The following is a 519,977-nucleotide window of genomic DNA, read 5'->3' as shown; positions in this document are numbered from 1 at the left end:
TATCCTTCATTTAGGTCAGGGGCCATCTGATCTATATGGAAAACACATGCAACACCGGCTAACAGCCATTCATTCCATATTCACCGCTGGCAGATGAAGCTATGTAGATGCCATGAGAGTTAGGTAGATGGCACCAAAGGAAACTGGGCCCCTGTATGAGTAATGTTTGACCATGGCTGAGGTAGGAGGACTTAACATGTATTACCTATTGCCAGACCCCAACTCTTGCACTGGGCTTGTCATAAGAGTTTGTGACTCGCCAGTGAACTTGTGGCTGTTCTTGAGACCGAACCTACCACCTGGCCATTTCTTTACAGCCTTCTAGCTTTTTCAGGTTCTTCATGGCTGTCACCTTGGACCCCCTTACTCCTTAGCTGTTGATAAATCTCCGATGTATACTTTTCAAGAAAGCAGTTTCTTTTTCGGCCTTGAATATAGACCATGTGAAAAACAATCCCACCTGCCTCGTGAGAAATATTTATATCCAATTCAAAAGTAATTGTGTAAACTTTTGATAATTGTGAGCCAATCTTACAAAAATCGTACGTACTCCCTGGGGTATTACCCAGTTGGTAATTGGAAGTTTGTGCTGTCATTAAAAATGACAGCTTCCTCAGTTAACATTCTTGGTGCTTGTAAAATGCAGATAACTCAGCCTATATTTAACTTGTGTGGTGCAGCTTCCTTTCCATGGTTAGGTAACCAGGAGCTGGTGCCCGGGAAAGCAGGGGAGCTCGCTGCAGGGAACGGCAGCTTTGTGCCCATGAATGCCCTACCCCGAAACGGAGTCAGAACAACCAGGACCTTTTAAAAATAAGCTCCGATTGGACTCTCATCTCTCCTCTCACGGTGGACACTGCTGTTCATGTTGAAGTTTATTTATATCTTCAGTCAGCCATGGTACAGAGGTCATTTCTATTGGCCTAAAATTTTAGAGGCTTATGTTTGCTTCGGAAAGCTGATCTCCCCAGCACATAGGCTTGGAATGCAAAGCTGGTCTTTGTAGAAGCTCTTCTGCCTCCACAGCAAACCACCCCCTACCACTACCACCACCACCAATTTCTTTCTCCACCATTTATTTAAAATTTGAACAGTTTTCGAAGGTGCATCCCTGTAGACGAGCTCTCCTCCTCTAATGGGCTCTCTCCAGGCAGCAAACCTTCCATGAAGGAGCCACTAATTAAACAGAAAATGGTTTGTCTTGCTTAGCCATGTTCCATGAATCTAGCAGTCAATTTAGAAGATGGGAACATCCTTCTTTATGGCTATGATTTTAATAATATTCCTTTTTTATAGATTTTATTTATTTATCTATCTATTTATGTTTTGGCTATGTTGGGTCTAAGTTGCTGTGCGCTGGCTTTCTCTAGTTGTGGTGGGCAGGGGCTTCTCTTTGCTGTGTTGCGCAGACTTCTCTCATTGCAATGGCTTCTCTTGTTGTGGAGCACGAGCTCTAGGTGCGCAGGCTCAGTAGTTGTGGCGCACGGGCTTAGTTGCTCCGCGGCATGTGGGATCCTCCCAGACCAGGGCTTGAACCCGTGTCCCCTGCATTGGCAGGCGGATTCTTAACCACTGCGCCACCAGGGAAGCCCCTAATAATATTCTTTTGTCTTCCTGCCAGCGGTTAGGGTGTTTGTGTGTGCGTGTGCGCGCGCATGTGTGCGCGCGCACGCGCGCGCGCGTGTGTCCTGTTTCTGTCTTCCTCTCCATCTTGAAGAGGGAGATTCGTTGCCATGGACTTTTTATGAATATCCTTATTAAAGTTACTCTTGAAGGATCAAACCCACGCCGAGCCTTCCTGGTTGGAGAGCGGGGCTGTGGGAAAAAGTTTCCATTTGCAGTGGAGGCACGCACAGGGCTTTCGGGGAAGATGCCTGTCAGTCAAAGGGCTCTCGTGTTGTGAGAGGCCCACACGGCTCTCTGGCCTTCTCCCTCCGAGGGAGAATTGGAGGTGTTAGCAGGCTTCCCCGGGCAGCATCACTCCCGCCCGGGTGGATGTGCACACCCCAGCCAAGCTGCACATGACTCCTAATAGAACCTTTAGCTCCTGGAGCCGAGTCTCATTTCGTGTGTGTTACTCAAGTGCGGGAGGCTAGAAAAGCAGAGCCCTCTTAATTAGCGACATTCCTGCATCGTAGTGGTGTTCCGTTCGTGACATAATTGTCACAGCAAATTACCAGTTAGGTTAAATATTGAGCTGGTAGTTCTCGGAGCTTCAATTATTTGCTCCACCCCGCCCTCCCCACCCGCCCCTACCCTTGCCATCACCTGCTATCCTGCACTTCTAACTTGATCTTCTGCCAAGTGGTAGCTTTTAAGTGAGGCTTAGAGAAGATACACTTTACAGCGGGAGCAATAAATCCAGCTTTGGGCAAGTTATAGGATGCCAGGAACATCTGAATGAGGGGTACAATTTTTGCTCGGCGTGGGAGGGGGCGTAAGCTGGATCATCTTTTGCGACTTCTAACTCCAGCTATAAAACTGCTGGGTCAGTCGGTATATCTAGCGAGGCTGTTTCCTGATGTGAAAACCCCATTTGAGATGCCACAAGAAATGCAAAGGAAATAAATATGACTCGGTCCCTTGTCTCCAAATTTAATCCCTCTGGGGGAAGACCCACAACATGGAAGAACACTTCTTATAAACAAGCAAAGAAATAGCAGATTGAGTGTGTGGTGTGGGAAAGGAGCGGGTGGAGAGGAGAGAAAAGACTCTGGTGGAGGCAGTCCCAACACGTGTGAGTTGTCCTCGTAAGGGCGAGAAAATGGATTGGCAGGGAGAAAAGAGAGGTCCATTTCCAGCTGAAGGAACGGCACACGCGTAGGCTCGGGAGCAGGACAAAGAAAAGCGGGTGTGGGTGATACCAAGTAAATCAGCGTGCTTCAAGTGATGGATCTTTGTAGAGAAATAGTAAGCCAGATTGCTGAACATCAGGAGAGTGGCCTAGACCTTGATTTTCTCGGAGCTTAATACTTAAGCCCTTTGGAATGCAGGTCCCAGCGAGCGTCCTTTGTCTTTAATTGACCAATTGTCGGCTGCTCCTAGAGCTGGTGTTCTGGCCAGCCAGGTACCCGGGAGGATTGCTCCAGTGCAGCCTCTCTGCTTAGCCAACTAAACAGCCGAGGAAATCCTGCAGGGGATGTTATTGGAGTGTTGTACACTCCATTCCTCACAAGCTTCATGCTGGGCAGCTCATTTTCTTTGGACAAAGATAGACTGGCTCCCTCTCTTGTTGATGGAATGAAAATTCTCTCTTGCATTATGGCTCATGTGATAGCTTTGGAAGCAGTGCTGTGGGGATAATGAAGAGTCTCTTAATGGCTCTAGTTAAACCCAGTAATATCACTCGATCAACCTTCAGCCGGCTGTGGGATTCTAACCCAGTTTTGTATTCCTCAACGTCTAATACCCACCACTGGCATCTTCAAAGCGCTAAGACGGCACTGGCCATCACTCCCCTGTTTCCTGGAGCATATTTACAAACCGGCGCTCATTCCTTGACTCTAGGGCTGTGCCTCCTCCCACTCCAGCTCCTCGGCCGAGGTCAGTCTCCTTGAAAAAAACTGGGGAAGTCCAAGTTATTTCGGCCACAGCATCACCCTTCTCAGTCTCTTAGCTACTGGCCTGCTGGTTTAGTGCCCCCAAAGGAAGAGAACTCATCTTATTCCGGAAAATGGGGAACTGAATTTGCTTCAGGACCTGCCTAGGTCTAATTAGTCCAGTCTGTAAGCAGGGTTTGCCCCGCGTGTGAGGTGCGTGTGCGCGCATGTGGCACGTGCACGCGTGTGCCCTCGGCTACAGTAACCCGTGCTCAGCAACGGCTGCTCCTCCCTCAGGTGGGCCCACCTCAGTCCTGTTCTCAAGACAGCTCTGGTGCATGAGGCCGCCTTACAACCCCTTGGCCTTCCAGAATTTCCCATATTCACCCCCAAATGGAAAAGTAGCCAAGTGGATATGAACGGTCAAGGCAACTTTCAGATGCGCTTGAGTGAACTAGGATATACGCCCCTCCCCCGCCCCCTGGGGCAGAGGAGGGGGATGGCGAGGGAGCAGGAGAAAAGGTATAGGTGAGGACAGAGGTCATTTTAACCTAAATTAAATAATGGAAATGACAATTATGAACAGCACTGAGAGCAAGGCAGCCAGAGCTCCCTGACCATGACAAATGGCTCTCCTGGGGAACGGCGCGCAGCCTCCTCTCCTGGACGTGGGGGGAAGGGGTCCCTCCACCAACCAGGGCTGAGGCAGGGCCTTCGCTGCCTGATTTAGCCTGGAAGTTAAAATCGCTGGAGCAGTTTACAGAAACACCAGCGTGAGCTGTGGCCCACAATCAGTAGGCAGGATCCAGAGATGATGGCGTAAACGTTTCAAATGTGCTCAGGGTAATTAGTTTTGAATTACCATGTGCATATTTTAAACATTTAAATGATCATCCCAGGTTTTCGAAAACAATTCACACGGCTTCGTGTCGCTCACCCTCCCGGCGCAGCCTCCCCGCGGGAAAGCAGCCGGCGCTGGGCTCGGGATGGAGCCAGGTGGATGGAGCAGAGCGGTTCTGCGGCTTCCGCGGAGAGAGAGGAGAGCTGGAGCCACGCTAAGCCCTCGGATCAAGCGGGATTAAGCCTCAGCCCCGGTCCTGGCGCAGCCTGCTCACCCAGGACTTTCCTTCCTCCAATCCAGTGTCGTCTATGCCAGTTTTTCAAAACGATTTGTTCAGCTTTTACGTTTTCCATTGTGCATGAAAATGCAATTCCCTTTGGGTAGCTTTTTTTTTTTTTTTTCCATTTTATTTTATGAAGACCTTGGACAGCTGGGAAAGTTGAAAGATGATTAGCCAGGTAGGAATGACATGTGGGGTTTTACACCGGCGACCATGTCCAGCAGTCAAGTTCCAGCAACTTCAGTCCCTCCATGTTTAGGCCAGAATGCAAATAGACGTTTCTAAAATCCCTAACTCAGTAAACAGCAGAAAGGGCAAGGGCTTTCATGCCACAACCCTGCGGCCTCTCTCCTCTTACAGGAATTACTAAAGGAGATGCACGCTGGTATCTTACAGAGGACCTTTCTAGGTCCTTCCTGTTTGGGGGGGGGGTGTTTATAAAGTCAGGTCTCTAACTTAATAAAGGACCTGAATTTAGAGCAGAGGCTTAGAGAGCCGCCCGGTATCCTTTTCTCCTGTTAAATGATGTTCCTCCAGCAGGGGGAGCTGGGAGAATAAAAACTATGAGCCCTTGTCTAGGACCTTTTGAGTGGGAGCTATCTATGCTGAGATCCTGATTGAATGAAAATTGTTCATTATGCAAACTGTGTGGCTCGATACACAGAGGCAGCCCCCAGGCACAAACCCCAAGTAGTTGCTTTTTCTCTCTGCAGATTAAAACATATGAATTGCTTTGATGTAATCTTAGAACAAATCCTAATAGAAATTTTATTTCTTCTGAAGTTGCGTGTCATTTCTTATTGCCCCCCTTCTTCTGTCCTATTAATACCCTTACAGTCAGGGATATATGCAGCAGAGTTTAGACTGTATTTGAGGATGGGAACAGTGTGCTTTCCTTGGCAATGGCCCGGGTGATTTAAATACACGTACACTGCTTGCAATATGTTTAATCTCTTGGTTCCCACCGCCCCCCCCCCCGCTATTTATCATCTTAATGGAATGCTACAGAATATCACATTATGCAATGTGTTTAAATTGATAAATTATATTAGAAAAATATTGGATCGGATTTTTTTAATGGTAAGTGGGTTTTGTTGAAATATTTTCTCATTAGTAGATCAGTGGCTTTCAGGGTAGGCGTTGTAAGGATTTGGGAATAAGCTATATTTATGACCTATTTGGCTAATTAAAATTAAAGCATAATTTTAGCATGAAGTTCCTGCAAGACTTTGCAGAGAGGGTGGAGGAAGCAACTTGCCCAAATCCGGTTACTTTTAAAGTCAGTTGCCATAACAACTTCACATGAGCCATATTTTTACTTGAAAATTCCTTTTAGGATTCGGTTGCTATAATAATATGCCTCAGCTCTTTTTAGGAGGCATATTTTCCTATTGTGATCATTTCAAGGCTTTCAATACTGTAACAAAAATGACCGTGTAAATAGCTCAACTCTTCCTTCTTCCACAGAAGCAGAGTAGCCCCCCAGAATGGAAGTGTGGGCTACAGGGAATTCTTCTGCAGGGAGGGTTCTCCCAGACCACGGGGGAAGAGGGCCACGTTCTAGGGGTCCATTGCTGCAGGAGCCAGTGTCCTTGTGGGTGGGAATCATTAAGCCAACAGAATTTTCTGAAGTGTAACTGTTCAGCTTTTCTGTGTCCTGGGGGTTTTGCATAAGGCAAAGGCCAGTCTGTATTCTGGAGGCCGATCGGCTGCCGTCAACTTGTCGTTAAGAGGACCTACTGGCATTTGATTACCAAGTGAGGCAATTCCCAAAGTATTTACTTAGAAGCAGAGTCGTAGCAGAGTAAAGTTCAGTGCCCTTTCTTGCACTGTTTAGCTGTTAACCTTCATTCATTAGACGATATGACCTCAGAGAAGCACTTGCATCCAAGATCTTCCAGCCACAGGTACACCAGAGGGGACTAGTTGCCCACAGCCTTCCAGCTCTCTCTGGGGCTGACACTGTCATTGCTAAGGGCAAGCTCGGGGTCCCAAGGAAAAGGTTTTGCAAGTGGGAAGAATATGGAATTTCAAAAGATTTATGGTCCCATCTCCTTGAAGGAACTCCGCTGTTCCTGCTCACTTCCTGTGTCCCTTCCCGGGCGGAAGCTGCAATCAAGTCTCTGAATTGACCCCACTGTGGCTTTAGTGACCACAGCTCCTCTTCCTGGGTCTTTCCGTGGTCCTTCCTCCCCCTCACCCATCTTTCCTCCTCCCACCCCAGCTCTTTGGTGGGATCTCGAATTGTCACATCTTTCCTGGGACTCTGAGGCTTGCAAAGGAGGATAGTAAAGAAAAGAGGGGACCTGATGTCTCTCCTTCCTTCCCTCGGGGGTCTCTGTAGTGGGCAGCCCACTTCGCCTCCTGATGTCCTTACCTGTGCAGTGAGGGTAGCGCTTTCCTCCACCCCTGCTTCAGAGGGCGGAAGTGAGGATCAACTGCAATGATTTGTGACAAAGAGAAAGCATAAACCCCTCTATAAATGTGCCAGGGATAATAAGTGTTATATTTTCTCCTCTGGGTGAAGCAGGCTTTGGAAGTATGGAGCTTATACTCTAGAAAAATCAGCTGGGCTGGATACAGGAGCTGCTCTTTCCAGAGCTCGGCAGTGTGTCTCTGAAGGAGACTTTGGTGAAGGTTTGTGTCTGTTTGGGAATGCTCAACCTTTTGACTGTTCGGTACACGTCCGCTGAAATGTAATACCTGACATTTCTCAACCACCGGTTGTGCTTTGTTTTGTTTTCCGCATACCGAATGCAACTGAACTATATGTTCAGGGAAATGGAAATAAAACATGATTGCTTGGTTTCGATATGAAGCTGGAGTTTCTGCTTCATCCTCATCCTCGTTTGAGGACTTTCATCCTTTCCCCACATTCTGGGCCCCCGGCAGTGGAAGCAGACTGTTCCTTCACACAGGAGGGAGGCAGCACGGGGTGGGGATGGGGGCACAATATGAGGGCTCTGCAGTCAGACAGATCTGGGTTCAAATCCCATATCCTCCACTTACCTGACCTCAGAATTCATTCCCTCATGTAAAAAGCACGGATGATAACAACCCATGCCTTTCAGGCTGTTGTGATGATTAGAAATAATACTTGTAAAGCATCTAGCATATAATGGGCTAAATTCAAAAACTGCAGTGATGATTGCTGTCCATGCTCATGGAAGGGCTGAAATTCCTTTGGTCAGTCTGGCCCCACCGCCAGTGCCCTGTGACCTCGGGGAGGGGCGATATTTTCATTCCCTCAACTGATTAGAATGAGACAGCTTCTGAGCCCGGGGGTGACCTTCATTTCCAGAGTTCCTGAAGGCAAATCTGGGACAGTGTGTGGACAGCATTCCAGGTAAGCGGTTTTGACTCAGCTGAAGAAAGTGTTTTACAATGATCAGAACCGACCAATGACATGAGGTCACTTTAGAATATAATGAGCTTCCATACGTTTTCCATTAAGAAAAGGCTGGTGGGACTTCCCTGGTGGTGCAGTGGTTAAGAATCCGCCTGCCAGTGCAGGGGACACGGGTTCGAGCCCTGGTCCGGGAAGATCCCACATGCCGCGGAGCAACTAAGCCCGTGCGCCACAACTACTGAGCCTGCACTCTAGAGCCCGTCAGCCACAACTACTGAGCCCGGTGCCACAACTACTGAAGCCCGCGCGCCTAGAGTCTGTGCTCTGCAACAAGAGAAGCCACCCAATGAGAAGCCCGCGCACCGCAGCAAAGAGTAGCCCCTGCTCGCCGCAACTAGAGAAAGCCCGTGTGCAACAACGAAGACCCAACGCAGCCAAAAATAAATAAATTAATTAATTAATTTTAAAAAAAAGAAAAAGCTGGTATAACACAACATTGTAAAGCAACCATACTCCAATAAAATTTAATAATAAAGAAAGAAAGAAAGAAAAGGCTGGTAAACATTTGCAAAGCCCCTGTAGGAGAAGAGCCCTGTGCTTGGTCCTTGAAGCTCAGAGGACAGACCGTGAGGAGGAACATCCTGGCTTCAGGGCTTGGCTTAACACCTCCCTCTGATTCCCTTCCTCCCCGGGGATTCCTGCGGGGAGATGCTCTGTCGTGGCCTGCCATCTTAGAAACCGCCTCCAAGGTTTCTAAGGTTCTCAGGGCTGAGTGACACTCTGAGACGGGAACATGGCTTTGAAAAGTGTTGCCTGGCTTTGAGGAAAGGCTCGGTGTCCCTGCGGCTTTGTCACAGAGCCAAAGTTACAGACAGGTGCCTCAAGGGCAGGCAGAGGGTCCATTGGGTGGTGGTCTAGAATGAAGGCTTTGCCTGGGAGCAGTTCCCCAGATGGCTTTGGCTGTCACTGTGGGTTGAATGGTGTTTCCCCAAAAGATATGTCTAAGGGAACCCGTGAGTGTGACCTTATTTGGAAAGAAGGTCTTTGCAGATGTAATTATGTTAAGGATCTCGAGATGAGATCATCCTAAATTAGGGCGGACCCTAAATCCAATGACTAATGTCCTTAGAAGAAAAGGATTGAGGACACACAGAGGAGGTGATGTGAAGACAGAAGAAGAGATTGGAGTAATGCTTCTTCAAGCCGAGGACATCAAGGATTGCTGGCAGCTACCAGAAACTAAGAGAGAGACGTGGAGCAGCTTGTCCCTCAGAGCCATCAGGAGGAAACAACCCTATCGACCCCTTGATTTCAGACATCTGGCCTCCAGAACTGGAGAGAAGAAATGTCTGTGGTTTTGAGCCATCCAACTTGTGGTCCTTTGTTTTGGCAGCCCTAGGAAACTATATAGCTGTTGTTCTGCCGTCTTGAATTCTCTCATGCTCTTCACGCTGGGGCAGTGAGGGAAGCCATGGGCTAACTCAAGTGGCCATCATATTCCATGAACAACTGGCTCCCTTGATGCTGGGGCTGTTCTGTGAGGCTCCTCAGCTCAGGACTCTCCCTTCTCTATCCCCAAATGCTCCCTGGTATCTGCTTCCTTCTGCACCAGGTACAATGGTGTTGTAGTCTTAGTGGCTGGGGTTTTATTGCTTAATGATGTCTGAGCCACAGCATGAAGGAACACGGGGCCATCAGCACAAGGCCCATGCCCCGTGCGAAAAAAAAAGGCACATCACCAACAGGAATAACATTTTTGAAAATCATCTTAAAAAAAAAAAAAAGATAGCACCAAGCATGCAATAAACAGCGTTCAACAACAGTCTGCCAGCCATAAATTTAATCTGTTTTGACCTGGCCACAGCTGTTTTCCTCTCATTTCTTCAGCATCTTATGCTGAACTGGCAGTGGCCAAGTGCCCATTGTCACTGGCAGTGAGTTTTCATGTTGAAAGACACTTTAATGAGAGAGTTGCACCACATTCTCCACCTCGGTGGGTATTGTCCCCTCAGCAAAGTTTGTAGTTAACGAGTTTGGGGTTTTGATCTCGAAAGCACTAGGGAGATAAGCTAGGAGGCCTGGCAGTGACATTCCTTTGGAGACAGGCATGAGCCAGCGTTCTTTTCCAGGAGCTGCAGATCAGCCTGTAAGGAGTCTGGAGGCGGACCACACAGGAGGGTTGGGGATACTGGGTTATTTCATCCCGCTCACCGGCATGCCCACCCGAGCCCCCTGCTTTCTCCTGGGAGAACACCAGAGCCCCTGGGTACACTTCCTTGAGCTATGGTGGCCTGTCCTGCTTTTCAGAAAGATACGTTTCTTCCCAGTGCAGCCCAGCATTAGCATGGAAATAGAGACATCATTCTTGAGGGGACCTCTGTTGACATCTTCCTCAGACATCAGAGCTGGGGAATCAGTCCCTGGGCTGTGCTCTGAGCAGAGAGGATACATTTATCCTGTCTCCCAGCAGGTGGTTCCCAAGAAGCCCTTGCATTGGACCCTGTGGCCACAGAATGTCAAACATCCTGCCGTCTTGAATTCTCCTGGCCTGGCTTGGATGTCTCGGGAGCAAGCGGACTTTTTCATTCCTGGGATTAATAAGAACCTTTCAAACTGTTTTTTTCTCTTTCTTTCTTCTTCCTTTTTTTTTCCCGTTTAATATTCTTTTCTGTCTATGTGAAAGCAGCAAGTGCTGAGTGCTGCTGAGAATGACAGGAGTTGTCAAAAGGGAAAGAGGAAAGGATTGCTGGCAGCTACCAGCAACAGCCACAGCTGAAGGTGCATGATGACTGCCTCCCACGGCGGGCCCATGACAGCCAGATTGCCACCCGTCTGCAGCCCTGGGTGGTAACGAGGAACTCAAGCACCAGGGTACGCTTGAAATGACGGAACGTTTAAACCACGCCCGTCTACTGTCCACGCACCTCTGCTTGGCTTCTTAATTATCGGCAGCACCTGACTTCCGAGGAATCCTCTTGTGCCCATGGAATCCATTTCCTCATCCTCGTGCGGACACGCGGTGGCCTCACGTGTACAGCGGGGTGATGTGTTTTGTGGCCACGGATTGCGATTTAGGGGAGAAGGTTGTGATCCGTGAGGCCAGAGAGAGAGGCAGGGAGAGAGGAGATGTCTTCGGCAGAAAGGCAGCTTGTCTTTAATGGAGGCCTTAGCGGGAGCAGAGGGAGGGGCGCTGGAGGGAGACGCAGGAAGCTGCAGCGCGAAGTGTAAATATGATGATTGTTGTCTCTTTCGCGGGAAGTAAATAAATCAGCTTGGTGTAGATTCGAGAGGTAGCTGGTGATGCTGTGTACTTACACAGCGTCCCGAACCTGGCCTCTTCAGAGCCATCCTGATGTTGATTCATTACGCCTTCACCAGCCCACCAAGGGCGGGAGGTGGAGAGAATTATTATCCCTCCACTAAACCAAGAGACTGAGAGAGGTTAAGAGGCAGTAAGTTGGGAGTCAAAGGCGGCCGTCCCAGCAGCCCATCCAGCGCTTCCTCCACTAGATCATGCCCCACTTAGAAGCAAGTAATTGTCAGGTAACCTATTTTTCGGGGGCTAATTTCAGCATATGAGGGCTTTGTTTCCTCTGTATATTTCTTTACCTGGAAAATGTATGAGCTTATGGAGCAGGAAAGAAGGATTTTAATCATGTGCCCAAGCTCATCTGGGGGCCAAAGGTCCAAGCGAGAGAGAGCAGAGGATGGGGGACCCTCGCCCCAGCCCCCGGCCCCACCTGCATGGAGTCCCTTTAGCGCACAGATGAAACGTGGAAGGGAAAATGCGTATATAGGTGGAATCACGAGGCTTGTGGCCTTGGGTTTCCTGAAAATATGGATCTGAAATGGCTTTCTCATTAAGAATCTGCTGACCAAGTGCCGTGAGGGAGGGCTCAGCCTGGGAGAGGTAGTCAGATGCTCAGCAGTGGTGCTGAGGCCGTGGGGCAGCAGCTGGGGTTTGCAGCTGGGTGGATAGTGCACAAGCCTTTGTCATCCCGGCCTGGAGTTCAACCCTGGCTGTAGGACGGCAAAGCCAGGCAGTGAGGAAGGGATGAGATTCAGATGCCGGAGGGGGGAGTTCGTTGGAATAATTCTCCCGCAGTTCTGCCGCCACACACTGGACCATCCGGAGCTCTCCTCACCCCAAACCCTGCAGCTCTCCTGGGCTTCCTGAGAATGGGAGGGAGAGGAGGCGAGCTGCCGGTGGAGCTCTGCCGTGTGTGTTACCAAGGAGCAGGTCCCCAAAGGCCAGTGTGCAGAGCCTCCACCGAGTCCCACATGGCAGGGTGGGCGTCTCACCGATGACTCAGCAGATGGATGCAAACCCAGGCACCTGGGGAGAGCATGTGGCTCCTTCTCCGAGGGAAGGCACATCTGGGCATGCCTGCCCAGGCATCTCCTCCGCCCCTTGCATGTCCACAGTGGGGAGAGGAAGCAGTAGGAATCCTAGGCCCTGTTCACTTATCCTGAAACTGCAGGGCCCAGACTGATCCCAGCTATATTGGGCAGGCCCTGCGGGGACGTAATAATACGTGTTTAGCACTGTTGCAGGGACCTGCCACCATTATAGCCGTCTGACGCAGTCTCGCTCCCCCCTTCTCTTTCATCCCTCCCCTTCATTCTCTCCCTTCTTCTCCTCCCCACCCCCCTTCTCTGTCTCTTTTTTTCTCACTCAGCCTCTGCTGAATTCTGCATTGACATCAGCACTTCCAAAAACAACAACAAAGGAAAGTAGGTCACTGGCAGTTCCAGGTCGGAGCTGGGCCCTGGTGCCCGCTGAGTCAGGGCGTGCGGCCCCTCTCACGGAGAGCAGAGGGACGCCCCAAACTCTGCGCCCACTGCCTTGTAAGTGGAGCTTGGTTCCCACCCCCGCCCCATATTCTTAGGGGGAAGAGTAGGTACAGGCACGTACACCGTGTTTGCACGCTGGCTTTGGACAAGGCAAAGGTGGGGTTCCTGCACCGAGAGCAACGCTCCATACACTCGCTCCGGTCCTGTTACAGTGCTGGGGTTCAGGGACCCGGGGTGCACACACCCGGTCCTGTGAGTGGGAAGGCAGCCTGCGAATACACATGTTTATTCACACACGTGCGTACACAGGCCTACCTCCTCTGCCCTGTTCCTCAGGGGCTTCATATGTAATATTTCCTCTGCTCTCTGTGGTCACGGAACTCCCAGTTCTACTTGAAAGATTACCCAACACGCTAATTGGGACTCCTGCTATGATTAAAAAGAAATTTCAGATTAGAGCCACCATGCCATAGAGCTCGGGAAGAAAACAGCTTTTTATAAATGCAGCTGGAGCAGACTTAGGGGTTTTTTTCTTTTCCTCTAACTTTGAAAACAATTGCATCTTGCTGGTGTTTTGCCCACGATGAGTCAAGTACAAAAAGCCACCCGGTAGGGCTCAAATCATAAAGAGAGGGTCACTTACAAGGAGATAAAGTTTCAGCTTCCCCCCAACCCCGTCCCCCTTTTAATACAATAGCCGTAATGGAGTTCTCTCTGTGAGCCCAGATCCTTCCTCCGCCGGCACCTCGGGCGTCCTGACTTGGGAGATGCCCGCATCCATTCTGGGTCAGCCTTTGCCCAGGATAAAGCTTTTATGAGCAGCCCAGGGTGAGGAGCACATTTCAATCAAGCTCCCTGAAGCGATTAGCTCTGGAGGTCCCCAGGGGTGGCCGGGGGGAGATTTAAGCTGCGGTCAGTCACCGGCAGGCACAGCAATGAGGGCAGTGCTCCTGAATGATTTTACTTGCAGGGCTGAGCTCATCACACTGATACTTTTAGATCTCATTAGCTTGGGGAGAGCAGCAGCACACTGTACCGGGTCCCCTGGGCTCCTTACCTTTTCAAGCAGCTCTTCTAGTTTCAAGAGAAAAAGTCCTTCCCACTCCTTTCTACCCCACCGTCAGCCCCAAGTCCCCAGCCCCCAGTTACAATTTTTAAATTTTAATGTTGAACCCAAACCCTCCTCAAAGGGAACCATTTGACTCTATGTAAATAAAGTGTCTCCTTAATATCAGCTTCATTAAAAGACCCAAGAAAAGAACATCAATGTTTGCCGATGGAAGAGTATAACTGTCTTTAAGGGTAATTGACTAATTATTGCAGATAATTGTCTGCAAATAACGGAGAGGCAGGTAGTAAAGAGGAAGAAGTCTGCATGGAGGGGCTGGTGCAGGTTAGCAGGTAAGCAGACCTCTTGGCGTGAATGGGATGGGGTTGAGGCCAGGAGAGTGGAAGGCCAGGACTTCACTGTCTGACCCCTTCACAACTGCCATTCCCAGAGTCTTGCCATTCCCCAGAGCAGGAAAATTCCAGAAGGAATTTGGAGGGCCTCCCTGGGGTAGCCAACTAGAGACACTGAGAAACAATAGCTACCATGCACTAATACCATCAGTTCATAAAAGGAGGGTCTTCTTAGGACACCCCTTGCCATCTCTCAACCAAAACCAGGGACTCGATTTCAGAAGAAAGGATTATCTTTAGACTGAATAAATTTGGCTTAATGAAAAGCTCGCTACATTAATGTTTCATCGCAAATCAGTAAAATCACAATCACAGGCTGCCTTTGTCTTCAGCCCGCTCTTTCCGGGGAGCAGTTGCCGCAGCTTTTGGAACGAAGAAGAAGCAGAGAACCTGGGTTTGAAAGGCTGTTGTCGTCTTCTTCCGGTAGTCTCTCAATCCTCCCCCACCCCACCCCATTTCCCTTGTGTGAAGTAGACGATTTAGTTAAAGCCAATTTGGTCAAAATGACTATTTCCACCACCGCGTTGGCCGCATCTCCTGACCCTGCTGCCCTTGACAGCCGGGATGGTCATCTCGAAGGCAGAGCGCCACCTGTGGGCCAGGGTGGGGAGTGCAGCAAGGATCACCTGAAGTTTAATTAGCCAGAGTCTAGACCCGCAGTTCTAAACATTTTTGAGGATCTAATGAAAACCTCTCTGTGGAAACCTGCACATTCCCAGAAGGCCTTGCATAGAATTCTGCACAGTTTATGGACACACTCCCTCATCCCCCAACCCTGCTTCAGAACCCTGAATCTTGACAAACGTTTCTCATCTTTCTCAGTTCAATGATAAATTTATACTTAAAATCCTAATGTTTCATTCAGAAACATCCAAGCAAAAGCATGACCATTTATATCATTGTCCCTGTTGGAAACTTTATATTTTCCTTATCAAAGTTGTTTAAATATAAGAAAACTCTACCTAAATAGGTAAAGTAAGTAGCATGAACTGAAAATAAATTTAGAATTGAAAAGGCAAAATAACCTGAAGTTATGCAAGATGTTACCGCTGGGGAAAACTGAATGAAGTCCATATGGGACCTCCCTGTACCCTTTTTTGGAGGGGTGGGGAGTAGGAAACTTCCTGTGAATCTATATTATTTCCAAATAAAAAGTTTTCTAAAAATGGAAAAATTTTTCACTAAGATAAAAAGTTATAATATCACCTAGGATAAATTATTACATGAGCTAGTGATTGCCTGTTCACTTTTTAGCCAATTTGCTATTAGGCCATTTAAAATTGGAACCAAAATTTTAAAATTCATGAAAATATTCCAAACAAGCAAAGCAGGCATATTTGATTGAAAATTATGATGATGATTTTAAGTTAATTTCCCAAAAGAACAAAAACAATGAAAAGAAAATACAAATTTCCAGAACAGTCCCAAAGTCCACGAAAAGCTCTGAGGTGAGACCAAAAATCAATTATCAAAAATGTTGAGGGACTTCCCTGGTGGTCCAGTGGGTAAGAATCCGAGCTCCCAAAAGCAGGGGGCCCGGATTCAATCCCTGGTTAGGGAACTAGATCCTGCATGCCGCAACTAAGAGTCTACCTGCTGCAACTAAAAGATCCCTCATGCCGAAACGAAGATCTTGTGTACCACAACTAAGACCTGGCGCAGCCAAGATAAATAAATAAATATTTTTTTAAACTGCTGAAAGCTCAAAACGTTATAAAAAATGCAGCCACTTAAGGGGGGCAGCTAGGAAGGTACCTGTTTTATGTTTGTACATAGGGACCTCCACGTGGTTCTTGCAGGTCTGATTGTCAACTTTGAGTGGCCCTTTCCCACGGTCTTCCTGTCACAAGATGAGAGGTGCCCTGCAGGGGAAAGGACCATGGGGCTGGGTCTTCTTTCTCTGCCCTTACTACTGGGGTCTACTGCACTATGTGGGGTCCCTGTAGAAACGGGGACCCAGCTACAGCTGTCAAGAAACTGGAGAAACTCCCCTGCCAGCATGGGCGTTCTCTGTTACTGCACCCCTGTACTTGGGAGGGGTCTGCCGGCTCCTTCAGTCACTGGCCATCCCAGTGACCCAGTTTGGGAAAGTTCAAGGGGTCAGGAATGCAGAGAGAACCTCTAGGAAAAGTTTCTGCCTTTTGATTGATTCTACAAATCAATTCTTCTGAGCATGAAATTCCTGGGGGTGGGAGGGAAGAGTTGAGTCCCCCAGGGTGGTTCCACTCTTAGCCTTGGGTCATGTGGGATGGGGGTCAGGGCTGTGTTGGGGAAGAGCCCCAGTCTTGGGCTCAAAAGCATGGGTTTGAATTACCAGGAGGCCCATTTTTTTTTCATCTGTAAAATGGGGATTTTGATCAAATCTTGTAGGGAACACTTCCCAGTTAACTATGAGGTCGTGTCCATGAGGGGGCTTAAAAAACCTCATGCCACCCAGTTCTAAGTTGCTTTTTTAAAAAAATTTATTTAAAAAAATTTTTGGCCACGCGGCATGTGGGATCTTAGTTCTCCAACCAGGGATTGAACCCACGTCCCCTGTATTGGAAATGCAGAGTCTTAACTGGACCACCAGGGAAGTTCTTAAGTTGCTTTTTCATTTTCATTCATCCCTGGTCTTAGGAGAGAAAATGGATGAGGAGGAAAGATTCTCAAGAAGACAGGGCCATGGCCTTGCTGGAGCGGGTCTCAGGGGCTGCAGTGGATCAGTGGCTCTGAGAGATGAAGCTGTCCCTGAGCGAGAAGGCCGAGGGGGCGTGGGCCAGAGGAGGCCACTTCTGACGGTGGCCAGGGGCCGCTGGGGAGGCTGAGGCCAGCTCTGGGCCCAGTGTGTGTTCACGGCGGGAGGAGAGAGGAGCTAGTAAGGCAGCACGAGTGATCGCAGGGAGAACTTCCCCGGCGTGCATCACCTGCGAGGCCGGGAGGGACGTTTGTCTGGTCTGCGGAACGGTGGAGGGGGGGTGGGAAAGAGCCGCTGCAGGCCAGGTCCAGCTGCTTAGGGGACAGCTTGGAGGTGTGGAGTTCACCGCAGCTGCTCCTACAGCAACGTCTACCCAGAATACCCGGTCTCCGCCTTGCCTGCCTCTGTGGGCACAGAGCTGAGAGCACAGTGGGGCCCCCCAGGGTGGTGTGAGCCTCCTTCCTGATGACCACGTGTCACAGCCGGCAGAGACACAGGCGAGGAGGTGAGCCTGGGGTAGCGTCTGGAAAGGAGGCTGGCGTGGAAATTCAGAAGAGCCTGTACCTTAGACTTGCAAAGTGCCAGACACTCAGTGGCACTTTAAATGCCACAGATAAAACAGTGAGAGACTTTCCAGGCGGCAGGTGAGACGAGGGGTCAGGGACCTCGGGGCCTCTGAGGCTTAGACGCCGGGATAAAGAATAAAAACACCTTGGAGACCTCTGTGACCCCGAGCGTGTGGGGAGAATGCCAATGCGGAGAGGAACCTGCCACATGCCCAAGGGCACAGAGTCCAGGGGTTTAAGGGCTTGGGGCCCCTGGAGCCTCCACAGCGCTGGCAGGCAGACAAAGCCCTTCTGGGTCAAGGCTCAGTGGGAAACACTGCTGCCCAGGGCTCAGACCAGATTCTGCCCCTCATCACAGGCCTGCTGGTCCCTGAAGGGTGGTCGCCAGCGTGCGGGGAGCGGGGGACTCACCCCACCCTCTATTCTCCCTGGCGGTGCGGGGGGGGGGCGTTTGCGTGACAGACCCCTCCACCCAGCTCTTGACCACCCCCCTTGTAATGAAATAAAGGGGGCTGCTCTTGGCCAGAAGGTAAGTTCCTCGTCGATGGGCTGTCACCTGTCCAGGGCCATGCACGTGGTGGGTGTCAAATCTGGGGACAGCGTGAATGTCCCACGCTCGGTTGCATGAGGGACAGAGACAGGACATGGTGCCTGAGTGATGTGTGAGTGCAAAATGGTTTTTTCCTTATCGCACCCTCCCGTCTGTCTGTCTGTCTGAATCTTTCCCTGTCTCTTGACTCTTTGGCTACGTGACTGCCCCGTAGGGCTGTGCTTTCTCTCTGCAAGTGACACTGCCTGTGTGCGCCCTTTGGGGTCTTGCTCAGACTACACCAGCCCACGCCTGACCCCGTCCCCCACCATGGTTCCCTCTGTGGGTTTGTCCTGCTGGCCCTCGTCCCTGAAAATGTCTTATATGGTGGTGGTCCCTTGCATCTCTCTCTGGCTGGAGCAGTGCGTGGCCACCTGGATGCTGCCACATCTCAATCTCCGGTCAGCAGCTGCCACTCGGAGGGCATCATTATCTTGCCCGTGACCGTCCCTGAAGCTGGGGGGTTGGGTGATATGGAGCCGGTTGCCTCGGAGGCCTCCCACCTGTTTAGGTCCTGAGCACTTGCGTTCCCTTCTTCCTTAGAGTCTGTCTCCTGGGAAATGGTACTTACAGAGATTGAAGACTTTAATACATCTCTCGCTTCCTCTCTTTTCTGAGAGAAAGCATCAGAAGCTGTGGTTGGCACGGGCTCCCAGAGATGCCTGGGTGAAGGGGGTGGAGGTGGCGTGGAGCCTCAGCCAGTTTGGAAAGCACTGTGACCCAAGCCTGTTCTGCAGCAGCAGTGTCAAATTCTGCCATTCAGACATGCCGTTAGTGTGCACGCTGCCACATAGGAATCGGTGACACAAAAGGCACAGCCTTCCCTACCCTCCTGGTGCTTAGAAACGAAGAACTCTAATGAGCAATAAGCTGAAAGCAGAGAGCTGGAGGGCAGGCCACCTCCGTGCAGGCTGGTGGCATACCTTGGAGGAGGCTGACCCACTTCTTCTGGAGGGAAGGGGCCTTGTGGGCCAGCTCACTGAAATACCACTGAAATTAGCCACTGCTGCCCGCGCGTGTCCCCTTTGTCCTCACCCCTCCCGCACTGCTCTTGGAGCAGCACGGCCTGTCAACACAGCCTCATGGCTACTCTCTGCTTCTCTTTCTCCCTCGGGGCATCCTCAGTTCCTTCACCCAGCGGACTTTTTAGGACCATAATCCACTCTGATTCCAGCAGTCCTCTTAAAAGAGACAGGCAAGGACAGCCTGAGCGCGAGCACAGGTGGGCATGTCTCACTCTGAGCCTCCCTTTCTTCCTGGCTTTTTGGTTGTGCTGTGAGTTATTTCGCCAACAATAGATGTTTACGTATATTTTTTTTAGAGCTTGTATTTATTAACAGCCTGCAAAGGGGGAGAGTGGGAGATTTATACTGAAAGCACAGTGAGTTAAAAGGGACAATTAGAGGAGCAGAAAGAGATATCAAGTGGAGAGCTGTAAAGGATATTTTAACGCGCAAAGGTTCTTGAGAAATTTTCCAGGTAGACAGAAGGTAAAAGAAAATTGGCCCATTACAAGCTGATAGTGGGGAATTGGTGACATGGGATGGAATAATAGCTGATGGGCTAAACTCTTACTGAGGCCAGAGAGCCAGGCTGGGAGGAGCCAGAATGCAACCACAGTTGGGTCAAGAGGCTGAACGGTAGATGTTGGCCAGGACCCCATCAAAAGGTACACTCACCCCTGATCCATATAAGAAGGTACACAAAGAAAGGCTGGCATCCTCCAGGTCAGTGTTGAGTAGGGCCCTGAGGGGCTGGGTCCCAGAGGTGGGGTCCAGCCAGGGGCTGGTGGGGACAGTCTGGGTGGTGAAAATACAAGGGAGGATTTGCTGGGAGCTGCGGAGACCCTGAGGCTCCCACCTGGCTCCAGGGAGCCCTCCCAGCAAATCTGTTCTCTCTGACCCCCTGCCCTGCAGCTTGTCCTCCAGGAGGACTTCCTGGCTCCCCCAGCCCCCACAAACTTGCCAACAGGCCTTCTGGAGCCCCCATTTGCCATGGTGGCAGAGTGCTGAGTGATTAGTTAAGTGACAAGTAAACATTCGCTAAATGGGATTCTTGGTTCCCTGGTAATGAACAGCCCCAGCAGGAGAGAAAAAAGGGAGGTGCAGTCTGGGGGAGTTCTGATGGTCTACCAGGGTGGGCACATGTGGAGATGCCCAAGGGGGTGTCTGGGCAGCCCCTTGGAAGCAAGGAGAAGGGCTGCGGGTTGAGCCCTTCGTGGATGGGAAAGGAGGGAGTGTAGGAGACAAAACGGCTGTGGGATACTGTCTGTGCTTGGAAGCAGCAGGTGTCTGGGAATGGGACTCTGACCCAGGCAGATTTCCAGGGAGTGCTCCAGCTTGCTGGCATGAGGGAAGGATCTGGCTGAGCAGAAGAGGCAAGTTTCGATGACGAAATCCACTGTTGGGGGACATTGGCAAGCATGCCACGGGTGGGGGCCACGTGCTTGGAGAGGGACTGGGGGTTCGGAGTAGGGAAGAGGACCCCAAGGTGGGGGGCTCACACCTCCACTTTCGGAGTAGGATCCAAGTCCCCAAGCAGGATTTCTGGGCCTTCCGCTTGCCAGGCTCACCTCCCACACATCCCCAAACAGCATTCCCAGTCCTCAGCTCACAGTTGTTTGCAGATACCCCAAACGTGGTGCCATTGCAGGCCTCCAGCCCTCTGACTGTAATACTCCCCACACTCTTCTCTGGCTGCCTCCTCATCCTCTGAGACCCTTCAGCGTGTCACCTCCTCCTGGAAGCCCTCCCTGACTGCCCCCACCCTGGCCAAATTTCTCATGGTAGTGGGGGGTGCGCTAACAGAGACACCAATCCCACCCTGATTTCACCAATCCCATACTTGCTTCCACATCTAGGCTCTGAGCTCCTTTCAGGAGAGCCACGTCTTCTCATTTTTAGGTCCCCAGAGCCTGGGCCAATGGCTGGCACATGTAGACCCTTGTTCAACGCTTGTTGAATGAAGGGTAGGGAGCCAGCCAAGCTCTGGGGCCTGGGGAGGAACTTGTGGAGAGAAACGCTGAGACCACTGGTGGTCACCCAGCCCCTCCTGAAGGCCACACCCCCAGAGAGGAGGGCTGTGTGGCTGGAGGTGAGAGAGGAAGATGAGGAGACGGCTGCCTCTCGGGGCCTAGGGAAAGTGTTGAGCAAAGATGGCAAAGGGGCCGGCCCCACCACAAACAAAGGGGTGGGGGATGGCCTCAGCCTCGGGGAGGAGGATAGGGCTCCCGAGGCAGGAACCCACACCTCCCTGCCCTGAACCACCTAGGAGGGATGCTGGGTCTGGTGAGTTGAAAGGCCTTAGCTTAACTCCCGACTTGTGAACTTGCTCTGATGTTTCAGACAATGCTGTCATTGTGCCTGTGTAGCATATGAGCTGCTGAGTGACAAGTGATGTCATCCACAATAGAGCTGCTTTTATTCCCTCTACCTCTTAGAGGAGCAAGCTGCTAAAATACACCTGGCGTCTGGGCCCTTCTGCCTTGCCTCTAATAACAGTCGGCAACCAGAGACTGTGCTGCGCTTGACAGAAGCGGATCATTTATCAAACATTAGCGTTTCTCGTACTGACATTTCACTTCCATATTACAGGACTTTCTAAGTCTTTTTTTTTTTAATTTAATAAAGTGCTTGGACTCTTGATTTTCCTGCTGAGGGCTGTGCTGTCTAAAGTTGGAAATGAAATCAACAACATAACAACATCCTCCGGCTCTAAAGGGACAGCTAGGCCCTGGCACCGGCCTGGGTAAGAACAGGCAGACCACTGGGAGCAAATGCAGGCCAAAGACAATTTGTTCCACCGTCACGGGACTCCCTTTAGTGTACATTTCCAGCCTTGTACTGAGGAGGCTTTGTCCAGGCCTGGAAACACAGCCTCTTTCCTCTACCTGGGGAACTCTCTCCTGTCTCCAAAGCCAGAGAGGCGGGTGCAGCCTCCAGACCCCATCCACGTCCACTGCTACATGGGTCGGGCCCCAGCTTCCTGGAATCCCCTCTGGGCCCTAGGAACCGGCAGGTCCCTTCCGGCCGCCCCCGAGCCCCCTTAAGAATCAATAGCTCAGCTGCTGCTGTGAAGCTCTTGGGAACAGGCCGGGAATGATCCAGGGCCAGACTGCTCCGGAGACAGCCACAGAGATGGTGCCGACCCAGCGCAGCCAGAGCGTGGGATGAGTCATGTCCTGTGCCGGTGAGGGAAGAACCATGGAACCGAGAATGTGTGTGTGTGTGTGCGCGCGCGCACACACGTGTCCCAGTGAGTCAGTGTGCCCCTGCTCCAAACAGCTCCTCCCACCAACAAACACGCTTGCGTCCTCAGAGCTGCACCCAGCCAGGCTCGCCCACCCCATAAACGCCCAGGATCTGCCACGCCTTCAGGAATTCAGGGTTGGGAAATGAGAAACAGGGTTCTTGTCCAAGAGAATTTTTTTTTATTATTATTTTTCTCTCTTAATTGGATTCAATGTTTCTTGCTCCTGACACACATCCTCTCTGGTGGGGAATTTGGGTTTGTGCAAAGCCAAAAAAGATTGTGACCGCTCGGACACCAGCCAGCAGCATGGCTGACCTTGACTTGAGCTCCTCTCCCCTGTCTGAGCTTGCGTGCTCCATTCCCTGCACGTCCCCACTCCTGGCCCCTGAGTCTGGCCACCCCCTGACCTCTGCCCGTCCCCGGGGCAACTTCAGAGGGTCCAGGAGGGACGGGGCCTCCGTAATGCAGAAGTGCCTGAGATGGTTCTTGAAATGCCCTCTTTGTTCCCCTTCTGCTAAGGCCACCTGATGCTTTCCCTCCTGCCACCCTACACAGGACCCTTGCTGGGATGCCCGTCAAAGAGCCTCAAGGAAAAATTAAGCAGCTGAGCCGCGCTGGAGGCCTGGGCTCATGCCCAGAGCATCCCTGGCCCGTCCAGACTGTCGCTGGCAGAACACTAGGCTGACAACACTGCCCAGCCTGTTGGACTAACACTGTGGATACTGCCTTGCCCGCCGGCCTAAGAAACCCAAAGCCCCTTCCTTCCCATTCTCCTTCCAGCCCGTCCCCAGGGCCTAGCCCCCTGATGTCCAACAAGCTGCTTCTGGCTTCTCACCCTGATGCCAACAGCTGTTATGTTGGGAGTGATTGGGTGCTCCGGGGTGGCAGACAGGCTTGTGCTGCATATAAAAACATGGTGATGCTCCAAGTATCTAAGAATATTGGTCCCCTGAAGTGATTCTTGCTGCCTCCCCTTCTCCCTGACCACCACCCCCCACCCACTGCCCCTTTGCCCCAGGCCCTGGCAAGCCCAGGTTACATGGGGACTACTGTTGCCAGGTTGGGATTCTAGACAAAAATCCTAGAACTCCTTTCTTGCTAGAAATCACCAATACAATCCTTAGTTCAGCAGATATAGTTTTCCGTATAGTTTATAAACATGATAAGACGTACAGTTTGGTAAGGGAGTAGGGCGAGGACCTGTGCATTTGTGTGTATATATATATACGTAGAAGGGGTGTGTGTGTGTATGTGTGTGTGTGTATATATATATATATATATATATATATATATATATATATATATATATAAGTGGACATAGTTATAAAACTGCACCTCCTGTGAGAACCTCATTGCACACGATGAAGTTCTAAATTTCAGCCTCTGATGATCTTTCCTTTGGTAATTGGTTCTTGGAGACAGCAGTTGGGCCTTGGTCTGCCAGGGTTGCCTGAGACATCAGGAATGAGAGGCGTTACCCCCGAGGGAGGGACTGAAGGTGGCACATGGTTGGATTCAGGGCAGGGTGACTAAGTGGCCTCAGGCAAGAGCCAAAATGCCACCTGCTCATGTGCTCCCAAATAGCTGGTGGACCCAGCTTCTTTGGTGACCCTTGTCTGTTCTCTGAGTCCTGCTTCCTCCAGAAGCGGCGGGGGCCCTTCAGACCTCTCCAAATGACCAGATTCCACAGAGCCCAGCTCCCGTGGGGCACTGTCCCATCGTTGCTAATGAAGGATTCACTCTGCGGCTTTAACTGCCTTGCTGGGTGGATGCTGTCCATAGGTGCTCGGCCGGGGGCTGGCTGGGACAGCTGGGTGGGATGAACTAATCCCCTCCCGCTTGGGGCTGTACACTTTGGGTTTATCATCCACCGGGCAGGGCCCAGACAGCAGCTGAAGCCTTTACCAGCCTTTGCCTGAAACCCAGCAGATCCTCCACTTGTAAAAAAAGAAAAGAAATCCTGTTCCTTGGTGGACACGTGGCAGTGCTGGGTGCTGGTGCCCTGCGTCCTCAGCGAAGAGTGACCACCAGCCCCAGTATCCAGGCCAGGAGCGAGGCCCTCAGGGAACTGCCCAAGGAGGCCTGCTGCACCCCGCTGGGGGCACGGATGGGGGTCCTGCGGGCACACTTGCCCTTCCTCTTGGGCCGTGCCGTGGGCATGATGTCAAAGCTGAACTTGTGCTGGTAGTCAGGGGCATAGTCCTGCAGCTCGTGGGCCTGCTTCCCGGTGCCCGCCTTCGAGACCTGGTTGCGATTCCTGTGGCTGGTGCAGTTCTTGCCCGGCTTCTTGGAGCCCGACCGAGAGCCGGGCAGATGGCCGTGCGGGTGGCCCTTGTCCCTGGCGGGGCCACGGGGTGGGTGGTGTTCCTTGCGGGCGGCCCTGTCGATGGTGGTGAGCGTGTGCGACTTGATCTGGTGCGGGGACGCCGGCCCCGTGCAGTTCCGGAAGTCCTCGGCCCTCAGCAGCTTCAGGTCCTGGCCATGCAGAGGCTCGGGGGACACGCAAGGGACAGCGGAGCTGGAGCCACGGAACCTTTGCAGCCATTCCCACAGGGAGCGCGCCCGGCAGCCACAGTCCCAGGCGTTCCCGTTGAGGCGGAGGAACTCCAGGGCTCCCAGGGGTGCCAGGCAGTCGCCCGGCAACTCAGAGAGACTGTTGTTGAAGAGGAAGAGGGTGGTCAGCCTGCGGAGGTCGTGGAAAGCCTTGTGATGGACCCACTGCAGCTGGTTCTCGTGCAGCAGCAGCCGGTCCAGGTTCACCAGGCCCCGGAAGGTGTCCTGGCCTAGGCTCCACAGCTTGTTGCCGTGGAGAAACAGGTGGCTGAGGTTGACCAGGTCCACAAAGATGTCGTCCTGGAGGTACTCGATGTGGTTGTCCTGCAGGTAGAGGTACTGCAGGCTGTGCAGGCCGCCAAAGATGCCGGCCGGCAGGGCACTGAGCCCACACTTATAGAGGTAGAGGGCATGGAGCTTCACCAGGCCCTGGAAGGTCTCGGGCGCCAGCGTCCGCAGCTGCCGGTTGTCGCCGAGGTCCAGCTCCTCCAGGTGCACGAAGCCCTGGAAGGTGTTGGGGTCGATGAAGGTGATGTTGTTGGAGTAGATCCACAGGGTGACCATGGAGGGGCTGAAGTGGCCCTGCTGGAGGAGGGTGATGCGGTTGTTCTGCAGGAAGATGCGCTCGCTGTCCTCCGGGATGCCCTCGGGGATGGCGGCGAAGTTGTGCGCCTGGCAGCTGACCGTCATGGGTGCGGGGTAACACACGCAGTCCCCCGGGCAGCCGCCGCCCAGGGGCAGCTCCCCGGCCAGCAGCAGCAGCAGCAGTTCCACACAGCACCCTGGGGGGGAGAGAGAGCACAGCCAGGTCAGGGGCTGCCCGGGAGGTGGGAGACACACTGGGTGCCGGGCTCGATGGGCACGTGACCCTCCTTGGCCGCTGGGGCTCTGTCCTCGTCTTTGCTGCACTCAGCAGTCTGGGGTCATAGCCCCCCGAGGTCCTGGCTCTTGATGGCTCCCCACGCCCTGGTGCCCCACCTCTATTGGGGGTTCTATCCCAGCCTGGGCTATGAGATGGGTTGGGGTAGAGGCTCTGATCCCCCGGCACCCCCGGCATACTTCCTTAGCCCCACCCAGCAAACCCCTAGCCCCGCCCATAGCTTCTGAGCCCCGCCCCCTTAGGCTCTGTCAGCCCTGGTAGGATTGGGGTCACAACCCATGGACACAGCAGCTAGCTTCGGGTTCCTGTCCCAGCTCTGCCACTTATTTGCTTTGATCTGCCTGAACAGATAGTGGTGCAAAGTCCTGTTCTAACAAAGTAAATATTCATATGGACTCCTGAAGAGTCTTTTTATTTAAATTATTCCCAATAACAAAGCATGCGTGCATGACACCAAAGTTTATCTTGAAAGATTTCTCATTTACAGTGCCTTCCATGTCCTCATGTATGCACCACCCCCTGTGCCTCAGTTTCTTCATTTCTAAATAGTAATAGTTGTCCCTCACAAAGGACATGTGTGTGTGTGTGTGTGTGTGTGTGTGTGTGTGTGATGGACTGGGGGAGGCACCAGGGCTGATGGTTCTGGGGTCCAAGGAGCAGCCAGAATGAGGCTGCCCCCCACTGGGGTCTGCCTTCTGGCCCCTCCCCTCTCCCTGCCTCGCTGGAGATTCCAGGCTGTGGCTGCAAATCAGGCCCTGCCTAGCTATTGTCCCGAGCATTTCCTCTGTAGCTTCCCTCTAATTGGGCATTAATTAGGCATTTGTTAATGGATCCTTAAAATAATTTATTTTCGATGTGTCCAGTCTGTGGTCGGATAATAGCCCCGTGCTCATTATCAGAGCAGCCTCATTATGGATGATCCTCATTACCTGCCTTTTTCCAGGGTCGCAGCTGCCCCAGGCAGCCTGGCAGGTATGCCAGTGTTGGGGGGACGGGCTCCAGGCCTGTAGACCCCCACCCTGCAGGGCCGGGCAGCCATCTCGTCTCTGCCCGGGTTGGCCTCCCGATCCTTCCCTTCTAGCTTGGCCAGCCAGGCCTCTGGGAGAGCCGAGGGCCTGAGGCAGTTCGGCTGATTCTTCCTGCTGCCAGCTGTGCCCAGAGCATGTTGAATGAGAGAACCAGCCCTCCCGGCCACTCTCGGGCCAGCCCCGCTCCCAGCCTCAGGCCGGCCGCCACCCCAGCCGTCTGCCTGGGCTCAGGTGGACCTCACCACGACTGCCACTCCCTCTTTCCTCACAGAAACGGTGTCATAAAAAAGTGACAGCTCCCAGCTGTTGGGAGTTATGGGCTCCGAGAGAGTAGCAGCTGCTTCCCGTCCCCCTGTAATCACCTGGCTTTGACAGAACCTTTCCAACACATAAAAATCATCGCACATGATTCGGTTTTTGTATAACTGTGTTTGGTTGCAATTTCAGAGCAGTTATGACCTGGGCGGTGGTGGCGGTGACAGAGCAGCTGTGAGGTCCCTTTCTGGGCTGGGCCACGCTCTGTGTGGCCCCTGCCCTGCTTCAGTCACTGAAGCCATCGGACAGTCTGCAGGCCAGGTCCCGGGCGGGGGGCCTCCTCAGCCTCAGTTTCCCCCTGTAACAAGAGTAGGAGAAGATCCCTATGCCAGCGCTCCCCGCGTGGAGTCTGACCTCCAGTCCGCCACTGCTCTCCTAGGTCTGGCCAGGGGGCCCCGGCCCCGCAGGAGGAGACAGGACGGTGAGCAGCCTCTAGGAGCCTGGGCCCCAAACCCCAGCTGACTCTCGGGGAGCCTGCCCACTGCCTTGAGCCTCCAGCACCCAGGCTGGGAGGAGGGCCCAGCCCACAGCGCCTGCCCGTTCAGAGCCTGCCCCTCCCTCTCTGCTCGCTCAGCCCTGCCCAGGCTGCCCCCAGGGAGATGCCCCCACCCTGCCACTCTGAGGGAGCCCAGGGTGCCCCTCCTAGCTCAAGGGTGTTCAGGGGGCTCACTGTGCTGAAGGGGACAGGGTTGGGGCCATTCGTGGGAACCACAGGGCCACAGCAGACCCCACCCCCTGGGGTCCTGCAAAGACAAGGCATTTCCTTCCCTTAAGTCAGGCAGGGAGAGCGGCTCACGGTGGGAGCAGCACGAGCCTGGCAGGCTCAGCGCTAATACCGCCGACACGTGTGCGGCTTATAGCGTTTACAGAGTGCTTCTGCGCACACTCCCGTGATCCTCAGAACTACGCTGCCTGGTGGGGGCTGGGGGAGTGTTCCTGCCGCCTGACCTGGGGTGGGGCAGACAGCCCATCTGCCTGCTGCTGTGGCTCGTCTCTGCAAGGCCCCGGGAGAGGAGTCTCTGAAGTGGTCCCCAGAGAGGCGGGGAGGGGTGGGGGGTGGAGCTCCACAAAGAGCCACACCCCGCCCTCAGGCAGTTGCCCCCAGGGGTGCTGGGGCACAGGGGAAAACAGGCGAAGACCATGGTTTGGGTAAAAGAGCCAACTGTACAAAAATCTAGGCGTGGGCTTAGCAGCTGGCGTATGAACACACTTTGGCAGGTGGGAGGGGTCAGATATCGGGGGCGGGGGCGGGTGGTGTAAAGGTGGCACCCAGGGCAGGAGCCACTGTGCTGTTGTTCCTCTGAGAGGGGCCCAGGAGAAGGCAGGGACCCCAGCCGATGCTTAGAGCTGCTCTCCATCCTCCAGGACCGTCCAGATGCCAGGGGACCTGGGCCAGGGAAACCGCCCTTGCAGGTACCCCTGCCCCCTCCCACTGGGCACTGGGGTGGGTCTCACCTGAGTCTGCTTCTCCACCCTGGAAGCTGGTCCCATCTTCAAGGCCGGCCCTGGACCAGCTCTCCCAGCCAATCCCACCTGCCTCTGGCACCCCTGCCTGAGCCAGCGGGTGCCCTGGCCATGGATTATCACCCTGCCCCTTTCTTCCCAGGCAGGCTCTGCACTGCATCGCCACGGCTCCTCCTCTGCCCCCTGTGCCCCCTCTGTGTTGCCCATGGGAGCCCCGACCCGCTGATTGCTGATTAATGTACTAACAATGACATCGGTGCCTTTGCTGTGCATTTTAAGATTGCAAGTTAGCAGGAATCAAAGTCTCCATGGAGGAGCCTTGCACTTCCTCTCATCAGCCTCCTTGCCCCCTCCTGGGGGGGGCAAGGGGGTTGCTCTGCCTGATGGGGCTGAAGAAAGCAAGGCGGGGACTCAAACTCCGGACTTCCTCAGGTTCTCCTCCGCCGCCCCCTCCTCCCCGTGCTCCCCCCAACTCCTCCAGGGGCATCCACCTGACTGCTCAGCTGCTCCCAGACCTCCTGGCCTCCCACACATGAGCTCTCACACATCTCTGCAGCCTCATTCATTCCCTCCTCCATTCAACACTTGCTGCCAGAGTCCTGGAGTATCCTGAGTGCCGGGGTGGGGAGGGGCCTGGGATGAACTTGGTAGGTCCTCGTGGACTAACAGATGGGGGTCTCAATACCAGGCAGTCCAGCAGGTGCCAGGCCCAGAGCAGGCATATAGGTGTGTGCATGGGGGAGGCACCTGCTGCCTTGTGCCACCTCCTCCACAAAGTCCTCTTGCTCCCCTGCCAGCACAAAGGATGTGCAGGAAAAGAGAGCCGGTACTGTTTTCATGTCCTCCTTCCTACAAACCCCCAAACCCCTCATCTGCTGAGCAGGGACCTGTGGGGCCCGGGGTGAGTAGCCTGTGCATGGGCGGGCCCCTCACCCAGTCCACTCAGCAGCCCATTCATAAGATGTGCTTATGAAAGGTCCCATAGGGGCTGGACCTGGTGGGATGGGTGGAAAGGGCATTCCAGGCAGAGGGCACAGCATGTGCAAAGGTACTGAGGTGGGGAAGCAGGTGGCAGGCCCTCTCTCAGCCTCTAAGTAACCAGAGCTCCCTAAGATGCTGTAACTACAGCTTGGCTGGGTGAGGGGCACCCAGGGCTGGGGAGGCCAGACAGCTCCCTACTGGGACCAGCACTGACAGGGCCCCTGCTCCTGTCCCAGGCCAGATGGCCAGCGTGGCAGGGGTCCTGTAGCTTCCCCGCCCCCGGAAGCAGGAAGGGAGCTAACCAAACAGGACCCAGCCCTGAGTACCAGGTTCTTTACATGGGCTCCTCATGACACCCCACGGGTGCCGCACCATTTCACAGAGGAGGAAATGAGTCACAGAGGGGAGTGGCCAACCAAGGCCACACAGCTGGTGAGCAGGGCAGGTGGGGCAGCCTCGTCTGAGGGCTGGTCAGTCCTCCCCGGCCCCAAGGTCTTGGGCCTCACCCTGACCTGAGTCTGGTGCCTGCCCCTCCCTACGCCTGTGCAGGGACAGCCTGATGGGTTGGCCTCCCCAGGAGCCCCCGGGCAGCTCCGTGGGGCTCTCTGAGGCTTGGAGACTGGTCAGCCATGTGGTCAATCCTTCTGCCTCTGCAGCCTGCCCTGCCCCTGCCCTGGGCTCGGCTCCCGGCCCACCTGCTGCGCCAGCCTTGCCAGATGCTCCTCTCTAAGCTAACGGGATGACTCTGCTGGCTGGATAACAGCCTCAGGCCAGGCCAGCTGTGCTCACAGAGCGACTGGCGCCTCAGGCCACTCAGCACGGTCCCTTCGTGCCACACCCAAGCACAGGCCACTTCCCGGAGACAAGGACGCCAGCCAGGGCAGAGCTGGGCTTTCCTCCTCCGCTGGTGCTCTCAGTGCTGGGCGTGTCCTGCTCCAGCGTATGTGTGTGCTGTCCCCTCTTGCCAGGAGCACTTCCCAGGATACCTGCAGGGCACCTCACCATTCAGGTCCCTCCTCATGTCACCTTCTCAGCGAGGCCTTCCCCAGCAGCCTATTTTATTTTATTTTTATTATTATTTTGGCCATGCTGCTCGGCTTGTGGGATCTTAGTTCCCTGATCAGGGATTGAACCCGAGTCCTCAGCAGTGGAAGCGCGGAGTCCTAACCACTGGACTGCTAGGGAATTCTCCCCAGCAGCCTATTTTAAATGGCTCCTTCTTTGTTTTACTTTTCCCCATAACATTCATTCTCTCCTAATAAATTCACCTCATTTATTTATTTATCTTGTTTATTTTCTGTCTCCCCTCACTGAGTGGGCAGCTCCATGAGGACAATGATTTTGTCTGGTGTGTTCCCTGCTGTACCCCCAGGGCCTAGAACAGTGCCTGGCATACAGTAGGTGCTCAAGAAGAAAACCCTAGGCCCAGAGCCTGGCTCATAGTAGTTGCTCAGTAAACATAATGGTTCTTATTAGTACAGAGGCCTCCAGGGTGACAGTAGAGACTCAGCCTTGGCTCTCTCCCAAGGGACCCTTGGCCAGCAGAGAGGTGACAGGTGGTGAGGGCTCTGGGAGGGAAGATACACACCAGGCCTGCCTGAGGCCTGGGGCAGGTGACCAGAGCAGGTTTGCCTGAGACTCGGGGGGTTCCCAGGACACAGGATTTTCAGTGCTAATATCTGAAAGTCCCAAACAAATGTTTGTCATCCTACCTGGGGACCAGGACTGTGCCCTAGCCCCCCAAAAACCTCTGGCCACAGGATGGGGAGGGAATAAACAGGCAGGCATGAAGCGTGAGTATTCTCCAGACACCCACAGCTCAGGCCCTGTGCCTGCAGCCCGGGCCCTAGACAGAGCCTGTGTGTGTGTATGTGGATCTGTGCACATCTACGTGTGTGTTTATCTATGTGTGTGTACATGGCCATGTGCACATATCTGAATACATGCATGTGCATATGTCAGCACACACTTGTGTCTGGAGACCATCAAGGGGGCTGGCCGCCCAATGCTTTCATCCTGAGCATCCCGAACTCCACCCTGGAGAGGGGTCAGGGCCCTCTTCCGAGGAGAGGCACACCCGTCCTTGACATCCCCGTCTTATCTCAGCGCCCACTCTGGCTTTGCCTATAGCTCCCGCTCTCCTCCTGACACGCTGAATTATGTACCCACTCCAAGCCCCTCCAGCACACCAGGATCAGTCTCAGCTGGGAAGTGGGCGGCCCCTTGTTGGAATAACCTTTCAGCTTTCATCTGCTGCGGCTAGTCCCCCGAGCAGGCCTGGCCGGGAACGCCGTGCTAATTGGGCTGCCGAGCTCTCAGGGGGCCTTGTTGGAGCAAACTTGGGCTCCCCTATCCTTTGCCTACCCGTGTCTACCACCTTCTCGCTTCGGGGGTCCCTGCATGGGCAAGGGAGGTGGGGGGACACCAGAGGCCGAACTGCCTGGGCCTGGGACCAGCCTCAGCGGGAGCATGTATCAGCTGGACAAGCTCAGGCAGGCCACTAAATCTCCACAGCCTCAGTTTCTTAGTCCGGGAACTGGGAGTCAGAACATCTGCCTTCTTGGGTGTCGGCAGCACTCAGTTAGGCTGTGCCTTGAACCGGTACCAGGTTCAGCTGCAGGGGAGGTGCTTCCAAGGCTGATGATTGCTTTACAGCTACTGCATCAAAAGGAGCCGCTGCACTCCCTCCCCCGTGGACCCTGGCTTTCGCCCCACCCACCCTGGTGCTCCCAGACCCCAGAGGCTTGGCAGAGGGACCTGATAGATCAGATACCGAGTCAGAGCTCAAGCTCAAGTTCAAGTTCCCTGCCAGGACTTGGCTGCCCCAGGGCTTAGCAGGTGGGGATGGGGTCTTGACCCCTGTACTTGGCCCTCTCTCCCAGTCCATCCCCCCACACCTGGAGCTGCCATCTCTCTGCACAAAGCCCAGGGCATGTGAGCTCTACCTTCACCTCGGGAAGCTCCCCTGGGGCTCATAATATGTGTCCACTGTTACTCAAATTTGCTTTTCAGTTTGGGGGCCCCAGAACCTGGACTGTGGCAGCCCAGACTCCAAGGCTGAGGGCGAGGGCCTCTGAGAGCCAGACCTTCCCGGAGCTTTTGAGAAGGTTCTGGGCTCTTCCTCCTCCCTGGGGAACCAACTGTCCCTCCCCTCAAACCCCAGAAACCTGTGGGCCCACCTGCAACCAGACAGGCCCACTGACACCCAAGTGGTATCTACGGTGTAATCAGTGGGGCTGGGAACCTCTGTGGGGGTGGGGCAGTCCTCAGGGGCAAGAGTCTATTGAGATGCCTGCTTAGGGAGTCCCTAAGGGGGGTGTGAGGGAGAGGGAGTGGTGGGCAGTGCTCTACCAATCCCTGAAGGCCCTGGCATCGGGTGACACAAAACAGAAGGCGGGACCCAGCCTTTGAGAAGCAGGTGAGGCACTCTCCACGAGGAGCCCTTGTTCTGAGTCCCCGGAACAGCTGCCCCTTCCATGCTGTCCGTGAAAGGCCTTCAGAGCTCACATCCGGGGTATTGATCATCCCCGTTCTGAATCTGTCCCCCAGTTCTTTCATTCATGTGAGAAACAGCTCTGTGCTTGGTGCTACAACAGTAAGGGACATGGCTCCTTCCCTCATGGAGCCTACATTCTAGGGGGAGACGATTTAAACAACCACACAAGCCCAAACTGACACAGGGTGGTGGGCACTGGGGACACAGGAGGGGGTTAAGAGTGAGATGAATGGAAGGCCTCTCTGAGCAGTGACACTTGAGTTGAAACCTAAAGATTAAGAAGGAGCTGAGGAACAGCTTTCCAGGCAGTGGGAACAGAAGGTGCAAAGGCCCTGGGGCAGGACTGACTGGGTGCGGATGAGGGAGAGGGGCATGAGATGTGGTCAGAAAGGCAGGAGGCAGGCCTTGCAGGGCTTTAAAAGCCTCAATCAAGAGGCTGGATCTGGGAATTCCCTGGCGGTCCAGTGGTTAGGGCTCTGCACTTCCACTGCAGGCGTGGGTTCGATCCCTGGTTGGGGAACTAAGATCCCGCACGCCATGTGGCACGGCCAAACAAACAAAAAAAAGAGTTTGGATCTGATTCTGTGTCTGGCAGGAAGCCAATGAAGAGCCTGAAGTAGGAGCAACTTGATCGGATTTGGGGGCACTGCTTTTGGAGCATGGATTTGTGGGAGCAAGAAGGGAGGCAGGGAGGCCTATGGCTGTCATCCATGAGAGATGTGGGTGGTCCAGAAGGGGTAGGGGCCATGGAGACAGAGAGCAGTGGACAGATTGAGAAACATCTGGGATGTAGAATTGACAGGACATACAGATGGACCAGTGTGAGGGAGACGGGGTGGGTACAGAGGGTAAGGGTACAGTAAGATGGGAGGAGCCTAGGGAAACAGGTATAGGGGCCAACAAGAGCTCCGCTTAGGATGTACAAAGTCCTAAGCCTTATAGAGATGATTATTTGGAAGCTGGATGTACAAAACTGGAGCCCCGAGGTGAGAAGAACACTTGGGAGGCATTGGCATAGGGATGGTACTTAAATCTGTGGGAATGGATGAGGTCACCTCTGAGAGTCAAGAAAGAAGATAGAGGCGGGACTTCCCTGGGGGTCCAGTGGTTAAGACTCCATGCTTCCGATGCAGGGGGCCCAGGTTCAACCCCTGGTACAGGAAGTTCTGTGTGACACGCGGCGCGGCCAAAAAAAAAAAAAAAAAAAAGAGAAAGAGAGAAGATAGAGGATTGAGGCCTCTGGCAACACAGTGATTCTGAAGGCACGTAAAGGAGAAGGAACGGGCGACGAGGTCAGAGGAAAGCCGGGAAGCGTGGCGTGACCGACGCCAAGAGCGTTTCCAGAAGGAAGGAGGAATCAGCTGTGATGAGAGTGGCTGAGAGTTTACGCGAGGATTGAGGAGTGTCCAGTTGATGTGGCAACATGGAGGTAATCGGTGATGCTGGAAAGTTCATTTCTGGTAGAAAGGTGGGGGCAGAAGGCTTGCTGGAGTGGGATGAAGAGTCAATGGGGGTTGAGGTGGGGAGATAGCACTGTATCAGTCAGCACAGGCTAGGGCACGCTGATGGGACAAGGGACCCAGAGTCTCCACGGCTCACAACAACGAAGACTGGGTTCTCGCTAAGGCGGGGCAGCTGAAGCTCTGCTCAGGGACCAGGTGGAGAGCTCATCCTCCACCCAGAACACTTTCGGTCTCGTGGCAGAGGGGACAGAGGACGTGGCCAGTGACTGGCTCTCGAGGCTTTCGTTTCCAGTGATGCACCTCACTTCGGCTCATGCTTCACTGGTCAAAGTCACTCACAGGGCCCAGCCTGTCATCAGTGGGATAGGAAACAATACTCCCAGGGGACTCAGGGAACAACATCTGTGAGCACCCAGAGGCCCCTCATTGGGGGAAGCTTGGCTGTGAAGGGAGCAGAGAGACTGGGCAGGACCTGGAGGGGCGTGGGGTCCAGGGAGGTTGTTTGTTTTTTAAGATGGAAGAAACTAGAATCTGTTTGCATGTTCCCGGGGATGATCCAGGAGGAAAAAGAGAGAAAAACTGATGCATTAGGAGTGAGAGGGCCAAAGAGACAAAGATCCAGAGCTCCAAGGGAACACCTCCTGCGCTGTAACAGGAGGGAATACGATATATGCAGAGGAGACGATGAGTTAGCCTCCGAGGGCATTTTCTCCAGGAGGTAAGTGTGGGTCATCAGCTGAGAGCGAAGGTAGGGAAGAGGGTGGGAGTTTGAGGAGGAAGAAGACAGAATGAAACAGGCTCTCTGTGTGGTAGGAAATCAAGCCACCCCGGTCACAGGAGAGGTCTGTGGAGACAATGAAACAGAAAGTGTTTGCACATCCACTGCCCCAGCCCCCGCCCAAGTTCTCCTTGCCTCTAGCTGGACAGTTGGGGCTGTCTGGCCCCTCCAGTGAAGCTTGTTCACGTCACTGCCCTGCTGACAGTACATTAGCTCAGTAAATATTTACTCCACCCCTTTTCCTCTGGCCAGGCACCATGTCAGGAGGGCTCTGGGGACAAAAGACCCAGTTCCTGGCCTCCATGAGCTGACAGTCTCCCCAGATGCCTTCAGGATAGTATGCTGTGGACATCTGTCACTCCTTCCGGTCACCCAGCCGCTAAACCCCCTTCCTGTACTTGGGAGATCTCCCAGTTTAGATAAATAAGCCCTTCCCTCCTTGTGGAAGCTGAAAAGGTCCATCCCTCACTTTCCCAGCCTCCCTTGCAGCTCCAGCAGGGCCCAGGGCCTGGGCTCTGCCCCTCGACACAGCTACCCTAGACTTCTGAGCTAGGAGTTAGTGAGGCAGATAAGCAGGGGCCCGAGCAGGATCCATGCTTGCCAGGATGGCAGCAGTGGCAGAGCCAACGGGGGCAGGGACTGTGGCGGGAACATTGGAGGTGCCCGCTGCAGGTGTCTTTGCTTCATTTGGGGCGTTGTTCCTGCCTGTGGAGTCCCCAACCCTCTGGGAGATTCTGTGAATGACCCAGTATCTTTTAAATAAATTTGCCTTTTATTTAAATTAGTCAAGGCAGGTGTCTGTTGCTTGCAAATAAGAATCCTCACAAATGTGAGGTCCCTCCAGCTGAGCATGTCTCCCAAGCCCATCCATGGTCTGGCCCTGCTCCCCTGATTCCCACTCTCCCTGACTCACTCCCCTCTCCCTGCCTTCTTGTGGCAGCAGCACCCTAAGTTCCCTGGGGGTGGGGTGGGGGCACCACCCCTCCCTCATTGCAGGTGATTTAGGAGGCAGGGCAATCAACCCTGGCTCAGCCAATTAGACTCTCCCTCAGGAATTTGAACCTGAACATGAAGCAGAGTGATTCGGCTGTTTCACCCTGGTGGGGCTGTCCTGAGGACACTGCCCCAGGAGTTCTTTCCATTAAGACCCCCAGGGCCACCTTGGTCCCTGCCCTCCCCAGAGCTGGGCTGTTCAGCTTCTCCTTTGGGTGCCATTTTCTTTCTGCAGAGGTCCATCCAACACCCTTCTTCTTGGCTATCAGGATCCAAATTTTCTTCAGCTCTCAGGCAGCCACATGCTCTAGAGGAGCCAGGCTCCTCCCCAGCCCAGGAAGTGGGACTTTATTCCTCTACTCCACTGTCAGTGATTGGTTTAAACAGGAGCATGTGACTCCATTCTGACCAATAAGACACAAAGAGAATCTGCTGAGAGACTTCTGGGAAAATTTGTCCTCCTATTCAAAAGAAACACAAGGAAGGTGCGTTCTCTTTTCCTGCCTCTGAGTGTGGTTGGGTGAGGATGAAATTCACGGTGCTAAGGCACCACCTTTCAACCTTAAGGGGACCAGCCTAAAGATCAAAGCCAGCTCGGCAAAGACTACGGAGCACCAAGATGGAGAGAACCTGGATCCATCATGACCTTGTGGAACCAATGAGTCCACCAATCCTGGGATCTGCAAACTTCTTGGTGTATGACATAATAAATCCTCTTCTTGTTGGGCTTTCAATTACTTACAGCCAAAGTGTCCTAACTAACATACCTTCCAATGAGTTCCTCTTCTGCTTTAGTCAGCCAGACTAGATTTCTCCAGCTTGCAACCAAACAAGTGTACCTTATGTACCTGGTAACCGCATGACTCGGTGGCTCACACGGGACCTGCTCCAGGAAGCCTCCACAGACCCTACCTTCTGTGTTTTTGTGGGTTTTTTTCAACTTTATTGAGACATAACTGGCCAATAAAATTGTAATATATTTGAAGCATACATCATGATAATTATGTGTGTGTTTATATATGTATTATATATAAACATAAATTATATATAAAACATATGTATATAATTTCATGAGAACATTTAAGTTTACTCTCTTAAAAATTTTAATTACACAACATAGCATGTCAACTCTATTAGTCAAGTTACATTTTAGATCCTCAGACTTTATTCATCTTATAGCTGAAAGTTTGTACTTTCAGACCAACTTCTATTTTTCCCACCCCCAGGGAGTAGAAATACATTGGTCAGACCCTACCTTCTGGGTTAGACCGTCCACCCTCCTCAGTGCTTTCCCTCTCACTACACTCACCACTCAAAGTCACCTGCCTTCACCACCAGAGGTGTGGAACTACTGGGGTGTCCAATTGGTGCCTCGTACATGGAGCTCATCTGTGCATAACTGGTGAGTGAATGAATGAATGAATGAGTTAGCTGATGTAATTCTAGCCAAAAGCAATGAAACCAGGTGCTTTAGTTAGCTGAGATGGCTTATAGTGGGTAAACATATACAATATATAATATACAGTAAATTTTAGCAGCTGGAGGACCCCAGGGTAGGGACCTCATGCCGAAGAGGATAACTGAGTTTACCAGGCATTTCAGGTCTCACCTCACAAACCTTGCGCTCTTGACCCTTTTGCAGAATCTGTCTTGACTGGCTACTTAAGACACTCAGCAGGGGATGCTTCAGATGGATCTGTGGTGTTCTGTGTGTTAAACTGAGCAGCAGGCTCAGAGATGTTAACTTGCATATTCGCTATACCTTATATATGCTTGCATTTACTATTTACTTGCATATTCGCTATACCTTATGTATGCTTGCATTTACTATTTACTTGCATATTCGCTATACCTTATGTATGCTTGCATTTACTATTTACTTGCATATTCGCTATACCTTATGTATGCTTGCATTTACCATTTACTTGCATATTCGCTATACCTTATGTATGCTTGCATTTACCATTTACTTGCATATTCGCTATACCTTATGTATGCTTGCATTTACCATTTACTTGCATATTCGCTATACCTTATGTATGCTTGCATTTACTATTTACTTGCATATTCGCTATACCTTATGTATGCTTGCATTTACTATTTACTTGCATATTCGCTATACCTTATGTATGCTTGCATTTACTATTTAATAAAAAGAATCAATCAAACAAACAAAAAAAATACCCTGCCAAGTTTAGCTGAGAATCTCAGGTCCCAGGCCTTGAACTGCTTCCTCCTCTCTGTTGGTAGGGCCCCGTACTTTCTTCAGGGGCCCTAGTCTGGCCAGCCACCAGCACATGCCAGCCTCTGACCCTCATCCAGAGAGCTTTAGCCCAGGTAGCACAGGCTTCCCGGTGTCCCCAAACCCTATTTTCCACCGCAAGGTTTTTCTTTAAAGTCACTCTTGATCATTTGTTTTAATTTTAAAGTAGTACTTGCTAATTGTGGAAAATGTGAAAAGCATAGAACTAAAAAGGAAAAATCACCACAATCCCATTACCCTTGACAACCATCCACAGTGCCTTGCTGTACCTTCTTATGAGACTTCCTTCATTTACGTAGGGATATATAAAATTTAAATAAAAATTTTATTTAAAGCAATGAAATTGGGATCATGCTATATAAGCAGCTCTGTATCCTGCCTTTTACGCTTAACTTATTCATTCATTCAGCAGATCTCCAGGTGCTTCCATCTGTGAGGCTCTGCTCTAAGGCAGCCACAGGGAGCCCAGCAGACAGACTGACCCCATCCGACAGGAGAATACGGTCTGATGGGGAAACAGACACTCATCAGACGGCCACATCCGTATATAAGCACAGCCTGTAAGGAGGAGTACAGGGAGAGAGATCCAGGTAGCCGGGAGAACTGTGGAGGGTCCCCTAGTTGGTGGGGGTGAGAGGGCTGGGAGTTTGAAGATTGAGAAGGACTCCAATGGGATGGCTGGGGATTCCAGACAGAGGGAACAGCATGTGCTGAGGGCCTGGGGCCAGAGGCAACACACAGTTAAGTGACAAAAGAATGGTGTGGTAACAGGTACGGTTTTTAGAGACTGCAGAGTATCCTAGTGTATGGAGAGAAGATAATTTATTTATCTGTGAAACATTTAGATTGTTTTTCATTTTTCACTGTTATAAATTATCATGGCAAAACGGATAATATCAGTTGCCTCCTGGGAGGTTCTCCCGGAAGCTTAGGGACTAGGGTGAGGGGAACTTCACCTGTATACCTGTCAGGAACTTTCGATTTATTACCGTGTGAAGGTACCTATAGATTCTTTTAAGAAGCAGTTAAATTAAAACTAAATAATGTTGGAATAAACATCTTTATGCATAAAGCTTTATCCAAATTTTTCACTCTTTCCCTTAATCAGAGATTCATTGTCCAAGTCCTCTTGACACACGACGATAAGTCACCTTCCAGAAAGGTTAACCCATAGAGCCTTAAGTTCTGCACCCAGAAAGTCACCACCCATGGGGGCTTTCAGAGACTTGACACTTTTCTTTGTTTGTCTTCCCAACTAGGCTGTGAGCTACTCAAGAGACAAAAGCTGTGTGTTTCATACGAAGAGGAGACCTCTGGGGAGGGGAAGCAAAGGAGATTAACGTGTGTTGAATCCCTCCTGTGTGCCAGACGTACCGTCCTGGGGGCATCCACATGCACTCATCGGATGTTCTCCCCAAATTATTATGAAGGTGTTCATATCCCTATTTTACAGTTGAGAAAAACAAGGCTCAACAAAGTGTAGTGATTCACCCGAGATGGTGGAGCCAGGATCCAGACCAAGATGGATCTGGAATCCAGTGATGGGGGCAGAGCTCTCTCTCTCCTTTGAGGCCACTGCCCCCTCAGGGACCCTCCCCCACCGCAAAAGGCAGATACCCCACCTCCCACAAACTGTGTCCTTGCTCCCTGAACAATAACTTCATCCCTGCCCCCGTCTTCATTATTTATTTCCTCTCCTTGAGCTTCAGACTCATGAGGCTGGGGAAATGGACAAGGCAGATGGGGAAGGAAGGGGAAATTCTGTGTAATACCATCGTCTGTATCACATAACTTGTCTTAAGTGCCAGCCCCGGGGATTTGCTGGAGCTGGTGCAACAGAGGTGGGGCTGAAGGTCAGATTAAATTGGACTAGTAACCCCAGGGGGATGCTTGAAAGGGGTAGCTAAAGAAAGCATTTCCGGAACGCCAGGCGGCTGAGGCAGGCAGTAGGCAGCACGCTGGCCGGCCGGCCAGGTCAAACCTACGTAGTGGGGCTTAGTGGTGACGGGCCTGGGTTCACGCATCCTCCCCCGGAAACCTGAAATCTTGCCTTTTTCCCCCAATAATGAGTTGGTATAAAAATGGATCCTGAATAAAATTGTCTGCAGTTTTCAAATTTCAAACTGCATTAGTCAAAATATATCAAATTTCCGTGTACTGACTTACCACCTGCTCAAAATCTGATCCTTTTTCAGCTGGAATATATTGAAATATGAATCACCTCCTGAGAGGAAAAGGGGAGAAGAAGTGGAAGGAAGGCCTTCTCAAAATGTGCCAGTGGGCGAACCGGAATCCTGTGCTCCTTGGGCTCCCTGGCCTCCCCCAGCCTCCCTGCGACAATGGCTCCCTGGTGGCCCATGCCCCTCAGCCACTTCCCCTTGATAAATACCTGGCTTCTAGCTCGAACCCCTATGCTCTGGGCAATCTATGCCTCATAGTGCAGAACATGCTCATTTCAAGTCCTCCAGCCTTTAAATAAGCACCTAACATGTGCTGGGCGCTCAGACTCACAGGGAGGCCGACCTCTAATCACACCGCTAAATCCTAAGATAACTCCTTTGTCCTCATCTATTCATCCTCTTAGCAGCACTGGACAGTGTTGGCCCTCCCTCCTGGAAACACTTCCTTCACTTTAGAGATAGGGACCAGCTGTTTTTTTCTCCTGCCTTACTGGCTGCTTTTCTTGGTCTGCTGTGCTGGGGGCTCTTCCTCGGCTTGATCTCTACATAGCCTGAGTCCCCAGGCACAGCCCTGGGATCTTCTCTCTTCCATGCCCATACCAATCCCGGGGGCGGGGTCACCCAGGGCCAGGTTTTAAATACCGTCTCCACGGGGGTGAAGATCAGACGGTTGTCTCAGTCCTGAACTCCAGACCAGCCCACCCAACGGCCCACCTGACATTGCCTCGTGAGTATCTAATAAGCTGCTGAAACTCTGTGTACCCTAAAGGTGTTCCCCACACAGGCTTCCTCGTCTCAGTAAAACGCCAACTCCATCCTTTTAGTTGCTCAAGTTGAAAATGTAAATGGCATTCTCCATTCTTCCCTTTCCCTCATTCTCTTTCCCTTTAATCCATCAAGTCCCGTTGGTTCTACCTTCAAAATAAATCCTAAATCTGTTCTCATCACTCCATCCCCATGGCCCACACCCTGTCCCAGGCCACCATCATCTCTCCTCTGGACCACAGCAGTGGCTTCCCCATCTGATCTCCCTGCTTTTATTTCGGTCCCATCACCACCCACGGCCCACACAGCCACAGGATCTTTAAAAATGGTAAGTGCTGTCTTGTTCCTTTCCTGCTTGAAAACTTCCAGTGGCTCCCCCATTGCACTAGAATAAAATGCAAACTTCTTACCAACCCATAACATCCTCGTGACCGGCCCCCATCACCTCCCCCATCCTCTACCATTTTCCCCACACTGGCCTTTCTGTTCCTAGACCACAGCAAGCTCCTTCTTGCCTTTGCTGTTTTGTTTGGTTTTATGGGAAAATACACAGAACATAAAATGTACCATTTGAGCCATTTTATTTTTGTTGTTGTTGGTGGTGGTGTTTTGTTTTTTGTTTTTTTTGGGCCGCACCGCGTGGCATGTGGGATCTTAGTTCCAGGGATCGAACCCATGCCCCCTACAGTGGAAGCATGGAGTCCTAACCACCAGGACCACCAGGGAATTCCCAATTGAGCCATTTTAACGTGTACAATTCAGTGGCATTTAGTACCTTCACAGTGTTGTGCAACCATCACTACTGTCTAGTTCTAGAACATTTTCATCATCTCAAAGGGAAACCCCATACCCATTAGCAGTCACACCCATCTGCCTCCCCCCCATCCAGCCCCTGGCAATCAGTAATCTGCTTTCCATCTCTGTGGATTCACCTATCCCGGATGTTTCATACAAATGTAATGATACAATATGCTTGCCTTGGAGTTTTAGCGCTGACTCTTCCTGCATGAACCGCTCTGCCCCAGGCCCTTGCAGGACCACCTCCCTCTTAGCATTCAGGCCACAGCTCCAGCATCACCTCCTTGTCTAAAGCAGATGCCGCTGCCCACCCCAATCACTCTTGATTGCAGAAGTGCGCTACTCTATTTCCCTCTTAGCACTCAACACTCTTGTTTATTTTTCGTTTACATGTTCATTGTCTTTCCCCTTGTTTGCTTGTTCCCTGTGGTGTCCCAACCCCCAGGACAGTGCCAGGCACCTGGGAGGCTGTCAACGATTACTTGCATATTGAGTTAACAAGTGCACCATCAGCACCGTGATGGAGCCTTGAAGATGCTTATAGAGACATGGACGAGGGTGGGAACCAGCAGTGCTGCCAGGTAGTGGAGGGGTCACAGTGGGAAGGTGGCCTCCAAGGGGGAGTAGAATCTTCCCTGGCCTTCAAGGGGGAAGAGGGAGGGCATTCAGGTGGAAGGAACGGCATGGTCAAAGGCCTGGAGCCATGAGACAGCATGTCCCATTTGGAGTCCTATGATGTCTCCTCTGGTTTGCAATTTGCCCCCTAACTGTTTTTTGTTTGTTTGTTTGGTTGGTTGGTTGGTTGGTTGCACTGGGGCTTAGTTGCGGCACGTGGGCTCCTTAGTTGTGGCATGCAGACTCTTAGCTGCATCATGCATGTGGGATCTAGTTCCCTGACCAGGGATCGAACCCGGGCCCCCTGCATTGGGAGCACAGAGTCTTAACCATTGCACCACCAGGGAAGTCCCTGTCCCCTAACTGTTTCACTAGCCTCCCACAGAGAGGAGACACAATATATGTCTGGGAGTTGGGTTTGATACAAGATGCAAAGTACTGAGAGTAAAGAAAGAATGGAGTCTTTTTCATTTGTTTCTTCTCCCCCCACCTAGCATGTGCTGGACACCCACGCAGATGCAGAGGAAAACAGACTGGTTCCAAGTTTTCTGATTGTGAGTCATCCTCAGCTACCTTTCAGAGACATGGGAAGGTGGGAGGAGATGGTGATGTATATTACAGACACTTGTCAACTGTGTTTCAAGGATGGGGGGCTCCCAGGATGGAGGCAGAGCTAGGATGGACCTGGGCCCCCCACACGGGCCCTCCCCGGCCCTATCTTTCTGGGCTGAGCCAGTGGCCGCTCTGGGCACTGGGCTGTCTGTGGGCCCCATGTCCTTCATTTCTCCTGATCGAATCAGGCCCAGCTGACCCAGGCCCTGTGGCTCTGGCAGTCCAGCTGAGCTCCCAGGAGAAGAGGCCCTTCCCCAAAGCCAGGAGGCTCAGGAGGGCAAATTCAATTGTTTGCAAGGCGGGAGCCATTAACCTGTCTGTGGACTGCGGTGCTCCCACCCTCTCTCCCCTCTGCCAGATGGGCCTGTCCAGGGTGCCTCTGCCAGATCCCAACCTCCCACCACCCCGAAGGCCCCCCTGCTGCCCCTGGGCTGTGCCCAACCTTTTCTGTCCCTTGGTGCCCCATAGCTCCCATTACCCCTGCCTCTAGGATCAGGTTTTGAGCTAAGAAGAAAAACCAATCCATGTGGAACTCACCCCCTCCTCGGAGGCAAGCCCATATCCTGGCCCTTCCTGCTCCGCAAGCTTCTAGGTGGAATCTGCCCTTAGAAGTCTTAATGGGGAAGAGGCCCTGGAAGTAGGCTGGGGCCATTTGGGCAGAGGATTCTGAGATCTCAAATACCTAGACTGTGGTCTAGAGCTGTGTTGTTCAGTACAGTAGCCACTACCCACGTGTGGCTACCGAACCCTTGAAAAGTGCCTATTTCAAAGACTTAGTATGAAAAAGAATGCTTGCTAAACTGATTACATGTTGAAATGGTAATATTTTTAATATATTGCGTTTAATAAAAACATTTAAAAATGAATTTCACCTGTTGCTTTTTACTTTTTTAATGTGGCTGCAAGAAAATTTAAATTACACGTGGCCCACGTTTCTACTGGACAGAACCAGTCTTGAGTGATGGGCACAGGCTCCGTGTGGGCACATCTCCTGGATCCCATGGACTCGTGCCTTTTGGGGAGGGGAGCAACAGGAAGAGGGCCAGAGCAGGGCCCTCCAGAAGGTGTTGCTTCTTGAAGGAAACTAGTCCCGACACCCACTCAAAGGGCTCCCCTAAATTAGCAGCTGGAAGCCCAGTGACTCCCCCACAGAAGGATGCGCCCTGGAGACAGCTCCCCAGGAAGGGCCGTGGCCTAGAGCAGAAAGCAGGGGAAGGGTTTGCTGTCATCCACTCCTTTTTCCAGCACAGGTTGGGCATCTGTCCAGTACCACGTGGACACAGCTGCAGGCAGGACAGACCCAGTGGCTGCGTTAGGGTAGCCCACGCTCTCATGGGGCAGCGGGCTCACCATAGCCCCGGGGTTGGGTAGGGGCATGGCAAGGGTGTGCCCAGGAATCTGAGAGCCCCAGGAGACAGCTGAGCAAAGAGAACTCCCTGGAAAGATGGCGTAGCAGATCCCAACCTGCAATACTGTGGACCTGAGAAGGTGAAGAGGAGATGGGGAAAGAGAGAGAAGAAAGAGAAATAAAGGAAGATGGAAGAAAGGAGTAAGGAGAGAGAGCAAAGAAAGCAAGGTGCCCATGGAGGGCATGGGCTCTGGTGCCAAAAACCGATGAGGTTCCACCAGAAGAAGGGTCTGGGCAGTGGGTGAAAGAAGGCCTGGAGTGGGGCCGAAGAAGCCCATTGGAGGTTCCCGCCTGGGAATGGGGAGGGGATGGGGTGGTAAGAGGAGGCCGAGGGTAAGGTAATGGGGAGCCATGGGTGGCGCCACGTGGGGACAAGCTGGAGCCTGATGGAGAAGGGGGCGCCTTAGTGGGACTGCTGGGCAGGAGGGGCTGGGGCCCCCACAGTCTCACTGTTGTCTCTTTGCCGATGCCCCTCAGGAGCCCTCAACAGGGATACCCAGCGCGTTTACGTGGAGGAGGAGGGGGGGCTGGGAGCACCCGGAGTGGGTCTGCCTGCCCCTCAACGGTGCAGAGGAGTTAGCTCAGGGCAGGGTTGGCCTGCGCCTCTCTCAGTTGGCTCTCCTGGTGAAGACCCCGGGCCCCTCTCCGCCAAACCCCGGGCCCCGGTGGGCCTTCCTGCCCTCAGCTCCGCCAGCCACTCACGCAGCCCACTCTCCAGAAAGTCTGGCTCCTTTGCCCCAGGATTTTCCGCCTTCACCTGGACTCAGTTTATCAAATGGCCACATGTCACCGTGGAGGGCTGTGGCTTCCGTCTTCCCCCAACCCCAGAGAGGGAAGACTTGCTCGCTTTCCTGCTTCAAAGCTCAGAGCGGCCTTTCAGGCTCTCCATGAAAGCTCCGGCTTCCTGCTCAGGATCGGGCCGGCTCGTTTATGCAGCCGGGATGAGGAACAAATCAGGAGCACCTCCAGAGCTAATGAATGATCCGAGCCTTTGGCTCAGGTCAGCAGGCCCCCGCCAGCCTCCTCAGTCCTCTGTGATGGCTCATTATTCCAGTATTCCCAGGAGAGAGACGGAATTTTCCCCAACATTGCCTAATTACATTCCGGCTCTATGTGATACAGTGACATGTGTGCAAACGCACACCATTCCCAATAAGACGAAGATGAGAACATTCCCGCAGAGGGCGCGGACGGGATGTTTTAATCTTGAGGTGCGCGCTGAGAGCCGTTACCTGGGGAGGCTCCGGGATGAGACACCCCTCTCCTGTTGAGAGCAAGCCCCACCCTTGGTGACAGAGAACCAGCCACAGAGGTGCGGACAGAAGAGACTTCAAAGGGAGGACAGCTGTGGGGAGGGGAAATGTGTTTCCTGAAGGCTTGCTGCAGAGGATGGGAGATGGTTCTGACCCAGAGTCTCGGGAGCATTCCAACTTCTCAACGCAGGGCTCTCCTGGACTTGTGTCCCTCCTGTGCCACGTGGGGCTTCCCAGCGTGCTCCCAGCCTGCGAGAATCCCTGGGACAGAGGAGGGCAGGCTGTCTTCTGGGGCTCTGTCTGTGTGGCCCCGAGTCTTGGGGATGACCCAGACCCACTAACAGAGCCAAAGGACACTGAGATGGGTGTGGAGGCTCCTGGAGGACAGAGCAGCCTCCTTCGTGCCCTCCCCTCCCTCCAGCACCTATTCCATCACCCAGGGATGTAAGTTGGACCCTCGGGTCCCTGGCTCACAATCTTAGCTGATCCCAGAACTGCAGCTGCGCCAGCATCATCCCATGCGGCCTTCACAGTTTCCTCTCTCATTCTCCTCAGTGGCCATTCCAAACCATCTGCTGTCTCCCCAAATTGCTACCCTTGGCCTCTGAGCCTGACCCCTCACCTTCTCAGCATCCTCCCACATCAGGCCTCCTGCCTTCTCGCCTCTCCTCACCCCAAGGTTTCAATTCAAATGCCTACACGGGCGGCCAAACATGAAACACAAAAGGGTGAGATGAACAGGTGGCCACCTGGAAGCCAGGCCCATCTGGAGAGGCCCAGGCTCTAGCCACTGCTGCCCTGCGGGAAGGGGGGGCCTTTGGGTTATCAGGTCATTCAATTTTTCCAGAGACTGGGAATCAGGATTTTCACATGCAGTTGTTTGGCAGCAAATTCAACCAAAAACAAAACACCGTGTGGGCCGGTGCAACCCCACCTGCAGCCTGATTCTGCCCGAGGCCGTGGTTTCTGACAGCTGCCTCCCTGCCTGGGGTGCCCCCTCGCCCCGCATCTCCACTTCCCCACCCCCACGCCCCCAATATCGACTGCTCCCTCTCCGCCTGTAGACTCGCTCAAGTCTCTCCCATTGAACAACAAAACCTGCCAAACCCAAATCACCCTGCTGCGACCGCCTCTCTTCTCCCGTCAGAGGCAAGTCAGCGGCAAACCGCTTGAAAACTCTCTCTCCGAGCAGTCGGCCCACTTCCTCTCCCTTCCAGCCCCTGCACCTGGGATTCCACCCGCTTCTCATGCACAAACTCCCTGCTTTGGCCCAAACCCAACCATTTCCAGTCTCTCTCTTCACTCAGTTGCCCCTGGGGGCAAAGCTCCCCTTGAAATCTCCTCCCTACCGCCCCGCAATTTCCTTGACACAGCTCTCTCCGGGGTCTACTGCAACTCAGGTCTACTCTGGACATTCCTTCTCAGCCCCTGTCACGGGCACCTCTTCCTCTTCCCATACTACCCACAGTCCTTGGGGGGCCACCATGACCCATGCAAATTCATCCCCCTCTTAGCTCGCTCCTAGCTCCAAAACCGAATCACCAAGAGCTCCATGCATGTGCCCTGGGGTCGCCCAGACTCTTCCAAATCGTCAGCATTCCCCAAACAAACATCGCCCCCTCCAAACCTCCTCCCCTCTCCCTGGGTCACCTTCTCAGTGACCCCCGACTCCTCCGTCTGCAAAAAACCCGGACTCTGCCTTTTCCTCTTCCCTTGAGTCCCGTTCACCAAGTCCCGCAGCTTCCACCTTCGAAACTCCCTCCCGAGGGTGCAGCTGCCCGTCGCTAATCTCCTGCCTTCATCCTTTCTCCCCTCTAGCTTCTCCATCTGACTCTATCACTCCAAATGGCTGTGGCCCTTCTCTGTCCAGTGCCCTGGGTCCTAAGCCGACATTCACTTCCTGTCACCAGCCCAACCTTGTGCGTCTGCCGCAGTCTCTCCCATTTCCAGGCCTTGGGTCACGCTGTCCCCTCCACCTGGAATGCCCCTCCTTCCCTCGTCTGCCTGCCAATTCTTACCTGTTCTTCAGACTCGGCACAAGCTAAGTGGGATTCTCCCTGCTTTGGGCTCACCTAGAATGCTCTGTTCATTCTGCACGGCTTCACCACCGTCAGTTTGCATGTAGGAATCTGTTGTCATATGAGAGACTGAAGATACAGATAGGCAGTGCCAAACCACAGAGAAAAATAGAACTCTGACCCTCGATCTGCCGTAACCACCCCAGGAAACAATCCCATTACCTACAGTAACCAGCCCAAGAAGCCAGCCTGCTAGCGACAAGTCAGACTTGTAGGAAATCAGACCGCATCTCTAGCGAATGGTCCAGGAAGCCAAACAGTAACCCCTGTGACGATCAGTCACAAATGGCCAGAACTTGATTAGCTTCCCCGGTTCTTGTCCCCACTTACAACTTAGGGCCAAGCAGAGAAAACCAAATATGCTCCCTAACCAATCACAGAGGATGCCCTACTTCTAATTAGCCTGCCCCCGGCTTCCCCATGCCAATCAGGGCACAGCTGAAGCCTTCCCTGTTTCCACTCTAAAACTTTCCCACTCCTCGGCCTGCCTTTGACTCTCTGCCAAAATGTAAGTGATGGAGGAGCAACCTCCGAATAAGCCGCCTTTACATGTCCTCATTCAGTTGGTCCATTTATTTCCACGTGTGTAATAAACTATTTCAGACGTGAGCACTGAAAACAAAACGATCTCTTTCATGACCTCGTGGCTCTGTGGGCTGAATGGGCTCTGTGGGACGGTTCTTCTGTTGTTCTCACTCAGGGTTTCTCATGTGCTTGCAGACAGATGGTAGAGGGGCACTGGGTCATCTGGGCCCAGAACTGAGATTCTGGGACACCTGAGCCCCTCTCTTCCTCTCCATATGGTCTTGGGGCTTCTCCTCTCAATGTGGTCACTGCCTGTGATGTCTCTAGCAGGGGATCCAGACTTCTTACACTGTGGCTCAGATCTCCCAAATCTCCCAAAACCTTCCTCAGGCTTGGGAAAGTGAGGATGACGGCCTTCTTCAAGAGCTTGGGACGGGGACTGGCACACTTCCACTGCATCTGACTGGTTAAATCAAGCTGCCCACCAGCCTGATTCCATGTGGGAAGGGACACTCCCAGGCCATGAGAGCAACAGGCATGGGTGCCATCTTAGGAGACTGGCTTCCACACATCTTCCTTCTCACTGACATTGTTCTTGGTCTCTGGGCCTCGGCATCTAGCAGGAGCTTGACTGAGTCAGGGCTCAGCAAGTCTTGATGATCAGGTATGAACGGATGGAGGGATGGTGCCCAACAGATGAACAGAAAGCCTCCACACCGGCAGCCCTGCGCCCAGGCCCACACTGCCATGTGTCATTCACATAAACACTGCTCTCTGCTGCTTGACATGCTGCTATTTTTAAACCTCTCAAGCAGTGAGTGGTGCTTAACATTTTTTGGATCAGGGTCCCCTTAGGGAATCTCATGAAAGCTGTAGGAGACCCTCTCCCTAGAGAAGTGCGCCTCTGTAAGATCACTCACAATTCTGCAGCATATTAATGACAGCTACCCTTTACTGAGATCTTTACCGAGTGCTGGTGACTGTGTGCAGTGCAATGTGTCCATTATCTGGATTTATTACCCCAAACATACTGCAAGCTAAATACTACCATTTAACTCCATTTTATAGATGAGAAAGCCAAGGCTCAAAAAGGTTAAGGAGGAACTAGAAAGTGGCACTGGGACTCAGTGCAGGAAGGTCTGAAGACAAAGCCCAGACCCTCCCAACCACTGCACCATACAGTTTCAGGAGGTTCTGGGATGCTCTGAAGTCTTTCTGTGAATCCCGGGTTAAGAATTCCTTCTCCAAGGGCTCCCAAAGTCCTACTTCCTGATCTCAGTACCCTACTTGGCTTTGAAGACTCTGAATAAGCCAGACCCACCCTATGCTCCCTGCCCTACCCCCCTCCACTCCCGGATTTCTGGCTAATCCCAGGCCAGCTGCCTCAGCCTGGCTACCCTGACTCTGACCTGGCCTCCCCTGAAAGGCCCTCTCCGTGCTCTGTTCTTACCCAAAGGTCAAGGCTCCTTCTCCCCAGAGCTTTCCCTGACAGTCTGCCTTGGACTAGTGTCTGCTTATCCCTCTCCCACTTGGGGCTCTCATCACTTCCTGAGTAAGTGCTAGTTTCCCAACTTAGCTGTGATCCCCTTGAGAGCAGAGACCCATCCTCTGTGTCTTTCTCACCTTCCTAGACAGACACTCGAATAAACACTAACGGTTCACAGATTCCTCCCCAGGCCCATTTCTTCTGCTATGCTTTTGGGTCCTGGATCCTCAAACCCAAAGACTGAACCAGACTCCAGAGTGGCCCAGGTCAGAGAGGGGCTGCCTAGACCTGACGTGCTTCCTTTACGCAGAGAAGCAGCTGCTGAAATACAGTTTTAGAACCCAGTCCAGGGTCCCACCCCCACCTGGCATCTCCAGCAGGAATATCTGGTATCATCTGTTTCTTTCTTTTGCATTCTCAGGGGACACCATGTTGCATGAAATCTGTGGCTGCTTTGTTTCCCGATAACAATAAATAAAGACTACAAAGAATGTGCATGTATTGGTCGGATGGACAGCTTCTATGGGAGCAAACAGGACAAAAGAAATATCAGTTTCTTGAGTTCCATGAGATTCTGCTCTCCTAGTGCCCTCCACGCAAACCAGGCCACAGGTCAGCAGGCCCCGGCTTATGGATGGAAAGCTGAGAGCAGGGTGTAAGACTGCCATAGGCCCAAGGACAGAGATGACTGACCAGTCCCCCCCAGCACCATTTCTGTCCCTGAGGGCTAAGGTTACTGTCTTCCAGGCCCTGGGTCAAGCACTTTGCACTCACTACAACCACACAAGCAAACTGTTGAATAATAAAATTCATTTTACAGGTGAGGGAACCAAAGCTCTAAGAGGTAAATGACTTGTCCAGGACCACTGTGTCCATCAGGTGTCATTAGGTTATTTTGAGGACAGTTAATAAAGGGACAATTGACAAAGGTGTGGACAGGGCCTAGGGAATCCTCAGGGATGGCAAATAACAGGCAAGGAGCCACCAGTGTCACCACCCTTCGGCCTGAAGAGGGGAGGGAGGGGACTGGAAATCAGAACCTAGAACACAGAAGCTGTATGAAGAGGGCCCCTTGACAAGAGCTGAGACATTCGGTCAGGGATGGAGCCCGCTTGTAGGGAGGGGGGGTAAATACCCAGCAAGCACTCTCCTCCCTGCCTCTGATCGCCTGCCAGTGCCTCCTGTCAGCTGGGCAGGAGGCCACAGTTGTCGACAAATAGTCGGACTCCAGGCATGGGGGTGGGGTGGGGGGAGGGCTAGCAGCTTCACTGGCTGGAAAGCAGCAGAGCCCTCACTCAAACCCAGGCTCGCCTGCCTCCAGAGGCCAAGCATTTAGCCCTTCACCTACCACATTTCCATGGGATGTAGGCCAAAGAGGCCTGGAGGGGTTTGTGCACAAGTCTGGAGTCCCCCACTGCCCTGGGTGTTGGCACTCCTGTCAGCTCCAAGCATTGTGGTCTAACCCTTAATTTGCTCCCCACATGGTTCTGAGCCCAAAATGAACCTTCTAGTTCCTTGAGAAAATACGGTGCGGGAGGTTTGAGGAGTCCCCAGCAGAGGGGAGCTGTGGTTCTACAATTAACCTAAAAGCCTCTTATTAGCATCCTGGCCTAAAAGTCTCCAAACACCCACACAGAAACGGGTCTTCCCCCACATCACCTTTCAGCCTGGGGTAGAGAAAGGGTTTCAGCAAAGATGTGGGCTGCAGCTCTGCAGTCTAGAGAGTCAGCAGACAGCGCAGCCCCTTTGGGGGGTGGGACTAGGCTGCACCCCTGTGACAGGAGGCTCAGGGCGAGCTAACACCACATCATCTCACCGAACCCTGCTTCATTTGCAGATTTATTAAATCGAGAGCCAATTCTGACACAGTTTCTTTCAAGCCGTTCTACCTTGCAGGTGTGCAAAATTTATTTGAGATAAAGAAAACCATTACAGAGAGAGCGCAATCTTCAAAGCCCACCTCTGAGACCAGAAAGAAATAAAAAACAGTAGCCCATACAAATGTGCAATTACGTTTCCAAATACTTGGGAGCCATGAGAAACACCATCCCCATGGAGAGCAGGTCTTCAAGGCAATTTTCTTGAACTCTATTCAGCACTCAGAATACTTTTTAAAAATAACATATGATTTTCTTCTCTCTCCAAAGGCTCCCTTGTTCTTTCTCTTCCAGGTAAGAATGAGCCAGCTCTGAAGTGAGAAAAGCAGTCACTCATTTCGATAGAGGATGATGTACTATGTTTCAAGGGACGCAGATAAGAAAGCCAAACAAGCATCCCTGCCCATGGAGCAGGAGTCTTGCTGAGGTGTGGGGTGGCCCAAAGCCTAGGGGCTGGCCCTGGGGGGTCTTCACCCATCAATAGAAGGCCACGGTTCCAGAGATCAGACTCAGCTCAGAGGAGGTGTCTATCCACAGCCTAGGCTGGGCTCAACAAATGCCGACTTTCCCCAGGTGGGGATTTGATTCCCCGTGAGAGGGAGAAGGCTCAGTTCTGCTGTAGGGTTTGCTAAGAATTAGATTCCTTTTTCTACAAGAAGTTGAGTGAGCTGCAAATAGGTGCAAAATAGAGTCAGTGCTGCACAGGGAGACAGGACCCACATCCCGGCCCTGCCACTCAGCAACAGTGTGACTCTGGGCAGGTGGCCTGGCCTCCCAAGCTTTAGTTCCCTGAGCTATCAAATGAGATACTTCATAGGGCTGTTGGGTGAATGTGTGGTTTAACCATAAGAGCACCTAGCAAGTTATATTTCCTGGGGCCAGGCAAAAACATACTGCAGCTGGGGCTCAAAGCATTGCCTCAGTCCTGGAAAGGGTCACCACCCAGTTACCAGGGCAGGGAACCAGAGATGTCACCATGCAGAGACAGCACAGGCTATGGTTGAAAGCCCAGATTTTGGATGGGTCTCAGCTTTGGATCTTAGTTCATAATTTGGTGTCTATGTGTCCCTTGGCCAAAGCCCTTAGCTTCTCTGAACCTCAGTTTCCCCATCTGTGAAATGGGGACATTAATAATACCTGATCAAAAGAGCTAATCCATGTAAAGTTCTTAGCTACTGCCTGGCACAGAGTAAGTACTTAATAAGCAGTTGTTTTGTTATCATTATGGCCTTCCCAGATCAGACTCTATGTGCTAAAATTTAATAAGTTTGTTTGTGTTTATTTCTGCAGTTACTTTCTATTTATGGCAAGTGATACTGTCTCCATTTACAGGGGTGTTATCAAGTTTCCTTTTTAAATACATTTATTTAAGCTGAAGTGGGTTAATATACAGAAGAAAAAGGAAATGAAAAAGTGCAGGTGCCTCACAGATGGATGAGACGCTGGGAAGGTGTCAGGCAGAAACTGAAGTTTGGGAAATACCCAGATAATAACCTGTGTGTAAAGCCAGAAGCAGACCCAAGCCGTGCCCCACACCCACCCCAAGGCCATCCCAAGGTTGTTCAGAAGCCAGCGACCTTGGAGCCTGCTCTTCCCCACCTTCGGGGTCCTCCCTGGATCCGCCATCTTGTCTCAGGCGGAAGTCCCCAGCTGTCCTGAGGACGACTTTCCCAAAATGAGGGCGCTGTGAAGGGCTCCCGAGGCCCCTTGCCTGCCTGCCTCCCTGCAGGGCCTGGGCCCCAGGAGTCAACCACGGCGCCGGAATCTTGGGGCCAGTCTGGCGGAAGACCGCCGGGCTGGGAGCTGAGGGCTGGGAACTGGGAGGGTGGTGGGTGTGGTCCCTTTGAGAAGGTGAACCGAATGCCATCTTTCTACAACTTCTAAGGAGAGACTTGGAGCAGCCAGGAAAATAAAAACACCATCCTGGCTCTCGCCGCCGAGGTGTTACAACTCAGTCCCAGTTGCCTGGCAACCGTGCAGGTGTGTGATTGGGCGAGTGGCGCTCCCAGGGAGCCAACCAGCGCCCGCCGGGACGGCCCAGGTGGGAGCCGGTGGCGGAGAGGGCCAGCAGCCGCGTCCGCATCCCGCACACCGCATCGCGCATCCGCTCGCGCCTGCCGCCCCACTCCTGCCCCCTCCGAGAGAGAAGAATCGCTCTGGCCTCTAGGGGTCGCGGTTTGGGCGGCTGCCAGATCCTGGCACCCGTGCTCCGGCCTCCACTGCTGTCTCTAGCCCAGGTTGGGTCACTGGCTCCGGAATCAGTAGCCAAGGGCCCTGACCCCCTGCAAGCCGGCCTCGCACCCCACTCCTGCCCACACCCGGCATTTCAGAGAAACCTGAGAATGAGAATGGGTGGGACCTCCCTCTCTGGGATCTAGGCTCTCCTTTGGCACATAAATACACTTTCTTCTGTGCCCAGAGAAGGAGCTAAGGGCGCAGAATCCTTCAGAGGAGGGATTTTGTGGACTCCTGCAACAGCTATCTAGGTGGGTTCTGCAGCCGACCTCCCAACACCAATGGCCAGCAGGAATAGTGGCAACAGGGCTGGCTGAAAGCAGGCCTGCATTTGAACTCCAGCCAGTGACTGACTGGCTGTGTAGGCCTGAGCAAGTCATGTAACCTCTCAATTTGCTGATCTGTAAAATGGGGAAAAAACAGGACCCACTTTATAGGGCTGCTGTGAAGATTAAGTAGTACACATAGAACATTTAGCATGGTGCTTGACAAATTCTTCCCTCAATCTCAGAAAAATAAATAGTTCCATTAGGGCCTGGAAGCTGTTGCCACCAGGCATAAGTCACAGTTGCTGGGGAGCCTCCCACTCAGAGCACATGGCATTCCAATCCCCCCCGCCCCCCGCTTCAGTAACCTGTGCAGGTGGCCTCTAAGAGGTGGGTCCCCATGATGGCCGGTGGGCTACCTTGCACCCCATGTGGTGGCCTCTCCCAGCCAGCAACCCTGCACTTGCTGCCTCCTGGCACCATTTACAACTGCCCTAAAGAAGTGCTGAGTCATGGGATGCTCAATGCTTCCCTGGTGGCGCAGTGGTTAAGAATCCGCCTGCCAATGCAGGGGACACGGGTTCGAGCCCTGGTCCGGGAAGAGCCCACATGCCGCGGAGCAACTAAGCCCGTGCACCACAACTACTGAGCCTGCAATCTAGAGCCTGTGAGCCACAACTACTGAGCCTGCGCTCTAGAGCGCGCGAGCCACAACTACTGAAGCCCGCATGCTCTAGGGCCCATGCTCTGCAGCAAGAGAAGCCACTAGCAATGAGAAGCCCACGCACCGCAACGAAGAGTAGCCCCCGCTCGCCACAACCAGAGAAAGCCTGCGCACAGCAACAAAGACCCAACACAGCAAATAAATAAATAAATAACATCATTCACTTTAAAAAAAATAATTTAAAAAAAAGAAAGAAAGGAATGCTGAGTCAGGAGGCAGGTGGTGGGAGCAATCAGGATTTCTGCCTGCCGCACTCCACCCCATCCTGGCTCTGCCTTTTCACCCTCCCTCTAAGGTAGCATTCTCCATGGGGTCCTCCGCAGCCTGCACTAAGGACTCACCTTCCCAAGGCAGGTGTTGCTCACTTGCAATTCAGCAGGGCTGGGCACTCCCCACCCCCACCAGGAAAGAAAAGGAGGAAGCAGGCCAGCCAGACTCCAGCCTTTTGCAGGGTGGGGTAGCCCTTCTCTTTGGAGAGCGCCTTCCCTCCCCCTTCCCCCGGGCCCCTTTCTTCCATCCTCTACCCTCTACTGCCTTCCACACACCGCAGGCGGCAGGTGGGCAGGCTGAGCGTGAAAGTGCTCCTGCTGGGGAAGAATATGAAGAAGGAAATCTCTGTGACTGAGGCAAACCCCAACCAGCCTTCTGGGAGGCTCCCGGGAAGCCTCGCTGAACCCCAGGGGCTGAAGACCCAGACTTTGTCCACACTCCCCAGCGTGGAGGGTGCCTCCAAATCCCTGCACTCCAAATGCACTTGGCTCAGATGTGTTTTCTTAAAAAGATTAATTCCATGCAATCCCAGGCAGACTTTGACACTGATGTTTACATGGGGTTTTTAAAAGCTTCTGCTTTTCAGCCAACATATTAACATGTTAACAGTTGTGCTTGACTCTGCTTTGGCGTCTGGGCTTTTTCTCCTGCTTCTTTAGAGTTTTCTATACTTTTCAAAATTTCCACAGATGGCATGTATTACTTTCATAGCAAAACAATAAAAATAAACAAAAACAAAAGATTAATTAGTGGGCCTGCTCAGCAACCTGTTTAAATCCTTATCAGAAGGGTAGCAGAGTGCCCCAGAGGGCCAGAACTGGCCCCTGTCCCTTATCTATGCTGCTTCCTGGAGCCACATTGGGCAGGAAGGGCAGGGAGGCACTGGTGGCACAAAGTGCTCCAAATGATCCTCTTGTGACCCCTCTAGGGAATGGCTGTGGTCATAGCGGGCAGCAAGTGGCCAGCAGCTTCCTGGGAGTCACCTGCCCAAGGTACCAGCCAGAAACTGCCCTCTTAGGAGACCTACAAATGAAAATCCTGGTTTCCCCTTTGCTCAGCTCTGCCTTTCCAGAGACATTAGGAAAATGGGCTGGAGGGGTAAGGTAGGGAGAAGGGTTGTTCCTCCCTCATCCCTGCAGCTGCCTCTTCTGCCCATCCTGACCTAGCCCCACATGAGTCACTGCCCACTTCCAGCTTGGCCTGCTCCAGTTTGATGCAACCAACGCTGCCCAAGGCACTGCCCTGGGAGATCCGTCCATGCCTCGGCCTTGACCAGTCTTCTTCCAGGAAGCTCTAGGACCCAGCAGAAAAGGAGACTTGCCAGGATGCTAGAAAGAAAAGGGTGTAAACTCCAAGGGGCAGGGATGGCTCTCCCAAAACAATAAGAGTAAGTGAGAAGTTAGAGCCACTGACCTCAGGGTCAGCACTGTGCTTGGCCCTACATGTATGATATCCCTAACCTTCTCAACACTCCAGCAAGGCAGGTGTTATTATCCATCTTCTAGATGACAAACTGGAAGCTCAAAGAGGTTCAGAGACTTCCACAACACCCACCCACAAGTACAAAGTGGCAAAGCAAGAGCCAAATCCAGTTCCTCTGTGGTCAGCCTCTTGCTCCTGACGGCATCTTTCTCACCACGACATTCTCCGTGCAGTGCAAATACTAGGAGAATGAATAAGGCAAGGATGGAGGTAGCTTCTGTGCCCGCAACCCTCCATCTTCCGATGGACCTGCCCCAAACCTGGGCCTGGACAAAGCATCATACCCTGCTTGTCTCGACAGAAACTATGGGAAGAAGCAGTGCGACAAACACCGGGACCCCTCCATGGATTCCCTACCAGCAGTCCTCTCCTCTTCCTGCACAGAAGTAGATGGCCAGGACCCCTTATATATCCAGCCTGCTGGGTAACCCTGAAAGTGGAGTGAGGGAGGCCCCACAACTTGCTGAGCTGGGGCAGTGAGGAAGGTGGTTGCTCAGTAGGCAGCAAAGTGAAAGCAGGGGAGCAGCCATGGCAGATGGGTCATTATTTACCAGTACACTGGGTCTCCTTTTTCTGGGAGCTCCTTGAGGGCAGGCTGGTCTTTTCACAGATCCATATCAAGCACCCAGTGGAGCAGCATCCAGAAAACTGGGCAAGTGCCCCTGGGATGCAGTGGCCCTGGGAGGCTTTTCGGTGGTTGAGCTATGCTGAGACCCCACATTCTCCTGAGGACCCTTGTCCGGTAACAACACCAGCAGAGGCCAATTTACAGCAATACTAACAAAGCATCCACAGCAGTCCCAAGGTCCTGCACCTCATTCTGTATTCATGACTTGTTATATTTTTTCAAAAAAGGGGCACCCCAAATTGTGTAAACGCCACAAAATCTGGAACAAGCCCAGAATATCAAAACCTGCAAACTCCCTCCACCCACACCCTGCTCCCGGCTGGCACGTGTAAGCTGGCTTTCTGGGGAAAGAACAGCAAGAACCAGGGTAGAATGAAAAGGGCAGGCAGGGCTCTGAGGCCAAGGAAGCCCCCAGATCACAGTCAGATTTTGATCATGATCGAGGCTGTGTATACATCAAGTGCAAGTGGGAGGGCTGGGCAATACCCCTCCTTCACCCCCAAATAGTCACAATATCACAGAGTCCAACAAAGTCCTCAATCTTTTTGAATGCGGGAACATTTTGAGAATCTGATGGAAGCTCCCAAGGAACTAAAATGCACCCCACACAGAATAGTGCATATCCTTGTAGGGGGTTATGGCCCCTAAGACCCATTGGTTGGCCCTGTAGGAGTCGGGGAGGACCAGGTTGAGGCCCCTGCAATGGAGGCAGCATGATGTAACGATGTACAATTGTGACCGTCGGGAAACTGGGTTCTATCCCAGCTTCTAAGTCTCTTCACTTCCCCAAACTTCTACTGAATTTTGTATTAGGTGTTCTCTAAATTCCTTCCAACTCCTTCCAGAATTCTGATTATTTCTGTGACTTTCATCTTCTGCAGGCCTGAGCACTGCCCCAAGGCCTTCGGGGGAAAAAAACAACAACACACCCGTTCCATGAAACAAGCATTTTTCATACGTTGCTTGTTTAATTCTCTCAGTTACCCTATGGAGCAAATATTCTTTTTTTTAAAAAATTCTATGTATTTATTTATTTATTTTTGGCTGCGTTGGGTCTTCGTTGTTGCGCGTGGGCTTTCTCTAGTTGTGGTGAGCGGGGGCTACTCTTCATCGCGGTGCGTGGGCTTCTCATTGCGGTGGCTTCTCTTGTTGCGAGCACGGGTTCTTGGCTCACGGGCTTCAGTAGTTGTGGCTTGCGGGCTCTAGAGTGCAGGCTCGGTAGTTGTGGCGCACAGGCTTAGTTGCTCCGCGGCCTGTGGGATCTTCCCCGACCAGGGCTTGAACCTGTGTCCCCTGCATTGGCAGGCGGATTCTTAACCACTGCGCCACCAGGGAAGCCCTGGAGCAAATATTCTTTACTCCACTTTACAGATTAAGAAACCCCTCTGTCGGGATGAGGGGTAAAAGAACTACCCAAAGGTGATGGTAAGTGTTGAGGCTCAGATTTGAACCTGGATCTGTTGGTCCACATAAGCCTGTGCCTTTGCCATGGCCGCAATGATGCCCTTAGTCCCCTCCTTCTTCTCACACCCACTGTCAACTCGGCCTTGAAACACGGGTCTTTCCCTCCATCTCTTGCCCCTCTTGGCCTCAAGCAACCTGCTTCCCACTCTCTGTCCGTGGGGTCTGCTTGTCATCCAGCAGTTGGAGAATGAGGACCCCATTCCCATCCAGCTAGATCAAATCCTATTGAGCCTGATTCCTCCTGGGACAGGGTTGGGGGGCAATTAATGGCCATGGTTGATTACTGGACACTTATGCACAGAACAGCATCATGCAGGTTTGCCTTTCCAGCTTAAAAGCCCAGATTAATTGCCCCGGGCTGGTTCTGTCACACACAGGGATATATTTTCCTCTTGGAATTTACAAGTCATTCCATTTGAGAAATAAACAACCAGAGATAAAAATTACATTGTCACAGTGCAGGTGTGATAGATGTAGGAAGCAAGCCATCGTCGTGGTCGCCATGGAGGTGCTCTGCCGACAGAATCCACCAAATGAGACCTGGAGGAGCCCCAGGGAAGGGGGGTGAGATGCTGATGGGATCTCAGCCAAATGGGAAGCATGCAATCTCTGCAATTTACATTCCATCACTCTAAATCATAGGGTTACATGTCAGCCTCCTGGAGCCAGGGTGAGAGTTTGACAGGAGACCTCCTCGGGCCACCCCACCTCTCAGCTGCAGGCCTCAGGAAGGGGACACCTGGACAATAGAACAGGCCCCAGCTGAGGGGCCAGCAGGGGGACACTTGGCTTAAACTTGGCCACAGTGTCTCCACCAAGACACCAACTACTTGACTTGTCTCTACTGCTGCTAGCGGAGGGGAGCCAAGCCTACTTGTGAAGAAAGCCACTTCAGAGAAGGCCACAAGAAGACCAGGCTGGACCTGGGGTCAGAATAATAATAACTAACATTTACTGAGCACTACATGCTCGGTCCTCTGTGAAGGACCCAACAAGGATTATCTCATATTAATCCTCAAGACAACCCTATGAAGTGATACTATTATCCCCACTTTACAGATGACAAATTGAGGTTCAAAGAGGTTAAGTGACATGCCCAAGGTCCCTGGCATGGATTAAATGAATGGCCCCCAAAATATATGTCTACATCCAAATCCCTGGAACTTGTAAATGTGACTTTACTTGGAAAAAGAGTCTTTGCAGATGTAATTAAGGATCCTGAGATGAGATCATGCTGGATTACCCAGATGGGGCCTAAATTTAACGACGAATGTTGTAAGAGACAGAAGAGAAGACAGAGAAGAGAGAAGCCTCGAGAAGACAGAGGCAGAGATTGGAGTAGCCCCGAGGCATACCAACCACCACTGGAAGCTGGCAAGGAAACCATTGTCCCCCAGAGCCTTTGGAGGGAGCACGGTCCTGCCAACACCTTAATTTCAGATTTCTGACCTCCAGAACCATGAGAATAAATTTCTGCTGTCTTAGGCCACTCAATTTTTTTTTTTTTTTTGGCCGTACCACACAGCTTTCGGGATCTTAGTTCCCTGACCAGGGATTGAACCCAGGGCCCCGGTAGTGAAAGCGCCAAGTCCTAACCACTGGACCACCAGGGAATTCCCCAGCCACTCAATTTGTAGCAATTTGTTACGACAGCCCTTGTAAAACAATACAGGGCCATAGCTAACAAATGGCAGAACCAGGATTCAAATCTTGCAGGCTGACCCCAGACTCAGGGTCTGCCCAGCAGGTGATCCCCGGATGCCAATCCTGCCTCCATTGCAATTGAGCTGTGTGACCTTGAGAAAGTCGCTAAGCCTCAGCCTACTCACCTGCAAAATGAGGAGGCTGAACAAGACAACTAGGGTGCCTCAGGGGCTGTCATGGAGACAAGAAGGACCAATGGGGTTCTGAGTACACAGTCAGGTGTAGAAAAAGAAAAAAGCCTTAGCAAACCACCTGTAGACTGCAACTTGTGTGGGTTTTCGGCCACCCACGACATGCTCCCCTCCTTCTGGACACAGTACCCAGTCAGCACACATTCCCAGGCCTCAGTGACTGGTTCAGGACCAAACCGAGGTTGATGACATCAGGCCCAGAAAGATAAACTTTCTGTTTCTGGGGGGAGGGGGCATGAACTTGGAGCTGCTGGGCCTTTCGAGCATGATGCCGATGCAAGAGAAGCCATGCCAAGAAGCTGAGAAGAAGAAACCAAGTCCTGGTGATCACTGTGTGATCAAGACACACCTGAAGATGAATCTTTCAGTTTTATGAGCCTGTGAGATTCCTTTTTTGTTCCAACAGTTTGCGTCTCCGGCATTTCTAACCAGAGTGTCCCAACCTTCAATTCACCAGGCACTACCATTACTACAGGTCTTTCTAGCTCTGAAGCAGTGTAATTCCAGGGCTAGACAAGCCACAGTGTGTGCATTTGCCTGCAGTGTGTGTGTGTGTGTGCACATTCTTGTTCACAGACATGCCTGCACATGTGTACTTTCCAGGCAGGATGGCCCTAGCATCTCTGACAGGAGACCATTATGCCTCCACTGCTTGACGCCTTCCTCAGGAGGCCGCTGGTCCACTGGTCCAGGCCAAGCCTCACCAAACTCCACCTGGATTCTTCCTGGAAGCCTCTAACTCCTTGATGCATCAGAAGACAGTTCCCCCTAATCTCCTCTTCATGGTTCCTTAAGGAATTCCTAATATGACCCAGTTTTTCAGCATCTTCACTACTTCATAGTCCACAACCATTCAGCAGGTATTTGCTGAGCACATAATATGTGCCAGGTGCAGATGAGAGCTGGGGATACAAAATCAATAAGCAGACATCCTGCCTGTTAATTAATTGACACAGCCATTCAACTTCCAGACACCACCCTAGTCCAAGTGGCCACTCTTCTCTGGGGCCCCGCAATCTCTCCTAACCTTTCTGTCCTCTTCCACTCTTCTCCCCCAAGTCTCTTCCCCACATGGCAGTCAGGGTGATCTCCCCAAAATATGAATCCTCTTAAAATGTAAACCAGTCCCCTCTATGGCTCTTCATCACACTGAGGATAAAATTCAGTGATCTCCCTGTGGCCCACAAGGTCCTGCGTGATCTGACCACACTGCCCCCTCCTTTCCCCCAGTCCCCGTGCCCCAGCCCACTGGGGCCGCCTTACTGTTCCTGGAGTATCCCAGGCACACTCCTTCTCATGGACTCTGTGTTGGTTTTTCCCTCAGCCCAGCCCCTCTCTTGCCCCAGCATCCACGTACTCCCTCCGTCATCCACCGGGGTCTGATCAATGTCACTTCCTCCCGAGGCTTCCCTGAGTGCCTTATCCCAAACTGCCACCCCCGACCTTCTGTGCCTTCACCTCCACAGTCCTCATCAGCCCTGGCATTGTTTTCTCATCCCTGACGCCACCACCCCCACCCCCACCCCGGGTGTGAGCTCCATGACAGCAGGGCTGTGCCTGACTCACTCACCACTGTGTCCTCAGCACCAAGGTGCCTGGCACCTGGCTGATGTCATTACGTTTGTTCAGTGAATGAATGAATGAGTGCTGGATGCTGTAGGCGCCGATAACTGGGGGACCTGCTGTAGTCTGGGGGGCTCAGGACCACTTCTTGAGGAAGTGTCATCTGAGCTGAGCTCTAAAGGAAGAGAAGGAATTATCCAGGTGAGGGGTGTGGGGTGGAGGCCACATCAGATAGGCAGCATAATCTGCTTGTGGGAGGACCCTGACCAGGAGGGAGACTGGCATGTGTGAGGAATAGAAAATCAGTCAGTAAGGGAGGCAAGTAGTGTGAGGTGAGGTTGGAGGCATAGGCGGGGGGCCAGCTTACACCAGGCCCCAAGAGCCCCGTTAAAAACTGAGGCCTCCCTGGCGGTCCAATGGTTAAGACTCTGCGCTTCCACTGCAGGGGGTGCGGGTTGGATCCCTGATCAAGGAACTAATATCCCGCATGTCACGCAGCGCAGCTGAAAAACAAAACAAAACAAAAAAACAAAAACAAAGAAAACCTGAGGCCTCTATTTTCAGAGCTGTGGGAAGCCACTGAAGGATTGTAAACAATCAAAGTGATATGATCAGATCATTTTCCCCAACATCACCTGTCTGCAGTGTGGAGCTGGAGACAAGAGAAGAAGCTAGAACACCAATCAGGGGACTACTGCAATGGTCCAAGCAAGAGATTCAGGACCCTGATTTAAAATGGTAGAAGCAGGGGAAATGGAGAGAAGGGGATACGTTTAAGCAATGTGCAGGGGATGGGCTGGATTGGTAGACGATGACGAGGGAGCGGGTGACTCAGGTGGTGTTCAGCAGACAGCATAGCAGGTCCCTCAGCGTCCTAGATTTGGACACTTCTATTAATGTGGCCAAAGATTATAGATGCTTGTTTTTTTTGGAAGGCACATCAAACTTTCTGACTCACTGTGCTACAGGCAAACACTTCCTCATCAGAATAACCCTTATGGGGACAAAAAATCTCTACTGTGAAGGAGGTGGAGCTCGCGGCAAGCTGCTGGATCACGGCCTTGAGAGAGGTGCCAGGGCACCACACACTGGCCAAGTCCAGAGAACCGCTGGGGGCGGATTTCATTTCAAGAATGAGATAGTGGTCATGGGCAAGGGATATATACTCTCTCCTTCCTCTAGGCTAGTAAATTTTTGAGACAGGAAAAAAAAAGAAATAGTAGGAGAAATGTCACCAAGCTATAGTACCTATATCTCTGTTTCTAGAGACTTCCACGACAACCCCCCACCCCCACCCCGTGTTCTACTGGACTGCCAATGCCTGTGGATGATTTCAGAGACCAGAGAACGAATCCACCTTGACGGCGCTTCCAGAAGCTGGTATCTGGAAGACTGCCGCAGAACACAGACCAAGTCTGAGCAAGGATGCGCTCCTTAAGCAGAAAGCAAGTGGCCATGAAGAAGTGTTTCTCGGGCTTTCTCTACTTTTTAACAACCGTGCCCCATTAAAAATGGTCATTATGGGTTGCAAACCAATGTGAAGGTACTTAATGTTACAAAATGGCACCCTTGAAAAATGCTTAAAATGATACATTTTATGTTATGTATAACATAAACAATAAAAAGAAACCTTGTAGTCCACTGAAACAACCAACTACTGAAGCTTTAATTTCTCCTACAAACGCCTGCTACATGGTTGTCTTCCAACCTCAGGCTGAACGTATACAACAACAGGAGAGTTACTGCCATGGTCACAGAGGACTCCATTTTTTCTGTCTCTGTTAAAAACTTCTTGGGGGACTTCCCTGGTGGTCCAGTGGGTAAGACTCCACACTCCCAATGCAGGGGGCCCAGGTTTGATTCCTGGTCAGGGAACTAGATCCTGCATGCATGCCACAACTAAGGAGTCTGCATGCCCCAACGAAGATCCCGCGTGCCGCAACTAAGACCCAGCACAGCCAAAATAAACAAACAAACAGTTCTTGGAATAAAATCAAATGGCTAATACTTAAAAAAAAAAAGTCACCATGGAGCTTTTGGGGCCCACTACAGATGCTCTTCTGACTCAGAATCTTTCTAGAGCTGGACCTTCCCATGGATCACACCATTGTTCTGTCCTGTTTCCTCAAGTCACTCTTTGTTGTGTCTCCAGAAGAGATGGTATACACGTAAAGCCCTCACTGGGTCACATCGGAGCAAGGGTTTGGAATGAATGCAGGGAAAGAGTCCCTCTCTGGATTCAGAGAGCTGACCTATGTGGGACTTAGATGTCTGACCTTAGCCAATTAGTACCTTGCTGGGTGTAACCAACGGAGTCACAGATTCAATTCAGCAAACATTTATGGAGCAACTCAGAGCCAGCTGAATTCTGTCTGTTCTCTAATTGCAATGAAGCTCAACCTTCTCTCTAGATTAGAGGTATTTGTATTTCAAGGCAAAAAGATAGGTTTTAAGTACCTGTGAGAGGTGGTAATGGACGCCTTGGGGAGGGGTGGGCATGGAGCTGAGAAACGGCCTGTGAGTCAAGACGGCAGGACCTGGCTGCAGGCAGGGAAGAAAAAGTAGTCTGAGAAGCCAGATAAAGCCTGGGGATTCGTTTGTTTTTAAACCCCCCCACACTTTCTTTTTAATCGAAAAGATACTGCATGCACATAGTAAAAAAAAATTTTTTTTTCAAAGAACACAAAAGGGAATACAATGAAAAATAAATCTCCTTTCCTCTCCCAGACCTCCAGTCCCTAGTATCTTTCTTCAGAGGCATCCCACTGTTAACAGTTCCTTTTGTGTCTTTCCAGAAAATTTCTATCACATACAAGCATATCTTTCTTTTTAAAATCCAAATGGTAGTGCAGTATATTACCACAGCTTTTTCACTTAGCAATGCATCTTGGCATCTAGCCCATATCAGTGCTACAGAGTCACCCATTCCTTGCAGCACAGAGTCCCACCGTATGAGGCTGTTGTAATCTACCTAGTCTATCCCCTACTGATGGACATTTAGGTTGTTTCCCGTTTCTGCTATTACAAGCAGTGATAACATGCACACTCCTGTATGTGCATTTCTGCCCACAGGTGCAAGGGGATGCGTAATAAATTCCTGGAAATGGAATTGCTATATTTAGATAGATGTGACTGACTGTGTCTGAGAAGTCCAGTTGGAGCTGTGTTTCCAGGAGAGGAGATGGCGTGTCCCGGGCCTCAACCTGCCCTCCTTCCTTGCACACACAAGCTCCCAGTTCCCTGACTGACGTGTGGCCATGTCAGAGGAAAGGTTTGGACTGCGTGTAGGGAAAGAGTTCTTCCCTGGATTCAGAGGAGCCAGCTTTCGTGGCTGAGGACCCAATTCGGAGCTAAGAGTATGTAGACCCCCACCAGTTGGAGGGTAAGAATGTGCAGAGAGGGAATTCCCAGGTGGTCCAGTAGTTAGGACTGTGCGCTTTCACCGCTGTGGGCATGGGTTGGATCCCTGGTGGGGGAACTAAGATCCCACAAGCCGCGTGGCGTGGCCAAAAAAAAAAGGAATATGCAGAAAGATCAAAGTTTAATGGTAAGGCTTAGCACAATGCCTGGCACACAAGGAGTGCTCCATCAGCATGAGCTATCACTGGTATAGTGATAAGAAGAAGAGGAAGAAGAAGGGGAGGAAGAAGGCAAGACAGAGGGAGCCTGTCTTGCCAGTGGTCAGGAAAGCTCCCAGGGTCAGTCTGTTCAAGGGTCCAGTTGACTCAAAGGCACCGACCTGGGAGCCTGCTCAGCGTTTGGAGCTGAGACAGGCAGTCTCCACTTATCACCGCTTGGCATCTGGAACTCCCAAGCCTTTGCCAGTACCTAATAAACACCATACTTCATGCCTTGCCATTGTCACCCACGCGTCCCCTGACGCCCGCTGATGACGTCTGCCACCGCACAGAGTCAGCATTTCGGCCTAGCACATGACTCCTTTATGACCTGCTTTCTTTTTTAAGTGGTGAATGTAGCCCAAATGACGTCACCTTGACATAATGAAACTAAATGTGTGTTATTGTGGGGAGGAGGAGTGCGGTGGGTACACCAGAACTTACACATCCAGAAAAGAATTAGGGGTCAGTCAGACCCGGGTTTGAATCCTGACCCTGACACTTACAAACTCTGTGGCCTTGGGAAGTCATTTAACTTCCTTGAGCCTTAGTTTCCTCACCTGTGAAATGGGCTAAGAACTTGCTCTAATAGGATTACTGTGAGGAGTAAGCAAGATAATGGATTATTGATGAATTTTTTTTATAGACTGGCCTTATTCCAAAAATGATTTCAGGCAGTTGAGATAATGTATATAAAGTGTCTGCACATGTAGCGGCTCCACAAAGCATCAATTCCCTTCCTCTGCCCTTCTGCCAAAGTAGTCAGCCTTGGACCCCAGCCCCCGCCCCCAACACCCCTGTTTCAAGGTACTGCCATCACTCAAAGCACTTCTGGAACTTTCTTGTATGAAAAGTGGCTCAATTCTTGAGTCCCATCTTGTTTTCAACCTAAAAAAAAAAAAATTCCAACAACGAAACAAATCACATTCTGCAAATTTCTCATTCATTTATTCATAATACACAGCTTCAAATTACTCTTGGCCTTTTTGAAAAAAGTCACTCCCACCCTCACTGGCCAAGGATTCACCATCACCGAAGCTATCAAGAGGAAAACGCTGTGAGGTGAGGCAATTTCCCATGAACTGTTGTGAGCTAGCAGAACTGGAATAATGGCAAAGGCTGCCCAGCTCCCACCCCCAACCCCCATGACTCCTTTGACTCGGCCCATTCTTGGGGACACAGAATCAAAAACTCTTTGCAGAAAAGTCTACCTTACTTCTCCCTCATCCCACTCGTGGATCACATTTCCCAATCTTTGGGGTAAAAGCAGATTGCACTGCCTCTGAGAAGTGCATGCTTGGATGGAATTCACGGACACTGAGTGCTAGGATAAGGTATTGAGGGGAAAGTGGTGGGTGAGAGTTTGAGAGGATGGAGTGGCCTTCCTTCCATCTTTTATGAGGATACTTAGAAAGGATCCCAGGGATTCTGGGTTGGAGATGGGATGACTCAGGAGGCAGAGAGCAGGGTCCCCCCCGTGCCCACGCCTACTTTGTTACAATGGACCCACCAACTCTCCCAACGGGAGACCCACTTGACCCCTCCTAGGACAAAAGCAGGGCAAACACTTCCCACAGTCTGAATTTCCCCAGATGTTCTCAGGCCAGAAAATGCCAAAGGGCCCACTCCATCCTCTCCTGCCAGCTGGTGAGCTTGTTCCTCCTATACCCACAATTCCGAAGAAACCCCTGCTCCTACCTAACCTATGAGAAGGCTGCAGGCAGTGCAGTCAAGTGGAAAGGCCCTAGCTTCCAGAGGCAGCCAGGCCTGGGTTCAAATCACTTGGGCAGCACAAGAAGAACAGCTGCTTCTCACCTCCAAGCCTCAGTATCCTTGTCTAGGAAAGGGGATAATACCTATTTGGGTTGGGGAGAGGGGGCTTATAAAGATGAGATGATGTAGCCCCTCCGAAGATGGCAGCTAATATTCCTAAGGCCCTGGGTGCAGGTCCTGTATCTGGAGTGTGTGGGTTCCCTGCTCACAGGAAGCCTGTGATGATGCCCTGATCCCACAGGGATGGAACTCAGCCCACTGAGCTTTCACTGTGTGTCTGTGAAAGGACGGTGGGAGAGGGGAGCCTCCACAAGCAGGAGGGCCTAGAATCAGCTCTGGGAGGACAAGACCTTGGCCTTCCCTCGCTCTCCTCCTTGCAGGCTCACCCCAGAGACAAGGGGGCTGACTCTTGCCATCGATGGAAGCACCATGTGCCAGAAGGCAGGAGAGCACATTGGTTCTGCCTGGCACTCTGTATCTGTAGCAGCCCTCTTAGATGGCTTGCTGCAAGCTCTACAGTCAGTTCAAGATACACAAGTCCTTATCCTCTTGCTAATTGGTTCAAATCGATTGACCTTCAAGTGGGTCTCATGTACAACTGGTAAGAGATGGCCTGTATGGCCAAGCAACCCATGCACTTAACTAGCTGTTGCTCAAGCAACTGAACAAGGCACATTGACCCAAATTTGTCAGAACACCTTCTCCTCCTAGGCTGCAGGGTCAGCATTTCCCCCATCGGGCTGAAACATCTGCTGGGTCAACAGGCGGACCCTATTAGGCAGGTGGTGATAACACTAACGTAGAATCCTTGGGGAGGCAGAGGGAGCACTGAGCCTGTGATGAGAGTCCCTGGGCCCTGCCCCGTCCTGGCTCAGACCTCCTGGCAGGAGAAGGGGCTGCGTCCCAAGTGTACTGGCAGAGGAGGGGGAGGAAGGTGATTTTCCTGGCACTTTCGTGAGCTGGCTCCCGTTTGCCTTTTGATCTGTTTCCTCGCTCGGGCTTTTCCCAGGAAAGCTTGGGTCTGTCTCACTGAACCCATCTCCAAGGTTAGGTCACCGCTGCTTTCCAAGTGGGAGCCGATGTTTAGTCTTTTATTGTTGCCAGAGTCTGAAATGATCTGGAAACCGGTAAAGACACCAGACACCAGGAGATGGCCTAGAAATCTTGGCCAGGCTGGGGGTGGACAGCAGTTCTCCCCACCTCCCCTTACCCTCTCTGTGCCCCCCTGCGGAGAGCTAGCTGCTGGCTGGGAGTGTCTCGCAGCCTGCCAGAGTGGAGGCCAGCCACCCCTAACTTTCCTCAGCTCTATTTATAAACCTCTGCTCTGCTCCTTCTGAGCCCCCTCCTCAGGGTTTGAGCCTCGCTGCTTTGCCTTATCAGCCTTGCTTTTCACAGGCACTTAAATTCATGAGGAAAGGGAAAAAGTGAAATCAGATAGAAATGCAGGTCTGTTTGCTGTTTTCTCCAATGCAATGGTTGTGGGTAAACAGCAGACACCTTTGATGAAATCCCAGCAGGCTTAAACAATAAAGCTGGTTACAAACTCAATCTGGCAGAGATATCAGATCTGAAATTGTTTCAAAAAACATGTCAACATTTTCTAATGCTCCTTAAAAAAACTTCCTGCGCAGCCCTCTGTGGCGTCTGGGTCGGAGAGACAGGGTGGGGACAACCCGGGGCCTCGGCCAGCCAAGAGCCCAGGAACAGGCCGTTCCAGCTGCTGGGGGGCCCTGCCAGCTGTGCAAGCCTTAATGGCCACTTCACAGTCATCATCCAAACCAGGCAGAACACCAGCCTCCCTCCTGTACGCCCCTGCACACCCCCCACCCCAACCCCGCCCCGAGTCTGGCCTCTCAGCCTCCACCCTTAACTCCCTACCTTCTATTCTCCATACTGCAGCTTGAGGAAGCTTTTAAAAATGTAAATCAGATCATGCCGTTCCTTTGCTTAATACCTCTAATGCCTTCGCGCTGCACTTAGAATAAAATCCAAACTCCTCCTATGGCCTACAAAAACTCCTACGGGATCTGCCACTGCCTGCTTCTCCCCCACTCACTACAGTCCAGCCTCCCCGGCCTTCTTTCCAGTCCTAGAACACCAATCTCTGCCTCTGGGCCTTTGCGCTTGCTGTAAACTGCCTGAGATGCTTTTGCCCCAACCCTTGGTCATTAGCTCCCTCTCCACCCCGGCTAAAGTTGGTCCTCTCCCAGCCAAGCACAATATCACATTACAGTTTATTCTCCACACTAAACTCAACGGCTATCTGAAGTCACCTTATGCGTTTACTCATTAACTGTTTCCTCCGTTGGAACATAATCTCTCTGCAGGCTCCCAACCTGGGTGTCCCCTTACTGGTAGCCTATGACTAGCATACAGTAGGTGCTCAATGATGAACTGCTGCATGAATGAATGAGCAGCAAGGATGTCATCACTCCTCTAGGTATCCTCCCAGGCAATGCCCAGGAGTACAGCACCATAGAAATATCTCACCAGCCTCTCCTAACTGGCCACCCTGGCTATCCCTGCCCCGCCCAGGCCTCACCCAAGGTCCCTGCAGGCTTCGGGCCACCGGGCCTTGGTGGAACCTGGGGGCAGGAGCTCAGGCACCCGCAGGGATTGGACTGTCTCCGCACTCTCACCGCCCCCTTCCCCCGGGCTGTTTCCTTCCTCTCCGAACTCCCTCCTCCCCCCGGACCCAAGCTCACACAGGCTTGAGATGGGGGCTGGGCAAGGGCGCGACGGCACCCTCCTCGCTGGCCTTCTTGGACGAGCTCAGGCGCCCGGTCGGCTCGGGCCTCCCGGGTCTGGGACCGCGGAGGGGGTTGCGGGGCGAACAGCGATGCCACCCGAGCGCTCAGGCCCCCAGCCACACCCCGCCCGGACTGCGATCGATCCCTGCTGCTCCTGCCTCATTACCGAGGAGAACGGCCGGGGCTGGAAGAGGAGCCAGACGGCTGCGGAGGGGGCGGGGAGGCCTCTCGGCTCCCTGGCCCGGATTAAATATTTACTATGTTTTGTTTGGCCTTTGGGGGAGGGGCAGGAGGGCTGTCGCATCCGTCCGGAGCCGCCGGCGAGGAGGGGCCCAGAGGTTGGGGCTGGGTTCGGGCCCCGCGGCCCCCACCGAGACTCCCGGGCTGGCCGGGACCCGAGTACCCCCGGCCCGACCCCTCCCGGGGCGGGGATTCTGCTACGGATCCGCTGGGCCGCGCTGACAGATCTGGGTTACCGCGCTGCTGCGGCGCGGGAGCTGTGGGCCGCCCGGGAAACGCTTCCCACCCCGCGGGCGCCTAGGCCAGAGGGCCGGGAGGGGCCCCGCGCTCGGAAACCCGCTCCCTCGCCCGCGTGCGTCCTGCCAGCAGACCCCCGAGCCCGAGCCCGATCGGCCGCTGCCGGAGCGCCTGGGCTGTGCTAAACCGCATCTCCTCTAGGCCTCCCGCCTCTGATCCCAGCAGCAGCCCTCAGCCGGCTCCACTCTCCCATTGCACAGATGTGAAATCGGAGGCAGAGAAGGAGACGCAGGGGCCAGACTGGACACCCAGGAGCGCCCCCAGAGCCCGGGCGTTTCCTCACCAGGCTCGCCCAGCATCTGGTCGCACGTTTCTACTTTTCTACCTAAGGTGGTGCCGCGCCAACGCCCTGGCGCGCTCTGCCCACCGGCCTGACGGGCTTCGGAGAAGGGGAGAGAACCGCGAGTAGTCTGGGCACCGAGGGGGACTCCGGGAGTGCTCTCAAATGCCTGCCGGATGGGCGGGTTTGCCACGCTCCTCTGCAGCCAGCTAAGACCCTGGAGTCCCTTTACACGGGCACACACACAACCCCTAGTCATCCATTTACTGTTCCCTGCTCGGAAGAGGTGTGCTGGGGACACAGAGTGCTGGGTAGACAGGGTCCCTGCCCTCATGGAGTGCATAGTCGGCTGTGCACACAGTAAGAGCTGCCATCCCTTTCCACCCCTCTACTCGAATGTACACTATGACACACACACACACAACACACACACAGGGTGACTACTCTCCAACAATCCTGCTGCATGGACATAGACCCACCTAAAAGGCTGCTCACATCACATTCTACACGGGCAGGTACACACACACGTGCCCAGCCCACTCCGACCCCGTCTTTACATATATATGTGTACACATGCCCACATACATGCACACAGCAACTAAGGAGTGGCTGCCCCACCCCTTATATTAGTGGGTCATGTGTGTGCCCACTAATATAAACACACACACACACACACACAAGAGCTGCCCCATCCTTACACATGCATGTGTATATGCGAGTACACACATAGTCACTCACAAAGAACACCCATCTCCACCTCCATACATGTTGGTGTACATACCCACAGAGCTGACTATCCCCTCATCCCATCCCTGCACACACTTGCACTGAAGTGTCCACCGCCACCCCATCCCTATACATGTGTGTCCCCCCTACACACACACACAGGCACACAGGCACACACGCATGCGCACTGACTACAGGCGGCTGGGGAAGAGCTGCAGCCTCCAGCCCTGCTCCTATTTCAAGAGGAGCATTGCTGGAAAAGGAACAAAAGCAAAGCTGGCTATAAATAGCCACCTCCCTCCCTGCTTTTCCTGCCCTCCGGCCTCAAGGCCTTGCATCTCCTCTCCTGCCTCGGGCCCAGAGCAGCCAGGGCAGGGGTGCCCCCAGGGATGGGCAGGGGGGCCCTAGAGGCCCTGTGGCCAAGCACTGAGCACTGGGGCCGGCCAGGGGCTCTGGGCCTGGGTAGGTGCAAGGGCCCCCAGCCTGCCACCTGCAGCCAGCCCTGTGTGCATGTGCCCAGCTTGGAGGGAGGGAGGCCCACTTGGACCAGGCATGGTTGCTGCCTCAGCAGAACTGCAAAGGCTGGCAGCTGCAGGGGGAGGAAGGCGGGTCTGCTAAGCAGCGGCCACAGCTGCCCCTGCCTGGGCCCTCCCTTCCCGGCCGGGTTAGACCTTCCCTGTGTTGATTCCTGGTTTGGTTCCTGCGCCCAGAGTTGGGGATATTGGGTGCCCTGTCAGGAAGCCGCATGGGGTGGAGGAAAGGGTGGCAAGATCAGAAGTGGGGGAGAGGATGCAAGTCCTACTTTGAGTTCCAGTTCTATCACCTACTGATCCACCAGCCTTAGGACAGGCTCCTGACCACACCACCCAGCCTCGGTTTCAACCCCCTCTTCATGGGGTGTTGGGAATGATGCATGAAAAACTGGCGTGCCTGGCAGGCCCTTGAGAACTGTGGAAGGCCATGGGATGGGGGAGATTACAGACTGCTCTCTGTGTCTGAGAAGAATTGGATTAAAATAATACCTTCATTTTGTATTTACCATGTGCTAGGCACTGGGCTATCTTTAGTTTATTTCATCCTCTGTGAGGTAGGTACTATTTATATTCCCATTTTACAGATGGAGAAACTGAGGTTCAGGGGCTCGCTCTAAGTTCACACAGGTCCCTAAAGCACAAAGCCAGGTTGCAAAGCCAAGCTGGAACTGAAACCAAAGCCTTCTTTCTTACGTCTTATACTGTGGGGGACTGGGGCACCCTGGTTCTCAGGTTAGCCCCTCCTCAGGGACCAGTGGAGGGCTGGGCTGGGCTGGCTGGGCTGGTTGGGCTGCCTGGGACTGGAACTCAATGTGCTGCAGGGAGTGAGCCAGTGTGGTCCTCTGCTCCTGAGGCCCCCACCAGGGACTTGTGGGATCAGCCCACCTCCCACCCACCCCTCCTGTCCCTAGCTCCCTTGAGGGGCCTTTCTCTACCAACCCTGGGGGAGGGGGAGGGAGGGGGATAGGGGAGAGCTCAGGCAGACCTACTTTCAAGGCTTTAATCCTTTTCGCTTAAAGGATTTTTTTTTTTTTTTTTTTTTTGCTTGGGGAAGACTTGGTCTGATCAGAGGAGAGACGCAGCTGACAAGCTGCAGAGGATGGGGGGTGGTGAGGAGAAAGAAATACATATTTATTACCCTCAATTATTAAAAAATAGATAGTACCAGATCTTAGGTCCTGGCAGACACTGCAGCGGCATTTGTGCAAGGACTGTTTTCTTTCCCTTTTCTCTCTCTGTCTCCCTTTTTTTCTTTTTGTTAATTCTGTTGAGATTGTGATGTTTGTAGTGTGGCTAGCTTGTTAGTAAAAAATGCCCTGGCCAGTTCCCAGCGGGCTGGACAGCCGAGAGGCGAACAGAGCCTGCGACCAGGGAACCTCTGTACCCCAGGTACAGGGAGGAGCCGGACCCCTTCTCAGTGGAGGAGAGGGTGTGGGAGGGAAGGATCTGTGTCCCCATCTGGGGCTGCTCGGGCTGGGCCCCGGCAGGCATGTAGCCCCAGCTGTTTCTCCCCCGCTCCCTGCTCTCTCAGGGCAAACCCACCAATAACCAATAATGTACCTGCCCCCCGCCCCTTCCCATGTTGCTGCTCTTTTCAAGGGAGTGGAGAGAGAGAGAAATCGATTCCAGCTTCTTCTGTGAGGGAGGTGACAGCTCTTGCCCCAGGCTTCTGAGGGCTTTGCCCAGGGGCACTGCCAGCTCCCCAGACACACCCTTCTCTCCCCAGGACTGTATCAGCCTGTTGAAAAGTGGGCAGATCACCAGCTTGGTGCAAAGATGCCAAGGCATCCTGCAGGGTCCCAAGGCCCATTGAGGCCTGAATCCCCAGCAGGCAGGTATACACCCCCAGCCTCTTTTCTTGTGGATCCTACAACAGGGCAAGGTGGGGCCCTAAACAAAAACAAAGAGAGGGATCTCCAATGAGGAAAAAGACCAAGAGGCAAAGCCACTGAGAAGCAGACTATGGCACTCATTTTGGTACTTGAAGACCTCACAGAGCCTGGCACACAGTAGGCCTCGGTACAGGGCTGTTGGATAACAGATCAGGATGATGAAGACAGAACAGCAGCAGCATTTCACTGAGGCCTTGCTACCTGCCAGGAAGGTGCTTTACACCCACCTTGTCATGAATTCCCAGAACCCCAAGAGGCAGATGGCATTAGCCCCACTTTTCAGATGAAGAATCTGAGGCCCAAAGAATTAAAAGCATCTGCCCAAGGTCAGGCAGCTGGTAAGTGGCAGAGCAGGGCCCTGATTCCCGCCCATCTGGCTCCACAGCCTTTGCTCTCAGCTACTCATCTCTATATACAGAACCAGGCAAGAAGCAGTGTCCGTTTCACAGCCCAAGAGACAGAGTTACTGGGCTGGGGCCAGGTTTTCCTTTCTGATCAGGGAGACCCTGTTTTGGAGGGAAGGAAGAGGCAGCTGAGGAGAAGACAGGGCTGTGGGCCGGTGGTGGGTGGATGATGTCCCAGTTTTCTGGGGAGGCTTTCAACCTCTTCTTACTTTCCTGAACCAGTGAAAACCATTTGGGAATGCTTTCCAACTCCCCCACCCCCCAGCCCCGCACTGCCTTACAGAACTTCTCCTTGACTGTAGGCAGAGGGGGCAGGGAGTTCAGGACAGAGCCAGTCCTCCCCAAAAAAGGTGACCCATCCCTGTTGGTCCCGAGACTCCTCCCCCTGGCCAGGGCTGGCCTATGTCATTTTGTCCACTCACACAGACTCAGTCCTGGACACAGAGAGGCAAAGCTTCAAAGGGTAGTCAGGTCTGGCCCACAGGAAGGACAGCACAGGAAGTGACCACTCATGCTACTAATACTGAGGCCGCATTGGTTGAACTCCTATTCTGGGTCACAGTAAAGTGCCAATAACTTCATCAGCAACATCTCATTTAAGCTTCACAACCCTACAAGACAGGTACTCTTAGTAGCCCCATTTTACAGATGGAGTAAGTCAAGTTCAGAGAAATAAGGTCATTCCCAGGACTTGGATCTGCGTCTGGCCAGATCCCCACTTGGAGGTGAAGGGCTCGGCCACTGACCCCTGGAATGAGCTCTCCCTACCAGACCCTCTCCTCTTGTGGGAGAAAGCCTCCACTGAGCAAGGACAGCCACTAGCACAGCCGCAGAGGCCACCGATGAGGGCTCCACCAGAGTAGAGGTACAGGGAGAGGCTGGCGATGGGGGTCCTGGACAGATAAGGGGCATGTTACCAATCTTATCAGCCAGTATGCTTTGGACATTGTATGGAACACACCAACCCAATGCTGTATGATGTTGGGCAACCTACCACGGCTCTCTGGGCATTGGTTTTCTCAGCTGAGTTATAAGGTCTCTTCTAGCACCAAAGAGCCTGCAAATCTGTCAAATTCACACAAATCCCCTGGTCCAGATCAGAAGCCAGGGACATGGTCTTCCTCATGCTCCATCCTCAGGAGTTTTTGGTGCCACAAGCCACTCCGATTCCAAGGAAAGCTAATGCCTCTGTACATCTTCCCCCTCTGGTGTGCTCACAGGCCCCTTCACTGGAGACCTAGACCATGTCTCTGCCCCCCCCCCCCCGCCACACACACCCTCTTCCTCCTCAAATAACCAGAAGGCTTTGCATCTGGCTGTCTGCTGCTTGGGGTAGTGTCAAGCCCACCTACCTAAGGGGCATCACTGACCTCCCACACTGGCTTCCTTATGAAGGCCTTGACCTTTCACCCTTCTCTCCTTCCCCTGCCCAGAAGCCCACACAGCACATGGGCCGAGGCATGTGCACAGGTGTGGGCTGTGGCATAAAAAAGAGGGAAACAGTCTCCACGCACAACCCAGAGGATGGGCAGTCAGACGAGGGACATTCTGTGGTCATTAAAACAGGTTTCGAATGACCACCCTAGAAAGGCATTTGAGATCTACTGTTAATTCAACAAGGGCACATTTGCATGAATGTAGGAAAGAAGGTTGGAAGGATGCACCATATGCCCTGGGAGGGATGAGGGTTCCCACTCTTTGAGTTGTGGGATTATAGTGATTTTCTTCTTTTTGCCAACCTGTGGTTTTCCAATGTTTTCTGCCATGTGTATGCATTATTTGCGAAGTTCAAAAATGTTACTCTAGGGAGAGAAGGCTGCTGTATAAATGAGGCAGCAGGTGAAAAAAAGCAAGACCTTACACAAAACTAAGTTCTATGTTTTGTGCTTAGGAGTCAAAGGCAAGGGCTTATGGAACTGATCTCTGATCTTGTACTAGGGCTGCAGCCTGGACCACATTAAGAGCCAAGGAGGAGAGGTGTCTGACCTCATTGGGAAGGGGGATCCCAAGACCCACCACTCCTCTTCCCCAACCACCATAGCTGTTTCTTTGGTCTGTGTTTTGGCCCCTCCCCCTTGGCCAAGTGGCTGATGGACTTGGGGCTGACCCTCAAGCTCTGGTCCTCTCCAAAGGAACTTGAAACTATTCCATGGGCTCTACCTCAGAATGTGTGCCCTGCCCACAGCTCCAGCCCGCAAGGCAGCCAGGTATTGTATCAAGCACACTCCTGCCTCAGGGCCTTTGCATTTGCTGTTTCCCCCATCTGGACAACTCTTCCTAAGCAGAAGCAGCTTTGGTAGCTGCAGAGAGCCCTCCCTCACTTCCCTTAGGCCTCTGTTCAAGTGTCACCTTATCAGAAAGACTTCCCAGCCACTCTCTCTAAAATAACAGCTCTCTGTTCCTTAATGAACACTCTGTTAATTTTCTTCTAAGCACCTACCCCCACTTGACAGAATACATCCATAGTTGGTCGTTTATTGTCTATTCTCCCCACTTAGAATATAAGCTCTATGAGAACAGAGGACTTGGATTTTGTTCATTGCTTCATCCTCAGTGCCAAGCCAGCAGAAGGCAGGCACTCAATGGTTGTTCAATGTTTGTCAAATGGAGAGAGCCCTCCCATACCTCTCTTAGCTGAGAGGATAAAAGGCGGCCATCGCATCCATGGATAGATAATCCATAGATGACCATGATCTATAATATGGTCTGGCATGGAAAAACATGGCTGGCTCAGTTGGAGTCTTCCTTCTGGGAAATAAAGCTGAGAATACCAGTGGGACTTCCCTGGCAGTCCAGTGGTTAGGACTTTGTGCTTCCACTGCAGGGGCACAGGCTCGATCCCTGTTTGGGGAACTAAGATCCCGGAAAGCCCCTGCCTAAATAAATAAAGCCGAGAATACCAAGAATGTGGGGCAATTAAGTGGTGTGAGGATGGGGTGAAAGGCCGTCTTGAAGAGTAAGCAGCCCTGGGTGGCCATATTGGCCCTTGTGTGAGGTGAAAAGTCATGGGTGCAGACAGTGGGGCAGGGGCAGGAGTAGCTGTCTTAGGTGGAAGGAGAGGCCATGAGAGAGACCACAGAGAGATTGCTACTTTCTAGAGCTAGCCCCTTTCCTGGAGGCTTCTGGAGTCCAGGTCATGCATCTCTTTGCAATAATCCCCCATTTCTAATGAGCTACCTTGAATCCCTGCCATCACATTTGTTCACTGAAGGCAGAAATACCAGCCCACCAGGGGCAGTGGGCCAATCACAGGAAGATGATAACCACTGCTGCCTTGAGGCAGCCTCAGGGCCAATTGCCACCCCATGATTTGATGGTAAATTTCCCCCTTTGGTTGGTGCGTTCTCCTGAGCGTGGCCCTGTGAACTGTCCCGGCCTCTCTCCCCTGCTCAGAGATGCTGTATCAACCGCAGGCTTGGGCAACATCCTCCTTGCAAGGAGAGGAAGTAGTTCAAAGTAAAAGTCATTTCCACAGATGGGAGAGAAGGCAAAAGAGGCAGAGTTTTCTCACCCTAGGCACCACCTGAGCTCAGCTTTGCCTGGCAATTTTATCTCCTCATGTTCCGTCCAGCCTCATTTAAACATTTCAGATCTCTGAAGCCCAGAATGTCCACGAGAGGTTTTCATTTGCCACGGAATCAATAGTGCAAATTTTGTTCCATAAAAATCTGCCAAGTACAGCCCTAAACTTTTCTGAGCGAGAGTGCTGTTTCTTTCCCCAACATAGCTCCTGCCCTGCTGGACGTCCTCTGTGGCCCAGTTGCCCAGTCTTTCTATGCCTGTTAGCTTTCTCTGCCTACAGAGGAATGGAACAGGGCTGGGGTGAGGCAGCAACAGCCCTGGGCCCTAGATGAGCTCTGTAGCCCCTCTGCGCCTTAGTGTTCTCATCTGTAACTTGGGGCTAATACAACCTGCCTTTTCTGCTCTTAATGAGGCATTGTACAGGGAAAACCATGAGACACCTTTCTCCATACTCCTCACTTAAAAAAAAAAATCTGTTTCCTCCTGGTTCCTGATACGAAGTTTCTTTTTTTCTTTTCTTTTTTTTTAAAGCCCTAGGTTATCGTGATTTAATTTTTCTTACAGTTGCAGAGCAATTTAAAAGTTAGGTTTTGGTACCAGGTTCCTTGTGTTCCAACTAACATGTAATCAACATTCAATCAACATTGCCAGTCAGCTCATAAAGACACGACATTAGTTATTGATTCAGTACTCTTTACCCAATGCCACACTTGTGCTACATTTTATTTTGTGCAGGATGCTGTATTAGTCGGGTCCTGGTAAGAAAAACAGAGCGCTGTCAGATTGAGTAATTTGATGAGTACATAATAAAGATGAGAAGAGTGGGTAAGGAAACCCTAAGAGATAATGTCTTTTACGGCCCCCTCCCCCTAGAGCTGAGTGAGGAGAGGGAGCTCTTACTGAGCCTGGAGAAAGAGCTGCTGTGAGGGCTTTGACACTTTCAGCATATACCAGACTGACTTCCAACTGTCAGAATCCGCATTCCTTTGCCTGAGGGCCTCCTCTAGCAGGGAAGCTGTCTTTGCTTTCTCCAGGGGAACAGCACTTAGCCAGTGAGGGATGGGGGTTGTGTATAAATACCCCAGCTCCCTCCCCTTGGAGTGAGAGAACTTTGAGGTGCATGTTCTAGACTGTATCTGAAGTTCCGCAGTGGGATTAAGTTCTGGTTGCCCATGACAACACACCTGTTATTGGCTTCTTCCCTTCTCTGTCTCACTTCCCCACTCGTCTCCTAGTGTTTCCTAGGATCCCTCCCAAATAAAGACTTGCATTTGAATCCTTGTCTCAGGCTATACTTCTGGGAGAACCTTTGGGTGACCTATGGTGGAGGGACACAGAGAGCCCATGGCGACCCACCATTGGTTGAACCCAGCTGGAAGCAAGAGGGCATGGGAGCTCATTGCTGAAGTTCAACAGACCAAGCTCCCAGGACAGAGAGCAGGTTGGAGAAGGGTGGAGAGCAGATCTGAAGGGGCGGCGGGGTAAAGAGTAAGCTGTCTCCTCAAGGAACTTGCCATCCAGTGGGGAAGGCAGATAACATAAAGGTAATTGCAATAAAATAGACTGAGTGGGACCTCCCTGGTGGCACAGTGGTTAAGAATCTGCCTGCCAGTGCAGGGGACACAGGTTTGAGCCCTGGTCCGGGAAGATCCCACATGCCGCAGAGCAACTAAGTCCGTGTGCCACAACTACTGAGCCTGCACTCTAGAGCCCACGAGCCACAACTACTGAGCCTGCGTACCACAACTACTGAAGCCCGCACACCCTAGAGCCCGTGCTCCGCAACGAGAAGCCACCGCAATGAGAAGCCCCTGCACCGCAATGAAGAGTAGCCCCCGCTCGCTGCAACTAGAGAAAGCCCACGTGCAGCAATGAAGACCCAATGCAGCCAAAAATTAAAAAAAAAAAAAAAATAGAGTACTGTGACCGGAAGTACAGGATATGGTGGGACATCGAGGACTGCTCCCCAATCCAGGGGGTGCAGGAAGGTTTCCCAGAGAAGTGATGCGTAAGCTGAGTCCTGAAAGATGAGCGTGAAAGGGAAGAGGGCAGTGAAGAGTGTTCAAACAGCGGGAGCTGCTTGTTGCAAATCCTTAGAGACAGAGAGAGAGCACAATTCAGTCGAGGGATTGAAAGAAGCTCATTAGACCTGGACCTCAGAGTTCAAAGTGGGGAGTAGGGAGAGGAGAGGGTGGGGCTGCAGGTGGGGCAAGAGAGGAGGACCTGACAGCCAGGCTGGGAAGTCTGGACTATCCCCAGAAGGAAAAGGAATCACTGAAGTCTTTTAAACAAGGAGGGACAAGATCCCATGGCATTGTAGAATCTGGCCACCATGTAAAGGCTGGATTGGGTGAAGGCAAGAGTAGAGGCAGGGAGGCTGCTGGTGTGATTGGGGAGAGGATGGTGGCCGAGCCTAGGGTGGAGGTAGGGAGAAGAGGTGCGCAAAGGATGCTGAGGGAGAACAGGCAGCATTTCTCAGACTAATGGGGAGGGGTGGGGTGAGGGGGGACATTCATGGGTCCAATTCTCAGGCTGACGGTACCTGCAGGGATCGTAGTGCCAAATGCTGAAATGGGAGAAATGGGGAAGGAGCGAGTTTGCTCAGAGCTCAGAGTAGAAGGAAGAGCACGGTTTCACACACACTGGGTTTGAGGGGCCTGTGTGGCTGCCAGTGGAGACATCTGAGGGAGGGGTCAGCTGGCTGGATGGCTCTGGACGTCAGAAGCAACATCTCATCCGGAGGTGGGATGTTGGGGGGGGGGTCAGTAAATGGGCGCTACAGCCGTGGATGAGCTGACAGCCCCAGAGCTGAGCTGACACCCCCAGAGCAAGAGCAGGCCCAGGGCAATGCCTGGGAGGCACCACACTGAAGGATGGCAGGAGGTAGTGAAGCTGGCAATGAAGGCTGAGAAGGAGCAGCCACAGAAGTAGGAGAAAGACCAGGGGAGCTGCCATCGGGGAAGCCAAGGGAAACTATGGCCGATGGAGTCAAAGGCCACCAGGTCAGGTGAGACAAGGAAAATGTCTGGTAGGGTCAGCGTCAAGCCAGAGAGGTGACAGTGGAGTGATGGCTGATGTGTCCTCCTTCAGGGGTGAGAGGGAGGTGAGGGCAAGCAGACTCCAAGTGTGGACAGCTTCTCCCAGCTAAGTGGTCACCAGGGGTCCAAGCCCCGCTGCATGAGAGAGAGCTCAAACCGAGGCCTGTGGGCAGTGCAGTGTCCTCTTCGTCAGCACGCGACACAGCCAGTGGCCTTCCTGCCAGCACTGCTTGCTGGCGGCGGACCACAGGGGACTCCCCAGCCCCCAAACTAGAGGAGCTGCTAGGGTAGCAGTCAGGCCAGAGGAGGAGGTCCCTCGAGCCAGCTCTGACCAGGGCCACCTGCGCTATCTGCTCTGTATTCTGGGCTCTAACACTGGACATGATTTGAAGAGACTCTTCTACTGCCGAAAAACCTTTGTCAAACCGTCAATCCAGTCATATTACAGATGGGGAAACTGAGGCCCAGTGTCCAGGGTCCTAGTGAGTCAGCCACAGAGATGGAACCAAACCCAGCCCTGGGACTCCAATTTTGGGGTCCTTTCCAGAGCCCCAGGGTCCCCAGGAAGAAAAGGCCTTAGCCAGGCCAAAGCCAGGGTCGCGCAGAGCTGCCGCTACAGGCAGAGCCGGGCGGCCGGTGAAGACAGAGACAGACAGGAGGGTAAACACCGTGAGGCGTGCTGCCTGCAGCACAGGCTGAGGAGGTGGCCGGCGTGCTGGCCGGCAGGCTGCCGGCACAGCCCTCGCCCCATGCCCAGCCTGCCCAGGCTGCCCCACGCTGGCCACTGAGTGACCTACCCGGGCCCGCCTCCCCCGAAGCCCACCGCACTGCCTGCTCCTTCCTCCTCCCAGCCTGCTCAGACAAGCCCATGAATAGAACATTAAAGGTAAAACCTTCTAAAAGAAAAAGCAGCTCCCTGGTAGGAGTCGCCCCGTGAAATGTCAAATGCAGAGCAAGGCTTCCTGCCTTGTGTGCTTCTCACTAATGGAGGCACCTTAGCCTCCATTCCCCATCATCCAATCGCCCTATAAATAAATCATTGTAAGAAGAATGCCAATTTTCCCCCTAGGGTCTCATGAATCCCTCTATAAAAGCCCCCTTCACGACGTGTTGGCTCAGGTGCCCAGAGAGGGACATGGCGAACTCTGCTAGGACAATTTTAGAGGCAGAAGCAACTCTCACGCCACCTCTGTGGGCTGAGAGCTGGTAACTCAGCTCTTCTCCTGACTTGGGGAAGAATTTTTTGCTCCATTTCCTGCAGATCCACCCCGACCACAGTGCCACTGTCCTCTGGAATCAGCCCAGGACGCTACCAAGAGGCCTCGGCTCCGAGGGCTGCGGTGGTTTGTCCCCTGGCAGACATGTGATGAGTCGTGCCCACCCACCCCTGCATGGGCGGGTGAGCCATAGACCCGCTCGAGCTTTGTTCCCGACACGTGGCATGCAGAGTGCTGGCCTGCCCACTCCCGGGGCCCCCACTGAGTGGCTCACCAGCCACCCGTGGTGCCAACGTCACGCTACTGGCCGCAGGGTGGGAGTGCCGACCTAAGCGCCAGAGCCCACAGCTGAGCATTCGGGATGCTCAGCTTTGCCACTGTGGACCTCTGGCGTGCACTCCCGGAGCCTGCTGCATGCTCACCAGGTGTGTTTCTGCACACACACATAGAGTATTGTGCCAACCCTCTTGCTATGCCGGCACGGAGGCCTCCACAGCACCTCTTGTGAATCACATAGCAGGGGCTGTTTGCAGTTTCGGGTCCCAAGTTCACTGACTGATTAGACAGTAATCACAGGTTCGGAAGCACCCCGCTGAATCCGTTAGATCTGACACCCCGCGCCACCCACACCGAGGAGGAGAGGCGCTCCTCGCTCCGAGGGGGGGATCTGCTCTTCTACACCGCGAGATCGGCTGCACTCTGCCTTTTTTTTCTTTTCCAAACTGCAGGAAGAATGGGCCTCTCAGGTACGCAACCGCGGCCGGAAGGGGGCAGGAGAAATCCCTTGTGGAGGACAGCTCTGAGTTCTGCAATTACCACCCAGCTGACCGGCTAGGGCTGGGCCATGGGAGCGCCCCCAGGAGTGAAGGAACATTCCAGAGGAGGAGGGGCAGGTGCAGGTGGAGGGACCTCCCTCATCCAGCCTGCTAACTGCCACCACCAGGGGCTGTTGCTCCCTAGTCACCGACCAGTTTGGGGTGTGGCTCTGTTAGCCAGTCCACCAGGATAGTCTGGAAGGGGAGCCACGGAGAGCAACCTATGGAGAGATCCCAGCCCCCAAATAAACCATGGCTCCACCTTTCTTATGGGCATGAAAGCAGGCAGGTTGGTGCTGCCCCACTGTCTCATCCCTGTCTGCAATGAAGAATCCAGAGCAGGAGACAGTAGGGGAGGGGTGTGTCTCCCCAGACAGAAAGTGTGTGTGTGGAGGTGGACAGGGTAGAAGAGGACACATGAGAGAGGGGTTCAGGGTATCAGGAGCCCCAAGTCCCAGCCAGAGATGTTCCTGGAGGAACACCAGAAGGGGAGTGTATGGGAACTACCAGGGAACTCTGTAACGAGGCACAAGTGATTCAGCAGTGCCCGGCACCTCGCAAAACAAATGTCATATAAATCAAGGCAGATGGGCATGTGAGGCAGTGGAGCTTAAAGGTTAAGAGAGCAAGAGAAAGAGCGTGGTGGCAGACAAACCTGGGATTGCATCCTGACTCAGTGCGCCAGCTGGGTGACCCAGGGCAAGGGAGTTCATTTGTCTGTGCCTCGGTTTCCTTATCTCAATAGCAGGGACAAGCACAGACTGATCTTGATGGGTGGTTGTGGAGATTGCATGAGGTAAGGCATGGAGTCCACTCAGCTTGGCCCATCACTAGTTATAAGCAGCTATTGTTGGCATGTGGACAGGGACACATTCCCTGATGCCCACTTCCAGCTCGCATCCATCCCTCCTCCCAGCAGGCTTGGCCAAGTATGCTCTGAGACCCGCATGGCCTCCCCTTGCTCTAGTGATGGACACCAAGTCAGCCGTGCCTCTTCTCCCCAGTTCAACGACATCCAAAGGTCCCTGCTCCTGGGCCCCCTTGCCTTGGAGTTGATGTCTCCCTAGGTCTTCTCCCAAGCCTTGAGGAAGCCCTCGCCCTGGGGTGCCTGCCTCACTCGTCTCTCGGACTCACTTCTACCCAGGGTGGCCTGGTCAGCGCACCCTGAGGAAAAGGCTGCTTCCAGCACTCTGCACGGAGGTCCTGCCTTCTGCTGTCCCTGGAGGCTCTGTTCCCGTTTTGCCAGTTATTTTGCTTCCTCGGCCATCTGTTCCCTCCCTGTCATCTCCTCTCTGCTTTAACCTTAACCACCACTTCACTGCAGATGGTACCAAACAGATCCGTTCTTGACATCCTTCATGATGCCTGCCCCCTCCTTCTCATCTCCAGAGAGTGAACTTCTGCTCTGTCCTTTCTCAGGCCCTGACTCCAAAGCTTGGAGTTGGATTCACCCCCCACAAGGCCCCATTCACCTCCTCGGTCCCATCTGCTGTCAACTCTGTCACAGGTCAGGGGGCAAACACCTGCCCTTTTCCCCTGTCTTTTCCTTTTCCTAATGAGACTTCCTCTTTTCAAACTTGGCCGAGAACCTCTCCTGGCGTCAAGTCCACTGTTTGCTCTGGTTATCCACCTGGTCTCCTAAAACAGAGCTGTTTAACCCTCCAGGGGGGTCGGGGTTGGTAGCCTGAATCTGAGACCAGAAACTCAGGTTCACTCTTGCAGTAAAGGAGCCAGTATGTCCACGCTGGGACTTTGGGTCCTGAACTGTTCCTCTGTAGAAAATGGACCTGGAAATTGCAGTGAGGACTTGGCTCTGTGTTGGCATGACAGAGACCGAACCAAAACACATTTCCCACATTGTGTGAGCTCACAAAAGGGGAGCATTGCACTGCTTTCCTTGCTTTTATTCTGGATCCTGGTGAGAAAATGCATGCATGGACTTTATTTAGCAACTCACCCTGCCTCTCCTCTCTATTGAGGTGACCTGGTGCTCCCCTAAAATTCTTCCTCTTGGCTTCTCTTTGCTGGCATAAGGACCAGGAGCTTTGAGGAAAGAAGTCCGGAAGCTCCTAATTAAGGAAACTGTCTTGGTGTCATTGGTTTCACTAGGCTGCATTACTTGAACGGGACAGAATTGGGCTGGGAAGACTGAAATCCCACTTCTGTACCTGGATTTGGGCTAAAAAGCCTCATATCTCAACCCTCTAGCCAGGGCTCTTGTATTTCCCCTCTACACTTTCTCTAGCAGAAAGCAGAGTGTCTTGGCTGTCCATGGAACACTCCCCACTTCCCTTCTCCATTGGGGCTAAGGAGGCCATGTCACTAATAGCTCCAAGAGGAGCCTCCTTACACCTGGCCACATGGAGACTCTCTGATTCCCTAGGGAACCTCTGGATTCAAATCAACCAAGCATCTGACAACCCCATGGTCCCTCTACCTTCCCTTCTTCCCACAAAGGAGACCCAATCTAGCCACTAGGCCAGCCCATCAGGCTATGGAAACCAAAAGAACAAAATACATCTTACTGGGTTGCAGGCCTTAATCTAGCTCTTGCTGAATTATTCAGGGATGGCATTAACTTATAAATGAGTGTGTTTGACTGATTTTGTGGTTGATGTACAGATAAATTCTAATGAAAGACAGCTACAAGATTTTAAATTATTAATTAGACTGCCACTTAACAAAGCCTATTTGGCACTCTATTTCCTTGCTTAACAAGACAAAAACTTTAAGGTTCTGTATGTGCCCAGAGGCTGTTGATTTGCATTCTGTTTTTATAGCTCTAAAAATGAAAACCATAGATCCTGACCTTAAGCAGGCCGCTTCTTGCAAAGCAAAACCCCCAGCAGGCTGCCCTTCCTTCCTGGATGGTGCTGGGTGGCTCGGGGCCTCGCTTGCCCTGACCGCCTCTCATCTCTGACCAGAGATTTGCTTTTTATATCCCTGGTTCTTCTGGGGTAGGCCAGGAGATGGAAAAGCCAGGAGGGCAGCTGCTGAAGCCTAAAGCTACCAGCGCTGTCAGCAGCAAGATCCACTGAGGAAGCAGGGCTATTCTGGTTCACAGAGGTAGGGCTGTGGCCAGTAGAGTCTGTTCATTAAGAGATGCAAGGCAGCACCCCCAGTTCCTAAAATGTCCTCCCTGGGGACAGCACCATGTTAACTGCAATAGGACAACCAACAATCAGAAGGACGACCCTTGTGGTCCAATCCCTACTCTCACCTTCTTTCTCCTCTGGGGTTTCTTTGCAGGATGGGTAGGGCTCGTGGTCCCCTCTTCTCCCAGGATCTAGGGAGGGCTACTCTTTCTTCATCTTTCAAACCCTTTTCCAAATCATAATTAAACTATGAAACTCCCTCAGAGCCAGGATCCCACACAGCGTTCTGAATCCATGCTATGACATTTTTGCCGGGAGCCTTTGGGAACAATTTGAGAAGCAGAAACTTCAAGGGCCACCTCTCTTGGCACTAGCCCCAGTCATATCTTTGTCTCTGGGCACACACCTAGAATCCACACAGAGAATTTGAGTGGCCTGTGTGCGTGTGTGTGTGTGTGTGCCTGTACGCGCAAAAGAGACCAGTCCTGGGGACCAGGATCAGGGGCCAAGGGAGAACATTGCCCAGGAAAGGACCCAAATAAAAGTCCTTTGCCCACACTATGTCCCACCAGCAGGCTCCAGGCCACTGGAGCCCAGCCCAGCCCAGCCCAGCAAAGGACTTCTCTGCTCTGCTTCCCTCAGGCCAATCCAGGTGGAAGCCTCTTTGGTTGGTAAAACCTCTCCTGCCAATGAAGCTGTGCAGGAAGGGAAAAATAGCCCAAGTGGCAAACACACGTGACTGCCAAGCCTCCAGTGGCCACCTCTTGGGCAAGGTAAAGAGCCTCCCCCTGGGGAGCCGCCCCCAGAATGCACTGGACTCATCCCAAGCTGGGCCTCTGGCTAGCAAGGATGGGAGAAAAAGGCTCCTGGAGGCTGCTCAAGCCTCCCTGGGCACTTAAACCATATAAATAAAGTGCGTGGGCTGCTTCATGGCTCGTTTTTAACTGTAAACTGCCAAAAGACAAAAGACCAAAAGGGAGATGAGATGTCAGTTCCTCTCTGTTATCTCCATCACAGACCTGCAGCCCAGACATGGCGGCCTTTAAAACTGCCTGGGAAGCCTTCCCCACTGGGGCAAGTTTGCAGGCGCCTGGCCCAGGCTGCCCAGACCTGGGCCTGCGCTCAGCTGTGTAAAAAAGCATCCTCTCTGTGCAGACACACTCTGGCCAGCACCGCCCGTTGCTGAAAAGGCTTTTAGTCCCTTTCTGCTGGGAAAAGGAACTGGGGTGTATCCGTGAAGTGGTTTCTCCAACCAGCCGCAGAGACTTTTCCCACCCACAGTGAAAGGCAGTCAGCGTTTCCCCCCTGCACTGCACCGACCCACGTGGAGGGCACAAGTCACACACAAGTTTGTGGATATTGACACGGTGGGGCAACCGAGGCTCCTGGGTCGGCCTGAGACAGCCGAGACACCGGCTTTACTGCTTCCAGCGCAGGCGTGGTTTCTTCACCTACCTGTCCGACCTGCTTATGGGGTCTCTTCCATGACCCCCACATCTGCTCCTCCCCGCCCATCTCCGGGCTTTGGTTCCCCCTCCTCCGCTACCTCCCCCTGCCCATTTTCTCCTTCCCGATCCTACTGTGAGGTCAGAATCCTGTGCTTACGACACCTCGGTCTGTTGCCATGGAAACAGGGGCGGATTAAGGCTGGAGCGCGGAGCGCAGGGATCAGGCCCTCCGCTACCTGAGCTCCCGCCTCATCAGGCTCCGCAGGGCCCGGGCAGCCAGCCGCAGGCGCCCGCGTCTCGTCAGCCGCTCGACCCGGGCCAGGGACGAGGGGGTCCCGACGGGGCTCCGCAGCCCACCCGGACCTGGGAAGGGAGAGAGGTAGACGCAGAGGCCCGGGCAGCGGTTGGCGGAGCCCGTGGGCTCACGGCGTGGTCACCTGCCCTCCCTGGGCCCTGGGGACAGCTCCCGGCGCGGCAGCCACGTGGGGGCGCGGCGGGACTTCCCCAGCGCCCGCGCCAACTTTGCAGCGCTCAGCTATGAGCCCGACAGCCCGAGGGTCGTCGTGAGGTGGTCGTGGGGCCAGCTCTTAAGTTGAGCCTGGCTCCGGCCGCGCACGCTCCCGGCACGGCCTCCGCCTTCGCATCCCTCCGCTCCCGGCAGAAGGAAAGTTTGAGGAACCGATCAGCAGGGGCTAGCCACCAACCCTCGGCCGCTGGGTGTCCAGAGCCCGCCGCTGAGGACCACCAAAACGGGGCTGCAGCGAAGGTGCCCGGGTCCGGGCCCCACCTGGGAACCAGGACGCGCAGTGAGTGAGCGCCCGGGCCGCGCGGTGACTGACCGCCAGCTGCACCGGAGCGCAGGTTGGACCCGGCCCCGCCAAAGCGGCAGAAGCTTGGCGGCGTGTGCCCGCGCAGGGGATGGAGCCTGCAAGTCAAAACTTTATACTGGCAAAGCTAAGGTCCCAGGAGGCCGGCTCCCCTTCCATCAGGGGCAGCTCACTGTGGTCTCGAAATGACCTCGCCGAGCCAGATCCCTAGGCCTGGCCGCTTGATCCAGGGAGCAAATCCCGTGTCTCGCTACTGGCCCCAGTCGGGGGCTGAGCTCCTCCAGCAGCACTTCCTCGGCGGGTGCGTCCCCGCAAAGCCCGCCAGACTGCCCAGAGCTGCTTCCCGGGCTCGGAGCCCCGGCGCCTGGCAGCTCTCGGGCGGCTCCCAGGCTCGCGGCTCTGCCCCGTGCGTATCCAACTCCAACTTGCCCCTGCGGCTCCAACTCACCTTTGCGAAGCATGTTGGCCGCGGGGCCGCCACTCAGAGGTCGGCCTAGGCGCGCTCCCTCCCAGGGTCCGGATTCAAATCCTTGGGCGCTGGCTGCAGCTAATCCGAGCGCGTCGAGGCGGGGGCAAGCCGGGAATCCGCTTGTGCCCGGCGGCCCGGCCCCGCAGGGGCATGGTGAGCCCGAGCCCCGCGCCGAGGGCACCGGCGCCCACCAGCAACCGCGGCGCTGCCCGGCAACCCCGGGGCGAGCTGCTTGCTCCGCGGAGCTGGCGGCCTGCTTCTGCAGCCCCGAGCACTTTGCAGGCGGTTTTGAGGGGGGACGCCGCCCCCCGGCCGCCCGGCCGCGGCCCCCTCTTTTCCGCCCCCTCGGGCCGCAGCCGCCGCCGCGGTTGCTGCAAAAGGGCGCTCGCACGCACCGCCAAGCTCCGGGGAAAGCGCCCGGCGCGCGTTTGCAGGACTGTGCGATCGGCGGAGCGGGGCGCCTCCCTTCCTCCCCCCGGCTTCCCCCACCTCTCCTCCCTCCTTCCCTCCCCTGCTCGCTAGCTCCCTCCCTCTCTCTCTCCGCTCCCCGCCCCCGCTCACGGAGCGCCTCCCATACAAAATTTATGAAAGTGCTCTCAGCTCGCGGTGCTGAGCGCCGTCCTATTCCCAGGGCAGCGGCGCTCAGCCGTGCGGCGCCGCCTCCCAAGGTGTTTTCGCTGCGTCCGACCCCGGGGACGATCCTCGGCCCGCGGCCGTCCAAGTACCTGCCCCAGTCCCCGGGCCAGTCGTCGGGCCACTCGAGAGCCCCTCCCGGGCCCCGTGGGCTTCCCGGGGCTCGCACCCGCCGCCCCACCCCCCGCTCGCCCTTCGCGGATGGAGGTCACCGAGACAGGCAGCTGGAAGCGTGCGCTCTGCCCGCCGGCTGGTATGCGAGGACCGCCGCCCAGAGTCCCCGATTACAAGTCCGCACCCCTGCCCATCTACTCCCTGGCCGGGTCCTCTTCCTCCTCGGGAGGCTCGACGGCTCCTCCTTGCCCAGGATAGCTCCGGCAGACCCAGTCGCATCGCATCCCGAGACCCAGGACACTATCCTTTTTGAGGGGTGGTGTGGTGTGCCCCCTGGCTGGTCTACACATCTCAGCAAGAATTGGGGAGGCCCAGTTGCATATTCTAGAGAGGGAAAGACTGATGTGGGGCTCAGGCAAGCTATCTCCGCCTGGGAGGGTGGGGGGCTCTGTTCTCCCTCAGTCTACACAGATCCCGCCTGGGGCTTCGTGGAAAATGGAGGAGGCACTGCCTAAAAAGCAGGTCCTACAGGGGACCAGTTGGGCTGAGCTTAGAGAAGGTTCAGGCCAGATGAGTCCTGGGTGGAGGCCGGCACCCCCTACTGGCCTGGGATAAGAGGGGTCCTGGAGGGGGAAAAGAGTGGGCTAAGTCACCCTGTAAAGGCACATTTATTGAGGGTCTATCATTGTAGAGTACTACTATTCCCCGGGGATTCAGCCAATGAAAAAGGCAAGGTCCCTGCCCTTGTGGAGTTTACAGTTAATAGGGACCAATTGAGGAAAGTCCAGATGAGATGGCGCTTGGAAGAAGAAAAAGCCAGGTGTTGTTCTGGAGCTGATACAGGCAGATCAGGGAAAGCCATTCCGAGCAGGTGACATCTAAGCAGAGATCTAATTGAAGTGAGAGCGTGAGTAGTGTGATTCCTTGGAGAAAAACTTGTCATGATCGGAAGGTCAAAAAGAAGGCCATTATCATTCATTCACCCATACATGCATTCAACCACACTGAGGCTCTGGGTGTGTGCTAACTACCTAGGCTTGGACTTCCAGAAGTTTATGGCACAGTTGGGGAAGACCCACAAGCTATCTTAGAATGTGACACGAAGAGATACAGAGTGTGGGAGGGGGCTCTGCTAGCTCTGTAGGGGGGTGGGGGGGAAGACCATCCAGAAAGACTTCACAGAAGAGATACCATTGGTCTTGAGGGCTGAATTCATCAGGCTGAGAAGGGGAAAGGCCATTCCAGGCAGGAAAGAATGTGCAAATGCTTGGAGGTGAGGGAGTAACCTTGTTCTGAAGATTAAGAAGATTGGTCGGGAACTACCATGGCAGTCCAGTGGTTAAGAAAGAGCTCGCCTTCCAATGCAGGGGGTGCGGGCTCGATCCCTGGTCGGGGAGCTGGGATCCCACATGCCTCTTGGCCAGGAAGCCAAAATGTGGAACAGAGGCAATATTGTAACAAATTCAATAAAGACTTTAAAAATGGTCCACATCAGGGCTTCCCTGGTGGCGCAGTGGTTAAGAATCCTCCTGCCAATGCAGGGGACATGGGTTTGAGCCCTGGTCCAGGAAGATCCCACATGCCGCGGAGCAACTAAGCCTGTACGCCACAATTACTAAGCCTGCACCCTAGAGCCCCCGAGCCACAACTACTGAAGCCCGCGCGCCTAGAGCCCATGCTCTGCACCGCGATAAGAAGCCTGCGCACCACGAGTGCAGCAACGAAGACCCAATGCAGCCATAAATAAATAAATGAATAAAATCTATATAAAAAAATGGTCCACATCAAAAAAAAAATCTTAAAAAAAAAATTGGTCCATCTTGTTGTGGGAAAAGAAGGTGAGGTATTCTCTTAGCCTCCACCAGCTGCAGAGCTGGACTGAGCCACCCATCTGAGCCCTGCCAGGCAGACACTAGCTGAACTCGATGATGCTGAGAGCTGCAGAGGCCCTCCACCAGTAAACCAATGTCAGGGAGGTTGAACAGCTTGACCAGCATCTCACAGCAGATCAGTGCCAAAGTATGGGCCTGAATCAGGGTGTGCTGATCCTCCTTCCACCTCGTCAAGCCGCCTCCCCATGACCCCCTGCCCCACAATCTCCAGTATCTTAGGCAAAGTTGACTGGGGCTGGGCGTGAGTGTGAGAAGCAGAGTTATTTCAGTCCTCTGGCTGGGTGCTGTTTTGGAGTCCAGCCAGGGAGTGGGGGCGACCGTGGGTGGGTGTTTTAGTTTAATGTGGGGGTAGCACTGTGCCCGCCTTCTTGTCAGGCAGTAATTACTCAGACTGCTGAGTAACTCTGGCAGGGAGACCCCCATGGACAGATGGAGGTGTTCTCTGCCTAAGTTGAATGACAGCCCCCAATGTCCTGCACTGCAGGGTCTTGGGGCACATGCTCATTTCCTAATGGGTGCCAGGGCAACTCATTTAGGACAGGGGGTGTGGGGCAATGTTATAAAAGGATGGGGGACTTCTATCACCAGTGGGCCCACCTCTGCCTAGGGAAAGGCCCTAAGGGATACAGGGCCTGCTAGGGAGAAGCCATTACTCTGCTGGAGCCAGTTTTTCCCCCTTGGAACTCACAGCTGCAGCCAGAGCTAAAGCTGCCCACAGGCTGGGCCTTAGTGTCCTGAATGGGGAGGGGCCGGACTCACGGGGTCCCTGGAATTGAGATCCTACACCCTGGGGGTCCAGAGAACCTGAGGGAATGGGAAAGTGCAGGCTGGACTCTTATCAAGCTGATGGGGTGTTCCTTGGACCCATGTTGGCCACATTCCTGTCCAAAGCTGTGATTGTCCTAAGAGCATCAGTTGGTGGTCTGAGGGGCAGAGCACTGACCCCTTCTGGTCCTCCCCTTGGCTGCTCATTCCCAGCCTTCCCAGCCACCTCTCCTCTCTGGGCAGTCTCCCAGGCAAGGCCTGTCCCTGGCTGCTTGTTTTTCACTTCTCCATGCACCTTAATTAGGAGTTTCCAAGCAGGGAGGGCCTCCAGGGGAGCCCGAGGCCACAGAGCGCATTAAAGGGCCAGCTGTGCTCACATAGAGAGCAGAGAGGAAGACGGTGCCAGAGGGCTGCATGGGCAAACGGCCCTGGGGGACGATTGCTCTATGGGGCAGACCTTGCTGAAAGCCAGTCCTGCAGGTACTCTGCTCTTCCAAATGTCAAGGCTGTCTCACTGGCTACCCTGCCTTCTCTTTGGGATTCCAGGAGCTTATGCCACTGATCAGGAGAAAGGCTTCCTAGGCCTGAGGGGCAGCCTAGGCAGGGCAAACGTTGGCCAGAATCCCGAAGGTTTAGGCAGTCGAGTCCTTAGACTTCCCCACTCTCCCAGGAAAGCACCTTCAGGCTGGGGGCCTTCCCCTGGTAGCAGTTTATCACAGGTGAACCTTCCACACTGTCGGTTCTAAAGGTGTAAGGGCAACCCAGCGCTCCGGAAACCGGCACCAAGACTCAACTTGGAACTGGCTCGGTGGGTGCTGAGTTCTGTCCTGTCCGAGCAATGGGGTCCTCTGAGGCAGGGAATGCGGCCCCACCCATAGGCATCCAGCGCTTATCAAGAGGGGGGAGAGATTGAGGGGAGCTGAAGGAGGACCCTGTGGTGTCCCCATTTACAAGACTCCACCCGCAGAACTGGGGTAGGGAGTCGGCAAATAGGAGGGCACTTGTCCGGGAGAACCATGTTCAAGCTGCCCGGAAGGGGAGGAGGGGACAGGGTCGCCGGGAGAACGCAACTGCTGTGGCCGGAGACCACTAGGGGCTCCCGAGAGTCTCGACCTTCCCGGCTGACCTGGGGGTCCACTGTAGCCCCACCCCTATCTTTCTCCTTCACGGTCCCCGCCCCGCAAATCCCCGCCCCTCGCTGGCCGATCGGCGATCGATCGCACTGTCTGCGCTCTCCTCGTTCTTCTAGCGCTGTCTTTTTGGTACCAACGTGGGCAAGCTGGTAATGGCGGCGCTGGTTGCGGCCGAGGCCACAGAGTCCGGCAGCCGAAACGGCCCGGGCAGAGGTGGGTGCTAAAACGCTGCGGCCTCCGGACCTCGCATCTCGGGGTAGGGCCCCCAAGTCAGGGACAGGACCCTTTAATGGCGGCGGCGCGTTTCTCCTCCAGACCCGGAAGGCCTTGCCGTCGCTCGCTCTGGGCGGCTGTCGCTGGAGTCCAGGACGACAGGTCTTTCTTTTGCAGCCTTAGGGCACGATCGGGAGCAGCCCCTCCTAGGAGCTTGTAGTCCTCAAGCCGGAAACGCTACCCCCCCTGCCTTGGCGGGCAGACAGACGCCTGAAGACTCACGGATAAGACGTACCCGACGGGGAGGGAAGGAGCCAGGCGCGTTGCCCTGGGCATTACACAAGTGTGCCTTCGGGGAATGCTTCAGGAAAGATGCACAAGGTTTCATTCACCTGGCACTTATTGAGCGCCCGCTGAATGCCAGGCCTGTGCTAGGTGCAGGGACTAGACTGCAGCCCTGCCCTCAGGGATCTCACAGTCTACCGAGGAATGCTGACGTAAACAGAAGGTTACAGCCAAATGATAAAGAAGGAAGCGCCTACTGGCCCTTGGGACAAATCGAGCTGCTACGACTAGCAGCTCCCACACCCCAACAACCACAGGGGACTTGGGCCTCTGCCACAGGAGCTTCTGAGAGGGGCGGGCCCAGAGACGCAGGCTTGTGTTTCATGGCCTTTGAAACATCTGAACAAGTACCATAGCAGTGGTAACATTCAAATCTGGACTTAGGGTCCCAAGCCTGCCATTCTAGTTCTCCACTGCACCATCACCACCACCACCACCACCCATGCATCAGCCCTCCGCCACCCCCCTCTCCCGCCAACACACACACAGAGGCTGAAGTGTCAGGTCTGGCAGGATCCCTGGCAGAAGTTCTGGCAAATAGTACAGGCTCAATAAATACTCGCTGAATAAATTCATTTCTCTCCTTGTCACATTCCCAAACTGTCTGGTGCCTAAAGGGATACCAGGGTTGGGCTAAACTGAATTATGGGGAGTAGGATGCAGATAAAGGGCTGCAGCCTTCCTAAAGGGCTACAATGTTTCTTCTTCTTTAATCAGGGGTTTGTAATTATTTCTGTACCTGCATTTGCCGCCACTAGACTACTAGGCCCTAAAGGGCAAGGTCACTTTTCTGTCCTTACCTGTTTGCCCACAGTCCTGACTAGAGTGTATTCTTTCCATCCTTCCTGGGGTGGGAAGTGGGGTAGAATGATGGAACTGGGGAACTTGTTAAGTCAGTTAAATGTATGGTGTTTATTTCCCTTTTGAATGAGGAGAGGGAAGAGTGCAGGAATTAACCAGTGTAGACATAGTCAGTGGGACTCAAGTAAGGAAGGCAGTCTTTTAAATTAGTACTTACAACAGTTTGCTTATAGATCTCATATCTAGGATCTCAGAACTTCAAGGTGTTCTCAGGGGCTGGGAGGAGAGGGACATTTTCCCAGACTGGTTGGGCTGGCTGGGCTCTTGGGGTTTCCTCAGGATTGTTCTCTATCAAGGAGCAGTTGTGTGGACTTTTTTTTCATTTGCCTCTCAGTTGAGTCCCCTGGTGTCAACTTACTCTCCTGAGGTAAGAGCTGAGCCACACGCTCAAGTCCTTGATTCCCAATAATCTCATAACATGGAAATTAATTATACAGATTTCCTCTTAGCTTAATAGGTTGTCTTTCTAGCTTCAGGATGAACTCAGTGGGGAAGAAGGCTGGGCCAATCCCCTTGGCATCTAGGATCTGGGCCTTAAACTTGGGTGGTGGTAACAGCTCACTCAGGTCTGGCTGTGGTTTAGGCCAGGCACCAACCAACTCAGGCCTTGCACTCATCCTAGGTCGAGCCCCTTGGGGCCGCTTGGCCAATCAGATACCCCCTGAGATCCTGAACAATCCCCAGCTGCAGGCAGCCATTCAAGTCCTGCCTTCCAACTATAACTTTGAGATTCCCAAGACCATCTGGAGGATCCAACAGGCCCAGGCCAAGAAGGGTGAGCCCATAAGCTTTGAGCGGGGGTGGGGGAGGAGAGGTTGCCTGGCCGAGCCAGGGGCAGCGTCCCATCCCAGTCTCTTCCCAGCCCTCTGCTCATGTCTCTGCTCTGTCTTGCAGTGGCCTTACAAATGCCTGAAGGCCTCCTCCTCTTCGCCTGTACCATTGTGGATATCTTGGAAAGGTGAGCCTTGGGCCACTGACGAAGCTGAACCAAGACCTTCCCCATGTCCATTACAGCTCTGCCTGTTGGCATCATTTTTTCCTTCTGGACCTCTGCCTTACCGTGTTCCTTCCCACAGCCATACACACACCAAGGGAAAAACCCCAAACTAAACTCCTAGCCTGCTGCAATCCCTGCTTGTCTCTATAAATCTCCCCTTCCCTAAAAGAAATTGGGAGGGAGAAATGAGTCAATTCCAGTATCTTCAAAGGTGGGCCCACAGCAGGTGGTGGAGCCTGAGGAAGAAGCTAAGAGTCCTCAGAGTTGACCCTGCAGTGGGCTGGGTGGTCAGCGTGGGGTCTGGCTTGGGGGAAACTTTTTCTCTGGCACATTTGGAGGAGTGAGGCAAGAGGGGCTTGGCAGAGGGAGAAGCGCATAGGAGATGGTATTCAGTTCCTCTACCTCCCTCATCTAAGTTTCTTCAATACAATGAGCCATCCTTGGGAGGGGGGTGAGTGCTCAGCCATCTGGAACCAGCACAGGAACAGGGAGGGTGAAAGAAGAAAGGGGAGGTCACCTCGTGATGGGAACCTCCCACTTCCCTGCTGCTGCCCTACCCCCACCCTGCTCCTCATCCCCGCCGCCACAGACTCACTTCCCTGCTCCCACCCTCTTGCCCCTTGGGGATGCTCTCTCGGGCTCGGGCCAATTTGCATACATTTTAATCTATAAAAAATTAAGTGCTCTGGCTGACTCAGATGCCTGGGCTGCATTCTAAGGAGCTGAATTATCTGCTTCTGTGCACAGCCTGATTTGGGGAGGGGGGGGGAGCTGCCTGGCAGCAGCTCAGCTTTCCGCACCACACCCCCAGGAGAGGAATGGGGAGACCCCCTGACACTGAGCCAGACTCCACGCCCCAGGGGTGGGTCTCAGGGAAGAGCTAGTCCTCTGGCCCCATTCCTGTGGTGAGTTCAGGGAGAGTGGGGTCTTCCCCAGCCACCCCATCCCCCAGTGATTCAGGCCTGGCAGCAGATCCCATGGCAATGTGCTGGCCAGAGCCCACTCTTCCTGACGCATGAGGGGTGTGGGTGGCGCCATGTGCTGCGGAGGAGCTGTCCATGGGTCCCCCCATCCCGGGCACAGAGGGCCCTGACTAAGGGTGGGGAGGTAGCAGGGGGTCTGGGCGACGGGCAGGCTATGTGTATCCACACACGCCTGCCCACACACGTCATGGTGCCAGGGTGTGGGAGTGGGTGTCTTTGCCCCTGTGTGCATGCTCATTGCTCTGGGTGGGAGGAGTTGGGGCGGCGGAGGTCTGTGTTTGACCCCCTGTATGCCAGGCTGAGGGTTGGGGGTCCCTCTTGCAGTCTGAGCCTGGGCAGAGGAATAAGGATGCTACAGAGTCCGTCCTCATACAGCTACGGTTCCAGGAGCTGCTGCCAGGCCTGGGGGAGGTAGCAGCTGGGCCCCTCCTACTCTGTTGGCAGAAGTGGCAGCTGCCAACCCAAGGGATTGGGAGAGGTAGGGAGAGTGGAGCGGGGCCCTGAGATACCTTCACAGTTAGGTTCTCTGCTACCTCCTTGTGTCACTGTCCCATTGTTCCCCACCCCAACAGGTTCACGGAGGCCGAAGTGATGGTTATGGGTGATGTGACCTACGGGGCTTGCTGTGTGGATGACTTTACTGCAAGGGCCCTGGGAGCTGATTTCCTGGTGCACTATGGCCACAGCTGCCTCGGTACGGCAGACCAGGACACCCAGACCCTGGCAGGGAGGTGGGACTGCACGCTCATCTCCATCACAGTGCCTTGTCCTGCTTGTATGCACAAGGTCCCTCCCGGTTTCTGGGATGGCCTTGGCCTTCCTGCACTGCAGGTGGATCTTTCCTTTGGATTTGGTTGCCTTGGAAACCATGCTGCTGTCCCAGATGCGGGTGTTTGAAAGGCTGTTGGTGGTAGAGCAGTCTGGGCCCCCAGCCGAGTGACAGAGATGGAGCTTCTAAAAGACCTGTGACAACACCCTCCCCACCTCCCCCAACCCCTCCCTCTAACCCTCAGGCTAAAGCCACTGGTCCTGGCTACTCAGAAACCTTGGCCCGGGCCAGGCCCTCTGCCCCTCCTGCCTTCCAAAACAGTCTCCTGAACTCTTCCCTCCTCCCAGTTCCCATGGACACCTCGGCCCAAGACTTCCGGGTGCTGTATGTCTTTGTGGACATCCGGATAGACACTGCCCACCTACTGGACTCTATCCGCCTCACCTTTCCCCCAGCCAGTGCCCTTGCGCTGGTCAGCACCATTCAGTTTGTGTCAACTTTGCAGGTAAGTGGGCAGACAGTGGCCAGTCTCCAGGCTCTTCCTGGATCCCCATGGCAGGTGCTCCAGGCTGGTCCTATGGCCCTGCCTCTCCTTCCCCATCCACTTGCTTCCCTTCCCTCATTATCCCTACAGGCAGCTGCCCAAGAGCTGAAAGCTGAGTATCGTGTGAGTGTCCCACAGTGCAAGCCCCTGTCCCCTGGGGAGATCCTGGGCTGCACGTCCCCCCGTCTACCCAAGGAGGTGGAGGCTGTTGTGTAAGTGAAAAATGGGGTGCCGGTCATAGAGACGTAAGAAATGTACCCTAGGAGGGAGCTGAGGTTCATCATCCAGGGAAGGAAACTGAGTCTAAAGCTCCTTAGCCATTCGATCAAGGTCACCTTGCAAGATGGGGACCAAATAGGGTTTCAGGTTTCCTGTCTCCCTCTCCAGTGCTCTGTCCAACATCCAGAAGGCTACGCCCAGGGTGGAGCAGGAATCAGGGCCTGATGGGGGGATGAGGGTGGGCTAGAAATGGTGGGAATATAATTGGAGAAGATGGATGGGCACGCCCAGGCTGCAGCCCCATTAATTTAGCATCCGGACAGCTAACAAGCAGGAGCAGCATGTCTCCTGCTGCCTAATTATTTGAGGTAATGGAAATGCTTAATGTTGTGTGAACGCAGCCAGCCCCAGAGCCGACAGCTCCCCCGGCTAAGACTGGGGAGGGGAGCCCCATTGCCAGCTAATGGCAGGGAAGGAGGGAGGGGCACTCCCCGGACTCAGCCCCACCTCTGGGGCTGCTGCTGCTCCCACAAGCCTTGCTGCACCCACACAGGACATCCCTGCCCCTAGCAGGCCCACCTCAGGGCCTTCCCCAGCCCAGACCTGGGAGCCCTGCTCCCTGAGGGGCATTCCCCCTGTGCCTGTGCCTACATAACTCTGAGCTCATAGATGCCTACTCCTGGGGGCGTCATGGTGTGTGTTGGAAGGAGAGACACCCTGAGTGTTGGCCAGTCATCAAAATTTGGTGTGATCTCCAAGACAGAAGGAGCTGCCATGCAGATTGTCTTCCATGCTCTGGCCTCTCCATGGTCTGGGAAGGTACTGTTAGGGACAGCATCTCCTAGGCATGCTTGGTACAGCCTGATGGGTAAGCCTAGAATCAAGTCCCAGATATACTGCTTAATAGCTGTGTGACTTTGGGCAAGTTTCTTAACATCCCTGAACCTCACTTGTATCTTTTGTGAAATGGGGATACTATAGGTAGCAGCTTGGAGGATTACCTGATAGGACTGAGTGAAGTCATACATGTCAGGTGTTTAGCCCAGGCCTGGTACACGGAAGGCACAAGCCCAGTAAACAGTGGCTGTTACTACAACTCAATAACTGGACCCAAGAGCTAGTTTGGGCAGAGAGTAGCCAGTATATACCCTGAAAGCTCACTTGTGGCATAGATGACACCCTGAACACTACTTCCCACATCTGTATTGAGCTAGGTGAGGGAGAATCTGTCACTCCACCTCCAAGTTAGGATCTAGATCTAGAGCCTTACCATGGCCTTGGCTGTCCCTTTACTCTTCCCCCCAGAAGGTCGGGGTGGGGAGAGGTGCAGTTCTTAGATTCTGCATTACATAGCTAGAGGGGCCTTAATGGTCATCCAATTCAAACTTATTTTACATGTGAAAAAACCAGGATGGGGGTCTTCCCTGGTGGCGCAGTGGTTAAGAATCCACCTGCCAACGCAGGGGACACGGGTTCCATCCCTGGTCCAGGAAGATCCCACATGGGGAGGAGCAACTAAGCCCATGCGCCACAACTACTGAAGCCCGCGTGCCTAGAACCCATGCTCCACAACAAGAGAAGCCATCTCAGTAAGAAGCCCGTGCACCACAACGAAGAGTAGACCCCACTCGCCGCAACTAGAGAAAGCCGGCGCACAGCAACAAAGACCCAACGCAGCCAAAAAAACCCAAAAACAAAACAGGGCGGGTGGGGTGGGGTGAGGGGGGCGGTGTGTGTGAAATGATGCTTTGTCCCAGTTCACATACACAGTCAGCAGCATAGCCAGGAACTCAGTCCTCTGGACCTCCGAGCCAGTGCCTGCTTCTTCTGGTGCCCCACCCCACACTTACTGTCCCCTTTCTCCCCCCTGCAGATATCTTGGAGATGGCCGCTTCCATCTGGAGTCTGTCATGATTGCCAACCCCAGTGTCCCCGCTTATCGGTATGGACTGAGCTGGGCTGACCAGCTGGGAAGGGGGTGGGGTTCCCTGCCACTGAAACCCTCAATCAGCCCAAACTTCCTCATCCCTTGGCCACTTAACAGCCCCCGGCCCTAAGGATCTGAGGCACTTGGGTTCTGAATCTGGGTATCAGGAGAAGGGTTGCTGCTGCGCAGCACCTACCCATCCCCTGGAATCACACCTGGATCCTAGACCCCTCTCCCACTCTTGCCTGCTCGAGTTGTGGAACTGATCTTCCCAAAGACAATCTCTGCTCTTGCCTCTGTTCTTTTTTTTTTTTTTTAATTTTAAAAATTATTTATTTATTTATTTATTTATGGCTGTGTTGGGTCTTCGTTTCTGTGCAAGGGTTTTCTCTAGTTGTGGCAAGTGGGGGCCACTCTTCATCGCCGATGCGCGGGCCTCTCACTATCGCGGCCTCTCCTGTTGCGGAGCACAGGCTCCAGACGTGCAGGCTCAGTAATTGTGGCTCACGGGCCCAGCTGCTCCGCGGCATGTGGGATCTTCCCAGACCAGGGCTCGAACCCGTGTCCCCTGCATTGGCAGACGGATTCTTAACCACTGCGCCACCAGGGAAGCCCTTGCCTCTGTTCTTAATTGCCTGCATGGAGTCTGAGGGTTCAGGAGACCAAGGGGCCGAGTCAGGGAGCTGTGTATATAGCACAAATCCTGTAAGTGGCTGTCACTGTGACCATGACAGCTTCTTTTCCAGATACGACCCGTACAGCAAAGTCCTGTCCAGAGAGCACTATGACTACCAGCGCATGCAGGCCAACCGCCAAGAAGCCATAGCCTCTGCCCGCTCAGCTAAATCCTGGGGTCTCATCCTGGGCACTTTGGGCCGCCAGGGCAGTCCCAAGATTCTGGAGGTCAGAGGGCTCGGGATGGCCTCTGGAAAAGAGGACTAACTGGGAACCGAGGTGGGAAAATCAGTAGCCTAAGGGATTTAGCTTTGGCTGCTTGATCATGGGGACCCCAGCTCTGCCTCCCTCTCCCAACAGCACCTGGAATCTCGGCTCCGAGCCTTGGGACTTCCCTTCGTGAGGCTGCTGCTCTCTGAGATCTTCCCCAGCAAGCTTAGCCTTCTTCCTGAGGTGGATGTGTACGTTTCCCCACCTTACCTGTCTAGCTATGACTCTGGCTAAAAAAGCTTAGAATCTGGGTCCTGCCCAGCACCTATTGAAGGCTGGAGTCGGTGCTTCCATGATCATGAAATTTTAGTGTTTACAGAGCACTTGTCCAGCAGGGACTACCTTTGGCTGTGGGTCTTCCCTACTTTGTCTGGCTTGGGGGCTCACAGGCAACGGCAGCATCATAGTCATTCTGCATGAGGTGAGTTGGAGGGGTGGTTGGCACCTGCACTGTACCAGGCACTAAATTTGATTCTGGGGATATTATTGCAAATGAGCTGCCCAGGCCCTCCCTTCAGAAAGCTCATAGTCAGTGGAGGAAATGGGAGAAAACAAGCAACACCATAGTGTTATTCTTTTTTTCTTTTTTAAACATACTTATTTATTTATTTTTGGCTGTGTTGGGTCTTCGTTGCTGGGCGTGGGCTTCCTCTAGTCGCAGCGAGCGGGGGCTACTCTTCGTTGCGGTGTGGTGGCTTCTCGTTGCGGAGCATGGGCTCTAGGCATGCGGGCTTCAGTAGTTGTGGCTCGCAGGCTCTAGAGTGCAGGCTTAGTAATTGTGGCGCACAGGCTTAGCTGCTCCGCAGCATGTGGGATCTTCCTGGACCAGGGCTCGAACTCGTGTCCCCTGCATTGGCAGGCGGATTCTTAACCACTGTGCCACCAGGGAAGTCCCCATAGTGTTATTCTAAACAGCAGTAGGTGACAGTCTTTACTTTAGAATAGTAAGCACCCATTGGCTGTGTTGGGGACACAGCCATGTTCTTCAGCATGCTGCCCAGGAACAGGGGGACCCCCCCCTTGGATCTGATGTGACTTCCCCTCCCAGGTGGGTGCAGGTGGCATGTCCACGCCTCTCCATTGACTGGGGCACAGCCTTCCCCAAGCCGCTGCTCACACCCTATGAGGTAACACCACGTTTTGAAAATCCCTGGGAGAGAGTGGGCTTTGCTCCTAGTTCTGTATAGGAAGGGATCCGAAGTGGGGTGGGTGGGCAGCACTTAGTTACAGCTGAGCCACTTCCTAGCTGTGTGGCCTTGGAAGTCCCTTCACCTCTCTGAACCTCACATTTCCTCTCTGTGCTATAGGGATATAGTAGGATCTTCGTAGGCCGTCGTGAGGGCAGAATTAAATAATCCTGCGTAGAAAAATGTTGGCAGATGTTACTGTCCGGTGTTTCTCCTCTAGGCGGCAGTGGCCCTGAGGGACATTCCCTGGCAGCAGCCCTACCCTATGGACTTCTACGCCGGCAGCTCCTTGGGGCCGTGGACGGTGAACCACGGGCGGGATCGGCTGCTCCAGCACCCGGGCCGGCCGGCGCTGGGGAAGGTAGGAAGGAACCTTAAGGAGGGCGGAGAGGCTTGGGCGCGGCCAGACATTGGCCGCCTCCTTGGTGACGCGAGCCGAGCCCGCCGCCCTGCGGCCGCTACGGGAAATGCGTGTCAGCGGGGTGGGGAACGTCGCGGAAGCGGGACCGTGACCAAAGTCGGCCACCTCAGGTTCAGGAGAGGCCCGCGCGCCCCTTTCCAGCCGTGGCTTGCGAGGCTTGCAGCTGCAGAGACGAGGAGGTCGCGCCGCTCGCTCCCTGAAGCGCTCCTTGGTCCCAGGTATCAGCCCCAGCTCTGGCCGGGCCGCACCCTCTCTCCGTTGTCATGGCAACGCCCACTCTCTCTGAGGCCCGCCTCCAGGGTGGTGCCGGCATTGGGTTCCGCCCCCTTATGTTCAACTTCCGCTCGGGGAAAGACCGCTTCCGGTCCCTCTGGCGCTTGCCCGGAATTATGGCTACGTCTCAACCTCTGCGGGTCTTGTGTCTGGCCGGTTTTCGGCAGAGCGAGCGGGGCTTCCGCGAGAAGACTGGAGCGCTGCGGAAGGTGCTGCGGGGCCGCGCAGAGCTCGTGTGCCTCAGCGGCCCGCACCCGGTCGCGGACGCAGCGGGCCCTGAGGGCGCTGGGCCAGACCCCGGTGAGATGAGCCCTGCCCGGAAATGCGCTCAGAGTCTTCTCTGTCTTGCCTCGTCCCCGTAACGCCTGCCTGCACACAGCCACCCTTGCCCTCCCCTCATTCCTGCCACCCTCCCATCTCATTCTGCCTATGCCCTCCATCCCTCCCACCCCAGCCCCTCGCTCAAATTCCAGCCTGGCCCTCCCAGACTTCCACCTTGTCTCCTCTCCAGGTCAGTCTGTTCCCCCCTCATTTTCCCCAGACTTTATTCTTTCCTTCAGCCTCCTCTCTTTCCCTCACTCCCTTTCTCATTTCTCTCCCCTTGGATTTACCCTTTCCCTAACTCTGAACTCTTCCCCCTCATCGCTGTAGGGCCCTGCCCTCCGGAGGAGCAACCTCGAGGCTGGTGGTTTTCCAAACAGGAGGCAGACGTTTTCTCGGCACTGGAAGAGCCCACGGTGTGCAGAGGTCTGGAGGAAGCCCTGGGAACGGTGGCACAAGCATTGAGCAAGCTGGGGCCTTTCGATGGGATCCTTGGTTTCAGCCAGGGGGCCGCGCTAGCAGCCCTTGTGTGTGCCCTTGGCCAAGCCGGCGATCCCCGCTTCCCTTTGCCCCGGTTTATCATCCTGGTATCTGGTTTCTGCCCCCGGGGCCTTGGCCTCAAGGAAGCCATCCTGCAGGGCCCCTTGTCACTGCCTTCCCTCCATGTTTTTGGGGACACCGACCGCGTCATCCCCTCTCAGGAGAGTATGCAACTGTGTAGCCGATTCGCTGGAGCCATCGCCCTCACCCACTCTGGTGGCCACTTCATTCCGGCAGCCGCGCCCCAGCGCCAGGCCTACCTCCAGTTCTTGGACCAGTTTGCAGAGTGAAAGATCAACAAATGCCTTTGCCTCTGCATTCCCTCTCCACCCCCCACCCCCTAATGGGGACACATGACCTTGATGCAGCCTCTATAATCCCTGTCCTCCCCTTCTTTCCCCTACTGTGATCTCAAGAGACAAATATCAATACTTAAGACTCATATAAGCCCAGCTCTGCACTCAAGAAAAAGAGGATTAGGAAGCCTAATGGACTTTGACCATGGCATCTGATATTCAAATATGTAAAATGTCAGTAGAGCCCTGGATGAGTGGAGGGTAACACGAAAAGCAGAGACTGGCAGCACTGTGACTGCCACACAATAAAGTGGTGATTTGGATTTTGAGCATCTTTTCCCTGGTATACACAGGAAAACTCATTTTATTTAAAAAAAAAAAGTGGATTCCTCGCCATCCACACAGCCTCCAGGGCAGCACCAAGCAGGGAGGTGTTTCCAGTTATGAACCCCCAGGACAAGCTCAAGCATGTGTGCACGTAGACACTTACACATTACTGGTGGAAGTCTTAAGTCCCAACCTGAAAGAAAGGAGGCCTCCCTGAAGCAGGGAAGAATTTACATCTGAGAAGTTTGGGGAAGAGATCAATTGGCAGGGCTCTGCCTGGGCCATACTGAGTTTTGGCTTCCTCCATCCTGATCCCTAAGAGTTTGTGTTGGCCTGTCAAAACCTGGCTTCATATGTTCTCTGCTCTCTCCACCATAACAGTCTTCCCCCTCCGAACTATGAGCTTGAAGGGTGGGATGGTGCTAGACCTTGATGGAAGCCAAAGACAGCACAGAAGTAACCTTCTTCTAAACTTGACCCTATTTGCAGCGTTTGAGATTGATGCTACTCTGTAGAGATTGCAGCCAAGGCCTAAGCAGCCCATCTGGTTTGAAAGTGCTGTTATTCCTAGACACTCTAAAGACTGCTTACTTCAGCCATTTCCCCCACTTCCAGGGCCTTCATCCCCAGCCTGCCCTGCCTCTGCAGACTCACCAGCTTGTTCCTTTTCTGGAAGATCGCAACAGGCCCTATCTGGCCCTCAAGCATGGCTGCCCCAAGTAGTTTAGTAATTGAGCAGGAATTGAGACTAGGAGATTGTAGCACAAATACTCTAGCCCATCCTGAGACAAGACAAATAGTCTGAAATCACCTGTAATTCTGAGTTCTTCACAACGGACAGTAGCTGTCCAAGATTTTTTAAAAAGAAAAAAAAAAAAAAAGGCAGGAGTTACCTGCCCAGACAGACCCAGTTTACTGAGTCTGGAACCTTTACAGCAGAAAGTGGGGTTGGGGAGAAAGTTCTCCCTTGCTACAGTCTGCTACTGCCTTGTTCTTGGTGGGGTTTTTTTTGTTTTGTTTTTGGTTGTTTTAAAGGGATCCCTTCCTTGGCAAAAGGAAGAGACTGAAATGGACTGAATTACTCCTATAGACCTGTTGGCTTTGGCCCATAGAATTTTAGAAAAAGTTGGGATTATGATACTTAAAAATTTTGGAATTTCACACAAATTCAGATTCCTCGCTTCTCTGGAAATAAGCAGTTCAGGATGGAAAGCAGTGAGTAGATCCGCAGCTAAGGGCTCACATGCCCTCATGGCAATCACAGCAAGGCCCCAAGCGGTGAAAATGATGCCAACTTGGGATCATTGGAAGGAGTAAAGGAGAGAGGGAAAGACATTTGGGGAATGAATTTTAAGGCAGGGTTTAAAGTTGGAAGGGTGAAGTTGAAGACCAGAGCAGTGTCCGGTGGAGCAGAAGTGAGGAGGTAAAAATTCCCCTGAGAATCAAAATGTCTGACCTAGAAGGAAACAGATCATGTGGTCCACTGGTTCCCAACAAGTGAGATATGTCTTCTCCCATCATGCCCTCCAGGAACAATGGGGAATCTTAAGGGGTTATTCCTCCCACCCTCCACACAGATTCCATGGGCCATTTGCATCAGGATCATGTTAAACCTTGGATTCCTGGGGCCAACTCCAGAGCTACTGGGACCCAGGAATCTGCATTTTGACAAACCATCCTGGTCATTCTCATGCAATGAAATACTTGAAAGCCACCGCCTTAGAGAGTAGAGTGTAAGTCTCTGGTAAATACATGTAATTTTAAAAAGCCCCCATGTGATTCTCATGCAGTCCACTAGGGAAAGGGAAGAAGCTCTCCTGTTAAGAATCATTGATCTAACATTTTCAACTAAGGAAAATGAGGTCTAGAGGATAGGAAGAGGAATATAATTTATTGAGTGCTAACTATGCCAGACATTGTGCTAAGCAGAAGTTTTAGTTAGCTAGTTTAATCATCTCACAACTTCATAAGGTAGATACTGTTATTAACCTAATTTTACAACTGAGGAAAGAGGCACAGAGAGGCTAAGTAACTTACCCAAAGTTGGACTTTTGGGTAAGAGACTAACTCTTAATGGGACTAACTCCCATTCTTGACCTTTACTAGTCATTGTTTTCTCTGCTGCTTCACAGAAGATGAGCAGAGAGGCCACCACTCACTACTGTTGGACAGTATGTCCTGCGTGGGCCTCACCTTCCTAATCCATAAAATAGGTTGGCGGTGTGGTGCCCTAAGTGATTTTCAAGATACTAAAAAAACTCTTAACATTGTACAGTCAGTCCTTTGGTTTTTTCCCCTCTGTGACCACCTTCAGATGGGTTCAGACTGCAAAAGACTTTGTCTCTTCAAAACATCCCTACCATTTCTCTTTTCTACCTCTCACTCCACCTCTAGAGTTCCTAAAGCTCTTGGGAGAGAGAGTCCCTAAGCAAAGAACCCTCAACAGCCCCAGTCCTAGAGCTTCTGCTCAGAGAAATGTGTCCCCCTCCCCTGTTCATTCTAAGTGCCCAGAGCTGGGGTCTCCCACCACCACCACCCCCTTACAAGGACATAGTAGCCTAAGAGAATACTTAAGATAGAAATAGCTTTCTGCCGTTTGCAAAGATTTTTACTTATATGATCTTATTTGGTCCTCACAACAGGCCTGCCAGAAAGGAGGGATTATTATCTCATTTTACGGAAGGCTCAGAAACAACATGGCCCCTTAACAACCAGTTGATGGTGATGCCAGGTTGGACCGCCTGCTTCCCAGTGCACTCCTCCCATGTGCACACACTACAGTCTGCCCACAGATGTCCACCGGATTCCAGAATCAGGTGCACTTTAATCCAAGACCTCAGTGTCCTTGGGTGGGAAGAAGACAATGTGTGGGTGTTGATTAGCTGTGAAACCAGCACCAGCTGCCTTAGAAGTAGTTTAGAAAAGGAGGGGGTATGGAGAGGTAGAGAAAAATTGGATTAATGGGTGGCAGGGCTGGGTTGCATTAACCATGCCCAACACTGTCCCTTGGGAGGTCCTGAACCCAATAAACAGTCAGCCCGTGGGTGATGATGGTGGTGGCAGGTGACATGCAGAATGTTTTTGAAGAGGTCATTGCTTACACTTCACTGGCCCAAGAGGACTTCAGCTCCTCTGATATTTACTCCCTCTCTTTTGGGTTAATTTGAGACATTGTCTAAAACTGGAATACAGCATCTAAAGATAGACTGAGGTGAGGATGCTGGTATGTTCAGACAACCGGTTTAAGGACTGGTTAACTTTACAAGTTTTATGGCTTCCCTGAAGGGGAACCCTTCTTATCCTTCAAGACCCAGAGGGAAAAAGAGAGGGAAGAGGAGTGAGGGAAGGCTGTGACTCCATCAGGACATGGGTTCAAGGTTTACCCTTTGCCCTCTGCCTACTCAGCTAGGGGTTCCTGGAAGAATGAGGTCGTGGCGTATTCAGGAAAACTTCCCTCCGCCTACCCACTTCGGTCCCCAGGATGCAAACATTTTTCCAGGTCCTAGCAGCCTCCCTCCCACCAAGGAGATAAAAAGAACCCAAATCCCAGAACTACCCCTTCTCTCACAATCCCCTGGGTGCAGTACCTCGGCTAGGAGGACAGGACGGTCACTGAGGGGGACGGTCAGGCATACTCCGCAGACCGCGCTTCTCTGCCTCGGTGGATGCCCGGCTCCGGAGTAGCCCGCCTCCCTGCGCCTCACCTCCCGCCACCCCCGCAGACACATGGGCTCTCGACTTGCCGCCTCCGCTTCCTCCTGCTCCGAGTCTCCCCCATCCCGGCCCCGGCGGTGCGCTGCGCGGCGCGGCGCGTGGGCGTGCTGCGGGGCGACCATGGCTGTAGACTGTTACCTCCGGTTCCCACAGTAACAATCGAAAGCCACGGTTGCCCTGGAGACGCGGGGGCGGGGCGCGCGCTGCTGACGGCACCACGGCAGCTCCACTTAGGCTGACGTCAGGACCGCGGAGTGGGGGGACGGCGGCGGCGCTGGCGCGGGCGGGGGATGGCGCTCTCGGCAGGGGCCGGGCGCTGGACTCCTGGGGCTATGAGATGTGCGTGTAGGCCGGCAGCCCCTCAGTAGCCCTTGGGGACCGGGGACGGGACGGCTCGATGGCGGTGCCCACGCCGGATCAGCACCGCGGACAGCGGCGGCGCGGGCAGCGAGCGCGGGGCTGAGGGACCCTCGGGGACAGAGGGGCCGGGGGCGCGGCAGGTGGCCGGGTCCGCGGTCCTGGGGCGGGGCCAGGCGTCGGTGGCCGTGACTGGAGACTGTTACTGAGGGCGGCCCGGGCAGTAAGCAGTCTAGAGCCAAGGTGCCGGCGCGCTGCCCGGGCAGGGTGGCTCCGTCGCCCGCAGCTGGGGGCGCTGCTGCTCTTCCTCCCCCGCGTCTCCAGCCCTTCTCTGACCCAGCGCTTGCGGACAGGCACGTGGCCCTTGACGTCAAAACCCTGTGACGTCAAAGATGTCCCTGCAGAGAGGCACTTCCGGCTGCGGGGAAGGGGAGGGCGATGGGGGCGGGGCAGTCCGGCCGAGGCCCCGCCCCCGCCTGGTCCTGAGAGGACAGCTCCTCCTGCAGAGGCGGGAAGTTGGGGGCGCTGAGGGACCAGCTCGACGGGACGGGGAGGGGGCGCCCCCGGCTGAATGAGGGGAGGGGCCCCGAGAAAGCCGCGGCCAGGGCGGCGGGTAGGTGGGCGTCTGTCTCTCGCCGGCGCCCCAGCTCAGCCGACCGGGGGCAGCGAGGCTGAGTCACCGCTCTGCGGGGAGGAGAGGAGGGGGCGCATCTCCTGGGGCGCCAGCACCTTCGTCCCACTTTCTTGGGAGGATGGCGCAGGAGCTCCAGGAAGAGCCGCAGGGACTCTGAGGTCCGTCCTCTGACCGACGCTCCTCCGAAGTGGCTGCGTCTCCATCCGGGCGCAGGCAGGTGCTGCACAGGGTTCTGCGTACGCCTCCGGCTCCGGCTCCAGCAGTTGCGAGTGGACCCTCGTCCCCTCCACCCTGTCCCCAACCCCACCACCCCTTAGGGGCCCCTCTAACCTGCAGCCTGTCGGTCTCCTCCTTGCCCTCCAGTCCGTGTCCGTGCCCGTGCATCGGTCCATCTGTCGCCCGTTGGTCGGTCAGTCCCGCTTACCTGTCGGCTGTATTGCGTCCGCGCCCGCTCGCCTCCCGCAGCCGGGCTGGCGCGGCGGCTTTTATAGGCGCGCGTAGTACTCGTGCGGCGGCTCATTCATGCGGCCGCGGCTCCTACACACTGACGCGCTGCCGACGTCAGCAGGGAATTTAGGAAACGGGAAAAGGGGCTATTTATAGTGGCGAGGCGGGGTGGGGGTGGGGTGGGGTGGTGGGGACCGAGGCGACGGGGAGCTGGAAGAGGGAGGAGGGCGCACGGAAGCAGGAACGGGGAGGGGGAGCCCGCGCCCCCTGTACCGGTCTACAAGGGGTTAACTTTCCGGAACTGCGGGCTGGGGGCCCGCGAGAGGACAGTGCGGGGAGGGGGGACGGGTCCATTACAGATTTATTCACTCTGGGACACCTGGGGGCGCAACCCCACCCTCGCCCGGCCTTCCGAGGCCCTCACCCAGTAGCCCCCACTCCCACTCCTCAGTTCCTGGACCCGACGGCTCTGTGACGTCACAGGATGCCCCGCGGCGGCGTTATACCCCACAAGGCCACTGCGGTGTCGTCACCCTTGGGGGGTAGGGGACAGGAGAGGAAGCTGGACCCTCAGAGGGGCCTCTGGCAGCATCTAGAGCTGTGGTGTCAGGGACATGAGGAAAGAGGAGTGGGGGAGCCCAGGGGTCTGGAAGGCTTTGTAGGAGGAGGCTGGGCCTGGAAGGAAAGGCTCAGTGGGAGTCCAGGTACCAGACAGGAGCTGGAGACGCGAGGGAAGGCAGAAAAGTTGAGGAGGGTGGCTTGGACTCCCCAGGAATGAGCAAGAGGGTCCTCTATGGGGGAGGTGGGGGAAAGGTGGCAGGAGAAGGGAGAGAGAGGAAGAGGAAGCCTCAGCAACTGGAGGGGAGGAGGACTGGTTCACAATGCCAGTTTCAGAGCCTGACACTCAGCAAACCGCGTTTAGGACCCATTTGTGGAATGAGGGACATTGGCAGCTTAGCAGAGAAGAGTCTCTGGGGGTAGGAGGGAAGAGACCACTTCCTGGAGGAGTTAGAGTTCCTGGAGGTCAGAATTGGCAGGAAGAGTCCATGCAATGTGAGGCAAAGTTCTCCTGGACAGGATCAGGGAGATGAATGATCCTGGCCCAACCTAGCTCCATCAGTGGGGGAGGGGAGTGTGTCCAGAGAGAGGAGCTGGATTAGGGTGGGGAGGGAACAATGCCAGGCCAAAGCAGGTGGAACTAGGGAGGGAGGAAAAGGTCAAAGATTGAGGAAGAGTGAAGTCCACAGGAGGGCAGCTACGCCGGAGGCAGGTCTGTCAGACCCTCCCATACAGATGTAAGGACAGTGTGAGAATAGGGGTCGGGAAGTGGGAATCTGGGGAGACTGTTGAAGAAAAACAAAAATAGTGGGCACAGGGGACCCTAGGGTGGGTCCACAGTGGACAGACTCCACTGCACAGAGACAGGGCTGAGTGGATCCTTGTGGGGCTAGGATCTGGCCCCATCAAGGGGATAAAAGATTACAGCAGAAATGGGGTCAAAGAGGTCCTGCATACCCTTTGGGATCTGGCCTCCTAGAGTTCCCCCCCCACCGCCTTTTTTTTTTTTTTTTTTTTTGCCCCCAGCGTTTGTCCCACTGGTTCTCTTCTCCAGGAATGCCTTCCTGCCTGGGGGGAGAACTCCTGTTCATCAAAGCCCAGATCTAAGAGCACTGCTCAGGAGTCTTTCCGCCTCCCCCCAGCACTCCATACACTTTTCCACCTCAGCACACAGCACGTCTCTCCGCCAAGATGTTGAGGTCCACCTTCCCTGGAGGCTGTCAGCTCATTTTCATTCTTGGAACCTCACTACTTCCTTAGCGAGGACTCTGGGGCAGGGGTGGGGGAGATGGAGAAGAGGACTGGGATAAGATGGACCCAGAACACGGAGTGGAAACAGGGTAAGGGCGGACTCGGGAAGCAGTGGGAGTCAGAAGAACCTCTGGGGACCAGGAGCTGCCTCCTGGCCCCGAGGCCATGAAGTCCCCTGCTGAGGAAAGGGAGCCTCTGGGGGGCGCCCGAGACCTTGGTGTCTGTCAGGGACCGCGAGTGGCCGCGCCGGCGGCCCCTCAATGAGTGACTCAGCCACTACTTCTGGCGCGGGCGTGGGGGCGAAGGATGGAGCGCGGGGCGGGCGGAGGGGTGAGGGGGTGGGTGGGCGGCGAGCACGGCCCCCACCGCCCAGCGGCTCTGCGCGGTTGCTAAGCTCTCCAAGGCCTCGGAGAGACGCGATATGGGCGAACCTCATCGGTTACTATGGTAACTCTGCGCCCCAGCCTCTCGCGCTCGGCGGCTGAGGGAGGCGCAGCCAATCAGAAACTGCAGGCGTTCTTGGGGACCCACTCCCACCACCCCCCCCTGTGGGCGGGGGTCAGAAGGTGCGGGGAAGAGGCGGAGCGTGGGCTGCGGAGGCCCACTCAGCCACACAGGCGCTGGCTGCAGGCCTGATGTGCCGGGGCGGCTCGGGGACACTTCCGGAGTTAGCTGTGCGAACGCCCGCTCTCTAGTGCGGGGTGCCCTCCCTCCCAGAAGGGGCGTCACCTGCAAGAACCCGGCCTTCACGTGGGGTGCAGGACCTTGTGGGGGATCCCGGGCTGCAGGCCGTCCTGTGACTTTTCTCTCGGGTCCGTGGGTTTGGAGACGAGGTCGTTCAAGCGGGTCGTCCCTCAAAACGGCTCACACGGGGAATCTGGGGGCTTGGGTCGCTTCTGCGGGACCCCCAAGAGGCGCTGTCCAGCCATTCCCAGTCGCATATCCTGGGGTCCCTCCAGAGGCCTGCAAGTTCAGGGTGGGCTGTTTGGGTACCACCTCTGCCCAGGTCATGGAGGGCCCTACATGACAGTCCCCTGAGTATGCCAGAAAGCCAGATCTCGGACTCCGGAAGGGGGCAAGTGTGTGTCTGTGCAAACATGAGCGCCCGCGGGTGTCAATGCCTGGAGAGGGTCTGGGTGCAAACGGGTTTATTCTGTGCATACCTATCCCATGTGGCTGAGTGAGGGTGGGTGTGTTGGGGAGTTACAAATGGGCAGTCCCAACCAGGAATATCTAAGGAGGGTCCCCTAAGATCTTGTCTGTCTTCTTCTTCCTTAGGATTTCCAAAACCTCTCTCCCACCATCTACTGTCCCCTCCTTGCGGGCAGGAGTTAACTGAATTGGGGCAATGTGAGAATTTAGAAATATGTACAGGGGAGCATTCAGCTCAAAACTCCGGGGTTTGTGGGGCTCGCAAGTCCGAGGCTGGGGCCTCCAGGTGGGCACATCTGGGAGGCTGAATCTGCCAATAGGCCCCCCTCCTGAGTCCAGCTCCGCATCTGGGCGCCTCCGGCCCAGGTGCGCAGGAAGGAGGCTGTGGCTGTGTCGCGCAAAGTCCCTCACGGCCGCGAGGTGGCGCCATAGCTGCAGCAGCGCCCGCCGGCCCGGGCCGCTCCAGATAAGAGTGTGCGGAAAGCGCGGCGGGGCTGAGACGCGACCAGGACGCGGGGAGGACGGACCAGCAGGACAGACCGACGGGGGCCCGGCGGGCGGAGGGCAGCGCAGCCACGTCCCCCCTGGATCCGCCGGCAGCCGGGCCCGGGGCTTCCGACATGCCCCCCAGGTAGGTTCTAGGGGTGGGGACCGGGAGGGACAGGGGACCCGAACAGCCCGGTCCTCGCGCGCTGGCCGCCTCGGGCGCATCCTCTGGCGCGGGCGCCCCAACGCGGCTGGCGTTCAGGGCTCCGGGTGTCGCCCCTAGAGGACTCAGGACTGCCGGGCCGCTGCTCTGCGCCGGGTTCACGGCAGGGTCAGCGGCCCGGGGCCGGCTCTGCCCGCACATGGGCTAGAGAAGCGAGGGGAAGGGAAGGGGAGCTGGCGGGCGGGGCTGGCAGGGGCGCTGCCCTCCCTGGCACAGCGCGGCGCCTGGCAGCGGAGCGGGTGGGGCGCCGACTAGGAGCTGCCACCGCCACGGGGAGGGAAGCCCGGCCGGGCGGCGGCCGCAGGTAACGGGCCGCGAGGCCCTGGGGGCCAGGCGGGGAATAGGGTCGGGCGGGCGAGCGGCGGGCCGGGGAGCTCAGGGCTCGGTTCAGGCCCGGCGGCCGCCTGGCTGCCGAAATTGGGGGCCGAGAGGAAAAGCTGGGAGCCGAGGGACTGCGGCTGGTGCGCTCCTCCCGGCCTGTCTGAAGTTGGGAAACTTTTCCCCAAGTTTGGGGCGGCAGAGGTCCCGTGGAGAAGGGGCCGAGGGGAGCTGGGGAGGGAGGCGCCGGGCCCGCGAATGCAGAGCGGAGGCCGAGGCCGGGGCCGGGAGGCGGGTGGGGCGCAGGCCGGGGTCAGGGCCGAAGCCGGCTGTGCGCGGTGCCCGCCCGGGGCGCTGCCCCCTCCCTCCCTTGGGAGCTGCGTGGCTCCCCCCTCCCCCCCACCTGCTTCCTGCCTCAGCCTCCTGCCCCGATATAACGCCCTCCCCGCGCCGGGCCGGCCTTCGTGCTCTGCCCGCCACGGCAGCCGCTGCCTCCGCTTCCCGCGCCACGGGCCGCCGCCCGGGCCTCAACTGAGGGCCTGACAGCCCCCGGCCAGGGCGGCGCCACGGCGGGCACCGTGCTCCCCTCCTCCGGACCTCTTCCCCCAACTGGGGCAACTTCTCTCGAGGCGGGAGGCGCTTTTTTACTCGGCTCCCTTGTATCCCACTTGGGCAAACTTAGCCCTGAATGACTTTTCCTGCAGCGGACATTTTCCTCAAATCGGGTAACTGTTTCCGAAAGGGTCGCTTCGCCCCAACAGTTTTCTCCTCGGAAGCCCCCAGAACCCAGGCGGTGAGCCCGGCGGTATCGGGCCTGGGGGTGCAGGCCAGCCTGGCCTCCTCTCCGCCAGCCAGTCTCGGCTCCTTTTGGTCCAGGCCGGCCGGCCCAGGCTCCCACTCTTGGAGGCCGCGGATCCTCCGCCAGTGCCCAGGCCGCGGTGCTCAATGCTCCTGCCCAGCTGAGGGGAAGGGGAAGTGGAGGGGAGAAGCGCTGGACTGGGTGCAGGCAGCGAGGGCTCGGTGCGGCTCTGACCCGGCTGGTGTGTGTCCCCGCAGGAGATTGTGCTGGGCAGACGATGCTGGACACGATGGAGGCGCCCGGCCACTCGAGGCAGCTGCTGCTGCAGCTCAACAACCAGCGCACCAAGGGCTTCTTGTGCGACGTGATCATCGTGGTGCAGAACGCCCTCTTCCGCGCACACAAGAACGTGCTGGCGGCCAGCAGCGCCTACCTCAAGTCCCTGGTGGTGCATGACAACCTGCTCAACCTGGACCATGACATGGTGAGCCCGGCAGTGTTCCGCCTGGTGCTGGACTTCATCTACACCGGCCGCCTGACTGATGGCGCGGAGGCGGCGGCGGCGGCCGCCGTGGCCCCGGGAGCCGAGCCGAGCCTGGGCGCCGTGCTGGCCGCCGCCAGCTACCTGCAGATCCCCGACCTCGTGGCGCTGTGCAAGAAGCGCCTCAAGCGCCACGGCAAGTACTGCCACCTGCGGGGCGGCGGCGGTGGCGGCGGCGGCTACGCACCCTACGGGAGGCCGGGCCGGGGCCTGCGGGCTGCCACGCCCGTCATCCAGGCCTGCTACTCGTCCCCGGCCGGGCCTCCGCCGCCGCCCACCGCCGAGGCGCCGTCGGGCCCCGAGGCCGCGGTGAACACGCACTGCGCCGAGCTGTACGCCTCGGGCCCCGGCCCGGCCGCCGCGCTCTGCGCCCCGGAGCGCCGCTGCTCCCCGCTCTGCGGCCTGGACCTGTCCAAGAAAAGCCCGCCGGGCTCCGCGCCTCCCGAGCGGCCGCCGGGCGAGCGCGAGCTGCCCCCGCGCCCAGACAGCCCTCCCAGCGCCGGCCCCGCAGCCTACAAGGAGCCACCGCTCGCCCTGCCGCCCCTGCCGCCGCTGCCCTTCCAGAAGCTGGAGGAGGCCGGACCGCCTCCGGACCCGTTCCGCGGCGGCGGCGGCGGCAGCCCGGGACCCGAGCCCCCCGGCCGCCCCGACGGGCCCAGCCTCCTCTACCGCTGGATGAAGCACGAGCCAGGCCTGGGCAGCTACGGCGACGAGCTGGGCCGCGAGCGCGGCTCCCCCAGCGAACGATGCGAGGAGCGAGGCGGGGACCCGGCCGCCTCGCCCGGGGGTCCTCCGCTCGGCCTGGCGCCGCCGCCGCGCTACCCGGGCAGCTTGGACGGGCCTGGGGCGGGCGGCGACGGCGACGACTACAAGAGCAGCAGCGAGGAGACGGGCAGCAGCGAGGACCCCAGCCCACCCGGCGGCCACCTCGAGGGCTACCCGTGCCCGCACCTGGCCTATGGCGAGCCCGAGAGCTTCGGCGACAACCTGTACGTGTGCATCCCGTGCGGAAAGGGCTTCCCCAGCTCGGAGCAGCTGAACGCGCACGTGGAGGCGCACGTGGAGGAGGAGGAGGCGCTGTACGGCAGGGCCGAGGCGGCTGAGGTGGCTGCAGGGGCCGCCGGCCTCGGGCCCCCTTTTGGAGGCGGTGGGGACAAGGTCGCTGGGGCTCCGGGGGGCCTGGGCGAGCTGCTGCGGCCGTACCGCTGCGCGTCGTGCGACAAGAGCTACAAGGACCCGGCCACGCTGCGGCAGCACGAGAAGACGCACTGGCTGACCCGGCCCTATCCGTGCACCATCTGCGGGAAGAAGTTCACGCAGCGCGGGACCATGACGCGCCACATGCGCAGCCACCTGGGCCTCAAGCCCTTCGCGTGCGACGCGTGCGGCATGCGCTTCACGCGCCAGTACCGCCTCACCGAGCACATGCGCATCCACTCGGGCGAGAAGCCCTACGAGTGCCAGGTGTGCGGCGGCAAGTTCGCCCAGCAACGCAACCTCATCAGCCACATGAAGATGCACGCCGTGGGTGGCGCGGCCGGCGCGGCCGGGGCGCTGGCGGGGCTGGGGGGGCTCCCCGGCGTCCCCGGCCCCGATGGCAAGGGCAAGCTCGACTTCCCCGAGGGCGTCTTTGCTGTGGCGCGCCTCACGGCTGAACAGCTGAGCCTGAAGCAGCAGGACAAGGCGGCTGCGGCCGAGCTGCTGGCCCAGACCACGCACTTCCTGCACGACCCCAAGGTGGCGCTCGAGAGCCTCTACCCGTTGGCCAAGTTCACTGCGGAGCTGGGCCTCAGCCCCGACAAGGCGGCCGAGGTGCTGAGCCAGGGAGCGCACCTGGCCGCCGGCCCCGACGGCCGGACCATCGACCGTTTCTCCCCCACCTAGAGCGGTCTTGCCGCCGCGTGGCCCCGGCCCGCGCCCCTAGGCAGCGGCGGCGGTGGCCACCAGCAGGCAGGCACACCGCGCCCGACGACTGTAGTAGCTGCGGCAGCGTCGCCGCAGGGGCGGCGGCCCCACCTGGCCTCACTGCTTTGTGCCTTAGCCCGGGGGTGGGGGTGGGGAGAAAACCCCGGGACGGGGGTGGGATGGGGGAAGGGAGATTTATATTTTTGATATCAGCTTTGACCAAAGGAGACCCCCGGCCCTTCTCCGCCTCTTCCTGTGGTTCGTTGGCCCCCTCCCCCGGCTCCGTGCTGCTCTTGGGGGAAGGGGTGTCACTGTTGGGGCGCTCCCAGCCCTACCTCCGGCCCTTGCGACCACACCCATTCTCACTGTGAATCTCCCCGCTGGGGTCGGAGCGTCGGGCAGAGTTGGGGAGCGGGGAGGGGACTGAGCCGGCCGGAGGGCCCCCCGCCCCCGCCCCTGCCCGCCCCGGGACTGATAATGTGAAGTTCCTCATTTTGCACAAGTGGCACTAGCCCCAGGGCTAACGTTTCCCTCCCTCTGGAGTCAGAGGGCTGAGACAGCCCTGGCCTACCCGGTCTCCCACTCCCGCGGTGGTCCCCCCTTCCCTTCCCTGGGGCCCCGGACCATATTTATTGCATGCGCCCTGGGCGGCCCCCCCAACCCCGAGCCCAGGCTGGGCTGGGCTGGAACGTGGTCTCTTTAGCTCCCTCCTCCTCGTTTGTATATTTCCTACCTTGTACACAGGCTCTTCCAGAGCCGCTTCCATTTTCTATACTCGAACCAAACAGCAATAAAGCAGTAACCAAGGACCCTGGACCCAGCGGCTCTCTTCGCCCTGCACAAGGAGCTGGGTGGGCTGCACCGGGGTGGGTGCAGGGGCCAGAAGCAGCACCCTCATATAGGTGCAGTGGCTTGGACCTTCCCTCCCCAGTCCCAGAGACAGATCAGCAAGAGCTCAGGTATGTTTCGTAACTAAAAATTTATTAAGGAAACAAATCCAGTGCTGCAAATGGGACAGAAAGGAGAGATGGGGTTTCCCACCCACCCGGTCGTCAGCCTTCATCCAGGGGAAAGGATCTCAAAGGAGAGGCCAGGGACCCTAGACCCCAAAAAGCCCAGTCTTCTGAGGCCCTGGGGGACTCACAGCCCCAAATCGTCGGCCGTGGCTCTCCTGTACAGTTCCCCCTCCTTCTGGCATAATCTCGGGCCTCCGGGAGGGCACTGCCTTGCTCCCATCCTCTGGGCAGGCTGTATAGTCAGATGGGGGTGCTCTGGGGGATTCCCCCACTGGTCCCATCAAAACTTACTCCTGGCTCCGCCTCCAAACCCTGTCTTTCCCTAAGTCCCCCTCCATCCCTGTCCCTGGGTTGGGAGAACGCTTTCCCAGTAGGAAGCCTCCTGAGTGAAGCTTTGAACACAGGTGTCAGCTAAAGAGGCAACAAAAAACTCCAAGGCCAAAGGGCCCCTGGGTCAAGTTCTTCTAGGGCAAAGCTAGAAACAGGGTGCAAACTCCAGGCTAGGCAACGCTGCTCCCAGGCACTGGCCCACCCTACCCTCCCTCAGGCTGGGCTGGAGGAGCCTGGAAGTATCCCAGAGCACGGGGGCCTGGGAAAGGTGGTCAGCGGCAGGAACGCTTTCTTAGGTTCCTGCCACAGGTACCGCAGGAGAAGGATTCAGAGTGAGAGCCTCCATGGCAAGGAACTGAGGGGCCAGGAAGGTGAGGGGGATCAACTAGAAAGAGAAGGAGGGTGAGGGGGATGATTCAGGAGGGGGAGAGGGAGGGGGAGTTGAGAAGAGTCTGAGGAAATTTTGTAAAGTGGGAACTAGAGCAAAAGGAAGGCCAATGGAGGGAGACGGAGCAGGCAAAGGCCACCCAGGAAGCATGGGCCTGAGAGCAGATGTCCCTTCCCTACAGACCCATGACCAACCGAGGGGAAAACAAGTGGCCGAGTACAGTGGACCCAGATTGGTAAGGGCGGGAAGAGCAGCGGGATGGGTGTGTGTGTGTGTGGCGGGGGGGGCCTAGGGCTGCTGTTCAGAACCCAGGTGGGGTCCATGGGGGAATCCAGGCCTCAGGGGGAGAGAGACGCCCTGAGCGCTCTCTTCATGGCGTGACCAAAGCCTCTTGGACGCTTTCAGGACAGGGGCTCTGAAGATGAAAGGGACCCGTGATCTCACCTGCATCTGATGGAAACTCTAACCCCCTGCCCCATCTCCAGCTGAGAAGGTGGCTGAGTCCCCCGGCTAAGAGGGCTTCCCCCAGCCCTTGAACCGGCCACGGGGAGGGAGAAAGGCTGAGCACGGGGTGGTCGGTCTGGCTCGCCCACCTGCTGTCACTGCAGCCGGCCACCTCCCTGCTAAATCCCGGCAGCCCAGGAGGGTCCCAGCGGCTTCCGCCCGGCCCTTGGGAGGGGCTCTGTGCGGAGCAGCTGCCCCCACAGCGCGGCCACGGCGTGGGGGGAGGAGGGTGGGTTACTGTCTGGGTGGACTGGTGGCTCAGGCACGCGGGCATCTCCTGTGCTACTCTGGGCGCCTGGTGGCCTCTCGGGAATGGTTCCGTGGGGGTGGGCCCCGCTCTGGCCCCCTCAGCCCACCTGGGCCCATGTGAGGAAGGCCGGGATGTCCCGCACAGGCACATTCCTGGTCAGCGCCTTCACACGCAGGTTCCGGTCATCCGTCAACAGCACCACCTCCCGCAGTAGCCGGATCGGCTCCTCTGTTGGCATGAGAGCGCAGAGGGACTTCGCTGAGGGCAGGCGGCAGAGGCACTGGCTGCCTCCCTCTTCCGGAGGGAAAGCAGTCCTGGGGGCTCAAGGCCAGCCATATCTTGGCCCTTCCACAGGTCCTTTCCCTCGTGCGGACTATCAGCCGAGGGCGCCCCTCCCCTACTGGCTTAGGGAGGGCCACGATGGGCCAGGGCTGGCCTTCTGCTCTGGACCCCCACCTCCAGAGTAGGGCTGTGCTGCCTCGTGCCCTGAGAGCTGCCCGACCCGCCAGCCTCCGCAAACCCCTCTTCTCAGGACCCTGAGCTGAGGGAGCAGAATCCGCCCTCCTATTCCTTCTGACGGCACGACTAGTCCTGGACTCAAAATATTCCTCTCCTCTGCACATCTTCTCCACCCACCCCCCATCCCCCCCAAGGCCGGCAGATCCACGCTTTAGGTATTCAGAGGTAGAAAACTCAAGATGGAATACAAAATGTATCCAGGGCTCCCGGGAAGTGAGGAGAGGGGTTAGCTCAGGGAGCTCTGAGGAGAGGAGGGCAAGGGTCCCGGCAGAGCCCAGCCAAGGTGGCCCTGAGGTTAGAGCCAAAAGATTCCCTCTATTAAATAAACGTGATCCGTGTGTACGGTAAAAACCTCTAGGTACAGAAAAAGGAAAGGTAAAGTCGCATCATTCTCCCTGTTCTCTCCCTCATGTCTCTCTGTCTTGTTTCCCAGGGTAGAGCTGTGTATGTTTCCAGATTTCTTTATGCACATTTACAAGTATATATACTTGTTATATAAGCTTTTTTTCTATAACATTACAATCATACTCACCGTACCTACTTCATTCAAATTTTAAAGATTTTAAAGCTCTTTCTATATCAGCACAAACGGACGCACAAACGGATAGCCTTCGTTCTTTTTAGATGACTTTTTAAGCAGGATATCTTCCCCCACTTCTTTCCCCCTAATTCCCTAACCCTTTAATAATGTATCGGGGAGAATATAAACTGGGGCCAAGCACTCACACAAGTGACATCCCCACCCCTGCTAAGGCCCCTTGGGTGGCAGGTCCACTCCTCAGGCCCAGGCTGGGTGTTTGCTGACGGAGGTCCAGCAGACAGTGAGGCACAGGAAATGTCCTGCGGGGCTTGCTGACTGCGAGGGCTGGTGGGGCTGGGGGACTACAAACATCCATGCCAGACCTGAGCAGTTTCAGGCTTGCCAGCTCCAGGCAGGGAGGCTGAGAACTGGCTGTCAGCCTTGGGAGGAGTCTGGGGGGAAGAGGGAGGGAGAGGCTCGTGGGGTTGATGGCGGTGAGAGAAGGGGAGAGGCGGAAGGAGGGTGTGGTGGGAGGTGAGCAGCTGTGGCAGACAGAGAGGGAGAGGAAGGCAGCCATGGGGAGAGGAGATGCTCTGAGACTGCTCGGCTGCTTGGGCCTGGCCCCTCGGGGTGTGTGCGGTGGGGCGGGGTGACGTGCAGTGCCATGTGGGGCTCCCAGCGGGCTGCCCAAGTCTGTCCACAGTCCCACTGGTCCTGCCCTGGGACTCAGACCAGGCGAGTCCCAGGCCTTAGGTCAGCCAACCAAGGCCCGGCATTGCTGGCAGGGGTCTGCAGGGGTTTCTGTGGATACTTTGAGACATTTTTAACAATAAACATCCTCTGTTTTGACACTGGTAACTTCACTTTGTTAGAAACCAGAGACTGTCATCTTGTCAGGCCCCATCCGCCATAATCCACATGATTTTAAAATTCAACATCGTTTACACATAAACATTTGGTGATGGTTTCTCTGTGAATCTGACAAGTTAATCTGCTAAGAATTCACACTGACAAATGGGGTTTGATTACACCAGCCGTTGCTGATGTAATTCTGATAGGGGCGGTCCCCAGGATGGCAATGGGTTCCTGTAGGCTGTTTGGGGTGAAGCTGGGGGGGGGGCGGGGGGGGAGAGACTAGGGCCAAAGCCAAAATGTGTCTCTGCTAAGAAAGAAACAGCTCTGAGGCTGGGTGGGGCCACAGCAGTATCTGAACCGTACTTCCCAACAAGGCCTTCTGCACTCCTGCCTACCTCTCCCTCAGAAGGTGCCCCTCTAGGAAGCTGCCTGGGAGCAGAGCCCAACCTCCTCTCTTGGGCTCAGCCAGGGCTCCTTTTTACCACTTGAATGCTCCGAATCTGGCCCTAAGGGACAGTACATGCAAGCCACGTGGCAGGACCCCTCTGAAGAACAGCAGCTGTGGGCTCATTACCAGCCTCAGGTACAGAGACCTGGGCAGCAGTGAGGGGCTGCACTGAAGTGGGTGGGAGGAGGGCTGGAGAGAAGACAATCCCCAGGCCAGCCTAGAAGCCAAGGCTAGGAAAGCAAGCAGAGACAAGAGATGGGTGACAACTAAGAGAAAATGACAAGAGGCTACATACACACAGACACAGACTAAATGGTGAGAATTATCAGCTCTGCTGATGACACCGAGATAGGAAATCCTAGGAATTCCTTCCAAAGAAAGAAATGTCAGAGTCCTGGGACCCGGGAGCAGAAAACACCTGAGCCTCGCTGACTCTGCGGGGCTGCGGGGCTGAGGGGCTGCGGGGCTGCGGGGCTGCGGGGCTGCGGGGCTGAGGGGCTGCGGGGCTGAGGGGCTGCGGGGCTGCGGGGCTGAGGGGCTGAGGGGCTGCGGGGCTGAGGGGCTGAGGGGCTGAGGGGCTGAGGGGCTGCGGGGCTGAGGGCCTGAGGGGCTGAGGGGCTGAGGGGCTGAGGGGCTGCGGGGCTGCGGGGCTGCGGGGCTGCGGGGCTGAGGGGCTGAGGGGCTGCGGGGCTGCGGGGCTGAGGGGCTGCGGGGCTGCGGGGCTGCGGGGCTGAGGGGCTGAGGGGCTGCGGGGCTGAGGGGCTGAGGGGCTGCGGGGCTGAGGGGCTGAGGGGCTGAGGGGCTGAGGGGCTGCGGGGCTGAGGGCCGGAGGGGCTGAGGGGCTGAGGGGCTGAGGGGCTGCGGGGCTGAGGGGCTGAGGGGCTGAGGGGCTGCGGGGCTGAGGGCCTGAGGGGCTGAGGGGCTGAGGGGCTGAGGGGCTGCGGGGCTGAGGGGCTGAGGGGCTGTCTCAGAGGCGAGATGGCTCTGGGTTGAGGGTGAGGTGCTCAAGCATCTGGAAGAGAACCTCTGGTTCCCAGATGGGATTCTGCTCACCAAAAGGGTTTTGAAAACTGGGCTGAGGGCTCAGTCCACAAGCTCTCACCTGCCTCCAAAGGGCTATGTCACACAACCAGAGAGACAGGAAGGAAAGGCCCACTACTAGGTGGGGAAGCACTTCCACCACCACCCCCGCCCCCCCTACAGGGTAAACATTCACGGATGAATTGAGAGGATGAGCATGGCCAAGAACAGGGAGGTGGGCCCCAGGGACCACCAGGGACTGTCCTCAGAGCGGCAGAGGGCTGGGCTCAGGAGACCATGGCCAGAATAAGCTACACTGAATCATAAAGACATCCTTGCTGTCAGAGAACTCACCGAGGACCCAAGAAAGGAAATGGACGCATGCACAGTGGGAAAGTTCACAGTCTAGAGCCCAGCTTCCTGGGCTAGGCCCATCCCTAGTTGGCCGAGGGTCCACCTGAGGTGGGGGAGTTGTGACAGGGAGGTCTGACTTCCAGGAGGGGAGGAAACTGGGCTGGCCTCAGGCTTGTATCAGGCCTGAACCCTGATTCCTTAAACTTCCCAGGCCAGAGTCAGTGGAGGGACTCTTCCCTAGGGCTGAGGAGGGTAGGACAAGGTAGGGAGGGGAAGGGATGGTCCCGAGGCAGAGGCAAAGCTGTACCTTTGCTGGTGGGCATGAAGTCCTTAGCTTTGTCTTGGCAGTAGTGGAGGCAGCAGGAGAGGATCAGGTCATCATTGTTGCCCTGGAGAAAGACAGGATAAGTGCCAGCGGGCAGGAGGGGGCGCCATGCAGAGGAGGCACAGGTATGCTCTGCCTCTGGGGTCCTGGGGAAGGTCACTTCCCAGTGTCCCTCCCAGACATGCCCTGGCCCTGCTTGGCCAGGTCCAACTGTGCCAAGAGTGATCTAGGGGACAAGGAACTCCCCCTCCTGGGCCTCGATGGTGGCTGTCCCCTCGGCTGCTCCAGCCAATTGGCCTTCCTCTAGCCCCTCCCTCCCGGAGACCCTGTTCTGAAGGCTGGCTATAGGTGCTCCCTTTCTGCCCTGGGTCTCACCAGCTGGCCAGTGATGTCCTCACTGCGGAAGGCGATGGATTCGAGTTCATTGCCACGGCTGGTCAGGGCCCGTAGGCAAGAGTCCCGACTCTCGAATCGCTGCTCGAGGAACTCAATGGACTTCCGGGCCTTTTCCTGCACCACACGGGCATAGCCCCCAGCCCGGTGGTCTGTCTCCTGCCCCTTGGCCAGGCCGTCCAGCTCATTGATCACTGATGAGACACAGTCCCGCAAGGAATCAGCCTCAGCAATCAGCAATCACGTCTGTCTTCGCCCGAGGCCTCGCTTTCCCAGCCAGCCCCTCCCCAGACCACAGAAGCCATCCTGCCCCACAGGAGTCTTCCAGTGAAACTAGGGGATCCTGGGGGGCAAGAAATGCCCCAGACTTTCCACAGTGTTCTATCTTCTTTCTGCCTCTTCCCCTGGGCCCCACCCTCCTCCTGGGAGGAACTTACAGGGAGTTTCTGGAGCTGCTGTATTCAGGGGAAGAAACCTGGCCCCTCTATCGCATTCCTCAGTTATAGAATCAAATCGAGAGGGTCCCTCAGGAGAGGCGAGGGTATGTAGCGGCTAGAGGAAAGAGGCACTCTCCCTCATCCGCCTGGGCCCCCACCACGGCAGTCCAAGAGGGGCCCAGTTCCATGCCCACCCCTGCCAGAGCGCAGGGAGGTCACGAGGTGGCAAGTGGGGATCACAGCCTCACTCGCAAGGACCCTGCTATTCCCCTAAACCCCTGGCACATCTACCTCCTCTGATAGTGCACGTGTGTGTGTGTGTGTGTGTGTGTCTGCCTGCCTATGTGTCTGGGACACAGCTTCATTTTCTGGTGAAGATTCTTTCCAAAATTCCAGCCAAAAGCCTGAGGTCAAGTGGGAAATATGCACTCCTTGGGGGCTCCGGGAGAGTTTGGGGTCTGAGGCCTCTCCTCAGTGCAGTGATTCACGGCTCGGGGAGTCGGCGTGAGCATGCTGTTCCATGGTGAGCCTGGCACTCACCGTCTGGGTATTCAGAGACACTTTCTGGAAACGGCCCATGTGGGAATACACACACACAGACACACACACACACACACACACCATGCCTTCAGCAACCTGAGGCTGCAGTGTCCACACACACACACACACACACACACGCCATGCCTTCAGCAACCTGAGGCTGCAGTGTCCACACAATGTATGGCTGAGGTTGCGGAGTAGTGGTGGATGGGTGTATGGTACAGCAAACAGAACATCAAACATGAAAAACTGGTATTCTATCCCAAAATCTGCTTTCCTGATTCCAAACTAAACAGGCTTCAAAGGGGAAGCTTGTTTGTGCTTCTGCACCAGGCGGGGCTTTGCGAAGCTGGGGTCAGACCTAAGGAGCACGGAGCAGGTTAAAGAGCACAAGAAACAAGCAGAGAAGGCCGCCGGCTTAACCCTTCGTGCTCTGCGCACAGGGCGCACAGGGCAGGACTCCCCTGCGGCGCCTCGTTGAACAGGAGCCCCCTCTACAGCCCCTGAGAGCCAAGGCCCTGCCCAGATGAGGACGCTTCAGAAAGGCTGACCTGGATGCCGTGACAGAGTTGGCATTTCCCAGGGCCCCTGGGGGTTGACCATTTATTTATTCTCTATCTACCTTCTCCTCTGAGTTTTCTCATATATTTGCTCCCTCCCCACTGAATCTGGCTTCCCCCACTGAACCATAAGCTCTTCAAGGCCAAGGGCTGCAGCTCTGCCTTTCACTGGCTCCCTCGGGAACAAGAAGACTGAGCACACAGTAGGGGCACAATCGGTGCTGGTGACCAAGGGCTCTGCCAGCCTGGGATGGTGTCTGAGGCTCCTACCAAGACTCAGGGGGCTCCTGAGATGTCAGCAACCTCTCAGTTACACCATTTCCTGACCGTCTAGCAAAAAGTGACCAATTCACTTTCTTATCCCTGAAAATCTCCTGGGTAGGAGAGCACAGGGACATGCTATCCTGAGAGTTGCCCCACCCCGGGACCTGCTGAGGGTAGAGGGGAAGCTGGCTCTACCTTGGGCAAACAAGCTGCTCTACTTTTGAAGAACAGAAAACCTTCCCTTGGGTCTAAGGGCCTGGGTTGAAGAGGCTCTGGCCAGGCCACATGGGGAGGGGGAAGGAAGACAGGGAGGGTGGAGGCGGGACGAGGGCTGCTTCAGTGCCAACATTCTCAGGTGGTGCTAACGTGTTTCCCACAACCCCCCAGGGTTCTATAGCCTCTGCAGGGGCGGATGTTTCCTGCCCTTTGTTTCCACCCTCATCTGGCACTAAGACACTAGGGACTGGGAGGGAAGGCCCAGCGGAACATCTTGGCATGAATGTCAGAGGTGGCTTGGCAGGCAGACTGCCAGTCTGGCAGATTTTCCAGAGGACAGGGCTCCTAAACTTGCTCCAAGTGGCTGGTGAGAAGGGGACATTAAAAAGCCTGGGCTTGCCAACCATCTCCCAGACCCTCTCCCTCCACAGGATAGCTATCAGTGATATTAGCTGTATCAGTTATATCAGACAGCAGCCCGGAGCCCAGAGCACAAAGCCCATCCTGAAGCTGACCTACCACAGGGCTCCCAGAACCAGAGGTGCCTCAGACAGCCCTCTGGAGATAGCCCAGCTGGGCTCCTTTGGCCTGAGGGTGGAAGCAAGCTAGCTGGGTCCTGAGATGCTGACCCTGTACCAGCACCAATGACCAGACAGTGGTTAAGAGCCCAAGTGGCAGGAATCCACACGCGTGAGCCAAGGGCTTGCTCTGGAGGGTTTCCATCAGCCTGGCCTTAGGGTGACATTGGCCAGAAGAATGTTACCTCGAACCAACAGAACGATCATGAAAAGCTACAAGACAATCAGACCAAAGGCATCTAAGCACTTCAAAACCCTCCCAGCCTCCCTGCCAGACCACCCAGCAGCACTGCCGCTATCTGCCAGGGCTGAGTGTTTACCAATAACGGGAACCAGCTTTGCTGTTTTACTGCAAGCTTTATAAGGATAAAAACAAGGGCTGGGCTCATGCAGCCTCTGGTTGCTGGGACACAGGAGTCCATTTGCTCAAGCAGTTTAAGCCACGGATCAGCCATAATAATTTGAACTGCTTTGATTATTAAACAATTTTCCTTGCCCCACACATTCCCTACTTCCCTGCAAATCCTGTCTTACACACACAGCAGGGTTCTGCCTGCCTGGCCCCCAGGCTGTGGGGCATGTGTGTAGAGGGGGTTACTGCGCACATGCAGGGCTGCTCTGGCCTGACTCACCGATGAGGGGCACCACCAGGATGTACTTCCTGCTCTCCAGCAGCTGTGCCAGACTGGCCAGGTGGTCAATGAAGCCGTTGGTGTCTGGTACGAGGAACAAGGGTCTGATCTCGAGCTCCATCTGCCTCATATGACTCTGGTCCTCCAGGACAGCCTACAGGGACACAGAACGGTGAGTGAGCCAGTGAGTGAGTAGGCAAGGGGTGGGCGAGTCAAGGCCCTGACTCCACGGTGTGTCAGCATCCTGCCCCTTCCCCCTCCAGAGAAACAGCCAGTCCCCGTCGGGACAGGCCCAAGGGCTGGGCAAAGCACTGCAACAAAAATCAGTGTAGACCAAATGGCTTGGGGAAACAGGTGTGACTAAAACCCCCGCATAGGACTGAGAAGGGACCTTGATGGTTATTAAAAATAACGGGTCTCTGAAAGTAAGACCTTGGGCTAAAAATCAGCAAGAGAGAGTTAGGTTCCTTGGATATGAAAGTGGTTTCACATTCGTTATCTAGGCAGCATATACAGGGGGTACTTCTCAACCCAGACACTTTTATGTATATGTACATCCCAAACAGAATTTATTTCAATTTACTTCACTCTGTACTTAAAAAAAGGAAAGAAAAAGAATAAACTCAAAGTCTATACAAAAAGAGTGATGCTGACAACTAATAATTAACACCGAAGTCTCCCACATCGGCAGGAGCCCACATGGTGGGATGGTTTAGGACCCAACTCACAGATGTGCAAAGACCACCATCCAGACTGATGAGAATCGTCACCATCTTCCCCCACCAGCACGGTGATCCCTAAACAGTAGTCTTCTGTGTTCTACCTGCACTCCTTTGCCACGATTCTGTACAACCTATACTCTTGTTTACTTGATGTTTTTCTTTAAATTGACTTTACGTCAACTCGTTTTTGTGGCTCAGCAAATAATATCTGTGGTATCAGGAGTCTGAGAGCCTAGGAATATGTTTACCAGCGCAAGCTGCATTTCTGTAATAAAGAGTCAGAATGTCTGCTATGCATCATTGAAAAAAACCCCTCACGTAGCACCAGTGGTCTGGGCACCACACCTCGGAAGGCACACGGCCTAGCGCCTGTTAGTCTTACAGATGTTCACATCTTTCAGGGAAGTTCCATGCTCATCGGTAAAAGCCCAATCTTCTCAAGTCTTCCAGGGCCTTGTGTGGCAGCAGCCTTTTGAGACTGGCTCTGGGTACACCTGTCACTATAGAACATGGTCACTATCGTGCTGCTTCCTCTTCTGGGGACCATGGCCAAGAAGCAAACTGATTTGCGGGCATCTGCCCAGACAGTGTGCTCCCTGTGTGCAGAGCCAGAGGGCACTGAAACAAACCCAGTAGGGGCCTGGCGAGCAGGTCCCAGCCCTGTCCTGCCCTCCCATGGCCTCCTGCCACACACCAACTTGCAGGGACAGAGACACAAGCACAGAGCAGGGGAGGAGATGTGCGTGCCAACTGAGATGGGGCCCACAGGCTGGGCCCTGGCCACTAACAGTCAGTGAGAAAGGTGATCAGGTTTCACTGGCAGTGACAGTAAAACTGAAAGGGCATGCCTCTGAATGCTGGGGGTGGCTCCTCTGTGACCTGCTGGGGACCTCTCCCTATGAGTAAGTCACTGCTGCCACTGCCACCACAGCTGGTGGAAGGCACAGGACGCTGGCAGGCATGAGAAACGCAGCTGAAGGGCTCGCCCGCTGAAGTCTTCCTACTGCTCGCACCTCATGAAGGGAAAGCACCTCCGCTGCAGGCCACCTTCCCAGGGGATGTGGGTCACTGGCCCTCCCTATGGGGCTGCCAACTAGAGGGTGACACACATTCTACCGAACTCAGCTTGGGCATTAAAAAAACCCCTATTTTGTATTGAGATATAATCGACATATAACATGTGTGACGGCGCGGGCATTTTGTGAGAACAGGACACGGTCCCCACTCAGGCTTAGTGAGCTCTCCCGTCTCTCTCCGCACAGAGGGCGCATCAGCACTCCTGCTGCTTATTTTCCCAGGGCTCGGCGTTCTCTATCCAGCCTTTCCACCGCCTGGAACGCTTCTCTTGGTATTATAGGCCCCTAAACCTCTGTCTTTCTCAGTGAGAAGGGGCAGGACGAACCCTGACGCCGGCTGGGTCTGAACACAGCATCTCTGCCACCGTTCCGCGCAGACCCCTTTCACATCTTAGTTTTCCTGCCTCCATAAATGATCCTCTGGCCCTAAGGCTGACTCTAAGGAAGTGGCACTGGCTGCCCCTTTTACCCTGTGGGAACAATGAGCTCCTAAGACCTCAGACCACCCTTCCTGAAATGCTGGCCATGGGCAGGAGGGCCTTTAGGCCAGATGGCCGAGGGAGGCGGGGGGCTGAGCCCGCCTGGGTGTTTTGATGACAGGATGGAAGAAAGATCTAGGTGCAAGGTCCAGGGAAGCGCTAGCCGTCTGAGTTCTCTGAGCTCTGGCTCAGGGCCAGAAAGGTGAACGGAGGCCACAGCCTCTTTGGGAGGTGGCAGCCTTGTTAGTTCCCCAGGGGTGGGCGGGATCAAGCTGATGAGGGTGGTCAGAGCTGTGCTGCCACCATCCGGTCCCAGGGACACCCGCAGACAACTTCCCTTAACCTGGCTCTGCCCAGTGAGTCACTGCACAACTGCTTCCTGTTCCCCACATGCCCTCCTGGAGTCTCGGGAGATTCACTGAAGCTGCTCCCCCTTCTCTTGGGGTACCAGTGGGACTCTGGGGGGTCATACCTGGGTCAGGAGACTGGCCCAGTCCCCTTAAAAGAATGGCAGACACGGAAGGATTGGGAATCCGCAGCCCCTCGTCTGTGGGTGTCGGTGTTTCCGGCCCTCTCTGAGTGGCGCTGTGTGTGTGTGTGTGTGTGTGTGTGTGTGTGTGTTTGTGTGTGTTTAGCATTTGCCCTCCCAACTTTTCCAGATTTTACCCGTCAGATTCCTGGCAGCTGTGCACGGCGCCTGTGCCGGCCGTCACGTCCCATTCTGATCTCTGGGTCGCACGGTGAGAGAAGGACACAGGATGCGCAGGGAGTGAAAAAGTGATGTCGGTGGGGAGAGCGCCAAGTCCCCACTCACAGCCATGGGATGCTTGGGGAGAAGGGGGAAGCATGCTGCTGTGGAGTTCAGAGGCCGGTAGTGAGATTTATTTTTGTTTGTATGAGCAAAAAGCTGCAGAAGCCTCTGGTGGGGGTGAGGGGGGTGCAACTGGAATGCTGTGATTCAGACAGACTGGCCCTGGCCTGGAGTCAAGTGTGCTGACCCGGAAGGAGAGTTCCATAGGAACCCTTCTCACTGCAGCTAAGGCTGGGCCACAGTGGTCCTTGGACAGAGAGCTGGGAATCCTAGGAAAGCAAGGACATGTTGAATCAGACCAGTGGCAATAAGGACCATAAAGTCAGAAAGTGTGAAGAAGAAGAGAACTTAATTCTGCTTCTGGAAGGCGCTAAGTAACCAACTGTCTCTGAAGGACGGACGCATCCTTGAGCAAGGTGGTGGGGAACTGGGAAAGAGACAGTCCACAGTAACATCTGACGAGGAAGCTAACAGGCTTGGGTCCCCAGGAAGGGCTCTTTCACAGGTTAAGTTCCTTTTTCTAGATGGTGGGAATGATTTGGGGATGCCTGACCCTTTTGGAAATTGAGACACTGAGAATTACAAATAAAGGTAATGCAGTTAGCTCACACGGGAGTTGTGGAACTTGAAGAACTCAGATCACAAAGCAGAGCCAGATCAAGAGAAGGCCTTCTTAGGTCTTCCTTCTGCATAGGGCTACAAAGGGAGTGTAGCTGCTTCCCTCCCTCTACAGGGTGATGGAATCATTTATCCCTGGGCCTCTCTGGCCAGAGCAATGTCTTCACCAGAAATGAGAAGTCTGGTAACATAGCGAATTTCCACCCTCATCTTGTATGTGAAAGTATCTAGCTAAATGCCTGATACACGTATTAGTAACTTAACAAATTTCAGTTTCCTTTCTTTCTGCCCAACTCCATTTTTCATCTTTTATATATCCGGGGGGGGGGGTAAATATCTGGGGAAACCACTAGGGAGCAGAGCTGGAGCTGGGGAGGGGTGAGGCAGTGCACTGCTGATTTCTATTATGAAACTCGTGGTACTCTTGGTGTTTTGGTTTTTTTTTTTCCTTTTTTCTTTAACTATGTAGAGGTATTTTTAAAAAACAAAAAATGGAAAAATGGAAATGAAATATTAATAGGAATAGCTGGTGAGATAACCACCAGCAGTGCAGACAGGCATTCCTTTTTTTTTTTGGCCGCACTGCGCGGCATGAGGGATCTTAGTTCCCTGAGCAGGGATCAAACCCGTGCCCCCTGCAGTGGAAGCGTGGACCACTGGACCACCGGGGAAGTCCCAGGCATTCCTTCTTGAGCTGCAAAAACCAAAGGGCGCAGATTCTGCATTTGCTATGGAAAGCAGGCCGAGTCGCTGGTTTCTGTTAGCATCTTCATTTGGGGTGGGTTGCTCATGGGGAAGTTTCTGCTTAGGATCCCTTCTCTGGATGTCCAAAGTCAATACCACAAAGCTTAACACATACTTGCTATCTTTTTCAAGGTTATAATTATGATGATTTGCTTGCTACTTCTTACTGCCCTTTCTAGACAGACAGGGAATGGCAGGGCTAAGCATAACACCCCCGAGCTTGCTACAAGCAGCAGCCTAAGGGTATTCCAGCCAAAAGCCTGACCATTTCTGCAGGAGGACAGGACCCTGTGGATGCTGCTGGAACCAGGGAGGTGAGAATGGCTGGAGCAAGCTCTGGAATGCGCTGGAGTGGGGAGGGCGGCCGCCTGGCCCCACAGGCTGATGTGCTTTCCTGCCCTGGCGTGAACGTGCCCCTGGCCTGGTAGTGCGCTGGCTCCCGCCCTGTCTCCGACAGCTAGGAGCCAGGGCTGAGTGTCTGCCTTCCGCTAGATTCCATACAGGTGTGGGGGGCTCTGTGCATGCCCCATTGTTCCACAGCGGCCCCCCCCCAGCTGGGTGGCAATGTGAATGGGCTGCAGCTATATTTAGAGTGAAACTCCTGGGGCTACCACAAAGGAGTGACTGCATCTTCAGGAGGGTGGGTGGGCGGGAAGGGGATAGGGGAGTGAAGCTATTTTCAGAACACATGTCATTGCTGGCTACAGAGCAAGACTGTGGCCATAATGCCGAGGGAAACAATAGCTGTGGCCAGAGGAAGAGCCTGTTATGTTTCAGGTGGGATGTTTGCAACTGCTCAGGAAACCTGACCCCGCCCGACAGCAGCACAAATCACAGCAAAGCCTCGTGGAGGCAGAGAGGAGGTGGGGACTCACAGGGCCAGGGCCAGGGTGAGGTGCCAAGAGGCCACGCCTCAAGCCCGGAGGAGGACGGTCAGTGACTGCTTTGCCCTGAGGGCCTGGTTAGGAAAGAAACACTCCTGACCAGTGTCCCAGGCAAACCCTGTACCCTGCTCTGGTCTCTGGACGCCTCTCAAGAATGGCAACGGGAACGGAAAGAACTCGGGAGGAAAGCAGCAAGGTGGGCTCAACCAGCACAAGATGAAGAGCTGTCTCGGGCGACAGGCAAAGCCTGGGCTGAGCCGGAGAGTGCGGCCTCGAAGCCCTGGGTGGGCGGACTTGGCCCCCAGTGTCCGAGGCCTGCCGGGGCGCCGAGGCTCCAGCTGCACAGGTCCTGAGAGCTGCCCACACCCCTTTTCTGACCTCCAGTCGGCCCCCCTCACCAGCCTCTGTGCAACGCCGGAAGCAGGGAGGGACAGGCTGCGGAGGGAGGCCAGGCCTCACCTCCCCCATCCCACAGACGAGCTTAGGCCCGGGGGTCTCGGTGGGAGCGGGGAAGTGGGGGTGTGGCTACGGCCCCAGATCTCATTTGGACTTTACAGCCAGCATGGGGGCCAGGAGGATTTTTTTCAACCCCACCTTCACATCCCCTTCCCCAAACATGTGTGGTTCCTGTTTTGCTGCATCTGTAAAAGGCGCTGGGAGCTGGGGACTTGCCTTACACCTCTCGGTTAACACCCCTGGAGACTGATGGAGTTCGGAGCAGAGTAATTTACAGCCCATCTCTCCGATCTTAATTCACCCGATGCTCCTCTCTTCCTTATTGTATTAGTGTGACCCAGGTACCTGCCAACAATAATGGCCTCTCCAGCTAGGAGCCTCTCCCCCACTCCCAGGACAATTTATACCTTTTCCTTGGGATTTTCCCCCCTTAAATTAAACAAAAAGAGGAAAAAGAAGAAGAGGTTAACATGGGTTTGGAGCACTGCAGCCCCGTGGTTCTGGGCAGGGAGCCAATGGCCCGAGGGCACACACATGTGTGTGCTCTCCCAGAAGGGCCTTCACCGGCCCTGTTTTACAGCCACCTCGGCACAGACTCCAGGGTTCACGCATATGGCCAGACAGATGTGTCTGGCTTACGTTCAAGGCTGGAAAATGAAGAATTATGGAAGTGAAGGGCCCCGGGCATTAAACAGGGGGTGGGGAGAAGGGAAGGGGGGAATTTCTTCTCTGCTGAGAAATCCTCCTGTGGCTGTGAGGCTGGAGGAAGAAGGCTGACAGGAGGCAGGGCCGCCAGCAGCGGTGCACGTGGGGCCTGTTCTTAAAGGGGCCACAGCAACACCAGCCTGGACGGCCCGCAGCAGGCCATCGATGCCTGGCCTGAGCAGCCTGCTCCAAGGGAGCTGACAGGGAGAACTGGCTTCCGGGGCAGGAGCAGCTGCGGGCACCGGAAGCCAAGTCTCATATAAGGCCTCCGTCAGGCACCGCTTGTCACTGGAGAGGCTGGCCTGAACACTCTGCCTGAGACAGGGCCATGTCCCCTTGGTGCATGCTCCCACAGCATCTTGCACTTCCCTTTGGTCACAAGGCTCGCTCACACTTCGCATCCCTGACTTCTCCACGCCAGTGGACACTCTGGGACAGGACTTCCTTGCTTCGCTCCTGTGTCCCCTCACCACCGGCCTGGTAGGTGCTCACCACCATTTACTACATTGAGCGGAAGACACGTCCCTGATTCCAAGGAGTTCACAGTACGGCAGGGGGAACAAGTCCAGAAATAAGTGTAATTTGAGACGCGATATACGTTTCACAAATGAGGTATAAATCAGTGCCACAGGAACACTGAGCAGAGAGATGAATTCCTCCTGGGGGGGATCCGGGAAGGCTTCACTGGGGAGATGGGGTTTCATCTGGGGATTGAAGGAAGAATAGAATTTCAACAGGTAACAGGAAACGTGGAGCAGAAAAAGGGTACTCGGGCTTGAGTGAAGAGCAGGAACAAAGACGTGAGAGTGGGAAAGGGCAGAGCTGTCGGGGGACAGTGGGTAGAAAGGAGGGTTAGTGTTGTGCAGGCAGGAGGGCTGGAGTGTCTGGACAGGCACTTTGCGTGCACTGTCTTTCTGAGGGAGTTGCTGTTACCACTTTCATCTGACAGATGAGGAAACAGGCTCGGGGAAGTTAAATAATTTGCCCAATGTCATATAGCTGGTGAGGGCTCATGGGGGACGGGAGGAGAGGTTGGGAAAATAGACTGGGAACAGACGAGAAAGCCCTAGATGCCATAGTAAGGAATTCGACTTTATTAGCCAAGCAAAGGCACTGATGATTCCTGAGCAGGGGAGTGGCTCTTTTGGGAAGAGAACGATGAAACCACATAAGATGCGTTGCAGGCAGGGAGCCTGGCATGCAGACCGTGTACCACACAACTCCAGGAGCTGCATTCACAGACTACAAGGGAAAGAGAACCCCCTGGACTTGTGCAATGCAGGCTTGCTGGCTACAATCCAGTCAGTATCTGGACTAGAACGGCTGTAGTGGCAATGGGGATGGAGACGGGGGGGAATAAACGAGTGAACAGATAGGATCTGATAAGAAATCAGGCACGAGGGGTTAAAAGCCAGTGAGGAACTTAAGATGATGCTCTCGTTGCTATGAACATCTATGAACTCACGGAATGAAAATACTTGCTGAGGGCCAACTCCATGTGCTGAGACTAAGAAGTAAGAGAAAGGGAGGAGGAGACCAAGTAACAAATGGTGGTGAGGAAGCCCAGGAGGGTGGTGTGGTCACCAGACAGAGAGGAGACGAAGGTCCTCGTGTGCTGAAGTGAGGCTGGAGGGAGGCGGCTTTGGGGTCCAAAGCTACAGGGAAGTCAAGTGTGATGAAGACCCGACAAAGGTACTTGGTGACCTCTGATGCAATCGCCTCTATAACTGCTGGGCTGAGAGTCAAGAAATGGAGGTGGTAGTATGGACAGAACTTTTGGGAAGACCGATGGTGAGGAAGAAAAGAGCTACCGGACAGGAAGAAAGACAGCTTGCAGACGAAGCTTCGAGGGCCATGACAGAGGTTCACACAGACTGCGCAAGGGTGGAGAAGGCAGCCACGCCACAACGGCAGTGATGCTGGCAGAGGCTTAATTCCAACTGGTAGACTCCTATGAATACGTCTAAAGGACCATGAGTCCCAACTGGTATCCATTCCCCTTCCCAGGGCAGGGCTCTGTCTGATGAGCGGTCAGACTGCTACCAGATCACGGTGTGCCATGCACTATGCTGGGTGCTTTACGTGCACTGGCTCCTGTGGGCCTCACAGCCATTCCAGGTGGTAGGTGCTGTCACCAGTTTCACTCTGCAGATGAGGAAACAGGTTGGGAGAAGTTAAACAATGTGCCCAAAGTCACAAGGCTAGTAAGTGGCAGAGCCCAGCCTGATCAGGTCGGCCTGACCACATGCACTACGCTCCATGCCAAAGGCCAGAGGTGGCTGAAGAGAGGGCTGAAAACAGACATTCCTAAAGACGACTGACGCTTCCCCACGTATGCAGTTAGTCTTAAAGCAGGGAGCATGGCCGGCTCTTCCCCGTCTGCCCCGCGCCCTAGATGAGAAGAAGTGAGCTTACAGCGCAGGACTCAGACCTGGGAGAGCCATAAAGAAAAGCTTGTTGGAAGTGAAGGTATGGGTCCACGAGAGGGCTGATGGTGCAGGAATCCTTACGTGGCGATCGAGTAGTTTCTCCCTAGGGTTTAGACTGCCCTGTCCAGAGGGGCTCGGCCATTACGGTGGGAATCCAGACAAGCAGACTGTGGCCATGACACCGTCTCCCCCTGAGAATAGGTGTTCTCAACAGAGAATCCACAGCTTTTCCGAGAGTGTCTGGACAACGTTCAGGGGAACTTTGAAACCCCTGAAATTGTGTGAAAGGTTGGGTACGTGTGGTGTGTGTTCATAGGTCATCACTGGCGGAGAAGTTTTCAGCAGATTCTGAGAAGAACCTGGCCCTGCTTGCAGCCCAGGAGGAGGGAGACTCCAGGCACCAAACTAGAATTTAGTGGCAGAGGAGGAAAACAGGTGGTGGAACCAGTCCGGACACTGCAAGACTTCCTGAGTGAGAGGGTCCTGCTCATCCCTACTCCCATCTCCTTCATGCCCTGTACAGACCACCAGCCACACGGGAACCACCCTCCCCAGGCAGGCCCCACCTGGATCTTCTCTTGGCGACGTTGCTGCTCCGCTATCTTCCTGGCCAGAGCCAGCTTCTTGGCCCGAAGCTCCCTGATGTCATCCTCGCCCCCGCTGCCTTCAGCCTCCGAATCTTCCTCAAAGTCTTCAATCACCACGTCCTCTTCCTTTGGCGGTGGTGCAGGCCAAGGGAGAGAGGAGACTGTGAGCCCACAGCACAGACCGGACCCACCCTTCCGTCCCTCCTGCATCCCAATCCAGGCCTATCTGGACCATTCCATGCACAGGGCCCCAAGGTGTGTGCTTCCCCCAGCTCAGGCAGAGGCAGGTCGAGGGAAGCTGTCATGCTTCTCCCCCGGTAACTGCTCCCCTTTGCGCTCCAGGGCCCTCCACTTACAGACTCACAGATCCACACCCTATCTACTTCCATGCCTATACTCACAGCCCTTCCTTCTTTGCACACACTCAAAATGTCAAACTTTGGGCCCATTTTCATTTTGAAATTCACCAAAGGGGAAAACAACAGAGAAAGTTAAACCACCCAATTTAAGTCTAATTCATGCTAACGATCGGATAGGAATCATTCTGGCCAACAGCTGGGAGCTAGGCATGGAAGCTCCCCTGCCCCAGACGGCGTCAGGGAGCAGATGCTGTAGCTCAGCAGACCTTGCCCTGGTTTCTTTTTAAGACCACAGCCTGGCGGTGCGGGGGCTGGGGGCCCCATGATAGGAATTCACATGCCATGACCTTGCTCAGCTGCCCTCTGGGGGCCTGCACAGACTGGGAGATGTCTGGCTAGCTTAAGGAGTCTCCTGCCAGGCTGGTGGAGCCTTCCCCAGGGATGGCACCTCCCTGCTTGCAGCCTCAGCTCTTAGAAGCCACTACTCCCCGGGTGGTCCCAGGCTCCATCTCTCACTCTCTCACTTTTGGCCTTGGTCAGTAGAGAACATGCAGCTGCCCAAGAGAGCTTCCTTTGAGGGACAGGGTTAGCACGGGTAATAGGGGGTGACTTAGTAGGAGAAGATTCCTGGGTCTGAATGTTAACTGGATGATAATAATGACAATGATTACGACAATAACGGCTACCATTCACTGAGTGCTTATTATGAGGCCAGGTACCAGGTTAAGCATTTTTCATGCATTAACTCATTTAATACAATAGTCTGTACATAGATGCTATCACCATCCCTATTTTATAAATGAACTGAGGTCTCGAGAGTTAAACAATTTGCTCAAGGTCACGAAGCTAGTTAAGTGGCAGAGCAGGGATTCAAACCTTAGTGAGTCTGTTTCCAAAGTCTGTGCTCCTACCAATAATACCAAGCAGCATAGGTGCGGTCCTGGATCTAGATGGTAAGCTCAGACCCAGCCCTTTGCCAGGTCTCCCACAGACTCACAGGGATCCTGTTCCATACAGACTCTCTCTCCTCTAACTGTCCATCTCAATGATATTCTGAAGGACTCTTTTTGCGGAAAGTGGTTAGCAAGAGTGTGTGAGTGGGTAGGTGATGCTTTGTCTTAGGAGTAGAATCTAGGGGTGGGAAGACAGGTGTTCTGGCAGCATCCTTAAGGAAATGGATTCTGTTCTGCTCATGAAGAATGATGTCTGAAGAAACAGCTCCCCTTTCCTCTCCCAATCAGCTTAAGGGACTCAGTCTTGCAGTTAGGAGAGATGAGATCTCGGGATGGCGCCAGAACTGCCACTATCCTAAGAGGTCTCAGGGGTCTGGGATGCTGTCCGCAGTCACCACTCATCTGACAACGCGCGGGCTCTAGTGTCACAGGGCCCACTTTCAGAGAGGCCCAGGCCGTGGGAAGGAGGAAGACTCTCTCTGCACATTTACTTCCTGTTCGTGGGGTTAACCTGGACCAGAGTGAGTGGAGTAGGGTCCCTGGCTGGTCTGTGGGGGACACTGCCCCTGCCTGCTCTGACCAGGGATACACGGGGTTATCATGGGGCTTGGACTGAGCCTGACTGAGGTCAAAAGAGGGTCAGCGAGGCTTGTCTGAGGTTGGCTCAGCTCTCATAGCAAACGAGGAAGTGCAGGGTTGTGAAATTACACAGACCAGGGTAAGTAGGGTTTCCCAGGGGCCACTAACATAACGGAACCCAGGAGGCTCGTGGGAAAAGGAAGAAGTGGGCAGCATGGCATGGGTCACAACCTTTGTCTGGTCAATAAGCCTAAGAAGGAGGGAGAGAGAGTGTGGCGCAGCCAAGATCTGGGACCGAGAGCTGGTCTGTTCCTTGTGAGAGTGGAGGAGCCCCTCCCTCTGGGCATCGCCTGCTTCCCTGGATTTGGTCCTGCAGGCTCCTCGGGCCAGGGGACATCTCTTGCAGCAACCCTGGAGAGCCACCTTGCTCACCTTCTACCGCCCGCCTCAGCCTTAAAGCGCGGGTGAGAGAGCTGACCAGGGCGCTACCCCACCCATGCTTCCCTACACGGTGCCCAGGGCTTGGGTGGCATTGCGCTGTCCTGCCTGAAGCCTGGACACCTCGATGGCTTTAGCAACCCCACTGTCTCCTCCCATACTGACAGCTCATTCTTTTCCGTTACTCCCTGCCCAGGTTTCATCTGGAGAGTCTGGAATCATGGGCTCAGCTTTATCCCTGGAACCACCTCTATCCTGTGTCATCAGGGGTGGGGTGGGGTTCTCCAGCTATTCTAATGAAGCCCGTCCAATATTTTGCTGCTCTGAAGACTCTGAACCAAAGGTGGCCACTCTATCACTGCTTCAGATCACCAACGACAGCTTCCAGCTGACATCTGGCTTCCCTGGCCTGTTGCTGATTTCATCCCCACACCCCACCCTGCTCCACCAGGCGCTCGAGACTGCTGCAGGCCAAATGACTGTGCTGGCCTACGGGTGACCTGGCCTCTGGCTACAGTCGCTTGCGTCCCTTCCTTGAGTCCCGTGTTCTTTCCCACCTAAGTCCCCTCTGTCTATAATACTGTGGGGCAAAAAGAAGAAAAGAGTCAACCATCAGGCAAAGTGAGCTATGTGTGCATACACACCCAGACACCCACACCCAGACACATAGCAGGGCAGCTGGCAGCAACAGTAAGCACAGTAAACGCACGCAGGCACCGGCACCGACACCGTCCACACTCACATTTACTCAGAACCCACAGACAGCAGGGAAGCTGGCAGCAGTGTTCAACTTACACGGACACACAAACCCACTGTGCACAGAACCACGGTAACCATCACCCCCAGAAAGATACATACATGTACGGCAAGGCAAATGTCAGCGGGGTTTGGCAGGGGTGGGCACTCAGGCTGGCACGAGCGCGCGCGCACACACACACACACACACACACACACACACAGTCTGGAGTGAAGCAAGGGCTACAGGAACAACCAAGGGCAAACAAACAAGAGGAGAATTCCTTAATCACATCAGGATGTGCAGGAGGGAGGGTGGGAGGGAGCAACGGAGGGAGGGTAGGCCAGGGAGGGGGTGATTTTCCACACGGGGCCAGCAATGTCAGCTCTTCCTGTACGTGTGCTGGAGGCTGCAGTTCAGGCCTGTGCTGCACTGAGCTCCACACATCCATAAACTTGATCCTCGGCCTGAACCCTAACATCCCACCCCCCCCCAACTCCCTTTCCTAAGCCTCCAGAGCTGCACATTATTAAACTCTTTCTTTCCCTCCCTTCTCCTCCACTGCAACATTAAAAAGAAGCATCTGGAACTCGTAGCAGAGCGAGATGGGGGCACCGGGGTGGGACTGGCAGGAAGGGGCACCAGCAGAGTGCACTCTTGAGAAGCTGGCTGGTCACGTCAACATCGCCACCGCTCTGAGTGGTTATAAATAACCAGGGGTAGAGGCTGAAGCCCGGGCAGAGCAGCGCTGGGGGGATGGGGGAGCCTTCCTTCGGCCACAGCGGGCTCTTCCCGCATTGTACCTCATCTTCCAGTTGTTTTCCCTCTTGGCTTCCCATTTCCTTTCCCATGGTGTCTGGGACGGGTGCCACTGACACATATTTTCCACCCTTGAATGCCAGCAGAGGCTCTTCTTGTCCACAAAGGGCTTCCAGAAAATACTTCAGCACTGTGACCCTTTTGCAGTCGGCTGCAATAACCTACAGGGCAAGAGGGAGAAGAAAAACAGCATTTTCTGAAAGGGAAGATGAGAGACTTTGTTTGTTGGCTGAGGGGCACACGAGAAATGTGTCCACTGGGCAGGGAAGGCGGAGAGAGCGAGCGGGAGTGCGTGCGTGTGAGGTGAGGAGGAGGGCCGAGACCCTCTGAAGGAAGACAGTACCATCTCCCCTTAGGTCACCTCTCGGGGAGCAGACAACCCCCGGACCAATGACAGGTGTCCTCTGGGGTTTCGCCTTTCTTTTGCTCAAGTCCTGATATGAAAAAAGAATAAATTAAAAGTCTTCCAAGTCTGGTATCTAGCTGATAGAAGGAAGGGTGGCATGTAAAATATTGGCTGTCACAGAACATAGCTCGCTGGTACCCTCACTGCCGCTCTCCATTCTTCTCCCAGCTCCCCTCTCGCCAGACTCCCAAGAGGAGAACTTTCAGCCTGAGTGTGAAATGAATGATGAGGGCTTTCTTGGCTGTTTCATTTCACGCAGGTCATTTTGGGTTTCCCCTGACAGGTTCCTGCCCCACCTAAGAGCTTCTTACGCTGAAGAGACTGGGGTCCGGCAGGAAATTGTTGTCAGGAGAAGGGAGACAGGCAAAGCAGGTGGGTGTATGTGTGAGGGGTGTTTCACCAAGCTCTGCTCCTCCAGGGGTTTAGGCCATCCTGCTCCCATGTGGCCACGTCAGCACATAAGCCAGTGCTGTCAGAGAAGCTGGGGCTGATTTAGCTAAAATGAAATTCAGTATCTTGAGCAATCATCAAATTTGTAAGTGGCTCAGAGAAAGTTTCCATAGTCACCCTGTCTGGCGTCCTTCTCCTGCGAGACCTGCAAACCCACCTGCTTTGCACCTTCTCATGCCCTACTCTTCATCCCTGGTCTCTGGGGTCCTCTCCTCCCTTCTGGGAGGGCGCTCACCAAGGGAGAAGAGGGGCCCATTTGATCTGGAGCTCACAAGTGGTGAAGGCCGTTCCCATAGGGAAACACTTCAGTGGCCAGATATGTCACAGGGTGGCAGCCCCTCCATCATCACCGACTCTAGCCCCTGCCCCTTGACCCCCAAACCCCATGCTTCCCATCCTGTCACATGACAGGGACTTCCCTGGCTGTATCACACAGTAAAGTAACTAACTTGGAGACTGTCTTTGACTGCTTGCTCTTTGTTTCACAGGTGCATTTGTTATCGCCCGCGCCTGGATAATAACTCCACTGGTGGCAGAGACTACATCTCATACTTCCCTGGCAAGGGGTGCTAAGGACAAGCAGGGCACTCAGGAGGTTTACAGTAAGGGCTGACAGGCACAGGGGAGCTTGGCTGGGTACCAGAGGGAGCAGATGAGGCAGGTGTGACCCAAGTCCTCCAGGAGACGTGGAAATGAGCTCCCCTCTGGCAGCTGGCTGGCCAGGGAACGTGCAGCACACAACTGTCAACCCTGCGCTCCATGACTCCGTCCTCTGCCACCTCTCCCAACCTCGGAGTGGACCCCCCCCTTGCCCCACCAATGGCCTTGATAACAACTGAGGCCTGAATCGCAGGCTAAGTACCTCGACCACCTGAGAGGCTAAACCAAAAGGTGCTCAGCTACCCAGAAAAGGCTTAGGAAAGGACAGCTGTCTTGAGCTTGGGGTGCCCAGTCCTGCGCTTAAAAGGAGGAAAGAAGCGCTTGTTGGGCCGGCAGGTAACCGTGGGTTCCATCGCGTGTATTCAAACATGTGATGAGGAAGGCTAGAAATACAGAAGCAGGGGCTAAAAGGCATTAAAGAACAGAGCTGAAATGAGTAATAGCCTGGCAGGCAGCACGCACAGTGGCCTCCCTGCATCCCCAGCCTCTCACTTGCAGAGGAAACTTCTGCATTTCCACAAGACTGCCAGTTTCCTCTCAGTGGTCTAATTTTAACCACCTTGTCGTTACAGTGTGTGTCAGCCACCTGACCCCACTATGACCTCTGACCTTATGCCCCAGTTACTGCTTGCACTATGGAGAATTATGTAATGGGTCCAGGACTTTCCTTTTCGGTGTGAGGCTGCTGTCACTGAATGGAGAGGAGGTGGGGGTTAAGGGGTGAGAGGAGGACAGAGGAAAACCTTACAGTGGTCCTTGGCATCACCTGGATGGTGAGAGGTATGCTGGCACTCCTGCTGAGTGTGCTGCAGAAATCTGCCCAGGAGAGGAGAGTGTGCCCATGGGTGTGTGTGCTGACAGGCGGGCAGAATTCCTGCTGTTAGGGCATGGGCTGGATGGCATGCTGAGTGGCTCAGGAAGAAAGGGTGATTCCTGGCCAAGGGGGAGAAAGGCCACATGTGTGGACGTGGGTCTCCTGGAGACTGGGATTTCCAGGGCACAGCAGGACCCAGGGATGCAGACATCCTGAGCCTGCCTGCGGCACATCCTTAGAGGATCAAGGGGAGCTGTTATTCACGTGGACACCAAAACAAAAAGGAGTGCCACCTCCCTCCCCGGGCCCCTGCCCCCTATTTTAGTTTTCACTCTGGAAGGAAGGAACCTGATTTCCGGGGGATTTTGTCTGCTATGGCCATCAGTTCCTCCCTGAGGGCAAAGGAACTCCTGGATGATTCTCAAAAGGGCTTTGATCCAGCTGGGTCTCTGAGTGGGGTGTAGAAAAGAATTCTACATGTTTGGAGAGAAAAGTCACCCAGCCTTCTGGAAGAGTGTCCTCGCCTTTGCAATCCAACTAGCAGGGAGGATAGCCGATGTTGTATGGTCTCCTTAGGTTTCAAAGTGCACGATGGAGTGAGGAATGGGGTTTGAGCTACTGAGGAGATGCGGGGACTGAGGGGCAGAAAGTCTAGGGCTTGTCCGGGGCACAGAGAAACCCTCGGTCTCCAGCCTGCCGGCCTGTCTGCTCAAGCATTGTGCTCTCAGGTGGGAGGAATCAGCCTCAGCGGGGTGGATTCCTCCTAGACAAAGCCTCCAGCACTTGAGTTGGGGGAAAAAAACCCAGTTTGAATATGGTTAATAAGGGATATCATGAAGGAAGACGCCCTTTAAACCATTCACAGAGAGCCAACTCCAAGATGATCTCTGTCTGGCCAAGGACGACTTCCTGGTAGGAGAGGGGTTAAAGCTAGGCTCCCGGCTCGGAGAGGAAGGAGTCCAGATGAAGTCTATGACATAATCCCCACAATAGCTCTGTTCATGAGTACATTTTTCCATTCTATATCAATGAAAAACAGAGAATGTAAGTGGTATGTACATTATAGCTCTGGGCAAATTCTAGATTCTCTAGAGGAGAAGGATCTGGGCCGCAGAGGCCTCCTTCCTGGGCTGTTAACAGGTGGGGCTGGACAGGGGCTAGAGCTGAGTAAAAGGGCTGCTGGCCAGGGAACACCCGGGTAACCTGAGACCCGGCACCTTCTCAGGGGCAGTCACGGTCCTTCTGGAGAGACTCACTGTGTAGGAGACCATTGGGAGCTGCAAAGTTGATGGTCCAGTCAGCTCTGAAAGAAGACTGGGGCTGTGGGTCAGGGAAGGGCTGAAAGAAAGGCACCCAGAGAAAGCCCCTCTCCCTCCCCCTGAAGACGATCTGAGGCAGTGTGCCCCATCGGCGGGAACTGAAACCTCCAGCTTCAGGGCTCCAGCTACCACCCGGATCAGGTCCACACGCAAAGAACCAAGCAGAAAGGAAAACTGAAAGTGAGATGTGGCGAGGCGATGTGGGAGCCTGGCCTGTCACAGGCTCAGTTCCTTAGAGACAGAGAAAGTGAGCATGCACATGATAAGCGGAGGCTGGCACTTAGAGGAAGGTTAGGTCCTGAGGAAAGCAGGAAGAAACCTCTAGGGCAGGAGAGAAGAAGGAAGGCAGTCTGGGGTATCTTAGCAGTGGGCCAGTGGATGAGAAAAGAATGCTGTTCTCTGAAAACTGGTGACTTTCTACAGGTACTCGGCAGAGGACCAGCCCAGCCTGGGCAGAAATGCCTAGGAAGGAACAGAAAAAGAGGTCCAAGCAGTCTTATGGAAGGTGGCGGAGGGAGAGAGAGAGAAAAGGAACTGAGCACCAGGTATCACAGACGGATGTTAAGTGGCAAGACTTAACACCAGCCATGGGGAAGGGAGAAGAGCCCTGATCCAGCCAGGAAACGGGAGGGAGGGGTCAGAGAGATGAAGCAGGCCTCTGGATGCAAGCTCCAGGGAACGATGGACTCACTCCATCTTTACTGGGTCCCTATTCAAACAGGCCTCCTGGAAGGCACAAACACTACAGTGACCGGTTAGATTTTGCAAAATTTCTTTTTCTGAACTTTTGGTTTGGGGGAGTCAGAATTTAAATTTGCACTATCAGCCAGTTCGATTATTTTCTGGTTTAAAAAGTCCTGCTTGCTACTGCTCCTCTGGTTACAGAGAAAAATCACATGGCTTTTTCCCCCACAAACTCCAGTTTACAGGTTGTTTTTCTTGTTTCTCTAAATGGTGCCAATTATTCTCACATTTGTTGAAACCTTCAATCAAACTTTATAGCTTGTTAATTTTACAGAATGTCCTTACAGCAAATAAGATGCAGACAGAAAAGTGAGGCCTTGCTGAAATTATTAAGAAATCTTAAAATAGCCTACAAATCCATTATCAAGCCTGGTAAAATACAGGCTGCTTGGCTGGCTTCTGAGGTCAATTAGCAATGGGTTAATAATCATCTCTAATGAGCCCAGCCTACAGGATTGGCTACAAGAAACTGAACTCAGACTAAAGTGTTTTCACAAACTGAGAACCTCTAGTTATACACGACTCGCCTTCACAGGAGACTGAAGGGTGGGTAGGACGATTCTGTAGTGGCCAAGGGTGGGTCAGCCTGAGAAGAGGTCTGCCAATGAAAGTTCAGACACAGGGAATCCTCTGGAGCTGGAGGACAGAGGAAACAGTTTATTCACATTCCTGGAGGAGGGGCTTCCAGGCAGGAGGGAAGCTGGCCACGAGGATGCACATTCACTCTGAAGACAGAGGCAGTAGCTTATGATGGGGAGACAGACACTCCCAGCCTAGATGAATCAGGACGACTGGTACTGATTTGTTGAGAGGGTCACAGGTCAGAGGGGAGAGAAAGGAAGAACCTGGCAGGCACTGAATGACAAAGTGGACAAGGAGAAAAGGCATGGATCCTTGTGCCAGACACATCCTGACAAGCCCCGGGTACCCTGTCCAAGGGCATCCACTCAGCGGGTCACTTGTTCCCCGTCCCTGCAGCAGCAGGACTGCATTTCTTTGCAAGGCAGCTAAGCACAGCCTTGCCCTCAGTCACTTTTGATCCCAATGTCCAGACTCAGCTGTCCCTAGTCCTAGTGCCAGTTGAGGGGTCAGTGGGTCACAAGATGAAATGCTAACATCGTCGGCCAACCCACCCCGCAGTAGCTATACCACTCCACGTGTCTGGTCCCAACAGCTGTGTTTTCTTCTTAGCGGAGGCAATGTGGGCTGTTACCAATCAGCTGGCAATGCACAGATGCCTGTTCAGAGTGGATGGCAGCCTGCTAGCCCCACCCATACCTCCCCCCACCGTGTGTGTGCGCGCGCACGCACTGGTCTTACGTGTCCTAGAGGGGGGGTGGGTGGGAACTGGCAAATGGTTAGGTGGGAAGATTTGGTGGGGGTGAGGGAGAGGCTACTCCATTATTTTTATTGAAGATTCCAAAGGGTAGGGGTACTGAGAGGGAGATTATGTTCACACTGGAAGGAGAGTTGGGAAAACAGAGGAGATGTGGAGCATACACTGGTGGTGAGAAGTTAAGTACAGAAGGAAAAACAGGTCCATTCTGGGAAGAGGCAAGCTTAGGCAATACAGGGGGTCGGTCAAGAGCCTGGGCTTCCTAGTCAGAGATCTAGAGTTCAAGTGTTAACTGCCACTTCCTAGCTGTGTGTCCTTAGGCAAGTTACTTAATGTCTCTGAGCCTCGGCTCAAGTTGTTTAAAAGAGATAATGCATATCAAATATTTAGCAAGGTGTCTGGGCTCAGAAAGTGCTAAGTAAATGAGTGGCTATTATGTTTTTTCTTCTTTGCTGCCTCACTCTGCTCAGAGACAGGAGGGGTACTCTGCCTGACACCACTGAGATGTGTGGAAGCCAGGCTCAGAGGTAAGGAAGGAAGCATGGGGCAGGCACACAGTCTAGGGCTGAGGGGAAAGGCCCTGGAATGCTCACCTGGCTGTTGAAGCTGCTGAAAGTTTATTTTGAGCTACGGTGTTGGATCCAGGTTGCTGGACAAGCCAGTTGGTGGAGGGAAGCCCCGGCCTCTCTGCAGCTGCCCCCTTCCTATTCTCTACAAAGATTCCTGGACCTAACCATGGGCATGCGTACATTCTGCAGGACTCCAGAGGGGCCCCCAGGGCATGGGCTGTAAGACAAGCCCGGCACTAAGGCACACATCAGAAATAAGGTCCTGCGGTGGACATCACAACCACCTTGCCCATCTGGCCCCTTCACACGGGGGCGTGGGCAGCGACTCTGCCTCTGTTAATGGCATCCTCCTTAAATGAGACCAGCTGGATCCTTGCTCCAGGTCTTTCAATACAAGAGAAATGATGAGAAAATCCTCTTCATGCTCTCAGGCGGTATTTTCTACCCACCTGAATTTCCTGAGCTTGGATATTCTAAACAAAGGCAGAGAGGAGTCTTGGCTCTCCTGGGCAGAGGACAGCGGGCTCTTCTTGAACTGTTCCCTCATGGAAAGAAACTATTTTTTTCTGGAGCTCTAAGCTCCGGCTGCACGAGCAAGGTGCATTCTCAACAGTGAGGGCGTCGTCGAGAGCAAGCTATAGGCAGCAGTAGCTCGGGCTGCGGTCCAATCTGCTTCCCCTGCAGAGGCTCTGAGAGCAGCCACCCGCACTGGCAGGGGCTGGGCGGATACTGGCACTGCCAACACAAGCCTTTCAGGTCTGGCTGGCTTCAGCTGCTCTGAAACCTGGAGCACAGGCACTGGGGCCCTCACTCACTAACCAGCAGGGGAGGCTACAAGCTCAGCCCCTGGGGAGGAAAGGCCTGAGTCTGTCTCAGTCTGCAAATATCCACATGCAGTCTGTTTCTACACTGCCGGTTAGTTCTGGGCCAGGAGCACTGTCTCTTGTGCTCTGGTCGCTCTGAGCCACTTTCTTATTTGCCTTCCAGACAGCCAGGATCAGGAGCCGCCCCTTAGGTTCGTGTGCAGACTCCTTCACCCGATCTGTTCCTAGTTTTATTTATCTTATGTGTGTGGAAGAATGCTGAGACCTGCAGCATTCAACACATCCAGTCAACATTCAATTCAACAAATATTTACTAGGTGTTTACTGTGTGCACTAGGGCCCGTTCTAGACCCTGAGGATTCAGCAGGAGGGGGGTGGGGCACATTCAGAGCAGGTGCATCAAAGACTCCCAAGAGAGAAATACGCCCTCTCCCCCGCCCCCATTACCTACAGCACTCAAAAGGGCAGAGTTCTCATTCCTCTTCTCCTTCAAGAGAGGAGGAAGAGGCAGCCCGGGGAGAAGAAAAGGTCTTTGTAGAGACTGGGCACACTGCTCCTTTATCCCTTTCAGGCAGACAGGTCCTGAGGAAGTCAGGATGGAGAAGTCCCTTGGGCTCAGCCTTAGTACCAGATGAAATCCCAATGTCTCTCAAAGCTCTCCATGATCTGTGCAAGCCCTCCCCACTGTACATCACCACGGCCCTTCTTGCTGTTATTCCCTAATCCCCAACTCCAGGCCCAGGCAACCCTGCTCAACATTCCCCTGTGGGCCATTTGCCCCCCACCCCCAGCACCTCTGAGACTTTACAGATTATTCCCCGAACCTACCCAACCTACAAGGCCTTTACCTTTATGCAATCAATTCATTCCCTCACCTTCCTTTACGTTTGATAAAAAGTCTTTCTTTCCTTTTCTTTTTTTTTAATTAATTAATTTATTGGCTGTGTTGGGTCTTCCTTGCTGCGCGTGGGCTTTCTCTAGTTGCGGCAAGTGGGAGCTACTCTTCGTTGCGGTGCGCAGGCTTCTCACTGCGGTGGCTTCTCTTGTTGCGGAGCATGGGCTCTAGGCACGCAGGCTTCAGTAGTTGTGGCATGCGGGCTCAGTAGTTGTGGCGCATGGGCTCTAGAGCGCAGGCTCAGTAGTTGTGGTGCACGGGCTTAGTTGCTCCGCGGCATGTGGGATCTTCCCACACCAGGGCTCGAACCCATGTCCCCTGCATTGGCAGGCGGATTCTTAACCACTGCGCCACCAGGGAAGCCCAAAAAAGTCTTTCTTTTCAAGAAGTCATTGTCCAGCCCACCAGCCCACTGTCCACCAATTTTTCCTAAGGCCCTGCTATGTGACATGCTAGACATTTCGGGCACACAAGAGAGAATAAGGCAGATGCAGTCCTTGACACTTCACAGAACTTTCAGGCCATGGAGGGATTCCACAGTAACCTGGCACTAACCTCTTCCAAATCCCCAGTTGCCCCTCCAGCGCCTACGGGCTAGGCCTACACGTCCTCCTCTTCTCCGACCTCATTAGCAGCCCTCAACACCTGTATCACTTGGATGCCAGAAAGTGGGTTACCAGTCACTCAGAGCCACCCTAGAACCTCTGCTACAACATCTCCCAGTGATCCAACCCTTTCTTGAGTATGTCAGGTGGAAAGGATTCAAGACCCTGGGGAAGCTTTTAAAACCATCATCCCTTCATGTTTAAGACACATATAAGTAATTTTTATTATTACATACTTAGCAGATTTTTTTCCCTATTAAGTTCCAGTCCTGACCATGCTGTATGAGAGGTCTGTTACTGTCTTGAGTCTCCAAGGGGTTCATTGCCTAAGCGGGAACCCATTCCACTTTTGGACTTTTCTCGTCGGTGGAAATGTCTATCGCTTTTAAGCCCAAATCTGCCTCCAGTGTTTCTAATCCTGTTCTCTGGGCCACAAACAACTCTAACTCTGCTTCTACCTGACTGGCCTCCAATTTTTTGAAGTCTGCTATGTTATACCTTCTCTAGGCTAAACAGTTCCACTTCCTTCCACTGTTCCTCACTTCAAGTGTCTCCTTAACATCCTGCTTACTCTTTCGCTAAGACTTTCACTGAGACGAATGTCTCCTGGAGGGAGTGCCCACGTGTGATTTAGCAGCCCCTCCTCGTTCTGTTCTGGACACCTCTGTGAATAGGCCCAAAAGCATACATTTTGTTGTTCACCACTTTGCCCTAATGACACATTGTGAGCTTTTAATCAACAAATCCCCAAAGTGTTTTCACATATGTGGCTAAATAATATCTTCGCCAACCGCGTGCAAGCCCTCCAGTAACTATTTCCTTTTATAACATTCCTTCACTGAGGTCTCCCCATGCTATAAAAAAAACCCTATTATTTAGTATTGTGCCGCACGCTACTTGCTGTGTGCAGCTGACTTTCTGGATAAAGTAGGATTTTACATTTATTCATATTTGAGTTCATGTAATTATTTACTTCTTTCATTGTAGCCTATCAAGTTCTCTTTGGATCCTCAATTTGTCATCTGAGAATGTATTCCTTCTGAAGTTCATGACATCCACAAATTTGATCTGTTTATGCTTCGCAATATCTTTCTCCTATTAAGCTGTCCTGTTTTCTCTCCTGAGTAAGACTCTTGAGGACAGGCACTGTAATTTGTACGTGTGTGTGTGTATTTAAAGAAAAATCTATCTGCAGCATCTACTATACACTATGGGTAGTCGGACAACGTGGATGACTGATCATGGGAGGCTGACGGCAGCTTTGGGACCTTAGGACAATTCCAGAGGACATCATGATCATGGAGGGGGTGCCAGCCACACTGTATACCGTGAATCACGCTCCTTGTGTTGTGCAATGCAAACACCCTGGACTGGCTACTCAGAGATGCTTTTTTCTGCTTCAAGTGATGCTCCCCACGGAGATTTAGGCTCCATAACGAATGGTGCTCTCTTTTGACAGGCTGCCTACAGAGTTTCTAGTTTGAAATAAGATACCACAAGAAGCCAAGCTCTGGGCATGTTCTGCCTTGTCTTAACTGCAGGCTGCTGCCCCAGGGCAAGGTACAACACACCTCAGCAAGAGGTGAGACTTATCTTCTTCAAAGCACTGATGTCACGTTCTGAGAAAAAAATTACACCTGTATCTCGAGAATCCCCACAGCATATTAAAAATATGGTGAAGAGAAATTCTGAGATTAGGGCTGAGGTGTGAGGCCACTTTAAGTTGTACTTTCAGGTCCTACATCTAGAATCCTGAGTCTCAAGTGGCCCACGCCTCATGGCTGGAGACAAGACAAGCTTTGCTAACTAAAGCTAGCTAAAGTCTATTTATAGTTTGATAAGGTATAAGTAAGCCAAATGTCTGGCATATAGAAGATCTTCAATAAATATTAGTTCCCCTTTCTTCACCAATAAGCACTAAAAAGCATTTAAAAAACCACCTGCATCTGAATCACACAGCGAGCTTGTTAAACAAGCAGATTCCTGGACACCACCTTGGACTAAACAAATTATTTTTTCTGGGGACAGGGCCCCAGAATGTGTACTTTCAATAAGTGTTCCAGGTACTTATGAACACTGAAGTTGTAGAATCACTGCTTTAAAGGCTAGAAGACTAAGTGAAGGTGGTCACAAGTTTAGTCCACTCTTCAAGTGCAACTCTAGCTAAGGTACAAAAGAACACGCTACATTTTTCATGGCAATTCTGGAATCTAGGAGTCCTCAGCACCTTACAAAGCAGTTACTATTACATTCAGATAATGATAAGAGAGATGAAAAAATAAGTTAAATGAGATTTGAAGCCAGATGAAATGACTTCGTAGGCCTGTGTTCTTGCCACCACCTCACCAGAGCCACTTCCTGCGAGAGCACCACTGGGGCTTCTAAGGCACAACAACAAAACCCGCCGCGTGCTCCTCTACGCTTCTCAGCCATGGCTAACACTAAGTGAACGGCTGCCAGTGCCAGGCACTGTGCCAAAAGCTGACATGCACCACCTCATCTAATCCACACAACAGCCCCATGAGGTAGGTGCTGTCAAATACCTCGATTTTACAGATGAGGAAATCAAGGCACAGAGAAGTTAAGTAACTCGCTCAACTTTAGGCAGCCGGTAAGTGGAGGGGCTGGAAGGTGCCTCTGCTCCTAACCAGCGTTCCAGCTGCCCACAGCTCTCGATGGGTCCAGAGCATCTGCCTGTGCTTCGGGCAGAGACTCTCACAATCTCCACAAGGGGAAAGAGCTGATCATAAATTCAAAGGGGGCAGCCTCTTGCTGCCGATCTTGTGAAGACGGAACTCCTTCTGGGCTTGCTGCACTTCTCTTGGGCAGCTGACCTGCCATAGGTCTAGGGAAAGCAGGGTCTAGAGGAACGTTCACTTCATGCTCTCCTGTGTGATCTTCGGCAAGTTACCGAACCCTGTTTGCAAAATGCAGGTGATTCTCGAGATCTCTTTCCATTTTTAAAGGTTTCTATGACTCTGGGCAGTCATCTTGGAAAGGAGAGGAAAGACGGTTCTGCCTCTGACCTTGATGCTGGAGCTCAGCTCTGTCACAGGGGACAGTGCCAAGAGCTGGGCTTGGCCTTTTTGGAAGGAAGGGCTGAAGATTCAGAATCTGAACTAACAGTGAGAGCCTGGAGATAATTCATGATGGAAAAAGGTGGTATAGGTTCTTCTCATACGATAAGCCACTCAGGAAGACTTGGAGGGTTTTATGGAATCATTAGCACAGAGCTCCCCTCTGGCCACAGAGCAGAGGAAGAAACAGCAGACCAGTTTATAAAGCTCCAGAGCGGAAAATTTCTGTTGGTGTCCAAACTAAGTTTTTGGCTTTCTGTGAGATTTGGAAAGACTTATACTGATGTTTTAATCACCTGTTTAGTGTTCTGAAGACTCTTGTCAGCAGCCTCACTGAGCCTGCTCCAGCAGGCAGTGGGAGCCACTGGCTCACGCGCTGTGCTCTTTCTGTGAGCCGTTTCTTTCCCATGGCCATCTCTGACACCCTGCAGCTCCCTCCGGGCCACTTGGAGGGTACAAGCCAAACCAGTGTGCCCTGTAAGAGGCTGAGGACAAGGTTTCTGGATCACTTCTCACCAGATTCGAAGCCAGGAAGGGCCCCTTAAGAAAAGCCAAGGTGCAAAGAGGTAAGGAGTGGTCTCTGGAGATCAGTCGGCCAGCAAGGCCTCTGGGGTGGCACAAAGGAAACAGGCTTGCCTTCTAGGAGAACTACCGTCCAGACATTCTAAAGCCCTTGGGTACTGATCATGAAAGAAGTTCTCACAAGTGAAAAAGAAAACTGAACAAACTCAGGGCAGGGCACGTTGTAGAAACAAAAACTCATGAGCATGCAAGAAACCCATTAAGGAGGTTCAGGGTAGTGGCACGCAGAACAAGTCAGCATTTTACTTCTTCTGCAGTTTTCATGGGTCACCACTTCTCAGTGGCTGAAATATCCCATTTTTCTGGGAAAGCTGTGGTGGAGATGAAGTGGTGGCTGAGGGTCGCTAGGCATTATGCTATTTCATCTGATTATCACAGTAATCCTGGGAGATAGAAAGAGGAAGAAGAAACTGGAGCTTGGAAGAAACAAACATCCAGTCAGTGGTAAAACGGGGATTTGAACCCACATGTGTCTTACTCCAAAGTCTGTGCTCAGTCCATTATACTTTGTAGCCTGTCTGGAAGTAATGGTACTTTTGGAGAAAGGGACCTACTTCAAGTCCTTTTTACTGAAGGGTATATCCACCTCCCCACCCCCCCACCCCCCACCAGCTCAGCACTAGCCCAAAGGCCAGCCCCCAGGACAAAAGAAACAGTTCTGATGAATTCACATTTAGATGAACACGAACCAAATGGGAGCTTGGCTAAGCTAAGGGCAAGAACAGAGATACTGAAATCAAAAACTTCTCAGGGTACCTGGCCTAAAAGGAGTTCTATCATCCAGTTCATTTCATTTCCCTGGACACAGCATGGATAAGACCTCACCTGGTCAGCTGATGAGCTGAACGAATATGGGAAACTCGTCACTATTGGATGCCAAGCTAAAACCTACGCATGAGTGTCCCCAGAAAGTTCTCTGCACTACACAGTCTTGGACTCTGGATGGACTGTAAAGAGGAAAGTCCATCAGAGAGCATGGGGACAAGACAAAGGAAGTCAAAGTTCCCTCCTTCCACCTGGCACCCAAAGGCTCCACAAATCCATCAATCTGAGAAACTTTTACTGTGAGAGCGACAGGGTGCGTTGTTCATCCGGCAATCCTTGATCCTGGAGCAATATATGAAGGCAGGGAAGAGAAAGAACAATAGTTTCCTTCTCAGTAGAAAGACCAGGATGAGGGAGGCGATGCTGATTTCTGACTGAGTTCTCAGGGAGTACTTCCCTGCCACAGAATTTTCTCTTTCCTTCTCTTCTGCTCTTTCCGGGGGAAGCTTCTTCAACTGCCTGCTCTCTCCAGCTGAGAGTTAACTTCCCTTTGCCTGACCAGACCACTCCACAAATGCCATCGTTCCTTGCCCTGTTATGCCCAAGTTCAAGCAGATAAGCCGCCAACATGGCTTCTAATGGAGGAAGGGAGGGGCTCTCTCAAGGGAACTCGGCTTACTGAGGGAAAAGAGACTCGCACAGCAGCAAACGGCACACACTGCCCCTCCTCAGTGACCTCGGAGGATTCTACTTACAAAGGCTGCAGTTAGAGAGGGAAGAGGGAGAAGGAAGGGAAAGAGAGGGAGACCATGACCAGAGAGGTCGTAAGTCCCACAGGAATAACGGCGAGGACAAGGAAAAGGCCGTCTTGTCACGAGGACAAAATTAACCAGACCCATCTGATTATGACAGAGGGAAGGCAAGTGCTGGGATAATGACTGGGGGAAGAAGCTCACAGACCACTGTGTACATGGGGAAATGTAGGAGAAAAGTGTTCCAAAGCTGATGACAAGGCAGACAGGAAACTTACATGTCCTTGCTGACAGGAAAGAAAGAGTGAAATTCTGGGTCTTCTCTCATCTGCAGGATTTCTAATAGGCGTCTGAAGTTCACCCTCTTCCCAAGGATGTGCTGACAGCTGGGAATACTGCCCTTCAGGTCAGGCAGAGCAGGGATCTAGACCTCTCCAAGAGTTCACAAAAAGGTTCAGTAAGGATTCAAACCACGATCCAAAACACAAATGGGACTGCCATTTCCTGTTGGGTTTCCATGCTGTAAAAAAGTGGGGGAGAAATGCCAACTACAAAGTGCTCTGCCTCCTGTGGAAAACGGAGTGCAATGGATCTGGCTCCAGTTCTGACTTGTGAATCTAAGTGAGAACTGGTTGCTAGCTGCTAGAGGAGTATAGTGTTAGAGAGACATCCCACCACCCCACCTGCCAGCCTTTCTGCTCATGTCCGTGGACTGCTAGGGAGCTAATGACAAAGTCGTCTCGGGCCTCCGTAGGAAGGGCAGCCTTGGACTTTGGCAGCTCCTCTGGACCCCAGTTCACTGTCCTGTGTTCTTAAACAGCTTTGATGGAACAAGCCATCTGTGGGAGTTATTTAGTTTGGAACTGGAAGAGGGTTAGGATGTGGAAAAAATAAACTGAGCAGCCAAAGGATGGGGCCAGAGAGACAGAGAAGGCAGGTGGCATGTTCATGGGACTATGTGCCAGGGCGAAGAGGAGGGTGGGACTGCAGAAAGGAATGGTGCCGAAAGGAGGCCAGCATGAGAAGTGCTGGAACACCCAGGACAGTGTGATTTTATTTCCAAAGTGGTGTTCTGCTGTTCTCCTTCAAGGGCTCACAAACCCTCACTTGTGGGTGTCCATTACAAGAGAATCCTGGGATAGTATAACTGTAAGCACACCTGATTTGCCATCTGAAAAACTACCTGAATTCTGCCTAATTTCTTGCTGGGCCTGTATCCTAGCCTAAAAGGCAAATCTAGCAGTTTTTTGACATCCAAAGCCACAAGATAATGGCAAGAGCTGAAAGGGTGGAAAAGGGAGATGGTGGAGGATCTGAGGGAATCCTTATGAATTACAGAAAACAGCAACAGAAGCTGCAGGGTGATCTGGGAAGATATATAGGAATCTGGTGCAGAACTGGACTGAACCTGGTCATTTCTTTGGAGTCTTCTTAACTGCCCCCTCCAATCACTATAAAGAACATATATATATTGAGAGAGTTTTATTTTTAAAATATATTTTCACTTGTGTTATCTCATTTAAACCTTACCAAAATCTTAGGAAGGGACTATTCTCATCCCAGTTTCACAGAGAGTAAATTCAAGCCCAGACGGAATAAATAACTTATATGGAGTTTTCTTATGATCAGAATGGAGCAGAATGAAGACTATGATTCGCAACTAGATTTTTAACCAGATTTTTCTGCAGGTCATTCTGGCAAAATGGCATTAACATTGATGGTATCTCATCTGATCCACTCCTGATCGCCAAGCCTACGTAGCATATCCTCACAGGATTTGAAAAAGAGATCAGAAAGCTGCTGCTAGAGTCTATTTCTGATTCTTCACTAAATCTTTCCAAGTCATTAGTCTAAGAACAGGCTTAGAGACAGTAAGCCAGCAACTCTGAATGCTGTTTACTTAACTTCTGAAGCACACACACAGAAAGACATACAAACAATTATAAACTACTTAGTATAGTTTCAGTGCTTCGTACTGATAAGACAGAGAGACAAAATTTCTGTACCAGCCTGTACTAGGGAAGCCTACACACAGCCTAAACTTTTTTTAAATTGACAACACAGAGCTAAAACTGAATCCTGTCACTGAATTCTGTTACTTAGCCTAAAGTCATTCTTGCTGCTGACAAAGCAGAAAAGAAGTTCAATGACAGCATCTCTTCTAGGAGGCACTGAAGATATGGTGGCACCTGGGCTTCAAGTACCAGGACAAACTGAAGCTGTTCAGTAACACGTAGTTTAAACACGAGGCACATGGTAAAAACAAACAAACCAACCAACCAGAGAGTACATATGGCTGAATTTTAAAAACAATCTTCCCACCTCTGGTTTCTAAAGCCTCTGTTTCCCAGCCTGGTTGCCAGTTTCTGGTGTGGCCTGCAGAGATATTTATACATATACTGCCATATATGATTAACTATGGACCTATACCTTTTAATACTTATTTGTTTGTTTATTTATTTATTTGGTTGCGCCAGGTCTTAGTTGTAGCAGGTGGGCTCCTTAGTTGCGGCTCGCCAGCTCCTTAGTTGTGGCATGCGAACTCTTAGTTGCGGCATGCATGTGTGATCTAGTTCCCTGACCAGGGATCGAACCCGGGCCCCCTGCATTGGGAGTGCGGAGTCTTATCCACTCCGCCACCAGGGAAGTCCCAGACCTATACCTTTTATATACATTTATATGAATGGTGATACACGTTGCCACTTAACAGCGTATCTTAGAGATTATCAACATCATTTGGGAAGCACATTTCATACCAAATGCTAAAGATCATCAACAGCAAGGTTCTGGAACAGATCCAGAAAACCAACCATGTTTATTGCAACAGAATTTCTCTGTGTTGGGATGACTGAAAGACCCAGCAAACGCAGCAAAGAAAAGCAGACAGAAGAAAAACTGTTCATCAGTAAAGTCTGTCAGTCACCATCAGGTCCAACAGGCCTGGGAGTGGTCAGCAACAACAGACTCCTCAAGCAGGCAGGGTCTCAAATGACAATAGGCTGGGCAACAGGGACTGCCTTTACATATCCAAAAAGAATGTGGAAAAGTACATTATGCGCTCCAGTCTGCATGCTGCCCGGAAAGGGCTCCCACACCAGAGCAATCAACAACAGGAGGGTCTTCAACAAATCTGAAGGCCAGAAACAAACACTGTAACACTTTTTAATGTGAAAATTAAATTGTGTTAATTACATCTCTACACATAACCCAGGTGTTATGGCAAGAGGCGCCTGGTACATCTGAAGGCTTTGCACTGTCTGCCAGTGCCAGTCTCCCTATCAGGGGTTACATGCAGATACCACAGAACGGCAGGATATTTGAGGTGTTTCAGGCTGATCTCACAGTCTGAGGTTCTGCCGTGTGACAGTACCCTATTCCAGGGGTCAGAGTACAATAACTCTTTGCTCCTTAAACTGTACTTCCTAAAACATTTTCAAGTATTCTACTGAATTCATTCAATAAATATTTATTAAGCATCTGCTATGCATAGCAGGGCTTATTTAAGACACGAGGGATACAGCAGTCAATAAAATGATGTTCCTGTTGTCATGCAGTTTAACATTCTTGTGAAACTGAGAAACAAGCGAACAAATACAGGACAAGTAGTGGGAAGTACTAGGAAAAAAATAAAGTAGGCTAAGAGGGACAGAGAGTAACAGGGTAGGGGACAGTATTGTTATTTAATCTAACACGGACAGAGAAAGTCTCCTGGATAAAGTGCCATTTGATCAGACGTGAAGGAGTGAGCCACAAAGCAGAGAGGGCCTTACCTTCTGGGTACCTTCTTGGGCAGGTAACCAGAGCGCCAGGGAGCCCCTTCTCTCCTAACAAGGGTTCCCAGCTATGCAGTGTGAAGGAAGGGGCATAGGCTCTTCTAGCTCAGCCGAGTGAGAGGAGAGGCCTTTCAGAGTGCATGCAGCTCGCACGCCTTCCATGCAGTTTCTGGATAGTTTCCATCACAGATGAGAGTTTTATGTTGAATTTTAAGTTGACCACAAATATTTAACTTCCCTGGACCACAAATGCAGTATCTTCTCTGTGGTTTAGCTGGCACCAAGTGCATATTTACGAATCTCTATATGTCTGTCTGTTATTTAAATTTCTTATAGAAGTGCCAAGGTCTTTAGTTGTGATTTATCCCCTCCCATTCCATATAAGTGGGTCTGAACCCTGATCAGGCCTAATTCTTGGAGAAAGGAGATATCTTTACAATTGAAGCTTAGGGTCTTCCTAGTTAAATTTCCTATTACTACTTTCTTTAAAAAATATTACTGGGGGGTCTATTCCAGGTTCTTGTATTTGAATTACAATGTAAAAAATTTTAAATTACTGTTTTTTCCACAAGAGAATAAAAAATAAAACTTAGAAAATCTACATACTTTAGCTACATTAAAAGGAAAAACAAACAAAAAAAGCTATGCATAAAGAGCCCCAAACTTCTAAATGTGTACTCTTATTTACTTACCAATTCCTGAGAATTATAAGCAGTGCTAGAGTTACAAAGAATATAGGAAACAGTCCCTGCTCCCCAGCTGGGTCTGCAACAAGCTGGCTTGGGAAAGGGCTCTGGCTCCACAAGAGCACAAAATTCTGGGTCATTCCGAATCCCAGGGTCAGTTTCTCTTGTCCAACTGGCAAGAAAAGCCATGAGGCATTTTTATTAAATAAAGGCATACAAGCAGATCGTCCGAAACTCATAAGTTTCAAAACAATCTCTCCTACCTCATTCTGGGTATCTGTCATTGTCTTCATCTTCTGCAGTGCAGCTTACTGGGACTCTGGGCTATGGTTCTACTCATATTCAGGCTTCAGGGGGTGGGGAGATACCAAGCTGCAGAGCTGAGATCCAACACAGAAAGACCAACGCTCACCTTCATAAAATGAATAGACTTTCAAAGTATTCAACGTGGAAGCCTAGAAACTCATTTAAAGGGGGAACTCCCTGGCGGTCCAGTGGTTTGGACTCCGTGCTTCCACAGCAGCGGGTATGGGTTTGATCCCTGGTCAGGGAACTAAGATCCTGCATGCCATGCGGTGCGGGGGGGGGGGGGGGAGGAAAAGAAACTCATTTTATAAGAACTATTTTTTTTTAAATTGGAGTGTAATTGCTTTACAATGTTGTGTTAGTTTCTACCACACAGTGAAGTGAATCAGCCATATGCATAGACACATCCCCTCCCTCTTACACCTCCTCCCACTCCCCCATCCTACCCAACCAGGCCATCACAGAGCACCGAGCTGAGCTCCCTGTGCTATACAGCAGGTTCCCAACAGCTATCTATTTTACACATGGTAGTGTATTTATGTCAAACCTAATCTCCCAATTCATCCCACCCTCCCCTTCCCGCCCTGTGTCCACACGTCTGTTCTCTACGTCTGCCTCTCTATTCCTGCCCTGCAAATAGGTTCATCTGTACCATTCTTCTAGATTTCCACATATATGCGTTAATATATGATATGTTTTTCTCTTTCTGACTTACTTCACTCTGTGACAGACTCTAGATCCATCCACATCTCTATAAATGACCCAATTTCATTTCTTTTTATGGCTGAGTAATATTCCATTATATATATGTACCACATCTTCTTTATCCATTCATCTGTCAATGGACATTTAGGTTGTTTCCATGTCCTGGCTATTGTAAATAGTGCTACAATGAACATTGGGGTACATGTCTCTTTTTGAATTATGGTTTTCTCACGGTATATGCCCAGTAGTGGGAATGCTGGGTCATATAGTAGCTCTGTTTTTAGTTTAAGGAACCTCCATACTGTAATTGTAATTAGAATGGCTTTAAGTACATGCGTCTAGTTATTTTGTCTACCCTTCCAGTTTTCCACTGAAATGACTGAAGAAAAAAAGAAAGAAAGAAAGAAAGAAAGTATATATCAGTACTAGGCAACCACATACCAGAAACTATGAGGAATTTTCTACAAGACAAACTGCAGATGGGACTGGAATGAGGAAAAGAACAACTGATGTTCAACCCTTTGCCTGCTTGATAGGTTCATAGATGAGACTTCAGCTGCCATACCCCACTGATGCCCTTTCCTTGGAGCAACTAGGCCAAGAGCCAAGGTGGGTTCTGACACACTTAGAAGGGCACAACTGGATCCCACCAGGGTATCACAAGAAACTTAGCAGCTGCTGGCTTACAACTGGTGTGGGTGGCCGCATGAGGCAGGAGGAAGACAAAGCTGAGTCTGGCTTCTTAAAGAGGCAAGCGCCCCAGAATGAGAACACTAAGTTGGTCTATTACAGCAAACGGAGGGTTTAGCTCCTTGCCATGACTATCTGTAGCTCTAGTTTCCTTTCTACACTCCTCTAGGAGTGTTTAACGCCCGCAGTGTAAATTAAATGTTCCTCTTTTCCTTTTATCTGCACCTGAAAATCTTAACAGACATCCATCTGAGATCTCAATATGAACAAGTATAGACTGCCTAAAAAAGGATGGAAAAAAAAATCACCTAACATGCGAAAAGGTATTAAATTGAACAGAAGGATACCAATCTAAGGAATAAGTATCCCTCTAGAACAGTCATTGTGAAAACTTTGGAAACTTTCAATTTCACACTCAACAGTAATGGCACAAGGACAGATAAATAAGACCACTGGAACAGAACAGAAAGTCTACAAATAAACCCAAACATATATAATCGCTTGACTTATGACAAGCCACCACTGCAGGTCAGTGGGGAAAATTGACCTTTCAATAAATGCTCAATCTATGGGATATCTGTATGGAAAAAAATTAACCTTGTCTCTACCTCATGCCAAAAACAAAAATTAATTCGAGATGAACTACACACCTAAATGTGAAAGGTAAAATAATATAACTTCTAGAAGAAAAAAATAGAAGAATATCTTCATGATCTTGTAGGCAAATAGTTCTTAAATAGGACACAAAAAGCACTAATCATTAAAGAAAAAAACTGACAAATTTGACTTCATTAAAATTAAGAACTTGTGTTTATCAAAAGACACCATTAAAAGTGAAAACATGAGCCAAGGCAGAGATGGTATTTTTAATACATAAATGTATATCCAACACAGGACTTATATATAAAGAATATTTTAAAAATTATTCTATAAATTAATAAGAAAAAGACAAGCCATCGAAAGGAAAATGGGCACAAGTCAGGAACACGCACTCCATAGAAGAGGTATCCAAGTGACCAAAAGCAGAAGAAAAGGTACTCAAGATCATTACTCTCCAGGGAAATGAAAATCAAAACCACAATGAGATCCTTCTGCACACCCACCAGAATGGCTAAAATGAAAACCAAAACCAAAATTAAAACCAAGAGTTGGCAAAGGAAAGATGTGGAACAACTGAAGTTCTCATATACTGCAGATGGTCATGTATATTGATTGGTACAACCACCTTGGAAATCTGCTTGGCACTGTCTACTGAAGTTAAACATACATCTACCTTATGACCTAACAATCCCATTCCTAGGTATATATCAAAGAGAAATAGAGCATATGTCCACCAAAAGACATACATAAAAATGTCCATGGCCGCTTTATTCATAGTAGCCAAGACTGGTAAAAGAAACAAACTTTCATCAACAGTAGAAGTAGTAAACTGTGATGTACTTATACAACAAAATACTACACAGCAATAATGAAGAATGAACTACTCTTACATGTAATAACATGAATAAATCTCACGTAGATTGTGTTGAACAAAAGAAACAAAGCAGGGGGGGACTTCCCTGGTGGTCCACTGGCTAGGACTCCAAGCTCCCAATGCAGGGGGCCCAGGTTTGATCCCTGTCAGGGAACTAGATCCCGCATGCCGCAACTAAAGATTCTGCATGCTGCAACTAAGGGTCCCGCATGCCACAACTAAGACCTGGTGCACCCAAAAAAATAAATAAATATTTAAAAAACAAACAAACAGACAAACAAAAGAAAGGGTATGTACTATATGATTCCATTCATGTACAGTTCAAAAACAGGCAAAACTAATGGATAGTGAATGAGATCAGAATAACTGTTACCTGTGTAACAGAGAGTATTAATGAGAGGGGGCATAAAGGAGCCTGCTGGGATTTGAGAAATATTCTGTATCTTGATCTGGGTGGCAGTTTGCAATTTTTTTTTTTTTTCTTTGCAGGATATTTCTTTAATTCAGATCATGCAATTTTGGAAATAGGTATAAGTCATATTCAACAATATCTTTTATTAATAATACAGATGACTTTTTTTAAACATCTTTATTGGAGTATAATTGCTTTACAATGTGTTAGTTTCTGCTGTATAGCAAAGTGAATCAGCTATATGTATACATATAACCATATGTAAAAATATACTGAGCTCAAACTTAAAAGCAGTGTGTATTACTTAATGAAGATTAAACCTCAATAAAAAAGTAAAAAACAAAAACACACACAAAAAAACACACAGAGTAAATTGCATTTCAATCTAGATTTTGGCAGTCATATTAGAAAATGTTCAGGAAAAACTACAGGTAAGGTTATAAGCAGTCATATTAGAAAATGTTCAGGAAAAACTACAGGTAAGGTTATAAGCAGCAGTTAAATATAGTAATAGAAAACCAAATTAGTGAAACGAATGACTTCGTTGAGCCTCTTCTACAATACAAAAGAAAATATAGAGATGAAAATAATGGTGGGGGGAGTAAAGACGTGAAGATAGAACCCTAATCTTTAAAAGCTATTCCAGAAAGATCAAGACTGATAGGAGAAGAGCAATTATTTTAAAAAATGAGAAAGGAAAGGGGGGGGGGGAAGGAAAAGTAAACTTTCCTGAGTGAAAGAGAGATTTAAAGCCTGAATATTCAAAGGACATGCTAAGAAACTTAATAACAGGAGACCAACACCTTCATTAGAGTTGGCAAAAAAAGTGGGTTTTGGGGGCTTTGTTTTATTTTTTTTTTTAAATGAATCTGAAACTTCATTTGTATTCAATGGGAAAGAGTGCTGTGATCAATTAGTAATGCCTGTCTTTGGCACAGAAATGAAAGCATATTTATCAGACATTTGCCATCCTTGACCCAGACATACCCTGGTTCAGTCTTTAATTTCCAAGGACAATGAGAAAAAATAATCCTGTAAGCATTAAAACAAACAAAAAAACAAACAACAAAAACCCCACACAAATCTGACCGGCCTCAGACTTTTGTGCCCCCAAACTGCCCCATTCATGTAGAAGGGCAAAAGACAGACATTCTCACATAAACTAAGACTTAGAAACATAATAAACATTTTTCTTTCAGAAAAAATACTACTTAAATATGTATCCCAGTATAACAAGATATTAGAAAAAAAATTGAGACCACTGTTTAAAAAAAAATCAAGAACATCTTCAACAAATAAAAGGCATTTTAAAAAAAAGGGAGGTGCACACCGGTCAGAATGGCCATCATCAAAAAATCTACAAATAATAAATGCTGGAGATGGTGTGGAGAAAAGGGAACCCTCTTGCACTGTTGGTGGGAATGTAAATTGATACAGCCACTATGGAGCACAGTATGGAGGTTCCTTAAAAAACTAAAAATAGAACCACCATATGACCCAGCAATCCCACTACTGGGCATATATCCTGAGAAAACCATAATTCAAAAAGAGTCATGTACCCCAATGTTCATTGCAGCTCTCTTTACAATAGCCAGGACATGGAAGCAACCTAAGTGTCTATCGACAGATGAATGGATAAAGAAGATGTGGCACATATATACAATGGAATATTAGCCATAAAAAGAAACGAAATTGAGTTATTTGTAGTGAGGTGGATGGACTTAAGAGTCTGTCATACAGAGTGAAGTAAGTCAGAAAGAGAAAAACAAATACTGTATGCTAACACATATATATGGAATCTAAAAAAAAAAAACGGTTCTGAAGAACCTAGGGGCAGGACAGGAATAAAGACACAGACGTAGAGAATGGATTTGAGGACACAGCGGGCGGGGGGGAAGGGTAAGCTGAGATGAAATGAGAGAGTGGCATGGACATACATACACTACCAAATGTAAAATAGATAGCTAGTGGGAAGCAGCCGCATAGCACAGGAAGATCAGCTCGATGCTTTGTGACCACCTAGAGGGGTGGGATAGGGAGGGGGGGAGGGAGATGCAAGAGGGAGGGGATATGGGGATATATGTATACATATAGCTGATTCACTTTGTTATACAGCAGCAACTAACACAACAATGTAAAGCAATTATACCTCAATAAAGATGTTAAAAAAAATAAATAAAAATTAAAAAAGGGAGGTGGGAAAACTGTTATACATTAAAAGACCCTTAAGAGACATATCAACCAAACACAAAGTATGAAGCTTGCTTAGATTTTAATTCTGACAAACCCATTGTGAAATGACATTTTGGAGATAATATGAAGAATTTGAAAATAGACTATATGATATTAACAAATTATTAATTTTGTTATGTATAATAATGTTATGTTATGCTAGAAAGAAAGCCTTACAAGTTAGACATATCTACTGAGTATTTTCAGTTATAATGAATGGAATTTGATTTAAAACCTCCAAGAACAAAAATCTGGCAGGGGGACGAAGAGAATGATTGAAAAAATATTGGCAAAATGTTGACAACTGCTTAATCTACATGGTGATTCATTAAAGTATTCTCTTTACTTTTCTTGTAGTCTGAAAATTTCAACAGTAAAAGGTAAAACCAAAAAAACCAAAAACAACAAAAACTAACCAAACAAAACCCAGGAACATAGTAGATAAATTGTATTAAAAAACAAATGGCATAAAGCAAAAAGAGTAAAAGATACTTAATTCTATTAAAGTGATGTTAATAGGATTCTGAAATAGTGCAAATGTCAAAAAGTACTCTTCAGAGAAAAGATACACAATGTACACACAATGTACACACACTGTAAAAACATTTAATGATAATAGGGTTGAGAGTATATAGTGGTTAATCTGGACCTACAGCATGTGTTTGAATTACTGGATGTATGACCTTAGTTAAAAACCTTAACCTATTTGCGTCTCATTTTTCTTCATCTATAAAATGGGGATAATGACAGTACTTACACAGGTAGAGTTGTTGGGAAGATTAAATCCTGGCACATTGTAAACCTTCAATAAATAGCTACTATTATCTAAAATCTCACTGATACCTATACTAACTAGGAAATGGAGAAGTGGTAAGACAAGGAGGAAGCAGGAAGTCCTACATTTACACATGGGGGTGCGTGTCAGAAACTGCTACTTGTTTCCCATTATCTGCTCTCCTTCTCTTCCTCTGTAATAAAACTCTTGATTTTTAGCTGTGCATATGGTCTACCTAGAATAAAAATATTTCCCAGTCTACACTGCAGCTAGGTTTGGCCACGTGACTCAGTTCTGGCCAATAGAATGTAGGCAGTAATGTGCATGAACTCCCAGGAAAGGCCCTTAAAGAAAAAGACATCTATTAATTTTTTTTTTAAACTGCATTCCTTCTTTAACTGTTTCTACTTCGCACAGGCTTGCATACAGATGAGGTGGCTGGCATTCCAATAGCCATCTTAGACTTTGAGGGGTCCTTGGAAATGAAAACCATGTATAGCAGAGCAACAAAATAGAAAGAAACTTGGTCCATGACACCATGGAGTGCCAAACCAGAAAACCTCTGGGTTCCCTCCACTTGAGAGGGAAATCTATTTCTATCTTATTTAAGTTACTGTTATTTTGGGATTTTCTGCATCTTACAGCTGAACATAATCCTAACTAAAATGAGAGACAGTTCTATCCTATTTAATTGTTCTACTTGATAAGTAGAGAAAAAGAACTTAAAATATTTTATTTTAAAAATCAGAGATAAACAAGTGGAATTAAAATGCCATGAGCATAGAGGTGTTGGTTGCACAACACTGTGAATGTTCTAAATGCCACTGAATTCTTCACTTTAAATGGTTAATTTTTATGTTATATAAATTCATATAATTTCACCTCAATAAATTAAAATTTTAAAAATACCCCAAAGTAGAAATAAGTAACAAAAGTTTAAGAAATCCAACTATAAAAACAAAACAAAACTCCCAAATAACTTTATAATCAAAGAGAAAAAATCAAAATGACAATTAAAGACTACTTAGAAAATGGTCATTAGAATCCCAATGAACTAGAATGTTGCCAAAGTATTAGTAATCACATATTCAAAGCCATAAAGCTTTTAAGTAAACTAATAAGAAACAAATGAACATAGAAGATCCAACACAAGTAGGAGAACAAAACAAGTCTAAGAAAAATAAGAGGAAGAAAATAAAGATACAAATAAAAATTAATGAATTAGAAGACAATAAATATAAGAGCTAGGTTTTGAAAACTAAGAAACACATACTGCTAACAAATTTAAGAAAAAAGTCAAAGAACACAGAAATTAAATTAGAAATGGAAAGCAGATTTATAACAAATCCTTAATTTTTAATTAGTGAAGAGATATCAAAAATGTGAAGGGGGGCTTCCCTGGTGGCACAGTGGTTGAGAATCTGCCTGCCAATGCAGGGGACACGGGTTCGAGCCCTGGTCTGGGAGGATCCCACATGCCACGGAGCAACTGGGCCCGTGAGCCACAAGTACTGAGCCTGCGCGTCTGGAGCTTGTGCTCCGCAACAAGAGAGGCCGCGACAGTGAGAGGCCTGTGCACCGCGATGAAGAGTGGCCCCTGCTCACCGCAACTAGAGAAAGCCCATGCACAGAAACGAAGACCCAACACAGCCAAAAATATATAAATAAGATAAATAAAAATTTAAAAAAGAAAAAAAAATGTGAAGGGACTCCCCTGGTTGTCCAGTGGTTAAGAATCCACCTTCCAATGCAGGGAACATGGGTTCGATCCCTGGTCAGGGAACTAAGATCCCACATGCTGTGGGGCAACTAAGCCCACACGCTGCAACAAAGAGGCCACACGCTGCAGTGAAAGATCCTGCATGCTGCAACTAAGAGCCAACGCAGCCCCCAAAATAAATAAATAAATAAATAAAATATTTTTTTAAAATGTGAAGATTTTAGAGAAATGGATGATTTTCTGGATAACGTCAGTCAACAAAATTGACACAAGAAGTGATAAAAATGTTCCATATCCTCATTGTGGTGATATTTACACTACTGTATATGTTTGTCAAAACTCATCCAATTGAACACTTAATATTGTTCAACTATTTATTATATGTATTTATGTTATATCTCAATAATCCTGCCTAAAAATTTGACGCAAGAACCAAGAAATCTTAAAAAACATATAACAAGGGAAGAAACAGAAACAGGAGGTGTCAAAGGTTTTCTTTCCAAAACTACTAGAGGCTGAGATGCCTTTATAGGTAAGTTCCTTCAGTTCATTTACCTATTCAGCCAATAATATTTATTAATGGTATGGGAAGGGATCCATTCTCCAGGCACTGTTCTAAACACTGGGGAGTAATACAGTAAATAAAATCACAGTTTTTACATTCTAGTGAGGGACAATAAATAGGCAAAGCAAAAACAAAACAAAAACCAATTGTCAGGTAGGTGATGGTAAGTGTTAAGAAGAAAAATAAAGTCCAGTGAGGGGACAGAGAGTGCCTGGGGTAGACTGTTCATTTCTATAGATTACTGGTAAAGAACTTTCTGATAAGGCTGGCTCATGAACAGGAATCTGAAGGACATTAGGAAGTAAACTGTGCAGGGGGGTAACAGCAGAACAGAAGTGCAAAGGCCCAGAGGCATGAGTTGTTTGGCATAATTAAAGAATGAGCAGGCCAGTTTGACCAGTGAAGAATAAGTGAATAGGAGAGTGGTAGGAGATGAGGTCAGAAAGAATGTAAGCCTTGGTAAGGGCTTGATATTTTTTATGAGTGAGATAGGAATCCTCTGGAGGGGCTTGGCAGTGGTGTTAACTAATCCAACTTACCTCTTAAAAGATCACACTGGCTGCTGTGTTGAGACTACACTGAAGGGGGGCAAAGATCACAACATGCCTACAGTAATAGTTTAAGCAAGAGAAAGTAACATTTTGGACAAGGGTGGTACTACTAGAAATGGTTAAATGGCTGGATTCTGTACATATTACAAAGGTAGAGTGAAAGGACGACTGCTGAGAGGCTGAAGGTAGAGTATGAGAGAAAGAGTCAAGAACGACTCTTTAAGTAATACACACTATACACTTGCCAGGTCACAGAAAAAGAAAAGCTGCTTCCCATTTCTTTGCACGAAGTCAGCACACCCAAATACTCCAACACCCAAAGAAAAAACAGCAAAGACAGAAAAGAGAGGCCAAGCCCACTATGGAAATGGATGTAAATATCCTAGGTAGAATCATAGCAAATCAAATGTAGCAGACCATTAAAATATAACCCAAATAGTGTTCATCCCAGTAAGAAAATGACAAGTCTAGTTTAGAAAACATTAATTTAACACATCACATATAAAGAAGGTGTGAAAAAAACTATACGGAACACAAATACATGGAGGCTAAACAGTGCATTACTAAATAACCAACAGATCACTGAAGAAATCAAAGAAGAAATAAAAAAATACACAGAAACAAATGACAACAAAAACACAATGACCCAAAACCTACGGGACGCAGCAAAAGCAGTTCTAAGAGGGAAGTTTATAGCAATTCAATCTCACCTCAAGAAACAAGAAAAATCTCAAATAAACAATCAAACTCTACACTTAAAACAACTAGAGAGAGAAGAACAAGGAAAACCCAAAGTCAGTAGAAGGAAAGAAATCATAAAGATCAGAGCAGAAATAAATGAAATAGAAATGAAGAAAACAATAGCAAAGATCAATAAAACTAAAAGCTGGCTCTTTGAGAAGATAAACAAAATTGATAAACCCTTAGCCGGACTCATCAAGAACAAAAGGGAGAGGATGCACATAAATAAAATTAGAAGTGAAAAAGGAGAAATCACAACTGACACTGCAGAAATACAAAGGATTATAAGAGACTACTACAAACAACTATATGCCAATAAAATGGACAACCATGAAGAAATGGACAAATTCTTGGAAAGGTACAATTTTCCAAGACTGAACCAGGAAGAATTAGAAAATATAAACAGACCTATCACAAGTAATGAAATTGAAACCGTAATTAAAAATCTTCCACAAACAGAAGTCCAGGACCAGATGGCTTCACAGGCGAATTCTGTCAAATATTTAGAGAACAGCTAACACCGATCCTTCTCAAACTATTCCAAAAAATTGCAGAGGGAGGAACACTCCCAAATTCATTCTATGAAGCCACCATCACCCTGATACCAAAACCAGAAAAAGATATCACAAAAAAAGAAAATTATAGACCAATATCACTGATGAACATAGATGCAAAAATAATGAACAAAATACTAGCAAAGAGAATCCAACAGCACATTAAAAGGATCATACACAGGGACTTCCCTGGTGGCGTAGTGGTTAAGAATCTGCCTGCCAGTGCAGGGGACACAGGTTCGAGCCCTGGTCTGGGAAGATCCCACATGCCGCGGAGCAACTAAGCCTGTGAGCCACAGCTACTGAGCCTGCGCTCTAGAGCCCGCAAGCCACAACTACTGAGCCCACATGCCACAACTATGAAGCCCGCACACCCAGAGCCCGTGCTCTGCAACAAGAGAAATGACCGCAATGAGAAGCCTGCACACCGCAACAAAGAGCAGCCCCTGCTCGCCACAACTAGAGAAGACCTGCTCACAGCAACAAAGACCCAACACAGCCAAAAATAAATAAATTTAAAATAAATAAATAAATTTATTAAAAAAAAAAAAGGATCATACACCATTATCAAGTTTGATTTATCCCAGGGATTCAAGGATTCTTCAATATATGCAAATCAATCAATGTGATACACCACATTAACAAATTAATGAATAAAAACCATATGATCATCTCAATAGATGCAGAAAAAGCTTCTGACAAAATTCAACACCCAGTTATGATAAAAGCTCTCCAGAAAATGGGCACAGAGGGAACCTACCTCAACATAATAAAGGCCATATATGACAAACCCATAGCAAGCATCACACTCAATGGTGAAAAACTGAAAACATTTCCACCAAGATCAGGAACAAGACAAGGATGTCTACTCTTGCCACTCTTATTCAACATAGTTTTGGAAGTCCTAGCCACAGCAATCAGAGAAGAAAAAGTAATAAAAGGAATATAAATTGGAAAAGAAGAAGTAAAACTGTCACTATTTGCCGACGACATGATACTATACATAGAAAATCCTAAAGATGCCACCAGAAAACTACAAGAACTAATCAATGAATTTGGTAAGGTTGCAGGATATAAAATTAATGTACAGAAATCTCTGGTATTCCTATACATCAACAACGAAAAATCAGAAAGAGAAATTAAGGAAACAATCCCATTTACCACTGCAACAAAAAGAATAAAATACCTAGGGATAAACCTGCCTAAGGAGGTGAAAGACTTGTACTCAGAAAACTATAAAACACTGATGAAAGTAATCAAAGACGATATAAACAGATGGAGAAACATACCATGTTCTTGGACTGGAAGAATCAACATTGTGAAAATGACTATACTACCTGAAGCAATCTACAGATTCAATGCAATCCCTATCAAATTACCAATGGCATTCTTCACAGAATTAGAACAAAAAAATCTTACAATTCGTATGGAAACACAAAAGACCCCGAATAGCCAAAGCAATCTTGAGAAAGAAAAACAGAGTTGGAGGAATCAGGTTCCCTGACTTCAAACTATACCACAAAGCTACAGTAATCAAGACAGTATGGTACTGGCACAAAAACAGAAATATAGATCAGTGGTACAGCACAGAAAGCCCAGAGATAAACCCACGCACATATGGTCACCTAATTTACAACAAAGGAGGCAAGAACATACAATGGAGAAAAGACAGTCTCTTCAATAAGTGGTGCTGGGAAAACTGGACAGCTACATGTAAAATAATGAAATTAGGTTGGTTCCATGTCCTGGCTATTGTAAATAGTGCTGCAGTGAATATTGTGGTGCATGTCTCTTTCTGAATTATGGTTTTTCAGGGTATATGCCCAGTAGTGGGATTGCTGGGTCATATGGTAGTTCTACTTTTAGTTTTTTAAGGAACCTCCATACTGTTTTCCATAGTGGTTGTATCAATTTACATTCCCACCAACAGTGCAGGAAGGTTCCCTTTTCACCACAACCTTTCTAGCATTTATTGTTTCTAGCTTTTTTGATAATGACCATTCTGACCAGCGTGAGGTGGTACCCCATTGTAGTTTTGATTTCCATTTCTCTAATAATTAGTGATGTTGAGCATCTTTTCACGTGCCTCTTGGCTGTGTGTTTGATGAAATGTCTATTTCATCATAGAAAAAATGTCTATTTAGGTCTATTTAGGTCTCCTGCCCATTTTTTAACTGGACTGTTTTTTTGATATTGAGCTCCATGAGCTGTTTGTATATTTTGAAGATTAACCCTTTGTCTGTTGTTTCATTTGCAAATATTTTCTCCCATTCTGAGGGTTGTCTTTTTGTCTTGTTTATGGTTTCCTTTGCTGTGCAAAAGCTTTTAAGTTTAATTAAGTCCCACTTGTTTATTTTTGTTTTTATTTCTATTACTCTAGGAGGTGGGTCAAAAAAGATTTTGCTGTGCTTTATGTCAAAGAGTGTTTTTCCTATGTTTTCCTCTAAATGTTTTATAGTGTTTGGTCTTACATTTAAGTCTTTAATCCATTTGGAGTTTATTTTTGTGTATGGTGTTAGGTAGTGTTCTAATTTCCCTCTTTTACCACAATGTTCATTGCAGCACTATTTACAATAGCCAGGACATGGAACCAACCTAAATGTCCATCGACAGATGAATGGATAAAGAAGATGTGGCACATATATACAGTGGAATATTACTCAGCCATAAAAGGAAACAAAACTGAGTTATTTGTAGTGAGGTGGATGGACTTAGAGTCTGTCATACAGAGTGAAGTAAGTCAGAATGAGAAAAACAAATACCGTATGCTAACACATATATATGGAATCTAACAACAAAAAAAAGAAATGGTACTGATGAACCTAGTTGTAGGGCAGGAATAAAGAGACAGACATAGAGAATGGACTTGAGGACATGGGGTGGGAGGGCAAAGCTGGGGCGAAGTGAGAGTAGCATCAACATACATACACTAGCGAATGTAAAATAGTTGGCTGGTGGGAAGCAGCAGCATAGCACAGGGAGATTGGCTCAGTGCTTTGCGATGACCTAGAGGGGTGGGATAGGGAGGATGGGAGGGAGGCTCAAGAGGGAGGGGATGTGGGGACATGTGCATGCATATGGCTGATTCGCTTTGTTGTGCAACAGAAACTAACACAGTATTGTGAAGTAACTGTACTCCAAAAAACATCTATTAAAAATAAGTAAATAAATAAAGAAGATGGGTACATATATACAATGGAATACTACTCAGCCATAAAAAAGGATGAAATAATGCCATTTGCAGCAACATGGATGCAACTAGAGATTATCATACTAAGTTAAGTAAGTCAGAAAGAGAAAGACAAGTACCATTTGATATCACTTACATGTGGAATCTCAAATATGACACAAATGAACCTATCTATAAAATAGAAACAGAATCAGGGACATAGAGAATAGATGGTGGTTGCCAAGGGGGAAGGAGGTGGGAGAGGGTACGAGTGGTAGTCTGGGATTAGCAAATGCAAACTGGTGTATATAGAATGGATAAACAAAAAGGTTCTACTGTATAGCACATGGAACTATATATAAACCATAACGGAAAAGAATATGAAAAAGAATGTATATATATATGTATAACTGAGTCACTGTGCTGTATAGCAGTAATTAACACAATACTGTAATTCAACTATACTATACTTCAATAAAAAATAAAAAGAAAGAAAAAAACACATCACATAAATTAATGAAAGAAATAAGTGATCGGCTAAAAACAGAATCAATAAGAGAATTTGATGTGCTAGCTGAGTACAAATGTTAGCTTTTCCCAAGTACTACGTAGAAGGTGGAATGGAAAAAATTCCATTCATTATAGCAAGAAAATCAGTGAAAAAACGTGGAGACATAAAAGAACTGATATCCAGAGAATACTATGACCTAATAAGAAAACTTATAACAATGTCAAATTTTCTTCAAAGATATTTTTATTTTTAAAATTTTTATTTATGTATTTATGTATTTATTATTTATTTATTTTGGCTGCGCTGTTTTTTTTTTTAAATAAATTTATTTATTTTATTTTTGGCTGCATTGGGTCTTTGTTGCTGCATGCAGGCTTTCTCTAGTTGCAGTGAGCAGGGGCTACTCTTTGTTGCAGTGAATGGGCTTCTCATTGCGGTGGCTTCTCTTGTTGCACAGCACGGCCTCTAGGTGTGTGGGCTTCAGTAGTTGTGGCACGTGGGCTCAGTAATTGTGGCTTGCGGGCTCTAGAGCGCAGGCTCAGTAGTCGTGGTGCACGGGCTTAGTTGCTCCATGGTATGTGGGATCTTCCGGGATCAGGGCTCAAACCCGTGTCCCTTGCATTGGCAGCTGGATTCTTAACCACTGCACCACCAGGGAAGTCCCTGCACTGGTTTTTAGTTGCAACATGCGGGATCTTTGCTGCAGCACATGGGATCTTTTTTTAGTTGCGACATGTGGCCTCTTAGTTGTGGCATGAGGACTTCTTTAGTTGCGGTATGCGGACTAATTGAGGCATGTGAACTCTTAGTTGCGGCATGCACGCAGGATCTAGTTCCCTGACCAGGGATTGAACCCAGGCCCCCTGCACTGGGAGCCCAGAGTCTTACCCACTGGACCACCAGCGAAGCCCCCAAAGATATTTTTAAAGTGAATGCAATTCCAATCAAAATACCATGAGGAGTGCTCGTTTTTGGCAGCACATATAGTGAAAACTGGAACAATGGAGAGAAGATTAGCATGACCCCTGCTCAAGGATGATGTGCAAATTTGTGATATGTTCCATATTTTTATTGTATATTTGAAAGTTGCTAAGAGAGTAAATCTCAAAAGTTCTCATCACAAGAAAAAAGAAATTTGTAACTATGTGTGGTAATGGATGTTATCCAGACTTATTGTTATGATCATTTCACAATATATACATATATCTAATCATTATATTGTATACCTAAAACTAATATGTTGTATGTTAATTATATCTCAATAAAAAAAATACCATGAGGATTTTTTTTGGGGGGGTGGAGTGGGAGTTAAAATTATTCTGACGTTTGCATAAAGCATAACTAGGTAGAAAAAGCCAAAGGTATACTGCAATAAAATATATAAAGGAACGTGTGTAAACTCACATCACTAGTATTAAAACACATTACAAAGCTAGAGTAACTAAAAAGACAAAGTTATGTTTCAAGAATAGACAAACATAAAACAAAAAAAAAAATCCTAGAAACACATGCTAGGATGCATCTACATCTATCGATACATATAGATTCTAGTATAGTGTATACATATATCTAGTGTATGATGAAGCTTAACTTTTAGTTAAGTAGAAACAGAATAAATTATTCAATAAATGATGCTACTTTATAAACTATTTTGAAAAAATTAAGTTAGATCTCTATCTCACATCATTCAGCAAAATAAATTCAGATAAAAGTTTTAATAATTTTTCAAAAAGTAAAATAATGAGAAGAAAATATGATTATTCATTTGGTTTGAGGTTAGGAAGACTTTTTAAAACATAAAAACAAATTTCATAAAGGGAAAATTGAAGATTTGGCTACACAAAATTTTAAATCATTTACATTTGAAAAAGATCCCATAAATAATGGAAGGTAAGTGACAAACTGTATAAAATACTTTGAATATAAATGATTGAAAAGGATTCCAACCCTTGTTAGGAAGGCCTTTTCAAAAAAAAATAGTTAGTGAAAAATATTCCAATAAAAAACAGGCAAAGGATGTGAGAAGGTAACTCCTTAAGAAGACATAAAAATGTCAATGCTCAACAGTACCTGAGAATTCCTCTTTTAAACATTTTCAAAATCAGTTTATTAATTTTAGTGGTAATTCTCCTTATTTCAAAGACCCATGTTATTTTTGACCTTAAAAAGGAATAACTCAACTTGCTCACTGTATTTATTGTTCACTGGAAAAAATATTTACTATTCTTGACTCCAAGTGTTATTCCGGCTATTTAAATTAAAAAACAAAAAAAACGAACACAACACTGTAAATCAACGATACGCCAATAAAAATTAACTTAAAAAAATCAAAGTGAGACTTAAAGTCTGAAGATTTGACACCTTTAAGGATATTCAAAAGATTGACTCATGGATTCCAGAAAGCAGAGGTCCAAAACTCTGGTGATAGAAATAGCACTAATATACACATGTACACATTTCTAAATTAGCTGGTGCAGGAGTTCTGCTTCCAATATGACTAAGTAAGTTCCTACTGGATTAAATTTCCTGTGAATAAAAATGATAAACTCAGGGTAAAATTATAAAAACAAATACCCGAAGGCACTAGAGAATGAACCAAACTAGGCAGATCTGTGAGGGATACTGACACTCAAGAAGAAGGAGCTGGGACAGTTGGTGGTACCAGTTTTACCAGCTAAAACTCTGCTGAAAAATCCAGTCTTTAATAGCCTGAAGAAACAAAGGACAAAGTTCAAGACAATCACAGCTGCTAAAAAGCAAGGGAGGAAATCCCATAAAGGGGGTAGCCAGAGAGAGGAAGCCCCATATTCTGTGTATACACAATACTCAAATTCATGGCTGACTTCTGAATCATGCATGTGTAGATTAAATGTAAAAAACAAACAAACAAAACCCAGACAAACGGAATGGATGTTTGACCTACTGCAGTTTGAGTCCAACCAACTGAAAAGCCTGATACACTAAAGCATCAACCTTCTCTGCAGGAATAAAACAAAATCCACATGACATTTACAATTCCAGGATAAAACCCCAAATTACTCAATATACAGAGAACCAGGAAAATGTGACCTACTCTTTTTTTAAAAATTTTTTTATTGAAGTATAGTTGATGTATAACTTATAGGTATACAATATAGTGATTCACAATTTTTAATGGTTATACTCCATTTTATAATTATTATAAAATACTGGCTATATTCCCCTAGTTGTACAATATATCCTTGTAGCTTACTTTATACCTAATAGTTTGTACCTCCTAATCTCCTACCCCTATATCGCCCCCCTTCCCTCTCCCCACTGGTAACAATTTGTTTGTTCTCTGTATCTGTGAGTCTGCTGCTTTTTTGTTATATTCACTAGTTTTGTTTGTTTTTGTTTTTGGCCATGCAACACGGCATGCGGGATCTTAGTTCCCCAACCTGGGATCAAACCTGTGCCCCCTGCAGTGGAAGCGCAGAGTCTTAACCACTGGACTGCCAGGGAAATCCTGTTTTTTTTTTTAGCTTCCACATATAAGTGATGTCATACAGTATTTAATGTGACCTATTCTTAAGAGAAAAGACAGTAAATGGAGACCACCTCTGAAATGACACACATGTTAGAATTAACAGCGAGATTATGGAAAAAGTTACTATAATGACGTTCAGTGAGATAAAGGAAAATGACTGAAATAAATGAAAAGATAGGAAATCTCAGCAGAGAAACAGAAACTATGCAAAAGAACCAAATGGAAAGTCTAGAACTGAAAAAACAAAAACAAAACAAAACCAAAAGCAAAACAAAACAAACCCAATAATCTAATGTCTGAAGTAAGAAAGTCACCGGATGTGCTTAAAAGGAAATGGAGGGACTTCCCTGGTGGCGCAGTGGTTAAGAATTCTCCTGCCAATGCAGGGGACACGGGTTCGAGCCCTGGTCTGGGAAGATCCCACATGCCGCAGAGCAACTAAGCCCGTGCGTCACAGCTACTGAGCTTGTGCTCTAGGGCCTGGAAGCCACAACTACTGAGCCCGTGTGCCACAACTACTGAAGCCCATGCACCTAGAGCCCATGCTCCGCAACAAGAGAAGCCCCCACAATAAGAAGCCCGTGCACCGCAACAAAGAGTAGCCCCCGCTTGCCACAACTAGAGAAAGCCTGTGCGCAGCAACGAAGACCCAATGCAGCCAAAAAAAGGTTTCAAAAAGGAAATGGAGATGAGAAAGAAGTGAGTAAATCTGAAGTCAGAATAGAAATCATCCAATCTAAAGAAGAGGAAAAAAAGAAAAATTAATAAAGCCCCTGATTTGGGAGACAATAGCAAAAGGCCTAACATACATGTAATTGAATCCCAGAAGGAGAAGAGATTGGAGCAGAAAAAATTAACTTCAGTAATAATGTCTGAAAGTCCCCCAAATTTGGTGAAAGACAATCTGTAGATTCAAGAGCACAGCAAACCCCAAGCAGGCTAAATACAAAGAAAATCATGCCTAGAATATCACAGTCAAACTACTGAATACCAGATATAGAGAAAATATAGAAAGCAGCCAGAGAAAAATGACCCATCACATATACAGAACAACAGTTTGAACAAGGGCTGATTGATGTCTTATCAGAAACTATACAGGCCATAAGACAATGGATGAACATATTTAAAGTACCGAAAATTTTCTACATCCAGTGAAGAGATCTTTCAAGAAGGAAGTGAAATAAAGACATTTTCTGGTAAAAGAATACTAAGGGAATTTTAGCAGATATGCCTTACAAGAAAAGCCAAAAGCTCTTCAAGCCAGAGGAAAACAATACCACTTGTATACTTGGCTCTTCACAAAGAAATGGTAAATACCTGGGTAAATACAAACAACAATTTTTCTACCCTTTTAAATTAAAAAAGATATATAGATTTGTTTAATGCAAAATATAACATTTTACAAACTGGATATCCCCATTCCAATGAATGAGGCTGGTTCCTTACCTAACACCATACATAAAAATTAACTCAAAATGGGTCAAAGATCTAAACTTATGAGCTAAAACTATAAAACTCTTAGAATAAAACATAGGAGAAAATCTTCATGACATTGGATTTCGTAACGATTTCCTGCATATGACACCAAAAGCACATTCAACAAAAGAAAAGATAGATTAAATGGTAAATTTTATTATCTATCTATCTATCTATCTATCTATCTATTATATATATCCAGCAGCTTGCAGGATCTTAGTTCCCCGACCAGGGATTGAACCCGGGCCCCCAGCAGTGAAAGCATGGAGTCCCAACCACTGGACCGCCAGCGAATTCCCAATGTTACATATATTTTACCACAGATACACAAACAACACCTTATCAACACAAGGATTTAGCATTATTTCAAATGTTTGCTAATATTAAGTTAGTAGAAATAAAATTTGCATGTCTTTGAAGTAAAAATCCAAAGACCAAACACATCCCCATAACACTGTCATGTGGAGTTTATAATATATACAGTATATTATATACATATGTATGTTATAGTATATGGTATATACCATATAACAACTATAATAATAAAAGAGCAATGGGTAACTGGAACTGTATGGTTGCAAGATTTCTACATTTTATGTGAAGTGGTACAATAGCAACTCTAAGTAGTCTGAAAAGTTAAGGATGTATTAAATATACTATCATCTACAGAGCCACCACTAAAAAACTGCAAACAAATAACTAAAATGCCAATAAATAATTTAAAATGGAATTCTAAAAGAAAAATCATATAATCTAAAAGAAGTCAGGAAAGTAGGTGCAAAAGGAAGATACAAAACAGAGGAAAAGAAAAAAAGAAGGAACAAAAACTCAGAAGGGACAAAACAGTAAACAACTAACAAAATTGTAAACCTAAATCTAACCACAGGGATAATTACATTAACTGTTAATAAACTAAATACTTCACTTGAAAGGAGGAGATCGTCAGTATGGATTGAAAAGTAAGACCCAGCTACATGCTGTCAATAAGAGATACATTTTATATATAAAGATACAGACTGGTTAAAAGCAAATGGATGGGAAAAGATACACCATGCAAATAATAAACAAAAGAAGACTGGAGGGACTTTCCTGGTGGCACAGTGGATAAGACTCCGCACTCCCAATGCAGGGGGCCTGGGTCTGATCCCTGGTCAGGGAACTAGATCTCACATTCATGCTGCAACTAAGAGTTCCCATGCCACAACTAAGGAGCCCTCCTGCCGCAACTCAGGAGCCCACATGCTGCAACTAAGGAGCCGGCAAGCTGCAACTAAGGAGCCGGCAGCCACAACTAAGGAGCCTGCGAGCCTGAACTAAGGAGCCTGCTTTCTGCAACTAACACCCGGCGCAACCAAATAAACAAATACTTTTAAAAAAATGATTAAAAGAAGACTGGAGTGGCTATATTAATATCAGAAAAAAATTAATTTCAAGGCAAAGTATTATCAGAGATGAAAGAGGGGCATTTCACAATGATAAGATGGTCAATTCATCAGGAAGATATAACAGTCATAACGGTGTATGTGCCTAGTAAGAGACCTGCAAAATACAGGAAACAAAAACTGACAGAGTTAAAGGGACGAACAGAAAATCCACAATCATATTTGGAGATTTTAACATTCCCCTCTCAGAAATTTTTTAAAATTAATTAATTAATTAATTTATTTATTTATGGCTGCATTGGGTCTTCATTGTGGCGAGCAGAGGCTACTCTTCATTGCGGTGCGCGGGCTTCTCATTGTAGTGGCTTTTCCTGTTGCGGAGCATGGGCTCTAGGTGCGTGGGCTTCAGTAGTCCCAGCACGCAGGTCCTAGAGGGCGTGGGCTTCAGTAGTTGTGGTGTCTGGGCTCAGCAGTTGAGGCGGGTGGGCTCAGTAGTTGTGGCTCGCGGGCTCTAGAGTACAGGTTCAGTAGTTGTGGCACACGGGTTTAGTTGCTCCACGGCATGTGGGATCTTCCCGGACCAGGGATCAAACCCACGTCCCCCGCATTGGCAGGTAGATTCTTAACCACTGTGCCACCAGGGAAGTACCCCCTCTCAAAAATTAATAGAGCACCTAGACAAAATATTAGTAAAGACATAGAGGATCTCAACACTATCAACCACTTCAACCTAATTGATATTTATAAAACACTATGCCCAACATACAGAATACATTCTTTCCATTGTACGTAGTTATGGTCTTCAACATAGATACGTGCTAAGCCATAAAACAAGTCTCAATAAATTTAAAAGGACTGAAATAATGCCAAGTATGCTCTCTGATCACGATGGAATTAAATTAGGAATCAGTAACAATAAGATATCCAGGAAAACCCAAATATTTGGAAATTAAACCACACACATCTAAATAATCCATATGTCACTACATACAGATCCTACAGACATCAAAATAATAGCAAGACATTATTATGAACCATTTTATGCCAACAAGTTTGCCAACTTAGATTTAACACCAATATTGGTGGCACAGTGGTTAAGAATCTGCCCGCCAATGCAGCGGACAAGGGTTCAAGCCCTGGTCCAGGAAGATCCCACATGCCGCGGAGCAACTAAGCCTGTGCGCTGCAACTACTGAGCCTGTACTCTGGAGCCCGCGAGCCACAACTACTGAGCCTGTGCACCACAACTACTGAAGCCCGCGCGCCTAGAGCCCGTGCTCCGCAACAAGAGAAGCCACCGCAATGAGAAGCCCGTGTACCACAACGAAGAGTAGCCTGCTTGCTGCAACTAGAGAAAGCCCGTGTGCAGCAACAAAGACCCAACACAGCCATAAATAAATAAATTTATTTAAAAAAAAACAAACACCAATATTACACAAACTCTTTAGGAAAATGGAGGAGAATGAGGAGATTAAACTTCCCAAGCCATTTAATGAGGTCAGCATAACTCTAATTCCAAAACCTGACAAGATATAACAACATAAATATTCCTCATGAACACAGACACAAACATCCTTACCAAAATATTGGCAAATCCAATACAGCAAATAGGGTTTATTCAAGTAATGCAATGTTGTTTAAACATTTAAAAATCAATCAGTGACTCATAAAACTTAACAATAAGAAAACAAACAACCAAATTAAAAAATGGGCAAAAAATCTGGACAGCTCAATGAACTAAATATACAGATGGCAAACATATGAAAAGATGCTCAACATCATAAATCATTAAAAAATTGCAAATTAAAACAATAATGAGCTACCAGTACACACCTATTAGAATGGCTAAAATCCAAAATACAGACAACACCAAATGCTGGTGAGGCTGTGAAGCAACAGGAACTTTCATTCATTGCTGGCAGGATGCAAAATGGTACAGCTATATTGAAGGCAGCTGGGCAGTTTCTTACAAAGCTACACATAGTCTTACCACGTGATCTAGCAATTGTAGTTCTTCGTATCTACCTAAATGAGGTGAAAACTTACCTCCATATAAAAATGTTTATAGTGGCTTTATTCATAATTGCCAAAACTTGTAAGCAACCGAGATGTTCAGTAGGTGAATGGATAAACAAAATGTGGTACATCCATACCATGAATATTATTCAGGAATAATAATAAATATCATTATTTCATACCATGGAATATTATTCAGGAATAAAAAGAAATGAGTTATCAAGCCATAAAAACCACCTTAAATGTATAGTTAAGTGAAAGAAGACAATCTGAAAAGGCTACATGTGATTCCAAAGCTTGTATGATTCTAACTATATGACACTCTAGAAAAGGCAAAACTAGAGAGACAGAAATAAGACCAGTGGTTGCCAGGGGCTAGAGAAGATGGAGGGAGGGAAGAACAGGTGGAGCACAGAGTATCTTTAGTATCAGACAGGGTATCTTCTGTCTGATACTATAATGGTAGATACGTGTCATTATATATTTGTCAAAACCCACAGAATGTACAACACAGAGAGTAAACCCTAATGTAAGTAATGTAAATAATGTAAACCCTAATGGACTTTAGTTAATAATAATGTATCAATATTTGCTCATCAGTTGTAACAAATGGGCTACACTAATACAAAATGTTAATAATAGGAGAAACTGCTGTGGGGAGGGGTGGCGGGGGAGAGCTTGGGTTTTCAAGCTCTCATAAAGTAATAGCCATAAAACAAAAACATGATAAATTAGATTGCATCAAAATTAAAAACTTCTGTTCAGCAAGACACTGTTAAGAAAACAAACAGGCAAGCCACGTACTGAGTGAAAACATTCACAAAACATATATATTTGACAAAGTACTTGTATCCAGAATACATAAAGAAATCTTATAACTCAATAACAAGAAAACAAACAACTCAATTAAAGAAAATGGGCAACAGATCTAAAACAGACCCTTCACAAAGAAGATATACAGATGGCCAGTAAGGACATGAAAAACTATGTAAATTCTGTATTAGTCATCAGGGAAATGCAAATTAAAAACCAAAATGATATACTGCCCCCCTCCCCCAAATGAGGACGTGGAGCAACTGGAACTCTTATACATTGTTGGAGTGTAATATGGTGCAATCACCTTTGGAAAAAGGTCTAGCAATCTCCAATAAAAAGCATCCATATATCCTATGACTCAGCAATTCCAATCCTAGGCATTTACTCAAGAGAAAACACATGTCCACAAAAAGGTTTGTGTACAACTATTCATAGCAACTTTATATTCATAATAGCACCAAACTGGAAATAGTCATCAATCCATCAGTCAGAGAATGGGTAACTGTGATACATTCATAAAATGGAAAACTACTCAGCAACAAAAAGGAATAAACTGCTGATAAATGTAACAACATGGAGGAATGTCAAAAACTTTATACTGAATGAAAGAAGCCTTACTCAAAAGAGTATACGCTGTATGATTCCATTTTTATGAAGTTCTGAAAAAGGCAAATCTCATCTACAGTGGAAAAAAAAAAATCAAGACACAGATTGCCTCTGGGGGTAAAGGTAGAGATAAGGGAGCATAATAATAAGACTCTAAATTTTGATAGGTTTTGGGTTACAGAGGTATATGCATTTGCCAGAACCTAGCAAAGGTATACTTAATGTTTGTCCATATCACTGTATGTAAATTTTACCTCAAAAGAAAAAAGCCATAAACGAATATTGAACTCTAGTTAATGATATATATTCATGCTGAAGGATTTAGAGAAAATGTATTGACGACATAGATCAAAAAGAAACATGATGGATGGAGAGATGGATGGATAGACAGATACATGACAAAGCAAGTATCTTAAGATGAGAATGACAGAATCCAGATGCTGAGGATAAGTGAGCTCATTGTAAAATTCTTTCAACTTTGCAGTATAATAAAATGTTGGAAATCAATTATATCACTAGAAAATAAAAAGACAATGTATATTTGGATGCAGTGGACGTGGCTGTTTGGATTAAAAAAAGAGAATCTATCTTTATCCTTGTTGCCTTCACTAAATGGCTGTCTCCGTAGCTATTAAGGAAAACAGGGTGTCAGAATGCTGGTTTTGCCACCTAAAAGAAGTCTTCAGCTGCTTGTGTCATAACATTGGCTCTGATATAATTCCTCAAATTTGAAAGACTAGAAATGTTGAAAATGTAGAGGCAGTTTCAATACCCAGAAGGCAGGGCTGGGAACCGAGACATATAAATTTGGCTCTGGCACCCGGTGGGGAGGGGGCAATGACTGAGCTAGGTCAGAAGTGGCCAGTCACAGAGACCCTCGCCAGCTCCAGCAGTTCTCTGTCTGGACGTCGGCCCCACATACTGGCTTAAAACCTCAAGAAACTAGAAGATCTCACCAGTGGGATCAGCCAGAGCAGCTGAAACACGTCCCTGTAAACAATAAATGTTTATCTGGGCAGATAACCTGGCAGATAGCCGCGTCCTGATCTTAGGCAACTTGAAACCCCACAACGGGAGGCTGAGCACAGAGGGGCCCTTTGCCTTTGCCACACGGACAGGAAGGCAGAGATGGAAGGTGGACCTGGCTCCTACTACAAGAGAGGCGGCAGGAAGCCACTCTGCAAGTGCCAGCTTCTCTCCTGGGCGATGGCCAGATTCCCTTAAACACAGAGGGTGGGGACACAGAAGTCAAGTGAGCCAACACTAAACAGTGCCACCGCACGAAGCTGGCTGTTACACCACAGCCCTGAAGGTATGAGGGGCTCTGGCGTGTTGGCTGCGGCCACAGGAACCACACTGGCTGAGGGCTTCCCCAGGCCTGGGTGGGAGGCTCATCACTGACTCCGGCCACACACAGGCTCAGTCGCCACCTCGGTCAGTGGCAAACAGCTGCTGAGAGAGGAGGGGCAGACCCAGGGGTGCTGTGCTCTGCACAGCAACATCTGCCACTTTAGGAGACTCCAGACAAGACTCGTAAGAACCATATGGCTTAGACCTCACAGAGGTACCAGAAGAAAGGTTTGTACAGGGAAAGAGGCAGCTGGAAGAAAGGAATGGAGGTATGCTGATGGCACAGAGAGGCCCTTCACTGACAACTGTCTCTGCAAACAATTTTACTACCAGTTCTGAAAACCCCACGCCCTAACTGAGGGATTAAATCTTGGCACTGGTTATTCCTCCCATTTATATGCCTCTGCCCACACTGCTCTTGGGACGGCAGAGGACAGGGAAGTGGAACTCACAGTTTGCCTAAAGGGAAAGTTCAGCTCTTGTTCAGCAGATTATGGTTGAGTTCTCTTCCACGGAAGGGAACGGAGATAGTTTAACAAAGGTTCTGTGCTCTGAAAGAGTACCACGTTAAGCCCAGAAGAACAATAAGGGTGTGGATCTGGGATGGAGCCTAATGGAGAAGTGTAGGAGTGTGTGTGTGTGTGATAATCTGTTTTTTTGTTGTTTTTTTTTCAGGGGTTGCGGGAGGATGCCAATCCATTCTTTAGACTTCATTCGCACTTATAGCTGCTTTATAATCATTTCCTGAAAACACAGTAGGAAGAGAGTGGTATTTGCTCACCCCACCCTCCATCTAACACTGCCCCAGCAATCCAACTATGTGCTTTAAACTGAGAAGACGCCAGTTTTTTGCCTTTGGCAGCACTGAAGGCCAGACATTACCAGCACTCCTGTGAACAGCTCAAGGCTCCACCCAAAGAAGACTGCACACACTGAAATCCAAGAGGACTATCATTTCCAGCACAACAACCCAGAAGAGAAAGAGGAGAGCTGAGGAAGCTGGGTGGGACAGTTGGGACACTTCTAAGTTCTGACACCAGAACACCCAAGTGGTTAGCATAGGAATTTTGGTAGAGCGGTGATAGATCAATTCTAGTGTGAGAAAGCCCAAATGCTATAATAAAAAAAGTTATCTGTATACAAGGAGAGAGATGAGAATGAGGGTGGGGTGTAGGCTAGAGGGTAGTAAGGTGGAGAAAGCATATTTAGAGAACTGGGTAGCTGCTGAGCTAGTCCAATTCTGAATACACAGGAGATGTTCCAGCCTCTTTTCAGGAGAGGCTGATGGAGAGTGGTTATGCGCAGGCCAGGACAAACAGGTTCCATTTCTGGTCTAGAAGCTGACTGGAGGGCTCCTCTGCAAGACAGTCGTAATAAAATGTTGATACACAGACACCACAAACCTACTGCTCCTGGCTATCCAAGGTCAAAGGCATCTTCTTCCAGAAGAGCTGTGTGATAGCCTCTAAGCTCTAAGACACCCAATTTTATTTACTGAGTTTTCCTGTTTACTCCGAGAAGATCTGCAGATCTCCCTAGGGAGTCTTTAGAGAGCTGCTAAGGAAGGGAGCAGGGAGACTGCTGTGAACAGTACTAAGGACATAGCTCTTTTACACCCTAACATTACTGCTTACCTGGCAGGAAAGAGAGAATGGACATGGAAAGGGAGTTCCCTAGTTTGTTTAATTAATTAACTATTTAATTAGTTAATTCTAGTATTCATCCTTTATTTTTGTTTCTGATGTGCAGGATTCTCTTGGACTCTTGACCCTCATGGAAAATGGAATTGGAAGTATGACAATTATTGGCATCTGAAGGCACTTTCTGTTGTTTGTTGTTTTTCCCATGAGAATAGCATCAAAGTGATGAACAAGGTATAAATGCTTTAAAATAATCAATATTTTCATTTAGAAAGGAAATTTCTTTGAAAACAGTTGACCCATTTTGGGTACCATAGTCTCTGTTTATATGAAAATAAGAAGAGGCAGAAGGAGTTCCATTTCTGCCAGAGACAGTCTGTCTTTTGCTAATTTTTTGAAGGCAATAGGTTCTCTCTCTCTCTCTCTATGTATGTATGTATGTATGTATGTATTTATGGCTGCCTTGGGTCTTCATTGTTGCGTGGGCTTTCTCTAGTTGCAGTAAGTGGGGGCTACTCTTCCTTGCGGTGCGCGGGCTTCTCATTGCAGTGGCTTCTCCTGTTGTGGAGCACGGGCTCTAGGCGCGCGGGCTTCAGTAGTTGTGGCACGCAGGCTCAGTAGTTGTGGTGCGTGACCTTTAGGGCACGTGGGCTTCAGTAGTTGTGGTGTGCGGGCTCTAGAGCGCAGGCTCAGTAGCTGTGGTGCACAGGCTTAGTTGCTCTGCGGCATGTGGGATCTTCCCGGACCAGGGCTCGAACCCGTGTCCCCTGCATTGGCAGGTGGATTCTCAACCACTGCACCAGCAGGGAAGTCCAGCAATAGGTTCTTTTTAAGTTCTGGAGCAAACTAGACACTTCTAAAAGGAAAACAGAGAAGGAGATAGGATCTGATGCTGCATGACTTCTGGCTGTCTCATATCCCAGCGAGAGAGAGAGAGAGAGAGAGAGAGAGAGAGAGTGCATGTGCCTGGAGGGACCTACCCCCTCCTGGAGGCAGGCCTCTCTAGGCATGCTTTCCATATGTGCAGTCATCCTGAGCCCAAAGATGATTCAGGTACTACAAGGCCTCTGCAGGTGTCACCATTGCCCAATGTTTTAGAAAGGAAAGAAAATCTGGGAAAAGAATCTAAAAAATAGTGGATATATGTAACTGATTCACTTTGCTGTACAGCAGAAGCTAACACAACATTGTAAATCAACTATACTCCAATAAAAGTTAATTAAAAAAAAAAAAGAAGAAAATCTGAGGATGATTCACTAGGGCTGTGCTGTCTAATACAACAGCCGTTAACCACATGTGGCTATTTAAACTTAAATTTAAATTACCTAAAACTAAATATAATTAAAAATTTAGTTCCAATAAATAGAAAGACATCCCAGGTTCATGGGTTGGAAAACTTAATATTGTTAAGATGACAGTACTACCCAAAGTGATCTTCAGATTCAATGCAATCCCCATCAAAATCCCAATGGCATTTTTTGCAGGAACAGAAAAACAGATCCTAAAATTCGTACGGACTCTCAAGACACCAAATAGCCAAAACAATTTTGAAAAAGAACAAAAATTGGAAGACTCACATTTCCCAATTTCAAAACTTACTACAAAGCTACAGTAATCAAAACAGTGTGGTACTGGCATAAGGCCATAGAGACTAGTAGAAAAGAACACAGAGCCCAGAAATAAACCTTCATATATACTGTCAATCAATTTTTGACAAGGGTGCGAAGACCACTCAGTGGGGAGAGTCTTCAACAAATGGTGTTGGTAAGGTTGGATATTCCCATGAAAGAGAATGAAGATGGAGCCTTATCTTACACCATATTAAAAAATTAACTCAAAATCGATCAAAGACCTAAATGTAAGAGCTAAAACTAGAAAACTCTTACAGGAAAACACAGGGGGAAATCTTCATGACACTGGATTTGGCAATGATTTCTTGGATCTGACAGCAAATGCACAGGCAAAAAAATTTTTTAAATATAAAATGGACTTATCAAAATTGAAAACATTCATATACTGAATGACACTATCAAGAGAGTGAAAAGACAACCTACTGAATGGGAAAAAATATTTGTAAATCATTTATCTGCTAAGGAATTGATATCCAGAATATATAAAGAACCCCCTACAACTCAACAACAACAAAACAAGCTGATTCAAAAACGGGCAAATGACTGGAAAAGACATTTCTCCAAAGAAAACTGTCAAATGGCATAAGCACATAAAAAGATGCTCAACATCATTAGTCCTTAGGAAAATGCAAACCCAAACCACAATGATATACCCCTTCACACCCACTAGGATGGCTATTATCAAGAAAACCAGAAAAAAGGAAAAAAAGAGAACTTTGGTGAGGATGTAGAGAAACTAGAACCACTGTGCACTGCTGGTGGGCCTATAAAATAGTGTAGCTGCTGTGAAAAACAGTTTGGCGGTTCCTCAAAAGGTTAAACACAGAATTACCATATAATTCAGCAATTACACTCTTAGGTATATACTCAAGGAACTGAAAGCAAGGACTCAAACAGATACTTGTATACCACTAGTACACCACAAGGTTCATAGTAGCACTACTCACACTAGCCAAAAGGTGGAGCAACCCAAGTGTCCACCAAAAGATGAATGATGAAAAAAGTGTGGTATATATATATACATTAGAATTATTCAGCCATAGAAAGGAACTAAATTCTGACACAGACAACAACATGGATGAGCCTTGAAAACACTATGCTAAGTGAAATAAGCCAGACACAAAAGGACAAATATTGTATGACTCAACCTATATGAGGTACCTCGAATATGCAAATTCATAGAGACAGAAGGTAGACTAGAGGTCACAAGGGGCTGCGGGGGGGGGGTGTTTGAGAAATTCTTATTTAATGGATACAGAGTTTCTGTTTGCAATGATGAAAAAGTTCTAGAAATGGATGAGTGATGACTGTAGAACATTGTGAATGTACTTAAATGTTACTGAATTGTACAATTAAAAAATGGTTAAAACAGTAAGTTTTATGTTATGTATATTTTACCACAATTTTAAAAAATTTAAAAAAATCATTTCCTCAGGGGCACCAGCCACATTATAAGTGTCAATAGCTATATGTGGCTAGTTGGCTACCATACTAGACAGTGCAGAGTAGTACATTTTTATCACTGCAGAAAGTCCTATTGGACAGCACTGCTCTAGAGCTATATTAAGATCACCTGAAGCGGCCTCTAGCTGCCTTATCCCTTATTCCAGTGTACCACTAGCCTGCCCACTTCCTCTCTAACCGCTATAAACCCCCTTAGCAGTGTAAATTTGAAAGTTTACAGTATTATTTCACAAGTGCTATTTCATTTAATATTCAGAACTGATGGGGATGGTGGTGTTATTCCTTTTTCTTAGGCTTAAAAACTGAGGCCCACAGTTTTATAAGTGGAGCTGGGATGCAAACGCTTGATTTTGAATTTTGTGTTCTTTCCACCTATACACCACACTGCCTCTCAGAGGGTTTTGTCATTTTCACCAGCACTGACATCACCAAAAAGCATTCACTGAGCTGCACATGCTGATGTCCAGGAGGCTGTACAACAGTGGTCATCCTCTCCTTAGAAGTTTCCAACCTCAAACATGTTACATCCCCGAAGGCTTCCTTTTCCAACCTGCCCATTTTAACCAACAGTAGCTCAAATACTTCAGTTATTTAGCCTCAAAATTTTATAAAGATGTTCAATTCTTCCCTCCTTTACCCTACTTGTACCTTAGGAAAACCAAGTCATATTGTAATGCTGCTGCTGGTCTGAGCTAGATTCTCATCACCACTATCTTAGATAATATACTGCCAACCGGCCTCTTGCTTTTACCGTTTCTCCTCTCCTAAATCCTGCCACCAGATTAGTCCTCTGTATCTCCAATTCTGTTATGTTATTCCCTAACATTATATTTTTTACATAAAATTTTTTTTTTAATATAAGGGAGAATAAATGGCACGTAGGCAGCAGGGTAAAGACATTTAAGAAAATAAATGAAAAATAAGATGTGTCTCCCATGAAACAAGTATAGTCCAGAATATGTTCATTTTGGGGGGGTGAAAGAGTAAGAGTAAGAACACATTGAGCTATTTTAGGAAGGAAATCTTAGTTCAACATCAGAAATGTATTAATGTATATTCCCATACTAACAGGTCAAAAAAGACATACCACATGATCATCAACAGATGAAGGAAAAATATTTACTACAATTTAACTCATTTATTTATGATGAAAAATAATCTCAGCAAACCAGGAATAGAAGGGAACATCCTTAACCTGATGAAAGATATTTATCAGAAATCTATGGCAAATAGCAGATTTAATGACACAAGTTTAGAAGCACTGCTATTTAAGTCAGAAAAAAGTAAGGATTTCTGTTATTCTGTCATCTATCATTAGAACTAATGCTACTAGGGTTGGTAGATTTAGCAATAGAAAAAATAGCACTTACGTTTATGCCATTAATAGCCAACTAGAAAATACAATATTCAAAATAGCAATTAAAGCTGTGCTAAGGGTCTTCCCTGGTGGTGCAGTGGTTAAGAATCCGCCTGCCAATGCAGGGGACACGGGTTCAAGCCCTGGTCCAGGAAGATCCCACATGCTGCGGAGCAACTAAGCCCATGCGCCACAACTACTGTCCCTGCGCTCTAGAGCCCACGAGCCACTACTACTGAGCCCACGTGCCACAACTACTGAAGCCCGCGTGCCTAGAGCCTGTGCTCTGCAACAAGAAAAGCCACTGCAATGACCAGCCCACGCACCTCAACGAAGAGTAGCCCCCGCTTGCTGCAACTAGAGAAAGCCCGCGCGCAGCAACGAAGACCCAACGCAGACAGAAATAAATAAATAAATAAATAGGAAAAAAAAAGACCCAATGCAGCCAAAAATAAATAAATAAAATGAACACATTTTTAAAATTTATTTATTTAAATTTATTTATTTATTATTTTTGGCTGCATTGGGTCTTCGTTGCTGCGCGCGGGCTTTCTCTAGTTGCAGTGAACAGGGGCTACTCTTCATTGCGGTGCGTGGGCTTCTCATTGCAGTGGCTTTTCTTGTTGTGGAGCACGGGCTCTAGGTGCGAGGGCTTCAGTGGTCGTGGCACTCAGGCTCAGTAGTTGTGGCTCGTGGGCTCTAGAGCGCAGGCTCAGTAGTTGTGGCGCACGGGCCCAGCTGCTCCGCGGCATGTGGGATCTTCCGGGACCAGGGCTTGAACCCACGTCCCCTGCATTGGCAGGAGGATTCTGAACCACTGTGCCACCAGGGAAGTCCCAATTTTTTAAAAATTAAAAAAAAAAAGCTGTGCAAGGGTTTTATGGAGATTTCCAATACACATACGTCAACAAAGGATTCATATCCAGACCTACAAATCTATATAAACCAATCAGAAGAAATAAGGAGAGAAAATGGGCAGAGATATGAACATGGGATTCAAAGAGGAGGAAACGCAAATGGCTAATAAACATATGAAGAAATGTTTAAACCCTCTAGTAACAAAGAAAATGAAAAATAAAACAAGATATTTAAAACCCATATAACTGGCAAAAATTAAAAGTTTGGAAATGCCTAGTATTTTTTAAAATTAATTTTTATTGGCATATAGTTGCTTTACAATGTTATGTTAGCTTCTGCTGCACAACAAAATGAATCAGGCATATATACACATATATCCCCTCCATTTAGACACTACAGTGCATTAAGTAGAGTTCTCTGTGCTATACAGTATGTTCCCATCAGTTGTCTATTTTATACATTATCAATAGTGTATATATGTGTCAATCCCAATTCTTCCCACCGCACCCCTTTCCCCTTTGGTATCCATACATTTGTAATCTAGGTCTGGGTCTCTATTTCTGCTTGGCAGTTAAGGTCATCTCTACCATTTTTCTAGACTCCACATATATGCGTCAATATGCGATATTTGTTTTTCTCTTTCTGACTTACTTCACCCTGTATGACACTTTCTAAGTCCATCCACGTCTCTGCAAATGACCCAATTTCGTTCCCTTTTATGGCTGAGTAATATTCCATTGTATATATGTACCATATCTTCTTTATCCATTCCTCTGTTGATGGACATTTAGGTTGCTTCCATGTCCTGGCTATTGTAAATAGTGCTCCTGTGAACACTGGGGTGCATGTGTCTTTTTGAATTATGGTTTTCTCTAGGTATATGCCCAGCAGTGGGATTGCTGGGTCATATGGTAGTTCTATTTTGGAAATGCCAAATGTGGAAATGTTTGAACTCATTTACCTTCATAGGTAGTGTAAACTGGTAATGATCACCTTAGAAAGCAATTTGGCAACAGCTAGCAACGCTGAAGGTGAGCATACCTTACAACATAGCAATTCTGTTTCTGATATATTTCCTAGAGAAATTCACACATTAGTACAAAGAGACTGCAGTACTGTTGGCAGTGGTAAAAAAATTGGGCATCTACAAGAAAAGAGATCAATGAATTGTGGTATATTCATAATGGAATACCAATTAAAGTGAAAGAAACATGCATCATGAATAAATGAATAAATCTAAAAACTGTAATGTTGAGTAAGAAAGCAAAGCAGATGATGGTCACAGTGTGCCATGTGTACAAGTCTAAATGCACAAAATAATACTATGTTGTTAATGGATATATACATATTAAAAAGATACACAGGACTTCCCTGGTGGTGCAGTGGTTAAGAATCCGCCTGCCAATGCAGGGGACACGGGTTCGATCCCTGGTCCTGGAAGATCCCACGTGCCGCGGAGCAGCTAAGCCCACATGCCACAACTACTGAGCCTGCGCTCTATAGCCAGCAAGCCACAACTACTGACCCCACGTGCCACAACTACTGAAGCCCACGCGCCTAGAGCCCATGCTCCGCAACAAGAGAAGCCACCGCAATGAGAAGCCCGCACACCGCAACAAAGAGTAGCCCCCGCTCGCCGCAACTAGAGAGAGCCTGCGCACAGCAACGAAGACCCAACGCAGCCAAAAATAAATAAATAAAAAATAAATTAAAAAAAAAATCTTCCAAAACAAAAAAAAAGATACACAGATATAATGAATTCAGGATAGTGATTACCTTTAGGGAAGGAAAAAGAGAAATGGGATCCAACACGGATACAGAAGGAGTTCCCACTGTATCTATGATGTATTATTTCTTTTAAAGCTGGGTGGAATGTACCCAGGTGTTTGTTAACTATTCTATTTTTATGTAAGAATCATTTCTTTAAAAAAAAACCAAACAGCACTCCAAAGCCCTCTCCAGGCCGTGTGGGTCCTGGGGGCATAGGAGGGAGGCCGGGAGATCAGGAGAGGCAGGCGGGAGGGTCCCTCCAGGACAGGAAGAGGAGCAGGAGGGGGGGTGTGCCCCACCCACTCGAGTCCAGGAAGCCTGCTGGGCTCCCAGGTGGGGTCCCCTGCCCTCTGAGACCAGAGAAGGGAGGCATGCCTGGGACCCTTCTGCTCCTGGCCCCTTCTGTTAAGCCTAAGCCCCACCCCCCACACCTCCCATGACCTTTTCCAGCCCTGTGGGTCCTAAGAATAGGCCCCGCCCACCACCCAAACCCCACCCCTGCTTAGGCCCCACCCTCCACAGCCAAGGCCTTTTTCTCCTCTTTTTTACTACTGTGGTTCTGTTTTACCTTCCGGTTTTTGTTTCACCTATGTTTTTATTTTTATATTCTTTCTAACATATTTGTTAGTTTCCTAATCTAATTTTATTTTTTACTTTGTTATTGTTCTCTCCGTTTTTTGCCGCCCCACACGGCTTGTGGGATCTTGGTTCACAAGCTGGGGGTCAGGCCAAAGCTCCTGCAGTGGGAGCTCTGAGTCCAAACCACTGGACTAACAGAGAACCTCAGACCCCAGGGAATATTCATTGGAGTGAGGTCTCCCGGAGGTCCTCATCTCAGCACCAAGACCCAGCTCTATGCAACAGCCTACAAACTCCAGTGTTGGAAGCCTCAGGCCAAACAACCAGTAAGACAGGAACACAATCCCACTCATTAAAAAAAAAAAAAAGAGACGGCAAAAAAATATGTCACAGATGAAGGAGCAAGGTAAAAAAACTACAAGACCAAATAAATGAAGGGGAAATAGATAATCTCCCTGAAAAGGAATTCAGAGTAATGATAGTAAAGATGATCCAGAATCTTGGAAATAAAATGGAGGCACGGATTGAGAAAATACAAGAAATGTTTAACAAAAATCCAGAAGAACTAAAGAACAAACAAACAGAGATGAACAACACAATAACTGAAATGAAAAGTACACTAGAAGGAATCAATAACAAAATAACTGAGGCAGAAGAATGAATACGTGAGCTAGAAGACAAAATGGTGGAAATAACTGCCAAGGGCAGAATAAAGAAAAAGGATGAAAAGAACTGAAGACAATCTCAGAGACCTCTGGGACAATACTAAATGCACTAACATTCGAATTATAGGGGTCCCAAAAGACGAAGAGAAAAAGAAAGGTCTGAGAAAATATTTGAAGAGATTATAGTGGAAAACTTCCCTAACATGGGAAAGGAAATAGTCACCCAAGTCCAGGAAGCACAGAGAGTCCCATACAGTATAAACCCTAGGAGAAACACACCAAGACACATATTAATCAAACTAACAAAAATTAAATTCAAAGAAAAAATATTAAAAGCAGCAAGGGAAAAACAAAAAATAACATACAAAGGAATCCCCATAAGGTTACCAGCTGATTTTTCAGCAGAAACTCTGCAGGCCAGAAGGGAGTGGCAGGATATACTTAAAGCGATGAAAGAGAAAAACCTACAACCAAGATTACTCTACCCAGCAAGGATCTCATTCAGATTCGACAGAGAAATCAAAAGCTTTTCAGACAGGCAAAAGCTAAGAGAATTCAGCACCACCAAACCAGCTTTACAACAAATGCTAAAGAAACTTCTCTAGACGGGAAACACAAGAGAAGAAAAAGACCCACAAAAACAAACCCAAAACAGTTAAGAAAATGGTAATAGGAACATACATATTGATAATAACCTTGAATGTAAATGGATTAAATGCCCCAACCAAAAGACACAGACTGGCTGAATGGATACAAAAACAAGACACATATATATGCTGTCTACAAGAGACCCACTTCAGACCTAGGGACACATACAGACTGAAAGTGAAGGGATGGAAAAAGATATTCCATGCAAATGGAAATCAAAAGAAAGCTGGAGTAGCAATACTCCTATCAGATAAAATAGACTTTAAAATAAAGACTGTTATAAGAGACAAGGCAGGACACTACGTAAAGATCAAGGGATCAGGGGGCTTCCCTGGTGGCGCAGTGGTTGAGAATCTGCCTGCCAATGCAGGGGACACGGGTTCGAGCTGTGGTCTGGGAGGATCCCACATGCCACAGAGCAACTGGGCCCGTGAGCCACAATTACTGAGCCTGCGCGTCTGGAGCCTGTGCTCCGCAACAAGAGCGGCCGCGATAGTGAGAGGCCTGCGCACCACGATGAAGAGTGGCCCCCGTTTGCCACAACTACAGAAAGCCCTCGCACAGAAACGAAGACCCAACACAGCCATAAATAAATAAAAAAAAAAAAAAAAAAAAAAAAAAGATCAAGGGATCAATCCAAGAAGAAGATATAACAATTATAAATGTTTATGCACCCAACACAGGAGCGCCTCAATACATAAGGCAAATGCTAACAACCATGAAAGGGGAAATCGACAGTAACACAATAATAGTAGGGGACTTTAACACCCCGCTTACACGAATGGACAGATCATCCAAACAGAAAATAAATAAGGAAACACAAGCTTTAAATGACACAATAGACCAGATAGATTTAATTGATATTTATAGAACATTCCACCCGAAAGTGACAGAATACACTTTCTTCTCAAGTACACACCAAACATTCTCCAGGATAGATCACATCTTGGGTCACAAATCAAGCCTTGGAAAATTTAAGAAAACTGAAACCGTATCAAGCATCTTTTCTGACCACGATGCTATGAGATTGGAAATCAATTACAGTAAAAAAAAAAAAAAAAAACCTGCAAAAAACACAAATACATGGAGGCTAAACAGTGCGCTACTAAATAACCAAGAGATCACTGAAGAAATCCAAGAAGAAATTAAAAAATACACAGAAACAAATGACAACGAAAACACGACGATCCAAAACCTATGGGATGCAGCAAAAGCAGTTCTAAGAGGGAAGTTTATAGCAATTCAATCTCACCTCAAGAAACAAGAAAAATCTCAAATAAACAATCTAACCCTACACCTAAAGCAACTAGAGAAAGAAGAACAAGGAAAACCCAAAGTCAGTAGAAGGAAGGAAATCATAAAGATCAGAGCAGAAATAAATGAAATAGAAACGAAGAAAACAATAGCAAAGATCAATAAAACTAAAAGCTGGTTCTTTGAGAAGATAAACAAAATTGATAAACCCTTAGCCAGACTCATCAAGAAAAAAAGGGAGAGGACGCAAATCAATAAAATTAGAAATGAAAAAGGAGAAATCACAACTGACACTGCAGCACTACAGAGGATTATAAGAGACTACTACAAACAACTACATGCCAATAAAATGGACAACCGTGAAGAAACAGACAAATTCTTGGAAAGGTACAATTTTCCAAGACTGAACCAGGAAGAATTAGAAAATATAAACAGACCTATCACAAATAACGAAATTGAAACTGTAATTAAAATCTTCCAACAAACAAAAGTCCAGGACCAGATGGCTTCACAGGCAGATTCTATCAAACATTTAGAGAAGAGCTAACGCCCATCCTTCTCAAACTCTTCCCAAAAATTGCAGAGGGAGAACCACTTCCAAATTCATTCTATGAAGCCACCATCACCCTGATACCAAAACCAGAAAAAGACATCACAAAAAAAGAAAATTATAGACCAATATCACTGATGAACATAGATGCAAAAATACTGAACAAAATACTAGCAAACAGAATCCAACAACATATCAAAAGGATCATACATCATGATCAAGTGGGATTTATTGCAGGGATGCAAGGATTCTTTAGTATATGCAAATCAATCAATGTGATACACCACATTAACAAATTAATGAATAAAAACCATATGATCATCTTAAAAGATGCAGAAAAAGCTTTTGACAAAATTCAACACCCATTTATGATAAAAACTCTCCAGAAAATGGGCATAGAGGGAACCTACCTCAACATAATAAAGGCCATATATGACAAACCCACAGCAAGCATCATACTCAATGGTGAAAAACTGAAAGCATTTCCACCAAGATCAGGAACAAGACAAGGATGTCCACTCTTATTCAACATAGTTTTGGAAGTCCTAGCCATGGCAATCAGGGAAGAAAAAGAAATAAAAGGAATACAAATTGGAAAAGAAGAAGTAAAACTGTCCCTGTTGGCAGATGACATGATACTATACTTAGAAAATCCTAAAGATGTCACCACAAAACTACTAGAACTAATCAATGAATTTGGTAAGGTTGCAGGATACAAAATTAATGCACAGAAATCTCTGGCATTCCTATATACTAACAACGAAAAATCAGAAAGAGAAATTAAGGAAACAATCCCATTTACCATCACAACAAAAAGAATAAAATACCTAGGAATAAACCTACCTAAGGAGGTGAAAGACTGGTACTCAGAAAACTATAAAACACTGATGAAAGAAATCAAAGATGACATAAACAGATGGAGAAATATACCATGTTCTTGGATCAGAAGAATCAATATTGTGAAAATGACCATACTACCCAAAGCAATCTACAGATTCAATGCAATCTCTAACAAACTACTAATGGCATTCTTCACAGAATTAGAACAAAAAATTTTACAATTCATATGGAAACACAAAGACCCCGAACAGCCAAAGCAATCTTGGGAAAGGAAAATGGAGCTGGAAGAATCAGACTCCCCATCTTCAAACTATACTACAAAGTTACAGTAATCAAGACAATATGGTACTGGCACAGAAACAGAAATATAGATCAATGGTACAGGATAGAAAGCCCAGAGATAAACCCACGCACATATGGTCACCTAATTTACAACAAAAGAGGCAAGAACATACAACGGTGAAAAGACAGCCTCTTCAATAAGTGGTGCTGGGAAAACTGGACAGCTACATGTAAAAGAATGAAATTAGAAAACTACCTAACACCATACACAAAATAAACTCCAAATGGATTAAAGACCGAAATATAAGGCCAGACACTATAAAACTCTTAGAGGAAAACATAGGAAAAACACACTTTGACATAAACCACAGCAAGATCTTTTTTGACCCACCTCCTAGAGTAATGAAAATAAAAACAAAAATAAACAAATGGCACCTAATTAAACTTAAAAGCTTTTGCACAGCAAAAGAAACCATAAACAAGACAAAAAGACAACCCTCAGAATGGGAGAAAATATTTGCAAATGAAACAATGGACAAAGGATTAATCTCCAAAATACACAAACAGCTCATGGAGCTCAATATCAAAAAAACAAACAGTCCAATTAAAAAATGGGCAGAAGACCTAAATAGACATTTCACCAAAGAAGACATACAGATGGCCAAGAGGCAAATGAAAAGATGCTCAACATCACTAATTTTTAGAGAAATGCAAATCAAAACTACAATGAGGTATCACCTCACATCAGTCAGAATGGCCACTGTCAAAAAATTTAGAAACAATAAATGCTGGAAAGGGTGTGGAGGAAAGGGAACCCTTTTGCACTGTTGGTGGGAATGTAAATTGATACAACCACTATGGAGAACAGTATGGAGGTTCCTTAAAAAACTAAAAACAGAACTACCATATAATCCAGCAATCCAACTACTGGGCTTATACCCTGAGAAAACCATAATTCAAAAACAGACATGTACCACAATGTTCACTGCAGCACTATTTACAATAGCCAGGACATGGAAGCAACCTAAGTGTCCATCGACAGATGAATGGATAAAGAAGATGTGGCACATATATACAATGGAATATTACTCAGCCATAAAAAGAAACGAAATTGAGTTATTTGTAGTGAGGTGGATGGACCTAGAGTCTGTCATACAGAGTGAAGTTAAGTCAGAGACAGAAAAACAAATACCGTATGCTAATGCATATATATGGAATCTAAAAAAAAAAAAATGGTACTGATGAACCTAGTGGCAGGGCAGGAATAAAGAGGTAGACATAGAGAATGGACCTGAGGACATGGATGGGGAGGGGGAAGCTGGGGCGAAGTGAGAGTAACATCGACATATATACACTACCAAATGTAAAAGAGTTAGCTAGTGGGAAGCAGCTGCATAGCACAGGGAGATCAGCTTGGTGCTCTGTGATGACCTAGAGGGGTGGGATAGGGAGGGTGGGAGGGAGGCTCAAGAGGGAGGGGATATGGGGATATATGTATGCATATGGCCGATTCACTTTGTTGTACAACAGAAACTAACGCAGTATTGTGAAGCAATTATACTCCAATAAAGATTTTAAAAAAAACCCAAAACCAAAAAACAAACAACTGGGTAGAGATTAGGATCAATTATCAAGACAGTTCTAATTTGCACAAGGGTAGAGTTCAACCTCCGTCTATGGCCATCCGTGGCCCTAGGTCTTTCTACTTTAGGGAGGTAAAATTGTAGCTCAAAGTGGTTATGTGACTGACTAAATCAACTCCCACAATTAGTCTCTTATCAGATTGCCCTGCTTTATTTCCTTCATGGTATTTAATACAAGCTCAATTTATTTCACTTATTTATTTACTTATTTTTTAACTGCCCGTCTCCCTTCAACTAGAACATTAGGTCCATGAAGTAAGAGACTGTGTCTGCCTCACTCACCACAGAAATCCTAGAACTGCAAGTACTACCTGGCAAATAGTGCTCAATAAATACTTAATATTAAGTGAACGCCACAAGTCAAGCCTACCAGAGGAAGTTAGGGGAGATGTCTGACCCTGCAGAGAAGCCCAGGCTATATACTGACTGTATGTTCAAACACCAATCTCTGTGGGGTATCCATGGGAAGAGACATGGAGTGATAAACGGTGGTACTCTTACTAGCCACAACTAGAACTAGAACACTGAAGCTGGGGGAGTGGGAGTGAAAAGAAAATTTTAAAATATATTTGGAAACAATATTTCTATTAACAAGATAAAGAAACTTTGAACCTCTGGATTCTCTACAGACACCTAATTAATTACCTAGCAAATCTTCTCCTGCAAGTTCCAACAGGAGTTCAGGGATGTGAACTTTCTAAAAACCTAAAGCATGTCACAATCTCTTTTCTCAGCCTCAGGTTTGGGAGAAGAACAGAAGAAGATAGGGAATGCAAACGTAAGACAACACAACAGACACGCTGCTTTTAACACAGTTTATGAATAATCCTGAGGAGGAGAATGGCATGTCTGTAGTGTGATGAAAGCCACCATCTACTTTTAGGCAATTCCCCAAGAGGCCGTGTAGAGTAGCAGTGGTTCGGAGGATGGGCTCTGGAGCTTGAATTCTCTTGGGTTTGAATTCTGACTCTGCTATTTACTACCTGTGTAACCTTGGGCAACTTAATGGTTCTGTACCTCCGTTTCTCTAAATATAAAATGGAAGCTAATAATGGTACCTACCACGAAGGGGTGTTTTGAGGATTAAATGTTTTAATACATGTAAAGCTCTTAGAATAATAACTAAGACATAGCAAGTCCTCAATTAACGGTAGGTTTTATTGTAATTATTCAACTGGGGGAGGGGAGAGAGAGAGAGAGAGAGAGAGAGAGAGAGAGAGAGTGCTTTTGTTTAATTCTTTGGAAAAACTGCTAGCCCTGGAGGCCTGGATGACCAAATCATTAGCTAATGAAACAGAGACAACATGAAACAGTGGGAAAGCACTAGACCAAAAAATCAAACTGCTGTTGGAGCAGAGATTGCCAGTTACCTCCCAATACCCAGTCTCCTCCTCCTGCTCTTTTTTTTTTGGCTGTGCAGTGCTGCATGCGGGATCCTAGTTCCCCGACCAGGGGTCGAACCTGTGCCCCCTGCAGTGGAAGAGTGGAGTCCTAACCATTGGACCGCCAGGGAATTCCCATACCTCGTATTTTGAATCTTGCTAAACACATTACTAAATTATCTTGATAGGAATCTAGTAATTTTCCACTCTTTGGAGTCCACTATCTCTGATCCTGATTCATTCCTAATAAGATGACTTTTTTTTTTTATTGGAGTATAATTGTTTTACAATGTTGTATTAGTTTCTGCTGTACAATGAAGTGAATCAGCTGTATGTATACATATATCCCCTCCCTCTGGGACCTCCCTCCCCACCCCCATCCCACCCATCTAGGTCATCACATAGCTCCGAGCTGACCTCCCTGTGTTATACACAGCAGGTTCCCACTAACTATCTATTTTACACATGGTAGTGTATTTATGTCAACCTAATCTCCCAAGTCACCCCACCCTCCCCTTCCCCACCATGTCCAAACGTCCGTTCTCTACATCTGCATCTCTATTCCTGCCCTGCAAGTAGGTTCATCTGTACCTTTTTTCTATATTCCACATATATGCGTTAATATACGCATATTTGTTTTTCTCTTTCTGACTTACTTCACTCTGTATGACAGACTCTAGGTCAATCCATATCTCTACAAATGACCCAATTTCGTTCCTTTTTATGGCTGAGTAATATTCCATTGTATATATGTACCATATCTTCTTTATCCATTCACCTGTCGATGGACATTTTGGTTGTTTCCATGTCCTGGCTATTGTAAATAGTGGTGCAATGAACACTGGGGTACATGTGACCTTTTGAATTATGGTTTTCTCAGGGTATATGCCCAGTAGTGGGATTGCTGGGTCATATGGTAGTTCTATTTTTAGTTTTTTAAGGAATCTCCATACTGTTCTCCATAGTGGCTGTATCAATTTACATTCCCACCAACAGTGCAGGAGGGTTCCCTTTTCTCCACACCCTCTCCAGCATTTATTGTTTGTAGATTTTTTGATGATGGCCATTCTGACCCCTGTCTGGTGATACCTCATTGTAGTTCTGATTTGCATTTCTCTAATAATTAGTGATGTTGAGCATCTTTTCATGTGCCTCTTGGCCATCTGTATGTCTTCTTTGGAGAAATGTCTATTTAGGTCTTCCGCCATGTCTCCCTCTCTACATCCTTCCTGCCATTACCCCCAACCTTAATCATCAAGTCATACTTCTTGACTTTACCGCAAAGCAGAGCTGTCCAACAGAACTTCCAGCAATGATGGAAATTTTCTATACCTACTCTTGACAATATGGTAGCCATTAGTCACATGTGGGTATTAACCACTTGAAATATGGCTAGTATGACTGAAGAACTGAATTTTAAACTTTATTTAATTTTAATTAAAATAGACACACATGGCAAGTGGCTACTGTTATTGGACAGTGCAGCCTATGGAGTGAGCTCTAGGAAAGAGAAGAGAATTACACATCATTTCTATTTGATATATCCCATTCCTTCTCAATACCTATACTAAAATGTTTTCTCTTAGCCTACTCCTGATATAGCCTCTAAATCCTTGGGGGTGTACCCATTTCCCTATTTGCGATTTGGGTCAATTACCTTCTTTCCAGAAGAATAGACAGATTTGTTCAACACACACACACACACACACACACACACACTCCTGAGTGAGACAGACATCCTTAGGGCAAAGCTTTACTGAACACACCAGAATAACTAGATTCATGGAATCCACCAAAAAAAAAAAGCTCCAAAGATGATTAACTCCCCAAAAAGGCCAGACCCTATTTTGGCTTTTTGGCCCAAAGATATCTGAAGTTCAATTATCCTTCTTGATAAGTCCTCACGTATTCAATATGAGTCTAGTATGTTCTTTTAATTAAATAAAACAGGAGGAGAAACAGGCAAATTCTGCTCCTAGGAGAAGATCAAACTAAAAGAAATGGCCTGAAGCAAGGTTACTGACCATGCAAGGCTTGGTAAAGCAAATAAAACTGTCAAAATAAGCAGTCTGTCAACTTGAAGAATTAGTATCTTCATGATGGGGATGGGAGGTTGGTTAAAATAATACCACAGGTGATTTAACTCTTAGTGAAGGGCTGATGCTTTTCAACAACGCTAACCCAACCCCACAAAGGACAAGTGATCAACAGTTTACTGGCCTGCTCCACCTGTGTGGACAGCCCTGGACATTTCTAACTATGATCTGTGTATTTCAGCTGAGCACTGGGCAACTTAGGTTTCTACTATCAGGCTGATAGGCAGGACAGAGAAAAAGCTCTAGAAGAAGAGGGTATCAGACAAATGTTTTTCTAGCTCGAAAGACACATGTTAGAACAAACACCCTGACCCTGATGACCCCTCCAGGCTGCTACTCAGGTGCTCGTGTTTGAGATGTGAGCAACAGTGTAATTTCTTCAAAAACTCCTTGATGTGAATCCAAGAAATGATGTGACAGTACTTGCTGTAGATTTCCCTTAGAGGCAAACCAGTATGACCTTTTTCAAATGCAAATTGGCTTACTCTTTACAGCTGTCAGGTTTCTTGGGGCGGAGTTTAAAAGAAAAGGCAACACTCCCCTCTGACTGGCCTGAGGAGTATGGCTGACCCTGAGTAAGTGAGAAAGAGGGACGAAGGACACCTGGAGAATGACCCCAGTGAGCAGAAGGTTCCACAGGACTGGCCTGGGCAGAACTCGATGGGAAGTGGAAATCTCTGGCTCTGCAGATTCTTGCTTGAGTTGAACCACCTTAATTTTCACAGCCCCTTCCTCCTACATTGACTCAGGTATTCACTGATCTTAGTAGAGAATCCGAAAGTCCCCTAGAGCTCCAAGTCAGTTCTCCCTCGTCTTTATGGCAGGCGTGCCCGTAAACCTTGTCACCCAGCTATGCCCCACTGGCTCTTACTCACTAAGGAAGTATTTATCAAGCCCTTGTGAGATCCGCAGCACCACACTAGACACCTGAGGATGTCTAGAAGAGAGTAATTTCAAGGAGCTCACAATCTCATGTTCAGCGTGTAATCGTAAAGGCAAATGCAGGCAGAAAGGGGTGAGAGATGACCCAGGAGAACCATGTCCGTACTCAGAAAATGCCTCCGGTCTTTCTAGGGACTGTTATATCACAACATGGAAACATAATTATTTCACAGGAGGTGGGGGGAAAAAACCCTGGAATTTCAGAAATGAGAGAAAAAATGTGGGGTAAAGGCAGGTAGTAGTTGGGATTAGTGAAAATGACAGAGTGGAAGCTTTAGACTCAAATAGAAAGGCCAGGAAAAGGAGGCCTGGAAATTCAAACATGCCTAGATTAAGGAGCCTGTCCCCATCTACAGGAAGTTTATCTCTAACATCTAAATAGTCATGTTTTAAAATCAACAAGTTTTCTGGTTTTCAGCTGCCACTGACTGGAACCCCCAGTGGCTCTGGCCCACAGTGTAGACAGACTGTGCCCAGCCGGACTAGATGAAGACATGCAGCCGGAAGTCAGCCAGCCAGCCTGACACCTCCCAGCTTTGGGAGGAGTTTGAGCAAAATGCTACCCAGCTACATGAGTAGCAGACAAGAAGGTTTAACCCTAGCAGCACAGGGCTACACTGAGGACCTGGCATCTCAACCAGTAGATTCAGACAGTAAGTGGTCTAGGACCCAAGGGGACTCCAGGAATGAGAACAGAAACCTAGCAGCAAGTTCAGCAGGACCTTTGGTCCCTCCCTGTCCACTGCAGTTGCATATTCACGTTCACAGTCACATATTTTAAAATTTTGATGTAATTATCTCCTAGAAATTACTGTATGTAGCCTCTTGGGATCTAAAGCAATTAAGTGAAGATAAATTTCTTTCATGGAGCAAGCTGTCAAAGGATGAAGCAATTTCATTCCCCATTTGAAGTGGAAGCTTTGGGTCATGCATGGTTTATTTGAAACAATGCCATCACCTAAAGCTGCTGATCTTATCTCTAACTCCATTCTCCATTTCAAACTGCTGGAGATATGTAGCGTGGCACTGCCTGAAGTTATGACATCTGGCTCAAGGCCAGCAACAGAACAAGCCAGCTCCTCTTCTAGACTGAAAGCTTAACAGGACAAAAATAATATTAAAGCAAGATAACTTTATAGGTGAAGTCTGTTAAACCCTAAAAAGGGGAGATCTTCCCAGGGCATCGGGTGTGACTACAGAAGCACCCTAACAGTGGGGAAGTGGTTGAAGAGCAGGCAGGAACGCCCCCCAAAGGGGGTAGAGTGAAATACATGCCAAGGAATCAGATTTTTCTCTGCTGGGAGACACCAAACCAAACAAGTAGTGGGTCCTGTTTCATGAAACAGCCTGATAGATGGAAAGCATACCAGGCCGAGAATCAAATTTGGCCCAGGGTTCTAATTCCAGCACTACAAGACCACATGTGAGATTAAGGGGAAAGTTCTCATTAACTCTTTTTCTTCTGAACTGCAGCTGGCACTTTATTTTAAAAAAATTCTTCATAGCCACGTATTATTTATTTTATAATATACAGTCAGTGTGCTATCTAGGTAATAGTATTCAAACTTTATTTTTAAGCCATTGAAACTTTCTTCAGGTAGAATCACTGCAGGTCAGACCATGTCCAAGCACTGCTTTTAACAGGAACCTTGAAGAACTAGAACTTGTTAGTGCACTGGAATCACCAAAAGAGCTTGTTAAAATGGATTGCTGGGCTCCACCCTCAAAGTTTCTGATTCATAGGTCTGGAGTAAGACCTAAAACATTATATACCTAACAGGTTCCCAGGTGAATCTCATGCTACTGGTCCAGTACCACAATTTGAGAACCAGTGGTATAGAGGAATCTGGTCAGGAGGATGACTTGGACTTGGAGTGTCTAATACAGTAGCCACTGGCCACATGTGGATAGTTCAGTTTAATTAAAATTAAATTAAAATTTCTGTTTCTCACCCACATTTCAAGTACTCAATAGTCACATGTGGCTAGTGGCTACCATACAGGATGGTAAAGAAATAGATTTTTCTGCACCATCATCAAAAGAAGTTCTATTTGATAGCGCTGGTCAAGAATCTATTTGATTGCACTGGTAAAATGTTTACCCTAGAGAAAAGAAAATTTAAGGAGAATTTCAAGTATATTAAGATGTGTCAAATATAGAAAAAAAGGCTTTGTGACTCTCAGAGAGTCTCTCTAAAACAAGTAAGTGGGAATTACAGAAAGGCAGATTGTGTTCAGTTTGAGAAGCAGCTTTTCAATAGTGACTGTCTCATGACACAGTAAACTCTGGGAAGTATCTGAAGCAGAAGCTTTGAGGACACTGGGACACTATTTCTTAATTAGGTAGAAGACTGACTGTTATGTCTATTCTAAAGGGCCTCCCAATTCCATGGTTCTTTTGTAACCTGATGTAATTTTATAATTATTACGGCAAACCATCCCTTCTTGCATCTGGGATAGTTTTCTAAAGCATGTAAGTCAGGTAGAAGGAACTTCCTTTATTAGGATGTTTTGGTGATAAAATTTCCCAGTTTGTATTGTTTAAAAATGTTTTTATGGGAATTCCCTGGCAGTCCACTGGTTAGGACTCCACGCTTCCAATGCAGGGGGCATGGGTTTGATCCCTAGTCGGGGAACTAAGATCCTGCATGCCACATGGCGCGGCCAAAAGAAAAAAAAAAAAAAAAAAGGTTTTACAACACCAAAGTACAAATAACAAAAGAAAAAATAAACTGAATTTCATCAAAATTAAAAATTTCAAGAAAGTGAAAAGACAATCAACTCACAGAATGGGAGAAAATATTTGCAAATCATGTATCTGATAATGGACTTTTATCCAGAATATATAAAGAACTCCTACAACTCAATAAAAGACAAATAATCCAATTTTTAAAATAGGCAAACTATTTGGATACACATTTCTCCACTTTTACAAAATCTTTACAAAGTACTTTCACAGACCTGATCTTTTATCCTCACAATTCCTCTCTGAGTTGGATAGGGCAGTTGTAGGTTTCCTAGTCTTAGTGAAAAAGAGACAGACACCCAGAGAGTCTATATAAATTGTCCAAGACAATACAACCAACCTATGGCAGAGTTAGGATCAGAGCCCACATCGGATGCTTTCTTTCTTTTCTTTTCTTTTTTTTTTTTGCTGCATGGCTTGTGGGATCTTAGTTCCCCAACCAGGGATTGAACCCAGGCCACGGCAGTGAAAGTGCTGAGTCCTAACCACTGGACCACCAGGGAACTCCCCTGACACTTTCTTTTACTCCATCCTGCCTTCTTTTGCCTCAAAGGGAAAAAGTTTATGCTCAGGCATCCCAAGGCCAATCAAATGAGAAAGCAGAAATTATATTTTTTTAAATGCACACAATAAATAAGCACGTGAAAAGATGCTCAACATCATTAGTCATTAGGGAAAAGCAAGTCAAAACCACAATGAGATATCACTTCACACCCATTAGGATGGCTAATTTCAAATACATAGAAAATAACAAGTGTCAAAGATGTGGAAAAATTAGAACCCTTGTGCATAGCTGGTGGGAATGTAAAATGGTACAGTCATTGTGGAAAGTGGTATGGCAATTCCTCAAAAAATTAAACAGAATTACCATATGATCCAGTGATTCCACTTCTGGGTATATACCCAAAAGAACTGAAAGCACGGACTTGAATAGATATTTGGATTTCCCAGCACTTACTCACAACAGCCAAAACGTGGAAGTGACTCAAGCGTCCATCCAAGGATGAATGGATAAACAACATGTAGTGTATATATACAATGGAATATTATTCAGCCTTACAAAAGAAGGAAATTTTGACATGTACTACAACGAGATGAACCTTGAAGATGTTATGCTAAGTAAACTAAAGCAGTCACAAAAAGACAAATATTGTATGATTCCACTTATATGAGGTTCGAAGAATAGTCAAATTCAGAGACAGAAAGTAAAATGGTGGTTGCCAGAGGCTGGGGGGAGGGAGGAAATGGGGAGTTAGTGTTTAATATACAGAGTTTCAGTTGGGGAAGATGAAAAAGTCCTGGAGATGGAGGATGGTGATGGTTGCAAAAACAACCGTGAATATATTTAATGCCACAGAACTGTAAACTTTAAAAACAGAAACAGTAAATTTTATATTATGTATATTTTAACAATTACTTTTTTTTTTTTGGCTGCGTTGGGTCTTTGTTGTTGGGGTCTTTGTTGCTGCGCGCGGGCTTTCTCTAGTTGCAGTGCACGGGCTTCTCATCGCGGTAGCTTCTCGTTTCAGAGCTCGGCTTCTAGGCGCGCGGCTTCAGTAGTTGCGGCACGTGGGCTCAGTAGTTGCGGCTCGTGGGCTCTAGAATGCAGGCTCAGCAACACGGGCTTAGTTGCTCCGCGGCATGTGGGATCTTCCTGGACCAGGGCTCGAACCCGTGTTCCCTGCATTGGCAGGCGGATTCTTAACCACTGCGCCATCAGGGAAGTCCTAACAATTACTTTAAAAAAAAAATAGTTTCAAACCACGTCTATCGGAGCTGGTGAATTAATGTCTTCAACTTTACCTTTAAATGTAGCCGTGTCACACATAATGCGTTCTGACCTCCAAGTCTGAGGCAATGTAAACTGATTTTCCTATTTTATCAGTTGTGTTAGTTTTTTTTAAATTTATTTTTTTCTTGGCTGCGCCGCACGGCATGCGGGATCTTAGTTCCCCGACCAGGGATCGAACCCGCGCCCCCTGCATTGGAAGCGCGGAGTATTAACTACTGGACTGCCAGGGAAGTCCCAAACAATTACTTTTTTTAAAAAAATGGAAGGAGCCTGTTTTAAAGAGTAAGGCCCTAATTAGAAGAAAACCACCCTTCCTAGCTCCTCACCCTCTTGAAAGGTCTGGTATAGGGATTTTCCAGCTGCTGGTATTGACAATGTAAGGAAGAACAAATTAAAGCTATCAGTGAACCAAAGGCTGCCCTGTGACCCTGGCACCTTCAGAGCAAAAAGCAACCTAGGCAGGCTTGTAGTTACTCCTTGACTGCATGGTCTGATTCTCAAGGCCAAAAACTATCCTCAGCTCTGTCTGTGTGGGATTCTGAGTTAAAAGAAGGAACAACAAAGTACTCCTTCAGTTCCTTCAGTTGTCTGTTTATGGGTTGGGCCCCCAGGAAACAGCTGACTCTTAGTTCTAGAAGGCTAAAACTTGCCTTATACCAAAATGTAAGCCAGGGGCAGAGCACCAATTCCAACATTTAAATTCTATGGCCACAGGACTTTAATGTTCCCACAGGGAGGATCCTGCTTAAGTTTTGTAATCCTGAAAGGCAGAACTGCCTGTTCTTTAATGTTCAGTTTAGCCTGAGGGCTAGAAAGAATACAGGTTGGATTCTGGGAAAAATGTCTTCTGGGGCCAAATGCATCCATGCCCTTGAGCATCAAGGTCCCAATATCAATGCATTGGACAGATGTCTTCCACCGAGTTCATCAAGATCCCCCAAAGAACACAGCTGTGTCCCCACCTAGTCAGGGGTAGCTAACCTCTCAGAGGGTTATGTTTCCTTGATTCTCAGATGCTATGGAAGTAATCAGACCCAACTCTGATGGCCATCTTGAGATGTTTTTTTATATTGCACTTGCTGTTCCCAGAGTTAGACAGAAGGCAAATCACTACAGATCTCTGTCCATATGAAGTGTATGTAACTCTAAAGTAATAAGATGTGTTTTTAAAAGTCACAAATGAGTATCAGAGCAATAGGGTACTTGGTAGTCACACCTTATACTGAGGCTGTGAAATACTCTTTCCCCCAACTCTCAAGCCCAGATCTCACTTGAGTGTGGAGGAGGTGGGTTTTGTTTTTGTTTTTTGGGGTTTTTTTTTAAATATCCATAACCCAGCTGTGACACTTCCTTCCACCTCTACCTGTACATCTGTTTCCTACAGAGTGCTGCTGCCTCAAGTGAGATGCGTGAGGCTTCTGTAGATGCTGGGGAACGAGATGGAACAAAAATGCTTCACACCTGGCTCCCAAATTACAGGCACGCTGGACTGGGGCCAACATAAGCTGGCACAGCACCAGCTGCAATGGACATCAATTAAGAAGGCTGTCATCTTTCAAGACTGCGGGGTCTTTTTTCACTCCACGATCCGCACACTGCTCCACAACCAGCCACGGCACCACTGGTAGAGTTTTCCAGATGGGATCATTTCCCTTAGATTCCATACTTGCAGATTTATTGCAGAACTTGTTTTTAACCCCTCCCTTTGTTTTTAAAGCCTGAACTATTATTCCACATTACAGTTTTATCTTTAATTGAATTTATTTCTCCTTAGGAAAGTGGGAAATTTGTACCTACATGAGCAGGAAAAGTTTTAAGTTTGCCTAAAAGATGCTTTGTTTACAAAAAGGCATTCAAATAACTGAGATTAGTAAAGGGTCAGAAATTCTTCTCTGTACACATCACTCCTACTGGGGTCAGAAGCCAGAGAGCCTTGACCAGACTGCATTATCCTGGAGAAATGGGCAGACCTCTAAGACTAAAGCAGGCCTCCTCCTCCTCCTCCCATCACATGCAGTGTTAGTGATCCATGTCATGCGCAGAGAGAAAAGAAACTCTGCTAGTGTCTAGCCAGTGGCAATGCTGTTTAAGAAAAAAAACTTTTTTTTTTTTTTTTTTTCTTTTTGGCTGTGCCACGTGGCATGCAGGATCTTAGTTCCCCGACCAGGGATCGAACCCCCGTGGACACACGGAGTCCTAATCACTGGATCGCCAGGGAATTCCCAGAAAAACACCTTAAGAATGTCAGCAATTAAAAAGTGACAAGATTCCACATAGTACCTTTTCTTGACTTTTGTCCAAAGGGGCAGAACATATTTCCTCCCCTGTACCTAAGTGGGCTGCCCTGTGGAAGGAATTCCATGCAACATGAAAGAGTCCCATGATAAATAAATATCTCATCCACATTTAATGTATGTTCCGAGAACTGAATTCCAGTGCCTCAGGGGGCTGTCTGTTGCTGCCAATTTGCTTCTCATGGCAGAGCCCTGAGTGGCAGAGCCCTGCTTAGGCGCTGCCGATGCTTGTTTGGAAAAGAGTCCAGCTGGAGATGAAAGAAGCTCTTCAAAGTGGGTGACTCCTTGGAGGCTATCACTTTAGGGCTTGGGAATGATTACTTATCAAAAACTATTTCAGTCTGGAATATACTCTGGCAAGAAGCTGGCCTGCCCTCTCGGGTATTCCGTTGGTGTTTGTGGAGCTGGAGAGGCCTCAATGGGTTTGGAGTGATAGCAGGAACTGAAGAACCCCGCTAAAGGTAAGAGCCCAGAATTCACATCATAGGTGGGGACAGGAGAGAGAGAAGGAATCAAAGAAAGCTTCAGACATCTGTCTGCACAACTCAGTCTTGGTGCACCCCTTTCCCCACTCTGGTATTTTAAATAAACAGCTTCAAAAGGGGTGGTCCTCACATCGTTCTGCTGACTAAGGTCTCAATTTCCTTACTTTCTTCTACCAAGAGAGCCTGAAACCTCTAGCGCTCAGCATTTAATCAGTCAAACCTTAGTCTCTGAAGTGAAAAGACAAGCCACAGGCTGAGAGAAAATATGTGCAACACATATATATCTGACAAAGGACTTGCAATGAGAATACATAAAGACCTCTCAAAACTCAGTAAGAAGGGACTTCCCTGGTGGCACAGTGGTTAAGAATCCGCCTGCCAATGCAGGGGACGTGGGTTCGAGCCCTGGTCCCAGAAGATCCCACATGCCGCGGAGCAACTAAGCCCGTGCGCCACAACTACTGAGCCTGCACTCTAGAGCCCGCAAGCCACGACTACTGAGCCCGCGTGCCGCAACTACTGAAGCCCGTGCACCTAGAGCCCATGCTCCGCAACAAGAGAAGCCACTGCAGTGAGAAGCCCACGCACCGCAATGAAGAGTAGCCCCCGCTCGCCACAACTAGAGAAAGCCCGCGCGCAGCAAAGAAAACTCAAAGCAGTCAAAAATAAATTTTAAAAAATAAAAAAATAAGAAACTCGGTAAGAAAACAAACATTCCAATTTAAACATAGACAAAAGATTTGAAGACACTTTATCATGCACATGAAAAGATGCTCAATATCATTAGCCATTAGAGAAATGCAAATTAAAACTGCAGTGGGATACCTGTTGGAATGACTTAAAAAAACAAAACAAAACTGCAGTACCAGCTGCTGGCAAGGATGTGGAGGAACTGGAATTCTCATATGTTGCTGATGGGAATACAAAATGGTACAGCCACTCTGGCAAACAGTTTGGCAATTTCTAACAAAGTTAAACCTATGCTTACCAAATGACCCATCCATTCATTCCTAAGTATTTACCCAAGAAAAATGAAAACTCAAGTTCACATAAAAATCTATACAGGAATGTTTGTAGTAGTTCTATCCATAATTACCAAAAGCTGCAAACAATCCAAATGTTCATCAGCTGGTAAACGGATAAACAAATTGTGGTATATCCATACAATGGAATCCTACTCTGCAACAACAAAAATGAATTACTGATACAGGCAATAATATGGATGAATCTCAAATGCATGATGCTACGTGACTGAAGCCAAACTTAAAAAGCTAATTACTATATGGTTTTTAAATATGACATTCTGGGGCTTCCCTGGTGGCGCAGTGGTTAAGAATCCGCCTGCCAATGCAGGGGACACGGGTTTGAGCCCTGGTCCAGGAAGACCCCACATGCCGCAGAGCAACTAAGCCCGTGTGCCACAACTACTGAGCCTGCACTCTAGAGCCCGTGAGCCACAACTACTGAGCCTGCGTGCTGCAACTACTGAAGCCCGCGTGCCTAGAGCCTGTGCTCCACAACGAGAGGAGACACCACAATGAGAAGCCCGTGCACCGCAACAAAGAGTAGTCCCTGCTCGCCGCAACTAGAGAAAGCCTGCGCGCAGCAACGAAGACCCAGTGCAGCCAAAAATAAATAAATTAAAATAAATAAATTAATTTAAAAAATAAACAGATTTTTAAAAATAAATAAATAAATATGACATTCTGGAAAAGGCAGTCTTAGGGAGAGTAAAACAGATCAGAGGCTGCCAGGCACTGGGAGTCAGGGAGAAGTTGGTTGCATGAGGGAGTATTTTGGGGGTGATAAAAACGCTCTACATCTTAATTGTAGTGGTGGTTACATGACTGTATGTTTGTCAAAACTGTATAACAAAGAGTGGATTTTAATGTATGTAAACAAACAAATCTTGGTCTCTGGGGAAGGGGATGAACTTCAGGAATACCACTCCATTCTGTGAGTGGGGTTACCTGGGGGATGCAATATAACTAGAGTGCGACAGGGCTGACACAGAGCCCATTTTCACCTTAAGTTGGAGGCAACATTAAAATAGACCTGTATTTCTGTTGGAATAAAAGGAACTTTATACCCTTTGTCCCCAAAACTTTTCACTGTTACAGAGATAATGCAATCTTCCATATGCAGATAAAAAGATACCAAGTCCCAGCTTGGTTTTCCTCCTCCCCTTTCATTTCCTGTTTCATTTGGGCAGAGGTCTCTGTTTCTACAAATGGCAAAGTGTATATAAGTTTAAAAATCATGGGGGCAATCAGAGGTTTAAGCTAACTGGAGGTCTCTTGGCCTAAATGGGTTAACGAGCACAGAACCTCATAAAAATAAATCCCCAAACATATTTTCTAAAACAGTAAACAAACACCTGCCAAGGTCTAATTGCAAGTATTCTCAAGAAATCTTTGTCTTGTTGTCAGTGAGTGAAGTCAAAAAACTTAAAGTATACCTGTAATAATAAAGTTTCTTTTTATATCATTATGATCTAATAATGAAATTATGGGCATCTCCAAAGATGCAATATTTTGCAAGAAAGATTATACCTCTTAAGGGTAAGCTGGGACGAAGTGAGAGAGTGGCATGGACTTATATATACTATCAAATATAAAATAGATAGCTAGTGGGAAGCAGCTGCATAGCACAGGGAGATCAGCTCGGTGCTTTGTGACCACCTAGAGGGGTGGGATAGGGAGGGTGGGAGGGAGACGCAAGAGGGAGGAGATATGGGGATACATGTATATGTATAGCTGATTCACTTTGTTATACAGCAGAAACTAACACATCATTGTAAAGCAATTATACTCCAATAAAGATGTTAAAAAAAAAAGATTATATACCTCTTATTATAATGTGGTCATAGGACCACAGGGAGTGAGAAGGTCGAGTGGATAAAGGTGTGTGTTACAGCAGTACCTGGAGAGCTGTGAAAGCAGTTAGCTTGAAGAAGAGAACATATTCCCACTTTCATTTTCGTGGCTTACCTTCACACCTCTGCTTCACAGCTTAATCCTTAGTACTTCCTGGGTGCTTCAGGCGAGAGGAAGGAAATGGTACTTGGAAACAATGACTAAGCTAGACTCTCTTAGCTCCCACCTTCGAAGAGCACAGGCATGTAAGCATATGCACACATACAAATGCAGAGAAAGGGCTTTTTCATTTAAATGGAGGAAGCTGCCATGTCTGCCTCCATAAGCAAAAATATTAATCATCCACCGTCTGGTTTTAATCCACACGCTCCTGATCCTGCATCTGAATGTATTGTTATCAGGGGAAGGAGCGTTTCTGCTCAATCTTATTCACCAGCCAAAAACCTGAAAATGTGAAAACCACATTGGTGAAGTGCCTTCTTGGGGACCCAGAAAACTCTGAGCTGCTACTTTTTTATTGTTTTCTTTCTTTTTAAAAAAATGATGAACAAATGTGAATTTCAGAGGGTCTGGAAGGGAAAAAAAGAAACAGCTCAAGTTACAGGTCCCTCCTGATCTTGGAGTGACACTATCCTCAGGGAAATTAGCACTTTCTCTTCTGTATTTCCCAAAGGGGATCCAGCCACACAACCTGATTGACATCAGCCTGTCAGAGGCTCCCAGGTGCATCCCTTACGAGTATTTACAAATGAAATGGCAAGCCCAAACAGCAAGCCTTTGCCTCCGGTCTCCATTCTTCTGGTTTGTGCTTTGCTAGCAGTAAGAGCAGGGACTAAAAAGGTGTCTGTATGAGTCTAAGCATGCTTCTCCCACTGTCTGTGCTGAAGACCCTTCCCTCTCCTCAGGGTCACCCTAAAAAGGGTCTCCAAGCCAATATGTGGGCTTGAGTACCTTCAAAGCCATTAGTCACCACCCTTGCAGTCTCACTCCAAACTGCGAATGGGGCCACCCGTGACACAAAAACTCTGGCAAGATTAGGGACTAGCAAGGGCAGAAGAAACCACAATACGCCTGAGACTCCCAGGAGAACAATGACTAGTGCTGGTAGGGAACAGACTGACAGAGCAGACAGACTCTAACCAGGCCTCGCTCTGTTTTCGATGCAACACAAATGTTTTCCATTAGAAGTTCCCTGCCCCACAAACACTCATACATGCGGCTATGAAATCCACATACTTAACTTCTGCTTTTCTGGCACTCTGACCCAACTACCTCTCCTGGTCCTCTGGAACACAGCAAAGTTGAGAGTGAAGAGATTCCAATACCCCCAGCACAAAGGTAAGGGGGGGAAGAAAATCAGAATAAGGAGCATGCTCACTAAGTACCATCTAACGTGAGTGTGACTGAGTAGGCTAAAGGGAAGAAGGGAGAAAACAAGGGCTTTACTTTTGCCAAGAGAGAAACAAGTCTTATATAGCTCTGGCTCTTATTGGTTGGCTCCTATGCTTTCAAGCTTAAAGTTTGGCTTTACTTTCTAGTAAAGCCTGCAGCTGATCATCATCAGGAGGTGTCAGTCACCATTAAAAGCCAAGCAGGCAAAAACCTCTGAAAACTCATTACAAAGTCTGCAAAATTCTAGTACTAAGAAATCAAGGAATGCTGGCTGATCAGTAATCCATATTTCAAACACTCAGACCCAGCTGAGTATGGCAACTGTGAGAAGAAGCTGAACTAAAAATCCTTAACCCATCAGTAACCATCCTCCCACCATCTGCAGAATCAGGCCCAGGCTTACTTCTAGTCATAGTCACAGAGGGAGGGACATGTGAATGTCTGGCTAATTAATCTCTTCCCGAAAAAACAAAACAAACAAACAAAAAAACTAAAAACAACAGCAACAACAACATCAAAAAAACAGGGGAAAAAACCCCACAAATAAGAATTTGAGAGAATAAAATAAAAAGAACACTGAAAAGGAGGGAAAAAGTAAAATTTTTAAATGGCATGTAAGAAAGAAAAGGAAATCCCCTCTTCAGGCAGCTCTGGAGTTCCCTAATTGCACAAGAGCAAAGGACAACCCCCCAGTGTGGATGCCTTGTTAAGCAACCTACACCCATTGTGCAATTCCAACCTTCCAAAGCTTTTTGCTGCACATATGAAAACCACGTTTTCCACTGCACTCTAGAATTAAGAACAGTTTCTCATTTTTCTCTTCTTCACTTTAGAGGGGGCTGTGTCCCTGAGCAAAAATTAAAAAACCTGCCCAAATAAAAACACCCAACTATTGCTAGATAAGCATTTACTACAAATGAGGTTTTACATTATTTCATCTGGTTATTTCTGAGTTTACTGGTAGTTAAGAAACATTTGGATTTTCTTCTTAGGCAGCTAAAGATTCATTCTTCCTGTCACTGACAATAATGATATCACAAAAAAATTGTCCACACAAACATCGAAACTTCAAAAGCCTTTGTTCTAAATGACTGCAATTCTGGAATATTTGGAGCAGTTAAAAGTGGCGGTTCCTATTATACGGCCAAAATTCCAATAGAGGCCTGGGTAGATCACAGTGCATCTTGCTAATCACAAACCTTTCTTTTTAGGGCATGTTACACAGTTAACAAGAACAATAATAGGTGTGTACCAAGATGAAGAAAGCATAACAAGAAAACCCAGAGGTCACCTAGGAAAAGACAGACAGATCTGACTCTATAAAAAATTTAAGTCATACGTTGTAAAAAATATAAACAAGATTATAAAACAAGCTACAAACCAGGATAAAATATTGCAACATATAAAACTATCTATAGTATATTAAGAACTCCTACATATCAAAAAGTATGATAAAAAAAACACAAAAATGGACAAGGCCATAAATATATATATGTGTAAGTCAGAGAGGAAGAAATATAAACATGCAATACATATACAGAAAGATTCTTCATTCCACTAGCAAACAAATACAAGTTAAAGTGAGATACTTTTTTAAATCTAGAAGATTAGCAGAAATTTAAAATATAATAATAAACAGTACTGCTGAGAATATGAAGAAACAACTTGTATACTGTGAATGGGAGTGTAAACTGGTATGATCATTTTGAAGGGCAATTTGGCAGTATTTGTCAAAGCAGTAAACATGTATATTTTTGACAAAGCAATTCCACTTGTAGGAATCTATTCCACAGAAACAGTCCTGTAAGTATACAGAGATTTAAGCACAAGGAAGTTCATTTCAGCACTGTTTGTAATAACAAAAATTGGACATAAGTATCATCTGAAAGACAGATGGATAAATTATACCTATACAATGAAACATGATGCAACTTGAAGAAGAATGGTGTAGATTATACGTCATGATTTAGAAACAGTTCCAAGGTATATTAGGCAAAAAAAGAAAGAAAGAAAGAAAGAAAGAAAGAAAGAAAGAAAAGGCAATGTATACATGGCATGTATTTGAAATTTATTAGAAAAATTAATACTTGGTTACCAAACTGTTAACAGCAATCGTCTTTGGAAGGGAGGGACTTGTATTCTTATTTTCTATAGTTCTATATTATTGCAGAGAGCATGAATTACTTTTGTAATTAAAAAGTAAAGACAGTCCACCTTCTTTTTCTGACTACGATGGTAATGGACTAGTCCTCACCCCATAAACAGCTATAAAATATATAAGGCAACTGTTTTTAGGCAGTGCCCAACAGGCAGTGCAGGACAGTGATCCCTGAGAGAACAGAAACTCATGAAATGAGCCTGTAATCACTCTGTCCTCTGCTTAGGGATAATTTTGCAACTTTGACACAGAAAACTGAATCCCAAGGATATTATGGTGGTCCTGTTGAGCTGAGGAGACAGAGAACAGAATATGAGGCAGCTGAAGGGGCTGAATCTGTGAGTAAGGAAATGAACAGAAAGAAGTTGTGCAAAGAAAGGACATGAAGTACATGTGAGAATCCTCAGTGCACAAGTAGGTGAAGGCTAGACTGTACATATGCAGGCCAAGATGACCAGAACTTACCACATGGCAGCTGCTACAGAGTTAAGAGTGGAAAAGAGAGATATCAGAGGTCCAGCAATGCTAGGGGAAGAACACTGCCTAGGGATGAGGGAGTTGAAGTTCCAACACTGCCAGAGTGAAGAGATTTTAATACCTTGTTAACATCCTCTGACAACCATCTGAGACTCCAGAGAGGCCACACCCTAGAGTTAGACCTAATCTGAATCTGCATTAATTGTTCCTAAAACCCAGCCTAAGACAAATCTGCAGGGGAGACGGGGCTTGGAAATTGACTATCACCAAGTTATTGGGGCTTGGGAAACATCCTAGGTTTCTACATAGCTGCACTAATAATGTGTAAAAGCCAAGCCTACGCAAATCCCAGATGATCAAGCACTAATATAACTGCCTGTTAAAATTAAAAAAAAAAAAAAAAAAAGAGGAAGGTAACAAGGTCCAGAATCTCTTTAACAAATTATCCACAAGGTCCAGTGATTTTAAACGAAAATCACTAGACACAAAGAAACAGTAAAATGCAATCCATATTCAATAGAAATCAAATGTGAGATGGCCCAGATGTTGGATTTGGCAGGCAAACACTTTAAAACAGCTATTTTAATAAATATGTCCAAAATATTAATGGGATAGATGTTCAAGAATTAAAGGAAAATATGGTCTTAATGAGTAAACAAATAGGAAATGTCAGTAGAGAAAAGGAAATTAGGGAAATGAACTAAGTAGAAATTCTCGAACTGAAAAGAAATAATTAAATGTAAAGGTTCACTGGATAAATTTAATAGTGTATTGAAAATGGCAGAAGAAAGAATCAGTAAACTTGAAGACAGACCATAGAAAGTAAGTAATCTGAAGACTAGAGAGAAAAATCACTGAGGATAAATGGAGCTTCACACATGTGTGAGATTATATAAAAATGTTTAACATACACATAATTCGAATTCTGGGAAGAGAGGGTATTTGGGGTAAGAAAAAAATGTCTGAAAGACACTCCAAGTTTAATTAAAAAATAGCAACTTATAGCTCTGAGAGGATCAGTGAACATCAAGTAGGATAAATGTAAAAAGAACTACACCTATGCACATCCCAATTAAACTTCTGAAAACAAAAGATAAAAAGGAAATATTCAAAGCAGCTCTCCAAAAAGATGCATTACATAGGGAAGCAAAAGAATGTTGATTTCTCATGAGAAAACAATGGGTATCAGGTAATAGAAGAAGTACATCTTGAAGATGCCAAAAGAAAAAGCTTCAATCTAGAACTCTATTCAGTTTAAAAAAAGTAAAAAAAAAAACAAAAACCTTTAAAAACAAAGATAAAAAAAAGAAAAAAGAAATAGAGACATTTTAAGATAAACAAAGGCTATGGGAATTTGTTACCAGCCAACCTGCTCATGTCCTGTAGGCTCAAGAGAAATGATACCAGATGGAAACTTGGATCTACTAAAAAGAATGAAGAGCACCATTAAATAAGTAGATTAATATAAAAGTCTATGTTTTCTTTTTGTTTGTAATTTACTTCAAGGCAACTAACTGTTCAAGTAGAAATAATAACATGATATGATAGGATTTATAACATGATAAGTAAAAGAGAAGACAACTGCGCAAAACAAGAGGGAACGGTAAATGGAATTATGCTGTTTTAAGGTTATTACATTTGTGAAATGTGAAGCAGGAAACAGGAAGCATAAGGTGTGAAGTGTAAAAAAGTACAATACTGACCTTAAATATCTTCTGAAAAGCTAAAGATGCAAATTGTTAGCCCTAGAACAACCACTGGGGGGAAAAAAATTAAAAGGGGTATAATTAAGATGACAAAAGCAAAGACTTCTTAAAACAGAAAAGGCACTAACCATAAAGAGAAATTCTGAAAAACTGAACATCAAAATTAAATACTTCTGCTCTTCCAGATTCTGTTAAAAAAAAAAAAAAAAAAAAGCCAGCCACACTGAGAGAAAATATTCACAGGACAAAATCTCACAAGGATTTTTGTCCAGAATATATAAAGAAGTTTTACAACTCCATTAGAAAACAATTTTTTAAAATGGGCGGGACTTCCCTGGTGGCACAGTGGTTAAGAATCTGCCTTCCAGTGCAGGAGATGCAAGTTCGATTCCTGGTCAGGGAACTAGATCCCACATGCATGCCGCAACTAAGAGTTCGCATGCCACAACTAAGGAGCCTGTGAGCTGCAACTAAGGAGCACACGTGCCACAACTAAAGGAGACAGTGAGCTGCAACTAAGGATCCCGCTGGCTGCAACTAAGCCCTGGTGCAACCAAAATAAATAAATTAATTAATTAAATTAAAATAAAGTAAAAAAAAAATTTTTTTTTTAATGTCTGAAACATTTATATTAACATATTTCCATACAAATAACCCAATGAAAGTTTAGTATTAGTCGTTTTGTTTGTTTGTTTATACTGCAGGTTCTTATTAGTCATCAATTTTATACACATCAGTGTATGCATGTCAATCCCAATCGCCCAATTCAGCACACCACCATCCCCACCCCACCGCAGTTTTCCCCCCTTGGTGTCCATATGTCTGTTATCTACATCTGTGTCTCAACTTCTGCCCTGCAAACCGGCTCACCTGTACCATTTTTCTAGGTTCCACATACATGCGTTAATATACGATATTTGTTTTTCTCTTTCTGACTTACTTCACTCTGTATGACAGTCTCTAGATCCATCCACGTCTCAACAAATGACTCAATTTCGTTCCTTTTTATGGCTGAGTAATATTCCATTGTATATATGTACCACAACTTCTTTATCCATTCGTCTGTTGATGGGCATTTAGGTTGCTTCCATGACCTGGCTATTGTAAATAGTGCTGCAATGAACATTCGGGTGCATGTGTCTTTTTGAATTACGGTTTTCTCTGGGTATATGCCCAGTAGTGGGATTGCTGGGTCATATGGTAATCCTATTTTTAGTTTTTTAAGGAACCTCCATATTGTTCTCCATAGTGGCTGTATCAATTTACATTCCCACCAACAGTGCAAGAGGGTTCCCTTTTCTCCACACCCTCTCCAGCATTTGTTGTTTGTAGATTTCTGATGATGCCCATTCTAACTGGTGTGAGGTGATACCTCATTGTAGTTTTGATTTGCATTTCTCTAATAATTAGTGATGTTGAGCATCTTTTCATGTGCTTCGTGGCCGTCTGTATGTCTTCTTTGGAGAAATGTCTATTTAGGTCTTCTGCCCATTTTTGGATTGGGGTGTTTGTTTCTTTAATATTGAGCTGAATGAGCTGTTTATATATTTTGGAGATTAATCCTTTGTCCGTTGATTCGTTTGCAAATATTTTCTCCCATTCTGAGGGTTGTCTTTTCGTCTTGTTTATGGTTTCCTTTGCTGTGCAAAAGCTTTGAAGTTTCATTAGGTCCCATTTGTTTATTTTTGTTTTTATTTCCATTACTCTAGGAGGTGGATCAAAAAAGATCTTGCTGTGATTTATGTCAAAGAGTGTTCTTCCTATGTTTTCCTCTAAGAGTTTTATAGTGTCCAGTCTTACATTTAGGTCTCTAATCCATTTTGAGTTTATTTTTGTGTATGGTGTTAGGGAGTATTCTAATTTCATTCTTTTACATGTAGCTGTCCAGTTTTCCCAGCACCACTTATTGAAGAGACTGTCTTTTCTCCATTGTATATCTTTGCCTCCTTTGTCATAGATTAGTTGACCATAGGTGCGTGGGTTTATCTCTGGGCTTCCTATCTTGTTCCATTGATCTATGTTTCTGTTTTTGTGCCAGTACCATATTGTCTTGATTACTGTAGCTTTGTAGTATAGTCTGAAGTCAGGGAGTCTGATTCCTCCAGCTCCGTTTTTTTCCCTCAAGATTGCTTTGGCTATTCGGGGTCTTTTGTGTCTCCATACAAATTTTAAGATGATTTGTTCTAGCTCCATAAAAAATGCCATTGGTAATTTGATAGGGATTGCATTGAATCTGTAGATTGCTTTGGATAGTATAGTCATTTTCACAATGTTGATTCTTCCAATCCAAGAACATGGTATATCTCTCCATCTGCTGGTATCATCTTTAATTTCTTTCATCAGTGTCTTATAGTTTTCTGCATACAGGTCTTTTGTCTCCCTAGGTAGGTTTATTCCTAGGTATTTTATTCTTTTTGTTTCAATGGTAAATGGGAGTGTTTCCATAATTTCTCTTTGAGATTTTTCATCATTAGTGTATAGGAATGCAAGAGATTTCTGTGCATTAATTTTGTATCCTGCAACTTTACCATATTCATTAATTAGCTCTAGCAATTTTCTGGTGGCAGTTTTAGGATTCTCTATGTATAGTATCATGTCATCTGTAAACAGTGACAGTTTTACTTCTTCTTTTCCAATTTGTATTCCTTTTATTTCTTTTTCTTCTCTGATTGCCGTGGCTAGGACTTCCAAAACTATGTTGAATAATAGTGGTGACAGTGGACATCCTTGTCTCGTTCCTGATCTTAGAGGAAATGCTTTCAGTTTTTCACCGTTGAGAATGATGTTTGCTGTGGGTTTGTCATATATGGCCTTTATTATGTTGAGGTAGGTTCCCTCTATGCCCACTTTCTGGAGAGTTTTTATCATAAATGGGTGTTGAATTTTGTCAAAAGCTTTTTCTGCATCTATTGAGATGATCATATGGTTTTTATTCTTCAATTTGTTAATATGGTGTATCACATTGATTGATTTGCGTATATTGAAGAATCCTTGCATCCCTGGGATAAATCCCACTTGATCGTGGTGTATGATCCTTTTAATGTGTTGTTGGATTCTGTTTGCTAGTATTTTGTTGAGGATTTTTGCATCTATATTCATCAGTGATATTGGTCTGTAATTTTCTTTTTTTGTAGTGTCTTTGTCTGGTTTTGGTATCAGGGTGATGGTGGCCTCATAGAATGAGTTTGGGAGTGTTCCTTCCTCTGCAATTTTTTGGAAGAGTTTGAGAAGGATAGGTGTTAGCTCTTCTCTAAATGTTTGATAGAATTCACCTGTGAAGCCATCTGGTCCTGGACTTTTGTTTGTTGGAAGATTTTTAATCACAGTTTCAATTTCATTACTTGTGATTGGTCTGTTCATATTTTCTGCTTCTTCCTGGTTCAGTCTTGGAAGGTTATACCTTTCTAAGAATTTGTCCATTTCTTCCAGGTTGTCCATTTTATTGGCATAAAGTTGCTTGTAGTACTCTCTTAGGATGCTTTGTATTTCTGCGGTGTCTGTTGTAACTTCTCCTTTTTCATTTCTGATTTTATTGATTTGAGTCCTCTCCCTCTTTTTCTTGATGAGTCTGGCTAATGGCTTATCAATTTTGTTTATCTTCTCAAAGAACCAGCTTTTAGTTTTATTGATCTTTGCTATTGTTTTCTTTGTTTCTATTTCATTTATTTCTGCTCTGATCTTTATGATTTCTTTCCTTCTGCTAACTTTGGGTTTTGTTTGTTCTTCTTTCTCTAGTTCCTTTAGATGTAAGGTTAGATTGTTTACTTGAGATTTTTCTTGTTTCTTTAGGTAGGCTTGTATAGCTATAAACTTCCCTCTTAGAACTGCTTTTGCTGCATCCCATAGGTTTTGGGTTGTCGTGTTTTCATTGTCAGTTGTCTCTAGGTATTTTTTGATTTCCTCTTTGATTTCTTCAGTGATCTCTTGGTTATTTAGTAACGTATTGTTTAGCCTCCATGTGTTTGTGTTTTTTACGTTTTTTCCCCTGTAATTCATTTCTAATCTCATAGCGTTGTGGTCAGAAAAGATGCTTGATATGATTTCAATTTTCTTAAATTTACTGAGGCTTGATTTGTGACCCAAGATGTGATCTATCCTGGAGAATGTTCCGTGCACACTTGAGAAGAACGTGTAATCTGCTGTTTTGGGATGGAATGTCCTATAAATATCAATTAAATCTATCTGGTCTATTGTGTCATTTAAAGCTTCTGTTTCCTTATTTATTTTCATTTTGGATGATCTGTCCATTGGTGTAAGTGAGGTGTTAAAGTCCCCCACTATTATTGTGTTACTGTCAATTTCCTCTTTTATAGCTGTTAGCAGTTGCCTTATGTAATGAGGTGCTCCTATGTTGGGTGCATATATATTTATAATTGTTGTATCTTCTTCTTGGATTGATCCCTTGATCATTATGTAGTGTCCTTCTTGTCTCTTGTAACATTCTTTATTTTAAAGTCTATTTTATCTGATATGAGTATAGCTACTCCAGCTTTCTTTTGATTTCCATTTGCATGGAATATCTTTTTCCATCCCCTCACTTTCAGTCTGTATGTGTCCCTAGGTCTAAAGTGGGTCTCTTGTAGACAACATATATATGGGTCTTGTTTTTGTATCCATTCAGCAAGCCTGTGTCTTTTGGCTGGAGCATTTAATCCATTCACATTTAAGGTAATTATCGATATGTATGTTCCTATTACCATTTTCTTAATTGTTATGCGTTTATTTTGTAGGTCCTTTCCTTCTCTTGTGTTTCCTGCTTAGAGAAAAAATTTTTTAAATAAAAATAAATAAATTAATTAAAAATGGGCAACAGATTTGGACACTTCCCAAATGAGGATCTATGAATTGCTGATAAACACATGAAAAGATGCTCATCATTAGTTAGGAAAATGCCAATTAAAATTAAAATGAGATACACTAGAATGGCTAAAATCATAAAAACTAGAAATACCAAATACTGGCAAAGATGTGAAGCAACCGGAACTCTCATACATTGCTAGTGGGAGAATAACGGTGCAATCACTTTGGAAAATAGTTTGGTAGTTTCCTTAAAGTCAGACATATAATTATCATATGACTGAACAATTCTATTTCTAGCAATTTACCCCAAATGAAAAAATCTGTCCACAAAAGACTGTACATTAATGTTCACAGCATCTTTATTCATAACACCTAAAAGATAAAAACAATCCAAATGGCCATGATCAAGTGGACGCATAAACAGACTGAGATATATCCATACAATGGAATACTGTTAATTAATAAAAGGTAATGAACTGCTGGAAAAACATAACAACATGGATCAATCTCATAGAAATTATGCTGAGTGGAAGAACAAAACATAAATGTATGATTCCACTTATATGAAATTCTAGAACATATAAAACTAATCTATAATGAGAATAAACAGATGCCTGGTTGCCTGGGGTGGGGAGTGGATGAGGGAGATTAACTGCAAAGAGGCATTTGGGAATATTTTGGGGAGATGGAAATATTTTGTATCTTGATTGGGGTGGTCCTTACACAGGTGCATACATACATCAGTGCATTCAAATGTATGATTTCATTGTATGTAGGTTACATATCAATAAATTGATTAATAAAAGTGAAGGTATGAACTTCAAATAAAATTATTTTTTTCACATATCTAAAATTATGAAGTAAAAATACATATTATTTTACAGATATGAGGGACTACATTAGTAAAGAAAATTAAAAAGGGTGGGACAGGAAGTTCTGAGGCAGAAGTTTATGTCAATATCAAGGATTTTCTCTAAGTATCATACATCTTCCCTTTATCAATTTCAATTTTAATTTTTCATTATGGCCCACATTCATTAAGTCTTGAGCCAAAGATTACTTCTATGGATGTATGTAGATAGGTAGGCATACTTACATCGTTGACTTTCAGGTTTTTATGTGTGAGTTATCCCCATCAGCCAACTCTAAGAGTCACTGTTCATCTGTAAGCAATCCTGCCTGCAAAGCTTGGAATCCAGGGCATTGTCTTGATCTTCTGGTCCTTAGAGGTTCCACTACCACTACTCTTAGATTTTTTTTTTTTTTTGGCTGTGTTGGGTCTTTGTTGTTGTGCGCGGGCTTTCTCTAGTTGCGGTGAAAGGGGGTTACTCTTCGTTGTGGTGCATGGGCTTCTCATTGCAGTGGCTTCTCTTGTTGCAGAGCAGGGGCTCTAGGTGCATGGGCTTCAGTAGTTGCAGCACATGGGCTCAGTAGTTGTGGCACACGGGCTTAGTTGCTCCGCAGCATGTGGGATCTTCCCGGACCAGGGCTCGAACCCGTGTCCCCTGCATTGGCAGGCGGATTCTCAAGCACTGCACCACCAGGGAAGCCCCTACTCTTAGATTTTTTTTACCCATGAATACACTTCCAAAACAATGTAGCTCATCCAGTGCATATATTCAGTGCCTCTTAGAGCAGTCTCAAGGGTTTGCCAAAAAATAAATCAAGTTGTCTTTTCAAAGACTCATATTCTAGACACTCCGGTATCTTTGAACCCAAGGCATTCAAAGATTTGAAGACCATCCAACCCAGACAGAAAGCAGCAGGAAAATTCAATCTGAGCACCCATTCCCCTCATATGAACTTTTACCTCTTTGTTCATCCTCAGGAACTATTATGGGAGATCAGATGATCTCCCTAAACCAGATCAATAGTTCCCAAGCTCCTGGTGAGAAATCAAGCTCCCAGTGAAAATAAAAGGACTGTCAAAGTTGAGAAGAGAACAGGAAGTATGTACTGGGCAGTGTGTTCAACCACTCTACTGTACTTATATTCAATTAAGGTGTGTGCCCTAGACTTGGATTTGATTCCTTCATTCTTAGCTGTGTCAGCCTGGGCAAGTTCTTCCTAATAGTCAAAGTCCCATAGGGCTTTTGTGAAATTTAAATGAAATAATATAAAGCATTAAAACAGTGCCTAGCCACCAGAATCTAACACTACATTGTAAATCAACTATACTTCAATTAACAAACAAACAAGACAAACCAAAATAATCCAGTGCCTAGCACGTGATAAGCACTCACTAAAAGTCAGCTGTTTTGCTCTGGGTCCTCTTGGGAAAGGAGAGCCAGACATGTGACTTTTCATACATATTCAGGATAAATGTTATTTCTAGCATTCTGAATATAACTTCTGAAGACCTCAGAAAACTATATGGCAACATGGAGGCAAAGTATATGAACTGTCAGGTAATATGCTATACATTCCAGAGTTAAAGATAGAATTAGGAAGCCTACTTATACCAGAGATGTTATTTTTACCTCGACCAAAATCTTTGCCTAATGGCCACAAATTCCTAAAACACAGTAATGCAGACAAATGCAGACAAATTCCTAAAACACAGTAGTTCTTGGAGTGCGAAACCCAGACCATTGGCATCACCTGGGAACCTATTAGAAATCCAATTTTTCAGTCTCTCCTTCTCCTAACTAATCAGAAACTCTTGGGGATGGGGCCGAGCAAGTTTAACAAGCCCTCCAGGTGGTTTTGATGAATGCTAAGTGTGAGAATCAATATCCTAGAATAAAAAGAACACCTAGTCCTTCAACTATCCATAGCATGGGCCTAAAGATAACTGAGTCAACAGTGCCCATTTGGGGAATTAGATTTATAAATTAGGCAGTAACTGATATAATCTGAAGGGACTGAAGTAAATGGAAGTGGTAATTAGCAATTCTATAAATTTATATACAATTAGTAAAGAGGTGAGAGACAGCACACAAAAAAGGTGAGGGAGGGCAACAATGAGTAGACAGAAATATACAATACAAATGATCAGTGCCAAAGGGCCACTGGTGAAATGAGTCATCAAACAAACAAAGTGGCCCATCAAAGTATTTTTGCACCTCAAGTGAGAAGAGGCAAAAAGAAAAGAAAAGAAAAAAAAAGAGTCTATTTTTTGAGATATAAAACCAGAGGACTTTTCAAAACACTGTATAACTTTTACTAAGTTTATACCAATATCAAAGGCTCCTTTGATTAAACAGGCAAAATAGAGAAGGAAATAAATACAGCTTATAGTTCATTCCTAAATATCTGGCTGGAAACAATTTTTCCTTAGATATCTACAGCCTGATAGAGAGGGAAGTGCAAGAAGGAGAAACTAATTCAGAGGTTGAAAACAAAAGACCTTACCGAGCATGGTGTGACAAAGGAACCGTACATGTCTTATTGCCTAAAAAATAGAGTGCTCTCCCTTCCAAGTTTCCAAAAGTTCTTATCTCATTCAGTATAAAAATAAAACACCTCTTGTACAAGGGTAACCAAAGAAAGTTCAAGTTATTCATAAAAAGCTTTTACAAATCATTAAGAAAAAAAATGGATAAGCCTTCTAATGGTAAAATAGGCAAAGAACATAAGGTAATTTATAAAATGTGACACCAATACATATAATTAGTAAGCATAATACTTAAAAAAAAACAACCTTATTAGTAATCAAAGTATGAAAATCAAAACAGTGAGATGCCATTTTTTGCCCATCTTTGGCAAAGTTACAAAAAAGTCAAACTATTCATGATTAGTGAGGATGCTAGATAACAGATGTGATATTCTGCAGTTTAAACAGCTATAACTTTTTTGGGAGGGCAATTTGGCATTATCTATCAAAAGGCTTAAAAATCTGCATACCCTCTTTGACCTAGTAATTCCACCCAAAAATCTGCCTTACGAACTGATAAAATAGATATGTAAAGATTGCCTGAGATGGCATCATTTACAAAAGTGAAAAATCAGTAACTTTCTAAAATGCCTAATGATTAAGGACTAAAAATATTATGATATGCCCATACATGTTAATATAATGCAGCCATTAAAATTCACACTGTGAGTGAACATGGAAATATATTCAGGATATATTTATTGCTAAGTGAACAAGGTAGATTACAAAACAGTATATACAGTTTTATTCTATTTCTGTTAAAAAGCAAAAAACTTCACATATATCTATCTGTCCATCCTTCTATCCAGCCAGGATAGAAGATAGAAAGATCAAGGAATCTTTCATTTTCCTTATTGCTAATATTGATTTTTCTAATATTTCTTTAAATGAACATCTATTTTGTAATACAAAGAAAGACTTTTATAGTAAAAAAACCTTAAAAAGCATACATTTCTGAGTTAAATAACTCTACTTCCAAAATCCCAACTGAAGTGACCAAACTGAATACACAGAGTATATCCCCCACTCCCCATGATGCCTCCTTTGTCTACTGTGTTCACAGCAAGGGCCGCGGAATCTAGAATAGCTCCTGACGCATAGCAGTCAATAGCTATTAAATGGGGAAATGCCATCCATCTGCCGTAAACCATAAAGAATTACTGCCAGATGGATAGAGGATAGCTGGAAACAGGTCATTAAGAGCCAATTCACAGCTTCCCTTCCTAAGAAAGCAACTTAAAAGAAAAAAATTTTCATTTTGCTTGATGTTAGTATGTAGATGTGGAATTGATTTTTGTATACTGACTTTATATCCAGCAACTTTGCTAAACTCACTTACTAATCTGAATAATTTATCCTTATTTTCTACGTATGAATCACATTATTTGCAATTAAAGATAGCTTTATTGTTTTCCCTTTCCAATCGTCTTTTTAGTACTTTATTTTATCTTACTGTACTGGTTAGAACCTTCAACATAAGCTGAATGAAACTGGTAATTAATCACCCTTATCTCTATTTCTTGACATGCTTGGTGGTAATACCGTTGCTCACTTTGTGATGAGTCTTCTTGTTTTACATATTTCCATACATATATTTCATAATTAAAAAGGTTAAAAAAGAAAAAGAAAGCAGCAAGAGAAGAAACCATGAAGAGCCTGGCAAAATTCTCCAGTTTGGAAGGGTCAATTAGTTTCCTATTGCTGCTGTAACAAAATACCACAAATTTAATGACTTAAAACAAAACAATTTATTATTCTACAGCCTGAGAGATCAGAAGTCCTAAACTCAAGATGTTGGCAGCGCTGTGTTCTTTCTGGAGGCTCCATGGGAAAATCTGTTTCCTTGCCTTTTCTAGTGTCTAGAGGCCACCTGGCATTCCTTGGCTCATGGTCTCTTCCTCCATCTTCAAGGCCAGCAGCATACTATTTCCAAATCTCTCTCTCTCTCTCTCTGTGACTTCTGGTTCCATCACCACATTTCCCTCTTCTGACCCTGACACTCCTGCCTCCTTGCAAGGACCTTCGTGATTACGTTAAACCACCTGGATAATCTGGGGTCATCTTCCCATCTCAATATCCTTAACTTAAACACATCTGCAAAGGCCCTTTTGCCTTGTAACGTAACTTATTTAACAGATTTTGGGGAATAAGATATGGACCATCTTTAGGGGAGGGCATTATTCCGCCTACCACAAAATGTGAGGGTATGGGGGCAGATGCAGAACACCGCTTGGAAGACTTCACTGCTACAAATCAGTACCAATCACAATCAGCAGTTCAGAGAGGCCCAAGTAAATGTAAGTGGGAAGTGGCCAGAGGGTGGAAGTTCTTCTTGACATGGCAGGCCACAGCTCCAGGAAGGAGGTCAGAAATTGCTATATCATTTATGTGAAACAGAAACTGGACATGGGATACTCGTTCTGGTACAGGAGCTCCATTATATACAGGAAAGAAAATGTAGAAAATAAATTCATATGTTGAGAATGCACACCACCTGGCCTCCTCCCCAGCTGCTTCAGGGTGGTGACTTGGTAATACAAACTTATATATTCAAACAGTTTTAGACTTGAGAAGGGGATTCTAAATGATATTTGTAGGTAAAGAAGGCATCCAGTGAGAATCTACCTAACCTGTTGTGGAGAAAATATCAGAACTGAGTAAACCTTTCTTTGTTCAAAGAAATATAAAAGGCCAGAATCAGACTGTAGAAATACAAGTGGGGGCCTATGAAAAGAGTCTGCAAGATAAAAAAGGGAACAGAGCATGCAAAGAGACAGAGAAATAGAGAATACTTGGGGGAAAAATGTTAGCAGAAGGAGACAGTATCTGCTTTACTCTTACAATTGGATTTTTAAAATCATAGATTCTGTGAAGTATGCTAAAATATAAATGATAAAACAAAACAGATAAAGGAGACCTTGGTAAAAGGCAGGCAAAAATATAAACATTACAGGATAAGATAGGGAAATAACGTAAGGCAACGAATAATGCAACAGCAGACTTAAGAACTGAATCAGAAGCAGTAAAGAGTAGAATCAGCACTATAAAAATCTGAATCAATTAAAGACAGGAAAAACTTGAGAAACCTTCCGAGATTGCAGAGGCAGAGCAAAAAGGCATTAAAACGATGACAGAAAAATATGTACAGGACAAAGAACAGAGATCCAATATACATGTTAGGAGAAAAGAAATTACTGAAGAAAAGAACAAACACAACATTAGTAATCAAAGACATGGGAGATGAAAACTTTTCTGATCTAAAGATAGAACTGCATCTGCTTATTTAAAGAGCTCATTATGTGCCATGAAAAATTAAAGTACAGAGCCCAACATCTAAACAAATCCTCATACAATTTGAAATTCAAGATTTAAAGAGTTATAAATTACCCGTGCTGTATGAAAAAAAAAAAAAAGTTTACCTACAAAGGAAGAAAAACCAGACTTTTCTCCAATTTTTCCTAACCATTAATGCAATGGAATAATAGCTATTGTTTTAAAGGGGAAAGAAGTTGACCTAAGCTAAGTTGCCATTCATGTGCAAGGGCAAAATAAGAACACTTTCAAAACACAAGTGTTCAAAAAGTAGTCATGAAGAATGTCCTCGATATACTGTTTAACGAAAAGAACAAAGTAAGGAAGAGAACGTATATCGCACTATCATTTTGATCATATATGTATATATGTTTATAAATATGTTTCAATGGGCATAGAAGTGGTCTAAAAAGATAAGTATCAAATTGTTAACAGTGGTTATCCCTAGAGGGTGACTTTGACTATATATTTTTTTGAATTGTTTGACCCTTTTGCTTGAGTATGTATATTACTACCGTATTTCACAAAAATCACCTTCATTTTTTAAAAGCCTCCATGTTATCTTTGCTGAAAAAAATTCTACAATGTTGCATCTGAATAACAGATGAATCAAAGTAAAGAACATAAGAATGGGAAAGCCATAGAATAAAAAGACAAAAACGGTGAAAACTGAACACTGAAAACACTTACTATAAAATTAATTCTAAATAACTATTGTAAATTTAGAAACAAAATGCAACTGTGTGAAAAAGAAAATACATATTGTAAACAGTCCTAATTTTCACATCTTAAATATGGGATAGTCAATTGGTTTTTTTTTTCCCCTTTCACTCTTGATGTTGATACTTTGAGAATAGAAGATTATGTATGTTTTTCAAAAAATTAGTCACTGGTAGCACTTAAAATTAATATTTTCCAGACCACCAAAAAACAAAGGCCACATTTCCCCCCAAACTATATATGTATGTATGTATGTGTGTGTGTGTATAAAAACAAGGGTGTTTAAAAAACATAAAACAAGAACAAAGCATATACTGTATGGTCCCAATTTTATGAAAGGAAAAGAATAAGTACACACATATAAGCATGGGGGCGGGGGAAAGACTGAAAGGACATATATGAAACCTTAACACCAGTTAATTTTAGGTGGTAGTTTGTATGTGATTTTTATTTTCTTGTGCTTTTCTATATTTTCTATTTAAAATATTTGGGGTAATTATGTGCACAACAAACATGCCAAAAATATCATTTAACAAACAGACAAGCCACTAGTTTCAAAAGTTGGACAATTTAGGTGCAGTGGTTAAGAATCCTCCTGCCAATGCAGGGGACACGGGTTAGAGCCCTGGTCTGGGAAGATCCCACATGCCGCGGAGCAACTAAGCCCATGCGCCACAACTACTGAGCCTGCGCTCTAGAGCCCATGAGCCACAACTACTGAAGCCCGCGCACCTAGAGCCCATGCTCCACAACAAGAGAAGCCACCGCAATGAGTAGCCCACACACCTCAACGAAGAGTAGCCCCCGCTGGCTGCAACTAGAGAAAGCCCGCACGCAGCAACGAAGACCTAACGCAGCCAAAAATAAAATTAAAAAAAAAAAAAGTTGGACAATTTAAACCTCATCTTTAACCTCAATTACATATTTTATTAATGACAAAGCTTCCTGAGATCCTACATCCAGACAGAAAGCAAAGATTACTGTAAGAATGAATGGGATGTGATCGTGAGACTTATGACATCACCATATAATATGACCTATAATTTATTCCCTAATCAAGCCAAAGCGTGGCCCCAGCATTAGCTTGTTGGGAAGTTCTTCACTTAGTTCTTGATCAGATAATATGGGAAGGAAAACAAAGACGATCACACAGATTAATCTTCCCGGGGATGCTAGAATGAGGATTGCTTACATCTATTTATGACATCAATGTTTTGCTTCTCATTAAATGGCTAGACCTTCAGAGCCTAAGGAAAGACACAGCCTGTCACTAAATAAATCCTTGTTCAGTACCACCTATAGCTATACAATCACATGCATTTATTTTGAAGATGACAATTAAGCTTTTTTTTTTTTGATATTGACTAACATATAACATGAACTTAACATCTTTCTCCTAAAACAGTTTTCTTTTTATCACTTCTCCTATCTGCCTATAGGGCTACTGGGGTTTCAATGAGGAAATACATGTAAAGAGCTTAGCACAGTGCCTGGAACATGATTATTGACTGCAAAATCTTAAATTTATTATTATTATGGTTTGATTACTTTTTCAATCACTTATGCTTATTCAGTATAATGCAGCAGAAAGGACATGGAGTTTTATTTATTTATTCCTTTAAAACTTGTTCTTATGAAAAATTTCATATATATACAAAAGTAGAATACTATAATAAACTCCATGTACCCATTATTCAGATTTAATAATGATCAATATTTGGCCTTTTTTTCCCCATCTACACTCCTGTCCACCTTCCTCCCCACATTATTTTGAAGCAAAGCCTAGATGTCAAACCATTCATAAGAACATGATGTTCTGAAGTCATACAGACAAGGATTCTAATCCTGTACCTCATCACTTAGCTACATAACCTTGGATAAGCTACTTAACCTCTGAATTTAGGTGCCGAGCAGCCACTCAACGAACCTAAGATCACTCTCTCTTAGTTGGCTCTAATTTTCAACATCTGTGATGTTTCTCTCTAAATGTAACCAGCTCCACTCTATTGCTTTTACCCTAATCTGTACTCTTTATCTTACTTTTGGATAATCCCAACAGCAACCTGTTTTCTCACCTCTTACTCATCCCATACCTGGGTTTTCTACTATGGTTTGTTTCTTTCAGGCAGAATATTAATCCTGTAAGAAGTTCAGTAAATCAGAAAGATCAAGGGTGAAGCAAATTTGGGAAAGATAGCAAAGGGTATCCCCCTCGCATTAAAACTCCAAGAAGTCTTTCAGTAATGGATTCTGTCTAATATTGTGTTACCCTAACTTACATGATTGTGAAACTCTTTTTTTTCACCTAACTATTAAGAACCTATAAAACTAGAGTTTCGTGGAACATGCTTGGGAAATACAGTGATAGGTTAATGCCAAATCAGTGCTCCTTGAGCAATGCCTTCATTGGGAAACTACCAACTCTACAAAATTTCAAGAGTTCCTCCTATAGGTTCAAATTAACTTAGGTTGCTTCTCACATCTTTGTATATGCCGTAAGTTGTCTCCCAAACTAGGAGGGTGTTTGCCTTGTATGTCTGGATTTCTCTTGTGTGTGCAGGTGTGTAATATAGGTCGCTCAGTGAATGCCTGTTGAGTGTGCACCCAGGCTGGACAAAACATGTGACTAATCTCCACCAGCAGTGAAACTGCTCATGTTGCTGCTACAAAGTCCTTGAGATACTTTACATTTCTTAGTAGTGAACACTAGAAGCTGGAGAAGATGTCTATCTTCTTCGGATATCTAAGAGGTCAAGAGCTCCTAAAAAGTCCCTCTGGATACATCCATACTAATCTTCCAGGTCAACCATGGAGATGTTTCCTATGTTTCCATCATTCTTCACTCCTCTCTTGAGCCTCAGTTGTCTCTTTTATAAAATGAAGGTACAAATACCTACTTGGCAGGCATATTGTGAGGACTTAATGAAATAATGGACAGAATTACCTCGTCCTGGGACTGATACATGCTAGATATTCAAGAGATGTTATTTTTCTCTGCCATGGAGAATAAAGCAGAGAAAAAGGAAAAGGAAGGCACGTAACATCTTATATAGGGTAGCCAGGGAAGACCTCTCCAACAAGGTGGCACTGAGAAGGCAGTGAGAGTGCCACACAGCTATCTGGGGACGGGGTGTTCCAGGTTAAGAGGAAAGCAAGTACAAAGACCCTGAGGCACAAGTGTGTGGCTTGTCCGAGGAACAGCAAGGACGCCTATGTGACTAGGGCATACTGGGCACAAGGAAAGCAGCAGGAGCTGGATCAGAGCGTGAACAAAGAAGTGACATGATCTTATTGATGTTTTAAAAAGATCATTCCAGTGGCTGTGTTGAAAACAGACTGGAGAGTAGGAGGAGGGAGGAATAAGAGAAACCAGTCAGAAGACATTTTGTTGAATTGAACTAGGGTGTAGTGGTAAGAAAGAGTTGCATTTGCGTTTATTTTGAGGGTAAGGAAGACTTGGATTGCTGACGGATTAGTTATGGAGGTGTGAGAAGAAGAGAGGAGCCAAGAATAACCCCAAGAATTTTGACATGAGCACCCCCAAAGTCAAAGCTGCCATTTACCGAGATGGGAAGACTGAAGAAAGACCAGGTTTGGGGGAGAGAAATTCAGGAGTTTAGATCTGGAGATGTTGTGCTGGGCACACCTATTTCACAGTCCTTGAAGTGGAGACCCACCTTAGTCTCAATGAGCTGTGACTGCCCCGGGCAGCCTGTGATTCACGACCACAGGCTGAGGGCATGGACCACTGGCTCTGTGTTCTTCTTGCCAGGTCATATATTGTATTTACCATATACTGTATCATACACATGTATCATATGCTAACACTAAAGCTGGGAGAGCTCATGAGAAAACAGGGCTTAGCAAGTCTAAAGCTGGACAGGACTCCTTCCTTGTTCTGCACTGAAAGACAGCTGACCCAATCGCCAACTCCCAAAAGCACCCTCCAGAGTCAAGACCACCCTGTGATCACAGAAAAACAGTACGTACTAGGATTCCCCTGGCCCAAGCCATGGCTACCCAGTTTCTCTTCCAACTCTTCTAACTGAACATCTTCCACAAAGTCTGAACTTTGTTAGCTGTCCTCTGCCTCACACACTACAACTCCCCATTATTATTCCCTTCTGAGACTAGAAGAGCAGGATTTTATTCCAACTTTTCACTGGAAAAGCATAAAATGAGTACTCCTCTTGAGAGACAAAGGTTCTCACATTCCCAATATTAGCCATTAAATGTACCCAAAGAGTATGAGTTTTTGATATGTCAATGTCTAGAACCTTTATCTACGTATAGAAATGTAACCATAGGGAATATATGAAAAAAATTCTGCTATAAGGAATCACCTGTTTATAGTAGTTCAAAAATTCAGGACAGTCCCTTGGTTCAATAAAGCAAAGACTGGTTAAAGAAATCTTGGCATAGAAAAGAATACTAAATGATCATCAAAAATGATTCCAAATAAGAATACATTAAAAGATACTACATGAAAAAAGCCAATTATAAATAACATGTATAATATGACCCCCAGTTTTTTTGTTAAAAAAAAAGTGTGTGTTTATACCATAAGTTAAATATGATTGTGTATAATTAGCAAAAATAACAGTTATGTTACCAGTTGGTAGAGGGATTGTGGATACGTTTTTCTTCTTTTTACTTGTCTACAAGGAACATATATTCTTTTTTCACGAAGAATGAGTTAAAAAATTTTTATATTCAACATAAAATCTCTCATATTTGTAGTTTATGCTTGGAATTTAGTTTTTACTATCTGACATTAAAAAAAAACCCAAAAAACCAAAAACAACTACCTACACCTCTATACATACTTCATCTAGGTCAAAAGACTTCCTTCTGAGAAGCCACTTGTGGACTCTCCCCAAAAAGCTCTCCCCTAGGGGATGTGATGCTAACAACTCCACAGAGGGGTCAGTCACTGAGTTCCCCTGCTCAGCACAGGAGACCCTGCTCCCAGGGTCTGTGGGCACGACTTCCCCAGCCTAGCAACCGCTACACAGGAATGTGAAGCAGAATGGACTGCTCTAGTCTCCACACCTGGCCACAGACACAACTGTTAAGCAGAGACTACGAGTTCCACAGTCCCCACCAGGGCAACAGGCAATGGGCTTTGTTTTCTATAAACAGACAGACAAGGAAAAAGTTCAGGTTAAAACACAGTCCTCGGAGGAAGAAAAATAGAAACCAGGCAGCGGGGAATGCTTCATACTCCTAAAAGCTTTTTTTGTAAGTTAACACATGGTGTCTGCTTCTCGCTAGTCACCTATTTATCACTCTCCTCCTTAGAGAAGGGAAAAAGCCCTGGCTGTTTTCCTAGCGCAGAGTTTTGTGGCTGGGGGGAAGGATGAAAGGGGGGAGGAAGGAGGGTGCTTTAAGCATGATGCAAACCATTTGGAGCTGAGTGAGAGCACTGCCAACACAAGCTGCACTATTTAAACAAGTGAGGAAATGATCGTATATACAACATGCCAGTGAGCGCACACACACACCAAAGGAAGTCGAGAGGGCTTTTTTTTTCAGGACGCAGAGCTGGATGTCAGCGGCTAAAAGGTCGATATTTTCCCTTAACACCCTTCTCAATGACTTAATCATGTTCCGTTTGCACAGAAAACTTCCCAAGAATAAAAAGGTCTGGAGAATTAAGAGGAGGGGTGAATGGGGAGGGATGTTTGGCCTGGGGCTGACCTTATCCGAGGTTTTCTCCACGTAGCAGGGGTCCTGAGGGGCAGCCAGCAAGGGTACAAAGCCCGAGAGAAGCCGATCCTCTTCCAGGATAAGGAGGGTGAGGTCATCGTCCGGGTCCTTGTACAGTGGCACCTCAGACTGATTCACTGCAGTCAGTATGTTACAGAAATCAGCCAGCATCGACCATACATCCACAGCAACCCTGTGAGAAAGAAGGTAAGAAAAGAAGAGCAGCTCTAAAGAGGAACCAGTTAAAGTATTCTAAGCACTTGTGGGCAGGGAGGTACTCGTGGCACTTGCTGTCTACGGCTGGCATCTGCCAGGAAATCTAACCCAAAAAGCTAGGATACAAAATTGCGCCCGTGGCAGTAATCTGGTGGGTGTGTGTCCATCTATGCAAAGTTGAAATTGATTAGGGGGAGTTTTTAATCCTAACCAGAAAGGAAAAAGAACTTAAGAGCATCAGTTGCCTAATGCAGGTCCTGTCACCTTTCCAGACAGTGTGCCTGAGACACTTATTCAAACACTCAAGACAACCAGTGCCTGAGGCAGCTCCCAGAATTCCCCTTCTCCTGTCCAGCCAAGTATATGCCACACAGACAGCAACACAGTGCCAATCTCCCCTCCTCCCACGCAGCCAGAGGGGCCAGTCACACTAGGCAAAGAGTCATGTGGTTATTACCTCCCACCCCAGTCCCCTACAATGCTTTAGAAATCTCTTCCTACATATAAGTAGGAAAACAATCAAACACACCCACCAAAAACCACATTCCTGGCCTGCCAAGATCTTCCCAGGAGGGTAAACCTTCCCATGCATTTCAGCCGACAAACCAGTATCAGTGCTGTCTTGGCCATCCCTCTCCCTCTCCTCTCCCTCACCTGTGGAAGGTTAGATATAGGGTGACCAACTGTTCTGGTTTGCCTGGGATTTGTCCCAGTTTTAGCACCCAAAGTCCCATGTCACCAGAAACCCCTCAGTCCTGGGCAAACTGGGATGGCTGCTCATTCCTAATTGCACATCACCAAGTCCTAGTTGAACCTAAGAAATCTTGAAAATGCAAAGTCTAGCTCTCCCCATTTCAAACTCCAGGGCAGAATTAGAAAAAGAAGGTTCATTTCTCTGTCACCATCATTTGTCAAAAATCGACTGTGGTTCACATCCCTGCTTTGATGGGTGCTAACGATCCTTAAGAGCTTTCTTTTTTGTCTGCACAGGACGCAGCTCAAATAGCCAAACTGTAGTCAGATCCAGGGCTTGCCAAATCCATAGGCCCTGGGCTGTACAAGACTTGGCTTTCTTTTCCAGAAGACTACCTTAACCAGGGACTCTGGAACAGGCAGTGCCCTATGGATGCTAAGTTGTATTCTAAAAGGAGTGAGCTGCACAGAAGAACAAAGAAAAGCTTTACAATTAGGCTCAAGAGGTGGAGCGGCAAGAGGCAAGAAGCAAAGAGAGCTATGAGAGTGAGCTACATCCTGGAATCTTCCCAGAGGAGTTACTGCGCATGAGCCAGATCTGCTAGGGAGGGGCCTCAGACCTAAGCAATGTGTTTCTCCTGGAGACTGGGAGCCTTTGGGAGATGGCAGAGAAGAGGGCATTCAAGGGACATGGCACTGAAGGTGATGCTGGGGGAGAAAGTGGAATAGAGGTGTGGGGACTCCTTGACTGGCTCCAGGTGGAAGGAGGCTGTACTGGTTTATTTACTGTAATCACTGCACTAGGAAAAGGCAATGAAATGAAACATCTTGTTTTCAAGAGTGTCCTGGGAACCAGGCGGAACACAGCTCCATTAATCATACAACGGCACATAATCAACACACATGTACTGCACAAGTAACTCGCCTCACAGGCTTTGCCCAGGAAAAAGAACATGTTTGGGAAGAATCACCGGAGGGACGAGAGTTTTCTAAAGCCTCTCTCTGCACAGACACCGACAACCAGGCTCATTCACAAAGCTCCATCTTTTGGCTCGGCTGAGTTTGGCTGTCAGAAATGTTTAAATATGGAAAAAAATAAACAGTTGCAACACGTTTTAGTGCAGAGATCTGCCTGAGCCCCTTTGTGATGTAATGGGAAACGCAGCATTCAGGCTACCAGCTGTAGAATAAACAGAACTTCGAGGGTTAAAAGGAACTGAACTTTCCACGACCCCATCTGCAGAGAAGAAAATAATAAGAGGAATGATGCACTGCCCCACAGCTCTGATAGTTTATCCTCCGGTCCCGGCTGCAGAGACAAGCACCGGATGTGATAGGGCTGCTCAGGGCCGCCTCCGAGGTTAGCGCTGCCCATGGGAGACGCACAGGGAGGCTCTTCCAGCTCCCCGCTTCCTCCCCAAGTGCCCTGCTGGCCACTTGAGCCCACTGCCTGAGTCTGATCCCACAGCGCTGGTGAGCTCTGGCCAACAGGCACTGCTCGGCTGCAGAGCAGCAATTTGGAAAATAAACAGGAAAGACGACAGTGAGAAGGAAGAAGGTGAAAAGTCTCCCAGCTGAATTCTTGGCTTGAGGGCCTTGGTTGGTGCTGTGCAGGTCAAGGCTGCTTCAGGACGTAGATGGGGGTGGGGGGTGAGGGCAGCAGCATCTCCAGCCAGGGAGAGGCAGCAGAAAATTACCCACGGCTGCCACAATGGGAGGCCCCACATCCCTCTCTCATCCTCCCACCCCTACCATCTTGGATCCAAGACGAAGGAATACGTGGTACCATGTGGTTCTCATTACCATGCTCCCTGTCCCCTAAGGCTCAGATAAACCAAAACTGACTCCTCCCAGCGGCTGCTGGCCACTACTAGGGACCCCTGCCCACATCTGCCTTTTGCCCATTACCACCCACCTTGTGCCAAAACCTTAAGACTCACTGCAAAAATGAAGTGGATGAGTGTTCCTACCCTAGTATTGATTTGTAAGATAGCAGCTGATGCCAAAAGACATAGGAAGTATCCTGAGTTCCCAACTCAGAAATGTAAAGTGGCCCAAGGGCCAAGCTAGACTGAGCAGAGCCAAGGGAATACACAAAATGCTCCGATGAAGGGTCATTTCTGCCCTGATCCCGTCAGACTGGCGTGTGATTCTGAGTGGCCACTTTCTTCTGGTATTGCAGTGGGATGGCCCCCGATCACTTCACATATCATCAGTTCTCTCCTCTCTCACTGAGCACCACAACCATGAACACAACTGACTGGGCGCCCATGGACCATACGGTGACCCCCACAGACGGTGGGGCAGAGGGGAGTGTCAGGAAACTAATACTAAAAGGAAGAGGTACTCTGAAAAACTAGGTGAGATGTCTGAACTCAGAAGTTAAGATATTTGCAGAAGTATGAGGTGATTCCTGGAACCTGGGCAACATTACCTCAGCTTACCCCGATCAGGCCTTTGGGCTGAGAGGTCAGTTCCATGGGTGGACACAGGGTTTCCTGTCTGAGCAGAAGGGGAAAAGTTAGCCTTTTCCTGCTCTAGTCCTTATCCCAGCTGGGAGTGCCTTCCAACCTTCACCCCAATCCAGTCCTTGGATTCTAAGGATTCAAGGTTGGCCTGGGCCAAGGAGCCCAAAGTCAAATTCTGGTGGCTGAGAGGAACTTTAAACAGCTCCCAATCTTCTAGAAATGCCTGGGAAATGACTCCCCAAAAGAGTTTTCAGACATTCTCAAGCCACCTTTGGTTCTAAATGGACCCTCTAGAGTGCTATAGGCTTGGGCAAGTCCCTCTGGCTTGCTGTGGTCCCAACTCATACTTTGGGAAAGCTCCCAGAGTCCAAAAAAATCCCACCAAACAGACACAGGGCAGCCAGAGAACATGAAACTGCATCCAATGAGTCTGTTCATGGCTCTCAGAATGGTGGCAAGGGAGCCTCTCAAGCAGCTGTGATGTGACTAGTGAGCAGGGATCAGCAGTGGTAGGGTGACCCGGTGGCCCAACCCCACAGAACACACCACACACCAGGAAAGCAGCCCTCTGGCTGGAGTCTGAACACCAGATCCTCGCTTGGGACAGACCAGCAGTGGCTAGTTATAGGTATGCACTCAGGACCAAGGCTCACCCACGTCCCCACAGACATGCACTCACTCCACCAGGAAAGGAAAAAAATAAGAGTTAATTTACTTTTTATTGCCTCAGGATTCCAAGGTTTAATGTAGCTGTCAGTTTTGAGTGCAGTGCAGCTGCCGGCCGATACAATGCAGCCCAGGCCAGCCCAGGTGACTAGGGAAACACATTTCACAGAAATGAACCAATACACACACTGTTGGCTGGCTGTTTGAGGGGATATTGACTTGGGGAATCAGATTAAACCTTCAGGCTGGGGTTAGTTCTGCAAACAGCATTAGAAAAGCAGCTTCAGTCCAAGGAACTGAGAAGCCCTGATCTCAGGTGGACCAGTGGGTTTCTGTGTTTCTACCATTTTGGAGTTTTCTCATACGATCTGTTACTCAACTACATCATGCTCGGAAAGATTAAGGTGTGAGATATGTGAGGCAAGTTATACCACAACAACCTATCTCTTTCCTAGAACTCAGAAAGAAAGGCAGATCTGCCAGCTTTATAGGGAAGAGGTCAAGAATGAACTTTTCTGCAAACTCCATCCGAGGACGGGACTGAAGGAGGAAGACAGTTTGGAGAATGGAGTACTAAGGCCCGACCAGGGCTCAGGCCATCCTTCTGGCAAGTCTAAGGAGGACTGAGCCCTCACACACCCCTTCATATTTTTACTGGGGGAACAGGCTGACTGGTGATTAATATCAAGTACAATGACCCCATGTTACAAGCCTGCAGGGGCCTGTGGAGGTGGCCATTTCCTGTGTAATACCAGCTTGTTTAAACACTAACATTCAAACTCCACAGCTGCAGAACAAACCCGGAAAGAGTTGAGTGAGAAGAAGCCCTGCATTGTGTTTTGGAGCTACGGAAGATCAGAGAAGTACTACAGATGGGAAACGAGTTGGGTCTTTTGGTTCCTGGGGTGAGATGCTCTGGAAATACAGCTAAGATGGCATAGAAACTAGGCACAAAGAAACTGAAAAAGAGAAAGTCCATGGACTATAAACACAAAAGGGGAAAGGCAAAAGGCCACAGCGAGAGAAATGCTCTTAAGATATGTAATATCTTCTTTTTAAAACCTGTTTGCCTATGGACCATCATATTATAGCCCACAACTCTTCACACGGGGTTCAACGGCCAACGTTAAGACCACTGTAGCCCTGGAGGACTTCCCACCCAACTGGACAAAACTGCAGGAAGTGAGCAGATAATAACAGAAATGGACCTGAATCCAACAAGTCTGGTAGAGTCAAAAGAATAGTACCTGGGTTTGAAATAGCTTAGTAAGCTCCTTGGAAAGCCAGGATGTCATGCCAACTCTGTTCTCAGTAGGCTGAGGATCTGGTCCTGGTATCAGGGCTAGGCAGCTCAACAGAACGGGGCAGAGACTGGGGGAGGGTAGGAGGAGAACTATGCAGCTCCCGCTGAGATCTAGGAACTACAGTGTATTTTCCAGATGCCACCATGATATCAACCGGAGACAAAGTTATCAGGGATGACTATTCTAGGAGTTAAGACATGGGCAGCAAGATACCATCCTCCAAGAATAATAGCTGTTTATTAGGTGACCACTAAAAAATATAAGACTCAGTTAAAGATGATCCTTTCTGCCTTCCTAATTTATACAAACAAGTCAACTTGGGCCCTTGGAAGAGTGCCCAACTTAAATTAATTCTGCCCAATAGGGCAAAATCAATCTGCAGCTCAGTCACCCTGCACTACTCGAAGAACACAAACTTCATGTTCTAAGCAGTGCAGCTGGAGCCCTACGGCCAACAACAGGTCACGGTAACCTCATTCCAGGATTTCTCAAGTACCTCGAACTGTGCCTCCCTCAACCTCTCTCTAGGTCAGTGCCTATTTGACTTCAGTTCTCCCAAGCTACACTCAGATGTATAGCCTCTGTCGCATCACTGTGGTGTGTTAAACCCATCAGCACTGTGTGTTTGGGAAAGAGCAGCCCCCAGGGGACCTTGACATCGCCACGGCATGAGTGGAGCCCTCGGCGGCCTCCCTGGTGCGGATTCTCACGGTTCCTGCCTCTCTAAATTTTTAGCTGTAACCACTCCAACACGTCTTCTTAGTTTAGCACACACTGGACCCAAATAACCTCAGCCCAGAGCTGGAAAGTACTCTCCCTGGGGTCAGCGGCTGTACCCTGCTGGGGTCAGACTGGAGCCTTGGGCCAACACCCCTTCCTCTCACAAGAAGTCCTGTGGGAGGAGTGGGGAGGGGACAGCGGCTCCTGCCGTGGGAGAGATCACGTGTGCCCCACACTCAGCACTTGGAGGAAGAGGAACCCCCTGGTGCCAGGCTATAGTGCTGACGCCCCAACCCGGAGCCAGGGAGACTGGGTGGGGAGCCAGGGTAGCAAAGGGGCTTCCCACAGTCACCACCACTTCCTTCAGGGAAGTGCTGATGGACTATTACTTAGTGACCTCCCAAAATGCCCTTCTGGGAAGACGTATTAAGCGTCCTTGAAGGGGTGCCGATTAGACTTGGGATTAGTTCTTATTTCAGAACTGCCCTATGAGGGTGAGTGAATGAGCTGCTTTTTAACTCAAGAATTTCTATCTCGTCTACAGGGTCAACACATGTAGGCTCCCTGCGGAAATGAGCTTACTGCATACTCCCTCCATATCCCCATGTCTCCCTATGTGACGGCACCTCAGAGGGCTCCCTACAAGCCCTTTCCAGCATGCTCTGTAGACTATACAAGACAAGCCATGGAAAAGCAGCAAGTCCAGGAATTTCTGGAGTTTTTTTTTTTTTTTTTTTTTTTTTTTTTAACAGTGTTCCAATCCAACAGTGTGATAAATGCATCCGAGCTACAATTAGGAAGATATATAGCATCAGAATGCGAAGGTCTGGGCAGCCTGGTGAAACGCGGGCTCTCCAGAGCCCCAGCTATGTTTCCCATTATGTAACCCTGGTCATGGGCAGACAGCCAGACTCCAAATGAAAAAGAGACTCTGGCTTGGCACTGGTTCTATTTTCCTATCCTCATTCGGGGTCAGCGCAGTGTCATACAGCTGCAGAGAAAGCTCTGGGGATTAAACCTGGGAAAGCCTCCAAGACCAGGACCTGGGTTCAAGTACCAGCTGAAAGCAATAAACCAACTGCCACAGCTGGGCTAGGTTTGGATGTTCTCAAAGTCCCCTGACTCTTTCACTTACTGAGAACTAGAGATCAAGATGAGGGAAGATTTGGCTTCAGCAGAGACTATGAAATGAGGTAGGTTGTCCCACTGCCCCAGCCTTGCCAAAGGTCCTGGGGTGCAAGGGGGCTATGCTTAGGCTCATGGAAGCCTGTTGCTCTGCTCCTCTCCACCACCTGACATTCACAACTTGCCTCATGCTCACTTGGTAAAGTGGGGAGTGGCTGCCCCACCCCTCTAACAAGAGGCCTGGCACAGAAACTGTGCTCCCCACTCCACCCCCACCCCCACAAGTAGACGGCCCCTCCAAACACTGTGGTCTGTTCTAACCAGACCAAAGCACTCTACACTGCCTTTTACAGTGGCTCAAGGCAACTTTCCACACCCTGCTACAATCCTCTGTACCAAAATCTCCTGGGATATAAAGCCATCCTATTACGACTCCTAACAGATGCAAATGGGAAGTCAACATACTTACGTGCTGACTCCAGCACACACACCTACTAAGTGCCACTGTTGTGGGAAGGCACAAACAGACCTGAAATCCTGCCCTTGTCACTCTGCAGTGTCAGTGAAGTTCTGTCATCATCATTCTAAGTGCTCCATATGTGCCTAAGTGGCTACTGCTTAGGAAAAGTAAACTTGACCAGAAAGAAGAGGAATATGGGCAAAGGGGAGAGAACCAAGGAGACTACTGATGCGCTTCAGAATTCCCTTGAAAAAGTGGAGGTGCTTCGAAATGACTAACTGTGCAAGGAAAGATGGTAACACAATGAAAGACAGAAAGGGAATGAAGGGAGCAAGATTAAACAAGGGTCCAAATGTGTCAAGGAGACAATTTGGGAGTAGGGAATTTCTGGAGGAGAAGCAAACTACAATGTAGGCTATCTGGTCACCTTTTCATAGGATCAGTGAGGAATCTGTCTTTGCAGAGAACAAATGCAGGCGAAGACCAATGAAAACATGCAAAGGAGAGGCGTTAAGTGGAAGCCATTTCCTTCCTACTCTCTTGGGAGCGTTCCTAAACCCTCCAAAATGAAGAGCAGCACAAGGACCTTACGAGTGTCAGAGGGATTACTGTTCTGACATCTACAGAACTCTCTGGAGTATGTTATTCCCTACAGCCTTAAAAGAAAAGGCTCCACAGTATGGAAGATCAGTGGGTATAAGATGTCACTTTGAAACCTACAGAAGAACCACCATACCTTGCCAATCTCTCAACCACAGTATTCACTCGGTGAACGTTAGGCAGTTACATGAGAAACTAGAAAGAAGGGAGGTAAATTCTTATTCCACTTTCCACTGCTTGGATCTGAAGGCTATGAGGTGGGATGACCCTCAGGGTGGTCAGACCAGGTTTGCTCTGTCCAACAGTGGCACCAGCCCTCAAACCACCATGCCTTGTGGTCAGGCCCCAGGATGGCAGAGCCCCTCCTTTATGCTTAAACTTGCATTCCAGAGACAACCAGCCGCTGATCCTGATTGCAAAGGGAGGCAGTGCAGAAGGGGACTCTATTCTCTACCACACTGACTTCGCTAGCCTAAACTGGACTCATCAAAAAGTAAGTTACAGCTACAGGAACTTGTTTACTAAGCAATCAGATTCAACATATTATTTGGTCAGATTTGCTATCCTTGTGCAGAAAAGTCTGAAAAGACTAAGCAAATTTGATTCGAGTGTCCCAACCCCCTCTGCCTTTCTGTAGCCTTGGAGGTGAAGCCCAGCTGGGGATGGATGTAACTTGGACCACGTGCCCAGCTGCAGATTGAGCCCTTGCCCAAAGATGGGCAGCAGCTCGCATGAGCCGGCAACGGGCCATTTGCTCCAGCATCCACAGAGAAAACAGATTCAGCACCTTAAGCAAATGAAGCCCAGCACTTCCTGTGTGAGGTTTCCATTTCCTCAGCCAAACAAAAGCCAAAGGGAGCAGGAGAGGGAGGAGGGATAAAGGGAGACAGGTCGCAGAAGAGAGTTAGCAGGCCTGATGGCCAGGATATGGGTAAACAGGGGCTGGGTGGACCATATCTAAGGTTGTGAGGTGGGGTGACCCAGGGAAGGCCCAAGCTCCAGGGACAGATGGTCTGCCTCCCCACCCTCCGAGAGGAAGGGAGGAACACTCCGTGACCCCTGCACATGCTCAGAAGCAGTGGCTTCAGATACTTGGAGAGCAGAGCCCTTCCTTGTCAGTTTCTTTCCAAAACTGCAAATTGCCTAGTCGGCATCTTAGATTAACGGCCTGAAAACTTTGAGGCTGTACATGTTAACTCTTCAGTGAACACTGCTGGGAAACAGCTGCCCCATAGCCAGCAGATTGGTCTGTTCCTTTGTGTGTCCACAGCTCCCCAGCTCAGGCTCAACCCTGGCTCACGAGGCCTCAGCCTGGAGTGCATTTTGAAACCTAGAAGGGTTCACAGGAAAGATGCAAAGATTTGTTTGATGCTGTGAGCATCACTCACATGGTTACAGAGCTAGAGCTGGGGGGGGGGCCTGGGGAGGGCAGGCTTAATGGTCCAGGGGTGCTTCCTGGGGTGAGGAGCAAGGAAGAAATGGGATGAAGGAAATGTAGGAAAGAGTCAGACTATATAGTCCACACAGAAAGGTCTAACTGCTGGCCAGAAATCTCTGCTGCAGTCTTCCCTCTGTGGGTCACCCATGAGTCTGGGAGACTCACATGGCTGGTCCCCAGCCCAGAGAAGCACCCCTCCCCACTCCCTAGAAATGCCACTGGCACCATCCTAGGTATCCATCCTCCATCCTCCAGTATTTTCCCCCTCCCAGGGAAGAGCACTGGAGAAGAATGATGAGATGCTGGGTATGGATGTTTGTTCCCAAACACACATATATACACCCAACACAGAGCCTGAAGGAACTCTGAGTGCACTACACCTGCCAGAGACCACAGTACAGCGGATGGGGGAGGGAGGAATGGAGGGAGGGGAGAAAGGGAGAAGGAAAAGTTAAACAGAGAGAAAGAGAGACAGAAACACCAAGGGAGAGACAGATAGGAAGAGAGAAAGAGTAAGGGAGAGGGAGGGAGAGAGATGGACAGTCAACAGAGTTGACCAGAAATAGGCACCTACGTGCACACACATTAGGACACTCTTACGCAAACACAAACACACACACAGTGACCCTAACATACAGAAGAACAAGACACATAGGAACATGGATATAGATGAGGAGCTGGCAAACTTTTTCTGTAATGGGATAGAGAGTAAATAGTTCTGGCTCTGCAGACGATACGGTCTCTGTCACAACTACTCAACTCCACTGCTGCAGTGTGAAAGCAGCCATAGACAAAGTGTAAACAAACAAGCATGGCTGTGTTCCAATACAACTTTATGGACACTGAAATGGGACTTTCATATACTTTTCACAAGTCATGAAGTCTTACTCTTTTTATTTTATTTTTTCAACCATTTAAAAATGTAAACCATTCTGAGCTCATGGGCCATAGCCTGCTGACCCCTGAAACAGATACACAAACAGCAGAGAGAGACAAACAGAGTCAGGCAAAGAGGCAGGCAGGCACAAGCCAAGACAAGCTGAGACAGGCAGGGAGACACAGGCAAGGCAGGTGGATACAGGCAGACCCTGTATCCACATATACAGAAATCCCTTGCCCCCCAACAGAGAGACCTAGGTTGACACACAGAGACATACTCACAGACAAATATGGACATGGACACGGGCAGTCCCGGGCACAGACACTCAGGAACATATACAAACACTCCCACAGGACACAGCCACACGCAGAGAGACATGGACAGGACCAAAGCAGACATGGACTGACACGGACCAAGAATCAGACACAGACATATATATGAACACACAGACACGGAGACAGACACACAGTGAAACAGATTCCTCACGGGGACACAGGGACCCTGTAAAGAGATCCACACACAAGGACAGACAGAGACGCAGACACAGATATGGACACAGCACATGGACACACATACATAGACAGACATGGAAAGGCACACCAAAAGAGCCTTCGATAGACAAATCCCCGGGGACGGACACACACACACACACACACACACACACACACACACACACACACACACTCAGACACACACAACCAGACACACATAGACAACCAGACCCAAACAGACACACCCAGATCTACAACTCACACATCGCTACAAACACAAGAAATAGCCCTACCTGGTTGCACAGCAACGTGAATGTACCATGCCACTGACTGTATGCTTAAAAATGGTTAAGATGGCAAACTTTGCCACGTATATATTTTACCACACGTCATATGGACACACAAAGAGATCTACATAGAAACACCCAGCAGACACACATACTCCCCAGACCAACACACCCCACATCAACACACAGAGACAGGGAGAGGGGGTGGGATGCTCCCCTACGGGGACAGGGAAGAAGTGAGTGGGAGAGAGGGGTGCATGCTCTCACCATTCCCCACATACTACAACGTCGTGAGAGGAAGGCAAGGAGACAGAGTGCGCAGGACAGCACGAGAAGCAGCAAGGGCCTGAGAGATGCACAGAGATGAACTAAAAGGGAGAGAAAGAAACAAAGTCTCTCACACACACTGACTGACACCCACCCAGACTCAGCAGGTAGCTGCCGAGACGGTGAGTATGAACAGCACGCAGTAAAAATTAGCAAGATCAAGGGGAAGGAACGAAACAGAGCAAGCTATGGTGTGAGAGAAAGACTGAGAGGAGGAGGAACAGGTGGAGAACAGGCCAAAACAACCTAATACGTCAGAGGATGAGGAAGGTGTTCAGGGAAGGGGAAAACCCAAGTTCAAATGAAGAGGGAAGACAGAAACAAGCGGGCTGCGGGACGGGGGCTGTGGGAACACCGGTGGGCAAGGCTGACTCACTGTGAGGGCAGATCCAGGGATGTGGGTGGAGGATTCCAGGTGTCTGGGTAGCCGAGCATCCAGTCTGACCAGACTTTCACACTGGGGAGCAGTTCCTTCAGGTCCGGGACAAAGGAAGACACCTTGATGTCATCTTGATCCTCCTCCTCCTCAGGAGAGGACAGCTGAGCTGCAGAGGCAAAGGGTGAGAACTGGGCCTAGGTCTGCTGTGGCCCCCGAGTGAGGCCTGGGGCACTGGGATGGCAGCAAGCTCTTAGGGAAGGGAGACCAAGTCCACAGGAGAGCTGGGCCCAGAAGTGAAGGACAAGTGCCAGCACCTGAGAGGATTCTGAAAAGCAGGACAAAGAGAGAACCAGGGCACTGGGTCCGCCCTGCAGACAGCTGTCTCTGCTCCACCTGTGGCCTGGCTGTAGCTGCTACCCTGGCCTCCAGCCCCTGCCCCCACCCACTTTTAGCCTTCCTCCAGCACAGTGCTGAGATGGCACCAGGGTTCATGCCCAAACTGTACAAACTGAATTTGATAGTGAGGACGTATCAGAGAAACCCAAATTTTAGGGCGTTCTACAAAGTAAATCTCCTGTACACTTCAAAAATGTTAAGACCATGAAGGACAAAGGAAGACTGAAAAACCATTCCAGATTGCAGGAGACTAAAGAAACATGACATCTAAATGCAAAGTGTGATCTTGGAATGGATCCTAGACCAGAAAGCAACTTTTTGCTTAAAATTGTTTTTGGGACAACTGGTACAAACTCAATAAGGCCTGTAGATTCAATAATAGTACTGTATCAATGCTGGCTTCCTGATTGTGATAAGAGTACTGTCATATAAGAGAATGTCCTCATGACTAGGAAATACACAGTCAAGTATTTGGGGGGAAAAAGCTACCATGTCCGCAACTTACAATCAAATGGTTCATAAAAAAAAAAAATAACAGGGACTTCCTTGGTGGCACAGTGGTTAAGATTCCGTCTGCCAACGCAGGGGACACGGGTTCAAGCCCTCGTCCGGGAAGATCCCACATGCCGCGGAGCAACTTAGCCTGTGTGCCACAACTACTGAGCTGGCCCTCCAGAGCCTGTGAGCCACAACTACTGAGCCTGCGTGCTGCAACTACTAAAGCCCACACGCCTAGAGCCCGTGCTCTGCAACAAGAAGCCCGTGCACCACAACAAAGAGTAGCCCCCGCTCGCCGCAACTAGAGGAAGCCCACGCACAGCAACAAAGATCCAACACAGCCAAAAATAAAATAAAATAAATAAAATTTTAAAATAAATAACAATAAGCATTAGGTATAGGTGTGTGTGTGGAAAGAGAGAGAACTTAAAACAAATATGGTACAATGTTATCAATTAGGGAATCTGGGTGAAGGGTATGTAAGAGAGCTGTTAGTATTATTCTTGCAACTTTTCTGTAAATTTGAAATTGTTTCCAAATAGTTACCCCTACCGTCCCTCCAAAAAACAGGCAGTCCCAGAGGCTAGAGGCATTCACAAAAGCTGATGCGGGGTTCAAGACGGCGGAGTAGAAGGATGTGCGCTCACTCCCTCTTGCGAGAGCACTGGAATCACAACTAACTGCTGAACAATCATCAACAGGAAGACACTGGAACTCACCAAAAAAGATACCCCACATCCAAAGACAAAGGAGAAGCCGCAATGAGATGGTAGGAGGGGCGCAATCACAATAAAATCAACTCCCATAACTGCTGGGTGGGTGACTCACAAACTGGAGAACACTTATACCACAGAAGTCCACCCACTGGAGTGAAGGTTCTGAGCCCCACGTCAGGCTTCCCAACCTGGGGGTCCGGCAATGGCAGGAGGAATTCCTAGAGAATGAGACTTTGAAGGCTAGTGGTATTTGACTGCGGGACTTCTACAGGACTGGGGGAAACAGAGACTCCACTCTTGGAGGGCACACACAAAGTAGTGTGTGCATCAGGACCCAGGGGAAGGAGCAGTGACCCCACAGGAGACTGAACCAGACCAACCTGCCTGTGTTGGAGGATCTCCTGCAGAGGTGGGGGGGTGGCTCACCATGGGGACAAGGACACTGGCAGCAGAAGTTCTTCTGGGAAGTACTCCTTGGCTGAGCCCTCCCAGAGTCCGCCATTCGCCCCACCAAAGAGCCGGTAGGCTCCAGTGCTGGGTAGCCTCAGGCAAAACGACCAACAGGGAGGGAACCCGGCCCCACCCATCAGCAGACAAGCAGATTAAAGTTTTACTGAGCTCTGCCCACCAGAGCTGAGACCCAGCTCTACCCACCACCAGTCCCTCCCATCAGGAAGCTTGCACAAGCCTCTTAGATAGCCTCATCCACCCGAGGGCAGACAGCAGAAGCAAGAAGAACTACAATCCTGCAGCCTGTGGAAGGAAAACCACATTCACAGAAAGACAGACAAAATGGAAAGGCAGAGGACTATGTACCAGATGAAGGAACAAGATAAAACCCCAGAAAAACAGCTAAATGAAGTGGAGATAGGCAACCTTCCAGAAAAAGAATTCAGAATAATGATAGTGAAGATGATCCAGGACCTCAGAAAAAGAATGGAGGCAAAGATCAAGAAGATGCAAGAAACGAAGACCTAGAAGAATTAAAGAACAAACACCTAGAAGAATTAAAGAACAAACAAGCAGAGAGGAACAATACAATAACTGAAATGAAAAATACACCAAAAGGAATCAATAGCAGAATAACTGAGGCAGAAGAACGGATAAGTGACCTGGAAGACAGAATGGTGGAATTCACTGCCGCAGAACAGAATAAAGAAAAAACAATGAAAAGAAATGAAGACAGCATAAGAGACCTCTGGGACAACATTAAACGCAACAACATTCGCATTATAGGGGTCCCAGAAGGAGAAGAGAGAGAGAAAGGACCCAAGAAAATATTTGAAGAGATTATAGTTGAAAACTTCCCTAACATGGGAAAGGAAATAGCCACCCAAGTCCAGGAAGCACAGAGTACCAGGCAGGATAAACCCAAGGAGAAACACGCCGAGACACATAGTAATCAAATTGACAAAAATTAAAGACAAAGAAAAATTACTGAAAGCAACAAGGGAAAAACGACAAATAACATACAAGGGAATTCCCATAAGGTTAACAGCTGATTTCTCAGCAGAAACTCTACAAGCCAGAAGGGAGTGGCAAGATATATTTAAAGTGATGAAAGGGAAGAACCTACAACCAAGATTACTCTACCTGGCAAGGATCTCATTCAGATTTGACGGAGAAATCAAAAGCTTTACAGACAAGCAAAAGCTAAGAGAATTCAGCACCACCAAACCAGCTCTACAACAAATGCTAAAGGAACTTCTCTAAGCAGGAAACACAAGAGAAGGAAAGGACCTACAAAATAAACGCATAACAATTAAGAAAATGGTAATAGGAACATACATATCGATAATTACCTTAAACGTGAATGGATTAAATTGCTCCAACCAAAAGACACAGGCTCGCTGAATGGATACAAAAACAAGACCCATATATACGCTGTCTACAAGAGACCCACTTCAGACCTAGGGACACATACAGACTGAAAGTGAGGGGATGGAAAAAGATATTCCATGCAAAAGGAAATCAAAAGAAAGCTGAAGTAGCAAGACTCGTATCAGATAAAATAGACTTTAAAATAAAGAATGTTACAAGAGACAAGAAGGACACTACATAATGATCAAGGGATCAATCCAAGAAGAAGATATAACAATTATAAAAATATATGCACCCAACATAGGAGCACCTCAATACATAAGGCAGCTGCTAACAGCTATAAAAGAGGAAATCGACAGTAACACGATAATAGTGGGGGACTTTAACACCTCACTTACACCAATGGACAGATCATCCAGACAGAAAATTAATAAGGAAACACAAGCTTTAAATGACACAATAGACTAGATAGATTTATCGATATTTATAGGACATTCCATCCAAAAACAGAAGATTACACTTTCTTCTCAAGTGCACACAGAACATTCTCCAGGATAGATCACATCTTGGGTCACAAATCAAGCCTCGGTAAATTTAAGAAAACTGAAATCATATCAAGCATCTTTCCTGACCACAATGCTATCAGGTTACAAATCAATTACAGGGAAAAAAACATAAAAAACACAAATACATTGAGGCTAAACAATACGTTACTAAATAACCAAGAGATCACTGAAGAAATCAAAGAGGAAATCAAAAAATACCTAGAGACAAATTACAACAAAAACACGACAATCCAAAACCTATGGGATGTAGCAAAAGCAGTTCTAAGAGGGAAGTTTATACCAATACAAACCTACCTCAAGAAACAAGAAAAATCTCAAATAAACCATCTAACCTTACATCTAAAGGAACTAGAGAAAGAAGAACAAACAAAACCCAAAGTTAGTAGAAGGAAAGAAATCATAAAGATCAGAGCAGAAATAAATGAAATAGAAACAAAGAAAACAATAGCAAAGATCAATACCATACGACCCAGCAATCCCACTACTGGGCATATACCCTGAGAAAACCATAATTCAAAAAGAGTCATGTACCAAAATGTTCACTGCAGCTCTATTTACAATAGCCAGGACATGGAAGCAACCTAAGGGTCCATCATTGGATGAATGGATAAAGAAGATGTGGTACATATATACAATGGAATATTACTCAGCCATAAAAAGAAATGAAATGGAGGTATTTGTAATGAGGTGGATGGAGTTAGAGTCTGTCATACAGAGTGAAGTAAGTCAGAAAGAGAGAAACAAATACAGTATGCTGACACATATATATGGAATCTAAGGGAAAAAAAAAAGGTCATGAAGAACCTAGTGGCAAGACGGGAATAAAGACACAGACCTACTAGAGAATGGACTTGAGGATATGGGGAGGGGGAGAGGTGAGATGTGACAGGGTGAGAGAGTGGCATGGACATATATACACTACCAAATGTAAAATAGATAGCTGGTGGGAAGCAGCCGCATAGCACAGGGAGATCAGCTCGGTGCTTTGTGACCACCTAGAGGGGTGGGATAGGGAGGGTGGGAGGGAGGGAGATGCAAGAGGGAAGAGATATGGGAACATATGTATATGTATAACTGTTTCACTTTGTTATAAAGCAGAAACTAACACACCATTGTAAAGCAATTATACTTCAATAAAGATGTTTAAAAAAAAAAAAAAGATCAATAAAACTAAAAGCTGGTTCTTTGAGAAGATAAACAAAATTGATAAACCTTCAGCCAGACTCATCAAGAAAAAGAGGGAGAGGACTCAAATCAATAAAATTAGAAATGAAAAAGGAGAAGTTACAACAGACACCACAGAAATACAAAGCATCATAAGAGACTACTACAAGCAATGCTATGCCAGTGAAATGGACAACCTGGAAGAAATGGACAAATTCTTAGAAAGGTATAAACTTCCAAGACTGAACCAGGAAGAAACAGAATATATGAACAGACCAATCACAAGTAATGAAATTGAAACTGTGATTAAAAATCTTCCAACAAACAAAAGTCCAGGACCAGATGGCTTCACAGGTGAATTCCATCAAACATTTAGAGAAGAGCTAACACCCATCCTTCTCAAACTCTTCCAAAAAATTGCAGAGCAAGGAACACTCCCAAACTCATTCTATGAGGCCACATCACCCTGATACCAAAACCAGACAAAGATACTACAAAAAAAGAAAATTACAGACCAGTATCATTGATGAATATAGATGCAAAAATCCTCAACAAAATACTAGCAAACAGAATCCAACAACACATTAAAAGGATCATACACCATCATCAAGTGGGATTTATCCGAGGGATGCAAGGATTCTTCAATATACGCAAATCAATCAACGTGATACACCATATTAACAAATTGAAGAATAAAAACCATATGATCATCTCAATAGATGCAGAAAAAGCTTTTGACAAAATTCAATACCCATTTATGATAAAAACTCTCCAGAAAGTGGGCACAGAGGGAACCTACCTCAACATAATAAAGGCCATATATGACAAACCCACAGCAAACATCCTCCTCAATGGTGAAAAACTGAAAGCATTTCCTCTAAGATCAGGAACAAGACAAGGATGTCCACTCTCACCACTCTTATTCAACATAGTTTTGGAAGTCCTAGCCATGGCAATCAGAGAGGAAAAAGAAATAAAAGGAATACAAATTGGAAAAGAAGTAGTAAAACTGTCACTGTTTGCAGATGACATGATACTATACATAGAGAATCCTAAAGAGGCCACCAGAAAACTACTAGAGCTAATCAATGAATTTGGTAAAGTTGCAGGGTACAAAATTAATGCACAGAAATCTCTGGCATTCCTATACACCAACAATGAAAGACCAGAAAGAGAAATTAAGGAAACAATCCCATTCACCATTGCAAGAAAGAGAATAAAATACCTAGGAATAAACCTACCTGAGGAGGTAAAAGACCTGTACTCAGAAAACTATAAGACACTGATGAAAGAAATCAAAAATGACACAAACAGATGGAGAGATATACCATGTTCTTGGATTGGAAGAATCAATATTGTGAAAATGACTATACTACCCAAAGCAATCTACAGATTGAATGCAATCCCTATCAAACTACCAGTGGCATTTCTTACAGAACTAGAACAAGAAATCTTAAAATCTGTATGGAGACACAAAAGACCCCAAATAGTCAAAGCAGTCTTGAGGGAAAAAAATGGAGCTGGAGGAATCAGACTCCCTGGCTCCAGACTATACTACAAAGCTACAGTAATCAAGACAATATGGTACTGGCACAAAAACAGAAATATAGATCAACGGAACAGTATAGAAAGCCCAGAGATAAACCCACGCACCTACGGTCAACTAATCTATGACAAAGGAGACAAGGATATACAATGGAGAAAAGACAGTCTCTTCAATAAGTGGTGCTGGGAAAACTGGACAGCTACATGTAAAAGAATGAAATTAGAACACTACCTAACACCATACACAAAAATAAACTCAAAATGGATTAGAGACCTAAATGTTAAGACTGGACACTATAAAACTCTTAGAGGAAAACACAGGAAGAACACTCTTTGACATAAATCACAGCAAGATCTTTTTTGATCCACCTCCTAGAGTAATGGAAATAAAAACAAAAATAAACAAATGGGACCTAATGAAACTTCAAAGCTTTTGCAAAGCAAAGGAAACTACAAACAAGACGAAAAGACAACCCTCAGAATGGGAGAAAATATTTGCCAACGAATCAACGGACAAAGGATTAATCTCCAAAATATATAAACAGCTCATGCAGCTCAATATTAAAAAAACAAACAACCCAATCAAAAAATGGGCGGAAGACCTAAACAGACATTTCTCCAAAGAAGATATACAGATGGCCAAGAAGCACATGAAAAGCTGCTCAACATCACTAATTATTAGAGAAATGCAAATCAAAACTACAATGAGGTATCACCTCACACCAGTTAGAATGGGCATCATCAGAAAATCTACAAACAACAAATGCTGGAGAGGGTGTGGAGAAAAGGGAACCCTCTTGCACTGCTGGTGGGAAAGTAAATTGATACAGCCACTATGAAGAACAGTATGGAGGTTCCTTAAAAAACTAAAAATAGAATTACCATATGACCCAGCAATCCCACTACTGGGCATATACCCAGAGAAAACCATAATTCAGAAAGACACATGCAGGCTTCCCTAGTGGCACAGTGGTTAAGAATCTGCCTATCAATGCAAGGGACACGGGTTCGAGCCCTGGCCCGGGAAGATCCCACATGCTGCGGAGCAACTAAGCCTGTGCGCCACAACTACTGAGCCTGAGCTCTAGAGCCCGCAAGCCACAACTACTGAGCCCACATGCCACAACTACTGAAGCCTGCGCGCCTAGAGCCCGTGCTCTGCAACAAGAGAAGCCACGGTAGTGAGGAGCCCGCGCACGGCAACGAAGAGTAGCCCCCGCTCGCCGCAACTAGAGGAAGCCCGCGTGCAGCAACGAAGACCCAACGCAGCCAAAAATAAATAAATAAATAAATTTATACATATTAAAAAAAAAAGACACATGCACCCCAATGTTCACTGCAGCACTATTTACAATAGCCAGGTCATGGAAGCAACCTAAATGCTCATCAACAGACGAATGGATAAAGAAGATGTGGTACATATATACAATGGAATATTACTGAGCCATCAAAAGGAACGAAATTGGGTCATTTGTAGAGACGTGGATGGATGTAGAGGCTGTCATACAGAGTGAAGTAAGTCAGAAAGAGAAAAACAAATATCGTGTATTAACGCATATATGTGGAACCTGGAAAAATGGTACAGATGAACTGGTTTGCAGGGCAGAGATAGAGACACAGATGTAGAGAACAAACGTATGGACACCAAGGGGTGAAGTGGAGGTGGGGGTGGGGGTGGTGGTGGGATGAATTGGGAGATTGGGATTGACATGTATACACTGATGTGTATAAAATGGATGACTAATAAGAACCTGCTGTATAAAAAAATAAATAAAATTAAATTAAAAAATTAAAAAAAAAAAAAGCTGATGTGGCAGGGGAACAAAAGAGGGGCCTCACCACTCATCAAAACTAATCCAGAAGCTGAAAGAAAGGTACACCCTTCAGCCCTACCTTACACGGCTCAGCAATCAGGCTTGGAATTCTAAGGGCAGCCTTAAAGGATAAGGGGACACTGCTCAAACCAAGGGCTAAAAAGAACCCCTGCTCTGGTCCAGTGAGTCTCCCGAGATGGCTGGTCCACAGTGGTTATAACCCCCACCAGGTACCCGACAAACAGGGACATACAGATAGAGGGGGAAACCAAAACATGGATTATGAACACCAAGGGAAACTCATTTTTCTTTCTTTTTTTTTTTTTAAGTTGCAGGAACATGCGGCAGTTCAGAGGTACGTTGAAAATCCTAACTATTAAAGGTGAAAAGAGAGAGAGGAGGAAAGAGGCCTCCTCTCCTTTCTACAAGGAGGAAAGAGGGCCATAGAGGAAATGGGACTAGTTAGGTGGGCAAAAGGAAGCCTGGTGTAGAGGCAGAAGATGCAGAGAAAGCAGCGTGGCATTCTGAGCTTGTCTGGGCAGGACCCAGGAGCTGGAAAGTCCACCAGTCAGGGCCCCTCATCTGCTTACCTTTGGCTGATTCCTTCAGTAAGTAGGTGCAGCGCTGCACCAGGAGAGAAAACATGGCCAGGCCCAGGGCTGCGGCTTGCTCCTGGATCACAGAGCGACACTCCTCCGAGAAGCAGTCTGAGCAGGAGCAAAGGAAAGTCCATCAGTATCCTGGGGGCCAAGGGCTCCTCTTCCCTACCTCACTAGGTGCAAGTCCTTGCTTGTATCACCGAGCTCCTTTCCCTTCATCTAAGACTGGTGTTGTAATATTCCCTCTCTCAAAGGGTAGTTGAAAGGCTAAATAAAGTAATGCACGTGAAGCACTTACCACGATGACTGGCCTGTGGGTAAGCACTCAATAAGGTTATTATAAAGCTCACTTGTGTAAATTCTGTATCACATCACTTCCCCAGGATCAGTTACCCCAAGGCGAGCAGTCTGAGCCACAGCTGCATGCTCTCTGCCTTTAGTTGCCTGCTGATGATGTGAAGCAATAGCAACAAGAAGTCATATCTAATTAACTCAGTCTCTCTAATGTATAGATAGCGGGAATACAATCACCAATTAAGATCAGAAAAATACAAATTTAAAAGTTATCTTCTTGAATCACCAACCTTTGTTTCCATCCTTACCTTCTCTCTGTTCCTCCTCCTCAGAGAACACACATGAAACAAATAACCTATTTTCACCGCATGAGTTAACTTTATATAGGACAGTGCATGGCACATAAGCACTTAATCAGTGTTAGCTTTAATTTTCACAAGTTCTTTCCCCTAGGGCTAAGAAATAAATCTGGTTTCCAATACTAGCACCCTATCCCCCTCACTTTCTCAGCCTGCCCAACCTCCCTCTGGCTGCAGGTCAGGGAAAGGAGCCACCTTGGTGGTGGCCAGGGCTATTCTTCAGCGGGAGCTACATACACACCTTCAAACCACTGCCTGTACCTGCCCCTTGTCAGTGGCCCTCCCTGATAGGCACGTCATCCAGACTTGAGAGAAACAGGCAACAAACAGAAGGCAGCAGTCCAGCCTGCAGCCTCAGAGCAGGAGACACCCTATACGCACAGGAGACGGAATCAGGGGCCGGGCTCGCTTGCTCTGGCAGCAGCTGATCTGTTAATTCCTTCTGTCTGAATACAGGAGAACTTCCAGAATCTCCAGGTGTTAAAAGGATAATTAGCCACATGTCTGATCTCTGTCCCTGCTTGCATTTTAACCTCAGTAGCCAAGGGGGAGCCCTCTTGCCTCTCCCCTCATTGATACTCATCTTTCCAGTGGGGCCTAATTGAAGTCTTTACTCCAGGAGATGCTACACAACCACAGTTATTCCTAACCGTCTTGGCCACAGGAGCAAACATGACTGGAGTATGCAAAGCCAGCCCAAACCACTTTAGAAAGCCCTGGGGGTGAGAAGGAACGGGCTGCTGTTCAGAAGGTCCCAACATATGAATAGCATCAGTGTAGCAATTCTTCTATAGTGGCTTTCCCGCCATCCTTCCAGATGCCCAATGGTCCCAAATGTCACCCTCTAACTTTCCAGTTCAACTGTGGCAGGCAGTAAGGAAGTGGTAACAATCCATGTGATTAGAATAGATCACCAGTCTCATTCTTCTTCCGGTAAGGCCCTAAACCTGTGCTAGAGAGACAAGAAACAAGCATCTAAGAACAAAGCGGAGGGAGGATGGAAAGTAGGGAAGGGGAAGATGTGTAAGCCATCCCAAGGAAAAGTTGCCAACTTCTCTCCTCCACCCTTACTATAGGCAACAGGACTGTCTGTACCACCCCAGCTCAGCCCAGGCCCCTGCCAAGCACTGCCAGCAGCCTGCCTCTAATTAGCAACAAATCCCAGAATGGGAGAATAAGTCCATAACAGAGGGAACTAGGAGAGGCGGAGTAGAGGCCACATCCTGGTAGCTGACACACAGTACACATTAGTGTCCCCTCATCAATTGGGCATCTTAGGCAGAAGTTACCTGCACAGGGAAGGCCCTCAGAAGGGATGGAGGCGGGTATCTTACCTCCAAGGACTGGCAGAAGCCCAAGACGACAAGAAGACACTCTCATTAGCCTCGATAAGGATAAGATGGGGCAAAGGGAGATCACTTTCACCAAGACCACTTCTATTTTTATGATGAACAGCAACCTCAGGTTAGACTCCTTCTCAGAGTGCACAGGGCTAGGGCTCAAGGGGGAGAACTAACTGCTTAAGAACAATGACACTGAGGCCTCTGGGGAGTCCAGGCTGGCTCCTTTTGAAAGCTTCTTGCAATAAGGTCTGGGGACCAGGTGGGGAAGCGACAACTGGAGCCTCTCTGCTGTGTCTGGAAGGGCTCAACTACCTCTCAGGGCAGCAGCTAAAAGGTAGCTTTCATGACTGCTCTGCTCTTGGCCATGGTTATGTCACCTCAACCCTTCACCCCCCACCCCCACCCCTCCATCTCCCCAGGAAGGGCCTGACAGCACTCCCTGCTGTATTCTGGTTTGACTGATGGGGAGGTACAAATCAGTAAGCTGTTCTGCTCTGATCAAGCTGGTGGTGATATCACAGCTATCTGGGGGGCAGAATGCCTGGGTCTCCGTCAGCTCTTCATACAGAGCACTTTCTGGAAGGCCTGCCCTCCTCCAAGGCTCAGTGGTACCACAGGCACTGAGCATCTACAGTGTCCTTGACCCTGTGCTGAAGAACAAAGCTACAAATAAAACAGGATCCCTGCAATCTTAGGACCTTTCAAATGGTTTATTTACCCCCAGTAACCGTGGCAACTCAGACCCAGTGCCTCCAGGGAGAAATGTATTAAGTGCTGTGGTATCTTCAGGAGATGCTCTGTGCTTCACTTAGGCTTCTGCGGACTAGAAGCTGTAAGATGCCAGTCCTTGAGACGTACCCACGCTTATGCAAGTGGGTAGGAAAACAGCATCCAGATTCCCAGGCCCGCCCACTCTAGGGTTAGGCCTAGGAAACTGGTCCCGGTCTTACAGATGCCCATATATATCCCTAGAGCGGGCTGGGCCAGGCCAACACGTGATGTGGGGTGGGGAAGGAAAAAGCATTGTTCGCCTTGGTATTTGCCTGGGTTCCTCTGGCTTTGTGTCAGGTAGCTGGAGCCTGACATGAACTGAGGAACTCATTAACATTGTGAAACAGCCTTTTCCCTTCTTTCCAAAAGCAGGCTTGCTCAAGGGTGTAGGGGGATGGTTCTGGCTAAGGAAGTCAGACGGAAATATTTCTTACCAAGAAAGTCACCTGAAGTCTGAACTTGGTTCTGCCCCTTCCCACATGCTCTCAGATGGGCAGGTGACCACATCTCCCACTATTCCTCTGGCCAAATACCTGCTCAAGCAGAAACACTCTTCCCGCTCCTATGTAACAGGGAGACCTTCTCATTTTTCTGAGAACATATTCATGGAAAACATAAACCAACTGTCGTCAAAGTTGTATGAAATCAGGAAATGGAGCGGCCGGGAGAAGGCTGCCATGTGGCCGGATGTTATGTATTTCTAATTAGTGCTATACATCTTTCAACAGCAAGTGTCCTTCTGCTGGGAAACACAACACACTGCCCTTGTTATTGTAACTGTCAGAGAAGTGCTTAAACAGATAATCTCCAGGAAAAGTGATAAACACGTCCCCTCTCCCACCAGTGTGTGTGCGCGACGGTGCTGCCAAAGCAAAGCTGTGCTTGACGGCTCCAGGATGGCAGAGTGTCCTCCTGCAGGAAATGGGAGCGAGGCAGGAGGGGGGAGAGGGAAGAGGAGGGCAGGAGAGGCAGGCCCACCTGCCCGGACCCACTGAGCCCAGCCAAGGGACAGTGGTTCAGAACCATTGCTTCTGATCAATTCCCGGGTCACGGAGAGATCTGGAGGAAACCAAATCAGTAGGGATGAGGTTTGCCGGGGGACAGAAAAACCTGGCAGCAATGGAACAAGCAGAGTTCGCCTGGTGCACACAGCCAACTTCCTAGCAAGAGAATGAGAAGAGTAATGAAGGGAAGACACAGGATGGATGACACATAAGTCTGCTACCCTGACAGCGGCAGAAGGCATTCAGAGGGCACTGGGGTCCACTCGCCACTCCAGCAGAGAGAACCAACCATTTGCTCAGCTGCTTCACTAATAGCCGGAGAAAAATGCAGGCAAGACCACTTATTCACTGATTCCGTCCCCACCGGCTCCTCCCAGAGAGAGGAAATGAATGGTCAGTCACCTCCAAACTACCACCACCTGGAGGCGATTTGTTGGCTCTTATCTTTCAGACATGAGGCTGCTTTTCTCATGAGTCAGTCACCAGTCAGACACAGAGCTGGCACAGTTCCTGAGCAGCCCACCAAAACCTCCTTGTCTACAGGAAGTGGGCAGTGAGAGCATCTTTCGACTGCTGCTGTTTGAGCCACAGAGTTCCCTGTGGCAGCTGCTGGCTGAAAGGGAGGTGGAAGAAGCAGTCGTTTCATAGGAACCATACAAAAATCTCACAGCAAAAGCAGAGATGTCCAGGCCATCAGGGCATCATTTTATTCCCCAAGGAGGAGAATGAATGAGTCAGAAAAATCAGGCACCAATACACCCAAGCAAATTATTCATGCACAACAGCAGAACACAGGCTGACTGGGTGGAAGGCAATCCATGACATATCCCTGAACAAGGTATGTCTGAGACAAGACAAAGGAACATGGAAGGTAATGTTTCTTCCCTAAGAGCCCCTACTCCTTTTGGATTTTCTAGGATTATAAAACTCTGACTTCCTTTAGCGGGTAGATGTCGGGGCAAAGGAAATCCCAACCCCCTAACAAAGTGACCTCTCCGACTAATTCCAAAGTTGTTTATTTAGCCCAATTGTGGAGGATATAAAGGAAAACAGGATACTGTCCATGAGAAGATGACATTCTAATGAGGAAGACAGGAAGAATACACAAACACCCAAATAGCTGTAATTCAAGACAATGTATTATTACATGCCATAGGAAGGTGGAAATAAGATGCTTTCTCTCACCAGAAGGAAAGAAAATCATTTCCAGCTAGTGTATATCAGGTAAGGTTTCATAGAAGAGAGCACTTCTGAGCAGGGCTGCAAAAGACGAACTGGGCAGGATGAAGGAGGGATTGAGCGTGCTAAAGAGTCACGCAGGTATGGACACACCAGGCATGTACCCAGACAGCAAGCAATGTACTCGGCACGTGGTAAAACAGGGACCACAAAGCATAGGGCCTGCGATGCCACAGCAAGGAACACAGGCTTGACCCAACAGGCAGTGAGGAGGGCACTCGCTCAAGGTTCCTGAGTGAAGGCAGAGGTGAGTATTTTATGAAGATTAATCTAGTTAAAGCATTCAGGACAGATTAGCATAGCTGGAAAAAAGTAACAGGGAGGCAAACTGGTTGGGAAGCTAAGAGGACATGAACTTGTTTAAATTAAGAGGAATTACATGTAGAACACTTCATAAACTTTATAATGCCAAATAAATGTAACATCTTTCTTATAAGAGAGGTGGGAGAGGGAATGGAAAGGAGTGCACAGATGTGAGAAATGCTGCAGAAGGAAAATCAAGAGAAGAGAAGGTAGAGATGATGTGGGGGAGGGAAGGACTCTCGCTGATAATCTCAGCCAAGTTCCAGAGGATCCTGAGACCTCAAAAAGGGTAACACCCACCAAACGAGATCCAGGAAAGGGGTAGAAATGTGGGAATGCAGAACACCTGGAGAGGGGGAGGAGTCCCCAGGCTCCCGCCCACTTGGCTCTGGGCCAGTCCTGTCTTTCCAGAACAAAGACACTTCAGGGGGTCAGAAATACTTGAGGAAGACCTTGCAGAAGGAGGCCTGGGAAGTCTGAACTGGTTCTCCCTGTGGAAGCCATTAGATATTCAGCACTTCATTTGTTTCCAATTCTTGTATGAGTGCAGCTCCAGGCTGTGGGGTGAGAGGCTCCTCTCTGACGTAATCAGGAAGCAGCTGCAAAATTAAGGAATCCCTCATGACATCATAAAAAGGGTCGATGGTTTACTGGGGAAAGTATAAAAATTAATTACATATTCCCACATGACTCCCTTCCCCTAAATCTGTACATACCCCCTCCTACCCCCACACATTCTCTCATCATCAACACCCAGAAGCCACCTTGATGAACAGGGTACAAAAGGGCAAACAAAACCCATGAAAAAAAAGTTCTTTGATGCACCCACTGTCCACACCACACATTTGGAACTTAACAAGTGATGCCTAGTCCTGGAATTTTTATACATATAGCATGTTTCCTCAACAAAATTATAAGCCCCTTGAGGACAAGAGCTATGTCAAGACTTCACATCCTTGAAAATTAGCACCATGAAGGGGTTCAAGAAACATTTGCTGCTCTTAACAGCAGGTACACTTGCCTCTCCATTTGTGGATCATAAATGATGATTCCACTGTGGCCAGAAATAATAACTAAGATATAGGGAGAGCTGTGTTAGACACAGAGCGTTCATATATATATTTTATCTCAGAGCTTTACAAAAGATTTGCACAGGAGGTGTTATTCTCCCTTTCTGATAGTTGAGAAAATAGGCTCAGAGAAGTTAAATGACTTGCCCTAGGTCACAAAGTCAGTTAAGTGTCAGAGATGGGATTTGAATCCAAGTCTGTCTGCTCTTACACCTACACTGTTTCCATACCTGGTGTTTTTGTTTTTTGTTTTTTGTTTTTGGCCGTGCTGCGCGGCTTCCGGGATCTTGGTTCCCCGACCAGGGAGTGAACCTGGGCCCTCGGCACTGGACCACCAGGGAATTCTCCATACCTGGTTTTCAAATGCCTGTGATTCAAGTTTCAAACTCCAACTCCTCTTCTCTCCTTTGCCATGAACATGAAAACCTCACACCACTCCACAGTTCTGCACAAAAAGCTCTGAGATAACTGTGTGGCGACTGAAATTAAAAACACAGTATTGCCAAAGAAAATGAAATACTTAGGTGTAAATCTAACAAAATACAAACGGGATCCTATGCTGAAAATTACAAGTGTTGATGAAAGAAATAAAAGATGACCCAAAATAACTGGAGAGACTTACCATGTTCATGGATTGGAAGAATCAATATCATAGAGATGTCAATTCTTCCCACAAAGATTTAAAGGTTTAGCAAAATTACTATCAGAATCTCAGCAAAGTTTTTTTGTAGACGAAAACAAGCTTATTCTAAAGTTTATGTGGAAAGGCAAAGGACCTAGAATAGCTAAAACAATTGTGCAAAAGAACAAAGTGGGAGGAATTATCGCTCCTGATGTTAAGTCAAACAAAGAAGGATAGCCTTTTCAACAAATATTTGCTCGAGCAATTAGATATCCACAAACAAACAAAGAACCTTGACCTAAATCTCACACGTTATACAAAAATTAACTGAAAATGGATCAAAGACTTACATGTAAAACGTAAGACTATAAAACTTTTAGACAAAAAATAGAAAAAAATCATCAGGATTGAGGACTAAGTGAAGAATTCTTGGACTTGATGCAAAAAGCACAATCTATAAAAGGAAAATTGGTATGCTAGACCTCATAAAAATTAAAATCTTTCACTCTGTAAGAGGATGAAAAAGCAAATTATAGACTAGGAAAATGTATTTGCAAACTACATATCTTACACAGGACTAGTATCTAGACTATATTAAGAACTCTCAAAACTCACCAGTAAAGAAAACAAACAGTCCAATTAGAAAATGGGCAAAAGACATGAACAGACATTTTACCAAAAAGGATATGCAGGTGAAATATAAGCACATGAAAAGATGTTCAATATCATTAGCCATTAGGGAAATCAAAGTTAAAACTACAGTGTTAAAATTACTTATCAGGGGCTTCGCTGGTGGCGCAGTGGTTAAGAATCCGCCTGCCAATGCAGGGGACACGGGTTCGAGCCCTGGTCCAGGAAGATGCCACGTGCCGCGGAGCAACTAAGCCTGTGCGCCACAACTACTGAGCCTGTGCTCTAGAGCCCGCGAGCCACAACTACTGAGCCTGTGTGCCACAACTACTGAAGCCTGCATGCCTAGAGCCCGTGCTCTGCAACAAGAGAAGCCAGTGCAATGAGAAGCCCGCGCACCACAACGAAGAGTAGCCCCCACTTGCCACAACTAGAGAAAGCCCGCGTGCAGCAATGAAGACCCAATGCAGCCAAAAATAAATAAATAAAATAAATTTATTAAAAAAAAACACAAAAAACTACTTATCAGAATGGCTAAAACAAAAAATAGTAACAACACCAAAAAGCTGATGAGGATGCAGAGAAATTGGATCACACATACCTAGCTGATTGGAATATAAAATGGTACAGCCACTCTGAAAAACAGTTTGGCAGTTCCTTCTAAAACTAATAATGCACTTATGATATGACTCAGCAATTATATACTCTTGGGCATTTATCCCAGAGAAATAAAAACTTATGTTTGCACAAAAACCTGTACGCTAATGTTTATAGCAGCTTTATTGATAATAGCTTAAAACTGGAAACAACCCAGATGTTCTTCACTGGATGAATGGTTAAACAAACTGTGGAACATCCATACTATGGAATACTACTCAGCCATAAAAAGAAAAGAACAACTGGTACATGCAACAACTTGAACAGACCGTCAGGGAATTATGCTGAGTGAAAACAGCTGATTTCAAAAGGTTACATGCTATATGATCTCATTTATATAATATTCTTGAAATAATGTAATTATAGAGATGGAAAACAGGGCTTAGGGTTTGGGGATGGAAGGGGGCAGGGATGGTTCTTACAAGGTAGCATGAAGGAGCTTTGTAGTGATGGAACAGTTCTGCATCTTTTTTTTTTATATAAATTTATTTTATTTATTTATTTTTGGCTACACTGGGTCTTCGTTGCTGTGCGCGGGCTTTCTCTAGTTGTGGTGAGCAGGGGTTACTCTTCGTTGCGGTGCGCGGGCTTCTCGTTGCACTGGCTTCTCTTGTTGCAGAGCACGGGCTCTAGGCATGCGGGCTCTAGAGCACAGGCTCAGTAGTTGTGGCGCACGGGCTTAGTTGCTCCGCGGCATGTGGGATCTTCCCAGACCAGGGCTCGAACCCGTGTCCCCTGCACTGGCAGACAGATTTTTAATCACTGCGCCACCAGGAAAGCCCCAGTTCTGCATCTTGATTGTGAAGTAGTTACATGAAACTACCTGTGTGATAAAACCGCATACAACTATACATACACACACAAACACAAACAAGTGCATGTGTAACTGGTGAAATCTGAATAAGGTCTGTGGATTGTACCAATGTCAATTTCATGCTGTTGATACTGCACTAAAGTTATGCAAGATGCTAACATTAGGGAAGGAGGGATGAAGGGTGAACAGGACCTTCTGTACATTTGTTTCTTTTTTACAATTTCCTGTGAATCTATAATTATTTCAAAATGAAAATTTTAAAACAAGTAAACAAATAAAAGTAAGCCGACAAACAAAACCCAAAAAGATCTGACACAGGATTCCAGAAACGTTTTTCTTTTACATAGAAAAGGGCTCTTAAGACATTTTGAGGATGGTTTCTCAATTAGTTGAGAATACGCTGTGCAGATGCTGCAGCCCCTTGTTCTCATCGTGTGCTGACTGGCCTGAGCTGTTGGAGATGCCCAGCTGTGTGGCTCCTTATCTGGACTGAGCAAGAAACTGCCAGGGGCAACCAAAAGGAAAATAAGAAAAAAGAAAGGAAAGTTCACTGAAGACAGAACTTCTGTCTAAAGAATAAGGAGTAAAGCAAGAGAACTTCATCATCAAGGCTATGACTCATCGGATCAGTAAAATCCACGTCAAGCAGCACAAAGTGAAGGTGATGAGAAAGTGACGAAAGATGACAAGAAGAACGAACTGCAGAAGCTAAGTGAGCTGTTTAAACATGTTCTTGCTGCTCAAAAAATAAGTAAAGGTATAAATCTCAAACCAATGGCATGTACATTCTTCAAACAAGGGCAGTCAGGGGAAAAAAGTTGTTTAACACATGAGCCCTAGCACTGTTTTCTTCATAAATGAAGCTGCTTATGCATTTTCAGTGCTGCACTGCTTCAGACTGTTAATCAGATGGATATTAAGAAGATTTTTTTTTAATTAGCAGCATCAGCTACAATACTATTTTAAACTGCTCCTCTGCCAACAAATCTGTAAAGATCAAACTTAAAAAGACTTCATTAAAAAAAAAAAAAATGCTTGTTCTTTAAAAGACAAAAATGAAAAGAGAAGCCACAAAGAAAACTGTCTCACTGGGAGAAAATATTTGTAAAATATATATCTGACAAAGGACTCATATCTAGAACATATGAAGAACTCTTTCAAATTAATAAGATAAACCAAAAAATGAGCAAAGAAGTTATGTAGATGGCAAATAAGTACATGCTGGGGACTTTCCTGGCGGTCCAGTGGTTAAGACCCTGAGCTTCCACTGCAGGGGGCACGGGTTCAATCCCTGGTCGGGGAACTAAGATCCCACATGCCCTGCGGTGAGGCCAAAAAAAAAAAAAAAAACAACAACCAACAAAACAAATGAACATGTACTTCTGATAAGATGCTCAACATTATTAATCAGTAGGGAAATCTAAACCTCGAAAAACTCCACACCCGCTAGGATGTCTGTAATCAAAAAGAGAGAGAATAACAAAGTGTTGGTGAGGATGCAGAGTAACTGCAGCTCTCACACACTGCTTTGGGAATAAAAAATGGCACAACCACTTTGGAAAATAGTTGGGAAGTTTCTTAAAAAGTTAAAATACACATTTACCAAATGACCTGGGTAGACCATTCCTAGGTATTTACCTAAGAGAAATGAAAGCATATGTTCACACAAAGACTTACACTTGAATGTTTATAGCAGTTTTATGCGTAACAGCCAAAAACTGGAAAACAAAACCAGATGTCCATCAACAAGGGGGACAGATAAACAAATTGTGGTATATCCACACAATGGAAGAACAGTCAGCAACCAAAAGGAACAAACTACTGTACCACTCAACAACACAGATGAATGTCAAAATCAGTGTGGAGTAGAGAAGGCAGGCCAAAGGGAGGGTGGGGAGGGAGGGAGGCAGAGAACTTACTGTCAAATTCTAGAAAATGCAAACTAATCTACAGTGACAGAAAGCAGATCAGTGGTTGCCTGGGATTGGGAGGGGAAGGTTAGGGGAGAATAGATTACAAGGGAGCACAAGGAACTTTCACTTTAAGGGGTGGAGGATATGTTCGCTATCTTGAGTGTGGTGATGGTGTCACAAATGTATACATATGTCTAAATTCATCCAATCTGTACACTTTAAATATGTGTAGTCTAAAATACATCAATCACAGGGACTTTCCTCATGGTCCAGTGGTTAAGAATCTGTCTTGCAATGCAGGGGACACTGGTTTGATCCCTGGTCGGGGAACTAAGCTCACGCACCACAACCAGAGAGCCCGTGTGCTGCAACAACAGAGCCCAGGCACTCTGGAGCCCGCGCACCACAACTAGGGAGAGAGAAGTCCGCGCACCACAACAAAGAGCCCACGTGCCGCAACTAAGACCCGACACGACCAAATAAATAAATAAATAAATAAATAAAATATAAAATACATCAATTACATCTCAATAAAACTGTTAAAAAGATTTTTTAAATAGGGGAATGATTGCCTCAACTCCTCAGATTTTAAGAGTTTATAATTAGAGATGGATTTATTCAAGAAATCTGGACATCTACTGAGTGCCTAATACATACAAAGGCCCTGGGCAAGGTGTTTTGCATACACTATCTAATTTGATACTCAGAAAAACACTACAAACTGGCATTGATACTCCCTACTTCATCGACAAGAAAACTAAGCCTCAGAGAAGATAAGTTAACTTTGTTCATCAAGGTCACACAGCTGATAAATGGCTGAGTGGAGAATTCAAACCTTTGGTCTGGTTGATTGCAAAGCTCCTTATGGCACTATAACACAACTGCTACCTTCTGAAGGTATGAAAATGACCTCCAGAGGTGCTAGGCCCTCTCCAGAGGGCAGCCTGGCTTTCCCTCCTCCTCGACATGGAGCTCTAGAGCAAAGAAATGTCCTGGGAACTCTATCGACACATCTTGGCAAGACAGACGGCAAACCATTTCTACTCTCTACAAGGAAAAATGAAAACACTTCTCAATGAGTGCTTAGCTTTTTCCAGGGAATACCCATGCAATTTTAGAAATGGTATTCCTATAGATTTCCTGGAAAAATTAAATCAATCAATCACTAATCAAAACATACTCTGGCCATTTCCACCTTAGTTGTATCTCTGGATTGATACTTTTGTCACTCAGAATCTCCTGCCTGATTCCAGGGTTATTCAAATACATGTCCCCTCTTGGGCAAGCAGAGCTGCTGCCAGTAGGATGGCATGCTGGCACCAGCCAAGCCTCTCAGGAATGGGGCCCAGCGGAAGAGCGCCTGCCATTCCAGCATCGCATTTGGAGGAGTTACAAGTAGATCTTGGAGGACAGAGTTTCTGCTTCTACATTTCTTGCCAGAGGTTTTAGGAAGCTTGCTTCTCTCCCAACATTTGAGGAAAGCAAAGGAGGAGTAGAAAAGAGTGGCAGCTTTTACTTATATCAGGCAGGTAAATCCCTATGGAATTCCATCAGGAGATCTGGAGTGTCTTGTGTCAGAAGTTACTTAAGGCTGTGGAGAAGAGAAGCGAAGGAGGCTTCCTAAGAGGCATGCCTGTTGGCTAACCTAGAAGGAAGCTTTCGCTGTAACAGTGAGAAGGAATTAATACAGCTACATCTCTTCTGATAGAGTGGGCAGAGATTTGGCATCTGATTCAAACAGTCTGAAACCTGCCTTTGCTGGTATGATGCTTCAGGAGCAATTTGGGCTCAAAGTAAAAGTTAGTGAGAGATAATGCCTGCAGACATCCTCATTCAGAGGAAGCTCCTTTGATATGGCAGGCAGAGGGGCAGAGAAGTGCTCAGCTTTCATTTTAACAGATTAACTCAATTTCTTTTCATTTTATGGCTTCCTGAAGGATTTTTAAAAGAGTCTGACAGTTTACAAACAAGGCCAAAAATAAAACAACTCTGAGACAAGTAGGGCAGAGAGGTACCCAGGATAGGAAGGCTCTCTTAGAGTCCTTTTGAGAAGCTTCCAGAATGCAAAGATTACAGCCATCAAACAAATCTTAAGGAGTCAGTACTGAAAAATGAGGCCAATGATAAAACATAATTCCTGGGTGGATTTCTCTTGAACATCCAGATCTGCACATTCATCCTGCTCTGCTCTAGCAACTCACCCTAAAAAGTTCCTCAAAGCTTTACAATCCAAGATCAATGCCCAAACTAGATCAAGTACGTAATGACTTTATCCAACCCCATCCATTGTGAAACATGTATTTTTAAAGTAGAAAAGAGATCAATAGAATAATAGGTAAATAAAGCAATTATGCCAAGGAAGAAAGTGAGAAAGTTAGCACTCAGTGAAGGTGCCTAGAAACCCAAGAGGCACCAGCTAGTCCCCTGACTTACAAGCTCTAGAAAGGAGATCCCCTTTAGAATTTGTATTCAGTTGGCAGACTTGATAGTTTGTCAACAATACTAACTGAAACCTATATACATTGTTTTAAACTAGATTAAAATTTTTTTGTTTATATTTATTCTTTTATACCTCAATTCCATGGAAGATTTGTGACAATTTAGGGCAAAATCACCTACCATGAGATAACATTAAAGTAAATGTAGAAAATCGGGACCAAGAAGAAGGAAAATACAAATATGTCAATCATGTGGGTTAACAGTCTTCGATGAATGAACTTAAAATTTGCCTCTGATTTTCCTGGCAGTCAAAGCAGGAAAGGAAACACCAACAACTGTATAGCTGTCATTATTGGAAAGGAATAAGTATATCAGTTCCTCAGGAAAAACAAATCTTTTCTCAGCACTGAGTTCTAAAATAATTTTTTTAACGCGGACTCTATGCAAGGGATACTGTATGAAAAAATGAACAATAACCTTGAAAAGGCCTTTACAATGTATGGCATTATTACCACATACTATTAAAAGATATCCAAGAAATATTACCCTAAAGTTATCTGTATTGTGAGACAAAATCCACTGTGTATCACAATCTAAGAATGTTTTTCCAAAAACACAGATATAGGAATATTTTATATATAGATAGATAGATAATGCTAAGTTAAAAAAATGCTAAATTAGGAGATTGTAATTCTTATTTCAAAAAGGATCCATGAAGGGTTTCTTTAAGCAGAGAAATCCTTGATGTCTAACATATTTGCCCAACATTCAGTCTGTGACAGAGACCAAGGGCCAGAGAAACCCAAGTGCAAGAGCTACTTGCAATTGATAACGAAAGGCTGAAGTATCCTAAAATCTTAAAGAATTTTAGATAAATGAGAATGTGACAATATGCTATAAAAGTCTTACTTTAAGAAGACCAAATGATATATTAAAATATATATGCTATCAAATATATACATATATAAACACAGATGTATGGATATGAAAGGAAAATGGTCAAAACTGTAAAATTCGATTTATGTAAATTTTTGGGATCTTTACAAAACAAAAAGTACAATAGCATGCTATAAAGCAAAGAGATTTACAAGCTAAATTTATATTTGAACGTTGGTACAGAGAACAAAGCTCCATAATTCTGGGATTAGCACCCCTGCCAAACAGGCAGTCTTCAAGCACCAGCTCAACTTCATCTTCTTGGTGAGATTTCCTCCATTTGGAGGACAGAATTGACCTGCTTCTGCCTGGTTCAAAAGACCTAACAGATTTATTTTTAGAGCACTGCCTTGCCCCTTAGAGAGGGCCCACACCAAAGGATAGTGAATGACAACAGCCAAGAAGAAATAAAATAGCAAACCTGCCACCTCCATAGCACTGAATGGCCATTCTCCCGCCCTCGCTCTCCAAAGCCCACCTCTCTCCTCTCCATTATCTAAGTCCTTCCTTCAAGACCCAACATATACTAAACCTGTACTGTGCTGCCCGATAAGCCTCCTTTCTCTGGACTCAAAGTGGTTCCACCCATAACATGCACCAGGCAGGTGGCTCAAAGCCACTCTAGCACAGGATTTACAATTTATCAAGCTTCCCCACTAGGCTGGAAATCCCATGAGGGCAGGGTCTGTAGTGCAGACTCCAGTAAATCCCAGGCACTTACCACGGTGCCTGGTCATCGGAGACTATCTGTTCTGAGTCGTTAACTCACTAAGTGCTGGATCAATTCCTTTCCTTATTCACACAGTCAGCATTTACTAAGCAGCTACTACATGCAAGGCCCTATGCTAGGCATTTAGCTTTCAAAGATGAATCAGACATGAACTGGACCCTCAAGGAGTTGAAATCTAATAGGATTCCAGCATGTAGTTAACTATAAATCAAAGAAGAAAGTGAAAATCATCTTAAGAGATAAAGATAATGTGTGAAATGACATGAATGAGGAAATTCACTATTACATAGTTTGGACAGGAAAAGCCTGCAAACAACCTAAGTGTCCATGAATAGAGGACTGCTTATTAAATTATGGGACACACATACAATAAAATAGCCATTTAAAAGGGTGAGATAACTGTTTGTAAAAAATACAAGTATACATAAATGATATAATAATTAAAGCTACTATTTACTGAACCTTTACTATTTGCCAGGAAGGCGGGGGCGAGGCAGAGGGGCAAGCAATATGCAGAAGGAAGCAGAAGTGCAGAAAAAGGCTTTCCTGGTTCCAATCCCTTCCGTAGGATAATATCCTTGTCCTCAAGTTCCTTGCAATACATTTCCCTTCTTGTGTAAGCTATTTCAAGATGGTTCTTGTCATTTTCAAACACTCCTAACATACACGGTAAAAAAGAATAAGAAATGGGGTTGGCATTTGTTAAAACTCTTCAAACTGGGGCTTCCCTGGTGGCGCAGTGGTTGAGAATCTGCCTGCCAATGCAGGGCACACGGGTTCGAGCCCTGGTCTGGGAAGATCCCACATGCCGCGGAGCAACTAGGCCCGTGAGCCACAATTACTGAGCCTGTGCATCTGGAGCCTGTGCTCCGCAACAAGAAAGGCCGCGATAGTGAAAGACCCGCGCACCACGATGAAGACTGGCCCCCGCACCGCGATGAAGAGTGGCCCCCACTTGCCGCAACTAGAGAAAGCCCTCGCACAGAAATGAAGACCCAAAACAGCCAAAAATAAATAAATAAATAAATAAATAAATAAATAAATAACTCATCAAACTGAACACTTAAAATCTGCGCATTACTGTTTTATGTAAATTATACCTCAATTTAAAAACAGAAACAGTGAGGCCAAGACAGCCTGAATATATGGAGGACACTGGTACCAATAACAGAAAAACTGTACACAGGAGGAAGAGTTCCAGCAGGGCAGGGGGTGATCTGGTGCACTGCCCACATCCCCCCCGGGACTAACGCACTCATTCTCCCAGCTGCCGAGAGTGTTGGCAGCAGTAGATCTCAGCTGATCCCTCTCCCAGACTTGCTCTCAGCTGAAGAAAGGCGTTTTCCCAATGTCACTGCCCCTTCCCAGGAGTAACTCACGTTCATTGACTGGTGGTTGGAGGGCAGGAGGGGGTGTAAAGATTCAGCCCCTTTGGCCCAATCTGGGACTACTCTGAAGGGTTAGCCCCTTTAAGCAGCTCCAGAGCTCCTTACAAGACTGGCTAAGGCCTTTGTTACATCTGCAGTGCAGTTCAACTTCTCCCTGTGCCCCATCCTGCATACCCATCATGCCCCCTTGGGTACTGATCCTGAGAGCATTCCCCAACCAACTTCCTGGGGATGCAAACCTCCATCTTAAGAGTCTGCTTCCTGGGGAACCTGACTTACAACACTTGAGAAATAGGATGAATCAATTTTTAATAAGCTTGAGATTCCAGGTAAAAACGTTCAACAAGAAGTTAGACATGCGGGCTAGAGCTTAGGAAAAAGATTTGAGCGGGAAAGAGATTTGGAAGCGATCCACAGAGAGGTGACAGTTAAAACCATGGGATTTTATGATACATCAATGAGGAAAGGCTGAAGAGAGGAAGGCCAAGGTAATATCTTTAGTAAGCGCTGATATTTAGGGTGTGGGTCAGAAAGGGAAGACCCAAGAAATCGGGGGAGAGGAAGGGAAGGACGGAGAGAATACAGAGCTACTATCACTGAAAGCATTTCTGGAAAGTCTCCTGTCAACAAAGGCAAATGCTACCAGAAAAGCTAAGAAGGACGAGACACAACAAATGCTTAACAAACCCTTGTTAACTGAGCTGAGTGGGACAAGTGGCCTGCAGAATGATCAGCTTTTGTTGGGTTTTCTTCAGCAGCTTCCGTCCTATGGCCGTAGGCACAGAATCTACCTGCGTGCCCTGAAGCAGATCCATGGTTAGACTGGCAAGCAAAGAAAAGCTGAAATGGCCTAGTACATGAATGTAAGTGAGCCAAGACAGAGTTCAGCTGCTTAAGCAATTTGGAAGAAACCTTCTGAAAGGCTTCTTTCAAGAGCGTTCCCATGGACTTCCCTGGTGGTGCAGTGGTTAAGAATCTGCCTGCCAGTGCAGGGGACACAGGTTCAAGCCCTGGTCCAGGAAGATCCCACATGCTGCAAAGCAAGTAAGCACGTGCGCCACAACTACTGAGCCTGCGCTCTAGAGAGCCCGCATGCTGCAACTACTGAAGCCCGCGTGCCTAGAGCCTGTGCTCCGCAACAAGAGAAGCCACCGCACTGAGAAGCCCACGCACTGCAATGAAGAGTAGCCCCTGCTCACCGCAACTAGAGAAAGCCCGCGTGCAGCAGCAAAGACCCAAAGCAGCCATACACACATACATACATACATAAATAGCATTCCCAGGGATCTTCTGAACAGCTGGGATCCTTGAGGAGGATCACTGTCCCTACGGACCAAATTCAAACCCCCAGACATTTAAATAGACTGATTCTAGCATACTTTTTTGAGGGGCGGGGGGGCATAAGACCACAGGTATACGGAGGGAGGAGTGAGGCAATCACTTATAGACATTAGTGACATTATCATTGCTTTGAATACAAATAAAACAATTCTTCTTAGCCATGGCACCCTAAAGTAAATGACATACCACACAAACAGGTGTTATCTGACCTCCAGTCCTAGACCGGAGTAAACAGAATTTACCTTCTGCTCCTGTGCCCAACACAGCTATGCAACATTCTTCAATGACTCATTGACTTTCCCTGTTTTCCTCTGGGTATGGCTGGAGGATCCCCACATCTATGTCTCTTGCCCCAACTCCTCCTGCCCAACCTGCAATCAAAGGCCAAGGCACAAGGCATCACGGATGCCCAAGAGCCGATGTGGCTGTATTTCCTGCAGAGATCTGAAAACCTGTTGGAGTTCCAAAAGTCAGCACCAATTTCAAATCTGATCAGGATCTCTGAAAGTCACAGTTACCATACAGCTGAATAAAATATTTTTTCATAAATTTAACGCCAGCGTGTCTGTGTTTGGAAACTTTGAAAATACATGTTGTATGGTTTACTGCACTGGAAAAGGTGCCAACAGAGTTTCAAAGGAAGGGAAGTGTATAACTGTTTCCTTTCAAATGCATTTTCCAATGGGATCCATTCAGGGAAAAGGCTGGAACTAACTAAAACATTATTAAAAACTGTTATGGAAAGAGACAGGGAGATGGAAAAAGATAGACCCAAAAAAGCGAAATACATAACCAAGAGTGAGACAGACATACAAGGAAAAAGAAAGGGGATCTGGGCAGAGAGACAGGTTGGACGGTGAAGTGGGGTGAGATGGAGTTTTGTCTGGCAGTTGCTGTTCGTGGTCTCATACTGCTGCAGATAAATCGATCCGGGATGCAGTGCTGCTGGCCCAGTGGCACAAGACAAACCACAGAGTTGGCTTCAAGTTCGGCACTTGCGAACTGCTGACCTTCAGTTTTCAAACCAAAAATATTCTTTGGGAAACGGTAATACCAGGTTCAGCCCAACCAGCCAAGCAAAAACAAGGACTACTAACCTGAAGTAACACCCTATTCAGTTACATCAGGCACCAACCCTTCTCAGGCATCAACTGGGAAGTCTGCAAACCTGAAACCACACCCCACCAAAAACTAACTCCAGGTTCTGACTCAACCAACTAGGCAATGATAACCAGAAACGCTAAAACAAGTGACATGGTGTTTCAAAGTTGGCTTTACCAGGACCTACTCAAGCAGGAAGGCCAGTCCTCGCTCACAGAGCCAGAGATATGGCAATTCTTTCTGAGGTCACATGTGCATGACTCCAGTGGAATCTGCTTGCAATGCTTAGGGCAGGGTTTGGCGCTTACAATCCATTACATTTCTAGACAAAGAATTAACAGTTTGTAGTGAGTGAGTTGTTTTTTTCAATTTTGGGTTTGTTTTTTTTTAAAATCTTTTTCTAAATTCATCTAAGGTAGGGTGATGCTAAAATCTATCTCCTAAACTGGGATATTTGTGAGAGCGAAAGGGTATGCTATTAATAATGCATACACAGGGACCATCCTTAGGCAAACCAGGACTTACCGTCACCCTAGACTAAGCCATAGTAGTTTTTTTTCTCCCTGGGTGAGTATTATACAATTTTAGCTCAGAAGAATCTTTTTAAAAAGCCAGGACTGCTCCTGATTAGTGCCAAAGCACTTTCTTTTTGAGCTCCTCCAATGGAGAGGTAAACAAATCAATTAAGTTAACTGCAAAAACTAACAAGAAAGATTGGGCTGACAATCAGGATTCTGGAGAAGCTAAAAATTCCAGGCAGCAGCTTCAGGGGAAAAGGGAAATGTGCCACAGATGGAGCTGTTGAGGCTGATCCACCAGGCCTCTCAGTGCTAGGCCCTGATGCCTCAGCCAGCTTCAAACAGCGAGTGGAGGGCGGGCAGACCTTGGTGCAAGTTTGCTGAGTTCCAGGCCATCATTCTTGAGGGTGTAATAACCATGGGCTGTAGCACACATGTTGAGGGATGAGGGAAAAAAATAAACAGAGAGACAAAAGAATGAGGATGCACTGCCAATTTCAATTGTGCAGCTTTTATTTTTAAATGCTTATCAAGCTGAGAGAGAGCAGAGTTCTTGGAAAACAAGGTTTCCTTTTTTCCAATGCCAGTGTAAAACACCCTCAAGGACGGGCACTGCACAGACTGTAACAACAAGGAACGTGGCTCTCCATCCTCCCAGCAGCACAGTCCGCCATGGGTCCCACGCTGCTCTGATTTCGGCTCAGCTGAGAACTCAAAATAACAGGCCCACTGCCTCTGGTAAAAACAGCTCTTTTTAAATTTTTTATTAATCTCCAAACTGGCTGTGTTAGAATTACAGCCCATTACCTACTAACTCTCTTCACTAATAAAATAAATTTGTAAAAGGCCTAATTACTACTTTTACTGAAGTACACTGCCTGGGGATCAAGTACAGGAAGCCAAGGGCTCAACCAGTTGTCAACTAGGGGATGATGGGGGGGGCGGGGGGCGGGGGAGGACCTAGATAGAGTCACCAGAGGGAGAGAATATGACATCCACAAACGAGCCTCAGAGCCCATGCCCAAAAAGAAACAAAAGGGCACTAAACCCTGCTTTTGTTCTGAACAGCACCGTGAGGATCCATGCCATCATGGCACTTGGGGAGGCCTGTCACGGGTTACACAGGCCTGTGCTGCCCACGCCCCAGCTCAGCAGAAAAAGAGAACTGCAGTCCAAGACAGATGGATCCTGGCCGGACTCTCAGCAGAGAGCCTGGAGAGTCTGACCAGTAAGGAAACAAACAACCATCCTTCCCACCTATCCCTCTCTATCCTTCTATCCCAATCTAGGCCCCCAAAGAAGAAAACTACACAAAACAACAACAAATTCAGGCAGTTGCACAAGAGCTGTACCGTGAAGGCGAGGCCGACTGCAACCACTTCTGGGCTGTGCCCCGCACCTCATCCCAGAACATGATTACAGAGCTGGAAACGTTCCTTACACACTGAGCCAGTCAGCCCCCCCTCATCCAGGGCTGGTGCTGAGAAGTCTGACTAGAAATTAGCAGTCAACTCTGACACACTCATTTGCAACAGAAGGTGTGTATTAAACTAGTCCAACCTTAGTCAAAAAGTAAGAACAAAACGTGATTGGCATTAATTGTCCACGAAGAGCCCTCCCAGGCAAATCCTATGCATCTCTGGGACTTTGATAAACAGTATTTCTCCTCCAGAGAAAACTGAAAATCAACCATTGCCGAAGAACCTCGTTTTTAAAGAATCCTGATAAGAAAACCTGCCGTGGCAGATGAGTTAAGCCTGTGGCAGACACGCCTTTTGGGGATGACCAGACTGAAACCTGGCATTTCACTGAGGCGGAGGATCTGCACTGACTCTCTGCACATCACATGCCTGACCCTGAAGGGATGCAATGATCTCAATGGGAAAAACCCAGCAGCAAGTGCTGTGATACCAAAGCCACAGCTCCATGGGCCCCTGGAGCCTCTCAAACTAAGCTGCCAGTTAGGGAGCTAACATTAGCTTTGGATAAAATGCAGCTCTGGTAGAGTAATTAATTTTTTTCTTAACTGGGATTACATTAATTTTCAAGGACTAATGGAGTCCAGCTGTAATGGGAAGAGCGGCTGCCGATGCACAAAGGCACTTGTGCATACAACATTATAAACACACACATACACGCGCGCGCACACACACACACAGACCTATAAAAAGGATCCACTATAACAGGATATTTTTAGTTTCTACAATGCTGCACTAAAAATACAGCCCCGGCTGATACATCATGGCAGAACTATTCTCTCTCTGTCCCTTCAGGAACAGTTTAAAACATTTATTTTTGTTTCCTTTTTGCAATGGTCAGAGTAGAGAGAGAAAATAGCAACTCATTGATAAGAGGAAACGAGAGAGACATGAAAAATTGAAAACTACCTAAAAACTCATGGCGAGGTTTATTTTATTAGTTCTTAATAAATATCTTGCAGATTTCCTCAGGAAATACACCAGATCACATGTAAAATAGTTTGATACTGATGTCAACTGCATCAACATATGAAGTCTATTAGGGTGAAGCCACAGCAGGGTGATCAGCGTGCTGAAAAACTCCACAGTACTTGGAGGGGGGGGGGATCTCACGGCCTTCCAAATTCTTCGAGAGGTAAAAAAGTCAGCCAAGACGCAGAGAGAGAGAAAGAGAGAAAAAAAAGATCCCACATCCTGCTTTCAGCTGCCAGCAATGTGAAGTGCCCAGAGATTAATTCTACGTCTGGCCTGGAAATGTGACTTTAAAGCATGAGGGAGGGGAGTTGGGGGGGAGGAGGGCGGTGAGGAGGAAAGAGGAAAGAGAAGGGCAGGCTAACTGAGGCTGGCAGCAGGCCACCAACCCCCTCCCAAAGCCATGTTTCAATGTAGACAGAAGTAAACCCCAACAGACAGCAGCGCCTCAGCCTGCCAGGGCCTTACACCAGCTGCAGCGCATCTCGCTCTCCACTCAGCCCCAAGTGCAGATGTTCCCTACAGCATCACTTCCTCTCGACTTTCTTTTAAAGAAATAGCACACATATGTGGAGGCATTTCCTCCACTTCCCAACAGGACTCTCCTCGCTTTTAAGGGCTTCAGAGCAAGGGCGAAACTGACAGCAGGTACCACGACGGCTGAATGAGCTGCTCCGCCTCCCTTGGAAAGGAGCATCATCCATGGGCTAAAGAGCATTACTTAATTAACAGGACTGTCTTTATAAATTTGGCTTCTACTGTCTTCAGTGGGAGAGGCCCCCAGAGTTTGGGGCTAAGAAAAAAGGGAGAGAACTATGTCAAAGATCTTACTCCTGCTTTCTCAAAGCAGTCCACTGTAGCATTACCATTTCAAACTGAGGGTTCTGATAGCTTTATCACCATGGAGCTTGCATAAGGCCATCTTAAAAGAATGTTCTAAAAACATATTAACATTTTGGGCCAGAAAGGAGGGAAGAGAAAGTTTCAAAAGGAAAGGTATGGTCAGTAGGGCCAAATGTATTCAGAGCAGTTAGGTAAGTTGTGGACTGAAAATCATTCACTGAATCTGTTCTCAAAAGGTGAGTGACTGCAAATGGGCACAGGGCTCTTTTCAAGGCAATAGAAATGTTCTCAAATTTGATTGTGGTGATGACTCTACAATGCTGTGAATTTACTAAAAATCACTGAATTATAATTAAGCCACTTAAAATGAGTGACTTTGTCACATGTAAATGATATCTCAATAAAGTTTTCCTTTTAAAAAAATAAAAACAAGAAATTAAAAATTAAAAATAACATATTAACATTTTGGGGAATTCGCTGGCAGTCCAGTGGTTAGGACTCCACACTTCCACTGCAGGGAGCCCAGGTTTGATCCCTGTCTGGGAACTAAGATCCCACAAGCTGCGTGGGGCGGCCAGGAAAAAAAAAAAAAATTAGTATTTTACCAAGCATGTTACTTGGCTGCAAAAAAGACATTAATTTAAAAAAAAAAATTAACAGTTTGCTAATTTCTTACATGCCTAAACTCATTTTATACAACCCCAGACCCTGATAAGTTACTCAATCGATCAGTCATTGTTGATTAAGTACCTAATTTTGAAGTCAGCCTTGAACCACTGTTAGGGATTTCACAAAATATACAGTCTTCTCTTGTCTTCATGGAGTACATACTCTAGTTGAGGGATCTATGTATTTCATGAAGCTAAAATAATTTCATTTTTTAGAATAGCTGAATATTCTCTAGTTGGTCTATTAGGTTACTAGTTCTTCTGGAATGAAAGAAGAGAGAAGAATCAGCAATGTCAAAAGAAAACAAAACAACCCTCAAAACCAAAGTTGCTTTGTTTGAACCTCAAGTTCAAGAGAGGAAACAGAATCTTCCCTTAAGGGAAGGAGAGAAATACTGGCAATCAGTGGCAAACCATATTATGGTTAGAAGGTTTAATTCAACAAATATTTAATAAATGTCTTCTATGCACAAGGTACTAGATATAGAAACAGATTTAGAAACTGTTAACTAATTTGCATGATACAGCAAATAACACAATCAGAACTAGAACCTAGTTTTATCTAACTTCAACTTTTTTGTCATTACAATTTCTAAAAATACATTTCTTATTACAAAAATATTGTGATCACTACAGAAAACTACAAAAATGCAGAGAACAAAAGAAGAAAATTAAAAACACCTTTAATTCTACCATCTTAGAGAATCATGATTAAGTTTTGATGTATATCCCTCATTCTTCCCTGAATGTGTATATAACATGTATTATTTTACGAAAATGTGATCAGTTGCAAAGTTCATAATCATGAGACCACATGATTCAGAGAAAGGAGAGATCACATTTTTGGCAGCTGACCCCACCCCAAGAGTCAGTCACCCAGAAAACAGAAATGTGATGATCTGACTCCCTATACCTGGCAGCATACATCTACTCCATCCCTATAAGTCTCCGAGCTCCTTAAAGCAAAGAAATTTCAAAGATATTTCATTCTCCTCTACCCTCCTTCTGCACATCCCTGAGCCCAAAATAATCAGGTGCACTGACTCACTCAGCAGAAATGCTGCCCTCAGTGCACCTTCCACAGTGCTTCCAAAACCAAGACTAACCAATGAAAAGGGCCATCGGAGATTATGGGAAACATCTGTATCCAAATGTCTCTGGCTGAGTCTAGTCCCATGTGCTGGTGGCTTGTGGGCCCCCACTGGCACAGCCTTACCTCCTTGCTTTCAGCTCAATAGACAGTTTACTCCAAGAGCTTTTACTCCAAAATAAAGATGGTACTTCCTTAGTAACATTCTGTTACACACCTAGGATTCATTCATCAGTGAAAAGCAGGACAGCCACAAAAGGCAACAGTATTCTTTCCTCCCTGAAATGGCAAGACCACACAACTACTCACCTACATACCTATGCTAATTTTCCAGGCCTGAGCTATTCCCAGCTGGAAAGTAGTCACCTGAGGTGACGTGAGGGGAAAGGTCTGACTCTGACAATGCAACCCCTGATGACTCCAACCTTACCTCACTCCAATGGATAAAAGTGGGCTGATATGCTGGTTAGGAACTCTTATATCGGGTGCAAAGATCTACTCTCACAACATGTCACATTATTTAATTAAGCACATAGGGTTCCTCACATCTCTTTCCAACTGAATGTAATTACAAACGATGCTAGAATTCCCTCCAGCTGATGGAAATGAAAATACGGTTGCAGGGATGGCTAAAAACTTCTCCAATGGAAAGACCTTTTTAAGCTTAAGAGCAATGAAATAAATCATAAAGAATGGCATTTTTAACTATATAAAATTTTACAACTTTTATACATTAAAAAAATAAATATAATTAAAAATCAAATACAAATAAGAAAATCTCCAATGAATATAAAAAGGACTTGCTATATTTACTATCTGTAAAGCTCAAATAAATTGGTATGAAAAATATTAGGCTGGAATAGAAAAATGAGCAGAGAACAAGACCACACAGAACTATACATGGGTAACAAAACATAGGAAAAAATGTCCACTCTCACCAATAATCAAAGAAATGCAATTGCAAACAGGAGAGGTTGGAAGACATTTCGGCAGTTTCCTACAAAACTAAACACAGTCTTACCATATGATCCAGCAATCACGCCCCTTGGTATTTACTCAAATGAGTTGAAAACTTAAGTCCACACAAAAATCTACACACAAATGTTTATAGCAGTTTTATTCATAATTGCCAAAATTTAAAAGCAACCAAGATATCCTTCAGTAGGTTAATGGATAAGTCAACTGTGGTACATTCAGACAATGGAATACTACTCAGTGCTTAAAAAAAAATGACCTATCAAGCCATGAAAAGACATAGAGGAACCTTAAATGCATATGACCAAGTGAAAGAAGCCAATCTGAAAGGGCTACCTACTGTATGATTCTAACTATGACATTCTGGAAAAGGCAAAAACTATGGAGACAGTAAAAATATCAGAGGTTGCCAGGGGTTAAGAGGAGGGAGGGAAGGAGGGAGGAATAGGCAGAGCACAAAGGTTTAGGGCAATAAAACTATACTGTATGATACTATAATGGTGGATACATGTAATTATACATTTGTCTAAACCCACAGAACACCACCAAGAGTGAACTCTAAGGTGAACTATGGACACTATGTGATAATGATGATTAGGTTCATCAACTGTAACAAATGAACCACTCTGGTTCTGGATGTTGATAGTAAGGGTGGTTGTGCCTGTTTGGGGGCAGGAGATAATATGGGAACTCTGTACTTTCCACTCAATTTTGCTATGAATATAAAACTTCTCTAAAAAATAAAGTCTATTTAAAAAAAAATAAAGATAGGTTTTATTCTATCATTTATTCTACAAATATATGAACGCCTACACTGTGCTAAGGACTATTAAACATTAACAATACTCAATGCTAGCAAGAGGTGGTCACTGGGCATTCTCAAACACTGCTGCTAAGACTGTAAGCTGGCACAGTTTCTTAAGTAAGTAATCCAGCTATCAACAGCGCTAAAAGACTTCAAACCTTTTAAACCCAAAAGTTAGCTTCTAAAAATATATTCTGGGGGCTTCCCTGGTGGCACATTGGTTAAGAATCCACCTGCCAATGCAGGGGACACGGGTTTGAGCCCTGGTCCAGGAAGATCCCACATGCTGCGGAGCAACTAAGCCTGTGTGCCACAACTACTGAGCCTGTGCTATAGAGCCCACGAGCCACAACTACTGAGCTCGCACACCTAGAGCCTGTACTCCGCAGCAAGAGAAGCCACTGCAATGAGAAGCCCGTGCACCGCAATGAAGAGTAGCCCCCGCTCACCGCAACTAGAGAAAGCCCGTGAGCAGCAACAAAGACCCAACGCAGCCAAAAATAAATTAATTAATTTAAAAACATATATATATATATTCCAATAAAACAATATGAAAAGCAGAAAATGGTTTAATGTTACAAAGATGTTAATAAAGCATTATTTATAATCCTAGAAAAGTGGAAAAAATGTGTGAAAACGGTAATGATTACATTAACGTTAACATATTTACATGAGAATACTATTCAGCCATTAAACATGTTTACAAAGAATTTTATAACTGAATACTTATAATAAGTGAAAACAGTAGAATCAAACATTTTATATTCAGTATACTTTCAACTGTGTAAAAAAAAAACTTGAATATTCACACATACACATAGGAAGGAATGTCATTGCTGGGAAGCTGGTTTACAGGTGGTTTCCACCTTTTTTCATAATATTATTTTTTCTAGTACTCAACAAAACCTAAAAGGTTAAATCTTTTAAAAGATTTTATATAAGCTAATTATTATTTAGCTTACATAAAACAGGACAGAGTTGCTCCAGTAAGGTAAGAGTAAAAATATGGTAAATGAGTAGAGAATGAGAAATAAAAGAATATTTATGGGCAGGAAGGATAGAGAATTAATGATGAAAGATTCAGGAGACAAAAAAGGACAGAACTCATGCTGTATTCAAAGAAATTTTGCTTTCCAGAGACCTGAAGACACTGACTCCAGTATTAACAGTAAATACCAAGGCACATTTAATGCATTTTAATTTAATGTCAGAATATAAAACACGCACTTGGAAATTACATATTCAGAAGTGCCACCTTAATGAAAAAACATGATTATAAGCAATGGCCCAAACAGCAGATGCCTCCTGGCCTTGCCACTCAGCTTTCAGTGTCTAGACTGACTTACTGACAAACTTTATTCTTGATTTGAACTCAATTCAAAACCTACTTATTGAGAACTTACAGCACACTAGGCAGTGTTCTAGATGCTCGCAATACATTAGTGAATAAAACAGGTCAAGGATCCCTATCTGCAGGGAGCTTACAATCTTGCAGAGTAGTAAGGGAAAACAAAGATACACACAAAAAATAAGTTATCTAGTATTTAGAAAATATGTGTTATAAAAAAGGAACGTCAAACAGGATAGGGGACATGGGAGAACAGGGTGGGAGTGCAGCAGTGTTAACAGGATGGTCAGAGTATGCCACACGGAGGCAACACTTAGGCAAAGACTTACAGGAGATGAGACATACGTCACGCAGACAGCTGGAGGAAGAGCATTTCCAAGTAGAGAAAACTGCTAACGCAAAGGCCCAAAGGTGGGAGAAGCCCTGGCTGATCAGAGGACTTGCAAGAAGACCAGAGTAACTAAAGCAAAGTAAGTAAGCCAGGGTCTGCTCTGAATGAGACCAGAGACAGCAAGGAGGAGTGGGGAGGAGTGGGGAGGAGTGGGGAGGAGTGGGGAGGAGGGGGAGTTCCACATAGGAAGGCTGTGTAAAGACCATGGCTTTTGCTCTGAGAGAAATGGGAAGCTAGCAGGGGATTCTGAACAGAGGGACATGATGTTTTTAAAAGAATCACTGCTGTACAGAGAGCAGAGAGAGAGAGAGAGAAAGAGAGAGAGTGAGAGAGAGAGAGAGAGAGAGAGAGAGAGAGAGTGTGTGTGTGTGTGTGTGTGTGTGTGTGTGTGTGTGTGTTGGAGTAGAGGGAGACAGGGGAACAAGAGAGACCACACTTAGGAGTTTCAAATCTTCTGGCTTGTCTTTCTCTTCGTGTTTAAAAAGAAGTTTTATTCACAAGGGGTATCCAGGCCATGTTTGCAAAGAGGGTTTTTGCTTCCAGTGTGGAATCTTGAAGAATGTGTCAATGGTCTGCAATTGTGTCCTCAGCAGGCATCTCAAAATAATGATTACCAAACATTTATTTCTGCTCATTGCCCTGACATGAGTTCTGGGCATCACCCTCTCTCAGGGGAGAGGTGAAAAGAGGTTATGCAGAACAAGCAGTGATAACAGGATGACGTCACAGGTGTGCCTCAGAGAAGCCCCCAGTGAGTTCGGCTCATAACCACTCCACAGTGATTTACTCTACCCTGCCAACGCCAGCTGGAGGAGGGGTGAAGAAAGCTGACACAGCCTTAAGCCCTGGGCAGGCATTGTAAGATCTTTCTCCCTCCAGTCTCCTGCCAGCCCCTCCCCTCTTTCAACTGCTGATCCTTGCTTCAGTAGCCAACGTGTGAACAGCACGTGTCTGGATTTCAGAAACCTGCCCAGCAGTTGGAAATTCCCTGCAGCGTGTCAATTGCTGCATCTGCTCTTGGCACTTGGGGCAAGGGATCACATGGGCATTTTCTGAAATAAGCTTCAAGATGGGAGTCTTATATCTGAAGAGAGGACTAGAGAAGCCAGAAAACTCCAATTACAGTAAATAAATTCCTAAATATATGACAATCTGCCTTTTAAAAAGGAAACTGAGACATACAAGCCAACCAAACAGCTCTAAGAACAGCAGTAGTCAAGAACAAAAGCACAGAGCACCTTGACTAATGGAAAGGATTTTATGGGCCAACAGAGTTTACCAGCTCTGTAGTGTAATGTGGCTGAAACTAGAGAGCACTCTCTCCCAGATCTCTAGCTCACACCCTTTTGGCAATAAATGGCTTCTATCATTTCAGCTGCAGGCCTCCCTCCCCCTCCCTTTACCTTTCTTCCCCACCCAATTAGTCCTCTAAGTAGTCTATACCTTGAACACCCCTTGGAAAAATCAAAAAATTTGAGCCCAATAACACTATCTGCCATAAAACTAGGCTGTAGGAGCTGAAAAGGAGCTGCTCTTTGAAAAAGCAGCCTACCAGGCCCTTGCCACCCTAGATACAGGTGCCCCATTCACACTGCTCACAGGCAGAGGTAAAAAAATGCTCAAGTCTGATGCTTCAAAGAAAAAAGGAATAACAGCATTTCCTCTAGTAACACAGCAGGCAGACTAGGAACCTAGGTCTACTCTCCCAAGGAAACAACTAATTATCCTGGAAAAGTATTTTTAAAATCTTTTTAGAAAGCAGTGATGAGTTAGTAAATTAAAAAGGAATCCTCTGGTCAGGAATTGAGTAAAGACAGGAAACTAGAGCTGTAAGTGTGAAATATGGCCAGACTTCACCCTAAGGACATTTGCTACCTGATGAACTTGAGCTTTGGTTTCCAAGGCTTCATGGGTACAGCCAACATAAGAGGATGCCCAAGATCCCTGACATAAAACTGAGATCCCACAGAGCTACACCCAAGTATAAGGGTGAGTCAGAAGTAACCCTCAGTCCCTTGGGACTTCCCTGGTGGCGCAGTGGTTAAGAATCCGCCTGCCAATGCAGGGGACACGGGTTCAAGCCCTGGTGGGGAAGATCCCACATGCCGCGGAGCAACTAAGCCCGTGCACCACAACTACTGAGCCTGCTCTCTAGAGCCTGCGAGCCACAGCTACTGAGCCTGCGTGCCACAACTACTAAAGCCCGCACACCTAGAGCCCATGCTCTGCAACAAGAGAAGCCACCACAATGAGAAGCCCGCGCACCGCAACGAAGGGTAGCCCCCGCTGGCCGCAACTAGAGAAAGCCTACGCACAGCAACGAAGACCCAACGCAGCCAAATAAATTAATAAATTAATTTTTTTTTAAAAAAAGGAAGAAGTAACCCTCAGGCCCTTGATAAGACAGCTAGAAGATTGACTATATCAAACCCTGGGGCTGACTAGAAGAGAAAAATATGTTATACTGAAAGTACAGACTATATACACTAGCCCTCACAGGGGTGTGCAGCCTGAATTCACATTATCTGAGTGGTCCAAAAACCCTCAAGCAGATATTTTAATTAGAATGGTCATTCTAGACTCCCCCCACCAGGCTGTAGACAAAAGCAAACTCAAATCTTTTCCCCATTTTCATCCCAGGTCTCCAAGAATTCCCACTAATGAAATCCCACAGAAAATAAGCAGATTACAGAAAAAAAATAAATTACAGAGGAAACAAGGCACATATGCAACAACCAGCAGAAACAAGAGAAACTCACCTAAAAGAACCCCTTGATCAGAGTCCATAAAATAACCAGGGTTAATACATTAAAAAATAAATAAAAGACAAGCTCACAAATATGTTCAGGAAACAAGAAACTATAGAAAAAGAGCAGATTTAGGGGGAAAAAAACAAAAATGGAAATAAAAATATATAATTGAAATAAAATCTCAGCAAGGCATGTTTAGCAGATTAGATACAGCTAAGAAAAGATTCAGTGACAGAGTTAAGGAAATTATGAGGAATGTAGCACACACACAAAAAAAGAGTCAGAAAAATGAAAGAGAGGTTTAAGAGACATGAAAGACAGAAGGAGAAGAGAAAGCACTGGCAGATGCAGTATTTAAAAAAAGAATGCTAAGAATTTTCTAAAACTGCTGAAATCAACTCACAGATACATGAAGCCCAACAAATCCTTAGCAGGAAAAATTTTAAAATAAGTACAAACCTAGACAAATCATTAAAACTGTAGAACATCAAAGAGTTAAAAAAAAAAAAAAAAAAAGCACCCAGAGAGAATAGATGACTTTTAAAAGGACAATTAGACTGATGGCTGACTTTTAATCAGCAACAGTAACAGCCCAGAGACAGTAAAATATCTTCAATGTGCTGAAGAAAAGGAACTGTTAACCTAGAGTTCTATTACCGGTGAATACAGATCTTTTAGGAATAGGGAAAATAAAGGCTTTTCAGACAAAAATTGAAAAAGTTTGTCATCAAAAGAATGTCACAATAAATTCTAAAGAATATACTTCAGGCAGAAAGAAAATGATCCCAGGGAATTCCCTGGTGGTCCAGTGGTTAGGACACTATGCTCTCACTGCCAAGAGCCTGGGTTCCATCCCTGGTCGGGGAACTAAGATGCCACAAGCCACGTGGTGTGGCCAAAAAAGAAAAAAGAAAAGAAAAAAGAAAATGATCCCTGGTGGAGGGTCTGAAATGCAAAAAGGAATGAAAAGAAAGTAGTAAATATATAGGTGAGTCTAAACAAATATTTACCATAAAAACAACAGCAACAATAATAATAATGAAAACAAAACAGAAATGAAAACAGTAATACTTGTCTTGTAGGGTTTAAAAGGAAAAAAATAATTAAAACAGCTGACAACAGCAGAATATAACCTGGGAAGATAAAGTTGGAAGAGAACAGACAGAATTTAAGTGTTCCAGGGTATCTGTATTATTTAGAAGGAGAGTGAAAATGCTGAAAAACTTTTGACTTTTGGCAAGGTAAATATGCACGCTTTAATTCCAAGAGTAACCACTAAAAAAAAAAGGAAACAAGTGGGGGGACGAGGAGAAAGAATGGGGGGGAAATCCAGAAAAAAGTAAGAAAGGAGAAAAAAAGAAACAGAATAGGTAGGAGAATGGAAAAGCACTGGGCGAAAATATTTGCAAAATATATATCTGATAAGGGGCTTATATTCAGATTATATAAAGAACTCTTAAAACTTTTTCAGTAATAAAAACAACTTGGTTTTAAAAATGGGCAAGGGAATTCCCTGGCAGTCCAGTGGTTAAGATTCCGTGCTTTCACTGCAGGGGGCCGGGGTTTGATCCCTGCTCAGGGAACTAAGATCCCACAAGCCGCATGGCGTGGTCTGAAATAAAATAAAATAAAACTAGAAAAAATTTTTTAAAAAAAAGGGCAAAAATATTTAAATAGACACAAAGAAGATATACAAATGGTAAGTAAGCACATGAAAAGTCATCATCCTTGGTCATTAGGGAAACACAAATTAAAACCAAAACGGAATAGCTCTGCACATCCACTAACATAGCTAAAGTAAGAAAGACAGACAATACCTAATGTTGGCAAGGATGCAAAGAAACTGGGACTCTCTCACACACTGCTGGAGGGAACGTAAAATGGTTCAACCACTTTGGAAAACAGTTTAGCAGTTTCTTATAAAGTTAAACATACGTTTAGGACCCAGGAAATCCACCCCTAGGTATTTACCCAAGAGGGATGAAAATCTATGTTCACAAAAAGACATTCATACAAATGTTCATGGCAGTTTTATTCATAGTAGCCCAAAACTAGAAACAACCCAAATGTTCATCAACAGGTAACTAGATAAACAAAACTGTAGTATAGCCGTAAGACAGAATACTATTCAGTAATACAAAGTAATGAAATACTGATACATATAACAACATGAATAAATCTCAGAAACATTACACTGAGCAAAAGAAGCCAGACACAGAAGAGGACACAATGTATGATTCTATTTATATGAAACTCTAGAAAAGACACATCCAATGTGTGGTGACAGAAAGTGATCAGTGGTTTCCTGGGGCCAAGGGTAGGGATGGAGATCAACTAGGATGGGCACAAAGAGAACTTCTTGGGATGATAGAAACATTCTGTATCTTGACTGTGATGGTGACTAGTTACCTGGGTATATAAATTGGCCAAACTCATTGAAACGCACACTCAAAATGGGTACATTTTAGTGTATGTAAACTTGACCTCAATAGAATTGATTTTTAAAAAATAGGATGGTATCACGTAACTGTCAATGGACTCAATGCTCATGATAGCCTCAAAGAGAAAACAACTCAAATGTCCACAAACAGAAGAATGGATAAACTGCAATAAATGAATAAAATGTAATACTGTAGCAATGCAAAATGAATGAACTACAAACTACACATATCGACATGGACAGATTCACAAACATTACCTGGAACAAAATAAGCCAGAGAGAAAAGAATATAAATAATATTATTAGCATGATTTCATTTACATGCAAGCAAAAGCAAACTATGTTCTGTTTAGAGGTATATACAATACTTAGATGACAACACTATAAAGAAAAGCTAAGGAATTAATTCCACAAGTCAGGATGATGGCTCCTGCAAGGGCGAGAGGGAACTACCATGAGGATGAAAAACACAGGGAACAGTTCTGAGGTACTGACAATATTTTATTTCTTAACCTGGGTGCTGGCTGTATGTGCATTCACTTTATTGTTCTTTCAAATATTTTATACTTTCATACCCTTTTCAGTATAAATGACATACCCACCTTCCCTTCAGGCCAAAAAAAGAATCACAGTCTCATTTAAGAATGGCATGTGAAAAACCTCTTTTTAAAAAGCAAGGCGGATACTAGAAAAGATGGTGAAAATAAGAAACAATGTTCCTAAAAAGTACTTTCTTATTTTAAAGAGACACTACATATCCCAAGCAAGAGAAAGACCCAACACTTCTTTTACCAACTGATCATGAAAAATGCTTTCCATTGTGAGGGGAGAGTGCCCTCACCTATGACAGTGGTAAACGTGGACCCCAGACAACCCTGATTTGCTCAAACCATGTCCTTCTGCCAGCTTATTACCTGTGGCTCCACTTGAGCCTCAAGCAACTTGGGAGAATTCTGACTCCCTCAACTCCCTCACTTCTACTTCTGTTCCTCTTCTCAGATCAGACTCAAGGATCACTTTCTCCATCAAAGAACAGCAGCTGCTCAGATTGCAGGGGGAAAGGGCAGACAGGGTGGGATTCCTTGCTTTGTTTAGCTGTCTCAGTTAGGTCCAAAGAAATTTTCGTGTGCCTTCTCATACAGAAGGCTTGACCCTTGAGACCTAGGTGTATTACTAGCTGTGCAACCTTGCTTAAGTTACTCAACTTTTCTGATATATTTCTCACCACCTATGGAATAGGACACAAAATATCTGTCCCACCTGTCTCAGAGGGCTGATGGGAGAAATCAAATGATAATACATATGTAGCAACTATAAAATGTCATCAGGTATTATCACAGCATTGTTCTGTTGTTGTCATTACTGGCCACTACCTCTGAAAGCTACAATTCTTCCCCAGATCAACATTTAGTTGGTTAGGGTCCAAAGTACAACTTACTCCCCCTAACCCCCATCCCCAGAACACACTCATTTCCCCTGTGTATTCAACAAATAGCACACATCTGGCCCGCGCCCTCTGTAAAATTTAGAATTTTACTCCTCAGGAAAAGCTGAAAGAGAGTTCAGAAAAGGGAGCTGGAAGTCCTGCTGCCAGCATCAACCCTAACCCCTAATATGTCTCCCTTTCAGAATAAGTCCATCCAGGAGGGAAAAAAAAATCAAATTGAGAAGCTATAAAATGGCAACAGAGATGAAGTTTCTAGCCCACGTTACTGACCAGGCCACGATCGGATACCGCACTGCTGTGCTGCAAGGCAAAGCAGCCACGGACAGCAAACCACACAGTCACCTCGGGGCAAAACCAGAAATCATTGCATCAGCCGACATGGTAAGAGGCTTAATTTCATTGATATGAGCGAATTTTCTCATTTCTTTAGCTTTTCACAATTGCTTCTCCTCCCTCAGCCTAAAGTAATGGATTCATTCTGAAAACAACAAGGACCCTGGAATTCAGAATAGGGAAGATAGGAAGATCCCTTGACAAACTCACTTCCTTAATTTTTTCTTCTTTTCCAGGGAATGCGGAGGGAAGAAGTCCGTGCTAAGCAGCCTGTTGATAGTTCTATCTCCCCCAAAGGGACAGAGGGCATGGCTGAGGGATGCATCCTCCCCCGGCCTGCCTCCTAAAGCCTAGCCTCTTCTGACCTCTGAATCTATTTCTCACATAATTTGTTGGCCAAGCTGGCTGTTTCTTCGTTTATTTGCTCTAAACTGAGCAGTCCTGAAAACGAAGGTCAGGCAGTGCTGATTACCTGTAGAAATCTACCCACACAGATCCTTGAGGAGAAAGAGCCCAAGGGCTTCTACCACCAGAGATAGACAAGGAGGAAGGAGAGGGGCGGTTTACACAGCTAAACTCAAGCCTAACCCTTTATGAAAGGTGGATTTCCTGTACAACTGTTCTGACAAGCAGAGGATTAGGCACTTCATATATTCTGCTTGGGTAAGAGACTCAGACAGAAGTGAATTGCCACAGAGGAGCAAATTGCTTTACTAAAGGTCTCTAAGGTGGTTGTATGCCACAGACAAAGACATTTTGGTTGTGAATTGAACTTCTCAACCAGAGTCAACCTGCATACACAACCACAGCATGAAGGTGTGTGGTTCCCATCTCAAGCATCCCACACATTGGGGTTAAGCTCTATCGGTCCCATATCAACAGCTGCGATTCTCTATCCCTCTGGAGGCATGCATGTGGCACTCCCTCTTACCACCTCCTGCAATTCAGGATTACTAACAAATCATAAAAGCAAGCATAAATGATAAAGAAAGGAATGTCAGCCTAGCCCTGCCGCGATCCCAGGCCCTAAATGTTCCCTAAGGACAGGGAGCACCAACGGCGCACACAAGCAGTGTCTCTTGGGTGCCCTCTTGCTGCCACCAGGGCTTTTCTGCAAGGCTGCAGTGGAGGCCTACTCTAGGAACTGGTAGGGGAGGAAAAAGAGGAGGAAAAAGAGAGGGAAAAAGGGGGGGAAAAGAGGGGGCCAGGGCACAGAAAAGGGAAGTTATTCCAGTGGTGGCCAATGAATAACATCCAGTGATTTATAGGAAGTATAATCCAATAATACAGTAAAATAAAACAGTGTGTGCCTGAGATGGTTTTGATTCCAGGAATTATAAAACATATTTTTTAAAAAACAGAGCGAGAGAGAGAGAGAGAGAGAGAGAGAGAGCGCAAGAGGGGGAGAGAAAAAGAGGGGGAAAAAAAAGGGGGCCAGATTGGAGCAAATTGGGCACAGATGGGGGATGCAATGGGGTTTCAGTGATGCCCTACCACAAATGTTGCTTCAATTATTCCTCTTCAAGAAACGAGAGTTTTATTTCCTTAAATTACAGAATTTTTTAAAAAATTAAAATTCTTATAGTGCTTGTGGTTTAGATCAACCATTCCCCCTCCAGCACCACATCAGCCAATCAGATGGCTACTGAAGTGTTAAATGCTGAGGCACGTGGAGAAGGCCCCGTTTCTCCCTTCAGGAATGCTTCAGAGAGATTACCAACTGTGACATCACTCTGGGAACCACCTATCTCACCACCACCCATCACTCGCCAAAGGGTAATTTTGGACAAAGGCCAGGAAGGAAACACACTGTTCAATGAGGGCTGGCCTGCCCAGAACCTGGCCTTCCTCATCCATGCATTCAATGAATACTTACTGAGTGCCTAAGAAATACCAGGCACCATGCTAAGGGCCCCAAACACTCCTCAAATTTATCTGTCCCCAACCACTTCAGTGGAGGTATTAGGATTCTAGACCCTCTGTAGTCCCACTGAAGTAGGCTTTTTGCATAGGGCCCATATGAGGGGAGGAGACAAAGGTATCCCCACCAATAGCCCTGAACTTGTGAGTTTTAAGATCACTGCTGAGACCTGAAAGTTTAGTTGGTTAAATGATGTGGCAAAACTCGTTCTCCCTTATCGGAAGGGGGACAAATCTCACAACCTCTGCCTCCCTGAGCTCCAGAAAAAACTATAACCTAGGAAAGGGGAAAGATGCCTGTCATTCACCATCATCTAAGTTTTTCCCCTCCGTTTGGCTTGTGAGGTGTCCAAAGCTTTAAAACAGTTCTATGTCTCTCGACCCCAAGGAAAGCACATTTGAAAAGTAATCACACTAAAGTGTTAGTAACGGTATCATTTCCACCCTGGACTATTGGTATTTTGAAAAGAGGGCTTATACAAGGGTAGCATCAAACACACACAAAAAAGAATTAGAGGCATCAGCAAAGGACGTACTTGTTAGTAAGGACATCCCTGTTGCCCTCCTTAAGTACCACATCTACGGGGAAGAGTCAGGCACAGATTGAGAGGATTCTGACTGCCTTGGGGGGCCACAGATCACCGCTGTTTCAGGCTGGAACGTTCCTTCTCCACAGAGTCCAGGAACTGACATATGCAAACACCCACCCAGAAGGACACGTCCAAGAAGGAACGGAAAGAAAAATGATGGCCCAGATGTTCTGTAACTTGCAGTGACTGCCAAATCACCACAGACCCCAAGCACCTGGGAGGGCCAGGCAGCAGCAGGCCCTTGCTTCCTGGTTTCAGACAGCCAGGGTCCCGCGGCTGGGTGGCGACTCTGACAGCAAGCAGACTGGCCTGGAGAGAAGCCTTCAGAAGGGCACCGGCTGACGGGACTTGGGGGCTGAACACTCAGGGCTGATTTATCACTTCCTTACTCATAAAAATGTGATTCAAACTGCTGCTGATTAGTGAAGGATTTAAATCTTTACCCTCTCCCCAACCCCCTTCCCTCTCCACCCCCGGCACAGATGCTGCTGCTCAGCCACAACACCCCCTTCTTGCCACTGTCCGTGCAAGCACAGCACAGGGGCCCAGAGAAGATGACTCATGTGCTGGGAAATGGAAAAGCGCATCTTCCCACCAGCCAGCTCTGCTGAGTGCTCTGCTCACCCCTCTCCCAATGGCAGCCCACACAGTGGGGTCTGGACGGCCGCCTCAGCTGCACACCGGGGATTTGGCAGCACGTCCACAGAGCGCTCTGTCCTGGCTGAGTGTTATATCCTGTGGCCCAGGCTGTTTTCCCTGAAACACCCTGGGAGCTTCTGACCACCTCAGCTCATACTCCTCTTGGCCCCAGCTGCCCCAGGGAGGTGAGCGTCAGGACAAAGCCAGAACCAGTGGTAGGGTCTCACGCACAGGCTGCGACATGTCCTTCCTGGCTATCAGGTCCTCATTATGACCGACCATGGAAAAGAGTCCTAGAAAAAGTACCCTGGCCTCAAAAGGGGAACCACTTACTTCCTTCTTTCTCTGTTCTCACCATCTCACCTTCCTTTCACCCATATTTTCTTAACTTTTACTGTACAACAGCTCCAAGAAAAGGACTCACTGGTGGCCTATGAAAGGGCCAACGTATTCCTTTCCACGGAGCAGAAGTTGCTGACAACAGATGCTCCACAGGCAAGAGCTGCGGGGTCTTTACATCCCCACCTCCAGCTCACTCGATGCAGGAACAGTGCCTTGGCAGAGGCTGCAGCCCTGTGACAGGCAGCTTGCTGTTGTTAGAGGGAGGCAGGAAAGTGAAGAGGAAGGCACCTTGGGAGGCCCCATTCCCTGAGTCCGGTAAGCTTCCCACTTGGTAGCCCAACCAGTGGAGTAACGATGAAGGGATCAATCTCCCTCCCCTCTGGACTGACGGCCTCACCACACTATACAAACTTTATTTCCTTCTTCCTGGAAACCTCCACTGCCCCTCAGGACTGCATGCTTCCTCAGAACTGTTCTTGGGAATATTTAGCCAAGTTCAAAATGGCACCTAAGCCTTTGCATCTCACCTTCTGCCGGGAATTCTAAATGCTGCAGCAGGCAGCGTGAAAGCAGAAAACCCTTTAGGAGTCTGATGTGATTGAAAACCCAGGCAAACTAGCAAAGGACCTTGCAGAGTCCCAGGAGGAGCCAAGTTTCAAGGGAAAGTACAGCATACCCACTCATCAGGGGAGAACACCCCCCTGCAGCAGGCTGAAGCATAACCTAAATACAAATGGGAAGGGAAATAAATCAACTTCGGAGTGAGAGAAATCACTAAGAAAAGGTGCGATGAAAGAACTAGTGATCCTCTGTCCAGAAACACCAGGTCTGTTTTACAATGGACTCTCCATAGGGCAATTCCCGCTTCTTGGCATTTCAGATGATAAGCTTCCAGCCCCGAGACCAGACACTCTCTGCCAGTGCTCTGAAACGATTCTTTGGCAGCATGGACCAAATCTCCTTTGCAAACAAACACACAAAATAATGTCACCTCCATGCTACAGATTTCCATCAAGTCAAACCCCATCATCCATACCTCAGTGGGGTGGAGGAAAGGGAAGGGGAGGGGAGGGAGCCGGTAACATCCTTCAACTGTGACCTGGTCGTCAGAACATTTAAAAATCCTGCCAATCAGCACCACCCCCCATTTCTCCTACCCCAGCCCCCACCTCATGTTAAAAAAACCCCAGTGTTCAGAAAAGCATTTCGGAATGCACACTAGTACATTTGCCAAATTCTGGGCCTGGTGATTTTTGTGCTTCCAGATTTGAGTCACCAAAGCTCATCGATTCTCTGTTCTTACTCCCTGGCAGACTCCCACAAGGGATATCCCATAGGGAACTAGACTTTTCCATATTGAACAAACAGGGTACATGAGTCCAGAAACAGCTATTCCCAATCCCTGCCAAGCGTATGGTCTCTGCAATGAAACATTTCAGCAATGCCTCCCCCCCCTGGGAGAGGCTCTGGGTCTACAGCCTCCAAGAGGCCTTGCTGCTGCCTTTAGCATGGCCAGATGTGCAACAGCATCTCTGGGTTTGCAAATTAAGCTCTATACCCATGATTCCCTCCAACCATCCCACCCAAGCACTACAGAGTCATACAGATTTCAGAGAGTAAATTAAAGATCTGAAAGGCAAAGGAGGAAAAGGGTGTGTGTGTGTGTGTGTGTGTGTGTGTTTTGGGGGGACTGTGTAGTGGTATGGTAGCATAGGAAAGAAGCTAGATTAATCTTCATCTGGCTGGATAAAGAAACTGGACATTCCTTACCTTTCAATTGGGAGTTGTGTACAGCAAACATGTTGATGGTCATAAGCTGCAGCATGCGGGTACTTCCAATAGGAGAGGGACTATGCTGCAGCAACACCTGGAACTCCTTGAGGACCTTCTCAGCCACTGAAGGGAATGTCTCCATCCTACAAATACAGCCAGCCCATCAGTGAGGCACATCCCCAAGAGCACTCGGTGTACAAACACACACACACACACACACACACACTCATTCATTCTCTCTCTCTCTCTCTCTCTCTCTCCCTCCCCTCCCCCCCAACTGGGAAAAGCAGACGGCTAACGCCTAGGACATTTCTTTGCTACTTTCACAAACCTTCCTAGTACCCTAAGGTTGTGAACAAATTTAAGAGAAAGAAGTTCAGAGTTTAGAGATGGAAATAACTCAATTTTTGGATAAATCGCCATGAGTTTTCATGCTTTGGTATGCTATTTCCTAACCTCTGGCAATAACTGGATTCAAGTTGAAATCAAAGTTTCTCTCTGAAACAATCAGTTTTTCTAAATAGTGAACAAATTTCCTTTAAGCTCTAAGACCGGCATATTCCCCAAACTCTCTGGTATGAAAACCATATTCTATGAAGAGGTACGTGAATCTAAAGATTCCTCACTCAAAGCTTTACTTCAGAAAACCAGACGCAGTTCTGCTGCCGTCTACTTAGGGACTCTCACACTAATCGCTCCACCTAAGGATCCCAAATCTCCCCTGGACGAATCCCTCGACCTAGGGCCCTGATGATCTGTTTCGGTCTTTCCTGTGTTGCTGTCCTCCTCCCTCTCACAAGCCTCTGCTCATCAGGGTCTGTATGTTTTCAGGCCAGTGGAAATATAATGCCCTGGCCAACTGCCACTCCCAATACAGGAAGAGCCTGTAATGTAGGGAGGTAGAAATCTAGCCAGTGACCCAGGGCTCCTAAAGAGAGGTCATTCAAACCACTGCCTGCCAAAAGTGGCCACAAACAGTGGTGCATGCCTGGAGCTCCTCTGGCAACAGGAACAAACCACAGCTGAAGTCCTCAGAAATAAAAAGCAAATTTGAACTTGGTGCTAGAGAGAGAAACCAGGCACACGGGCCTTAGGGCCATGCCGAACAATTCGTGGTCAGCAGAGTATCTTTTATCCATCCTCAACACCCCCCCCACACCCAAAAACAAACAAACTGCTTGTGATACACTGTGGGGTGGGGTGAGGGAGAGCTCCAGCCTGGATTAATAAATAGCTTCTGGAAAGCCACAGGGAAGGGAATCCTCCTCAAAAGATACAAAACAGTTTCAAGTCCTGGGAAAGGTGCTTCTACTTTCACCTGAACCTTGGCTCTTTCCCCGCTGAGTAGTACCTTCCTCAGGTCAGAAAACTCCAGAGCTTTCTGGCCTCCTGGCAATCTTCATTCCTTGCCCTTGGAGGCAACTCCTATGACTGACCTCCTAGTACCCAGAAGTCATGCCACAGTTATGGGTCAGTTACAGTTTATACTCCAGTGCCCTTCTCTGCTGAGCTGTCCTCATTTTCATTGGCACAAAACATGCCAGGCATTTGCTTTCTTCCCCCCCACATGCCATTTCAAGTGCCACTGCCACCACCCAACAACAACAACAAAACAACCGAAACACACTCTTTTTTTTCCCCCCTCTAAAAAATTTCAGAACCATTAAAACTCTTGGTCAGTTTGGAATGGCAGAGAGCGATATGTTTGAGGCTGGATTGGATCCATTTTTCCCCGTGGGCTATAACAAAGGTTTCATTTTAAATCTTGACACTGTGCAGCACTCTTTCTGGTGGAGATGGGGAGGGGGACTAGCACTTCTCGTTACGAGAATAGCAGAGTTCACTCTGCTTGAAAAGCAGCCACACTGGGCAAGTTTCAGAGCCATGTGTCTCCGTGTTGAAAGGCGGTAGAGAGCCAGCACAGAACGACATGACAGAAGTGTCACGTGGGACAGTCTTGCTTCGAGGCTGTGTCTGAGGAAGCCTCTTCCCTGGATGGGAATTGAAACAGATCCATTAACACTCCCTAGGTCAGAATGAAGTCTCAAACGAGCACCAGGCCAAATGTCCACATCTTCTTTTTTTTTGAAAGTTTAAAAAAAAAAATCCCCCGTTCGCCTTTCAACTAGTTCAACATGATTAAAACAAAAGAAAAAAAAAATCAAATGCATAAGTTAGAGTAACTTCAATTCTGAGATATGAGGAAAGATGGCATTCTCAGACAAAAATCAGCTTTGTTAGGCAACAACTGAAGGACACACAGATAAAAGATTCTTCCTCGGAGCTCAATAACAGCATTTCTGGTGCCCAATTTCGTAACCAAAATGATGTCTGTTTTTGGCCTCGAGTTACCTGTAAGTAGTTTTATTTCTTTCTCTTCGCTCCACCCCATATTGCAGAATGAAAATTATACTAAAACTGAGATAATGACAGTATACAATTTGTTTAGGAAAAAACCCACAAAATAAAATTATGGTTTTTATGGCTACATATGTAAGTATGTAAATACAGTAAAAAGGCCTGGAAGAATACATAACCTGATGTCCAGCATTATCTCTTTGGAAGGCACAGGGGTTGGGGAGAGTTGAAAGAAATTTTAGAAAAGAATGTTATACTTTTATAAGGAGATTTTATATATTACTTATGTAATAACCGTAAAAGTTTTAGGCAAGAAGCAGCAGCAGTAGTAGCAGCAGAGGAAGAGAGAAAGCATTAAAAAATGGCAATTTATAACAGCCAAAAATTGGAAGCATCCTAAAACGCCCAACAACCGATGATTAAAAAGGCACATCCATACAACTGAATTCTATTTTTTAAAAGCTGTATTAGATTTTTTAATCACATGGGAGAAAGTTCAACATATATTAAATGAGGACAGTTTTAAAGTAGTATAACGCGATCCCTTTTTATACATATTTGTAAAAAATAAATAAGAAAATGTGTGTGTGTGACGTATAGAAAAGAAGATAAAATATACACCAAGTGTTAGTGGTAGATAGTTATCTCTGGATAGTGAGAATAAGGATAATTTTTTATTTCTTCTTTTTGCTGGGTTTTCTAAATATTTTACAATAAGCATTGTATATAGTAAAAAGATTTCCCCTACAATGAATACTTCTGGCTTTTGTATATAATACATTTATAATTTTAAAAAAATCAAGACACAAACATTATATTTTTAACAATTCAGAGTCCAAAATAAACATAAGCCTTTGAATTCCAAGAGATCTTGAAGCTGTGCAAATAGCATGACTCGGCAAGCAAGTAAAAACTAAAGTGGTAACTTCAACCTAGGCTATAATGGGAAGCAAAATTATTCTGTTTGTCACAAATCAAAAGTCTGCAGGCTGCCGGCTTCCCGACCTCTCTCAGAGGAGTCTGAGCACAGGTCTGATCTGCCTCTCCCGGGGAAAGCCAGTGTCTGTCAGGAGCCACACGGCACCCCTGACCTATTCTCCTTCCTGAGCCTGAGAGGATTCCGGCCCTATCCTTTAAAGCTGCAGAAGGTACAATCACTTTCAGGATACGAGTTTCGCTGGCTGAAGTGACTGCTTTCTGAAGTGATCTCTAGAGATACCTTGTCTCATTTGAATGGCAGTTTTAAGAAACCAGTCTTTCAGACAATACTGGGACCTAGACCCGGGAGTGACTCAGACAGTGACTAACGGGGCAGGACCCAACCTCTCAGATGCTGGGGAACACAGCTGGGCCAGACAACATTCTCTGCAGAAAAGAATCAGGCTCCCTAACTTTTCTTAATGTCTTAATTTTTAAAAACTGAACAAGATAGGAGCGAACCAGTAGCAAAAAACAAAACAAAACAACTAAGCCGTATGACAGGGTAACAATGAAGGGGAAAAAAATCATAGTGCTACAGAACATAAGGACTGGAACAGACCTTGGAGATCATCTATTTAAACTACTGATAAGGAAACCAGAGCCCACAGAGGCTCTGACTTGTTCCCTCTCGAGGTCTTAGAACTAGTCAGCGGAGAAAAACAAACTCTTTTTGGCACTTGATTCCATCTAACACTCCGCACCTCTTTTTCGCTGGTTGCTGAGAGGAAGGAGACTAGCGTTGCACACATTAGGCCCTCAAGCGTACACGGATGCAACGGAGAACGCGGGGCAGGGACAAGACGAAGACTGGGAGAGCCACGGGGGGCTTTTCTCAGCAGGCAGGCGGGACAGTGGATGTGTCTTCAGCTGCTCCCCATTACAATCTCCTCACTCTTAATTCGTTTTCAACGCCTCCCACATTTCACATCTTCTTGGTAATTAGGCAGCAGTCCATGTTGTTGTGTGTGGCTCGGGCTCATTGCTTTTCTAGTCTTACAGACTTCTATACTTTTTTTTTTTCCAATAGAAAAATTATTGCTGTTTCTGCCTTCCAGAATAAATATGGGGTTCAGTTCTCTTTTTACCTCTAGGAGAGCACAAGAGGAATACTCACCGAGGGGCTGGGGTGACTAGAATTTACATACATTTTCCTCATGTGAACACTACTACGACTCACTGTTCATGAAGGTGCAACTAGACCGGCCTTATCTTTTTGCCAACAGAATATGTTATATGCAGGAATGGAAGAGATCTTGAAAAATAATCTGGACCACAGCAAACCACCTCTGACAAATGAGATAATCTATTCGCTTGCAAAGGCTTCCAAAGAAGAAAATTCCTGAACATCTTCCCTCTGTGAAATCTTCTTACACCTAACCCAAACCTCTCCAGCTGCAACATAAGCCTATTTTTCTCTTGCTGTCATCCAACAGAAATCAAAACTATTTGGTTATGACCCTAATATTTAAACACAGTTAGGGTACCCCCAACAGCTGTCTCTAAATAAAACTTTTTTTACCTTATTTTTTTAAAGATTAATTTGTCCTCTCAGAAATCAATTTCTAGCTTTTTAATCATTATTGTGATCCTTTCTCAAACTTCCTTCAAAATATCTAAATATGAGAGTTTTAAAAAGGGGAAAAAATAAGGTTCTAACTAATGCTTAACCTGATTTAAAAAAATATATATATATATGTATGTGTGTATATATATATATATATCTCCTAAACATTAGTATACTTTGGACCAAGATCTATAACATTTTTAGTCCCAAGAGTCTCTAACAGAGCTAAGAAATACCTAGGGCAGTGGTTCTCAACCAGGAGCAATTTTGCACTGTGGGGAACATTTGGCAATGTCTAGAGACATTTTTAATTGTCATAACTGGGGGTGAGGAGAAGGAATGCTACTGGCATGTAGTGGGTAGAAGCCTGGGATGCTGTTAAACATCCTACACAGGACAGCCCCTACGACAAAGAACTATAAGGTTCAAAATATTAACAGTACAGAGGTTGAGAAATCCTGACTTAGAGCAAACATGGGGTACATAAAAAGTTAAAGAACAAACACAGGAAAAGGAAAAAAGGAGAAAATACTGACTAGAAAGGTAGTAAAGGAAAAAAAGATATTTTAAATGAGAATTTTAAAAGAAATAAAGAGATAAGGAACCATAGCACCTACTTTAAGTGCAGTACAGTGGTATTTCTGATATGATGTGCTATTTTATGAAATAATATCTTATTATTATAAGATAATAATCCTGAAACTGCACCCACCCTGAAACTGCAACTTTACATTACTCACTACTGACTGGCCTACTATGACCCATAGAATACTAGATCCTTCTCTCCACTCTTTCACAATCTACCCACTTCTTGTAATAAATCACTTACTCCTACAACAAATATTTACTGAGCACCTACTACATGCCAGGCACTAGGGATACAACAGTCTTAAGCAAAAACTCCTGCCAGAGTAGAGCTGACATAGGGGTGGGGTGAGGGGTTGCTACTGATGCACCTAGTTTACTTTGCTGAGTAAATCACTTCACACTTATTTCTGCTAGTAGAGATGCATCTATTGGCACTACTCCAAGTTTCCCAAGTCATTTCAAAATCAAGACTATAGCCATCCCTGTCACTCTTGCCCAGGCTGATGACAAATGAATATGTAAAAGGCACAGTTTCTAGTTCACCATCCACAAACAGTGTTTCTTCAAGCAGGACAAAGCTTTTCAGCTTCTCCCACTAAGGAAACCTTCTAGAGCATTACAGATACACTTACAAGGTTATGACAGAAAGTGAAAGGGAGGGGCTTCCCTGGTGGCGCAATGGTTAAGAATCTGCCTGCCAATACAGGGTACATGGGTTCGATCCCTGGTCCGGGAAGATCCCACATGCCGCGGAGCAACTAAGCCCATGCGCCACAACTATTGAGCCTGCACTCTAGAGCCTGCAAGCCACGATTACTGAGCCCACGTGCCACAACTACTGAAACCCGCATGCCTAGAGCCCGTGCTTTGCAACAAGAGAAGCCACTGCAATGAGAAGCCCGCGCACTGCAACAAAGAGTAGCTCCCGCTGACCACAGCTAGAGAAAGCCCGCACGCAGCAACAAAGACCCAACACAGCCAAAAAAATAAATTAATTAAAATCTTAAAAAAAAAAAGAAAGTGAAAGGCAAACACTGACAACAACTGGGGGAACTATAATCCAAAGCAAATCACCCCAAAGGGTAGTTCACAATAAAACCTCCAACTCAGAAAATATCAAAATGCAGAGACGACCTGAGGGCACTGCCACCCGTTCCTCTCCTGGAATAACGAGGCACTCAGCACAGGGGCACCAGCTTTACACAGTGAGGAGAAACTCAGATCCACCAAAGGGATACTCAAAACCTGATCTCTTCCCAGAGACTTAATGGATTAAGTAACAGGGTCTCACCCACACCACCTTCCCTGAGATTTATATGGAAATCCGTGGTGAATGGTGAAACCATAGAGAAGTCTTAGCATTTACTGAGGTCAGCAATATGGTGCAGGAAACTGAGCACAGGAGGAAGGGGTATGGTTCGAAGGAAGAGAAAATGTTGGAGGAAAGAAATTACTGTCCACTAATTTTCCCTTCTCTTTAAGGGAAAATTAGTGGATAGTATTTTCCCCCAAGGAGGACCCCTGGCAGCTGCACCCAGGGACTAAGCATGACTTCCCTGCGGAGCTCACTAGGGGCTGAGCCGGAAGGCAGAGGAAAGAGAAACCCAGAGGGATTAGGGGTGGGGGCTGGGAAAAGATTGTGGTTAAAAGGGGGCTTTAGTAAAGGTAGGGAAAGGGGAGCCAGAGGGATGGAGAGTAATATTTCCCAAACTTCATGAGCACAGTAGGAGAGTGAGTGAAGGGAAGAGGAGAGAAGGTGGAGGCCCCTAAGAATTCACACCCTGTGCCCTCAGTTACAAACACAGTCTAGTTGCTAACAATATTAAATTCCAAAATGACTTGTAATGTAGGAAAATAAAATAAACATCCTGCACACTTACCCAATCCGGGTAAACAGCTTCCCATGGGCATGGAGAAAACTGAGGATGAACCTTTTGTTCAGCTGCATGGGAAAAAAAGAGAGGAGAAAACAATTAAACTTTCCCCAGTTTCCTGTTACTGAACAGAGTCCCTAGTGACACAATAACCTGGCCAGGGTCTAAGGGGTGGGCACTAGGGATGGGAACCAAATGAACATGCCCAAGCTCTCACACAGACCCAGGGCCCATGCCCAACAGCTGCTGCTCAGCTGAGCCAAGATGACAGCAGGCTCGGTGAACGGACAGCACCCCCTGCTGGCAGTAGTGTCTGAGTGCAGGGAGCGAAGCACTGAATCCCAACAAAGCTGGGTAGATGGCTGTCACCCTCTGCCATCTAGAAGTCACTCTGTCCCCATAATGACGGAAATGAAACACTGACAAGTACAGGACAGGGATGATGATGATCTTGGATAAGTCCCTTCTCTTTCTTACGAGCTGTTTTTCTACCTACCCAAAAAACAGAACTCTTCTTTGGTAACCAAGGGTAAGGTAATCCACCACTAACTAGCTTATCAAATTGTACTTCTCCAGCTTTTAAAATAAAAGTTCAAACCGTTCCATTTTTTTTTTCTTTTCTTTGAAAGAAAAACTGAAAGCTGGGGTTATGTGAAATCCTCTGGCTTTTAAATGTTGGCTACTAAAGAAAAAAAATTTAAACATTAGGCAAGCCAAAAGCACACGTTTGCCAGCCACATCTGGCTCACAGCCATAAGCTACCAAATTTTCAATCTCAGTTCAAGGTTCTAGAAAATCTACTTCTATCAAAATTTAGGGGAGATATTCCTCTAAGCAAAACAAGGCAGGGAAAAAAATTCAGCTCCAAAGAAAGTGGAAATAATCTAAAGACCAAACCCTGTCATCTTCCCTGGTCTCCTGGAAGCAATATGCTCAGGCTTCCCTGTAGCCAGACAGGGAAGAGGGATCAAGAATTTTGATCTCAAGGTGATGGTTAGGGCAAGGAACAGTCCAGCACCCTGGATGCTCTGCCCAAGAGGAAAATACTCTTCTGGTTTATACCCTTGCAAAACAGAAAAACAATCAAATTGTGGCAGTTCCACCAATTTCACAAGGAAGCTGGGTGTGAGGAAAGGAGGGCATTCTCGCCTCCCCAATGACTTCAACCACAAACTGCAAACAATCTTCAGTCTTTATATTTGCTTAAACAAATTACATTTAATCAGCAATACTAGACCAAACTCTGATTTCTGTAGTTAAAAAGGATACTTCATGGAACATAACCTGTCTCTACAGTGAGGTGAGTCAGGGCAGGGGACACTGGGTTCCATGAACAGAAGGGAAAGATGAGGACCTGCCACAAAATAAATGGCCGAGGGCTCCGCCACTGTTAGTGGCAAGGCCTGGGCTAGAATGCAAAGGAAGGTGGTGAAAAACTTACCCCTCAAACCTCTGCCACTTACCTGCTGTGGGGTCTCAGGCAACTGATCTAACCTCCCAAAGTTTTTCTTTCTACGCAGTGTAGATAACAGTACCTATACATTCAGGGACTGGTGCATGAGATAAGGCAACTAAAAGCACATGCTCGGCATTTGTAAACACTCAAGTGTCAGCTGAACATTCTCTCCCAATGAATGGTTGAGTGAGTGGTAAAATGTTAACAACTGGAGAATCCGGGTGAAGGATCTACAGGAGTTCTCTGTATTATTCTTGCAACTTTTCTATGGGTATAAAATTATTTCAAAATAAAAAGGTAAAAATATATATTCTCTCTCTATTCTTGTTTTAACTCAACTGTCCCTTTTTCCAGCTGCCAATCATAAACTGGTTAACTCATTCATAACTAGCTATATTTATACATACAGGATACTTTGGTAGAAACAGAACGATATTAACCCATCTCGTTCAAGCCAATTACTATCCCCCAAGCCGCAAGATAGCTCAGAAATTCAAGCAACTTAAACCAGTGAATGACAGAACTTGAACCCAGGTCTTCCGATTCCAAAACAGTTCTCCTCCCCTTAAACTGCCATCTATCTCAGGAAGAGAACAGGTGAGCTTATTCATGAAGGGCCAATGAGGGAATAAGAGCAACTAAAAAGAGCAGTTCAGTTTTACCTTTAAGTTTTCCTTACCCGTTAGGTAGGAAACATAGTGTGTAACCCACAATACTTCCTGGAACAAAATGAGTGCACCATGAGGTTTTTCTTTACTTTTTTTTTTTTTTTTTTAATAATTCTTTATTTTATTTATTTATTTTTGGCTGTGTTGGGTCTTCGTCTCTGTGCGAGGGCTTTCTCCAGTTGCGGCAAGCGGGGGCCACTCCTCATCGCGGTGCGCGGGCCTCTCACTACCGCAGCCTCTCTTGTTGCGGAGCACAGGCTCCAGACGCGCAGGCTCAGTAGTTGTGGCTCACGGGCCTAGTTGCTCCGCGGCATGTGGAATCTTCCCAGACCAGGGCTCGAACCCGTGTCCCCTGCATTGGCAGGCAGATTCTCAACCACTGCGCCTCCAGGGAAGCCCCACCATGAGGTTTTTTAATGCTGGAGTTCTAGCTATACTTCCCAAAGATCCTTCTCCTAGGGTAGTAGATGAAGCCTACTTAATTACCTGACTTCATACCTGCCATTATCATATTTTAACTATATCTAGTAGAAAGTGGATTTCAATGCATTGTTTTTCAATTAGTGATAGTGAAGAGAATCTTAGCATACTTTGTCAAACTATACACACATTCTCTCTGACCTTGGTTAATGAGAACCACTGCTTTATTTTTAGTCTGAAAGTACCTGTTACCCTAAATATAGTTTCTCTCTATCTGTCACCAACATTTTGAGTAGGAAAGGAGCTAAAATGTAGATACATTCTAGAGAGTGGTAAAGCATGTTATACTGAGGAAGTAGATTTGTTACACGTTGGTCAAAATGGGACTAAGCACCATCGTAAATTAATAACATGAAGTCAGCAAGTGCTGAGGCAGAGCTTTTGGAAAACTTAACTGATACCAAGTCCACAAAAGGAAGGTCTTAGTCTGAGCTTCCTCCCTCTCCAACACGTCACCATGGATTGGCTTCATGTTTGGAGCTTTTTTTTAAAATTAATTTTGTAAGTGAAATAGAGAGCATTTTCTTTTTTCTTTTTTTTTTAAATTTTATTTATTTATTTTATTTATGGCTGTGTTGGGTCTTCGTTTCTGTGCGAGGGCTTTCTCTAGTTGTGGCAAGCGGGGGCCACTCTTCATCGCAGTGCGCGGGCCTCTCACTATCGCGGCCTCTCTTGTTGCGGAGCACAGGCTCCAGATGCGCAGGCTCAGTAATTGTGGCTCACGGGCCCAGTTGCTCCGCGGCATGTGGGATCTTCCCAGACCAGGGCTCGAACCCGTGTCCCCTGCATTGGCAGGCAGATTCTCAACCACTGCGCCACCAGGGAAGCCCCTGTTTGGAGCTTTTTGATTCTTAACAATACACTCAGATGGTCTCACTCAGGTAGAGAAAGAACTGTTTTTTCGCGTATGGTGAGACTATCTGTCTCCAGATCTTCCTCGTGCAATTACATACTGTTCACCAGAAACTAAAAATGCTTCTTGGGTGTAGCCCTAAGAGACAGTGTTAGAATTATTAAAGGGCTCCTGGCTCTCTGGTTTAAGTCCATAACCAACTCACAATGGACTCTTGAGCCTTTTGTACCATCTAAAAGCAAGGACCCAAAGAGACACTAATGGCAACAGTTGGATGGGTAGGTCTCTGGACACTCACAACAAAGTCTGTCCTTCCATTAACTATGGGGTTATGAGTAAAGTGGTTTGGGTTGTTCCTCAACTGTAAAATGGAATTTCTACCACTGACGGTACCTAACTCAGAGCTGAAAGGATAAAACGAAGTAATACAAATTAAAGCATTTTGAGGAATAAATGTCTTATGCAAGCCCCGGTTATTACCACTCAGAACTGCCTAAGTGCTTTATGAACTGTGTAGCAAGGAAGGAGAAAGAAGCTCCTCAGAGGCAGCAAGACATCACCAGAGGAGAGGATTCTGAAATATGCCCAATTTTAATTCTTAATAGTTGTTCCTGCTTCTAAAAAGTTGTGTGGAAAACTGAATTTCTGAAAAGTGAATCATCTTAAGGACAGTAGGAGGAATTAAGAGGAATTCCTCAGTATTAAGAGGAATTCCAGCATGCGTCTTTAAAGTGTTTTGGGGAACATAAACTATCATTCTCTAATTTATTCATCTGGGATGTCTCTACTTTTATATACCAAGTACTCAAAAACAAAACAAAACAAAACCTTGTTGTGTTTTAAAAGGGGGGGCTCTATCCCCTTAGATATGAGACAACATAGGTGAAGACCAAATTTCAATGGTACCTGTTAGAAAATGTCCAGGACTTTCAGAGCCTGCCATCAAAGCCCAGTTATCATCTCCCTAAAGCACTGAGATCACAGGTGGAAAAGAATGTGAGCACAGAGGTGAAGCTGCCCACCTTCATCCCTGTGCTCCCCTGACAGGCACAATCAAGAGCAGACCAACAAGACAGGGTCCCCAAAGCCAAAGAACTTGTAGCCCAAGAATAAAAGATAAATAACATACCAACTTGCCAACTCCCCATTTATGTTCCAAAACCTAAGACAAGGCCTTCTGACTATGAAGGTGCCAGGAGGCACTGTGCTTCCCTTACTGTCACTATCCCTCAGCCAGGAAAAGTCTGTGGCAGGGAGATCTAAGGAGATGATAGAGAAAGTGAGGAAGGAGGGCACGGCACACAAAACGTGGAAGCCTACCGGTAAGTCAGCAGTATAATAATCATATAGCAGGAATAAAAACTGCTCATTAGAACTTTCAGTATTCCTCTTTCCAGGATATAGATAAATAAAAATGTATAGGCAAGTCAAGTAGCAAGACTCAAATGCCTTGTAGGGAGACAGCAAATCACAAAAATCCATCTTCGAATCCCAAAGAGCCACACTGAGGCTGAGGTAGAGCAGGTATGGTGATTACTCTTCACCTTCAGTTTCTTCACCCCTGAACTGTTCTGGGCAGGATGACAGCTCAATTAGCTCTAATTAAGCCCAAGTTCCATGTAGAGCTGTCCTACTTAGATGGCTGGATCTGAGCCATGTGAATTCAAGTGTAAAACGTGCCTCTTAAAACCAATGCACCCCTTGAAACAACAGCTCTCACTCTCACACTGCAGCTTAGTGCTGCCTCAACAAAGTCTTACATTAAAGCAATTTACTTGCTATTACTTCATTATCTCTCCTACTTAAAGCCAGCAAACTGGAGGGAAATTGGGCTAAATGTCAAATCAGCAGTCAGCTCCGGAAAACCCAGCCAGCAAGCAGAGGGACAGCTGAGCTTAGAGTACCGGGCTGGCTCTCAGGAGGAAAACTGGCACTAGGTCTAAAGAAAAGAAAGAACCACGAATTTGTGACTACTCTGTATTTATCGCTCATTTGTTTACTGTGGGGGAGGAAGTAGTACGGAATAGTATGAACAAAGACCACTGATCTGGGTTCAAGACCTGGGTTCAAATTTTGGTTATGCCATTTATTTGCTATATAACTATCAACAAATCATGTCAACTTTCTAAGGCTGTTTTTCAACTACAAAACAAGAAGGCAGGGTGAGATCAATATCAGTGATTCTATAACCCTGAGTGTGTACGCATCACAAGAAGAGCGTCTGTAAAAAATATAGATTCCCCAGTCCTTCAGAATCAGAATCCTCAGGGAGGGGAGAAGGGGACTGCGAATCAGCATCTTTAAAAGGTCTCCAGGTTAATTCTGAAAGACAGCTAGATTTGGGAATCCCTGGGCTAGATCACGCGTCAGCAAATTATGGCCGAAGCGTTTTTTAGTATGGCCCATGAGCTAAGAATGGCTCTTATATTTTTTAACAGTTGAAAAAAATTGAAGGAATTTTTCATGACGCATGAAAACTATATGAAATTTAAATGTCAGGGTCCACAAATAGAGTTCTATTGAAACACAGCCACACTTGTTTGTTTCATATTGTCTGTGGCTGCTTTCCCCCTACAAAGGCAGAGCTGAGCAGCTGTAGCTGAGAGTATGCCCAAAAGCCTAAAATACTATCTGGCCCTTTACAGAAAAAGTTTGCTGATCCCTAATCTCATCTATAACACTGGGGTCTCAAAAAAATGTTTGTACCTGCATAACACTTCAGGGCTACCACACACATACTGGAAACAGCAATGATTCTCATAGGCTGTTTAATAGCAAGCCCCACCTCTCTGGATGTTCTGACACCTACCCTCCCACCTATCACCTCAGGGGAATCACCAATCCAGAGTGTTCCTTCCAATTCTAAAAGCCCACAAATGAACAGTTCTAACTAAATCTAATCTTTCTTACCAGCTTCTGGGCAAACACCATCCTATTCTATGTTAGCACAAAATACACCAAATGCCAAAAGACTGCTGCTCTCAAAGCTTTTGAACTCAAACGCCCCAAAGGCTACAGAGAAATATAAATGGGGCTCTCAAGGTTTCCACCTTGGAAGCCACTATGGGGTGGAAACACAACACACCCAAGCCGAATCAATATTTCACTTAGGCCAGAGGGCCCCAGGACTTTTCCCAAAACATCCCTAATCAAGGGAAAGTGTCAGACTAAGGCTTATGAATCCCTGTGCTGTGTGGTCTGACAATCTACAGCTCAGAAGTGCCACCAGCTTAGCATCTCAAGGTATACAGGGAAAGAGAGAAAGTTCAGCCAAAGGGCGACACTGTTGCTCTGACTGAGTTACTTTCTGAATGACTCTTCTTTCTGACTCATCTCTCTCAGAGCCTGGGAACTCTCATGCCCATCCACCCAAAAAAATGGGGGCGCTGGGACACCTTTGCAACTGCACAAAGTGGGAGAGAAGAGGACAGGGCTGAAGCTCCCACTTGGTGAAGAGTTGGGCACCAGAAAATAGTTTTCCAAAGGCACATACACAAGCTCAAACCATCTTTTAAATGAATGGATCAACAGAGCGCTGATGATGGTGAGGTCCTTTTCACACTGTGTCCACCCATTCATGTATTCATTCAACAAAAACTTACTTGCCATCTTCTAGGGACATGACACTGTGCATGAACTATGAACAAGGCAGAGATAATGCCTCCTCTGTGGTTGACACAATTATAAAGTACCATGATTGGCGAAGGATGGGATGCTGTGTATTTCCACAGCAGGAGCATCAGAGATCTCAGAGGAAAAGAGGTAAAGAGTCATGTCATGCCTGTGTGTCATAAGCATAGGGGACAGCATGTGCGATGGTCCCAAGAGTAGCACGTTGTAGACTGGCATGGCCAGGTGAGTGATTCTGCAAGAGGGAGGCTAAAGAAATAGGCTGGGCCAAGTTGTAGACGTCCTTGTTAAAGAGTCTGATCTTAATCAAAGCCACTGAAGGGTTTTGAGCAGGGAAGTGACATGAGCAAACCTCCATTTTTAAAAGGGCATTCTGACAACTGTTTAGAAATTTTAGTTGTTTTTTTTTTTTTTTTTGGTTGGTGTGGGGGAGCGCGGAGTAAAATGTTTACAGGCCAGGAGACCAGTTAAGAAGCTGCTGCAATCATCCATTGGCAATAGAGACAGAGAAAAGAGGGAAGACAAAGAAAACCATCATTCCACGCTCAATCAATCATGATCCCTTGTCCCTAACTCCCAATGGTTCTAGTTCTAAGTAACTCAATTTACAGAGACCAGCAGTGGCCCAGAACCAAGCAGAAGTCTTTAGAATCACACAGAAATCTTACTCAAACTAAGTGAAACACTGATTTCATTTCTAGAGATAATTTGGATATTCTTATCTTATTTTCTTTCAATAATACTTTTAAACAGCCTAGCATAGTGTCTGGTACATAATACATATTCAGTAAGAGACTGTTGAAGAATCTATTAAAATATATAGATTTGAGGGGCTTCCCTGGTGGCACAGTGGTTAAGAATCCGCCTGCCAATGCAGGAGACACAGGTTCGAGCCCTGGTCCGGGAAGATCCCACATGCCGCGGAGCAACTAAGCCCGTGCGCCACAATTACTGGGCCTGCACTCTAGAGCCCACAAGCCACAACTACTGAAGCCCGCGCGCCTAGAGCCTGTGCTCTGCAACAAGAGAAGCCACTACAATGAGAAGCCCATGCACTGCAACGAAGAGTAGCCCCCGCTCGCTACAACTAGAGAAAGCCCGCGTGCAGCAACAAAGACCCAATGCAGCCAAAAATACATTTTAAAAAATAAATAAAATATATAGATTTGATAGTAGTAAGATAGATTATCCAGGTAATACACAGAAAAAACTCACAAGAAAAACAGTACAGTACTAATACTAATGCTGAAGGGAAATAGCACACTCACCACTATTTATGAGAATTTAAATATTTCTCTTTCTGGAGGATAATTTGGCAAAACCCAAAAGTATTCAAACGAAAAGAGAGTACTGGGCTTCCCTGGTGGCGCAGTGGTTAAGAATCCGCCTGCCAATGCAGGGGACACAGGTTCAAGCCCTGGTCCAGGAAGATCCCACATGCCCGTGCACCACAACTACTGAGCCTGTGCTCTAGGGCCCACGAGCCACAACTACTGAGCCCACGTGCTGCAACTACTGAAGCCCGTGTGCCTACAGCCTGTGCTCCGCAACAAGAGAACCCACTGCAATGAGAAGCCTGCGCACCGCAACGAAGAGTAGCCCCCGCTCGCCGCAACTAGAGAAAGCCCGCGCGCAGCAATGAAGACCCGACGCACACAAAAATAAATAAATAACATTTTAAAAAAAGAAAAGAGAGTCCTCCCGCGAGGGAGAGGATGCGCGCGCAGCGCCTTCCGCCCAAGCGGAAGTTTTCGCAGGGCAACTGAGAAGGACACAGTTAAGATGGAGTTTCCAGCCCAGTGAGCCTGAGGACCAGACCGTGACCCCATAAAGCATGATCTCCTGTCCAGACTGTGGCAAAGGTGTTGAAGCAACTTTCAAATTCTGCCCCTACTGCGGAAAACCTTTGCCTACATAGGAGCATGAGGGGTCCGAGACCTTTGTCAAGCCGTCTATGTCATCCTCCCAAGCTTGGACTCCTCCCCTGAAATCTACATTCATATATATCAGACTGCCTGCTTGACATCTTTTTGATGTCCCATAAGTGTCTCCGCATGCCCAGAACTAAGTTCCTGATACGACTGCCACCCGCCACCTGCCCCTTCCATAGACTATCCCATCGAGGTAACAGCAGTTCAGCTTATTCAGTTTCTCAGACTATGGAGTCATTCTCAAGTCCTCTTTCTCTCCCACCCCATGACTGCAGCCCTCCAGCAGATCTCATCAGCTCTCCCTTTAAAAGTCAATGCCGAGGACTTCCCTGATGGCACAGTGGTCAAGAATCCACCTGCCAATGCAGGGGACACAGGTTCGATCCCTGGTCCGGGAAGATCCCACATGCCGCGGAGCAACTAAGCCCGTGCGCCACAACTACTGAGCCTGCGCTCTAGAGCCCACGAGCCACAACTACTGAGCCCATGTGCCACAACTACTGAAGCCTGTGCGCCTATAGCCCGTGCTCCGCAACAAGAGAAGCCACCGCAATGAGAAGCCCGTGCACCACAATGAAGAGTAGCCCCCACTCGCCTCAACTAGAGAAAGCCTGTGAGCAGCAACGAAGACCCAATGCAGCCATAAATAAATAAATAAATTTATTTTTTTTAAAAAAATAAATAAATAAATTTATTTTTTTAAAAAAATAAATAAATAAAAATAAAAAAGGAAAAGAAGAGAAAACAGAGTACTATCGGGATTTAAGGATTTTGATCCTGAGTGATAGCAGCTCCATCTGCTACATTCCAGCTCAAGAAACTGGACAAGAAGAGACCACAGCTAACATCAGAATACAAGCCGAAGTCCTTACAATGGCCGACAAGAGTCCTGTGTAATAATCATTTTCCACTCCTGCAGCTTCCTGATACCTGAATATGCTAAGCACATTCCCACTCAGGGGGCGTGGGGGGGGCGATATTTTCTCTCTAGCCCAGTGGTTCCCAACCTTTACGATTCGTGGGAATTGCCTATGAATCTTTTAAAAATACGGATGCCTGACTTCTATCTCCAGATATTGATTTAATTGGCGTGGAGGTGAAACCTGGGCATCATGATTTTCAAAAGCTTCCCAGATGATAGTACTGTACCAAAGTTTGAGAACGACTGCTCTAATTTACACTGTTTTTATAGCACTTATCACCAATTTTTACACACACACCATGACAGCAAGGACTTTGTGGATTTCATTCACCACAGCCAGCAGACTCATAGAGGGTAACCTATAAATACTTGATGAACAAATAGCCTTTCTAGTCTGGTCTTTGGCTGCTCCTCCTGCCTCCACTCTTGCTGATACAGCCTACCCTTCAGCAACAAACAATTATTTGTGATGCCCTAAATTCACCATGTTCTTCCTGCTACTATGGCCAATCTCCGTCTAATGCCTTCTCATGCACTCCTTTTTATATCGAATAAAGCCCTTCTTTTCCTTGCTTAAGACCCTCTTCCCAACCCTCTACCTCCAGGCTGAGCTTGACACCTTATCCTCCAGACTCAGAGACTATTTCACATGCCTCTGTGATACCGGGTATCATGGTACATCTTTATTATATACACACATCTGTCTTTATATGAGCTCTGTCCATAAAATTTTTCCATGATGATGGAAATGTTCCTTATCTTCACTGACCAATACAGTAGCCATTAGCCACAGGTGAGTAATGAGTGTTTGAAAGGTGGCTATGGTGACTGAGGAACTGAACTTTTAATTTTATTTCATTTTAATTAAATAGCCCCATATAGCTAGTGGATACCACACCGGTCAGCACAGCTCTAGGCTGATGTCCTTTAGTGAATGATTCGTTTCTATATACCAGGACACAGGAATTATCAATAGTGAGGGACAGCTGACTGAAGAGATGGATGGATATGAGTTTGCTCCAAAGATTATAATACCCATACTTTTACAATTTCTGGCTTTGCCATATGATCGGAGCAAAAGACACATCCTGAAGCACAAATAAGGCTCAGCCAATGGGAGCAAAGGATTGGAAGAACCTATTCTACTCTTCTGCCCAGATATATAATCCACCTAGTGTGGAAGTGTGGCCTCACACCTGATTTTAACTATTGGACTGCACCTTTCAGAAGCTTGGGGGCAGCTCCCAACTAAGGACAGGTTGAATTTACAGAGCTGGCTCTGTGCTTTAGGAGTTAAAAGTACCCCAACCTACTAAGACACAACTCAGACACCGAGAGCGCAAGGTTTCCCAGCTGAGCAAAACAACTGTGTCATACGCAACCACCTTAGTAACAGTCAAAACTTCTCCAGCACCTTCTCTGTGGAAGGCACATTTCTAAGCACTTTATGACTATTAGCCCATTTAACCTCACAACAATCCTGTGAGGTAAGTACTACTATTACTTCTATGTTACAGATGAGAAAACTGAGCACAGAGAGGTTCAGTGACCAGCCCAAGTCTGGTTCCAGAGTCTGAGCTCTTAATCTTCCACCTTTAAAAGGGGCAACTTCTTTGGCAGAACCAAGAATCACACTGAGGATGTTTATAAAGGCCAAAAGCTAAAGCAACCCCAAGCAAAAACCCACCAATGGCTCCAGCTATCATTCACTGAAAGACCACTGGGCCAAACCAACCGAGAACTCTTGCAGATTAAGGGAAGTAGATACTTCCAGTCCAGATCATACCATGAAAGCTGGTGGAAGCACTTAACAACTGTACCCTAAGATAATGCCAGCCAGAAGAGAGAAGAAAGAAAAGTGGGAAAAGTGAATAAAAGCTTGTTCTCCATATCAGTAAAAGAGCAGTAATAAAACTAGTAAAATAAAAACCCTAATATTTTTCTAGATAAATCCACAATCAGCCTGTTTAATAAGGAAGTAGTTCTTCAAGAATCAAAGAATATATGTGCATTTACACACTATCATCAAGGGACTGTGCATGGTCCAGAAAAAATATCAGAAAACATACCCTCCTGCCTACCCACCTACCACAATACAGGAAAACCCCTGAATATCTCAGGAAAGGGAGGAGTAAGAACTAATCTAAGAACCCAGAGAAGAACGAAGCTTCAGTTTAAGAAAGATGTGGTCACAAAGAAGGTTTCACAAACCACTCTGCTGTGGGCACCAAAAAGCAAATAACCAGCATTACAGGGCGCTCTGACAACCTCATGTGAGCTTCAGATTTAAGCAAGGCACCAAATAAGGAAAGGATTCTGGAGCATCAACTCCTAGGAAAAGTGTTTCAAGTTAAAAATGGTTATTCAGGTTTGGATGTGAACTTCTGTATCTGTTCTTTATCAACAGAGGCACCTCTACCTCACTGGCAGCTAGCAGTAGAAAGGGAAGAAAATGGTTGGAATAAAAATGGGTTACACATAGACGACAACATGAGCTGACGCAGCCTGGCATTTACCTGGACACCACAGACAAGGCTATAAACATGCAACGCAGAACTTGTAGGATCCCACATCCCAGCTGGACCCAAGCATCGCCAAGGAGCAGGCTGGCCATGATGTCACTTTTCCCCCAACAGCCAGAGTTCAACATTAAGGCCAAAAACCACAGCACTTTTGGTGAGAGACTCAGTTTCACTGTGACTGGAGGAAGGCCTGCTTCCATCTAGTTTTCTGTCAGTCATATCCTTTTTGTGCTGGTTCCCAGACTCAGAATATCTAGTTCAAAAGGCACGGCAAACACCTTCAAATTCCTTGTCTTTGATCCAATTCTCCTCTTCATTTTCCTTATCCTCTCTCAACAATGAAAATCAATCTTAGGCACACCAGAAAGCAGGTAAATCATGAACATTAACTTCTTCCTAACTTATTTACAGTGCTTTATCCCTCTCACTGTTACTATGAAATGTATAGGGAAAATGTGAGTTTAGAGTTGAAAGAGAAGCACGAAAATGACGAGTCAAACACCAATTACGCCGGGACTTCCCTGGTGGCGCAGTGGTTAAGAATCCACCTGCCAATGCAGGGGACACGGGTTTGATCCCTGGTCCGGGAAGATCCCATATGCCATGGAGCAACTAAGCCTGTGCGCCACAACTACTGAGCCTGTGCTCTAGAGCCCCCGAGCCACAACTACTGAGCCCACGTGCCGCAACTACTGAAGCCCGCGCACCTTGAGCCCGTGCTCCGCAGCCAGAGAAGCCACTGCGATGAGAAGTCCGCGCACCACAACGAAGAGTAGCCCCCGCTCGCCACAACTAGAGAAAGCCGGCGTGTGGCAATGAAGACCCAACGCAGCCAAAAACAAACAAGCAAACAAACAAATAAATAAAAACTAATTACACTGGGTTACACAGTTTGCTTAGTGTGTGACAATTGATCAACCTGTATGGCTTTGACACATGCACTTTCCTGTATGTATATTATACTGTAATAAAGTTTTCTTCAAATTACCACAACCTCTGCTGCTGTTCCACAAAAAGCCTTTATTTCATGCCAGTATCCTTTGCCCTATATGTCCTAACCCCCGTCAAGATTCTAACTCTGAGGTGGTAAAAAATGAAGGTGACTGTGCTAAAAGGCTGTGGCTCCATCTAGGTGCAGAAAGCTATGCTGGTGTTAAATACCAGATCTATTGATGGTGTAAATTAGATCCTATTTTACAGATGTAGAAACAAGGAAAGAGACTGAGAAATGTGTTGGCAGAAATAAAAAGAAATTTAGGAATATGACCCAGAAGATCTGACTCCGAGTCTGCATCCGCCACAAGGGACAGCTTCTCAGGGGGCACCAAGGGCATCTACTAGTGTCTTATCCAACCTTTTGATATGTATCACTTCAAAGTATTTTAAAAGTCATACTGTTTTACAGATCTGTCCGGAAGTCTAAAAGAAAATATGCCAAAGAAATTCCTCAAAGAGAATGTCAACTGACCTACAAATAGTTTGCTTTACAAATTAGGGCCTAGCATCTCAGAGATTTGAGGCACAAGTCAGCTCAAAATCTCATTAGACAATATAAGACTTTCGTATCTTTACCAAGAAACACCCCAGAAAAATGCAAATCCACAAAGGTATTATTCCAACTCCTCTTTTCCATATGCTTCAGTAGTTGCAGTCCTACTGTGTGTGTGAAGAGCAAGAACAGGAGTTATTGCCAACAGTTACAACACAGTGCATAACTTATTCCCAAGCCAAGCTAGGCTTGGCTCAGAAAGCTTCCCAGAATGATGGAAGGCATGACTGTAGGATGACTCAACCTTTGCTAATGCATAAAATAAAGCAAAGAAGAACTATTTGAAGGATTCACTTCTAAGCTTGGGCCAAATCAAAAGCCCAGAAGTATCCACTTTGTGATGAATCTTCAGTTCCAGCTGACTGATTAGACAGCATTGGTGTGGACATCTGTACCGTGGCCTAAGATGTTCTAATGACAGACTCCTGGCTAGGAATCTCAGAAGCAACCACTCAGTTTCTAACCACACCATGTTTTTAATCCATGCTGCTCCTTCTGCCAGAAAAGTCTGCTACCCACATCTCCCTAAAGAACTTCTTTCATCCTTCAAAATTAAGGACAGATCACCTTTCTAGGTAGCTTTCCCTGTTCATCATGAGTTAATTTCTTTCTCCTCTGTATTACCCCTATACAGTATACATATTTCTATTATAACATGTAACATTTCATTACAAGTATTTACTTACGTACCCATTTTTCTTACTACACTGTATCTCTGAAGGAAGGACCAATATCATTTACCTTTCTAGGTGCAGTGCCTAGAATAATGACCAGCATACAAAGCTATTCACTAAATATTTATGGAAATGACCTGAATGGGGACAGGAAAAACCCTGATCCCCTCAGAGATGACTAGCTGACCTGAGAAAGAGGTTTCACAACTGGATAAGTAAGAGAAAAGAGAAAAACGTCCATATAAAACTGTGAAGCCAATTATTTAAGTCCACATATAAAGGTACATACTGTACTGCAAGACAGAATACAAAAAAGAAAGAGGAGCCAACAAGAAAAAGATTAGAGGTCAGGAGCAGTAAGGACACGACACAAAATGCATGCCAGAAATCCCGGACACTAAAGCCAGTTACAAGTTCAGCTCTAACCTCTGGAACAATTAAAATAGAGAATTATTCTGAATAACAAATTCGTAAATGTGCATGAGGTTAAAAAAAACACACAAAAAAACCTCACACAGTACAACTATCTCTGATACTAAAAGCAAAAATTTCTCCCGTGGGTTTCCACAAAGAAGACACCAAGTAATGCAAATAGCAATGATTCCCTAGGCCTCTTTTATTATTTGTCTTAATATAGGCTGATGACCTTACACCAAAGTACAATTCAGTCAAAGTAATACTACCACGGACCAACATGTCACCTAGGTACATGTTCTAGGAATGAATGACATGGAAAGAGCAAAAAGAGGAGAGATGCCTAGTGATTCCCAGAGCAGACACTCAATAAATTTTGAATCGGTAGACAGAAGATAGACAACTGGAAAAATCACTGAAGCTCTTAATAAAAAAAATGTGTGATAAATACATTTTACAGGGACTTGAGCATCAGAAAGCATCTCGATAGTATTTTAAGTTCCTTCTGGTCTAGGGAGTCTATATACTAATACTTGGGAAAATAAAACTGAGCAGTAACTTCAATATTAAATATTTATGAGTAAAGTGAAAGGCTTCCAGGAGGGGAATAACCTGAGTTTCCCCCTGGAGCCAAACAAAGGGTCTACCGACTGGGGTAAGATCACAAGCCAAGAAGACAACTATTTCATATTCTCTACCTTAGCCCAAACATCACACCAAAGACAGTGAAAACAGAGTAGACAGATGAAATCCCGGAACCTTAAAGAGTAGATAGGGATTGCAAATAACAGAACTACAGATACCTCTCCCCACGAGTATGGTCAGAAACTTAAAAAAACATAGGAAATTGGTGAGAAAGGTAACATGGGGAAAACAAAAAGGTCAGTGCAGTCTCTTACCCCACACAACAGACAATATGTTATATACAAAGTGAGCTGCTCCCACTCACTACTAGTAACATCGCCTCACTACTCTGTCCCTTCCTATAGCAGCTGCAGATTGAACATGGATCCTGTGTAAGGGTCTCATTCTTATTTGGAAGGCTCTTCACAGACTAGGAGCTGGATCCTAAGGGACGATTTATAGTACACCCGCACATACATTCCAGTTGGCTGGAACTCAGCAGCTGATTGCTCCCTTGTCTAACTTGGTAAGGAGCCAAAGGAGGACTTTTCTCAGTCGACTCTCCCAGGCTGGAAAATTCTCTAACCCCAGAGTTCTGGCTTAAGTCTGGATATCAGGTTATTCAGGAGATGCCAAAACTACGTCTTTACATTGGCTTTGAACAAGTCTCTCAAGCACACCATACGGATTCCCACAGATCTCAAAATCATCTGGACATTAAGGCCAAAGATGGCCACTCTTCCACTCACATAGAGAGGAACATGCTTTCCAAAGCATGGCCAACATCAAAACAAACCTTTCATAAATCATACATCAACCTGAACAAGTCTTGAAGGGTGAACAAGCAACAGACACACTCATTAAATGGCCTCCTTACAACCTTTTTATTCTACACTGAAAATTCTCCCTATTCCCCCAGTGACTGGAATTCTCTCTCACTGTGGTTGATCCCTATGCCATGAAGGGCCAAATTCTAGGTCTGTTTCTCTGACTGAGAGGAAATGAAGGAAGAAACCTTAACAAGGTGTGTTTTTAATCTCAGTAGGCTCTAAATCACTGGTTCTCAACCAAAACAGTTCCACCCCTCCCAGGGAGTCCTTGGAAAATCATGGGGGCCAACTACTGGCATCTAGTGGATGGGGCCAGGAATGCTAAACATCCTATGGTGACAGGCCAGAAAAATGAACTGTGCCCCCAAAAGGCAATAACACCCTCATTAACAATCAATGTCCTAAAGGACCTCTGGGTTAACTGCCTTCACCCGCCCAGCTTCTGGGGCAGTGGTGGGCCAACTTTTTCTGTAAAGGGTCCGGCAGTAAATAGTTTAGGCCTTACAGGCCACATCCGTCTCTCTGTCACACTTTCTTCTTTTTAAACAACTCCTTACATAAAAAGGTAATAAACGCTTCTTAGCTTGCAGGCCACTGGCAGTCTTGTACCTACCCCTGTTCAGAGCACTACCTGACTCATTACAGTCCACTTATTGTTGAGAGATGCTGACTAAAATAAAATTCGATGCCATGTGTCATAAACAACTCCAATAATGAACATTACAATTTTAAAGAATGCAACAAGAGCTTCAGAATTTAGTCTTAAAACCTAAGAACTGAGGCATGTATTTGACTTCTAATCAATTAAACAGTTCTCTCCTCTCCTCCCCTGTGCATTTCAGTAGCAAGTTTTCTTGTGAATGTTCGTTTTCAAACATGTTACTGAAAAGAGCACAGGGGCAGCCTTTCCCCCTCCCTTGAGGGTATATAACTTCCTATTCACTATGCGTGCCACTCAAAAAGTCTCTTTAGAATTACTACTCTTAACATTTTCTAAAATGTCTAAACCAAACCAAAGCCTGGAAAATCTGACTGGTATCTGGGTCCTGACTTTCCGGATGGTAACTAAAGGTCACGTGGGGTGGAAAGTGGCCTGTGGGTAACACAGAATACACACATGCACGCGAACAGGATATGTTGGTAATCCGGTTTCCTGAGACCTGGTGAGTTGTGAGAGTTCTCATCAGCACTCTTGGGGAAGATGAAAAACCTTAAGCTGGGAAATACTGGATTTTAAGCAAGTATTCATTCTTAGAATTAGATTTCTGGTTGAAGCAGAATGGGAAGGTACACCTCCTCTTCCTCAACATTTTAGTTGTCTAAAAACATAAATAAAACAAACACAAAAAATAAATGAAGCAAGTATCTGACAAGGTTTCTTCACCGTGTGGAAGCTGGTGTTTGCAGCATGGCTTATATCACGTCTCAAGCCCAGAAAGACGAAGAGTGTGGTTTTGGTGTCTAACCAGCCTCAACTGCACCCTGGCACTCTGTTTCTTCCCCCTAGAGAACTCTGCTCTGCTAGAGGAAAGAAACCAACCTCACATCTTGAAACAAAACTGCTAGGATAAAAATAAAGCCCTGAAGTGGTTTGGTGACCGAGGTCATATGGGGCGTTAAGAGTTTGTAGTTAGGGCCAATGTACTTTGAGAAACTTCCACTCACTGCTAACCACAAAGAGACAAAGACAGACATCAGCCCGAGAGTCCAGCAGTGATCCAGGCAGGTGGCCCCAGACCTTGTCTGTTAGAGGCTGTTCCTCACAGCAAACTCATAGGATCAATATCCGAAAAAACCCAGTCCCAGTTCTGACTTTCTTTGAAAGTAATCTCACCAAGCTGTTTCTTATGGCCTGAGAAAAAGAAAGCCAATCTGTAGCCTCTTCCTGTAGAAAGAGGCTCTTATGAACTCCTGTCATCACATGCTGCCAAATCTCAGTTGACAGAAGAATACTTTCAAAGAGTTGCCAGGGTGGAGGAGAATGACACGGGGTACATATTGTAAGCTACTTTACAAAAGTAAAGGGCCACATCAGTGACATGAAGTTAATAAAATGCCCACAGCAACCCTGAAAAAATACATGGTACCCACCTTACAGATATAAAATCTCTGTATTCATGAGGCCAAAAAATTAAGCTAACTTTCTCTGCTTTGATGATATAATTATGGGGCAATGCAATAACTGAGTTATCATGGACAAAACATTTACCTATTAGCAGAGAGACTCAATTCTTCTCTATCATTGTAAATTAAGTCAATGCTTAGGCTACCCAGAGGAAATCAGGTCAAAAGCTATTTTGAGCTTCATAGTGGCACTAGCTCTGGAAGTGCCAACCTGCAGGATCATGATACAACTCTAGGAATTGGAACTCACTCTAATACAAGGCAAGGCATCCTGCCTAAGGAAGCAGGCCTTCTAAAACCATGCTCTCATCTATAGTTATGTTCATGGGTGGGGGCAGGGGGGTGAGGGGAAGGTGGAGGCATTAGATGTGTATCACCCACACATCACAGCTTTCTTCTGCACGGTGGTGGCAGCAGCAGCAGCTGGAGTGCACAAACTATGCAAGGGGCACTGAAAAGCAAGACAAAGGATGGGTCTGAAGAAAATGCCACCTGCATACCACACTTTTAAAAAAAGCCTTCAAGCAAATATAATAAGTTGAGCATGTGAAAGCTCTGTGCTACAGGCCACCTGACCTGGATTTCCCACAGTGAAGCTGTGCTCCTTTTTTGGCCCATGTTTACTTTGCTGGACTCTTGATTAAAGGCAAGAAAAAAATGTACTCATATACTATCCAGCCTTGTAGAGCCATGTATCAGAGTCGGAAAGAAAATCATCATCCTCGAAGGAAAAACCACCATGGAAACATGGACACAGAGATTCAGGCAGGGACAGCACACAAAATCCAGGCAGATGATTCCCAAACCTTGGCAAATAAGGTTCTCACTCTGCCAGAGATTCCACATAACTATTAAAAAGCCTGGGGACAAGGAAAACTACATGAGACCAGAAAAGCTTATTCTAACCAACTGGTTTGGTGGGTGGCATTCAGACTTTACTAAAACACAGCATGAAGCTTTTCAGTTCACACGCTTAGGCAGTATAACTTCTCACTTTTCACCAAGCTTGGCTGCAACAGGATGCTGAGGAAAGAGCTCTGTCCCAGAGCTCTGTAGGTAGGCCTCAATTCCCACAGGTACAAATTTCATTAAGAAACAGAAGTGATACCTTCAGATTCCTTAGGCTCACTACTGGACAGCAGACAGAGTAACCCAGCCAGGTAGCAGGACATACTGCTAACTGATTTCTGGGTCAACACCAATGACAACGTCATGTGAATCCCAGCAAAACACCTATGGCCCAATGATTAAGACGTTTCCCTGTGCCCAAAGTCAGGCCCGTTTGGGTGCTCTTGTCAATCTTAAACTGAATCTCTGAGAAACAACTTAAATGCCTCTTAAAAACCTGGATTGTAATAACTTACTTTGGTGACACTTTTAAAGCATGGATCACAAAATCAAATGCCTACAGAGGCAAGGTGCGTGATATAAGTAAGCAACATACAAGCAAGCATAGGAGAGGTAAAGGGGCTAGTGGCAAACTAAAAGGGGGTAGGTACTACTCAGCTCTGGCAAATTGTTGCCAGATCTTGATTTCTTTTGAGAATTAGCTGGCAACTGACTGTAATTTTAAAATAAAACAAACAAAAATCCACTATTTGTACCACTTGAACTCTGGTTAGTGAGCTAATCTGACACCTCCTAATGCAATAAAAAATGAGGCACACAGCCCCACCAATGAAGTACTCTTACCAAAAATGCTGAAAGTATCTAACCGTGTGTTTAACTCTCATTTACAGTTACATGGGGAGAGAGGAACAGGTTAAATGATACCACAAGGAAAGAGAGGCAAATCCAGAATGCGGAAATTCCATAGGACAACTGACCTGCTTCTTTAACAAGCTAGTGACATGAAGAAAATTTTTAAAAGGGAAGGCAGAACTGGTCTTGATTAAAAGAGACTTAGGAAAAAAACAATCAAACAATAATATATAGATCTTGATTTGAACAAACCAACTCTAAGAAGACATTTGTTAGATAACCTGGGAAATGAAGTTATAGATCAGATACTGAATGACGCCAAGGAAAGGCACGGCAATGGCCCTGTGGTACGTAAGAAAACGTTCATTACTTTTTTAAAAGCATGTAGGGGGCACTTCCCTGGTGGTCCAGTGGTTAAGACTCCATGCTCCCAAAGCAGGGGGCCCAGGTTCGATCCCTGGTCAGGGAACTAGATCCCGTATGCCGCAACTAAGAGCCCGTGTGCTGCAACTAAACATCCCGCGTGCCGCAACTAAGGATCCCGCATGCAGCAACTAAAAGATCCCACACGCAGCAACAAAGATCCTGCATACTGCAACTAAGACCCAGTGCAGCCAAATAAATAAATACATATATATATATTTTTTTTAATTAGAAAATAAAAGGCATGTAGAGAAGTGAAATATGTAGGGATGCAGTGATCTAGGGTTTGCTTTAAAATACTTCAGCAGGGGGTGAGGGGGAGAAGCTGAAACAAATGTGGAAAATGTGGGTGACAGGTAAGGGGGTTCATTACGCTATTTTCTTGTGTGTGTTTGAAATTTTTCATAATTAAATAAAACTCTTCAAATCAAATGAACAGTTTGCATTTAGACAGTGGGCTGTCAGTCTGTGAATCATCAAGCCTCATTGTTCACTTCAGTTAGAAAGCGAAAAATGCAAAATCAAACCTAATAGCTTAAAAGAACACCGTAACAAAAATATAAGTATGTCAGTAACAACTACCACCACTGTATGAGAAGTTATGATATGCCACTCATTGCTCTTTACATGCATTATCTCATTTAGTCTATCGTTATCACCACCTTACAAATGAGGAAACCAAAGCGCAGGCAGATTAAGGAACATGCCCAAAGTCTCACAGCTAATAACTGATAAAACCAGGACTTGAACTTAGGACTTCCCAAAACCCAAGCTGTTAACTCCTGCACTATCCTGCCTCTGACATACAGAATGCTGGACAAAATTAATGAAAGCTAACAAGCTTCCAAACCCTAAAGAGATATAATGGACTTGCAGGCAATCACTCATGGAAGGATCTCCCAACTCCCAAGCAAAGGTGAATAACAGTGTGTATGATATGCCACTAATAGACAATCATATATCTATCTTATATATACAATTTATATTACATATAAACACACACATACTATATTACCCCATTCAAAAATATTTCTTGGGCTTCCCTGGTGGCTCAGTGGTTGGGAGTCTGCCTGCCAATGCAGGGGACATGGGTTCAAGCCCTGGTCCAGGAGGATCCTGCATGCCACGGAGTAACTAAGCCCACACACCACAATTGCTGAGCCTGTGCTCTGAAGCCCGTGAGCCACAACTACTGAGTCCACGTGCCATAACTACTGAAGCCCATGCACCTAGAGCCTGTGCTCTGCAGCAAAGAAGCCACCGTGGTGAGAAGCCCGTGCACCGCAACGAGGAGTAGCCCCCGCTCGTGGCAACTAGAGCAGACCCGCGTGCGGTAACGGAGACCCAACGCAGCCAAAAATAAATAAATAAAATAAAATAAATAAACATTAAAAAAATACATTTCTTTAATTAAAATATTTAAAAAGGCAATCATTCCTCTACTAGATCTGTCAATCTCTATTCCCACCCTCCTAGAAACCAACCCTAAAATAACTGCCTAGAAATTTCTCCAACAAGAATCCAGCTTTCCAGGGCTTCCCTGGTGGCGCAGTGGTTGAGAGTCTGCCTGCCAATGCAGGGGACACGGGTTCGAGCCCTGGTCTGGGAAGATCCCACATGCCGCGGAGCAACTGGGCCCGTGAGCCACAACTACTGAGCCTGCGCGACTGGAGCCTGTGCTCCGCACAAGAGAGGCCACGATAGTGAGAGGCCCGCGCACCGCGATGAAGAGTGGCCCCCGCTTGCCGCAACTAGAGAAAGCCCTCGCACAGAAACGAAGACCCAACACAGCCATAAATAAATAAATAAATAAAAATTAAAAAAAAATAATCAATATAAAAAAGATCAGAAAAGAACTCAGAAATGTGTGTGCCTACGATTTCTGCCCCTTAAAAAAAAAAAAAAAAAAAAAAAAGAATCCAGCTTTCCAAACAAGGTCACAAACTTCCTATGCCCAGGGGACCTCACATTAATCCCTCATGCCCCCAATTTATTACTAGCTCAAGATGCTGCCTCATGAAATGGATCCCTTCAGACTCAATCTTTCAAAAACAATAATCAGGGGGCTTCCCTGGTGGCGCAGTGGTTAAGAATCCGCCTGCCAATGCAGGGGACACGGGTTCAAGCCCTGGTCCAGGAAGATCTCACATGCCACGGAGCAACTAGGCCCATGCGCCACAACTACTGAGCCTGTGCTCTGGAGCCCATGAGCCACAACTACTGAAGCTCGCGGGCCTAGAGCCCATGCTCCAGAACAAGAGAAGCCACCGCACTGAGAAGCCCGCACACTGCCACGAAGAGTAGCCCCCGCTCGCCGCAACTAGGGAAAGCCCGCACGCAGCAACGAAGACCCAACGCAGCCAAAAATAAAATAAATAAAATAAATTTATAAAAAAGAAAACAACAATAATCAGTCCTATTAGATGTCTAACCTTTCTTGAACTCACTCTTCCTTATTGTTGTGGCTTGAGAAGTTTCTCTTTATGCACAAGAGACAGGACATTATGGTGTCACTCTAACTGTGCTTTGATAAAGACCAAGATACAGATAACTGTGTTGACCGTAGATATTAGAATACCACTTTCCCAACCAGATTCTAGGTTAAAAATTAGGCATGGATTTTTCTCTTCTGATATCCCAGGATAATGGGCATTCGACATTTCCAATCTAAATGCTGTGCCCTATAAAAATATGCAGGAAGAGCATACCCTAAAATGTTTTATTTATTTATTTTGGCTGCACTGGGTCTTCACTGCAGCGTGCGGGCTCTTTAGTTGCAGCGCACGGGATCTAGAGCACGCGGGCTCAGTGGCTGTGGTGGACGGACTTAGTTGTGGCATCTCACTGGGATCTTAGTTTCCCGACCAGGGATCGAACCCAGGCCCCCTGCATTGAGAGCGTGGAGTCTTCACCACTGCACCACCAGGGAAGTCCCCTAAAATGTTAAAAGTGGCTATCTCTAGGTGATAGAACATATTTATCTGCATTTTCAAGCTTTTTACAATAAGCATGTGTTGACTTTGTGCATTTTTAAAAGCGATAAAAATATGAAAATGAAAAAGAGCTTTGCCCTTCTTGATTGAAGCCATTAGCAATTTCCTCCAACCACCAAGACACAAAGAGACACTAGTACCTTCTCCAGGTTCGAGCTCAGAATGCCTAAATCACCGTCTAAGAGAGCAGTCCTCAAATTTTAATCAGCAAACTGTGGGGCAAAAAATTCAGTCCACTTTCACCCTACCAAATTTAATGAATGGAAGAGTATTGTTTTTGTTGAATTAACAATGCAGATGTGACAAGTAAACAATGAGAAATTCCAGAAACAAAATGTTATTTCCAGAATCCAGAAGGATATTATACGGGACCAACCTACGGACCACCACACGCCCACACGTCCACAGCACCAAACAAGAAAGTGGTTCCTGCAGAAGGTTCAGTCTTTCCACCACTCCAACTTTCTCACATTATCCTCCAAACTTATCACAGATTTAGATACCCTGCAAAGCCTCTGCTGTGTCACACCACCTCTGTCTTTGCTCGGGCTGTTCCTCCTACTTGGAACACTCTCTTCTCACCCTCCCTAGTTAACGTTTCCAGGAAGCCTTCTGAATTCGCCCTCCCTTTGGCCACCACAACCCACGCCTCCACCAGGATTGGACCAAGTGCCCTTCTCTGTGCTTCCAAGGCACCCAAGACATACCTCCCTCACGACACTTACACGATACAGTTGGTCCTCATTATCTTTGGATTTTGTATTTATGAATTCACCTACTCGTTAAAACTTATTAGCAACCCCAAAATCAATACTCACGGTGCTTTCACAGTCATTTGTGAACATGTACAGAGCAGCAAAAAATCTGAGTCTCCACATAAGCACATTCCCAGCTGAGATCAAACAAGGTGATTTTTCTCACACCTTAAACTAGTGTCCTTTCTGTGGCCTACTTAGTGCCACATTCTCCACATTTTTGTGCACTGATTAAAATGGTCCCCAAGTGCAGTGCTAAAATGTTATCTAGTGTTCCTAAACATGAGAAGGCTGTCATGTGCCTTAAGGAGAAAATATGTGTGCTAGATAAGTTGCTTGGGCATGAGTTATAGTGCTGCTGGCCATGAGTTCAATGTTAATGAATCAACAATACATTAAATAAGGTGTCTTTAAATAGAAGCATACATAAAATAAGGTTATGTACTGATCAGCTGATGAAAATCTTGTAACCAGGGGCTCACAGGAACCTAACCCTGTATTTCCCTTAGGAGCAATGGTTCAGAACCTACTAATTCAGTGTCTATGGTGACTTTACAGAACATAACTACTGCAAACAACAATAAACTGTATACTGAAACATTCTCTTTATGTAGCCATTCCTTCCATTCACCCGGAGGTTGGTAAAGTAGGCCCACAGGCCAAAGCGAGCCTGCCACCGGTCTTTGTAAACAAAGTTTAACTGGAACACGGCCATGCTCACTCATTTACATTTTGTCTATGGCTACTTCAGCACCACAACAGCAAAGGTGAGTAATAACAGAGACCATATGGCTTGCAAAGTCTAAAATACTTACTATTTGGTCTTTCACAAAAAAAGGCTGCTGACCCATGCACTAGACTCTAAGCTCTTTTTTTTTCTTTTTTTAAATGTATTTATTTATTTATTCTTGGCTGCACTGGGTCTTCGTTGCTGCGCGCGGGCTTTTCTCTAGTTGTGGTGAGCGAGGGCTACTCTTCGTTGTGGTCTGCGGGCTTCTCATTGTGGTGGCTTCTCTCATTGCGGAGCACGGGCTCTAGGCACGCAGGCTCAGTAGTTGTGGCTCGCGGGCTCTAGAGCGCAGACTCAGTAGTTGTGGCACACAGGCTTAGTTGCTCCGTGGCATGTGGGATCTTTCCGGACCAGGGCTCGAACCCGTGTCCCTTGCATTGGCAGGCGGATTCTTAACCACTGCGCCACCAGGGAAGTCCCGACTCTAAGCTCTTCGAGGAAACGACAATGTTGTACTCGTCTTTACAATCTTAGCACAAAGCTGGCACAATAGGACAGGTAAACCAAACTTCGGTCTGATTAAGCACTGGACCCAGAATACAGCCTTCTGCTCTAAGAAGTCCGGGGTAACTGCATTACATCCCAGATCTGATTAAGTCTTGAAAAAAAGACACTATGCAAAGAAATAGAATAAATAATGGAATGTGACAGAAGGATGAGGAGCAAAAGGAAAAAGACCAAGGCAAACAATATCATTTGGTGGGTGAAATAATATGAGAGATTCAAATAAGGAAAGACCCAATAACAGGTATTAGTAGCTACTGAGGTCCAGTCTAGTCTGAACCCCAAAACATATTCAGAAGAGTCAAAGAGAAGGAAGGTTTCGCAAGAGCTTGGCCAAATATACAATGACATTTCATTTGTCTAAAGACATATTTTCTACGCATAGCACCACGCATGTTGTACATATAACAATCACAATGGGTTGAGGAAAATGCCGGAAATAGTAAACCAAATCATGCCACAATAGGAGAACTCACTGAAGTCTGAGAGACAAACATCTATCAACAGCTCATTCTTCCCCAGCAGATAGACACATGTTACACTGCATTCAAGATGTTGATAACAGAGCAATCAGGTCTGAGAAAATCCTCAGCAGTTCCATCAGAGACTCTCACCTTTCAGTATGAACATTATTTCTGAAGCCATTAATTTAATATCCTTAGATTAACTCACTCTCAGCAACAACTCATTTGCTAAGCAGTACCCTTTTCTGATTTCCAAAGGGAGCTAAGACATAGTGGAAGGCACATCCACTAAATAAAGAATGCTTGGAACCCTGGCGACACTGAATTTGAGTGGCCTAGCTGACAGAGAGAGAGTTTAAATGCGAGGCTCAATAGTTTCAGAGGATGCCACTTACAGCTGAGGCTGGCAGTCCCTCCCCAGGTTGCATGTTCAACCCAAACCACATCTCAAGGCTGAAAACCAGCAACCCACAAGCTAACCTCCTGCAGCCACTCAGAGAGAGAGAGCAAAAGCTCACGCTTGGCAGAGACAGGACAAACGAGTTTGGAGATTACTATCATTACTAACAACCACCTGAAGCCAAATTTTCTGTTTCTTTTTCATGGATCTGAATTTTAGCAGTTTGTGCTAGAAACTCTCCAGGAGTTGTCAAAGGAGCAACTCCTATCAAGGCTAATCACTCAAAAAGGACAAATGAAATGAACACGCAAGTAAAGCACAACACACATTTAAATTACACAGATAAATAAATGGCACACACCTTTATAATGAAACATCATGCAGCCACACTAAGAACATACTAAGAAAAGACACTCTTAGACAAGTGGAAACACAGTCAGTTCTGCTACAAGCTTGTTTTGAAAATGTGTATCTGTTCCATCATGATCAACATATTAGAGAACAATTTGAACCTAACACCAATTTTTCTTTTGTTCAGGAAAAACAACAGGTAAACAGAAAACTCCACCCAGCTGAACCGAGCTACACAGGAACACACAAAACACACACACACCCCCCCCCGCAAACATCCACCAGCTACTGCAGTTCACCATGTGAACTTACATTCTGAGCCATGCCTATCCCCATCTGGTGTTATACCTGCCGGGCCAATTTCAAATAACCCTCCTTCCATCACTTCACAATAATTCACAAGCAGCAATCCTTCCAAAGCCCACTTCTACGAGCAAACCTCATGTCTTTTTCAAGATAGTATCTACATACTTCTTAACCAATGAACACGTATAAAACTGTACAACTGCTTTATTAGGTTTATATCTTTTTTTTTAAAAATATGTCACTGAGGAAGTTTTTGAGTGTTGTGCTCCTAACCCCATTTTCCCCGTAAGCTCCGTAGTTTTTATTGTGCAATTGTGCATAGCACAGTGATTTTTAGGAATGCATGTGTTACCTTATAGGAGAACTGACTGCACGTCCAGTGGATAATTCAAAAAAGCAAACTGTGGGACTTCCCTGGTGGCACAGCAGTTAAGACTCCACACTCCCAATGCAGGGCACCCAGGTTCGATCCCTGGTCAGGGAACTAGATCCCACATGCATGCCGCAACTAAGAGTTCACATGCCACAACTAAGGAGCCCGAGTTCTGCAACTAAGGAGTCCGCAAGCCGCAACTAAAGGAGCCCGCCTGCCGCAACTAAGACCCAGTGCAACCAAATAAAGAAATAAATAATTTTTTTTAAAAAAGCAAACTGTATATCAGTATATATAGTATAATCTCATTTTTGTTAAAAAATATATTTCATGTGTCTGCAGGTATGTGTGTATACATACACACCTATAAATGTTTAGAAGAAGGTCTGGAAGAACCTACATCAAATAGTTAATAGTGGTGTCTCTGAAGGAAAGAACACAAGTGACTCTCATTTTAAACTTTATGTACATTTTTGTTTGATTTAGATACAGTGAATTGGTGTTACTTCTGCAATTAAAAAAATTCCCTTTAAAAAACAAATAAATCAAAAAATAAGAAGAAAAAAATTTTAAAAACAAACAAATAAATCTGTTCTAATAGTAGAAGTGTTGAAAAGAGTGATCATTACACAATCTGGTTATGCGATCCCCTGTTTAAAATCCTTAATATTAGATATCCAAACTCCTCAATATTTATGAAGAATCTGGCCCCTCCTATCTTCTCCAGCTTCATCCCTCACTTTTCCTCCCCTTCTTTATATGCTCAACTAAGATTTATTTAGAATCTTCTATATGCAGGCAATGGGGATAAGGCAATGAGCAACCAGATACAGACCCCACCCTCACAGAGGCTTGAATCTAGCAAGGGAGAAGCTTTAACCAACAAGAACAAAACTGCACCTAGTTTTTAAGTAACTATAAAATTACTTAATCAGAAATATGGCATTACAAAGGGGAAACAACCAGGCTCAGGGATCAGGAAAAGCTTCCCTGGAAAAGGGAAGTGGTATTTACACTGAGAGTTTAAGGAGAAGCAAAAACGGAGCTGATAAAGAGAGAAGAGCACTGCAGGCAAAGAGAATGTGCCATAGCCAAGGGCCAGAAAAGAACTTGGGCTCTTCAAGGAAGAAGCCAGTATAGCCACAGAACAAGAACAAAGGGGGGAAGAGGGGTACAGGATAAGGTCAGAAGCAGCAGAGACCAAATCTTGCAGGGCCCAGTAAACTACTTTAAGGATTTTGGACCTGATTCTAAAAGCAAAGGAAAACAACTGAAGACTTTCAAATAGGGAAGTGACATGACGAGAAATGTGTATGTGAAAGCTCATTTGGGTTACTGTCCAAAAAGAAAGGCCTAAGGAGGACCAGGAATAAATGTGGAAAGGTCATTAAGAACTTCTTAATAGTGTATGGATTACTGAAATAATGAATGATAGCTTGTACTACGATAGTGGTAGCAGAAATAGAAAAAAGTAGATAGATTCAAATTATGTTTAGGAGTAGACCAAACAGCTCTTGATATTGACTGGATGTGGGGTACAGGAAAGGAAGGGGTAAAGGATGACTCTAGTCTCTAGCAAGAGCACCACTCACATCCTAGCCTCCAGCCATACTGAATGACTTGCAGCTCCCTAAGCCTTCAGCCCAAGAATGGAAATGCCCTTACATCATCCTTCAGCTACAAAGTGCCTCCTCATTCTAGCCTTACCTAACCATGCCCATTAGGTGCTTTAATTTATGCTCCATAGCCTCTCAGCCTTGCCTTTATCACAGCACTTAGCACACTGCATTATAATATATAATATAATCATATGTTTCTGTCTTCCCCACATGACTGAGTGCTCCCTAAGGTTAAAAATCATTTTTGGTTGTTTTAATCTCTGTATCCCCAAAGCCTAATTACTCAAACCTCTGTGAATAGATTCCCACTTCCCATCAACTGTATGTTCCTGTTGCAGGGAACAGAGAAAGCAAGCTGAGTTCCTGGGGCCTGCTGTATGAAAGAAAAGGATATGGGAAGATGGCTTGAGCCTGAGAAAGCAGGTAAAAAAGGCAGTGTGGTTTCCTAACTGGATAAACAGAGAGCTATGAAACTGCAGGCTTCCTCCTCAAGTGCTGGTAGTATAGAACTAAAAGCCCAAACCCAGAGATGTAAATTTAAAAGAAATTAAGGATGGTGTATGTACCCACGAATGATGTATAGGCTGAAAATATATAAACAGCTTCAACAATAGTTTAGAAAACAAATTACCACATTTTACTCTGCAAACATCTGTGATCATCTGAAATTTTTACGAAAAATATATTCGTATGTTATTTGTATAATTAAAAATAAAATAATAAAATGTAATGGATCCAATGTGTAGCTCAGAGAAGCTACACACTGAATAAAAACACATGCCATATGATCCAGCAATCCCACTCCTGGGCATATATCCAGACAAAACTCTAATTTGAAAAGATACACGCACCCCAATATTCACAGCAGCACTATTTACAATAGCCAAGACATTGTAGCAACCTAAAAGTCCATCGACAGATGAATGCATAAAGAAGATGTGGAAAGGGTGTGGTGAAAAGGGAACCCTCCTGCACTGTTGGTGGGAATGTAAATTGATACAACCACTATGGAAAACAGTATGGAGGTTCCTTAAAAAACTAAAAATAGAACTACCATATGACCCAGCAATCCCACTCCTGGGCATATACCCTGAGAAAACCATAATTCAAAAAGAGACATGTACCACAATGTTCACTGCAGCACTATTTACAATAGCCAGGACATGGAACCAACTTAAATGTCCATCGACAGATGAATGGATAAAGAAGATGTGGCACATATATACAATGGAATATTACTCTGCCATAAAAAGAAACAAAACTGAGTTATTTGTAGTGAAGTGGATGGACCCAGAGTCTGCCATACAGAGTGAAGTAAGTCAGAAAGAGAAAAACAAATACCATATTCTAAGGCATACATATGGAATCTAAAAAAAAAAAAATGGTACTGATGAACCTAGTTGCAGGGCAGGAATAAAGATTTAGACATAGAGAATGGACTTGAGGACACAGGGTGGGAGGGGGAAGCTGGGGCGAGTGAGAGTAGCATCAACATACATACACTATCGAATGTAAAACAGTTAGCGAGTGTGAAGCAGCAGCATAGTACAGGGAGATCGGCTCGGTGCTTTGTGACCACCTAGAGGGGTGGGATAGGGAGAGTGGGAGGGAGGGGATATGGGGACATGTGTATGCATATGGCTGATTCACTTTGGTGTACAACAGAAACTAACACATTATTGTGAAGCAATTATACTCCAATAAAGATCTATTAAAAAAAAATCACTTTCCTTTTCCAAAGAAAAAAAGATGTGATATATATATATATAGAAAATGGAATAGTACTCAGCCATAAAAAACAACAAAATAATGCCATTTGCAGCAACATGGATGGACCTAGAGATTATCATACTAAGTGAAGCAAGTCAAAAAGAGAAAGACAAATACCATATGATATCACTCATATGTGGAATCTAAAATATGACACAAATGAACTTATCTACAAAACAGAAACAGAATCACAGACGTAGAGAACAGACTTGCAGTTGCCAAGGGAGAAGGAGGGGTGAGGGAGGGATGGATTGGGAGTTTGGGATTAGAAGATGCAAATGGATATAGAATGGATAAATAACAAGGACCTACTGTATAGCAGAGGGAACTATATTCAATATCTTGTAAGAAACCATAATGGAAAAGAATATGAAAAAGAATATGTATATATATGTATAAATGAATCACTCTGCTGTATACCAGAAACTAACACAACATTGTATATCAACTATACTTCAATAAAATAAATTTTAAAAATGAAAAAGAATAAAAACACAAACTTACAAACACATCGCTTACAAAATAAATAAAACACCTAATGGAAGAGAGAAAGCTATAAAAGATTAATTATAACTTTTATTAGAGATACTTCCTAAGCTTGAGGCCAAGGCCAAAGAAAGCCATAAAATGCTTTCTCAAATTGTCATTGTTGCTTTCATTTTAAAGACACACAGTGGAGCTAATCAATAGAACAATTTATCTCTTATTCAAATAGGCTTCCAGTTTGGGGTGGTAATATTCAAACTAGAAGAGGCAGTAGTGAGGGATTCTACCATAGCAGCAACCCCTCTGAAGCACCTTGATGTACTGGGGCCCCATGCACACCATGACATATAGGAAGTTGGGAGTTTCATTTATAAGCAATGACTGCTTTCCAAGTCATCCAGAAAACAGCTAAAGACTAAAGATATAGGAAGATAAATGGAAATTTTAAATTAAACCCCAAAGGACAAGTCCTCCTATCCCACCACCTTTGACTCATTCTTAGACAACCATGCCTTCAACTTCAAAGAGGAAATAGAAATTATCAAAAGGCCCTCCCTCATCTTCCTCCTATAATACAAACTTACCTGCATTCCCAATTATCTGTTCCTCCCTGCCCTCAAGCACAAGAAAGAGGGGTTCTCTTACCTTCTTTCAGGCTAATCCCCTCATTTGTGCTCTGGATCCTACTTCTTTCTCATCAACTGCAAGGACTTCTCCCTGCCATCTATCTCCTTTCTTTCTTAGACCTCGAACCTATTTATCATTATGTTCCTTCCTTGAGTAGCTGAAGCAACTCTCTCATGACTTCAGTACCATCTATAACAGGATGCCTTCAAGTATCTTCATCTCTGGCCTAGATCTCTCTCCTCAGCTTCAGATATCTGCTAGCCTCTAAATATCTCCACGTCAATGTCCTATAGAAATTCCAACATGTCCAAAACTAAACTCATCATCTTTCTCCTAAAACCAAGACCATCATTCACCCAGTTTCCAAGTGAGAAACCTAAGTGTTACTTTCGATTCCCTCTTCTCCCTCAGCTCCCCATGTCCAATCAAGTCCTTTGGATTTTACCTCATTAATATACTTCTGTTCACTTCTCCCCATCTGCAAAGCCATTTCCTGGTTCAGGTCCTTCTCACATCTCACTTGGATTACCGTAGCACGCTCCTACTCTTCTTATTTCTGTCTTACCCTTCTCCAAATTTTCCACAAAGCAGCCAGAGTCATATTTCTAAAGTGCACATCTGACATTTCCCTATTTAAAGCACTCAATAGCTCCCTACTACCTTCAGGATAAAGGTCAAATTACTTATTACATGACCCTTCAAGGCCTGGTCCCAGATTACCCCACCACCCACTCCTCTATAAATTTTACTCTCAAGGCACAATGAACCCGCCATTTGCAGTTTTCCAACTACTGTGTCCTCTCCCTAGCTTCAAAAATCCCACACAGAATCCTAAAGCATCATATTGATGACTATAAACCCAAAGCAGCAAAAAACTGTCATCCTATACAAATCCTAAATTAATCTTCACTTAGAAAAATTACTTTTACTAAATTCTACAGTGCCACATAGTGGTGAGAGAGGGAAGCGAATAGCAAAGGTAAAGGAAGTGTAGGTGGAGGACACAGATGAGAACATCAAGGAGCCTGAAGTGATGTGCCTTCCCTGAGATGAATGGGGAATGTCTGTGCAGTGCTCCATGGCTGCATGTACCAGAGCACTCACGCTTACTCAGCTAGTCTTGCTCATAACATCACCCTCAGGAACTTACATCACTGGGGCTCAGGCTGCCCAGCCCATTCTCCTGCTCAGAATCCTTCCCAGACTCAGTGCCCTGGGAGGACCGGGGATGGGATGGATGAATCCAGATCTCCAGGCGAGTGGTGTCATCTCCAACATGCCGGAAGGTGGATTTCTTTCCTTTCCGCCATTGGCCAGGGCTCAGTTCCAATTCCTCATGTTGCTTCTTTTCCATCTGTTCTGCCTGTACGACATACGAACATATAAGCTCAGACTGTCCTGGGATTCAGCCAATCAAGAGAAGTGCTCATCTCACCTGAGTTTGTTGCCCAAGAACTGTAAAAAGTAAAGACTTTGCCATAGTTCCACAGTAGCAGAGTATCATCTGTTTTGTCTCATAAAAGTTATTAATTCTGTAAACCAGATGCTGTGGGCCCTGGAGAGCTCTCCTAAAGATAAGTTTGGTTCTGCATAGAGACTGACTGACTCCCATCAGCAAGCCCGAGGGGACCCCTTCAGGACATTATCAGTCGTTTCCTTAAGGACACAGAGACACTAAGAGAAACACATTCTTCTAGGAAGGAATGATTCTGCCTGCATCCCCACTCACCTTCCTTTTGGTCTCTTCAAACAAGCTCATGAGACTCTCCTTGGCAGTCAGGATAGGGTTGCTGGCAGCTAGACTGCGCATATAGTAATAGACGGCATCAAGCTTCCTCCTCTGCAGAAAAAGGTCAGAGACACTGAGTCAACCAGTTCTCTTCTGGACTCCAGCCTGAGTCAGCAGACCCAGGAAACCCTACCATCCCTCCCAACCTGTGCTCCAAGCTGTGAGGAGTTCCAACATGAAAATGAGACAACTATCCACGGGAGAAGCCATGGCGAATACATCAGAGCTCTCTTCTTGCCCAGTACTATGTCTTACATGTAGAGGTTCTCTTAAAGCCACATGCTCAGAAGCAGGAGAAACGAATAAAGAGCCTCACAAAATATGAAACCAATTATGTTTTCTTTTTAGAGAAAGAAAATGTTCAGCATGTACTAATTATTGTTTTTAAAACATTATAAATAACAATGGCAATATCACTGATTAAGCATAGCTAAGTGTGAGGTAAATGATCAGCACTTCATAGATATTATATTATTTCCAAACCTAAGGAAACTGCCCCACAGGGATTACTATTCCCATTTTAATGATGAAGAGATAGGGGCCCAGGAAGATTATTACATAACTTGCCCAACAAGGTCTCAAAGCCAAATCCCAGATAAGCTAGTATTTGAACCTAGGTCTGCCTGGCTCCTAAGTTTATGTTTTCACTACAACATACTGACTCCACGAAGAAAAGGAAACAAACTATTATCCAATGCATGCAGCAAATAAATACTTCAAGTCCATTTTAAAACCAATTAATAAGTAAAAGAAAGGGAGAGGGTCAGAAAGAAGGAAAAACACTGAAATAAAGGGGGAAAGAATATCAAAAAGCCTTTCTATCTTTCTATCATATACATCGTTACCTTTTCTGTCTTAAAATGCACCTAGACTACTACCTCCCTCTCTCCCCAGCACCTACTCACTCTTTAAAAGTCCCATCTTGCATTCATCTAGCATGGTTAAAGGTGTACATTCTAAGCTCAACTGCCTGAGTCTGAATTTGGTCCTGCCATTTATTAGGTATAACCCTAAGAAAGTCAACCTAGAAAGGTTTCCTTATTTGTAAAATGAAGATATTCACCAACATATATGGCTCCTGAAAAGATTAAAATTCATATAATATATACAGTTTAACAGAACATCTGGTACCCAGTTTCAGTCAGTTAAGTGGGAGCTATCTTTAATGTTATTCCAATTACGCCACTCATTTGATTTTACAGTATTTTACCAGTTCTACAATGATTTTTTTCATATTTTAACATCTCTGAAATCAAGATACAACTCAATCACTATCTACCATCATGTCTTATTTTAATTCACATTCTTCTTTCTTAGTGGTATAGGAAATGATGTATCTAACAATCAATTGCATCAAATTGCATCAAGTCTAATTTGTATCATTGTCTGTCTATACACCTCACTTGTCTTCTCAACAATGTTTTCTTTCAGGACAGAAACCATATCAAATATTTACCACTCACAGCACCTAGCAAAGCACTGTGCACAGCATGTTCTCAGTAAATACTTGAGGTCCACTGAATGAAAGGTTACAGAAAAGCTGAGAAAGTGATCTTAAAAGACAACTGGGGGGACTTTTCTGGTGGTCCAGTGGCTAAGACTCTGCGTTTCCCATGCAAGGGGCACGGGTTCAATCCCTGGTCAGAGAACTAAGATCCCACATGCCGCTTGACGTGGCCAAAAAAACAGACAACTGGGTTAACACAGAGACAGAAAAAGAGGGACAGAGGAAAAGAACTTGAAAAGAGTACTAACTTAGGTAAGAGGTCCATGAAAGAAACACATACCAATTTAATTAGTGTAGCAACAGACCACTGAGGGAAGACACAAGATTAACACTCAAGGGACTTCCCTGGTGGTCCAGCAGTTAAGACTCGCACTCCCAATGCAGGGGGCCTGGGTTCGATGCCTGGTCAGGGAACTAGATCCCACATGCCACAACTAAGATCCCACATGCCGCAACTAAGACCCAGCACAGCCAAATAAATACATATTAAAAAAAAAAAAAAAAAAAAAAGATTAACACTCAAAAATCAGTTGTATTTCTATACATTAGTAATGCACAATCTGAAAAATTAGGAAAATAATTCCATTCATAATAGCATCAAAAATAATAACATACCTTTATATGTTAGGAATATTTATATCTTAGGAATAAATTAAACCTAGGAAATGCAAAACTTACACACTGAAAACGATCACACATTTCTGAAAGAAATTAGAGAAGACCTAAATAAATGGAAAACATCCTGTGTTTGTGCAGAAGACAATACTGTAAAGATGTAAATACTCCCCAAAGCAATCCACAGATTCAATGCAATCCTTATCAAAATCACAATGACTGTTTTGGCAGAAATGAAAAAGCCGATCCTAAAATCCATATGGAATTCCAAGGAACCCCAGATAGCCAAAACAATCTTGAAAAAGAAAAACAAAGTTGGAAGACTCACATACCCAATCTCAAAACTTACCACAAAGCTACAGTAATTAAAACAACGTAGTACTGGCACAAAGGTGGACATATGGGTCAATGGGAGAGAATCGAGAGTCCAGAAGTAAACCTATCATACATCAACTGACTTTCGACAAGGGTGCCAAGACTATTTAATGGGGAAAGAACAGTCTCTTCAACAAATGGTGCTAGGAGAATTGGATGTCCACATGCAAAAGAATGAATTGGACCCTTACTTCACACCATATACAAAAATTAACCAAAAATGGATCAAAGACTTAAATATAAGAACTAAAACTATAAAAAATGTATCCCTGTATTTTCTTCTAAATAAATAAATAATAAATCTTAACTTTTAATTTGGTTAAGAGTTTCTTAGCTATGACATCAAAGCACAAGCAACAAAAGAAGAAATAGATGAACTGGACTTCATCAAAATTAAAAACTTTTGCGGGGACTTCCCTGGTGGCGCAGTGGTTAAGACTCCAAGCTCCTAATGCAGGGGACCCAAGTTTGATCCCTGGTCAGGGAACTAGATGCCACATGTCGCAACTAAGAGTTCACATGCCACAACTAAGGAGCCCGCCTGCCACAACTAAGGAGCCCACCTGCCGCAACTAAGACCCAGCACAACCAAATAAATAAATCTTAAAAAAAAAAACTTTTGTGCATCAAAGGGCACTATCAAGAGGGTGAAAAGACAACCCATAAAATGGGAGAAAATATTTGTAAATCACATATCTGATAAACGTCAGAATATATAAAGAACTCCTACATCTCAACAACATAAAAGACAACCCAATTTAAAAATATGCAAAGGATCTGAATAGACATTTCTCCAAAGAAGATATGCAGATGGCCAACAAGAACATAAAAAAATCCGTACTCATTAGAGAAATGCAAGTCAAAACCACAATGCCATACAACTTTGAAGCAGTTAGGCTGGCTACTATTTAAACACACACACACACACACACACACGAACAGAAAATAGTGCGTGTTAGCAAGGATGTGGAGAAACTGGAACCCTTGTGCACTACTGGTGGGAATGTAAAATGGTGCAGCTGCCAATATGGTGGTTCTTCCAAAAATTGAAAATACAATTACCACATGACCCAGCAATTCCACTTCTGAGTATATATTCAGAAGAATTGAAAGCAGAGTCATGAAGAGGTATTTGCACACTCATATTCATAGTAGTATTATTCACAATGGCCAAAAGGTGGAAGTGTCCATCGAGAGATGAACAGATAAACAAAATGTGGTATATACATACAATTGAATATTATTTGGCCTTAAGGAGGAAATTGACATGAGCTGTAACATAGATGAACCTTAAGGATATAATGCTAAGTGAAATAAGCCAGTCACAAAAAGACAAATACTTTTAGATTCCATTTATATTAGGTAACTAGAGTAGACAAATTCACAGAGGTGGAAAGGTGAAGAAGGGTGGTTGCCAATGACCAGAGGGAGGGAAAAATAGGGAGTTGTTGTTTTAATGGGTAGAGAGTTTGAGTTTTGCAAGATGAATAGAGTTCTGGAGAGTGATTGCACAACAATGTGAATGTACTCAACACTGCTAAACAGTACACTTAAAAATGGGTAAGATGGGAATTCCCTGGTGGTGCAGTGGTTAAGAATCCGCCTGCCAATGCAGGGGACACGGGTTCGAGCCCTGGTCCGGGAAGATCCCACATGTTGTGGAGCAACTAAGCCCGTGCGCCACAACTACTGGGCCTGCGCTCTAGAGCCCGCAAGCCACAACTACTGAGCCCGAGTGCCACAACTACTGAAGCCCGCGTGCCTAGAGCCCATGCTCTGCAACAAGAGAAGCCACTGCAATGAGAAGCCCGCGCACCGCAACGAAGAGTAGCCCTGCTCTCCACAACTAGAGAAAGCCCGCATGCAGCAACGAAGATACAACGCAGCCAAAAATAAATAAATTAATTAATTAATTAATTTAATTTAATTTTTAAAAAATGGGTAAAGGACTTGAATAGACATTTTTCCAAACATCCAAATAAGCATATGAAAAGATGTTCAATATCATTAGTCATTAGGGAAATGCAAATCAAAACCACAATGACATATCACTTCACACTCACTAGATCTGTAAATGTCAACAAACTGATTCTAAAGTTTATATGGAAAGGCAGAACATCCAGGATAGCCTACACAATATTGAAGGAAAAGAAAAAAGTTGGAAGACTGACACTACCCGACTTCAAGACTTGCTATAAGGCTACCGTAATTAAGACAGTGCGGTACTGGCCAAAGAACAGACAAATAGATCAATGGAACAGAACAGAGAGCCCAGAAATAGACCCTCACAAATACAGTCAGTCGAGCTTTGACAAAGGAGCAAAGACAATTCAATGGAGAAAGGATAGTCTTTTCAACAAATGGTGTTGAAAACAACTGGACATCCACATGCAAAACAATGAATCTATACACAGACCTTACACCTGTCACAAAAATTAACTCAAAATGTACCGTAGACTTAAATGTAAAATGCAAAACTCTACAACTCCTAGAAGATAACACAGGAGAAAATCTAGGTAACCTGGGTTTAGTCATGCCTTCTTAGATACAACACCAAAAGCAAAATCCATGAAAGAAAAAGTTGGCAAAGTTAGATATCATTAACCTTAAAAACTTCTGCTCTGTGAAAAACACTAACAAAATGAAAAGAAAGCCACAGACTGAGAGAAAATATTTGTAAAACACATGTCTGATAAAGGACTGGTATCCAAAACATAAAATGACTCTTAAAACTCAACAATAAGAAAACAAACAACCCAATTTAAAAATGGGCAAAAGATCTAAACAGACACATCACCAAAAATACACAGATGGGAAATTAGCATATGAAAAGATGTTCTACATTGTATGTCATTAGGGAATTGCAAGTTAAAACGAAGTTTAACACAAATAGGATTTTGCACACCTATTAGAATGAGGAAAATCCAGAACACTGACAATACCAAATGCTGACAAGGATGCACAGCAATAGGAACTCTCATCCACTGCTGGTAGGGATGCAAAATGGTACAGCCACTATGGAAGACAGTTTGACAGTTTCTTCCAAAACTATATATACTCTAACCACACAACCCAGCAATCACACTCCTAAGTATCTACCCAAATGAGATGAAAGCTTATGTCCACACAAAAACATGCACACGAACGTTTATAGCACTTTTATTAATAACAGTCAAAACTTGAAAACAACCAAGATGTCCTTCAATAGGGGAATAGATAAACTGTGGTACATCCATACAATGGACTATTACTCAACAATAAAAAGAAAAGAGCTATCAAGCCACAAAAATAACCCTAAATGCTAAGTGAAAGAAGCCAATATGAAAAGACTACATACTGTATGGTTCCAACTATATGACATTCTGGAAAAGACAACACTATAGAAACAGTAAAAACATCAGTGATTGCCAAAGGTTTGGGGGAGGGAAGAAGGATAAAGAGGTGGAGGGTGGAGCACAGGATATTTTTAGAGCAGTGAAAATACTCTGCATGATAATATAATGGTGGATACATGTTATTATACATTTGTTCAAACTCAGAGTGTGCAACAGTAAAAGTGAACCTTAGTGTAAGCTATGGACTTTAGTAATATAATAACATATCTATACCGGCTCATCAACTGTACACAAATGTACTACACTAATGCAAGATGTTCATAATGGGGAAAACTGAGAGCTGAGGAAGTGTATGGGAACTCTCTGCACTTTCTGCTCAATTTTCTGTAAACCTAAAACTGACCAAAAAAAGAAAAAAAATATTAAAGAAGAAAAAAAAAGTCCTCAAGTGGGGAGGAGGGAACCCACAATGAGGTATCACTTCATACCCACTAGGTTGGTCATAATCAAAAAAATGAAAAGTAACAAATGTTAGCATGAACATGAAGAAACTAGAACTCTCCTACACTGCTGGTGGAAATGTAAAATGGTGCAGCCACTATTGAAAACAGTTTGGCAGCTTCTCAGAAAGTTAAACATAGAATTACCATATGACCCAGCAATTCCATTCCTAGGTACAGACCATAACTAAGGGTTAATTTTGTTACATGAATTTTACGACAATTTTCATTAAAAGCCATTGAGGAGAAAATTTTTTTTAATTATATTTTCTAGTTAACAAGAAAAAAAGCAATTCATTAGATGATTACAAAGAAGAAAAACTGGGAAAGGAGACAAGAAATGAGAGAGAAGGGAAAACAGAAGGTGGATAAGAATAAAGGGGAGAGAAAAATAAAGCCACAAAGAGGGGTGAAAAAAAAATCTCAATGCATATCACAAAGAGAATAGGACAGAGGTAAAAAGCAGAGAGACAGAGAGATTCAATAGATTCTGCAGGAAGTGTATCTGTAAACCACATTACTTAATCAACAATTTCAATCCATAATTAAGTATTAGGAATATTTTTGAATCTTTGTAGAATAAAAATATCAATTCAAACACTGTTTATTTGGGCAATGAATTTTACAGCATTAAGAAAACTCTCCCTGCTAATGAGCACAGTTAGCTGCTTCTTAAACCTTTGGTACTTACCAGTGGCCCCTCCCCCTCCCCCTTGAAGTCAGCTTCCTCACTAGGGGCTCTGTCAGCTCCCAAGGCTCACCTTTAGAGGCACATTTAGAGGAGTTTGGTAAGATCTAAAGAGGTACAATTTGGCACTTACTGTGCTTCTGCTAAGGAGACTCCTTAGGTGAAAAGCTAAGATGAATAAGGGGATGATCTGAGGAAAGGAAGGAAGGATGTACTTCGGGCTAGTTGAGGACTTTAAAGGGGAGAGATAAAGGGAGCCTTATTTTCCTTCTAGAAATGAGTAACCTAGTTCAACCTAGGGAAGGGAAACAATACAAGATTCAGAGCAGAAACCTTGGTCAAAAACAAAGAGCGATGTTTGGCTGGAGAATAAGCATTCCCCTAGGAACTTAAGTGCAGTAAAAGTGGATTCAACTGAAGTGAGGGATCCCTGACAACTTACCTCTGAAAGTAACAGTAACAAAAGGAGTTTGAGGATGGGAGGCAGAAGGGGATATGCTTTGGGTTATAGTGTTCAGATGAAATCTAGCTCCAGGAGCTGATGCTATCAAAATCCATATTTCTAACATACTGCCTGCAAAATACTTCCCCATCCAAGATTTCTTACCGTATACACTGCCAGCAGAGCCAACTGGTTATAGGGGCGCCCATTCTTGGGAGCAATGTGCTGGGCTTTCAGGTACCAGCTGTAATAGAGAAACAGTAAAAAAAAAAAAAAAAAAAAAAAAAAGTTCTCTATCAATACTTTCCCAATTCATCACCTGATAGCCCTTACTACTTAAGCTGTAACCTTGGAGTGGTAAAGCACGAGGCCAATAGGGTCACCTGTAGGACATATATATAGGAGGCAGCTCAGGTGGCCCATTGCTCTTAATAGGGCTTGGATTAAAGCCACACAGGGAAGAGGAATAATGAACAAGAGGCAACAGTACCTGCGTGCTTTCCCGTAGTTTGCCGTGTCATTGGCTTGCTCCCGATACCTGGCAATATCTCCTTGGCAAATCATACATCGCTGGGCACTGATCAAGGCATATTTTACCTTCAGGAAAAACGATCAGTTAGTAGCATATACCCAAGAAACTCTAACTTCAACCCCAAAGGACAGGGATGGGGTCAAAATAACAGAGCAGCCTTAATAATAAGGCACCAGTAGTCCTCAACAAAGCAAAAAGTTTTCAGTCTAACCTTGACTAGAAAAAAAAGCCAACAATGTGATGCTAAATTTACTGAGAAAGTGCAAAAGGGAGAGGAGGTCATTCTTATTTCGAGTCCCAGTCAAGTGGAAGAAAACATTCTGACTCTCTTTGTAGTAGCTGTGTGATCTCAACTAAGTCTTTGGGACTCAGTTTCTTCAACGGAATATAAAAATACCTATTTCATAGGGAAACTGTAGGGAATAAGTGTAAAAATACAAATTATAAAGTGACATACAGGGAATTCCCTGGAGGTCCAGTGGTTAGAACTTGATGCTTTCACTGCTGTGGGCCTGGGTTTGATCCCTGGTTGGGGAACTAAGACCCCACAAGCCACGCAGTGCGGCCAAAAAAAAAAAAAGTGATATACAAATATTAAAATAATTGTTTACTCTGTTCTTTTCCTGCCATCATCTTTCTCTCCTCAAACCGTTAATACCACTGTAGTGTGTTACTGCATTGCATCCCCTTTGCAAGACAATAATAATTCCCTAAAACAATGTTACCCTTTAGCAAACACCTACAATATGCCAGGACTGAGTAATACTACATATGTTTCCTCACTGATGCGCTTGGCATCTGTCACTCAATGAGAAAACAAAAGAGTAAACCCTTAACAATCCCAAGACACGTACCCAACCAAAAAAACCTTCCTAAGGAACATCACTTCATAAGATACAATACCACTCCACCCACAGACAAGAAATTACCATGTCACTGAATAAAGAAGTAGATACTGACCCCACAGGAAGGCTCATTTACTAGCTAAGTGAGTAGCTACTGCACATCAGCCTCCTAACACATAACTCAAAAGTATGCCTCAGCAAAGTTATACATCACTACATGTCATACACCTTCAGAGTTCTGACTACTCCACACATTCTCTCTATGAATGAACACCAAGAATCCTTGGTATTTAACCGGTAAAGCACCAAGGAAACTGCTATGTTTCCACTCTACAGCCACTTTGCTACCTCAACGGGGGGAAGAAAAAAAAACAAATTCGGCCAAAGGCTCTCCACTATCCTCAGAATAAAGTACTAGATGGTCCAGCCTCTGCTCACGTCTCCAGCACAACTTCCCCTCTCACTCTCTGTGCCTCAGACTAGGCTTTTCTCAGTTCCCCATCACATGGTGCTTTTCCCACTGCAGGACCTTCACATGTACCGTTCCTATTGCCGAGAATACACCTTTCACCTGGCCAAGGTCTCCTGTCTTCAGCCTCAGCTTAACTGTGACTTCCTCAGGCCTCTATGATCCTCCAACCCCCTTCACACCACACTCCCCAACATCCTCTACGGAAGTCAATGCATCTGCAATTACCAATGCAACACCTGTACTCATCCCTAATCAAACTCTAAACTCTGAGAGCTGGGAACATGGCTTTCTCGTTCCACACTGAATTAGGTGTGCCTAGAATGGCACCTGGCGTGGAGGAGGGACTCAACAGATACTTGCTGACTAGTAATAGAACCTGTGTATGGCAATTCATCAGAAGGAGCAGAAAGGCAAGAGGAAGCCTCTGCTCCATAAATCACACTCCTTTCTCTAATGAATCAACCTCTTCCTCTCCCCTGGCCCTTTCCTCTCAACATATAATTACGCTAAAGTCTCTCCAAGCTTAGAAACAAACTTCTCTTGACACTATGTCTTTTGACTACTATCTTCCCTTCTTGCCTTCACAGCCTTCTTAAAAGAACAGTCTAAGTTACCCTCTCATTATATCTGCTGCCCCACTTCTCACTCACTACAATCTGGTTTCCATCCTCTCCAACTAATATAACTCGTGATAAGATCATCCAATCCAATGGACAGTTTTTAGTAATCTTAACATTTGAGGATTTTACAGCACTTGACAATTTTACCCACCACCACCTTAAAAATCTCACCCCCTGCTCTCTGGCTAGCTTTCCTAGCTTCCCAACTTCTGCTTCAACTATCACCTACACATTGATGACTTCTGAATCTCTATCACCAGCCCAGCTCTTTCTCCTGAGCTCCAGACAGACCATAACATTCACTTGTTCATTTTCAAGCTCCTCCACCTAAGCTGATCCAAAACTAAACTAATCTCTTCCTTCTCAGCCTCTCTCCTAGGGCACAAAATGGGAGATGATCTGGTCTCCTCATGCCTCCAATCTCATCATTCACACCTAACCAGCCAGCAATTCAATTCTACTCCCTTATATCTTTCCAATCTGTCTCCTCTTCTCCACCTCCACTACCTCTACCTCAGTTCAGGCCCACACCTGACCCTCCTACTTCCACTCTTGCCCAAACTCATCCATTTGCCAGAGTGACTGGTTCCAAGAACAAATCTATGCTATCCATTTGTTGAAAATCAATCAATAGCTCCTCACTGCTTTCAGGAAAAAATCCAAACTCTTCAGCGTGGCATGTAAGAGATTATGATCCATCCCTTCCTACTTCATCAGCTTTACCTCCTCCAACAGCCCAATCCACATTACAGACAACAGCATGCTGACTTCTTACACCTTCCCAACAAGGTATGAGTCTCTCACTGTGCCCTGTATCGAAACTGCCCCTTCCACTCCTAGTCATGTTTCAAACTCAACTTGACAGTCTCTAAGAAACCTTCCTTGACCCCCACCAGTCTAAAGCAGATTCAATTCCTTCCATGCCCCTTCAACACTCTATATATGCCACTGCCGTAGTACTCATGACGTTACGTTACAGTTGTTGTAACTGTACAGTGGTCTGTTCCCCCACAGGGCTGTATCTTTCATTCTTGTATACTCAACACCTAGCATAGTGCCTAGCACATAACTAACACCAGATAAATGCTTACTAAGTGAGTGAATAAATTTAAGATAAAGAAGCTGGCTTACTGTCTTTCGTAATGGCTTGCTGCGAATGGCAAGACCGTCCATGTAGTCCTCCAGTTTGAACTTGTAAGTAACCTGCAGCTTCTGAAGCAAACTATCAAAGAAGTCACTACCCTATAAAGAGAAAAAATAAGGATCAGCCGAATCAGCCTGTTCTGATCTAATCTACCCAGAAACTGGGGCAAGTGACCCTTTCACAGTTTTGCTAATGCTCAGCCATCTGATGTAAAAGGAGGCATATACAGTATTTAGTGGCCACCAACTAAGCACAAGACAAACTGATAGCATAAGCCTTTCCGTGGTTTTAAAGATATGAAAACACACACACACACACACACACACACACACACACACACACACACTCCAGCTAAGACATTCAGAAAGCTTCCAAACTCAAAACTAACTCCAATTGTAAGTTATGGTGTCAAGGAAGTAACAGACGTAGGGTAGGCCTAAACCCAAGAAAAGAGCATACAGTTTGTTGTCAATGTTCTGTTATAAAACATAGTATTTTGGGTGGTAAAAAACCCATCACAACTAAAGGATGTTGAAGTCTTTATCCTGAGAACATAAAGATGATGGTTTACCTCATCCAAGAGCTCCAAAAGTCTGTTCCGAATCTGTTCTGGGTTCTCAACATTCGGATCCTTGAGAAGCTGCCTGAACTTCTCAATCACCTGATAGAAAGCATTCTTCCACAGGATCTGATCCACATTCTGATTATCAGAGAACTCAATATCTAATAGAATACAGCGCTCATACAGCTGCAGCAGTTCAGCTCTGGAATAAAATACATGCAACTTCTAGCTCCAAATACACCACAGGAAAGGCTAGACCCAAGATCTGAGGTTCCTACAAATCAAACACCTTCCTTGGCAGGAAATCCAAAATGCCACCAGGTATAGTACTCACTCTAGTTTCCATTCTGCATAGCAGAATGTCATTCTAAAGACAGTTATGTCTAGGAAAGTAGTTCTTCCCCATATGCCTCCACCTAAATTTAACAGCCAAAGTAAAATCTTCACCACAAGTTACATGTTGTTCATTTCTTGGCACTTTAGAAAGTCTTTCCTTTTCCATATCCAGATTCCATGTTCTCTTAAAGATTTTTTTCTTCTTAAAAAAAAAGTGGGAAACATTAATCATTTCTAGGACTAGAAACAAAATTTTCTGTTCCTTTCTTTTTCCAACTCCCCTTCCCTTACAAAACTCAATGTGAAAGGGAGATAACACCCAGCAGCTTACCTAAAACGTTTCTATCTTCCTCAGCCATGGGGGCCTGCACACCTCCAGCTTATCCCCATTCCCCTCTAGCCAGGATGGAACCCACCGTACCTGAGCTGAGCCATCTTCTCCAGGCCCTCAGGACTGATGCGGTCCCTGGAGAGCAGGTTGCTGAGCTGCAGTTCTTGGTTGTCAGCCACCCGGAGAAGCCGATGTAGTTCCTGTTGCTGCATGCTCCTCATGTGTTGCTCCATCTCCTCAGGACTCATGGTGCTGGCAGGGAGGGGGCTACAGACATACTGTCCTGATGGAGTTGGGTAGCCTGGGTAGTAAGGCGCTGGGTACACACCATTTGTAGGGCCCACCGGGTACTGCAGAGGGCTATAGCCTGTGTAAGGATACTGGGAGGCGGGGCCTGGTGTCCGGGGGTAATAATAAGGGTTGTCTGAGTTTTGAAACTTATAGTAAGATGCTTGGGCCTGGCGTGAGTCACCCCAAGAGGTAGGGCTGACTTCATCATCAGTGTCCAAGAAATGTAGCTGCGGTGTCTGGCTCTTTAGAGCAGGTTTCTGATCAGGATTGTTTGGGTCCCACAATCGTCGAGTGGTGCCTCCTCGGCCCCAACTCCGAGATCCCTTACTACCAGATCCAAATAAAAGCCGAGGTCCCAAAGGCGTAGACTCTGGAGAACCGGCTGAATTGACAGACAGGGTGGTATGGGCAGGCAGAATCAGAATGCCACGGCCACGACCCCGAAGTTCTTGTCTCAGGTTTTTGGACTCCTGCTTCTCAGAGCCTTTGCCCCCACTGCTCGAGCCTTTGTCTGACTTTAACTTATCCGAATCCTCCCTGGCTGACCTCACCATGGGGGAATCTTTGTTCATGGTTTCTGCATCGAAAGTAACGCGAAGAGTGCCTCGATTTTCTTTACCATTGCTTTTCTGCTCTCCCTCCCCACAGCCAGACCAGCTTCTTTCTAAATGTTTCTTCCTTTCTGAGCTCCTCCGTGGCCCATCAGACTCATCAATTCTGTCCTCATCCAAGGAGTCAGTTGAGGACATAGATACTTGTTTCTTCAGTCGTGGCCTCTCCTTGGTCCGATCCTGGCGGCGGCGGCGACTTCCATTATCAGTCAGGCCAGTCCCCTCAGCACTGTTGTTGCTACCCGCTGAGCTGGTACTGCAAGTGCGGTAGCGGTTCCTTCGTTTGTCTGAGCGGGAGTAGCGCTTCGCAGAACCTGGCTTCCCCTGAGCTGGGTCATCATTCACCTTCTTCACGCCCTCCCCTTTTTCAACCCTCTTTCCTTTTTCCCCCTTTGCAGCCCTTATTCTGTCACCACTTAGGCTCTTTTCTGCCTCCTCTTTGTCTGGCTTGTTCACAACCTCCTCTTTCACATTTCCCCTACACGCATCTTCCTCTACTCTCAGTTGTTCTACCTGGTTGAGGATTTCTTCCTCATCCACCCTGCTGGTCGATTCTTTGGTAACAGTCTGCAAACGCCTTCCAGGCTGATAGATCTGCATGTCAGGTTTCTTTGTTCTCTTGATAATTCTTAGACTTCGATCCTCCTGCCCAACAGTCCTAGGAAAAGACTCCTGTGCCCGAGTATTTTCTGGGTCTACAGGACCATTTTGCTGTGGGCTGTCTTTGCAGACATCTTTAATGAGCTGTGTACCACTTCCAACAGCAGAAGAATCTCTGTCATTAACAATTACATCCTTAAATTCGTGACTCCCAGAGGGTTCCTTGATTTTAGGTCTGTTCCTTAGTCGGGAAAGACCAGGCTTATAGATTTCCAGATCTGGGCGCCTGTTATCTTTGCGCTGCCTGGGCTCCTTCATGTTTTCTGTGATGTTGGAGAGAGTGTTGGGGAGGAAGAGGTAGAAGAACAAAGGGGAGGGAAAGGAAAAGGAATTGTCATTAAAAGTCAAGCAAGAGGGGGCTTCCCTGGTGGCGCAGTGGTTGAGAATCTGCCTGCCAATGCAGGGGACACGGGTTCGAGCCCTGGTCTGGGAAGATCCCACATGCCGCGGAGCAGCTGGGCCCGTGAGCCACAATTACTGAGCCTGCGTGTCTGGAGCCTGTGCTCCGCAACAAGAGAGGCCGCGATAGTGAGAGGCCCACGCATCGCGATGAAGAGTGGCCCCCGCTTGCCACAACTAGAAAAAGCCCTCGCACAGAAACAAAGACCCGACACAGCCATAAATAAATAGATAAATTTTTTTAAAAAAAGATACACACAATTGTATCCCAATAAAACTTTAAAAAAAAAAAAAAAAGTCAAGCAAGAGGGACTTCCCTGGTGGTCCTGTGGTTAGGTATCCACCTGCCAGTGCAGGGGACACGGGTTCAATCCCTGGTCAGGGAACTAAGATTCCACGTGCTCTGGGGCAACTAGGCCCGCACGCCACAACTAATGAGCCTGCGTGCCACAACTAGAGAGAAGCCCGCGCGCACTGCAACAAAGAGCCCACACGCTGCAACAAAAGACCCCACATGCCACAACTAAGACCCGATGCAGCCAAAAAATAAACATTAAAAAAAAAAAAAGTCAAGCAAGAATTACACATTGAAATGTTAATACTGGTAGACAAGGAAGGAAATTTCTGCAGAAACAGAAATTCTACTAGGTTTACAATATTTGTTCAGCAATTGGCAAAACTAAGAACTTAACTGTGTTGGAGCTACCTACACCTGAGTTGGGGAAACAAGGAATAAAACCTACATTCTCTTGTTACCCAAAGCATATTCGGATCCACAAGACCCCAAACTACCTAATCATTGATAGAATAAAAGACCTTTAACCAGTTCTGCATTGGACTGTTCTCTGCTATAGAGCCCTCAGCTCCATCTTGGTCTCTTCTTCTGCCTCTAACATTTTTCCAGTGTGGCTGAGTCCTTTTAACATACTAATGGGTCAGGGGTGGGGGGGAGGGCAGAGAAAAAGAGGGGCATGCATAACAATCCACAGTTCTGGACATCTCTGGAGAAAAAATTTGCAACTCCAGTCACTGAACTTGGCCAGGACAATCCTCTTCTTTAGGATTTCAACTACCCAATCACATACCTCCTGTTGAAGCAAACAGGAAGCAGTTCCTTTCACATTCTTCAACTCCACTCATGCTCACCAACTCTCTAACAGCAGCCAGCAGGGTCCTTCCAAGGAAATACTGCTCAGACAGTCATCACTGGAATACTGAGACTAACTGCTACTATGATGACGTTATATAAGGAAAAAGTTCCATAAAGGAGCTTTCCCTGGAGGATGATGGAAGTATTGCGACATGCTCTCAAAATACCAACGACTGGGGCACTCAAGAATAAGAGAACAGGACTTTAGAAACCACTCTCCAGGCTCCAGGAACTTACAGAATGACAGATAAGCAAGCATCAATTTTTTTATCTGTTACGTTTATCTGTTAAGGGGTGAGTCTACTGTAAATACCACTAAACTGTTCAGTGGGGAAGAAACAGGAATTAGTGACATTACAGAGTATACTCAAAATGGAATGTTATAGAAAATCCTACTACTGTTCTATAAACACAAATGCAAACAAGCTCATAACAGGGATCACATGCTCCAGCATTTACACCCATGGGTGTAACGAAATTGGAAAAAAAACAAAACCACAAAATCCTGAAGTTTAAGATACTGCTTCAGTATTTTCTGAAGTCTAAAAGACTGCTTCATCCACTACGAACAAAGGTAAAGCAGTTAACTCCAGAAGAGCTCATCCTCAGCAGCCTGTGTAAATTGGGGGGTGGGGTGGGAAGAGCCACTACCACTTTCCAGAGAGGAGGGAGAAAACAACCTGAATAATCCAATGCACATGACCCACGAAAACCAACTTCACAGACTTCTGCCACAAGCCTGCAGGAGTATAACTACCATTCTACACGACTCCACTGCCTAACCAAAGAGAGGTGAGACACTAGAATCTTCCTTGGTGCTTTCCTGGTGTGGCTGGAGACTTTAACTTGCAAGTTGAACACTCTCCCTGATAAAAACTGCTCCCACACATGCCAAAGCCAAACCAGAGTAGAGTAAGCTCTCTGAGGTCCTGGATCCCTCCGGTGGCGCAGCCTTCAGAAGCCTGCCTTGGGGGGGAAAAGTTCAGCAAGGAAGTCCCAAGCTGTTGAACCTTTCTCCTCGATGTTCCCAGCTCCTTCCAACGCTAAAGAAACGACGGGGCAGGCCTGCGGATGACTCCTCGGGGAACCATTCACCCCGGGGGCCTCCACCAGACCCCGGAGCCCACTCCTTGCCGCGTCCCCTGATGGCTGGGAATCCTGTGAGAGGGCTAGGGCAATGGGCAACAGTCACCTTCGCCGTGAGAAAGGGGGCGGAGGCAGGAACTTGGGCTGGGCTCTCCCGGAGGGGCCGGAGCTGGCAGAGCCCGACCCCACACCGGCTCTCTGGCTGGTAGAACGGGGAGGGACCGCCCTCGGCCCCCGCCCCCAGTGTTGGGGGAAGGGGCGGGGGCTCTGGAGCGCCGCGAACTGAGCGGGGAGGAGGCAGAGGAGGAGAGGGAGGCGGGGCGGGCAGGCCCGGCCCAGGAGCTGGGCGGCGCGACTCACCTCTGCTCCCGGCCTGCGGAGCCAGAGTGGCCAGGATCCCTCGCAGCTCCGACGCGGAGATCCGGACACGCTCCAACCCCTCCGCCATCTTCGCGGCTGCTGCTACAGCTGCAGCTACTCCGCCAGCGCCGCGCGCAGCCAGGAAACCACGACGGACGGGCGGCGCGCGCGCTCACCCACCTCCCACCCTTTTCCCCGCCCCCTCCCGCTCCCCTCCCCAAACGACGGTGGCCGCACTGGGAGGAAAAGCGCCGAACGCACGTTCGGTCGGGAAGAGGCGGGCCGCGAGCCTGGGCGGGGGCAGGCGGGCGCCGCGCATGCGCAAAGGTGTGGCCGGGAAGGTGCGCTGAAGCTGGAGTTGGAGGCGCGGCGCCTGGGAGGTGAGGTGAGGTCTGACCCGGCCGAGCCAGGCCAGGCAAGGCGGGCGTTCGCTGCGGTGGCTGCTCTTGCTGCCGTGGTGGCCTTCGAGGACACCAGTACCAGCCTGGGGCTCGGGTTGACGGGGGCCTTCACCGTCCGGCCGTTTCCCGTCATCTTAGGCCAGGGTCTCCCGCCACAGGCCCGGACTAGTGCCCCAGCCTTTTACTCTGCGACCTTCAAGATCTTGTAGGATAGTTAGTATTATGCCCCTTTTATTTATTTATTTTTTCTTTTTTTAAGATGAGGAAACTGAATCCCACAGAACCGTAGCAAATTGCCCAGGGTGACACAATCGATAATTACCAGAGACTCAAAAGTCTTTTCCTTTATGGCAATCTACGTCCCAAACTTCGTGACTTTTTTTTTTTTTTAAATACAGTATAGATGGCTCTTGCTGAGGGAAGGGGTTGTGTGGAAATAAGTCAGGAGGTGTTATGAGTCGATTTGGGAATTTCTGTACCACTGTGGATTCTGGGAAAAATTACTTGACTTTCCTGAATCTCAGGTTGATTTTTTTTTTTTTTTTCATCTTTAAAATGTAACTGGATCTGAATACTGGTACTTTACCTGTTTGTTCATGAGCCCCGTGTTCAGAACTGTGGTGGAACTCCCTCCTCTTGCAAGGCCGCTTCCCTCCACCTCTTGCTCCTTCCCAGTCCCGCACAACCTATTGGACCTCTACACCATCAAAGAATAGTTACCGATTATTCCTTAGACTGGGCCTAAAAGATTTAAACAATCTCTGACAACTCATTCAATTCATATTAGGTGGCAGACGCTTCGCCTCCACGAAGTTCTCAACAGATGGAGAAAGTCAATAGATAACAAAAGAAGGGGAGTGATTGGAGTGGTCAGAGCAAATGGCAATCTTTAAAACAGATATGAAAGAAATAGGAAAAAAATGTTTAAAACTAATTTGTTTTCATAGTGAAATTGACGAGGACATGGCAACAGTTTTTTTTTTCAATGGAAAAATAATCTGAAGAAAACTTTCTTAGGAAAAACACCATTGCCAAATTAATACAGCAGTATCAATGAGCTGCAGATGAGATATGCCAAAAGTTAAACCAGCTCAAAAAATTTTATGAGAACTCAGAGGGAAAATATAATAGATAGAAACTATTGAGAGGTAAAGGTACGAGATATGGAGAATGGATCCGGAAAACTAATAATCAAATATGAGTCCAGAAGGTGATAACAGAACTGCCTGAGGAGGAGCAATAATCAAATATATAATAGAAGAAAATTTACTAAGTTGATGGAAAATTTGGATTTAAGACTTAAATTCAACCCTCAGATTTAAAGGGTTCACGAAATACCAGGTGGAAATAAGTGAAAAGACAACCATATTTAGACCTGTATCACAATGAAAGCTGAGTTTAAAGAATAAAAATATGTGCTGATATATTCAAGATACATTGTTAATTTTTTAAGCCAATTGCAGAACAAGATATAGAGTATGGTTCTGTCTGAGTGCAGCAAAACCATTTATTGCATATGTAAATTTCTATATAAATACATCAAAAAAGATGTGGAAGAATACATACCAAACTTTTTTAAATGGTTATCTTGGGAATTCCCTGACAGTCCAGTGGTTAGGACTCCAAGCTCTCACTGCCGAGGACCCGGGTTCGATCCCTGGTTAGGGAACTAAGATCCCACAAGCTGCACAGCACGCCCAAATAAATAAATAAATAAGTAAAAATGAAAGTTAATAAGCTACGTATTCAACAAGGGTAGAAAAAGAAAATAAAAATAGAAGGAAGAAATAAAGATAAAATCAGAAATAATAAAGGAAAAAGAACAGCACTTGATAAATTGAAGCACTCATTCTTCAAAAATAGACATTAAAATAGACACATTTCTGGCAAAAAATTTTGAAAATTCAAAAGACTTCCTACCAAATGCTTCATAGGTAATGCAAACTTAGCTCATCAAATCTCTGATTTTCCCCTAAAATATTTGTTTCTTTGCCAGCCTTATATCTCAGTAAATTATACCACCATCTAAGTCGAAACCCAGGAGTTATCCTTGACACCTCCCTCGCCCTCAGTCCCCACATTCAATCCAATATCAGGATATGTCTCTTTTATATCTGTAGTGGTGACGTATGGAGTTCATCACCTCAACATTTTCCCCTTCCTTTTCTCTTGAAAACTGTCCCTTACTCTCACTCAGAAGTACTTTCTCTTTTCCTTTTTCTATTTCCTTTTTTCCTTTCTTTCCTCTTTTACTCCCTTCATTTGCTTCTATTTTTCCCTCAGGTGCAGAGATTTGAGGCAGTCCTGCTGTTCAGTTCACATTATCATCAACAAGGCCTTTCTCATTTTATCTTTTTTTCCTTCATTCCAATTCCCAGTCATGTTCCTTCCCTCTTCCTTCAGTAGCCACTCTAATGTGTTTGATACATGTCCTTGGATATACATGTATCTGAATAATATATAGTATTGTTTTGTATATGTATGTGTTTTAAATGTATATATTTGATATTATGTTATAGAAATCATTGTTTCTGTTTCATGTTTCTGTAAATACTTCTATTGCATAGTATTGTCTTAAATGACCTCACACCCTTGGCCACTGGTCTTGGGCCTGGATGGGCCAATCAGAGTCCCTACCCAGAATTTTTTTAACTGAAACTAAGAAAAAAAAGAAAATCCCTCTCCAGTTTGGAAGCCGTAAAATGTAAAACACAGGAGCTGTCAGCAGCTATGTGTCCTGCCATGTGGAACCAGCTGGTCTGCAGTGAAAAGAATGAAGCCGACATGCAGAAAGCAGCAGAGGTGAGAAACAATGAGAAAGTCCTGGAAAATCTCAAAGTCCCTAGTTCCAGTTGTTCCTGATGTGCCATGTTCCTGCCCTTCCCATGGTTCAACTCTTCCTTGGATTCCATGAGCCAGTAAATTCTCATCACCTCCCTCTTGTGCCTAAGCCAGTTCAAATTGGGGTTTTATCACTCGTAACCAAGAGGTCTAACTAATTATAATCTCCAAAATGTATGTGCGTGTGTGTTTTTTAATTGCAGTAAAATACACGTAACATGAAATATACCATCATGACCATTTTTAAGTGTACAGTTCAGTAGTGTTAAGTACATTCACATTGTTGTACAACCAATCTCCAAAACTCTTTTCATCTTGCAAAACTGAAACTATACCCATTGAACAACAACTTCCCATTGCCCCCTCCTCCCCACAGCCTCTTACAATCACCGTTCTACTTTCTATGGATTTGACTACTCTAGGTACCTCACATAAGTGTAACCACATGGTATTCGTCTTTTTGTGACTGGCTTATTTCAATTGTCAGAATATCCCCAGGATTCATCCATGTTATAGCACATGTCAGAATTTCCTTTTTTAAGGCTAAATAATATTTCATTGTATGTATATATCACATTTTGTTTATCCATTTATCTGTCGCTGGATACGTGGGTTGCTTCCACCTTTTGGCTATTACGAATAATGCTGCTATGAACATAGGTGTACAAATATGTCTTTGAGACCCTCATTGAATTCTTTTGGGTATATAATCAGAAGTGGAATTGCTGGATCATATGGTAATACTGTTTAATTTTTTGAGGAACTACCATACTGTTTTCCACAGCAACTGCACCATTTTACATTTCTACCAACAGTGCACAAGGACTCCGGTTTTTCTACATCCTGCCAACACCTGTTATTTTCCGAGTTTGGGGTTTTTTTAAATAGTAGCCATCCTAATAGGCATAAGGTGGTATCTCATTGTGGTTTTGATTTGCATTTCTCTAATGATTAGTGATGTTGAGCATCCTTTCATGTGCTTGTTGGCCCTTTGTATATCTTTTTTGGAGAAATGTCTATTCAAGTCCTTCGCCCATTTTTCGATGGGTTTGTTTTTCCAAAATGTATCTTGAATGATTATTTTTTTCTACCTCCACTTTCACCATACAAGCCCCCCTGTTGTTTTTCGTGTGGACAACTGTAATACTTCATAACTGGATACCTTGATTCCACTCTTATCTCTTTCCTTTTCATTCATTGCAATGTAGCAAGTGATTTTCTGTAAATATGGATTCTAACATGTCACTTACCTGCTCAGAATTCTCCAATGGCATTTTAAAAAAAATTTTTATTGGAGTATAGTTGATTTACAATGTTGTGTTAGTTTCCACTGTACAGCAAAGTGAACTCTTTTTTAGATTCTTTCCCATATAGGTCATTACAGAGTATTGAGTAGCATTCTCTGCTATACAGTAGGTCCTTATTAGTTATCTATTTTATATATAATGGTGTGTATATGTCAGTCCCAATCTCCCAATTTATCCCTCCCCACCCCCTCCCCTGGTAACCACAAGTCCAATGGCATTTTATTGCTCTTAAAAAAAAATCCATGGACTTCCCTGGTAGTCCATTGGTTAAGATTCCACGCTTCCACTGCCGGGGGCGTGGGTTCAATCCCTGGTCTGCGAAGTTCTGCATGCCGTGAGGTGCGGCCAAAAAAATATTCCATGAGTCATGGTCCCTTATGATCTAGACTCTGCCAACTTCACTCTCCTTATCTCTTATCACATTTCCCATTGATCACATTTTCAGATACACTGACCTTTTAATTCCTGGAAAATGCCAATCTCTTTCCCTCCTTAAAGCCTTCACATAATATTATTATTCCCTCTACCTGAAACACTTTCCCCACTACTCTGCCCATTCATCTTTTAGGTCATAATTTAATTTTACTTCTCAAGAAAAAAAAAACTAATTATTCACAAAATAATAAAAATTCACTTCTACATAGAGGGTCTTCATTGACCTCCTTCACTGATCTAAATAAGGCCTCCCACTATAGTATCCTATCATAATACACTTCCCTAAGTTAACACATCAATGTTTGTAAATACATATTTAATTGGATTATTTGTTAGACACCTCTCCAATACATTGTAATCTTTATGAGAGGAGGAACAAGTCTACTTTGCTAATACTATATCCCCAGATCAAACAGTATCTGACACAGAAGGTGCTCAAATTTGTTGAATGAATGAATACCACAGATATGAAAAATACTTAGAAATATTAATATGTACAGCTTTATACTAATAAATTTAAATTAAGTGATTTTACAAAAAAAGATTACTGAAATTAATTCAGGAGGAGATGGCAAATCCATATAAACCAGTAACTATGAAGTCATTGAAAAAGTTACGAGAGGTACATTTTTAAGATAAAGACAAATTATCTTTATTTGCAGATAGCATGATTGTTTAGAGAATAAACTGTAAAACTATTAGATCTAACAAGATAATCTGGTAAAGTATCCTATTACATGATAAATATACAAAAATTATTAGCTTTCGTATACATCATCAGTAAGCAGTTTAAAAATCTAATTTTAAAAATGCCTTATCTCAAAAGCAACAAAAATATACTTAGGCATAAATTTAATCAGATCTATACAGGGCATAAATACATTATGATAAGTTTACTAAGAAACCTAAAACAAAAAGACTTTACTAAATTAAAAGACACCCATGTTAATGGATGGGGAGACTCAATATTTTTAAATGTCAATCATGCCCCCAATTCATTTGTAGATTGTACAGTGGAATTTCTGCAACCTTGGTAAAGGATTTCTGAAATTCATTTGGAAGAATTGGTGTGTGAGAAAAGCCAATAAATTTTAGAAAGAGAAATCAGGGAAGAACGTATTAATACAATGAACAACTGGGAAAGGAATTGGCAGTCTGATCAATGGAACAAAATACTAAATCCAGAAAAGCCCCAAGCATTAATAGATATTTAATTTTTTATAAATGTATTTCAAAGGAAAGGATGATTCAGTCAGTAAATGGTATGTTAAAGATTCACAAAAGAATTAGTGGCCAGTAAGTATACAGAAAAAATGTTCAGGGACTTCCCTGGTGGCACAGTGGTTAAGAATCCGCCTGCCAATGCAGGGGACACGGGTTTGATCCCTGGTCCGGGAAGATCCCACATGCCGCGGAGCAGCTAAGCCCGTGTGTTGCAACGACTGAGCCTATGCTCTAAAGCCCGTGAGCCACAACTACTGAAGCCCACATGCCTAGAGCCTGTGCTCCGCAACAAGAGAAGCCACCGCAATGAGAAGCTCGGGCACCGCAACGAAGGGTAGCCCCTGCTCGCTGCCAACTAGAGAAAGTCCAAGTGCAGCAACGAAGATCCAACGCAGCCATAAATAAATAAATAAATTTATATATAAACAAAAAAGAATGGATAAACAACAAGGTCCTACAGCACAGAGAACTATGCTAAATATCCTGTGATAAACCATGATGGAAAAGAATATGAAAAAGAAGGTATGTATATGTATAACCGAATCGCTTTGCTGTACAGCAGAAATTAACACAACATTGTAAATCAACCTAACTTCAATAAAAAAAAAAAAAGTTCAGTCACTAGTAATTAAAGAAATGTAAACTACTAGACATACTTCATTAAATTGACAGATAAGAATGATACAGTAAGGGTGAAGGAAAATAGTCATTCCTTAGAAAGTGCTGTTGGAGTATAAATTGATATAATCTATAACTCCTCTGGAGATCAGTTTGGCAGTGGTATCAAAAGCCTTAGAAGTGTGTATGCCTTTTAATGTAAAATACCACTGGTGGAATCTACTCAAAGCATGTATAGAGATAAACAGAGAGCTTGCAACAAGGCTGTTCATTACATCATTATTTATCATAGCCAAAAAAAACAAAAAAGGAAATCTAAATGTTCAACAACAGAGTTATCTAAAACTATGGTATTTTTGTAAAAAGAAGTACTAGTAAGTCATTTCACTAGAAATCACATAGTGATTTCCCTGGCAGTCCAATGGTTAAGACTTCGCCTTCCAATGCAGGGGATGCGGGTTCAATCCCTGGTCAGGGAGCTAAGATACCACATGCCTCGCGGCCAAAAAAAACAAAACAAAACACAGAAGCAATATTATAACAAATTCAATAAAGACTTTAAAAAATGTTCCACATCAAATAAAATAAAAATAAAAAGTCACATAAATATATCTATTGATAGCAAAGATTCATAGATATATTGTCTGAAAAAAGCAAGTTAACAAACCTGTCAAAAAAGTTTTGTCTGCATATGTATGTGGGCCTGGAAAGAGGGACAACAGAGCTTCAGTAGCCAATTGTCTTTGGAGAGGAAAGCAGATTAAATTGTTTTTCTATTGAACATACATTACCTTTGTTAATAAGGAAAAATAAAGAGAAACTTCATGTTTAAACACTACAGTAAAAATAGTAAAAAGTGGAAGCATAATACAGTTACTGAAAATTATAATTATGAAAACTTTGAAGAATGAGCCAAATGGAAAAGGAGTAAAAATGTTATTTATGGTTTGATTTTAACTGTCATATATGTATATTGAAAAAACAGAAGGAAACATAGTGAACATAATTTATTAAGATGGTAGGATTGTAGGCAATTTTTCCCCTTGGTAAATTGTGAAATATTTTTTTTAAATAAAAATGTGTAGCAGATTTTGAACCCAGTTTATTCAAGCTTCACAATCATGAAAATGTAGAGACCAGTGGCAGTGCCAAGAGATGGATGGTAGGGGTGAGGGCTGAGCTTTAAGCCTTCCATAATCATCACCAGTTATCTCCTATGAGGTTTCAACAGAGCAAACTTATACACCAAGAAACTCAGCTTCAAGAGAAGTTCCCTTATGCAGAGATTCTGGACCCCAGTAATGGAGACAGTCCCCACATTAACACCACAGGCCCTGAGTCTATTTTCCTATGTTATGCATTTTCTTTTTTTTTTTTCTTAAGATTTTTGTTTGGTTGTTTTTTGGGTTTTTTTGTTTGTTTGTTTTAGTTTAAGTTTCACAGCAAAATTGATGGGAACAGAAATTTGCCATATACTCCCGGCCCCCACACATGTATAGCCTCCCCCATTATCAGCATCCCCCACCAGAGTGGTATATTTGTTACAGCTGAACCTACATTGACATGCCATTAGCACCAAAGTCCATAGTTTACATTATGGTTCACTCTTGGTGGTGTACATTCCATAGGTCTGTGTTATGCATTTTCAAAATCTTCATTAAACACATTGTCTAGGCTTGCTTTGACCCCTCTCTTATTCCTGGGTTTCAGAACCATGTGTGATCAGTACTGCATCTCCTTTGCTGATGTTGAAAAAGCACATATCAACATTCGAGATTTTATCCACCTCACACCAGTGCTAACAAGCTCCATTTTGAATCAAGTAACAGGGCGCAATCTTTTCTTCAAATGTGAACTCTTCCAGAAAACTGGATCTTTTAAGGTAACAATCCCTTTTGATAGTGTATCATGTTTCTTTTCAAGCCACATTGATTCTCTTGACCACCCAGTGAGGTAGGTACAATTAATATCTTTTTACAGCTAAAGAAAGGGTTGTAGAAATTTTCCTTTGCTCAAGTCCTGGTTACTTAGCAGCATGGCATTGACAAGAGCCACTTTTACACAATCTCAAAATTCCGTATAATTAAGGTGATCACATATAATTTACTATCCAAACTAGGACATGTTTGTGAATGAAAAGGGGGAACTTGTAACGATTAAACCGAGACCACAGTCATCAACCTGGACACGTGTGATCACCCTGTATATAGCCAAGTTGAAGCATTCACTTTGTCAACTTACTATTTGTTTATACCTTACTATGAATATAAACGATCTAACCCTAGCTCAACCCTCATATAACAGGACCTTTTTCTACAAAATACATCAGTGCCTCTCCTATGCATACAGATAGATTTCTGTGCTGATTTGTTACCAGAATTTTCTGACCGTTAGTTGAACTTTAAGATCCATTCAGGTAAAAATCTGAAAAGCTGCATTTTGCACTGTGCCTAACAGGTATTGTTAGTACCCATTAAGTGGTAGCTTTAGGATTTCAGGAATTTACCTTTTTCCATACCCATTAACTGAGAACTTTTATTTTAAACAAACAAAAACGTCTCCATTCTCTTTTGCCCTTTGCTTCTGCCATGGTTTATTTTTCATTCATCACGCATCAAGCACTTATTTTCACTAACTATACTAGGTGTATGTACACTAGGCCTTGCACCGTATCCATACTTGCAGGGGAAGACAAAATAGGTTGATGACAAGTGTCTTAAAAGAGATACAAACAAGGGCCATGGAAACAAATGAAGTACCTAATTTTGCCTGGGAGAACAAGGAGGTTGAACCAGGTGTTGTTTGATCCAAGTTTTATAGGATGAGTACTTTTAGCCAGATCAGGGAGTGGGGGGAAAGAACTACAGGTAGAGGCATCAGCATGCCAAAAGGTACAGAGTTGTGAGCTAACCTGGTAGGATGGAAACTAGAGGCAATTTAGGATGGCTACAACGGTAGAGGTAGATATGTTTAGAAAGGCTGCAGCTTGTAAGGGATTTGTACTTTTCTTACAAAATAGGCAATCAATGAAAAAGGTAACGTTTGTTTTTTAAAAGCTCACTTTCCTAATCTAGTGGAACTATTAGATGAGAATAATCCTTGAGGCAGGATCAGCTGAGATTTGGTGCTACCAAGTTGAGAAATGAGGCCTCACCAAGGTAGTGGCCAAGATGAACATGAGATATTTAGGAGATAGACTCAGTAAGATTTAGTCATGGAGTGGATGTGCAGTATTGGAAGAGAAAAATGTAAAAAAGCTCCTTGGTTTTTTGAAAAGAATTTTTAACCAAATATATTAATTCACCATTCCTCTTTTCCAGATTCGTGGTGCCCTTAATGCAATCAGAGGCTTGATTTCTGCCACTTCAGAAGAGAAGCCCAAAGCTGTTGTTACTCACAGCAGTGGAAACCATGGCCAGGCTCTCTCCTATGCTGCCAAATTGCAAGGTACTTGATTAATTTCGCAGGGTACTGGGTAGGCTCATCAGAGACGACTGGAAAAGTAGCCTTAACTTTCAGTGAGGTTGGTGATAGCTGTGGGAATAAATTTCCAAGTCCCTGATTACAAGCAAACTGAACATAAATTTCTATCCTAAATTCTGATTTGTACTAACTAAACATGCTTCTCCCTCCCAGGGATTCCTGCTTATATTGTAGTGCCCGAAACAGCTCCCAACTGTAAAAAATTGGCGATACAAGGCTATGGAGCCTCTATAGTATACAGTGAACAGAGTGACGAGGTAAGGAAGAGAGCAATGTTCAGTACCACCTTAACAGCTTTCATAGTAAAATGAAACTTCTCTTCCTACCTTACTGGCTGCAGCTTCTGTCTCCTTTGTTGTTTCTCTAGGTGTTGGCACGCACGACCTTTTCTCTACCTACACTCACTCAGATGATCTCATTAGTCTCATAGTTTAAAATATCACCTACACTCTAACTCCAGCCCTGAACTTTGCTCTTAACCAGGACTTGTACATTCCCACTTGGGTGCCTTAATAGGCATCTCAACCTTACTGTCTAAAACCAAACTCCTCATCTTAATACTGTTCCACCTCCAGTCTTCCCCATCTCAGTAAATGGCAACTTTTATCCTTCATTATCCTCAAAACATGGAGTCACCTTTGAAAGCTCTGATACCCCACATCCAAATCTTAGTCCTACTTTCAAAACATTTCCATAATCCAACTACTTTTTTTTTTTTAATTAATTAATTTTTGGCTGCGTTGGGTCTTTGTTGCTGCGCACGGGCTTTCTCTAGTTGCGGCGAGCGGGGGCTACTCTTCGTTGCGGTGCGCAGGCTTCTCATTGTGGTGGCTTCTCTTGTTGCGGAGCACGGGCTCTAGGCGCGCGGGCTTCAGTAGTTGTGGCTCGCAGGCTCCAGAGAGCAGTCTTAGTAGTTGTGGTGCACTGGCTTAGTTGCTCTGTGGCATGTGGGATCTTCCCGGACCAGGGCTGGAACCCGTGTCCCCTGCATTGGCAGGCGGATTCTTAACCACTGCGCCACCAGAGAAGCCCAATCCAACTACTTCTAACAGCCTCTACCATCACCACCCTGATTCAAACCAATGTCAGTCCTCACCTAGATTCAGTAGCCTCCTAATTGGTCTCTGCTTCCACCCTTGCCCCACGAGTCTTATTTCCAAAAGAGCAACCAGAGCTATCCATTTAGTAAGTCAGAATTTGTCTGTCAGCCCAAAATCCTCCAGTGGTTTCCCATCTCATACACAGTGGAAACCAAAGTTCTTGCAATCATCTATGGCCCAGATGAACTGGCTCATTACTATTTTTCTGACTTCATCTCCCACTATTACTCTCCTCCAAACACTCCACACCAACCACACTTAGTTTCTCAGAGAGCCGAGCACTCCTCTCTGTAGTCTTTGTACTTGCTGTTACTCTTTCCCTGGAATATTCTGGAGATACACAGGACTTGTTCAAATCTATTAAAATGTCACTTTACCAGTGGCCCTTCCCGAGCACCCTATATAAAATAAATTCATTTTTCTCCAAAGCATTTAGACATACCATATATTTACTTATATCCCACCCCTCCTCACCATATTAGAACATAACTCCACTGAGTGCAGGGACTGTTTTGTTCAGTTATATCCCCAGTGCCAAAACAAATTCTGAAAAAAGTAGATGGCAAATAAAGTGTTAAATGACTGAATCTAACTTGTTGGGAACTCTATTAAATACAAATAAAGTAAGCTAAATTAATGTACTCTTTCAGTCCAGAGAAAATGTTACAAAAAGAATTGTGGAAGAAACAAAAGGCATCATGGTACATCCCAACCAGGAGCCTGCAGTGATAGCTGGGCAAGGGACAATTGCCATGGAAGTCCTAAACCAGGTAAAAGCTTAGTTAGTTCTTGTTTAGCTACTTACTGGTAATGCTGTTTGGCCGTAGAACCAATTATTTTATATGTACATATAAAACTGGTTATTAATAGACCTATTTATACTTTATATTCTTTTCACTACAGGTTCCCTTGGTAGATGCACTGGTGGTACCTGTAGGAGGAGGAGGAATGGTTGCTGGAATAGCAGTTACAGTTAAGGTAAGAAAACAGCTTCTGGAGGACTCCCCACTTCAGGCATAGAAGAGTTTATTTTACATCATAGTACATTGTGAATACTTGCTCAACATTCCCCCAGATTGCTATTCCTTCTAATCATCCCTTGGCACTTGAGATAGAAGGCCCTTCTCTTCATCACTACCCTTTTTTCTTTTTTTTGGCCGCGCAGCATGCGGAATCCTAGTTCCCAGTGACTGAACCTGTGCCCCCTGCCGTGGAAACGTGGAGTCTTAACCACTGGACCGCCAGGGAAGTCCCTCACTACCCTTTTCTTAATGAAAACTTTCAGCACAAAAGCCATTACAATGAGCGGCACCCTCACAGTCCTCTGAATTCCATCTCACCAACCTACCATCCAAGTCAGTGGCTACTCTTTTCCCAAGTTACCAGCAGAACCAGCTGTGATCTAGGCAACCGAGGCCAGAGTGGAAAACAATTTCAAGTGCTTAAAGGCCTTATTTCCATTACATCGATTAAAAGAAAGCCTCTTGGGCAGAAATATGTTAACTGTACTAATCATTTTACTGCAAGCATGCAGGCAAAATGCTGTGGCTAGTTGTAAGCTATCTGATATTCCTCTTCCTAGGCTCTGAGACCTGGTGTCAAGGTATATGCTGCTGAACCCTTGAACGCAAATGACTGCTACCAGTCCAAACTGAAAGGGGAACTGACCCCCAATCCCTATCCTCCAGAAACCATAGCAGATGGTGTCAGATCCAGCATTGGCTTAAACACCTGGCCTATTATAAGGGACCTCGTGGATGACGTCTTCACTGTCACAGAGGATGAAATTAAGGTGAGGCCCCAAGAGGAAAGGAAATAACAAAAGAATGGAGCAACTTCTTAGGCAAAACACCCTCCTGTTGTAAGTAGCAACTCACACACTAGGGACTCAACTAGGTGATTTCATGACACGTAGGAGGGTGCCCTAGATGTATTAAGACCGTAGAAGCAGAGTTAGAATGAAAAAAGCCCTGCCCTTCATTGGCAAGCACAAACACATAGCAATAGGAAAATTCAGACGGGGCATATTATATCCCCATCTGGCCTTTAATTATAAAGGCCAACCAACTAGGCTCTTTCCCCTTTTCCCATTTCACTAATTCTTACTCCCTTCTATACCAACAGTATGCAACCCAGCTGGTGTGGGAGAGGATGAAATTGCTTATTGAACCTACAGCTGGTGTTGGAGTGGCCGCTGTGCTGTCTCAGCATTTTCAAACAGTTTCCGCAGAAGTAAAGAACATTTGTATTGTGCTCAGTGGTGGAAATGTAGACTTAACTTCCCTAACTTGGGTGAAGCAGGCTGAAAAGCCAGCTCTTTAGCAATCTGTTTCTGTTTAATATGTGCAAAAGGAAGAAAAGGGATTCAGTGTCTAGACACTTGGAAATTTTGTCTCCTGGTCATTGTCAACTTCCTATCTTCCCCTCTTAAAAAGCTTTCAAAATCCTAATAGAGAATGTATATTTCAGTAAGTTTTAATAGTTTTTTGGACTAAGTTGCAATAGAAAAACATCCATACTTAACTGAGATACCTTGTCAAGGCCAAGAAAAGTCTTCTGCTAAAAGGAGCAGGAGACCTTAAGTAGGCTTAAGTAGAAAACATAAACTGCCCAATCACAACCTACAGGCTCCCAACCCTAGAGTGCTAACTAGTAGCAATGAGACAGAATCCCACTGAATCCATTATTCCATGTCCATTTCAGGCACTGTTGAAGAAATCTCACTTTTCACCCAAGGTACTGGTTCTGGTACGTATGGATCATAAGTCCATTTGGGGAAAACTCTTTTATAGAGGTTCATCAGTACCGTGTCCTGAGATTTTAGCTTCCCATCAAAACTGCACTTCATGTGGCCATGAGTACCTACAAAGAAAACAGCACGAGTTGGTCAAATTTAATAGGAAATTTTAAAGCAGTGGTCTAACCCAATAGTCATTTAGTAGCCCTGGGGAAATCTAGACAAGATCCCAAATCCCACATTCTCTTACCTAAAGGCTCCTTGATGTGTCCCCTACGGCCCCACTTTGTTCTCAGTTCCACCGGTTTAAACCACAGCACATCCTCTTAGAATCAAACACACAGAAGACCAAGATGAAACATTTATCCATAATATATGAATCCAACCTTCATCCCACAAAGGCAATTGGATCCCACCCGTCACACCTACCTCTGTTGAAGAACATGTAACGCACCACTGCCATCTTAGTAAAAATTTTGAAAGGATGACCACTCAGAACAACTCTCTTGATGACCATTCTGTCTGGATCCACTGACAACAGATGGCCTGTGGCAATGAGGCTGTGCATTCCTAAGGGGCAAAAGCAGAGCAGCAGGAGTCCATAGGTCAAAGCCTTCATTTATTGTCCAGTCCATTTAAAGACCTATGCGAGATCTTAGGGAAACAAAATAGGGATGTACTATGCTGCCCCTCCTGGGTTCATGGCAAAGATCACTAAGTGATATTCCTGCTGAGCCTATCCTCAGAACCTACCCTAAATATAGCACTCTGAGCAGCCTCTACCAATTAGCTACGGTTTGCAAGCAAGATAAAACCCCATTTGTCATCCTTGCCTCAGACCCAATATGAGGCTGAGATTGGGATTTTTTTTTTTTTTTTTAATTTATTTATGGCTGTGTTGGGTCTTCATTTCTGTGCGAGGGCTTTCTCTAGTTGTGGCAAGCGGGGGCCACTCTTCATCGCGGTGCGCAGGCCTTTCACTATCGCGGCCTCTCTTGTTGCGGAGCACAGGCTCCAGACGCGCAGGCTCAGTAATTGTGGCTCACGGGCCCAGTTGCTCCGCGGCATGTGGGATCTTTCCAGACCAGGGCTCGAACCCGTGTCGCCTGCATTGGCAGGCAGATTCTCAACCACTGCGCCACCAGGGAAGCCCTGAGATTGGGATATTTTGAGAACCATCATTACCTTTTTTGTGCCATTTGGCCCCCAAATATAAATACAGAAAGCAGTTAATCTTATTAAGGACCCACAGGCCTATTGGCCTATTCACCTCTGTGAACTCAACTTACCATTGCTGTTCTGTTTGAAAAGCAGCACAGATGCAGGAGGAAAAGTGATAGGGGCATATACTGTCACCACCAGGGCCAAGTCAGCAGTCAGGAATCTCTGAAATTTATGTTTATCCGCTGCCATAAAGGTTAAAAAAATAAAACCCAAAAAATATTTTGAGAAACAATAGGTAATCCAGAGGCCTGTGAAAAGCGGTATCACTGCAACTCTTAAACCTAAGGCAACTAGTGTTTCTTTATCCCACTAGTCCTCCAAACATTTTCTGGCCTCAATACAACTGAAAGATACAACCCAATCCTATCAGTGATTTTTCAACTGGAGGTAGAATCTTGGAGCTTAAACTATATTTTGGGGTTGGAAAAAGTTCTCCAGGTGATTCTGATACACATCACCCCCTACCTCATTTGAGAATCAGTGCTTTACAAAAAAACACTCCACTAATTCAACAGCTCTTAGTCTTGAGCCAAGGATTGGCAAACATTTTCTGTAAATGGTCAGATAGTAAATACTTTAGGCTTTGTGGCCATATAGACTCTGTTCCAACTACTCAACTCTCACTGTAGCACAAAAACAGCCACAGACATTTTTAAAAAATTAAACAAAAAAGCACAACTGTGTTCCAACAAAACTTTACTTAACAAAACAAGCAGTGGGACAGATTTGGCCCAAGGGCCAAACTTTACTAATCTCTTCTTGAGGACTATCTAGATCTTGTCTTTACCTTCAACGAAACCCTCCCCCCTTTTTAATACTGAATGTTATAGGGAAACAAAATATTTTAAGGGAAAGAGAAATTAATCCTTCATTTAGACAGCATGGCTGGTGAGAAAAGAAATTATCCAGAGCATCCATTAACGCTGCCTTTATCACCTTCCTCCAGCCATTGCTGAGAGTTGAGAGTGTAGGTAATGTTCAGAAGCCCCCAAGTTAATGCAAACATCTTCCCACTCCTAATACGTAAGAGCACAATCGTTTTTTGTCATAAAAGTATTCCTGGTCACCACTCTCTAAATTCTCATGCAGTCTCAACATCTCAGAAGCCACACACTCTGCTTTATCCAACTGAGGGCCACCCCTAGCCTTCACCCACACGGCCACTGGCACAACGGATGCCAAGGGTTCCATGACACATCATCTCTAGAAAGCAGCCAACTCCTATCCAAAACCTCCTCTGCAGCAAATACTCATGGCAGAGAAGCCTCAGCACCACACAGAGGTTGCATCACTGGGATGCTTCAGACAGGTTCAGACACTTTGAATGGAAACATCATTGGCTCCTAAACCAGAGTACTGAAAATACCTCTAACCCAGAGACTGAGAGTTTGAAATGGTGTATTCTGCACCTCTCCCCAAATCTCAGTCCCCTAAAAGACAGTAAGATGGACAAGAACCGAGAAGCTTCCCTACTGCTTACCTGCAGTGTGCTGAGAGAATAAAGGTGAGGCTCGGAAGCGCCTGAATCCACAGTGGAAGATCAGCTCCTCTTTAGCTTTCACAGGTTCAGTGTTGCCAGGGTGCCGGCTCACCACCATATTAAGTACTGACATCTGGGGACCAAATAGAAAAACAGAGCTTCACAACAGGAATAGAAGAGCCTAACCTGCAAGAAGGCAAACCAAACCAGCAGATTAGATTCACTCTAAGAACTGACAATACTAATTTATGGTGGAGTGTAGATGAAGAGACACAAATTCACCTTTTACCTTCACCAACAACTGGCATTCAAATAGAAAATATGCTGGTTTTCAGAGCTTTCATGTCCCTGCTACACTAGGTGACCTTCCCATGTCTAACATGCAAGAGCTCAACATCTGCCACAAAATCAGTGCCTACAAGTCACTCACTCATCACACACCTCTAAACCACACTCATTCAAGACCCTTCTTGCCTCAACCCTTACTCACAGTGACCAAAAGGCCAGAGCTCTCACATACACCCCAACCTACATGACTGCTGGCCACCAAGAGAAAAACGATCTATACCTTGGCACTAACCCTGTTTATTTTTATGGATGCCAACCCTTTGTTAAAGTGTGACCTGACAAACGTACGTATCTCAGAGAAGTCTCAGAACCACACAGAGATCACGTCACTGAGATGTATCAGACAGGTTCAGACATGTTGGGTAAAACCATCATCGACTTCTCTGTCATCCTCTCTGACTTCTAATCATAAAGGCAGACTTCTGCATCCCAATGAGCAAAATGTCAGTCACACAAAACTTTAGACTGCCAGACAAAACTGGTTGGAAAGTGTCATAACTCCCATTTCCCACAAGACGCTAACTCACCTTCTGTTCATGAGGTAGTAAAGAAAATGCAATCAAGGGTGCACCTCGCCTGAAGTGCTCAACCACTGAGACAGGGACTTCAGAGACATGAAGTGTGACATACCAGCCAACCTGCCAGAAGAAAGCAGAAAACAATCATGCAATTACCCTTAAGGTCTCAATAATGATGAAGCATTTCTCCAAATATGTTAAAAAGTCTCTCAGACTACCATAAAGCCAATCCTCACCCTTCAAGACTGCCTTTCACAGATGCCTCAACTACCTAGATTAAGCTTTTTCAGTGAACATCTCTGATACCTCTTTGTTCCCAATATCACTCTTATCGGTGACTCAGTAGCTCCTCTAATTCAGCTGTAGGCAGCACAAAACTAAGGTAGTCATGCCAACAGAAGGAGTAGAGGGGGCACCTTGGCAAACAAAAACAAATTATAGGGATGCACAAAGGAAGGCAGATACCTCAGCTCCTTCAACCTCTTTTTCTTCAATCTCTTTAAAGATGCGTCTCCTAGTATTCATAAAGTTCTGAAACTGAAAGATCCGAGCATAATCTTGAGGGAGGTTTTCCTTAGGATCCCATGGAGATGTCCGGAAGCTCTTGAGGCCTCTGTATTTCTGAAATCTAGAACACCGAGGATATTTTAAAGAAATTAATAGTGAAATTTATATGGTGCTACTTAACCGTTTCACTCAACTCACTTCTAAAATGGCTAAGGCTTGAAGAAAAAAAAAGAAAAAAACACAAAATTTTTTTTTTAGTTTTTGAAAAATAAATAAGTAAATAAATAAAATGCCTAAGGCTTTAGCTTAAAAGAACTCACTATCTCTCAAAATAACCTAACAGCTTAAATCAGAACCACACTCCAAAACAGCCTGAAACAAGTATTTCAGCACCAAACCCCAGCTTCTTAAAAGTATTTACAGTGGCTCCCTGGTGCATATCAGGGAGCGGCTCTTTAACCTGACTAGCATCGTCCTGATAAAAGCCTTATCTCTCTAATATTCAGCATAAACTCTCTGGACTCACCTTTAGAGCAAACAGGATCATCTACATCTTCATTCTTTTATTCTCACTGTTCTACCCAAACTTCCCCAAATCTCCAAATGTTATATACTTTGAGTCTTAGCTCCAAAGGAAGCATTTGCTAATTAATCACAGCATTTCCTTCAGTAATGTACTATAACATTATTAGTCTGTACTACACAGTCTAGAACATGAACATTGTTTCCCGTATGTCTGTCTTACCTTCCCATATAGTATTAGCCCTTCAGGAGCAAGAACAATGTATTTTTCTTCTTTTACATCACACTGACATAGTTCTGAGCCACGTAAGTTTTAAATAAAAACATACTGATTGATCTTAGACTTGTTGACTAACCGAATTCTAGCAGCCACGTCACGGGGGGTATCTACTTCATCTGGAAACATCTCTTCCAGTCTTTCTTGTTTATATTTCTCCAGCATTTTTCCCTCAGCCTCTTCATCCACTTTCTCATCATACAGATCATCACGCACGGACTCTCCTATAGTCACAGTTTCACATTCCTCCTCTTCTTCCTTTTCACTACCCTCATCCTGTAGAATGAAGGATTACAATTTCAGAGGAAACCCACATCTCTACCCTAAAGGCCATCGAGCTAAAATAATTCTACTAGATACCTAGTCCAAACCAGTATCAATTCTAATAGAGACTAAGTTATAAAACAAAGTCTCATTCCCAGCAACAAAGTCGTTCCTAAGAAACTGACCACACATACCCCTTAAGGTCAGGAATGCACCTTGCCTTGCATTTGGGGCTGTATATAGAAGTTGCCCAAGGGCCCATTTCCTTACCTGAGATTCCTCTTCCATAAAATCCTCATGTTCCATATCATCATACTCATCTCCTTCCCCACCACTTTCACCATCCTCATCCAAAATCCATTCAGCTTGATAACTGGATGTTCCTTTGGGAACCTTCTTTACTACCTTGGAACTTTCCTTCAATAAGTCTGTAAAAGCCCAAATGAGTTAAGTAAATTATATACCTCCTTCCCTCCCCTATTACTTTGGGCATTCTCACATAGGCAAGATATTACATATTGCTACCAATACCAGGAACTCTGGCAGGAACTATAAATAGAACAGACTCCTTCCCAATTTAATTCAGCTGCCTCAGAACTAGCAATACTTACACAGCTAAATAAGTCCTATAATAAATCAGAAGTTGTTTATCTGTTCATTAGGAAACAATAACGTAAGTAATTTTGAGAAACGAAATAAAGCTGTGTCCAATGTTTGCTTAGTGAAAACATACAGCCTTTGGAGGTAAGAGAAGACTTCCAAATACTTCATCATCCTACTCTACCTTATAAGGTCCTCACTGTGAGCAGCTAGACAAAACCCACAATTCTAGGCCAGAATTTCAAGTTTGCCAACACCAACCATTTGCTTCACTCAGCTCCTCCTCCGTGGGCCAGGTCTGTTCCCCCTCCATTGGATCTGGGATAACCTCTGTTTGCAAAGATTCTTGTCTGTCAGGGTCTGCCTTCATTAGGACCTTCAGGTCTTCCTCCATATCAGCTACAGCATCTGTAGCACAAATCTGAAAACCCAAACAGTTGATGGTCAATTAAATATTAGCCAAAAATCTACTAAATCTAACATAATAACCAGAAAGATCTAGAAATAACATAGTCCTCAAATAGAAGAATAGAAAGTGAAAACTTGTCAGAATTTTTCAAATGGTTCTATTTCCTACCATTCTAGGTCTATACCTCTGCTTGGCTCTTGAGACCTTTCATAATCTGGTCTCATGCCTACCTTTTTATTACATACCTTACTCCCATCAAGCTGTTATCTTCAGAGTTCAAAGAAACCCTTTGATCCATCACTTTGCCTAGGTTCATGTTGTCTTTATTTGCTAGGATATTCTTCCATCTCTTTTCAACTCATAAATCACGTTCATCCTTCTCAACACCTAGCGCAAGTCTCATCTCTTCTGTGAAGCTTGCCAGTCTTCTTTCTCAACTTCCACTGCAGGTGTGCCCTCAACCATGCTTTCTTAATCTTTATTTCACAGGTCTTTGCCATTTTTTTCTTACCTAATTAAGTTGTCTAGGGAAAGAGACTACAACCTGTGTGCCTTCTATAAATTCAGAGCCAATTGCTATGCAAGGCATCTACAAAGTACTGGATAAGTATATGAATATAGCAACTTATTTGTAGTTGACTACTGCCTTATTTCGAACTAGCTGTTACCTCCAGGGACTAGGATAGTTGTCCAAGTGTGCAGACAGACTACCCTCTCTGTAGTTCCCATCCTCTGCCAGCTTACACATGAATCTACAATACATAGTTTTTAAGAAGACCAATCTTACCTCCATTGCCATGCCTGGGTCCTTTGGGGATTTGATCACTCTAGGATTTAAAGGGAAAGGGTCCATAGGGGCATCTATCTGTTTCATCTGGAAATCACCATGTCCAATGATATGCAGCAAGCTATTTACATTCAGAGCCTGCCCACGAACATAGCCTGAGATCTTCAAGGTGCCCACCAAGTTATTCTCTTCACTAGGCACAAAGTCAGCAGCATGAGCAAATAGGTAGGCGTGCCGATCTCGAAAGGCAAGATGCCGTTGCTTTTGGTTAGCCAACTGCCTGAGCAGCATCCCTGCCTCCTGTTGAGTGTCTAACAGGAGGAGTCTGTCATCAGGAAAGCGCTTCTCCACTGCTTTACTTAGCTTCTTCCTGACATCTGTTTGTTTCTTCAGTGGGAAGCCCGAAACCCCCTGGACAGCTAATGCTGTGAACAAAAGAGAAAGGGTATCATGACTTGTTGCTTCACTATATGAAAATCCCCCCTGTGGCTCACAAACAAGCTAACAGTTCAGTTGTGAGCCCAGAGATCACTGGGAAACCCAACACTCAGCTACTCTAAAGAAATTTCACAATAAAACCAAACTTCATATTCTTCTTCTTTCTCTGGGCAATGGGCAGTCCAGAAATAAAAAGACATCTTGATAGGGAACTTGTAAACAATGGACCAAGTTAAGGCCATACATGTACAACCCTCCAATAGTATCAAGCATCAGACATAGTGTCTGGCAAATTGTAAGTGCACTATACATGCTAATTCACTTCCTTCCTTGGCCTCCAATACTCCCAACTCACTTACTATAAGTGGGAAGGCCCTGAGCAAAGAGGCAGGAAAGGCAGTAATCCCCAGTGCTATCCCAGCCTTCTAGTGGATCAAGGAGGAACAGGATGGTATCAGCCACTTTAGCCATGTCTAACACAGTGTGCAGATCCCCTGGAAATAGAAGACAGTAGGAAGAGGTGGTTGACATCAGCACGTTATACTAAAAAAATATTACCACTAATACACAAAACATAGTGATAGAAAATATTATTGTATGCTCTAACCTGGCCTTGCAGATGTAAAAAACCACCGATGTTTCAAGCGGGGGCCTAACAGCATAAAGCTATGGGTGCTTCCCCATTCATTCAAGTGTACTGTTCCAGTGTCCCTATCCTGAAGCAGTCGAAAGGCCTCTGGCAGGGAAATCCTGTTGTGCAGGGGAACCACCAGTACCTGATGAGGAGGGCCATCCTTGCTGCCGAGCTGTCTCTTTTCTGCCAAAACCTGAGGAAAGAAAGGATCAGAGAACATCTCAATGTTTCAGTACTTTGTTTCGGTACTGCATTTCCACCAGTACAGATGCCCACCCCCACCCTCCAACCAGCATCTCTCTTGTAAAAGGTGTCACGTATGCCAAGGAGGCGGGCAGGAGCTAGGAACAAAGCAAAAAACGCTCTAGCATGAGTCTGGGCCAGCACGCCTGACACGTGCTCTAGGGTTACTCTCCATCCCTGGCCCCTTCCCAGGCCCCTTCCCAGGGTCACATTTTCTAGTTCGAGGCATTACCCGCCTAGAACGGTTGTGAAGCCACACCATTCCCCAATCCCCGGTCCTCTCACCGCCTCCTTCTTCTGCTTTCGGAGCTGGCTGGCGCGATGCCTCTGGTCCACTTTGCTGAGATCTTTTCTCACCTTCTTGCTTAGGGTTTTCAGTGCTAGACGGCCTGGAGGGAGACCAGAAAGGGCTCTTGCGCAGGGCACTAGTAGGTCTAGAAAGGAGATCCCTCTCTGCTCTCCTCAGAGCCTTTGCGCGGGGTCCAGGCCGGAGTAGGTAGGAGCTCATTCTGGGCACGAAGAAAAGCAGTTAATATCGACTAAACATCCCTTCTTCCTCCAACCCTACCTTCTTACCCTTGCCGTCCCGCTGCGCGGATCCCCGACCCCGATGCCGCCCGCCTTTATGAGCTTTATTCTGCTGCTTAAGCGGGCCAGAGCGATGAGCCGCCATGCTGCTGCTCACGTGTACCACTTCGGCACTACTTCCGGGCCGAACCAAGCGCTTCCGGTCCCCGCCTTGGGGGCGTGTCCTCGCCCGGCGGGGCGAGGCTCTTCGTGTCTTCCCGCGAGGGTCATTTACACCCGCTTCCGAGAGCACGGCGCCCGCGTCTCCACACAACCTGCTCGTAAACTTTTCCCAGGCGGTGGTCCGCTGTTGCGGGCTTTAAAACGCCGGATGTAGACTCGAGGTTTGGGCTTTCAGTCTCGGAGAGCTGTTTTGCTCCCTTGTATTTTTATTTTTTGCGCTATCAAGTTGCATCACTTAGGAAGAGTCTCCATTTGTGCGATAGAGGGCTAAGCCCCTCCTCTCACCTAGCTTTGTGCACACCGCTCCTCAGTTTGCAGCAGCAGGTGTTCTTTGTCACTTTGAGCAACCTTTTCTCGCCCTCAGTGCCCAGGTAGGGCTGCTTAAGTCTACAAGGCAAATCGTGCAGAAGGCGCTTGTCTCACCTCCACAGGTTCCGTACAAGCTCCTGCTGGCCCCAGTCACTCCAAGCTGCGCCCCCACCTCCCACGTGGGTGCGTGAAGGGCCAGACGGGACGTGGCGACCCCTCGGGGGAGGGACGGCTGACCGTAACTCTCGCGCCCTTAGGGATAGCCGAGCCTCTGCAGACGGGGGCTGCTGCGCTCCCACTCCTCTTCCTAAAAGCTTTGCAACTGAGGGCGCCCGGCTGGCAGGGGTGTTTGGAGAAACGATGGCGCTCCGCGGCCTTTCTCCCAGCCAGGGAACTAACACTGGCTTCCCCGTGGCCAGACTCGAGGCGCGGGGGCCCCGGCCTTTCCCGTGGGGAAAACGAGCGGGTAGGAATCAGGGGACGTCTAGCTGGATGGGGGCCAGCTTCGGCCCGAGCAACTCTCCGCTCAGCCACGGGGTGCCGGGCGCGCCTCGCCTCCCCGCCTGGCACTGGGCGCGGCGGGCTGCTAGCTCTCACAATGCAGGTTCGCGCCCTCGGGGCTGGAGAGGGCGCGTTGCCATGACAACGGCCGCCGTGGCGCGCGCCTGGGCACGGTACCCCCAGGCGCGCGCAGCCTTACCCCCTCCCGATCCCCCCCCAGTGGCTGAGCGCAACCCCCCCCCGCCCCCGGCTGTGGGAAGGGGCCGGGCCAGCCTCCTGACGTCGGTGCGGGGCTCGGAAGATGGCTGCAGAGCCCAGCACCGGGCAGTGGCTGCGGCGGGGGCGGCGGCGGGCGGGGAGCGCGGCGGGCGGGGGCTCCTCCTGGCGCTTGGGGCGCTGAGTCGAGAGGCGCGGAGGCAGCTAGGGCGCGTGGGGGGCTTAGGCGGCCGCTGGGCACCACCTCCCCGTCAGCCGCCGCACGATGGGCAGCGCGGAGGACGCAGTCAAAGAGAAACTGCTGTGGAACGTGAAAAAGGAGGTAAAGTCGGGGTACGGACCCCCGGGGGCTCGCGTCCCTGTCCGCAAGGCCCAAGGGACAGAAAGATCTGCGCCCATTCCGGGGCGCGGGCGCTCGCGGGCCTTGGGCGGGGGCGGGGTCCTGGACTGGTTTGCGGTTCCCGCCCCACTCCTGGATCAGGGGGCAGCTCTCCTCGGCCCCAGGGGCTAGGCCGGCGCTTCAGGGTTTGTTTGCTCCACGATCCCGCAGCTCCCCGCCCTGTGAAGGCAGCAGCTCTGGGAGACCGAGGTCGGGGGAGGGGTGGCGGCGATTTCTAGAGAACCCGAGCTGCCCATTCATTGCCCGCGCCGCCTGAGGAGGGGGCGGGGCCCCTCGCGGGCCTCCTAGAGCGCTAAACGGGTGACTTGGGGGCTTAGCTCCGGTTTGCCCTACACCCCATTCAGTTATCTTTCTGGGAACCGAGTCTCGGCTGCAGGAGGGTTCGCCGCACACCTCACTGCTTCTCACTCCACGCCCACCTCCCTACCCAGAGGCCAGGGGGTGTTTTGAGAATGGTTTTTATGACTCAAGATTATTTTCCTCTTTTGAGGAGTCCCCCCGCCCACGTCAGAAAGAGAAAAAGTCCTTCTCTGTACTAATGTCCTTTACTTTGACCCTGCCCTAAAAGCCATTTCAATTTCATGGTGGTGGGGGGGGTGTCCATATGACTCACCCGCAAACGAGAGCTGGAGAGTTCAAACCCACAGAGTGGATTAGAATGGATTAGGCCTCTGGATGGAGCCACGAACTCCTCCCACCCACCTCTGTGTCTGCCAGATGTGTAAACTCAATGAGGGCAGGACACCCATCCGGTCCAGAGCTCTGTATCCGCGTAGGCACTCGATGACTATTTGGTAAATAAATCTGCTGATCTTGGAGACTGCAAAGTCTGATGGGAATGCATAAACTTTGGGATAGTCTGGACCAGCTCTTTGTGACCTTGAATAAGTTACTTAACCTCTCTGAGTCTCAATTTCTTCATCTCTAAAATAAGGATAGTGATATTCACTTCATATATAAAAAGTTTACCATATTGATTCCTTTACCCTTTCCTAGAATTTCAGGATTGGAGAAGACTCTGGGTGCTTATAAAATCCTGGAAGGCTCTAGATCGTTCTTCCGCATTAATTACGGCCTGGCTATTGTGCCCTAACTTTTGTTTCCTTCCCTTCTGTTGGCAAAGAAGTAGTTGAAGCCATCACCTTTCCAACTGTGTGTGAGAAGCTCCATTGTGCCTTTGCTGTGAAGTGGCCAAGTGAGAGGTTTTTTAGGCCAGGAGTACATCAAATTAGCATTTAAGCCCGAACTCTGGTCTCCCCAAGGAAAAAAGAAATCTCAAATCTCAGTAATTATCCTCAGGAAACAAATAGTCTAGTGACAGAGACTTATATGAACAGTATAAACAAGAACAAAAATGTAGCCATACTCAAACTATGGGCAGATGTGCTAGGATTGTTGGTGTGTTCCAAATTTGGGGTTGGTCAGGGATGATGGGAAAGATTTGGGGGAAGGCAGTATTTAGAAGGCTGTCTGTACTACTCCCAGAATGATTCTTAAACAAATGTAAGAAATGTCCAGAGTATGCCACAGCTATGTGTATTACCTGACAGAGGTTGACCCGCTCTGAACTCTTAGTTCCCTTCCCCCTTCAGTGCTTGATTTCAAGAGAAATATAATCCTTTCTTGTCCTACAAGTAGGGACAGTGGGGGTAATTGTAGGCAAGTCTGGCCTTTCACAAAGGACTTGTAGTATAATTTTTTTTTTTTTTGGCTGTGCTGCACAGCTTGTGGGATCTTAGTTCCCCGGTCAGGGATTGAACCTGGGCCCCAGCAGTGAAAGCGCCGAGTCCTAACCACTGGACCGCCAGGGAATTCCCAGGGTATCTATAGGTCCTCCTAATCCAAAAATCTGCCCCAACAGCCTGCTTCAGATGCCTGCAGGTCTTTGAGCTGTGACATTATGCTCTGTTTAATGCAAAACCCCTTGGGAAGTAATCTAGGAAGGTTTTAATAGTTTAGAGTGCAGGCTCTATTTACAATAGCCAGGACATGGAAGCAACCTAAGTGTCCATTGACAGATGAATGGATAAAGAAGATGTGGCACATATATACAATGGAATATTACTCAGCCATAAAAAGAAACGAAATTGAGTTATTTGTAGTGAGGAGGATGGACCTAGAGCCTGTCATACAGAGTGAAGTAAGTCAGAAAGAGAAAAATAAATACCGTACGCTAACACATATATATGGAATCTAAAAAAAAAAAAAAAGGTTCTGAAGAACCTAGGGGCAGGACAGGAATAAAGATGCACACGTAGAGAATGGACTTGAGGACATGAGGAGGGGGAAGGGCAAGCTGGGACGAAGTGAGAGAGTGGCATGGACATATATACACTACCAAATGTAAAATAGATAGCTAGTGGGAAGCAGCCGCATAGCACAGGGAGATCAGCTCGGTGCTTTATGACCACCTAGAGGGGTGGGAGGGAGACGCAAGAGGGAGGACATGTGGGGATATATGTATATGTATAGCTGATTCACTTTGGTATAAAGCAGAAACTAACACCACTGTAAAGCAATTATACTCCAATAAAGATGTTAAAAAAAAAATAGAGTGCAGGATCGATCTGATCCCCCTTTACCTAACCGCTAACCATGAGCACTTTGCAGCAGGGAGGAGACTCCGGGTCCTTCCTCCCTCCTCCCCAGACTTTAGAAGCTCTACCACCCTCCAAACCAAAGTGAGGGCCTGGGGAGCTAGGGCAGCATCAGGACACTGGACACAGGACACTGTCCAAAGAATGGCGAAGACTAGCTATCCCAGAGCTTACTATATCTGTAAGATTTAATGTTGGGATTGAGGTAATCCATCCCTCTAATCTTCAGTATTAGTATTTGTCTCCTGGCAGGTTCCCCCAAGGCATCAAAAGTGCTTGGTTTAAGTGTTGGGAGCAACTAGAACCTCATATACTCCTGCTGGGAGTGTACATTGGTACAACCACTTTGGAGAGCAACTTGGCAAAATCTAATAATATAGAATATACTCATCAGAAATTCCTTGCCTAAAAATATAAATCCAAAGAAATGAGCACCCGTGTTCACACAAAGACATGTCTAGAATGTTCACAGCAGCACTACCCATAATAGCCCCAAATTGGAAGCTACCCGAATGCCAGTCAATTGTGAGTTGTTCACACAATGGAGAATGAACAATGCACAACCATATACAACATGAACAAATCTCACAGTCACACCAAGGAGCAAAAGAAACCCAGTCAAAAAACTGCACAGTGAGCCATTCCATCCATGAAAAGTACAAAACCCCAGAAAAGTGCTCTATGATGTTAGAAGTCAGGATAGTGGGTACCTTTGAGGGAAGTAGTGACTAGAAGGAAACATGGCAGAGTCTGGGGGTACTTTAGGGTGCTGGTCACGTTTTGTTTCTTTATCTGATGCTGGTTTCATAGGTGCATTCAATTTGTGAAAATTCTTCAAGCTGTGTAGTTATGATATATACCCTTTTCTATTTGTACATCAATTTTAAAGTTTTTTTTTTTTAAGTGCTTTCTAAAGAAGGCTGTGACCGCTTACCTTACAAGGCATTCAGAAGCTTTTACAACCAGGTAGGAACCCAAACATAGGGTTTTACCTAGACAGAAAGAAGACTGGGCTTGTGAGCATGTGGGGAGTGTCCCTGAGGCCTAGATGGACCTACCCCTACCCTCAGAGAAGGGAGAAAAGTAGGGTCAGATTGTTTATCTGGAGCCTGTACTGAAACAGTTTGTCCCTAAAGGACAGTGTGTCTGCCCACAGGCCCTTCTGCAGCTAAGTACAGGTGAGCAAATAGCATCCCACCCCTGTTCTCTATAGCAGGGCACTTCCTCCTGGGTTGGAATATCTGCACTGATTGATTGGTGGGTTTATAGCATCTTTTTTCCTGGTTGCCTTTCCAAGATGTTGGTGCTATCTGTACTGAAGAAACTTTGCTTCCCCACCCCTCCCTTTCCTATCATCTACTCTGCAGGTGTCTGAACCCAGACCAGGGGGGCAGAGCCAAGCCATTTACTTGCTCACAGGCCTTTGGTCAATCGATTAATCAATCAATCAATAACGATGCTGCCCATTTATTCACAGGTGAAGCAAATCATGGAGGAGGCTGTCACCAGGAAGTTTGTGCATGAAGACAGCAGCCACATCCTTACTCTATGTGGTGAGTGAGTGACTGGGGGCTACTGGGAGAGGGGTTTAAAAACTGAGGACACTATCTTGGGGCCAGGGAAAGATGAGTCCTCAGGTTTAGTAGTTCTCAAATCTGGCTGCAAGTCAGAATCAACTCAGAAGCTTATGGAATCTCCTTGGGTCCCATCCCAGACCTACCGAATCAGGATCTCCAGGGCCCAAGAATCGACCATATATGTCTAGTTCCCAAGGACAGTAGTGCTCAAATTTTAGCTTGCATCAGAGTCACCTGTAGGACTTGTTAAAACAGATTCCTGGGTCCCAACCCTGGAGTTTCTGATTCTAGTCTGTCTGGGGCGGTCCCACGAATTTGCATTTCTAACAAGTTCACAGATGACGCTGATACTGCTGGTCCAGAGACCACACTTTAAGGGCCATTGTCCTAGGTAGTTGGGTTTGGGAACCACTGCTCCGGTTTATCTTTACATTAACTTTGGGGAAGGGTCTGTGCTTTTGGATGCTTTCTTTGCCACATCTATTTTCTAATTAATCGCACCTGCGTTGTTCCAGCATCCCAACTATCCAAGCACTCGATTGCATGCAAAACAACATGAGTGTAAAGGAGGGATAGCCAAGCCTTCCCACCTTAGAAAGGAGATAGTCTGTAATAAACCAACGCTTCTACCTCAGCATGAACACTTTTGTTTTTGTAGGAGCAAGCCTGTCCCTACACACAACTGAATCTTCTTGGATTTCCAGGAATTTGACCTTCCATTTGCCATCTTTTTTTTTTTTTTAATTTATTTTTGGCTGTGCCAGGTCTTAGTTGCGGCATGCAGGATCTTCCGTTGCAGCGCGCAGGCTTCTCTCTAGTTGTGGCATGCGGGTTTTCTCTTCTCTAGGTGTGGTGCGCAGGCTCCAGGGCGCGTGGGCTCTGTAGTTGGTGGCACGCAGGCTCTAGTTGAGGTGTGTGAGCTCAGTAGTTGTGGCGCGCGGGCTTAGTTGGTCCGCGGCATTCGGGATCTTAGTTCCCTGACCAGGGATCGAACCCATGTCCCCGGCTTTGGAAGGCGGATTCTTTACCACTGGTCCACCAGAGAAGTCCCCCATTTGCCACCTTATGTTGTTTTCCTTGGCCTCTGAGATTGGTGTTCATTGAAGGGAGGTTGTGCATTTCTGAGGTGAAGGAATGAAAGGAGGAGATACGGAAAGGGACACTTTTGACAGTAGCATGGTGAGGCCGATAGAGCTGCCCCTCCCATCAGTCCAGCAGCAAACACTGAAGGTCCCCCAGATTCCAGATACTGTTCTCCAGGTAGGGAAACAGCAGTGGCAAGATGGACAGCGTCTCTGCCCCGGAGGATTACATTCTGTGGGCAGAGAGACAGAAAACAAATGTACACATGAATATATCCTGCAATAACAGGTGTGGCAACAGCTACGAACAAAAAAATAAAGCAGAGAAATGTGGGAGGGCGAGTGGGGAGAGGCAGCCTGTGAGCAGAGCCCGAGTGACAGACTGAGGGTTCAGACAAGTCCTGGTGCTCTGCTTACTTCTCAAGTTGTATTGGACAAGTTTCTTAACTTCTGTCACCCACAGTTTGCTCCTCTAAAAACAGGGTGGTGATTCCCAACTCAAGGAATTTTTGTGGGTATTGAGATGATACATGTGAAGGTTCCTAGCATTGTAAGAGATGAGAAGAATGTCTGTGTTTCCTCCTCTTTTGGATGTTAAGCCTGAAACTAGGTTTGCAGGATTTGAGGTCCTACTATCTCCCTTTCGGGTAAGCTTCCCTGGTTCTTTGAGATGATATAACGATTCTCAGGTTTGCAGGAGCAATCTGATCCTACCTTTTCTCGAGCAGAAGCCCTGCTGGGGAAAAAGCATGCTAGTCTTGCAATAGGTGACTTTGACGAGTATTAGAACCCTACTCCCTTCCACCTGTGCTGTGTTCCCCTGACGTCAGCCACTGTCTGTCATTGTCACCAGAAGGGCTCTACTGGTGGCCCAATTAGTCGTGTCATGGTGCTAGGCTTCGTCCAGAGCACACACAGCAAACACAGAAAACAGAATAAAATAGCACAAACAGCTTGTGCATGGGCGCCACATGTGGGCAGCCGTAGGTAAATGGGGGAAGAGAGGCAGGGGAAAAAGCTGTTGGCGTCCCACCATCAGGTCCATTAGGGTGAGAAGAAACCATCAGCTCTCCTCTGATGAGTCCAGGGGCCCCCAGGAAGCAGTAGGGCTTTCATTTTTGCCTCTTGCCTTGAAGCCCATGGCTCTTTCCAGCAGGCAGGGATATCACCTTCAAAAGGAATGATTCTTCTACTTTCAGCCAATTTCAGTCACGGAACTAGAACAAGAAACTATGAAATAGACCCAGTTCTCCAGGGTTCTAAGATCAGCCCCAAAGCAAGAGGAGCCCTGTTCTGCTGGATTTCAGGAGGTGCCTTAGGTCAAAGTGCAAACTTAAATGCCCACAGGGTCGAACGAGAAAAGTCCGGGTGTGGGATAGCAGGCAATGGTGGGGACTGGGGTAAACTGGGTAGCACTTGCCATGTTTGAAGGGGGCAGCCACCACTCAGCTTCTGAAGGAATGCTGGCCCTGGCTTGCTATGGCCTTTGTTTTATTTTAAGAGAAGTCAGAAGTCTGGGTTTTTACATGAAATGTCCCAATTTTTAAATGCTGATAACTAATTCCCATTTTTAAAAAAAAATTGTGTGGGCTAAACAAAAGGCATCTGCAAGCCTCTGCCAGTTTGCTGCCTCTGCCTTGGGCTTAGTGCACAGTCATGGAAGGGAATGCTAGCAGGAGGGGCTCCCAATAGTGTAAAGCTAAGTCAAGCCGGGGCATCTGAGACCCACCGGAAAAGGAATCTTTATACTTTGTTGAAAATGGTGTTCAGTGGTGAGGGGGATCTCAGTTTGGGCACCAAATAAGGTTGGTTTAAAGCAGTGATTATCGAGACTTCCCTGGCAGTCCAGTGGTTAGGGCTCTGCACTTCCACTGCATGAGGCACAGGTTTGATCTCTGGTACGGTAACTAAGATCCCGCATGCCACCCAGTGTGGCCAAAAAAAAAAAAAAAAAGCAGTGATTATCAACCTTTTTTCCTGCCTGCATCACAGAGTGGAATCATAATCAGGGATTCCTAGGGGGAGGCAGAGAGAATAGACATGTACTGATGGAAAACTCCACTCTTCTGGCTTTTTGGAGATTCTGAAATGCCAGGCTCCTTCACCCCCTGGAAAAATGTTCAGAAGTGCATTTTTAGTCTGAAGTGGGTCCAGTCTTACCCTGGGTCTTGCAGTTGTCCCAGCCGCATCCAGAATTCAGCTTCGTTCTTGGGGAAGTGGGAGCGCAGAGAAAGTGCTGAGAGAAAGGGAGCAGAGTGAAGGCTGTGGAGACTGGATTAACTAACTGTGCAGTGAGTGACCCCTTTCACTAGAGCTTTGTGGAGGGCTGGGGTCCTGGGCCCCTCTGCCCTGCCTTGGCCCCTCTGTTCATCGCAGAGGATGGCTAGGGGGTGACTGAAGAGGGCAGTGCCTGAGCAAGATGAGCTTCCCTGAGCTTCCTTAGAATACAGACATTTTGGAACCGGAAACAGAACCTTCCTGGAGAGCCTTAGAAATGGAACTGAAGAATCTCTTGGTCAAGACCTGGCCCTGGGCAAACCCAGGAAAGTTGCTGTTCCTCAAGGGGAGGAGTGAGACTCCCAGGATTGACGAGAAACATGCGTTTGTTGTGTTTCCTGTGCTTGTTCCTAAACCTGTCTGTCTAGAAGCCAGACAGGCCCCGGCAGGTAGGAACCTTGTGAGGAGGCCTTGCTGGCAAACCCAGCTGGCAGGGAAGGGTTCTATGTGTGCTGTTCTCCTACCACAGAGCAAGACTGCATTGCTGCTCTGAGGCACCCCCTGCCAGCCCCCAGGACCTGTGTGACTGTACCTGCGCACTGGAGAATAGGCCCAAACCCCACTGTTGGGAGAAGCTTCTTGGATATCTCGTCTTCATCTTAAAAAGTCATGTCACGTTTGCGTTTTGCTCCATAATATGGCCTCTGAAACTTTGTGCTGCTGAATGAAATTAATGCTTCCTGTTTTTCTGTGGCTTCCTGAACCCCCCGGGCATAGGCTGATATCTCCTGCCACCCCAACCCCCAGAGGGCAAGGTGCTCTTAACTTTTGCTTGTGGGCAACTCAAGGTCAGGGTTAAACAGCAGATTGTCCTGAGTTTCACCTTTGAACTCTGCATTTGTAGTAGCAATATGACTGCTCATAGAGTGCCCAGTTACTCTTCCCATCAAGGGGTCTGGGGTAGTTTAGGCCTTAACCGAGGAGCACTGTGCCTCCCCTCCCCTCTGGCTCAGAGGGGAGCATCTGCCTCCACAGTGTCTCTGTTTGCTCCATTCCAGTTGGGCGCTGAGGTTGGATTTTAACCACTGGTGGGTAGAAGGGCTTTAGGAGGCCCACAGAGAGGTTCCCGGCCTGGCAGAGCAGGTTCTTAGACTTGTAAACATCTCCTTTTTCCGGCCGCAGGCACCGGGGGCGGGACCCAGACCAGCCCTGCCCCTCAGTCCTTAGGTTCCCTGCCCTCCCCGCGCTGATCGGTACACCTGAGGGTTGCTTCAGGCTGAGGATGAGCTGTAATGGGAGACGGGGGTGGAGTCTGTGGAGCTGGGAACACCACCAGGGCTTTATTAACCCGCTCCCTGTTGCTAAGCAGCTTTCATGAGCCGGGAAGTTCAGCCGCAGCAAGCTCCTCCGGGGAATGGCAAGGAGATGCTAATGAGCTGGGAGAGAAGCAGGTGTGACAGGAGGGTGCGTCCCACCTGGGATACTGGAGCCGGAGGTATTTCAGCACGTCCTGAGATTCAGGCACCAGGCAGTTTTTACTCTGTCTCTCTTCAGTGAAAGGGATTCCTTCTCTCTTCTTCCCGCCCACAGTGAACGAACAGCTCATTCTCAGCATATCTGGCTTCCACTTTCCATGTGGTAATGATCCAGTAGGAAGAAAGGCCTTCTGGGAGACTGGCTCCCCTCGCCCTGTCTTGGGGCATGGCTCAGGGCACATGGTGATGGTCTGTAGCTGAGACTTTGGAGTCCGGCAAACCTGACCTGGGTTCACAGACTGACCATGTCACCAAGTGTGTGACCATGGCCACTTATTCAGCAACTCTGAACCTATGGAATAAGGTTGATATGAGGATTAAAAGAGTGATGCAGTAGCACAGGGAGATCAGCTCGGTGCTTTGTGACCACCTAGAGAGGTGGGATGGGGAGGGTGGGAGGGAGGATGATGCAAGAGGGAAGAGATATGGGAACATATGTATATGTATAACTGATTCACTTTGTTATAAAGCAGAAACTAACACACCATTGTAAAGCAATTATACTTCAGTAAAGATGTTTAAAAAAAAAAAAGAGTGCTGCAGGATAAGCACACAGCATGGAGCCAGGTATGCAGTAGGTGCTCAGTAAATGTTGTTGTCATCACCACCACCAGTGACATTCTACTTTGTTCTTGAAAGTGATCTTTTAACCTTCCCCATAAAGCCTCCTAGAACCTTCTCCAGGATTCCATTTAGGAATCCATGTTTCTGGGAGTTTCGAGCATCTGGACAATCAGAAAAACTTGAACTCTGGGAACCCAATCAAGGAATTTGAAAATATTAAGAAATTATTATTGATTTTGTAGGTGCAGTACAGGTATTAGGTACATGTTTTTAAAAGAGTCATCTTTTAGAGATACACACTAAAATATTTATGGACAAAAATATATACAAAAGTATATATGTAAAATTTGCTTCAAAATAATCTAGGGATAAGGGGGAAAGTGGTTGGAGGTGGTATAACTGAAGCAAGATTGGTCCTTCCTTGATCATTGCTTATGTTGTGTGATGGGTACTCAGGGGTTCATTATATCATCCTCTTTACTTTTGTAGATGATTGGAATTTTCCATAATGAAATGGTTTTTTTAAAAAGGAGGAAGAGGAGGAGGAGAGGATGGGTGGTGGAAGAGATAGAGATAGCAAGTATATGCAGCTTTTTTTTGTAGGATGTATTTTTATTTCAAAAACTATGTATTGAATGTATCCTTAAACCTTAAACAGGATTCTGGACACGTAAGCCTGCAGAACAGACAAATAAGTATGGAAATCTGCCCCACCTTCTGGGTGTTGGAACTGGATGTTGGATACTGGAGGGTGGGGTCTGAAGTCACGTAAATATAGAATATTTTATTATTATTTTTTTTAAGGCCGTGCCACGCGGCATGCAGGATCTTATTGCCCCACTAGGGGTCGAACCCATGCCCCCTGCAGTGGAAGCGTGGAGTCTTAACCACTGGACCGCCAGGGAAGTCCTAGAATACTTTATAGGAGTAGATCAGCATTAAATGCTAGTCACTGAATTTTCATAATTTAATTTGTCTTGTAGACTGTTGTGTTTAATCCAACACATAGAGATAGTCCCACCCCCGAGCTGGCCCAGCCTCTGTCCCCAAGTCCATGTACAGACGTCTGTTAGTGGTGGAGGCTTCACAGCCTAGAACCTGTGCCCAGGGACAGTGGGGAGAACAGGGAAGGGGAGCAGATGTTGCTGAAGGGTCCTCCCTGATCCTGGACCCCCAGTTGGAGTCAGGAAGGACCTGCTGTTGCTGAGGCTGCTGCCTTCCCTTCCCATCCTTGGTCTTTTAAACCAACGACAGGGTCTGGATGGGGGACCTGTGTAGTTCCAGAGAGCGAACACCAAAGAGACGGACGCAAACCCAGCCCTTCACTGGCCCACACGAGACCAGTCATCACCTGGCTGCAAGACAGTAGGATGGTCAGTCATGCGGTGGCCAGTCATGGTGAAATCCAAAAAGAGGAGGAAGAGTAGAAACCCAGGACACTGGGCTCCCACCATGAGGGAGCTTCTACAGGGAAGGCCAAAGTCCTGAGTCCTCAGTGCTGACCATAACCGCTGAGGCGAGCTATGAAGGCTGGTTTTGTAAGAAAAACGAGCGTTTGCAGCTCTCCTGTCCCAACAGAAAAGCTCTATGTGATCCCTCTCCCCATAAGTCACTGCCCATGGGAAATCCTTGACCTTGATGGAGCCACAGCCATGCCTATCTAGAGGGGGGTGGGGAGAGCTCTGGTGACCACAGCACATGTCCTCCCTCCCCTCCCTGTCCTGCCTTCTCGGGCTGCCAAGGGGTCCCTCTATGGAGACAGGCCCGAGGAAGGGCACCAAGAGTCTTTCGATTGAGATCAAGACCTAGCCCTTCTTCAGGGAGGCAGCTCCAGATGACCTGTCACAACAGTTATCACAACATCTAGCTGCATGGCACATACACAACTTTCTTGAGAAATTTTATGTGCAGGGAAGCAGCTAAATGGTTTAACACCTAAATGGGGATGTAGGGCCAAGGGAGGTGGTGGTGTGTTTTTTTTTTAATTGGAGAAATTACAGAATAGTTATGTACAAATGGAAAGTAATAGGGAAAAATTAAAGATACAGGAAAGAGAAGGGACGTTTGCTGGAGTGATGTCCTTGAGAGGTGAAAGGGGCTGAAATCCAGTGCACAGGTGGGAGGGGTGGCCTTAGAGGGGAGCACAGCCAGAGCATCTGTAGGTACCAGAGGGAGGGCAGGGGACGGGCACAGCGCAGGAAGGAAAGGCAGTAATGCTCATCCATCACCTTCCATGTTCTGGGTGCTACAAAGAGCCTTGTGCACCTCTGCACATGCTGTTGCCTTCAGTCACTCAGCACCCATCGAGGTGGGACCTGTTCCTTTCCCTCCCTGCAGTTGAAGCTCAGAGAGACTTAGTGGTCTGCACAAAGTCAAAAAGCTAGTAAGGAAAGGAACCAGGATTTGAGCCCACATCTGTCTGACTCTAAAGCCTGTGTTGCCCAGGGATGGGTCCCCCTGTGAGGCCTACCCAGGAGCGGAGCCTGGAGGTGTGGGGCATTGAGGAGGAGTTGGAGGCATAGCTTGGGTCACCAAACAGTGGACTCATGATGTCCAGAGATACTCTGGGAGACAGCGGGTCCCTTGTCGAGCTGGGTGAGGCTGGCACTGGCCTGGTCCCCTGGCAAGCCAGTGTGAGCACTGCACATACAGACTCTGCCCTGCATCCCCAGCAGGGCAAGGAAGATGGGTATGTGTGGTATGAACTTCATTTCTCTCACTTGCTTGGTTCCAGAATATCGGGGCAGTGCTTTCTCCTCCCAGTGAAAGTCTGGGTGGGAGAGTTGCTTTCTTGTTTTAGGGCTTTGAACAAGGCTGAGTGCCACCCCCCTCAAAGCTGAAGCAAACCGCCAGCATCACCAGTGCAGGCGGAAGGAAAAATGTACCCTTGTTACCATAGAAATGCTTGTTCCGCGTGGATGCAGCCGTCATAAATCCCTGGTGGAAATAGCTGGCCGGGGAAGTGGTGGGGGGAGAGACGTAGGATGCCTGGCCTCGCCTCTTTGCTCCCCTCACTTCATCCGCTACAAGTGAAACGTTGACTCCCTCCATGGGCAGTTGAGGAAGTTCCTACTTAAAAAAAGGCCGCCCATCCTACCCATTCCTTTATCTCCAGGAAGGCTGCTCCTCTCCTGGAAATCTTGGTTTCACCATCCAAGGCTTTTAAAAATTCTGCTCTGAGTAATGTCCCCCAAAACTCCAGGACCAAAGCAAGCCACTTGTGGCTAGCTGCTCCACCCAGCGCTTTCCTCACCTGGAAACTGAACTCGCCTGTTGCACAGGTGGCAGCTGGCAGAGGTGGGGAGCAGGGGACACTGGACATAACGTGCTCCTCCCATTATCAACCCCTTCTGGCTCAGAGCCTTGGGCCCAGCCTTCATGTCAGGCTGTGCTAACTCTGGATGCTGTGTCCCTCTACCTCAGCCAACTGACCTAGTTCTCTGAAGGCCATTCAGTGGGTCCCCCTCTTACCAGACTGGGCTTGTCCAGGCCCCTTGGCTGCTGAACACAGTTTAAATGTGGATATGCGTGTGAGAGCCGGGGGTTGTTTCTGAGGCCCCCTGGGCTGACTGAGGACCCTTCTCAACCACTGCTGCGTTTCCTGGCAGCCATGGCTTTAGTCCATTCTCGTGGGCTCCTGAGACACCTAAGTTTGTCCCAGCCCACTGAATTGTTTCTCAAGTCCCTACGCAGCTCAGATCACCAGTGGCTACCCTAAGCAGAGCCCAGATCCTCCTGCGGGAGGGGGAACCAAGCTAATCTGCAGACCCTGTTTGCTGAGGGAGCTGGTGATGGGGTGGGTGCCCATGGACAGGCCCAGCCTTTCTGAGTTTCATGACTTTCAATTTACCTCCAGGTTGGAGAGAATCTCTAGCATCCTTTCATGATGGAATTATTGTTATTATTTTGAATCGGTAACCTGGCTCAAATATCAAAACTATACAAAAGGTACACAGTGAAAAGTCTCACTCCTTTCCCTGCCCCCATTCACCACTTCCCCTCCACCTACCAGTTTCCACACCAGTAATACTACCACTCTTCCTTCTTATGCATCCTTCCAGAGTTTTTTGTCCTGATTTTTTTTTTTTTAAATTCTATTCTTTGTTTACCCCACCCTTTTTGTAATCAAAAGGTATCATGCAGTCAAACTGCTCTGCATCTTGCTTTTGGAGACCTTTCCGTTATTAGTTCCTGGAGATCATTCTCATTCTTTTTCAGAGTGGCATAATATTATACTGTACGGATGTGCCGTATTTACTTAATCTGTCCTCTATTGATGGACAAGGGGATAGTTTCCAGTCTTCTACTGTTATAACAAAGTAAGCTTGATTCTATCTGTAAGCTAGATTCTCACAAGAGGGGTTACTAGGTCAGAGGTTATTTGCAATGTTAATAGATAGTGCCACATTGCCACCGTAGGGGGTCTTACCAATCAGCCCACCCTCCAGCAAGGTCTGAGAACATTTAGTAACTTCCCAAGTCCCTTCCCTCTCTATCTACCGATGTCTCCTCTGTTCTAAATTGGTCTCCTTGGAATGGTTAAATCAGTAGGTAAGGAGTTTGTGGGAGGGGCCCTATAGGATTCCATTAGCACTCGTGGTCTCCAATCCATGTAGCATTTGTTGAGCCCCGTATCTTAATAGACTTTAGGGGCATGTCAGAGACTGGTGAGGGAGTGTCCCAAGGCTTGTCTGGGCTGTAGTTCACTGCTTTTCCTTGGGAAGATGGTGCCAGACCTTGTCAGGGTGGGATGTCCACAGCAAGGTGCTAAAGTTAAAATTATTTCCACTCCTGCCCACTCCGAGTTGCAGTTCCCTGAGCCTTGCTGTCAGTTGGATAGGATGACAGAGTAGAAAGGGCACCCTGGGCTCATCCGGTATCATAGCTCCAAAGGCCACTGGAAGACCAAGGTGGGGAGTGAGAGGATCATGCTTGTTGAGTCATGTCTGTTCCTCTGTTTCAATTCATTCACCCAAACCTTCCCATCCCAACCAATGACCAAAAAGAGTGTGGATTTTTATCAATTAGTATGTGTTTTTCTGATGTGAAGTGATCCGAATGACGTCAGGGCTGTCTCTCCCCTCTTCTGGGGCAACCAGAGTGGCTGCGGGTGGTGCTGGGAACCCTGAGACAGGGGCTCCTGAAACCTTCACGTCACGGCTGGGGGACCAGGGCCCAGACAGCTCAGTTAGAAGGGGGAAGATTTCGGCTGACTCGGTGCTTTGGCTGTGATGGGCGTTTCCTCCAGGGGCCTCTGTGTGACCTTCTCCTTGGAGAAGGGTGCTTGATGGTCTGTGAGAGGGCCTCCTGGGGAGCACAGACAGCTGGAGAGCTGGGCATTATTGCTGATAGCTCTACAACTGCAGTTCTGAATGTGGTGTTCTCTGTATGTGGGGAGAGGCCAGGGGGATCTTTGTACTGGCATGTCTGTAAGTGTCGATCAGTGGAAGTGTCTGTGGTTCCACTCAACCCAAAAGTCTTAGAGCAGGGTTTTAAAACTTTCTGGGGTCAGATACCCCTTTTAGAAACTAAAAGCCAAGGATCCTTTATCCAGAATAAAAACACTCACCTAAGCGTGCAGAAGCAGACCAGTGGTTCTGTGTGCAGTTTTAGGGGGTCTCGAAGGTCCAGAAGCCTATCAACAAACCCTCTTAGGAGAGTAATTCTCAATTGTATATTATCAGTGTTATTATATTATTATTTTGCCTACACACTGCACACAGTAACGTGCTCCTTCCCTGTGGGTGACAGCCCTGTGGGAATGGGGAAGGACTAGTATAGTTTGAACTACTACTGGCTGAGGAGCCCATGGAACCAGCTTAGGAATACCTGGCATAGAGGGTCATTTACTTTGCTTGGAACATAGAGAGTTGAGAGAGATTCTTCCCTCTGCGGACGTTGCCTGGCACCTTGCCCGGGTTTCACAGAAGGAACTTAGGGGCCATGGGGTGAGTGGGGGCACTGGGTGTGTTGTTTGGGCTTCTCTCAATATTCCCTACTTGCAGTAATTGCTGAGGAATGCCTCCGCTCACCCCAGAGAACCCCAAGGCCTGTGCTCACAGTCTGCCTGGCAGGCTGGGTGAGGCCAAGCTGCTGCCTGCATCCCCAGGCTCCCCAGCCTGGCTACACGGGCAGTCGCCTGGGGAAGGTGGGAAAGCTAATGACTCATTATCCCGGCAATTAGTCACGTCACCAAGGCACATGATTCTCTGCAGGACTGGTGCCACCTCCTGCTGCTCTGGCCTTGTTCAGTGCTGCTTTTCTCCCACTCTGATCGGGGAGTGCCACCCCAGGAAATAGTCACCACCTTCTTCCAGCTGTGGACTTGTAGCTGCAGCAGCCCCAGGACCAAGAGACTAGGACAAAAAGGTCACTCACCTATGTACCCCAGGGCCACGCAGGACCTCCAGGGACCAAGGGGACAGCCATGGAGGGGAATATGTGGACACTTAAGCAAAGATTCCCCCACATGTCCCATACACACATGATACCTGTGGATACATCTGTCTGCGTACGCATGTGCTCATCGATATATGAACATGCCATGAAGGAAAGGCTGCAACTTGTGAAATAAAGTCCTCCGAGGCCTGAGCTCCCAGGAGAGGGAGGGGGTCCTGTCTTGTTTCCCCTTCCCTGGGATGCTCTCAGTGAACTGGCCAGCTTCCACATTGGCCCCAGGGACTCTCTAACTTCTTGACCTCAGTACAAGAGAGAGCCAAACAAAACTCTTTTATAGGACATCAGTGACTGTCTGTCAGTAACAATGAAGGCAGAAAACAGGCGAGAGCCTCTGTTTTCAGTGATTATTTCCTAAGTTCAGGTTTCACATTCTTTTTTTTTTTTGGCTGCACTGTGTGGCATGTGGGATCTTAGTTCCCCGACCAACGATCGAACCCACGCCCCCTGCAGTGGAAGCACAGAATCTTAACCACTGGACCACCAGGGAAGTCCCCAGGTTTCATATTCTAACAACACTAGTCACAGTAAGCTTGATGGGGCCTCAGTTCCCCTGTTCCTAAGAGAATGACACCTCCACCCACCTCTGGGGCAGCCTGTGATCCTCTCTCTAGTGTGTCCTCGCCTCTCTCTGCCAGTGAGAGGACTTGCGAAAACCCAGCCCTTACAGGTTAGCCATAGAACAGGATCTCGACAAAAAGAGGTTAGGAGTCAGGAACCGACTTGCATCAAGGGCCTCCGGCATGAGGGGTTTGCGTACTTCATCTCGTGTAACATTTCACACCAGTCCTAAGAAGTCTCCCCCGTTTCACAGATGATAAAACTGAGGCTCAGAGGATTAAGTCACTTACCCATGTTTTCCAGAAGTAGTGAGTGGCACCACGCTTCAGACCCTGTTCTGACTCCCCACCTCCAGCACAATCCCTGTAAAAAGAGTACCTGTGAAGTGAGGGGAGACCTCCTCCCACCTGTGGGCCCCCACCCCCCAACACACCTGGAGGAGGGGAAAGGGGCTGGGCCAGTGTTTGGGGCCCTGTGTCTACACCCAGCTCTGCCACTATGTGACTTCGAATCAGCTCTCTTCCCCTTTCTGGGCCTTTCCTTCCTCGGCTGTAAAACAATCAGCTTGTCCTCAATAATGGCCAAGCCCCTCCTTCCCCCACACCTACACACTAATTTTTTTAGAATCTGTATGTGCCCAGGGCAGCTCCCCACCCTCCCCCACCAAGCCCTTCTTTCCTTCCTATGGGGCCTGTCTGCTGAAAGCAGAATCCAGACGGAGAGAGTAGGCCTAGCCCCTAAAAACATGAATGAATGAAGGGAGGCCCTCCCTGCACGGGAAGTAGAAATCCCTCACTGTCGGCTGCAGGGCTCATCAATAATTCAGGGCTGCTGTCAGGTCCGATCTCTGCAGTGGCTTCATCAATGTTTCAGCTCCTTCTCCAGAGCCTCGTTCCTTAGCAACCACATCATCTCTGCTCTACAGGAGGGCTGCCAGGCTGTGCGCTCCCTACATCCCCTGTCCTGTAGGTGCTGTCCGTGCTTGCCCTCGTGGGCAGGGGGTGGAGCCACCCATGCCAACTGGCACTGGCAGCTTTGTCCTCAGAGCCTCAGGGCGATGCTGCATACAGGAGGCACGTACATACCAGATGAGAGAGAGGGACAGGGACGGTGTGGCACAGCAAAGCCCCTGCAGGTCCACCCTGGGCAGGAGCGGGGAGGGGCCCGCGGGAGAATTTTGGAGAGAGGTCAGGGTATGTCTCCGTGGCCTGTCTTAAGCCCGAACCTCACCCCCTAGTCTTAGCAGAGCCAGGGCCTGCCCTCGCCTCTCTGCTCTCCATAGGTATGGGGGAGGGGAGTGCTTCTGTCTCTCCCGCTCTTGCCCAGGCTCAGCTGCTGCTTCCCTTTGTGGCCCAGGTGCGGTGGAGGCTTGCCTCCTGCATCAGCTGAGGCGCCGTGCCGCCGGCTTCCTGCGCAGTGACAAGATGGCAGCCCTGTTCACCAAGGTGGGGAAGACGTGCCCGGTGGCTGGGGAGGTTTGCCACAAGGTGCAGGAGCTGCAGCAGCAAGTAGAGGGCAGGTAAGCCCTGAACCAGCCCCTCCCATGCCTCCCTTCTGCTCTTTCCATTTGCTGTTTCTTGCAGGGCCTCACCTCTTGGATGACGGGCCAGCCTACGGGTGGGGGGGTGGCCCTTTCAGGCACAAGGTCCTGCCCACCACCTCCAACCCCCCGTCCCAGTCAGTCCTCTGGGTGCTTGTCTTGCGGCTCCAAACTCCGCTCCCAGTGCCACCAGTCAGATGAGGCTCACCCCCAAGCCCTTACACTCCTGAAGCCCACCCCTCTTTGCAGGAAACCCTTGGCGGGCAACCAGGAGACCCTGCAGAGACAGGGCTCTGCCAGCGGGAAGGCCCCAGCCCTCAGCCTGCAGGCCTTGAAACACATATGGGTGCGCACAGCGCTCATCGAGAAAGTGCTGGACAGGGTCGTGCAGTACCTGGTGGAGAACTGCAGGTGACTGCCCCTCCCTGAGCCCACCCCTCCCTGTGCTTGACTGCCCGCCATGGTCTATAGGCATGTGCCATCCCCCCGTAGCATCCCGAAAGCAGAGACCACACCAGGCACCCCACAAAGCTCAGTCCTGGTGGACTCATTTCTTCTTGGTAACTGACATGAATTTGATCCTTGTGGGGATGTATCTCCTTGGTGAGCTTAACGGCCCTGGAATGAGTCCTGGAGCCCCAGTGGTCACCCTGTCTGTCTCTCCCCTGGCAGCAAGTACTACGAGAAGGAGGCGTTACTGGCAGACCCTGTGTTTGGCCCCATCTTGGCCTCTCTTCTAGGTAAGCCTAGTAGCAGACAGGCCTGCGCTGGGCCAGTGGGGGCTCCAGGGCAAGTGCTGAGGGGGCACCCCCGAGCTGGCTGTCCCTGTCTCCACAGTGGGACCCTGTGCCTTGGAGTACACCAAGCTCAAGACAGCCGATCACTACTGGACCGACCCCTCGGCTGATGAGCTGGTCCAGAGGCACCGTATCCGGGGTCCCCCAAATCGCCAGGACTCCCCTGCAAAGCGCCCAGCCCTAGGAGTAGGTGTCACTCTTCCCCCCCCTGTGCTCACCCAGGATATGCCCCTGGGCCTTTGGGGAGGAGCAGCTGGGCTGTGTGCTCCTGGCAGATGTAGGCTGGGCCTTGGAGATGCCCAGGGTAGTGGCCACCCCAGGAGAGCCTTTTCGCCACACTGGCGCTCACATAAATGCCAGGAGCACAGAGCTGGTCCGTGGCTGAGAGCAAACTGGGGACAGGAAGGACCCTTGGGGTCAGCTAGAGAGGGTCTGCATGGAGGCCTAGGGCTGACCCCCACGGCTGACTTCCTGGGGCTGGGGGCTGAGCCGTGACTTTGTGCGCAGATCCGGAAGCGGCACTCAAGTGGCAGTGCGTCGGAGGACAGGCTAGCCGCCTGTGCCCGTGAGTATGTGGAATCCCTGCACCAGAACTCAAGGACACGGCTGCTCTACGGCAAAAACAACGTGCTGGTACAGCCGGTAGGAGACCCTAACGCCCGGCCCTCCTCTCCCTTTTCCAAAGGCACCAAGACCTCCAGCCACATTCATCCCTTTTCCCAGGGTCTTGACTAGAGAGAAGGGGGAGAAGGGCCCCACCCCCTACTTCACTGTTTCATAGCCTCATGCCCAGCCTTGAGCTGGCAGGAGCCAGGAATGGCATCTGCTCTGGCCAGCTGAGAACCAGGCCGTCCGGGAGTAGGAATGTCAGCCAGCAGGCAGGGTGAACGCCCAGCTTGGGTATGGCTGGCCCGGACACGCCTGGCATCCAGGAGGCTGACAGGACAGAGCCAGCGGCCCCAGGCCAGCCAGGGAAAGGAGGCACCCGCATCTGCGTGTGGCACATGATGCCCCCTACTTCCTCCCGGCCCCCAGTCCAGGATCCTGTGATTGGCCTGGCCTGGCCTCCCTGCCATCCCCAGGAGCCTCTCAGGCCCTCACCTTCTCTGTCTTCTGGTGTGTCTGCTCCCTGTAGAAGGAGGACATGGAGGCTGTCCCTGGCTACCTCTCCCTGCACCAGTCTGCAGAGAGCCTAACTCTGAAGTGGACCCCCAACCAGCTCATGAACGGGACTCTGGGGGATTCCGAGCTGGAAAAGAGGTGGGGGCTTTGGGACTTCCTCCAAGGAGCCAGGGAAGGGAGTGGGGGCTTGCTCCCGGGCGGGGGATGGAGAGACCCAGCCTGCTCCAGGGGGCAGGCCTCACTCCTTATCCAATGCCAAGAATTGCAGGGAGAGGCTGCCTGGACAGGTTCCCGAGCTCTCTAGGACTGAGCCGGGCCTGGGCATGGAGAGGTTTGCCTGAGCCAAGCTCTAGGCAGCTGAGACTGCCAGGCTCTGTGCCATGAGGACAGCGTGGGGCCCAGAGGGACAAGGTGGCTGGCCGAGGTCACATTCTTGGCTACGGTCAGGGTACTAATAGTAGTATCCTGAATACTACTATTCAGGGTAGTCTCACGGGTGTCGGGGCCGGGAGATGAAGAAGGCGGGATGGCAGGTCTTGGGACACAGCGACACCAAACTGGTTCCTTTCCAGCGTTTACTGGGACTACGCCCTTGTTGTGCCCTTCAGTCAGATTGTCTGCATCCACTGCCACCAGCAAAGTGAGCCTCCCCTGTCCTGGGCACAGGGGTGAGGGGAGAGAGCCTGCGCCGTGCACGGACCTCCTGTCCCCCTCCTTCCGTCCCCACGCTCCCACCCCACTGTCCTCCTACCCAGCCTCACTGGCCCACATTCACCCCCCAGAGAACGGCGGCACGCTCGTGCTGGTGAGCCAGGATGGCATCCAGAGGCCACCACTGCACTTCCCGCAGGGGGGCCACCTGCTGTCCTTCCTGTCCTGCCTGGAGAACGGGCTTCTGCCTCGAGGACAGCTGGAGCCCCCACTCTGGACCCAGCAGGGGAAGGTACCTCAGGGCTTGGGAGGCTCTGGGTGAGGGGATGTGTGGGGTGGATTCTCCGCCCACCTGCTGGCCTCCCGTCCTTTCCCCACGCAGAGCTCTTAGGAGCAGCCTAGCTGGGTGGGGGGCGGGGGGGCCGTGGATTGGACCCCGCCCTGGGCAGGCTGACCACCCGCCCCTCTCCCCGCAGGGGAAGGTGTTCCCCAGGCTACGGAAGCGCAGCAGCATGCGGTCCGTGGACGTGGAGGACGTGGGCTCGGGGCGGGCCACCGACTACGTGTTCCGGATCATTTACCCTGGCCACAGGCACGAGCACAGTAAGTGTCCCAAACGTCATTCGTGGAGGAAGAGAGAGGTGGGGGAGTAGTGTCACCCAGGGGGCCGCAGGCAGGGTCCACTGCCCAGGCCCGGTTAACCCAGGCAGGTCTTTACTCAGCCTCTCACCAGACCTTCCCCCCCGGCAAATCATCCCTCAGAGAAGTGGCCTCTTGTCTACCTAGCTGTCTTCTCCCCACCTCATGACCCCAGGCTCTTGGCTTAGCCGATCCAGGTGTCGCTGTACAATATTCTCTTGGTCATCCTTTCATGCCCTGCCCCAGGGAAAAAGTGTGGTGAGACTACACATAGAAGGTGGAGAACTCTTGGTTTCTTTTCAGCCTGCCACCTGACCCCCCCACAAGGCGGCCAGGGTGCAGGGTCAACGCGTCTTTATAGATGGTGTAAATTGTTCACTGACTCTGCTAGAGCCAGAACCCTCCCCCAACCAGCTACTGATGAGGGGAGCATTAGCAGGAGTAGGGGGGCGTCTGGGGTGAGATTTGGAGCTGCAGGGGGAATCTGTGGCGCCAGGAGTTGAAAGGCGGCTTGGCCCTCGTGGGTCCTGCCCCACCTGGACATAACCCCTCTGGGCCCCAGGGGGCTTGTCCATCGGCATCTACCGACACACGAGCTCCCTTTCTGGTCAGAGCACTGCTGCTGCCCATAGGTTTCTCCAGGCCGGAACGGCTGATCTCGGGGATAAGGTCAGGGAATTTGCCAGCCCAGAGCATTTATTGCCAGCCAGACCACTTTCTCCCAAAATGTGCTAACTCGTGCCAATAAGTTGTCGGCAAGTTGTCTCCGTATTAGTGGACAGATTGCCCAGACTGCAAACACACAGCCACAGCGCGAGTTCCCTGTTACCAGGCTTGGAGGGCAGGAGACCTGGGGCCCCCTTCCCTCCCAGGTGTGCCTGATGAAGAGAAGGAGACTCAGCTTTGGCCAGAACGTGTTTGCAGACCTGGCATTTAATCTCAGGCTCTTGCTTGGCTCAGATTTTGCAGCTTCCACTTGCCCTCTTCAAGCCTTGGTACTTCCCAGTTCCGGTCACTTCAAGGAGCTGAAGCCCAGCGGGGTGACTCAGGCTCCTGGAGAGCAGCTCTGGGAAGCCCTTAGAAGGTTGGGTTTATAGTCTGAAGCGGGGGATTTGGGGTAACCCTCAGATGTGGTTCAGCTTGACCACGACAAGAGCCGAAGAATGATTGGGATCCATCTGCCAACAGTCATGCCCAGCCTCAGCCAGGGCTGGGGAATCCCTGTCTTTCACTACCCTGGCGCCCCCATCAGTTCTCTCTCTTCTGTTCTTCCTAGAGAGGGCATCCTCCAAGAGTGAAGCTCTGTAGCTGCCGCCGTGTCCTCACCTTCTTCCATGCTTTCCCCAGTAACTCATCAAAAGACTCTCAGGTCCCCCCTTCCCCTCTTCCATGCCCTGCAGGCTCAAGGTGACCCAGACTCCATTCTGCTCTCCCTAAGGAGGGAGTGCGGACCCTCCTGCCCTGGGACTAGGGTCCTCATGCCTCTGCATCTCTGCTATTCTTTTTGAGCAGTCACTATTAACTACCACCACCTAGCGGCCAGCCGCGCGGCCTCGGTGGACGATGATGAGGAAGAGGAGGATAAACTACACGCGATGCTCTCAATGATCTGCTCGCGGAACCTCACAGCTCCCAATCCGATGAAAGGTTTTTATCCCTCCCCCTCTCCCTGAGCCACCCCATCCTCCCACCCCACCCCCCTCCCTGGGCCCACCTGCCACCCACCGCAGGGGCTCAAATGGCAGTGTTGGCATTATGGGACTTGCACCCAGGAGGCAGATCAGGGAGGGTGGAAGGAGGTGCTGGCAGGAGGGGACAGTACAAAATGCAGTTGACTCTGGGCTCCCCATTGAACGTGAGGAGAGGGCTTTGCACCCGAGAGGGAAGAGACTGACTAGTGGGAAGGTCTGATTATCTGGTTCCCTGTTGGAAATGAATGGCTTTCTGAGAGCCCTGTTCCCACTCTGGAGGGGTCACGCTGGCAAACCCAGGACAATGTCTCTTTCTTTCTCTCCTGCTGGCTGGGAAGACGGGCCCTGTGCCTCTGACTCCTGAGTTAACGGAAACAGGACAGAAGTACCAGGCCCCTCTTCAGCAGGGGTAGGGGCTGGACAGCTCATGGGGACAGGAGTCACCTGTGGTCAGGTGATGGGTCAGGGTCACCATGGAAAGAGACCCAGGGCTCAGTTTACCCAGCTGACACTTTAGCATGAAATCTAGAAATATCTGTGCCAAGGGTATAAGACAGGTGTGTTCCTGCCCCCATGGACCTGACTCCAGGGTTACCAAGGCCCCCTCGCTGGAAACGACAGGACAGTGCCCACAGCTCCTCTGTCCACCACTCATCTTAGCGCAGAGCTAGACTTGTAGAGAGGGACTGGTCAGGGGACCAGTGAGGGCCAGGCCCAGGTGCTCAGGGAAGATTGCTTCTGAAGGGCTGAGGCCACCTGTCTTGGAGTTTAGGGGAAGCTCCCCATCCCCACCATTCCCATGCCACAGGTTAATTTCTTTTTTTTCATTAAAAATATTTATTGTCCATATAGGAGCTAGTGGGAAAAGCTTCATCTCTCTTTTCTATACTCTAAGAATGACCAATTAAATGTATAATCCCCAACCTTTTAGGAGACGAGGGTAGCGTTTATACAACAAGTAGGAGAAGAAAGTTAAGACACCACTGTCCAGAATGAAGTGTCAACCCATCTCTATTTCATCAGACCTTAATGCAAACATGGAACCCTTTGATCCAATTGCCCTACCAAAGCACCTTGGTGCAGGGGGCATGACTGCTATCCATAGCCACATCCAACTGCAGACATTATAGCCAATGCTCGGACATCAATAGATTTCTATTAAATACACACACACACACACACACACACACACACACACACACACAAAACACCCCTAATTTCAGCTTCTTTTAAATATTGGAACATTGAATTTGTGAGGCAGATTATTACAGTAATATCTTCCAAGTTGTTTATGCCTCCCTGAATTCATTTGAATAATTCCCTACCATTCTTCTAATTAATTTTTATTTTTAATTTTTTAAACCATTTTTTAAATTGAAGTATAGTTAATTTACAATTTTTTTTTTTGAGGCCACTTGGCTTGTGGGATTTTAGTTCCCCAACCAGGGATTGAACCCAGGCCCTTGGCAGTGAGAGGGAGGATCCTAACCACTGCACCACCAGGGAGTTCCCTAATTTACAATGTTGTGTTAGTTTCAGGTACACAGCAAAGTGACTCAGTTATATATATATATATATAAAAATATATATATTCTTTTTCAGATTCTTTTCCATTATAGGTTATTACAAGATATTGCATATAGTCCCCTGTGCTATACAGTAGGTCCTTGTTGTTTATTTTATATATAGTAATATATATATGTTAATCCCAAACTCCTAACTTATCTCTCCCCTGCGCCCCTGGCCACAGATTAATTCCTTCTCCCCTTTCCCTGCCCCTACAGGGGGCGTCTAGGAATATGTGACACTCTCCTTATGCTTCCACAAAATTCTACCAAAGAACCCAGTTCCTTAGCTCAGCCACCAAGCTTGTAATGGGCAACCAAGTCCACGGCCTAGAACACACCTAGCACACCCTCAACACAACTGCCAGCCACCCCCTTACCCATCACATTCCTGTCCTGCCTGCCCTCCCTCCCAGCCCTTCCAGTGGGACCTGCAGGCCAGCTGGTGGGAACTCGGGGGAGCCTCCTCACTTGTCATGTTTTTTGCCTGCCACCTGGTTCCTTGCAAACCTGGGCTTGAGGCTGATGCTTATTTCCAGGTTAGCTGACTTGGAGCCGTGTGGGGAAGCTAAGTCAGGAGAGCCAGGGAGCCCCTTCTCACCCCACAAATTATAGTCAGGCTGGAGGCTGTGGGGGGCGGGAGTCCCAGTAGAGCCCCTAATTAGTGGACCTGGAGACAGGAAGCCATCCCTGGCTGCTCTTAGAGCTGAGGCCTCCAGGGTCAGAGAAACTTACAGGGTCCAGAGGCCTCAGGGCTTGTTTGGGCATCTTCTTGGGGAACTCAGGGGTCAGACCGACCCAGTGTGTAGCCCCTGGGACCCCAACACTTGAGAAAGGGGAGGAGGTGTGGAAGCAGAATCAGCAGGTGGCTGGGGAGATGGCGTGGGAGCCCCCATCTCCGCTCCAGTCCATAATGACAACACTGTTGAGTCCGTTCTGCTCGCCGTTGCTTTCCAGGCCTGCAACATGCTTGACTTGTGCATGTGAATCAAGTGGCGGGTGTCCAGACTCTCCTTCCCCCCTCCCCTCCTTTTCCCGCTGCCTCCCCACAGAGCAGAGATGCTGTTCACTCTAATTCTGCTCCAGGCCAGGCACCTTTCACTCGGAGTCTTAGGGGCTGTGGGGTTCAATCACCCTAATTGTTTTGCTTCAAACTTTCCTCACGCTCAGAGGAGAGAGTCAGAGTCAAAGCTGGCCCAGCAGACCCCCGTCCAGCCTGCTGCCCCTCGCCCAGTCACGCCAGAGCTCCAGCTGTCTGCACTGGGTTAATTCAGAGATTCAGTGTTCAATGCTGGCTGGTTCAGCTCCTTCCTGGAGAATTAAGGTGAAGAGCATTGACCCAGGAGACTTGCCTTGGTTGGGCCCTGCTTTCTGGGCATGAACTTGTTTCCCTGTGTGCCCACCCTCTGCACCTGGCAACCCCCTGCCTGCCCGCCTGCTGCCTGCTGCCTACCTGGCTGGGCCTGCTCCTGCCACACACACCGCCCGCCGCCCGCCCCCCCCCCCGGCTCCTCCCACCACTGGCCTCTCTCCTGCCTGCTGCAGGGGCCTGAGCTGGGCTCCTGCCCCATCCCACCTGCATTTGCCCCCTCCTTCTTCTTCCCAGAGTATCAGGCATGGCTTGCAACCCCTCACTCCCAGAGCCGCAGCCCCTCCACACCAAGTATGTTCCTTAATTTGCCTCCTGGTGGAGCTGAAGGGCCAGATATCTATAAAAATCCCAGCCGTGGGTCTGGGAAGAGAGCCCTGGGGCCAAGACAGGGCAGCCCCTGAGGGGACTGGAGGGGGTCAGCTCAGCCCTCCCCACCAAGGCACACCCAGAGCTGGAGTCTGACTCCCACAAAACCCAGGCCTAGGTCTGCTCCAGACTCATAGCAGGCCAGGGCCCAGGCCATAATTCGCAGAAAAGAACTACTGCTTGAAAGAAGTCTATCACACACACAGCTCTCTCCCTCTTTTCTTGTCTTCTTCACTCTTCTCTTTCTCTCCCTCCTTCCTGGCGTCATCTCCTGGCCCTTTCACTTTCTGCCCTCACTTTGCTTCATCTTTGTGGCTCACTGGACCTGCCAGAGTGCCCCACGAGCAGTGCCTGCCCCACGTGGGCCTTCGAAGCTCTCAAGGGTCTTGAGTTCTGATTCAGACTAGCTGGGCCGGCTGAGGAGGCTTGGTCTGCTGTGGTGTAAAATTGTCCAAGGAGCTGTCTTCTGAGGCTGCACCGGGCACATTCTTCTGGATGGTGGAACTGCGTGCCCAGCTGCCACCCTCATCCCCACAGTGGCCTGGCAGCCCTGGAAACTTTGCCCTTCCTGCCAGTTCACCTGTGTGTTTGCAGGAGTCCACCACGCAGTGCAGTCAGGCTAGGCAAGGATGGAGAACTCACCCACTGCTGCGAACTTGGGGGCACCTGGCCTGGGCAGGGAGCACTGCTCCTCCTTAGCCACTGGCCGCCAGGTCTAGAACCCTCAGGGGGATGAGGTCTGTGGACCAGGACTGGTGGCTCAGGGGTCCTTCAGGGGCTTTGATCAGTGGACGCTCCTGGCATGGGAAGGTTCAAAGTTTGCAATGTTCCAGGCACCTTCCTGCACATCCCAGAGTTTGCCCAAGAGGACCAGGCTGAATCCTGGAAGGCCAAGCCAGCTGGCAGCATTTCAGAGAGCTCAGGCTTTTCTTGTTCCTTCTTTTTTTCTCCTCCCTCTAGAAAAACAAGTGTCTATTCCATTGCTTATAGCAAGATGGAGAGAATAGACACAATCATCCATGACTCAGTGAAAGTATCTTACCACGTTCAGAAAGACTAGGTGGAGGCTGGGAAGTATCAGGCGCCCTCTCTCTCCACCACTTCCAACTCTGGGCTCTGGACCCTGGGCCAGGCAGGCACCACCCCCTGTGGTTTTCCACCAAAGGGTGACTTCATGCTGCAGCTCTGGGCACAGAGGTGGGCATGCTGCAGGGTACTTGGGGGAGGAGACCTGCCGGGCCCTGACCATGGCCCCCTTCCTGCCCTCAGATGCTGGCGACATGATCGAGATGCAGGGCTTTGGACCCAGCCTGCCAGCCTGGCACCTGGAGCCCCTGTGCAGCCAGGGCTCCTCCTGCCTCTCCTACTCCACCAGCAGCTCCCCCTACGTACCCCCCAGCCACTGCAGCTGTGTCCCCGACCGGTGAGTGGGTGTGTCCATCCGTGTGTATGTGTCAGTCTGTCCTTTGGGGCTGTGTCACTTGCCTGAAGGGTGATCTCTAGTTGGACACACCTGGGTTCGAATTTCACTTCTGCTCCCCATGTGACTTTGACAAGTTGCTGAGTCTCTCTGAGCTTCTCCATTTCTGAGCCTCAGTTTCCTCATCTGTAAGATGGGAATAATACCCCCTTCTCCCTAAGGTACTTGTGAGGACTGAACGAGGTATATAACCCACGTGAGTGCCCAGAGCTGTGCCTGGCACAGAGCAAGTGCTCAGTACCTGGAGCTCCCCTTTCCAAGGTGGACCTGGATCCTGCCGTCAGGCTGCCGTCTGAGGACACTCGGCAGGCATCTGGGCATCTGCCACGTGCCAGGAACAGTGTGTGAATGGCATTTGTGTGAGGGTCATGTGCCCACACTTGATGCTTGCCGACGGCTTTTTCACCAGTAACTTCATTTTTCTACCTGTTGCACCTGTTGACCCTCAGATGGCCCTCTCCATTTTCACATGAGGAAACCAAGATTCACTAACATGAAGTTAGTTGCCCAAGATCCCCTGGGTGGTTGGGGGCCAAGCTGGGCCCCCAGCAGCTCTACCCAAGGTAGCTGGCAGGGCCAGGGAGCCCTTGACATGCTTCTGGGTTGTAGATCCTGCTCCCTGCACCACCTGCCCTCTGAGCCAGAAGGTCCTTCCTTCTCACTCTTCCCTCCAGAGGAGCAGCCCTGAGTCAGGTTGATTCCACAGGTTGCCCCTCAGGCTGCTGTGTGAGAGCATGAAGAGGCAGATCGTGTCCCGGGCCTTCTATGGCTGTGAGTGTGGGGTGAGGTGGGGCCGCAGGGGGTGGGAGCAGGGGCAGGGGGAGGCACCGGGACAGAGGGTCACGGCCTCCCGGCTCCCCCCCTCCCCACTCCCCCCCCACAGGGCTGGCATACTGCCGCCACCTGTCCACGGTGCGGACCCACCTGTCAGCGCTGGTGCATCACAACATCATCCCACCCGCCCGGCCACCGGGGGCCTCGGGGGGCCTCACCAAGGACGTGTGGAGCAAGTATCAAAAGGACGAAAAGGTGCACGCTCTGGAGTCCCAGGGACCGAGGCTGGCTCGAGGGGCTGGGGGCCAGCAGGGAGAGCGGACCAGCCTGCTCTGTGAGTGGCCTTCACAGACCACATGGGCGTTCAGGTAAAAGGTGGTCCAGGGTCAGAGGTGACAGGCCAGGACTGATGGCCTTGGAGTGCCTGGGTCAAGGTAGAGTCTCACAACTAGGCCTGTGGGTTTCCACAGGAAGGGGACTGGACAGGAAGTCCATTCTGCTTCTGCATTACTCCACAACCTTGAGGAAATCTCCTCGTCTCTCTGGGCTCCTTTTCTGCCCTGGAAGGAAGCAGGGTTGAAGCAGATCTGCATCCAGCTCTAGTCTGGGGGCAGGGAGGATGTGCCGGTCCCAAAGCCGGGTTTGCCTGGGTTTCAGCAGAGTGACCAAACGAAGCACTGTCCCCAGCCCCAGCTCTCAGGGCCTGGGGTCGCCGAGCTGGGCTGCAGAGACTGCAGGGGCTGCATAGTCTTTCCTCCCTGGGTCCCTCAGAACTACAAGGAGCTGGAGCTGCTGCGGCAAGTTTACTATGGCGGCGTGGAGCACGAGATCCGCAAGGACGTCTGGCCATTTCTGCTTGGCCACTACAAGTTCGGCATGAACAAGAAGGAGATGGAGCAGGTGAGGGGAGCCTGTTCCCCATGGGGATAGGGAGATGGGGACCCAGGCCATGGGAACCAGGGAGGGGGGGGGCCTCAGAAACCTCAGCCTCTTCCCAGCCAGAAAGAAACAGGGCAGAGGAAGACGTTAGCAGGGTGGCCCCACTGTCTTCACCCCGAGGCCCGACCCTGGTCTCCAGCTGTCCCAGGAGGACAGCTGCAGAGGAGGGCGTGGTGCACCCCTCCCGCCATGGTCACGCTGTGGTCTGAGTACAGGTGGACACAGTGGTGGCAGCGAGGTACCAGCGGGTGTTGGCGGAGTGGAAGGCCTGCGAGGTGGTGGTGAGGCAGCGGGAGCGGGAGGCTCACCCAGCTACGCTCACCAAGTTCTCCTCAGGCAGCAGCATCGACAGCCACGTGCAGCGCCTCATCCACCGAGACTCCACCATCAGCAATGACGTGAGCCCGACGGGACCTGGGGGCCGGGGGCGGGGCCACCAGCGCTGTAGGCCTGACCTCTAGTGATCGCTGGCAGTGGAGCCCTGGAGAACGGCTTAGTGTGTCTGTGTCTCATTTTCTTCCACTGAGAAATGGGATGACAGTCCCCTGCTGCCCACTTCTCTGGGTGTTGCAGGAATAAAATGACATGGCGCGCTGTGTTCTGTTCTAATGGACCAGCAGAGGAGGATAAATTTATGGGGAATTAGGGAGGCTCTCCCTCTTTGTAGAGAGACCCGAAGGCTAGGAATGGGCCTCCCTAGGTTCTAGTCCTAGGTCTACTAGTGACAAGATGAGTGACTTCTCTTCGCATCTCTGGGCCTCAGTGCCCCCTCTCAGCTCTACTGTCCTCTGATTGCAGAAGCTTCCACAAGAGCTGTTGGCCAGAGACCAGGGGAGCACTTAACAGCAGTCCCACCTTATAGAGTTGACTATGCAAAGCCAGTTCACAGCCTGTGTGGTTCTTCTGGCCTCACCCCTGACTTTTAGGTGAACATCAAGTCCCAAACTATGGCTGCTGGGCCCAACCAGAACTGATCAGTTTCAGTTTTCAGGACATTGTTTCATTAACTTAACGTTTTTTCTTTAAAATTGCCTCTTTAGATAGTGTATATTCTTGTTACTTAACTCCTTACTAATACTAACAGAGAACTCAAGTTGGAGCAAGACTTAAAGAAATATAACTACCAAGGCACACTCTCCTTTCCATGGGCTTTGTTCTTAATCCCCTATTTGTGAACATACACTCTTTCTGCTTTGGGTTTTGTAAAATCCTGAGTCTGTACCAGTGCCCCAGCTGCTTAGCTTATGCACTCAAGTAGCCTTTCTCACTGGCACTATTCTGAGGCTCTGAATTGCCTCAGAATCATGGCCGTACCTGACACTAACCCAACAGTGCTTCATGCTTCTTGCCCAAAGTGAAAAGTCTTTTTAAGCATTCCCTTCCCTACATAGTCCAAACAGAAAAACAAAACGAAACAAAACTGTATGTATATGTCTCTTCTTTTGCCTGTGACTTATCTGTGGGAGTGTGGACTGTTTCAATCAGTAGAATATGTTTCTTTTCACTTCTTACCTCTCCTCAGTTTGTCTGCAGCTAATATAACCGATTAGGTACTTGCTAGAGAGGTTTCCTGCCTTGTACAGAACATTCAGTACTGAAAATAAGGAAGAACTCATTTTTCCTAACACCTCCAGTCTGCCGCATCCATAGGCTGTCCCAGAGACCACACCAAAGACACTATGGAAGCTGTCCTGACCCGAGGCAGCCTCATGACTTCTGTGTTTGTAGAGTGACACTTAATGCTGGCCATCGAGTGTCCAGGCCTCCGGTTCCCCTTCTTCCCTGCAGCAGCCGCAGGAAGCGCTTCACACTTTTTCTCACCAGTGTGAGACCAGATGGGGCTGGAGACGGTGTTTTCATGTTTTCCTGGAGCCTGGTCAGCTGGGTCAAAGGGGGCACTTGGCACCCGGCGGAGGCAGTGCTAGAGGCCATGGGGTGGGAGTGGGGGTGTGAGGAGACTTCTCCATCCCTCTCAGTTCTGACCCAGGAAGGAGATGCTGAGCTGAGGGACGGTGCTGGAGTGCAGGTGTGAGCCCCGCCATCTTCGCCCCCACCAGGTGTTTGTCTCTGTGGATGACCTGGAGCCTCCAAGGCCCCTGGGCCCCGAAGATCCCAGACCAGAGCCTGAGCAGGGGGCGGGGGCCGGGCCCACTGGCACCACCATGGTGGAGCAACAGTCGGTGGAGTTCGACTCTCCAGACTCAGGACTGCCTTCCTCCCGCAATTACTCCGTGGCCTCGGGCATCCAGTCGAGCACAGATGAGGGCCAGAGCATGGGCTTTGAGGAGGAGGACGGCGGTGGGGAGGAAGGCTCTGACGGGCTGGTCCCTGCAGCCCAGGTCTCCAAGCCACAGGCCCCCAGCCAGGAGAAGGCCTCGCGGGCCGGCGAGCTGGAGGCCGGGGAGGAGCTCGCCGCCGTGTGTGCTGCTGCCTACGCTGTATGTGGTCGTTCCCCAGGCACTGCTCTCAGCGGCCCCAGAGGCTGGGGATAGGGGCTGGTGGGGTGGAGGGTGGGGTGGCCTTGACTGTCCTGGAGGGAGGCACTGCACCCATCTCTCAGCAACCCCAGAGGACTCTGTTCTCTGAGTCCCCTGGTTCCCTGCCTTTGCTGCCTTCCTTTGTTCGGGCATCACCTCCAGCCCCCAACTCACCCCTGAGGGCCCTCCGCTCCTCCAGATAGAATTACTGGACACCGTGGCCTTAAATTTGCACCGCATAGACAAGGATGTGCAGCGATGTGACCGCAACTACTGGTACTTCACACCCCCCAACCTCGAGCGGCTCAGAGACATCATGTGCAGGTGCCACTGTGGGGCTGGGCCCGGGGGGAGGCAGGGACCCTGCCCCCTGAAAGGTTAGACCCGGCAGCGCCCTGCTGCCCTGCCCTGTCCCCGACTCACGCTCGGCTCCCTCTGTCTGCTGTGCCCCCCACCCCACCCCCTCGTCATTCTCGAGGTCTTTCAGATCCCAGCTCTGGCCGTGCTTCTCCAGGAAGCCTTAGAGGACCCCCACCCAGCATGTCAGGTGGTGATGGCCTGTCCAGTCTCTCTCCCTGAGCCCCTGAGGGCCTTGAGGACAGTGGCTATGGGTTGTTCGCCGTTGTGCTCCAGTGCTTTAGGGTCACAGAAAGTCTGACCTCTGGGGAGCAGGCTGCTCTAGGGGCCGTCTCCCCAGGAGTTCCTGAGGGGAGGGGAGGATGGCGCACACCCACAGTGACTCTCCCTGGCGTTTCAGCTACGTGTGGGAGCACTTGGACGTGGGCTACGTGCAGGGCATGTGCGACCTGCTGGCGCCTCTCCTGGTTGTCCTCGACAATGGTGAGGAGGGGGTGTTGGGATTGGGCCTGGGCTGACCCAAGCTGGAGAAAGGAAAAGGGGACGGCATGTCTTCATGGGTGGGCATGTGAGCCAGCCCTGTCCCCCTGCGGAGTGAGGCTTTGGGGTCTCCTGCCTTGCCGGCCTCACGCCCACCTCCCCACAGACCAGCTGGCCTACAGCTGTTTCAGCCACCTCATGAAGAGGATGAGCCAGAACTTCCCCAACGGGGGTGCTATGGACGCCCACTTTGCCAACATGCGCTCCCTCATCCAGGTGAGGCCGGCAGCAGCCCGGGGGCAAGTGACCGGGCAGCGCTGGGCTTGTTCATCATCCACGGGGAGGCCGGGGAACACTCCCAAAATGTTTTTTACGTATAAGCTTAGTTTCTTTCATTAAAAAAAACCCCCACCATTTTCAACCTTACAAATTGAGGAGGAGTGTCAGTGTGCGAACGCTTACCCTCGTGAAAGTTCTGGCGCGTAGAGCGGTTGATGATGAAATCACCCAGAATATGGCATCATTCCAAAGAGTACATCCCAGAGAGACAGGTGGGGCTGCAGAGTGCAGCCTGGACGGGAGGGGCGGGAGCAGCTGCCAGGCGGCCAGGGAGGCACCGCGGAGGGGCCTGGGGGGAAGGGCGCTGGGGAGAGGCAGCACCGGTTCAGTCTGGCTTCCGTTCTCCACTCAAACCAGATCCTGGACTCAGAGCTGTTTGAACTGATGCATCAGAATGGAGACTACACCCACTTCTACTTCTGTTACCGCTGGTTCCTGCTGGATTTTAAGAGAGGTAAGAGGCGGGCTGGAGAGTGGGCCTGGGGTCAGGGGCGGTGGGAGATCCCTCTTCCCCGAAGTCAGTGGTTCTCAACCCACACTGTATTTTAGAACCCCCTGAGGAGCCCTGGGCCCCACCCAGCCCCAGACTTCCTAAGTGTGGTGATTTTAAAAGCCATTAGGTGAGTCCACAGTGCAGCTAGGGTTGAAAATCACCCAAAGGCAATGGTTTTCAGAACTGTTTTCGAACCAAATCTTCCTGAGCACCAAGGCCTATAAAAGGCTGCTCTAGTGCGACGTGGCCTCTGCAGGAGGCCAGTGTACAGGAACTACGAGGGAGAAGGTTGGGGCCTTGGCCTGGGGCACGGAACTGCTCTCCTGGCGCGGCTCCTGTGGTGGAGAGAGTCCCAGGACTCCGGCCCCTGGAGCGCTGTCTCGGCACGAGGCTCTGTCCAGAGGCCTGTGGACAGCCAGGCCCAGCCTCAGCTCCTCGCTGTCCCCAGAGCTGCCGTATGAGGATGTGTTTGCTGTGTGGGAGGTGATCTGGGCAGCCCGGCACATCTCCTCGGAGCACTTTGTTCTGTTCATCGCCCTGGCCCTGGTGGAGGCCTACCGAGAGATCATCCGTGACAACAACATGGACTTCACTGACATCATCAAGTTCTTCAACGGTAGGAGCCACTCGGCCATGCCGGCTGCCTCAGCAGGGGCGTGGGGGCCTCCACTCCTGGCCTGCACAGGGTTTGGGGGGCCCTCGGGAATACTGGCCCCTGCCCCATAAGCAAATGTCAGGAGTCCAGGTGGAAACGGAGCAGGGTGGGCAGTCCCAGGGCTCCTCCCAGACTGCTGCCCCCGCTCAGTTATCCATGTTTCCCCCAGAGCGGGCTGAGCATCACGACGCCCAGGAGATCCTGCGGATCGCCCGGGACCTCGTCCACAAGGTGCAGATGCTCATAGAGAACAAGTGAGGGCTGTGGCCAGGGGGCAGCAGCCCGCCAGAGCCTGGGCTCTGGGCCCCTTTGGTCCCACAGAGGGAGGTGCAGGGGCGGCACAGCCAAGACTGCCCCAGCCCCCAGCCAGCCCACCTGCCCAACTGTATTCCTAACAAAGCGCTTGTGAGCCTGGGATCGGACTCCGGGCAGTGCTGGCCCTTCAGGGCGAGTCAGGGGCCAGGATGCCCTCAGGTCTGGACCGGGAAGGGAGGGGTCAGCCTCAGGGAATGGCTGCCTTGGGGGACACTTACCCTGCTCCCCTCTCAAACACCTGGGGATAGTCCCACTGCCACTGGCAGCCCCAGCCTGGACAGCTCCCCGTGGCCTCTCCTGGGGCCCTGTAGAGTTAGGAGGGCTGTAGTTGCCTGGACCCTACCTGGGTGGGTCAAGGGGACTCTGTGCTGTATCTCTTCTGAGCGTCCCCCTGCAGGCCCAGTGCATGTGCACGCACCAGCCCCAGTTAGAGCAGCCAGAACGGCTGCCAGTTTGGGTGTGTGCCCTGGGTGCAGGAGACCTGGGCTGCATTCCAGGCCCTCCCCGAGACTGCGGGACAGCCCAACAACATGGGCCCTGGGTGGGAGCAACCCACCTCAGCAGCACTGCCACTGCCTTTGGCCACCTGAAGTGACCCCATGCACCCCCCCCCTCAGCCTATACAGTGCACCCATGTGTATCTGTACAGTCTCACTCTTACCACCCTGCTCTTGCTTTATGCATTAGATGCATCCCCCAAAACTGTGTATCAGTGATGCTTTTGCCAGCAGAATGACCTGGAATGTGGCAGAAGCACTTGCTCTCCAGGCTGATTCTTTAGGGAGGCAATCCTGTCATGGCCTCCTCTCCGGGACGGGCTCCAGAGCTTGGGGCAGCCCATTGCCTATACCAGGCATCTGCTGAGTCCCTGAGGTGGAGGGGAGGGTGCTTGGATCTCCCCAGCTTGTGCTTGGTGAGAAGCAAGGCTAGCTCTTCCTTCCACATGCTTCTCAGGATGCCGAGGACGCTAGGGACCCACAAACCCCCTTAGAGGAGCCTCACTCATGGAGGTGCTAGGAAGGGCCCAGCTCCTGACCCCAGGCCTAGTCACACTGCTTGCTCTGTCATCCCCACTTCCCATCCCATCAATACATGCAGGATAGGCCTTGTTCTGGGGCCAGGAGGCCACTCTGCCACAGGGGTTGGGCCTGCCCAGCTATCACTAAGGTCTGGAGACTTCCTGCATTTGAGAAACATGAGAAAGGGCCCAGCTACCCCTCTGCATCCAGCACAGTCTCCCCAGCCCAGCCCTGCCCCGGGCACTGCACCACCTGTTTGGAGGCCAGCCTGCCCCATTGCCCACCCACCAGGTGAGTCCTTGGCCTCCACCAAGCACAGTGGCCGTTGTGTGCCTGCCTTAGTGACTCAGTGGTTTTTTGAGGAGCAGAGTGTGTATGTTTTTTGGCTCAGAAACTATACTCTTCAATGTAACAGACCAATAAACACAGCATTTGGCAATGCTTGAAGCTCTGGTGGCTATTTGTGGGCTGGCACTGGACCGTCAGTGACTGTTTGTGTTGGGGAATTCTGTAAGCTCCGGATTGAGCGGTAAAGAGGGCCAGCCCCACAAGGCAAGGATGGTGAAAAGAGAGAACCAAAGTTTCCAGAAGAGAGGGGCCTTGGCTGTGGAATGGTCCAGGGTGATAGCCAGACTCTAAGTACCTAGAGAGAGCCCTTGGGGGGACCTTGCCCCAGAGCCAGTAGTCCTATCTCAGACTGACCAATGGCCTCTCCAGCCTCTGGATGGCATGTAGGTCCCTGCCCCGCCCCTTTCCAGCCTTTCTGCCCTCCAAGCTGGAGCTTGATTGGGAACCTACAAGACCTCCCGGCCTCTCTGGCCTTGGCTCCTGCCCATTGAGCACTGTCTTTGAGATGCCTGCTTCAGGCAGGAGTGTGGAGAGTGTAGTGGCAGGAGAGGTCAAACTCACTGAGGCATGGAGAGTGCTGGACTCAAATAGCAGGTTCCCGTCTGCCTTCTCCCACCTCAGAGGGCCACTGCCCCATCAGCCATAGTTCCAGATAGAGGGCTGCAGTCACCAGCATGTTGTTTGGTGTAGAGGACACTAGCTTTCTGGGCATTAGGGCCTGCTGTCAACTCACTCAGAGCTGCCCAGGCAAGGAAACCAGTTGACGCCAGGAATCCTGTGGCCAGGACTTTATAAGCCCCTCAAGGGAACTCCTCTCCACCCTCTAGCTGACCCTGTAGCCTGGAGCAATCAATCAGAATTCCCTCCGCTGTAAGATCTATTCATGATAAAAACTCTTACCAAAGTGGGTATAGAGGGAACATATCTCAACATAGTAAAAGCTATTTATGACAAACCCATAGCCAACATAATACTCAACGGTGAAAAGCTGAAAGCCTTCCTGCTAAAATCTGGAAAAAAGGATGCCTATTCTATTCAACACAGTATTGGAAGTCCTAGCCACAGCAATCAGACAAGAAAAAGAAATAAAAAAGTATCCAAATTGGAAAGGAAGAGGTAAAATTGTCAGTATATGCAGATAACATGATAACTATATAGAGAGAACCCTAAAGACTCCACACAAAAACTACTAGAACTGATGAACAGAAAGCCCGAAATAAACCCACACACCTATGGCCAATTAGTCTTCAATAAAGGAGGCAAGAGAATGGAGAAAAGACAGTCTCTTCAGCAAGTGGTGTTGGGAAAGCAGGAGAGCTGCATGAAAACCAATGAAGTTAGAACACTCCTTCACACCACACACAAAAATAAACTACAAATGGCTTTAAGACTTAAATATAAGACATGACACCATAAAACTCCTAAAAGAGAACACAGGCAAAACATTCTCTGACATAAATCATACCAATGTTTTCTTAGGTCAGTCTCCCAAGGCAATAGAAATAAAAGCAAAATAAACAAATGGGACTTAATCAAACTTACAAGCTTTTATACATAAAAGGAAACCACAAACAAAACAAGAAGATAACCTACGGACTGGGAGAAAGTATTTGCAAATGATGCAACCAACACAGACTTAATCTTCAAAATATACAAACAGCTCATACAACTCAACAACAACAAAAAAACCCAATCGAAAAATGGGCAGAAGACCTAAATAGGCATTTCTCCAAAGAAGACATACAGATGGCCAATAGGCACATGAAAAGATGCTTAACATCGCTAATTATAAGACAAACGCAAATCAAAACCACAATGAGGTATCACCTCACACAGGTCAGAATGGCCCTCGTTAAAAAGTCTACGGTCCAATGCTGGACAGGGTGTGGAGAAAAAGGAACCCTCCTATGCTGTTGGTGGGAATGTAATTGGTGCCGCCACTATGGAAAACAGTATGGAGGTTCCTCAAAAAACTAAAAATAGAGTTGCCATATGATCCAGCAATCCCACTCCTGGGCATATATCCAAAGAAAACTCTAATTTGAAAAGATACATGCACTCCAATGTTCATAGCAGCACTATTCACAATAGCCAAGACATGGAAGCAACCTAAATGTCCACCAACAGATGAATGGATAAATAAAAGGTGGTACATATATACAATGGAATACTACTCAGCCATTTAAAAAAAAAGTCATTTGCAGCAACATGGATGGACCTAGAGATTATCATACTAAGTGAAGTCAGACACAGACAAATACCATGTGATACCACTTATACATGGAATCTAAAATTTGATACCAAAACAGACTCACGTAGACAACAAACTCATGGTTACCAAAGGGGAAAGGGGGGTGGGGGAGGGATAAATTAGGAGTTTGGGATTAGCAGATACAAACTACTATATACAAAAATAAACAGCAAGGGACTTCCCTGGTGGCGCAGTGGTTAAGAATCCGCCTGCCAATGCAGGGGACACGGGTTCAATCCCTGGCCAGGAAGATCCCAAGTGCTGCGGAGCAACTAAGCCCGTGAGCTGCAACTACTGAGACTGCGTTCTAGAGCCCCTGCTCTGCAACAAGAGAAGCCAACGCAATGAGAAGCCTGCGCACCACAACAAAGAGTAGCCCCCGCTCGCCACAACTAGAGAAAGCCCGCGCACAGCAACGAAGACCAAATGCAGCCAAAAAATAAAAAATAAAATAAATAAAATAAAAAAATAACCAGCAAGGTCCTACCGTATAGCACAGGGAACTATATTCAATACCCTACAATAAACCATAATGGTAAAGGATATGAAAAAGAATGTGAAAGAATATCTACGTGTGTGTGTGTGTGTGTGTGTATATATATATATATACATATATACATACATATATATATATATATATATATATATATCTCTGAATTGCTTTGCTGTACACCAGAAACTAACATGACATTGTATGTAAATCAAGTATACTTAAAAAAAAGAAAAAAAAATTCCCTCTGCTGTGACACCACCTGAAAGTTCACCAAAGGCCCCTGATAACTTGCCTGGAAGTGGCTGGTTCCTTCACACACTCCCACCTCCTCTCTGCTCCACCCAGAAGTGCTGGCACTCCCAGACCCCAGACTGAGCTTCTAGGGCCAGAGCGAATCCCACAGCCAAAACGATGGGTCTGCTGAGGGCTGTGTGTGGAAAGAAGTAGCAGGAAGCATGAGTAAGGTACTATAGCCCTCAGATGAAACTGGGTCATCACGGCCAGGGGTAGAGTCTTCATCTTTGTCCCCAGTGCTGGGCACAGCATCTGACACTCAGGTAACGTTAACCCTTACCCCAGGCCTTCCCTAAAGTGGAAGGGACCGACCACTTCCTGGAGCTACCAGCAGAGGGAGCAAGCATCTCACAAATGAAAGGAGCTGGCGGGTTGTAGGGTAGTGGGGAGGAGCACCGAGCTCCGCCTTTTTTGAGGTCGGGTCTTCAGAGAATGGGACCCTGTGGCATTGGTGGCCACCAGTCCCTTCCCCACGATGACATCCCCACATGCATCCTCAGACCCACCCCAGGAAGAGAAGTTGAGTCAGTTCTCCGGGCTGCGGCTGGGAGTGGGGCAAGTGTCAGGGAGTTAGAGCGGTGGCCTGGCTGGTCTACAGCTTGGCCCAGCTAACTGCTCCCTGATCTCACTCTCCCTTACCTCCCCACCTACCAGCCTGCCAAATGGGTGGCTTCTCCTAAACTGGGGAGAAAAGACGTCATTACAAGGACCAAGGTCTCCAAGGCTCAGCCTAGGACATGGCTCTTTGACCCCTGACCTCCAACTTCATCTTCTTGTTCCTTTCCCTGAAAGGACAGCCTTATAGACTCCCCAGATGACCTGTCCTAACTACAACCCCAGAAGTACACCCTGTCTCAGGAAGCCCTCCTGTGAACAGATCCTCCAGCTTTCCCATTGGAACTTTCTGGAGTTCAGGATCCCTGACTCCATGACAGACCCAGGGCAGGGTGGCATGTGCCTGGGGACAGCTCTGCACCAGCTGAGATCGGCCTGCAGCTCCACACGGTCCCCGGCTGGTCATGTGACCTTAGCAAGTCACTCAGCCACCCCGAACCTGTTTCCTCATCTGCTATTTCTTGGCCTATTTACTTCACCGAGCTGTTAGGAGATGAAACAAGATAGTGTTTGTAAAAATGGTTTGAGGAAGTGTAAAGTATTGCAAAAGCATGAGGAAGACCAGAACTGCAGTTCTCAGGGCTTGAGGATTGAGCCTTGGGATCAGAACAGTAAGGTCCCTCATCTTTTTTCTAAACTCCATCAGCCTGGAATCTGCTTGAAGACTCTGCCCCCAACCCATCGACAGGGAAAGGATGCTACTGCTTCTTGCTGGAGGTCCTTCCCTGAAGGTCTCTGCCTCCTTTTGCAACAAAATGACCCAGATGCTGCAGGTGGCAGCTCCGTCTCGGGTTTCAGTGCAGGTTTATTTCAATTTTATATTTTATTCCAGGCAAGTGCTTATTACATGGATAGTATTCATGTCTCAATACCTAATGTCTTGGAGCATGAACAGCCACTAGAATACAGTTCAATAGTAAAAATACAATATGTACAAAATTAGGGTTTTTGTAGTTTTTTTGTTTTTTCCCACACAGCAGATGTATCCAAACACATAAAAATCTCTACAGTCTGGGGTTGCTACGATTTATATTTTAGGAAACAGAGACACAGTGACCAAGTCCTCACTGTAAACAAGGGCCACCTCTTTGGGGGATGGGGGTGGGACTCTGGGATGGGGGAAGAAGAAGCTGTTCCTGGAAAGGGCAGGGGTTATGGTGACCCCTAATTCCCTTCCAGGAATTCCCTGCCCTTCTTTGGCCCCCCAAGGAACCAACCTCCCCATCTCCCCGAGGTAAAGACTCCCAGCCAGTGAGCCACTCTTAACATCAAAAAGTAAAACACGCATGAGAGGTAAGATGTGTGTGTGTGTGTTTGCGTGCGTGCGCACATGCGCACGCATCCCCCAGGCTGGAAGGGCTAGGGAGGGGAGGGGCAGGCGGTCCCACGGGGCGAGGACAGATGTGGTCCTGACAGCTCTCAGGGGAGATGCCCAAGGAAGGGCTGGGTGGAGGCTGCCCTCTTGGGCACACAGCGTCACAGCGTTCACGAAAACAACAAAAACAACAGCAACAACACCCATCGTCACCAATCTGGACATAGTCATTCGGCACTAGATTCCGAGGCCCGCACTGCTGCAGTGGGGGCGGGGAGGGGCAGGGGCGCGGGCGGATGAGGTATCTATGCAGGCCCGAGGGGCAACTGGCTAACAGGACAGTTTCAAGGTGAGCAGAGCTGAGAGGAGGACGGCTCGCCAGTACTTCTCTGACTGTTCCTGGGGGCCAGGCCTGCCCTTCTCCCTCTGCTCTTTCCAACATAATCACACCAGGAAGAGTGAAACCAGCTCCGCCCAAAACAGGGTGGTAGTGGCAGTGGCTGCAGGTGCAGAAAGGCGGCAAGTGTGAGGTGGGAGCCGCAACTGGGTGGGGGGGGGTACAGGGTGCCCTCGTAGAAACCTCTGAGGGGTCCAGAAGGCCTTCCCTTTCCCCACCCCGGGAGAAAAGGAAACAGTCCCCAGAGAAGTCTCCAGGACCAAAAGGAACTGAAAGGGAGTTCTTAGGTGGCTCAATCTACTCAAGACTTCTGCTGGCCTCCTCAGTGTCCCCCTCCCCGGGCTGTCATTTCAAACTTCACACCCAGGAGCACTGGCTTCCCCCTCCACAGACACTCTGAAAGGCCATTGGTGAGTGTGTCCAGGTGGGGAGCCAAGTGTGCACATGTGTAACTGAGTGTGTCTGACACAAGGCCACTTGTAATAAATATGCACATAAAAAGAGAAGCCAAAGCAGTCTGCTGAGGCAAAGGCAGGGAAAACTGTCCCCTACACACAGGCCCCCTTGCTCCTCCCCACCCCAAGCTCAGCACCCCCCTTGGCCCAGCTGAGGACCTTTCCTCACAGGAAGGTGGTGGCACACAGCAGCCCCCACTGGGGAGGGCAGGCTCAGAACAGCCCGCTGGAGAAAGGAGGACATTCAGAGGAAAGAAAGACGGTGCCAGAGACGTTCAAGCTGGGTCAGAAGCAACAGTCCTCCCGGGTCTGGCCATGCTCCCTCCCCACAGGTCGCCAGGGCCAAGCCCCTGGATTTTAACTTCCTGATTACCTCAACAGCGTGGCTTCAGGCTCCTGGAACCCAGACCAGACGCTGGTCCGTCTCCCAAGCAGCAAGGAAGCATCCAGGTGTACTCATCCCTCCAGGGAGTGCACAGTACCGAACAGAGGCCAGAACTCCTCTCTACTTTCTGGAAGCCAAGAGTCAAATCCAGGGATGGGGACAGGGTCCAGAGCACCCCCCTCTCAGTCCCGACCTGGCTGGAGGTCAAGGGGGGGCAGGAGGAGACAGCCAAGCTCCTCCTTCCCCGCCCCCACCCTCAGCCTGCCTTCCTGAAGACAGGAGCCCAGCGGCAAGGGTTGAGGGGCTTGGGAAGCTTGGCAAGGGCTTGGGTTTGGTTTACTATTAGTAGAGAATTGTCTTTACTAGTTTGCTGTGATGAGTCACAATGACTGCAACCAGGTTGGGGAGCTCCAGGCTGGGGCGCCCACCTGTCTGGAGTCTGTGGGACTCCACACAAGCCACATCCTAGGATCTGTCACCTGTACTCAGAGCTGGGCCCCCCTCAGTCCCCAGCTTTCCGGGCCAAGTTGCTTCAGTTCTGCTTCCCCCCTTTCCCCTCCAGAACCCAGGGAAGAGAAAGCTGAGGCTTGGGAGGGGAGGGCCCGGGCGCTCAGCCATCTCACCAGACACAGCAATAGCAGCAGCAGCAGCACAGGAAGGTGGGCAGGGCAGGGGAAAGCGGGAGAACACGATGTCCACATCGCACTGGTTTCCGGGGATGGGGCGGGGGGAACGGCACTGGAGCTGGCACCAGGCCGGACAGGCGGCACGTTCGCCGGAGCGTCTCTCATCACTTTGTCAAGTCCTAGTGCAGTGGGGTGACCCCCTGCCCTGTGCCCAGCTCCCTGGGGAGGCCCCTCCCTCCCCTGGCTCAGAGTCTCTGCACCCCCTTCCCCTAGGAGGCCTGGGGGTGGGTATGGGTGCGGCGGGCCTGGGCCTGGCTGGAATGTGTGGAGCTGGTGGGTGGGAGAGTGGGGGACAGGTCTCCCTCCCTGCCCCCACAGGGGGCCTCTGAGTGGCCTCATCCTCAAGCCAGCTTGAGCGTGCTGACCGGGAAGGAGGGCATGGTGACCATGGTCACAGGGTTGAGCACTGTCTGGCCTACCAGCTGAGGGTGGTGCACCACCTGAGCCCCTACGGCTGGCTTCGCCATGACTGTGGCCGGGGGCCCCAGCCCGGCCGTGCCATTCACTTGCTGGTGTGAGAGGGTGTGGGCGATGTGGCTCACCGCCACGGGCTGGCTCACCGCCACAGGCTGCGGGTACAGGGGCAGCTGGGAGCCAAGGTGGGCCACGTGGTTGAGGGCGGCAGGGTGCACTGTGATGTGGCCAATGGGGGGTGTGGCGGGTGCCAGCTGCACAGCAGGGCTGGGGGCCGAGGGGGCGATGTGGGCGATGTGCTTGCCACCCGGCCCCTGCAGAACATGGTTCACAGTCTGGATGACTGAGGCGTGGGTGGTGGCGGTGTGGGCGATGACCGTGGAGCCTCCCCCAGCCGCAGCCACCAGATGGGCTGGAGCGGGCACCAGCGTTTGGGCCGGGGCAGCTGGTGGGGGAGGAGGGGCTGGCAGAGGTGTCTTCTGCTGTGGCGGCGGCGGCTGCTGCCCGGGGAGGTGGGCAGGAGACAGGGCCACAGGCTGGGGGTGGGGAGGCAGAGGCGCGGGCGCGGTGCTGGGCGGTGGCTTCGGCAGCTCCGGGCGGGGGCGATGGCTCAGCTTAGGTGGGCCCAGGCCGGCCTGGTCCTCCTCCATATCCTCGTCTATGTTGTCCTCGCCCTCTGTGGGGGGGCACGCGGATAGGCAGGTCAGAAGGGCTTGGCAGGGAGAGCCCGGAGGAGCAGGTGACCCTGGGGGCCCCGGGATGCTACGGGGCTGGGGTGGGGCCCACACGGAGCGGGTGGTGGGTGGAGCTCACCGGAAGCAGTGGAGGTGGAGGCCTGGTCGTCGTCAGGCTGGCCCGTCTGCCGGAGCACGCGGTCGATCTCCAGCACGTCCATCCACTGGCTCAGCTCATGCTTGAGCTCCGCCAGCCGCTGCTGCGTGGCAATCTTTTCCCGCGCCAGACGCTCCATCTCATGTTCATATTCTTTCTCCTTTCTCTTCAGGGACTGGAGAACAGGGCCAGTAACAGCAAGGTATCCTGAGCAGCAGCCACGGGGCCCACGGTACCACAAACACCTCCCGCCGCCGCCCTCACCTCCAGATCACCTGGCCCCCAGGGGCAGCTGTGCAGTGACCAGGGGCCCAGGCGGACGGGGGCTGTTGGAGACCACACCTGCCTCCTGGTCCATGGCTCTGCCTAGGGAGGCCCAGCATCTGGCAACCGCGGGCTCTCAGGCAGGTGTGGATCCAGGTCAGTCCCTCCCCTACCCCCACATCAACTCCGTCCTGAGGGGCTTCGCTGCCTCTTGCCCCATCCACCGTCCTGGCGGCACCTCCCTCCATTCTGCAGAGGAGAGCGGAAAGGGTAACAGACTTCTCAGTGGTGCCCAAGGCCCCTGCTGTCATTCACACCATCCTGTCACTCACGGATGCCACAAGCTACCCTCCATGGAACCCATGCCTCAAAGATCCCCAGATGATCCTGCCCTTCTCTCCCCTTCATCATTCACTAGTCTCCTTAACTTCCAATACCCTTGGAGGATGAGCCACCAGATTTGGAGACCCCCATCTCATCTCCCTGACCTTCTCTATCTCATCCCTAACAGCTGCTGGCTGTGCACCTCCTCTCCGACTTCCTGGTCTCCTCCCCACGGTGCCCACCTGTGCCGCCTCTCCACACCGCTCTACGTCCACGCTGCCCGCAGCTCTCCAGACGCCCCAGGCTACTGAGCTACCCCAGGCCCTGCAATGTGCCCCTCCTTCCACACCTGCCCCTGAGCTGCCCCGGCCGATGAGAAACAGCTCTTGGGAGGACTGCACCGTTGCCTCCACCTGAGCACCCCCAGAGAGGCTCTGTCCTTTACCACAGGTCGCAGGTGGCTCCTCCCCCGTGACACTGAGGCTACCCACTTCACTAAGAACACTGGAGAGAGCTCCCTTGTCCACGGCACCATCTCCCCTTCAACTCCCCCAGGGCCACAGGCAAGCTCTCAGGTCGACCCTCCCACAGGTGCTGGATGCCCCGCTACCCAGACTGTGGCAATGCTCCCCTGTCAGAAGGGTCTCCAGTTTCCCTTCGAACGATGCTTATTAGCAGCTCTGAATTGCCAGCTCCTGTCCTGTTTCTTAACTCCTTTCCACACCGAAACTCTCTCCTTGTCCTCTGTGACCGCCCGACTGACACTTTATTAAACCATCTCATCTTAAATCTTGCAGGCCTCCCTGTTGCCAGCTTTTCCTCAGCCCAGGTACATCATGACTGCTGGGTCCACCAGACAGCAAGGACAATCTTGCTTGCTGCCCCCCGAGTCTCTTACCTGACCTGCTCCTGAGCTTCTAGCTTCCAAGGCTTGCCATTCACAGCCAAGTGTAGAGCCCACTGGCTCACACACACATCCTCCCTTCTCACCCCTCCAGGTCTTATCTGCTTGTGCTCCAGGACCACCACTGGGCCCCCGCCTCCTCACTGTCCATCCCCATCCCACGTCCTCCTGGTACATCCTCCTGCTCTCAAGCCCTTCTTGGCACTGGCACCACACCTCTGAGCGTTTCATGAGACTGTCAGCATTGAGACTGACACTGGCTCACATGAGCCCCTAAATATTCCACGTTTTGTTTTTCCATCTCAATACATGCTGTCCCTGTCCAACCCTGGGAGCGGGGCAAGGACTGTTCTGCGGTTACCTTACATCCCCTAAGGCTACCAGTGGCCAGGACAGAGCCATGAGTGATGTCTTAGCCTCGGGGGAAGGATCTGTGACGACCCGAGGGCGTTGGTACCCACCTCTACCCCGTCTCTCTGCCTCATTACAGGAGAATCACAGTCTCTCATTAGACTTGAGTTTCCCCTGATTCCAGTTCCTTCGGGCAATTTTGCAACAGCCTTTCCTAACTGTTCACCTGACCTCCCAGGCACAGCAACGTCTTCACCTCCACACACCAGCTAGGCCCACTTCCCCACGCTCCCTCCTGCAGCCCCAAACTGCTTACATTCCTGGCCTCACCAGTCAGAGATGCCTCCAACATTAATGCCTGTGACACGCAACCCAGACACAGCGATGCTCTGTACTGACCTGAGACCTGGCAGCTTTACACCTTTTATACTTGTTGTCAGTCCCAAGCCACACACAGCTCTATCATCCTGGCTTTGAGATTAACCTGTCTCTCCCCATATTTCTGCCAGAAAGATTCCCCGCCGCCCCGATTTACTGACACACACACGCGCGCGCACACGCACACACACACACATCTGGCTCTACCCTGAGAGGCCAGTGCTAGACATGCCAATTGGATGGAGCCACATTGATGATGAGGCCTGGGGTGAGTCAGCCCTCACTCAAACCTGGATGCAGGGGGCTGGAAGTGCCTGTCCTGAATGCTACCTGCTAGCTAGCGGGGAGTGTAGACTGCCGGCTCAGGAAGAGAGGATGTCAGGGGCCAAAACCTCCACTTCTCGCCTAGTCCAGCTCTCCACAGGCCTAGAGATCCCTGGAAAGCTTTCCCAGGGTCTAACTTTTGTCCCCATTGCTTCATTCTAAACCCATTTCCTTTCTAAGACTACCTGGATGCATGTTTTGGTACCTGTGTACTTCTCTTCCTGTTTCTGTCCACTTCACTGATACTGTCTTCAAATCCTTTACTACCTCCAAGGTACTGTGGGTCTGGCTGGGGGCTACAGCCTTCCCATAGCTTCCCACCTCAGCACACAACCAAAGCCCTCAGTCTCCACACCCTACGTGGTCTCTCCAGTACTCCCTTCCAACTCCCATCTGGTGCCCTGCTGCCTCCATCTCTGCACAGCAACCCTCCTGACCACCTTTAACTTCCAAAAATGCATCCTGCTACCTCCTACTGAAGAAATTTTGGTCTGCACTGGGCTTTCTGCTCTCCACTTGTCTCGGTCACCCTGGCCTTCAGGTCCCAGCTCAAATGCCCCTTCCTCAGCAGCAACTTCCCTAACTCCCCAGAACAGATCCTGTGACCCCTATCCCTACTATGCCCTCGTAACAGAGTTCTGTTTGGTTATGTGATACTCCGCTGCAAGACCAACCTAAGGACAGAGATCCACATTTATTCCTTTGCTCCCCACTTTCTAGCCTCCCAATCAGACACAGGGCTGTCCAAAAGTACCTGAATGAGTAAATGAATGAAGTTGAGGATTTATAGAGAGCCTTGTTAAGTTTTCCAGCACTTCTGCTTCCACTGCTAGCCCCAGGACAAGTATCTCTTATGGACAGCTTGGGTCCACCTTGCTTCCCACTCAGCCCAGCCCCAAATCCCAAGTCTGCTGGCTCTACTGAGTCTCTTATTTCTGCCTTACTTTCATTCCACCGTCTCGCAATCAAGGCTTCCGGACCTAAGTATGTGCCTACAGGGAGGAACGCACCATTCCATCCTTCCTACTTCTCAATAATTGCTATCAAGTTAATATTTATAGACGGCCCATCCTCCTCACATCCTTATGACGAAGATACTATTGCTTCTTCCCACTTAGCATCATCGCAGTGCAGAAGAGGAAACCGATATTCACAGAAAATGTCAAATAATTTAGACAGGGGTTTGCTCCCGGGCTACATGACTTCCTACAGCTGAAAGACGAGCAATTTAGACTCAAGCCCAAGTTCTGCAGAAACATCCCAGAAAATAAGCCTCCCGGGGATCCTCGCCTCTGAAACCCGAGGCTGGGTCCCCTCCCCCCAAACCTGTCTCTGTCCCATTCCCTCTCGGCTGCCGAGGCCCCGCCCCTCCCGGAGCACGCGCGCACCCACGCGGACCCGGCTTTGCTGCGTCACTCCCCACAGGCCGCACCCTCCGTCCGCGCGCGGAGTTCCGCCCCCCGCCCAGCTCTGCCAATCGGCGGGCCCGGCCCCGCCCCTCCCGTGCCGGGAAGCGGCCTGGAAGCGCGCCAGCCCCTCCACCTCGTCCGGAGGGCGGGCGGAAGGGCGCGCGTTGGCGGAAGGCGGGGCGGGAACTGCCGGCTGGAAGTAGGCCCGAAGCAGCGCCTCCGCCCCTCTCCTTCAACAAGTCTGTCTCCAGTTACCTCAGGGCTGTGACCCCTGAGGTAGTTGAGGCCGGGGGAAGGGTGGCCCACCCGGGCCGTGATGCCGCCCAGCCCCCAAGCTTCCCAAGAGCGTCGACTGGGAGACCCTGAGGCTGCCCCGCCCCCGCAGCCAGGGAGCCCTAAGTTCCTCCCACTCCCCAACGGCTACCTCCGGCTCTGTCTCCAGGGCAGCCGAGCATGGCCGTTCGCCCCACCCCCACAGCCTCCTTCCCGGCACGCGGAACCCTCGGCCGGTTTCCAGGGAAACCGAAACTCGGGCCGTCATGGCAACGGTCTTATCTGGCGGTGGGCCCCCCCCACCCCGTACTGCAGAGAGGAGCCAATGCCCAAAGGGAAGGGACACACGGCCAGGAGGGTCCCTTAAAAAAAGAGCTTCTTTTAAACCCTGAGGGAAGGAGAACGTAAGTCTTTAGGTTCGGTGACCCCGGGGCTTCTCGTCGTCCAGACTGCCGCATTGCCCACTCCCCTAGGTTTATCCCCCAAAGTCAGGTGGTGGCACCTCCGTGCGCTTACTGCAAGGATCTTGGTCCGTCTGGGTTACAACTCGCGGGGCGGGGGGGGGGAGGCGTTTCAAGGGTGCCACCCTGCGGAACGAGCCACGCCCAGCCCCCCGCCTCCCCCCACCTCCCCGTGATAGTCTCAGGCTGAAACCGGTTCCCGCCCAGGCACTGCGGGCGGGCGCGGTGGAGGCGCCGGCCACCCCACGCCCTTCCCACCCGCCGGGGCACTAACGCGCGGCAGGCGGTAAGGCAGGGCCGCGGACCGAGCTGACACTGAGCCGCAGGGACCGTGCCGATCGCGGGGCTCCGCGGGGAGCCTGGCGGGGGAGGGGAGGCAAGCGCCACCACCGCGCTCCCCCGCGCACGCGCGCCGGTCCCCCGCCCCCTCTCGGGCGGGGAGCCCCGTTGACGTCAGCCGGGCCATGTGCTCGGCGCCCGCGTGGAGGCGGGCGGGGGAGCCGGTGAGGGAGCGAGGGCGGGGCCGCGGAGGGGAGGCGGGGCGCGCAGGAAGCCGGCGCAGTGTCCGTCGCCCGCCCTCCTCTGGGCCTTGCTTCCCTCCCCCATACCTGAATGTACCGCAGCGCCGTGCGCAACACGCTCAGATTCGATGTCTTCTTGTCATCCACGTTGGGGATGTTGCGCTTCAGGGTCTCAAAGCACTCCTTCAGATGGGCCCTCCTGGGGAGAGGAAGCAGCGCCGGTCAGCCAGACGCCAGGGGACCAGGGGCGGGAGGGAAGGCCTGAGGAGAGCTTGGGGACCACGGACGGGACCGTCCCGGTAGCTCGCGGGGCGGGCCCAGAGTCACAAGCTCACACACACACACCTGTTCTTCTCCAGCTTGTTGTGGACTTCTCTGGTTCCGATTCTGAAATCCAGACAGACAGGGGGCTCAGGGAGGAGGGCCCAATTAGGCGGCCTTTCCACCCCCTGCCCCCCCTCCCCAAATGCCACAGGCTTTTTGTCCCTGACATTGTCTCTCTAGAGAAGCAGCGATGAGAGCTGTTCAGTTGTTCGCCCTGTGTCGTGGGGCATACACCCCCTGGAGGGCACATGTAGGCTCGTAATTCACAACCCCTTTACCTTCCATCACATCCATGCACCTGTGAAGGGCTCCTGGGATAGCCAGTGGACCCCGGCCCTTACCCAAGAGCCCCATAATCCAATACCCTGTGCAAAGGCCTCGAAATGCCATTAGCCTCAACCTTGGAGGGCGTCAGAGAACACAGAAGCCTGAGAACAACAGAGGGCAATGACCATTCCCCACTCCCCAGGGTGGGGATGGTCACAGCTCGGTGAGGACATATCCAAATATAAGAAGGCGCTTCTGGGCTGGGGAGGCAGGGCCGCAGCTCTGACAGGCTAGCTTGGGAGGGTACTTTCTCTCGTGCACACCGCTCAGGCTGTGGGCCGTTGGTTCTCCTCTCCATCCCACCAGCCCCTGTGTCACACCTCACTCACCCCCCAGGCCTCTTCTTCTGTTCGCCGGATTTGACTTCTTCAGCGGGTGCCAGCTTCAGGGTCCCAAGAGTGGATGGGGGTGGCTGCTGGGGGGCCAGCTGGGGCTGGACTCCAGGGTGTGGGGCGATGGTCAGGATGGGTGTGGGGAGGGGCTGCAAAGGCTTGGGGCTGCCAGTGGGCGGAACGGTGGCCTTGGAGTCCGGCAGTAGAGGAGCAGGAGTGGGCCCCTGCGGCCTGGTGGGAAGGGGGGCCGACTCCTTGATGCTGAGTCCAGGGGCGCTAACCAGAGCCGGCTGGCGAGGTGCCAGGGGCAGAGGCGGGGGCGGGGGCAGAGGCTGAGGGGAGCTGGTCACTACAGGAATAGGGATGACAGTCAGTGGGGTGGGGGTGGCCAGCGGGGGCGGGGGTGCCGGCGGGGGTGCGGGCGGCGACAGAGGCAGGGGCGGCGCCTCGGTGCGGGGCTCCTCCACCGGCAGGGCGTGGGCCAGCCTGGCCAGGCTGCTGGCCTTCTGCTGCTCCTGCTCCCGCTCCCGCTCCAACCGAAGCCGCTCCTGTTCCTCTGCGCAGAGAGAACGCGAGGGGTGTCTCAGCAGGGCCGGCGGTCCTGGGCCCCAGCTTCACCCGTCCTCCAATTGTAACCCATGCTCTGACCCCATCCCAGGCAGCACCCAGTGACACCACAAATACTCAAACACACTTGACAGTTCGGCACTGGGCTAAGCGCCGGGGACGCAGCAGTGATCAAATAAAACAGACTCCTGGTCCTTGCTGTTGGGGAGCTCACAAACGGGGGTGGGGTGAGGGGATACGACAAATAACAGGGATAACAATCCAGGCTGGGGGACGAGAGAGGCTGTGGAAAGGCCCAGCAGGAGCTGTCAGTGAGGGTGCTGGAGGCCTGGCACCCTGAATGTTGAAGGATTAAGCAGGTGATGAGCAGGGGCTGCAAGGCTAAGGGGAGGGAGTGATAGATGAGGTGGGTAGAGGCCAGCCCACAGGACAATAGAGGAAGTGGTCAAATCCCAGATTCTGGGGAGGTACCTTCTAGAGGGCAGGCGGTACCTTCATTTCATAGATGAGATAAATTAGCTCAAAGAGGCAAAATGATTTGTTGAGGGTCATATTGTGAGTCAAAGGTAAAACGGGGGCTAAACCCAGCCAGGTCTCCTGACACCTGGTGAATGCCTGGTACTTGCTGTGCCAACATATGCTCACTAGGTGTCTATATGCGTGTACACACACACACACATACACACCCTGTATCTCACAAGAGCCCCACAGCGCAAGCAGGGCAGGGACATCACCTTCAGCTCACACGTGAGGAAACCAGGCCCAGGACTCAGGACTCCCAGGCTAGGTCCCAAAGCCTGTTTCCTCAGGGTCTATACCCAAAATGCACCTGGTCCTTCTCTGCCCTTTGTTGTGCTGGAACTTATTCCCCACCACCACCAGCAGCAAACACTACAAAAGTAAGAGGCAGGCAGAAAGGAAAGCAGGGCTTTTTAACAGGAGTTGAACAGGGCAGTGAGCTCCGACAACCTTGCACGCCTCAGTTCAGCATCTCTGCTGAAAGCCCCGCCAGGAGAGGCCTGCTCAGCAGCGGGCTGAGAACAGGGCAAAGGGAGAGGCCCCTCCAGATCCAGAGGCCCCTCTCCATCCCCACCCTGCCCCCCACCATTCTAGTTCCCAGGCTACAGGTTTGGGCCAGGGCCCAGGGGAGCGGCTGAAGCCCCCAGGCCAGGGAGCAGGCTGGTCAACCAGCCCTCCCTCCTGCCCGATTCACCACGCTGCTGACTAACAGAGCTGACAGCACAGGGCCGACACGCCCCAAACACACCACCCCCAAACACACCACCCCCAAGGGGTGGGGCTGGGGGCAAGGTTAGCTAAGTGTCCCCTGGGGAGAAGAGCACCCCACCACACAGGTCTTTGGGCTCAGGGGCCCCCGAAAACGTGAGGCCTCAGGGCCCTTTGGCCAATCAACGACTTGAGTGTGAGCCAGGCCTGCTCTGAGCCCCTCCCTCCCACAAAGAAGAAGAGGCGAAGGAGGAAGTAGGGGGGTAGTGTTCTGAGAGGGCAAACACTCAGTGGTTTCCCAGCAGCCAGCATTCAAGGGCTGGAGTCAGCAGGCACGGCCTCTTCCATGTCTCCCCTGCTCCTCAGGAAGGGAAGCTAACAGGCCTGCACCAGCCTGCTGCTAAAAGCCAGCAGCCCTGGCTTCTGTTACAGGCCCAGAGAAAACCAGCTCTCTACGCTCCTGTTTCCCACAGACCACACTGGGAAAGGAACCCTTCTCAGGCCCAGCCTGGGACATCCCCAGTCCGCTCCCCACCTCCCCCCACCCCACCCCCAAGACAAGGTCCTGGAGCTCAGGGCCCAAAACAGCCCCATCGCCATTCCTTTGAGCCAGGACCTGAACTTTCGTTGGCCTTGGAGCAAGTGTTCCACTCTCCCACAAGCAGGGGGACAGACAGGGCCCCGAGCCCCAAGACCAGGTGCTCTGGGAACCCAGAAGGAAGGCAGACCTCGTATTCCCCATATTTTAAGTCAACTCCAAAGCGCACCCAGGAGATGGCAACCTCCTTCTCACCTACCCTCTCCCTTCCAGAGCCAGGCAGGCACGCCTCACAGATGCCAGGAAGGACCCAGGTGAATGGCCAAGCTCTACCACACCTGGATCAGCATGAAAAAACTTAACTGATGGTGAAGAAGAGGGGGCGCCCCAGGCCAGATTCAGCCCACTACAGCCTCCTGCCTTCATTCCCCACCCAGCACTGACCCCCTTCCTGTGCACTCAGCAGGGGGAAACAAAGTGGGGAGAGCAAACTGGGTTTTAGTAATATGGGTTTAGGCTCTTCAAAATAATGCTCTGCTGCACCCTTGGGTGCACCCCTCTTCTCACACACATACTCTGGCACCTTCCCTGGGCTCTGCCCAGAAGCTGCCCCCAGAGAATTTTGCATGACCCTTCTGGGTGATGCAGGGGCCAAGGGTCCAGGCTGACAATGCAGAGTATGGGCTCTGAGCATCCCCCAAGCCACTGTGGCCTAGGGGCTCAGCAGGCACAGACCTGGGGCCAGAGGAGTCCACACCAGGTGGTGGCCCCCAATGTTCAGGGGAGTTTTCCCCTTCTACATGTAACAGGGAGCTTGGTGCATGAGGCAGGCACAGGGTGCAACTAGCTCAGGTAGAAGAGGGTCCCATTTGAGTCACTTCCATGACTGCTGGAAATGACCAGGCCTTCCTGCTGGCCACCAGGATGGCCTTGCCCTTTCCTCTCTCCCCTCGTGCACAAACATGCACGTGCACACACATCCTCGGTTCATCATTTGAGCAAACTGGCTGGCCTAGGTCAATAAACTGTCACTTGAGGCTTGAGGTTGAATGGGGGCCCAGATGAGAGGATCCCTGTTCAGGGCTGCCCATGAGGTACACACCCCCAGAAAGCACTTCTGGTCAGCAGGCTCACCAGCACCCGCTTCTCTCCCATTTTTTCCCACCCCAAGTTAGAGGACAGAACCTCTAGTAAGAGAAAAAAATGAATTGCAGAGATTAAGCTGCTGCAGCCAGGTCTGGCTATCTACACATGAGTTTTTGGAGTAAATCTGGCTTTCCAGCATCCATCCATCCATCCCCTAAGACCCCCTGCCCCACCAACAAGAAGCCTCACCTCAGCTCCCTGCCCCCAGTTCTCACCACCTGGAGGAGGGGCAGGGCTCTGCAACTTCTTAGAGGAGAGCCATTCCCAGGTTCCTTCCAAGTGTTGCTCAAGTCATCACTGTGGTTCTTACTGTCAGCTCTGGACTGACTTATTTTGGAAAGCATGGTAGACATGACAGTGAGGGTCTTCTCCCCTCCCCCATATGGCCAACCAGCCTGCGGGTAAAGTGAAGCTGAAGTGAGTGTTCCCTTGGAGCAACAGCAGGGTCAATCCTGTTGCCTCCTAGCACAGTGGGCAGTACACAGTGGGGTCACAATAGGAACTACTGAATTGCATTGTGTTGATAGTGGCAGCAGGTAACTCAGTCTCTCCAAATCTTGTGCACGCTCCTCCCCGTGCCGCTGGTCCGGCACGCAGGACATTCTCGGTCACCACCTGCACTGTCCACCACCTGACCCTGCTCTGGACCTCGAAGACAAGGGGGAGGGGCGCGTGAGCTGACGTCCTGGCCCATCAGTTCCGAAAACCCAAGCACTGTCGGTCTCACATATCTCGAGTGACTCTTGACCTTGAGAGGCCGGTTGACCCGCCGCTCCCCCGCCCCTGGTCCACTGCTGCTTCCCCCGCCCGCCGGAGCGGCGGCGGCGGCGGTACACGCTGCAGGCGCGCGCGCGCACACAACACACACTACTACCTCCTGCATGACTCATCATTGAAGCAACAATAGGCAGAGAGAAAGGAAAGGAGGGCGAAGCACTCTCTCCACCACAACCGACCCGGCTGAAGGGCTTGGGGGAGGGTTGGAGGGGACAGCAGTCCCCGGATATTGCACACACGCCGATCCAGGGCTGCGGCCCTCGCAGCAGTCCGGAAAACGGAGGTCTTCCCCCAGTCCCTATTTCTGCAGTACCCTGAAGCTGGGGGTCTACCAACAAGGAAGCGTGGGGATAGGGGGCATCGCAAATCTCCGTCTCCCCGCTGTCGAGAGAGCACCAAAGTTTGCCCCTTCTCGCCTAGTTCATTCCACACCCCGGCCAGGGGTGCTGTCAGGGAGCCCTGGTGAGAACGTCTGGGGGGATCAGTGGGAGTATGTGAGCTCTATATGTCCAGTCGCTCGGTGATTCTGAGGGTTTCCCTAGCCCCGGGATCAAAAACAGGACGTTGGGGGGAGAACCGACAGGTGAGCTCGGCTCCTCCCTCGTAGGGCAAAGGCTCTCCCCAAGGAGATGCCCAGCGGCCAGAGCCAGGGCCCAACCCGGCGCCAGGCCCCTCGCCAGCCCCGCCCAGGCCCCGCCCCCGGCCGAGCGCGAGGCGGCTGGGAGGGGCTGGGCCGCGCCGTCCCCAGCGGGAGTGTCCCCCGTGCACGTGGTCGGGGGCGGGGCCGCTCCACGTCACCACCCGGTGTAACCAACGGGCTTGGAACGCAGGCACACGCAACATTCCAGCCGAGAGCGGGTTTGGAACGCGCAGACACGCCACATTCCACACCGACTAAAGTGGGGGGCAGCAAGGGGGGCCCGGGGGCTGCCCCCGGAGACCTGCGGGCCATTTCACAGATGTCCAATCAGTCCGGCTCTCACCCAAACCCTTGACGCGCGACCCAGCCCAGCTCTGAGAGGCGGGGTCAGGCGGGGCTGGCCAGGATCATAAGACACGCGATGTCATTTCATTCTGCAAAGGCCGCCTCCGCCCCAAGCGGCGCGTAGATATGCCGGGAGCGCCCCCCGCACAGGGCCAGGGAAGCCGGGGAGCTGCTCCGCGTAGAGTAATTCCACCCCCCACTCCATTACACACACGCCCACTCGTGTGCACTAGACACTCGCCCGTGTACACGTCCATCCATCCGCTCTCATCGAGGCTCGCATCACACATCCCCCGTGCACACACGCACACACGCGCGGGTCTGCCACCCCCACGCAACACCATTCCTCACCCCACCCCCCGGCTCGCACATCCTCAGCCCTACCGAGGGCGCCGCTGGCCCACGGGAAAGAAGCCCCCCACGAAAGGTGCACAAGGGGTGGTAGGCAGCTGGGGTGGCGTCCACAGGAGCCGGGTCCTCCCTGCATGTTAATGAATTCATTAATTGCACTGCCCACAACACTCCTCCCCGGGCGGCGGCTCTTGCGTGGATCCTTGCACTGCCCGGCTTCGCGGGCCGCCCGGGAGGGGGGTACCGCTCGCGGTTTCGCGTGGGCTCGGGTACCGGGGTCGCTCTCCTCCCCTTCCCTGGTGCCCCAGGGGCCCAACCGGGCCGCTCACCACGTGCTCTCTGTTGTTGCTGCGCTTGCCATTCCAGGAAGCGGGCCGCCTCCAGTAACGTCTCTATGCTCATCGCGCCGAAAGCTGCCGGGGGCGCGCCGGGGCCGAGACTGCGGCCCGCGAACCGGGCACAGGTCAGGCTGGCGGGCAGGCAGGAGGGAGGGATCACCTCCGGGGGGCGACAGGACTGGGCGGCGCAGCGCACTCCACAGGGAAGAACGGGGGAGCGCGGGGAGAAAAATCAAGGTCTCCCCAAATGTTTGCAAAATGTAATTTGCAAATTTAAAAAAATTGATGCAAGAAAAAAAAAAAAAGGCGGCACTGCCTCCCTCCTTCCCCTCCCTCTCTTCCTCCCTTCTGATGCCTCCCGCCCCGCTGCCCCCAGGAGTCCCGCCGACAAGAAAAGGCTTTGCAACAAGATGGCGAGGAGGCACCGACACACACAACAAGGGAAGGAGCCGCGCTGCCCCCGGCCGCCGCCCCCGCTACTACACCGGGGCCGCAGCCAAAGCCCGGACCGGAGCCCCCGCCCGCAGGGCCGCGGCGTCTCCTGAAGGGAGGGGCGGGGTCCAGGGCGGGCTGGCCCCGCCCACTCGAGACGGCGCGCGCACACGTGGCCTGGGTGGGGGTGGGAGAAGTTCCAGCCGGGTTCGCGCCCTGCATTTCCGCTTTCCTGCCTCGCCCCGCCCCGATTGCAAGCCACAAGTTGAGCAACGGCGGCGTGTTTGGGTCATTCACAACGAAATTTGTCCTGCTGGAGGGAAAGAGGGGTGGAAAATTCAGGACTTAAGTTAGCTCAAATAAGGATATTCCAGGTCAGGGAAACCTTAGGATGGTAGAGACTGGCCTGACCCTTGGGTCTCCGCTCCCTACCCACACGTGACCTAATTCCTGCAACCACCAGGCAGTCGCAATTCCCCCGGGATCCGCCCCTGGGCGGAGCTGACGGCAGGAGGCTGCCAGAGAACAGGCGGAGGGAGCGGAGTGGAGATCCGGTTCCGCGTTTTGTCTCCGTTCCTCCCCCCGCAGTGCGTTCGCATCCTATTAGGCGATGTCACCGGGCCGCGGGCCAATGGGCGGGCAGGACAACACGGCATGGAGCAGCTCCACATGGACACCCCGCGCCGCCAGCCCTCTGTTTAAAGGGCCAGTGTCTAAAGGGTCACATTCGCCGGTGCGGATGGGGCCACTGTGTGGAGGGTGGGACGCTGAGAGGGAAATTCTGCAGTCGTGCCCTGACCTACCCTTTCCTTTTCACCACCCTCCCTTTAAAACCAAGCCTCTCTCTCTCCTTCCTGTAAACTCTCGTCTTTGTCCACGCGCGTCTGATGCGGGTGGAGACTCCAACTGTGCCATCCAAGAGGCCGCCCTTTGCTCGGGGGCCGGGCTGAGGGCGGTTACGGCGAAGCGTCCACAGCCCAGACCAAGGGGGCGTGGCGCAAATCGGGAACAACAACGTGGAAGGCGGAAACCCAGCCCTCCCAGTGGCTGGGCGACTGAGACCGCGGGCGGGGAGCGGGGGCGGCGCCACTCCGCCCAGCCACAACCATACTCGCTGCGGGGGCCGGGACCCCGGCTGGCGCTCCTTACTGCCTCTCCTTGTGCTAGAGTTTGGGGGCGCCTGGGGGTACAATTAGAAAGTTAGTCCTTTTTGAGGTCAGCTTGCCCAAATTCTCTCATTTTGCAGATAAGGAAACCGAGGCCCAGAGACGAGAAGGGACTTGTCTAAGGTCACTCAGTATTCCAGTTCCTCCTTGCCCCGCAGGAGAAGCATTTATTCCTTACCCCACGGATGACTGTTCTGAAGGCAGTTCTGGGTCAGGGCCCTCAAACAGAAAAAAGTCATGGAGGACTATCAAACTGCTCGCACGGTAAGGGGGGGGTGTCTGACCACTTAACATATTGTGATGGGGGAGGGGGACACTAAAAATCTTCACCTGAAACCCTGCTGTACTGCACAGGAGGCCACACAAACCCCACCTGTACAGTTGGTAGTGACAGGCATAGGCAAGCTGAAGGCATATTTGGGGCTCCCTGGAGCATGTCCAGCTCTGCTGTCCCAATGCCCGCAAGCCTAAGGCCCCTGGATCTTGGCCCCAGATTCCTTTCTTTGCTAATCAGTTCTAATTAGAGTGGGACAGTGCCAGTTGGGTTCAGGATCTTGTGGCCTGGGCTTCACCATCATACAAAGCCAGAAAGCAAACCTTTATGAGGTTGGCTGAGTGGCAAATCAATCCATACCATTCCATCCCATTCCATCCCCACTTCACCCTTAGAGGGGTACAGTCCTATTTGGGGAACTAGCTAGAGGAGAGCTAGACACATATAAAGGGGGTACAAATGATGCTTGCTGGCTTTGTGCCTTTCCTTTGAGGTCATAATGCATGCCAGGGAAAGAAAATCTGCACAGATTCTGGAAATCGAGAACCTAGTGAACAGGAGGAAGGGGGTTGTTTGCCAGAACCAGTCTACAGGGGCCTCTGATCTTTGAACACTTAATGCCCCAGCATCTGTAGCTGAGCAGAGAGAGGCCATTACACACAAATGACCGGGTGACACTGGCTTTATGATGAAGCTGGAAAGCAACAGGGGATCAGAGCAGTAACTAACAGCCAAGTTCTTCTTTGCAGGATGAATGTTTTTCTCCTTGGAAGGCTAGATCTGTGCTGGTCCCAACATTGCTTCCTTTAAGGTGTCTGCCACCTGCTGTGTGTGTGTATGTGTGTGTGTATATGTGTGTGTGTGTGTGTGTGTATATATATATATACACACACACACACACACACTAAACAGTCTAATATATATGTAACAGTGACTTGAGATAATGTTGCTGACCAAGTTCTCATTTTGTTAGGGGTCAGCACTGTACCATTCTGCCCAGTGGCCCAGGATGCTCAGAGAGCGACCTCCAGCTGTACCCTTCTGCCTTCCTCAAGTGGTCATGGCACTCGTACAGCCCTGAAGTCTCTTCTAGAGGCTGAAGTCCAATTTTTCTGACTCGTCATGGACCAGCTCTGTCACATCACAAAGGCACCCCTCTGAAAAGTAGTGTTCTGAAGACAGCTTTTCCTTCAGGGGTGGGGAAGCAGGAGATAAAAGTGGGGTGAACACAGAATTCAAATGCCAACCTCTCCCTTGTCCCCAATAACCCATCTGCTCCAGAGCTTAGCGGAGATGCTCGTTATTTAAAGCAAACAGCCTTCCTGGCTTCACATGATCATCTGTTTATTTGGGTCATGTGGGGACAGCAGCCAGGGGATGTTAGGCAAAAAGCAAGGGTTTAGAAAGGAGGCTTTTCCTGGGCCTGTTGCTGCCAACAGGAGCCTGAAAATGGCCAGAGTTTCTCATCAACCAAGGTTATTCTTGGGGAATGGACAGTGGGGATGGGAGATAGATACCTATTAGGTGGCAAGGGGTTGGATAAAAGGAGAGGAATGAATAGGAGGGCTGTTACATTTTAGCCAGCTTCCTGTTGCAAGGGGGTGGAACTCAGGTAGAAGCTGGCAATTTATTCATTCAAGGGAGTCTTTTTGATGTTTCAGCAGAAAGGTTAGCATGTTTGGGGAATAATCCAAAGCCCAGCCATTTCCAAAAAGTTGTTCCTAAAGTTTCTTTATGGCTTCTAGTGCTTAGTACCTTTGGGGCAGGAGGAAACCGGGCCCATCCATCCTTGTGTAATTCTCATGGGAGGATTTTCTATTTCCACTCTTCCTCCTCAAGTCTTTTGCACCCCAAGGCCCAGTTCAACCCCCTGAATGTTTTGTTTTTGTTTTTTTTTGGCAGCGCGGTTTGTGGGATCTTAGTTCCCCGACCAGGGATCAAACCTGGGCCCACAGCAGTGAAAGTGCTGAGTCCTAACCACTGGACCACCAGGGAGTTCCCAACCCCCTCAATTTTTTAATATGCTGAGCTAGTGACATTCCCTAATGAGGCTGTCTCCCATCCCCCCACCATTCACCCCAACAAAACTCTACATATATACACACCCCTAAGAGCTATGAAGATCAATTCCCTGACCCTCCAAAACATAAAAATAATAAGATGAAGGAAAGGGTGTGAAGCCGTAGTACAAGTATACCAGATCCCAAATGTCCTAACCCTGTAGGCCTGACTTCTCAAATTATGCAAGTTATCTTGGAGAGCTTTTCACCTATTATAGTTAAAACAAGACCAAAGGGAGAAAGCTGAGAGATGAAGAGGGAAAGACAGAAGACTAGTACACCCAGGGACACAGTACAACAGTACACGACGTTCATTTCACAAATATTTACTGTGTGCCTAACATGTGCCAGACACTGGGCTATCTTCACAGCCAAGGCCAGGGGAACTTTGGTAAGCCAGAGTGGGGTAAAAGATCACAGAGCTGAACTCAATTCCACAGCGATACCTGGAAAAGGTAAAGCTTTGCTCTCTCCCACCATGCTGGATGTAGCACAAGAGATCAGAAGACTATATAAAGATCTGTAAGGGTACTGATATACTCTTTTCACTGAAGTCTTCACCCACCTTCCTCTACTCCTGGTGAGTTGTCAAAGGACCTCTCCTGAACCTATGAAACAGATAGAGTCAAGTTCAGCCTTCCCATTTACCTACTTCCTCTTCATTGGCTCACACGATGTCAGAACTGGAAGAGCTTCAACCACCTAGACCCATCTCCCAAGAGGTGTTTTATCCAAGGTCACAAAGCTGCTGAGCGTTAGCTGGGATGAGAAGTGGCCTGGTTCTCCCTGGAATGTGTGGGGCAGCTCAGCCTGGGGAGGAGGGTCCAGGGTCCTTGAAAACCTCACAGAAATGGCTGATGATGGGGAGCTGGCTGAAGACAAATAATCATTGACTTTGCTTAGTGGTGCCCAATAAACAAGCTTAGCAGGTGAGTGAGAAGGCAAGGAAAGAGAATCAAACTTAGGATCCAGGGACTCAGATGACCTCAGAGGACACTGTACTGCCTCAGGCCACTCTGAGGAATGAAGAGCAGGCCCGGGTAGACAGCCATTCTTCACTGGCGCTTATATCTGGCCTGAAAAGGTGACTGGGGGAAAGGGGCAGATTTTTATCCAGGCAACCGCCCTGGGTGTGGATACTGAGTAATAAGGAAAGAAATGCAGTTCAGAAGCAAAAAGGGAGGAGCCACACACTCTGAGCTTTTCTGAGAAACCAAAGCAGCTAGCAAGCAAGCAGTGCAGCTAGAGAGATGGGGTCCATGGATGACTTGGGAAGGAGGAAGCTGATCAAAGGGGAAAGGCACAAGGGAAAGGATGAGGACTGCAGTTACTCCTTTGAAGACAAACAAGAGGTGGCTTTATGAGAGTAAGTTAATTCAGGTCATGGGAGTGAGACTGGGCAAAGTTATTAGTAGAGGGAGGCAGAGTCTTGCAATGTGAGTCAAGAGCCAGCTGGATCAGTGGGGGTGGTGGATGTCGAAGACAGGGAAGGCCCCTCCCAGGGCAGAGGGGCTGGAATGCAATCAGTGCCACACACAAAGGACTCTGGTCCGCAGCCCCAGCCAATCCAAGCTCACACGTAAAAGCAAGCCTGCAGATCAAGTCTTTAAAACTCAAGATATCAGCTACCTGTGCTAGTGACTGATGCTCTCAGAAGAGTATGTAGGGCCTGCACCAGTGGCCTCTTACTGGCTGGACTGCCTCCATCCAGGGCTCAGCTCCATGCCCACAACCAGATTTCTTACCAAGGGACCAGGGCCCATTGGGAGAGTCTATACTGGGCAGTGCTGGAGACACTCTAGAACTCTCGAGGAGCCACATTCCAGCCAGTGCCTCTCCTCCCACTTCCAGGCTGGGGGCTGGGATAGTACATACCCCTGTTCCCCAGCCCCCAGCCCACTTGAGTCCCTGTTCCCATCACAGACACCTCACACAGCAGTGCTAGAGTTCACCAGTCATCTCTCTGAAGAGTTTACTCTGTGATAAGTCTGAACCATTCACTAAACATAGTTAAGTCCTTATAACTTACACCATACACCAACATAAATGCAAGTGTTAAATGTAAAAAATAATGTCAAAAAGAGCCATAATAAAATACAGGCAAACATTTTTCTGCTCCAAGGGTGGTGAAAGAGGTTTTTACCCATAAAGGCAAACAAAGAAAATATAAAGGAACAGTTTGACAGATGTGATTATATAAGCCCTCTAAAAGCTCCTTGACTGTAAAAACAAAATAATTATCACCCACCATAAAGAAGAAGAAAAGGTAAATGACAAAATGGAGGGAAATACTGGCAAGATGTGCCCTTGCAATTTCAATAACAGAATACTTGGATAGAAAAGTGAACACAGAACATAATTTAAAATTCATAAAACAATAAATAAATGAAGTAACAAATATATATATGAAAATGTTTGGCCTTGCAATACCGTAATAAAATTAAAACAGTGAAAATATTCTTTATCAGTTGATAAAGGACTTTTTTAAACTGGCCTTCTAGTGCTATCAAATGTGTGGTAAAAACAGACACTTGTGGAAATGTAAAGTAGCACAACTTTTTCAGTGAACAAATTGGCAATATATATGGAAAGCCTTTAAAAGAGCATTATCTCTTCTGCTTCAGTAATCCTTACATAAATTTATCCTAAAGCAATAAGAAAACACATAAACACTTCTGTACAAACATATTCACTAAGTATTATTTACAGAAGTGAAAACCAGGAAACCTGAATTTCCAACAAGGAACAACTGGTTTCGTGAAGTGACGCTCACAATATGGCATGTGAAGAAAACCGGGTTGTTAATAAATGCAAATGTTAACAGTGGTTGTCTTTGGGCAGTGCAATTACTGGTAATTTTTATTTTCACAAGTTTTCTGACACATAGATTAATTTTATAATCAGAAAAAGGTTATCACAATATATTGCTAAATGAAAACGTTTATAAAATAGTAACACAGAATGTGATTCCACATTTGCTGTTTAAAAATATATATGCATATAAAACTACTAAGATAACAAAATGTAAAATAACTCCATTTGAGTAGTGGAATTATAAACTTTTATTCATTATTTTCTAAAGTTCTTATAATGAAAACATTTCTTTCGTAAAATGAAATTATACTAAAGGGGAAAAATTCTCCCTGCTTCATCAGGAAGGGCCTCATACCTCTTTTTTTTTTTTAAACAATGTTTTCTTGTTTTTATAATTTATTTTATTTATTTATTTATTTATTTTTGGCTGTGTTGGGTCTTCGTTGCTGTGCACGGGCTTTCTCTAGTTGCAGCGAGCGGGGGCTACTCTTTGTTGTGGTGTGCGGGCCTCTCATTGCGGTGGCTTCTCTTGTTATGGAGCACGGGCTCTAGGCGCACGGGCTTCAGTAGTTGTGGCACACGGGCTCAGCAGTTGTGGCACACGGGCTCTAGAGCGCAGGCTCGGTAGTTGTGGGTCACGGGCTTAGTTGCTCCGTGGCATATGGGATCTTCCCGGACCAGGGCTCGAACCCATGTCCCCTGCATTGGCAGGCGGATTCTTAACCACTGTGCCACCAGGGAAGCCCTATACCTCTTAATCTCAACTAACTTGACCTGCTGCTGTGGGTCTACTTCCCATCCTAGTTTTTCTTTCTGCTTCTTCACCCCCTCCCCCTCCCCCATCTAAATCTGCTCTTTCTGCTGCTTAGCTCTGAAATCCCCCAGAAACAGTCCAGGTGAGAGATGTGGAACAGCACTAAGGCACTGGCACCAGGGGTGGAGAGGCTGGGCTGGATTTGGGGGCTCTTTCGAAGGTGGACGATTTTGGACCCTGGTGGTGAAGGAGAGGGAGGAGCAAAGATTTCTAATGTGGACGGCTGGGTGGATGGTGGCCGAGAATACAGGAGAGAAGCAGGTGCAGACAAGCTGAGTTTGCACAGCCACAGACCCGGGGAAGGTGTCCACTGGGTGGCTAGCTATGTGGGTGTTGGAAGTTGAGGAAAGGCCTAGACTTGGGCGTGATGAATGTAGGAGTGAGCAGTACTGAAGTCACGGAGTGGACACGGTCAGCCACAAGTGAGAGAAAAAAGCGAGGCCCATGGATAGAATCTTTGGGATTCTCCCTTTAAGAGGTGAGGAGAACTCTTAAAATGGGAGGGTAGGCAGCAACCAGACTTCAGTAGCTGAAATAGAGTGAGGAAAGTGGAGGCAGCAAACATGTAGACAGTTCTACCACTTGGTGGTAGAAGAGGCCACAAACTGATGGTCTACCAGGTCTCTATAAAATACTGAATTCGCTGTTAGGGTTTACATATTTCTCCTAAATCTGGATTTCTGGATTTCCTCAAGAAAGAAGAGGAAGATGCAACAACACTGGGCAGCTATTTCTGCATGGCAATAACCAACAGGAATTGAATAAAAGCTGCTTCATAGCAGGAGTACTCCATCAGTGGGAGCTCCAGCCCTTCTTGCCTGGCCCCTGGTGCAGAAGATGAGGAAATACTTCCCTTTGTGAATTAAAGTCCTCATTAGTGCTCATCTAGACTTCACTGAAATAGAGGCCAGCGTGTGATCCATAAGCCCCACGTTTGGCCCCCAAAGGCAAATCCTGGGACAAACATACCTGAATTAGGAATCCTGACCAGACTGCGAATGCCCATTTCCCAGCAAGAGACATCACATCAAAAGCCTCTGGAGGGCTTCCCTAGTGGCACAGTGGTTAAGAATCCGCCTGCCAATGCAGGGGACACGGGTTCGAGCCCTGGTCCAGGAAGATCCCACATGCTGTGGAGCAACTAAGCCCGTGCGCCACAACTACTGAGCCTGTGCTCTAGAGCCTCCGAGCCACAACTACTGAAGCCCGCGCGCCTAGAGCCCATGCCCTGCAACAAGAGAAGCCACCACAAGGAGAAGCCTGTGCACCTCAACAAAGAGTAGCCCCTGCTTGCCACAACTAGAGAAAGCCCGCGCACAGCGACGAATACCCAACACAGCCAAAAATAAATAAATAAAATAATAAATTTATTAAAAAAACAAAAAAGCAAAAGAGAACAAAACCCAACAGCGCCTGGAATTACAAACGTACGGGAGCAAGTCCGCCCTCACCCACTGCCCCAGGCTCAGCGGTGCTCCCTGGGCAGCCTTCTTTTGGGCAGAAGCAGCACAGGCTTCCCTGCGTGGCTGCCAGGGCCCGCCCCCAGCTGGGGACTTCCCGGCTCTGCTCCCAGACGCTCAGCCACACTCCCTGAATGGGCCCACCCGATGGCAGGCAGCCTTTCCTTCTCTCCAGATTTACACAGTCCATTCCTCTACCTGGGGAAGATGACTTGCTATTTTTATAACAATTGTTACCTTCTCCAGCAAGATCAGAAAGTACGTCAGTTTTGCATTCTGTAAGTGAAATATTTGATGCTGCCTAAAAAAAAAAAAATCTTTCTTCTGTTATTATACAATTACGTATTGTCAAAAGAGTCGTTACCTAATTATGTTATTTTACGTTGATTCTGATGCAACATGTGCTTACACTAGACATTTTATTTTGTGGTTTTGCTATCTACTTAATTATCTGTACTACTGCCAAATACAAAATTCTATAAAGATTTGGTAGCATAAGTTAAGAACTAATTATAAGCAATTTCACTTATTACATTTTGTTCACTGATCATAGGCTGGAAAATAATATTACCTTCAAATGCTACATTGTGAAGGTGGGTAAGAGATGCTTTTCTATTCCCTGTCATATAATTGAAGTCTCCTTCCCTAGAGATGGGTCAAATAAGCCCAGAAGTCCATTTCCACCCTCAGTGTAGCACTTGTTACGAATCTTGAGATTTGGTACGAAATCTCAGTCTCTTATCTCTGGACATGAGTTCAAGTCCCACCTCCGTGACTTAGCTCTGTGAACAACCTTAGGGCAAGTCACTTAAGCCCTCTGAGCTGCCACTTCTTTAACTGATCACACAGGGACTCCATCCCTCTTTGAAGGGTTACTAAGTCAGACAATTTACGTAGAGGACGGACAATAAGTACTGGTTCCCTGTTCATCCTCCCAGTACACAGAAGCTTGGATTTTGCTCTCAGTCAGAGAGTGGCAGTCTACACCCGCAGTTATACACTTGAGGTCTCAGCCTTTTCACCTGAGTCTCTTGGTAGAAGATTTTCTGACCAGAAATTGAAAACTCAAAGGAGACTAAGAAGAGGTGAGCAAGTTGAGAAGCCTACTCTTTGTTCATGGATTCTCCCAGGTGCTTTAGTATTTCTCTCACTTAACTGCTGCTACAACTCTGGGAAGCAAGAATTCTTCATCTTTTGTATGAGGAATCCAAGCTTTAGTGAGAATGATTGACCCTGTAAGTAGAACTGGAACGCAGACCCAGGTCTGATGAACTGTGAAGGCTGTGCTCTTCTCTGTTTTCCACTCCCCTGCACTTTCTGGTCCACTCCGTCTTATCTCCGTTCCCTGGCTCCTAATAAGCACCTGTGGTCCCTCACTTCCCTGCAGAGAGCCAGAGCCCCCGACATCTCTGCTGGGGCTGAGAGAGGCGGAGAGGCTGCACCTCAAAGGGCATGCAGAGCTGCAAGGCTTTCAGTCACAACATAGTCCCCTGGGGTAAAAGCAAAGCCTCCGAAAGGCAGCATTAGCTGTTCCAACCAGCAATTGAAAAAAATAAACCGCTGTTTTAGTCATTTGGGTGAGTCACAGCAGAGGATCTGAATGTCTTTACAGAGCAGAGCAGGAACTCTCTGGTATGTGTGTGAGGCCCTGCTGCTCGTGGGTGAGCCCCACGCAGGGCTTTCTAATACTGTACTGGCACAAGCACCAAGAGGTTTGTACTTGGGAGCATTAGAAAGTTCAAGACCATCAATGCCCTGCTCCAAGAGGCAGAGGCCAATCCATTCTCACTAGTAAGCCTCTTCTGGGTTTTCCTGGGGTTAGTGCCCATTCAGCAAACTGATTCTCCTGAGCATTAACTTCTCCAAAAAAAGTTGTGGTCACATCCCTTTCCTAGGGGCACCTCCTGGCTGGCTGTAAAACTGCTGCACCTTTGAGACCTTCCTTCTCTCAGAGGGTGTCTTAGTTTTCCAAACTGGACCTTCTTCCTCCTAATGTACAGGTCTGTTGCATGGCCACCTAGGACATCTGATCCTGGGCCGTAAAAATAAGTCAGATGGAGCTTCCCCTTGAGCCCACACAGACCCAGGGTTAGTGACAGACATGTTCCACACAGAAACACCTCTTGTGGAAAAGAAGGCCCAGCTAACCTGTATAATATACCCAACACAGAACCAACTGTGACAATGTTTTATGTAAATAACACAGCACATGCATGCTCTTCAGCCAGCCAGATAAACCAAAACAAGAATTAAAAGACAAAAGAAGATTGAAAGCAGCTTCTTTCTTAAGGCTCTCTATATTACTCTTCCTGCAACATAAAGCTTTTGAAAAGTTACTATTTAAAATCACTAAACATCCCCCTCTGGTACCCCCATTAACTAGAGACCAATAAAAAGTTGATCCAAGGGACTGACCCAACCTGGATATATTTTAGAGTAGCAGGACAAGTCAACTGGTACCATAAAGAAACATAAAAAGGTTGAAAGCTTATGCCCAGACTGCAGGGTGGTGGGGTTTTCTTTCTTTCTACTTTTATCTCTCTAATTTTTTTTTTACGTTAAAATGTACTTGCTTCCATAAAAATATTTATCTGAGTAGCAACTGGATATTTCAAGACAATACCAAGGACACAATTTTATCCACGCCACAGTGAAGTTGATAAAAGGGCCAAATACGCCCCCATGTGGCTACAGAGGAAAATGCCTCGGTTTAAGTAAGAAGGAGGGGCTTACAGGAGGCCTCGAACTTTCTACAGGCCTTTGCATCTTTTTCACACCCTGCAGTTTTATTACTTGTCAGAGCTTAGAAGTTGGTGTGCTCATATGGTAAGCTTTGATTTCTATCAAGAGAAGAGAGGTTTCATGTTTTTAAAAATATATACTAAAGTTTTAAGTAATCCACACGCACCCTTAAGATCAGCTGAAACTCCAACACAGAGACAATAACCCTACTAGGACAAGCAGCGATGCTCTGGCGTGTGAATACCTGGGCAACGATGTGGGGTGAAGGGACCAAACTGCTGGAAGCAAAGCAGATTCCAAAGAACAAAAGCAGCTTATTCCCCTCCTTGGAAAACAAGTTCAGCTTCTGTTCCCACTTTGGTTATCAAGAGATCAGAAGCCAATGCAAGGGACCAGAATAGAATTTAAGATGATACCACAAAGATTGAATTCCATACCAATCCATCAACATGAACTTGACCTCTAGACACTTCGGCAAGTATCACTCAACATTATGATACCTGGTCAATAACCTATTTCTTCTAAAAAAATTCCTTTTCCCCATATCAGAGGTGTAGGCTACCACATATCACACACATTGTAAGTATATGCATAAGTGAAAGAATTTTTAGATGTCTTTTCAAAATGTTTCAATGTTCTCTCATTAGATAGAAATAACTACTCAGAGAAGGAAATGAAGACACACAAATGCAAAAATGGCACTCACAGCTGGAACCTTCCGTTGTCACATACTTTTTAAATTCTAAGAGCATTAGCTTAACACCTATAAAACGTCCTCCATGACACCAGGCCTTAAACCTGGGGCACCAAACACATATAGACACAAGACACATCTCCTGTGCCTCCAGGTCCACAGAGGATTCTTTGGAGACCTCTAAGTATCAGACTTAAACAAAGGCTAATACTGCGCCTGAAGCACATTTTGAACAGGCAAGGAGCATAAATAATGCACTCCTGTGACAACATGGAAAAATACTTACATCAGATGAGAAAAGAGCATAATATAAAACTGAATATACAGCATCAACACAACCAAAGTTGAACCCACACACTCACACACCCCATCTACAGAAAGAGATTAGAGACTAGAAGGAAACACTGAAATACCAATAGTGGCTGTGCTTCAGAAGGTTGAGACTAGGGGTGATTTTGAAGCTGTTTTCTCCTTTCATCTTTCCAAATCTTTAATAATGAGCATACACTACTCTTTTATAGTGAAACAAACAAGCAAATACTTAGTGACCACTTATCGAGTGAATGGTTGCCACCTAGCTCACTTATCCTAAAATTTTATGAAGATATAAACTAGGTTTGGGTCCAGCATATGATTCCAATGTGTCCTAAGAGGTAAGCAGAGCAGGATGGTGTGGGTGGGTACAGGAGATGAGCACAGGAATCTAGAGCCCTGCAATGAATCGTGGCTCTGTGGGACCCTGGGTGTTGGTTTCCTTATCCTGTCAAAGAGGCTGGACTAGCACAGTGGTTCCTAATCCTCAGTGAGTTACTAACCGCTCTCTCTAAGTCAGGGACCCTTCTCTCCAGAAAGAAACACCAAATATGTCCAGAGCTTTCGGAAATAATCCAGGAGGCTATGGGTTCTCCAGAGGTCCACGACCAGGTTAAGAACACTGGTTGGTTAATATGTTCTCTTCTGCAGCTCTGTCTCCACAGCCACAGGGAGGTATAATATGGTCCTATTTCCATTTCCTGTATCTTTGCTGAGGGGCTGGTCTAGCTGCTGCCAAAGTATGCCAAGGTCATCAGTTTTCTGCCCCAACCAATGCCACCTTTTAAAAGTGTGGCTTAACTACGCAGTCTTCTTTGCAGATAGCAAGGAGCTCTGGCACCATACTCAGAAATTTCAGGCTAAATAGAACCCTAGGCTGCTGGTGTAAAATCAAGCCATGGAAGTTAAGCACAGCAGAGGATAACTGAGACACCAAGAGAATAAAAGAGAGACTCCTTTTCCGGAGACATCCCTGCCGAGCCCTGACACTACAATTAGAAACATGTTTTAAGAACATGGTTACATCGACCTTAGAATTCTCCAATGGTAACAGGTAAACACAGAAGGGATTACAAGGGAAGCCCAAAAAACCGTCTTTGATCAGTGACAACTTATCTACCAATAGATGAGACTTTCTTAAGCAACTTACTACACGTAACTATCTTGCTCCATTTTTATTTCTATCATCAACCACTTACCCATTCAAAGCCAAGAAAATATTTTCCCCAACCCCAGGATTCAAACAGGATTGACAGTTTTCAATTCTGAATACTCTTATATTAGCTCCACTTCAAATGTCGAAACAAATAAAAAAAAATCACACACCAGTAAAACTGCTACAAAATAGTACTTTAAACAGGTTGGAGGTAGGGGTATGGCTTCATTCTGCTGTATCTCAGTCACATCTGGCAGTTTTGCTTCCCTAATTCTGTTTCTGAAATAACCAACATCAAAACAGACAAGAGTCAGGAATATGCCGATGTTTCCGACGTTTCCAGGCGCTTCCTGATTGGCCCTTCTTCCTGGCATTACTGAGCTTTCTCTCCCTGACTCTCCCGCCACCTACCATTAGGCCAGTTCCCTTCTCAGGACTGACACAGGGGTCATCAATTATATGTACCCGAAGTCTTCAGTCTTAAAGGTGACTTTAGAAGAAGGTACAGGGCTACCTGGTATACCACCTCCACCAGGGGGTTGAGAAAGTCACCCCTTCTCAGGAAGCAACCAGGGGTGACAGAGAGAGCGTGATGCTCTGTTAAGTTCTGACCAGGATCAGACTGCAAAACTAATCCTTTCGGCCTCAGAAAACCAGTCTAAAGCTAAGGTGATCAGCTTAAGTCAGGTTTGAATCCCTTATGAGTTTATTGATGGCTTTTTGTTGATGCAAATAACCACAATTCTTCCTCTGAACTACCATACTACAGTGCCCTGTTAACTTAAAAAAAAAGGGAGGGGGTGTTTAAAATGGATTAATTTGTTTCAGATAATTCCATATAATGCTACCAGTGGGCCAATGGTGGGATTCAGCTTGCCACCCCACAGGCTACACTCCAAAGCAAGCTGCTTTACTGTGCAAGAAGTTTGGAGTTAACTAGCAACAAGCCTGAAAATTTGGTTACGTATGTAAGTACAAAGTTGGTTCATCAAATCCCTGTTCTGACCCTCAACCCAATGCATTTCAACTAAGGCATCATCTACCTCCTTCTTAACGTTTATCAAACACTTGAATAGGTAACATCCAGCTGCTCTTTGGAGATGGTTCCCTTTTTCAGACACTGGGTTGCTGAACTGCTCAGAAGCCTCTTGGTCCTGGGCTCCATTACTAGAGCCTTTACAACTTTCCCAAACCTCCATCTCTCCCTTTTCCTCACTCCTTTCATCCTCCATGGGTTCTGGGTTTTCCTCCTGGGAAAGCAAGTCCTGGTTTGGGCCATGGCCCTCCACAGTGGCAGACTCGTCTTCCTGTAGAGCAGGCCCGTACAGAGCACTCTCCTGGGGACCCTGAGCCAAGTCTTGGCTGCTGCCAGACTCCTTAGTGGGGGACCTTTTCTCTTCCAAGGCTTGGATGACATTCTTGGGAGCTCGGGGAACTTCTCTCAGTTGTCTCACTCGGTCCCTTTTCTTCCTCCTTAAGTGAATCCAGGAGTTTTCTATGGCTGTTAGGAAAAGGCTAATTTCCTCCTTTCCACAGGGAACTCGTTTATGCTGGACCTGTTTGGAGGAAAAACAGAATTTTATAGGAAATCACTTTTCTCCTCTGAAAACTCCTTAGAACTTTCTTTTTTAAAAAAGAAAAGAGGGCTTCCCTGGTGGCACAGTGGTTAAGAATCTGCCTGCCAATGCAGGGGACACAGGTTTGAGCCCTGGTCCAGGAAGGTCCCATATGCCGTGGAGCAACTAATAAGCCCGTGTGCCACAACTGCTGAGCCTGTGCTCTAGAGCCCAATGAGCCACAACTACTGAGCCTGCGTGCCACAACTACTGAAGCCCGCGCGCCTAGAGCCTGTGCTCCGCAACAAGGGAAGCCACTGCAATGAGAAGTCCGCGCACCGCAGCGAAGAGTAGCCCCTGCTTCCCGCAACTAGAGAGAGCCCTGCGCACAGCAATGAAGACCCAACGCAGCCAAAGATAAACTTTTTTAAAAATTCAAAAATAGAAGAAAAAAATAAAAGAAAAAAGAGATTATTACAAGTACTTCTTCAATGTGCTTATTAACCAGGTACCTTCAGATCGGTGAGGATTTTTTCAATCCATGTTGTCACAACTACTATGCCTTCCACTGTCTCAGAGCCCAAAGATGATGATTTGAGGGATAATTCTTTCATCACAGATTCCAATACTACAAACGTAATGGGTTTCCTCGGCTTCTCTAATTTTCTTCGCTTACTTGGTGGTGACTGAAAGAAAAAGAAGGCATGGGAGAAGAGGGAAGGTTATCCAAATAATTAAATCTCATGCCTTATAATGAATTCAGCTTGGGAAATTTCCATGACCTCTGCTACCAATCACAGAGCACTAAAAACACAAAGGCCTTTGCATATTTATTTTTAATACTCAAAACAACCCTGCAAAATGGGTTTATCATCTCCCCATTTTACAGAAGGGAAAAACTAAGATACAGAGAGCCTATGTAATCAGCTCCAGGTCACACAGTTAGTATTTGTCAAGTTAGGATTTGAACCCCAAAGCCAGGTTCTTTTCTGCCATACCATGTTGCCTGTGTTCTGGCTATCAGGATGTAACTCCCCCACTTACTAAATGTCCTTAATCTACCTGTTGTGCCCAAAACAGGCCTGTGCAAGTATTTCTTTCATGGCACCTCAAGGACCCCAAGGGCATTGTGTTCTTTTCTATAAAGAAATGCATGGCTTAAAATCACCACCTTGTAGCCTGAGTTTATACTTGTCAAGGCTTGAAAGAAAGCAGCTGGTGAGCCACAGCTTGTGAGATCACATGCCAGGAATGACCAGGGCCACCAGAATTGCATGGGCGGAAAAGGACGCTGAATCTTGGTTAACATTAGGGCCAAGCCATTGGCTAGCTAAGCACTGCCTCTCAGCTGGGGTGAGGGGACACCAGTACCGAAGAGAACAGTGGATTTGAAAGCTGGTTCCACATAACTCAAGGTTGTCGTCTTTCTTTAAATTTCAAGCTTGGAAAGTGATTTACACTCTACCCACTAGAGGGACTCAAGTTCCATTTTAAAAACCAAGTGACACTGCTGTATTTAAAGTTTATTTCTTTAAAGTAAAAACTTGCTAAATTTTTTTAAATGACTCAGCTAAGACCAGATATATTATGGATACTTTAAGAGACAGACTTGTAGACAACTTTTATCAAAACTTATAAAAAATTAAGCTAACTCTAAGGTTAATGGGTCAAAATGAGCAGGATTATAAGAAGAAAGGCTCAAAAAAAGGAAACAACTAGTCAGCTTTGAAGATCTTTTCCTAAAAAAACCCTGTGATAATTGTGCTGCTAACTCCAGTTCTGCCTGGAAACAGTGACAGAGCACGTCCATATACACACACAGTCAGGTCCAGTTACTGGGTGAGGCCTTATAGGAGCTAACCAGCAACTCCCTACCCCACACATACACAACAAAATATCCAGTTTATTCTATGCTAGAAAACTTTTAGATGGTATTTCTTAGAAACAATCTACATTTTCTCTTTATACCAGATATTAACTAATAAAAAATGGAAATTAAAGAACAAAAGAAAACAAGCTTAGAAGAAAAGGACCAAAAACAAAGGGCGTGTGTATGAGCCAGAAGCCTGCTCTTGAGAAATGAATGGTGGACTCTAAGCCCTGAGTCTGAACTTGCTCAGTTAGTGTTTCAGACAAGATGAGACAAATTCATGTTGACATGAAGATAGTAGTATTGTTATTACTCAATCACCCAGCATAAGAAACATAATTTCTACAATTACAGAGAGCCTAACACTTTGCACTAAGGAGCTTAAGATATGATTATTAAGCTGGGGGTGAAAAAAGATGGTGGTGTTGTAGGAGGAGGATGGGGGAGAAGAATCAGATTCTCTTTCCACTTCCTGACATCCAAGGCTGTTAACATGGAAAGGTCACCGTCACAGGGCCATCCCCGACAGCACACCAAAGGTCATCTACAAATATGGCTAAAAGGATAACGCCCCATCTCTCCTCTGACAGAGCTCACAAATTCCAATCAGCAAAGTGAAGATATTGCTGTGTTTCTCATTTCCTGCACTATTCTTCTCCAACAGTAAGAATGGACTCATCATCATTTCTAGAACTAAAGGAGAAAAATGCATCCTCACCAAACTTAACAAGAGCTCTATCAAGGATCCACTTTACAAGTTCTAAGGGAGTCGGAAACAACAAAACAGTTTATTGCCTTGTTACACCAGTACTAAAATGAAACCTTCTCTATCTCATATATGGCTCCTTTACCTTGCATCCTGGCTCCAGTGTTCCATATACAATGGTCAATCAACAAACCTGGTATTTCTGAAGATTTTTAGTGAATTGTTTTAATACACACACATATTCTCAGGATTGTTTTAGTTTTACTCTATTATAGAAACTAGGTAGGCACTCAAAGAGACAGATAATTTATACTTTAGAAATTATCAAAGTTTTATAGCAATCATTCCTCTCCCTTTCTCGTTCGTACTGTAAATTCTTAGTAGGCAGGGCCAGAGTAAAATACAGGAGCAGGTCTTAAAGAAATTAATAGTTAAATTCAACCCCACAGGTTCAACAGTAGGTAACTGTATATATACCCTGTTACAACACCAGTAAATAGAGGCTGTCTGTTTTTCCCCAATTGAGATGATCTTAATTTGCTAATATGCTTTTAAATCTCAAACCACAAATATTTTCAATGAAGAGTTCTACACTCAAACTGTCATAATATAGTTTAGAAGACAAAGTAACATAAATAATTCAACATTTTAAAGCATAAATTTAAAAATCAATAATTTACAATGGTTAATTCAGTTTAACTGAAAGAATCAGAAGGTGAATTTACAACTGGTTTTGGATTAGAAGATGAACTACTGTACTACCCAGCTGAAACTACAATGTGAAAGAAGTTTGGTGGGGAGTTGTAAATTTGTATTGCTTGAACTGCAAGGATTCAATGAATAAAAATCAACAGGGGGAGGAGCGTCAAGTGTTACTAGACTGAAACCATAAATTGGACAAAAACAGTTCTTCAATTTTTAAAATATGCTTTACCTAGCAGAGCTGTCTTTAAATTTCTTAAATCCTCACTCTTACATTAATTTCTAGATCTCAGTGGTACAATTAGTCAGGAGACTTTCAAATTAGGTGTAACCTGACACAATTCCGTGTAGCATGTGCTATGCTGCTGAAGCTCTGCTGTTAACTACAGCTAACGCAGAAACTCCCAATGAAGCCACAGGCTGCATGAAAGCTTTAAGAGCTCCCTCGTATCTGCAGGAAAAGAAGGGAGTCATTCACTAAGATCTGCTGAGCATGAAGCCACAGCCTCATCGTTTAGACAAAGCAGCTTCTAGAATGGTCTGGAGGGGAAAGGAGTGCTCTTGGCTACTGCACTGGGGTCTTCCCTGCTCTACCATACTCTGAATGGCTACTGCCCCAGGTCCTCCAGGAACAAGCAGAATGTCTGTAAGCTGTTATTCAGCACAGGCTGTCATTTATGGAGAAACAAAGCCAAGCAGCCAACACTGACACCTGGCTGGAATACACACAGGAGGTGCGCTGGGAAGGACAGTCAGACCATCTTGCCTTATTCAAATGTGTATCAGCTTTGCTGCCATGAAGTGGACAAAATATTTTGTTGTCTAAAAGTGTGGCTTCCTTATTAACAGCCCAGTGGCATTTCTGTTGTTACCTAATCTGACAGGTTACTGTTTTTAAAATGTCCTTGTAATCATTCCTAGATATATGCAAAAACAATAAAAAGTAAAAAATCAAGGGGAAGAAAAGTTTATGTAGAATGGTACCTATCTAAGAAGGGGTGGCTATAACTACATGTGTATTTCTTTATAGTAAAACAACCAAACAAACAAAAAACAATGGAAGGATAAATTATAAAATTGTTTAAACAGTAACCCGAGGAGAAGAGGGATTGATTGGGGTGAAAGAGACAAGAGAAAGAAGCTAGACTTCTAACTATATCCTTTTCAATATCTGATTTTGAAACCATGGGTAAATATCTTTTACAATTACAAAACAAAATTAAATAGCACAAAAAGAGGCAATCCCTAAAAATATAAAGTAGAATGAAACAAATGAACGTAACTGTGTACGGACTTGGCATAAACCCACAAAAAGGAAACATTCCAAATGACTTTAAAATCCATCATGAGACAGTCCCCAAGGACAAAAGAATGAAAAAAAAAAAAAAAAAGCTATTTTCACAAATCATTTGGTGACGTTAACTTTGAGACTGCCGTGGTGTATCATGGGCCAAAACAAATGAGTAATTAATTATGGTCAAGGACTGAGATTTCTGGCATGGAATTTTTGAACGGGAGACATAGACAGACAATTGGTGAAGTTAAGTAGAAACTAAATAGAAAGTCTGAACTAGGATGTATTTTATCTTTAAAAAGAAAATCGAAAAATAGTTGCTGCCAGCTCTGGGGAAGAAAAAAAAAAATGAACTGGGAGCAACCTGTCATACTAGACAGCAAGGGAGCTACCCAAGACCCTAGTATGATAAGACGACTCAGCATCCAACTTGAATAAACACTCCATGGCCAAAGATGGGACATAATCTGTGCACCAATAAAGATAATAAGTGTAACAGACTGAAAAATACTGAAGTATAAATCCATGAGTTCATAATAGTCTAAAAACAAAACCTAAACCACCCTCTTTGGTCACTTCTGGGAGATGCTAGGGAACCACTAACTCATTATTCTTAAAACTGAAAAGTAAAGCAAAATAATCAAGCATTTATCCTGCCTTTACCAGATGAACTGTACCTCAATGTAACCAAATAATTGATAAGGGGAAGTTTCTCTTTATAAGTACTTTAGCAATAAATAAAGAAGGAATAATAGAATCGGAATATCAACATTCTGCAACTCTAAATGAATTAATGGATCCAGGCAATGATCATCAATGACTGCTCACATTGCAAGAAGACAAAAGCAAACATTATGTGCCTCCTGATGGAAGTTCTGAAGCATACCACACACCACCTAGAAAGCAGTCTCCCCCCACCATCAAGACTGTACAATATCTGATCACGCCTCTGGCTCTAACTGCCAATTTACAGGAAAGACGGGGTCTGAGGAACATGTTAACACCACGGAGATGCACTCAGAAAAATCCAGATGTAAAAAAACTCTATAGGACAAATATCCCAGTTTCTTTAACAAATAAATTACAAGGGAGTGGGTGAGAGAAGGGGGAAAGAGGGGGTGGGCAACCAGACTAAAAGCAATTCAAAGGATATATCAATCAACTGCAACACGTAAAACTTAGTAAGACTCTAGTTTGACAAACTTTAAAACATTTGAGACAGTAAGAAAAATTTGATCAACTATACAGCCAACATGAAGGAATTATGAATTATTGTGGTTATGTTTTTTTTAAAAGAATCTTCACCTTTTACAGATAAATATGAAAACGGTTATGGATAATATACTGTCTGAGATTTGCTTCAGAATCATCAGGGCAGTGGGAAGGAGTATATGGAATACAGATGAAACAAGAATAGACACGAGCTGTCAACAGTTAAAGTGGGTGATTGATAGGTAAATACTAGGTGTCTTCCTAGACTGTCAATCGACTCAATATTAAAATTATTTAACTTCAAAAACTAAAAACAAAGATATATATTATGGAATAGAATACAAAATTCAAATGCATATTAAAGAGAAAAGAAGAGACTTCACGAGTACAGAGTGCTTCCTGGGAAATTCTTTATTGTCACCTTGATGCCCAGGCATTTGTCAGAAAACATTTCCTCCTATAGCTGATATTTCAGTCGAAAAGTCTGAGAATCACTGTACCACATCATTTATTCCTTCATTTTCATTCATTTAATAATTATTATTTGAGGACCAGACACTATACTAGGTTGATGCCACATAGAAGACACAATATGGACAAAGAATAGTGAACATAGGAGCAGGATCCCAATATCAATTTAGGAAGAGTGAGGGCAAACTTCACAGGTGGCAGTATCTGAACTAACTTGATAAATGAGAGTCTGATGGTCAGAGAGGAATCTCTTGGAGAGGGATCAGAGAGCAGAAGCTCAACATTATTGGGGCATCAAATATGGAGGTGGGTGAGAAGGAATGGTAGGGAATGACAATACAATATATTTTACTGAGCATTTACTATATGCCAGGCGCTGTGTTAATTATATTTAATCCTCAAAACCCTATGTGGTAGGTACTATTATTACCCCCATCTTATAGATGAGGAAACTGAAACTTAGAAAAGTAACCTGCTCAACATAAAGCTAGACAGGGGCCAGCACACAAAAGGCTTTTTCTATACACTATGCAATAGTTTTGGTGTTATCCACCATGCCACAGTTAAACAGAATACCAATACAAACTACTAGGTCACAAGGAAGTTCATGCAGAATACAAATGACTGAAAGAGGTAAGTCCAGAGAGATGTCTATGGGCTGCATGGTTAAGAAGGCTTTATGCAGAAGCTGGAATTGAGCTGGGCTGCAGTGGAGGGAAGTTCACAGGAAGGATCAGAGAAAGGGCTGTGAGCAAAGGCTGTACAAAGTCAGTTATGACTCTGGCATCATGAGAAGACCGTGGACTTCTAATATCGTAGAAGACAGTACAGTCAGGAAAACAGGGAGCAATTAGGACGGAAGGGAAAGTCAAAGACAGATTTGGGAGGCCCAAGGAGCCACTGAGGAGCTATACATTCTTTGAATGGTGAGTTTAGGATGAATCCAAGTGACTGTTACATGGAAAGCTGTTGGGATGGCCTATAAGCAAGGTGATGAAGGGTTGCCTGAGTAGGTTAATACACGGCTAGGCTGGAATAAAAGGCAGTCCTTTGGCAGTACAGTGAGTAGGAGCTTAGGCTGTGAAATCAGACTAATCTGGGCTCCAACCTGACTTTTTAGAGCCTCCAATTTCCTCATCTAGGAAGTGGGGATAATACCACGTACTCGACTGTTGTCAGGTTTAAATAAAATGACATAATGTGCGTGAAGCATGCACATCACAATTTAAAGCACTATATCCACTGCTTTAAATCTACTATACCTACTAACGTCCTGCTTGCAATGCTGCTCCTTAGTAGAAGTCCTACATCATTCCTTTTAACATTCAACAAATACTTATCAAGCACCAACTATGAGTCAGACACTGACAATTCCTCCTCCGTGAAGTCCTCTCACACTAGCCCAGCCTGAACCATTTCCTTTTCTGAACTCCCTAAGTCCACACCATTCTGGTCTCTACCATTCATTTCATTACTTACTCATATATAAAATTTTGTATCAATACTTCACATGTTTTTCTCCCCCATAAAACTAATCACTATAAGGTATAGAAAATGGTATCTTATTCCTTCGGTATTATCACAATGAACATCACACTTAATAAGAAAAGTAATTAAGAGGAGGAGCCTTAGCTTTGGTTTTGTTCAACAGCTCAGCTCCCTAACCATCACATCTGTTTTATAGCATAATATACAGTCTGGTATAGTACTGGTTTTCTAACCGTGTCTTAACAGCAGAATCCTTTCAATAAATAAAATTAATACATAATACTGACAAAAGCAGATCAGCTCTGTTTAAAATGAGAGAGAGCCCTGAAGTACCAGCCTTACATCTGCCCCCAACTGTCATCCCCTGGGCACCAACACGGAATCCCTCCTCTGTCTAGAATTAGTTTGAGAACCTGTGGAATAGTACGTGGCGCACTATCAGAAGAGCCCCACTCGGACACTAACAAGGTTACATAATTAATCTGACCTGTTCCCTCCATTTGTTCTCCAAAAAGCCCTCTAGTTATTACTCCCTAGACAGGAAAGACCCAGGCTCAAAGGAAACATCTTGAACCCAGGGAGGTCATTTTTTAAAACCAGAATTCCTGGGCAATGCTCAGACCAAGAGTGCACAATTTACTACAGCTACATTATTTTCCCTTTTTCTTTTAACAAGTGTCAAACTTCTGAAAGCAAAGCAAAGCAAACCTAAAATAATGCCTTGAGCAACTAGAGGAGAAGCTCGGACAAAGAGGCATTATAAGTGGCTTGTTAAAATTCTGTAAAGAACCGTCCTTACAATATACTTCCTTATATTTGTGATCAGTCAGAAATGAATGTACAAAATTCTATCAACACTAGGACTCGTCTTTTTGCTGTTAAAATAAATCCAGACAAGAGCAATGGGCTTGGTGTGGGCACCTGAATCAGAAGTGAATTAGAATTTTTCAGCATTCAGCACCAACAGAAACGAATCAGTAGGCCTGAGGTAAGTGAAAACATTAGTTGCCATAGTAACTTGCACATTTACCCTAAAAAGGCGGGAGTGGGGGTGGGATGGGGAAGTAGGTCAATATTTCTGCTTAACTAGCTCTAGTCCTTGGCTTCCTCTCCTCACCTAAAGCAGCATATCCTCCTCCCTCCCCGCCACTGACAGGAGCAAGAGGAGGAAATGAGGTGACCATTTCAAAAAGCAAGGAGTGGGAGAGGTTCAGGTAGAGGGAAGGAGAACCAAGAGGACAGTCCACTAAAAACATCCCGAGTGCCTTGGGACTACCTCTGGGAAAGCAGATGCTGATCAAGGGCACCAGTGCTAAGAAACTGTTGCTGGGTTACCACAAATCAGAAATTGCCATTTTTCCTGTAGCAGTTTAAGTATACCTAATGGAACACTTGGGAATGCATTATTAACAACTTTGGGTTGTGGGTAGTGGTGGGGAGGGATGAGTACTCTGGCATGGGAGAAACCTGAGGCCCTTAGCAAGAGGCATTCTTTGATGGCTGAAACTATGAACAGGGCTCAAGGACAGCCTAAAAGACAGGGAGGGAGGGAGCAAGGAAAGTAAGCTGATTTTGCTACCCAGAAACATAGTGCTCTTTGATACTCTGATCTGAAATAGCTACTAATCCAAGAGGGCAAGGGTGACGCTGGTCCCTGAGATGGCCTGAAGAGTGCCAGAGCTCATTACCAGCTCTTCTGCCTGCGGTACCAACAAGTGCAGAAAGCAGGTTAAACAGAAAGCATTTGGAAACAGGTGCAGTTCCATTTTCCTGCAGCTGTTAGTGTCTGCACAGGGATAAGCTAGGACATTACTAATGATTTTAACCATTTGGTGGGAAAGCCCTAGTGTTGTTCTAGAAGACAACAGAAAGGATAATCCCTCAGGGAGGTCAAAAAAGCAGAATCATCTTTTTTAACCAGTGAGAAATTCAAACACAAACCTCTAGATACCCTACTGCATGGCACAGAGGCAAGTCTAGGCTTCCATCAGGCAGGCCAATCAGACTTGACTGGGAAACTTATTTCAGTACAGCAGCACACCTAGCTGCAGAGCACAGGAAGGAAAGGCTCAGTTTCAAATCTGAGCTCATGTATTCAGAAACATCTGCAAATCATCCCCTTGTACTTCTGCACATGTCTCTATTCCTCTGCCCTATGGGAGAAGGAAAGAGCCTCATAGACACAGCAACATTTAAGAGAGGCTCTGGAGACCAAGCGTGGCCAAGACCTTGGGAGAGGAGCACCCAGAACAAGCCTGTGGTGTGGACAGAGGATTAGAGACGGCAAGGTACCAGGTACCTAAATACCTGAATACCAGGTATTTAGGTCTCCGTAAATACTGTGGGAAGAAGCAGCCCACGCTGAGCAACGTGTGCCTTAACGTTAAGGCGGACGGCTCCAGGCAACAGTAAGTCAATCATTCTTCCAAGGGAAATGTGAGAACAAACAGATGCTATTCTATTACCACCTCTTAGCACGGCCCAGAAAAATTATTCGGTCTAACCAGTTCAGAAACATTTTTCTTTTGCATATAGCAGCACAGAGGACAAAGAGAATTTTGTGGAACAAATCATGTTTTAAAACGTTCCATTACGGAAGAATGTTCAAGCTCAAGCACATGCAAAGTAGACAAAATAGGGTAATGAACTATCACCCAGCTTCAAAACTGATCAGTATTCCAGTGCTAATCTTAAAGCCGAGACAGAACCCTTCATTGGAATGATCTCTAAGTTTTACACATCAAAAGCCTGCAACCCCAAATGGTAATTTCTACATCCACCAGGAACCCCAGGAGATAGCTACTCTAGGAAAACAGCAGTGTTGAGAGAAAATAAACAGACTTCAATTTCAGTGCTTGAGGAATATCTAACAGAATAATCATACCCACAAAGTTTTTGTACCTGAATTTCTTAATTCCTAAAAGATGCATTTCCAATTCATTTATGTCTGCTGAGTAAGAATCAATGAGTTGCACAAACTCACAGAGAAAAGTTCCACAGTCACCACGGTCAGCGTTCCAGGACCATGTCTGGTTTACAACCACTTTCCATTCTTTTTTTTTTCTTTTCTCCAGCTTCATTGAGGTACAAATGGCATATATCATTGAGTAAGTTTAAGGTGTACAATTGTGATGATTTGTTGCACAAATATCGTGAAATGACTACCAAATAAGGTTAGTTAACACCTCAATCACCTCACATAATTACTTTTTTTTTTGTGGTGAGAACACAAGATCTATTCTGTTAGCAACTTTAAGGTATATAATACAGTACTGTTAACTATAGTCACCACGCCGTACATTAGATCCCAAGAACTTATTCATCTTACAACTGGAAGTATAACCTTTGACCAACATCTCCTCATTTCCCCATTGCAGCCCCTCCACTTTCCATTCTGACATAAGCATTTGGGGCAAACTTCAGGAAAACAGGACAGTACAGATTTAGTTCATTTATGACCTACTAAAACCCACCATGTGCTGGAATTCAGAGAAGCTACAGGAAGGTCTCTACTTACTGGTACTGTTACATCATCATAAAAACTCCAAGCCAAAGCCCACCTCATTGTCCGACCTTGGCAGAATTCAGTGTAGGTGACTTTAGGAACCTGAAACCAGCAAACACAGCATCTCATCATTCTAGTAATTCTACTATGTTTCTGGCTCCTGCCTCATGTTAAATTATATGTTGGTCATTCTTTTTATCAGTTAACAAACACTACCAACCAAAAACAGTTACGCACAGCTGCCTAATAATCAATGAATAAATTATCTCTCAACAAAGTTGTGGGCTTTCTTCCTGCCATAAAACACGAGAGAGAGAATTTATAGTTCTGGCCTGAAGGTCCAATATATGAAACACTCAAAACACAGCCCTTCAGAGAACCACTGGTAAAATGATTCAAATGTTCTTTTGTTTTCTTTTGTTTAGGAAAGAGAGCCTCTAAGGCCTAGCTAGACACAGCTATCTAGTCTCTCTTTTGTCTACCAGATTTTAGGAAAGAAAACAAAACTACTTTCTAGCTGTTACAATTTTAACAAAGAAAAGGTGTTGTGGGGAAAATAGGATGAGTAGAATGTCAGAGAGAAAACTGAAATCAGAAACTTGGTTCTACCGCTGAACCCACATCTGACCCCCTTCTCTGAAAAGTCACCCTGCTCCTGCCTATTCATGCCCAAACACCATAAACTGGGAGGGGAGTTGGGGAAGTATGTATTTGTCACCTGCTTTTCAAAACAAAAGCAAGGGGCTGAACTTGTGTGGGTCACACCATAGTGGGGTGAAGATCGCACACCGGACTGAAGATCATTCTGGTTTCAGCTGTTCATTGATAACTAGACGTGTGACCTGGAACAAGCCCCTTAGCTTCAGTTTCTGCAGTTATAATGGAGTCAGATGTGGGGTCAGTGGTAGGCAGACACCAGGTTTTTTGATGTCTGGTTTCTCTCTGACATTCTACTCATCCTGTTTTCCCCATCTTTTCTTATTGGTCAAAGAAGGCTTTATTTTAATAATTTATAAAAAGTTCCCTTTAGCCCCAAAATTACAACATTAAAAAATAAACAAACAAAAAACACATTTCGAGCTTTTAGGTATAAAGGACAGTTCTATCTATACTCCAAGTACCATCAAAAGTGGATACACCAGAATAGTAATGACAAAGCCTTACCCCTTGTATTCGAAGTTCTTCCTTCAGAGGAGCCAGGCTGCATTTCTTTCCCAGCATACAGCTATACCACCTGGAGGGGGGAATCAGGCAAGTCAAACACTGTTTATGTGGTTACACATTTTTACAGCTAAGCATTACTCAAGTGAAAAAGATAAGAGTAGCAAACAAATGTTGAGTTAAGTTACAAGTGACAATAACAAGAATTGTATCAATAGCCCAAAGCAACTTAAACAAAAAGCCACTTAGCCTCTCCAATGATTTTAGTGCTGTATGTATGTGGAAAGAGAGTAAGAGAGAGAGGTCTCACCTGCAGTGTGCTCAGAATGAAGGTCATTTAGCTTTGGGACAGAAATTAGTTAATAAACAACAGTAAAAACATGCATATACACCCCCCCACACCATATTAAAAGAAATTCTAAAATCTAGCATGAACCTGTATTTTGAGATGCACTCACTTGCAAATAACTTAAGAATATATATTGCATTAAAGTTTCAACAGAACAAGAAATCAATTTCTTCTATAGCAAATACAAATCCAGAAGAGGGAGTATGAAGATGGAGTGAACTGGTTAAAAGGTAAAAGGACAGACTTTATTTCTTCTGATTATTCTAAAAAGTTTGCAAAGTATAAAATTTATACAGGACTTGTGCTTCAGCATATGAAGGATTAACTAGTAAGGAAATTGCCCTTCCACCATAAACTAGGAAACTGGACAAAATATATGAAACAATTTTTCAGACACTGGACAACTGCAGTGAAGACCTATGATCTCAGAGAGAAAAACAAGGTGAGCCCTATAACTGCCAGAGCTTACTGCCTGAAGGAAATCCCCAAGCTGCAAAGCAGGGAAAGGAAACTAAAACAGAACCCAATAATCTTGCTGAATTGATGAGACAGAGACTGGAGTTCAGAGAGGCTGAGGCAGTAAGAATGTGAAGAGCAAAATATAAGAGGAAGGAGCTGCATACGGAGAGAATTCTGGGCATCTGCAGAGGAGGTCGCTGGAATATTCTGCAGAATGATCTACATGTGTGGGGTGGAGGCTAGGGAAAGACTCTCAGAAAGCAGTAAGCTGAACAATTCCTGGATTCCAGACAGCTGGGACTAGTTTGTGGATCTACTAGCCAGAGCAGAAAGACCCTGTTAATAAAAGGGGCATCTAGTGGAGTCCTGGAAAGGATACTGCTTTGTAATGGGCTACAGCCTGTTCTATATCTACCCTAATAAAGCTTAAAAGCAAGATTTGAAAGGATCCAACTCATCACAAGTAACTCAAGTAAGCATCAAAACAAAGTTCAACACCCTTTAAAGGAATACAATGAAATGCAGCACCCCCAAACATAAGATATGCAATGTCCAGCATCCAGTCAAAAACTACCAGACACTGAAAGAAGCAGGAGGGCTTCCCTGGTGGCACAGTGGTTAAGAATTCGCCTGCCAACGCAGGGGACACGGACTCGAGCCCTGGTCTGGGAAGATCCCACGTGCCGCAGAGCAACTAAGCCCGTGTGCCACAACTACTGAAGCCCGTGCGCCTAGAGCCCATGCTCCGCAACAAGAGAAGCCACCGTGATGAGAAGCCCACACACCACAATGAAGAGAAGCTCCTGCTTGCCGCAACTAGAGAAAGCCCGCACATAGCAACAATGACCCAATGCAGCCAAAAATAATAAATAAAATAAAAAATAAAAATAAAAAAGCAGGAAAATGACTCACAACCAGGATTTAAAAATCAATCATTAGAAACAGACCAAGAAGTAAGAGAGATGATGGAATTAGGAGATGAGGACATCAAAACAGCTATTAGAAATATGCTCCAAAACAAACATGGACATGATGAAGAGCAAGAGGGAAGATATAAAAACTAACCAAACGGAACTTCTAGACATGAAAATTATAATATCTAAAATAAAAAATTCACAGATGGGATTAACAGCATATTAGACTCTGCAAAAGAAAAGATGTGTGAACTTGAAGACACAGCAAAACAACTACCTGAAATAAAGCACACAGGGGGAAAAAAAAAAAAAAGAAAAAGACCAAAAAAATAAAACGCAGCACCAGTGACCAATGGGACAATATCAAGCAGTACACACAACTGGGGTTTCAGAAAAGGGGCAAAAGGGGGACAAAAATATTTGAAAAAAAGGTCAAAGTTTTTCCAAAACTGATAAAAACTATAAACGCATATACAAGAAGTTCAATGAACTCCACACAGAAGAAACACAAAGAAAACCATACTATATATTTAAAACAGATAGCCAACAAGGACCTACTGTATAGCACAAGGGAACTCTGCTCAATACTCTGCAATAACCTAAATGGGAAAAGAATTTGAAAAAGAATAGATATATCTATATGTATAACTGAATCACGTTGCTGTACACCTGAAACTAACACAACATTGTTAATCAACTCTACTGCAATAGAAAATATAAATTAAAACAAAAAACATACTAAGGCACCTTATAATCAAATTACGGAAAATTAGAGATAAAAAGAAAATCTTAAAAGCAGGGAGAGGGTAGAGTCACTTTTTGTTCAAAAGAATAAAGATAAATATTTAATATCAGACTTCTCATCAGAAATAATGCAAGCCAGGGCTCCTCTGGTGGCACAGTGGTTAAGAGTCCACCTGCCAATGCAGGGGGCCCGGATTCAATCTCTGTTCAGGGAACTAGATCCCATATGCATGCTGCAACTAAGGAGCCCAAGTGCCGCAACTAAGGAGCTAGTGAGCCGCAACTAAGGAGCCCGCCTGCCTCAACTAAGACCCAGCTCAACCAAATAAATAAATAAATAAATAAATATATTTTAAATGTTGAGTTAAAAAAAAAGGAAAACAACCAGAATACAATATCCAGGAACTGTGGGACAACTACAAAAGGTATAAAATATGTGTAATGGAAATCTAGAAGGAAAAGAAAGAGAAAAGAAGAATCTGAAACAATGACTGAGAATTCCCCCAAATTAATGTCAGACACAAACCACAGATCCAGGAAGCTAAGAGAACACTGAGCAGAAAAAATGCCCAGAAAACTACACCTAGGCGTGTGATTTTTAAAACACAGAAAATCAAAAAGATAAAGAAAAAATCCTCAAAGAAGCTAGAAAAAGATACACCTTACCTTTTGATAAGAACTACATCCAACTTGTCTTAAGAAACCAAGCAAGCAAGAAGAGAGTGGAGTGAAATACTTATTTCAGACACAGCTGACTTCAAACCAAGGCAAGTTATCGGGAATAATTACACAATGCTAAAGATGACAATCTTCCAAGACTTAACAATCCTTAATGTTTGTACCTAACAACAGAGCATCAAACTACATGAGGCAAAAACTGATAGAGCTGCAAGGAGAAATGGATGAATCCTCTACTAGAGATGGAAACTTCAACAACCCTCTATCAGAATGGACAGATCCAGCTGGCAGAAAATCAGTAAAGACACAGTTGAACTCACAATACCATCAATCAACGGGCTCTAATTGACATCTATAAACTATTCATCCAACAACAGCAGAATACACATTCCTCTCAAGCTCACATGGAATATTCACCAAGACAAACCGTGTTCTGGGCTGTAAAATACATGTTAACAAATTTTAAAGAATAAAAATCATACAACATCTGCTCTTACACCATAGGGAATTAAACTTGAAATCAGTAACAGAAAGAGAACTGGAAAATCCCCAAATACTTGGATTAAACAATACATTTCTAAATAACACATGGGTCAAAGAAGAAATCTCAAGAGAAATTAAGCAATATTTTTTTAAAAAATAAATTTATTTATTTATTTTTGGCTGCACTGGGTCTTCGTTGCTGCGTGTGGGCTTTTCGCTAGTTGCGGCGAGTAGAGGCTACTCTTTGTTGCAGTGCGCAGGCCTCTCATTGCGGTGGCTTCTCTTGTTGCGGAGCACGGGCTCTAGGCGCACGGGCTTCAGTAGCTGTGGCACATGAGCTTAGTAGTTGTGGCTCGTGGGCTCTAGAGCACAGGCTCAGTAGTTGTGGCGCATGGGTTTACTTGCTCCACGGCATGTGGGATCTTCCCAGGCCAGGGCTTGAACCCGTGTCCCCTGCATTGGCAGGCGGATTCTTAACCACTGCGCCACCAGGGAAGTCCTAAGCAATATTTTTAACTAAATGAAAATGAAAATACAACTTGTCAAAATGTGTGTAGTGAAAGCAGTGCTTGAGGGAAATTTATAGCATTGAATAAATACATTAGAAAAGAAAGATATAGGGTTTCCCTGGTGGCGCAGTGGTTGAGAATCCGCCTGCCAATGCAGGGGACACGGGTTCGAGCCCTGGTCTGGGAAGATCCCACATGCTGCGGAGCAACTGGGCCCGTGAGCCACACTTACTGAGCCTGCGCGTCTGGAGCCTGTGCTCCGCAACAAGAGAGGCCGCGATAGTGAAAGGCCCGTGCACCGCGATGAAGAGTGGCCCCCACTTGCCACAATTAGAGAAAGCCCTCGCACATAAACGAAGACCCAACACAGCCATAAATAAATAAATAAATAAATAAACAAACAAAAAAACACAACACTGAGCTTTCCTACAATCTACACTTCCCTGTACGTGACACTCCACAACATTTAAAAAAAAAAAAGAAAAGAAAAGAAAGATCTAAAATCTATCATCTAAGTTTCCACCTCAGGAAGCTAAAAGAGCAAATTAAATCCAAAACAAACAGAAGAAAAGAAATAATAAAAACTGAAATCAGGAAATCAACAGAGAAAAATCAATGAAGTCAAAAGCTGGTTCTTTAAAAAGATCAATAAATTCAATAAGCCTCTAGCCAGGCTAAGAAAAAAAAAGAAAGGACACAGATTCTTAATAACCGAAATGTAATGGAGCAAAAACAGTCTTTTCAACAAATGGTGCTGGCCTAGACATCCACATTATAAAAAAAAAAAGACAAAACTATAAAACTCCTAGAAGATAATATAGGAGAAGATCTAGATGACCTTGGATTTGGTAATGACCTTGTAGATGCCAACACCAAAGGCAGGATCCATGAAAGAAAGAATTGATAATCTGGACTTCATTAAGCTCTGTGAAAGATACTGTCAAGAGAATGAAAAGACAAGTCACTGATCGGGAGAAAATACTTACAGAACACATATCTGACAAAGGACTGTTATCTGAAATATACAAAGAACTCTTATAACTCAACAATATGAAAACAAACCTGGTTTTAAAATGAGTATCTAATAAGACACCCATCAAGGAAGATATACAGATGGTAAACAGGCATATAAAAAGATGCTCCAAATCTCATGTCATCAAGGAAATGGAAATTAAAATGAGATAACACTACACACCTATGGCCAAAATCCAGAACACTAACAATACCAAATGCTGGTAAAGATATTGAGCAACAGAAGCTCTCATTCACTGTTAGTGGAAAGGCAAAAAAGGTCTAGCTGCTTTGGAAGACAGTTTGGCAGTCTTCCAAACATACTCTTACCATGTGATCCAGCAATTGTGCTCATTGGTATTTACCCAAAGGAGCTGAAAACTTATGCCCACACAAAAATACGCACACACACACACACACACACACACACACACACACAAAATACGCACACAGATGTCTATAGCAGCTTTACTCATAACTGTCAAAACTTGGAAACAACCAAGATGCCCTTCAGTAGGTGAATGGATAAATAAACTGTGGTACATTTGGACAATGTAATATTATTCAGCGTTAAAAAGAAATGAGCTATTAAGCCATGAAAAGACATGGAGGAAACTTAAATATATATGACTAAGTGAAAGAAGCCAATCTGAAAAGGCTACATAGTGTATGATTCTAACTATACGGCATTCTGGAAAAGGCAAAATTATAGAGATGATAAAAAGATCAGTGGGTGGGGGGGAAGGGGGTGAATACATAGAGCATAGAGAATTTTTAAGGCCGTGGAAATATTATGTATGATATTATAATGGTGGATACTTGTAAATACACATGTGTCTAAACTCACAGAACATACAACAGCAAGGATAAACCCTAATGTAAATGATGGACTCTGGGTGATAATGAAGTGTCCATGTAGGCTCATCAATTTTAACAAACATCCCACTCTGGTGAGGAATACTGAGAATGCGGGAGGTTATGCATGTGTAGGGCAGGAGTATATGGGAAATCTCTGTAATTTCCCCTCAATTTTGCTGTACCTTAAACTAGTCTAAGAATTAAAGTCTATGTACACTTGAAACTGACACAACATTGTAAATCAACTAGAATCCAATAAAATTAAAAAAAAAAAAGTCTATTACAAAAGAAAGAGAGATACGGAAATGACCAACAAGCACATGTAAAGATGCCCCCATCACTGGTCATTGGTGAAATGCAACTTAAAACCAGAATGAGATATCACTATATAACCATTAGAATGGATAAACTTTAAAAGAATGACAATATCAAATGGTGTCAGCTGGAACTCTCATACATTGCTGGTGAGAATGTAAAATAGTACATACAGCCACTTGAAAACAGCCTGGCAACTTGACTCAGGAATCCTACTCCTAGGTATTTACTCAAGACAGAGGAAAACTTAAGTCCACACCAAGACTTGTATGCAAATGTTCACAGTGGTGTTATCCATACTAGCCAAAACCTGGAAATGATCCAAATGTCCATCAACTGGTGAGTGGATTAACAAATTGGGTATACGCACATAACAGCATACTACTTAGCAATAAGAAGGGAGACTATTCATACAATGCATGGACATGCTACGTGAAAGCCTGTTTTGTGTTCTTTTATGAGATGGCAAGTCAGGCGCAGCCACGAGGAGACAGAGGACAGGCTCAGGAAAAAACAAAGTTTATTATACTTACAACTCCTAGAGACAGGCAGGACTCACCATGCAGGGTCACATGGGGAAGACACTAGAGTGGTCAGGAGGCAGATGACAGGAGTGAGGGGAGTGCTTAGGCCACGGCCTTTATTGGGGTTTCCTCAGGTCGGGCAAGGCAGGGCAAGGGTAGCACTTTAGGATCAGCTAGTGTGAATAACCTCCGTGGGCTCTGGGCTATGGAGTGGTCCCCAGTTGCCTGGCACCCAGCCCTGGGATGACTCAGGCAGAGGAAGATGGCCTCCTGGGCTGAAAGGGCAGAGAGAGAAGGGAGGGCTCTGGTCTTGCAGATCCAAGGCCTGCTCAGGCTGGTCCTTTGCCATATCTAAGAATCGAAGAGCCCAGGGAGGGGCAGTCTCCCCCAGCCAGAGAGGTCAAAACATCATAATACACAGAAAAGTTAAAATATTTACAATACAAAGCCAGACACAAAAAACTACATTCTGTATGATTCCATTTATTTAAAAGTCTAAACAGGCAAAACTACTGTGACACAACAACTAAAGCCCGCGTGCCTAGAGCCCGTGCTCCGCAACGAAGAGTAGCCCCTGCTCGCCACAACTAGAGAAAAGCCCGTACGCAGCAACAAAGACGCAACACAGCCAAAAAATAAATAAAACAAAACAAAACAAAAAACAAACAAACAACTACTGTGACAGAAAAATCAGTGATCACTAGAGGCTGGGTAGGGTGGGAAGAGACTGCAAAGGGCCACTAGGGAACTTTTTTACAGTGATGGAAATGTTCTATATCTTGATTGTGGTGGTGGTAATGTACACATTTGTCAAAATGCATCAAATCATACACTTAAATTGGAGAATGTAACTGTAAGTAAGTTATACCTCAATAGAACTGATTTAAGTATATAAATTTCTAAATAATAATGTACCTTATATCTTCAAATATAAAGAATAGTTAACAATACAGTAATGTTTTGCATATTTCTTGCTTTATAACATAGCTTAGTTATACTAGCAATACATAATCTGTATCCTGCTTTTTTCACCAAGCATCATAATTACTCCTGTCATTTGAAATTCATCTAATTGCACATTAGTTTTACAGAGAAATTTCAGATTAAGGGGATATACATTCAATATGTATCTGTCTGTATGCAAAATAGCTACTATGAAGGTGAATTTTAAAGTAACAAAAACTCTAACTGAATTTAAGAGCCTCTAAAATCACATGCAAAGTTAAAACTACAAAAAATTTCCATTTTTATAAGTTGGAAACTGTTGAAGACTGGCAATTTTATACGGTTCAACCTAACACATTAAATAATACAGATGAAAATCTAATTAATTATAAAAGTATGACAAATACTATTATACTGCTTTAGAAGTAGTGTGCATTAACCGATATTTTATTTGTTTTTATTGTTTGTGGGTTCAACAATGGATGACAACCCTTATTTTTGTTTAATCAATCCTTTTTCTGATTTGAAAACACAAATAAATAATTGTCCTACCTAAATTACTTTAAACAAACCTGGGTAAATTTACTCAGAGCATAATCTATTTCATTTGGCGGCTTTACAAGGTTTGGAAGAAAAAGAATATGCTCCCTTTAAGAAGGCAGTGGAGAGGGCTTCCCTGGTGGTAGAGCGGTTGAGAATCCGCCTGCCAATGCAGGAGACACGGGTTCGAGCCCTGGTCTGGGAAGATCCCACATGCCGCGGAGCAACTGGGCCCGTGAGCCACAACGACTGAGCCTGCGTGTCTGGAGCCTGTGCTCCGCAACAAGAGAGGCCGCGAGAGTGAGAGGCCCGCGCACCGCGATGAAGAGTGGCCCCCGCTCGCCGCAACTAGAGAAAGCCCTCGCACAGAAACGAAGACCCAACACAGCCAAAAATAAATAAATAAATTAAAAAAAAAAAAAGCTTAAAAAAAAATACTTTAAAAAAAAAAAAAAAAAAAAAAAGAAGGCAGTGGAGAAATCATTAACCAGGAATTAAAAGCCTTTGGTAAGTTAGGAACAAGATGAAGGAAAAGAAATTAAGAGCAATTAGTACTCACAAAGTAACAGTATAAAATAGGTTAATTAACACCTTTCTTTTAAAATTAGCATTCCTGAACAGATTTTAAAAAAAATTTTTTTTCATTGAAGTATAGTTGATTTACAATGTGTTAATTTCTGCTGTACAGCAAAGTGACTCAGTTATACACATATAGATATTCTTTTCCATTATGGTTTATCCCAGGATACTGAATATAGTTCCCTGTGCTATACAGTAGGACCTTGTTGTTTATCCATTCTGTATGTAATAGTTTGCACCTACTAACTTCAAACTCCCACTTCATCCCTCCACCATCTCCTCTCCCCCTTGGCAACCACAAGTCTGCTCTCTATGTCAGTGAGTCTGTTTCTGTTTCGTAGATAGGTTCATTTGTGCCATATTTTAGATTCCACATATAAGTGATATCATATGGTATTTGTCTCTCTCTTTCTGACTTCTTCACTTAGTATGATCATCTGTAGTTGCATCCATGTCCTGAACAGATTAGATCAGAGTCACCAGAAGCCAAGAAAAGGCCCAGAACAGAGACAAAAGAAAGATGCTACAAATTTCCTCAGGAAATGAAGGGAAGCAAATATTTAAATAACTCAGGCTTGTAATATGTCATTGGTACTTAACATGGGCTTGGCAGAGTTCATTTCTTTTAACGTTTACTGTAAGCTAAATAGTATATCGTGAATCTTTTCTTTTTTCTTTCTTTCTTTTTTTTTGGCCACACAGCTTGCAGGATCGTAGTTCCCCGACCAGGGATTGAACCCACGCCCTTGACAGTGAAAGCGCAGAGTCCTAACCACTGGACCACCAGGGAATTCCCTATCTTAAGATTGAATCTCATCAATACATCAACTGTTTTCTGCAAGTTATATTTCTTATAGAACAAGCAGAAGTAATTGGGTGTATTAAAAATTGCTTTAGCTTCACTTTTTTAAAAAATGCCTACTGAGGGACTTCCCTCGTGGTCCAGTGGTAAAGAATCCGCCTTCCAATGCAGGGGACACAGGTTCAATCCCTGGTTAGGGAACTAAGATCCCACATGCCACGGGGCAACTAAGCCCGTGCGCCACAACTACTGAGCTCGCGCGCCTCAACTAGAGCCCACGTGCCGCAAACTACAGAGCCCACTCGCCCTGGAGCCCACGCGCCACAACTAGAGAAAAGCCCACGCACCGCAACGAAAGATACCGCAGGCCTCAACGAAGATCCTGTGTGCCGCAGGCAACTAAGACCTGACGCAGCCAGAAAAAAAAAAAAGCCTACCCATTAGATCCTAGCTACTCTCAACAGGCATCTTGTGACAACTAATCAAAACGCATGTAGGAAAAAAAAAATGAAAAGGAAGATCAGTTACCCAAGAGATTTTGAACCCATTATACTATTTTAATGATGAAAGTAGCACTCCACTCATTACAGCATTTAGTAATTCCTTAGAGACAGCAGGTTTCAAGAAAAATTATTTTGAAATTATTTCAAACGTATAGAAATTGCAAGGTTAGTACAAATGATTCCAGTACACTCTTCACCCAGATTCACTGTACTTTGCCCCATTTGCTTGCTCTGTGTGTTTTTTTCTAAACCATTTGAGAGTTAGCTACAGACATCATCATGCCCCTAATGTTAAATATTTTGGCATGTACATTTTCAAAACAAGGACATTCTCTTTTATAACCACAGAACAATGATCAAATTGAGAAAATTTAACACTCATACGATACTATTATCTGGAATACAGTCCATACTCAAATTTCACCATTTATCCCAATAACGTCCTTCATGTCAATTTTCTCCCCTGATGCAAGATCCAATCTAGGATTACGCATTTCATTTACGTGTCAAGTCTCTTTAGTCTCTTTCAATCTGGAACAGTTCTGTGGTCTTTTTTTACTTTCAGGACCTTAATATTTTTGAAAAATTGTCTTACAAAATCCCTCAAGTTGGTTTCTCTGAAATTTCCTCATAGATTCAGGTAAAACATTTTGGGCATGAAGAGCACAGAGGTGCTATGTGTCCTTCTAGGTGACCCCCATCAGGAGGTGATCACCTGGTCAAGGTGGTATCCCCCAGTCTCTCCACTATAAAGTTACCATATATCCCTTTGTAACTGAAATACTTTGTAACTGGGGAAATACTTTGAAACTATGAAAATATCCTGTTCCTCTTCAAACTTTCCATTGTTGATTCCTCCATGAAATCAATTATTACTATAATGATTGCAAAACAGTGATTTTTCTAATTTTATTATTCCTTCTACATTTATTAGTTGGCATTCTAGAGTAAACAAGGAGCTTTTCCTCTATCCCCCAATGTATTTTATTTGCTTACTTTATTCAGTGGGTTATAATCCATTATTGTCATTATTCATTCTGAGCTTATATTGTCCCATATTGTTCTTTTAACAATGTGGGAGCTGGCTCCTATGTTCTTTTAACATTTAATACCATAAAAGGTATTATCCCAACCTTACAGACAAGGAAAATGAAGTGGCTTACCCTTTTATAAAGGTAAGTCAAAGTTTCTTGTAGAACTGGACAGTCTTTCAGCTGGAAAATTAACTAAAAGCTCAGTTATAAAATTTACAATTGTTCTTTTTTTTTTAAATTTTATTTTTGGCTGTGTTGGGTCTTCGTTGCCGCGCGCGGGCTTTCTCTAGTTGCAGTGAGTGGGGGCTACTCTTCATTGCTGTGCACAGGCTTCTCATTGTGGTGGCTTCTCTTGTTGCAGAGCACAGGCTCTAGGCATGCGGGCTTCAGTAGTTGTGGCTCGCAGGCTCTAGAGCACAGGCTCGGTAGTTGTGGTGCACGGGCTTAGTTGCTCCGCGGCATGTGGGATCTTCCTGGACCAGGGCTCGAACCAGTGTCCCCTGCACTGGCAGGCAGATTCTTAACCACTGTGCCACCAGGGAAGCCCTACAATTGTTCCTTGCAACCATCACTTACAGCACCCCAAAACTATGCTAGCACCTAGTTTTAAGAAAAAAAACAGAAAAGGAGGGGGACTTTGCATTAAAGTAAAATAGCAGAGTACTCTTAACATTTCCTTTCAACACAGTAGACCATAGCATTTAAATCTACTGGATTCCTAAAATGGTCAAGAGTTTAAAAGATCCTATTTACTATTTATTATTATTTTTAATTACATCAAATACATATTCATTCAATTCTATGACTACCCTATGAGGTATGAGGTAGCTATCATTATCTCACTTTACCAATGAGAAAAAATTTAAAAGATAAGTCAAAGAAGGACTTCCCCGGCAGTCCATTGGTTAAGACTTCACCTTCCAATGCAGCAGGTGTGGGTTCGATCCCCTGGTCAGGGAGCTAAGATCCCACATGCCTCCTGGCCAGAAAACCAAAACATAAAACAGAAGCAATATTGTAACAAATTCAATAAAGACTTTAAAAATGGTCCACATCAAAAAAAAAAAGTCAAAGAATCACATTTCAAAAGGCCTAGATTGTTTAATTTATTATCCATCACCAGATATGTGGATTTTACCCAGACCCAAGAAGTCTCCACCATCTGGCAAGGGGTAAGGAATGGAAAGGAAAAAGCAAAAACAGGGAGTAAAACCAGTATTAAGTTGGAACTTGGTAAATCTGGTTCCTGGAAAAATCACAGAATCACTGCCGTAAAGGGCATCAGCTATAGACCTAATAACCAATGACAAGAGTAAAATCCAGGCCATAAGGGGTTTGATAAAGTCTGCTTATGTATTTAGAAGGTTAGGTGAGTGAGTCTCTAAAAAAAGAAAATGCTATTAAGACAAGCACTTGAAAATCTTCATCAACAGTAGAAAGGCTGTCTAAAAATGTCATATGTCAATTATACCTCAACAATAAAGAAAAGAAAAAAGAAAAGAAAAGGAGTAGAAAAGAAAAGGCTGTGTACTTAGAAGTCTAACTGCAGTCTGGGCTACAGAGGCTACATAGAGTGGTGGAAAGAGCACTGGACCAGAATTAGGAGATCTGGGTCCCAAATTTCTAATCTGTACAACTAAGAGGTTGGATAACTTTCTCTCTCAAGGGCCTCCCAGCTGCAAAATTCCTTAAGATACAAAACTGCACTTGCTGCTGAGCGTGACTTAGGCAAGGCATGAATCATAACGGGGAGGTGAGGCATCTGGAGTGCCATCACTGAGATCAGTCCAACAAATATAACTTATTTCACTCCATAATGTTACAAATTTGGCTTAATTTCTGCATTTCTTCAGGAACAAGAAGGGGGATTAGAAGCAGATGGTGGGGTTTAAATACTTGTTTTCAATCCCTTATTTTTCATAGCTTCAAAATATGCAGTTTCCACAGCATTTTAAAATTTGAGAGTTGCATAGTGGTATAAACATTATGTCAACTACAAAAATATGCAGGACATGAACTGGTAACATATAAAAATGAAAGTCACCAAAGTATGACATGAAATTGTAAACAATATTTGTGAGCAAAACTCTTTCAAAAAACACTGCTCTATTTTCTCTTCAATGAAAATCACTTCATTTTTCCTTTCTTCCTTTTATCTTCCCTCTCAACCTGCCTGAGTCCTAACAGAGCAGACAAGACTGCTGAACCCTTTCTTTATATGAATTGTAACTGGCTAACTTTTCCTATACGCGACACCAACCTTGAAATGGTTGACTCTTCAGAGACATGATGGGCTCTAGCAATTTACCCTTCCCAGCAAACGTTCACCTTTCATTCAATTTGTGGGCTGCCATAGAGCCAGGTACAGGCGGACTTGGAACGTACTGACCAATTTCCTCTCTTAGAATGGTGTTCATTTAAAACATATTTTTTGTAGTTCAAATGGAACTTTGGAAATAATAGAAACTTACTGATTAATAGGCTCCTGAAAACAACCTTCCCCATTTTGTTGAATGACTCCAGTTCCCTCAAAAACTGACAGATACTGAAATGGCCACATGTCCCTGGTTACCTACTGTCATGAGTCTCAGGGCTCTGTTGCTTTAAGTTTACTTTACTTACTCAGACTCTTCTCAATGCTCAGTATAACTTAAGGCTCTTTCTTCCTCACATCCTAATGTTTTGTTTTTTTTTTTTAATTGGGGTATAGTTGCTTTACAATGTTGTGTTAGTTTCTGCTGTACAGCGAAGTGAATCAGCTATATGTATACATATGTCCCCTCTTTTTTGGATTTCCTTCCCATTTAGGTCACCTCAGAGCATTAAGTAAAGTGCCCTGTGCTATACAGCAGGTTCTCATTAGTTATCTATTTTATACATATTAGTGTATATGTGTCGATCCTAATCTCCCAATTCACCCCACCCCTCTCTTCCCCCCTTGGTGTCCATACATTTGTTCTCTATGTCTGTGTCTCTATTTCTGCCTTGCAAACAGGTTCATCTGTACCATTTTTCTTTGAAGAAATCAATTTAAGGCAAAAATTTATTAACCTTTGGCTTTAATATTGTGTAAATTTTCTGAGGCAGATCATCCAAGAATCCAGTTGCTTTCCATATTTAAATAAACTCACATTTAACAAATCAGGATATTTGTTGATTCTGGAACTGGCCTACTAAAATAAGCGGCTTTAAACACCTATAAATCCAAAAGGGGGAAAAAAAAAAAAAAAGGCTTCCCTACTTAGCAATTCCAGTTCTGCGTATTCACCCAAAAGAATTCGAAGCAGGGTCTTAAGAAATATTTGCACATCCATGTTCCTAGCCACATTATCCACGATAGCCAAAACGTGGAAGTAACCCAAGTGTCCATCAACAGATAAACGGATAAACAAAATGTAGGTATATACATACAATGGAATATTAATATTATTCAGCCCTAGAAAGGAAGGAAATTCTGAAACATGCTATAACGTGGATGAATACTGAGGACTTGACGCTAAGGGAAAGAAGCCAGTCATAAAGGGACAAATATGATTCCACTTACATAAGGTACCTCAAATAGTCAAATTCATAGAGATGGAAAGAAGAATGGTGGTTGCCAGGGGTTATGGGAAGAGAGGGAATGGGGACTAGTTGTTTAATGGGTACAGAGTTTTAGTTTTACAAGAAGAAAGAGTTCTGGAGGTTAGCTGCACAACAATATGAATGTACTTAATGCTACTGAACTGTACACTTTAAAAATGGTTAAGATGGTAAATTTTATGTTATGCATATTTTACCACAATTTTTAAAAATTCTTCTCTATGTCACAAAGCTAAATCCTAGGGTTGAAAGCCCTTTTAGTCTGAACTACCACATTATCCATCATTTCACCAACACTTGGCAGGGTGAGAAGTCAAGCGAGACAAATAGCTCTTTCTGAGTACCTTATGCTGCTTAATGACAGGTGTGTTGTCCGAAATAATTAGCTTTTAAAAATGAACAGACTTAATTCTCCTCTGGAGCTGGTTAGTGACCTCAGTTTCCCTTCATTAAGTTCTTGACAGCTCAATGTCCTCACATCTGTCATCATTTGGGAGACTGATTCCAAGAACATAAATTGCTTCAAGGACTAGGCAACAAATTTATTCTGGTTCATGGGGCAGATCTGAACCCATCTGTTTTCTAATCAAAAGCCGTATTTGAATCAGTTTTGTTCCATCACAGGACCATACTAATGGGAGCAATACAATCATATGGTATTTTCCTTCTTTCTATCCATGTACTGTAGATGATTACAGGAAACACAAATCAATTAAAGGCATGAGAGCATCCTCAGAAAGAGGGTCTTTGCAGGCTGTAGGACCTTCTACCTTTTCGGGTTTTATCTGTTTATTCTTCAGACCACAGTGATTTTGTTTCCTCTCAGTGACACGGTTTCTTTCTGAATTACATAGTGGATAATATTCTTATTACCAACTTACCTTAATCTTTTCTGAAGCTGTAAACTGTCATGGATGATCCTTTTAACAAACTCTAATTCGCCTCCTTCTGCCATGATCTCTGTGATCCCTCCTGTATTTACTGAGCTAGGTGGGGGTCTTCGAGGGTTTCGAGAGTTTACTCCCTGAACAACACAACAACAACAACAAACCCTGGTGAAAAACCGTTACACCTTAAGGCCAGCTCTTTGACTGTAACCTAGTTTTATACAAGAATGCTTAGACATAATTTCCGTTTCCAGGTATCATGCTAGATTTGGGATTTAAAAATCGTATAATCTTGGCATTTGAAACAATGGCATTCATGCAAATACTCCCTCCCAGGGTCTTTACCTTCCATCTTTGTGATTAAACATATTAACGTTTTACCTTTTTATCTAGCCAATTCTGTCACTTTTTTCTCTCTTGGTATCATACACTGAAAATATTCCACCCAAAGATTATATAAATATTTTTTTGTTTTCTTCTAGTATTTTATGGTGTCACTTTTAAAATTTAAATATTTAATCCACTCCTACCTCACACCATATAAAAAAATAACCCAAATAGATCAAAGATTTAAATGTAAAAAGCTAAAACAATAAAACTCTTAGAAGAAAACATAGGAGTAAATCTTCATGACCTTGCATTAGGCAATGGTTTCCTAGATATGACACCAAAAGCATAAGCAACAGAAGAGAAAATAGATAAAGTGGACTTCCTCAAAAGTAAAAACTTCCAGGCTGCAAGGGACACCATCAAGAAAATGAAAAGACAACCCACAGAATGGGAGAAAATGTTCGCAAATAATATATCTAATAAGGGACTTGCATATAGAATACATAAAGAATTCTTACAACAATAATAAAAAGAAAAATAACCCAATTTAAATGGGCAAAGGATCTGAATAGGCATTTCTCCAAAGAAGATAAACAAATGGCCAATAAGCACACAAAAAGATGTTCCACATCATTAGCCATCAGGGACACGCACATTAAAACCATGATGAGATGCTACTTCATACTCTCTAGGATGGCTATAATCAAGAAGACAGATAAAAACAAGTGTTGACAAAGATGTGGAGAAATTGGAACTCTCATACACTACTCATAGGGGAATAAAAAATGGTGCAGCCATTTTGGATAACATCCTGGCAGTCCCTCAAACAATTAAACATAGAGTTACCATATGACCCAGTGATTCCACTCCTAGGTATACACCTAAGAGAAATGAAAACATGTTCACGCAACACTTGTACATGAATGCTCACAGCAGCATTGTTCATAATAGCCAAAACGTGAATAAAACCCAAATGTCCATCAACAGATGAATGGATCAGTAAAATGTGATATTTCCATACAATGGAATATTATTCGGCAATAAAAAGAAATGAAGTACTGATACATGCTACAATATGGATGAACCTTGAAAACATATTATGCTTAGTGAAAGAAGTCAGTCACAAAAGACCACATATTATATGATTCCATTTTTATGAAATGTCCGCAACAGGCAACTCCACAGAAACAGAAAGTAGACTGATGGTTGCCTAGGACTAAGGGGGCTGCAAGGAAACCGAGAGTAATTGCTAATGGGTGTGGGTTGTTTTTTTCTTTTTTCGTGGGGGGGGGGGGGTGGGGTGATGAAAATGTTCTAAAATTTATTGTGGTGATGGCTGCACAACTCTGTGAATATACTAAAAATAATTAAATTCTACCCTTTAAGTGGGTGAATTGATGGCATGTAAATTGTATTTCAGTAAAGTTGCTATAAAAAGGTATTTAGTTCTGGTGCTAGTTATAGTCTATTTCTTCATCTGGATGCTGGTTCTATAAGAATATTCACTTTGGAAAATCCAGTTTACACGCATGGCATGTGTACTTTTATGTATATATGCTGTATCTCAACATTTTTTAAAAGAAATGTACTCCAGGATGTGGCTATTTTATCTATAGTTCTCAAATTTATCTGTACTGAAGGCTAAAATTTAGATTTCTTAAATCCTGCTTCACTTCATGTTCCAATCTAGCATGTTGGTATTGCTAATAAATTTCTGTCCACTTCCCCCCGCCGCAACCAAATTTAATCCATCTGGAATTTATTTTGTTATGAGGTATGTAAATGGTACTTTAGAGTATCTGAGTGATTCTAAAAACAATTTATTCTCCCAAAGTTTTAAGCATACACACCCCCTCGTTTCCTTCTGATTAATATTATTCACTTTCTATTAATTCTTCTCTAGATGAAGGAAAACTTAGGTTAAATCAATAATATTTTATTGATTTTTAATAGGTTAGTTTTTTAAGCCAATGCGTCTCTTTCCATATTCATAAGCAAATATATTAATTCTTCTCTAGATGAAGGAAAACTTAGGTTAAATCAATAATATATTGATTTTTAATAGGTTAGTTTTTTTAGCCAATGCATCTCTTTCCATATTCATAAGCAAATATATTTTATTTCATGAAATGAATATATTCATTTCAAGTTGGAAAGACTAAATAAGACATTTGTTTGCTATCAAACGATAGGTGGCAGTAAAAACAGTGACCCTCTCCTTAAGCCAATAAGCCCAATGCAGTAGGGTAGACTGTAACCTAAGTTGGTCCAATCAGAAGAAATCCAAATGTTAAATGGTTTGGGGAAGAAAAGAGCTCTCTTCTCACCCTCTCCCACTCCCCAAATATTACTCTGCCACAAGTAAACCAGCCTGAGAACAAAAACGACCAAGGGCCCAATAAGAGCCAAGGGGAACCTGAAAAAACAGAGTCTCAGCCTTGATACTATCATGAACTCCTCGATCAAACTGTTCCTGAAGTCCAGACTATTGCTGGATTTCTCAGATACGTAAACCAATAAACTTTCTTGTTAAGTCAATATGAATTGGGTTTTCAGGTGCTTGATACCAGAAGCATCCTAACTGATACAGCTTCCAAAATAAAAGTTGCTCTTATCTTGCAAACAAGGAAAACTTAACTAAATATTCAACTACTTTAAAGCAGAAGATATCTTACCTTGGCTTCCAACTGATTGGCAAAAAAGGGAGGGTTGCACATGCAAAAGTCATAGATTATCTCAGATTCTTCTTTAAGAGCATCCATCAGGAGTGTCTTCTGTGGTACTTTTACCACTAGGAGAAAAAACAGAGACTGTTATCTACTATTAATACTGTGGTAGTTTTCAAATATGTCCACAAATTCTTTGATACTAGTCCCTTCAAGAGGCAGAGTTTGATTTCCCTCTCCTTGAGTGTAGCTTCACTCAGTGACTCGCTTTTATTGAAGAGAATGTGATGAGCGTGATAGGGTATCACTTCTGACGCTAGGTCATAAAAAGCAATATGGCTTCCTCCTTGCCCTATCTCTTGAACTACTTGCTCTAGGAGAGGCCAGCTGACATGCTGTAATGATGCTCAAGTAGCCCTGAGGAGAGATCCACATGGCAATGAACTAAAACTTCCTGCCAAAAGCAATGTAAATGAGCCATCCTGAAAGCACATCTCTACTCCCAGTCTTTCAGACGACAACCTCATGAAAGACTCTGAACCAGAACCAACCAGCTAGGCCACACCCAAACTCCTGACCCACAGGAACCACGAGATTATTAATAAATGTTTATTGTTTAACGCCGCCAGATTTTGGAGTAATTTGTAACACAGGAATGGATAACTAAAAAACTCATTAATAATATATTAATATCTCCCCTTACGATATGTTTAACACTAGTAAGAAAAGCCTATTTCTTCCAAAGAGAGACATAAAGTCTCTTTAATGACAAAAAAAAACCCAAAAAAAAACCCCCAGCCCTTTATATATATACAATAAGCACAGACGTAAAAAGTAACTAAGCATTAAGGGGATTTGACTATTTGTAGCACAGTTCCATGTACTGAAATAAAAAAGACGATAGAGTTTAATCAATAGCAGGATTTCCTTCCTTTTAAAAATCTTGGTAACTAGGTTACTTTATACACAGTTGATTCTCATCTTTAGTGGTAGTTGTGTTCTATAAAGTCACCACGAACCCTGAATTAGTGAATACTGAACCACTGGCTCCTAAGAGAAATACATGATTAGCTAAGTTTGAGCCTCTGGTCCCAACATTTTCATCAACCAATCAATACATATCCTTACTGATTCATCAACATTGAACTCATGGCCAACAGTACTATAACATGTCTGAACGAAACTTATCTGGCACATGTATTTTCTCTGTAAGGCACATCACGGCCTTCTTGTACTTAGGAACGCTAGGCAGTACTTAAGCACTGTGTTTAGGGGCCATTATAAACAGCAACATCACCAATAAAAGCACAAAACTGCAAAAAAAAAAAAAAAGTGATACTAAACAGACCATGAAAAGGACACTTGTTTACACTATGAGAGCTGAAACAAGACAGCAGGACATTGCCTTGTCCAACTTCAGCTGGGAACATGCACACTGGGTGACTCAATTTTTTTGCCACTTTGCACGTGTCTGTGAATGACCACAAAAGTACCATGAGTATTGATCTGGAGGCTAAAAATAGCCCCTAGCAGGCAAACTTTAGCAAGTAGGCAAATTCACAAACACAGAATTCACAAATTATGAGGATCGACTGTGTTTACTGTTTCTTTCTGAGTTAATTCTGGTAACAAAGCAGCAAACCAAATTACAATGTACCAGACTGTTTTAAATTACCAAAGTTTGTATATTAAAGCAGAAGACAATGAGATGTGTTAAATTAGAAAGACAGGTTAATAAACAAAGCTTGAAAGGAGTATTTATTCTACAGAGCTAACCTTTTATAAGATCAGATAAGTTATTCTGTTCCACATTCTTCTTTGCATAGTTGAAGCACATGTCATCTACTTCTGTTGCAAGGAAATACCAGCCATTTAAGGTTGTTCCAAGTAAAGGATAGATGCAGGATGCCCCAGTACCTAGTACAATAAGAATTCAAAACACATTGCACACACCTGAGAGGAAGGTGAGACCAACAAGCAAAAACACCATTCTTCACTTCTTAGAATTTCTTATAGCCTTAACAGCTTAAACCACAAGCTGGTACTGATTACACACATACTGTGGCTACTGGCTTCATGTATGTTAGTCTTACCTCATAATTAGATTCAAATTTCCTAGAGGGTAGAAACCGTGCTGTCTTCTTTGTATGCTGTATGTAAAATGAAGTATGCATAATTGGCTGGTGATCAAGAAATACATGACTGACTAACTGAAAATTGTCAAAGCAATTTAATTTACTTTATAAAAAGTCTTCATTTTAAATCTCTCACAAACTTGATTTTCTTGAAAGAAATCAGTGTTATTTGTTAGAACACCACAGTAATATCTTAAAATAGATCAATGTATACATCCCATTCTACAAAAGCAGAAAAAAATACATAGGGTATAAAATTTTTATAATATTAAACCACTCAATTCCCCACACATCTATCTGAAAGTTGTTACTTGAAGGAAACCAGAAGTTAAACAAAACAAAACAAAAAAACCCTAAAAACTAAAGAGAGGATTCATTTCTTAGATGTGGAGACATGGAAAAACACTTGATCCAGATCCAAAACATCAGTCATTGGCTTGCCCCACCACAGTTTCAAGGGAGACGTTCAAAGGCAAATGGTCCAGGCAAAAATCTCTCTGACAACTAGGGTTTGGTCCTAAACTTGCATGTAGAACCTCTAACCATAGACTGGACGAGTATATGTTTGAGTATATACTAACCACAAATAATTGCTTTTACAACCTTTAACTGATCTTGGCCAATAAGATCCCAAAGAGCATACTCAAGAGAAGAAAAGCTGGTGTTCTTCTCGGAGGCCCACAGTAGTCAGCCCATACCAGCCATTCCACGCCCACTTTCCACTGACCACATCATGGTGCCAGTCTAGCCTTCTAAGGATTTGGCAGGAAGAGCTGGAGGCCAGAGATACTCCTAACCCAGAGGAAAGCCAGTCTCATCTTACTGCTTCCTCATTAAGTACTCAGAACAGGCCAGTAAAAGACATGACAACAACTGATAGCCAGAACATTTAAGCTCTGACAGTCACAGTGATTGCTACACTTTCTATCATGTTTACCTAACAGCATCCTGGCCCTGATGCTACTGGGCAAACATCTCCTTGGGGATGTGGGAGGTGGTGCAGGAAGGAGTGGTAAAGGGTACTCAAGCTCCTCTCAGAGTTCACAATTATTTAGCCCCTGCTAGCCACTCAGAATAAGGAAATTAAGGAAATTTAAGTAGCACTTGCAGCTCTGTAGAAAAAAAAATCCAGACCAGATCCCAGGCCCTTGATTCTCATACAACTACCTCTCTCTTCGTACTTCAATTTCATTTAAAAGGAAAAAGAAAAAAGGACACCTTCCCTCAGCTGCCCTAATATCAGGTGCCAAGAGGGTAATAAACGCAGGTAAAAGACCTGTCCTTCGCCAAAAAAAATCAAGTTTCTCAATTCTTAAGACCAGAAGACTTGCATTCTAACATCCTAATCCCCTCTGAAAGGTGAATGACATTTTTTAAAAATTTTTATTTATTTATTTTTGGCTGTGTTGGGTCTTCGTTGCTGCATGAGGGCTATCTCTAGTTGCAGCGAGCAGGGGCTACTCTTCATTGCGGTGCGCAGGCTTCTCATTGTGGTGGCTTCTCTTGTTGCGGAGCACGGGCTCTAGGCACGCGGGCTTCAGGAGTTGAAGCACGTGGGCTCAGTAGTTGTGGCTCGCGGGCTCTAGAGCACAGGCTCAGCAGTTGTGGCGCACAGGCTTAGTTGCTCCACGGCATGTGGGATCTTCCCGGACCAGGGCTCGAACCCGTGTCCCCTGCATTGGCAGGTGGATTCTTAACCACTGCGCCACCAGGGAACCCCGTGAATGACATTTTTATATGGGTAATAATCCTTGTAATGATAAATAAAAATGGAAAGTGTATAACCATAGAATTAGAGCAAACTAATGGAGTCTGGGGGAAGAATTTATATAAAACCCTAATTAGAATGAATGTGATTTCAGCAAGAGTGCCCCTTGTGAAGAGCTAAAATCCATTAACCTCCTATATCCCCAAGTGTTATTTTACAGGGTTTGGGGCATAATTAAAATAAATTAGTACTAAATACGCTCTCAAGCTTTTTAAGCTTTTTATAACCCATCAGCCAATCTTCTGCCATGAACATAAAAGAAAAAAAACTTTTGTTAAACCCCATTATTTTTACATAGTGCTTAGTTCATATTGGATGTTCAGAATTTTGAATGTTGAAAGAATGATGTATTTATCCATCGACATTCAACAAATCATTTACTGAACACCTACTGTGTGCCAGAAACTTTGCTAGGCTTTTGGATATTATAGTAAGCAAAAAAGTAATAGGCTCTGTACTTTGTAATCTAATGGCAGAGAAAGACATTAATCAATCAGACAAGTGAATGTGTAGTTTAAAACTAAAAAAAATGCCATGAAGGAAAAAACATGGTTTTCTAAAGCTCATATTGAAGGAACCTATCTTATGCTGGAAGGTCAGAGAAGGTTTTCTTGAGAAAATAAGGCTTGAGTTGACAACTACAGTACAAATAAGAATTAATGAGGTGAAGGTGGGACGTTCCAGGCAGAAGGAACAACATGTACAAAGGCCTGGAATCATGACATCTTATTAGAATAAGTGCCAAAAACAAAAAAGAGAAGAATATAAGATGAGGCTTAGAGGGACTTCCCTGGTGGCGCAGTGGTTAAGAATCCGCCTGCCAATGCAGGGGACATGGGTTCGAGCCCTGGTCCAGGAAGATCCACAAGCCGTGGAGCAACTAAGCCCGTGCGCCACAACTACTGAGCCTGAGCTCTAGAGCCTGTGCGCCACAACTACTGAGCCTGCGTGCCACAACTACTAAAGCCCGCGCACCTAGAGCCCATGTTCTGCAACAAGAGAAGCCACCACAATGAGAAGCCCGCGCACCGCAACAAAGAGTAGCCCCTGCTCGCCGCAACTAGAGAAAGCCCACGCGCAGCAATGAAGACCCAATGCAGCCAAAAATAAATAATTAAAATAAATAAATTTATTAAAAAAAAAAAAAAGATGAGGCTTAGAGAGACCTAGAAAGAGACCTAGAGGGCAGGAATCAGACAATGAAAATTCTAATAGGCCTAATAAAGGTTTTGGGTGTTTATCACAGAAGCAATAGGAAGCTATTAAAGTGGTAAAGATGTGCTCAGATATGGGTTTATACATACTTTCTGGAGAATGGAATGGAGGGGCAACAGAGTGGACAAGAACAGAATAGTTGAGAAGCTATTCTGTAGACAGGGAGAAATGATGGTGACTTGGACTGGGATGGTGGCAGCTGAGAAGGAGAAAAATAGATGATTTAAGAAATATTTAAGAGAGAAAAACAGGAAACGGTGATAGACATTGTCAGTGAGAATGGAGAGAAGTAAATATCAAGGACAAGATTAGGAAGAAAGAATATGCGTTTGGTCTTGGACGTCACAAAGTCTGAGGTGTTTTTGAGATATCCAAGTTTCTTATATATTTGGGACTAGAGTTCAAGAAAAGTAATCTGAGTTGGAGGAATAAACAATTTGTAGGTTATCTGCATGGAAGCAGAAAATAAAGTCATAGATATGGATGAAATTGCCTAGAGGTAGAGTGCTGAATAAGGGTTAAAGACTGAGCTTTAGGGATTCTCAACATTTAATACAAGAAAGTAAGCCTGAAAAGGGGAGAAGAGTGACTAGAAACGAAAAAGGAAAACCAGAGGAGTCTGGTGTCGTGGAAGAAAATGGAGGCGAGTGCATAAAGGAGAAAGGAGGGGGTCAATAAATGCTGCTGAAAAGCTCATGTACGATGAGCACTGAAAACACACACAAATGCTGAACATTTACTACTATCTAGAAACTGTGTTTCCTATTAACTATGTTTAGAAATAGGGTCCACAGTTTTTAACTCAATTCTTCACTCTTTCTATAAAGGATTAGTAAAGGCCAAAAGATTAACAAATTTCAAACCCTATCAAATGAAAATATTGGCTATGACAAAACATATAATACATTTATAATCGCAAAACATACCATGGCTTCATTTCCTTCTGTTTCTCTACTTACATCCCCAAATGAATCACACAGGACAGTCCTCTCCATTTCAGAAGATTACAATTAAGAGAACATCTTCCTTTAACTCGATGTCTTTTTCCTTCCCTTTAATTTTGGATTAAATACTCTCTATAAATAATCACCTAAGAGATTCCTAAATGTATTCAGTCCCACATGATCTTTTATTAAGTGACCATCACCACAAAATCCCAATATAGGGACTACTGTACTAACACCAAATAATTCAGAGTAAAAATAATGCCCAACAGACAGAGACATCAACGTGGTAATCTGAAAAGCTAAGAAAACAACGGCCTCACTTTCATTCTGCACTTCTCTTACCCCCTTGCTCCCTGTTTGGTGCTGACAATCCCTTCTCAAGAGAAAGTGACAGCAGAAAAGCCTAGGTATCCCAAATAAGAACAGTGATATCTGTAGCCAGCTTCTTTCACACAACAAATACCCAGAAGTTTTCAAAGAATTTGCAAAGACCTCGCAAAATTTATAAAACTTATATTTAGCCAAAAAATAATTGAAAACCATGTACCTATGTCAATTCCTCTTCGGAGAGTACTTTTGTCAGAGTCCTGATGACCGATCAGATCTTCTACCCAATGAATATAGTTGAGTCTCAAGGGAACTGTGGGAATTAGTCTCTCCAGTGGAATATCAATAGAAAGCCCAAAGTCTTCCCTTAGGAGAGTACAAGTCAGAGCTCTGACTGCTTCAGGGTCTTTAAAATTAAGACTGAGGGGTGGAGAAAAAGAAGTAAAACTGATTAGTAAGACTCGCTGTGTCCTACAAGCTTTAATGCAACCAGGCAGGACCGAACACCCACCTGTTTCCTAGGAGATCACACATATAAATAGTTACGTAGCACATTCAGTGCAGTGGCATACACATATGGGTGTTTAACAGTCACAGTATGTGAAAGACAGCATAAATTTCCACCAAAAATACTGCATCTTCATACATGAAGCACAGAGGACAAGAGTACCTCTGTTCCAATTCCTGCCTAATTGTCTCCTTACTTAGTTATGTGACTTTGGGCAAGTTATTTAGCCTCTATGAGACCGTTTCCTCAGCTGTAAAATGGGGATAATAATACCCATATGTAGAGTTGCTGTGAGATAATCTGTGAAAAGTACTAGCATAATGCCTACGACACAGTAACCGTTTTACAAATGCTGGCTATTTTTACTATTATCAAATAACATGATTTGATGGTAGCATTCTTTGAAAATCATACTTAAAAGTGGAAAGAAAGCAGTATAAAATGTTTAATAATGAAAACAGGTTAACATACTTAAATATAACAAATACTACAAGCACCAAATTTTTAAATGTGACTATATTTAGCAGGTTTCCTGAGGAATAATTTACATACTATAAATTCACCTGTAAGTACACAACAGTTTTTCGTATATTCCCAGAGTTGTGCAACCATCACCACAATCCAATTTTAGAACACTTCCATCACCCCCAAAAAGAAAACTCGTGCCCATCTGCAAGTCATTCCTCATTTCCACCCTCAGCTCTAGGCAACCACTAATGTACTTTCTGTCTCCATAGATTTGCCTTTTGTGAACATTTCATACAAATGAATCATATAATATGTGATCTCTGCATCTGGATTCTTTCACTTAGCATAATATTTGTGAGGTTCATCCATGGTGTAGCATGTGTCAGTACTTCATTTCTTTTTACAGCCAAAAAATTATACTCCATTGTATGGATAACCACATTGTGGTTTATGCACTGGATTAATAATCACATTTGTGGTTTGTTTATCCATTCACCACTTGATGGCTATTTGGATTGTTTCTACTTTTTGGCTATCATGAACAATGCTGCTGTAAATATTCACATATAAGTCTTCACGAGGATGTGTTATTTCTCTTGAGTAGATATGTACGAATATATCATATGATATACTTACGTTTAACTTTTTAAGAACCTCGTGTCAATATAACTATTTTGAGAGGCAGGAAAAGCATTAAATGAGATGAAGAAGCAACTGCGCAGCAACTGTCAAAAATACAAAATGCTGGAACAAAGTCAGCAGGATAATAACTTCAAAAGTGACTGACGTTACATTTAGGTGGGGATTTGTGATCTTTTAAAGACAAGTTTCTATGAAACAGTGGAAATGGAAGTTTATTGCATAAATACATGCTAGCAATAAAAAGTCTCATTAAAATACATTAAGCCTGTTTAAAGGGATATTAAGTCTATTCCTAGTCATCAGAGGTAGATATATATTAATTTTGTCATTTGTGGGGGCTGATAAAAGAGAGTTAATCCATAGGCAAGCAACAATGAATACAGTTCTGCTTCACTCAATAGCACAGCAATTGCCTCAATCAATTTTCACATTAAAAGAAAAAAAAAAGGCTAGCACTGCCTTTGTATTCCTTAATAAAAAGCAGTACAAATTCAGGTTCAACAAGATAAATTATGTAGCAATAAAAAGATATTAAGGGCTTCCCTGGTGGCGCAGTGGTTGAGAATCTGCCTGCCAATGCAGGGGACGCGGGTTCGAGCCCTGGTCTGGGAAGATCCCACATGCCACGGAGCAACTCGGCCCGTGAGCCACAATTACTGAGCCTGCGCGTCTGGAGCCTGTGCTCGGCAACGAGAGGCCGCGATAGTCAGAGGCCCGCGCACCGCGATGAAGAGAGGCCCCCACTTGCCACAACTAGAGAAAGCCCTCACACAGAAACGAAGACCCAACACAGCCATACATACATACATACATACATAAAAAGAATGTAAGCAGACAAGAATAGCATTAAAAAAATAAAAAAAAATTTTTTAATAAAAAAAGATATTAAATCTATAAAAACTTTATTTTTAATTCTAACAAGAATATTGTATTTTACTCCTTTGAAATCAGTCAAGTGTTCAGAAAAGATGGGCCAACTCCACTTCCTTCAATGACACAGCAATGATAGTCAATTTTTACACATGGAAAGAAGTTCACATCTGAGTACCACACTAAAGCATTCAAACAAGTTCACATTCTTTATTCTATAGTGGTAGCCAAATCTATTACTAAGCTTCATTGCTAGACACACACAAGGAATATAATCAATTCTGATGTCTATGTTCAAAGCCTTAAAACCTGAAATGTGAAATTTCAGAATTTTTCTATCAAAGAAACTTAATAACCTAGAAACCTTATAAAATAAACGATGAGCAGTATCATCTAAGAGCAGTACCTATTTACAGAATTGTTAACCTAAAATTTCTGAATGCTATTTTGCACTGACATTTTGAATAAAACTGTGAAATTCAGGAATTGCAAACTCAAATATTTACAACGTACTACTCAAAATGCCAGTCCCTGACAAGATACAGAACTTGTGCCAGAACGTAAATCAACACACTGAGAGTCATAACCAAAGACGTGTCTGCTGAACTAAATGTGCGGCACAAGGTCCTCGCCTCTGTGGACAGTAACAAATGGTTTGTGGCCGAGCGGGCAGAGCAGTGGCCACACTTCTGGTAGCACTATGCCAGATGACACAAATGACCATTTCAAAGGGGATGGTCACTACTCAGTTCTAGGTAATTAATGTCAAGTGGGTTTGCTGGCCCAGTTCTGCTAGATTTCTAAAATTTTCAAATGAAACCAGCAACCCATATTTTTATATGAAATTTCTATGATTCTTAAAGTATATGTGGACAATAAATAACTGCAAGCCTTATACAATTCACAGGCCGACAGGTGGCAACCTCTATTGTAAATAACAGAATTATAAAGAAAGTTGGGGTACTTGGCTACTCCACACTTTTAAAGAAGTATAAAAGTGTTTCACTCTCTTTGAGCACTACTTTGCTCAAAGAGAGTGAAACACTTTTATACTTCTTTAAAACTGAGTTATATGGACTAGAATTTTTAACAGGTTGTGATTGCTGGCGTTCATTCCTTTACTCATTCAACAGGTATTACATGTCAGCTACATGCCAGGCATTGTGCAAAATGCTGGAGATACTGTAGTAAAAGCAAATACAGACATAATCTCTCCCTTCATGAAGCTGACAGTCTGGTAGAAGATAGATATTAATTTAAGAATCATTCGAATATATGTAAAATTGTCACTGTGATGAATGCTATAAAAGATAGATACGAGGTGCTAGGAAACCTACATAATAAGTGGAACTGCCTTAGGAAGGTCAGAGAAGGCTTCCCTGAGGACTGAAAGTAAAATAAAAATTAACAAAGAACAGGGGGAAGGGAACACGGTATTCTAGGGTCCTAGGTAAAGAGAAGAGCAAGTACAAAGACCCTGAGGCAGGAGACTTCATGGGGCATACTGAGACACAGCCACTGTGTCTAAAATGCAGACAGCAAGGTAAGCATGCATGGTTTAAAATGAGGCTGGAGAGGAAGACAGAGGCCAGATTATACAGGACCTTATAATTAGGGTAACCATACAATTTTATCAATTAATTCGGGACACTTCTGAAAGTGAAAGTATCATACCAGGATAATTATAATCTACGTTAAGGATTTATGTTCGGTATGGAATAAGGATGGACCAAGTGGAAGCAGAGACACCAATGAGAAAGCTACTGCTGTCATCTGAGTTAAGAGGCTGGACAAAGGTGGCAGTGGCAAAGACAGGGAAAAGTGAAAGGAATTTAGAGACATTTAGGAAGGAAAATTGACAAGATCTGTTGATGGACTGATATGTGAGGTGAAGGAGGATGTGTTTACACACATCTCCTAGGGTTCTGGCTTGTTCAACAGGATAGACAGTGCCATTCACTGAAATTGGGAACTCAGGCAGAGAACCATTTTTGAGGAGAAATATCATAAATTTGAGCTGTATTTGAGACATCCAAGTAGAGATATTGAGTAAGTATGATCTCTAGGTATAGAGCCCAGAAAATCTGGAAAAACAGATTTGGAAATCTGGAAAAAATGTATAAGTGATTTGCAAACAAACAAATGAGGGCGTGGCACAGATGAGAGTGCCTAAGGAGAAAACACAAAGTGAGAGGAAAAGACAACTTAACACTAAGCCTCAAAGAATCCTTTAATGGTTGTACATACAATCGTTACAGAGGAAGCTACACCAGGAGACAGGGTGGAAGAAGGAAAACCAGGAGAGTGTGATGTGGTGCCAAGGAGGCCAAGGGAAGAGGGTGTCCATGAAGGGTAAGAGTGTCAGTTACCCCAGTGCTTCTCAGGAGTCAACTGGAAATTGAAACTGGATTTAGTGATGTGAGACCATGGAGACCTTTTCAGGAGCTGCTTTCGTAGTGGTAAAATTCAGAATCCACCCTGGAATGTGCTAAAGATTAAGTATGGTATGAAAAAATGGAGACAGTAAAAACAGATAATTCTTCAAGAAGCTGAGTTATGCAAGGGAGAGATGGGGCAGAAGTGGTAGGATTGACGGAGAGGTTTCTTTACTAATTTTTTAATGGAAGATTTAAACACGTTTAAAAGTCAATGGAGGGCTTCCCTGGTGGCGCAGTGGTTGAGAATCTGCCTGCCAATGTAGGGGACACGGGTTCGAGCCCTGGTCTGGGAAGATCCCACATGCCACAGAGCAACTAGGCCTGTGAGCCACAACTACTGAGCCTGAGCGTCTGGAGCCTGTGCTCCGCAACAAGAGAGGCCGCGATAGTGAGAGGCCCACGCATTGCGATGAAGAGTGGCCCCCGCTTGCCGCAACTAGAGAAAGCCTTCGCACAGAAACAAAGACCCAACACAGCCAAAAAAAAATTAATAATAAATAAATAATAAATAAATTTTTAAAAAAAAGTCAATGGAAAGTCACAAAGGCCACATATTATAATTCAATTTACATGAAATATCCAAAACATGCAAAGCTGTAGAGACAGAAAGCAGATCAGTGGTTTCCAGGGGTTGATGAGACACAGTAGTGGGGAGTGACTGCTTAATGGGTATAGGGTTTCTTTTGGGGTGATGAAAATGTTCTGGAATTAGATAGTGGTGATACTTGCACAACCTTGTGAACATACTAAGAACAACTGAATTGTACACTTTAAAATGGTGATTTTATGATATATGAGTTATATCTCAATTTTTTAATAAGTCAAAAAGAAGAAACTAGTTGACAGATTAAATATTTAAATAAAGGAATACTGGACTATGTAAGGTTGTTGAGATGGGGGAGGGTATGGGATCCAAAGTACAGATGGAGAATTTAATTGAATTCGAGTATCATAATAACAGTAATAATAATAATAATAGGTTGTCAAACAGAACCAAAAGCCAAACCTATGGTCTTTTGTGTTTTCCACCAACTCATACCTACCCACAACTGAGTTTAAGAATTTTTTTTTTTTTTTAACTTTATCACACCTATGGTCAAATAAGCAGTGAGATAGTAGTATCATATAAAAACAAAGATCCTGGAACAGTTGTAAATGACCATTACTGTTAGCCCTATATTAGCCAAAGAACCCAAAATCCTACATGCAAAATAGTAAGAAACTACCCTGATCAATCAAGTTGGTCTCTTAAATGTGGATTGCTATGCTAGCTAAAGAGCAAATGACAGGGAAGAAAAACTCAGTCATCCAAACACTTCTCTGCTCTTTCCAATTACAGTTAAGAGTATTCCAGGGCTTCCCTGGTGGCGCAGTGGTTGAGAGTCTGCCTGCCAATGCAGGGGACACGGGTTCGAGTCCTGGTCTGGGAAGATCCCACATGCCGCGGGGCAACTAGGCCTGTGAGCCACAACTACTGAGCCTGCGCGTCTGGAGCCTGTGCTCCGCAACAAGAAAGGCCGCGATAGTGAGAGGCCCGCACACCGCGATGAAGAGTGGCCCCCGCTTGCCGCAACTGGAGAAAGCCCTTGCACAGAAACGAGGACCCAACACAGCCAAAAATAAATAAATAAAATAAAGAATTATAAAATACACATTAAAAAAAAAAAAAAAGAGTACTCCAGTTTTTCTAGCTAAGCCCAGTGACTTACCCTAAATTCAGTGAAACTTAACAAAAAAAAAAGAAGTCCAAGAGTATGGGAAACAGTTAAATATATTTAAGTTTTGTATTACAGAAAATTTAGGAACAATCTAAAAGTAGTCATTAGGGAGTTGACTGAATAAGCTATACCACATCCATACAAGAGAATATTCTGCAGTCATGAAAAGGAGTAAGACTGGGCTGATTCAGACAGTCTTGTATGAAGAGGGTTCCTTGATAAATCAACAGCAACAACAAAAAAAACTCCCACAAGTTTGGGTAAAAGCATATACATACATTATGATCACACTCTTGTAAAAATAAAAACAAGACAAAAAGACCTTATATGTGAACATACATAGAAAACAATCTGGAAGGGTCAGAACCACCTCTGGATGCGGAAATTCTCATATTTTTGTATTATCTGAACACATGTTATATAATATCACCTTCATAACAACAAGTGTTTTATAACTATATGGAAAATGCTTATGTCAAGTGTGGGTAAAAAAAAGTCCTTTGATTGTACCTATAGCAAAATTACAACCACAAAAATTACTATATATGCATAAGGACAGGGCTTAGAAAGGAACACAAGTAATTTGATCTCTGGGGTGGAAGAACCGTGACCTTTTTTCTTTTACGTATGCAACATTCCCATTATAAATGTAGGTAGGAAGGATATATTTCTATAATTTTCCCATTAAGGGCTCTATAAATGTTTGTATAATAATAAAAAAAAAAACCTCCTTTTTCAAAAAAGGAAGACAGATCCTTGGTTCCAGAGTACTTGTTTTCCATGAAAGGGGGCCAATTCTGTTGGAGACCAAACCAGCATATTTCCCACAATGACAGCAATCCCCAAAAGATAGTAGTGCAGCTTGAGCATTGATTACATGGCTTCACGAAACATCTGGAGCAGAGAAACAGCAATATAATTAATATATTTTCTTAGTGCCTTCAAACAGAGTTGTTTATATAAACAATTCTCACTGTTTTAAAAAATGTGCTTACTTTGATAGAATACAGCATACAACTTATTAATAAGGAACTACATCCTAATCACCAAAAAGTATAAGACATCAAGCAGAAGCTAGTCTAATTGAAGAAAATACACAAAAATCAATGAAGAGCTGATTCTTAGACTTTGTTATTAGCAAAATGAGTGTTTGTTTTCTTACTTCTAAGAAAATACAGACACTAATCTGAGGGTTGGAAATCTTTTTGTAGGACAAAAGTGAAGTCATCTGACTTCACTAGTTAAATATCTAGGTCACTTTAGCACCCTGGGACATTCAAAATTCCTGAACACAGGCAAGATCTTTTTTCATTTTCATTTCTGAGAGTACAGAGAGGCACAGGGACTAAAATTAGCTCTCACGTGGAAATCAGCAATTTATACCATCAGTCTTTGTTGTTTGTTTAACACATCCAGCTTCGTAAAACAAAACAGCCTATTGTCAACAGGCTCAGGTCTGATTTCCCCATGATGACTCTTGCTCTGCTACTGATGAATACAGTATTACCATTATTAGATGGGGTTTGGAAAGATACATTCTGTAACCATGGTTAAAGAAACAATCATTCTAACACTGTAGAGGCTGAACCTTATGTAACGATAAAGGCTGAAGCCTCCCCACCTTACTCTAACATTGGTTTCTATTCATTAGATCTTCACTGAGGTGCTAAAAATGGTACAGTCACAAACTATGACACAGCCCTTCAATGCCAGGTCTTTGATTTAAAAACAAATCAGTTAAGTGTCATACTCTATTCAAACTCAACTGACAGGGCTCAAGTAAATTGCAGGATGTTCCTATGGGGAACATAGGTTCCTGGTTTCTGTGAAAAAGCACAAACTAAAATTTAATTGAAACGGTCAGATATGATTACAACAAAGCAGTGACGGATGCAGGGAAGAGAGAGAGAGAAAAGAGAGAGGGAGAGAGAGAGATGACACCAGCAATCCTCAGTACCTTATCAAGTGTACCAGGCTGAATAACAATATCTATCCTTTACTAAGTGTCTACAATGTGTCAGTCACTTTGCACACATCATTGCTAACCTTTATGACAACCATCCAAAGTATGTCCTTTTATCCCTCCTTTTTAGATGAGGAAATTCAGTCTCAGTAAAGCTAAGAAAATTATCTAAAACCTCACAGCTGGTAAGTGGCACTCTCAAGACTGGTCCTTAGGATGACTCACTCAGAAGTGCCCCTCTTTCCATATCACACCCTGCTTCCCCTAAGAGAGCACTTAAGGGCTGAGCAAATAAATGACACTTCAATCCATCTCAGGTCTAATGTTCTGCCTGGTATTCCTTTTCCATCATTACCTGGGTTTACATTTTGGCCATTCTTTTTCATATATCTTCTTGAGTTAAATAAAAAGCCACTATAAAAATAAAGAACATTCTACCGATGCATATAATCATCAACAATTCTTACTTAAGTAAGCAGCAAGGAGGATGATGTCCAGGAGCAGGTAGGCTGTTTACATTAAAAAAAAAAGTACATATCTTCTCTTCTTCCGCTATCATAGATCGCTTCTAAATATGCTGTACTACCAACCATAGGTAAGCTCATACTGCTCCATTATTAAAGAAGAGGAGCTCTCCTCAAGCTTGCCTCATCCTCTTGCCATCCCTTCACAGACAAATTTGCTTTTCCTTGCAAGAAATTTTAAAATTACTTTTGCCTATCACAAAACCACCACTTTGAACATCAAGTTCATAACTTTTAGTCCTTTTCTATGCACAGCATATCGGCACAGATACTTTGGCTTCAGTCTGAAATAAAATGATGATGTTTTATAATCTGCAACACCCATTCCATAGGCTACGTGGTATTCCACTGTATGGAACTGCACTGTAAGAACCCACAATTTTGGAAATTTAAATTATCTCCAATTTTCCTTGTTATAAACAGCCTTGGGATAAACATCCTCAAACATACATTATTTCATTTAAGTATGCTTTTAGAACTTTCAAAGCTGCAACTTTACCAGCATTTTACCACTATGCCTATTTGACTACATTTTTGCCATTGATGGATACTGTATATTTTTTCTTTGCTAATTCGGTCCACTTGTCTTTCTTCTTTTGTAAATTGCCTGTTTTTATCTCTAACCTATATATTAAGGTTTTTTTCCTTTTTCTTATTGCCTTGTAAGAGTTCTTTATATTAAGGGAGCTAAATATTTATACTGTGTTGTCACCTTTTACTATTTCCTGATATGTAAAAGTTTTTCCTTCTTATGTAGTTGAATCCATAAAATTTCCTTTATGAATTCTACCCTTGGAGTTTACTCAGAAAGACCATCCCTACACCGAAAGTTAAACAGTCCACCTATATATTTTTTTCTAGTACTTCAATAGAATAAATATATTGAAACCATCAAACCATCAGGAATTTATTTTGCATAATATATAGGAAAGGGAATCTAATGCACTTTCCCCACAGCTGTTCCAACGCATCTATTAAAAATCCATTGCTGTCTGCCTCCACCCTTAACAACCTGAAATGTCCTTATTCTATGTTACAGTCTTTACACGGTGGGGTGGTATCTTACTTAGGAGTCAGCTTCCAAAGTAAGCATATAAAGTGAAAATCCAAGAGAACACTGCAAAAGCTCTTTAATCATTCATAGCACTGTAAGATATTCACATTATGAGAAACACACAGGAGTCAAGACTGATCAAGAAAGGAAGATTCACCCTGTCCACTCTACACTCCCTCTGGGAGGTATACTACTGAGTAGAATGCAGGCTGGAATCACCCTATTTAATGTGTACATGCTGTTGAGACTTGAATGCCACTTTGTGCCAGACAACTGATGGCCCATTCTTGTGGCACTACTGGGCTAATGTTTTAATTACTCAAACTTCACAATATATTTAAATACCCATCTGGGAAAGTTTACACCCCTTCACCTTGCCATCACCCACTTATAACATTTGTTTTGAGTATCTTTTCTTTGAACAGAAGAAACATTATGTCACTTTCTCTCCCAAAAACCTTAGAAGGATTTTGATTTGGGGAAGAATCGACATATTAACTATACTGAGCCTCCCCATCCAGAAACACACGGTGTCCCTAGATTCATTGTCTCCCCTAGACCCCTGAGGGTAATTCTGTTGCTTTATCCACATAGATCTTAACATATTTCTTTGCCAAGTTTCTGCCTATTCCTCTTTGTTATTGTGGATGGGATCTTTTATTGCAACTATATTTTCCAACTAGTATCTGGAAACCTATCAATTTTCTATTTATTTATATACATTTTAAAATATTTATATGTATGTTTTATTCAGCAATCATTTGAATATTTTTAGGTGATTCTCAAATGTTTTTTCAGGTAGACAATAATCAAGCCATCTGGAAAATTGTAATTCTTTTTCCTTCTAATCTTATTAACTCTAAATAAATAAGGGAAGCAATAGACTGAGCCAGAGAGAGTTCCAACTCAGTCACTTCTTAGTGTTATAAGCCTGTGCAAGCTATTTAAAAAGAATGTGTGGGACTTCCCTGGAGGTCCAGTGGTTAAGACTCTGCGCTTCAAATGCAGGGGGCGCAGATTTGATCCCTGGTTGCGAAACTAAGATCCCACATGCTGCGTAGCAGCCAAAGAACAAAGAAAATAATAAAATAAAGGAATGCAGTATCAATTAAAAAAAAAAGAATGTGCATTCATATTTATAGATTAAAAGTTCAAAATATATCACTAAATCAAACTCACTGATTATATTATTTAGGCTCTCTATCAGCAGTACTTAACCTTTTTTGGGTCAATTACTCTTTTAAAACTGAAGTTCAAATTATAGGTTAAAGCTTTAAACCCTATCTCCCCAAGAAAAAGAACATACACAAAGAGTATATTTACCTAATTGTCTTTGAAGCATTCACTGATCCTCTGAAAGTCCCTAAGGCCATTGTTCTGTTTATTTTTCTCTACTTGGTTGGAAAGACAAAGAAAAAATGTCTCTGAATTATATCATTTTTTAAAAGATATTTCTTATGTTACATTTTTCAACATGCTAAGTCTTTTTTTAAGTCTTCATTTAACGTTATTTCTTTTGTCAATACAAACTAGTCTTCTTTTTCTAATTTGAGGCTTTTTTTGCCTTCTATCTTACTTTTTTTTAATTTGGAGGGAACTCTCATTTGTTTAGTATATTTTTGCCCATCCCTTTATTTTTTATTTATCTGCAATTTTGTTTTAGGTAAGCCATCTGTAAATGGCATACAGTTAGATTTTATAGAAGAATTATTCTCATGCATTCGACAAATATTTATTGAATGTCTATTACTTGTCAGACACCCTTAAGCCATTCAGATATGTTGTGATAACAGATCTGTTTCGTCTGCTCTGAGTGATTTTTCTTAAAAAATATAAATCTTAAGCCATCTTAAAAATCCTAACCATCCTAAAAATCTTCCTCTGGTTCCTCAAAGTCTGAGCAATCAAGTCCATTCTACTTTGCATGAGCTAAGAGCTATGAAAGGCTCTTTGTGACCTGTTCTTTGTTTTCCTTTCAGTCTCATCTCCTAGTATTCCCTAAGCTGTTATTCTATATCCACTTCATCCCCATCTACATGCAGTTCTGCAAACTTACCAGGCCTTTCAAAAAATTCTCTTCTCTATACTTGGAACTCTTTCCCCCCTTCTATTCATCCTTCAGTATTCAGTCCAAAGACTCAAGGCCTTCACTAATACCACTCCCACACCACCGCTGTGTCCTTCTCTTCTGACTTCCATTTTCAATTGCACATAGACTTCTCAGATTCAGTATGCCCCAAACTGAAAATATATCATCTCCCCCCCAACCAGCTCATTCCCCCTTGTTCCTTGCTGCAGTAAATGGCACTACCACCTAATCGCTTGCTAAGTTGGAATACCAAGCACCATACTTGGTTCATATTTAATTTCTACTGTGTCCTGCTAATTATATTCATGAATTTCTCTCAAATTCATCCAGTGATCTCTATCCCTCCTCCCTCTACCTAGTTAGGCCACCAATATGTCTAATGTAGATTACTAAAACCATTTCCTACTTACTTGCCTATACTTTCAGTCTTAATTCCCCCTGCAATCCATCTTCTACAATGCTCCTAGAATACACCTGTCACCTGTCTAAACACAATTCTGAATGTTATTTCCCTGCTTTAAAACTTTAGCGCATAAGGCTGGGGATGAGTAATTCTGAAGACACAAGAACTCTCTGCACATGTCCCTAAGATAAATTCCAAACTCCTCACTGGCCCTTATAAAGTACTGCAAGCATCATCCTCCCAGCCTCATCTTCTGTCATTTGTCCACCACACCCGAGGCATGCTCAACTTTTCCAGTCCCCCACTACTCCGTGCTCTTTGCACACGCTACTCCCTCTGCCTGTAACACTCTTCTTTCTACCTGGCTAACTCAGACTCATTCTTCAGAACACAACTAAGACACCGTACCTGTTTCAAATCATTCTCTAAATCCCAAAGCTGGGGTCAGGTCTTCCTTCTGTGCGATTCCACTGTATACTCCACAGGTTCTGCCACACTGAAAGGCTAACTGCTTGTTTATTTGTCCACTTCCTCCACTAGTGTGTTTACTCCAAATATGGCAGTGACTAAGTCTTTCTTGTTTATTATGGCTCTCCCGGAACTTAGTGCAAAATGGTTAATCAACAGATATTTGTTAAATAATTAAGTACAAAAATAAGTGTAGAGAGGAAACAAAGAATAACAAAACTGTATCTGCTCTAAAGCTACTAGGATAAATTACATCCACATACATAACTATGAAACAAAGGTTTAAGAAAAATGGTAGAGATGATCTAACCAAAGTGAAACACCAATTCAGTATCTCTGGGGTGATCTCCAAAGTAAGGTGCCAAAGATGAATCTTTAGAGTATGCAAAGAAAATATTAGAACTCTTATTTAAATATATTTTTAATTTCCAGTTTGAAGTATGTTTTCTAATGTGTTTAATATAGTAACATGGTAAGTAATACAAGCATTCATATATGGAGCTGTGCTCAACTTTTTACTGAGTGGAATAGACAATAAAGCTTGGAAATCACAGTTCTAGGGCATTTGACTTAACCTTTGTGTATTGGTGGGGGTCACAAATCTCTCTGAGAATCTGGTGAACACCAAGGATTATCTCCCAGAAAAATGAATGTAAATAAATATGCATTATATATATATTTTTTAAGTTTTAGGATTTCTAGGGTACCTTGGCCCCCAGGTTAAGTCCTGGCCTAGGGCCTCCAGTTCTACAAGAAGTCTGCCAGGAGGAAGGATGAGGTCAGCAAAATGCCTCAAGCCCTCTGATCCTATTATTCCCGACCTTCCCACTGCTCCACAAATCCTGCTCCTCCTCCTCCCCACAGGTGAATCACATTTTCCCTAGGCAGGCTTGAAATTTCCAATCCCCTCTGTAACTCACATAGAGTTTAGGATGGCAGTCAAAGATCTCCTTCTCAAGGGTATAACACAAATATCCGTTATTACCATACCACTATCATAATCCTTGCCATTTCCTGAAGCGTCATACTATTATTTTCTTAATTTTTAATATTTAACTTTGAAACTCAAATTTAGTGACATTCTAAGTAATAATGAAGTGAAATCAGTTTTTATATCCTGGTTATTATTTTCCTACCTCACATCAAAATAAACACACACTTAAAATAAGGACTTTAGACCCTCACCAGTCACCAAGTTTTAGAGTACAATACTAAGGTTTCTGCAGGCACTCTGGGATCTCTGTTGGGTAAGCAACAATTTGGACATCAAGAAATTTTTTTTGTTTTTTGGTTTTTTTTAGCCAGAAGGAAACTTAAAAGCATTTGGTCCAATCTTCTGATTTTATAGGTTAAAACGCTAAAACCGAGAGAAGTTAAGTGATTTGTCCAAGGTCAGATGAGAAGTTTAAGGAAATGTCTAGAATTAGTATTCAGGTCTACTATCAGTCCAGTACGCTTTCCACTATGCTGTGTCCATTCAAATTACACTAGAATAATACTGTATCAAGAATTCTTCATCTGTTACCTACCTCACTCTTCCATTCAGATTTATCTGAACATGCTGCTGAAAATCTGGATATTTGGAAGCCAGATATGCAAAGTCAGGAGGTTTGTCCTTGTATCTATTTCTTGCATGCATTGATTTACTCAGAGCCATCTTTAAAAAGAAAAAAAGGGTGGGGGGGGGAATCGCACATTTAGTTAAAAGAAGTCAACAGGAAAAGCTGTGGTCGCCAAGTCAACAGTTACAGCCAATACATCTTTGCCAACCAAGTGAGAAAAAAGAAGTTATATTTTGAAAATGTGCAACAACAAATAAGCACATGAAAAGATGCTCAACATCATTAGTCATTACGGAAATGCAAGTCAAAACCACAATAAGATATCACTTCATACCCATAAGGATGGCTATTATTTAAAAAAAAAAAGAAAGAAAGAAAGAAAGAAAGAAAATAACAAGTATTGGCGAGTATGTAAAGAAACTGGAGCCCTCAGGCATTGCAGGCAGGAATGAAGATGGTATGACTGCTGTGGAAAAGTTTGGCGGTTCTTTAAAAAGTTAAACATTACCATATGACCCAGCAATTCCACTCCCAGGTATAGATCCAAAAGAACTGAAAGCAGAGATTCAAACAGATACTTACAATGTTCACAGCAGCATTATTCACAATAGTCAAAAGGTGGAAGCAACCCCAAGTGTCCACAAGCAGATAAATAAACAAAATATGGGATATACATACAATGGAATATTACTCAGCCCTAAAAAGGGATGAAATTCTGACACATGCTACAACATGTATGAACCTTAAAAACATTATGCTAAGGGAAATAAGCCACACACTAAAGCACAAATACTATATTATTCCACTTACATGAAGTGCCAACAATAGGCAAATTCATACAGACAGAGAGTAAACTAGAAGTTAGGGGTTGGGAGGAGGGTGGAATGGTGAATTACTGTTTAATGGTACATGGCTTCTGTTTAGGATGATGAAAAACTTCTAGAAATGGACAGTAGTGATGGTTGCACAACACTGTGAATATACCTAAAGCCACTGAATGGTATACTTAAAAATGGTTAAAACTGTAAATTTTATGTTATATGTATTTTACCACAATTTTTAAAAATGTATGCAACATATGATGAATCTTTTTCTTTTAAACCAAGGGAAGAAAATTGGAAACTATTCCTTTAAATGCATCAAAGTGGCAGAAGGCAACATAATCTACAGCCAAGAATATTGTAGTCAGAGGTTAGTTTTTACAGTGGTCCTGCATTGGCAGGTGGATTCTTAACCACTGCGCCACCAGGGAAGCCCATACAGCCTCTTATTTGGTCTCCATGAGCCCACACTTCATTACTTCGGCATACATATAAGACCCAACATGGTGTGGCCTTACCTATTTTTTCACCATCAGCTTAAGTCTCACCCATTGCTCTTCTTTCTTTCCCTCCACTCTGGCAATAGGGTCTTTACCCAGGTTACTCCTTTTGTCTATAATGTTCTTTCCTCCCCCTCTTTACCTGATGAATTCCTACTCATCCTTACTACCACAGTTCAAGCATTTCTTCTTCAGGAAGGTCTTTCCTTCCCTAATCTCCCCAGTTCAGTCATATCCACTATTGTAAAGTCTCTTAGCAGTAAGTACCGTTCCTGTGCAGGCTTTGTTAGAGATGTAACTTTACATGGTAATAAATCTGTTAATACTCAGAAGATTTTTGACAGCTTTCCACACTGGAAGTTTAATAACCATGTTCAAAAAAGAATTGTCGAGATGTTCCAAATCATGCACCTAACTGCCCACAAGACTACTCACTTGAAAGGCTCCAAAGTACTTCATGCACAACATGTCCAAAATTAAATCATTTCTACCCACCCCAAACTGGTCCTCTTCTAATCTTCCCTATTTTGCTGAATGATACCACTATCTTCCTTGTGGCACAAAAGTGAGAAATCTTTAGCTTTTCCACCCTGCCTCCCTCATTCCAAACACACCATGTCCTGAATATTCTCCATCTCCTAATTATTTCTTGACCCTATCCATTTTTCGCCCTTCATAACTCCATATCTTTAGGCCACAGACCATAATCATCTTTTTCTTGGATGACTACAATAGCCTCTAACTGATGTCTCTCTAACCACTCTTTTTTTTGGTTGCGTTGGGTCTTTGTTGCTGCATGCGGGCTTTCTCTAGTTGCGGTGAGCGGAGGCCACTCTTCGTTGCGGTGTGCGGGCTTCTCATTGCGGTGGCTTCTCTTGTTGCAGAGCTCGGGCTCTAGGCACACGGGCTTCAGTAGCTGTGGCTCATGGGCTCTAGAGCACAGGCTCGATAGTTGTGGCGCACGGGCTTAGTTGCTCCGCGGCATGTGGGATCTTCCCGGACCAGGGCTCGAACCCGTGTCCCCTGCATTGGCAGGCGGATTCTTAACCACTGCGCCACCAGGGAAGCCCTCTCTAACCACTCCTGCCCCAGCAATCCACTTCACCCTAGCAACAACATCCCCCTCCTCCCGCCCCAATACAAAACTGAACATTCCTTGGTAAATCCCTTCAGTGCCTTCCTAAAGCTTTTAGGCTGATAAAGTCCAAAATAATTAACAAGGCACACATAATCTACCCCTCCAAACTCATTTGTTGCCACTTTCTCCTCCCTGTTCAGAGTGTCATACGTGTACCCTGATGTCAGTGCACACACATAACACTCTGAACACATATGGACAAATTAAATTACAAATATGATAGATTCATTTCCTTCATTATTCAACCCTTCTGGTCAGAACAGATGCACAATGAGTCAATAAAGCCACTTCTCTGCTAACCAAGCTCCCAATACAGGCGATGGGTTCTTAGCTAAATCTATCCCATTCCTCAGAGTTTAACTGAGTGTCAGCTCTTACCTGGCATCAGCATTGTCACTCCTCACTTCTCTCTAACCTAACCTACTTTTCTCTTCCTGGCTCATTCTGCTCTAGCCACATTGGCCTCCTTGCTGTTTCTCTAGCAAGTCTGGCACACTCCTATCTCACGGCTTTTGTACTTGCTGTTTGGTCTGCATAAACTGTTATTCCCTCAGAAATACCTACATACAAGGTACCCTCACACCTTATTCAGGTCTTTGATCAAATGTCTCTTCCTCATTGATGCCTTTCCTGAGTACCTCCATTTAAATAAGCAGTGAGTGAACACACTCCTTGTCTCTCTTAGTAGCTTCAGTCTTCTACATAAAACTTACCCATCTGACATTCCATATATTTTACTTATTTTTTTAAAATCTGCCCTGCCAGTAGGCTTCATGAGGGAAAATATTTTGTCTATCTTATTATTCACTGCGATATCCCAGAGCCTAAAGTAGGGCCTGGAGAGCAGGCACGCAATAAGTGTTTTTTGATTGAAAGCACGATGGAACTCTTTACACTGTCCAGGACACTGAAACACAGCACCCTCATTCTTGATAAGCAGTCCTCATCTTAAGTCTCTAAAAGGCTCAGGCCTAGGGCTGGACCTTTTTCTTCCGGTTACCCGAGTCAGTCCAGAAAGCCAAAGTAGTAGATCTTCACTTAAGCTTCCGCTTCGACTTTCTTTGATCTTTCCCATCTCCACGCTTCTGTTTCCTTGGTTTCTCCTGACCCTTAATAATCCTCTTCAACTACCATGTGTCTTAATACGTAAGTCTGTAAAATAATCTAAATTCCGCTTTCAGAACTTTGAATTCCTTCTGCACAGATCCCTACCACTTCAATCCTAATCTCCGTTTTCTCTCGTCTCCTTCCCTCATAAATCCGGCTTTTTCCACTAGTTCGACCACTGCCAGTTCTCCATCTCTTCCACTCCTTCCACGTCCTCATATTACCCAGTCAGACTATCTTCCCGCCTCAGTTTTGGATCTCTCTAAACCTCCTCCGCCCCGCCGGTCTTTCCTACTTCAGTACTAGTCGCCACTCTATTTGCCAATTCCTCCTACCCACCCCAACACACATATACCCCCGCACGCGCACGCACATGTACACGCACACCATCTGGTCTCTCTCCCTAGACCCCGAAGCCAGCACCTCACAGGCCCAGAACAGGACAATGTGGAACCTAGGTGATACACAGGTTAAGTGAACTCGCAACCCGCGTGAAAGATATTAAGTGACTCACCTCTGAGGTCTAAGTTCCTTCCAGACGACTAGTCTAGTGTGGGCCTCTACAACCCCAGAGTCTTAAACCACCAGCAGCCCGAAGATCCTAGAAACGCAAATGTTACGCTCCCAGTGCCCCGCCATCTTGGGCCTCCATTCAGCCTCGTGATTGGACGAGCCATTCTCGCGCGACCTGCAGCAGATTCTGAAGAAAGAAGAAACTGTCGCGAGACCTGGACTTCGCGGCTCCTTCTGTCAGAGGGAGGGGGCGTGGTAGCAAGCAGAGTCCTTTGGGGTAGGACGCCTGGTTTTAAATCTGCTAGGGATATTGTTCTTTAAAAATGTAGATTAAAAAAAAATATGTAGCCTTCTGTGCCCCACTCCAGGTTTACTAAATCACATTCTCTGGGGTTGGGCGAAGAATATAAGGATGGCTGCGCGGGGAAGGGGGGGAGGGGTATTTTTGGATTACACGGCGGCAATTACCGTTTATTCTGCAACAGGTCTCTCCTCGTGCGATGTCTCACTTGATCATCACAGATGAACCTGTGAGGTGAGGCAGGGTAGTCTCATTTACAGAGAAAGAACTGGGGATCAGAAATATGAAGTCGTTTGTTCAAGATCTTACATCCAGATGACATCAAATCCACGTATTTCCTCACCTGCCTCTTGAGCTGGAAGCAATGTTAAATGCTTTCCATTTTTCTTCTCAACTCGGTTATACTAATTTTTACCCTCCTCTGGTAAGTAGTGTGAGCATTAGTCTCCCCGTTGTACAATTGAGACCAAAAGGTAAATGACTTTCAAAAGGCATACAATTAGTAACAAAACTAGGGCTAAAGGCTGAACCTCTGGACCCCTACCTAGTACCTCTTTCCTTTAAAAAAAGCTTCCCTATGGCCTAGCAATTAATGTGAAAGCTTCTGGCAAACTGTTGTAATACAGTTGAGAGATAGGGATGGAGACTTCAGCTTTATGCAGAACTGAGTGTACCAGTTGTCACTCCAGAAGAGGTGAGGAGGTGTTTTAATTATCTGTTGTTTAACCACCACCCCAAATGTATAGCTTAAAACAACAACCATATTATTTGCTCACTGTGAAATCGGGCTGGGATTAGCCCGGCCATTCTGCTAGCCTTGCTGTAGGTCGTAGCATCAGCTGGGGGCTGGTTCCGCGGGAATGACTGGGCCTCTCTCTTCATGTTGTCTCAAATTCTCTCCCTCTCCATGTGACCTTTCTACATAATGCTTCAGCAGAGAAGCCATATTTCTTACACGTTGGATTAGGACTCCCAAAAAGACAAAAGTGGAAGTTGGTAGGCCTTCTTAAGGCTTAGCCTCAGGACTGGTGCTTTCACCATGTTTTGATGGTTAAAGCAAGTCAAAGGGCCAGCCCAAATTCAAGAGTAGAGGCCTATGCCAGGGTACCTTCCAGTACTGGAAGGCATGGTTCACTGGGTCCCCCAATGTAACAAAATACTACAGAAAGTTTTATGTGTTTAATTGGTAGTGTCTTTTTATTTTTACAGTATTTAGTGCTTACTTCTGGAAAGGTAAAAAGAGAAAATGGCCTTGAAGTTAAGGCTGGTAAAGTTGAAAGTGGATTGTATGTAAAATGCTGGTGAATTTCTCTGTTAGCTCCAAACAGCTCCATTTCCTCTGTGGGTCAAACCAGAGAGACCATAGCTCTGCAGCCAGGGAATTTGGGCTTTAATCCTGCTCCCACCGCTTTCTAACCCTTTGATTATGGGCAATTTACTTAAACTATTCAAGCCTTGCTTTGTTCAATATGCAAATCTCTCTCGTAGGGTTGCTGTGAGAAGTAAATCAGATAATGCATGTAAAACACTTAGCATAGTTTCTGGCTCATAGTAAGCTATTATTATTATTATTCTTGATGACTTCTGTGGTCAGTTTCAATTTTTAGAAAATTATTTCATAAAGATAAAACATGTTCATTATAGAAAATTTGTAAGAAATTTAAATAATATAGGAAAATATGAAAAAGAAAGCAAAAATTATCTAAACTCTCACCCCCTAGAGTCAATCACCATCAACGTTTGATAACCTTACTTCTAGACCTGTATATATTCATAAGGATATATAACTAAATAATTTTTGTAGTAATAGCAATTTATATATATATTTATATATATATATATATATATATATATACACAAAACGCAAGTCTTGGGGGTTCTCCTACTTCAGTTAATATAGTTCTATAGCATTCTTTGTAATAAGTGCATAGTATTCCATTGCATGGATGTGCCACAGATTTTTTAAACTCATTTCCCTCTGGGTGGACATAGGTTGGCCTGCTCCCAAAACTGTGGTATAATGATAAATACATCTCCTTAAAAAAATTTTTTTTTTTACATAAAATAAAATTGTCTAGAGACTCCACAAAATAGATTAATAAGATATTCAACATCTGCCTCTTAGGGCTTATATCTCTGACGTACTGTCAAATACCCAAGGATTTAATCTGGTAGAAGTCTGTCCAATTTCCACACTCAGCAAGGACAGTATAGGTGTCCAATTAGTCAGTTACAAACTTTGCTTCTTGCTGTCTCTTTGTAGTAGGAAATTGATACTGCACATTCAGCAGGTAATGCTGCTAATTCTAATATGTTGCATAGCTCCTACCAGAGCTGCTTTTAGCATCAGCCACCTATTGTGCTGAACTCAACTCTTGAGGGCCTGGATTCCCACTTACTGAAGTTAATTATTTCAAAGACCATGTTGCTCTTCCCTGCTACTGTTCTGGCCAGGGTCAGGCAGTCAACATCCACAGGTCTCTCTAGCTTCATGTCTCAGGGAGCAATGATCGAGTATCAGTTCCTTCTAGCCCAGAAGATGCTGGCCTCCTTATGTAAATTCATCCAGCTCCTGCTTAAGGACCAAGTTAATATATCAGAGTTCTAATGGCTCCCTTAATTAAGGCACAAAAGCTACGCCTTAATCTCAGAAAAATGGCTATTTCTCAGCCTACATTTATATAACTGAGAGCTACTCAAGTGATGTTTACACTTAGGACACCATATTTTTCATTATTATAAATAATGCTGAATTCTTTCAAGAATCTGAAAAGTAAATTTCAAAATTTAATAGCTGGTGAAAGAGCTGGATCTGAATGTACATCTGACTACGTTCCTTCCTGTTCCAGGTCCCACAAAACAGAAGACATTAATTTAAAAAATAAAAATATAAATTCCAAATAGGACTGAAAACCCAGAAATAGTGCCATTGACAGACCAGAAAATTGGAAGACATTCTGAAAAAATGGAAACAAATAGAAATAACAACTAACATGCCAAGAGATTTTTATATAGAAATGCAGATGATTTTAAAATTTATCTGGAAAACAAAGTGTGCAAGGATAGCTAGTAATTATGTTTTCCCCTTGGAAAAAAATTAAGATGACATCACATATAAAATAAATCTTATATGGATAATAAACAGAACACTTATTAAAAACCAATGAAATCAACTATAGAAGTGTTAGAAGAATATAGGAGAATGCTTTTATAAGCTTAGAATAAGGAGGGCCTTCTGAAGACACAAAACTCAAAAACCATAAAGGAAATATTTGCTAAATTTGATTATATAAAAATTTAAAACTTCAATATAATAAAAAATGCTACAATAATAGACAAAAAACAGGGAGAAAATATTTGTAATAAATATAGCAGGCAAAGTGTTAAAATCCAAGATATATTCTCGGAAAATGACAAATCAACAAGAAAATAATTCAGTGTTAAAATGAGCACTGGATATGAAGGAAATTCATAAAAGAGCATATATAGTTGATCAATGAACATATATGAAAAAATGCTCAAATGCATTCATAACCATAGAAAGGCATAGTAAAATAACTATAATATATCATTTTTAATATATCAGATTAGTAAAAATAAAAATATTAATAGTATTCAATAATGGCAAAGTGTATGGGTTAGTGTGTTGGTTAGCTTTTGCTGTGTAACCAACCACCCTAAAAATGGTTTTAAGAGTCTCATGCTCTACCGACTGAGCTAGCTGGGCGCTACTTAATGGTTTTAAACATCAGACATTATTACAGTTCTGTGCTGGACAGTTATTCTGGTCTGGGCTGGTTCAGCTGATGTCTGCAATCTGCTGGAGGTTGTGCTGGGGTTTGGATGGTCTAGGATGACCTTACTCACATGCCTGGCAGTTGGCAGGCTGGTTGGTTTAGGGTAAGGGTCAGCAAAGAACTGCAGGTGGGCCAAGTCTGTTCCCACCTTATTATTCATATATTGCTTTATGGCTGCTTTCACAATACAACAGCAGAGTTGAATAGTTGCAACAGAGACCATATAGCATGCAAATCTAAAAATACATACTATATGGTCCTTTACAGAAAATGTTTGCCAACCCTGGTCTAGGGAACCTAATCTGGAGTATTTATCTCTACTTCACATTGTTTCTCACCCTCCAGTAGAATAGACTGGGTTTATTCACTTGGCAGCAACATTCCAAGAGAGTGAGAAAGTAAGCTATTGATATAATAGCTCTTAAGGCCTAGGGCAACCCAATGCAAGGAGTGGGGAAATAGACTTCACCTTTGGATGAGGGGAACAGAAAAAATAAATTGCCTTTTTTGAAGGATCATGTGGCAATATATATTAAAATCTAAAATGTATAATTTTAGACTATCCGTGAAAGGAAGAAACTGATAACAGTGATTGCTTCTGGAGTGAAGAACTGATGATTGGGAGACAGGAGCTGGAAGGAGACTTACTTTTCTTTTTTTTTTTTTTAATTAATTAATTAATTAATTAATTAATTAATTTTTGGCGGTGTTGGGTCTTCGTTTTCTGTGCGAGGGCTTTCTCTAGTTGCGGCGAGTGGGGGCCACTCTTCATCACGGTGCGCGGGCCTCACTGTCGCGGCCTCTCGTTGCAGACCACAGGCTCCAGACGCGCAGGCTCAGTAGTTGTGGCTCACGGGCCTAGTTGCTCCACGGCGTGTGGGGCCTTCCCAGACCAGGGCTTGAACCTGTGTCCCCTGCATTGGCAGGCAGATTCTCAACCACTGTGCCACCAGGGAAACCCGACTTACTTTTCAATATGATTGATTTTGTACCTTTTGAATCTTGTACTAAGGGTATACTGAAAAATAAGTAAATGTGTACATATTCTTCAAACCAGCAATTCCATTTTTAAGTTATGTCCCAGAGAAATACATATTTACAGTGAGGTTGAGGTAGGTATAAAGATGTTCATTGTTAAAAAAAAAAAAAAAAAGATGTTCATTGTTACATTATTTATAAAATAGAAAAAAAGAGGAACAGTGTAAATACTCCTCAGTACAGGAATGAGCAAATAAGTTATGGTACATCTATATTATGAAATGCTATGTAGGTGTTAAAAATAAATAAATATCTACTGACATGGAAAATCTCCAAGATACAGAATAAGGTAAAAGGAAATTGTGAGACAGTAGTTTCAGTTTGAAACCGTTTATATAAAGCAAAAACAAAACATATTTCAATATGAAAATGTAAACATGTAAATGTAGCCATAGGACAAGATCTGAAGGGAAAAACCCTAAACTGATAACAGTGGTTACTTTGGGGAAACTGAGCTGCAATGATAGAGGTGGGATGTGAGAGTTTAAATTTTTTTCTGCATTAAGTGTTTTACAATGATAATGAATCGATATACATTTGTATAATTTAAAAATAGATTCTAAATAATAAAAATAACCTGAAAAGAAGACAAAATCAGGCTTGTCAAAAAAACCACATCCTGAAAGCTAATGCAGGAAAAGACAGTTTGGAGGGGAAGCAAAGTTGGATAATATGAGATAAAAGAGATTTAGAAGCTATATCTGGAAGCGCCAACCCTGTTTAGTAGGAGTTCCAGAAGGTGATAACAGAGAGAATAAAAGAATAATGGAAGAAAATGTCCTAAATCTGAGAAAGATACAAGCCTTCATATTGAAAGAGTTTACTGTGTACCAAACTGAATGAATTTTAAAAGGCCACGCCAGGGAATTCCCTGGCAGTCCAGTGGTTAGGACTCGGTGCTTTCACTGCCGTGACCCTGGGTTCAATCCCTGGTCGGGGAACTAAGATCACGCAAGCCACGCGGTGCAGACAAAATAAAAATTTAAAAAAATAAAAATAAAAGGCCACACCAAGTCAAATTGTTAGGGTAGACCCTAATCCAATGTGACTGGTGTCCTTATAAGGAGAGGAGATTAGGTCACAGATAATGCAGACAGAGGGACCATGAAAGGACACAGCAAGAACGCCATCTGTGAGCAAAAGAAAGAGGCCTCAGAAGAAACCAAAACTGCTGACAGCTTGATCTTGGGCTTCTAGCCTCCAGAAGTGTGAAAAAAATAAATCTCTGTTGTTTAAGCCACCTAGTCAATGGTATTTTTTTATGGCAGCCTTAGCAAACGAATAGAGCCGCCTTCATTATGTTTATTCATAAGTATTTTATTCTCTTTGATACTATTGTAAATGGAGGGTTTTTAAAAATTTTTTTTTAATTAATTAATTTATTTATTTGGCTGCCTTAGGTCTTAGTTGCGGCACGCGGGATCTTTCGTTGCGGCGAGCGGACTCTTCATTGCCCTGAGTGGGCTTCTCTCTAGTTGTGGCGGGCGGGCTCCAGGGTGCGCGGGCTCAGAAGTTGCAGCGCGTGGGCTTAGTTGCCCTGTGGCATGTGGAATCTTAGTTCCCCGACCAGGGATCGAATCCAAGTCCCCTGCATTGGAAGGCGGATTCTTAACCACTGGACCACCAGGGAAGTCCCTGGAGTTTTTTTCTAAATTTCCTTTTTGGATTCTTCATTGTTAGTCTCTAGAAATGCAACTGATTTTCGTGGGTTGATTTTGCATCCTGTAACTGCTGAATTTTTTAGTTTTTAACAGGTTTTTTTGTGGGTTTGTGTGTGTGTATGTGTGTTTTGTGGATTCTTTAGGGTTTTCTACGTATAAGATCATGTCATCTGTGAACAGAGATCATTTTACATTTTCTTTCCAATGTGGATGCTTTTTATTTATTTTTCTTGCCTAAGGGTTCTAGTTAGAACTTCCAATATGATGTTGAATAGAAGTGGCAAAAGCAAGCATCCTTGTCTTGCTGCTAATCTTAAAGAAAAAGCTTTTGGTCTTTCACCACTGAAAATGACATTAGCTGTGGGTTTTTCATATATAGCCCTTATTATGTTGAGGTATTTGCTTCTATTCCTAGTATGTTGAATGTTTTTATCAAGAAATTGTGCTAAACCTTGTCAAATGCTTTTTCCTCATCAATTGAGAAGATCATGCGTTTTCTTCCCTTCATTCTGTTAATGTGGAGTATTATTTGATTGACTTTTGTATGTTAAACCATCCTTGCATTCCAAGAATAGACCCACTTGGTCATGGTGTATAATCTTTTTAATATATTATTGAATTCAGTTTGCTAGTATTTTGTTGAAGATTTTTACATCAGTGTTCATAAGGGATCTGTACTTTTCTTTTATTACGGTATCTTTGTCTTGTTGTGGTATTAGGGTAACGCTGGCCTCATAGAATGAGTTTGGAAGTATTCCCTCCCCTTCAATTTTTTGGAAGAGTTGGAAGAGGATTGGTGTTAATTTTTCTTTAAATATTCACAATTGCTTTTTTCTTTTGGCCATGCTGTGCGGCATGTGGGATCTTAGTTCCCCGATCAGGTATCGGACCCGTGCCCACGGCAGTGGAAGCGCGGAGTCTTCACCACTGGGCCACTGGGGAAGTCCACACAATTGCTGTCATTAATCTATCTAGAATCTAGTGTGGTATGGATCTTTTCCAAATGGCTAGCTGGATGTTATGTATCTAACCACACACATAAAAATTTTTGTGTGTGTGGTTAAATACACATAACATAAAATTTACCATCTTAACTATTTTAAGTGTACAGTTCAGTAGTGTTAACATTGAGCATTGTTGTGAAACAGATCTTTGGAACTTTTTCAACTTACAAAATGAAAACCCTATATCCATTAAACAGCATCTCCTTTTCCCCTCCCCCAGGCCCTGGTAACCACCATTCTACTTTCTGTTTCTATGAATTTGACTATTTCAGATAGCTTATATAAGTGGAATCATACAGTATATCTTTTTGTGACTTAAATTCATTCACAATATTTCATCTGAATACAATTTTTAACTCACTGATTTGAATTGTCCTCTTGGACAATTATGTAGTTCCCACATATGCTTGGGCTTACTTCTAGACTTGTCACGTTGATCTGTCTGCCTATTTCTACACATGTACGCATTTGTTTTAATTATTGTAGCTTTCTGTTGCCTGACTCTTCTCACATGTTTATGCTTCCAGCTAAACTCCAGAACCATTTTATTAAGTTTTCTACAAAAATCCTTTTGGGATTTTTTTACTGGTATTACATTAAATAGATAGATCAATTTTGAGAGGATTGGCATCTCTACAATATTGACTCTTCCATTTATATTTAATAAGACTTCACCTCAGCATACAAGAAATTCACAACAGAGTCCCACTCTTCCTTTTCCTCCCATGTTTACCCACCCTCCAGCTGAATTCACTATGACCTGGTCCCTGAACACACTTCATGTTCTTTTCTTCCTTTCTTTTGCTCAAGCTGAAATGTCCTCTCTCTTCCTGAAACGTCCTCCTCTTCTCCTTCTCACAATTTCTGCTGGTCCATATCCTGCACATACTTTATATCCCATCACACATTGCCCCTTTACCCTGATTCCTCCATGCAGATGTGACTTCTCCCTCCTTTTAAACTCCATAGTACTTGGTTTGTCACTTTATGAAGTGCTCACCTCAATTTTCCCTGTTATAGCTGTTTGTGTGCTTCTCTTACTGGTCCACACTTAACAACAATTTTGTTTGTTTATGTTTTTTCTCTGGTTGAGAGAGTTTTTTTCTCTCTTTTTTATTTTTATTTTTTATTGAAGTACAGTTGATTTACAATGTTGTGCTAGTTTAAAATGTACAGCAAAGTGATTCAGTTATACATACATCTATATATATATTCTTTTTCAGATTCTTCTCCCTTACAGGTTATTACAAAACATCGAGTACAGTTCTCTGTGCTATACAGTAGGTCCTTGTGGATTATAAATTTTACATATAGTAGTGTGTATATGTTAATCCC

The 519,977-nt window shown here is 46.7% G+C and overlaps 10 protein-coding genes and 5 non-coding genes across 22 annotated transcripts; 7 read left to right on the top strand and 8 right to left on the bottom strand.

Moving 5' to 3' along the window:
• Positions 1-23,664: 23,664 nt before the first annotated feature.
• On the bottom strand, positions 23,665-89,670 carry RTN4RL1 (reticulon 4 receptor like 1). Its single transcript, XM_061175978.1, has 2 exons — positions 89,608-89,670; positions 23,665-25,682 (listed from the first exon to the last, which is right to left on the bottom strand). Exons 1-2 carry the CDS (start codon positions 89,618-89,620, stop codon positions 24,358-24,360), a joined length of 1,338 nt encoding a protein of 445 aa, XP_061031961.1. The 5' UTR covers positions 89,621-89,670; the 3' UTR covers positions 23,665-24,357.
• Positions 89,671-93,477: 3,807 nt separating this feature from the next.
• DPH1 (diphthamide biosynthesis 1) lies at positions 93,478-104,588 on the top strand. Of its 2 annotated transcripts, none has more exons than XM_061174912.1 (14): positions 93,478-93,512; positions 94,282-94,378; positions 96,189-96,359; positions 96,479-96,542; positions 98,137-98,258; positions 98,681-98,838; positions 98,968-99,089; positions 100,970-101,038; positions 101,770-101,926; positions 102,059-102,159; positions 103,017-103,095; positions 103,376-103,516; positions 103,687-103,794; positions 104,501-104,588. In XM_061174912.1, the coding sequence occupies exons 2-13, from the start codon at positions 94,318-94,320 to the stop codon at positions 103,774-103,776; spliced, it is 1,335 nt and encodes a 444-aa protein (XP_061030895.1). In that variant the 5' UTR covers positions 93,478-93,512; positions 94,282-94,317; the 3' UTR covers positions 103,777-103,794; positions 104,501-104,588. The 2 variants fall into 2 exon arrangements, with proteins under 2 accessions (XP_061030895.1, XP_061030896.1); XM_061174913.1 differs by having other exon boundaries at positions 93,483-93,512; positions 96,207-96,359.
• On the top strand, positions 103,805-105,329 carry OVCA2 (OVCA2 serine hydrolase domain containing). Its single transcript, XM_061174914.1, has 2 exons — positions 103,805-104,149; positions 104,501-105,329. The coding sequence occupies exons 1-2, from the start codon at positions 103,840-103,842 to the stop codon at positions 104,998-105,000; spliced, it is 810 nt and encodes a 269-aa protein (XP_061030897.1). The 5' UTR covers positions 103,805-103,839; the 3' UTR covers positions 105,001-105,329.
• Positions 105,330-113,905: 8,576 nt separating this feature from the next.
• Positions 113,906-117,859, top strand: HIC1 (HIC ZBTB transcriptional repressor 1). The gene is made up of 2 exons (XM_061175192.1): positions 113,906-114,077; positions 115,530-117,859. Exon 2 carries the CDS (start codon positions 115,550-115,552, stop codon positions 117,695-117,697), a length of 2,148 nt encoding a protein of 715 aa, XP_061031175.1. The 5' UTR covers positions 113,906-114,077; positions 115,530-115,549; the 3' UTR covers positions 117,698-117,859.
• An 819-nt stretch (positions 117,860-118,678) lies between these two features.
• Positions 118,679-358,415, bottom strand: SMG6 (SMG6 nonsense mediated mRNA decay factor). Of its 2 annotated transcripts, XM_061175743.1 has the most exons (19): positions 358,225-358,415; positions 353,758-355,492; positions 353,010-353,202; positions 352,426-352,536; positions 349,316-349,422; positions 348,991-349,069; positions 341,304-341,414; positions 340,725-340,937; positions 307,342-307,403; positions 299,968-300,113; positions 259,686-259,802; positions 250,573-250,741; positions 238,513-238,714; positions 141,247-141,423; positions 137,358-137,504; positions 127,868-128,021; positions 124,623-124,834; positions 124,230-124,311; positions 118,679-120,434 (listed from the first exon to the last, which is right to left on the bottom strand). In XM_061175743.1, exons 1-19 carry the CDS (start codon positions 358,310-358,312, stop codon positions 120,304-120,306), a joined length of 4,236 nt encoding a protein of 1,411 aa, XP_061031726.1. In that variant the 5' UTR covers positions 358,313-358,415; the 3' UTR covers positions 118,679-120,303. The 2 variants fall into 2 exon arrangements, with proteins under 2 accessions (XP_061031726.1, XP_061031727.1); XM_061175744.1 differs by lacking the exons at positions 299,968-300,113; positions 307,342-307,403; positions 340,725-340,937; ... (5 more) ...; positions 353,758-355,492; positions 358,225-358,415 and adding an exon at positions 297,334-297,383.
• LOC133081038 (U6 spliceosomal RNA) lies at positions 174,886-174,994 on the top strand. The gene has a single exon (XR_009698710.1). It is a non-coding gene; the product is annotated as a U6 spliceosomal RNA (small nuclear RNA).
• Positions 328,110-328,182, top strand: TRNAW-CCA (transfer RNA tryptophan (anticodon CCA)). Its single transcript has one exon. It is a non-coding gene; the product is annotated as a tRNA-Trp (tRNA).
• Positions 358,416-358,548: 133 nt separating the features above from the next.
• Positions 358,549-372,100, top strand: SRR (serine racemase). The gene is made up of 9 exons (XM_061175749.1): positions 358,549-358,604; positions 361,193-361,427; positions 366,761-366,932; positions 368,371-368,497; positions 368,687-368,790; positions 370,284-370,403; positions 370,537-370,611; positions 371,216-371,425; positions 371,758-372,100. Exons 2-9 carry the CDS (start codon positions 361,399-361,401, stop codon positions 371,953-371,955), a joined length of 1,035 nt encoding a protein of 344 aa, XP_061031732.1. The 5' UTR covers positions 358,549-358,604; positions 361,193-361,398; the 3' UTR covers positions 371,956-372,100.
• TSR1 (TSR1 ribosome maturation factor) lies at positions 370,643-381,310 on the bottom strand. Of its 4 annotated transcripts, none has more exons than XM_061175745.1 (15): positions 381,198-381,310; positions 380,907-381,010; positions 380,352-380,571; positions 380,104-380,238; positions 379,307-379,731; positions 378,372-378,531; positions 377,781-377,938; positions 377,326-377,522; positions 376,406-376,568; positions 375,950-376,060; positions 375,075-375,207; positions 373,660-373,776; positions 372,800-372,940; positions 372,621-372,695; positions 370,643-372,495 (listed from the first exon to the last, which is right to left on the bottom strand). In XM_061175745.1, exons 1-15 carry the CDS (start codon positions 381,292-381,294, stop codon positions 372,317-372,319), a joined length of 2,415 nt encoding a protein of 804 aa, XP_061031728.1. In that variant the 5' UTR covers positions 381,295-381,310; the 3' UTR covers positions 370,643-372,316. The 4 variants fall into 4 exon arrangements, with proteins under 4 accessions (XP_061031728.1, XP_061031731.1, XP_061031729.1 ...); XM_061175748.1 differs by having other exon boundaries at positions 380,521-380,571; positions 381,190-381,290; XM_061175746.1 differs by having other exon boundaries at positions 380,521-380,571; positions 380,907-381,130; positions 381,198-381,276.
• On the bottom strand, positions 374,848-374,942 carry LOC133081000 (small nucleolar RNA SNORD91 family). Its single transcript, XR_009698676.1, has one exon. It is a non-coding gene; the product is annotated as a small nucleolar RNA SNORD91 family (small nucleolar RNA).
• On the bottom strand, positions 375,714-375,808 carry LOC133081002 (small nucleolar RNA SNORD91 family). The gene has a single exon (XR_009698678.1). It is a non-coding gene; the product is annotated as a small nucleolar RNA SNORD91 family (small nucleolar RNA).
• A 1,267-nt stretch (positions 381,311-382,577) lies between the features above and the next one.
• On the top strand, positions 382,578-418,904 carry SGSM2 (small G protein signaling modulator 2). Of its 2 annotated transcripts, XM_061174859.1 has the most exons (24): positions 382,578-382,719; positions 386,872-386,947; positions 400,743-400,905; positions 401,176-401,337; positions 401,599-401,666; positions 401,764-401,909; positions 402,231-402,365; positions 402,859-402,983; positions 403,418-403,485; positions 403,628-403,788; positions 403,973-404,099; positions 405,648-405,782; positions 410,399-410,552; positions 411,316-411,380; positions 411,493-411,638; positions 412,155-412,283; positions 412,538-412,720; positions 414,380-414,760; positions 414,999-415,123; positions 415,557-415,639; positions 415,803-415,912; positions 416,333-416,429; positions 416,917-417,084; positions 417,293-418,904. In XM_061174859.1, the coding sequence occupies exons 1-24, from the start codon at positions 382,663-382,665 to the stop codon at positions 417,379-417,381; spliced, it is 3,153 nt and encodes a 1,050-aa protein (XP_061030842.1). In that variant the 5' UTR covers positions 382,578-382,662; the 3' UTR covers positions 417,382-418,904. The 2 variants fall into 2 exon arrangements, with proteins under 2 accessions (XP_061030842.1, XP_061030843.1); XM_061174860.1 differs by lacking the exon at positions 405,648-405,782.
• A 5,868-nt stretch (positions 418,905-424,772) lies between these two features.
• Positions 424,773-439,400, bottom strand: MNT (MAX network transcriptional repressor). The gene is made up of 6 exons (XM_061175044.1): positions 439,054-439,400; positions 433,131-433,689; positions 432,496-432,537; positions 432,238-432,349; positions 426,924-427,116; positions 424,773-426,786 (listed from the first exon to the last, which is right to left on the bottom strand). The coding sequence occupies exons 1-6, from the start codon at positions 439,124-439,126 to the stop codon at positions 426,038-426,040; spliced, it is 1,728 nt and encodes a 575-aa protein (XP_061031027.1). The 5' UTR covers positions 439,127-439,400; the 3' UTR covers positions 424,773-426,037.
• Positions 439,401-442,856: 3,456 nt separating this feature from the next.
• Positions 442,857-442,929, bottom strand: TRNAE-UUC (transfer RNA glutamic acid (anticodon UUC)). The gene has a single exon. It is a non-coding gene; the product is annotated as a tRNA-Glu (tRNA).
• A 9,186-nt stretch (positions 442,930-452,115) lies between these two features.
• On the bottom strand, positions 452,116-510,964 carry METTL16 (methyltransferase 16, RNA N6-adenosine). Of its 2 annotated transcripts, XM_061175097.1 has the most exons (10): positions 510,843-510,964; positions 506,730-506,857; positions 492,276-492,475; positions 487,440-487,580; positions 485,673-485,788; positions 482,662-482,804; positions 466,955-467,024; positions 465,803-465,892; positions 455,055-455,228; positions 452,116-454,542 (listed from the first exon to the last, which is right to left on the bottom strand). In XM_061175097.1, the coding sequence occupies exons 2-10, from the start codon at positions 506,855-506,857 to the stop codon at positions 453,919-453,921; spliced, it is 1,686 nt and encodes a 561-aa protein (XP_061031080.1). In that variant the 5' UTR covers positions 510,843-510,964; the 3' UTR covers positions 452,116-453,918. The 2 variants fall into 2 exon arrangements, with proteins under 2 accessions (XP_061031080.1, XP_061031081.1); XM_061175098.1 differs by lacking the exons at positions 506,730-506,857; positions 510,843-510,964 and adding an exon at positions 487,757-487,813 and having other exon boundaries at positions 492,276-492,347.
• Positions 510,965-519,977: the final 9,013 nt, after the last annotated feature.

The sequence above is a fragment of the Eubalaena glacialis genome, chromosome 19, assembly GCF_028564815.1.
Source record: "Eubalaena glacialis isolate mEubGla1 chromosome 19, mEubGla1.1.hap2.+ XY, whole genome shotgun sequence".
Taxonomy (NCBI): domain Eukaryota; kingdom Metazoa; phylum Chordata; class Mammalia; order Artiodactyla; family Balaenidae; genus Eubalaena; species Eubalaena glacialis.
Note: the sequence above shows the minus strand (reverse complement) of the source record. Positions and strands in the feature narration are given on the sequence as shown.

What these genes read in the sequence shown, in the direction of transcription:
- TSR1 (XM_061175745.1), bottom strand. Translation starts at nt 381,294, where the DNA reads ATGGCGGCTCATCGCTCTGGCCCGCTTAAGCAGCAGAATAAAGCTCAT. An exon ending in GAAAGCAGAAGAAGGAGGCG is followed by an intron (nt 380,572 to 380,906) that starts GTGAGAGGACCG and finishes TTCTTTCCTCAG; the next exon opens with GTTTTGGCAGAAAAGAGACA. An exon ending in ACACATCAAGGAGCCTTTAG is followed by an intron (nt 372,496 to 372,620) that starts GTAAGAGAATGT and finishes TTTTCTTTGTAG; the next exon opens with GTACTCATGGCCACATGAAG.
- SMG6 (XM_061175743.1), bottom strand. Translation starts at nt 358,312, where the DNA reads ATGGCGGAGGGGTTGGAGCGTGTCCGGATCTCCGCGTCGGAGCTGCGA. An exon ending in GCAAGCCATTACGAAAGACA is followed by an intron (nt 349,423 to 352,425) that starts GTAAGCCAGCTT and finishes TTTTTCCTGAAG; the next exon opens with GTAAAATATGCCTTGATCAG. An exon ending in GAAAACAACTGGAAGATGAG is followed by an intron (nt 137,505 to 141,246) that starts GTACAATGCGGG and finishes CCACCGCCAAAG; the next exon opens with GAAGAGGACGTGGTGATTGA.
- DPH1 (XM_061174912.1), top strand. Translation starts at nt 94,318, where the DNA reads ATGGCGGCGCTGGTTGCGGCCGAGGCCACAGAGTCCGGCAGCCGAAAC. An exon ending in CTATGGCCACAGCTGCCTCG is followed by an intron (nt 98,259 to 98,680) that starts GTACGGCAGACC and finishes CCCTCCTCCCAG; the next exon opens with TTCCCATGGACACCTCGGCC. An exon ending in CTTCTTCCTGAGGTGGATGT is followed by an intron (nt 102,160 to 103,016) that starts GTACGTTTCCCC and finishes TTCCCCTCCCAG; the next exon opens with GTGGGTGCAGGTGGCATGTC.
- OVCA2 (XM_061174914.1), top strand. Translation starts at nt 103,840, where the DNA reads ATGGCAACGCCCACTCTCTCTGAGGCCCGCCTCCAGGGTGGTGCCGGC. An exon ending in GGGCGCTGGGCCAGACCCCG is followed by an intron (nt 104,150 to 104,500) that starts GTGAGATGAGCC and finishes TCATCGCTGTAG; the next exon opens with GGCCCTGCCCTCCGGAGGAG.
- SRR (XM_061175749.1), top strand. Translation starts at nt 361,399, where the DNA reads ATGAAGCCGACATGCAGAAAGCAGCAGAG. An exon ending in CTATGCTGCCAAATTGCAAG is followed by an intron (nt 368,498 to 368,686) that starts GTACTTGATTAA and finishes TCTCCCTCCCAG; the next exon opens with GGATTCCTGCTTATATTGTA. An exon ending in GAATAGCAGTTACAGTTAAG is followed by an intron (nt 370,612 to 371,215) that starts GTAAGAAAACAG and finishes TCCTCTTCCTAG; the next exon opens with GCTCTGAGACCTGGTGTCAA.
- MNT (XM_061175044.1), bottom strand. Translation starts at nt 439,126, where the DNA reads ATGAGCATAGAGACGTTACTGGAGGCGGCCCGCTTCCTGGAATGGCAA. An exon ending in GCAACAACAGAGAGCACGTG is followed by an intron (nt 433,690 to 439,053) that starts GTGAGCGGCCCG and finishes CTCTCTGCGCAG; the next exon opens with AGGAACAGGAGCGGCTTCGG. An exon ending in CAGAAGAAGAGGCCTGGGGG is followed by an intron (nt 432,538 to 433,130) that starts GTGAGTGAGGTG and finishes TCTGGATTTCAG; the next exon opens with AATCGGAACCAGAGAAGTCC.
- SGSM2 (XM_061174859.1), top strand. Translation starts at nt 382,663, where the DNA reads ATGGGCAGCGCGGAGGACGCAGTCAAAGAGAAACTGCTGTGGAACGTG. An exon ending in CAAAGCGCCCAGCCCTAGGA is followed by an intron (nt 401,910 to 402,230) that starts GTAGGTGTCACT and finishes CTTTGTGCGCAG; the next exon opens with ATCCGGAAGCGGCACTCAAG. An exon ending in CCTGCTGGATTTTAAGAGAG is followed by an intron (nt 416,430 to 416,916) that starts GTAAGAGGCGGG and finishes CGCTGTCCCCAG; the next exon opens with AGCTGCCGTATGAGGATGTG.
- HIC1 (XM_061175192.1), top strand. Translation starts at nt 115,550, where the DNA reads ATGCTGGACACGATGGAGGCGCCCGGCCACTCGAGGCAGCTGCTGCTG.
- METTL16 (XM_061175097.1), bottom strand. Translation starts at nt 506,857, where the DNA reads ATGGCTCTGAGTAAATCAATGCATGCAAGAAATAGATACAAGGACAAA. An exon ending in CCAATCAGTTGGAAGCCAAG is followed by an intron (nt 482,805 to 485,672) that starts GTAAGATATCTT and finishes TGTGTTGTTCAG; the next exon opens with GGAGTAAACTCTCGAAACCC. An exon ending in CAGCTTCAGAAAAGATTAAG is followed by an intron (nt 467,025 to 482,661) that starts GTAAGTTGGTAA and finishes TCCCCCCTCCAG; the next exon opens with GTGGTATAGCTGTATGCTGG.